This window comes from Micrasema longulum, unplaced genomic scaffold (genome assembly GCF_059751315.1).
Source record: "Micrasema longulum isolate JH-2025_06_02 unplaced genomic scaffold, ASM5975131v1 h1tg001211l, whole genome shotgun sequence".
In the NCBI taxonomy this organism is placed as follows: Eukaryota; Metazoa; Arthropoda; class Insecta; order Trichoptera; family Brachycentridae; genus Micrasema; species Micrasema longulum.
In genome coordinates this window covers 412,949-989,664 of record NW_028278398.1, presented here as the reverse complement: position 1 = coordinate 989,664, position 576,716 = coordinate 412,949, and the positions used below count along the sequence as shown (strand labels likewise).

Below are 576,716 nucleotides of genomic sequence, written 5' to 3'. Positions count from 1 at the left end.
ATTTACATTCAGTTCATTTTTTTTTATTACATAAAACATAACTTTATTTATGAAAACAGAAAATCCAACATTGGCATGGCCTATGCGTGGGTATACTAAATCTAGAAATCTATGCTAATAAATTAATAAAATAAGGTTGAAAATATATTAAAGCCCAGACATTACAAATATTTTATTTATTTATTTATTTTATTTTGTTTATTAAGAAAAACAACAGCAATACAAAGAAATATACACAACATAATAAAAAAAACATAAAATAAAGCCAAATCAGTTTTCCACATAAATACAATTATAAAAATCCAGTTCAGTTAAATATAATTTATAGAAGTGCATGTGTGCGAGTTTTTTTTTGTGTGTGAGGATGCGTGTGTAAAAAAGTGGAGTGTGGTTTTGGTAGGTATGTGAATATGTGTGTGATTGTATATGGGTGTGAGGGTAGGTTTAAGGACAGGGTAAGTGTGTATTTGATATGAGTGAATAGAAACAATTTAAAATTATAATGTAAAAATATAAATATATTTTTTTTTTATAACGAAACATAATTTTTTTCAAATAATAGTTTTTTAATTTTGGTTTTAAAAGTGAGTTTACTGCAATTAAATATGTCTATGTTATTGAAAAATAAATTATAATTACGCGTCAAGCGAATCAGAGGAGAGTTCTGAACATAGTTGGTGCGAACTGTGGGTACATGGAAAAGAGATAGATTCGTGTGACGGGTGCGGTAGCCAGGTACGTTAAGGGCCAACTCAGAAACCAGAACAGGACTATCAAGACGTCCATTAAGAATGTCATGTAAAATACCCATATCTAATAACAAACGACGATCCTCAAGACTAAGTATATTATGTTTATGACAAGAAGTTTTATAGTTAAGGTCCGTAAATCTGGATCTCCAATTGAGATGTCTCAAAAATGTTTTCTGAATATTTTCAAGCCTTATCTTGTGTATGGAATACTGGGGAGACCACACAGAGGAGGGAAAAAGGAATATCAATATCATATCATATCAATATCATATCAAAGGAATGAAAAATTTAAACATATGAATGCTCAAACATAAACAGAAAAGTGAATTGAATTTATTGTCAACTATTTCGTGAAAATAATGATTATATGGAATTTCGACTTATCCGAAAGTTTTGTTGTGTGAGATAAGCTTTTCATCAATCCAATAAACTACATATCATTTACTTCTGTATCATTTTTTTTCAACACAAGGTTATAAGGCTACCGAATTACAGAGAGCTCTCTCGGCCAGTTTTTTTTTCGTTCGGCAACGAGCAATTTTTCCGTGTATATGGGCACCACCAAGGAGATGCAATCCTCAGATGTGGTGTGCGGTATGTGATGGACAAGCTATATTTCACATTTTCTCACCCTTACTTTTATGTTTGTATGAATAAATCATTATCAAAGAGCGAAAACGCAAAGATAAATTTGCGAACAGCCCTCGTTTAATATAAAAATGGAACAAGTTACTAAACCATTGAATTGAATAAGATGTTTTTCCCTGCCATTTACAATGCCTCTGATTTCAGGAGAATGTAGATCGCTGGCTTTGAGCTAACCCAAATTATCACGGGTCACGGTTTATTCATGAGCGACATGCATCGCTTCAAGATCTCCGAGATTGACGGCTACCCATGAAATTATGTAACACCTCAAGATGTCCCTCACCTGTTGATGCATTGCCCCCTTTTAGGCTTTCAGAGACAACAGCTGACGTGATGCGGAAATTTGGACGAGGACCAATGCAACTATGTATAGATGAACACGGATCACGGTAGTAAATTAAATCCTTAACGATGAGTGCCGATCTTTATAATTCCAATAAATGGTTCGCATTTTTAACAACGATTGAATGCCGTATAATAATGTAAATATTTATATTGAATCTTTTAACGAGTGTTTACTTTAAAGAGAAAGTGAAGATCTTGATTTATTACACACTAATTAAAATAATTTACATGATGCTTATAATCATAAATATATATCTTCCTTATAAAAACTTTCCCTTCACGGATGTCAAAATATCATTAAAATGTCTGTAGATAAGTTTAATGAAATGTTTTATATATATAATATTGATAAATTGCAATTTTGCGTTTAAGAGGAATAACTCGGGATAAACAGATTAACCGTATCTACATTAATTTCGACTTTTCATTATGTGGGCTTATTGTTATTGTTATGTCAACTTATGATGCAAATGCATATTCAATTTTAAAATATGGTATTCTAGTACTTTTCGGGGTAATTGTACAATGTACATTCTTTTGTAATTCAAAAAAGGTGTCCCAGGAAAATGGTAAATGCTGATTACCTGGCAACAGTAGGACAATTTTTATAAGATTAAATTTAATAACATTGACGGGTTATGTTCTTTGTCTTATTGTTTATGTACGGCGCCCTTGAGGTGATTTTCACAAAAATGGCGCTATATAAATTATCCAACTATATTTATATGGAACTTTGTATTTTTAATTCCTCACGATGTATTGACTGGACGTCTAGATAGCCCAGCTCAAGTCTCAAAATTAGCCTTTAACACTCCTGGACTAAATAATTCAATTTAACTTTAATATAGTATTTGGCGTAGAAAAAAGTATAATATGTACTCGTATTTATGGGTAAATGCAAAACAAAATACTCACAGGCCATAGCGGGTTTCAGAACTACCTGCTCCATTTTAAAGTTTTTGAGATAAACAGCTGTCCATGTGATGATGAAACCCTCGATAATGTTTCCCCCGTTGATCTATTACCCCCCTTTCAGCATCGAAAGGCATGACGTCGAGGCGCGGTGCAGAAGCGTCGGTAAGGATCTAAGTCACAGCCATTCCGTAATAAGTCACAATGAGTTTTCACAAGAGGTAGTATCTTTTGTGGCTAGGATAGTACAGATAATAAGGACAATAAATGAGAACAGGACCCAAAATGCCGTGATCTCTTCAAGCGAAACGGAAGGTCTGCTGATGTCTATCAATAGTCCGGCTTCTCTTGAATGGGTTTGTGTGGTTTTCTCTTCATTAAACAAATGCGGAGAAGTTCCTATGAAGGTCCACGGCCGAAATTCCCGCCTTTCATACTATTCGAGTAAAGATGGCCAGTAAACAAAATCCGCTTGCGAAATATAAACCTTGTACATTATAAGCGAGGTTAACAATACTGCAACTTCTTTTAGAAAAAAATACAAAACATAGCCTACGCAGTGCGGTGACCTACGTGATGTATCAAGTTCGGTTCCGGGCTCGGTCGACGTGATAATGCGACATTTTTACATGAATATGATAAAACCTCGAACGACGTTGTAAAATGTCGACCTTTATTTTATTTACGTTTGAAGCACCACCGCATCGCGTTGCAAGAAAAGGTTTTAAACGACACAATTAATAGGAACGTTTCCTTGTTTCGGCGTAAGTTATGGGTTTACGAACAGGTTGCAGTAATAATATGTGCTAAGTAATGGTTTACCATCTCGGTAAATGAATGAAAAATAACAAGTAAAGACGGCCAGACCAGGTGTATTTCACGTTTGTATTTTCATATTGAGTATTGTGAAATATTTGGTATTTTATGTTTATTCCATAATATACCAAGTATGGTCAATTGATTAAAACGTGGAAAAGTATGATAAAACCTTCAACAGTATTTGTATATAGCAGAGATGGCGAACTTTTTTGAGATGTGAATCTTATTTTGTTGATTTTTTTTAGTACTAGCTCGTGGGTCACTAAGTAAGTGGCCTCACTTGGAAAAGGTTTTGTAAAAATCTACGCGTGGGTCATCAAAATAGCCTTCGTGGGTCAGTGTCCAACTCGCGGGTCATATATAGTAATGGTCTAGTCACCTGAGCTAATACACTATTCTGCTGGGGTCAATCATAGATTAATTACATCGCGAATTCACTAGTAGTACGGATGCATGTACTTGCGAAATAATATGGATGTCGTTAATGTATGTGTTCCATGTGAAATATAAATAAATATTCTGTTTATATTGTATTATAATATTATGTACCTAGCTACTTTAAACTTTTAAACTGTATTTCTTCATGTTACGTATGTTTGTATTTTTAAACAACCAACATTTTAATGAATGTTAGTAAATATTCGTTTTTAACCACTTACCGAATAATGTCCACCAGTTTCGAGACGTGCCCGTCTCTTTGTCAGGACACTCACATCACCAACATTATAATGTTTTTTTTCTAAATACTATGTATACTACGGTAATGGTAAAGGCGAGAGTATATTTTAGTATTTGCATATTGGTGTAGTGTCCTGACGAAAAGACGGAATGTCTTGAAACTCGTAGACCAAAAAAGTCAGTAAGTGGTTATATACAAACGTTTACTAACATTAACATCATGAATTTGTATTTCATTTTTTTTCTTTTCTTTCTTTCTTTTGACGCCCATGGGGCTTTTACATTATACATACTATAAAAAAAGAAAAAGTTACACAATAAACATAATTAACATTTTTTCAAATTAAAATAAAATAATTAGTTTGAGACCCCTGAAACATTATATATACAAGCAGTCATACTTGCTACCTAGATGGGCTCATGCTCATTCGGTTGTACATAGGAAGTGAGTACTACTGACTTTGCAAAAATAACTGATGAACCGGAGATTCAGTCTGTTTGTATAATATACTCATATAAATGTCTATATATTTTTATTTTTGCTGAATTTTACGTGCCTAACCAATGTGTGTCTATGATTTACAAACCTAAAATGCATATCTTTTTTACTCGTTTTCTTCTATACTTCACTCTTTTACTATAAATTTTCTTAATATTTTTCTTTATTTACTATTTTTTTTTTCTATCTCTATAATAATGTATAAACTAATATGTATGTATATGTATGCGTGTATGTTTTCATATGTAAATTTTTAAATATTTTTCTATGTACCATATACCTATGTTGGTACATTTCCTGATTTTTACTTATTATTGTATCTTTTAGCTTTTCTTATGTTATCTTTAATTTTAATTAAATTTACATACTCATGTTTCATTGCTGCACTTAAATGTAATTTCTAAAATATGTGAAAGCCCATTGGGCGTGTAAATTAATAAATAAAATATAAATAAAATAAATATTTTATTCTTTTTTTTACTATACATTACTTTTACTAAGTTTAAAACATTACATAACAATTAACAATGTTTTATTTATATTACATAACTTTGTATTTAACTTTAATTTTGTACACCGTTAGTTATAATAATAAATAAATAATTCATTTCAATGCATGCATTTCAATTTCACACTTTTATTTTGCATCAAAATTATGGCTGAGATAAGCATTATCGACAAAATCAAGCAAGAAGTTCTCCATTGGTTTGGTCATATGGAGCGAATGGACGTCGAAGGAACGGTTAAACATATTTTAGGTGCGAATGTTAAAGGATGCAGAAAACGAGGAAGGCCGAAAAAGACACGCTGTGCATGACCGAATCCAACGAACACTTATTTATTTATTTAACTTTTTGTACATAATGGTATTTGTACATTGGCGGGCTTATTGCCAAATGGCAATTTCTTCCAACCAACCAATAAAGATGGACATAAAATACTTTGGGTCATTATGATCGTTCCCTCATTCGCATCTCAAGCTGCTCGGGGAACAGCTCTGGCATTTCATTCCCAACGAGTCTCGATCATTTCAGTCCTGGTTTCAATCGCCAATCTAGGGACTATGAAATATTGCTGCATAAAATTAATTTTTCGTGTCAACCTATATTTATTTTGTTAATTTAACTTTTTGTACACAATGTTAATAGTACATTAGCGGGCTGATTGCCAAATGGCGATTTTTTTCAACCAACCTATAAAATAAAAGTGTTATTTTTATAATTTAAGTTACAAAATATATTCGATTGAAAATAAAAATAAAAAAGCCAAAGATATTCTATTTTTTTATGTATTTATATTTGTTTATTTTTGACACTTGTGCAATAATATTTACACACATGTCCACCCTCATTCCATTATAACACCCACTCACCCACCCTCTTACACACTAACACTAACACAAACACACTAGCATGTATTGTACGAGTATTTTATGTATTTCTGTGGATTACTGTCATTAGTTTTATTCTCTGTGTATTTTATTTGTTATATTTTTTTTACATGTATTACTGTTAATATCCCTCCTAAATAAAAATTAAAAAATATTTAAATTAGAAATAATGGTATTTGTTTATAAACTACCTTAAATAAATAGTATTACTAATTGGGAAAAGAGATGTTTCTTCAGTCGTGATTTAAACAGATACATGATGAAATCAGGCGAGAGTGTAAATCTGAGACAAGTATAATTGATAAGATTAAGAAAGGGTCTCTGGGATGGTTTGGTCACGTAGAACGAATGGACGACGAGAGAATGGTAAAACAGATATATATGGCAAAAATGAACGGCAGCGTTAGACGAGGACGACCAAGGAAGACGTGGCATGATCAGATAAACCAAAATCTTAAGTCTGGTCATGTCAAAAGCAGACAGAACCGAAGGGCATGTATGTCAAGATGTATGAATGTGGAAGAGGCTAGGATTGTATGCCAGGATAGACGTGTGTGGCGGTCCATTCTCTCGGCCTACCCCTACGGGGAAATGGCGTGATGGTAGTAGTAGTAGTAGTAGTAGTAGTAGTAATGTAGTAACATCTTCGATAGTGAATGGGGGATGATTCCACAGTCGAGCCGCATGGACACTTTACCTGGAATCGAACCTGAGACCTTAATCATAGTAGGTAAACGCGCTAAGCACCATGCTGCGCGATGGACTATGGTTTAAGCTCATTTCATCGCCCTTTCCGCGCCCAGTGGCGCATAGGGCGCTACACTGATAAACGAATTGCAGCGTATTTCGATCGACGTAATCAGTCTTACGCTTCAGATGCCAGTCAGGAGTAATGAAATATTGTAGTTTGAACAACCTTTAAAAACAAACAATACTTCACGTCCTCCTTGCTAAAAATCGAACCCGGGACCTCAAACGTGAACGCGCCAACCGCCACACCACAAGGCGGACTTATCTCCCCTCGATTCCCCTTTTCAGCATATCTACCTAGGCGTAGCCGTCGTGTCAAAAATACTCGCCCAGGGTTTTGGTCTTATTCTACACACAGTGGTGACTTTTTAACTAAGAACCTTTAAGAAGTTTTTTTTTAACACTTAATTTGCGCCTGTGTTCGGAGTGAATTCAGCTGTCCATAAAAGGGTGCGCGAAGCCGTTCACTCCCTCTTTCTGCGAACTCTCCTATCAGTTTCAAGCTTCTTGATTTTAAACGATCATTGGTCCACCGAATGTTAGCAACCATTTTTATTTCATTGTAATTATACCAGTAATTTAATTTAGTAAATCTTTGTAAAGTTACAAGTTACAAGAATTCAAAACAAAACGATCCTTCTTTTTATTTTAACGAAAAACATACAGTCCACATTTTAGCATACAAAACTGTATTCTTCTTTTGACCTGAATCGGGGGGCTTTGATATGGCTTTGATGGCGGGTGATATTGTACTGTATTTATTTAAGATAGTTGTACAAATAAAATTTAAACATCTAGTTATACCGTAACTAAAAACAAAAAATATATAAAAATAAATTTAAAAACAAAACATTGTTATAAAATCCAGACGCTTTCCGATGACACTCTACCCATATTGATATTTTTTTTAACAAAAGTCATCGCCATCCCACGAAATGGTTCCATAGACCCAGCATCCCTAATCTCCTCATTAAACATCTTAAGAGGTTTGTAAACAAGTATGGCCAGAGAACGCTTAATTATATAATTACTAACATTTTCAATACGATTCCCAAACAGATCTTAAAAGAAAATGTTGAAAAAACTTAAGAAAAAAAAAATTAAATGGCTTATATGTAACAAGGCTTTAATTTGATTATTATTTTATGTTAACAATCATCTATTTATTATTTAGTATATAAAAAGTTCTTAGTTTATATTACTTTTTAAATTTAACTAACGTTTTTGTTTGTAAAGGAAAAATAAAAAACCTGCTGACAAGCCGGTTTTGCGGATTAGCGGGTTTCATTATTTTTCCTTTTGTATTTTTTTCTGTTAATTTTCACCTTCTTAAATAAAAATTGATACAAAAAAGTCCTTAACAGATTGTTTGAGTTGCCTGGATTTTTGATTAGATAAGTCTGAGACCCTCACCTCCCCTTGTAGGATAGCATGAATAATGATGAATTTCATCATTGCGCTGAACATCACTGATATGCTATACAAAATGAACAAATGCTAAAAATCAAACGGAAAAAAATATGAAAATGAAACCATCTCTATTGTAATATGCATCACAATTCATTCGTTCGTATTTATTCCGGATTACATTGGTTCGCTTTCTTCTGGTGTTATGCTCTTATTATTTGGAAGGGAAATTCAACACAATTACATGCGATTAAGTCAGTATAGCGGTAGTGCCAGAAGTGGCTCTTCTGCAATATGTAGGATTACGCTCAGAACTGCATTTTAACGTTTCTGCCCGCAGAATGTTAAATGACGCGACAAGGTATAAATATGACATTTCATTTACATGTGTGTAATCTTTGTTAACAGAGATTAATACCGCGTAACTGCGCCGTCGACGTCGATCATTCCACTAAAGCTAGGGTTTCCTAGGACAGCGGTGCCCGTATTTTAACGGCCGTAGTGAACGGTGATGCAGTGGACAGCCGTCGTAAAGGTGACTAGAGTGTGGTTTTCTAGGAAAACGGTGTTATCAACACCATTTAACACCGTTTTCCTGGGAAACCACTCCCTAATCACCTTTACGACGGCTGTCCACTGCATCACCGTTCACTACGGCCGTTAAAATACGGGCACCGCTGTCCTAGGAAACCCTAGCTTAAAGGTGCTTGTTTATTTATTTGTTTATTTGTTTATTTATTTGTTTATTTGTTTATTTATTTATTTTATTTATTTATTTATTTATTTATTTATTTATTTATTTATTTATTTATTTATTTATTTATTTATTTATTTATTTATTCATTTATTTATTTATTTATTTATTTATTTATTTATTTATTTATTTATTTATTTATTTATTTATTTATTTATTTATTTATTTATTTATTTATTTATTTATTTATTTATTTATTTATTTATTTATTTATTTATTTATTTATTTATTTATTTATTTATTTATTTATTTATTTATTTATTTATTTATTTATTTATTTATTTATTTATTTATTTATTTATTTATTTATTTATTTATTTATTTATTTATTTATTTATTTATTTATTTATTTATTTATTTATTTATTTATTTATTTATTTATTTATTTATTTATTTATTTATTTATTTATTTATTTATTTATTTATTTATTTATTTATTTATTTATTTATTTATTTATTTATTTATTTATTTATTTATTTATTTATTTATTTATTTATTTATTTATTTATTTATTTATTTATTTATTTATTTATTTATTTATTTATTTATTTATTTATTTATTTATTTATTTATTTATTTATTTATTTATTTATTTGTTTATTTATTTATTTATTTGACAGACTTATGCAGTCCATTCTAACGATGGTACATACAATTTCTTATAATAAATACAGGCCCTAATAAAATAAAATACATCTAAATAAAATTAAAGCTAGGACAAATAAAAATTACTACCTCAAGACAACATTTAATCTATCTTAGTGAATTTTTAAAACTATAAAGACTTAGACCAAAAAAGTTCAGATCTTGTCTCGAGTTTACAATACGACACAATCAGGACATTGGTGCATGCAAGCCATAGTTTGTTCTGTGTTGATCGAGGAACAGCGCATTATTAACGATGGTACATCAATTAAGCCATTCAGCAAATTAAACATAAATATGGAGTCAATGTTATCTCTACGTTTTTGTAGACTTGAGATTTTTTACATTAACTCCTTTTCTCCGTAAGTGTAGTCTCCCCTCTCGAGGCCAATCATCCATGCTACTTTTCTTAGCAAACGATGTTGCATCGATTCGATATGATTTATCCGGCCTACATAGAAGGGAGACCAGATCACAGATCCATATTCTAAATGAGGACGAACAAATGAGCAATATAATGTTTTAACCATGAACATATTAGTAACTATTAGCCTACACGCCTACTTGCCTTATGACAATCGCCAAGCTTTGACGAATGTCGCGAGTTGCTTGGTATGTGTATTTAAGGTGAATATTAAAAGCTTCATTATAAATTATTATTATTACTTCACAAAAAAAATCACAGCCGACTTCAACATAATCGTAAGATTAAAGGAAAATTTATTTAAAAATAAATTAAGAATCATTCTTTCTGACTGCGATACGCTCCCACTTGCTATTTAATGATGCTCTCGCTTATACACACCTGAACACTTACTTCCACAGTAATAAACTTCCTCACAACTCTACACTTACTCTCATACAAATACACATAAACACCGCCTTTTGTATGTATGATTTTTGTTTAGAAACTTCGCTGATCTATCTTCAAACCTCATCTGTATTATGTTATTTAATCATTGTTGACTGTTTGCTTCTGTAAAATAAATAAATAAAAAAAGCGATGATTAGATAAAAGGCGAAATTACAGAATTCACATTGACAATTTTTACAATTTTACATGGCAGTAAAAAAATTTGGGATGGGAAAAAAACATACATGAAGAAAAGGAAATCAAAATTTAAGCTTAACGTTTAGGCATAATATTGCACCTTTAGGACGAAAACGACTCGAAGAATGTAAATTGTGACACCTTCGTATTTTTTCAGCGATTGTTTCGTATTTTTCGAAGTAAGCACCAAGTTTTTAGTTAAAAATTATACCTTAAGGCTTTCAGCTATGAATTTGTGAAAAAAAAGCATATTAAAAATAAATTATTATATGTTTGAACAAGGCATTTATTTAATTAAATTATTTGATTGAAAAAAATTCAAAAAAAGCACTTTGATAAATAAGATAATGACATCATTTTTATTAGGTGAGATCCACTAAACTCATATTTTTATTTATTCACGAAATGACATAAATGTAAATAAGGCACTTAGATTATCGATAATTTAAATAATAAAATGACATTTAACTTATATAAGTTACTAAGATTATCTGTAAGTCGGAACGAAACAATCACTAAGCTGAATTGGTCGTTTTAATATTAAAAAATAAAGTAAACTTGCCATTTGTATCGGAATAAAATCGACTCCACCGGCTTTCGGTCACTATATGTTTGTCTGCGTTGCGTCCTTCACACAGCTATGTAAACATAACACTAACTGCGTCGCTTCCGTACTGACACGGAATCTAAATTCTCTGAGTAATAAAAAGACCGATGTAACGGTTTTGTGCTCAACCCACCCGAATGTTGCGTTTTTTTAATGCAGAAAGATGGATAGTGTTCATTGAAGTCGTTTTATAATATTAACTAATTTTAAGCTTTTTTTGAGTTAAGTCGTTTTCGTCCAAAAGGTGCGATATGTGTTAAACAATTTATAGATATAACCTGCTGAAAAAATTGAAAAATCAAACAAACCAATAATAGCAAATAATAATCATCATTAACGTATTCGCCTTACATTCTTCGGGTCCAAGGTTCGATACCTGACAGGGAGAACGTAAAATATTAATACATATATAACTCCAATATTTCATTGTTCCTAGACTGTGGCACCTGAAGAGTTACGTGATAATAAAACACCCAAAGTTGTCCCTCATTTGTTGATGAATTGTCCCATTTGTAGATTAGAGCGAATGCAGCTATGGGGGCGATGTGGCAGTATGGGTGAGGACCTAGAAGACATCGTAACGGTAAATAAGTCATAAGGACTTATCGCGTGAGATAATATCATACATTAAATAAAATAGTAAATGTAATTGTTAAAATAAATAAAAATAAAACACTAAATGCCGAATGCCGTCAAAGTGGAACGTAAGTCTGTTGATGTCTGTCAATAGTCCGGCTTCTCCGGAATGAGTCTTCGGTGGGTTCCTCTTCTGAAAGCAAATGCGGATAAGTTCCTGTAACAGATGATCAAAAACCGATGCATTTGGTTTACCAATGCAGTGCCCTGAGCACCACTGGGTGTAGAAAGGGGAATGCACACATTAGTTTGACCAATCTATATCATTTGCTACGCGAGATCCGGGTGACTAGTCTTACGATTCAGGTGCCAGTATTCGGGGCCCGGTCTCGATTGACCTGGCTTATTGTTAATAATAATTTCCAATTATTCGTTGTCTTTCTTCGTGTTAATTTTGATACATTGTCACGTCGCACGAGTGACGGATGTGGGAGTTTCTAACATCGTTTCTTTTATCTATTATTTCGTGTATTACAGCTTCCATTGTACGGCTGAGAGGTTTTTATCTTTCTGTTACGTATTTTATTGTTTTCTCTCCCCGAATCTTGTTGACTTAATTGATGGCAAATCGACGCTGTTTGATTCCAGTTCCTGATTACTACGATTGACGGTCTCTGAAATGTAATTGCTAGGAAATTTTACTCACGCACAGATGGTTCTGAAAGTCTTGACATTTTGTAGCCCGTTCCACAACAGTGGAGTGGCCATCTCGATTTTAAAAAATACATTAATTGCTAAATTAGAAGCATGCAATTCGTCAATGAGTTGCTAAACTTTAAAAAAACCATAACAAATAACTGGACATACAAACATAAACAACATACAAGATATATACTTTTGCTAGACCCGTCACCCGTCACCCAAATCATGGGTGGCCAAAACGTCGACCACGGTCGACCGGTCAATCGCTTATCCATTCTCAGTCGCCCGTCGCTTTTTTGGATTAATTTTTTTTAGCAAATCTGCATTTTCTGCAATAAATCTGCATCGTCCATCAGAGATTTTCAAAAGACTACGAGTGTATTTGAAAAACCTAACTGCAATGGATTACTTTTAAAATAAAATGAATAAGTATGTCATCCTTGCAGACCGGAAATAATATCTGAATCTACTAAATAATGAATGGAACATTTGTCATTATCGTATAATATATATTTATTCGATGAAAATAGTTTGATTTCATTAAAATGAATTGAAAGCTCGCTTAAAATACTATTTAGGACTGCATTAATTCGCGCCAAAACTAACAAACCAGCCAGAAGCCAGCTATCGAACTAAAAAACGAACTAATATTATGTTAATAAAATTTGTAAAAAACCACTCACCGACTTATCTGTCTACCGGTTTCGAGACGTAACCCGTCTCTTCGTCAGGACAACAACACTACACCAACATGCAAATACCACTACACACCTTCACCATAGTAGATTTGCAAAAATATATAATCGACATGCAGGTTAGACACATGCTTCACTACGCCACCACCGAGGGTTAATGACTTATGAAGCTAATATTTCAAAAGGATTAACAATCGGAAAAGGAGGAAAAAGGGAGGGGGAGGGTAGGGTGACCATTACAATGAAACATCGAATAATGGACTATATTGGAAAACTACTTGATTATTAATTAATGGGACATTATTTTTCAAAGCCTTCTTTATGTAAAAAATCTCCATATTATTTACTTTCAGTCCTTTATTATTTATTTGTAAAACTTTAATGTTGGTGTAGTGTTGTTGTCCTGACGAAGAGACGGGTTACGTCTTGAAACCGGTAGACAGATAAGACGGTGAGTGGTTTTATACTAATTTTATTAACATGATATTAAAATGTTGGACCACAAAGTTAATGCTTTGAATATTAATAATATAAAAAACGAACGTTTATAGGTAATTCCTACTACCAACATAAGCGGAAAAAATAAAGGCGTACTTAGGGATGGCAGTTTTTTTTAAATAAGCTAGCTACGTTTAAATTACACGATTGAATAAATATTTAACTTTGTGTATATTATCTGAATATATTTACATTGGGGCTGAAATAATCAAACATTAAAAACAAATATACATTACTCCATAAAAAACGTATCGCTTAAAACAGGTTTCACTGTGTTACGTATTTATATATATATATATATGTGTATAGTGTGTATTTCAGAAGAATATTAAGATTTAAGAAATGAGTTTAACTAGCCACAAAAAGGGGGATATGTAAACTGTTTTTTTTTCGCAATTATTATAATTATAACAGAGGTAGTAAATGCTGCTTTTAGCAAATTAAAATCCTTCTTCTGCAATGATAATCTGAACTTGAAAATAAGGCAAGGAATGGGGAAGTATTATGTGTGGTCTGCATTGTGGCATTGCTGTGAGACTTGGACTCTGAAGATTAACAGGCTGGACAGACCCGATAACGAGCACAGAAGTCTTCCATGACAAACATAGAACTCTCAACAACCACAAAAGTCAACATTTCATAATGGAGGCATATGAAGCTTGGAGAAAAGTACCACAGGGTAAGCTTGAGGGTCAACGAAAGGCTATAATAAACTATTCAAGACTAGTCTGGAGTCAGGAGTGTGGAGCAGATTTTCTCGGCTGCACAGGACAGAGAGACCTTCGCCTGAGTGATTGCTGATTGGGAATACCTGACGATAATGCACAGCTTGCCATTATATTTGACTTTTGATAATAATGTTTTAAAGTAACTGTTTATGGGCAAATAAATAAAAAATGTTATTTATTTTAAATCACCACCACCGTTTATAATTGGTTGGTTGGTTGGAAGAAATTGCCATTTGGCAATAAGCCCGCCAATGTACAAATAACATTATGTACAAAAAGTAAAATATATCTTCCTACAAAAATTATCTATGAAGTGCGCCCAGCGCCAGCGCCCGGCCCGTTCTCACTGAACGATTAAACCAGCCGATTACTTCAGCTTATTCTTCCATACAAAAAAGTACTCAATATATTACATCTTTAATCCAGTCAGGGTTTTAAATATTAAAAAAGCTTGCAGATTACAAATATTTTTTGAAGATTCTTTTTTTGGAAACTAAGTATTTCGAACATTGATTCTGGGGGACTATTTTTCTTTGATATGATACCGTTGACATATTACGTATCACACAAGCCATGTGGTGTTCGAAGCGGGCGTTTTTGGCATTATTAATTTGAAAAGGGATCGGTCAGTGCTCGTGTTGACATTTAGATCATAATGGAAATGTTATTGTGGTATTTTTTAATAAGCTTTTAAACAAGTATTGTATTGACAAAGTGTATAATAAGGCTACGTATGTATATCGCGTGGTTAAAAATAATTGTTGTTTGAGTTAATTTCATAGACCCACTGAAAAAAACAGTCATTTATAATCAAATTACTTAGATATTATCTACTCATATGTAGGTACAAATCAATGAACATTTGTAGATTACCTGTAAAATAAATCACCACTTGTCACTGCAGGGCACTTAGAGAAGATTGTAGTTTATTGAAAGACAATAAACATTATATAATGAACAACCGTTTTACCATTGCAGTTATAGGGAAAAATAACTATAATGACACAATTAATAAAATGCTCTTAATTCCGATTGTAAACGTGGTGATTTTTCAAGCCAAAGAAATGGGATGCTCGAGATGATATACCTAGTATATTTTTTTATAAGTAACAATGGAACGATTACAAACCACTAAAAAAATCGATTATACCTATATACCGTGATAGCCTTAATGTTAGATAATCGATTTTAATTCGAATCGCCGAAAATTATCATCATTTACCTTCCCGTACCTGGTGATGCATAGAGCACTGGATCGGGAGATCCAATGCAGCGTATTTCGATCGTCTCTTGCATGGAGCCGATACCAAGAACGCTTAGTGTCCAAAGACAGCTCGGTCGATGTATTCCTACAGCAAAGATAAATAATTAGCTCACTTTTCGAAAGATTAAACTTACCGACATGACAATGTCTCGTCTCTCTCGAATAATAATTGTTTTATTGTCTATTTTGTTGTTATATTATGTAGTTTACAATACGTAACTTAATCAACAGCATTTTGAGTTTGTCCAAATTTTTGTAGACAAGGATTTGATTCAACTCCCTAGGTAGCTTTTGATATTAATATTTTACAACAGAGATGAAGAAAATTTTAGAGAAAGAAATATAGAAGTCTAGGCATCTACAGAGCGTATGACCTGTCATTGGCTGGTTTATATGGATAAATCTACCTGGTCAATGAAGAAGTATAAAAATTGAAAACAAATTTTCAGGCGTTGCTTCGGATGTAGGTGAAATAATTCAATCAGATGAATCTCACAGCTCTTCAATTTTACAAAAATCAACAGATGAAAGAATTGAAATAATAAAGATGTTCAAATATGAGCAGAATGGTGAATTTTATACAAAGTGTAAAGTGACCACTTAAACGAGCCAATGACAGGTCATTAGCCTGTAGATGCCTAGACTTCTATATTATCTTCTCTCAATTGTTATTTTTGTAGTTTGTAACTTAATGTTTTTATTTTTTAATACATCATCAATAAATTAGCTGTTTATTTACCAATCAATCCATAAGGGTTTATTTAATAATAACCTGTCGATTGGTTTAAATAAAACAAATATGATAATTACTCTCACCCTTTAGGGGCCCGTCCACGAACAATGAAAAATTGTCGTTTTAAGAGCCCTCATAAACAAACATTTCATGTCAAACCTTCCTGGGAATCGATCCCAGGACCTCGAGAATGGTGATAGCGCCAACAACAAGTCGCACGTTTCCAGTTTCTACGCTTTAACTTCTTTTTCAGGATTTTTACCTGAAGCAGCCATTCGGGTTCTTTTTCAAATACAGAAATGTATCTTTATCCGCCTGGACGCGGAAACTACAGCATAGAAAATTGGTTATTTTCAATTTTATGAAGAGTAAGTATGAAAATATGTTTAAGTAATACCTAATACATTACATCATTCGATAACTTTATATTTAGGAAAAACGTAATGATTTAAAATGTGATTTTTTTTAATTTTGGTGGATATACGTATAGAAAAGCGATGATCTACAAGACAAACGTGCCAAGTACAAAAAAATGGGTTTGAATATTTTAACGCCACATGGATGTTGAATTAAACGGAGAGGTTCTTCAGAATGTTGAAAGCATGAATTATCTAAGAGTTTGGATTGACTCTTAATTGTCTTTTACAAAAAATGCAGACTTTAAGGTTAAGATGTTAAGGTATCCCTATTTTTATTTTTTATTTATTTAACTTATTGTACATAATATTATTTTTAAATAACAGTTTTATTTTTATAATTCAAGTTACAGAACATATTTATTAAAAAATAAAGATTAAAAAGGCAAAGATATATAAAAATATAATTAAACGTATTTGTTTATAAATTAACTAGAATCAATACTATTACTCAATGGGAAAAGGGAAAAAATAGAAAAGAGGAAAGGAGGAGAGATTAAGGAAGAGAAAGGAGATGTTCCTCCAGACGTGATTTAAACAGAGATACTGTAGTAACATATTTGATGGTGGTTGGGAGATGATTCCACAGTCGAGCCGCAGGACACTATATGAGTTAGAGAAGAAAGAGGAATTGTGGATGGGTATTAAGAGAGTGCCTTGGGAATTAGAACGAAGAAGAAAACCATGAACTGATAAGCAATGCAATGAAATTGAATTTTTTCTCGCAGGTATATAGGAGCGTTAGGACTATGAACAGAAGTGAGATAGTCTCTCCGCTGCCTAATATTGAGCCATTTCAGTTGCCTACGATAATCAGAAATGTGGTCATATTTCCTAAAACCGAAAATGTACCTTTTGCATGCATTCTGAAGTCGTTCAAGTTTATCGAGTTGCTCACAGCTTAAATCAGTCATGGAAATTTCAGCGTAATCTAGATTGGGTAGTAGTAATACTTGTCAAGAGTGCATTTAGTATTAATGGGAAATAATTTTTGCAACCTTCTTAGTGAGTGTAGACTGAAAACTATTTTGCAGCTCATTCATTAGTTGTAAAAAAAAAATATAATAAAGTTGTAGTTGTAAATATACATATATTAGACTATGTTTACTATAGAACTATATGTAAAAGAATCAGCGAGTCGTAACATTCGCACTCACTAGAACACTAATTTTTCATCTCTTTCCAAATCGTAATTGCATTGTCATAATAAGTGTCGTGAAAAAAAGACAAAAAGCAACTTGTCAAACTTTAAACTCCTCTCCTGAAAAATTACTAATTCAGTAATTAGCACGTTTGTCTACTAGACCGTCGATAAGAAGATGAAAAATATTAATATTCATTGTGTATTCCAATTACGCAAATTGTAAAAACGCGCCGTAGAATACAAAATTATAAAAACACGCAGAAATATGAAATATAATTATAAATTGAGTGCGAGTAGTTTCAATTTCTCAACATATATAAAAGATAGATAAACAAAGATAGATAAAATTTTAGGAAAAAAAAAAGAATTAAGGGCTTATGACCTGTTATTGTTTGTTTTGAGTTGCCGCTTTACATGCTGTGTAACATTCACCATTCTGCCCATGTTTGAACATCCATATTTTTGTTTTATACGTTCACCATTCATATATCTAATTGCAGTGCTTTCGCACTTACAAATAACGCAGACAAGGTAAAGGGTGAGCTTAGCCGAGTTGCACAGTTTGAACCCGCGTTGTGCCAGCGGGTGTTCAGCAAAACATTAGGCCCTCCCGTTTTTGCGACTATTCGTATAACAAGGAAGTTCAGCGGTTTTTTTATTAATAATATTGATTGAGTTAAAGATAAGACTAATTTTTTTTATAAAAAGAAAAGATAAAATAAAAAAATATATCCATTTGACATGGACAATTCAAGCAAAGTGGCGACATTATCGAGTCTTCTTTTTAAAATCAAAAACTTTGTTCCAAAAACGGAAAAATACGAAGCCTATGTAAAAACTAAAATATGTTATACGCAACTACTATGGGGAACAGGAAATTAAAATGACATAAACAGACTACAAAGACAGCAAAATAAAATATTAAAGTTAGTATATGACCTTCCCTATCTAACAGCAACTAAAGAACTTTTTAAATAAACTAAACAATACAATGTAACTCTTTATACTAGAATTCTTAAAATTTATTTATAAATTAGCCACTGATGTAAATGTAGACGAAGAATTAAAACTTGAAAAACGTGAACACAATACAAGAATATCAGAAAAATATCATAAATAACCTTCTAAAACGAGAAAAGGACAATCGAGACTAATAAACCATGGACTGAAATTATACAATAAACTACCAGACAAAACTAAACAAAAGACTCAGACAACCTTTACAAAAGATGTTAAAAATATTATTATTAACAGTAGAATGTGAATTTTAAAAGTAAACATGTTTTGTTAAATGTATGTAACCCGTAAGCGTTTATAGATGAAAAATTAAAAAAATAAAATAAAATGAATAAGAAGTGCCAAAAGAAAATAAAATTAATGTACATGCACAAAAATAAGGATTAGACATTTGATTTCAGAAACACAGAAATATTTTTTTAATGATAATCACGATAAATGTCCATATTCACTTTTTTTTTTTTTAATAGTCTCAACATCCTCTCAAGAGGGTTTCTGGTTAATTTGTTATCTTCGTTGTCCTGATTAATGAGTTGACTTCCCGGAAACCGGAAATCTATCAAAACACTTCATTATTCGTATATTTAGAAGAACTTGTAACGTCATTTGAAGTAGTTTGTATATGTAATTTTTTTCATGCATTTTAGGGAAACTTCGCAGTACAATTAAATGCTCCAACTTTTACCGCATGTTAGAAAAAAAAAATTATATCCAATTTTCCTGGTTTTCCTACAGCAATAAGAAAATATCGCATACTACGTATACCGATAAAAATATATAAAATGGATTTAGATTAATTAATTGTATTTTCAAAATCAATATAGATATTGTGGAGAAATGTTTTATACACAAAATAAAAAAAGATTTTATTTTTAAAAACGTCACTAGAAAAACGCGACATATTTGTAATAATGTAAATAACCGTTCTGACCACTTCACCAAAATGCCGACGAATCTAAAAATATTTTAAATAATATTTTAAGTAAATTTTTCCATAATCATATTTTATGTATCTAAATTTGTTGTACAGAGAGGTAAAAATCTTTCGAGAAGGGAATAGGCTCGGCATTTACAGGGCTTGTGACCTGTCATTGGCTAGTTTGAGTGGTGACTTGACACACTGTGTAACATTCAATATTACGCCTATGTTTAAACATCCACAATTCTTCAACTCTTCCATCTGTTGACTTTTGTGAAGTAAAAGAGAATGGTGAATGTTACAAAGTGTGTAAAGTGGCCTCTTAAACTAGCCAATAACAGTTTTTAAGCCTTGTAAATGTCTAGACTTTCATATTCCCTTCTCAAAAATGTTTTCCCTCTCTGTTGCAACAAATTTAGATTTAAATAACTCCCTATAGAGGAAATCCAGCCTTTCTGCAAACATTTGAAAACATAATTTACCCTTTTAACACCCTAAATTAAATAAAAGTCACATAGGTACTTGGAAGTTAATTAATGCTAATTGAATTAAAAAAATAATTTGTAAAATGTATCTCTTCCTACTCATACAAGTTATTCTTCACTCTCTTCACCGTCACTAATAGAATTTTGTAAAAGTTATTAAAATAAAATATTATATAACTCTGATTTATCCAAGTACCCGTATTTCAATTTTGGAACCGTTTTTAACGAGTTATTAACAACTTAATAATAACTCTCTATTAGAAAATGGAAATCAAGTTGTGGTAGAGCGGAGTTCGAACCTCGTACCTCTAATCTATGATTCTACGACACTAACAACTAAAATCATTCTTACCACATCAATTTTTAAGTATGATTCTCTAAAGGAAGCCGGGTCTGCTAGATTTAAAAAAAAATAATTCTTCAGCCATTAAAATGTCTAAATTATATTTATACAAACACGAGTACAGTGCTTTTTTGTTTGTTTCCGGAAACGTAAACAGAGTTATGTTTATAAATCCACAAAGAAGTACTACTTGGATTGCCACCGGAAACGTAAGACTGATCAACATGTCATTGGTAATCGAGATAGATGATTTTTTAATATTTTTTTTAAATTTATTATTTACATACAATTTTTCTTTTTCATTATTTTTTAAAACATTTTTTTTTTTACAGGACTCATCAAACCAATTAACATGGCTTGTCGGTAAAGATCCTTTACATTAAATCGTATGATAACACTACATAGTTGTATAATAATTATTACTACTAACTTAAATATAAGGAGCAAAAAAAAAGTACATATAATTTAAGTTTTCAAATAATATTTAGGAAAAATAAAATAAAGCAAAAAATAAGTAAATGATATCGCAATCATACGATAGAAAATAAATGCAAAACGATAATATTGTATTAAAAGTTTGTCAGTTTGCAAGAGTTAAAACCGTTGGTTATATTTTCTAAATAACGTAGGAATATGACAACGGACGCAGCGCAGCATCTTCCAGTGACAGGTGTTTTCGAGCTGACGTGATTCGATTAGCTGGGCCGTACTGCGGATGCCTCCCAAAAGATTAAACATCGCTTGCCTATTTTACACGGCACTAGATTCTTTAGTCCTAGACTTCCACGCAGAGAGACGCAGAGCTGTATGAGGACGCTCAGGAGTTGGCAGCCTACAAAAAGGTCTTGAACCAGTTAAAATCATAATAAATAAATGTGATTTTTACTTAACTCGGGAATCTATGCTGTGATTGACTGGCGCCATGGCACAGTTGGTAAAAGGGCTGACTGTGAAACTGGCGACGTGAGGTCTTATTTTTTCAATTACTCTGGGTGTTGTGGTGTAATTTTCACAACTATCTTCCGCATCCTCTCTTTCTTACCTGCTGATAATCCTCCAAAATAGAGGCTTGGCGGGTTATTCCTAAAATCACAACTGTAAACAGGCAGTTAGTCAGTTGTGTGCTAAAAAATCTAAATAATTTATACATTTTTTTTGTAAACGGCACTTATGCTGTTATTTTTATCATTTATCACTTTTAATGTTTGCTTATTTTATTTTTTGTCAAAATAAATACTCTCTAGCTGGCCATGGAATGGTAGTGAAACGAGATTTTCTTCTGGATAATAATTATAAAGAAATTGTTAAAATAAAAATACATATAAAGTTTGATTCCACTTATATTTATGATTTTCACCAGTGATCGGGTTTCGACCGACATCGTCAGACTGATGGGAGACTTAACAAATTTTTATGTTATATACACGTGCAAGCAGGGGTTGAAAATCATGATTTTATATAATTATGGGAATAAAAGAGTTTAAATTAAGTATAAAGTAATAACAATTGTAAGAATTTAAGTTTTGTTTGAATGTATAAAATGAATTTACATCATAATGTCGGTCACGACGAAACCCGGTCACCGGTAAAAATTATAAATAAATGTGGAATGAATCTATGTACGTATTTTTATTATTTAAATTAAAATGCAGTTCAACCAAGAAATGTTAGAAGAAAAACTCAATCTATTATCAAGAAAGTATTTTCATTCCAAACAAGTTTCAAGTTCGATTTCCAGTGACATTAAATGTGGTTTTTATCAAGCCCGGGCGTTCCGTGCTGTGTTAGACAAGAGGCATGTTGTGGTTTAAATTGAATTTATCATTTTCAAACGGAATACCGTAGTTAATAAACTATAATACTTGATATTAAATACATGTTAGATAATACCTGCATTATATATCATACAATTAAAATAACAATTTTGGATTTTCATTTCATTTGTATATTAAATAATAACTTTAAGAAATCATTTTTCATAATTCAGATTCGGAAAAAATATTTGTATTCTCCCATAACATAAAAGAGGATAAGTAAACAGTCATTTTTTAAATAAATTTATAGTTTATTTAAGAATAACCATCCGAAGGTAAATAGTTACTAACTTAAGTTATTTAATTTATTTTATTTTATTTATAAGTTAGATTTATTTCGCTAAATTTATGTAGCTACTAGCTTCGTTTCGCCGTTAGCTTTTTTATTTATATTTTATTCAATTTTGCTTTTCTCGCGTCGCTGTTAAAATGAAAGTAATTAGGAATGCTAAACGTAAATCATATTAATGTTAAATTAACGGCAAATGAGATAAACAATATACAAATTTCAGTACACTATTTAATTTCGAAGAGTAACTGTGTCCATCCAGGTTATGTAAACAAAGTCGGAAAATGTCCCCTCGATAGGTGCGCGGTGGATGGGTCGGCCGAGCGGCGAGTGACGGCTCGCGCGGGCGCCATCCCCGGCGGCGGGGCTGCGGCGGTGGGGGCGAAGCCCTCTATATAGCGCCACGCGGCCGCCATCCGCCAGTGAGGCCAGCGCGGTCCTAAGGCGACCCACATTCTCTCCGTGCACACTGCGGAGTCACGATGAAGTCCATTGCGCTTCTGGTCAGTTTCGATTATAAGAATTCATTTATTTTCTTTCTCAGCGACCAGTGCACACACTGAAAGTTTGTGATGTGAAAAGTTGCGTGTTTCTCAATTTGTGATTAGTGAATATTCATTTATCTTTGAATGTGGCATTTTCAATTAGTTGACGTGAAAGCAACTCAATTCAATGCATAAATGCATATTATTAATTAAGTTTTATTAACAAATTTCAAAGAGGATGGAGAACATTTTAGAGATGGGAATATAAAAGTCTAGGCATTTACAGAGCATATGACCTATCATTGGCTGGTTTAAGGGGCCACTTTACACACTGTGTAACATTCACAATTTTGTCCATCTTTGCACTCCCTGGGGGGTGAAATCCAGTCTCTTGTCTACAAACATTTGGACAGACTCAAAATATCGTACTTACGTTTGTTTTTTAATATTTTTCAGGTGACGTTGGGATGCGTGCTGGTAGCCGCCCTCGCCGTGCCAGCGGAAGTCGCGGCGCCGGCGGAGGGCGTCGCGGCGGTGGAGCCCGTGAGGCAGAAGCGGTCGCACGGGTGGCACGAGCCCGAAGGCGTCTGGAAAAAGAAACTCGTGTGGAAAAAAGACTACAAACAGATCTGGAAATCCGAAAAAAAGCTCGAATGGAAAAGTGAATGGAGAAAAGCTGAAGTGCCCGCGTGGACGACTATAAAAGTTCCGAAATGGGTCGACATCAAAGTTCCCGACTGGAAAATTATCAAAAAGCCTGTTTCGAGAGAAATCCAAGTACAGAGCTTTAAAGAAATTCAAGTTCCGGATTATGAGAAAGTTTCCAAGCCCGTTTGGAAAGAAATTCAAGTCCCATCCTGGGTCGAAGTTGATGTCGCTCATTGGCAACAAGTGTGGCTACCCGAATGGGTCAAGGAAGGAATCGCCGGAGAAAAATATTTAGGAAAAGATCCTCATGGCTGGGAATACACATCCCACGATCTGTGGAGGAAACGGATGATCTGGAAACCTCAGTGGAAGAAGGTTTTCACGAAGGAAAAGAAGCAAGTGTGGAAAACTGAAAAGAAGCTCGAGTGGGTTACGGAACAGAAACAGATATGGCGAACTGAAAGGAAGCCGATTTGGATAACCCAGACGAAGCAAGAGTGGGTTGAAGAAAAAATCCAAATCTGGAGGATAGAGAAGAAACAAGAATGGATATTGGAAAAGAAACAGATCTGGAAAACTGAATGGAAGCAGATCTCCGTTCCCGTGTGGAGGACGATCAAGATACCGGCGTGGCAAGTTGTTTGGAGACCAGTGTGGGAGAAGGTTTGGGTCCAAATCCACCACGAGCATCACGAGGACCACGGGTGGGACTAGGTGGGTGAATCAATAATAATACACTTAGTAACTGCGATGTGCGATAGACTGCGTAACATCTCCCTGACTTCGTTCTTCCTTTACCCGTCTTCTCGATGTCCACTGTCCACTGTCCACGTCGCGTCGTGATCTACTGAGCGTAGTATCGCGGCGGGACATCCCCGAGTGACAGCATGTCTAGTGTAAAAATGTTTTCCGCCATTTCTGTATATAAATCTAGTTTATAATATTTCCGTTTTGTGAACAAAACCACCCCCCTGATGGTTACATATTATATTATGGGACGTCAGAGGGTTTACGTATATTGTAAGTATCGTAAATGCGACTGATAAAATATGCGTAAAATACTTTTCTTTTTAAAACAAACTTGACAAAATTCTTTAAAAATACCTTTATAAAATGAATAGTAACTTTTATGTTGATTCAGCGCGTTATTTGACGAATTCTGAAATCGGTCATAGTAAGTTTGAATGGAATTAGTGCACTGTTCATCTTGATCCATCCACATTCGAGTGTTAATTTCTCTCGAAAGGGGGCCCACTTTGAACTCGTATTAAATTAGTCGTGTTTTGCTCCCTCATAAATGTTAATTATTTATATTTACTTCTCACTAGATTGGGCCAGTATTTCCATAAATTTATATTTCAGACTCGTACAAGCGCACAAATTATTGCGAACTCAATTTTGACGTAAAGTTTATTAGCATTGTATATATCATATTATGTTACCATTAATGTTATTTTGTAATAAGCGAAATGTATATTATCATATTGATGCATTTATTTGTATATTCGCATAATTATTCTTTTGTAATATTTGTGTAATTATTGTAATTTTTTTAAATAAAAGAACAGTGAAAACAGTGATTAGAAAATTATTTTATTAAAACTTCCCTACCAATGTTTTATCATGAGGGGTCATTTAGACATTCACTATTTAAACAACATCAAAAAGTTGAGAAACTTATTAAAAACGTGACCTTTTGACAAAATTTAAATTGAAAGTGTTTTTTTAAATAAATCATATAAACGTAATGCTAGAAATACTTGAAGCAACATTTTAATAACATATCGTCGACGGAAATATAAAATTCTGTAACCGCGGCACTTGCGTCCTTTATTATTTGCAAAAGCATAATTGTTATTATTACATTAACGACAACAAGAAATATGATTGTTATTATGCATTATTTTGCCTCTACTACACTTTTTCTCTTACAGCATTTGAAATTTCGTGGTAGATATTATAAAAGGTCGCGATAAGATAGCAGTTATGCCAACAATTTTATTGATTGAAAATTTTATTATTTTATCACTAGAGGTAATCGACTTTTCGTCTATGTGATAGATGCAAAAAATAATATTAAATGTCTAAATATGTCGCGACATTGAGGGAAAATATTTTTGAGAAGGAAATATGGAAGTCTAGACATTTACGGGGCTTATAACCTGCCATCGGCTGGTTTAAGTGGCCACTTTACACACTGTGTAACATTCACTATTTCGCCTATATTTTAACATCCACATTTCCTCTACTCCTCCATCTGTTGACTTTTGTAAAGTAAAAGAGCTGAAACCTTTATCGTAGGGGTGGGATTCATCCGGCTGAACCAATTCACCTACTAGGCAACGCCTGAAACAATTTTCCAATTTTTGTACTTCTGTTTATACCACAATGTTATACGCAAGTTAATTCAACAATGTTTTGAATATGTCCACATTTGGACAAACTCAAAATATTGTTAGGCATTTTTTCAAAATCTTTTTTAAAATGATTATTAGTATTAATATGGTTTTTTAAGTATCATTTAATAAAACATAAATGTGAAAAAGAAGGTCCAGCCTAAGCACAGGAATTTTTTTTTCAATTCAATTATGCAATTAATTAATTTAAATAAAACATATACATTACAAACATACATTTAACACGTACATATTATAAAAAAGAAAAAAATACTATAATAAATAAGAGACTCATTTCAAAGTAGTAGGAGAATCCTGCTCCAGGAAACCCCTTCGGATACATGGGACAGATCAATATCAAGAGCGATGTTGTTCAGCATAGCGGTAACACTTCCAACAGGCATAACAGGCATGGTCGTATATATCGGAATATGAAACAATCTATGCTGACGCTGTCTTAGGTAATTATCAGGAACATACAAACCAATGCTCATCATAATCTCAGGATTATCGACAACACCGCGCAACAATCGATAAAAATGTGTAGTCAAATACACATTTCTTCTAGTCTCCAAACGGTTGTAGCCGAGCATACCCTGGAGAAACTCGGTCGAGTAGAGCCAAGGATACCCGCACTCTCTCGTGTAGAGATATCTCAGAAACCATTTTTGGATTATGTCCATTATAAGAGAGTACTTCAGTTCATGTGGCCCCCAAATCATCGAGCCACTCTCGAGTCTACTTCGCACCGAGGAGTTTTAAAGAGTAGCCAGTCGAGACCTAAAACAATGAACCTATGTCCACATCAAAAACAATGAAATAAATAAACATTACTTCATTACAGTTTTGAAAAATGGTGTCGTTATAACGCAATAAATTATCTTCACAGGATAAATGCTACCACTTGTCGCTGAAGGAGCTGATGGTCCATCCACAAGGAAGAAGCCAATAGCAGAAGAATCAGTGTTGAACATTACGACCTTCAAAATATTTGGTCCGCCAGAAGGTTCCATGTAAACACCGCAACCCCTAGCAGAAATTTGTGTGACTGTTCACATAATTTATTTTATTTATTTTATTTCAATAATTTAAGCGAAAAGTAAAAATTGCTCGCAACTTTGTACATAAATAAGACGATATTTTACATAATATGTTGTAAACACCTGTATATAATGTTTTTTTTTTTATATTAAAGACTGATAAAAATCAAAAATAAAATTTAAATGAGTTTTCATTTTATTTAATAAACATTTCTTTTGTCTTTAACGATACTTTAAGTAAATTGTCGGCCTCGTGGTGTAATGGTAAGAGCGTTTACCTACTATGCAAGAGGTTTCGGGTCCGATTCCTGACATTCTTTATATGAAATATTTATTTAAATTATTAACATATAAACAAAGAATATTTTACAATACAATGATATTTGTTCATAAAATTATAAACTCTAATAAAAAAACAGAATTTTGGAAAAAAATTGATCGGAACCAGCATGAACACGATCACAATACTAGAGAAAAGAACAAAATTAGACTTCCATTTAGGAAAAAGGCAAAGTCACAAAATTCAATTTTATTTAAAGCAATTAAAAAGTATTACGAAATGGAAAAAAATATTTATGAAGAAAAAAACATATCTAAATTTAAAATAATGGTCAAGACATATGTGATAAACAATTTATAAATTAAATATATTTGCAATGTTATTATTAGAACACACATAACAATACGTATGATATGTGTGCCCTACTTTAAGATTTAAATATTAAAAAAAAATAAAAAATTATTTATTTAAAAGGGTGTTTTCACACCAGAATATTTCCTAGTCCCTTGACTATCATCTGAAGACTGATTATCTTACCCTCTTGTAACAAAAAATATATGCTCTATGCACCATATTTTATTTATTTAACTTTTTCAACATAATTATATGTGTACATTGGCGGGCTTATTGCCAAATGTCAATTTCTTCAAACCAACCACTTAGGTGCGGAAAGGGAATGATGATAATGATGATGAAGTAATAATCATAGGAAGACTATTTCTAAATTCATAAACGATGTTTTGAGACTGGATTCAACCCTTTAGAGAGCTGATGATAATAATATATTAACATATTACAACATAGATGAAGAACATTTTAGAGAAGGGAATATGGAAGTCCAGGGATCCACAGGGGTTATGATCTTTCATTGGCTGGTTTAAGTGGCCACTTTACACATTGTGTAACATTCACCATTCTGCCTATATTTGAATTACATATTTTTCTTTTATACGTTTACGATTTATATAATTAATTGCAGTGCTTTCACACTTACAAATAACGCAGACAGGTCCATGTCTACAAAAATTTGGACAAACTCAAAACATTGTTGATAAATCCACCTGGTCCATGAAGAAGTATGAGTAAAAAAGAAGTGAAAAATATTTTCAGGCGTTGCCTAGTATGTGGGTGAAATAATTCAATGACATGAATCTCACCCGCAACAAAAAAGGTTTCTGCTTTTTGACTTTACAAACGTCAACAGATGGAATAATTGAAGGAATATAGATGTTCAAATATAGGCAGAATGGTGAATTTTACTCAATGTGTAAAGTGGCCACTTAAACCAGCCAATGACATGTCATAAGCCCTGTGGATGCCTGGACTTCTATATTCCCTTCTCTAAAATGTTCTTCATCTCTGTTAATTCATAAAATTTAAATAATTGTTCCTTACGATAAAATGCGTAGGTAAAATCGTAATAACTTGTAGCTGGTTTCCGCTTGACTACGAAAAATCCTATAATTGTTATAACTTTCTATTTTTCATAAATAATATAAATGACCACGCAGCCAATAATGTTTAATGGTGATAATGTACGGTTTCGCGTTGATGTCGCAAAGCTTCGGATGGCGTGTACTCGCATGTCCATATTGGCCGTGGCGTGGCCACTGATTAGTTGCGTAATTTGGAATCTATATTCTTCCAGAACATAATAACCATCATTATGAGGAACTTCAGCCCGACGGGTAATTTGACACAAAAAAGGTTTTCTTAGCGCGGTAAAAATTAGAGCATTAAATTCTGTAGCTCAGAGACAGACGAATTTAAATCCAGAATTTGATGAATGACATTTCGATTTTCGAATTCAGTTTAAGATCATGTCCATTGATTTTGAAGAAATTTAAGTATCATTATTATTATTATTATGGATAACTTATATAGCGCCATTTTCGTAATAAAATACCTCAAGGGCGCTTTACATGGTGATTCTATTGTTAAGTTAATTTAATTGAAGCTTTTAAATTTGTAATTTAATTAAAATAAATTATTTTGCTGTCACGTGCTACGGATTTATTCAAATGATTTAGAGAACAAGTGGGTTTTAAGTTTTTTCCGAAACATCACTTCACTTTCACAGCCTCGCACCTCTGCTGGGAGAGCATTCCATGCCATAGGGCCTGCGACCGCAAATGCGCGTTCACCAAATTTAGTGCGCTGTTTATGTAGAGGTATAATAAGTATCATAATGAAAGAACTAATGTATTAAGATACTGAAAACACAAATCAACGCTATAAATGATTAGAAATAACTTAGAGAAAGTAGATTCTTTAGACTATTGTTGAACATTTGACGTTTGGATTTGCATCCGTCTGCCTCTGAAGTAAAATTGTATCGCAACGTCTCACAGTGTTTCGTTTCATACAAGCTAGAAACTAAAAATTCTGAATGTACTTTTAACTCACGTATGCGATTCATTTAATCCTAAAAAGAAGTTTTTTTTATTAAATATGTTATAATAATTCGTTTTATAAAAAATATGTCACATTTTGTTATTTAATAAACGAAATAAATTTTCTGGAAATTGATATCTGCATCCAATAATGTATTTAAGGATCATAAATAATTGAAATTTTTACTTTAATTCTATTGACTGATAAATCGGTCAACCTATAAAATAAATCATTGAAAATTATATTAGATACTTGGGCATAAAATAAAGATTTCACCCGAGAGAACTAATCTGCCTTCACTTGTTTTGTCAGAATAACCATTTTACAGCTGATTTTATTATGTTAAACATGACAACTGAAAGGGTTTAAATAAACTTAAAAGTTTGACATTGTAAGGAGCACAGAAGTGAGGCAACGGACACAGCAACCCTTGGTATCTACTGTCATCCAAGGCGTTTTGGCTGGCAAGGCCATGTACTACGTATGCCTTCCAAGAGCCTTAACCATGCTTGCCTATGTTACAAGGCATCAGGTTCTTGGCGTCCTGGTCGTCCGCTGTTGACAATTTGTGGGCAGTTTGCGTCAGAGTTGCGGTACGTGGACTTAACTTGGGAGGATGTACGGGAGGTCGATAGCTTGGCCGGAGGCAGATTATGGAATCCATATGCTCCACATAGGGAGCGGATATGGTATGATGATGATAAAACTTAAAGGTTTTTAAATAAAACATTTGTTATAAGTGATTTTCAAATAGATGTATTTTGAGAAATATAAAAAGAGAATGTAATGTAGATAAGCCAAAGCAATAAAATTCTTGTCGAGAAACTCTATTAATACTAATAGAGTTCATTTCACTGGGTTTGGCGCCACAAATATAACAGGACATGGTTGACTTATTTTCAGCCAAAACGTTGCAAATTTTACCATCTACCATTGTTAAAAGCATTTTAAATTTTATGGACAATACTACACCTCCAATATTAACATAAAAATTTTCAAGTTTTTCAATTGCATCTTGAAGTTTTTCGATTTCAGACTTAGTAGGAATATCAGTTTCTTTGGCGAAAATAAATTTAATAGGACGACAATAAGAGGTTGAGGAAGGGCTTAAATTTTGCCAAATTACTATATTAGGGTCATCATTAAGCCTTAGTTGTATTGGAACGAATGACATAATAAATAAAAATTTATCTATTGCATGCTCTGTGTGAAATTTCTGTTTATAATTACTATGTCCTTAGCTTCCATTTCCACCCCACTTGCATATAAGAGTCAGTACAGAACCTGAAGGAACTCTTTCTTTTAAGACTTCTGATTCTACATTTAGCAATCGTTCCACCGTATGATTTAAAATCGCTTGTAGCTGGATTTCTGCACTAGTTTCCGTTATTTTGACAAATTCCTCGCTCAGGCAACATGCGTCTTTTGCTTTTCTCAAACTATAAAATGCCGCATATATGTTGTGGCCAGTTTTTATGGCATTTTTACGCATAACTTTGTAGGAATGCGAAGATAATTTACAGTCAACGTATAAACTTAGCGCTTCCTCAATTGTCAATGCCCGCTGTTTGTTTACTTGTTGACGTTCCCTACGTATTTTTGCTGGGAGTAGCTTTCAAAATTTTCTTTAGGAGATCGGCAACTGTGCGTTTTCCTGATGCTCGAATAGATACCTGCGTGGCAAACGAAAGTTCTTCAGATGTCTTCGTACTCACTAAATCACGCACTTTTGTCCTTTTGCACTGATCACTGCATGCCCCAAAATCCTTTGCGGGCCTTCCAGTAGACGTAGATGGTTCATTCATGTCTACTGTAGGACTTTGTCGAAAGTTTTCACATATCAAAATATTTTCACTACCGTCGAGCCACTCAATTTTTTTTTTAACAAATCTATCTAGTTTACAGCCAGATTCGGTCCATTTTCTGCTTATATTTAAACAAATAAGCTTAATTTGATTTTTTAACAGTTTTTCACCACTTGCACCGAGTTCACCGACTTCAAATTTACTAACAATATTATTTAACACTCCTTGAAGCCTTTCTTTCTTCGTCAAACTCTTCCACATCACGTACAATTCTTGCCTGTAAATCTCGTATCTGGTACCTGTAAAATAACAAAATAAGATAGATGCAACTTTGTGCGGTAAAATATCGAAACTGTAATGAATTAACAATAAATTGGTCTATTGAAAAATAAAAATAATATTTTGCTACTTTGATATACTCTCCGAGATAAATTCTCGAGAAGTTAGAAATTGATATTTTTTTAACTACTGAAAAATACATGAGTTAAATTATTGTTTTTTTAAATACCTAAACGAAATACATTAAAATATTAGAAAAAAAAACTATACAACATACCTTCCAAAATAGCTTCCATTTTTTTTTTAATCGAAATAAAAAACTTTAAACTTGATAAACAACCTTTACACGTCGGACGCCAAAATGCAAATAAATGTAATTAGGCTTTCAAAAACCAATTATCCGACTTTCATATTCTGGTATGAATCACCCTAAGCATTAATCACCCCAATTAGGCTTACAATCGTCACACTAACTATCTGGTAATGCCCCCATGACGTCATCGTTTAAGAATTCAAAGGTGACTTTTTATCTTGTAGCTTGTATGGGTCAAAACACTGTGCGTCTCTTGAAAATGTAAAAACGAAAAAAATAATATTATTTTTTTAAATAAAAACGCACTACTTTGATCAACGTCACTGGTTCATATGAACCAACCAATGATATGAGAGCTGTGATGGATATCCAGTTGGTTTACCGCGAACGAACTAATCGGAAGAACTAACAAAGAACAACCTCTGACGTCACACGCGGAGTCATATTAGAAATACAAAACTTTAAAAAATCAAAGCGCTGATAATACGATATTAAAAAAAATAATTTTTGATTCAGTTTAATAGCCCAAAATTTTTTTTTTTTTTTTAAATGACACTGAACCTCTTTTTACCATGATGGTGAATTGGAAATAACAGAATATCAGCAATAATTTATAATACATCATATGATTGTGGAAATTATCGTTTAGTAACTTATAAAAGGGGTTTGGGAGTTAAGTATTGTTTCAAAATACTGACAATGATCATCTAAAATATGTTATTTATAATCCATACATATAAAAGGCAATGTTCGAATGGTTGTTCTCGATGGACTGAATAACTAGCGGACCGATTTAGGTGCGGTTTTCAGATAAATGTACATCTTTGCCACGAGAAGGTTTATAGCTCAGCAAATCTTCAATTTATTAAGTAAAAAAAAAGTAAGGAGCGTAAATGTTTTTTTTATCCATCACCAGGGTTGCATTCGCCGAGAATGCGTATACAAAAAAATGGATGGAAGTTATTTTTTTGTGTATAAAAAAAACTGGTTTTTAAATCTTTACAAACAATCGTTTTTATATGGATCCCAGTCAGATTATTTCAGTGAATTCCTCATAATTTCTACTAATTTATTTCTTTTTATTGAATTTTTGGTTATTCTAAAATAATATCAACTGGCATTCTATACATTTTTGAAAATGGCATTCCTGACTAGAGTGCATCCCTGAGCAGAGTTTGACATTTTCAAAAAGAATACTTTACTTAAAAATAATGGATTATTTTATGTTTTGTAATTAAAACATTATCAAGTACTTAGGTACCTACTTAAATAAAATATTTTTATATCTATTATTTTTAGATTTGGAATACAATCATAAGCGAGTACCTAGGTATCTACTTACCAATGAAAAGTTACAACATATTTTTGACGTTTATCCGAACGGTTTTTACCAAAGATTTTTTAGTCAAGATTTGTAAGTATACTTAATTATGTTTAACCTTAATAGGAAACGCGGTCCGAATTTTCTTCATGCAAACGGATTTACGTATTTTCTCTCTGAATTATGGCATTAGAGAAATGTTGTTTTTTCAATAACAACAACAACAAACTATCACGCCGTTTCCCCGTAAGGGTAGGGAGAGTGGATAGAACGCAACACATGATATCTTTGCATTCACATCTCGCTTACTCTACATTCGTAGATCATCTCATGCACGCGCGACTTTTGCCATTTTCATCGTTAAGTATTTTTTGGATTTGGTCATGCCATGTCTTTCTCGGTCTTCTTCTATTTCTGCATCCATGAACATTCGCAACGTAAATATGTTGAGCTGTTCTTTCGTTGTCCATTCGCTCTACATGTCCAAACCAGCGCAGAGCTCTTTTTTTACACATTATAGATATTTGCAATTGGCGTGTCCCTATATTGTTTCGTTTTAAAAAAAATTGTTTATTATGGGAACTAGAACCATTTAAACCCGTAAAAAAGCACAGCTTTATCTGCTGTCTTCGGGCGCATGGCGAACGGTATACAAATATAACTATTTTTAAAAACGTAAAACATACCGATACAAAAAAAAAGATCTGATATTTTGTAGAAAAAAATAACGAAATCGGCTCAATTTTGAGGTGCGGAAAATGGTAGGGGGAAACGTCGATTTTGTATATTCTAACAAAAGGTCTTTTTCGCACAGTATCGGCGAGGCATCTGCAAGACAGTGATGGGAAAACAATGTTCGAACACCTATTTATAAAAATTCTCTGTCCTCACAATTTGTGTAAACCGAAAAAATAAAATAATAATGTATACGTAGCAAGAACTCAAATCTAGCAATAGCAAAACATTGCCGGGTTCAGCTCGTAATTTATAATACTCGGCCTCGTCCTGTGGTGATCAGGGCATTTACCTACAATGCAAGAGGTCTCGGGTTCGATTCCCGACACAGTTGACATGAAAATATTTATACGAAAGGGTGTTTTCACCCAGAATATTTCATAGTCCCTGGAGTGGCGCCGGAAGCGTAAGGCTAATCACCTTACTATCATGTAACAAAAATTGCCAAGATACGCTGCTAAGATGTTTTCTAGATAGAAACATGAAAGTTTAGGCATTTACATGACTTATGACCTGTCATTGGGTAGTTTAAAGGGCCCCCTTTACGAACTCTGACATTCACTAAACTGTCTAAATTTAAACATCCACACACATATATGTATATGTATATATATACATACATATACATTATAGATATATATTTGAAACATTTACTTTGAGATTATTTATTTTATTAAAAGAAGTATGAAACAACTTTGTTCTTATTTAAATTTGTTGCAACAGAGAGGGTAAACATTTTTAAGAAGGGAATATGGGAGTCTAGATATTTATAGGGCTTATGACCTGTCATTGGCTGGTTCAAATGGCCACTTTACACACAACAATAATAACAACGTTACAACACATTTAAATATAAACAACTCCCTAGGGAGAAAACCCAGCCAGTCTGCAAGCATTTGGACATACTCAAAACATTGTTGAACTTTGTTCTTAACTACTTTTTTTAATAACGACCAGTTTCAAAGCTACACAAGCTTCTTTATCAAAGGTATACTTTACTAACAAGGTAACTAGTTAAGTATACCTTGACAAAGAAGCCCCTGTTACTTCGAAACCGGTCAGTAGAAAAAAGTGTAGTTAAAAACCGAGCGGTTTTTTTAAATTATTTTATTAAGTGTAGGTAGCTTGGATTATAAAAATTAAAGGCTGACCATAGTTTACGTGTATGCAAGTATGTGTGGACATATACATATGTACACGGTGTGTTCAGAAAGTAATGTCAGTGAGTAGATACAAAGAAATTATTGTACTTTTTGTTACAGCACGTAAAAATTCTTCAAAATAGGCTCCTCCTGCGTTGATGGATCGGCTCCAGCGAATTTTCCAGGCATCGAATGCGCCATGGTAGGCCTCCTCCGGAATGCTCCTTAAGGCCGCGGTACAAGCTGCTCGGATCCCCTCGATAGTCTCGAAATGCTTTCCTTCCATGCGTCCTTTCGGGCGTAGAAACGAAAATGAGTCGGGAGGAGCCAAGTCTGGACCGTAGGGGGGCTATAAGTGGGAAATCATTGGAACCTTTGCTGTTTCCAGGTAGTTGGTGACGAGAAAGGCGCTGTGGGCCGGCGCGTTGTCGTGATGCAACTTCCAGTCATCCGCAATGTCAGACCGGACGCGTTGAATCCTGTATTTTAGTATTTTTAGCACTTATACGTAAAATTTTGCTTTTTCAGTTGTACTTTATGGTACAAACTAGTGATGGACCAGTCCTTTGATATGCATTGTTCGTGCCAAATTTTAAAACTAGTTGACTACTTTAAATATCTGGGAATAAACGCAATGAGCATCGTCTTGATTTGGGATCTGTTCAACATGGCCTTCTTGGGGCGAGGGGACGCCGACCTTTTGCCAATCCGACAGAGCATCTTTTTTAAGGGCTGTCTCGATCATTTGAACAGTTTTCGCTGCAGTCTTGCCAAGTTTGACACAAAACTTGATTTCCATCCTTTTATCTACCGAGCTCTGCATTTTTAATTCTATAAAAAGTCCCGAAACAACTTACGCGGAAACGCCTGTCCTCGCTCTCCGGATGACTAGAGAAGACTGAGAGACCCAGCGTTCGCTAGATGACTTCCCCCACTACCACCGGTCCGCGCGCACTCCAACATACAGTCGCGTCAAAAAAAATCACTTACATTACTTTTCGGACTCGCCATGAATGTATGAGTATGTGTATGTGTATGATGGTTATTTGTTACATCAAATAACATCTGTAATACTATTTTTTTCTTTTTTGCACTGCCAGTCTGAAGCAATAACTATGCACAACACTCTTTCCTCTATCTTTCTTGCTCAAATTTTAATGATTTTTTCATTTATTGATATATATAAAACATTACCCTTCATTTATTTAAAAATAAATTATGACTCATTCTTTCTGTCTGCGATACGCTCCCACTCGCTATTTAATGATGCTCACGCTTACACACACCTAAACACTTACTCCCACACAAATACACACAAACACACCTCTACACTTACTCTCATGCAAATACACACAAACTCACCATAATTTAATATGTATGATTTTTATTTAGAAACTTCGCAGGTCTGTCTTTAAACCGTATATTTTTTATGTTATTATATTATTGCTGACTATTTGTTTCTGTAAAATCAAAAAATAAATAAACAAACAATAAATAAATATATATCTTATAATCCACTAAATAACTAAAACAGTGTTAGCTATTAAGGAATGGATAGTGAAGGTGGGTTGCGCACAGACCGATGAGTGGATCAAGCCAAATGGGTAAAAAATTGTGTACTTTTTATGAAATTTGGTCTACAGGTCTATATAAATTGGTTATGTTTTTTATGATTATTTTAGTTTGTATTGCTTATTATGCTAATGATAATAAGGTTAATTAGATTTATTACGTTTCTTTTGTTATTATTATTTTAACTATGTTAAATAACTAATTTCAGTCATGTTTTACTTATTGTAAAATGTTTCCCTCGGCACGGGACACCCCAGTGAGGAAACATTATTCTGTATAAAAAAAGAATCCAAACATTGTAAAAGTATAAATAAATAAATTAAAGCCACTCTCCAAGTACAAGAGCTAGTCATTTTTTTGGAAAATTTCAGTTTTAAGATTAACTAAATATAGAAAAGTAGATTGTGCATGAAAGAAAGCGTTATATTTTATGTAACGATATTAATTGAAAAATAAAAAATAAATTTGGAAAAACTAAGCCATCTGACACTTAAATGTGTCATGCGTAGACCTCAACTAAAAAATCGTCTACAAATACACTCTGTAGTACGTGTCGATAATTTGATCATACCTTAAAAGTGCATTGTTTGTCTACTCGTTAGATTTCAAATGACAAACTAATCCACCGTCGCGCGGCACTTTCATTTCACGAGCAATTATAATGGTGTGTATCTAATGCAATCGTAATCGAGGAAGTTCAACTCAGGTAGGTTCTCACGGAGTATAATGGGCAACTGTCCCCGGATGCACTGCGCGAGTGTGCGTACTTCTTGGATCCACCGAGTGCTGGTGAGAGTACCCACCGCGGAAGTCATTCACCACGGAATGCGAAGCGTCTTGGACACGTCAGAAAATATTGTACTGATAATGTTTATCCTCTAAGTATGATGAAAATGAGGAAGTCAAGTTTTTTTTTCTTTTTTTATACACCGTATTATCAATGCTACGATTCTTCAAAGTTTTGTGTTTCTAAAATAACTCCGCGTGTAACGTCAAAGGTTCTTTTCCGGTTATTCTCGATCAGTTCTTCGCATTGGTCCATCCACGGCAAGCAAACCGGAAGTCTTTTATAACATAGGTTGATTCATATGAACTTGTGACGTCATTCAAAGTAGTTAGTTTTTTTTTATTTAATGTTTGAATTTGAATAAAACTTTGCCGTAAAATTTAATGCTCCAATTTTTACCACGCGCAAGAAAACATTTATCGTATCCGATTTCTTTTTAAAATTTAAAATATCCGCATATATCCCACCTGGGGTGGTATTCTGAATCATCTCTCTCCCCTAGAGAGTGGTTAATCTGGGGATTTTTTTTATTTTTGCACTGACTATACTTTTTAACAACCCAAATGGTGAAGGTGTATAGTGGGTTTTGCATGTTGGTTTAATTGGTGTCCTGACGAAAGGAGGGTACGTCTCGAAACCGGTAGACATAGAAAAGTCGGTAAGTGGTTATATACAAACATCTAGTAGAATGTTTGACCACAAAGTTAATACTTTAAATATGAATAATCATAATAACAGTCATGTAAACATTTTTTATTTATTTTTACCACCCTCATCATTTCTAAAGAATACAGTTTTTCTGGGGTGATATTATGAATCTTCTCTACACCCTAGAGACTGGTCAATTTTGGGATTTTTATTTTTTTAATACGGTGACACTTTGCTTCATGTAATGGCCACGCTGATGTTTAAATATCAAAGGGTGTATAAAACAGTTTGAAAAACGAAAAAAAAACTAATACGGTTTCGTCAATTTAAACAAATAAATAACTATTTGGGTATTGCTTAAGGTCGAAATAATGTTCCAAATAAAAATTATTATGTTGACTTCACGCGTTCATATTTATTTGGCGTTTAATCACCAGTGTGGCCGTATATAAAGCAAAGTGTAAAGGCATCCAAAAAAATTCTGTAATTAATTACTCTCTAGGGGGTAGAAAAGATTCAGAATAGTAGCCCGGAGCGATAATAATTGCACAGGTGAAAAACAGTAGTTTTAGATTTCAATATACAGAAATGTTCCTGAGTATATTTTTTATCCGCAAAATTAATGGAATAATTTAAGACTTCTTCTTCTTCTTCAGCCTTATTCTCTCCACTGCTGGATGGCGGCCTCTTCCGAAATTCTCCATTACTTCCTATCACCCGCTTTCATCATCCATGTTTTACCGGCAATAGAGGCAATGTATCTCTATAATAATGTATAAACTTATATGTATGTATATGTATGCGTGTATGTTTTCATATGTAAATTTTTAAAATATTTTTCTATTTTCTATATACCTATGTTGGTACCTACATTTCCTGATTTTTACTTATTATTGTATCTTTTAGCTTTTCTTATGTTATCTTTAATTTTAACTAAATTTACATACTCATGTTTCACTGCTGCACTTAAATGTAATTTCTAAAATAGTAAAAGCCCATAGGGCGTGTAAATTAATAAATAAAATAAAATAAAAAAATGTCGTCGACCCATCTTTTCTGTGGCCTTCCAACATTTTTTTTGTTTGCCCGTGGTCTCCAATTTCTAATTAATCTAATTTAAGACATGAGTGGATGAAGGTGCCATGCGACGAATATAAAAAGTGGAGATTTTTGATGTTAAAGTTTTGATGAAATAACACCTTCATTCGGTCTCGAAATTGGTTGTCTCCTACTTTCGATGGTGTAGTTGTAGTAGTGTGTAGTTGTGTAGGCTTTCACACGTTTGGTGCGTCGGACACGATTCCCGTGTCTACTATTGCTGTTCTTTAGTTATGGCACTGTCGAAAATCTGTCAGTATAAGTAAGTCCTTGTTACAGTGCATTGTGGTGATTTTCACAAAAATGGCGCTATTTAAATTATCCAAACATTATTATTATTATTGTTACAGTACAGTGACAACCGCAGAAGCAGAGAGGCACAAACAAACCTACGATCCTAGACATCCCCTGCACCACCATCAAACAACGGCCTTGCATCTAAGATCTAGAAACAGTTTTATCAAAGCCACCTCCCTTGTTGAATCCTCACAACAGCGGAGAGAAGAACTATGGCAACAGGATCTTGGAGCGAGACCGTGCATGAATCCAAATGAGGGTATTCAAGGAGGTGAACACCTACCATACTCTCTATGGATCGCCCTCAATAGACTACCGGTGGGTGATAAACGATGTAAAACAAAATCTCCAAATGTGGGGGTACCTCTCTGGTGGTAATATATTGTGTGACCCAGGACGACAGCCACCTATTGACATGCCCGCTCAAGGCTGCACTCCTGGGGACCTAATTGTGGCAAACGACAAGGCGATATCTGTCGCCCCATATTGGAGTGGCAGGATATAATCCAATCGGACACGCTAAGTACGTGAGTACAGTGCATTAAGTCATTGTTCGCGGTATATTTATTTATTTATATTTTTACATTGTTTGTATTATTTTTGTGAAGCTCAAACAAACATCAACAGATAAAATAATTGAAGGAATATAGATGCTCAAATATGGGCAGAATGGTGAATGTTACACAGTGTGTAAAATGGCCACTTAAACCAGCCATTGACAAGTCATAAACCCTGTAGATACCTAGACTTCTATATTACCTTCTCTTAAATGTTCTTCATCTCTGTTGTAATATGTTAACATGAACAGCTCCCCAGGGAGTTGAATCCAGTCCTTGTCTACAAAAATTTGGACAAACTCAAAATATTGTTGCTAATTACATTTCTTATAGTTTTAAAAAAGTAAATTTGCTTATTCAATTTATTATTAATATGATCAATTTGCTTAGTCCATCTTAAATTCTCATCTATATAAATTCCCAAATATTTCATTGAATCTACTCTGTCCAACGATTTACAAATACATTCAATATTGAACGCAGTGAACGTGTTAAGTAAATGGACTGTACATAAAATCTACATTTATGTAAAAAAGTGCATTTTCGCTTTCATCTACTCATGTCTTCATTTCTAAAAAATATTCATGTGTTTTCAAAAGCAAAATTATTAGTTTCATGCTATAATATTGACTCAAATTTAAAAACTAATACTGACACGCTGATCATTATGCCATTGTTATCTCTGAAACATTAAAACTATGCAGATGGCACTATTGCCCATCTCTAATTTAAACGTGGTTTCCTCGAATTAGTATTTGTAATCTCCTTTTATCGATGTCCTTTGCGCGTGAATATTATTCGATTCTAATCATTTCCTTTAAACGAGTACTGATACTTTAGTATTTCACAAGCAACGGAACAAAGGATCAATTAGGGTTATTTCTCCACATCCGGAGTATCTTTTGTAATATTGGCCAAGAAAAGTTCGTGATTGTTTATCGATGGTCACAAATTGCACCGTTGCGCTGCGGTTGGCGCTGGCGTTCCAGAAATAATATATTTATTTTATTTTATTTTATTTTATTTTATTTTATTTTATTTTATTTTATTTTATTTTATTTTATTTTATTTTATTTTATTTTATTTTATTTTATTTTATTTTATTTTATTTTATTTTATTTTATTTTATTTTATTTTATTTTATTTTATTTTATTTTATTTTATTTTATTTTATTTTATTTTATTTTATTTTATTTTATTTTATTTTATTTTATTTTATTTTATTTTATTTTATTTTATTTTATTTTATTTTATTTTATTTTATTTTATTTTATTTTATTTTATTTTATTTTATTTTATTTTATTTTATTTTATTTTATTTTATTTGGGATTTTTACAGCTATTACATAAACAAAATAATTAGAAAAATCTTAACAATGCTAAAGCCAATTAAAAAAATCCACTGTAAATATAATGACACATAATATATAAGAAAAGAAGTTTAGTAATTGTATTTGTGTGACGTTTGTATTCATGTGTATGTGAATGTGTGTATGCGTGAATGAATGAGGGATAGGATACATGTGCGGGTGGGAATGAATGAGGGAGAGGGTGCGGGTGTGTGGGTGCGTAAGTATGAAAAAAATAAATGTTTAAAACTTGGAAATTGTATTAAAAATGGTACAATAAAAGAGCTTAGTAAAAAGTTAGAAACCTTTTTGTTAAAATTCAAATGACAAAATAATATAAATTGTTTTTTTTTAAAGTATGTTAAATTTCAAAACCGTATTCTGAAAAAAAAAAAAAAGCATTTTATTTTCAAATTTAACTGATACACATCGAATGAATAATGTGCTCAGTCCTATACAATACGGTAGGTAACTACAAAATGAGGTAAATACGAATTAATGACAACAATAAAATAAGGTTTGACAATACGCGAACGTTGATTCAAAACGAACACATAAATGCACATTATATGCACCTACATAATATATAAATAAGAATAACATATAAGTTTAATAGAAATGCTTCGGATTATAAAAATCAGGTGTCACAAACAGTTGGCCCTCAGTACGGGGATACATAATTATATTAAAAGATCCACTATAAAACTTATATTTTTTCAGGGATAGAGAGCAACGGAGAGGAGGATGCGGACAAAGATAATTTATTACCTATGGCAGTTTTGATAAATTTAATATTTTTGGTAAATATATCTATTTCGTTAAATTTCCTGTTATAAGTATCCATAATACGGTTAATCGTAGCGTTTTTTGACGAATTTGTTCTGCATTTAGGTATGTGGAAAAGTTGTTTATAACGCGTTTGTCTCTGTGGTACCTTAAGATGAATGCGGGTAACCGATTCGGAGGAATCTATTTTATCAGATATTATGTTGGTAAGTAACACTATATCAGCCGTGGTTCGTCTATCAGCGAGAGTTTGAATATTATGAAAAACGCACGCTTGGCGATAATCTGGAAAATTGAAATGTAGTCTACGGTCTATTGTGTTCAATTCGTATTTACTTTTTTGCTAAATCCACTGGCTCAAGTCAAAGTGTTCGAGTTATAGTAGTCAAAAAGGTTGATAAAGCTTAAAAATAATTAAACAGATAAAATATATAAATGAATTTATTACGTTTGTAAAACGAATAACAGTACAAGTACAGAAAAGTACAGTCTTCAATAGGTATCCTATTAAATGTATTGTCAAGAAGGACTATTAAAAATATTTTTGTTATTTTAAGTTTTTACATAAGCACATACAATATTTTGAGTTTGTCCAAATTTTTGTAGACTAGGACTGGATTCAACTCCCGGGGAGCTGTTAACATTACAACAGAGATGAAGATGAGAAGAACATTTTCACAATATAGAAGTCTAGGCATCTACAGGGCTTATGACCTGTCATTGGCTGGTTTAAGTGGCCACTTTACACACTGGGTAACATTCACGATTCTGCCTGCAATTGGCCCCACAAATGTAATATTATTTTATTTTTATTACAGTAATAAATTAATATTTTAGATACATTATCATAACTTTGCTATACCATGTATTATTAAATAACTTATTTGTATTGTATTTTTTATTTATTTAACTTTTTGTACGTAATGTTATTTGTACATTGGCGGGATTATTGCCAAATGGCAATTTCTTCCAACCAAATAATAAAATAATAGTTTTGTTTTTATAATCCATGTTACAAAACATATTCAATAGAAAATTAAGACTTATACCCGTATGCAGAGACAAAACTTAAGGTGAGGAAAGTACATTCTATTGTCTTCACCTTCGGGTTATTCTCCGCATTTGAGATAAGAATGTACTTTCCTCACCTTAAGTTTTGTCTCTCTGCATACGGGTATTAAAAGCTAAAGATATATAAATATAGAAGTAAACGTATTTGTTTATAAATTACATAGAATCAATAGTATTACTCAATGGAAAAAAGGAAAAAAGAGAAAAGAGGAAAGGATGAGAGATTAAGGAAGAGAAAGGAGATGTTTCTTCAGACGTGATTTAAACAGAGATACTGTAGTAACATCTTTGATGGTGGTTGGGAGATGACTCCACAGTCGAGCCGCATGGACACTATATGAGTTAGAGAAGAAAGAGGAATTGTGGATGAGTATTAAGAAAGTGCCTTGAGAATTAGAACGAAGATGAAAACCACGACAGATTATCAATGAAATAAAATTGAAATTTTTCACGCAGGTATATAGGAGCGTTAGAACTATGAACAGAAGTGAAAGGAATTGATAGTCTCTCCGCTGTCTAATTTTAAGCCATTTTAGTTGCCTACGATAATCAGAAATGTGGTCATATTTCCTAAGACCAAAAATGAACCTTATGCATGTTTTCTGAAGTCGTTCAAGTTTATCGAGTTGCTCACAGCTTAAATCAGTCATGGAAACATCAGCGTAATCTAGAATGGGTAGTAGTCATGCTTGTACAAGAGTACATTACGTAGTAATGGGAAGAATATTTTGCGGCTTAATTCATTAGTATGAGCTCGCCAGCATAGATGTTCGTCCATCAGTGCTCCTAATTTATTTCCATTGCATTGGTATTTCTTGACATTTATATATTTTTATCATGTAGTTATTTTGTATATTGATGTGTCTTAATATTTATAAAAGTGTTGATTTTAGTTAGAAGAGTTCCGACTTAACACGAAATTTTTTAACAAGTCGGGACATAAAAAAATATAATTGTGCCATTATAAATTTGCGTATAAAATTACAATATAATTTTTTTTAAATGCTCAAATAAAAACGCCGTCTTTTTGTTTCGAAATCTTGAAGTTTATTTTATGACTTTTCTTTTACAACGTTAACTAAGTTACTTGAATTATTAATGTGGTATAAATATAATTAAAATGGTGTCTAACTTCACCGGAGCCAATATTTATTTGAAATCAAGGAACTTAAGACTTATTCAAAAATTTGTGGAGAGGCCAGAACGCCATTTGCGCTTCGATTATGACATATTATTGTTCTGCGAACATAGGCGCGTATTCGGTGTTACCAATACAAGAAAACGAATATAAAATCTGTACCTCAGAGGCAGACGGATGCAAATCCAAACGTCAAATATTCAACAAGAGCCTAAAGAATCTACTTTCTCTGAGTGATTTCTAATCACTTATAGCATTAATTTGTATTTTCAGTATCTTAACACATTGGTTCTTTCATTACAAGACTTGCATTTCTTCAATTTGAATACACATGACCATAAACTGGATTTGAAAATCGAAATATCATTTCATCAAATCAGAAACTGGGTTCCTCCGACGAAAATTGGACGTAGTTATGCAGAAAGCAGCCAGCCATGGAAAAGTGAAACTGAGATGATAGCACTTTTGTGAAAAGAGTGATTAATCAAATCTACACAACAGATGGATTGTTTTCTTACTATTAAAAATGATAAAGACATGCATTTGGTTTTTTTATAATTCAATAAATAATTTTATTATGCATTTGATGTTTTTAGCACAATATATAATTGAGCGTAGTTGTATAGAAAGAAGCCAGTCCACAATTTAAAAAAATATATAAAATGGTGTTGTCGGGTGCAGTGAGGTCAATTCTATATCTTGCTAAAAACAGCCGGACCGTTTTCACACAAAAATCTGTCATAATTACCTTCTGAAAATTGTGTCGATCACAAAAACGACATCTTCCGATTTGCAGAAAACTCTCACGGCACTAGAAAAATCTTACGGTTCTTTAAAAATACGTAATTAGATTTTTATTTGTAATATGAAAAAAAATATTTTTTTCAAAATTGCGTGCTATCTGCTTTCTGAAAATCTACGATCAATTAAGTATTTAAAATCTTAAGCATATTTGCCGTCACCACAAAATAGGCTCTCCATCTTCGGTGATGCAACTTCCCCACCGATTATATGTACGAGAAGGATGCGACGTTCAAAAAAATATTTAAATGCAAAACCCACTCACATAAATATGCCCAAATAACACAACATACCCAGTCGTAACACAAAACCATTTTTGCCTTACAGCACATTGCGTTATTATTAAACGATGCAAATTGGTCAATAGCCATTTGGTGAAGAAAAGATCTAAATATTATGGTGCTATTACCATTTTCGTATTGTTAAGTAATTTCTATTATGCGGCTCTATGTAGAATAATAGTCCAGAAGTGTGTTTTTATTTTGTACATACCTATTTTTATCTGAATATTCATTACTTAATTTGTAATAACGTTAATCAGTGGCGAGCCGTGGTTTATTTTATAGGTAATCTACAAAAAATGATCAATTATTTGTACCTACATATAAGTACATAATATGTAAGTAATATAATTATAAATGATTGTTTTTTCTGTAGTTTTGTGATCAAAATCAACTCAAACAACAATTATTATTAATCACGCGATATACGAAAAAAAATTCTAGTATTTTAATACAATACTAGTTTATTGACTAAAAGTTTGTTAACAAATACCACAATGGCCGATTCCATTTAAAATTAATAATGCGAAAAACGTCCACTGCGAACGCCACATGTCCTATGTGATACATGATATGTCAACGGTGTCAACCTATCAAAGAAAAATAGTCATTCGAAAATAATGTTCGAAATACTAGTTTCCGTTGGAGAATCTTCAAATAATATTTGTAATCTGCAAGCTTGTTTTAGTACTAAAAAGGTAACTCGGGTTAAAGATGAAAAATATAGTGTACTTTTTTGTATGGAGGAATAAGCTAAGGTAATCGGATAATCTCATCGTTCACTGATATTTTTTTGTAGGAAGATATAATCGGTGGTGGTGATTTATAATAAATAACAATGGGCAATTATCATGAATTTGAATGAATTTCTTTTAGCGAATAAATTAATTATAAAAATCATAAGATAATCAATACTATTATTTTTTAAATCTGTTAAGAAATAAGGGCGATATAAAAGATCGAAGTCTAGTATTTTAAATAAAGATAAAAAATACAATTCGTGACGTCGACAAATATAAGGTCATCGGATGCGAAGATAGTTTTTGCGTTAAAATTTATGATTTAAAGTAGAGCAAGTGGAATGACTTTGATCAGTTTCTAACTTCATAATAGGGAAATTTAAATTGTTATTTTTAAAATGAGAAAATATTATGTTGTGTGAGCGAGAATATAATACAAACTTGGTGATTAATGTCGACCCTCGGGGTGGGGTTGCTATGGTAGATCGGGAGTTTATGTGTTTGTTTTGAATATATTTTTTATGAAGACGTGAAACATACCTGGGAAATTAATATTCGCCGTATTCAACAGTGTTCGACAAAATTTCACAAAAAGTGCAATTGAAGTGTATCAGGTTCTTCTACAAGCATTTCGTCACAGTTATCTGATTTACTGGATAATTCACTTCACCGTTACCATTCGCGGACGAAGCCTCACATTTATTTCGCTCATTTTTAAAAGAAAATATTTTAGAAGATAATAATTTATACATTTATTAAGACTCGTTTATATTAGTCATATTATTTTTTTGTTTATATTCTGAAATCTCGTATGTTGAAGGTAAATCCCTAGTCCCCACATTTTACTATCGCTTGGTAAATAAAATTTTCCTTCTGTTCTGGAAATACTGGCGAAAATGCTTTTAAGGATGTTTAAATTTGTATTATTTATTGTGTAGTGTTCCAAAACAGGTTTTGTAATGGTTGGAAGCAGTCCGAATCTTCATAAGAGCTTTTTCTAGAATTTTAGCAAAATATTTTTTTGTAGGCTGTCTCAAAACATTTATCTATAACTTTGAATCATGTCGCTCGCAAAACATAGACTTTAAAAGATTTCATCAATTTTAACTCATTTTAGAAAACTTCTTATTATTCTTTTTAATTGAATCGGCATTCACTTCGTAACACTTCATTATAAATTATGATGAAAATAAAACTTTGTTATCAGTGTTACACAATTTTATTCTTTTATAAGAACACAACTATAGTTTCGGGAGAGCACTCCTCCCATCGACGGGTGATATAAAACTTTATATTAAAAGTTTTATATCACCCGTCGATGGGAGGAGTGCTCTCCCGAAACTATAGTTGTGTTCTTGTAAAATAATAAAATTGTGTAACACTGATAACAAGGTTTTATGTTCATAATAATTTAATTTCTTATTATTCGTTTACAAAATATGCAAGCAATCATAATAATAGACACTCAGTGATACACAAATGTACTTTTATCATTAAATAAATATTTTTAAATTGATATTTAAGTCTATTATAGAGTTAAAAGAGAGAATGGGAGAATATAATAAAAATAATCCATGCTTTTTTATTTTTGATAAATTAATGATATTACAGAGTGTATATAAATTAATTATGTACCTTGTTCCTTTGTTTAAAAATTGTTGAAGCAAAATTCTTTAATTGTAGTCAAATATTCGTAGATCTCAACTAATTTTCAATTAAGGTATAAAACTACATAATATATCAACGAAATAAGATTGAAACATGTGTTTAAATGTATTTTAGTCTTTGTGAGTATTTCATACCCTTTCAACGAGACTGGCCCTCGTTACACGTGCTCGCCACGAGCCCAATGCGTGATATATCACCATATATTTATTTATTTATTTAACTTTTTGTACATAATGATTATTTGTACATTGGCGGGCTTATTGCCAAATGGCAATTTCTTCCAACCAACCAATTATATGGTCCGTCTAGACATTCAAGGGTCCCTTTAATAGATTTAGCTAAGTGTGTAATATCGAAATAAAAAAATATATTAATGACTGGATAAATTAAATTATTACAACTGTAATTTTCAAATAATCAGTTGACATTATTTTTTTCCCATTGTTTATGTTTGCAATAACTACATACCTACATTTTTGTTTATAAAAAAATATCAATATTTAATAAAACCTATGAATATATACTATCAACAATAAGGCTCTAACAACTAATTAAGTATATTGCCATCATAATGTTTCTACAAAATAATAGGCAGAGAGGATATAACGGAACACCGCCAAAAAATAAAAATTTGTCATTTCATAGATATTTTCTACATATAGGTACATTTGAAATAAAAAATGGTCACCTTAATAAACCTATTAAGCTTATCCCCTCCCTCCATCCCCTCTACTTTTTTATTGATTCTCAAACATTATTTTCAAATTTGATCGGTGCTTGTTTGTCCTAATTAGTGCATGTGTTTATTAAAATGCATGTAGTGTTGGTTTTATATGTTTGTGCAACAACTATGGTAAAGGTGTATAGTGGGTTTTGCATGTTGGTTTAATTGGTGTCCTGACCAAGAGACGGGTACGTCTCGAAACCGGTAGACATAGAAAAGTCGGTAAGTGGTTATATACAAATATTTAATAACATTTAGGAAAATGTTTGACCACAAAGTTAATTCTTTAAATATTAATAATAAGTCATTTAATATTCTTGCTTCTTTTACATTGTATTTATTGGAAAACATTCAATGTAAAAGTTTTTAAAAAAGAGAGCAAAAGGTATTAATAATCTTGATTGAAAAACTGGCCCCTACTGAACACGCACTTCTACTGTTTATTTGAAGGATCTTTTAAAAATGTATTTACTTTTGTACCCATTTTTATTTTAAAGCAATATTATCGTTTTTATCATTTACCAAAATATTTCAATTTTGGTTGCCATTTTCAACGAGCTGTAAATAACTAAACATGTTCTTCTTCATTCCCTTTCCGCACCAATGGTGCATAGGGCACTGCATTGGTACATTAATCGCAGCGGATCTTGATATTTTTTTTACATGAAAGAAATATGATCAATCTTACGCTTCAGGTGCCAGTCCAGGGACTGGGAAATATTATATTGTCAAAACGCCGTTTTAAATCAATATTTCACATCAACCATGTCGGGAATTGAACCCGAGACATTACACCACGAGGCCGACGTGGACGTTAAACTCAATATTAGAACATAAAAATCAAGTCGAGGTAAAGTGAGGTTCGAACCTGGGACCTCTGATTCGTGAGTTCGCCACACTTACTAGCTACGGAACATTCCGATTCGAATGGTCATAAACTATTATAGGCATGTTTTACATTTTGTAAAATGTTTCCCTCGGCACGGGACACTTCAGTGAGGGAACATTATTCTGTATAAAAAAAGAATACAAACAACGTAAAAGTATAAATAAATAAAAAAAAGAATAAATAAATTAATTAAATGTATTGTACTATTTTGACTTAACACATTACAGCAGCGATGGACAACATTTCATAGAAGTGAATATGGAGGTCTGGGCATTTACAGGGCTTATGACCTGTCATGAGCTGGTTTATTTTAATTTATTTATTTCTTACATATTTATTACAGCAATTTACAAATAATTATTTATGCAACAAATTAATTAAGTAGTAAAAGTAAATGTTGCTGAAAAAAAAAGTTTCTGTTGGTTCATCTAAAGTAAGTCATCTTCATCTTTTAAGTCCACTGGTTCCTTTCTCAGAAATGCTCTCCATCCATGTAGTAATTTGTTTATCTTAAGAGGTAAAATTAAGTATTTTGTCCACAAACATTTGGACAAACTCAAAATATTGTACTATTTTAACCAATACAAGCCAAAACACTAAACTGCATTGGTGAATACAGAACAGAACAACCAGGCTTGAGAAAAAATACATTTAATTATTGTGATCTTATCGGGAATTGAACCCGGAACATCCCGTGAATGAGACACAGTGGGGCCCGCCACCTTTTATTTATAACGATAAAAATACTATATTGTTTAATTCCACTTCAATTAATATTTTACAATTATTACAATTTCAATTATTATTATTATGTTACTACATTATCTCTGTTTAAATCACGTCTGAAGAAACATCTCCTTTCTCTTCCTTAATCTCTCCTCCTTTCCTTTTTTCCTCTTTCCGCTTTTTTCCTTTTCCCCATTGAGTAAAAGTTTTGATTTAAGGTAATTTATAAACAAATACGTTTATTTCTATTTTTATATATTTTCAACTTTTTAATCTTTTTTTTCTTTCTATTGAATGTGTTCTGTAACTTGAATTATAAAAATAAGACTTTTATTTTATTGGTTGGTTGGAGGAAATTACCATTTGGCAATAAGCCCGCCAATGTACAAATAACATTATGTACAAAAAGTTAAATAAATAAAAATAAAATTAATTATTTTGACTGGGTCGATGTCGGATGTCCGTCACGACGTGGTCACGAAACCCGGTTACTGGTGTGAATTATAAATAAAAATGGAATAAAACTAAACGCATTGTTTTTATCATAATTAAAATTCAGTTCCACCAAGAAATGTCAGTAGAAAAACTCGGAATATTAATTGTTTCTAATTTATTTACTTGATTTTGTTAAGTGTTTTTTTGTATAAAATCGGGATAAATTATTTACAGAATGACACTGAAAAATGTTTTCCTCGTGCATCGGCACAGAATGATCAAAGCATGCGAGATGGTCGTTCGCGTGCGTTTCCGGACAAAGTTGCCCATCACGACTGCGACACGGTACGATACATCCGCACGCGGGCGACCGACTGCGACTCTAGAAGTAGGAACAATGAAATGCAGGCGAGATAACAACTCGGATTGACCGCCTTGCGTAAGAAAGAAAGTGTAATAATAAATGTGCTCTAGGAGTGATAATCTTTCGCTTTCATCCAGGGAGCGTTAGTACTAAAAGATTTTTCGACGATCTGATTTTACATTCAATAAGATTTTTCAACAATTCCTCGAGCCAGTCAAAATGTTTTTAAAATTATGTTTAAAAAATTTGATCCGTCGGGATATTATGGTAACCAAAATTATTTTACTTAAAAAATATTTATACGTCCGTGTGGGTATTAAAAAGTTAATTTTATGAACCTTCTCCGCATTCAACATTCCGATTCGGTGGATGCCAAATAGGTAATGTGCTGTTCCTCAATCAGCCTCAATAATAATAACAATATTTGGATGATTTACATAACGCCGATTTCGTAAAAAATCACCTCAAGGGCGCTTGACAATTTTATGCGTAAACCTACCCTGTAATTAAACTAGACTGTTATCTTAAGATATTAATTATTATTGCATTTTTCGTACGAGCTTTAATTTTTTTTTGTTGTATTTTATTTCAATTGTACCTGTAAATATTAAAAAGAAATGTATTTATCATTGTTAAATGGATTCAATAAGTCAAATACATTAATTCAAAAATTAAATAAATAAATAAAGTTACACATTATATTACACGTGCATAACTGTTTGTTGCACCAATGTCCCGATTATGTCGTATTGTAAACTCGAGACAGGGTCTGAACTTAATTTGTACAAGTCTTTCTAAATTCAATCTAAAACCGGCCATCTTGTCTCGAAATCGTTATTCGTTTCTTTTGTGATAGATTTGGTCCCACGACATAGCTGCTGTAGGGGGTAAATATTGGCTGCAAGTAGCAACCGACCGAGAAAAATGAAGGGATGTGGAAGTGGCATATATCCATCAGTGGGGGATAGAAGGCTGAAGAAGAAGAAGAAGAAGGAGATTAGGTCATATAGGTAGAAAAATGTTTTTATTTTTTTATTTTTGAGTTTTATGTGTCTTTATTATTTTGTATCTATATTTGGATCCCTGTATTTAGTAGCCTTACGTGTCATGTACAAGGCTAAGGTACTCGTAAAAAATCGTTTTTGTTTGTCTTGGAAATGGGATGTTTGATCACTGATTTCGGTTTATTACCTTTACGAGTCCAATCGCCGTTGTTGCAAAGTTCAATAACAATAGCGCGTGATAACTACTTTATGTCATTTTATTATTTTATGCATGCTTTTTTTTCTCTTTTTTAAAGGAATAACCCGCTAAGCCTCTATACAGAGGCATGTCAGCAAGTGAGATAGAGAATCACAAAAAAAATGCTTCACAAAAATCGCACTTTTCCCTCTTTCCAATTGTTCCAAGAAGCTAAACTTTTAGACATAAGACAAATATATTGTTTTCAATCTTTTTAAGAACCAATATTTATTTACAAGTAATTCAAATATATCAAGTCAAAGAAGGAATCGTGTGTTAGAAATACCACATTGTAAAACGAGGCTCGCACAGAGACATGCATATTTTATTGGCCCAAATTTTTTTAATTCTTTTTTTACTGATAATATTTCATTGATGAACTTTCAACATTTTCCTTCTTTTAAAAAACACTCACTATCCTGGATCCAAACTAAAGATATGAACTCTTTTTTTCTATGATATATTTTGTTGCCCTTTAATAATAAGGAGTTAATAATAAGGAATCCAGTCCTTGTCTACAAAAATTTGGACAAACTCAAAATATTGTTGATAAGAAATATTTTTATGTTTTTTTTTATTTCCTTTTTTAATTACTACAATAAAAAATACCATATAATCTTTTACAGAATATTTTATTTTCTCTTTCTTGTTCATCAAAAAAATCATAATTTATTATTGGAGCGAAAATTCATTATTCATTGCTATGTAATTATCCTTTACTTTGTAAATACTCTGTTGTGCCTCCTATGTATATTGTAAAATAAACAAAAAATAAAAGGCAGAGACGATGACGAGAGGAGGAAAATGCTGGTATGACGGAATATAATTAATAATGATAATAGTTTTAATGAAATGTCGATAAAATAACATCACATATCACTAACACAGAAAGAACTGTAAGGTAATCAGGTATTCTTAAAGTATGAATATGTTTTGTATATTTTTTAGGTCATTAGAAAGTGAATTGTAGAACTTTATTGTTGTTTATACAAAACTGTTTCTTTTTCTGTTAGTTTTAGGTTGTTCGCAAGTTAAACTATTTGACGCTCTTGTATTTCTTGTTTGTATATTGAAGTTAAAATTAAATTTAACATTTGTCTTTAAATGAAAAGAAAAATCCTCGATTGTTTCGTGGAAGCGTGCAAAAACTCTCCGTATATAAAAAAAACTTAGCATTGATAAGTAGGTACCTAGGTACTTGTTTATGATTGAATTACAAAACAAAAATTTTCAGCAAAAAAAAAAAAGGTTCATCAAACGTTTTTCGTAAAAAAGGACACACGTCATTTATTTTTGCCTTTTTTGAGCTATTTATTTATTCGTAATAAGGGTTAGTTTTTGTTTTATCTCTTCATGTGATTGGCTAAGAGGCTTCATCGTGCTCAAATCAAAATCGTGTAAAAATCACCACTGAAAAGAAAAATGCCTGATTGTGTAGTAAAAGCGTTCAAAAACTATCCGGATAAAGACTTTTCATTGATAAGTAGGTACCTAGATACTTCTGTATAATCAAATTCTAGAACTAAAAATTATTAATATTCAAATAATTCATTAAATTAGGTACCTAGGTACTTGTTTATGGTTGGATTTCAAAACATCAATTAATTGTTTTGAAACATAAAATTCTTTTTGTAACTGTCAAACTCTGGTCTACTTACAACGGTGGTGTTCTTTTTTCGCTGCTTAGCAACCGTCAAAACAAGGTCTGTTTTTCTGATTCTCTTCTGCTTTCTATAATTTTTTAATTATTTTTATAGAATATATGATTTATTCTGATACCCTTTTTTTAATTTTCCTTCTTATTTTCTTGCCCTTTTCATTTTTCAATCAATTTGCCGGGTGTGTTTTCTTTTAATTGTTAGTAAACTGTTTTTTCCTCCCGCTTAAGGCTTGGATAGCCCATAATGGAGGATCCCGCTGCGAGGCCGTCTCCCGCACCAGTAGACGATCATGATTATGCTGGCGTGAGAAAGAGGCGTGATGTGGACAACAATGTCCCACTCAAAAAACCCAAAATTGTAGTTCCAGAGGCTTGCTACAAATCTTCTGACAGTGGTCCATTTATTGTACGTGTACAAAAAGCTTTCACCGATGAAAAATCTTCACCGATGCATCCCATCTCTTTTGGTAACTTCTTGTCCCGTCAAAACTTCAAAAACATTTTACCCGGAGGGGTAAAATCTCTTGGCAAATTTCGTATTTCAGTTGAATTTAAGGATTTCAAATCTGCCAACGATTTTTCAAATTCAGTGACAATTACAAATAACAATTTTAAGGCGTTAATTCTTTTACCTTTGTTTCATCCTATACCTCCCCAAATTCTCTATTTAATATTCAATGGTGATCAAACTTTTATTCTTCCCTTCCTAAACCTATTTTATTCATGGGTGATTTCAACGCCCACTCCACTCTGTGGGGCTGCGTTAAAGACGATAAATCCGGTAGATTGATTAACGAATTTTTATATGAATCTTATTTATGTGTTTTGAATGACGACGAATTTCTCCGACGCGCATTCCTCCCCCAAACCAATCCCGTAATGCTTTGGATCTCTCTTTCTGTTCAATTGGTTTAGCATCTTCTTTTTCATGGGAGGTTTAATCGGATTCACATGGCAGCGACCATCTTCCGATATTAATATCTTCATCAGACGTTTTTGCAGCATTTGCCAATAATTCAAGACCAAAATACAAATTAAATTCACCAAAAGCTATCCCAATAGCATTTAAAACGCTTCTTGAAGTGGAAGCTTCCAAATTTCCTCAGGTTATTCCTGGAAATTGTAAAACTTATTGGGTAAACATGCTTGAAATTTTCCATGTAACAGCTAAAAAAATTATTCCTTTTTCTAAAAATATTAACAGTCACCTTTCGTCCCCCCCCGTGGTGGGACTTTGAATGTACTGAAGCAATTTCGAAAAGAAAATTAGCTTGCAAATCTTATTGTAAACATATGACTTTGGAAAACTTTTTAAAACTTAAACAGGTTCAGACTCAGACCAGACGGTTGTTAAGGAGTAAAAAAAGATATGGATGGTCTCAATTTTGCAAACGACTTTCCCCTTCGAGCACTTTAAAATCTGTATGGACCATGATCCGAAAATTCAGAGGTTCTTATAATCCTCCAATTGAGCGTGTGCCGGTAGCACTTTGGTTGGACGACTTCCTTAATAAATAAGCTCCTTCTTACTGTCCCAATATTGAATAAATTATTTGTTCTCCCGTTCCTAATTCCTATGCTCCGCTTAACGCTCCCTTTTCTTCCGCTGAACTGGAAAAGGTTTTCCTAAATTGAAATAACTCTGCTCCCGGTCCTGATGACATTCCCTATTTCCTTATAAAATGTTCAAATACTGTAATTCGTAGTTTTCTTTTAAATATTTATAATCAAATTTTCGATTCAGGTTGTATTCCAGACTCCTGGAAAGTGCAATATCTTATTCCCATTTTGAAAGTTGGTAAAAATCCCCATATTGGCTCTTCATAAAGACCTATTGCATTATCTTCCTGTTTCCAAAAAATTCTTGAACATCTAGTTAAAAATCGGCTTGATTGGTTTGTTGAAAGCAACAAGATTCTTCCAAATTTGGATTCAGGAGAGGTAAGGAAACGCGAGACAACATTTCTGTTTTTGTCACAGACATCCAAATTGCTTTAAGTAAAAAAGAAATTCTAATAGCTTCCTTTCTGGACATCAAAGGAGCATATGATAACGTCAAAATTCCGCTTCTCATTAAAAAACTCTCTTCTCTGAATGTCCCCTCGAAAATTGTAAATTTTGTAAATAATATTTTTCTTAGTAGAACTGTTGATATTTTGGTCAACGGCCACACAGTGGGATCTAGATCCATTTGGATCCCTTAGTCCTCTTCTTTTTAATATTTATACTCATGATCTTTTTCACTGTCTTAATCATTCTTGTAATTTTTTACAATTCGCAGATGATTTCAATATTTATATTTCTGGTAAAGAACTTCCTTTTCTGTTGAACCAAATGAAATTTTCGCTTGATCTCTTTGATTCCTGGATTACCAAAAACGAGCTCATTTTGGCCCCTGATAAATTTAAAATTATGGTCTTCACGAGAAAAAGAAATTTATCACTCCCTTTCAATCTTTTGATTAAAAACTTTTGCATTGAATTTACCAACGAAATTTTTGGGCATTCATTTCGAGTCTAAATTAGCTAGGCATACTCACATTCAGCGTATTATTTCGAAATGTAATAAAAGTTTCAATATTTTAAAGTCTACAGCTGGCGTTTCGTGGGGATCTCACCCCAAGACCCTTAAACTCCTTTACAATGCTCTTATTAGATTCCATTTGGATTATGCATCATTCTTGCTCGAACCACTAACAAAACATCTGTCTTCTAAACTCGATAAAATTCAATTCAAATCACTTCGTCTAATTTCTGGCTGCATGAAATCTACTCCAACTAATATCTTACAGGTTGAAAATGTTGACCCCCCCCCCCCCCTTCACATTAGAAGACAACAACAAGCGGATTCGTTCTTCATCAAACGCATCCGTTTTCAAAATCATCCTGTTCTGTCTAAAGTCCAACATCTTCATTCCATTTGCAATAATTCTCCTCTTTGGCGAAACAAAAATCACCATGCTCTTTCGATTAGTCACGAGCGTTTTTCCTATTTTACTACTAAGATTTTTCGATATCATACTTTACCACTTTATTCTTCTCCATATTTCAGTTTTTTCTCAAACGTTGAAATTCATCTCGATCTTGGCTTTTCAAAATTTCAAACCACTCATAAATCGATTTCTTCTATTAATATTGAATTTTCAGAAATTATCAACTGTAAGTGGCCCAATCACAAGTATGTATTTACCGATGGTTCGAAATCAAAGAATGGCGTTGGCGCTTCCTTTTTTTTTGAACTAGACAATTTATTTGGTATTTTTAAACTCCCTTCTTTATTCTCTAATTAAGATGCTGAATCCATAGCATTTCTGGAATCTTTAATCCATATTGAAAAAATTAACTATTTGCAGTCCGTTATTTTACTGATTCACTCAGCTGCTTAAAATTACTTCAGTCATTCCCATTCAGTTCTAACTTTTCAATTATCATTTGTAATATTTTTGCTTCTCTTTTTAAATTATATCAATGCGCCAAAAATATTGTTTTCGCCTGGATTCCAAGCCACATTGGAATATCAGAGAATGAAAATGCGGATTCTCTTGCAAGATGGGGATCTGAAGTTGGTAATTTAAAATACGGCCGGGTGGATTTCTCAGATATTTCTAATTTGATTTGAGTAGTTAATTTCGATGCTTGGAAAGTGGAGTAGAATTTTTCTAAATTGTCAAAGGGAATTTTTCATAGTAATATCCAGCCTGATATTCCCTCCAACCCTTGGTACAATAGCGCGTGTAAACTCAATGGGTTGTAACTTTTTGCCGTATCAGATCTGGCCACTGTTGCACTCCGTCCCATCTTTTTAAAATTAAAATTTTCGACTCCAATGCCTGCGAATGTGGAGGCATCGGAGATCTTAATCACTTTTTTTTTACATGTCCTTTAATGACTGGGTGAAAAAAATTATTTGATATTTTACTTATGTTTTTTATAACCTTTCCAATTCATTTATCTCAAATTTTTTCTTGTACAAATTGTTTATTTATCAATTCTGTTTATATTTTTTTAAGTTCAAACTGTTCCCTATTATGATTTGTAATAATTGTGTCATTGAAATAATTAAGTTTAAATTAATTCTTTATTTTTTACAATAAATTTATCTTACAATTTAAGGTTTATGTAAAATATTTTGTCATTATTACTTCCGACGTTTAATTTTTAATTTTAATTTTAATAGTCATAATTTATCATTAATTTAAGATTAAGCTTGTTAATATTTTGATTATTTTGTTGTAATTTTTCTAGTTATTAAGTTCTATCTTCCTTCTAATTTTACTGTAAGTTTCTATTTTCTGTTAAATAGGCATTATCAGGTTTTTGTGGGTTTTTCTGTTAGTGCAATTCTGTTCAATTTATGTTGAAATTTTTATTGGTTTGGATATGTGTTTATTATTACAGTTGATATTTTGATGTTATTCTTGTACTTGTATTTTTCTTGTCTTTTGTTTGTATCTATATTGTTATTCCTGTCTGTTTATGTTTTTCTTATGTTTATAAATGTAACTTGTTTTTGACCGATGTTATTAAGTTTTGGTAGTAGGCCCTAATAAAGAAAAAATTTTTTTTTTTAAATGGTGGTGTATTTCGTGTAAGAATCTGTTTTTCAAAAATGTATCAAAAGTCAGATAAAATTATTAAGGTTAAAATTTATAGACCTTACTAGAATCAGTAGAGTCTGAAAATATGTAATTATTCTTCCATATTTAAACCATTCATTTCATTCAAAATTATTTTTCGTACTTTCTCTTGCGTTAAAAATGTTTAGAAATAATTGTAATTAGGTGTATTTTAGAATACATTTATGTACGCTTTGTGTTTCTCCATAACACACATCTTCATTGAGAAAATATAACATAATTGAGTTCTATCCTAAAACAAATACTAACACTTATTAGTAGCGTATTATTCAAAAAAAATTAGTTACGCCAGCGGTGAATTGGGTTTATAAAAGATTAATTTTAAAAAAAAATTAAGATACGATGAAATTAGTATTCAATTATTTTATAAATGCATCTTAGTAAAAATCCTTATACGCAACAAGTATACCCTTTAAAAAATCGCTCACTGAACCGAAAGTTGCTGTAACCCACAATTAATTAATTATTTGACAATAAGGAAATATCACTTTTTTTACATTTTTAAAGTACCTAATAAGGGTTTATAAAATACATTCCATTAAAAAAATTGCTACTAATTAAAGTAGCATAAAAAATATTTTTAACTGTCATTACATTGGCCACGTCCCTAATAAGATTTATGTTCATTTTAAACTTTGTTCCAAACCATTCAAGATTTTTAAAACATCGTCATGAGTCTTGACGTCACAACTATCAATGCCAAACATATCGCGTTTTAATAGTGATTTTTTTTTCAAATTCTTCATAACTTTAATCTAGGTAGATAGAAACGTAAATAAACTCATATGTACATAGGAAAATTAGTTACATAATATATTATTATAAATATGATGTACGCTGTTCTGCCAAATTAGTTATGTATGATGAAATTTATTGCAACTGACCACTTTACGCCCTGTGTAACATTCACCATTCTGCTTTGTTTATATAGATACATAGGTATTTAATTTAATGCACCCAATGACATGAGTGATTGAATGCTTATGTAATTTATCATAAATGTTCAATTTTTGGAGCATTTTCAGTTGATCATAAATATTAACCGCGTTAGAATGAATATAAGTGGAAAATGATGGTAAACCGAGGTACTCAGATCTCCGGGGTCTACTGGAGGCGTGTGGTGGTATCCAAATGCTCCACTTAAAGAAGATAACTCTGTTAACTTCCCATCGTAATCGCTCCTTAGCCCGGAATCCGCGACCCCACGGAACGATAACTATTATATTATATAGTCGCTTGTTAAACATTCAAAAGTGTGAAATAATCTGACCGTCCGATTCTGAACTACGGAAATAAAGATGAGAGGTGTAAAAATGAGAGGTTAAAAGTTTGAATCAGTCGATAGGGCAAGTGTTTTCTATTCATGACTCAATAGAACATGTTTTGCTATTACAAAAGATCTAGAAAGGTTAACAGATGTCATTAATAATATTCGAACACTTCCATACATACATTGCAATTCTATGTACGGTTTGATGTACGTACATATCATCTTCTAAATCTATTATTATTTCTTGCAGCACGACCTAAAAAACTTATAACTTTGGTTTTTAAATTGGTAACGCCTCATAAACAGTATTATACAATGTAATTGTACTAGAAGACAACTCGTACAAGATGTACCCAGATAATACATTTACATCTTCTATATTTATATATATATATATATCTATCTATATCTATCTTCTTCTATCTATATATATATTAAAATAAATTGCCGTGTTGTGTGTCGCAAAAACTCAAAAATGGCTTGACATATTTACGTGCGGTTTTTTGCAAAATGTTCTAATTCACATTTTTAAGGTTTACAAACAATAACATCTTCAATATGTTGAGTAGAAAAATAGTTACAAGCAAATATGTGTTTTCATCAATTTTCCAGGATTGCATTCGACTGAAATGCATATAAAAAAATTGAGAATGTTGATTTTTTTGTAAATTAAAAAAGTTTGTATTTTGACGTTTACAAACATCAATTATTTTCGATGAATACTGAATTGAATTATTTCCTAACAATTTCTTAATTTCTACATGTTATCATATTTTTAATGGATTTATAGTAATTTTAAAAAATTCTAATCGACATTCGAGACAATAATTGTAGGTATCTTATAAATAAATATTTAAATCTCTGATATGAAATATAACAGGTCAAATGGTTTTTTCAGTTCATCAATCTTCCAAACAAGCTCCCAGATAGATATATTTTATTTAAATAATTGGTAACATTATAACACAAACGTTTGCCAAAAAATATTAATTCAATTCAATTTATTTATTTAAATATAGCATATACATTACAAACATACATTCAATACGTACATATTATAAAAAATAAAATAATACATTAAAGAGACTCATGTCAAGGTTGTAGAAGAATCCTGCCCCGGAAAACCCCTTCGGATACATGGAACAGATCAACATCCAGAGCGATGTTGTTCAGCATGGCGGTAGCCCTTCTAACAGGCATAACCATCGGCAGGTTGGTCTTGTATATCGGAATATGAAACAATCTATTCTGACGTTGTCTTAGGTAATTATCAGGAACAAACAAACCAATGCTCCATATCAAAATACTCATACTCAGTCAAATAACTTAACTGGAGATGCAGGTATACCGATCTCAATTATATGTCTTCCTGCAAAAAACACCACTTGCTTACTTTAGAAGATCGCCGTCTACTGTTGGACACGGGGGTGCTTCATGACATACTTAGTGGACGCCTTGATAGTCCGGCTCTTTTGTCGGAGCTATCATTAAATGTCCCCGGCTACCGCACCCGTCACACGTCGAGCTCTCTATTTCATGTGCCAGCAGCTCGTACGAACTATGCCCAGAACTCTCCACTTATACATTTTGCTAGTAAATATAATTTGAACTTTCCCCTTATTGATCCATTTGATCCGCGTCTTAAAACATACTTTTTTGTCTTATACTTAGTTTCAATAATAAAGTCTTATTTTATCTTATTTTATTTTATTCTATTATATTTTATCTCTAATTCTTAATATTTTAAATATATTTATATTTTCGACATTTGACACTTGTGCAATATTTACACACATGTCCACCCTCATTCCAATATAACACATACCCTCTCACTTACTTACACTCACACAAACACACTAGTATGTATTGTACGTGTATTTAATGTATTTCTGTGGATATCTGTCATTGGTTTTATTCTCTGTATATTTTATTTGTTGTATTTTTGGTTAAATGTATTACTGTTGATATCCCCAATAAATAAAAAATAAATAAAAAAAATAAAAATACTCATAACACATTCCTTCTAGTCTCTAAACTGTTATAGCCAAGCATGCCCTGGAGAAACCCGGTCGGGTAGAGTCAAGGATAATCCCCGCACTCTCTCATGTAGAGATATCTCAGAAACTTCTTTTGAATTTTCTCTATCATAAGAGAGTACTTCAGTTCATGTGGCCCCTAAATCATCGAGCCACTCTCGAGTTTACTTCGTACCGAGGAGTTGTAAAGAGTTCCCACTACGCGGGTATTTTTAAAAACCCTGGCAATACGCAGAACGAATCCTAACATCCTTAATGCATTACTGCTGATCGTCTCTATGTGATCCTGAAATGTCAGGGTGCTCACAAATCCAACGCCCAGATCCTTAACTTTAATGTTTGTATCAGATTCTGGTCATTCATTTTGTAGCGAAAAAATAGAGTTTTTTGGGTCCTAGTGAAGGACGTGACCGAACACTTGGAAACATTCAACCTAAGTTTGTTAACTTTGCTTATAATGTACAAGGTATTTGTTTCGCAGGTGGATTTTGTTTCCTGGCCATCTTTACTCGAGTAGTATGAAAGCAGAGAATTTCGACTATGGACCTTCATAAGAACTTCTCCACATTTGCTCAATGAAGAGAAAACCACCAAAAACCCATTTAAGAGAAGCCGGACTGTTGATAGACATCAGCAAGCCTTCCGTTTCACTTGAAGAGATCCCGGCATTGTGTGTACTGTTATCATTTATTGTCCTTATTATTTAAGCTATTCTTACCACGAAAGATACTACCTCTTGTGATAAGTCATTGTGACTTATTACGGAATGTATATTCCTTATATCCTTACCAACGCTTCTGCACCGCGCCTCCACGTCATGTCTTTCGACGCTGAAAAGGGGGTAATGCATCAACAGTGGGGAATATCTTGAAAAGTTTCACCATCACATGGACAGCTGTATATTTCGGAAAGTTTAAAATGGTGCATGTTTTACTGAAACCCGCCATGGCCTGTGAGTATTTTATTTTGCATTTACACATAAATACTACATTGAGTTTTTGTGCCCTAGTGAAAGACGTGACCGAACACTTGGAAATATTAAAGCTAAGTTTGTTACGTCTTTCCTATTTACATATATTAGATATGTCCGCTTGGAGAAGACGAAAATCGTCCAAAGTTGTCATTAAAAAATAAGTAGGTAGATGCTATTTATTAAAAAAGAAACTATTCAAATCTTCATAATTTCAACTTAAAATTTAATCAAAACAAATTCAAATAATTAATCTCAATTATATTATCCCTATGAAATGCATTAAACTGTTTTGGAGCTATGAAAAATTAGTGTCTTTAAGCGAGTCTGGATTTACAATAAGGTACATCCAGTACACTGTTCAATCTTTGGCCAGATTTATTAAAAAATTTAAGAAATAAATGTTGGCGCGTAAAAACATATTTCAGACACTTCGTAGTTCCAAAAGATCGACTACCTTCTTACATCTTCTTCAAAAGTTGTCAGAGTTTTTTGTTTAGTTTCATCTGGTAGTTTATTGTACAATTTCAGTAGCTATCAACAATAACTTGCGCGCTCGGTAAAAATTGAAACTAAAGCACCATTTTGAATGAATATGCATACACAATATATGATTTGAAGTGAACAAAGAACAAAATCAACGTTGTCTCAGAACGTTGAATATCAATGTCAAAACGATAATAATTACATATTAATTTTTTACTGCTGAGCTGTTGAAGTAATCAACAGTGGTGTCGTGAATATTAAAACTATTGCGTATTACTCCTGTACTTATAGATTAACCTTTTTATGTTTGGAATTCTTTAGATTTGCAATTAATAAACATTCATTTCCTGTAAAAAAAAAAATTAAAAACACAGTACTAAAAATCTTCTTCTTTCAGTTTCTCAAGAGATTAGCTTCCTGCGAGGTTGATCCATCCTTTCTCCACGAAATAACTATGGTGCAAAAACAAATCTTTTAATACATATTTCGTGTCAACCGTATCGGGAATCGAACCCGAAACCTCTCGCATGGTAGGCAAATGCGCTGACCGTTAGACCACGAGGTGGGCAAAGACGACTAAGAACTGTAAAAAAGTGCTGAATGGTTTTGGTGATGACAAAAGATTATATTTATGGACGCCTCTGAAACGATAGCAGTTGAGGCACCAAATCTCATTTAAATCACGCTTCCGTATCCCAAAATATGGAAATTACCGTCAGTTAATCGTCATGATGATCATACCTTGACTTCAAATTTAATATATTCATGAGAACAAAATTATTATTTCATAGTATTCACGCGTGAACATATATATACACGGCTTTTTAATTCAGTGACCATGGGGTCTTAAGTGATCTTAGATTCAATACCTTCAAATTATGAAGAGGACGTCTTCTTGCAGGATGTAATGTTGTAATTAATTCAAGTTCATACAAAACACAATAAGTTCTCATAATTGTTATCAACGCCCGTGTAAAATACTAGACCGACTAATGCTTAGTTTATTTGACATGAGTTACGTATGTAAATGTATTTATCGTCTGACGTTTACTCTTTTTTGGTTTACCGATAATTGTAGGCGCAGTGTAGAAGTCTAAAAGAGGTTTTACGCGATCTTAACAGTAATTAGTCAAGGGAGGTAACGTTATACATGACAGGTAATTGCAGAATACCAAATGACAATATTTTAAATCTTTACAGTCGGAAGTTTTGACTTACAGTCTCACCTAAGAAGGCCTTAAATCGCCTCCACTTCTCGATCTGTAATACATTCAGCCTGTTCTGAAATCTAAATCTTACAACAGGCTGAGCCATATTAGATGGAGACTATCCTAACCAGAGGACGCCCCGCATTCATTTTCTAATTCACTAGTTTTATATAGATTCTCTGCTATTAAATATGTACACTTATTTTTGCAATAAATTTATAAAATAAAATTTAAAAAATCATCATCATCATTCCCTTTCCGCAGTAAATGGTGCATAGGGTACTGCATCGGTTCACCAATCGCAGGGTATCTTGATCATTTTTGTTACATTATGGAGAGATGATCAGTCTTACGCTTCAGGTACCAGTCCGGGGACTTGAACAATATTCTAGTGTAAAATAACTTAAGTAAATATTTCATGTGACCACTGCACCACGAGGCTGACATAAATAATAATACTTGCGGGAATTCGTTTTATATTCAATACCTTCGAACATAAAAAATACCTGTTGTAAACTTACACTTATATTTAATTAAACTATTATTATTATTATTAATATTCAAAGCATTAACTTTGTGGTCCAACATTTTAATATTATGTTAATAAAATTTGTATAAAACCAATTAATTAATAATCAAGTAACTTTCCAATATAGTCCATTATTCGATATTTCATTGTAATGGTCACCCTACCCTCCCCCTCCCTTTTTCCTCCTTTTCCGATTGTTAATCCTTTTGAAATATTAGCTTCATAAGTCATTCACCCTCGGTGGTGGCGTAGTGAAGCATGTGTCTAACCTGCATGTCGATTTTATGTTTTTGCAAATCTACTATGGTGAAGGTGTGTAGTGGTATTTGCATGTTGGTGTAGTGTTGTTGTCCTGACGAAGAGACGGGTTACGTCTCGAAACCGGTAGACAGATAAGTCGGTGAGTCGTTTTATACTAATTTTATTAACATAATATAAAACTATTATTCTTCATTTTGGTAGATTACAACAAAGATGGAGAACATTTTAGATAGGGGAATATGGAAGTCTAGGCGTTTATGGGTCTTATGACCTGTCGTTGGCGGGTTTAAGTGGCCCCTTTACACACTGCGTAAAATTCACCATGTTGCCTATGTTTGAACATCCATATTTTTTTCAATTCTTCCATCTGTTGATTTCAGTGAAATTAAAGAGCTGAAACCGCTGTGAATAGATTCATTTGATCGAATTATTTCTTTGATGACTGAAAACAATTTTCAATCAATCGATCCCTGTTGTAATTTGTCAATCTTGATGACTCCCTAGGGGGTGAATTCCAGTATTTGTCTACAAACATTTGGACACACTCAAAATAATGTTCAATTTTTTACTTAAAACAGTTACTTATAATTTTTCGACACATTTTCTTATGTGCCTACCATAATGTCATTTGATTCTTTATTTTTATTTTTATTTTTGTTTATTAGATGAGTACTTACATATTTACTTGTCATACCATAAAACTGTTTGTAAAAGCCCTCTGGACGTATACGGATGATGTGCCCAGATGTGACTGCTTTGTCTTCTGTACAATTAATGGTAACAGTAACCTCCCAATCTCTCCAAAGGCATGTATAGATTACGTAATGAAACATTACTTTCTTACTGTTCAAAAGTCTACGCAGTACTTATATAATGGTCTCAAAATTAACACAAGTCATTTTTGAATTTTCAATTTACGAAGGCATCGATTTATTTCAATTCCGAAATAAAGCCCTTTGACATGCCATGCACAGTATGTACACGCGTACAGACGCACAGACAGCCGTTGAGTTCACGCACACGTTCATTTTTCGTGAATAAAACGCGAGAGATTGCTCATTATCAATAAAATAATGGGCCATAAGTCAACACGAAACACATGGGTTTGTCAATTCACGCCGATAAATATCAGCATTCTATATCTCCATAAAAGATAACGCATCAATCATTAAACCCATTTAAATACATATGTACATTATATGCAATGTTAACAGCCCATTAAACTAAACGGAATTATTCATGCTATTATCTATTCATGCAAATAATACTTTCCTTCGTCCGAATAAATTATTTAGATAATTTTGTAACAACGGATTTAGCGATCGAGAGATAAGTCTAACTAGGGTTGTCGGACCGGTTACTTTTAATTATAAAAAAATCAAAATGTGCGAAACGTTCTTCAGTGTAAAATCAAACGAAGGAAACAATGTTTTAAGTATGGCCAAATGCTTGCAGACTGTCTGGATTTCCTCCCTATTCATATTTTAATTTGTGACAACAGAGAGGGAAACATTTCTGAGAAGGGAATATTGAGGTCTAGGCATTTACAGGGCTTACGACCTGTTTTAAGTGGCCAATTTACACACTGTAATATTCACCATTCTCTCTATGTTTATCTACCATAACATCTACATTTAATCAACTCATCCATCTATTGACTTTTTGTGAAGTAAAAAAGCTGAAACTTTTATCATATGGGTGAGAATCATTCGGCTGTACCAATTCACCTACTGGGCAATGCCTAAAAACAAATTTCCAATTTTTATACTTCTTCTTTTACTAGGTAATTCGATATTTTTTTGAGTATGTCCAAATGCTTGCAGACTGGCTGAAGTTCCTCTCTTTTGTCACAATTTAAATCAAATGAATTATCTTATTAAATCATACCATACGGGTTAATTGCATTCCGAAGAATCACTATTAAAGAACTGGTTTAAAAATATATGACATCCGAGTGCGGTTTCATTTTTGTGTTTTCCCGTGCTTTATGTGTTGTGCTGTCTGGAAATCTAGTCTTTATTCGGTCAAAACGAAATGCCGATTACTTAACTCTTGTATATGCACATACCTGCGAGTATAATTCCAGTACTCCTATATGGGTGCGAATCCTAACCTTTACTCAAATTCTATACACCGAACTGCGCAGTTTCGAGAGTAAGTGCTCGAGGAGACTATTACGCATAAGGTGGTTCGATTTCATAACGAACATTGAAATCTGAGAACAGACGCAGCAACCTTGCATAGCGACCGTTTTGACCAGGCTCAGACGCGCGCTGCGGATGCTTTAGGAGAGCCTTAACCCTTTGTTTCCTGACAGTAAAAAATTGTCGAGGTTGAAAATAATTCATATATCTACTATATAAAATTGTATTTGAAGTAACTAATCACTGTCGGTACATATTTGAGCGGAGTAGTTTCGACCATTTTGAAGTAATTATGTCCAAAAAACTACTCCTTGGGATCAGTTTTGAGTAGAACGGTAGTCGTAGTAGTTGTTTAAAATTGCTACTCCTTCGCAAATCTCGAAATTATAATTATGATAGCAAGTTGTTGCTTGATTAAAATGCGGGTTTTTAATTCCTTTTGTAAATATATCAATTTGAAAAAATAACAACTTTGCAATTCTCTGATAGTAGATGCAAATTTGTATTACTATTTTTGTTATACACATTAATAGTTTAAAAAAAGAAACAAGAAAAATACGTAATACTTTTCAAGCCATAAATAACACAATTCAAATAGAAACAACCTGGAAAACTCTACTAAATCTATGTTCACGTAACAAAGGGATAACCCAAGGTACCTCTTTTTCACATCTTCTAGAATTTGCCTCCGTGGTCTGGTCTCCATTCTATGTCAATCGCATAAATCACATTGAATCAGTCCAACATCGCTTACTTCGAAAAATAGCGTGGATGCTTGGACTAGAGAGAGATAATTATTCTTATGCTGAAATAGAGTCAATGTTAAATTTTAATTTGGTAATGTATCCAAAATAAAACAAGTTTATTGGATTATAATTCTACTTTATTTTTTATAAAATATACAAAGGGTATATTGTGACGCGTTTCGTCTTGTTAGCACATTTGTAGTTGGTTTGAAAATGTCCTAACAAGACGAAGCGCGTCACAATATACCCTTTGTATATTTTATAAAAAATAAAGTAGAATTATAATCCAATAAACTCGTTTTATTTTGGATACATTACCAAATTAAATATGGAATTCTACCAATTGTCTGCATACACAATAAATCAATGTTAAATATTTCTAGTTTACCAAAACGTAGAACTAATATTGACACCGTATATATGTTCGGCATACCAAATGATATAATCGATGTTTCATGATTACTGGGACAAGAAAAATTCAATATTCCGACTAGTAGATTAAGAAACAATGAAGTACTGTTCATCGATCAGCATAGAACAAACTGTGGCCTTAATTCTCCAAGGACCCGTCTTTGTCGTATTGTTAACTCAAGACAAGATCTGGACTTTTTTGGTTTAAGTTTACAACGATTTAAACGAGCACTAAATAAATAGTCCAGATCTTGTCTCGATGTCCCTTATGTTTGTCAATGCTTCTTTTCTTTTTTTTATGTTTTAAACTATATATAAATATTTAAACCCTATAAATTGTATACGTGGACAATGTCCGTTAATAAATAAATAAACATCTGCGGGCTCCCGCCCACGCCGCGTTCTGGAAGGCCGTCGATGACTATTTTTCTTTTTTTGCAGATACATGTACACGCAGGATCAACGCGGGCGGAGACGAGAGCGCTGGCTGGCGATAGGGTCTCCCGGGGCGTCTGGCGAAGTCCACATGCTCCACTTAGGAGCGGATGCGAAAAAGTGTCGTGTAGTGATTAAAAAAAACTAAATGTAGAAAACAGTATGATTTGATCATTGACAATCGTTGGTAACCCTAAAGTGTGGGTACGGATCGATTACGAGTGAAGCTTTGTAATGTGGAGTTGTAATCGTTTGATTGTATCCGTATAATGTGGGTAAATGCCGTAATAAACAGGTATTTCATTCTTAAAATTCATGCATTTAGCGGGCAGACCGCGTACTACGATTCGTATCATTTATCAGATACCTGGTTTTTCAATAAACAATAAACTAAAATGAATAATGAAAACAATTGAAATAAGAAATTTATATACAATACAATTGAATTATTATACAATTTATTCATCTACGAGTAGGTAGCGAAGAATATTTTCAGGAACTCGTTTTCGTATAATTTATGTTTTATTTCACCTCAATGTGATAGCATACTAGATACGCACGGGTAGATATATATATTTTTTTCTTTTTATTGAAACAAAAAATATGAATAAATATAACAACTTTGTTTTGCTACTGAAAAAGTGGCTTAGTGGGATTTTAGTTTTAGTAAAAATATGAAAATTGAAATGTTAAAACTGTAAAAAGGTGTAATTATGTAAGTTAAACACAATTTTTTTCCCACCCACCGGTTTCAAAGCAAACAAGCTTCTTCGTAAAAAAAAAACAGTAATAATAATAAAAAAATTGTGGTTAAAAACAAAGTTGTTCTATTTATTTTATTCTAATTAATAACCACAAAGTTAGTGCTTCAAATATAAAATTTACAATGAAATACATCGTTTGGGATATTTAGGTGTTAACTTAAGTTGTACCCGTTTTTTCCCAAATTGAAAAGGAGCACCTAAAGTTAAAAATATGTTAAAGGTTACGTCATTCGAATGAAAATTTTCTGCTTCACAAGATATTGTTTTTGTTATTACGTTGCATTTTATTACTTTATTTTATTAGAAGCCTTCAACATGGAATGTCAAGTAGACGAAAGTTTGAATAATAATTTATTACAACAATGTTTTGAGTATGTCCAAATGCTTGCAGACTGGCTGGATTTTCTCCCTGGGGAGTTGTTCATATTTAAATTTGTTACAACAGGTAGGGAAAACATTTTCGAGAAGGGAATATGGGAGTTTAGGCATTTACAGGGCTTATGATCTGTCTTTGGCTGGTTTAAGTGGCCACTTTACACACTGTGTAACATTCACCATTCTGCCTATGTTTGAACATCCACATAAAAAAAAGAGCTGAAACCTTTATCATGTGGGTGAGATTCATGAGGCTGAACCAATTCTCCTACTAGGCAACGCCTGAAAACAATTTTCCAATTTGTAAACTTCTTTTACCAGTGCCTTGATTATGAACGCTATCTTCATCTGAATATATCGAGACGGTATACGTACCTTCTGTACTATCTGTATCTTACCTCGGTACGTTCTACCTACTTGTCATATCGACATCATATGATCGAAAAAGCCAATGGAATGACCGCAAACAATTAGTCCGCATTGCTTACGTCCTTAACATTTAAAATAGTTCTCATTTTTATTTTAATTAGGCTTCTGTAATAAAAAGTGCTCACTTCAAAGCGATTATAAACTCCAATAAATCCTAATTCAAGCGAAAAATGCTCGCTTGAACATGAATTTTGCATCACCTGGACGGTACACTTGACGGTCGTCTGTATGTATCTACCGATCTGTACCGATAGACTACAAAGCCGGCTCCTATAACGTCTCGATACATACACTCGGAAAGATAGTAAAACAGATGGAAAAAATATAATAACTAAATTATTTTTTTAGAGTGGTAACTTTCTGACGCATAAAATCTGTGTCTGACGCCTAGATACTCTTATTTGTTAATAGGAGAGAACCTATCGACATTATTTCCACATCTAGGCGTTCGTTTTATTAAAGTGACAGTTATGTCGGAATTTAATTCGACTTCAAAACTTACTTATTTCTTTCTCATATTTTTAATGACAAAACTCAAAACGATTAAAAATTTTAATAAATCATAATCAAAGGAAAAATTGCTCGGTGGAACAAATTTTTTGACACTTTTATGCGTAGATAAACGTATCGAGGGGTTCTAGACTCGTCGGTATAAAATTATGTACTTACATCCAAATTTTATGGTGGGGGTATCGTTAATATATCTTTGCAGTCGGTCGGGAGAAGTTTATCTTCAACTATGATGTAATATTGAAGCTATGTCATTTTAGAGCGTAGATATGTTTACCCGCATGGACTGGAAGAGCTGCCGTCGATACAGTCCCATATGCCCCCGTGAAAGCGAGCAGAGGTAATCTCTGCCCACTACTTCTCCCTTTCATGAAAATAGTACGGGCCTTGCTCGAAATCTCCTTTACGTGAGTCAAGAAAGATTCCGATCTGTCCAGAGTTACGCCTAGGTACCTGACACTGTCGTGAAAGCGGACCCCGACACCATTTACCTTCATTGTTGGGCATTGTTAGGTAACATATAACAACGAAGATGGAGACCATTTTAGTGAAGGAAATATGTTATGGATGTTCAAACATAGAGAAAATGGCGAATGTTACTGCGTGAAAAGATTTATTTTTTTACATATTTTGGTTTTATGTATACTTTTATATTATATTTAGTTCTCTTGTTTTAAAGAAGAAAGGAGGGAAGGCTGATCTGGGGTTACTCCGTATTGATCCGCTGGCGAAAAGTTTTTATAAACAAAAACTTTTTGTTTTTATATTTTCTATTTCATTGTTAACGTAATATTTAAAAAAATTACATGTGGAATGATACGGAGTGGCTTATCACTGGTACGCTTTTTTTTCTTATTTTTAGTTATATATAGAAAATTGTAATTTATTTTAATAAATTATTATTATTGATAAATATTTTCATTATTATTATTTATTATTTTTATGACTATTTTTTTTTAATGTGTATATCCGAATATACTTGTATATGTATATGTGTATGGTTATGAATGCATTACAAGTGCCCCGACTTAACACGGATTTTCTAGCAAGTCGGGGCAAGTTCACAGGCATGGATCGTTCCTGATTGTGTCGCTCTAAACTCTGTATCTGTCCCTAATAAATGTTTGCATGTATTTGTTTATTTTGAATCTTGAAATAGGACACACTTAAACATATTCGTCGTGTGCTCTAATAATAACAATGAACACATATTTCATTTATAAGTTATTAATTGGCCCATAATTTTGGTTTATTTGTAAATATTGTATTTTTTGTTAGAATGGATGCATATTTTTCTTTAAATAAATTAAATCAGCAATGGCGAGTACAAATCCTGTAAATGCCTTCCATATTCCTTTTCTTAAATGTTCTCTATCTGTTATTATTTGTTAGATCTTAACTCTACTGCTACTACTACCATCACACCATTTCCCCATGGGGGTAGTCAGAGAGAATGGACCGCCACACACGTATATCCTGGCATATACTCCTAACTTCTTCCATATTCATACATCTTGTTATACATGCCCTTCGGTCCTGTCTGCTTTTGACATGACCAGACTTAAGATTTTGGTTTATATGATCATGCCTCGTCTTCCTTGGTCGTCCTCGTTTCACGTTATCGTTCATTATCGCCATATATACTTGTTTTACCGTTCTTTCGTTGTCCATTCGTTCTACGTTACTAAACCATCTCTGTGACCCTTTCTTAATCTTAACAATTATGACAATTATTACTTGACTCAGATTTACACTCTCGCCTGATTTCATCATTCGTAACCCTGTCATATATTGATTTCCCACACATTCGTCTAAGAGATCGCATTTCAACCGCGTTCACTTGGCTTTCATCCTTCCTCTGCCAGTTCCATGTTTCACTTCCATAGATAAGTGTTGGGGCTAAAACTTAACTCCCCAGGGAGGAAATCCAGGCTCTCTAAAAACATTCGGACATACTCGAAACATTCCTGGCTGGAGTAGGGTTGCCATATTTTGCTTGGGTCTGATCGGGACGTTCTGGAATACGGATATGTTGTAACAAAAAGGGCCATTTTATAACGAATTTTCAGAAATATAATAAAAATGTTTTTCTTACATTTTATGTGATGCTTCTTGCGGAAGAAGGACGGCAGTCCGTATTTTTTCTATGATTCCAAATTAACATATTTCTGCAATATTGATCATACAGTCCCTGGCATCAGACAATATTTTTTATCGGTCCTTTTCACTGGGCCAACAATGATATAACTTTTTCCACTATGGTTTAATGAGCAGAAATGGAACTAAAATACTCACTCAATTTCAAAAATTTACAAAAAAAACATATTTCTTTCACAGAATCTATGAACTTCCACTATATCGAGGCAAGTTCAGCTTCTATAAAGTTCTTAAGATATATCAATTGCTGAAACCATATGCCACCTTATTTTAACATTCATTGTCAGTACGGCTGTGATTGTTGTTGATTAACAGCGTTGCACTGTGTAAGTTTAAATCAGGACATTATAGGTTTCATTGGGACGTCGGGACAGAGGGCTCAATAACGGTGACAGTCCTAAGCTAGAGTATACTTCACGACTGTGCTGTTTTATCTGCATATCTTTGATACAAAGAATCGAAATCGCAACATGCATTGCTGAAAGAGTGCGTAATGCTGCCGTTTAACAATACCCGCATATCTCCGCCGGCCTTTAACTCGGCCTCTTACGAGACTGTGATGTCACAGTAGTCGACATGGGATACAAGATTCGATATATCTCTCTTCTTTTATAAAATGATGAACTCGTATTTTTTGTAATCTTCAAATGGACATTTTCACACCGGATTTGGGAAGTAAAATTTATATTTCTTTGCTGGGTGTTAATATAAAAAATATTAATCCTTGCCACGCGAAAAATGAATGTCCGCCATTTCAACAACACATGTTTATAAGAAAGCACAAAGATAGAACTCATAACAAGGAAGACTGAGACGCTGTTCTGTGGCGGGTGTTGTGTAAAACAGATTCAATCTTTAGTCAGTTGATGTCAGTGATGGGGGACGCACACACGTAATATGAGCGACGTATTTATGATTCTAAATTTATTTTGTTATAACAGGGCTAAATTATATGTTTATTTGCATAAATTATGGAAAATTAAACTGTATGTCTCCATGTTTCTTTTTTCAAATGTCTAAACTGTTGAATATTCCGTCTTTTACTAGTGGTAACACCATGTTACATCACCGCGCGCAAAGGGATTATTTAGCACAGTCTTTTAAGAGTTAACACTGAGGATTGTAGGCAGACTCCTTCCTTTTCCAGTGGGTAATGCTGGGTAATGACTGTTTATTTCACAATACCCGCATATCTTTGCATGTCTTTTACTAGGTTTCTTACAATGTATTTTGTTTTTACTATGAAATTTGTTTTAACCGGGTTTTTAAATACGTCATTTACTATATTTTTTTTAACATTTTTTCTATGTTTTTTTACTATGTATTTAACTATGTTTTTCACTATATTTTCACTATGTCTACTACCTCTTTTTATTTTTTTCTATGCAACGATTATGGCAATGCTTAGAACTCCGTGGACAGATTTATTGACCAACGTGGAGGTGCTGAGACGAGCCAGTGCCGAAAAAGAACTACTGTCCTCAATAAAACAGAGAAAACTCGCTTATCTGGGCCATATCATGCGCGGAAGCAAATATGCACTTCTACAGCTGATCATGATGGGAAAGCGTGGAGTTGGAAGGTGACATATGTCCTGGCTGAGAAACATCCGCGACTGGACGGGAGTGCGTGGGGTTGAGGCGCTGTTCCAGTTGGCGCAGGACAGGAATGCCTACTCTAGAGTGATCGCCAACGTCGGGGAGACCTGATATGGCACAGAATGAAGAAGATGCAACGATTACTGTTTTTTATATACATTTTTTGAGGGCATAGAGCGGAGTAAATAACACTAGTTAGGTAGTAATATGATAATAAACAAATGGAAAAAAAATAAAAAAATCTCCGCCAGCCTTTCGGCCGACATCGAGGCATGTAGGCTGTAGGCAGACTCCCTTTTCCGGTTGTGTGCATTGCCTTACTGTTGCATAACAGCCAGTTAGCGATGTTCGTTTTATCGAGTTATTGATCTAAGGATCGTAGGTCTCACCTACTCAGTATACGGGATGGTGAATCACGCTTGTGCTCGTAAGAGAAATATTTGGGCATTTTCTAAGCATATGACAGATCATAAACCACTCTTATCTAAAGTGTTCTACGGCTCTGTTGCAATATACGCGGCGTTTCGCGGCGAGATCCCGAAACTTCAGACGAACGTTCCTCATGTTTTTTTTTTTCAATAACTGTTTTTTTAGGATTTTTTTATTATTTTGCAATCTACAAATGGAGCCAGTCCCAAATTTCTAGTACAAGCATCCCTTCCACAAACCCTTATCCCTAACCTACATATCCGCTTCCCCTCCTCGCGCGTCTCTCTTTTTTATTTCGTAATCATTTCATCATTCCTCTTTCCGCACCTAATGGTGCATAGGCTACTGCATTGTTACACCAATCGCAACTTTCCTTGATAAAAAAAATTGTTACATGAAGGCAAGATGATCAGTCTTTCACTTCAGGAGTCATTTCAGGGACTATGAAACATTTTAATGTAAAAACACATTTTAAAAATAAATGTTTTATGTCAACCATGTCAGGAATCGAACCCGAGACCTCTTGCGGGGTAGGTAAACGCGTTGACCACTACGCAACGAGGCCGGCTATAAATATATATAATATTGTCTTAAATGCGAGTTTTGAAAAAATCATTAGAATATTTTTAATGGTACCTACATCTCAAAATATGTTCCAAAAAAAAAATTCCTCAAAATAATTTTATATTTAGAGAACTTACTAATTGTCCTTATGGATAATGGAAGTAGATTGTACACTTTAACCGAGTGGTAGGTCAATCCTCTTTGACCGAAGGTTGTATTATTTTTTTATTTTTTTGCAGCATCAAGGTGGAGTATCTAGTAACTCTTGTATTTGTAACGGAAGGTAAAGAATAATGTTTATGTGCGTATAGTAACAAAGTTTTTACATAAAGTTGTTTTATAGATTTGACATTAAGATTTTCATTATAATATAAGTTTAACAGTAATAACAACGTTTTTATTGGTATAATAATTGAAGACATGAGTGGGTGAAGGCATTACATCGCAAATTTTTAAAAATGTACTTTTTTACATAAATAACCACACCACCAAAAAGTAGCGGTGAAACGATTCTAAGAGCAAATGAGGGTGTCATTTTATTAATAATTGTATTGGTGTTCAAAACTTAAACTCCAGATGTCTCAGCTTTTCATTTTTGTCACCTTTTACCACTCATGTCTTCGATTCAAATAACATGAATATTTATTCATATACACGCCCAATGGGCATTTTTATGGACATATTTATACATAGAAAATTATTATCAAGTAAAGTAGGAGAACCCAATGGTATTTAGTAGACTCGGTGGGAGTGAAAGCGGGAGAGGGGTGTTTATAATTTAATTTGATTCAGTGATCGTATGAAAGAAGACAACTTGTTATCAAAGAAATAAAGACTGGTATTTTTTTTTCTTTTATTCAGGAAACATACAGTACAGTTACAAAGTTTAATATTTTACACAATTATACTGAACTCTAATGGACCAGTGAAGTTTCCATATTATAAAGCAATTATATGTAAAGTTAATTATGAAAGTATAAAAAAGAGATGGAAAAAAAAAAACATAAATGAAAGTTGTTTAAAAATTAAAATTTAAGTGAAAAAAATATATATTAAAGTTTATAGTTTGTATTTTAAATGATATTAAAAATAAAGAAAATTTGCAAGAGTAATTAAAAATTAAGAATTGAAATAAAAAATGAAAAACATGCTCAGATGTAAAAATAAAATAAAATAGTAATAACATAAAAACATAAATATACACATATTTATTTTAAGGGATTCAAAGAAATGATGAGAAGAATCTTTAAGTGAAATATAAGACAATAAATTTAGGTCAATTTAAAAAACATCTTCAAAATTAATGACACATAATAGTAAGAGCAGCAATATATTGATTTCATTTACATATATAATATAAGTAATAAAAAGTAGTTTAAAAGTATAAAAACATGCCAATGCAGCAAAGAAAAAAAAATAAATAAAAAAGGAATAACAAGTATAGCAAGTAATCTTTAAAATTTGAAAAAGCAATGTAAGGAGAAGATTTTAAACCAAGAGAAGTCGATAAAATTTCATTAAAGCGATTTTAGTAGTAATACAAATTTCAAAAGAGAAATTTGATTTATAATAATAATATTAATGTGTGTATTTGAGTGATATAAGAGAAAAAGGGACCAACGGGTGTTTTATTCAAACGTTTTCAATACACTATTTTTAAATAATTGTAATCCTGTATGATAGATATCTTTATGGTTAAAAAAGCTGTTAAAAGTGGAACACGATCTGTGTAAAAACGAATTCTGGCAATAGTTCGTATTGACACTAGGTATTCTAAAGGTTCGGTGATTTCGTAGGGCACGTGATGGACAGTTAATTTGAATTTTATTTAGGAGCTGGGACGAATCAGCTAGACTGTTAATAATTTTATAGAGGAATGTGCGGTCGATTAATGTTCTCCTTTTTTCAAGGTTAATCAGTTTGTGAAAACGTGCAAATAAGTCATGATTTGGAAATATAAGAGAGCATCGGAAATTTGAATGTTTTAAAAATTTGTTTTGTACTTTATCCAGCCTGTCAATATAAGTAATGTATTGTGGATTCCAAATAATAGACGCAAATTCAAGGTGGGTTCTTACATAACTATAATAAAGATTTTTTATTGTTAGATCATTTTTAAAAGGCTTAGATACGCGTATAATAAAACCTGCTTTTTCAATAATTTTATCAATATGTGATTGAAATGTCATTTTTGAATCCAGAACTACACCTAGATCTCGTATTTCTTGGACACGGTGCAAGACTGTACCCGATAGAGAATACGAATAATCTATCGGATTTTTTATTCTCGTAAAGGTAATTGTTTTGCATTTAAGCGTATTTAATATGAGCTGATTATTTACACAATAAGTTCAGAAGTTTTCAAGATCTAAAAATTCTGGGCATAGGGGAATGAAAACCATAGTTAGTTCTATAGTTATCGGTATGAAATAGTAAATTTTGTCTGAGGTTCTCTTTTTTTTTAGTTGGGATATTTAATTTTATTGAGCTAAGTAGTTCAGGCGTATCAAAGAGTTAGTTGAGAATTTTAAATAGGGCTAGAAGGTCGGAATTATTTCGACGGTCTTGAAGAGAAGATATATTGAAAGTAGTATGTCTAAAAAAAGAGTGTCTTGTACTTAGAGTATATATATATACTCTAAGGTCTTGTACCGGTGCATTGAAACATTTTCTTAGTACTCCTGTATTCAGGCAATGGCTACACAATGTATGATGAAATGTAGCTTGTAATCCGGGAGTTTATTTTATTCATAAATAATATGGAAAAATAATGCCGCTGTTTATAATCAAGTAACCTTTCAATAAGTTTTCAATATCATCATTATTCCTTTTCCGCACCTAATGGTGCATAGGGTACTGCATTATACCACTAGGCCGGCATCTTCAAATATAGCCCGTTATTTGTATAACGTAACATTGTAATGGTCACCTATACCTAAAGTAAAATATCTATGCACATTGGTGTTGGCTACTAACGGCATGTGTCTTGTGAGCACGTTGGTTTTATATTTTTGTGCAAATGTAAGTTACGACCAACTCCCATAAGAAAATAATATCTACCTATCTTCCTGCCTCCCATTTCCTGGCAAACTCCACACAAAAATAACAACGCGTGTAGTGCCTGGCACTTTAAATTCGAAACATTTATAAAATTCTACGGGTGAAGTGCTTTCAACATACAAAATCGACAATAAAACTGCGCCATCGTCTACCCAGACCACCATTTTATTACTAGCTGTGCCAGCCTCTCCATGTGGGTCGCGATTATAAAGGCTAACTTTATCGGTACATACCGAGACGGAATACTTAACTTCTGTACTATCTCTATCTACCTCGGTATGTTCTGCTGACTTGTCATCGTCATCGTCATCAGATGATCTAATCCAAGGCTTAAATAGGCTTCTGTGATAAAGAGAGACCACTTCAAAGCTTAAATTGTAAACTCGAATAAATCTCAATTCAAGCAAAAAAATTTGGCTAGAACATGATTTTAAGATGATTTTTGACAACTACTAAGACGGTATGCTTAACAATTGTTTGTATTTATCTACCGAGCACTACAAAGCCGGCTCTTTTAACGTCTCGATACGTACATTCTGGAAGATTAATACAGAAGGAAAAAATATAATAACTAAATTTATTTTTATAGTGGCAACATTTTTACACAAAGTTCTTATATGTATGTTAATAGGGCAGAATATCACCACATTATTTGTGGATTTAGCCGTTCCTTTTTTTAAACTGACAGTTATCTCCACAGATATTTATATATTCAGTGGTTATATCAGAATGAATCCGTCTTTAAAATTTATTTAATTATATTAGAAATACACTTTTAAGAAAAAACTTGGCCAACTCAGAATGATTAAAACATTTGATAAATTGTAATTATAGCAAAAACTGATGAGCAGAAAAAATATTTGTCACTTTTTATGAGTGTACACGTGTACAGCGAGGTACTAGACCTGTCGGCTCAAACCGATGTACTTGCCTTAAAACTTGAATGTGGGGGGGTCAGTAGTGTATCTTTGTAATTGCTCGAGATAATTTATCTTCAACTTTGACGTCATAATGAAGATATGTCACTTTAGTGACTAGATATGCGTACCGTGGCGTACGCCTCCCCTTGTTACATTTCGATGTACCTACCCAAAGCTTAAAGGTGTGGTCTCGGTAGTGTATCTTGTGTATGTATCTTCAACTATACTATCATGGTGAAAGTGTGACTTCTCCGCTTCCTATTGTAATCGCGGCCTCAGTTCCAGCGCCGCGTCAAGCCGCAGTTGGAGGAGTTGCGCAACCCATTGCGCAAATTATCCTCCTCGGGACGATGCATTTCTTCACACCTCGCCTACTTCTCAACAACAACTATGATGAAGTTAAGTGGGATTTGCATTTTGGTGTCAATAGTGTCCTGGCGAAAGTACGGGTACGTCTTGAAACCCATAGACATAGAAAAGTCAGTAAATGGCTCTATACAATTATTAGCTTACATTGTTTTTATTCATATTTTTTTCCATTAAAAACTAATTAATAATAAAAATAGTGTGACTTTACTGGGGACCCGTGCCGAGGACACTTAACAATGATTGAGTTTTTAAAAAATATTTTTACATTTGAGAATAAACAAAGAAGACTAACTTAATAAACTGCATGTCAGATATTTTGTTAGAATAGACGAAATCGACGTTTCGCTTTACCGTTTTCCGCACCTCAAAACTGAACAGTTTTTAATATTTTTTTAGACAGAGTATCAGAATAAAATTTCGCCGCGCGCCCGAAGACAGCAGATAAAACGGTGATTTTTTACGGGTTTGGATAATTCTAGTTCCCATAATTACTATTTTTTTAAAAACGAAACAATATAGGAACACGCCAATGGTAAATATCTATAATGTGTAAAAAAGAGCTCTGCGCTGGTTTGAACATGTAGAGCGAATGGACAACGAAAGAACGGCTAAAAAATATACAATGCGAATGTTCATGGATGCAGAAATAGAGGAAGACCGAGAAAGATATTTCATGACCAAATCCAACAAATACTTGAAGATGGATATGGCAAAAGTCGGATTAATCGGTGCGCGTGCATGAGAAGATCTATGAACACAGAGAAAGCGAGATCTGAATGCAAATATAGAATGATGTGGCCTTCTATCCTCTCTGACTACCCTTACAGGGAAGTGGCGTGATAATTTGTTGTTGTTGTTGTTGTTGTTGTAAAAAAAACATTTCTCTAGTGCTATAATTCAGAGAGAAGATACGTGAATACATTTCTATAAAGAAAATATTGCGAGGCGCGCCTATCGTGCTGCCATTTTAAAAGCTAAGCAAACGAATTGGAGAAAGTGAATCACTGAGATGGGCAACGCAGATCCTTGGAGCCTAACCAGTGTACTAAATAAGAATAGAAAAGGCTCAGACAAATATTTAAACAACGTGATTGTTGGTAATTTAACTACCTCCACTATCGACTCTACCTTGAAGGCTCTTTTAGATTCACTGATTCCACAACAAATCATAAAATCCCTCGGACCAAAAAAGGCACCTGGTATTGACAGAGTTAACGGAGAAATTGTGAGAAACGTATGGTACTTTGCCAGGCGTGAATTCACAACTCTGATGAGTTTATGTCTAAAAGCAGGGATATTCCCAAAAGTTTGGAAAGTAGGTTTGCTGCGAATCATCCCGAGGGGTAACGATAAAGAGGAATCTAATCCCAAGGCTTACAGGCCAATAACGCTCCTCCCAGCTCTCGGTAAAGTTCTTGAAAATCTCATTAGAAATACGTTGGAAGGCTGGCTCTCTGCTCCCTCTCCAAAGCAGTACGGTTTGACTAGTGCCAGGTCTACGGAGGATGCCATACTCCGTGCCAGCAAATGGAGAGATGATTGCCGGGCAAGATTTGCCTGTGGGATATTTCTCGATATCTCTGGTGCATTTGACAACGCCTGGTGGCCAATGGTATTGACGAAATTAAAATCCATAGGTTGTCCGAAGGAACTTTTCGGGATCATCCGGAGCTACCTTAGTGATAGATCCATCTCTGTGGTCCACGGATCCATAACCATGTGTAAAACGACGACCATGGGTTGTCCACAGGGTTCTATCCTGGGGCCATCACTATGGAACATACTATTTGATGACTTACTGCGTTTACCTTTTCCGGCAGGTTAGTTACATTTTATTGTATTTTATTAGATTAAACTACGTCATTTTTTTATCTCCCGAATTGTGTTTTTTTTTACCTCTCATCACATGCCCGAAGTATTTAAGTTTTCTTTTCTTTATGGTCTTCAGTACCTCTTTTTTTTCATCCGTCAGAGAAAGTCATCGTTTCGGACTCTGTCCACCCGGGAGATTTTTAATATCCTCCTGTAGCACCACATTTCGAAGGCTTTGATCTTTAAAAAAGTGTTTTAGGTGAGTGTCCACGTTTTGAAGCCGTAAAAAAGTACTCAGAAGACGTAACAAAAAAAACAGTATTTAAAAACGTGTATCTAAGAAATCCGACAACAAAACAAAAATTAATAAAATACGTATTAAAGAAAGTGCCAAAATAGATTCTGACCTTGGCCAAAAATCAGTTGGCTGTATGAAAAAAAGCAAAATGATTGTGCACAAGATATTAAATATAGTATATTTCTAAATAATGAGTAAGTTCCGTGGTTTTTTTTATGTTTTTTTATGTTACTTGTTAATAAACTATTGTACTAAGCCCAAATTTAAAAAAAAAATGTGTATCGTATTATGAGCGTAATGATTTTTTAATTCTGAAATTACTCCTCGAGTGAAGTTTCAAGTTCTCTTCCGCTTCTTCTCGGAAAGTTCTGCCGATCGGTCCGTTAACTTACTGTTAACCGGAAATCTTTCTCTACTCTCTTATTATTAGTTGATTCGTGTGAACTAGTGACGTTGTCCAAAGTAGGTCGTTTTTATTCAAGTATTTTTATTTCATGCATTTTTAAGCAACTTTACCGTACAATTCAACGCTTCAATTTTAACCACTAGTAAGAAAACATTTTTGTATCCAATCTTCCGAAGGGCTGAAGTTTCTCATAACTTCTCATGATTGTCTTCTTTTTCAACATGATATTAATTGTTTTAATGAATGGTGCGACATCAATTGTTTTCAACTTAACAGTGACAAATGTAAAATAATATCTTTCTCGCGACGAAAAAAACCTATACAATTCAACTACAAACTAAAAAATACTTCCCTTTCAATGGTTTCGTCAATAAAGGATCTTGGCATTACTTTAGATACTAATCTCTCCTATCGTGAACACATTGATAATATTGTAAACAAATCTCTCAAACTTCTCGGTTTAATCAATAGAGTGACGGCGGACTTCAAAAATATGAATACCATCAAAACTCTTTATTGCTCACTAGTTCGACCCCATCTAGAATACGCTTCTCCTATTTGGTCTCCATTCTACAGGACTCATATTGACCATATCGAGTCTGTACAACACCGTTTTCTAAGAAAAGTGGCATGGTTGCTCGGATTACAGTGGGGTTATTATTCCTATTTTGAAATAGAGCAATCTCTTAATCTGTCTTCATTGGAGAGACGTAGAACTGTGATGGACCTTATATGCATTTTCAAAATACTTAATGTTTTAAGTGATGTCCCATCTCTGTTGCGATCAATTTCTTTTCATGTTCCCAACCGTGTCACCAGAAGTCAAAATCTGCTATTTATAAAATCTTCTAAGAGCAAGTTTGGTTTTTATGACCCAATGTCCAGAATGTGTAGATTAGTCAATTCATCACACGACTTGGAATTCTTAGGGATAGATCTTCCAGCTTTTTGTAGATCTCTTCGCGACTAAACAGTGTGGGATGAAGCTGGATTGGCATGGTTTAGCTCGAAATCTTAGGTCTTTCGTTTTTATGAATATATTGTATACAATTATTGTTTTGCCCTTGTTTGTCTTTGCTAAATAGTTTTATGTTCTTTTTGTTCAGTTTCTTGCATTTATGTTTCTTCATGTAACTGTTGTAATTGGCTTAGGCCGTATATATAATAAATAAATAAATAAATAACTTGTTTTTTTAATCCCACCACAAAAATAATATCTTAATTTATTAGGGATACTAAGTACATTCATAAGCATTTAGGGTGGCACGATCAGGTTAACGAAGTTAGTCGTAAACTTTAAAGCAGTTTGCACTCACTTAAAAGAGTACAGAATTTCTTGCCAATAATGTTAAGCAAACATTAGTCCAGAGCTTACTTCTTCCACTCCTTGACTATGCGGATGTATGATATCCAGATGCTAACTCTGAATTACTTGATAAGTTAGAACGATTGCAGAATGTTTGTATACGTTATATCTTTGATCTTCGCAAATTCGACCACATAACCGAATATCGCACGCAACTACACTGGCTCAGTATCAGGCATAGAAGAAACATTCACATTCTATCACTTCCCAATCCCACTTCGCCTGTTTATCTGAGAGAGCTCTTCCAACCTCTATCACAACACGGACAATCTCTTCGTTCTAGTGACGAGAGAATCCTTTTAATACCCTTTCATCGCTCTAATTTTCTTGCCTCCTCTTTCACTGTAGTAGCTGCTTGATTATAGAATTATCTATCCACTAATGTTATTGTTAACTTTATTTACATTTAAGTCAAGATTGAAATGTCAATATCTAAATATTAAAATTGTTCCTTTATCCTTCTTCTTTCCTTCCCATCCCCTCTCCTCTCTTAGTAGTAAAGTGTTAATTTTATATATATATATTTTCTTAATCTTTGTTTTTAATTCTGTACAAATTTTTTAAATTCAATATGTCCATGTACTTGTAATTTTCTCAAACTAAACGTTTTGGGTGGGTAGGAAAAAATTGCCTTAAGGCAATATGCCCGCCCTTATATGTATATAAATTGTATATGTATTGTTAAATAAATAAATACAATATTTGCCCAGGGATATAAATACTTAATGGCATAGCTTATGATATAAATACTTAATAGCATACTTACAACCACAAACAACAGTTTTAAAAAAAAAGTGTACTTGTATTCTTTTGATATACTTAAATATTTCAATATTGGAGCCATTTCCTTTAAGCAAAAGAAATAAATAAAAGTAAATAAGAAAATTGGAAACAAGTTGTGGTAGAGCAGAGTACGAACCTCGGAATTCTTGATACGGATTCTGCGACTCCATCTATGGAACCACAACCCGTCCCTATTTCGATATTCTTCCAGGAAAGCTGAGGTTCACCAGCAAAAATATCGTATCTAAAATCAAGTCGAGAGTAGGTCCAAGGTTTCCGAAAATAATGTGCAGAAATAAAAGTTCTTTCAAAGATTTTACAAAAACTATTTTTATTTTCAAAAACAGAAATCACAATACATTACATAGATTCGCTATAGCACCATGCTTGTAGATTTTTTTATATTTAATTTTTTATTCATTTCAAATTAAGATACATCAATTTTACATAATATATTCACGAACTTATTATGCTGTGCCCACATTAAGCCATAATAATTAACACGAAAAAAATAGTGAATTAGAAAAAATAATAACACATTATTTATTTATTTATTTATTAATATACACGACACGCAGTGCCTTTTACCTTAAAAAACATATTAAAATTAATACAAACATTTCAATATAATGTAAAAAACTTAAAAATCAAATTAAAAAGTATCATTTTACATAAATACTATATATATAACACAGGAGTTTTGTATAAAGAACATATTTAGAAATAAACAAATAATTAAACAATGTGTGCAGATAAAATTTTAAGAGGAAAAGAATTTATATACATTTCTCTTTTAAAGGTACAAAATACAAGTATATTAAATACAATAAAATTCTTTTGTCTCAAAAAAATAAAATAGAAATAATAATGACAGTTAAAGTAATTTAAAAAATAAGTATACACGTAAATATGGTACACAATAGTACCCATATAAAAGTAAACATAGAAAGCACTATAATCTAAAAAATGTAAATTACCGTTCATCATCTTTGAAATGGTTAAATAGAGTTGATTTATACAATAACAATACTGAGAACAACGATCCGAAAAAGTAATATTGTTTTTTTTATTATAAAAAAATAGATATTACTTGTACGAAGTTGGTAATAATCTAAAAAACAGAACTACAAACACAAAAAAACCAACAATTATCATTAAACTAACATTTTAGTCAGAAACTGATATTTTTTTACAATTGAAATACAAATTTCTTGAATTCTTACTCGAAATAAAGTTATATTTAATACAATTTGCTTTTAAAGCGTGTTTTATAATATATATTATGGTTTGGGAAAAAAACAGTTGAAAATTGCGAGAGATTTCCAACTTTGTTCCAAATATTTTGAGAAAATGTGTATAAAATTACAAAATGCTTGGTACATACATAATTCATAATAACGTTTCTACCTCTCTAGTAGAGTGAAAACTCGTGATTAGAGATCGAGTTTGTTTTATATTTATTTTCATACATATATACTTATTTAGTATACAGATTTACACACATATTTTATACTTTATTTACATTTTATTTTTACCATCGAAAACAGATTCCTTAAATTAGATATGGAGAAACATGAAATATATATAGGGTTAAAGCACCAGTAAATGACCACTCCCCAGTAAATGACCATTGGTTAATAAAACACAATATAATAAGAATTGCTACATGTGTCCATTCAAGAAAACTAGAAACTATAACAAAAGCAGTAGGCGGACACATCTTTTGGTAAGAAACAAATCTATCAGTTTTGAACTGTGAGTTGTCAAAAGGTAATAGCGCGTCTTCCCGTTATTGTTCTGAGATTGATAGTGTTTTTATAAGGAAAGGTGTGGTAAGTGTTTTATTTGATACTATTTTTTATGCAATTCTTGGAATATATCCATATTCTAATGTGTTAGGGTGTTTTATAATGTTATTATGTAACTGAATCTGAGTATTATTTTTACTGTGGTAGTATTGGTCATTCACTGGTGATTCTGCTTTTGTTTTAGAGTAATATTCAATATAATTGTATTACTCGTATTTCAATAAAAAAGTAAAGCTACTTAGACAAATTAACGTGTTTTTTATTGTTTTCTTTTATTTTGTACGCTTAAATAATGAAATTTATACTTTTAATGTGGATTTCACCACAAGCTGAACCTTAAACGGTCATTCATTGGTACTTTGACCCCTATATACCCTGCTCAAAGTGAATGTTTCCCCATTTGACTGTGCCTTGCAGCTAGCCACTAGCTACTAGCTACTGGGGACGTTCGTTTGCAACGAAGCGTATTTGCACTTGTTAAACATTGTTTCGAGCTGTGATTTATCATTTGAACAATATTTTACGATGCATTGTGCGTAAGTGCAGAAATACGTCAATACATACGCCGAAAAAACAGAGCACAATTTACGCGAGAAGGGAAAGAAGCATAGATAACATTTCTTTATCTGAAATGAATGCACGATCGTGGTGAGCGGTGTACTGTTAAGTGAAGTCGTGAGACTAAATTCAACCAAGCACAATAAAATGGCGATTTTGAAAATCAAAATTTTGCAAATGAAGTTTATGGTTGAAGTTATTGATAAATGGAGCTTTTATAAGCATTATCAGAGTCTTTGAAAAAAAAATATCTGTAAATTTTGTAAGTCCAATATTCCTCCCGAGTAGTAATACTCGATTGGTGGTCACGCTTTCTTTATTAAGAGCAGTGGTTCTTAACCGGTGGTCCCCGAAAACACCCACCAACGAAAGCAGTCTGCGAAGTCATCACACGATTCTCTCTACATAACAGCCGTACGAGTAATTAACTTTTGAAAATCAATGAAATGAATTAATTACAAAACAGGTGTGAAGATTACTTTCTAATATGAAAAACATGCAAATTTGTGATTGAGTCTAATAATCTGCACACGTCTGCGGAACGCGGGGCGGGGCGGGGCGTGCACAGTGCAGCGAGTGACGCGCTTCGAGCTCCGTTTGTCTTTCGTTTTAGTCGTTCTTTATTCGTGGTTGTGAGTGGTTGCTTGTTCTTAGTCAGTTTTCAATATTGACAGCAAAACTTGGGCAAAAAGCATTGGAAACTACAAAGGTTTATAAAACAACACATTCTGCTTTTAATACGTAAGTAAAATAAAAGCTTTATTGTTTGTTAGTACGGAATCTGCACGTTAAGTTTTTTTATGTTTTTAGTTGAAATTTAGTTTGTACCCAATTCTAGAGGTTTGTCATTTGAACTGTTATGTGTCATATTTTAATTTATATTCATTCTTATACTATGGATTTTTAAATATTTGACCAGTGTGTCAGAATTAAAACTACGCTTGTGAATGTAGGACGTACGAATGGGTGAAAATATAATATTTATTTTATTTTTAGGAAAATGCCACCGATACGAAAAGATGACGGCGATTATATTAAATAAGGCTGTTTTCAATAGAAATTAATGGGGAGTCTAGACCTCAATTGTGTAATAAGTGCAACTATTCTAGCTCCATCAAAGTCGGCAACGAGGAACTTCGTTTAAAAACCATCCGACTTATTGTGACCGTCCTCGAAAAGTCATCAAAAGCAAACTAATAAATCATTTTAAAAAATAACTTAGTACTAGAGGAGCACACCGTGCAGTAACCGTGCTTTGAACTTCCAAAATAAAATGCTAAATTCACAAAGAACACACACAATCGGTGAAACTCTAAAGAAAGCTTTAAATGCTTACAGCTGCTAAAAACCGTTGAGGGTAGAAAGATAAAAAAAAGGAATTTCCAATATATAAGAACACAGTGAAGTCGCGTTAGCAAAAAAATATCGACTAAGTAAAATGTAATCCATGTTTAAAATTGATGTTTAAATCAACACCGATTTCAATGATATTAAACACATATCTCAGAAAACAATCCGTCGAAGTATAAGCAAATGCTTAGGGGATATCTAGTATATATGACTAAGGGTTATTGATTTTGGATGGTTTTCAAGAAAAGGGTATAAAAAACCATTCATGCAGCTAAAATATATATTAAACCAAATTAAAACAATTAAAATTCTCAATAATTATCGAAACTAAAACAGATGATTCCCTTGTCTCTGAAAAATAACGATAACAAAGTACATGATGACAAAGTCACCACCGATTTCAATTATGTTAAAAGTGACACCCCAACTAAATAGTCCCTCGCAATATTTGCATTGGCTAAGCGGTTTTCAGGAATATTTAACAAAATACCAAAAGCTTGGCGCGACGTTCTTGAATGGGGTATAAAAAACCATTCATCCAGGTGAAGAAACAACATAGCATTTAAAAAAATTGATGTCAAAGTCAGCACCAATTTTAAAAATGTTAAATATGTTATCTCCACTAAACTGTCCTTCGGAATATTTGCATTGGCACAGAGGTAATCGAATATATTAAGAAAAGGATAAAAAGCTCAACGTGACGTCTATGAAACAGGTTTCAAATATTTTCAATGGGCTAAGTGGATATCAAGTATATATGTCTTGATTCCACATCAAGTTAAGAAGCATTCAATATTTGAATTAAACTGTCTTTTGCAATATTTGCATTGTGCTCAGCTGTTTCCAAAGATATTTTACTCAAGAAGAAGAACTTATTGTGACATTCTTTAAATGGGTAAACGAAACCATTCATCCAGGTGATGAAAGGATATTGCTTCCAAATAAATAAATGAAAAACGTTAGACTCAATTTAAAAGTGTCCTTGGCAATATTCTTTCAAAAAGGTAATGAAAATAAACCGCTTTCTTATTATGCGTCCAGCACCGGTTTCAATAATGTTGAAGATAATGTGGCCACTAAACTGTCCGTCGCAATATTTGCATTGGCTCAGTGGTTATCAAATATATTTAATTAAAGACAAAATTCTCAGCGTGACGTTCTTCAAAAAGGTATGAGAAACCATTCATCCAGGTGATGAAACGACATCGTTTTGAAGGAAATATATGATAGATCTTGAATCTTTCGGAGGGTGTTCCAAATGGAAGTTTGTTTGATTTCATGTCAAGTTTAGAAGCATCCAATATTTAAATTGAACGGTTGATCGCAATATTTTAATTGTGCTCATCTGAAATCAAATATATTCGACTAAAGACGAAGAACTTATTGTGACGTTCTTCAAATGGGTAAACTAATCAATTCATTCAGGTGATGAAACAAATTTGTTACCAAAAAAATTGATAAAAAGGGTTGGCCCCAATTTAATTGACGTTGAACATAATATCCCCTACAAATTGTTCTTGGCAACATTTCCAATAGCTCAGTTGTTATCAAATATATTTGACAAAAGACAAAAAGTTCAGCGTGACTTTCTTGAAAGGGGGATAGGAAACCTGTCAACAAGGTTATGAAAATACTCCGGTTTCAAAGATATTGATTCCAGAGTCAGCACCGAATTCAATAATGTTGAAGAGAATATCCCCACTAAACTGTCCGTCGCAATATTTGCATTGGCTCAGTGGTTATCAAATATATTTAATTAAAGACGAAATTTTCAGCGTGACGTTCTTCACAAAGGTATGAGAAACCATTCATCCGGGTGAAGAAACGACATCGTTTCGAAGGAAATATATGAGAGAACTTGCATCATTCGTAGGTTGTTCCAGATGGAATCCCCTTTAAACTCTCCTTCGCAATATAAGTATGTTCTATTTGTCTTGATTCCATGTCAAGTTTTGAAGCATCCAATATTTAAATCGAACTGTTGATCGCAATATTTTTATTTTGCTCAGCTGAAATCAAATATATTCGACTAAAGACGAAGAACTTATTGTGACGTTCTTCAAATGGGTAAACTAATCAATTCATTCAGGTGATGAAACAAATTTGTTACCAAAAAAATTGATAAAAAGGGTTGGCCCCAATTTAATTGACGTTGAACATAATATCTCCTACAAATTGTCCTTGGCAACATTTCCAATAGCTCAGTTGTTATCAAATATATTTGACAAAAGACAAAAAGTTCAGCGTGACTTTCTTGAAAGGGGGATAGGAAACCTGTCAACAAGGTTATGAAAATACTCCGGTTTCAAAGATATTGATTCCAGAGTCAGCACCGAATTCAATAATGTTGAAGAGAATATCCCCACTAAACTGTCCGTCGCAATATTTGCATTGGCTCAGTGGTTATCAAATATATTTAATTGAAGACAAAATTTTCAGCGTGACGTTCTTCACAAAGGTATGAGAAACCATTCATCCGGGTGAAGAAACGATATCGTTTCGAAGGAAATACATGATAGATCTTGAATCTTTCGGAGGGTGTTCCAAATGGAAGTTTGTTTGATTCCATGTCAAGTTTTGAAGCATCCAATATTTAAATCGAACTGTTGATCGCAATATTTTTATTTTGCTCAGCTGAAATCAAATATATTCGACTAAAGACGAAGAACTTATTGTGACGTTCTTCAAATGGGTAAACGAATCAATTCATTCAGGTGATGAAACGAATTTGTTTCCAAAAAAATTGATAAAAAGGGTTGGCCTCAATTTAATTGACGTTGAACATAATATCCCCTACAAATTGTCCTTGGCAACATTTCCAATAGCTCAGTTGTTATCAAATATATTTGACAAAAGACAAAAAGCTCAGCGTGACTTTCTTGAAAGGGGGATAGGAAACCTGTGAACAAGGTTATGAAAATACTCCGCTCTCAAAGATATTGATTCCAGAGTCAGCACCGAATTCAATAATGTTGAAGAGAATATCCCCACTAAACTGTCCGTCGCAATATTTGCATTGGCTCAGTGGTTATCAAATATATTTAATTAAAGACAAAATTTTCAGCGTGACGTTCTTCACAAAGGTATGAGAAACCATTCATCCGGGTGAAGAAACGATATCGTTTCGAAGGAAATACATGATAGATCTTGAATCTTTCGGAGGGTGTTCCAAATGGAAGTTTGTTTGATTTCATGTCAAGTTTAGAAGCATCCAATATTTAAATTGAACGGTTGATCGCAATATTTTAATTGTACTCATCTGAAATCAAATATATTCGACTAAAGACGAAGAACTTATTGTGACGTTCTTCAAATGGGTAAACGAATCAATTCATTCAGGTGATGAAACGAATTTGTTTCCAAAAAAATTGATAAAAAGGGTTGGCCTCAATTTAATTGACGTTGAACATAATATCCCCTATAAATTGTCCTTGGCAACATTTCCAATAGCTCAGTTGTTATCAAATATATTTGACAAAAGACAAAAAGTTCAGCGTGACTTTCTTGAAAGGGGGATAGGAAACCTGTCAACAAGGTTATGAAAATACTCCGGTTTCAAAGATATTGATTCCAGAGTCAGCACCGAATTCAATAATGTTGAAGAGAATATCCCCACTAAACTGTCCGTCGCAATATTTGCATTGGCTCAGTGGTTATCAAATATATTTAATTAAAGACAAAATTCTCAGCGTGACGTTCTTCAAAAAGGTATGAGAAACCATTCATCCAGGTGATGAAACGACATCGTTTTGAAGGAAATATATGATAGATCTTGAATCTTTCGGAGGGTGTTCCAAATGGAAGTTTGTTTGATTTCATGTCAAGTTTAGAAGCATCCAATATTTAAATTGAACGGTTGATCGCAATATTTTAATTGTGCTCATCTGAAATCAAATATATTCGACTAAAGACGAAGAACTTATTGTGACGTTCTTCAAATGGGTAAACTAATCAATTCATTCAGGTGATGAAACAAATTTGTTACCAAAAAAATTGATAAAAAGGGTTGGCCTCAATTTAATTGACGTTGAACATAATATCCCCTACAAATTGTCCTTGGCAACATTTCCAATAGCTCAGTTGTTATCAAATATATTTGACAAAAGACAAAAAGTTCAGCGTGACTTTCTTGAAAGGGGGATAGGAAACCTGTCAACAAGGTTATGAAAATACTCCGGTTTCAAAGATATTGATTCCAGAGTCAGCACCGAATTCAATAATGTTGAAGAGAATATCCCCACTAAACTGTCCGTCGCAATATTTGCATTGGCTCAGTGGTTATCAAATATATTTAATTAAAGACGAAATTTTCAGCATGACGTTCTTCACAAAGGTATGAGAAACCATTCATCCGGGTGAAGAAACGACATCGTTTCGAAGGAAATATATGAGAGAACTTGCATCATTCGTAGGTTGTTCCAGATGGAATCCCCTTTAAACTCTCCTTCGCAATATAAGTATGTTCTATTTGTCTTGATTCCATGTCAAGTTTTGAAGCATCCAATATTTGAATCGAACTGTTGATCGCAATATTTTTATTTTGCTCAGCTGAAATCAAATATATTCGACTAAAGACGAAGAACTTATTGTGGCGTTCTTCAAATGGGTAAACGAATCAATTCATTCAGGTGATAAAACGAATTTGTTTCTAAAAAAATTGATAAAAGGGGTTGGCCTCAATTTAATTGACGTTGAACATAATATCCCCTACAAATTGTCCTTGGCAACATTTCCAATAGCTCAGTTGTTATCAAATATATTTGACAAAAGACAAAAAGCTCAGCGTGACTTTCTTGAAAGGGGGATAGGAAACCTGTCAACAAGGTTATGAAAATACTCCGCTCTCAAAGATATTGATTCCAGAGTCAGCACCGAATTCAATAATGTTGAAGAGAATATCCCCACTAAACTGTCCGTCGCAATATTTGCATTGGCTCAGTGGTTATCAAATATATTTAATTAAAGACAAAATTTTCAGCGTGACGTTCTTCACAAAGGTATGAGAAACCATTCATCCGGGTGAAGAAACGATATCGTTTCGAAGGAAATACATGATAGATCTTGAATCTTTCGGAGGGTGTTCCAAATGGAAGTTTGTTTGATTTCATGTCAAGTTTAGAAGCATCCAATATTTAAATTGAACGGTTGATCGCAATATTTTAATTGTGCTCATCTGAAATCAAATATATTCGACTCAAGACGAAGAATTTATTGTGACATTCTTTAAATGGGTAAACGAATCAATTCATTCAGGTGATGAAACGAATTTGTTTCCAAAAAAAATGATAAAAAGGGTTGGCCTCAATTTAATTGACGTTGAACATAATATCCCCTACAAATTGTCCTTGGCAACATTTCCAATAGCTCAGTTGTTATCAAATATATTTGACAAAAGACAAAAAGTTCAGCGTGACTTTCTTGAAAGGGGGATAGGAAACCTGTCAACAAGGTTATGAAAATACTCCGCTCTCAAAGATATTGATTCCAGAGTCAGCACCGAATTCAATAATGTTGAAGAGAATATCCCCACTAAACTGTCCGTCGCAATATTTGCATTGGCTCAGTGGTTATCAAATATATTTAATTAAAGACAAAATTTTCAGCGTGACGTTCTTCACAAAGGTATGAGAAACCATTCATCCGGGTGAAGAAACGATATCGTTTCGAAGGAAATACATGATAGATCTTGAATCTTTCGGAGGGTGTTCCAAATGGAAGTTTGTTTGATTTCATGTCAAGTTTAGAAGCATCCAATATTTAAATTGAACGGTTGATCGCAATATTTTAATTGTGCTCATCTGAAATCAAATATATTCGACTAAAGACGAAGAACTTATTGTGACGTTCTTCAAATGGGTAAACGAATCAATTCATTCAGGTGATGAAACGAATTTGTTTCCAAAAAAATTGATAAAAAGGGTTGGCCTCAATTTAATTGACGTTGAACATAATATCCCCTACAAATTGTCCTTGGCAACATTTCCAATAGCTCAGTTGTTATCAAATATATTTGACAAAAGACAAAAAGTTCAGCGTGACTTTCTTGAAAGGGGGATAGGAAACCTGTCAACAAGGTTATGAAAATACTCCGCTCTCAAAGATATTGATTCCAGAGTCAGCACCGAATTCAATAATGTTGAAGAGAATATCCCCACTAAACTGTCCGTCGCAATATTTGCATTGGCTCAGTGGTTATCAAATATATTTAATTAAAGACAAAATTTTCAGCGTGACGTTCTTCACAAAAGTATGAGAAACCATTCATCCGGGTGAAGAAACGACATCGTTTCGAAGGAAATATATGATAGAGCTTGAATCATTCGTAGGGTGTTCCAAATGGAAGTATGTTTGATTTGTCTTGATTTCATGTCAAGTTTAGAAGCATCCAATATTTAAATTGAACGGTTGATCGCAATATTTTAATTGTGCTCACCTGAAATCAAATATATTCGACTAAAGACGAAGAACTTATTGTGACGTTCTTCAAATGGGTAAACGAATCAATTCATTCAGGTGATGAAACGAATTTGTTTCCAAAAAAATTGATAAAAAAGGGTTGGCCTCAATTTAATTGACGTTGAACATAATATCCCCTACAAATTGTCCTTGGCAACATTTCCAATAGCTCAGTTGTTATCAAATATATTTGACAAAAGACAAAAAGTTCAGCGTGACTTTCTTGAAAGGGGGATAGGAAACCTGTCAACAAGGTTATGAAAATACTCCGGTTCAAAGATATTGATTCCAGAGTCAGCACCGAATTCAATAATGTTGAAGAGAATATCCCCACTAAACTGTCCGTCGCAATATTTGCATTGGCTCAGTGGTTATCAAATATATTTAATTAAAGACGAAATTTTCAGCGTGACGTTCTTCACAAAGGTATGAGAAACCATTCATCCGGGTGAAGAAACGACATCGTTTCGAAGGAAATATATGAGAGAACTTGCATCATTCGTAGGTTGTTCCAGATGGAATCCCCTTTAAACTCTCCTTCGCAATATAAGTATGTTCTATTTGTCTTGATTCCATGTCAAGTTTTGAAGCATCCAATATTTAAATCGAACTGTTGATCGCAATATTTTTATTTTGCTCAGCTGAAATCAAATATATTCGACTAAAGACGAAGAACTTATTGTGGCGTTCTTCAAATGGGTAAACGAATCAATTCATTCAGGTGATAAAACGAATTTGTTTCTAAAAAAATTGATTAAAGGGGTTGGCCTCAATTTAATTGACGTTGAACATAATATCCCCTACAAATTGTCCTTGGCAACATTTCCAATAGCTCAGTTGTTATCAAATATATTTGACAAAAGACAAAAAGCTCAGCGTGACTTTCTTGAAAGGGGGATAGGAAACCTGTCAACAAGGTTATGAAAATACTCCGCTCTCAAAGATATTGATTCCAGAGTCAGCACCGAATTCAATAATGTTGAAGAGAATATCCCCACTAAACTGTCCGTCGCAATATTTGCATTGGCTCAGTGGTTATCAAATATATTTAATTAAAGACAAAATTTTCAGCGTGACGTTCTTCACAAAGGTATGAGAAACCATTCATCCGGGTGAAGAAACGATATCGTTTCGAAGGAAATACATGATAGATCTTGAATCTTTCGGAGGGTGTTCCAAATGGAAGTTTGTTTGATTTCATGTCAAGTTTAGAAGCATCCAATATTTAAATTGAACGGTTGATCGCAATATTTTAATTGTGCTCATCTGAAATCAAATATATTCGACTCAAGACGAAGAACTTATTGTGACGTTCTTCAAATGGGTAAACGAATCAATTCATTCAGGTGATGAAACGAATTTGTTTCCAAAAAAAATGATAAAAAGGGTTGGCCTCAATTTAATTGACGTTGAACATAATATCCCCTACAAATTGTCCTTGGCAACATTTCCAATAGCTCAGTTGTTATCAAATATATTTGACAAAAGACAAAAAGTTCAGCGTGACTTTCTTGAAAGGGGGATAGGAAACCTGTCAACAAGGTTATGAAAATACTCCGCTCTCAAAGATATTGATTCCAGAGTCAGCACCGAATTCAATAATGTTGAAGAGAATATCCCCACTAAACTGTCCGTCGCAATATTTGCATTGGCTCAGTGGTTATCAAATATATTTAATTAAAGACAAAATTTTCAGCGTGACGTTCTTCACAAAGGTATGAGAAACCATTCATCCGGGTGAAGAAACGATATCGTTTCGAAGGAAATACATGATAGATCTTGAATCTTTCGGAGGGTGTTCCAAATGGAAGTTTGTTTGATTTCATGTCAAGTTTAGAAGCATCCAATATTTAAATTGAACGGTTGATCGCAATATTTTAATTGTGCTCATCTGAAATCAAATATATTCGACTAAAGACGAAGAACTTATTGTGACGTTCTTCAAATGGGTAAACGAATCAATTCATTCAGGTGATGAAACGAATTTGTTTCCAAAAAAATTGATAAAAAGGGTTGGCCTCAATTTAATTGACGTTGAACATAATATCCCCTACAAATTGTCCTTGGCAACATTTCCAATAGCTCAGTTGTTATCAAATATATTTGACAAAAGACAAAAAGTTCAGCGTGACTTTCTTGAAAGGGGGATAGGAAACCTGTCAACAAGGTTATGAAAATACTCCGCTCTCAAAGATATTGATTCCAGAGTCAGCACCGAATTCAATAATGTTGAAGAGAATATCCCCACTAAACTGTCCGTCGCAATATTTGCATTGGCTCAGTGGTTATCAAATATATTTAATTAAAGACAAAATTTTCAGCGTGACGTTCTTCACAAAAGTATGAGAAACCATTCATCCGGGTGAAGAAACGACATCGTTTCGAAGGAAATATATGATAGAGCTTGAATCATTCGTAGGGTGTTCCAAATGGAAGTATGTTTGATTTGTCTTGATTTCATGTCAAGTTTAGAAGCATCCAATATTTAAATTGAACGGTTGATCGCAATATTTTAATTGTGCTCACCTGAAATCAAATATATTCGACTAAAGACGAAGAACTTATTGTGACGTTCTTCAAATGGGTAAACGAATCAATTCATTCAGGTGATGAAACGAATTTGTTTCCAAAAAAATTGATAAAAAAGGGTTGGCCTCAATTTAATTGACGTTGAACATAATATCCCCTACAAATTGTCCTTGGCAACATTTCCAATAGCTCAGTTGTTATCAAATATATTTGACAAAAGACAAAAAGTTCAGCGTGACTTTCTTGAAAGGGGGATAGGAAACCTGTCAACAAGGTTATGAAAATACTCCGGTTCAAAGATATTGATTCCAGAGTCAGCACCGAATTCAATAATGTTGAAGAGAATATCCCCACTAAACTGTCCGTCGCAATATTTGCATTGGCTCAGTGGTTATCAAATATATTTAATTAAAGACGAAATTTTCAGCGTGACGTTCTTCACAAAGGTATGAGAAACCATTCATCCGGGTGAAGAAACGACATCGTTTCGAAGGAAATATATGAGAGAACTTGCATCATTCGTAGGTTGTTCCAGATGGAATCCCCTTTAAACTCTCCTTCGCAATATAAGTATGTTCTATTTGTCTTGATTCCATGTCAAGTTTTGAAGCATCCAATATTTAAATCGAACTGTTGATCGCAATATTTTTATTTTGCTCAGCTGAAATCAAATATATTCAACTAAAGACGAAGAACTTATTGTGACGTTCTTCAAATGGGTAAACGAATCAATTCATTCAGGTGATGAAACAAATTTGTTACCAAAAAAATTGATAAAAGGGGTTGGCCTCAATTTAATTGACGTTGAACATAACATCCCCTACAAATTGTCCTTGGCAACATTTCCAATAGCTCAGTTGTTATCAAATATATTTGACAAAAGACAAAAAGCTCAGCGTGACTTTCTTGAAAGGGGGATAGGAAACCTGTCAACAAGGTTATGAAAATACTCCGCTCTCAAAGATATTGATTCCAGAGTCAGCACCGAATTCAATAATGTTGAAGAGAATATCCCCACTAAACTGTCCGTCGCAATATTTGCATTGGCTCAGTGGTTATCAAATATATTTAATTAAAGACAAAATTTTCAGCGTGACGTTCTTCACAAAGGTATGAGAAACCATTCATCCGGGTGAAGAAACGATATCGTTTCGAAGGAAATACATGATAGATCTTGAATCTTTCGGAGGGTGTTCCAAATGGAAGTTTGTTTGATTTCATGTCAAGTTTAGAAGCATCCAATATTTAAATTGAACGGTTGATCGCAATATTTTAATTGTGCTCATCTGAAATCAAATATATTCGACTAAAGACGAAGAACTTATTGTGACGTTCTTCAAATGGGTAAACGAATCAATTCATTCAGGTGATGAAACGAATTTGTTTCCAAAAAAATTGATAAAAAAGGGTTGGCCTCAATTTAATTGACGTTGAACATAATATCCCCTACAAATTGTCCTTGGCAACATTTCCAATAGCTCAGTTGTTATCAAATATATTTGACAAAAGACAAAAAGTTCAGCGTGACTTTCTTGAAAGGGGGATAGGAAACCTGTCAACAAGGTTATGAAAATACTCCGGTTTCAAAGATATTGATTCCAGAGTCAGCACCGAATTCAATAATGTTGAAGAGAATATCCCCACTAAACTGTCCGTCGCAATATTTGCATTGGCTCAGTGGTTATCAAATATATTTAATTAAAGACGAAATTTTCAGCGTGACGTTCTTCCCAAAGGTATGAGAAACCATTCATCCGGGTGAAGAAACGACATCGTTTCGAAGGAAATATATGAGAGAACTTGCATCATTCGTAGGTTGTTCCAGATGGAATCCCCTTTAAACTCTCCTTCGCAATATAAGTATGTTCTATTTGTCTTGATTCCATGTCAAGTTTTGAAGCATCCAATATTTAAATCGAACTGTTGATCGCAATATTTTTATTTTGCTCAGCTGAAATCAAATATATTCGACTAAAGACGAAGAACTTATTGTGACGTTCTTCAAATGGGTAAACGAATCAATTCATTCAGGTGATGAAACGAATTTGTTTCCAAAAAAATTGATAAAAAGGGTTGGCCTCAATTTAATTGACGTTGAACATAATATCCCCTACAAATTGTCCTTGGCAACATTTCCAATAGCTCAGTTGTTATCAAATATATTTGACAAAAGACAAAAACCTCAGCGTGACCTTCTTGAAAGGGGGATAGGAAACCTGTGAACAATGTTATGAAAATACTCCGCTCTCAAAGATATTGATTCCAGAGTCAGCACCGAATTCAATAATGTTGAAGAGAATATCCCCACTAAACTGTCCGTCGCAATATTTGCATTGGCTCAGTGGTTATCAAATATATTTAATTAAAGACAAAATTTTCAGCGTAACGTTCTTCACAAAGGTATGAGAAACCATTCATCCGGGTGAAGAAACGATATCGTTTCGAAGGAAATACATGATAGATCTTGAATCTTTCGGAGGGTGTTCCAAATGGAAGTTTGTTTGATTTCATGTCAAGTTTAGAAGCATCCAATATTTAAATTGAACGGTTGATCGCAATATTTTAATTGTACTCATCTGAAATCAAATATATTCGACTAAAGACGAAGAACTTATTGTGACGTTCTTCAAATGGGTAAACGAATCAATTCATTCAGGTGATGAAACGAATTTGTTTCCAAAAAAATTGATAAAAAGGGTTGGCCTCAATTTAATTGACGTTGAACATAATATCCCCTACAAATTGTCCTTGGCAACATTTCCAATAGCTCAGTTGTTATCAAATATATTTGACAAAAGACAAAAAGTTCAGCGTGACTTTCTTGAAAGGGGGATAGGAAACCTGTCAACAAGGTTATGAAAATACTCCGGTTTCAAAGATATTGATTCCAGAGTCAGCACCGAATTCAATAATGTTGAAGAGAATATCCCCACTAAACTGTCCGTCGCAATATTTGCATTGGCTCAGTGGTTATCAAATATATTTAATTAAAGACGAAATTTTCAGCGTGACGTTCTTCACAAAGGTATGAGAAACCATTCATCCGGGTGAAGAAACGACATCGTTTCGAAGGAAATATATGAGAGAACTTGCATCATTCGTAGGTTGTTCCAGATGGAATCCCCTTTAAACTCTCCTTCGCAATATAAGTTTGTTCTATTTGTCTTGATTCCATGTCAAGTTTTGAAGCATCCAATATTTAAATCGAACTGTTGGTCGCAATATTTTTATTTTGCTCAGCTGAAATCAAATATGTTCGACTAAAGACGAAGAACTTATTGTGACGTTCTTCAAATGGATAAACGAATCAATTCATTCAGGTGATGAAACGAATTTGTTTCCAAATAAATTGATTAAAAAGGTTGGCCTCAATTTAATTGACGTTGAAAATAATATCCCTTTCAAATCGTCCTTGGCAATATTTCCAATAGCTCAAATGTTATCAAATATATTTGACAAAAGACAAAAAGCTCAGCGTGACTTTCTTGAAAGGGGGATAGGAAACCTGTCAACAAGGTTATGAAAATACTCCGCTCTCAAAGATATTGATTCCAGAGTCAGCACCGAATTCAATAATGTTGAAGAGAATATCCCCACTAAACTGTCCGTCGCAATATTTGCATTGGCTCAGTGGTTATCAAATATATTTAATTAAAGACAAAATTTTCAGCGTGACGTTCTTCACAAAAGTATGAGAAACCATTCATCCGGGTGAAGAAACGACATCGTTTTGAAGGAAATATATGATAGATCTTGAATCTTTCGGAGGGTGTTCCAAATGGAAGTTTGTTTGATTTCATGTCAAGTTTAGAAGCATCCAATATTTAAATTGAACGGTTGATCGCAATATTTTAATTGTGCTCATCTGAAATCAAATATATTCGACTTAAGACGAAGAACTTATTGTGACGTTCTTCAAATGGGTAAACGAATCAATTTATTCAGGTGATGAAACGAATTTGTTTCCAAATAAATTGATAAAAAAGGTTGGCCTCAATTTAATTGACGTTGAACATAATATCCCCTACAAATTGTCCTTGGCAACATTTCCAATAGCTCAGTTGTTATCAAATATATTTGACAAAAGACAAAAAGTTCAGCGTGACTTTCTTGAAAGGGGGATAGGAAACCTGTCAACAAGGTTATGATAATACTCCGCTCTCAAAGATATTGATTCCAGAGTCAGCACCGAATTCAATAATGTTGAAGAGAATATCCCCACTAAACTGTCCGTCGCAATATTTGCATTGGCTCAGTGGTTATCAAATATATTTAATTAAAGACAAAATTTTCAGCGTGACGTTCTTCACAAAAGTATGAGAAACCATTCATCCGGGTGAAGAAACGACATCGTTTCGAAGGAAATATATGATAGAGCTTGAATCATTCTTAGGGTGTTCCAAATGGAAGTATGTTTGATTTGTCTTGATTTCATGTCAAGTTTAGAAGCATCCAATATTTAAATTGAACAGTTGATCGCAATATTTTAATTGTGCTCATCTGAAATCAAATATATTCGACTAAAGACGAAGAACTTATTGTGACGTTCTTCAAATGGGTAAACGAATCAATTTATTCAGGTGATGAAACGAATTTGTTTCCAAATAAATTGATAAAAAAGGTTGGCCTCAATTTAATTGACGTTGAACATAATATCCCCTACAAATTGTCCTTGGCAACATTTCCAATAGCTCAGTTGTTATCAAATATATTTGACAAAAGACAAAAAGTTCAGCGTGACTTTCTTGAAAGGGGGATAGGAAACCTGTCAACAAGGTTATGAAAATACTCCGGTTTCAAAGATATTGATTCCAGAGTCAGCACCGAATTCAATAATGTTGAAGAGAATATCCTCACTAAACTGTCCGTCGCAATATTTGCATTGGCTCAGTGGTTATCAAATATATTTAATTAAAGACAAAATTCTCAGCGCGACGTTCTACAAAAAGGTATGAGAAACCATTCATCCAGGTGATGAAACGACATCGTTTCGAAGGAAATATATGATAGATCTTGAATCTTTCGGAGGGTGTTCCAAATGGAAGTATGTTTGATTTGTCTTGATTTCATGTCAAGTTTAGAAGCATCCAATATTTAAATTGAACGGTTGATCGCAATATTTTAATTGTGCTCATCTGAAATCAAATATATTCGACTTAAGACGAAGAACTTATTGTGACGTTCTTCAAATGGGTAAACGAATCAATTTATTCAGGTGATGAAACGAATTTGTTTCCAAATAAATTGATAAAAAAGGTTGGCCTCAATTTAATTGACGTTGAACATAATATCCCCTACAAATTGTCCTTGGCAACATTTCCAATAGCTCAGTTGTTATCAAATATATTTGACAAAAGACAAAAAGTTCAGCGTGACTTTCTTGAAAGGGGGATAGGAAACTTGTCAACAAGGTTATGATAATACTCCGCTCTCAAAGATATTGATTCCAGAGTCAGCACCGAATTCAATAATGTTGAAGAGAATATCCCCACTAAACTGTCCGTCGCAATATTTGCATTGGCTCAGTGGTTATCAAATATATTTAATTAAAGACAAAATTCTCAGCGCGACGTTCTACAAAAAGGTATGAGAAACCATTCATCCAGGTGATGAAACGACATCGTTTCGAAGGAAATATATGATAGATCTTGAATCTTTCGGAGGGTGTTCCAAATGGAAGTATGTTTGATTTGTCTTGATTTCATGTCAAGTTTAGAAGCATCCAATATTTAAATTGAACAGTTGATCGCAATATTTTAATTGTGCTCATCTGAAATCAAATATATTCGACTAAAGACGAAGAACTTATTGTGACGTTCTTCAAATGGGTAAACGAATCAATTTATTCAGGTGATGAAACGAATTTGTTTCCAAATAAATTGATAAAAAAGGTTGGCCTCAATTTAATTGACGTTGAACATAATATCCCCTACAAATTGTCCTTGGCAACATTTCCAATAGCTCAGTTGTTATCAAATATATTTGACAAAAGACAAAAAGTTCAGCGTGACTTTCTTGAAAGGGGGATAGGAAACCTGTCAACAAGGTTATGAAAATACTCCGGTTTCAAAGATATTGATTCCAGAGTCAGCACCGAATTCAATAATGTTGAAGAGAATATCCTCACTAAACTGTCCGTCGCAATATTTGCATTGGCTCAGTGGTTATCAAATATATTTAATTAAAGACAAAATTCTCAGCGCGACGTTCTACAAAAAGGTATGAGAAACCATTCATCCAGGTGATGAAACGACATCGTTTCGAAGGAAATATATGATAGATCTTGAATCTTTCGGAGGGTGTTCCAAATGGAAGTATGTTTGATTTGTCTTGATTTCATGTCAAGTTTAGAAGCATCCAATATTTAAATTGAACAGTTGATCGCAATATTTTAATTGTGCTCAGCTGAAATCAAATATATTCGACTAAAGACGAAGAACTTATTGTGACGTTCTTCAAATGGGTAAACGAATCAATTCATTCAGGTGATGAAACGAATCTGTTTCCAAATAAATTGATTAAAAAGGTTGGCCTCAATTTAATTGACGTTGAAAATAATATCCCTTTCAAATCGTCCTTGGCAATATTTCCAATAGCTCAGTTGTTATCAAATATATTTGACGAAATACAAAAAGCTCAGCGTGACTTTCTTGAAAGGGGGATAGGAAACCTGTCAACAAGGTTATGAAAATACTCCGCTCTCAAAGATATTGATTCCAGAGTCAGCATCGAATTCAATTATGTTGAAGAGAATATCCCCACTAAACTGTCCGTCGCAATATTTGCATTGGCTCAGTGGTTATCAAATATATTTAATTAAAGACAAAATTTTCAGCGTGACGTTCTTCACAAAGGTATGAGAATCCATTCATCCGGGTGAAGAAACGACATCGTTTCGAAGGAAATATATGAGAGAACTTGCATCATTCGTAGGGTGTTCCAGATGGAATCCCCTTTAAACTCTCCTTCGCAATATAAGTATGTTCTATTTGTCTTGATTCCATGTCAAGTTTTGAATCATCCAATATTTAAATCGAACTGTTGATCGCAATATTTTTATTTTGCTCAGCTGAAATCAAACATATTCGACTAAAGACGAAGAACTTATTGTGACGTTCTTCAAATGGGTAAACGAATCAATTCATTCAGGTGATGAAACGAATCTGTTTCCAAATAAATTGATTAAAAAGGTTGGCCTCAATTTAATTGACGTTGAAAATAATATCCCTTTCAAATCGTCCTTGGCAATATTTCCAATAGCTCAGTTGTTATCAAATATATTTGACAAAAGACAAAAAGTTCAGCGTGACTTTCTTGAAAGGGGGATAGGAAACCTGTCAACAAGGTTATGAAAATAAAACGCTTTCAAAGATATTGATTTCAGATTCAGCACCGAATTCAATAATGTTGAAGATAATATGCCCACTAAACTGTATAACGCAATATTTGCATTGGCTCAGTAGTTATCAAATATATAAGACAAAAGACGAAAATCTCAGCGTGACATTCTGCAAAGGGGTATGAGAAACCATTTATCCAGGTGATGAAATGACATCGCTTCCACAGAAATATACGATAAAACTTTTATTCTTTTTAATGGTGTTGAGAATGATATCCCTTTTAAACTTTCTTTCGCAATATTTGCATTGGTTCAATTGTTATCAAATATATTTGTCTATAGACAAATAGCTTTGCGAGGCGTTGTTTAAAGGGGTATGAGAAATCATTCATCCAGGTGATGATACGAATTTGCTTCCAAAGAAATCGATGAAAAAGGTTGGCCTCAATTTTATAGATATTGATCATCATATCCCCTATAAAGTGTCCTTGCCAATATTCGCAATAGCTCAGTTGTTATCAAATATATTTTATTAAAGACAAACTTCTCAGCGTGACGTTCTTCAAAAGGGTATAAGAAACCATTTATCAGGTGATGAAACGATATCGCTTCAAAAAAAATTTATGATAGAATTCCCCTTAATTTTAAAAATGTTTAACACGATATCCCCTTTAAAATGTCCTTCCTAATATTTGACGTTCTTCAAAGAGGTTTTGAGATACCATTCATTCAGGTGATGAAATGACGTCGCTTCGAGGGAAACATATAAAAAAATTGCATTATTTGTAATTCTGTTGCAGATTAAATCCCCTTTTAACTGTTTTTCACAATATTAGCATAAGTATTTAAATATATTTGACAAAAGACAGAAAATTCAGCGTGACGTTCTTTAATGGGGTGTAGAAAACTTTTGAATAATGTAATGAAACTATACCAATTTTAAAGAAATTGATGACAAAGTCTGCACCGATATCAATAATGTTGAAGGTGATATCTCCACTTCACTGTCCTCCGCAATATTTGCATTGGCTCAATGGTTATCAAATATATTTGACAAAATACAAAAATCTTGACGTGACTTTCTTCAAAGAGTTATGAGAATCCATTCATTCCGGTCATGAAACGACATCGTTTTCAAAGAAATTTATGAAAAAACTTACTTTTATTGTAATTTTCATTTAAACTGCCCTTCGCAATATTTGCAGTGGTTCAGTTTTTATCAAATATATTTGAAAAAAGACAAAAAACTCAGCGTGAAGTTCTTGAAAGGGGTATAGAAAACCTTTCAACAACGTTATGAAAATATACCGCTTCTAAAGAAATTAATCCCAAATTCAGCACCGATTTCAATAATGTTGAAGATTATACCCCCCACAAAATTATTCCTCGTAATATTTGCAATTAGCTAAGTGGATATCAAGCCTATTTGACAAGTTAGTTTGACTTATCTTGATTCCATTTCAAGTTTAGAAGCATACAATTTTAGGTAAAAATATTATCAAATGCATTTCGAAATTGCTGATCTTGCAATTTTGACCGGTGATTTTTTATACGTTTATGTTTATGTACTTCTTCCTTGGGAGAGCATAATATTGTTTATAGACTCGCAGCTTACATGGAATAAACATGTTGAGCACGTCAAGGGAAAGATTGTCCCGGTTACTGGAATACTGTTCAGATTTCATAGAATTCTTTCAGTTCAGCTGCTCCGAGCTATCTTTTTTTTAATGGGCTTTATCTCATTTATCATACCTTTGTTGTATGTTGGGTTTTGCAACTAAGCGCAAAATTCCGTAGGTTCAGGTTTTTCAGAATAGAGCGATCAGAACTGCGTTTCACCTACCGTATGATACTCATGTAAGGAACATTAATTTTGAAACAAAAATCATGCTTTTTGTTATGCTTCCTATTTCGAGATAACTAGCATTATCATCACAACAATTATCGACTCAATGCTCAGTAACATAGAGTCCTCGTTCAATAGAGACATCTTTCAATTCAATACTCGATCAAAACATTATATTTATACTGGGTCTGTGAAGTCTTCGAAGTTCGTTACTCGATCTTTACAATACATAGGTTTCGAGGATTTCAATAAATTGCCACAAAAACTTTTAGTTCCAATTTCAAAATGCAGAAACAGGACATGCGAATTGAAGAATATTTTTTTCCAGAAGTACTTGGAATAAATAATGTTAGTTGATCAAGGGCATCTTAAACATATTTTTTTAAATATTTTACCGTTTTTGCTGGTATATGTAATTTTTAATACTGATGAAATGATTTTTATGCTTTTTCATACTTTTTTACCTTGAACAATGTATTTGTAATTTTTATACGTTTTTCTTACTTTTTCAACCTGTATCGGGTTTGTACATATATTTTGATAATATTAAAATAAACATTATTGTAATTTTTTTAAATTTGCACCTTCATACTTGTTCAGCTTGTATATACGCGTATACGTATATACATGTACTTTTTTTTCATTTTTTTCTTTTATAGATTGTATTATGTAATATATAATTTTGAATTCATTTCACTATACTTTTACATGTTTTATGGATAAAGATTTGAGGTTATGGCGGACCGCAGTTTGGGGCGGGGCGGATTTCTTTTGGGGTGCTGGGCGTAGCGAGATGTGTTGTATTCACCTGCTTTTGCGCGTGGTTAATGGTGATGTCCCAAGCATAATATTTTGCTTTATCTATTCTTTTATTTAAGTATTTTTAGTGTTTTCAAAAAATAGATTATTTTTCGTTTACCCTTTGTTTCCATTTGACTTTCATTAATAGGTTTTTGGCACTTTTTGTGGACCCATTCGTAAACCATTAGTAATATTCGTTGTTTGTACATTTTATAATTTATTTTTCTCTCTTCACGTAAAAAGCGCACATTGCCGTTTTTTCGAATAAAATTCATGTGTATTCAAATGAAAGTTGTTTTGTTACTATGCGAAAAGATAAAATCTTATGTTACTGTCAATGTCCGCTTAGTACATATTTTTTTATTTAATCCCGAAATACGACGTTTATTGGCAAAAATATTAAATTTTATGCTTGGAATACAAAGTATAACAAAATAAGTACTTGACTAGCAAAAATTGAAAGAAAATAACTCTAGCAGCTTCACTTGATACAAAAATATATGTTCTAAAGGTACATAATAATATATTACATATGTACACTATGAAACATAATATATTATAATAACAATAATTGTACTATATCGTCGCTTTAGTCTGTATTTGTTCAACAGACCATTTTTAACAAAACTTAGTTAAGTAGTACAGGAGTTCTGAGAAAGCCTTCATTTTTAAAAATAGAAATATATATATGTATTTTTTTTTAATTCTTACAATCAAGGAATCAACGCCGGTATAAGCGCATCGCTAGCCAAAGAGAGTGGGCATTTTGAAGGAGATCAATTAAAATTTTATGTTAGTTTATTATTTTGTTCATCATAAAATCATTCATCATATTATTTTATCAGCCGTGTAGCCCGCCAATATTCGACATAATTTTAACCTAAATCTCAGACCGTAGCGTGTTATTCGCGACCAAAAGATTAAAAGGGTATAAAAAGGCATCAATTCATTTTCTCCATTTGTATTTAATATTTTTTTTTTATTTCAATCACATTTACAGATTTACAAAAAAATGTTACTAGGCAATTATTAGCGAAATATAAAATACCAATTATAAGGACATTACATCCCGCAGCCTCGACAAATCTGATTCCGAACATAATTTTTCCATAAGAAATAATGGATCACATTTTCGAGTTGATTACGCCAAATCTTCAAACACCGGGTAGACGTCATATTTGTGGAAAAACAAAATCAAATACAAAAATTAGCTAACTCAATACTTTTGATCTTTATGTAACGTAGGATTATGTTTAAACCCTGATTATGAATTTTAAATATGTTCTACTATTAATACGCATAGTTTCACCTCGTGAAATTGATGTTATTTATAAGTCTTGAAGAAAATGTCTTGAAGAAGTGTCATAAACCATAAAATAATCGGTAAATCTCATTTTAATAAAAGGCGTTCAAGTATCCTAGTATACACAGAAAATGCGTAAGTTAAGTTTTGTGAGGACGACGCCAGTGCAGCGCTCCGATAGTCCGATACCCTAGCCACGTGAGTGAGGTGTCACGCGTCACGCGTCACGCGACATACAAGATGGCCGTATGCCGGCGCATGGCGCATGGCGGTGTGATGTCGAGCAGTTAGTTCCCCTAAATTTTATTTACCGTACCTATTCATTATACAAACAAATAAATACTCTTAATATTGAAAACATCAACTTTGTGGTCAAACATTTTACTAATTTTTATCAAGCATTTGTAAATAATCGCTTGCCGACTTTTCTGTCTACCGGTTTCGAGTCAGCAAACAACCTTTTAATATTGCCCATGCGACGTTTTATTGTAATGGTCACCCTGTACCTATGGAACTCTCGCCCCCCCTCTTTTTTCTAATATTTATCTTACGACATAAAATATTTTCATAACCTAATCAGCGCATGAAAGGGTTGCATCTTAAAATATATGGCATGTTGGTTTAATTGGTGTCCACCCGAAGAGACGGGTACGTCTCGAAACCGATAGATAGATATAGAAAAGTCGGTAAACGGTTAGAAATATATAAATATTTAATAACATTTAGTAAGTAAATATTTAATCAAAAAAGACCGCAGTGGATGAATTGTCGATAGATCTGATTACAAGAGCTAAGACCATTGTATATGGAAGATTAAATCTCAAAAAATATTTTGCACTTACTTTGGTTTTACACTCACGGCGTGATATGTTGCAGAGTTTTTAACGAGTTCATTGTACTATTGAAGAGCTCGGGTTGGCGTAGAATTTGTAGATTCAGACTCCTACTCTCGGAGATGCCTTCAGAGTATCACATGGAAGTTGTTGTGGTGTTATGGCGGAATATGTCGCGTTGCTTCTTCTGAATGTTATTGTGACGGTAAGTCTTCTGCATTATGAGGGTCAGATCCAAGGCAATTCATCGATATTGAAGTTTGAAGTTTAAGGATTACTGCTGACTAATCCTGTAAAAAAATAAAGGTATATATATATATAATGTAAAAATTAATGATAGGTGATAATGTATAGAATTATTAGCATATTCAACACTATTAAGGGCATTAAGGTATAAACCAATTAACATTTATTTTAAATTACAGTAGGTATTAGTTTTGTTTAAAACATGATTTATTTTGCCTTTTGATGAGTAGTTAACTATTTACTCGACTATTTATTTAACTGATCGACCAAAATAACCGCCTGACAGGTATAGCGTTCACACACCGTTCATTATATAAGGCTGAGATAAGCATTATCGACAAAATCAAAAGAGGAGTTTTGTGTTGCGAATGCATCCATATGCAGAAATAGAGGAAGACTGAGAAAGACGTTGCATGACCGAATCCAACGAATACTTGAAGATGGACATGGCAAAAAGCGGAATAATCGGCGCGCGTGCATAAGAAGGTGTATGAATGTAAAGAAAGCGATATATGTGTGCAAAGATAGAGCGATGTTGCCTTCTATCCTCTCTGCCTACCCTTACGAGGAAAGGGTGTGATGGTTTGTTTGTTAGTTTGTTTGGATACAGTTGACATTTGTCAACGTCCCCACAGGAACGTGTTTATGTAACTCCTGGGAAAATACACATATGTATTTTACAGTTTTTGTAATGTACATATTTTTTTATTTATTAAATTTATTTCTGTAGAACATCATAGGCAGAAATTTTAAATAAAATAAGGGATAGAACCCTAATTGTGGTAGTGAATTACAATACAATATACTCTGGCTTGCGAAAAATCGCATTAAAAATAGATATTGCAATCTCACTGAATCTTGAACCCAGAACTATATGGCGTGAGGCAAGCATCAAAGCCACTTAATCATTCTATAAATTAATTTTTAAAAATAGCATATTAGCAAATAAAACAACTCTCTTGAACAATTTATACTTTATCAGAACTTAATGGCACATTTGTTGGCTCGACAGCTATGAAGTATTTACTTCTATAACATAATTTAAAAGCTGAATTTTCTGTACGAAATTCATATTTTAACAACTTTTTAATCAATAAATATTTTATTTATTCATGTCTTTTTTAATAATTAAATATGTTTTAGAAATGAAAAATAAAGGAAAATATGCATACAATAGGTACTTAAATTTTATCTTACCTTTGATGAACAAGGATTAGTCGACATCTCGGACAATTAACAGATGGTGAAGCGCCAGAAGGTAGCACAGAAATCAGCAGCCGACGGGGAGGCTCGGAGGATCTATTTGTGGACACCATGTGCCCCGATTAGTGAGCGGACACGGAATTGTGGTAATGTGATGCACCAGCAGCGTAACTAATCATTGCTTTTGATTCTATCTTGAGACAATCCATTGTAGACCATCTGATCATGACGACAGTCCTCTACAAATAAAATAAATAATCATTTTACCAATCTCAAATACTTGAGAATAATGTTGCATAACCCTCGTAGTGGCTATGGCTATGATGTCACATGAGTCTATATGAAATGCAAGACTTGATACAATGATATGACTCTTATTTTTTAAAATAAATAAGTCATATTTTGCTACAGCAGGCTAAAATTATATTATTCTTTTTTTCCACATCAGCTGGATTTGGTGGATCATGAGGACGCCTCCGGGAGACCCTATCGCCAGCCAGCACTCTCGCCTCCTCCCGCGTCAATCCAGCGCCTCTTAGTTTCGCCGAATAAAGTCGAAAGATCGTCATCGACGGCCTTCCAGGCGTGAGCCCGCAGGTTTAAAGAACAGGCAACTTGGGTTTACGTTCTTTGAGGCATGCGCAGCACGTGTCCAAGCCAGGTCCACCACCGCATCATAGATTATTAAACTGTTTACATACGTGTGAAATTTTTGTTTTGAAATACCTGCATTAAAAAATATGTCATCTTTTCCTTGATGTGACATGACATCACAGTTTCCAGGGGGGTTCTTCAGCTTTCCTAACTTTTATGAGATAAAGTAGCGGCGTGTTCGTGGTGGATTACATAAAATCCAAATAGGTCCTGTTGACAAAATAATATCAAATAATAAAAGGTTCGTTAATCAATTGGTATAAATAATCTCCTGGACACTTAGTACACAAGGAAGATCTAACAATGATAAAATACAAATCTAAATTTATTTCAAAAGAAAGGGAAAACATTTTTGAGAAGGGAATATGAATTTTTTTAACATTTAAACCACGATAGCCACTTTAGTGCCATTTTTTCTGGATTTTATGTTCTCCTTTTATCTAATTTGTAGCCTATTATTCATATAATTTATTCTTAATTCTATGCTATTATTATGCTGTGCTATTGATTATAACAGTGAATAAGAAATTCCAATGTAGGCCGTGCTCGAAGAGTAAGTAATATTCAGTATTCATGTTACTTACACTGATATAATGTAAACACAAGATGCCGGACTGAGTCCTTCACCTGGAGTGCTAGTGAGCTCGTTGGCTCGTTGGTTCTAAATGCGTTTCGTGATATCATTTTAGTACATTAAAATGCTGTATTTTAAAAGTACATCAAGTAACACTGGGAAAGCTGGCGGAGTAACATTTCCGGGTAAGGTAGTTTTTATTTCGTTTCAAGGGTCGGTTCGGAATGACGGGAAGTAATATTTCCGATGATTGAGCTGTTCATTATGTACGACAGATGCTATCAAACATTGGGAATATTGACAAAACTGTTTTTTTACAAAACACTTTCGCATATCGCAAACAGATCGAAAATCAAAGTGAGCGGTGGGAGGAAAGGGCGGCTGCTGTTATGTCATAAAAATAACCAATTGTTCAAAATATTTGAAAATCGATAGAATTAACATAGAATTCGGTAGATAAGTAGATTGCTCCCAAAATCGGTAGATATACCGAAAAATCGGTAGATTCAGCAACACTGGTCCTAGACAAACTGGCATGCAGGGTTGCCAACCTCCATCGAGCTGAAATCGGTAGATACAGAAAAATAAATAAGTAGATTTCGGTAGATTTGTTATCAGCTGGAACAGTTTCACAAAAAAATAATACAACTTTTACTTTTTACGATCCACACTGTTAAAAATTGTTATTTCAGAAACATTTATGCATTTTTTCTTTCACATTGCCGTCCTGATTTTTTGTTTACAAACCGGAAAATCATGTTGAGCGGCGGTAGGAAGGGTCGACTGCCATTATGTCGTAAAAATAGTGTTAAAAAAACGTTAGAAATTTTTTGAACTTACCATTTTGGATTGCATTTGTATTCTCGTCATTGCTTAATATCAGAGTATTTTATAATAAATGAAAGTAAATATGGAGTGGCTTCATATAAATTTACATCGATGAAACATTGTGGAAGAACTGCAAATAAAAACTATAAAGGCGGCGGCGACCATGTATTGATTTTGTTGATACATAAAAGCCCCCTCATAAAATCGTACTCAAATCGTAAAAAGCAGTACTCGATTGTATTACTTGAATCTTAGTTACAAAAACAAATTGTATTAATTTGTTAGTTTGGCATGTTTAAAATTGTGATCATTTTAAACCTAGCCCACAAGCCGCAAGCCGCAAGCTGCAAACCCAGCCCGTCTAGCTTATTCTGCGCGAAACACTGTGACTGAGAGTATGGATTTTATTATTAGTGGCCAGTGTTGCCAACCCCATCCTAGAGTAAAACTGTATACACGCTTCAAACAAAAACTGTATATGTTAATTAAAAAACTGTAAATCTACAGCTTTTGCTAATTTTGTATTTTTTAATGGTAGTAATAATTAAAACATATACGGGGAAGAAATATTAAACAAAAAAATCATGTTGTGATCATCAAATTTTTAATAAGTTTAACAAAACGAACTTGGAAATAAACAATTGAATAAAACTGTATAACAATCATTAAAAGTAAAAATACACTAAAAAATATCAATATATAGATTTAGGCATAAATTTTTTTAATAACCTACCCTTAAAAATTGAAAATATTAACCATATAAAAAAAAAACTAAAAAAGAAACTAAACAAACACTTTAAACAAATGCAAATCGAAAATAAATAATATTAATGTAGGTACACCAGCAACCAAAATAAAAAATAATAAATATATCGCGTCAAAATAAATCAAAAACATTTGCGTAAGTCACTCTCCAAGCCCAAGAGCCAACAAGAGCTAGTCTTTTATTTGGAGAGTCAACGCATCAAATGAGAAATTAGATTTAACAGTAGAGTCTGAAAAATAACAACGCACCTGGACTGGATGAAATAAGAATCGAACAGATCAAACACTTTGGAGCGCAAACCATGGAATGGGTCCTTAAACTAATGAATGCATGTGTAATAAGCGAAAAAATCCCAAAGCTCTGGAGGAAAGCGCATGCAACTGCACTCCTTAAACCAGGAAAGGAACCTAACGACCCTAAGAACTACAGACCTATATCCCTTTTATGACAACTGAGCAAAATCTTTGAACGCCTAATTCTAAATCGGGTATCAGACCATATAGACCGCCAAATGATAAGAGAGCAAGCAGGTTTCAGACCCGGAAGATCGTGTACTGGTCAGGTCCTCAACTTGGTACAGCACATTGAAGACGGGTTTGAGAGGAAAAAGATTACGGGAGTGGCGTTTCTGGATCTCACGGCTGCATACGATACGGTGAACCATACCAAACATATTGATAAAATATAAAATGTCACAAAGGACTTCAAACTTATATCCATAATCCGCAATTTTCTGAACAATATACGATTTTATGTAACTTTTCAGGGCAAGGACAGTCGATGGAGATCCCAAAAGAATGGACTACCACAGGGAAGCGTTCTGGCGCTAATCCGATAAAACATAAATACTAACGATCAACCCATACCAGAGGAAACCAGGCAATTCATCTACGCTGATGACACAGCAGTGGCTGCTCAAGATAACTATTTCCAGCTGGTGGAGGAAAAACTTGCCCGAACTCCTAACACAATTGGGGAATACTATGAAAAAATATGTTAAAGCCAAATCCAAAGAATACACAACTCTGTGCCTTCTACCTCAAAAATAAGCAGACGAGAAGAGAACTGGAAGTCACGTGGAAGAAAAAGAGAATCGAGCACTGCCAAACACCCAAATATCTTGGTATAACTCTGGATAGGACGCTTTCCTATAAGCAGCACTGCACCAATACTAAACAGAAAGTCTCCGCCAGGAATAACATATTACGGAAGCTCACCGGTTCATCCTGGGGAGCATCTCCTCATGTACTCCACACTTCTGTCTTGGGTTTGTGTGTTTCCGCAACAGAGTACGCTTGTCCCGTTTGGCAGAAGTCAGCACACGCCAAACAAGTAGATATTGCTGTAAATGACATGGCGCGATTGGCGTCCGGCTGCTTTAAGCCCACGCCGGTGCACAAACTTTATCCTACTATAGGTATCGCTCCACCCAACATCAGGAGAAACGTAGCAGCGGGCACAGAGAGACACAAACAGACCCATGACCCTAGACACCCCCTTTACGACCATCAAATGGCTCTTTCGAGACTAGGATCGATAAGAAGTTTCCTCAAAGTCACAACTGACTTGAAGACCTCTGCAGAAAAACGCAGAAAAGATCTGTGGAGAGAGGAACTCGGCAATAGGCTCTGGATAATGCCATCTGAAAGCACAAACACTGTCTACAATTTGGACTTCCCTACGTGGAAAGTTCTCAATAGACTTAAGGAAGGGGTGTCTAAGTGCAAAAACAACCAACGGAGGTGGGGTTTTCTGGAGGGAGATGACATAAACTGCGATTGTGGAGAGGTGCAGTATGATCCTCATCTGCTGCGGTGCCCACAAATTCAGTTAATGGCCACTGACAAGGCGATATCTGTTGCTGCACACTGGAGTGGCAAGGTCTAAAGTCCGGACCCGATAATTAAGTAAGTAAGTACAGTAAAATATCATGTGAAAACAACAATAAATGTAATGTGAGATATAATGTTAAAATAAAAATGTATTTGAAACTATAAATAAATTTTATAAATGTATGTCATAATATCTAACATGTTATTTATATAAAGGTATCAGCTGATTTTCAAGAAAATCTTTTTCATTTTCTATTTTATTTTTGTTATTGAAATCGTACATGCTTTTGTTGAATTTTTGAAATGTTCATTGGTGGCATCAAACTCAAAACAATTATTTATATCTGATTTTCAGTACAAAGTACCCTTTATTTTAGTTGTAGAAAGTTTATTTCTGAGTTTTGTTTTCATAATATTAATTCTTGAAAACACATAAGCTTTTTTATAAAATTTGATAATAATGGAAATTTCGAAGATCAGTCGCCTTTTTTCAACTTGGAAACATAGCCCCAAAAAAGTTCCACATTGGGCATCTCACTCTCGTTAAAATTGAAATTGGTATAACGAAGAATTCTCCATTCTCTATCCCATTCGGTAATATTTTCCGGGAAAATATTTGGGAAATAATATAACATATCAGATACTGAAGTTATTTGTTTTTTGCTCAGATCGTGATCTAAAATCACTTGTGAATTCAACATCTGTAAAAATTTTAGGCCCTGACGTTCTTTGTCATTGAAACGAAATCTTCGTTTGATTCGGGCTGCTGCCTCAAAGTAAAACTCTTTACATTCTGTGTAAAAAATTGACAGTTTATCATCGTCCCAACTCTTGAGTGTCTTTTTCCAACCGAATCAAATTTGGTATCATTTCGCTTACATATGTTTCGAATAACGGCATATGAGTCCGAACGTCATTTTCATCAACACTTATTACTTTCTATTCTTTGGCATTTAAAATGTCTTTGGCTTTGTTTTTCTCTTTTTCTGTTAGTTCTAAGTAAACCAGTTGTACAAAGCATTTTAAAATTGTCGTGTATGCCGTGTATATCTGATCGTATAATAAGTACAACTTTGGTTTCTCTGCCTGCATTTCTTTATTCAAATCTGTATAAATTAGTAACACAAATCGTAGAAATTCCAAGTATAATTTGGTGGTCGGTTCCAGAGCTTTCGTCAAAATACCTTGAGCAGAAAAAAGCCGATCTGCGAAAACTGCTGATTGAAAATATAATTTCATTTTTCAATTTCACATCATTTAACGATCGCCTCCTGGTTTGTGCAGGGTGGAATATTTTGTGAGGTTTGATATTTGCAAAGGCCTTGAAAAGTTTTGTAATCATCAATGCGCTTAGGTAAATTTTGAATGTGATTGAAAACTTCGCGGCAAAAATCTTCAAGACCCCTAGGTAATTTTTCGCATTCGCAGGGTGCGCAAAGCGCAAATTAATGACATGTACACTTCATAGTGAAAATATTGGGTATGTCATTTTTCAAATGAGTGACCATCGAGTTATTCCCTCCAAACATGACATTGGCGCCATCAAATGCAAAACCTAACATTTTTTGTATGGGATTTCTTTCTCAATTAAATATTCGACAGTTTTATTGTATAAAACTTTGGGTGGACCGTCTGTAACTGGTATCAAAGTTAGAAATTTGTCTTCTACTTCATAATTTGAGTTGACTACCTTCGCTATTAAAGCTAAATGCTTGATTGTCGACTTATCAATGCTCTCATCTACTAACAACGAAAAATCCTTTTTCCGTAAATTTGTTATCAAGTTTTCTTCGGCCGTTTTTCATGTCACATTTACTACAATAGCTCGAGCTTTTGTTCGGCCCACAGATAAATTTTCGAATCAGGACATACTGATCGCCGTTCTGCCTATGTTTAAATATCTACATTTCCTCAACTCTTCCATCAGCTAACTTTTGTGAAGTATAAGAGTCAAAATGCTAGTAAGTCATACAACTGTTTTATTTATTTGTTTCAGAGCTGAGATACAGAATAAAAAACACCGGACTCTGATCTCCAGTCAAAAAAGTGTCTAGTCTGTTTTCTGAGAATTATTTGACATCACAACATCATCTGCCTTTTTTGCCAAAATTAGCCAGTAGTTTTTATTATTTATTCAAAATAAATTTACTGGGTAATAATAACAAGACATTTTTTTAAATTTTAATATTTTTAAGAAGCTTCGAGTTTTTTGTGGCTTTGTAGAAATAAACCCAAAATTGCATGAATATTGGTGTGGCAACCTTGTAGGATGTTTGTAAAAACAAACATCATGAAAGTTTGTTGGATGGTAACTAGGAAGTTTGATTTAAACTTGCCTCAAGTTTACAGAGTTTCAATGTCAAACTTAAGTCAAGCTTTCACTCTTGATACTTCAAACTTGATACAAGCTTGAGTCAAGTTCACATTGCTCACTGGGTAGTAAGAACATAGTTCTAAGATCTTTCATTTTTATAATTCCTTTATAGTTAATAAGCTACAGTTCTTATAGCGTACATTAAAGAAAAATAAAAAAAATCAAAATGAAAACTGTTACGTATAAATTACATGTATAACATCATAACCACGAACCAAAAAGTGCTAAAAATAAACAAATTTACTCATTAAATTTATGCTTTACATCTCATTGTGTATTTTATTTCAAACTTATTTTAATGAACTCGTATGGTGTTTTGAAGTAAAACAAATTATTTGAATAAGTTGCGGTTTCTGCTGAAAATCTTGTTTCGGTAGGTCACGAGATGTTATATATTTATTATGTCAGCCAGTTAGCCTCAGATTACGGCACCAAATTACACAAATGTTGCCAGTTCTGTATATATAATTGTTTTCCTTTATAAAGACTTTTTATCAAAACGTTATAACATCGGCCTATGTCATGTTGCATATGCATTTACAAATTATAATACAAATTAAAGACACAAAGATTAGGAAATGTACATAAAAGTGCGCCTGGCACTTTAAAATTATTAACAGTATATGGATCCATTAAAACCATTTAAAAGTGCATTAATTTGTGACTCGAAAGTACCTTATTTTAACTATCTGGAACACTACCCCTCATAATAAATTACAACAGTGCTGCTGAAAGTGAACTTATGTTTATTGTTAAATACATAATAAATTAAATACTCACGCTCTAATAAAATACAAAATGATAAATCAATTCTTATACCACTCATCATTCATAAATTTTGTAAATGGGATCTAGAATTTAAACAGCGCTCAGTAGCTGAGAGGCTTGTTATAATCTAACTCCTATTTTTTTTATGAGTTTTTTTATGTTTTTATTTTAATATCATTCAAACACTTTACTTCATTGTCAAATTAAAGCAAAATGTAAATGGGGGCTAGATTACTAGCCGTCCATGCGCTCTGTGACTGCAAGACGTGCTGTAACCTAACTCCTATATGTTAAAATTGAAATTTTTCATAGTTGGAAAGGAGGAACTAGAATCCCACTCTTCGATGCGCTATGTATCCGTTTTATCCAAGACGTGCAGGGATACTTATTTATTGTACAGCGCCCTTGAGGCGATTTTCACAAAAATGGTACGATATATATTTTCCAACTATATATATATATCTATCTATCCATAGAATTAAGAATAGTCCAGAAGGAGCGTAGAATCATATTTGAATACATCGTACTGTGTCCAATAATTCCCCCACTATGCCCTACTTTCGCCACGCGCGTTCATGATACCGTCGTGTAATGTTGCACGATGGGAAAAAATATAATTATTACACAAATGTAAGGTAACAAAAAAGCAATCTGTTAATTTCTCTAAAATTTTATTGTGCACGCGGAAACATTGATTGACACAACAGAGTAGATAAGTAAAGGGTCATTTAATAAGAGTAATTGAATTAATGAACTTTGAACTTAAAATATAAAACATATTTTATTTTACATAAAACGGATATTTTTATATCATGTTAAATATTATTTGTTGTTTTAAAGATAATGTCGTTCAAATGTCCCTCACCGCGTTGTTTAATCTAAGGTCTAATTTTCATTAATTCTTTCATAGATGAGCAAAGTAGGGTAAAAAAAATCACTACCCTGAAAACACTAAAGAAATTTCCATTTTGTTTCTTCGACAATCTGACAGATGGAAAAATAATTCAATTTTTAAGTAATGCATTTGTTATATACACATTCATTTGCAAATTACATATGAAATGTGATTGCATCCTGTTTCTTTAAGATCCTAGCAGTATTTCCAAACTTTAAAAGGACACAACACGGCATAGTTGAATTCAAATCAGGAGTTGCGTACTGAGCGACGTCTCCAAAGAAACTAATGGGTCAAAACGTAAACCTACTAATTTATGAGTAGTTGAGTCGCCTTCTGTTTGATGTGCGTATGCGGTTTCTGGACTATTCTTAATTCTATGATTATATATCTATCTACCTATAGTACCTATCTATCCATACATATGCATATACATATATATATCTATATATTGTATTTATAAAAATGCCTTGTTGTGTCTCGCAAAAACTCGAAAATGGCTCAACAGATTTACATTAGGTTTTTCGCAAAACTTTCTAATTTACGTACACGGTTTACAAATAATAAAATCTTTAATATATTGAGTAGAAAAAAAGTTAGAAGCACATACGTATTTTCATCGATTTTCCGGGGTTGCATTCGACTGAAATGCAAATTCCAAAAAATTTTGAGTGTTATTTTTTTGTAAATTAAAAAGTTTGTGTTTTAACGTTTACAAACATCAATTATTTTCAGTGGATACTGAATTGATTAATTTCCTAACAATTTCTTCATTTCTACACGATAACATATTTTTAATGGATTTTTAGTAATTTTTAAAAAGTTTTAACCAACATTCGAGACATTTTTGAAAAACGGATTCTTACACAGAATGCACCACTGCCGGTAAGTAGCGTAGAGTTTGACATTTGCAAAAAGAGTTCTTTATTTGAAACAAGATTTTTCAATGTTTTGGAATTCAACCACAAACAAGTACCAAGGTGTTGAGTTTTAGAATTCAATCAAACACATGTACCTAGGTACCTACATATCAATGAAAAGTATTTTTCCTTTTATCCGGAAAGTTTTTGCACGTTTTCACGATAAAGTCATTTTTCTTTTATTATTATTTATTTATTTATTTATCGACATACTTGTTCGGTCCATTCCAACAATGGTTTACACATTTTTGTACAAATAAAATACAACGAAATAAAATTAAGGCTAGGACAAAAAAATAAAAAAAATGACTACCTGAAGATAAAATTTGGTCTATCTTAGTTCTTTCCTTTCTTTTGGTTTCGAATTAAATGTCAAGGTCACATCGAAACACGGCTGACGATTAAAGAATTACTGTATTCTGTGGGCGTAAAATGGACGTGGGTTGAGTTAGCAATTTTTGCATGATTTTGATTTGAGTGCGACGAGGCCTTTTAGTCAATCGCATGAGGAGATAAAACGAAAAACTAACTCTTATTACGAATATAAAATATAAGTTTTTTTTCTTTTATCCGAACAGTTTTTGCACACTTTTACGATACAATCAGGCATTTTTCTTTTCATTTATTTTGCTTTCGAATTAAATGTCATGTAAGAATGACCAAATACGCGTCGGTCATGAGTTGAGTGTCATAATTTTAGAATGCTCAGAGGGAAAATGGTCTGACTTTTATTTATCAACACGTATTTTAGTCCGAATAGTTTGTGCACGCTTTCATGACACAATCAAGCATATTTCCTTTTCATTTTAAGACAAATATCAAATCAAATTTTACCTGCAGTAAGAAATACAAGAGGGTCAAATAATTTAACTTGTAAACAACCTAGAACTAACAGAAAAAAAAACAGTTTTGTCCATACAATAAAGTTCTACAATTCACTTTCTAATGACAAAACTTATACCTACGTACTTAAAAAACACCCGAAAAAAACAGTTTTTATAGCCCGTGTTAGTGATATGTAATGTATAATTATCGACTTTTTATTAAAACTATTGTGTCATAATAAATTATTTACCCTCAGACCAGTACTTTTGCTGATTGGGAATATTTCGTTCAAATTTTTTTTATAATCTATTGTGATGACATATGTAAAGCTAAAACGATGTATTTTGTCGTTTTCGTAATTTATTTTGGTTTTGGATTAAATGTCGAGCTCACATCAAAACACAGCTGGCGATAAAGGAATGACTAAATTTGCGTTGGGCATGAGTTGAGTGTCATACTTTTTGAAGGCTTGGGGTATAACGCTTTCTGATTTTTCTTCATCAACACGCATTCACATCTTTTCTTTATAGATTGTGGAACTAGAGTAGTGATTTTTGCACGACTTTAATTTGAGCGCGATGAAGTCTCTTATCTAATAACACGTGGAGATAAAACAAAAAACAAACCCTTACTACAAATGTATAAATAGCTTAAAAAAATCCAAAATAAATAACGTGTGTAATTAGTTGCAAAAAATGTTTGTTCAACCAGCTAATAGCAGGCAAGCTAACGTTCGGGCAGGACAACATCTGTCGGGTCCGCTTGTATACTATATTATATAAATGAGAATATAAAAACATCAGGTACCTACCGAACAAACTTTTTTTCCAATTTATATTTTTAATTGTGGTAGCAACTTTTATTATTTTGGCAACACAGTTGCCATTTTGACGTTTGTTGGCAATGTCAGATGGTGTGCAGTTTTAAAGATTGCCAAAAATGCTCAATGTATTTTACTCGATTTTTCATTGTTTTAATTAAAGTTGTTAATTTCTGACATTTCGACAGCGCCTTAAAAGATGGATACATTAATGACTAAGCGGACAATGATAGTGACAACGTCCAAGCATATCCTAAAACTTAAAAAGGAATTTCATCCGAGATTGGAGTGAAATACATAACGAGTCGGGGGATATTTTATTTAATAGAAAAGGGACATGCAGCTCAAACGAGATGACCGACGATTGCTGAATTCCAGTCGACTAGCTGCCGTGGACGTTGCACGTAACTGGAGACAACGTGACTTCAATGACTGCGTCAAAGACTTCCGGAGGCGGGAAGACGAGCTAGGAAGCCTGTTAAGAAACAACCTCTGTCTGTGGCAATTACGTCAAAATGACTGACGTGGGTAAAAAAAACGCGCATTAGAGACTAGAACCAATATTCAACGAAGAGAGTTCTCTTTTCCGATGACTCATTTTATCTTTCAAAGCCTGCAATTCCGCTTCGTTTGTAGAGGAAACGAAAAACTTAACTCTTCTCCTATAATCCAAACTACCAAACATCCTCTCAAGAAAATGTTCCGGGGATGTTTTTCATTTTACAGATCAGAGTTGCTCGTTCCAGTGACGAAAATGATGACAGCGAGAAGTATTGGCCGATTTTACTAGAAAAGATGCTTCTGGAGATGCAAAAGCAATGGTCGAATGGGGAAGGAATATTTAAGCGGGATCTAGCCCCCTGTCATACTTACAAAATAATTATGAAATTCTTCATAGAGAACCGGAGTACTGGATTTACCAATAAATTCACCCAATCCAATATCTATAGGCGATTTGTAAAAATCGTCTCTCCAAAGTTGATAGCATCACGGCGGAATATTTAATTTTGTCCATAATTCAGGTATGGTTTCGGGTTGAAAAAATGGTGTCTCATTGAATCGATGCCAAAACGATTTAAATGTTTGATTGAGGCCATATTCAATATGAATTTGTAGTATTTGTTTGTTCTCATTAAAAAAATATATTCAAGGCATACATAACACGAAAAAAATAATTAGCAGTACAATTTAAATGTAAAAAAATGACAAAATGAAAAGAGCCAGTAATTGGAGTAAAGGTAGGTAAGCTATCCTCTCTGAACTTTCTTTCAGTAACATGAAAGGTGTTAATATCCGAAGAGATACGGTTGAGTATTTTATAGTCCCTGGTCTGGCACCTGAAGCGTAGGACTGATCATTTTACCTTCATGTAAATTAAAATTATCAAGAAACTGCGATTGGTGTACCAATGCACGCCAAATGAAATTTCAGTTTCGTCGCTAGATTTATTATTAATCTTTACTGTTTGCTTTCTGTTTTTCATGTAACTTTGGAACAGTTCCAATTTCTAATTAAGGATTTTTATATTCCTAAGTTTTTCAAAAAGTATGTCGTGTTTAATAGTATCGAAGACCTTGCATAAATCGAAGAAAATACCTATATATTTTTCTCCTTTGTCAAGATTATCATTTATGTAGCTCGTTATTTTGGCTATTGTATCTGATGTTCCTGTGTTTTCTCTGAAGCCAAGACGGTACTGGTACAGGAACTCAAGCTAACTGACAATTGTCTTCATCGAGAGTTCGATGATTGGGCTCGAGAGAAGATGGAAGGATATGCCGATTTTCATTGAAAAATCATCATCTCATTTTTCTTTAAACGGCTATGTCAACAAGCAAAATTACCACTATTGGTGTGAGTCAAACCCCAAAGTAATTGATGAGGCTCCATTACATCTGGAAAAACTCACTGTCTGGTGTGGATTATGGTATGGTGACATCATTGGGCCATATTTTTAAAAAAATGAGTATGGATGTATCAATACTGTGAATGGTAAGCAATAGTGCTTACCTGCTGTATGAATTTTTCTTTCCCCAAATTGAAGAAATTTATGAGGCTGATATTCATTTTCATTAAGACAGCGCAACTTGCCATACAGGGGGCGTTACGATGGAGTTATTGCGTAAACAATTTGATGAATTGATTATTTCACAAAATGGTCCTTACAACTGGCCACTAAGATCTAGTGATTTAACAGCACTAGACAATTTCCTGTGGGGCTATGTTAAATCAGAGGTTTACACCAACAAACCTAGGAATTTTGATTTGAAAAATGCTGCACAGTCATCGTAAATTGACGTCACCGAATCAATCAGTGGAAGAGAATCCGTGGTGTTCATTTAAACCAATGATTCTTAACCGGGGCGCCAGCGCCCTTTTGTTGGCATTTTGAAATTCTGGCAGGGCTTTTTTAAATTTTTAGCCTTTAAGGAGCTGCAGAAGATCGAGTGGGTATTGTGTCAATATAGTAAAACAAGTTTAATATCATGTTCTTCATATAAAATATGGGCTCATTCAAAAAAAAATTAAATATCACCTATGAGTGAAAGTTTTGTACCGTCCAAGGCTGGTAATCCATTTTTATCGGACGTAGAAAGTGTCAGCTCAAATTCAAAAGAGCAGTTGATTGACTTACAAAATGACTGCGAAGCCAAAATTGTATTTAATCAATGTGATTATAATGCTTTTTGGGTTCGTTTTTGCCATCAATACCGCACCCCTTCTGTGGAAAGAAGTAAAATTACTTATCATAGCATTTCCATCTTCCTATTTAGTAGAGAAGGGTTTTAGTGCAGTAACACGTATATTAAAAAAATCACAAAATCGATTACAAATAAGTGAAAGAGGTGATTTGAGATTATATTTGACTTGACTTGAACCTAATATTACGAAATTGACGCCATCACACGAGGCTCAAGGATCTCATCAATTTTTCTTTAGTTTTTTAATATATCTTGAATTATTTACTTATTTTTCAAAATATTGTTCTATGTATGTGATATTAATATGACATAAAAGGGAATAAATACATAATGTTTATAAAAAGAATATTGTGTTTTATTTGTACTTCTCATCATTTTTTTTTCAGTAGAAAATATTAAAATAGAGAAAAGTGTACAATTTTCTTTTCGATTTTTGTTCGAGGGGGGGGGAGACGCTGGTTAATTTAACTGTGGTAAAGAGTGCGATTCTTTCTATACGGTTAAGAAACACTGATTTAAACTATGTTTTGTTTAAATCATAAATGGCAAAACACGTATCGTCTAATAAAACCATTCCGCAACTCTATGATTGAATTCAATGTGGTTTATTTCAATTTTAAAACCTATTATTCGTATTGATAAACCCTCCATATATATATTGATAGATAATATCTTCCAACCAACCATAAACAAACTACTTTCTTTCAGTTGAAGATTTGTACTTTCCGATTTTACAGTTGTTTATTTAGTGGGTGGATAGTCCCTGTACATGTAAAACAGTAAGAAAACATTGCATATCATTTAAGCTATCGTAGAAATACGTATTATACTGTAACATTTTACATGATAAGATAAGTATTGCTTAGAAAGTGGGAACAGGTAAAGAGTTTGGAAGGAGGAAGGGAGGGGTTTCAGGAAAAAGAGGAATTATATGATAGAAAATTAGGTTTCTAAGAGTAGATATTAATTCATAGTGTTTCTGAAAGCTAATTAAAGAAGGCGCATTTCCAGCATCTGAAGTAGTTTAATCCGTAGTCTGGCGACAGAAAAGTGCGTAATTACTGATGTGGTATGTCGAGGAGTGGAAAGTATTGTCTCTTGAAAATGATGAAGCAATGTACCATGATCAGAAATATAGAAGAAGTTCTCAAAAATATATTTCGGTGCACGAGGGTTGTTAAAAAGTAGTGAAAGATTGGATGTTTAAAACAAACCCACTTAATTATGTCAAAATTCATAAGTGATCTTATTGTTAATTCCTTTTTTTCAACATCATTCTATGTCCGCTCCCTAGTCAAGGCATATGGTGTTCACAAAGAGCCTCCATGCATCTCTATCTCCTGTGCGTCCTCCCAAGTCAGGTTCGCGTCCCGTAGTTCTGACATTAACTGCCGACTGCTTGTCTGATGAGTCCTTGAGTGGATTTCCAGAACGTCGAGAACCTGATGCCTTGTAAAGCATCTCAGGGGGCATCCGCAGTATATGAACCAGGCAACCATATCGCCTCTGCTTGGTGACAGTTGTCACCGGGGTTTGCTGCGTCCGTTCTCTTATTACTTCATTCCGCACAAAGTCAAACCATGGCACACCCAAGATTCTTCCGAGACACCTATTCTTAAAACTCGGTATTTTGCTGTTTTGGGCCTTAGTGAAGTGCCACGATTCACATCCGTAGAGGAGAATAGATATTATCCAGGCGTTATATAGGCGGCATTTGGTTTTCACTGAATAAATATCCGATCTCTAGACAGCCTTCATACTGTTAAATGTGGCGCCTGCTACTCTTAGCCGCATTCCCAGTTCTTCTTTAAATCTGCCATTTTCTGTAACATCTACTCCCAGATATTTGAAACTCTCGACCCTTTCAATGATTTTTTTTTAAAGAGAAATATTAGTGTTTTTGTAATTTACCCAAATATCAAAAATTTTGGTGGCCATTTTCAACAAATTGTAAATAACTCACTATTAGAAAATGGAATTCAAGTTGGGGTAGAGTGGGGTTCGAACCTCGGACCTCTGATCTGTGAGTCCATAACACTAGTCACGGGACCACAACCCAATTAATAGACAGAGTTAGGGGATTTTGAGTATCAAGGCACGAAGAGTTACACAGTACATGGGTTTTTGCAATATTTATTTTTGAACCCATGCATGTGGAGCTTATCTACAGTGACCCAAAGACCCCTGACTGAATCGTCAATTATAACCGCATCATCGGCATACTGTTTAAGTTTAACTGATCTTAATGCCATAGAAATAAATGAGTCATTGGTAACAAATATCTCAAAAAACTTAGTCAGCAAAGCTTGCACCTTTGCTGGCATAAAACCTTTTTTATTTTTAAATGTATTAAACAGCTTGCATGTCCTCTTACTTATGTTTTTCAATTATCAATAAAGGAAGGCACTTTTCCTGAAATATGGAAAAAAACAAACATTACACCAGTACATAAAAAAGGAAATAAGAGTCTTGTAGTAAATTATGAACCCATTTCTCTTCTTCCCATTTTTAGTAAAATTCTTGAAAATATAGTAACTGATCCGCTGTTTGATGTTATAAAACCACATATGACTCCCAATCAACGTAGATTTTATAAGAAACGGTCAGTTGAATCAAATCATTGTGAATTTACCGATATTGTTTTGAATGCTTTAATAGTAATAATAATCATAGTTTATTAACAAAATAACAATTACTTTACTACATATAAATTTAGGTAATAGATTTCTCTGGATCATGTCTAGTCTGCCTAACTAGGTACAACCTGTTTTACGGCAGACATTTGTATGCAAAATAAACTACTAGTTAATTTACTATAAAAGTTATCCAATATTAATTTATACCATTTATTATTTAAGAATGTATTTTGAGTAAATTTTCTGATTTTTCACAACCTAAACCCAGTAACCAATTTTTTTGATTGAATCCGAATGATGTCATTGGATGCAGTTTTTCAGGTAGACGTTTTATATACAGATTACTCAAAGGCTTTCAATAAAATAAGTCATTCGATCTTACTTCGCAAGCTTTGGAATATTGGTATATGGGGGAATCTGTATCGTTGGATATGTTCCTACTTTAGTAACCGCAGTCAATCAGTCTCACTCAAAGGATTTAATTCATCATTTAAACCAATTCCATCAGATGTCCCTTAAGGTTCACATCTTGGACCCTTTTTAAAAAATATATTTATATCAATGATATATATAATCATTATGCATTAAAAACTTAAATTATTTGCTATACACTGATGACAATAAAGTATTTAAAATTATCTTCAACAAATGAATGCGAAGTTCTTCAAGCTGACTTAGAAAAAATCTGTCGCTATTGCAAGGACAATGGATGATAAGCTTTTATTTAGAGATAACATAAATACAATAGTGGATAAGGCGTATAGACTTCTGGGTCTTACAAATCTCTTACAAAAGATCTTACAAATCTCCAAGCCATTCTCATCACTAGATACACTCAATCTTTTTTACTATACTTATGTACGCAGTCAACTCGAATTCGCTACATTAGTATGGTCCCCTCATTATGATGTATATATTAATCAAATCGAGAACATTCTAAAGAAATTTATAAGGAGCCAGGAATATCGTTTGGTGACATTGAAAATGATTACGCCGCATCTTTGATTAAATTTAATCTATATTATATAATCACTACAAAAAAGGCATCTGGTGATGAAAAAAGTGTGATTTCATTTTTCTTTTCAAAATTCTAAATAATGTGGCTAAATTCTAAATGATTCGCCGTACCTTTTATAAAACATTGGTTTTCGTTGTCCTCTTCGCTATACCAGATTAAATTTCCTTTTTATATACTTGTAAAAACAATTATACCTACTTTCCTATTCTGTGGCGGTCCCTATAAGGGCCGCTTTACCGCATTGACGTCCGTAACAAGTGTGATGCCACGATACTTATGACAGTTGTTTAATGGATCACACTTTTATGCAAATTGCACCTTTTAGTCTGTTATGTTAATTTCTGTGGCCAAACGGATGAAGAATACAGTTCTGTGTGTGTGTGAAATAGAACCAGAACCCTGGGCGGGTGTTTTCAACTTAACTCGCAAATTAAAATCTTGAAAAAGGAAATTAAGTAGATAAGTCCACTTTGTTGTGTGGTGATTGACGCGTTTACCTACCACTCTTGAGGTTCTGGATTCGATTCCTGCGGTGATATTTAAGATCTTCTCCACCCCCTAGAGAGTGATTAGTTTTGCTTCATATAATGGCCACACTGATGATTAAACGTCAAACAAATACGAACACCTCCAACTAAACACGAAAATTTTCCTTTATACCATTATTGCGACCTTAAGCATTACCCAAAACACTTAATTAGGTTGAATTGACCAAACCGTATTTGTTTTTTTCCGTTTTTGAAGCAGTTTTATACACCGTTTGACGTTTAATCATCAGTGTGGCCAATCTTCATGACTTCAAATTAATCACTCTTTAGGGAATAAAGAAGATCCATAATCGCATCCCTGGTAAGGTGGATGATTTCATTGTTTTTAGACTGGTACCTAAAAGGTAAGATTGATCACCTTTCCTTTAATGTAATAAAGAAATCTAAATACACTGTAATTTTTTTTCATGTACAAAAAAATATTTTTGCACTCTTGAAAAAAATGTTTTACCACAAATGGGAATCAAGTTGTGATAGATTGGGGTTTGAACCTCAGACTTCTGATCGGTTCACAATTGGAGTGTCAATACAGTGCCCTATGCACCACTAAATATGATGATCTTTAATTTATTTACATAGAACGGGTTGTGTTTACATTATATCACTAACATTATTCCTAATCTGTTTGACCGTTGGTCCCGTGTTGTGTAAGTTGGAACAATAAAAATTCTATGTATTTCAATATTTTACATACCGAGTGATTTAAAAATATACCATTGTAAAAGTTGTCTTAATATTTCCCCTCTTTATTTCTTTCCTTGGTACCTATAAATACTGCAGTAAAAGCACCCACCCCTTTCCCAAAACTGTCCATAAAGACTTGTGTCTTTCTTCAGTTTCGCATATTCACTGTCATTTTTTAAAACTAATTCAGCGAAAATTTAATATTTCTTTACAATCAAACCGCGGAAATAACAAAACATTAAAAGAAGAATCATTAAAAGCTTTCATTGTACCCCTCACTGCAGTATTGTCAATTTTTGATCAATCAAATACACATGGTCAGTATAATCACCTTTTTAAAATTTCCCCGTATGACAGTGAAGGAATACAGTGTTTGCTCCAAATTTAGTCCGCGGCCGCATGCTCCAGATCTCACTTCGGAAAGGAAGAAGAACGTACTCATACAAACAAATCAAACAACGACACAACACCCAAATACATATAAGACACATTAGAATAATTTTCCCCATACAACATGCACTCAAGCGACAGAAGAATAACAATTTGTATACCTAAGCACATTAGCACATCAAATTACCAAGACACTACTGGCAAAGTCCTAATACAGATTCTAACATGATCCCTATCGAACTCAGGCGAAATTACCCCTCGTCATGACACTGATCCCTTGCGAAAACCCCGACTGTCCTAATACCAACAGTAGGACCAATCCTTTGCAAAATTACCCGAATTATCCTAACAACCTCTCAGACCTTAGAGCAGACAAAACGGAAATTTACCTATAAGTACTAGTATTATTAGATTTCATTACTTATATATATAACATATTATTTAGTGATCACCAAACTATGACCCGATGCAAAATGAAGTGGATGGCATCCACTGCGAGATACATTTTTAGGGAGGCAGCTAACATAGTCGTCTTATTTTCAAAATGTCGATAAATGTTCAGGCAGTGTTCTTGATACTCCCGTCGGATCTTTATTTTGTGAATGCAAAATGAAATACTTTACTCTCGTTATTGGGAGATTCTTTTGATTTGCATTGCAATATGCAAATTAAGACCCCCCATGCGCAGCATTGTGACCACCTGCCAACTCCCCTTCCGCTCGCAACAAACCATTTCCGGTAGTCGATGAAACGGGATATCCAGTCATAGTTTTAGATATTCTGTAATTCTTATAGTTTTTGCACACGAGGCCCTTGAAAGTACACAAAATGGTCGGGGCAGAACCTTAGATGACACTAAGATAAAACTCAGATAGTTGCGAAGGTTTTCACGGTCGTTTCAAGGTTTTCACAGTTTCAATATGTTTCTTTTTTGGGTGATACCGTGTGTGTTGGGTTTGTTCCGACGTTTCGGCTACCATTGCAGGATAAACTGAGTGTTTTGTAGAAAAAAAAAGTAAATGTTTAAGTACTGGTAATTTGTACCGTGTCGCAGTCGGCAGTAGGCAAACTAAGTGGCTAAGGATGTGATAATAAGAATAATAAAAGAGCCAATTGAAATACCCAAACCCCCAAATAACGTAAACAAAGACGACGGGCTGAAAGTAAACCAACATGGTTCCGGCACTACACACTACAAAAATGACACGGAATGTGCCTGCTGCCGACTGCAACATGATACAAATTACTAGTACATAAACACATATTTTTTTCTACAAAACACACACTTTATCCCGAAGATGACTCCTGCAACTATTTCCGAAACATCGGAATGAATCCAACTTCACAGATTCACCCAAAAAAGATACATATTCACCACATGTTCATTCAAATTCACATCATAATGCCTGGAGTGTGTTGTGTGGCAACTCATAAGGTGCATTTAGTGTTCAGAATTTATTTGCTCTGTTGTAATCGGCTCTAAATACTCAAGTATGCATAACTTTGCTAAATAATTTTATTGAAAAGTCATTTCACACTATTTTAAAAAGAAGTTACAAAAGTGAGAACTCAAACAAAAAGATACCTAAAACAATTTCTGTATTAACAGCGTGATTTTTTAGAAAACCCCAAAATCAGATATGTACATAATAATGCAAAGTTTAGTTACGCTTCAAATTTTTTATATCTTCTTATCGTTCTTGGAAGAAGTTTATTTATTGATGGGAAATCTTCAGAAATTATTTAAAATTTTTAGCATTATTTCAGTAGTATGATATTATACTATTTACTAGCGGACCCAACAGACGTCCGGCCCGAACGTTGGCAAAAGACTTTTCATTGATAAGTAGGTTTTTTTTTTTTTCCTGGTTGTGTTGCATTGTTTTTCCCTTGCTTATTATTTATCAAGGTGATATATTTGTGCTGTTTTTAGTGTTAGTGCTTTGTGTATGATTTTACGTGTGAGTGTTTGTGTACTGTCAATTAGTTTACAATCACATCAAAAGCACTAACACAAATACATGTGTCAGCGCCCCCGAATGCGACTATACTTGTTTGTGTTATGTATTTTGTTATTTGTGTTCGTTTTTATGTGCGTCATTTTGCGTGTTTGTGTTTTGTGTACCTATAACCTCTGTTTTCATGGGCTAGTTTCGCTTTCCGACATTCGTCCAAGTGTTAAGGGAACCATGAGAAACCTTAACAGGAAAGGGAGGTATCTGTGGAGAAATTTTGATTAGTTTACATTTTAATATTGTTATTATCACAGATTGTTATGACAAGTATAGAGTGCCAGCCTCTTTACTTGTTCATGGGTCTTATTCTATCTATAATTACTTTAGCAAAGTTCACGAACATCCCGGAGAGTAACCTGTTTTGAAGTACCTGCGTAAAATCTTCAAATGGAACATTTAATCTGTTGCACTCTTTTTCGAAAGAAAATCGATCTATGGCAAACATGGGGCAGTGAAACAACAGATGATCTACGTTTTGCTCCGTCTGTGCGTCGCAAGGACAAGCCGGATTATCTTTCAATTTAAATCTGTGAAGATAAGAGAGTGTGGCTCCATGGCCCGTTAGAATTTGGGTTGACTCGAATGTTGGCGTGTTTGATTTTCTGAAGTTTTTGCACTCTTCTAGTGTCTTTAAAAAGTATTTGGTCCCAGAACCAGTGGTGCTGCTTTGGTATCGTTCTTCCCATTCTGATAAGTAGGTACCTAGGTACTTGTTTGTGATTAAATTCCAAAAATAAAAATAGTTTATATTCAAATATTGAATTCAAGTAGGTACCTTGGTACTTGTTTACGGTTGAATTCCAAAACATAAAATAAATATTTTTAAATGTGTCATTCTTTTTGCAAACGTCAAACTCTGGTCGCCTCACCAACAAAAGGGTGTACTAATGTAGGAATACGATTTTTAAAAATGTATTGAATTTAGTATTATTTTAGTGTTACCAAAAATTTAATTAAAAGAAATAAATGAATCATAAGGAATTTAAGGAAAGAATCTGATTGGGATCCACAAAAACAAATGCTGTTGGTAAACATTAAAAAACAAACTTTTTTAAACACGAAAAAACAACATCTTTCATCAAGACTAAGTAATTAATTTATTGTTTCAACGGAACATAAAACCCTATATTGTTCATCTAATACAATAAATAGCTAATGAAGAGTTGTCTATAATCATCGAGTCCACAGGTCATGTATTTGATAAATTTGAATTTCAATCAAAATTTCAAGAATCAGAATTCGATTTAGAGTTTCGAGAAGCTAGTGTTTGTCTAAAATATTTGGTATTTTTAATAACGCAAGCTTCGTATTTTCAACTAGGTATCTTGGTATCATTTACAGAGGTCAAATTTAGAAAATAAAATACATTTGACTATCTCTCGAGAATTTTGTAATTGACTGCGACATAATAAACTAGTATTTTTGATAAATAAACTCATCTCATAGAGTAATTGAGCCCTCTGGGCGAGGCGATTACTAACAAAACACCTCTCGCCACCGCGTCGAACCGCTTGTTTCTGCTTACTACCCCGTAAATGTACGCTGCTTTTGTATTGGTACTAAACTTGTTAGCTTATTTTCCTGAAATCTTAAAAGCCAACTCCTGAGTGAGAACTAGTATCAGAACGTTGGGTCCCTGGCGCTTTTCTACCGAAGTAGGCTGCTTCTCAATGTGAATAAGGGCAGGCTAAAGTTTAGCCAATTCCCGTTCAGGCTCCCCTTTGGCTGCTCAGAAGTATCGTCCACCCTTGACCTTGAATAGGGGATTCCATCCTATATCTCTGGGTAGGCAGCGAATGCTTGTTCAAAAGTATGTTCAGGATTAGGTATCTTGGGTGCCTCGACACTACGATCATCCCATGTACGTACTACTGTAATATCGTTATTAATTTTACACCACATTATGTACACTTACAATTTTGTAAACTCTTTTCATATGTATTATGAATTATTAGATTTACGGTGGATTTTTTTGATTGGCCATAGTATTGTTAATATATGTTACTTATATTTTATGTACTGTTTGTTACTTATATTTTAGGTAACTTTTTAACTTTCCTTTTAAAGCAGTTCATTTTTTTTCTTCTTCTCTACCTCTTTTTTAAAAACTGCTATTTTTTTTATTTATTTACATTTCTTTTATAAAGGTAAATATTTATATTTGTTACAGATGTAATATTTCTTTTTTATATATAAATACAGCTTACCATTGTATACTTTTCTCGATGCATTTGTTATTTTTTTAATATTATGTTATTTTTTGTTGATTTTTTTTTCATGGAACCGTAAATAAATAAATAACTGTAATAACTGTAAAAATCCCAGACAAAATAAATAATTAGGTTCTGACATTTCATCGATCTCCAGATCTTCCCAATAAAAATACTTCTGCATAGAAGGAAGATTCGCCAAATGAGCTTCTTAAGCCTTGTCATTCTAAGCTTGAGACTCTCTTTTATAAGTTTTCCTGTCCCTTTTGCGGTTAATGCAGGAATCAGATAATATAACATTTATTATTCTAATCAAAAATTGTAGTTTGATGAGTGGTTTATAGGTTTTTTACACTTGGTGACGAAAACTTATTAACTTAGGACAATAATCTTTAAAAGTTCAAAATATTTTATTTATTTTTCCCTTTATTATGGCCTTTACCATTCTTGGTAATACTAGCCAGAAACAAACAGTGTTTACATATGTTAAATGGGAGCAAAACAATATTACAGACAAGACAGAAAAAACAGATAAACCGTATACATTTTTAAAATACATGGGACATAATTGATCTTAAAATTAAAATTACAACAATTGGAATTAATTTTAAAATCACAATAATAATATGCATTATTAAAAAAAAACACCCAAAACCTTGATAATACATATTTTACAACAAAAATATATTTGGCATAGGTTTACTATTCTAGATATATACATAATTTATAAGAACTTATTTCTATTTACATAATATGAGCTTAAAATATTCAGATACAACAATAATTATTTGATGATTATATTTTACAATAAATTTGATAACATTATGTAGCAATTAATTAATATGTACAATTTTAATAAGTGTTACAGACAAAGAAACTATTTTAAATCATTAAAATCTCTATATACATATTGTTATCAGATAAATAATTACATATTGCAGAAATTATACCCCAGTTTCTTATACATGAAAGTAACATTTGGATGTTAATTGGTAATGTTATAAAGTGAATCAGGATTTCCTTAATCAATTCGTCTCTGCTTTCCATTAAAGAACAATTAAAAATAAAATGGTACAAATTACCAATACTCTCACCACAATCACAGCTTGGAGAGGTCATACAGTTAATTTTAAATAAATGTGATGGAAAACAGGCGTAACCTGATCTTAATCTGCAAATTGTTACTACTTTATCCCTTGAGAGAGTTGTTCCTACATACCACGGTTTTTTGAAAATATTTGACTGTATAGAAGCGTAAAATGATCCCTTTATCAATTTAGATTCATTCCACTGCATACATCATACATCTCGACTATTCTTTTTTATAGTTTGGTACAAATCAGTTACCGTTACACAATCATACTTAACCTTTCCACCGATACAAGCCTGTTTTGCAATCAAATCTACTTTTTCATTGCCTTTTATACCCACGTGACTAGGGATCCATGTCGATGTAACTTTTAAATTTCGTTGACTCAACTAAAAAAGACAGAATTTTATTTTGCAAAATATTGTGGAAAACTTTGATTCAAATGGCGAGGATTCAAATTTTTTAAGTGAGGCTAGAGAGTCAGATAATATAACAGATTTTTTAATGCTTTTCTGGAAAATAAATTCCAACGCTTCAAGAAGAGCAACAGCCTCTGCCTCAAAACTGGAACAATTGTGTGGAAGTTTAAAAGAACACAAATAAGATGGATTTGTGCATATAAATGCAGCTCCAGCAGAGGAATTTGAAACAGATTTGGAACCATCTGTAAAAAAATATTTGAAATTTGGCCACTTACCTTGGATTGATTGCAGAAATTCAATTTGATTTTGTTGATAAGACCTGAATAAGCATTCAGTCTTCCTTTCAGTCATAACATTAAAACATATATCAGGGTTATAAATTAGGCTTTCGAAGGGAAGCAAATATATTGGATGTGAATGATTGCGATATATTTCCGTTGTAAAAAAGGACAAGGAATTTCTTTTTTGCAACGCTTTCTTTTTTCTTCGCCAGTAGGGAAGGGAATAATAATAACTATGCAACAGTTTTAATTTGGGAATCAGCGGATGAGAAGATGAACTTAAAGGATTGATAAAAAAAATATTTGATAAATGTTGGCGGCGAATTTCCAAAGGCGGCTCAACATTTTCCACTTGCAGTACATTAACTGGAGTAGATTTCATGCATAGTGCAATCAACCGTAAGGATTTGTACTGAATTTGGTCAAGTTTTTTTGACAAATAATTCGGAAGAGACCCAAAAAGAAAGGATGCATAATCCATATGCGATCGTATAAGGGCATTGTACATTATTCGAAGGACAGATGGGTGCGATCCCCACCGAATTCCAGCTGTACACTTAAGAATATTAAAATTTTTGTTACATTTTGCTACAATTTCGTCAATATGAACTGACCAAGACAGAGACGATTCTAAATTGAGACCCAAAAATTTAATAGATGAATGATTTGGGATAGATTGATTTTCAAATTTAATATCAAGGCTAACGGGACGTCTTTTTTTGGAAAATATCATTACTTTACTTTTTTGAGGTCATAATTTCAGACCATTTTCCAAAAGCCACGAACTTAAATCATTTAAGGAATTTTGAACTTTCGTTTCAGCGGCTAAAATATTTTTTTCCGAGACATAAATGGTAAAATCGTCAGCGAATAATAAAATCCGACATTTTTTTGTTATTAACCTATCCAAATCACATGTATAAATATTAAATAATATAGGGCTCAAAACTGAGCCCTGTGGAAGACCTTTCCAGACTACTCTCGTGCTTATTATCGAATTTTGAACAAACGCGTTAATAATCCTCTCGGAAAACATATTTTGAATAAAATTAGTTATTTTTGTGGAACTTTAAATTTAATTAATTTATCAAGAAGCACAGAAATATCAACATTATCAAAAGCTTCATTGATATCTAAAAAAACTGCAACTAAACTTTCTTTCCGAGAGAATGACAGATTGATGTCAGTTGTGAATATAGATAGACTGTCTAGACAGGGGTCTCCAAACTTTGAAGCCTTCGGGCCATAATGATTTTTTCAGTTTGTTCCAAGGGCCAAACCAGTTTTAATTTTTCTGCCCTTAACTTTATTTCTAGACTAGAATAGTCGCAAAGTGCGCGACCTAAGCAAACTTACGCATTTTTGCATTTCAATTATTATTGTGTATTGTGACACTTAACGACATCTAGTGGCGAGTAGTGGTACTATGTATTGTACTATGTACTATCTATTTCAGCTACCTGCTACTTGTAATTAAATATTTGGAATTACCGCGTTGGTTCGAGAAAGTTCTGGTTCTGGCTAGTGTATTCCGATCACTTCGAGATGGCAGTAATTGCATATAAAAAGGCTAGCGGCGCAACCGCGAGTCAGTCTGCGTACGAAAGGCGAAGGAAGCGAAACTGTCTATTGTGAAATAAAGTAACACCCGTGCACAAAAGTATTTTGATTTGACTTATTGTTTTTATATGTTACTTGTTAGTATGGAAAAGAAGCCAAAAATCGACAGTGAATGCAGAAGGTTCCAAGATAAATGAAACTTTCAGTATTTTGTGATTGAGTCCAGTAATAAGGCGCTATGTTTAATTTGTAATGAAACCATAGCTGTTCCCAAAAAATATAACATTAAACGACACTATGAATCGAAACATCTTCAAAATAACTCCAAGTATACAGGAAGTTTGCGGACGGAAAAATTTGAAGCTTTGAAACGCGGACTCAAATCGCAACAATCTTTGTTTACCAAAGCAAATACTGAACAAGAGTCTGCAACTCGCGCCAGCTTTCGTGTGGCTCTTGAAATCGGAAAACGTGGCAAACCATTCACCGATGGAGAAATGATAAAATAATGCTTGATTGCAGTAGCCGAAGAAATATGCCCCGAAAAGGTCAATTTATTTAAAAGTGTCAGTTTGTCAGCAAACACCGTGGCTCGGAGAGTGCAAGACATCGCAGAAAATATATCATCTCAACTGTCTGACAAAAATGGACATCATGAGTGGTTTTCTCTAGCATTGGATGAGTCAACGGATGTATCAGAAACTGCTCAGGTGTTGATTTTTATTCGCGGAGTAGATAAAAGCTATGAAGTGTATGAAGAACTTCTTGATATTGATAGTATTCACGGCACGACAACTGGGGCAGATATTTTTAAGGGAGTTGAAAATGCCATTAATAAAAAGAACCTTCGATGGAAAATTTTGAAATCTATCACAACTGATGGAGGCAAAAATATGTGTGGTAAAATTAAAGGAGTGGTTGCACTTGTGTCAAAGGCTGTAGAAAATGATGGTTATTCAAAACCATTAGTCTTACATTGTATCATTCATCAACAGTCCTTGTGCGGAAAATGTTTGGATATGTCTGAAGTTCTAAAACCAGTCATATCAGTTGTTAACTTCATCAGATCCACTGGGCTGAATCACCGACTGTTCCGCGAGTTTATTCAAGGGATTGGAGAAAATGACTTACCATATCATACTGCCGTACGCTGGCTTAGAGTTGCGGAAAAGTCCTTAAGCGCTTTTTTGAACTTCGAGCAGAGATCGATTTTTTTTAAATGAGAAGCAGCGCCCTTTTGCCGATTTAGAAAATAGTGAATGGATGTGGAAGTTAGCATTCTATGTCGATTTGACAAATCATATGAACGAACTGAATTTGAGATTGCAAGGAGAAAATCGGCTTCTTCCTGATTAAAACATATCAAATCCTTCAGGCAGAAAATAATACTATTTCAATCGCAATTACGTAAAAAATGTTTCACACATTTTAAAACATGTGAAATATTTAGCCACACTACAGAGACTGAATTTCCCGTCGATTTTGCAATTGAAACTTTGAGTGCTTTGAAAATAAATTTTGATACTCGTTTCTCAGATTTTGATGTCATTGCGAATGAAATTAATCTTTTTCAAAATTCTTTTGATTCTGACATTAAAACCCTGGCTCCGGAAGTCCAAATGGAAATTATCGATTTACAGTGCAGTGATATGATTAAGAACAAATATGAAAATTCATCTTTGCTGGAATTTTATAAGAGTCTTCCACTGGAACAATTTGATAATTTGCATAAATTTGCTCGTGGGGTGTTTTCTGTTTTTGGTACTACTTACTTGTGTGAGAAAACGTTTTCCAAGATGAAGTACACAAAGAATGTTTACAGATCTCAATTAACTGATGAGAATCTTAAATCTCTTTTGACAATTGGTACAGGTAAAATTGATCCACAACTACAAACTATTGTCGGTGGAAAATCACAATTACATAAATCTCATTAGTGTTTTTGTTTTACTGTGATTAGTGGGATTCATTTAAATTATTTGTTAGTTATTAATATGCTTAAACTTAGATACTTAAGTTAAGTTTTCTGCGTCATCATTTCTGTCGTTAAGTTTTACCTTGCAAGTAAATAAAACCGAGTAATTATCATTCTGTGTTTTCTTCTTCAACTTATCACAGCAATAGTAACAACAATAAATCATTGGCTGTTGCGGGCCAGATTGATGAGACTGGCGGGCCGGATTTGACCCGTGGGTCGTAGTTTGGAGACCCCTGGTCTAGAGTTCCTTTTCCTTTACGAAAACCAAACTGGAATTTAGAAAGAAGATGGTGTTCAGTGAACCAGTCTAGTCTATTTTTTATAAGATGTTCCATTATTTTGGAAAGACAGGATGATAAAGCTATTGAACGATATGAAGATCCTAAGTTGGGATCTTTTCCACCTTTTAAAATTGGAACAACGTGTTGTTGCTTCCAGTTATCTGGGATTAAGCCCGATGAAAATATTTGATTGTAAATACTAAGTAGAAAAATATGAAATTTACAATTGGATAGTTTTATTATTGAGTATGGAATATTGTCTGCATTTAAATTTTGAAGAACGTGTTGAAGCTCAGATAAAACAAATGGAGAATTAAGGAAATCTGGAGAATTAATTTGGAGAGAGGTATTTTGTGGTAGTTGGCAAGATGGGGGAGCAAGTTTATCCATGAACTGGTTAATCCAAATATTATATGGAGTTAGTAAAATTGGGGGATTGTAAGCGGCTCTAAACTTTCTAATCATACTCCAGATGGTAGTTAAGGATGATGTAGGTGAAAGAGTTTCACAAAATGTTAGCCAACCTTTTTGTTTTTTTAGCCGAAATAATCTTTTAGCTTTTGCTTGCTGTTTTTTGAATTCAAAATAATTTTCCAAAAACATGTTTTTACAGTATTTTTTGCAAGCTTTTTTCCTACATATAATAGCATCAGTATATTCTAAATCCTACCATGGAACTGGATTTGGTTTAAGTGGATTTATAGAAGTAAAAGGAATGTGTTGAAGAGCAGTTTCTTTCAAAATGCCTATTAGATTGTCATAAGATTCTATGCATGATTCAGATGGTTCTAAAGAAGAAAGGTTTTTGTCAAGTTCAGATTGGAAACCAGATATTTTGGTTTTCTTGGATGAAAGTCTAAATTTAGGACGAGTAATAGTATTATTGGTTTGAGATATTTGAAAAGACAAAATGATCGCTTCCACAGGTATCCGGAATGATGTCCCAAGAAAGAAGAGAGGCTAGAGAGTTTGAAGACATAGAAAGATCAAGTGCATTAGCGTGTTGACTTTGTTGACTGGGTGAACCGAGACGAGTCGGAGAACCGTTATTTAGTAAACAAAAATTTGAAATATCTAAAAAGTCGATAATATTTTACCTGATTTGTCTTCACTAGCACATCCCCAAACAGGAGAATAAACCATGTCTCAGATATGGCCGCTGAAGAAATAGAATATTTTTGAAGAAGAAAGAGAAGATTAGATTTATTGGAAATGGCGCTTCTGCAATTCCATTGAAGGAGAACCGCCATTATAATTTAAGGAAGTGGAGATGTTAGCAATTAATTCGGCAGCGTTGGGCGGTATTTTATTATTAGATATATTATTAAGAAGAAGAGTCAGTAATGTTTGTATAATGTCTGAATTTACTAATTGATTTTTAGAAAGACTAGTACTGTTGTTAAAGGCGATTCCATCGGGAGACTCATTTGATGAGTTTCCGTTAGGACGTAATAACATTGAATTGTATAATGGCTGATCACGAGATAAATAAGAAGGTTGACTTGTTTTCGGAGTGCGGAATGTAAAAGAGGTTTTTTTAAACGAAGGTTTATCTGAGACATGGTTAGGTTGTTTTGCAAGTGTTTGGGTAAATTGCGGAACATTTAACGAAGATGGTATTGAAGTTATTTCGGCAAAAGTTGATTTTGAAGGTACAACCTTTTTGGAAGCCTCAAAATAGGACATATTTTGGGACGCCATTATGTGTTTGATATTTTTTTGTCTAGTATATTCAGGGCAGTGTAGCTTGTTGCGTTATGGCAACCTGAACAATTTACACAGACAGGAGGAGAATTTTTGGGACAATCCTCTCCCAAGTGATCTTCGCTGCATTTAAAACAGCGAGGACTGGATCTGCATGCAGTTTTGGTGTGTCCGAAACGACAGCACCTAAAACACAAGATAGTCGGAAATATATATTGTTCGACTGGAAGGGAGTTGTAATGTAAAAATACATTTTTTGGTAATTTTTGTCCTTCAAAAGTTACTACAATAGATTGTGAAGGAAGCCACTGAATTGTTCCCGATTTGGTGTCTTTATAATTAAGACGACGGATTTTTTAAATTTTACCAAAGTACTCGGGAACAGAAATTTCATCAATGATTTCCGAATCTGACATGTCAGTCGGAATACCCTTGATAATTCCCATTCGTGTTACCTGGTAGGAAGGGATAGTAGCAGAATGCAGATTGCACATAGGAGGAGATGTACAAAATATGTTTGCCGATCTATAGTCTTTGAATTCGACGGAAATTTTAAATTTTCCGAGGGATTTAACACCGCCAGAAGTGATATTTTTAATATTATTTCGGAATAAAAAGTTGCCAAAATGAATCGGGTGAATAGAATTGGAATTACCATCTCAGCTAATTTTTTGTACGTGTACAGTAAATGGTCCTGTATCTGTCAATTAATAATTGTTAACTGTGGTGGATTCTCTGGGTTTTTTTTATACAAATGTATCACGCAGGCTGTCACCATCTCTTCTTTTCCTTGCTTAAAATATCACTGAGTCACTGGATATTTCCTAAAGTATAACAGTTTGGCGAACAGTAGTGACTTTTTCGTGCTCTCTTAAAGCAAATTCTGCCTCTAGGAGCGCTGTCAGTGCTTAAGCCTGTGAAGAAGAGGATTGGTATAACATACACGTTCAGGGTAGTAATTCGCCTGCTTAGCCAAGCGGCCTACTTGCAAGGCAGAATTCAAGTTCAAGTTCGTAGGATAATAGCATTCCAAATTTTTTGAAGGTTTCGGTTTGTGCTTGAAATTCTCGACCTGCGTATCTACACACAGCCTGTTGTATTGCTGTAAACTGTAGCTGACTTCGTGATTGATAATCAAATATTGTTTTTGTCCGAATGACGTATTATTACTCCGAGTGTCCCCTATTTCAACAATCTACTAAATCCTACAGTTATACTACCTACGAAAAAAATAACGAAAGATTGCAAACATATGAATAGGTACCTACTACTAAAATTATAATACCATTTCTAAAATACACCCATAAACAACAAAAACGAACTATATTTGCTCTAAAGTATTTTTTTAAATCTCGCGAGACATTTTAAATTCAAGGAACGTATTACACGGCGTTTCAGGGCCAGACCGCGAAACTTCAGAGGAACATTCCTCGTGGTTTTTTTTTTCCAAAAAGGTTTTTTTATATATATTTTTTTGTTATTTGAAAATGGAGTAAATCTTTAATTTCTCGGACTAGCATCCCTCCCATAAACCCTTACAAAAAAAAATATATAACGCATTTGGCCAACGAAAAAATACGTACCGTACGCGGACAAGAGAAGTGGCTGGGTAGGAGAGGGGTAAGTGTTTGTGGAAGGGATGCTTGTTCGAAAAATAAGGAATTTACTTCATTTTCAAATTACGAAAAAATTCAAAAATAAAATGAGTTTTTGAAAAAAAATATTTTGAAAAAAAATTACCATGAGGAATACTCCTCTCAAGTTTCGCGGTCTGATTTGAATGTATAAACATTTTTTTGGAAACTATGTATCCGTATTACATATTGGATTAAATATTTTTTAAAAATACATATAAAATACGCGAGATAAAAGCGTTTTCTACGGCCGCGAAAGCGTTTGAAATAGCAGCCCAGGTTTTGATGTTTCTATAAGTGGAATGGTAGTTACAAAAATAATACACCATAGTTTCTTCAAAATTAGTTGGTTGAAGTTTTAAGCCATTATTTAAATCTTAAACTAACTGTATTCCAAAACTTATGATTTATGAAAACAAACGCACCAGTGATAAAATTGCCGTGTCTGAAATGTTCTCGAATTATTTTGCATCTGTTTTCAGCAAATCAAACATTGTTCCGACTGTATCAAATACATACAAAATATCCAATAATATACTACCAGTTTAAAAAATCTAACATTAAAACTAATGAAGACATAATCAAAATATCTCTTAAAAATTTAGATGTTAGAAAGGGTCCAGGGCTTGGTCAGATATTAATTATGTTTCTAATTAAATTCGATAAAATTAACCACCACAAATATTGATTCAAAAGTTGGATGCAATCGGTATACATGGTGATCTTTTAAATAGGATGATATATTATTTGAAAATAGAACCTAGATTGTATGTATAAATAGATTTTGATCATTGCCATTAATTGTAGCATCTGGTGTGCCACAGGGCTCTAATCTCGAACCATTATTATTTTTAATTTTTATAAACGATCTTGGTTCCCTGTTAGTGAAATTACCTTTTCTATGCCGATGACTTTTGAACAGTTGAACACGCAATATTTAAAAAAGATCTTGATTCTTAAATGAATTGTGTGAACTGAATGATATGCACTTAAATTTTCAAAAATCGTTTAAAATATCCTTTAAAAGAAAAAGGACTCAAGGTTGTTTTATTTACAACATTAATAATATTAACCTTAACGCAGTAAACACAATCCGAGATCTTGAAATTACTTTCGACTCACGTTTAACATTTTTCAATCATTTCAATATTGTTAAAGATAAATCTTTAAAATGTTGGGCTTTATACACAGAATATCCAAGCCACAAAATGCTAATAAGTAACAAAAAATTTGTTAAAATAATTCTCCTGTTCGTAGCAATTTGGGATTCGGATGTATTGTTTGGTCAACTCATCATGTGATTTATAAAAATATGATTTAAACTAGACAGAATTATTTTTTCATTCTTTGTCATTTGAGTGTAATATGGAAAAAAACATTTTAGTGTTATAAAGAGCTCTTGAAATATTTTAAAATTTAAAAGCCAGAAACTAGCAGACAAATTAAAGATACTATGTACTTGTATATTATTATTCACAATGATGTTGATTCGTTTTTTGTGTTAAAAATGTGCAATTGTACGTTCACGTTCCTCGTAGGCGTCTGAGATCACCTGATACCTTTTACATTCCAATTATTGCAAACAATATGGTACATTTGAACCCTTTTAAAAAATTGTTGAGACTCTATAATAAAATAGAAAAAATGCACATTGACATTTATCATAATTGAGTCAATGATTACCAAAATAATATTACTGTGTTACTGAAATCAAATGTCTAATAATTATTTTTGTGTATGTAAATTCATTTTTGTTTCTTTTATTACTTCTTATATCTTCTTATTTTCTCCTTTCTTTATTATAAAAACAATTACCTAGTCTATCTTTAACTCAATCAATCATTATTAGATACTCTAATTGATTTAATTGAGCTAAACTTATTTTATATAATTCATGAAAGAAAGAGGAGTTGTTGGTTATTGCGGATATAATATATGAAGAATGATACCAATGCTTAATTACAAATTGTATGTATTTAATGTATCATGGTTGAACTTCCAAATCAAATAACAAAAAAAATCGAATCATTTTTTTTCATGGGTAGTGTGTTATAAAATAAATAAATAATTGAATAATTTAGTATACCGATACAGTGCCGAGCACCTGCTCTCTCTTAAAAAGAGCACACGAAACTAAATATTTGGGAATAGTAATTGAGAGCTTTCATGGAATTGTTAACTCTTAACTCGAGAAATTGATACGAGTACGTGTATTCTACTCGAGGGGAGATGTTTTGGATTACAGTAATTAAATCAGTATATTTTGCACCGTTCCAATCGGTCGCATTATATGGAATAATTTGATGGGGTGGTTGTTTGGAGTCAATTTTTAAATTGAGTAAAAGAGGAATCACCTATTCCTCTCTTACTTAATTTGAGTCAACTAATTTGCTAACCGACAGACAATTTTATGTCAGGGTGGTTCTAATTAACTTCTGGTTTTTAATAAATAAAATAGAACCCAACAAAATATTAAAACAATATGTGCGACGGGCATTAACTTTAGAATACCTCAAAGCAGAACTGCCTTTATAGGGGCATTTTATGATATTGTTACTGACATTAATACGTGTTCTGTCAGTTGCAATGCATACGAAAAAATGGTGAGAACATGGACAAAAGTAGACCTTTTAATATCCTGTAAATTGTTTTTTCGACATAATATTTCGTCTATTTTAATTTTTAAATGTCTCTTTATTCATTATGATTTTCGTTATATTCTGTGATTTACATATGTTATAATCTTTGTTATATTTAATTAGTATTTATATTTGTGTTATTTTTTTATGTATTTTTTGGTATATTTTGTAATTTATACTTCTTTTTTAATTTTTATTATTATGTTTATTTTTTTGTATTACTATCATTAATTTTAATTGTCAAAGCATCATTAAATGAAAAAAGACATGTAATAAAAAAGCTCTTGCCTGAATACAGAAAATCCCTAGCTAGTCGGGATTGTCGGGACCTGAAATAAAGAACCTCTGCACATAATTTATTTATTTTATTTTTTTATTAATTACATTATACATACATTTGTTAAGGACAGAGACACAGTTTATAGCAGTGAAATAAATTAATACATTTTTAGCAACACTGTATTTCGTTACTCAAAAAATAAATGTGTTCAATAAATTATATCATACAGGCGCCGTTAGTTGGACGGCCAACAGTGACGTCGCGGGCTCGATTCCAACCAGTTGCTATTTTTTTTTCTATTGATTTAGGTGCTGTGGTGTATTTTTCGTAACTTCATTCCATATAATATCTTTTCCACCCGCTGACTGTATTTAAAATAAAAGGCTTAACGGGCTTCCTTTAAAAAAAATCAATGTCCAATAATCGTCTAGATTTTTAGAGTCTAGATGTTTTATTGAAGGAAGAAAAACGCAGACAAAAAACAGTGTACGAGATAGAAGCGCACCAGCTGAGGCTACCTGACTATTACAAATTATAATAACAATTAAAATGATCAATAATCAAAGTAAAATTATTATACGAACACATAATATAATGACATTGGATATAAAATTCGCAAGCCCGCTTCGTTGCGAGCGGTACCATTTTTACAGCGAACTGTTTTACCGACTTTCGTCATGCGTCAGTTGTGTAAGCTCGTTCCGTCGAATCCGTTCGCTCGTGTCGCGAGTTTCGATGTTCACTCGCTCTGTTCAGCTCAGTTTCGCGTGGGCGGTGAACGGATTCGGTCGTGCGTGAGTGCTGCCTGTAAATAGTATTTGCAAATTATAAAAGACACATGGATTAATATTCTGCATATATATAGCGTGACAACGCGCCCTTTTATTTAAAATTAATAAGACAGTAACGCTCGAGAGATCTGTGACTTTTTTAATGCCAGTTTACTAAAAAATATTTATAAATAACTGAACTGGTTTATTTACGAAAATATGACAACAAAACAGTGGTGGTCTTGGTGAATTTTGTGTTCTCTTAGGTGAATTCATGGTAAGAACAATAATTAAAGCAAATTATTAATTATTTCTGACTGAAACATACTTTGCCATATGTGTTTTAAAGATCTTCAACAACTTTTTTTTCAATTAATTTATTGACATTGGCTCCGAGATGTTTAGAAAATTGTTTAAGATTTGTGGGTTTGCCGTTTCAATTTTATAGGTTAGAATTTTATTTACTTTATTTTGTGCCGGTAAATTGACGCTCTAAATATATTTTTCAAAATTTATCAATGTTGCATTATTAAATATCACAAATCAAATGTAAATCCTCAATTATTACTATTTTATTATTTTGCACCACAACAGGCCAGGAGGCCCAATTACAGTGGTGAATTACACCACCGAACACCCAGGCTTGAGAAAAATCACATTTAATTTTTGTATTCTCACCGGGAATCGAACGTGGAATCTTCCGCGCGTGAGTTAAACAATATTGACAGTTCACATAATAATATTTTTACTTTACTCTTTTTTAATGACTTCATACTTGGGTGGGTATTTCATGTTGTTCATGGTGCCTACACGAGACGACGAGACACGCAAATCGGGTATCTGGACGAATGTTTTCGACCAGGTTCTATCGGGTGGTAAAACACCTTTAAGGTGGATACGCTATTGAAATGTTATGTTTTAAAAACAGGTAATCTCAGATAAAAATCCTGGAAAACGGAATCCAGCAGAAATAAGTCCGCCTCAAAGTATGGTGGTTGGCGCGTTCGTGAAATATTTGTTTTTAAAGGTGGTTTTCACTGAAGAATTTCACTCCCTGGACGGAACTGAAGCGTAAGACCGATCACCTTACCTTTCTGTAACAGATGATCAGTAAACGCTGCATTTGATATAACACGATAGTGCCCCAAGCACCACCTGGTGTGGGTAGTGGTTTGATGTCGATGATAGTGCTTGTAAAAATATTTCAAAAAAAGTATATTGCTAAGTGTCCTCGGCACGCGTAACCCTAGTGAGGTCACATAATTTTTTTTTATTATTGTCGAAATGCGATCTCTCAGGCGAATGAGTGGTAAAACTATGTACGATAGATGCACAAATGTTGAGATCCGTACATTATGCAAGGCTGAGACAAGCATTATCGACAAAATCAAGCAAGGAGCTCTGCGCTGGTTTGGACATGCAGAACGAATGGACAACGAAAGAACGGCTAAGAATATTTACAATGCGAATGTTGATGGATGCAAAAATAGAGGAAGACCGAGAAAGACATGGCATGACCAAATCCAACAAATTCTTGAAGATGGATATGTCAAAAGTCGGAATAATCGGTGCGCGTGCATGAGAAGATGTATGAATGCAGAGGAAGCGAGATCTGTATGCAAATATAGAGTGTTGTGGCGTTCTATCATCTCTGCCTAACCTTGTGAAACGGCGTGATGGTTTGTTGTTGTTAATTATAGTTTGTAAGAGAAAAATATGAATAAAATAAATAAATAAATAAATAAATAGTATCACTAGGGCATTTTGACGTACCCTTTCTTGGACCGAAATTTAGATGTTTACGAATTTTCGTATGGTGTTCCTTTATTAAACTGTTTGTCCGCATCATTTACCTATCCGCACTCGGTGGTGCAAAGGGTACTGCACTGGCAATCCAGTTGCAGCGAATCTTGATATTTTTGTAACAAAAAACTAGGTGATTAGTTTCACGCTTCAGAGTCGCGATTACAAACGCTATCTTCATCGATACATTTCGAGACGGAATAAAGTAAAATCGATATTTATGTACGAAAATGTTTTTATTTCTATGAAAATTTAACATATCTTCTTTGGTAACCTGCAATTGAACATGACAATGTGTAGAAAAAATAATTGTAAACATATATTTTTCATGCAGAACACTAAATTTTTCTGTGTAGATAACATTTAAGATAAATGTTAACTTAGCATATTGTTAACACTGGTGCCTCTGGGAAAAGTTAAAGATTGCAGTGGCCTTATAAATAAATGTTTTATTCCGGCCCTTCCTGGAATAGAACCAAGGGCCCCGATTACAATACGAGTTAACCTGCAGTTATCTGCAATCTATATATATAAAAGGCAATGTTCGTTTGTGTGTCCTCGATGGACTGAATAACGACTTGCCCGATTTACGTACGGTTTTCAGCGAAATGTAGATCTTTGCCAAGAACGTGTTTATAGCTATTAAATTCTTCAATTTATTAAGTAGAAAAAAAAGTTAAGAGCGTAAATGTTTTGTTATCCATCACCAGGGTTGCTTTCGAATTCAAGTTATGATGTTGCGCCTTGAATTCGCAGCCTATAATATGTAGGTTACGTGCAGTTCTGTATGAAGGCACATAATAAATGTACACTGTATGGTCAACTATTCATTTATTTACATACAAGTTTACTACTGTACATTATTTGAGACAATAAGTCCCAACTCCATGGGACTAAAAGTCCTGTGTTGAGATGGGACGAGCAATCAGTTGACACAGACACATGAGTATATCACCAATAATATAGGATTAGAAACATAAAAAAATATTTTTAAAAACATATATATATGGCACATCAATATGGTAAACAGTAAACTCAAACATTCAGAAAATCATCAAGGAGTTTCCCACTCAAATCCCTCTCACTAAGGAAAATCCAGTCCTTAACTCCTTTCTTGAAAATATTTTTTATTTAATTTACTATAGTTGTATTATATATTATAATGTTCAACTGTGTAACCAATATTCAAAAGTAGAAATATTTTTAATAATATTGATTACATTTAAATTTTTACTAATATTATATGTTTTGTATGATTAGTCATTTTATGTTATGTATAATTTTTATGTGACAACATTAACAACAACAATATTATGTGGAAGCCTCTAATTGGACTTTATGATATGTATTTTTAATATAATTGTATCTTATAAATTTATAAATGTCTGTAGGCCTTCCAATGAAATAAAATAATACAAATAAAAAAAAATGTAATAAAAATTGTGAAGATGTTCTTTTTTAGTGCACAAAAAAGTTTATTTTTAAATGTTTACAAACGACATTCGTTTTTTATAGATCCCAATCAGATTATTTCCTGAAATTCTTTATAATTTCTACCCATTTATTTCTTTTTACTGGATTTTTAGTAATATAAAAATAATATCAACTGACATTCCATACATTTTTGAAAATCTCTTTCCTGAATACAGTGCACCCCTGTTGGTGAGGAGAAAGTTTGACATTAGCAAAAATAATGATTTTGAAAATTGATTATTTAATGCTTTGGAATTCAACCATAAACAAGTACCTAGGTACCTACTTAAATTTAATATTTAAAAACGAATTCTTTAAAGTTTTGGAATTAAATCATAAACAAATACCTAGTTACCAATGAAAAGTTACACCATTTTTACATTTATCCGAAAGGTTTTTACAAAATATTTTTTTAGTAAAGTTTTGTAAGAGATAACGCGGTCCGACTCTTCTTCATACAAACGTATTCTCGTTGGATTATGGCATTAGAGCAGTGATTTTTTCATTCACCATAGATATTTACCAATGGATTGTTTCGTTTTTGTAAAAATTGTTGATTATGGAAACTAGAACCATCCAAACCCATAAAAAAGCACAGTTTTATCCGCTGTCTTCGGGCGCGCGGTATAGAAATATAACTATTTTGAAAAACGCACAACGTACCGATGCAGAAAATTTTATTCTGATACTCTGTCTAAAAAAATATCAAAATCGGTTCAGTTTTGAGGTTCGGAAAACGAGACAGCGAAACGTCGAATTTGTCTATTCTAACAAAAGATCTGACACGCAGTTGTCTTTTCACACAGTATCGGGGGGCATCTGCAAGACAGTGACAGGAAAACAATGTACTAATAACTATTTATCTAAATTCTCTGTCTTCGCAATTTATTTTATCCGAAACACAAAAATAATAATTTGGACTAAATACAATAATTGATATCAGACTTTCGATTGTGTTCATTTAATCTATATACGAGTATGTACTCAAATTAAGCAATAGCTAAGCATTGCCTAGTTCAGCACGTAGTCTATAAATTAATATCGATTTCCTACAACGAAAATGTTAATATTTGTATACATATTTGGTGTCAGTCAAATGACTCCACTACTTAAAGAATTACACTGGCTACGTTTTTCGCAGAGGGTGGAATGTAAACTCTATTGACTTATGCATAAGTCACTTTACAACTCTGCTCCGGAGTATCTAAGACATCTACGCGTTCCAGATGAACCAGCTGACAGGCGTCTTACACTTAGATAAGCTACGTCAACAACAGCTCACTAAATTCGGTGAGCGCGCGTTTGCGGTCGCAGGCCCTAAGGCATGGAATGCTGGTGGGAACCAGAAGTGCGAAACGGTGAGAGTGAAGTGATGTTTCGGAAAAAACCTAAAACCCACTTCTTCTAATCATTTGAATAAATCCGTAGCATGTGATAACGAAATAAATTGTTTTGCTTAAATTTAAAAGTTTCATTTAAATTTATTTATCTATAGAATCACTTTTAAAGGCGCCCTTGATGTATTATATTACGAAATTGGCGCCAAATAAGTTATCCATAATAATAAAATACTAGCCGTTAGGCTGTTACATGCTAGGAAATTCGGGCCTTCGGGCTTCGCTTTATCGGCCCTTCGGGCCTCATTTGAATTATTCGAATCTCGGGCACTGTGAAATTTCACCATTTTGAGTTTCACATTTTTTTTGCTGTTACTACCAATCTTAATTTTTTTATTATTTTTTATCTGCCAGCGCTACCTATGTTTTATTATTATACTATTTTTTTTTCTTCTTTTATATGTGGTGCTTTTTATTACATTAGTTATTAAATTAAAATCTTTTTTTTTTCTATTTTAGTCTCCAAGCGCCACCTGTTTTATTTTGTTTTTTTTTTTACATAGATGGTGCTAATGAGAGATGGCCATTATATTTTAAACTATATTTTAGTATATTATGCAATAGTTAAATCGCGTTTCCAACCTACTCCGTTCAAACTTAAACCGGCCGCTTTATCTTCTCGGCTACGACCGACTTTGAGAGATATGTCATAAATAGCTTAATATTTTTTTAAAAATAGATTTCCTGTTTAAAAATTAACGAATAATTTATTAATGTCATAAATGATAAATTGTTTGCCACTTTCACATTACTTTTCAACAAAATGAATGATTAAGCACCCACTAATTTCACGATATTAATTTTAAGCCTTCTTATTTATTTGAAGAACAGTATTTATTGTAAAAAACATCGAATTGTTTATAGTACAACGATTATGCACTTTTGAAAAAACACTTTCCTTCCAAGTATAAAATTTAATTTCACAAAAAAAAACTTATAGTAATTTTTTAATGTTCAATTGAAGGTCTTAATCTAGGGTTTCCTAGGACAGCGGTGCCCGTATCTTAACGGCCGTAGTGAACGGTGATGCGGTAGACAGCCGTTGTAACAGTGACTAGAGAGTGGTTTCCTAGGAAAACTGTTTTGATAACATTTATTTACACCGTTTTCCTAGGAAACCACTCTCCAGTCACCGTTACGACGGCTTTCCATCGCATCACCGTTTACTACGGCCGTTAAGATACGGGCACCGCTGTCCTAGGAAACCCTAGCTTAAGACTACATAGAAACTTTAAACATATTCGAAAATAAAAACTATTTATTAACAACCGATCAACAGCTGTCAGCTGTCAGTCAGCGACAAAAGTATAAAAAGTAGTGAAAAATAAAACAGAATTAATATAAATATTTTATCTGTCATTTGAAACAAAAAAATTAAAAAATACGTGTTCCGATCGCTACACACCCAATATAAACAATGGTTTTGGCGATCTTATAACGTAAGATTTTTGATATTTTTTTTATTCATTAAAAAAAACTGTTTTACCGGAATTAATATAAATATTTTATCTGTTAATTGAAACATTAAAAAAAAATTCACATGTGAGGATTCGATCGATATACACCCTATACTGTTTTTTATACCCTGTCACATCCGAAACCACGATGATCAGTATGAGCAAGAAGACATATTGGCGCATTAAAAAAATCTTTTAAATATGCTAATATGTCTTCTTGCTTATACTGATCATCGTAGTTTTGGATGTGACAGGAGCCCTGGGCCCCGATTACAATGGAAAGTTAACATTTATCTTAAATTTTATCTTCAAAGTAAAATTAAGTTTTCCGTACGAAAAATATAATTTGCGTTTATTTTTTTTTAATATGTTCAGTTACAGGTTAAAAACGAAAATATCTTAAATTTTCATACAAATATACACACTTTCGTACATAAATGTCGATTTTACTTAATACTGTCTCGTTATGTACCGATGAAGATATCGTTTATAATCGCGGCCCTGGAACTTAAGGCTGTTGTAGTCTGGTAAAGCGCACGCAAAATCAGGAAATCATACGATTTCGCCATTTTAAAACGAATGTTTTTTTTTAATCGCGCAATAATAAAAAAATAAAAAAACGTAAATATCGGTACCGGTAAGCGCAAGAATGAAGTTCATAAAAACGTAAATATGACATTGTTATAAATTAAATACTACAACCAGAATTATCTTCTTTTAAAAAAAAAGAGAATACAATTCTATAAAAAATTGTTTTAACTAAAATATTTCAATAAATAAATTTTTTGATAGTATTACCGAAGGGATAATTTTATGTAGAAATAAATGAAAATGTCACAAAAATGTATGTGATTTAAAATAATTGTATTTCTTTTCAAAAACAAAAAATTAAATTTTTGCTTCGGTTCATGTCCAATTTACCTTCAAATTATTGCGACAAATTTTAGTTCAATGCTTAATCTTTATTGAGATCCCAGATACCGAAGTTTAGTTACATAAAACTTTTTAGTATATTTTTTAACAGAAATACCTTAAAAAAATATTGATTTTATCTAATTTATGTTTTTTTATTATTGCGCGATTAAAAAAAAAACATTGAACGCACCAATTGACGGCGTCGCGTCGGCGGGCAGCATTTGGCCGAAGTCGATTGTTAGGCCCTTTTCATAACCTTCGGCAAAAGTCGAAGCTTCAATCACATTTTCAAATTTCAGAACATTTAAGGTCGGGTTTTTTATTTTTAGTGGTTCAAAAGCAAAGTGAACTAAGTCCACTCTGGTTTAAACTAGGTTTTTTTAATTTTTTATTTATTGGGGATACGAACAGTAATACATGTAACAAAAATATAACAAATAAAATAAACAGAATAAAACCAATGACAGATATCCACAGAAATACACGTACAATACATACTAGTGTGTTTGTGTGACTGTAAGTGAGTGAGAGGGTGGGTGAGTGGATGTTATATTGGAATGAGGGTGGACATGTGTGTAAATATAGGTTTAAACATATTTTAGTTCGTCTAATTCTGTAAGGGTAAAGTGGAATCACTTCCATATATGGTAAAATTAGTCAACTAATGACATGTTTTATTATAACAATAAAAGCTTTTTGCACATCTTTCATGCAGTAATCGCAATCACGATGTTTTTAGACTTGGTTCACTTTGCTTGTGAACCACTCATTTCAAAATCAAAAGTAATAATAATGTACTACAACAGAGATGAAGAACACTTTAGATAAGGTAATATAAAAGTCTAGGCATTTGCGGGGCTTATGACATGACATTGGTTGGTTTAAGTGGTCACTTAACACACTGCGTAACATTCATCATTCTTCAATGAGAAAGTTCAGTGATTTAAAAAAATATATTTGTCGATCAGACTAAGCCAATTTATTTTTACTTTTTATGTATCGTACTCGTATTATCAGCGCTTTGATTTTTTAAAGTTTTATAATTTTTCAAACCGGAAATCTATTACACCACTCTATCATTGGTTAATTCTTAAAAAACTAATGACGTATTTCAAATTAGATCATTTTTATTAAAAATCTTTAAAATTATTTTTTCGTACGTTTTTGAGAAACTTCGTCATACAATAGAGAAATATCGCGTTTTTCTTTTTTATATTCTTTAAGTAATAAAGGTTTATGAAATACTGTCCAGGGAAAAAATATTATTTTGCTTATTATTAGTAGCATAAAAAATACTTTTAAATATGTAATTTTGAATTCCCGCAAAAACGGTGATTCCATCGGCCACGCCCCTAATACGTCACGATTCCTGTTTATTTGTTTATAACAATTTCACGAATCTTGACGTCACAACAACCAAGGCCAAACACGTCACGTTTTTCAACTAAAATATTTTTATTGAATTTCTTTTTTACATTTATAAATGAAAACATATCCATATTGATTTTGGGAATACAATTAATTATTTTAAATCCATTTCATATATTTTTATCAGTTATCGAAGTATGTGGTATTTCCCTTTAAAAAGGTTTAATTTTTACCGCGTGTAAGAAAACATTTTTGTATCCAATTTCCCGTATCACTGAACTTCCTTATTTTTCCATCTGTTGATTTTTGTGAATTTAAAGAGTTGTAACCTTTATTGATATTGGTGAGGTTCACCTGACCCAATTATTTTACGTACTAGGCAATGTCTGTAAAAATTTGGTAAAATTTATCGCTTCTTTTTCGTTTATTTATTTTTACATTTTATGTGTTGTATTATGTTTAATTGTCTATAATGTATCGATATTTTCTGTACAAAAATGTGTAAATTTGTAAGAAAATTTGAAGCATCTTTTTTATTTTGTATTTATTCTTAAAATAGTACAAACATTATAATTCATATAACTTGAATCTAATTATCATTAAACTATGAATTAATCATCAATATTTCTCAACTACTTATATACTAGTAACTTGTATGTACATTTGAACCTTAAATTTCACCAAAACACGGGTTTCAAAAAAGGTAGTAACGAAAAAGATTGCAAAAAAAAAAAACAATTTTGGGAAAATTTGTCGAAAAGGATCTTAGTCAGTATCCTGTGATTTTACAATTTCATTTATTTTTTAAATAATACATGCAAAAAATTCGATTTAACTTAATAGACAATGAGGAAGTTCAGTGGTTTTTTATATTATTTGTGAATATACTATTAAACTAAAAGTCAAAATTTTATTTTTTTAATCTTTGTACATCGTATTATCAGCACTACGATTTTTTAAAGTTTTGTATTTCTGAAATAACTCCGCGTGTAACGTCAGAGGTTCATTTCCTCTTATTCTCATTCAGTTCTTCCCATTGGTCCAGAAGCGACAAGCAGACCGGAAATCTTCCATAGCTCTAAGATCATAAGTTGATTCACAAGAACCAGTGACGTCATTCAAAGTAGTGCGTTTTTATTATTTTTTCCGTACATTTTCAAGAAACTTTGCACTTCAATTTAATGCTCTAATTTTTACCCTGCGCAAGAAAACATTTTTTGTATCCAATTTCCCGTAGGGCTGAAGTTCCTCATTGAGTCGATATTGAGTTCTAATTCAGAAGCTAGTAGGTCCACGCGAAACCTGTGGTGGATCGTCGTGGACATCCCTGCGTTTGATATTTATCAACTCAATTGAAGATAACTCTGTTAACTTTCCATTGTAACCCGGGCCCGGGTTATACAGGGTGTTCATTAAACCCTGTCACATCCGAAACCACGATGATCAGTATGAGCAAGACGATGTCGTCTTGCTCATGAAATGGTTTACAAATTAATAGGAAGAACATACTAATAAAATATAAACTTACCAATGTAAAATGTATGAAAGAATTGAAAAGTATGGATGTGGGAGCGAAAATGAGTAATCTAACTGTCAGTTGCCTTCTGTACGCCGATGACGCAGTCCTCCTAGCTGACAGCGAAGAGGAACTGCAATCCTTGGTTACAAAGGTTTACGAAGTGTGCAAGGAGAGTGATTTGCTAATGAATGTGCAAAAGTCGAACGTCATGGTCTTTGAAAGAAATGTAACTATGACTAAATGTAAGATTGTAGTAAATGGAGATAGTTTGAAACAGGTCGAAGAATTTGTATATCTGGGTAGTATGTTTACTAGAGATGGAAATATGGACAAGGATATTGAAAGGAGGGTTAGTGCCGGTAACAGAGTTAATGGTGCCTTAAAGTCTGTCGTAGCAAATAAGTGTCTATCGCAAGAGGCTAAATTAGCAGTTCATAATGGAGTTCTGGTACCAACCCTAATGTATGGAAGCGAAGCATGGAGTTGGAAAAAAAGGGACGAAAGTAGACTGAATGCTGTTGAAATGCGATCCCTCAGGCGAATGTGCGGAAAAACAATGTATGATAGGTGCCCTAATGTCGAAATTAGAGCAGAATGCAAGGCTGAGTTAAGCATTATCGACAAAATTAAGAAAGGTCTTTTGCGATGGTTCGGTCATGTGGAGCGAATGAATGATGAAAGAACGGCTAAAAAGATTTATGATGCGAATGTGACTGGTTGTAGAAGTCGAGGAAGGCCGAGAAAGACATGGCATGATCAAGTACAACAAATTCTTGAAAGTGGTCATGTGAAAAGTCGGAATAATCGACGTGCGTGCATGAGAAGATGTATGAATGTGAAGGAAGCAAAGGAAGTGTGCCAGGACAGAGTGGTGTGGCGTTCTATCCTCTCTGCCTACCCCTCTCGGGAAATGGCGTGATGGTTAGTTAGTTAGTTAGTTACCAATGAAAACCATTTGGGGATCTCTGATATATCTCGACAGTGGTTCTCCTTTATGCAAACTCTAAGAAATTCAGAGTTTATAATGTGGTATTACTTTTTTCAGACAATTGAAGATATTAAATTATCTCTGCTCATTGCCAATTTCAATGATTCCTTTTCAATGCATTCCACGGGACATCACAGGTATGTGTGATTTTGTTTTATAGCGAATTTTATTTTGTTCCTATCTGATTGTTCATTCGCAGCGTGTGCCGTGTGCCATCTACGTACGTTATTTTATTGTCAGACGCCGCGCCGCTCTGAAAGTAGGCGAAGTCGGATAGCTAAATTTCTGGTTGGAGACTATAAACCATTACAGTGCGAGATATTGGCTGGTCTTATCTAGTATTACCGATGTTTACAAAACTATAAATACAAAACGTTTCGGATGAACATGACAGATCACGAGCCGTGTACATAACTGCCTAGACATGGTTCTGTTTATTTATTTATTTACTAATATACACGGCTCGAAGGGCCTATTACCTTACAGAGATACACATTAAAAATAATATAAACACTGCAATATAATGTGAAAAACAACAAATCAAATTGAAAAGTATTATGTTACATAGATACTATAACAAAGCATTTTCGTATAAAGAACATACTTAGATCGATCTATCTATCTATATCCATCCATATCTATCTTCTATCCATATAAATACAAATGAATCGCCGTGTTGTGTCTCGCTAAAGCACGAAAATGGCTTGACAGATTTACGTGCGGTTTTTTGCAAATTTTTCTAATTCACGTACTCGAGGTTTACAAATAATAACATCTTCAATATATTTAGTAAAAATATAGTTAGAAGCACATATGTGTTTTCATCGATTTTCCAGGGTTGCATTCGACTGAAATGCATATTCCAAAAAATTTGAAGAATGTTTTTTTTTTGTGAATTAAAAAAAGTTTGTATTTTAACGTTTTCAAACATAAATTATTTTCAACGGATACTGATTTAATTTATTTTCTAACGATTTCTTAATTTCTACATGTTAACATATTTTTAATGGATTTTTAATAATATTTAAAAAAAAAAAAAAATTAACGGGTTAGACATTCGAGACATTTTTGAAAAACGGATTCTTACACAGAATGCACCACTGCCGGTAAGTAGCGTAGAATTTGACACTTGCAAAAAGAATTCTTAATTTGAAAAAATATTATTTTATGTTTTGGAATTCAACCATAAACAAGTACCAAGGTACCTACCTATGTAATTAAATCCAATATTTTAATATTAAAAATGTTTAGTTTTGGAATTCAATCATAAAGAAGTACTTAGGTACCTACATATCAATGAAAAGTATTTTTTCTTTTATCCGGAAACTTTCTGCAGGTTTTCACGACACAGTCATTTTTCTTTGATTATTATTTTTTTATTGGCGGACTTTGGTTTCGAATTAAATGTCAAGGTCACGTCAAAACCTGGCTGGTGGTTTAAGACAGGCGCTGTGGCGCAGTTGGTTAGACGGCCAACTGTGAAACTGGCGTCGCGGGTTCGATTCTCACCAGTTGCAAAAAAAAACCAAGAAATATTTTTTTCTCAATTGGTCTTGGTGTTGTAGTGTATTTTTCGTTACCCCCTTCCATATCTCCTCTATCCCGCCTGCTGACAAGCCTCAAAATAGAAGCTTAGCGGGTTATTCCTTTAAAAAAAAAAAAAAGAATTACCAAATACGCGTCGGTCATGAGTTGAGTATCATTATTTTAGAACGCTCAGGGTAAAAGTGATCTGACTTTTATTCATCAACACGTACTCCCGTATTTTTTCCATGGATTATGGCACTAGAGTAGTGTATTTTGCACGATTTAATTTGAGTACAACGAGGCCTCTTAACCAATAAAATAAATGAAAAACGATTGCTAAACCAGCAGGCAAGCCAATTTTCGGGAATATTTATAATTTTTAGTTTTGAAATTCAATCATAAACAAGTATCTAGGTACCTAATTATAAATGAAAAGTCTTTTTACTTTTATACGGAGAGTTTTTGCACGCTTTCACGACACAATCAGGCATTTTTTAAATATATTTACTTTGGTATCGAATTAAATGTCAATATCGCGTCAAAACACGGCTGGCGATTAAAGAGTGACCAAATTTGCTTTTGGCAAGAGTTATAACATCATTTTAAAAGGCACAAGGTAAAACGCGGTCTGACTTTTCTTCATTAACACTTACGTGTTAATGTCAGATATTACTACAAGGCTGGCAGTTTAAGAATTAGCGTTAAGCATGAGTTGAGTGTCATAATTTTAGAGGCTCAGATATATTGTGGTCAGACTGTTTTTCATTAGCAAGTATTCCCGTATTTTCTCCCTGAATTATGGCCCTAAAGCATTGATTTTTGCACAATTTTGATTTAAGCACAACGTGGCCTCTTAGCCGATCACATGAGGAGATAGAACGAAAAACTTACCCATATTACAAATTTATAAATAGCTCAAAAAAGGAATAATAAATAGCATGTGTTTTAAAATAACGTTTGCTGAACCAGCCTATAGAAGGCTAGCCAACGTTCGGGAATAAAAATAATTTTTAGTTTTAGAATTCGACCATAAACAAACCTAAGTGCCTACTTAAATTCAATATTTAAATATCAATAGCTTTTAGTTTTGGAATTCAATCATAAACCAGTACCTTATTTTCAATGCAAAGTCTTTTTCTTTTAGTTTGAATAGTTTTTGCACCCTTTACGACACAATCAAGTATTTTTCTTTTCATTTAAAGACAAATATTAAATCTATTTTTTACTGCAATATACAAACAAGAAATACAAGAGTTTTGTACATACAGCAATAAAGTTCTACAATTTACTTTCGAATGACCTAAAAAATATACAAAACATACGTACTTAAAAAACGTACATAAAAAACACCCGAATAAAACAGTTCTTACAGCCCGTGTTAGTGATATGTAATGTTAAATTATCAACTTTTTATTAAACCTATTGTGTCATAACATATTATATACCCTCAGACCAGCACTTGCTGATTGGCAGTATTTCGTACAAATAAAATATGTAATGTAATGAAATAAGTAAAATTAAAACGATGTATTTTGTCATTTTCGTAATTTATTTTGGTTTCGAATTAAATGACAAGCTCACATCAAAACACGGCTGGCGAATAAAGAATGACTAAATTCGCGTTGGGCATGAGTTGAGTGTCATAATTATAGAAGGCTCGGGGTAAAACGCTGTCTGACTTTTCTTCATCAACTCTCATTCACGTATTTTCTCCATAGATTGTGGCACTAGAGTAGTGATTTTTGCACGATTTTGATTTGAGCATGATGAGGCCTCTTAGCCAATCACACGTGGAGATAAAACAAACTCTTATTACGAATATATAAATAGCTTAAAAACGTCAAAAATAAATAACGTGTGCAATTACGAAAAAAATGTTTGTTCAACCATCTTATAGCAGGCAAGCTAACAGGACAACGTCTGTCGGGTCCGCTTGTCTATATACAATGTTCAAATGGTTGTCCTCGATGGACTGAATAACTACCGGACCGATTTACGTGCGGTTTTCAGATAAATGTACATCTTTGCCGCGAGAAGATTTATAGCTCATCAAATCTTCAATTTATTAAACCCAAAAAAAGTTAAGAGCATAAATGTTTTTTTTATCCATCACCAGGGTTGCATTCGCCGAGAATGCGTATACAAAAAAATGGATGGATGTAATTTTTTTATCTTTTAAAACGTTTTTTTTTTAATGTTTACAAACAACATTAATTTTTTGTGGATCACAGTCAGATTATTTCCTTGATTTCATTATCATTTATATCCATTTATTTATTTTTACTGGATTTTTGGTCATACTAAAACAATTTTAACTGATATTCAATAAATTTTTGAAAATCGCATTCCTAACTAAAGTGCACCCCTGAGCAGAGTTTCACATTGGCAAAAAGAATTCTATATTTGAAAATTAATTATGTAAAGTTTTGGAATTTAACCACAAACAAGTACTTAGGTACCTACTTAAATTCAATATTTAAAAATATCACACATAATCAATTACCTAGGTACCTTCTTATCTTTATTTTATGTAAATCGACATCTTTCAAATTATTTAGTAATATTTATTTTCAATGGAGCACATGCAATGCACATAATAACGGCAGGAAGAATTGCTACTTTTAAAATAAGCATATCATAGTAAAAAATAATCCACGAAATTATGTTAATAAGAAATTATACTATCTGCATCAAATATGATATGATGCAAAATGATATAAATATTCATTAAATTTTTATATAGTTTTGGATTCAGGAAGCATTACAAATATTTTACAGTAAAAAACGCTATTTACATAAAAGAATTCAAAATTACTAAATTATTTAAAGCATCCGCATGAATTTGTTTTTATTGGAAAGTTACGCCATTTTTTACGTTTATCTGAATGGTTTTTTATCTGCTTTCTTTGGGCACACGATATATAACTAATTTTGAAAAAAGCAAAACGACTTGAAAAAAAATTCTTATACTCTGTCTAAATAAATAATAAAATCGGTTCAGTATTTAGGTGCGGAAAACGGGGGAACGAAACTTCGATTTTGTCTATTCTAACAAAAGGTCTGTCGTGCAGTTGTCCTTTTCGCACAGTATCGGGGAGGCATCTGCAAGACAGTGACAGGATATGTGTTTGCCATTTTTTGTATGGACTACGTCCGCTAATAAATAAATAAATAATTATACAAATATTCTGTCCTCACAATTTATTTAAACTGAAACAAAAAAAGAATAATGTATACTTACATATCTAATTTGGACTAATTACAATAATTTATATAAAACTTACGATTGTGTTCATTTAATCTATATACGAGTATGTACTCAAATCTAGCAATAACAAAGCATTGCCGGGTTCAGCTCGTAGATTATAAAATAAAAAATCTGCCCTTATAAAATATTTAATTTAAAAAATATTTTTCATATTTTTTTAAGAGGTACGAAGTACATTATATTAAATACAACTAAATTCTTTTATATAAAAAATATCAAAAACATAGTAATAATAATAACTGTAAAGTAATTAAAAAATGAAGTATACACAAAAAATATGGTATACAATGGAGTCTATAAAGAAAAATCGGTATTTGTGTACGAAAATGAGTATATTTGCAAGAACATTTAAAACATCTTCATCGGTAACGTATAATTGATCATGTTTAAAAGAAAAAAAATGCACATTCTGCTTTTCATACAGAAAATTTAATTTCATGAATTGATAAATTTTCTCTAAATTGGCAGTTCACAACGGAGTCCTGGTCCCGTTCCTGATGTATGGGAGCGAAGTATGGACTTGGAAAAACAGGGATGAAAGTAGGCTGAATGCTGTCGAAATGCGATCTCTCAGGCGAATGTGTGGTAAAACTATGTACGATAGATGCTCAAATGTTGAGATCCGTACATTATGCAAGGCTGAGACAAGCATTATCGACAAAATCAAGAAAGGAGCTCTGCGCTTGTTTGGACATGTAGAACGAATGGACAGCGAGAGAACGGCTAAGAATATTTACAATGCGAATGTTGATGGATGCAGAAATAGAGAAAGACCGAGAAAGACATGGCATGTCCAAATCCAACAAATACTTAAAGATGGATGGTCAAAAGTCGGAATAATCGGCGCGCGTGCATGAGAAGATGTATGAATGTAGAGGAAGCGAGATCTGTATGCAAAGATAGAGTGCTGTGGCGTTCTATCCTCTCTGCCTACCCTTACGGAGAAACGGCGTGATGGTTTGTTTGTTTTTGTAAATTTTCACTTCCCACTGTAATCGGAGCCCAGTACCTTGGAGTTAATTCAGCAAATGTATTTTTTTTTTCAGTGAATTTTAACAAGTTTAAAGTATTTAATAGAAAGTCATGGTTAGTAAATTCATATCTGATTCCGAGTTTAAAGTAAACATATCTTTAAAATATATTCTGAACTGTATTAAACTATAATACGGAGTCTATATAGTTGAGTTGTATTCCTAAACAGAGCTGTGTACAATGTGCACATACATTTCAAAGTTGCAATATTTTAAAAATCCTTCGTCACTCGCAAAATATAGCCTAGCATTTTTAAGGATTTATTGGCTATGCAGTTTAAGCGTCTGACAAAAGACAACTTTTGAGCGAAGATGACGCTTAGATCTGGCACTTATTTAAGAAGATAAACATGAACAGAAAAAATATATATAAAAGGAAAAATAATGAAACCCACTAAACCGGCTTTGTCAGCAAAAACAGAAACTTATTTATCGTTTTCTATAAGATAATCAAATAAACACAGGATTATTTATTATGTTATAAATAATATTAAACTCGTATAAAAGTGTTTTATTTATAATATATTATAAATGTTATTCCACAAAGTAAGTAAAACAAAAAATAATATCATAAAAATATATTTCACATTGATGATGTAGGTGCTTAGGTGCCACTGGATTTTTCAAATAAAAGAAAACCAACCTCTCACATGATAGGCAAACGCGCCAACCACTTGACCACTAGGCGGACAACACTTCTCGTACAAAAGGTTTAAAACAATTACGCATCAAACCCAAAGGGCACTGCATTGTTAAATAAAATGCAGCGTATCATATTCTTGATCACCTGTTACAGGAAGGTAGGGTGATCAGTCTTACGCTTCAGCCATCAGTCAAAAGATAGTGAAATACTTTAGTGAAAGCAGTCCCTCCATATACCCGAAAGTCGTTTTAAAATCCGTGGGTATTCCTATCGGTTTTTCTCATTGTTAAAATATATTTTTTGTCAGTAAACGAGTTGCTCTTTTAAAATTTCAATTTTATAAATCGCAATATTAATTGAATTTGACCCTACTGCTTTTATTGACCCTGGAACTGTAAGTTTGGCAAATTACAAGTAGGGCTTATATTCCCATTCTTCCTCACGGCCATATTGCAAACACGAATGGAAGCATAAACTGTATTACATTCAGTTACCAAAATCTCTTTCATCTATGGTGTTTTTTTAATAAATTTAACGACACCAATTTAGATTATATGAAATTACTCAACTCCGACGCCCTTCATACAAGTCACCAAAAGATGAACTCGGGAAATACTTCATTTCGGCCTTACCAGGAATCGAACCCGGGACCTCGAGAATGATAGGCGCATGCGCCAACCACTGCACTACGAGGCGGATTTTTTTCTTTTGATTTCCTTTTTCGGAATTTTGACCAGAGAGCAGCACAGACACAGAACTGCATTAATCCGTCCGAGCACAACCTTACAAGACAATTACTGCTGTAATAATAAAACATGAAACGATCAATCGTTCAATGCTTATGACCAATTTCTTTGGCTGCTTATTCGTGACTGATGAATAAATGTATAATTTATTCACACATTACAACAGAGATGGAGAGTGTTTGTCGCAGGAGGCGAAATATGCAGTTCACAGTATAGTCCTGCTGCCTCTCCCGATGTATGGGAGCAAAATACGGAATAAGAAGAACAATGATGATAGTAGGCTGAATGCTGTCGAATGAATGAATGAATGAATGCGATCTCTCGGCCGAATGTGTGGTAAAACTATGTACGATAGGTGAACATATGTCGAGATCCGTACATTATGTAAGAATCAAGGAAGAAGTTCTGCGTTGGCACGAAAGAACGAAAAGCACGAAAGAACGATTTACGATGCGAATGTTGATGCAGAAATCGAGGAAGACCGAGAAAGACATGGCGCGACTAAATCCAAGGAATACTTTAAGATCGACATGTAGATAATTATAAAAAAAAAAACTTAACAACTCAACACAGGGCTCTTGGCCTCATATAGCTAGGGATACGTTGTATATTTTTTTGTAATATGTTTCTTTATATGTATAAATAATTAAATAACCGGCGCGTGTGCATGAAAAAATTTATGAATGTAGAAGAAGCGAGGTATGTATGCAAAGACAGGGCAATATGGTGTTCTATCCTCTATCCTATCCTTACGGGGAAATGGCGTTATGGTTTCTTTTGTTTTATTCAAGACTAGGTATTTACACGGCTTATGAACTGTCATTGGCTGGTTTGAGTGGCCACTTTACACACCATTATGCCTATGTTTGAACTTCCGTCTTTCTTCCATTCTTCCATGTGTTGATCTTTGCGAATTTGAAGAGCCGAAACCTTCATCGATGTTGGTGAGGTTCATCCGACAGAATTATTTCACGTACTAACTAGGCAACGTTTTTTATAATTTGTTACATATTTTTTGTTTACTTATTTTTGCATGTTGTTTGTGACATGTCTGGGTACAAATGGTAAGTTAATTGACAGTATAAGTAATTCAGATAAACCATACATACTATCTGACCGACCTATTCCTTCACTCTTGTCGTCTTGTCAAAGCATCGCGTGAAAATAAAATGCCAATCTCATGTAATTTCCCCTCAACTGCCTACTTTGTACTTCATTACTTTGAACTTTGCATAAACAACACGATAAAAGAGTTAATCAAGCAATTTAATTTTCTAGTCGACATTTAATTATTAATAGAGTTTATAAAATTTAATCGGAATATTGTTTTAATTTTTTTATTTAAATTGAAAACATACTATGTCTAAATTTTATATACTATTCCCAAGGAGTTTTTAAGAAAAACTCATTTAGGGACATACAGATAACAATATTTATTTAAAGACTTTTTTATATTTTAAACTATAAAATTATTTACAAAGCAGAATAAAAATTTTGATTCACTACAAATTAAAAGGGTGTGAAAAAGTTTAAAAAAATACAAAATAAACATAACACAAGGTATGGAAATGAATTCGGAATGATATATACATAATACAATTGAAGGAATATAGATGTTCAAATATGGGCAGAATGGTGAATGTTACACAGTGTGTAAAGTGGCCACTTAAACCAGGCATTGACAGATCATAAGCCCTGTAGATGCCTAGACTTCTATATTACTTTATCTTGAATTTTCTTCATCTCTGTTGTAATATGTTAATATAAACAGCTCCCCAGGGAGTTGAATCCAGTCCTTCTCTACAAAAATTTGGACAAACTCAAAATATTGTTCATAATACAATACATAAATGTTTAAAAAAATACAAAAATGAAAAGTTTTTAAAATAAACAAAATATATGTACCCAATACAGGTTAAAAAAGTATCAAAAGCATATTAAAATAACATATACATAATACAAGCTAAAAAAGTTTGAAAGGGCACAACAATCATTTCAAAAGTATTAAAAATTACATATACAAGCAACCACGGTAAAATATTAAAAATCATGTGTTCAAGATCATTCTCTGGATCAACTAACATTATTTTATTCGTAGTACTTTTGGAAAAAAAAAAATTTTCAATTCGCACGACCTGTTTCTGTATTTTGAAATTGGTACTTAAATTTTTTGTGGCAATTTAGGAAATTCCTTGAAACCTATGTATAGTAAAGATCTAGTACCAAACTTCGTAGACTTCACAGATCCAACATAAATATTATTTTTGATCGAGTACTGTACTGTACTGATGGATGTCTCTATCGAAAGCGGGCTTTATGTTACTGTGCATTGAGTCGATAGAGCGAGTTGTATTAACGATAGTGCTAGTTATCTCAACAATCGAATAAAAACAAAAAGGTTCGTGTGTTTGCGAAAACATCTACCGCCTTTTTATTTTTGTTTTTTTTAGACCACAACTCGCCAGAATTACGGCGCAGAACACCCAGGCTTGAACAAAATATCATTTAATTTTTACGTTCCCGGCGGGAACCGAGCCTGGAGCCTTTCGTGCGTGAGTCTAGCATCTTAGCTATTACACCACGGATGATGCTTTTTATTCTCATTGATATTTTTTTTTTACATTTTTACATTTTTTTTTGCACCACAACAGGCCAGGAGGCCTAATTACAGTGGTGAATTACATCACAGAGCACCCAGGCTTGAGAAAAATCACATTTTAATTTTTGTGTTCTCACCGGGAATCGAACCCGGAACCTTCCGTGCGTGAGTCAAGCGTCTTGACCACTACACCACGGAGGCCGCCGGAGACTTATCTCTGTGTCCGGGCGTGTGTCATATGCGTAATTAAGTGTGGAACAGGGTCTGGTATTGTCGACAAACAAAACAACAACAAAAAACCATCACGCTGTTGCCCCGTAAGGGTGGGCAGAGATGATAGAACGTCATATCATTCTGTTTTTTGCAAAAAGATCTCGCTTCCTCTACATTCATACATCTTCTCATGCACACGCGTCGATTATTCCAACTTTTGACTTGTCCATCTTTAAATATTTGTTGGATTTGGTCACGCCATGTCTTTCTCTATTTCTGCACCCATCAACGTTCGCATCGTAAATCTTTTTAGCCGTCCTTTCGCTCTACATGTCCGGACTGACGAGGAGCTCCTTTCTTGATTTTGTCGACAGTGCATATTCCGGCCTCACGTAATAATATCGACATTCGTGCATCTGTCGCACATATTTTTACCGCATATTCGCTTGAGAGATCGCGCTTCAACAGCATTCAGCCCACTTTCATCCCTGTTTTTCAAAGTCCATACTTCGCTCCCACGCATAAGGGTCGGCACCAGGATTCCATTGTGAATTCCTCATTTTGCCTCTTGCGACAAACTTGCCTAGGTTGATTTAAGCGCAACGTTCACTCTGTTCCCGGCACACACCCTCCTTTCAATATCTTTCTCGGTCCTCCCATCCCTAGTACACATACTTCCCAGATACACAAATGTCTACCTGTTTCCCCGTGACATTCATCCGCAAATCGCTTCTTTTGCATACAACATGTCGCTTTACATAAATAAAGTAAAACGTCCACGTTTCATTTCATATTCACTTGCCGATTGTGGGTAATATTATTAGTGATGACCTAAACAAGATTTTTACCCGAAACCGAATTTCGGCTTCTGTTCTAGTTTCGGCCGCAACCGAAATTCATTTAAATAAGTTGAATGTCGCTTCAAAACGCCAAAACTTAGACGTTTTTATTGTTAAACTTTTCCAGTTCATTAAAACAAGTGTTCAATAAAAACACAATTACATCAAAGGCATTAATTTAATAGTTCGTTGTTTTTATACATCATATGCAATTGGTTGCTACACATCGTTTTACGTTTGCAATTGGTTGCTACACATCGATAGGGACGAGGTTGTCAATTTTTTTAAAGTACGAAATTAGCAAAAATTTACAAATCTGCTTTCCTTCCATACTCTTTTACTTTTATTTGCTTTTTATATATATTGATAATTTTTATGTTTTTCTTATTATGTATTTTTGTATAATTTAATTTAGTACGTACTGTTATTTGGCATATGATTTATTGCTCCTATTCCTTATATTTCTTACTACAATTGAGTGAATTTCTAGAAAACATAACTCAATTATCATTTCAATTATGCTTTTATATACATATATGTTCTTTTTCTGTTGATTTAAATCATGCTTTTATTTTGTGTTATTATTTTTTTTAATACTACTATATTATACTATTATTTTGTTGATTTTAATGATACCACTATTTTGTATATTCGATTATGTGTGATTCTTAAATTGTAAAATTTATATTTTAAAAATTATTCCTGAATATCTTTTTTGCATTGTATTCTTTGGAATTTGATTATTTATTACATTTACCTTTTTTTTCTAGATTGTGATTCTATGTTATTATAATTTAATCTAATTAATTGTACTATGTATTTTTATTGTTATTTATTGTGGCTTGACACGGGCATAGCCTAAAAAGCCTTAATAAGTTCATAAATATTTAATTTTGTAATTTTGAATGAATAAATAAATAACTATTATAACTAATATGTGACGAGTCTTTAATGTACGCTTTAGGAACTTTATATTATTAGCCATAAAGGCATTCTTCATCTTATTTTAGTGCCTTGCCGGGTCCCCCCGACGTTGGCGATCACTTCAGCGAAAGCGTATGTATCTGTCCTGCGCTAATTTTACATTTCGCAGCCAGGACGACTGCTTATTGATGCTCTGGTAAATTTTCTGTCGGGGTTACCTTCCCTTAGCTGGTTGGTTTTGGTTTTGAGGCGCCAAAAACTCGCCTTTCACCCTCTCGTTATCTGCTGTGATCACACCGTTATAAGTGTGATCCCATTGCCCGGGGTTCGCGACGTGGACGCTAACGAGTAGGACTAGTCAGTAGTGTTGCCGGTAGAATGCAACTAGGCGTTGGCAGCATTTTAAAGAATCACATCCTCCAGCAAGATGTGACTCACTGCGGCCCTACTGACAGTTTGAACCCATAAAGGTATTATATATATATAAAAATGTAAGATCTTAGAAAACACGAGCCACGAGTTGCACTCGAATAAAGCGGAACGTAATCTGACACATCCTGACCGTAGGTTTCGGACAATTTTTAATTGATTTATTTATACATTTTATCATAATTACAATTTTTTGTTTACATTGCCCAGCTAACAAGGGTACATACCCCGTTCCAAGCTAGGCAATTACTTAATATTGATTAATTTGGTGTTTATTTTGTAGAACTCCACATTTAAACTTATAATATTAGAAATCAAACACTGATTTGAGTCTACTGAACACTTTATTTTATTTTTACAAACATAAAAATAAAAACTTCGTGACAATTGTTTCGCCTTGTTAGGGCATTTTCAAACGAATTACTCAAATCAGTGTTTGAATATTATAAGTTTTAATTACTTAATTCATGAAATGGTTTACAAGTCAATAGAAAGCACTGACTAATAAAATATAAACTTACTCGTACACACATTTTGATAAATATACATACACACATTTTTATTTTATTATTTATTTTATTTAGAAAACATACAGTCATACAAAATAAGTACTAAGAACAACAATTTTTTTAACATAAAAAGACCAATTAAGTTTTCATAAATTAAAAAGATATAAACATTAAATGTGACAAAAAATAAAAAATAAACAAGAATTTTAAGTGAGAAAAGGATAATTGTTGACATTTGCGTTTTCCATGGAGGTAATAAATTAAAATAAATAAAAATACCGAATGTACACTCCGAGCCATCCACGCACACACATGAACGCACATATAAAACATACACAAACATATACATTACATGCGGCACATATACATAGTATAAACCACTCAAGATGCACAATCAGCAACTATCCCAAATAATCGACCCCATGAAGAAATTTTCTGTACAAATGCAACGTGCAGTTAAAAATGTCTACATCAATACTGAGTCCGTTATAATTTCTACAGGTACGTCTAATGAATGAATTCGCGGTATAATTGTTTTTACAAGTTGGTACATAAAAAAGGGAATTTATATAGACATATATATATACATATAACCATGCGCATACACATACATACATTCATAAAACATAGTCGATTTATTTAACATATAATGCGAAACTTCATTTTGCCATTTATATATATATACTTTTTTAATTATTCCTTTTTTCATATTTTATTTTTAACATTCAGTAAGAATCTCCAATCCACGGTAATTCAGTAAGAATCAGCCTTTATGGCCAAAACTGGCCGAAACCGAAACATCCGTCGGTCACTAATTTTTAAAATTTGCGACATATTTCCTTTTTCTACTCTTCTTCGTCTTCAATGTGCAATATCTAAACAATAATCTCTCGATGATTATTGCGTATTGCTTGTGAACCTATAATAAACGAATGATGTTTAGATTCTGTTTCTATTTTCCAGTGCACTCCGGAGGAGAATGGCCCTACCACCTTTGCCACCCCTGCGCCGGCGCAACTGTCTTCTGATCCTCGCTCTGATCTTCTTCATACCGTTCGCTGTCATCGTTTTTATATCTGGCTCAGGTAAGCTATTTCCAATGTAATACACCCGTGTACCGTGTACGTGCCTACATATTACGTCATGCGCTCACTACAACACGCACTCACAATGTGGACAACACGTTTAGGATGTGTGGTGGTATTGAAATTTGATGAATAGGTGTTTGGAAAGAGTTATGCCGTCTCTCTCTCGCAGTTGACCTCGATATTGTGCGAAAAAGACAACTGCACGGCGCACCGATTATGCCTAATTTAAATCGCCAAAATCGAGGTTTCGTTGTCCCGTTTGCCGCAAAACAAGACCGATTTAGTTTTTTTTAAGAAAGAGTATCAGAATAAAATTGTCTGTGTCGGTACCTTTTCTTTTTCCAAAATTATTTATCATATTAGTATACCCTGCGTTTGAAGACGCCAGGTAAAACTGGGCGCTTTAACGGATTTTTAAACGGTTCTAACACCCATAGGAAATAATTGATTAAAAAAAAACAAAACAACAGAGATACGCCAATGGTAAATATCTATCGTGTGTAAAAATCGCTTCTCTGGTGCCATAATCCAGGGTGAAAATACGGCAATACTTCAGTATGAAGAAGAGTCAGACCGTGTTTCCTCCTAATAAACCTTGAACATAATAAATCCCTAAATATGTGAGAGGTTCTCTTTAATACTCTGTTTAACGCTTAAATGATTGGTATAAAAAATCCCTCCGGAGACAGTGCTTCAAATTCGTGTTACATTAAGCGAAAGATGACATGGTGTGTTTAAAACAGTCACCTTTTTAAAAACAAAAATTTAACACATTCGTGTAGTGTTTTAAAATAAATAATATAATTTTGACCCGTTATAGCAAAATACGACTTCATTATTAAAAAAATGAAGAGACATTTATCAAGTCTCGTGTTCTATGTAGACTCGCGGGACATCATACCCACGCCGTGGTCAAAAAAAAATGAATGCAATGGGACCTAACTCTGTTTTAATACACCAAATGTTTTCGGTATTGAAAACTCGGTTTGATATAATATATGTTACTATCTTTCCGCAGAAATCGTGTTGAATTAGATACCTACTTTCCCCGGAGTAAAATAATTGCAAATCTACCATCCCGTCTGAGATATTTTCCTCCTTTTATCTAGCTCCATGGCGTGCTGATAGATTCGATCGCGAACTGGTCCGCCGTACAAATCAGTCGGAGAATTCTTTCATCTCGCGCCAAGGGGTTTCAAATAACTTCTGATCCTCGGACGAAGAAATTCCATTCCACATAATGAAATCTTCGATATCTACTCCGATATCCGACTAATTTGAGCAAATGCCGCATTGTCCCAGAACTGCTTTATGAATAAAGGTATAAAGTTGTTTGAAGATGTGCCGAAAAAAAAAAGAAAAAAAATTAAGAGTTTATACGTAATAAATGTAAGGTCATGTATAAAATAAAAAATCCGACATATATATATAGAACGTAAATATAAATAAGGACAAAAAGCGTAGGTACACAATAGTATAAAACTAGTGTTTGAATACGTATAAATTAGTTTCAGGGCCGACATACGGCGTTTTTTGTCAAAAAATGCTACATGTAATGTACTTACAATACAAAAATATAATAGTGTGATGTAAGTATTTGACAAAAACAGTTTGACTTGTTGAATTACAAGAACATAGTCACAGCAGCTTCATAAGGTACAAAAATACCTGTTCTATAGCCACATATACATAATATAAATACAATTAATAAATGTAAATATTGTAATTACCAATCTGACGGTGTCTGTCAAGACGAAACCGGGTCTGGTAAATATTATAAATAAAAGTCCAATTCGACTAAATACGTATTTTTGTTATTTATTTTTTTTTATTTGAAAATTTATTTATAAACCCTTACGGATTATAACATTCATTTTACATAAAATAATATATACATTTTTCATTTATACTCTGTTGTTCAAAATAATATTTTTTACATCTTTTGTAAAGTTTGTCTGAGTCTTTTGTTTAGTTTTGTCTGGTAGTTTATTGTATAATTTCAGTCCCTGGTTCATTAGTCTTGATTGTCCTTGTCTTGTTTTAGAAAGTTGTATATGGTATTTGTCTGATATTCTCGTATTATGTCCATGTTGACTACAATTTTTTATTAGTTTTAGTTCTTCGTCTACAATTACATTAGTGGCTAATTTATGGATAAATTTTAATGATTCTAGTTGAAAGAGTTCAGTTATATTTAATTGCTTAGTTTGTTTAAAAAGTTCTCTAGTTGCAGTTAAATAGGGAAGGTCATATACTAACTTTAATATTTTATTTTGTTGTCTTTGTAGTCTGTTTATGTCATTTTGATATCCTGCTCCCCATAATAGTTGCGTATAACATATTTTAGTTTTTACATAGGCTTCATACATTAGAATTTTTTCCGTTTTTGGAACAAAGTTTTTGATTTTTAAAAAAAGACTCGATAATGTCGCCACTTTGCTAATTAAATTGTTGATATGAATTGTCCATGTTAATTGTCTGTCTATTGTTAGTCCTAAGTATTTAACATGTTCAATTTCAGTAAGTCGTTCATTATTTATGTAAGCATCTACTTTATGACATAAAGTATAATTGAACTGCAGTTCTATAAAAAAATATCAGTAGAAAAACTCAATTTATTAAATACTCTGTTATAAATACTACGAGTACATTAGACTATGATTATTTTTTACCGTAGAACTGAGTAAATATTATAATAAAAAAAGTATTACGTTTAAAAAATTTACAGACGGTTTCCATTATTGACTATTTCGAATTTGTTTAACGATGTTTTATTGTCGCAAGAATAATAAGCACCTCGAACAATGGACAAGTGTTATGTTTTCTTGTCGCGGTTATCATTTTAGAGTGAATAATATTTTCCCTCGAACGGTTTTCTAAATAGAAATGTCCGGGACGGTGTCGATGCATAAAATAACTTCTTTGAAGTGATTTCATTTTGCCAATATTAGCACATGTATGCAATAATATTATGAACTAACAAACTGATTACTATAAGTCACAACAGAAGCCTATCGAAAGCGCTAATTGGTCAAACAAATAAGTGGAAGTGTTCCGAGTATTTTTAATTAATAACTTTTATGTAAATATAAGTTATTACATCATTACTATGCGTACTCGTTTATATGTAGCTAGGCGGGGGCGGGTCGGGGCTTCTTAGTCAGTTTGCCAGACCGTGTTTCGTGTCGAGTTGCCCGGCCGTTCAGGCTAATCCAGATCCTGGATCCTGGTAGTTTGGCTAAGCTTCGTGATCACCCGAGCACTTTTGGGTATTCAGATCGTCTAATTATTTTTATCCTCCGATTCAAATGAAATTAGTTCCCTTTGTTGTTGCATCGTAGTTTCACACAAATCGGTGCATTAAGAAAATACTTACGTTAAGTCAGTACGTCGGGAGTCTAAATGCACCCAGTCTCCGCATCATTAGGTTTTATAGTCAACTGAATAAAACGAGTGTAGCGGCTACGACATTTAGCATTCATCCATTGACATATAATACATAGAAACGCCCTGCAGAGTAAAATATTGTAAAAAGCAGTGACACGAAAAAGTACTTAATTTTGTTTATTTATACCAGGGCTGCATTCAACTATCATGCATATGCTACCAACAATCGGAGAATACTCATTTTTGGTACATTAAAAAGTTTGTATTTTAACGTTAACAATCAACATTCGTTTTTGGTGGATCCCAAATATTTATATATTTTCATTGGATTTTAGGTAATGAAAAAATAATATGAACTCACGTTTATTATATTTTAAAAACGTATTCCTATCAGTGCGATTTTGTAACTAAGAAGAGCTTCGCAATTGCGCCGCTAGGCGTAGTTTGACGTTTACAAAAAATGTATTTACATTGAAATATTAATCGGTTTAAGATTTGTTAATCACTCATGAACAAATATTTTCTGATGAAAAGTTACACAATCCTATTTTGAATGTTTTTAAACGCTTTCATGATACAAGTAGGCGTTTTGGTTTCGATTATGATCTTCACGCTTGGCTATCGGTCAAAGAACGACTAAATACGCGTTGGGCATGACTGAGCGTCTGGGCATGAGTTAAGTGTCGTAATTTTTGAAGGCTCCGGGCATGTCTATGTGTATTAATATATCAATGGCATCCATCGCTTAAAATTAAATGGCAGGGTAACTGATATTTTTACATGTTTGGAATATTGATGTCACAGAAATAAGAGATTGCGAAATCTCTTGCCACTATTGCTAATAGTAAACAAACTGCTTGTTCAAGGTTTCACACTAAAATCTAGCTCTCGATCTAATTTCTTTACCCAAAACATATTCCACCTTGATTTTCACTGTTCCTATTTTGGGTATTCGTGTCTTTCTTTAAAAAAATAAAGATACTCTTCATTTAATTATTTTTTAAAATTAAATTTTGATTATTACATGAGATTAGCTGTTTTTACCTTTTTAAAAATGTTTTCAAAAGATCGAATATTCGAAATCATACGAATGTAGAAAATGTGTGTATTTTTTTATAATTATAACATTAGTTAATAAATAACTGTCAAGAATATAAATTGTCAAATAAAATGTCAAGAATATAAATTTATGAAATCATACAACAGATCGGAAACAATATACCTATGTAAATGAAGAAAAATGTCAAGTACAAAAAGTTGATTTTGGTGTACCACAGGGATCGATCTTGGGTCCACTGTTATATATATACTAAATATAAATTACCTTTATTTGTATAATTTTAAAGGAAACATAATTATATATGCCGACGACCTATATGTCTATTTTACAAAAATCGAACTGTCACATTTACTAACAAAGACATAAACAATGACCTCACTATGATGACTACATGGACAAACACATATTTACTTACACTTAATGAAAAAAAAAGTAGTAGGTATTATAAATTTTTATCTAGAAAAAAAATACATAAAATTGATGCTTACATAAACGAAGAATGACTAATTGAAATTGAACATGTAAAATATTTAGGACTAACAATAGACATACAATTGACATGGACAACTCACATCAAATATTTAATTTAGAAAATAGAAACAATATGACTCTTTTTCCAAAAAAGAAAAAAAAAGTTAGGTATGAGAAGCCTATGTCAAATCTAAAATATGTTATGTGCTACAACCATGGAGAACATAAAACCAAAATGACACGAACATACTACAACGACAGCAAAATAAAATATTGGAGCTAGTATATGACTCTAACACCAACTAAAGAACTAACTAACTAACTAACTAACTAAAGAACTCTTTTAAAAAACTAAACAATGAAATGTTACTGAACTTTTTCAACTAGAATCTTTAAAATTTATTCATTAGTTAGCCACTGATATCATTGTAGACAAATAACCAAACATTATAATGAACAAGGACATAATACAAGAATATCAGAACAATATCGCATTCAAAATTCCAAAACGAGAAAACGACAATCGAGACTAATAAATCTGGTACTGAAATTATACAATAAACTACCAGACAAAACTTAACAAAAGACTCGAACAATCATTTCAAAAGGTGTTCAAAATATAATTATCAACAATAGATTATGAAAAAATAGATATATTATTTTTGTAAAATGAATGTAATAATCCGTAAGAGTTAATAAGCAACATCCTGTCGGAAAGGAAGTTCAGTACAAAAAACAAGGAACTTTTTGACTATTTATTTCCTTTTTGTAAGTATTTGTCTGTGCCATACTCTCCTCCCTTATTACGTGCATATTAATTAAGGTTCGCCAATAATTCAGGCATTATTTAATTTTAGAAACAAATAACTACCGTAGTTCGTTGACGTCGCGGCGGACCCTAAAATGAACTTCCACGAGCAGATGCTAAACTCCGATCGGTCCCAAGAAGACGGCATGATTTGGAGCGGTTCGGGGAGGGGAGTTATAATAAACTTTAATATTTGAAACGAATTTACAAGGGATTTGGCATACATACCTACTAAATAATTATTTCAAAGGGTCGGGGTTTAGTATGACATTTCTTCAAAGTTCTTCAATTATCTACCAATATGGAGATGGCGGGTATTGGCAGTATACGACTCAAGTATGAATTATTAAAACTATTAGGTGTTCCATTATCTTACCCACAATGGCCACAATAATCAACTATTACTTAAATAGTAGGTAAAGATATTTATTTCTCCTACCCCAATATTCCCCTTAAAGAGCCTTCGCCTTGAGTCCTGCCGTAGGGGTAGAATAATCTGTAACGTTCATTAGACATCCGTTCGTGATTATTATTACAGAATTAAGGATAATATATTACTAATATATTTCACTGAGCGATTGCCGAGTATCCCGAATAACACGTTGGTATAATAATATTTTTGTCGGCCTCACGGTGTTATGGTTAGCGCGTTTACCTACCATGCGAGAGGTCTCGGGTGCGATGCTTGATATGAAATAATTCTTTTTGAAAATGATATTTTTACACTAGAATATTACAGAGAGAAGAAGAATATTACAGAGAGTAGAAGACTAATCATCTTTCCTTCGTGTAACAAAAAAATATCAAGATACGCTGCGATTGGTGTACCAATGCAGTGCCCTATGCACTATTATGAGCGGAAAGGGACTGATCATTATAATAATATGTTATGATATAATTCCTTTTCCGCACCTAATGGTTCATAGGGCACTATATTATACACCAACCGCATCGAATCTTGATAAAATTTGTAACATTAAGGTAAGATGATCAGTCTTACGCGTCAGACGCTTGTCGAGGGACTATTTATTTATTTATTCACGGTTCCATGAACCTTTTACATAATTACAATAAAACCAGTAAAAAAAATACAACAAAAAATAGAATAATATTAAAAAAGAACAAAAACATCGAGAAAAGTATATAATGGTAAACAGTATTTATATATAAAAAAGAAAGAAAGAGAAAAAAGAAAAGCAATAATAAAAGTATTATAATGTAAAAACCCAATTTAAAAAAATATTTCTTATCAACTATGTCAGGAATCGAAAGTAGGTACTCAATATCAAAATTCAGGTGTATATACAGTCTGTCAATAAAGAGTAGAAAACAAGGGAGGGCGCCGCTGTTGTTTAAATGGCAATGCTAAAAATAGAACACATGCTGGAAATGTAATCCTGTGTATCCTACAATTTTGTAAAATATTAATTACACAAAAATATTTTTTCATTGCAATATAGATAGGTACCCACTGATCTCAAAATTAAATGAAATACAATAAATAACATACAAACATGACTTAATAATAAAATATTTTTACTATCGAAACATACAGTAAAGATAGAATTGTTAATGTTTTTTAACACAAGTTGGTAGAAAAAAAATAATAACATGTAACTTTAAATATAATATAAGTTGGTTCACGTAGACGGTGACATTCCTCGTGTTTCAAAGGTTTGTATAGAATAGAAACGGACACTCTTCTTTATAATATATATATAGATAAAAAAACATATTTAAATCTCATTGAGAATCAGATTTAGAATCTAAAAACTCAACACCCAAAAATGGATCTTCTTCTATAAAACTGAGTTCAGCTTCATCTTCCGTGTCACCGTTATTTACTTGAATTATCAAGTCATCAATATTTCCATACAAGGTGTTTCCATCCTCATAATACTTTTTTAAAATTTTTTCTACATGTTGGCAACAATTTCTCCAGTTTTCGGAGCTTATGTCATGAAATGCATTTTCAGTCAGTTCCTTTATATTGTTTCCATTTCCTGTGTTTCTTTGAGCAACTTTTCGTTTTGCCAAAGCCCATATTAATTCTATGGGATTCGAGTCACAGTGATAAGGTGGAAGCCTTACCACGGTGTGACCATGTTCTCCTAGTAATTCATCAATTTCATATATGGGCTCTGGCTTGTGTTGTCTAACCAATATTAACAATGAAGGTTTCCTTAATGATAGATCAAAGGGGATGTTATTTTCTAACAGCCAATATTTGATATCATTAATTTTTGCTGCCGATGTTGGCGCTTTGTTAACAATTATGGAATGATAAAGTGCGTTATCCATAACAATAATAGATGGTTCTGATAAATTTGGAATAAGTCTTTCCACCACCCATTTTCTGAAATTATGCCCATTCATTTCAGAGTGATAGTCTTCCTTTGTGTTATTTCCACTGAAAATCAAGAGCGCATTAGGCACGAAACCTTTTTCGGTTCCAGCGTGCACAATAAGCCATCTTTTACCTTTTGAAATTTCATTCCGCACTCCACTCACATTCACCGATTGCCAACATTTTTTCAGTTTATATGAATAATGTATATAACTTTCATCTAAATAAACAATATCTTTTCTCAGCTCTTCCGGCAACATTCTATTATCCATAATAACTTTTAAATACGCTTCTCTCTTCGCTGCAACATTTATTTTTTCTATAAGAATTTCACGGTTTGTCTTGTATTTTTTATATACAAAATTAATCGACATTAAAGTTTTTCTTAAATATTCGTGACTACCATTGAATTCCATGTCTTCTTTTAATACAGCTAACAAACTTCTCAACGTGGGAACTTCCTTTCGAACTGTATAAAAAAAATGTACCTTCTGACGAATAGCACTGATATCAAAATTATCTAAAGCTTTCGGAGGGCGACCCTTTCTTATTTTGCCTGGAGTTTGGAATTTACCCCCATTTGTTTCACTCTCCTCGACAATTCGCCTGATGGTACTTTCTGATTTACCTGCAAAAAGATTTATAAAAAAATAAAATAAAAAAATAAAACAAGTTTGAAAAATTGAAATAAAATGCATTCAAATTGTTATTATTCAAATAAAACTGAAAATATTTTTACTAAAAATATTTTTTTTATATATCGTTTACAGTATTTTGCATTTACAGTGTCATTATGCTTAAAGAGAACTGTCAAAACAGCATGTAAACATAATATTAAATAAAAAGTCATTTTCAAGTGTTTTTAAGCAACAATGCTCAATATATCATTTCAAAGTGTTACAGAATTAAAAATAAATAGCAAAAACTTCAATACATACCAGTCATCTTGGACGTTCGCCTATAATCGTCCGTTATATCCTTTATATAGATTTTTTTGTTATATAGATTTTTTCGCCTTTACATTCTTCCAAACAACGTTGAAAAACGTTAAAAATTACCTCCCTAGTGCCACTTTTTATTGTTTTATTCATGTTGATAATAGTTTTTATAATTAGTGAAATTTTAAAAATACATAAAGCCAATTTAAATATCAATATTACATGAAAACTCGTACGCCGACGCTAAACAAAATGTGTTTGATAGTTTTGATAATTAAATATCGGTGTGGCCAGTCTACAAATTTCGTAGTTCCATTTTTAATATTTTCAACTCTAAATTGACAAGCTGTATATTATTTTTAATTCGTTGCACTTCAAAAAGGTGCATTTTGCGGAATTTGCCAAACTATCCGATGTTGTTTCTCATGAATTACGGTAATCGAGCCAAATTTGAGAGTGAAATTATGTTTTTATTTGTCTCCTTAGTAAATCCCATTTTAGAAAATCCAAAATTAATTTAGTAAAAATATGATTTTCCTCAGTTAGTGTTTTTTATGCTCCGCGGTTCGACCTTGTTACATTTGTTCGATTGCCGTTTTTTTATCACAATTCGTGTTATTTTTAATATTATGTATCTTTTTTGGGTGATACCGTGTATGTTGGATTTGATCCGACGTTTCGGCTACCATTGCAGGAGCCATCTTCAGGGAAAACTGTGTGTTTTATAGAGAAATGTATGTGTTTAAGTACTAGTAATTTGTACCGTGTCACAGTCAGCAGTAGGCACATTTCTTGTTTTGTAGGAAAGAATAATTATGTTTATGTACTAGTAATTTGTACTGTGTCGCAGCCGGCAGTAGGCACAAACGGCAGTCTTGGGCATACGGTATATAGAAAACCAACACATACGAATCGATACTTACACGCTGATTCACATCATCATCCAGCCCAAAAACGAGGATTAATAAATACACTTCTAACAAGAGCGACTCGAATATGCGAAGATTCCGAAAAGGGCGAAGAGTTCAACAAAATTTCACATGCATTGGTGCATAATGGATATAAGAAGAAACAAATTGACAACATTATTAAATCGCAAGGGACAAAGAAGAACAAGGAAGAAGATATTACCAGAGGGACTGCATACCTACCATATGTACAGAATGTAACTGACAGGATAGCCAAAGTGCTGAAGAAACAAAATATTGCAACAACGTTTGGGACTGTGGGAAAAATAAAAGACCATTTAGTAAAACCAAAAGATAAAAATCCTCTGGAAACTGAAGCCGTGTACAAACTAAGTTGCCAAGGATGTGAAAAAGTGTATATTGGACAAACAGGGCGCACAGCAAAGATGAGAATTGACGAACACAAAAGAGCGTGTAAACTTGGACATCCAGACAAATTCGCAATAGCGGAACACTTTATAGACACAGGACATTTTTTCGCCTTTGAACCAAAAATTCTACATAAACCTAGTAATTATAGTGCACGAATAATAAAAGAGGCAATTGAAATACACAGACATCCAAATAATATAAACAAAGACGACGGGCTTAAATTAAATTCAACATGGTTCCCAGCACTACATATGACAAAAACGAATAGAAATGTGCCTACTGCCGGCTGCGACACAGTACAAATTACTAGTACATAAACATAATTATTCTTTCCTACAAAACAAGAAATGTGCCTACTGCTGACTGTGACACGGTACAAATTACTAGTACTTAAACACATACATTTCTCTATAAAACACACAGTTTTCCCTGAAGATGGCTCCTGCAATGGTAGCCGAAACGTCGGATCAAATCCAACATACACGGTATCACCCAAAAAAGATACATAATATTGATAACAGTGACCGTGAAAACCTTCGCACCCGTGTTATTTTTCTTTCAAAAAATACTAATGAAGGTGGAAGGTGAGTGCAATAAGCGACTATCGCCTGCGGTCCTACACGTATCCTACTTGTATGCCTCACCTTACTGCTGAGGCAGGTGCACTGATAGATAACATTGTCTTTTTATTTTAATTTTGCGTTAATATTTATTTTACGGTGGACCTAACTAACTAACCATCACGCCATTTCCCCGGAGGGGTAGGCAGAGAGGATAGAACGCCACACCACTCTGTCCTGGCACACTTCCTTTGCTTCCTTCACATTCATACATCTTCTCATGCACGCACGTCGATTATTCCGACTTTTCACATGACCACTTTCAAGAATTTGTTGTACTTGATCATGCCATGTCTTTCTCGGCCTTCCTCGACTTCTACAACCAGACACATTCGCATCATAAATCTTTTTAGCCGTTCTTTCATCATTCGTTCGCTCCACATGACCGAACCATCGCAAAAGACCTTTCTTAATTTTGTCGATAATGCTTAACTCAGCCTTGCATTCTGCTCTAATTTCGACATTAGGGCACCTATCGTACATTGTTTTTCCGCACATTCGCCTGAGGGATCGCATTTCAACAGCATTCAGTCTACTTTCGTCCCTTTTTTTCCAACTCCATGCTTCGCTTCCATACATTAGGGTTGGTGGACCTCCTTTAATAAATAATACAACGACCCGGAGAATGATAAGAATAGCGCAATTGTTCATGGTGAATAATAATTAATTAATTATTTATTTTTGCGCTGTTACATTAAAGCAATACATAGAAATTTAAAAATCTCACTCGTTAATAATAGTGGCACAACTAAAAATCTCGTTTTTACAGAGAGCAGTTTAACACACCCGCGTTATCGGTAAATTAACTTTCATTAGCAAAACAAAGTCACAACTTAAAGTTATACTTACTTCTGCCATCTAGTCTGAAATGTTTTCCGAAACAACGATACTTCAATAATAACTCACTCAATTTTTGTTTTATTTATTTCATTTGAGTAGAAAAAATATGTGTATAATAAGGAAATAATATTCAGGAACATCCCTGCATACTTAACTCAATAATGACAATTTTGTTATTAGGCCATTTTTTTTAATATTTTTTTTTTATATGAAGGGTCGGCAAGCCAGAAATATTAATACGCCTAATGTTGCAATCGGTTCCTATATGGGCAAATGCCTGTTCTAAGAAACCGATTTGTTGCGGCAAATATGGTTTACGAATATTTTTCCTATAAATAAAAAAACAATATTGAAGAATTATTGTGTCGGGTCCGAAATATTGATAAGCAAATATTCATAATCATCATCATTCCCCTTTTCGCACTCATTAGTGCGTAGGGCACTGCAGAGGTAAATTAAATGCGGCGTAGTTCGATTATCTATTACACGAAGGTAAGCTGTCTTACGCTTCAGTTGCCAGTCCAGTCCAGAAACAATGAAATATTGCAGTTCAAAAACCCTTCAAAATCAATATTCGACTACCCCCTCTGCCAGGAATCGGACTTAAAGAATTCTAGGCGAATGCGTCAACCACTACGCAACGAGGCGAATGTATCTACTCTCGATTTTTAGATGAGTGCAGCCATCGTGTCGAAAATACTCGTCCAGGGTTCTGGTTCTATTTCACACACGAATACGTGCTCATTTTTACTATATTGTAGTACTTCAGAAGCCGTTTTGCAAGTATTAAATAATGAAGATACTTATGCGTGTGCTTGCGCGCGTCCGCCTACCCACGTGCCTGTAGATCTGGTACTCTGCACGCAAACTGCAAGATGTTATGTCATAAAAATCAGACCGAATTTCTTGCTCCTCTTGAATAAATTTCTGATTATATTTTTTTAAAGAATTATTTATTTATTTGGACCACAACAGTCCAGGAGGCCCGATTTCAATGGTGAATTACAGCGGAGAACATCAAGGATTGAGAAAAATCACGTTAAATTTTTGTGATCTCACCAGGAATCGAACTCGGAACACTAGTGCGGGAGGCAAGCAACTTATAAGTATATTTGAGTTATTACTTACTTTTGATTTTGTGACTGTTATTGTTATTTCACTGTGATCTATCTGATTGATCATATGATCATCCTAAAAGAAATCGTCAGTCTTTATTTACGAATGCGTGAACCTATTACCTACATATATCGCACTCTCAGAAGTACGCTGTCGTATGTCTCGATCGACCATTTTTCGGGAGAGCAAAAAAAAACATTTTAAAATGGATGAACGCATGTAACTTAATGTACTCGTATATTGACATTATAACGGCTAGTATTTTTTGTGGTATTTGCTCATTTGACTGTTAAAATACGAGAAAAACACTGTTGCATCACAATTACTCCAGTGTTTTAGACTTACGACAATGTACTTCTGGGGGTACGTTATTATGAATACAAAGTCCTATTCAATATTGACTGAATAGAAATTTTTATCGAGGTACGTTCACCACGTACTTAAATTCTCAAATCACTTCCTGGGGATCAATTGAATTTGACCCGTCGGCGTCGTGTTATAATTGGGCATTAGTTTAATATTAATTTATGGGAAGGTTACAATTTCGCGTTTAAAAAAAAGTGTATGCGCGGTCTGACTTTTCTTTATACAATCGTATTACCGTATTTTCTCCCCGGATTATGACACAAGAGCTATTTTTTTTTACATACTGTAGATATCCACAATTTAAAAAAATAAATTGTCTTATATTGGAGTCATGTCCAATCATTTAACACCTCAGTACATGGACAAATCATTGAAAACGTTGATAGTTATATATACCAAGGACACGAAATAAACCTCGGTAAACATAATCAAGAGGTAGAAATATGAAGAAGGCGACGTCCAGCATGGGCTGCCTTTGTTAAGCTCTCATATATCCTGAAATCTCCGAAATATTCACATCACTTAAAGAAGTAACTTTTTGATGCTTGTGTTCTCCCTGTACTGACATATAAGTATGAAACTTTTATGTTCACGAAAAAAAATTTACACAAATTATCAGTGACACAAAGAACCATCGAAAGGAGAATGCTGGGTATTTCGTTGAGAGACAGAAAAACCAAAACATGGATAAGAGCGAGAACAAAGGTCACCGGTGTGCTCCACAGGGCTGCCAACCAGAAATGGAGCTGGACTGGTTATATAGCCAGAAACACAGACTCTAGATGAACCAAAAAAGTCCTGGAATGGCGACCCAGAACGGGTAGAAGAAGTGTCGGCAGGCCTCAGAAAAGGTGGTCCGATGACATAAGATAAGTGGTTGGATGCGGTTGGCTCAGGATAGGGAGATATGGAGACTAAAGGGGGAGGCTTATGTTCACCATTGACAAGAGACGGCTGATGGTGATGATAATGTTAAGGACTTAGGACCACCTAAAAACCCTTAAAAGCGTCTAGTTGTATCTGCCGTCTCCGAACGCACGGTATGATGACTAAATATGATGTAAAAAGTATAAAATACGGTATACTTTTTTTCAAAAGCAAAACGCATATTTATTTCTGATATTTTTTCTTTAAAAAATATTTAACATATATTCGCGAAACTGTGATAGAAAATCTATTTTCAAATTTCTATTCATGAAACCGCCCTACAGCCGCATATCCTCTTGATAGACTTGAACGTCTCGTGTATAGTTAGTGTGTTCGGCTGCGAAACACGAGGTCCCAGATTTGATTTTAGGCAACTGAACTCCTTAAATATTATTTTGTAACATACGACGTGTGACCGAGAAACGCCGCGTTCGGTGTAGCAACTCAGTACCCTGTGCACCATTATGTGAACACAGGTGGATAATAGTAGTGAAGAGATTAGCATCGCTCCTCTACCAGTATCCGCTGGCATATTAGCTATTTTCTACATGTATATATATAAATAATATAAATAAAATATTGTATTGTGATTTAATTGTATTAACTGATATTATATCTTGTCACAAAAATGTTTTTTTTTATATACCGTCCCAAATGATTTTTTATAACTCCTGGGAGTTCGGGAGTATAATATCTTGTTCATGTATTATATGTTTTATTAACAATACAAAGAAAACGTTAACTTTAAGTACGTAGGTTTCATATATTTTAAAATAATAATTGTGGATTAATTTTACGCAGTAAAGTTGTTAATTACTGCACGAAACACCAAGGGTTGAGAAAAATCACATTAAATTTTTGTGATTTTACCGGAAATTGAACCCGGAACCCTCCGTGCGTGAGAGCGTGAGATATAGCCTTAAGTGACTTTTTTTTCACGTATGTCGCCGTCAAATAGTTCAATCAGCCACTCAACTGAGCGACTAGGCTGTTCATTAAATGCCAGCTTTCAACTGAATGGCTAGGCCGTTCGTTGAATGAACGTTTAACGAAATGAACGTCGCTTAGCCTCTTTAATTTTAATACAACAATAATTGTTTTATTTTATTATGTGAATTAAGGTTAGGTTAGGATAGGTTGAGTCAAGTTTAATGTAAATAAAAATATGTTTTTTTCACTTAATTTAATGATTAATCTTTAACTTTACTTAGTAAGTTAAGCAATAAAACATTTTCTTTTTATTATTCAACTTAACCAGATCTAACTTAACCTATCCCGGCGGCTTTTGGTATTGGCCGTTTCCAAAAGGCTAGCTTGCAACCAGCCGACACGTGAACGTTGAGCTATCTTAATTCATTCAACAAACGGCCTAGCCATTCAGTTGAACGCCAGCGTTTAGTGAACAGCCTAGTCGCTTAACTGAGCTATACCTACCCTGGTCATGGCTTTGTGGGATTGCTTTTTTGTTTATGCGATAGTGTATTTTTCTATAGCACTGTTTGTAATAATATTTATCTGCTTTATTAAATGTTCACCATTCCACGGTTGGTGCGTATTGTGTTTACAAAGAGCCTTTCCAGTGAGATGATATCGTATAAAAAATATTCGAAGCCTTCGTTTGAGATTTTCCATTTAGATTACAGGCATAATTTAAATATTACAAATTGCCTTCTATATCAACACATCCTGAAAATTGATTGGTTAATGTACCCGTGGTCTAAAGTTATATCACCACGTTGAAGTCAAATTAAGAACATTCTCATACGTATACCTTCATTATTATTTGATTTATATTAAGGAAAGTAAATATCCCCCGGAATATTTTCTAATGTTTACATAGGGACTACATCCCTCTCGTTGAAATGTTTCCCATTCCTCAATGAAAACCTAATAATATATTATTTTTTCTTTATAATTTTGTTTACGTTCTTGTTATTTATTTACTTGTTTATTAAGCCCTAGAGGATTTCATAATTGAAGGGCACACGGCGTAAACGGCCCCATTAACAAATAATGAATATTGAAATTTATTGTAAGAGATGTTATATAAAAATAAAAAGGTGTGATTCCGGCATGATCAAATAGGTGGGATGGTCTTTCTTGGGCTGTCAATCCAGAATTATTTCACAAGAGCATACATAGGGAAATGTAAATAAATAAAACAAAATAATAATATTCAGAACAAAGGGATTTGATAGTTACAAGCTGTTTAATTACGGAAGTACACCCAAAGCTAAACTGTAATTATAAAAACATTTCGTTATCCAAGTGACTTGCTCTTCAAAGAATTCAGAGTACTGAATATTATTCAACAGTATATATTGAGAACGGTAGAAGTTACACACATAAATAATGAAGACAGATTTCGATAGTCTTGCCGACTGGATGCGATTAAACAAATTAAGTTTGAATATGAAAAAAACATCATATATGATTTTTGGGAACAAACAGGATTTGAAAATTAATATTTCTCTAGGAACTGGCTATATTGAAAAGACCAATGTTACTAAATACTTAGGACTATATATTGACTCTCAACTTTCATGGAAATACCAATATGAACATGTTAAATCAAAAATAGTACCCGTAACTGGCGTTTTGCATAGACTTCGTGGTCTGCTTCCTCACTCTGTTTTGTTTGCCGTCTATTACGCTATGATACATTCTCACCTATCCTATTTATGCTGTATTTGGGGTTTCGCTAACAAAAACCAGATTTCTGAGATTCAAGTTCTTCAAAACCGAGCTCTGAGAAGCATTCTTGGTTTGAAATGGGATTCCCATGTCAAGGATATTTATCGTAACACAAAAATACTTCCTTTCAAGGTAATGGCACTGTATGACATCACTAACACTATTTCAAACATCATAAACTTTTCTGCTCACACAAATTTAAAACTTACATTTAATCATGAAATTCACAACTATAATACACGACATGCAAAAAATCTTCACATTTCTAAATTTTGTTCCACGAAGTTCGGCAAAAGGTCTCTGGAATACATTGGTCGTATACAATTTAATAAACTGCCTGATGACCTTAAAAATGAAATGTCGAGTGGTAAATCTCAAAGACCAGAAATGAAGACCTATTTCTTGAATCTTTTTGAAAGTGATAGTTTTTAGCTCAGTTTCTGTGAATAGTCTATATATTGTGTTTTAGGTTTAAATGTTTTTCTTTTCTTTTTTTAATATTAAGTTCACAGAATGTTTAAATGTTTTTATTTTCTTTTTTAATATTAATTTCACAGAATGTTTAAATGTTTTTCTTTTCTTTTTTAATATTAAGTTCACAGATTGTTTGAATGTTTTTATTTTCTTCTTTAATATTAAGTTCACAGATTGTTTAAATGTTTTCTTTCCTTTTTTAATATTAAGTTCATAGATTGTTAAAATTTGTTAAAATTTTTATTGTTTAAATGTATACTATGTATTGTTACAAGAAATGTACTATTTTTTTTATGTACCGTCCCAAATGAGTTTTCTCGTACAACTCCTGGGAATATAATATCATGATATTCATGTCTTATATGTTTTATAATAAATAAAAAAAAAAAAAAAAAAAAAACAAAATAGAGACATTTACCCAAGCGTCAACCACATCCATAATACAAGATACTCTTATAGGGATCTAATACTAAGTGAAGGGGTCAACACTGTTCTGGCATCGAGACAACACTATTACGTAGGCAAAAAGGTCCACAACCTTTTGCCAGAATCGTGGAAAGACAGGAGTGTTGTCAAGTTGTTGACCTCGCTCTTTCATGACATTGGTCGTAGGGAGTCAGAAAGGTTGATGCATGCCGCGGATCGAAGATTCTTACTGGATGTCGAAAATAAAATATAAAAACAAAGAATTATTTTTAAAAATATGTATACCGATGGCAATCATGAAGTTTCGCATTATAAATAAATTGTCTAAGTTTTATGAATGTAAGTATGTGTATGCGCATGGGTGTATATACGTGTGTGTATATATATATATATATATATGTGTGTGTGTATGTGTGTATATATATATATATGTGTATGTGTGTATGTATATGTATCAAAATGTGTATACGAATAAGTTTATATTTGATTTGTCTGAGCTCTCTATTAATTTGTTAACTATTATAATATATAAAAATGTAATTGCCTAGATTAGAACGGGGTACGCACCCTTGTTAGCTGGGCAGAGTGAACGTAAAATTGTATTTTGATAAAGAGTGTAAATAAATAAATTTCCTATAGGCCATCTTACTAGACGTGATGTGACGACGGACAAATGATGTATATGACTGAAGGTTACCTTGAGCCCGTATTCAATCACTTAACAGATGGGGATGCACCGCTGCACTTGGCACCTGTCCATTATTCTGTCCACCCGGAAGGTCAGCAACGGGAAGAAAGGGGACGACCGCAGATACGACGCTCCCAGACATAACACGTACACCGGCGGATACCAAAGGCGGGTGAAAACGCATCCAGGAGTTGATCTGTGCATGACCCGCAGACTTCAACCGAGGGTCATAGCAAAGCACGGTTTGCTGCTGTAGATCACCAGGGAACTCGGGAGAGTTCGTAGATGGGATTAACAATTGACGGAAAATGGGTGAAATGCGACAAAAAAACCTGTACCTGAGGTGTTGACGCAATTTTAATTAGCGTGAAACGATTATTACTCACTGATCCATTACACTGTGGATAATGTGCGCGTATGTTTATATACTTTATCACGGTACTCAAGGAAATATCTGATAATACACAGTTATTCTTTAAAATATAAATTTATCCATTCAGTCGATGGAGTGAAGTTATCAATTTTGTCGGACAAACTCGGACGTTCACACGGTGTTACTCACGTGAACTGCCCCCGAGAAGTGTCGGCGCTGGCTCCTGAAGAGTAATATGAACTCAGGCCATAAAAAATATTCGTTAGTGTGTGAACAGGACAAAGTCATTGTTTTTAGCAAGTTGAAGAAGGAAGAGATAGGGGAAAAATACTTTACCTAAATTCGTTAGTTATTAGCACGTGTAATCAAGGACTCGCAACTGGCGACTGTACTCTGAGATGTTGTTTGTGCAGAAATTTTAATGTATAATGGAAAGTTATTAAATAAATACTTGTACTATGTATTTTCCAACGGATTTTAGCCATACTAAGGTGGTTCAGATAATATGTTACTTTAAAAACAGGGAGGTTCAAGATAATATAATATAGTTACAAATAATTTCGTAACAGAGAGAGGACAAACATGTTTGAGAAGGGATATGGAAGTCTAGGCATTTACAGGGCTTAAGACGTAACATTCACCATTATGTGAAGTGACAGGCGCCGTGGCGCAGTTAGTTATCGACGGCTATCTGTGAAACTAGCGTCGCGGGTTCGATTCCCGCCAGTTGCAAGAAAAAAATCCAAGAAAGATTTTTTTCTCAACTGGTCTGGGTGTTGTGGTGTATTTTTCATATTTATATATATATTTTTCATACCTTCTTCCATATCCTCTCTACCCCACCTGCTGACAAGCCTCAAAATAGAGGCTTAGCGGGTTATTCCTTTTTTAAAAAAAAGGCTGGAAATCTTTGTTAATGTGTCTGAGATTCTTCTGAGAAACCTCAGGATGTTAAAGAGCTCGCCCCCTACCTAATAGTCCGATTCTTTACGGATCTGGTCTTGGAGGGGGAGATTTAGCAAAATAAGAATTTTCGCTTTCCATACAGTAGCTGGGCTCATTAAAGACCTGGGCTTAGAGGGCGAGAACTATTCACGAGGACCCGCCACAATAGATCTTCACAGGTTGCACTGGCGTCAGGAGCTTGTGTAGCATCGACCCCCCCCTCCCTCCATAGGGAATAAGAATAAGATATTCTTCTGGATAAATTATAAAACCTAACTACAAGGCTACGCCTGAAAATACTTTTTTTTAAATATACCAGTTACTTTGATTAACAATATTTTTGATATGTTCAAATGTCAATTTCAGTTCTTAAGATATTACCTATAAGAATTGAAAAGTATAGGCAATGCCTAGTAGGCGAAATAATTATGTCAGATGAATCTCACCCGCGTCAATAATGGTTTCACCTCTTTTATTTCACTAAGGGTCAACAGATTAAAGAGTTGAGGAAAAGTGGATGCTCATGTATAGGTATAATAGTGAATGTTACAGTGTGTATTCCCTTCTCAAAAATATTTTCCCTCTCTGTTGTAATAAATTAAAAAATAATTTATATTCCAGGTGAGCAAAACCTCATTTGTCGCCGTTCAGGCGAAAGTCACTAACCCTAAAGAGTCGGGAGCTGTTTATATGAACATATTGCAACAGAAATGAAGAACGTTTTAGAGAAAGGAATGTAAAGGTCTAGGCATCTATAGGGCTTATGACCTGTCATTTGCTAAGGCAAGTAGGAAACATGGTTTTAACCGAGTTTTATAAGTAAAGTTCAGTGCTATGGGAAATTGTATGTAAAAAATGTTTTCTTTCACGCGGAAAAAAATAGAGCATTTGATTGTACGTCGAAGTTCCTCGAAAATGTATGAAAAAAATTATCATTTGGCATTTTTCGGATTGGCGCAACTTGCTTCTGCGCGTCTTCCGGTGTATTATAAATCTATGTATATAATATACTAGCGGACCCGACAGATTTGTTTGACAGTTTGTGATTACATTCCAAAACTATTTTTTTTAATATTCAAATACTGTATTTAAGCAGGTACCTGTTTATGGTTTAATTCCAAAACATAAAATAAATATTTTTTTCAAATATGGCATTCTTTTTGCAAACGTCCAACCCCGGTCTACTCACCAACAAAGGGGTGTACTTATATAGGAATACGATTTTTTTTAATGTAATAAATTTAAAATTATTTAAGTAGGTATTACCAAAAATCCAGTAAAAAAATTGATGGGTAGAAATTATTAGGAATTTAAGGAAAGAATCTGATTGGGATCCACAAAAAACAAATGCTGTTTGTAAACATTCAAAAACAAACTTTTTTCATACACAAAAAAACAACATCTTTCCATTTTTTTCTCAATGCATTCTCCTCGAATGCAACCCTGGTAGGTCGATGAATAAAATATTTATGCTCCTTACTTTTTTTTTTACATTTTAGATTGAAGATTTTAATATCTACGAACACGCACAGCGCAAAGATCTATATTTCTCTGAAAACCGCACGTAAATCGGTTAAGGCGTTTAGGAGGAGTTCGGTGACATCACACGTACAGAGGAATTATATATATAAAGATGAGTATGGATAAAAAACCACTGAACTTGCTCATCAATACTTAAGGTGTTATTGTGAATTTTGATCGGCAACACAAAATTGAATTGAATAATTCCTTCGGTAAAAAATGTTGTTTGCTTGGCGTGGGTGTTGTGTATCTCAATATTATGTTTATCTTTGGCGACGCGTGACGTAATCCAAAAAGACGAATTATAAATTTTTTCAAATTTTATTTCATTCATTTGAATGTATAATACAGCACTACTGCCAATGCCAATTTATTTATTTATATATACGCCCAATAGGCATTTTTATGGAAACATTTATACATAGAAAATTATTATAATTAAAGTAGAAAGACTCGGTGGTTTATAGTAGACTTTGTGGGACTGGAAGCGGGAGAGGGGTGTTTATTATTGAATTTGATTCAGTGATCGTTTGAAAGAAGACAACTTGTTATCAAAGATATCAAGACTGGTATGTTTGTTGGCAGACCTAACAATTCTGGGCATAGGGAAATGAAAACCATAGTTAGTTATATGGTTATCTGTATGAAAGAGTAAGTTTTGTCTGAGGTTTCTAGTTGGAATTTTTAATTTTATCGAGCTCAGTAGTTCGGGCGCATCAAAGAGTGAGTTGAGAATTTTTAATAGGACTATAAGGTCGGATTTATTTCGACGGTCTTAAAGAGAAGATATATTCAAGGTAGTTTCTAACTCATTATACGTATATAGGTCTCTGGATAAGCCCAACCTCCAGCCTATCTTTCTCAAAAATCGACGTTGAACTGATTCAATATTCTTGATGCGAACATCATAACATGGAGACCAGATAACAGAGGAATACTCTAGATGCGGCCGAACTAGGAAACAGAAGAAAGTTTTAAAGGTATTTATAATTTTGAAGTCAGCTGTGCTTCTGTTTATAAATCTAAGAAGTTTTAAGGATTTATTGATAACACGTTTAATATGAATTGTAAAAGAAAGTTTAGTGTCAAGTATAATACATAAATCTCGTATACTAGACAGATGATAATATGTCATCGTTCAGTGAGTAGTCGTTTATGATTGGATTTTCCAGACGAAAATATCTCATAACCTTGCCCTTACTTAAGTTGAGCTGTAGATTATTGGATGAGCACCAGGTGCTAAAAGTGTATATATATATGTACATATATTATATAATTAGGTATCTACAAAAACATGATAAAAAAGCTCAATACATCATTAAGGTCCGTATAAACAATAGTAAACAAGACGAATAAGTCACTCATACCATACTTAGAGAGGAAGTGCCTATAGCTGGTAATCCCAGCATGCAAAAGATCCACTTCTCGGTAGTCTGTTCAACAGACCAATCATTCTCCTCACAGGCATCAACAACGGTAAGTTTGTCCTGCATTCTGGAAGAACAAATGGTCTGTGTCGCCTAGCTCCTAAATAGTTGCTCGGTACATATACTTTTATGCGCTCCGAAATATTGCGATTAATTAAACCGTTCAGAAGTTTAACGGCCACCATAAGCGATGCAATGCTCCTTCTGGCCCTCATATCTCGGTCTAGCCAGGCTTAATTATTCTGGAGTATTATTTGCAATTGTGTCGGTTCAAATTAAACGCTGGCGAAAACGTGAGTACCGTCCCTACTCCCCTACCTACACATGACTGACCCCTAGCAAAATCTTCAACATTGAATTACCAACGCTGATTTTGATAACTAAATCCAGTTGTTTGTTCAGCTAGAAGTTAGACGAATTCAATTCTATTGCTAAAATTAACCCGATTACACGATGCTTTCGTGGCTAATATTAATAAAGATATTGATGTTTTTTGTTGATATTTCTTGATAAAACTCCATAGTTAATGATAATGATAAAATTTATAAATAAACTTATCAATGAAACTTCTTGGTTTAGTTTTACTTTTTATTATTTTGACCAACGAGCGCTTTCGCCTAAGTAGGCATCTTCAAGACTGGTGATTTGTTTACAACGTTTACAGCTTTTATACTATTCTTAACATATTTTGGAGATAAGATAGAACAATATTTTAACAGGGGACAGAAAACATAAATATTTACAACTAGTTTGCTATACAATTCATTTTTGGGAGTTTTTGGACCGAAAGGGATTAAGTTTTATTATTTAAAGTGTGGGAAGAGAACACATGGCGAAATACAACAGTGTGGGGAATCTACATTTTAACAGATAAAGTTGGAAAATACTTTGGTTTTTTGACAGGGAAGTTTACATACCTATAAATGAAACATTTTAAGATTCATACTTAGTTAATACAGATAATTTCATTACATAATTTTAGTAGTAAATAATTAAATCAAACGGAGCTATATTAAATTAAAGGTTTAAGTAAAGGAGAGTTTACATAATAACATTTAGTTAATAAGTTTACATACCTAAAGATAAATGACGAAACATTTAAAATTCATAATTAGTTAAGACAGAGTTAATAAGTTTACATACCTATAGATGAATGACGAAACATTTTAAGATTCATACTTAGTTAATACAGATAATTTCATTACATAATTACATTTAATTAACAAGTTTACATACCTAAAGATGATTGACGGAATATTTTAAGATTAATACTTAGTTAATACATTAGTTTTTGAAATGAAGTTATCATTTTGATAGTTAATTTCATGTTAATTATATTATTTTAGTAGTAAATAGTTAAATCAAACGGAACTTTATTAAATTAATGGTTTAAGTAAGGGGGAGTTTGATAATTCCAATTGCTGGTTAATTATTACTGCATTAAGTTTAATTCTATTAATTTCTAATGATTCTAATTTATCTAGTTTTTTCCCTTTGTTTTCAAAATGTAGTAATTTAATATTATTTTCGCTGTCAAAAGTATGGTTAAGCGAGTTTAAATGTGTTGCAAAATTAGATTTGTCATTTTTTAATCTATAGGAGGCAATATGTTCTTTGAGTCTTGTTTTTATTGATCTGCCACTTTGACCTATATATATACCTTCACAATCATTGCACTTTAAACTATACACTCCATTCTTGTCTAAGGTTGAGATCTTATCTTTATTATTAACAAGGCATTGTCCCATTGTTTTTTTATTATACATAGCTACATTAATTTTATTTTTATTAAATATTTTTTTAATTTTTTCACTTGTGTTTCCTATATAATTTAATTTTACCCAATAATTTGATTCATTTTTATTATCTATTGGTAATAAACCGTTACCTATTGCTTTGACTGAGTTTCTTTTTTGTTTTTTAATTAATAGTATTTTAATTTTAATTAATAGTATAAAAGCTGTAAACGTTGTAAACAAATCACCAGTCTTGAAGATGCCTACTTAGGCGAAAGCCAATAATTTGACCCAATAACCCAACCCAATAATTTGATTCATTTTTATTATCTATTGGTAATAAACCGTTACCTATTGCTTTGACTGAGTTTCTTTTTTGTTTTTTAATTAATAATATTTTAATTTTAATAAATAGTATAAAAGCTGTAAACGTTGTAAACAAATCACCAGTCTTGAAGATGCCTACTTAGGCGAAAGCGCTCGTTGGTCAAAATAATAAAAAGTAAAACTAAACCAAGAAGTTTCATTGATAAGTTTATTTATAAATTTTATCATTATCATTTTTAATAAAGATACATTTAATGGAATGTATTTATGATAATGAAAATGTTAAAATCTTTAAAATGTAAATGAATAAACGTAACGTTTATAATTTTTCTCAATTATTATTATGTTATATTTATTAATTAACTAAATAAGACAAATAAATTGCTAAAATTAATTATTCGGTGGTGCACATATATGTTATATATATATATATTATATAATAATCTGAGTGCTAGAAGAAAACGAAGAAAATCAAAGTAAGAGCGCTGAAAATTTTATGTATTGTGTTTGGCGATAGTGGCGAGCGTTTGCGGCGCCCGCGCTTTCACTATAAAACTAAAATCCCACTTAGCCACTTTCTGCTGCTTGTTCATATATTTAACACTTTATATGCGTGTTCAAGCGTAAAACTGATCATCTTACCTTCATGTTACAAAAATGATCAAGATACGCTGCGATTGGTGTACCAATGCAGTGCCCTATGCACCATTAGGTGCTGAAAGGGGATGATGATGATACGTAGACAGTTTATATACACGTAAGGGCGGGCATATTGCCTTAAGACAATCTAGCTACCAAAACCGTTCAGTTTAAGAAAATTACAAGTACATGGACGTATTCCAGGTAATAAAACAGAAGACGTAGTAACGTCGAAACCGGTCGAAGTGTAATTAAAAAAATTAAAGTGGTTTATACAAATTTAAAAACAAAAAAGTGTAAAATGTCATACCACAAAGTGAAAAATGTTTTTGATAACAATAATAAATTATACAGAATCTTATAATTTTATCTAAAAATCTACACTATACTAAGAAGAGAGGAGAGGGGATGAGAAGAAAAGAAGATGGAGAAAGAAACAACTCAAATATTTATATAGTGACATTTCAATCTTGATTTAAATGTAAATAAAGAAGGGGCGTCTCTGACATTAGTGTGTAGACTATTCCATAATCGAGCAGCTACTATTGTGAAAGAGGAGGCAAAAAAATAAAGCGGTGAATGAGTATAAAAGTGAAAAAGATTATTTCATTGATAAAACGAAGAGATAGTCTTTGTCGCGATGGAGGTTGGAAGAGTTTTCTTAGAGAAACAGGCGAAGTGGGATTATTAAAAATATTGTGAAGTGGTAGAATGTGAATGTTTCTTCTATGGCTGATACTAAGCCAGTGTAGTTGCGTGCGGTATTCGATTATAAGGTCAAATTTGCGAAGATTAAAGATATGACGTATACAAACATTCTGCAATCGTTTAAATCCCGCTGCTCGTGTCCGAGGGTGTGCGTAACACATCCAAATTGCCCCCCTCCATTTGCTGGCATGTAGTAAATAATTCACTGTAACGTCTGTGACTAATTAAAATATTGAAATTACCTTTAAATTATCTGTGATTATGTTTCGATCAATGTTACGATAGTGTTGGGAATTTAATTACACGAATCACTATGTTCAGCATTCATTTATGATTTTTTCAAAATAGCTAAAGAATATCGCGATCAAGTTTTTTTATTTTTTTTATATTGATCATCGTTGGTACTTTATATGATGCTTATTTTCTCCCGCTTCAGTAGAAATAACACACAGTTGTTTACTGTTCACCAATCATTCTGAAACTAAACAAAAGTTTCATCCCCTAGTATACAATATGTAGACTGGTTAACTCTTATCCGAACTTGAATGAATGCGAGTCTTTCTGATTCTTAAGAGTTTAATGTGTTTGGATAAAAAATAATCTAAGTAGTCAAAACACACTAAACTCTTAAGCAAGGCTGGCGTTTTATGTATTTGAAAATGTAAACAAGTGAAAGCATCGTAAAATATACGCTTGGCTTCAAAATTTGTCCTTCGACCTCGATCAAACAGTTTCCTCTAAATTGTATGATGCATTAAAAAAACAGTGAGAGAAAAATACGTAATATATCTACCAAATCACTTTATTATATTCATCCACAAATATTAATATAAATGTCACCGAAATACTTACTTGTACGCGACATTTATTTACCCAGTCAAAGTTTACTTACCGTACAATTATTATTTGTAATAAAAACGGCGTTTTTCTTTTAACGCTAAGCGTTTCCACATGAACCAGTAAATATAATATTACGATGGAAATTCAAAACAATGGGTATTTTCTAGATATACCAGTAGATAGTAGGTACCTTAGAGCTTACCAAGCTCTGGCTTGTGTTTTTTTTACGGAATCAATACGGATATTAGTACAGAAAAGTTCGATGTTCTGAAACCACAAATGCCAACTGGACATACAATACGTATTTTCGTTCTCGCCTATCGATGTACAGTATTTTTCGTACGAATGACTTGTTGAGAGTTTCGCAAGAAATCAGCCGTAACGACGGGTCTAGTATTACTGAGATATTCTTTAGGGTTGAGGCTCAAACAGCTTTGTCTGGATGTGAACTCCAGACGGATTATCGATCCCTTACCCCGCATCGTTGGCTCTGAATATCTAAATGTACGTAATAATGCGGTTGACTGGCGCGAGACTAAACCCGAAATGCCGGTTTGCATCCTCGATTAGCGAAGTAGCGAACCTATGTAATTTCTCCACTACATTCGACATGGTTCCGCTGTTGCTACTCGCGAGAGACATACTCGTGTACAATATCAAGTGTACTTGTATGTATCTCGATGGCTTTTCAAATGCATGAGTAATTCTGTAATTATATAATGCTATAATTGATAACATTACTTGACTTCAGCAGCGCTTTCAACTCTGTCGATTTTGATCTTTTGTTAGCTAGACTCGAAACACTAAATAACAACAACAACCGGTTGTAAAATGGTTCGGATCGTATTTACGAGCTAGACAATGCATCAAGACACCAAATCATTAATCGGGTTGGGTTGATATTGTCGCTGGACTAACTCAAGGTGGAGTTTTATCTTAATTATTTTTTCCATGTTTATCAATCCGATAGCAGAATGTCTCAATTGTCATATCATCTTTATGCAGATGGTTTACAACTATATCTTCATTGTAGATCTGAAAGCACCAGTAAAGCAATATAATCGATGTCTAATACACTAGCAAAATATAGCGTGTCAACAATGACAAAAGAGTATGGTTTTCGTATAAACCCATCTAAAACACAAATTATGTTTGCGGATAGTCAAAGATTGCTAAGTAAGTTAGACGTATCTTCTCTTAATCCTCTTAATGTCAGTGGTACAAATATCCAATACAGGAGATCTATAAATAATCTACGAGTACCAATGGTGAACATCTTTGCTGACGAGCTCATACTAACGAATTAGGCCGCAAAATATTTTTCGGTCTACACTCACTTAGAAGGTTGCAAAAAGTCTTACCCATTAATAATACTAAATGCACTCTCGTACAAGCATTACTACTACCCATTCTAGATTACGCTGATGTTTCCATGACTGATTTAAGCTGTGAGCAACTCGATAAACTTGAATGACTTCAAAATACACGCATAATGTATATTTTTGGTCTTGGGAAATATGACCACATTTGTGATTATTGTAGGCAACTGAAATGGCTCAAAATTAGACAGCGGGGAGACTATCACTCCTTCTCACTTTGGTTTACTATAGATACTTCATAGCCCTAACGCTCCTATATACCTCCGTAAAAAAATTAACGCTTATAAGTTAATGGTTTTTTCCGAAATCACTCGCAAACGAGTGGAGGCGTATAAAATAAAATAAAAAGTTAATGGTTTACCTCTTCGTTATAATTCTCAAAGCACCCTCTTAATACCCATCCACAAAAAAAAATTAACGCTTATAAGTTAATGTTTTTTTCCAAAATCACTCGCAAACGAGTGGAGGCGTATAAAATAATAAAAAAAGTTAGTGGTTTACCTCTTCGTTATAATTCTCAAAGCACCCTCTTAATACCCATCCACAATTCCTCTTTCTTCTCTAACTCTTAACTGTCCATACGGCTCGACTGTGGAATCATCTCCCATCCACTATCAGAGATGTTACTAGAGTATCTCTGTTTAAATCAAGTCTGAAGAAACATCTCCTTTCTCTTCCTTAATCTCTCCTCTTTTCCTCTTTATAACTTTTTTCCGTTGAGTCATAGTATTGATTTAAGGTAATTTATATACAAATAAAATTATTTTTATTTTTGTATATCTTTAGATTTTTTACTTCTATTAAATATGTTCTGCGATATGAATGATAAAAATGAAACTTTTGTTTTATTGGTTGGTTGGAAGAAATTGCCATTTGGCAATAAGCCCGCCAATGTACAATTAACAGTATGTACGAAAAGTTAAATAAATTTAAAAAAAACATAATTCGTGGCTGTTTGGATTAAATTAGCTCATAGTACAGTCTATTTTCCGAAGACAGAATTATCATTAGGCAACCGAGAATACATAGGCGGTCGGGATTAGATCCACCTCAATAGCCACTGAAAAATGAGGTGGATATGTTGATGTCTGGTAAAATCCGGTGAAGAATCAATAAAAATATCCGGTTCAAAGGCTCAGTGGTAAAATCCGTCTCGTGGGACCAATATTTTTCGATGTTGTCTGGGTCCAAGGGTTGCTGGTTCGATTCCGAATAAAACTCTTCTGTGCGTACAATAATAACTCCGCCAATTTATTGAGATTAATGGGCTGGAGCGGTAATGACACGTAGCTGATCACCCACTCTCGTCACTCTGCAAATGAATGTTTAAAAAGTGAGAGCCGTTATAATAAGTGGGAAGAATATTTATAAACATGTCATTTTAAAATTGTAAGTTAAGAAAATAGGTAAAATAAATTATACATGAAAAAACAAAAGTTATGCCCAATAAAATCTATTTTTTTTGTAATGTTGATAAATAAATAAATAGTTTTCAAAAATAATTCTTCATGTTCAATTTCTAAACAAAATAAAATTTATATAGATACTTCCCTTCTTTAAAGTAAATAAAAGTAATTAATGTGTTTGTTGTGAATAGACGTGTAAAAATCATATTTATTATCGTGATCGCGTCTATTCTTCCACAATAAAAATAAAATAACGAATTGAACGTTTGAATTTTCCCTTTCTCGGAGTATTTTCAGTCATTCAGTTCGTTTTATTTATTTATATTAAAGGAATGAATTTCCCCTTGGTTGAACGCAGAAGCGAAGCAAGTCTCGGGAAACTTTGTTAGGATTCATTATTTTCGAAATTATTTATTCAGTATCAGATAATAGGAGATCTTTTTAGAAAATAAACGCTAGAAATAAATAAGTTTGTTTATACAAAAACAATATAAGTGTTTAAATTTTATTTAAAATGAAACGCTACATAATTTTTACCACATAACAGTTTAATATATTATAACACAACTAGTTTCAGGTATTTATTTATTTTATTTTATTAACATAAACGGCAATCTGCCTTTTACAAAAATTTGTAATACTAACGTATTTAGCTTATTTTTTTTTGTTTTTTAAAAACATAAATTTTATTTTACCCAAGATTTATAAAAAAAAAACCTAAAAATTATACAAGATTTATAAAAAAATTAAAAATTACCTAAAAATTTTACAACATATTCAGTAGAAAGTTTAAACAATTTAAAAATAAAGGTGAAAAACAAATAAAATAATAATATATTTTAAAGTAATATAACAAGGAAATCGTTAGTACTGTTTCATACAGCTGGGCTAAGTGAACAAAAAAATGTATATATTATGAAATGTATACATAAATCAATATAATTACCATTTACCATCTTTGGAAAAGTTCAAAGTATTCTGAATGAATAAGTTTATATTTACACCTGATGACGGGTAATTCAAAATACCTGAAACTAGTTGTGTTATAATATATTAAACTGTTATCTGGTAAAAATTACAAAGTGTTTCATTTTGAATAAATTCAAAATGTTTTTACACAAAGTAAATGCTGAAACAATAAATAATATATAAGTGATTTGACTTAAAATGTGACGGATGTTTGTGTTTTTTTTGTACCGCAACAGGCCAGGAGGCCTAATAACAGTAGTGAATTACATCATAGAAAACTCAGACTTGAGAAAAATCACATTGAACTGTTGTTTCCTCATCGGGAATCGAACCGGGAACCCTCTGTGGGTGAGTCAAGTGGCTCAGCCATTGCACCACGGAGATCGCAAAAATTGTTTGCCACGAATGTTTGGAATTATGGTACCAGTCGGTTGTATTATTATATTTGTGTGTGTGTGTATAACGTATAACCGGATTGTTCAATCAAAACAAGTTTGTCAAACCCCTTCTAACGTCCGTAGTAATATATATATGTAGGATGTAGCTACTCACCCCACGAAATACAGTAAAACTCCGTTTATCCCAACTCGTCATACGGATTGCCAAATATCCGGAAATGTTGTGCAATTAACGTTGCTGGACATGTTTGAGTTTAGTTTTTTTTTTGCACCACAACAGGCCAGTAGGCCCAATTACAGTGGTGAGTTTTTGATGTAATTCCAAATCGCAGTATTATTTAAAAAGTAATAAAATCTAGCACTCGTTAATCCAGATAGTTGGAGTTTTACTGTGCCTTAAAAATACAAGGACGATTTCAAGCGACGCCGACGGTAGGATGTTTTTATTTTATTTGTATTTTATCAATTTATTGCATAAAATAAGTATACATATTTAATAACAGGGAATCTATATAAAACTAGTGAATAAAAAATGAAAACACAGTGTTCTCTGTTTGGGACAGTTTTCATCTAACATGGCTCAGCCTGTTCTAAGATGGAGATTTTTTATCTTTCAAAGCATAAGTAGTTCTATACTAATATTATAATAACAACAAAAAAAAACTAAAATTCCTTTATTATAAATGCCTAGCTAATCAAATGTAAGAAATTAATAATCGTTATTATACAAATATAAAATATACATATATATGTACCAAGAATACATGTAACTTAAACATAAATAATATAGTATAATATATAATGAAAAACAAAGTAGTGAAATACATAATAATATAAATAATATGTGTATCAATTATATAAAGTACTACGTTTATTAACCCTTATACTGCTAAACAACGATATATCGTTGTTGTTAATCCCTATCATAAAGTTCTAACTAGACTGATGCCGACGTCATAATCCCCAAAAGGGTAAATGAATTCGGGAACTGCTTGTTGCACTTAACCGTCAGTGGTATAAAACATTTTCAAAACATACAAATTACTTATTCGACGGGTTATTTTTTAGTTTCGTACCTATTTCAGGCCTACGGAAAATTTTCTACAAAAAATGTTTTCTTACGCGCAGTAAAAATTTAAGCATTAAACTGTACGGCAAAGTTTCTTGAAAATGAATAAAAAATCATTAAAAATATTTTAATGAAAACGAACAACTTTGAACGACGTCACTTGTTCATATGGATCAATCAATGATAAGAGGGTTGTGTAAGATTTCCGGTTTGCTAATCGTCAATGGACCAATCAACAGAACTAACCGAGAAGAAGCGGAAGAGAACTTGCGACGTCACACGCGGATTAATGTCAGAAATACAAAACTTTAAGAGATCGTAGCGCTGATAGTACGATACATAAAAATTGAGAAAAAAAAGCTTTGTCTATTAACATTTTTTTTTTTAAACCCTAAACATCTTCATTATAAATTTACTTGTGATGCTTAAATTCGCAGTTTTTTTAAGAAAAGAGAAACGACTAAACACAGGAAACTTCTAGCTAGTCGGGACCTGAAACAGTGAACTTTTTTACATTCCAAAAACAGTGAAATAAAAAATAAATCAATGTTAATAGTTAGATTTTTAATCACCTTTATGATATTTGAGGAAAATAATTATGTTTGGTGTTTCCCCGCTATTAAACCCGATTCAGTGATTACGAAAATATTGATGTACTTCCGTAATGAATAACTAATTGAATACTTTACCTTTAATATAATAACTCTTTTCTAGTGAGGTCCCTATATCACCGGAAAACATTATAATTAAGAATATAAACAAATAAGTAAAGAGCCATAAAACATACAAATAATTCACCATGGAACCTAATGATTGTCAATTAGGACGTTTGAATATTTAAAAAATCATTTGTAAATTTATTATAATGGGTACCCGCAGTAATGGGAAATCAAAATGTTTTAACTGTTCATTAGGTAGTAATTATTACTCTACTAACAAAACGTAATTATTACTATACAAACTCTATTCTACAAACTATTCTACAAACAAAACGTACATGAGGTATATCAGCTCGATATTGATCCAAAAATACTTCAGAAAAAGCTTCTTCGATTTTGTGCTCTTCGTAAGAGTCATATTATAAATTATTATCACTATCACTTAAAAAAATATCGTTATTGCCTTATTCACTTTCGGAATAGGTTGAGCTGCTAAGCCTCCGAGTTTCTCGGCAAAGTACTATTATTTCTTTATCACTTTCACTATCCGTTATCATTTGGAATGATATATTTTGTAAATTTATTCATAATAAAAAGGACGCTTTGCAGAACTAAATTGTTAGTTAGAGTAACAAAGTAAGATTAAAAATATATATAAATGTAAAAAATATGTAATTTACCTCAGCTGTTTGTAATTTCGGCAACTGTTGTCTATCTCGCCCAATCCATTATGCGTGAACTAGCTTTTAGTGAAACGGAATATTTTTCTTAGAAGAAATATCAATTTGTGAGACAGTTGTACAAAAATTTTTTTTTTTTTAATTAAAATTATATTATAACAACTACCAAGAAATAATATCACTTCTTAGTACATTTACCGGTTACCTTTAAGTTTCAATCTAAATAACTCCCTACAAACATTTGGACATACTCAAAATATTGTTGATTAAAATAACTTGCATAAAAAATTTAAAGTAATTTTAGGCATTACCTAGGAGGTGAAATAATTTATCCAGATGAAACTCACTGGCATCAATAAAGGTTTCAGCACTTTTAGTTTGCAAAAGTCAACAGATGGAAGAGTTGAGATAATGTAAAAATAATCATGAATGTGGATGTATAAACATACCCAGAATAGTAAATATTTTGCAGTGTGTAAAAGTGGTCATTGAAACCAGCTAATGAAAGATCATAAGTCCTGTAAATGCCTATACTTCCATATTCCTTTGGCAAAAATGTTTTCCCTCTCTGTTGCAACAAATTTCAAGATATATTTTACTCAATTTTTATTTAGACGCATTGATGGAAGTGGTAGGTTTGATAATATATAACAGAGCACTTTGCCCCGCAATCAACAAAAAAACTATCATAATTATTTCGTTTCAATAATAACAATGCGCCTTGAGATTGCAGTACGAGATCAGTTTTGTTTGTTTTTATTTTCAATTAAGAAAGGGTTTACAACCGCTGTACGAAAATTGTCTGTTTGCGGCACGAATCGTCTATCTTGCTCACTCCATTGGGCTTGAATTAGATATTTATGAAATGGAAGATTTTTCTTGGAATTGCTATTAATTGATAAAACAGTAGTGTGTTTGGAAAACAACGTATTCGATAAAATATTTTTTAAATGTATAAATAAGAGGGTTTCTGATTAGATTCTTGAAAAACTGCGTAGCAGCGTAAGGGTTAACCCTTACGCTGCTACGCAGTTTTTCAAGAATCTAATCAGAAATCCTCTTATTTATACATTTAAAAAATATTTTATCGAATACGTTGTTTTCCAAACACACTACTGTTTTATCAATTAATAGCAATTCCAAGAAAAATCTTCCATTTCATAAATATCTAATTCAAGCCTAATGGAGTGAGCAAGATGGACAACTCGTGCCGCAAATAGACAATTTTCGTACAGCGGTTGTAAACCCTTTCTTAATTGAAAATAAAAACAAACAAACTGATCTCGTACTGCAATCTCAAGGCGCCTTGTTATTATTGAAACGAAATAATTATTATAGTTTTTTCGTTAATTGCGGAGCAAAGTGCTCTGTTATAAATTATCAAACCTACCACTTCAATCAATGCATTTAAACAAAAATTGAGTAAAATATATCTTGAAATTTGTTGCAACAGAGAGGAAAAACATTTTTGCCAAGGGAATATGGAAGTCTAGGCATTTACAGGACTTATGATCTGTCATTGGCTGGTTTAAATTACCACTTTACACACTGCGAGATATTCACTATTCTGAGTATGTCTACACATACATATTCATAATAATTTTTACATTACCTCAACTCTTCCATCTGTTGACTTTTGCAAACTAAAAGAGCTGAAACCTTTATTGATGTCGGTAAGTTTCATCTGGATAAATTATTTCACCTCCTAGGTAATGCCTAAAATTACTTTAAATTTTTTATGCAAGTTAATCAACAATATTTTGAGTATGTCTAAATGTTTGTAGGGAGTTATTTAGATTGAAATCTAAAGGTAACCGGTAAATGTACAAAGAAGTGATATTATTTCTTGGTAGTTGTTATAATATAATTTAAATTTTAAAAAAATATGTTTTTGTACAACTGTCTCACAAATTGATATCTCTTCTAAGAAAAATATTCCGTTTCGATAATAGCTAGTTCACGCATAATGGACTGAGCGAGATAGACAACAGTTGCCGAAATTACAAACAGCTGAGGTAAATTACATATTTTTTACATTTATATATATTTTTAATCTTACTTTGTTACTCTAATTAACAATTTAACTCTGCAAAGCGTCCTTTTTATTATGAATAAATTTACAAAATATATAATTCAAAATGATAACGGATAGTGAAAGTGATAAAGAAATAATAGTACCTCGCCGAGAAACTCGGAGGCTTAGCAGCTCAACCTATTCCGAAAGTGAATATGACAATAACGATATTTTTTTAAGTGGTTGTGATAATAATTTATAATATGACTCTTACGAAGAGCACGAAATCGAAGAAGCTTTTTCTGAAGTATTTTTGGATCAATATCGAGCTGATATACCTCATTTACGTTTTGTTTGTAGAATAGAGTTTGTATGGTAATAATTACGTTTTGTTAGTAGAGTAATAATTACTACCCAATGAACAGCTAAAACATTTTGATTTCCCATTACTGTGGGTACCCATTATAATAAATTAACAAATGAATTTTTTTATATTCAAACGTCCTAATTGACAATCATTAGGTTCCATGGTGAATTATTTTTATGTTTTATGGCTCTTTACTTATTTGTTTATATTCTTAATTATGGGGTTTTCCGGTGATATAGGGACCTCACTAGATAAGAGTTATTATATAGAAGGTAAAGTATTCAATTAGTTATTCATTACGGAAGTACATCAATATTTTCGTAATCACTGACTCGGTTTTAATAGCGGGGAAAACACCAAATATAATTATTTTCCTCAAATATCATATAAGTGATTAAAAATCTAACTATTAACATTGATTTATTTTTTATTTCACTGTTTTTGGAATGTAAAAAAGTTCAGTTTTAGGTCCCGACTTGCTAGAAGTTTCCCGTGTTTAGTCGTTTCTCTTTTCTTAAAAGCACTGCGAATTTAAACAACATAAGTAAATTTATAATGAGGATGTTTAGAGGTTTTAAAAAAAAATGTTAATAGACAAAGCTTTTTTTTTCAATTTTTATGTATCGTATTATCAGCGCTACGATGTTTTAATGTTTTGTATTTCTGACATTAATCCGCGTGTGACGTCGCAAGTTCTCTTCCGCTTTTTCTCGGTTAGTTCTGTTGATTGGTCCATTGACGATTAGCAAACCGGAAATCTTACACAACCCTCTTATCATTGATTGATTCATATGAACAAGTGACGTCGTTCAAAGTTGTTCGTTTTCATTGAAATATTTTTAATGATTTTTTATTCATTTTCAAGAAACTTTGCCGTACAATTTAATGCTTAAATTTTTACAGCGCGTAAGAAAACATTTTTTGTATAAAATTTTCCGTAGGGCTGAAATAGGTACGAAACTAAATAATAACCCGTCGAATAAGTCATTTTTATGTTTTGAAAATGTTTTATACCACTGACGGTTAAGTGCAACAAGCAGTTCCCGAATTCATTTACCCTTTTGGGGATTATGACGTCAGCATCAGTCTAGTTAGAACTTTATGATAGGGATTAACAACAACGATATATCGTTGTTTAGCAGTATAAGGGTTAATCTAAATATATTTTTCGAAAAAATCTCTCGAGTCTTTTATATTCGGCATTAAATCATTAAATATCTTTTGAGCAATTACATTATATTGCCTTTTCCCAAAGGTGGTTGATACAAATATATTTACAATTACATGTTTATAAATTTGTATAAACCACTTGAATTTTGAGTTACACTTTGACCGGTTTCGAGGTTACTACCTCATCGTCAGGAATGAAACTAACTTATTGTATGAAAGAGACGGAAAAATGAAAGAAAGAGAGAGAAAGAAGATAAAATAAATCACAACGCGAATATTTTTACAAGAGGACTCGAAGTTAAATTTAATTGATTATTTGAAGTGTTTGATTAATGGCTTTACTTATTTTTTAATCGTTCTAAATTGTCTAAACGAAAGCCATTTTTATTGACATGCAAAATTTCTACACCCGTATCTTGATTGAAATTATGGTTTTCGGATATAAGATGATTTACGAATTCTGAAAAAAATATTATTACTGAGACATCTTATATGTTCTTTGATTCTAACTTTAAATTTACGTGATGTTTTTCCAATATAGAAATTTGGGCAATTTAAACAATTTAATTTATAAATTCCCGAATGATTTAATTTATCATCCAATGCGTGTAATTATAAGTTAGTTTAATTCCTGACGATGAGGTGGTAACCTCGAAACCGGTTGAAGTGTAACTCAAAATCAAAGTGGTTTATACAAATTTATAAACATATTATTGTAAAATGTCATACCACAAAGTGAAAAATGTTTTTGATAACAATAACAAATATATTTAGTTTATAGACCCGCAAAAAAAATAGCAATTCATAGTAAGAAAAAAATAATAAATGACCAAATAATAAAAATTTCTTTTAGTCCACTCTTGTCTAATTTCGAACGTATGCAACTCACATTACCATACTTTCAAGAAAAAAAAAAAAGACTTGATTTATTTGTTTCATTGGCAGCATACTGATAAAATAAAATACGAAAGAATTCATTAGTCAAGTAAACCTTGAGAAAGAAGGTCGTTTAACTTTGAAACCGGTCAATGGGAAAAAAGAAAAATTAGGGGTAAAAAACAAAGCGGTTTTTTTTATTTTATTAAAATACATCAGTTGAATACGTACATATCGCATGAGTAATGAATAAAGTACAACATTTTCAACAAAATATCGATATCTAGTTCGTCATCGGTTTTGAATACATAACTAGTTAATTTGTAACTACTAATACTCGTCAGTTGGTCCAAAAATATTATAATCAACAGTTATCTCACCAGGGCCTCGATTACAATGGGAAGTTATCATTTATCTTCAATTTTATCTATAAAGTAAAATTAAGTTTTCTGTATGAAAGGCAGAATATGCATATATTTTTTTCTTGTAAACATGTTCAATTATAGGTTACCGACGAAGATACTTTAAATGTTCATGCCAACATACTAAATTGGGCACAGGGCCTCGATTACACTGCGAGTTATCTTCAATTGTCTATAAAGTCAAATCTAATTTTCTGTACGAAAATGTGCATATTAGTATGTCAATCTTAATAACCCTTGTCATCACCCGTAATTGTACATGTTTTAAAAATATACACGTATGAATATTCTATTTTTCATTTAAAAAAATCGTTTTTACTTTATAGACCGTCAAAGAGAACTCTGTTTACTTCCCATTGTAATACGGGCCCTGGCACGAAGATGAAGAAATTATCTGGCAGACTGTCTCTAATATAGTTTCTTCGATACTTAGCTCATATGCTTTTTTCATTGAAGATTGCACCCATTATGGCTTGTTGCAATTTTTCGCCGGTTTCTGTCCCCGCCCTCGAGCGGGCGTGGAATCGTCAATCTGCCCAAGTGCCCAATTTTTCACTAAGCGATTTGTAGACGTCTCAAATGCCGGTTCTGATACCGCCACTGCACCGCATAGAGTGTACAGCAGGCTTATTCCAGCTTGGCCACAATTTCGCTTCGAAGGTTCGTTCGTTCGTCATATATTTCGCTCTCGTTCCCTCTCATATGGTACGAATGAATGTACGAAACGAATTAGTTACAGAATAAGGCTCCAGTACTGTAACCCGTCGTAGGCTCAACTTAATCGCGACAGGCTCTCTCGTCACCCCTCCATGGTTTGTTTATGATGTATTGGAACTTCTGAAAAAAAGAGTATTTCGTTCAAAGAATCCAAGAAATATATTATATAATAAACGTATAGTTTGTATTCGAAGCACTGACTTAGAGATTTAAATTTTATTTACTTTATATTAATATAACTGTAATTGAAATTAATATAATTTCGCATTTAGAAATAGTTGAGTTACGGATTATAAGGCCTTATCAATCTTTACGAGACTGATAAAATTATATCGATCTAAGGCTGCCGACTAAACGAATTCAATATACAAAGAAATCTCGTTAAGTAATGTTTCTATGTGGATTCAAGTTTCAGAATATCAAAAGGGGTTAAATTATGACCTAAATTATGCGATCGTACGAATAGTATAGTTCGCTAAAAGGCAACGGTGAGCCCGGGGGTGCAGAACCCTTAGAAACGATGCGCGATGTTTCGGTGCTGTGCACTTCAGACAAATTGTGACTCGGACCTGAACCACGGGGGATTCGAAGAAGAAGACCATCGCTATAAATCTTATTACGGTTCAAATGAAGTTACTTAAGATTTATGTTTCGCCGGTGCGGTTAGTTGAGCCGGGTACTTACTGTGCGGGTGCTACGATATGAGATTATCTGTTATGTCTACGGCCCCGGAGCCTCGACGCCCTCGACGCTGTTAATTAAGATTTGCCAAGTAACGCTTAGTTTCTTATACAGACGTAGGATACCCGAGTTTACAAACTAATTGTATCCAGTCGTAATAGTCTTACATGTGCTTATGCTAAAGGCTAATAAACTCCCGAGGCATATTGCTGTAAATGTGTTCCAATATGCGTGCGTACCGTTATAAGTCATTACAATGAAATAAAATTGATCATAAGGCAACTTTTGACATAAAATAATTGACAAGACTACAATGTTTCTAGTGTAATTGTATTTTTTGATGCAATCAATTTTTAAATTTAAACAATAGACCAGATCTTGTCTCGAGGTCGTTATTTTTTGTGCTAGCTCTATATTTTTGTGTTAGTTTTTTATTAATCATACCTATAATGTGTATTTTATGGTAATTATATGTATCGTATAATCTGTGACATTTATATAAATAATACATAACGTAACTATCGACAAAATTGGATTACGCTGTACCAAAACACTTTAAATGAGAGGTTAGTAATTGGTCCCTTCGGGAAGGATGCCTTTAATACGATATGTAGCTGGATATGAATCCCAATGATTACAAAAAAAAAAAAAACTAATTTGGGCGATTTTTCACTGCACCTCGCCAGCTGATCTCCATTTTTGTCACGCGAAGTAAATATTTATAACCAGTCTTATTCTTCTAATGGTAATTAGAAGACAGAAATACGTTTTTAATAAGAACCTCTTCATACAATTGTTACCTTAAATAACATAGTATAATTTGTTTGTATGTTTATTTATTTATATATACGCCCAATTGACATTTTTAAGGACATATTTATACATGGAAAATTATTATAAAGAAAAGTAGAAAGACACAACGGTATATAGTAGACTTTGTGGGAGTGGAAGCGGGAGAGAGGTGTTTATTATTGAATTTGATTCAGTGATCGTTTGAAAGACAACAACTTGCTATCAAAAAAATCAAGACTGGTATGTTTGTCGGCAGACCTAAGAATTCTGGGCATAGGGGAATGAAAACCATAGTTTGTTATGTTACATTAAAAGTTATTTTTCCTCTTTCTCTTGGTATATACCGTATGACCTGTTTGAGACGGTGGGCTGTACCGGGTTGATGACAGCTGTACTTTCATCTTCAGGCCTTAATGATAGTCTTCTGCTGCTGGGGTTTTCAGATTTAATTATTTTCGAAAGTCTCGTATCTTCCATGCGGTCAACATGGTCCCTCCAAAAACGCCTTCTGCTTCTTCCCCACCTCACTGTGTCTTTAACACCACAGGCAGACCTTATCGTCTCGTCTCATTTCTGATCCGATCTCTGAGAGTTCTGCCTTTGATGGAGCGAACATTAAAAGTTATCTTCATCGCGTATGTATCGAAATGTCACTTCCTGAATATTTGAATTTTCCCTTTCTCCTCCCTCTTTCCTTCCCTTTTTACCCCCTCCTCTCTTCATAGTATAGTGTAGATATTTAGTCAATTTTTATTTCCTAAAAAATATACATGTTTATCAATATTTTGTTTTATAATGAAAATATTGTAATAAACCAACAATATGTTCATATACCACTATTTTTCTCAAATTGCCTCTATATGCCCGCCCTTATGCATGTGTATGTAGATTGTAGATGCACAGTACCCGGCAATATATATCGTAGGTCAGCATTTAGAAAGAGACCTTCGGCTATATTTGACTTCATAGAGCTTCGTCTTTGTCATACACGTGTCACGTGTAATATCCGCCAGTGGTTGTCAAGCGTTCTTAAGGACGGTTGGAACAATTTTAAATTAACTAAATCTCTCCATAATCTATTTACTATGCAATAGGTATCGCAAATCCGTCTAACTTCTTGACTCTAGATTCTGCCTCTTTTGGGTTTCCCTGCGAGTGCCTTTAGTACTTTTATCTCTGACGTTCTGAGCAGTTATTTGGTTTTTCTATTTAGTTTTTCTACTTGGTTTTTCGTATTTTTTATTTTCTCTCTATCTATCCTCGCCTCTGTTGTATACACCATGATTTGGTCTGACACACGTTTTGTATATCCGAATTATGTTTCCAATAATCATGTGTTCATTGTACTATACGACATTTCTTAGGCATCCAGGTGTTTACTAACTGAGATAGATATGTTCTCATCATCACTATGGCAGCATCATCTGCATGGCATGTGATGTTAATGACTTTATCTCCCTTAGTGGATTCACTCCTTTTTTTAATTCTTAAAAGCGTTTTTTTATATATGTTTATTCTGCTTGTGTAAGAAAAGGTTTTAGGCGTATATATTGTTGTTGTATATTTAGTTATAAAGGTGCTAAACTTGCTTTGTTTCTTTGTTGTTCTCAATATGTTTCAAAATGTTAATATTATTAATGTCCCGAATTGAGTTATTGTAACTCCTGGGAATGTAATTCAATGTATTATACTTTGTGTTATATGATTTATAAATAAAAAAAACTAAAAATATAATGAGCTTTCAGAAGTTTCAATAATTAAATAACTGTAAACATTTTTATAACATTTTTATACTTGTGTGATGTCAAACGTTAGAAAAGAAGTGATCGTTTATTTTCGTTCGATTTATAAATTGTTAGGAACAAAAAAAACCTAATTAGAAGGTAATAATCGTAATAATGGAGAGTTACGGAAAACACCCACCGGATTTGTAAATCTAAAAATGCCGTATTTGTAAATCGAACAAAAATATACGATCACTTCTTCTCTAACGTTGGAGATCTCATAAGTCATCAGTTATAAAAATGCTTACAGTTATTTATTATTTTTAATGCTAACAATTACAAGTATGAAAACTTAAACAGCCCTGCTCTGATTCGAATTTGAATCGTGCAACAGAGACGACGCTCTACAATGTCAAGTTTGATGAAATGGCCGACAGACTCTTTCTGCGTGCTGATGTACGATTTATAATGCCGGGAGTTGTTTATAAGAAAATATTTCATTATAGGTACATTGAAAAATTTTTTTTGGGAAAATAATAAATATCTCATGTCGCCTGGCCGGGAATCACCACGCATCTCGTGCATGGTAGCTTAACGAGCTACATTTCGTATCGAGCATCGATACAAATATGCCGCATGCTGCGACTGAACCCGCTACAGACGTAAGCAATTTTGTGTTGACATTAATTTATCGGGTTTAATAGTCACTTTGCAATCCACTAGTACTTAAGCAGTTTTCGATATTACTTCGCTACTCAGACAGGATCGAAGCTTTGTAATTTTCACACGCAAACTCAATTTTAATACCTGTCTCTAGCAGCCTCTGCTTTCCGAAGCCATGCGATGTCGGACAATTTTTATAAATAGGTATTTGACCACTGTTTTTCTGACAATCTCTCGCAAATGCCTCCCTGCCACTGTGCGAAAAAGACAACTGCTAAAAAAAACATTTATCTTAAGCCATAATACGAATAAATTCGTAAGTGGTATGAAGTATACTGAGTACAATGCTAATTTTTGTTTCGACAAGGTCATCACAGTAAATAGTGCCCCCCGCTCAGAGTAATAATGTTGAGGGTCCTCAGAATAAAGACGCGCTTGTTAAATTTTAAAAATTGCTTTATAATATTCATTAGATAAATCTGTAAAGGCAACGTGAAATAATATTCATATATTTATTAAAAAAAGGGAAATTTCACTTTTTTTTAAAACATTTTTAAAGTTCTAAAGGTCATTCCATTGGCCACGCCCCTAATACGTCACGTTTCATGTTTATTTGTTTCTGAGCATTCAAATTTATTTAGAACATTATCGGAAATCTTGACGTCACAACTACCAAGGCCAAACATGTCGCGTTTTTCTAGCAAGTATTTTTATTAAATTTATTTTTTCTGTTTATGTATGAAAACATTTCTCCACAATATCCATATTGATTTCGAAAATACAATTAATTATTCTAAATCCATGTCATGAGTGGAGGCGTATAAAAAAAAAAAAAAAACCATGTCATATATTTTTATCGGTATTCGTAGTATGTGATATTTCCCTATGAATCTCTGCGTGTAAATGGACCAAAAAATATCAAATTTTACCTTTTTGTATTTTATATTCATCAGATCATAGGTGCGTAGAATTTTACAGTCACTGTTATTAATATGTGTCGTTTTTGGGTGATCCCGTTAAGTTGGATTCGTTCGGATATTTCGGCTACCGTTGCGTTCGTAAACTGTGTTTTTTTGTAGAAAAAAAATGTACCTACTTATAATTTGTTCCCCGGTTGGTTCCCGGCACAACATACACTATAAAAATGACACGGAATGTGCCTACTGCCGACTGCGACACGGTACAAATTACTAGAACATAAACATTTTTTTCTACAAAACACCCTAAAAATGCCTCCTGCAATGGTAGCCGAAACGTTGGAACGAATCCAACTTACACGGAATTACCCGAAGAAAAAATATATTCATCGGATCATGTTTGTATTTTCGTCTTATTGAATGGATGTTATTTTCATAACTGCTAGAATTTACAAGTTATTAATTTTGCTTTTTCATTATCATCTTTGAGTGTTCCTATATTTTTTAATGAAAATTCTTGGAAACATATTCATCTTTTGATGGTTATTCTCTATCCAATCTTGACCCAAAGCGTTCTGTGTATGGTTTATTCAAATGGTTGCATCAAATATTAATTTTCTGTATTAAATTCATGTAAGTCGAAATTCGCTAGCATAAAATCAAATCAATTTTACGCCAGCTGACTATTTCGGCCGTCTGCATAGTCGAGTCTAGTTTACGGTCCGATCAGGTACTAATAAGCTGGCGAAGTTTCGTCTGTAAAGTTCTCGTCGTATTTATTCCGAATGCCGAACACGATTAATGATGTGTCACGGTTCGTCTCGGCTTCGGTTGCAGGTAAGTTCACCGCGTGAAGTTCAAAACCAAACTTTAACCAAGTATAACTTACACAACACACGGCAGTACAGATGATGTGATCACCGAGTCCTGTGTTTACTCTATCTGTGAAATTGCGAGATGAAATTAGATGACGTGTATCTAATAGGTATCGTAGCTTCGTTATATATATTGACTTATTGTTTAAAACGAGTCGTTTCTCAATATTATTTATTTATTTGTTTAGATGTAAATTTACAAATCAACGTAAATTTTCATACTAGTAGAACAATATCTTTGATCTTCGCGAACTTGACCACATAACCAAATACCGCACGCAATTACACTGGCTCAGTATCAGGTAATGATGGGAATAATCGAGATATTTAGATAATCGAAATACAAGCATTCGAGGCATGCAAATAATCGAATTCAAAAATCGAATCAATCGATTTTTTTTACCGTGAAAAATAAGAAAACGACCAAAAAAACAAAAAAAAAATATTAAAAAAAAAACAAAAAAAACATTGGTAATTGTTGTTAAACTAAAATATTTCATAGTCCCTGGACTGGTATCTGAAGCGTAAGACTAATCATCTGACCTTCATGCAACACAAAATGATCAAAATACGCTGCGATTGGTTTACCAATACAATGCCCTATGCACCATTAGGTGTGGAAAGGGAATGAAGATGACGATGATAGTTTTCCTATTTCCTGGAAACAAACTAACAGACGTGAACTTAATACGTCACACGCAGAGTAATTTCAAAATAAAATCAAAATTAAAATCATATTGCTGATGATGCGACACACAAAAATGTTAAACGTTGTGAATGTTTACCCACATGTCAGAATTCATATCTCGGTTGTCTCGAAATCTCAAGTCCGAAATCACATTGCGATTGTCTCGAAATCTCAAGTCCGAAATCATATTTCGATTGTCTCGAAATGTCAGGATCGAATTCATACCTCGATTGTCTCGGAAAACCATTTCGAATGAATTCACTCGAGATATCTCGATTATTTTTCCGATTAGTACGAGTGAACTCGATTAGTTGTAAGCATTTCGGAATGTCTCCATCTTTTTAATAATCGAATATTTCGATTATTTTAATTCGATTCTTCCCACCATTAGTATCAGGCATATAAGAAATATTCATATTTGATCACTTTTTCACAATATTTTGAATAATCCCACCTCGCTCTTCTCATCTATTCTTTTTTGCTCTTCCAACCTTTATCGCAAAAAAAGACTATCTCTTTGTTCTAGCAATGAGAGAACCTTTTTAATACTCATTCACCGCTCTATTTTTTTGCCTTCTCTTTCGAAATAGTAGCTGCTCGATTATGGAATAATCTACCCACTAATGTTAAAGACGCCCCTTATTCATTTACATTTAAATCAAGATTGAAATGTCACTATCTAAATATTTAAGTTGTTCCTTTACCCTTCTTCTTTCCTTTTTCCCATCCCTTTTCCACTCTTCTTAGAATAGTGTAATTTTTTTATTAATTTTTGTTTTAATTTTTTTATAAAGTTTAAACAAAAATTTTAATTAATTTTTTATTTTTAATTTTTTAGAGTTTCTGTAAATATACCTAGAATATGTCCATGTACTTGTAATTTTCTCAAATTGGACGGTTTGGGTTGGTAGGAAGAAATTGCCTTAAGGTAATATGCCCGAATTGTATGTACGAGTATATAAATTGTATATGTATATAAAGTGTTAAATAAATAAATAAATATGATTAATTAATAATCAAACTAAAGAGACATAAATAAAATATATTTTAAAAAGTACATAATACACACATTATTTATCTCCGTCCCTAATATGCGAGTAGCATTTTGCTCGAAAGGAATTATGCTTCCAGCTTCCCTGAGACTTTCTGGTAATTCATTAAATATTTAAAAACCTGCATAGTAAAGGTTGTTTTGAGTTCCAGTCAGTCTCACCTTAGGAAGCCTGAAATCACCTCCACTCCTCGTTTCATATTGGAAATGTTTATTGTATTGTATGGTTTTCATCATGTACCCGGAAGCAGTCTGTTTTTCGACCTTCAAATAAAAGTCAGAGTATATAAAAGAATTCTCCTTTTAATATCCAGGATATTTCATTTCTGTAACATAAATTTAATCCCTGTATAGACCACACCTTCAAAGCACTTTCATTGCTCTATTCTGCGAAACTAGATTTTTTTTAACAAAGTTTCTACAGTATCCTTTGAATCCAGAATCAATTTACGGTAATACCATCGCTCGATCCTTTCGATTTCATTTATCTCTAGATTTTTTCATTTCAGCCGAATTTATTGTTTTAAATTTTAAAAAAAACGTGATTTGTTAATTTCATTTTACTCAATGAAACGATTTAAATTTGGGATAATTTTAAGTAATCCTACTTACACATGAAATGTGATCACATCCTGTTTCTTTAAGATCCCAGCAGTATTTCTACACTTTAAAACGATACAACACTGCATAGTTGAATTCAAATCGGTAGTTTCGTACTGAGCGACGTCTACAAAGAAAGCAATGGGTCAAAACGTAAAACTACTCCTTTTTTAGTCGCCTTCTGTTTGATGCACGTATGCGGTTTCTGGACTATTCTCAATTCTATGGGCAGCTCTGTGTAGAACTGTCATTTAGTATTTGTTAACTGTGACAAATTATGAGTTAATTTAAAACGCATAGAATGTTCCGTTTCCGTTGAAACTTCCAAATAGAAACACTGTTCTGCCAAATCGCAATATTCTGTGAACATTCTGAGTCAATCCATTGATTGCTTTCCGAGATTTGCGACCACAAACAGAAAATAAATAATCCTCCTAGCATTACCCCCATTGCCTTATTCCGAAGAATTGAATGTTATGATGCCAATAATTATGAAACTTCTTACTCTTCTTCAACTTAGCAGAGTAAAATAATGTTTATTAATGTTTTGACTTTGCGGCTGCCTCGAGGAAGCGTTCCATACGTAGTTTTTGACTTTCTCCTCCCTCCGTACCCTCAATGTACCCATTATCGTGGTCAAATGGCCCCGATCTCCGTAAAAAATATCATGTTTCCGTGAATAATTAAATCCGCGCTCGCCGAACAAGCCCGAGCAAAGCAAATACCCCGTAAACTGTAAACGTGGATGGAGTGGATGGTGTTTCGCAGGATCATATATCCACAAGTTGTATCAGATCGTTTTTAAAAATGTGTATAAAAAATCTTGTCAAGATGATAAATGCGATTATTTCGTGGAAAGGTCCGGTATTGGCGTTAATTTGTCGAATAAATATTGAGTTGAAAATAAATTTATTTGGAAATAAATAAATTACGCATTTTATGTTTTATCAGACACATTTAATTTTTTTCTAAAAATTATGCGTTATAAAATATACTAATCGACTGTTGTATGCTGCTTATGAATATCGATTCTCACTACTGCTATAGATATTTATAATGAGGAACTTCAGCCCTACGGGAAATTGATACAAAAAATGTTTTCTTACGCGGGGTAAAAATGAGAGCATTAAATTGTACCGCAAAGTTTCTTGAAAATGTACAGAAAAAATAATAAAAAATATTTTGATAAAAACTCACTACTTTAAATGACGTCACTGGTTCATGTGAATCAACCTATGATCTGAGAGCTATGGAAGATTTCCGGTCTGCTTGTCGCTTCTGGACCAATAGGAAGAACTGAATGAGAATAAGCGGAAATGAACCTCTGACGTCATACGCGGAGTTATTTCAGAAATACAAAACTTTAAAAAATCGTAGCGCCGATAATACGATATGTAAAAAAAAAATCTTTTTTTTTTTGACTTAGTTTAACAGTCTATTAACAAATAAAAAATTTGAAAAAAACCACTGAACTTCCTCATTAAGAATCTTGTGTAGGTACGACTAGAGATGTAAGGCCGGTAGTATACCATTGGTAGTTTATTGTAAGAAATGTATTGTACCGTAGAATACGGTAGAAAACGGTAGTTTTCTGTAGTTTTGGTAGAAAACGTTTTTATTAATAAAATGGATGTATAATCACTTGATTGGTAATATTTTATTATAAGGCCTGATTTAAACCATTGGTATTTTATAGTAAAAAAGTATTTTAGTGTACAATACGGTAGTTTTGGTAGAAAACGTTTTTCCCAATAAAATGGATGTATAATCACTTGATTGGTAATATTTTATTATAAGGCCTGATTTAAACCATTGGTATTTTATAGTAAAAAAGTATTTTAGTGTACAATACGGTAGTTTTGGTAGAAAACGTTTTTCCCAATAAAATGGATGTATAATCACTTGATTGGTAATATTTTATTATAAGGCCTGATTTAAACCATTGGTATTTTATAGTAAAAAAGTATTTTAGTGTACAATACGGTAGTTTTGGTAGAAAACGTTTTTCCCAATAAAATGGATGTATAATCACTTGATTGGTAATATTTTATTATAAGGCCTGATTTACACCATTGGTATTTTATAGTAAAAAAAGTATTTTACCGTACAATACGGTAGTTTTGGTAGAAAACGTTTTTCTTAATAAAATGGATATATAATCACTTGATTAGTAATATTTTATTATAAGGTCTGAATTTGTACCATTGGTATTTTATAGTAAGAAACCGTATAATACGGTATTTTTTTGTAGTTTTCATGTCCGGTGTAGTGAGCAGCGCGTTTGCCTACCATCCAAGAGGTCTCGGTTTCAATTCCTGACATGGTCGACATGAAATATTTATAAAAGGGTATTTTTACACTAGAATATTTTTCATAGTCCCTGGACTGGTACCCGAAGCGTAAGACTGATTATCTTACCTATGTGTAACAAAAATGATCAAGATACACTGTAGTGTACCAATGCAGTGCCCTATACACCATTAGGTGCGGAAAGGGAATAACGATGATGATTTCATAGAAAACATTTCAAAAGTATAATGGCCGTTAAATTACTTCATTAGTAATATTTTATTATTTTCGTCCATAGCGCCACCTCATTTCAATCCATAGGGCACTGTTAAGTAATAAAAGTTCGCCCTTCTCACATAAATTTTCCTTTTGGCATCACAGATTGAAAGTTTTGGTCCATAAGGCTCTGCATCATAATTTGAATAAAACAATATTTACTCATTAAAATATTACCATTTATATCACTACAGAGATGGGTAGAATTTTTGTTTCAAGATTATGGATATTCGAGCGTTTACAGGGCTTATGACCTGTCATAGGTTGGGTTCAAGTGGCCACTTTTATGTAGATACTCTACAACATTCCCCATTCCGCTTATTAGCGAATATCCATATCGGTGACATTTTTGGTTTTTGTATATATGTCGTGAAACAAGGAAAGCTTTCGCTAGCGCGTTTGGAGCGCCATCTATGCGCTCTAGCGAAAGCTTTCCTTGTTTCATGACATATATACAAAAACCAAAAATGTCACCGATATGGATATTCGCTAATAAGTGGAATGGGGAATGTTGTAGAGTATCTACCTATGACAGGTCATAAGCCCTGTAAACGCTCGAATATCCATAATCTTGAAACAAAAATTCTACCCATTTCTGTAGTGATATAAATAAAAATATACCTACTCCCCCTTGGGATAAAACCCAGAATTGTGTGTGTATAAATATGTAAATATATATACACATATCAAAAATAATATTGTGTTAGATATTACTAATTTTTGTTGTAGTTCGTGCTTTTTGTCGTCTCTTAAGTGATTATTTTTCATGTTTTGTAATCAAACTCAATACTCATTATTGCGCTTTGCATGGCGTATGGCAACGTTACGTGTGTATATTTTAAAATTGAATCATCCTTAAACTTATCCTCAGAAGGTAAATAAATAAAAGGCTGTTAATTGCATTTTGAACAATATTTTTATTGAATTTAAATTAAAATATTACAAATAAGACAATATGACTTCTAAACTGTGTAGGTACTTGTTGTATTTACCTGGAAGAAACATGAATTATAACAAATACAAAAAATATACAGGTACTCATACAGTTCCATACTAAGAGGATCTTCTATTTCCATATATAAATCTTCTAGATATTCGTTCTGTATGAACGAGAATTCATTAGTAGTCACTTCAGTTGCATAATTCAAATTTGGCGAAATGCTTATTTTTGCATGGTACGAGTAAAAGAAGCCGTACTGTCACGAAACATGACATTATTATTTAATAAACTACTTAAAAGACGGCAAGGGGCTCAAAATAAAACAAGAATAATAAAATCATAGTAAAAAAGTATTTATTTAGAGATAGTTCTCAAAATATTTAATATATTTTACCTAAAAAATAAACTACCAAACTACGATAGAAAACGGCAGACTACCGGTTTACTACCGAGCGTTTTGGTAGCCTACGGTATTTTTACAACTCTAGGTACGACATACACTAGGCTCGATAGGAACACGCATTCACGTACTATTTTACATCTATTGACATGCGATGCAGGGGTGCTATTCTGAACCGCTCTCGCGGCACGAGAAAACAGTTTTTCTCGTGTATTTTGTATGTAAATACACGAGAAAATACGGCCGCGAGAGCGTTTGGGACACCACCCCTGGACTCGTGTTCGCGATACGATAAGAGTTATGCGCACTAACAATGATAATGTACACAAATCGTTCCTTTCCGCGGAAACTATTGATTATCTCGCTGATTGTGTTCGAGCAACCGAATCAAACGAAATTTATTACCACAGTTAGTATTTAGCTACACAAAAACAATATTTTATACGGTCGTAAAGTATAACAATGGACTTGTTGACTGGACATCATTATTTTACTCACTTTAATAGTCGACATGTATGTAACGGCAAGTTTCTTAACGTGCTCTAAATTGCTAGTTCGTAATCGTAAGCAGTAACATGTAAAAGTACCTAATCTGTATATAACAATGAAAAAATAACCTTAGTGCGCCAGGGAAGTGCGGTGTGACAGTATGAGCCAAGACATCTTTATTTGCGGAGTAAAGTGTATGCTGTTCTTTTTGTTTTATTCTTATCAATACAATCTGGTGTGATTTGGTCTGTGGCGGACATCTGGTGTGCCACAAGGACCGTATATTGGACCGTTTTTGTTTTTAGTTTTTATTAATGATCTTTGCTCGCCTTTGAAATGCGATTTTCTACTTTATACTGACGATTTTGAAATATTCAGTAGAATCTAAACTCAGCTTACCGACAAATGCTCCACAAACATCTCGACACTTAAGTTCTTGGTGTGATATGAATGATGTGCACCTAAATGTACAAAAATGTTACAAGATTACGTTTACAAGATAATGAATTGCAAAATATGTAACACGCAGTACTAATAATATGAGCATTAATTAGGTGAACACTTTTCAAAATCGAAGAATAACTCTTGACTCAAACTTTGCATTTTTAACTCACTTTAAGAAAGTCAAAGATAAAAACCTAAAGATGTTGCGATTCGTGTACAGAATATTTACATCTTTTAAATATGTATTGTATTATGGGTATCGAAATTCCGTCTAACTTCTCGACTCTGGATTCTGCCTCTTTGGGGTTTCCCTGCGATTGCCTTTAGTACTTTCATCTCTGACGTTCTGAGCAGTTATTTGGTTTTTCTATTTAGTTTTTCTACCTGGTTTTTCGTATTTTTTATTTTCTCTCTATCTATCCTCGCCTCTATTGTATACGCCATGATCGGTCTGACACACGTTTTGTATATCCGAATTATGTTTCCAATAATCGTGTGTTCATTATACTATACGACTTTTCTTAGGCATCCAGATGTTTACAAACTGGGATGGATATGTTCTCATCATCACTATGGCTGCATCATCTGCATGGCATGTGATGTTAATGACCTTATCTCCCTTAGTAGATTCACTACTTTTTTTATACTTAAAAGTGTTTTTTTGTATATTTATTCTGCTTGTGTAAGAAAAGGTTTTTGGCTTATATATTGTTGTGCTATATTTAGTTATAAAGGTGCTAAACTTGCTTTGTTTCTGTGTTGTTCTCAATAAATGTTATTTTTTAAATGTTAATATTATTTATATCCCGAATTGAGTTGTTGTAACTCCTGGAAATGTAATTCAACGTATTATACTTGTAAAATACTTTGTGTTATATGATTTATAAATAAAAAAAATATTAAAATGTTTTATTTGTTTTGTTTATACAATTCATTAGTTCGTAGATTTTGTGTGTTTGGTGTTATTTGGTCACTACATTACAAAATTTCATTTAATCTGTTCAATTTTTTTTCTTCGTAACCTTCGTAATTTAAACGTACATAACCCGGGCAGGGCCCTCCATTCTTTTGATTAGCGCCTGGAACCTTTTTTTCTAGATAAGCTGGAAGTCAGGAAACAGATTGTGGACTTGATGTATCTTTATGATATAATTTATTGTAATATTAATTCTACATTCATTTCAGAGAATGTTCCCTGTCGGCGATTAAGATCGCACAGTACTTTTTATCTTCTAACATTCAATAATAATATGGCGCATTTTAATGCATTATTACGTATGTTTTTATTATATTGAAAACATATTATACGTAATTATATACAATATTCCCAAGGAGTTTTTTAAAAAAAAAACTCATTTAGGGACATACAGATAACATTTTTTTAAAGACGTTTTTAAATTTTAAACTATTATATTATTTACAAAAGCAGAAAAATTAAAATTATGATATACTACAAATTAAAAAGGGTATGAAAAATACTTGAAAATAACAAAATAAACAGAATACTAGGCATGGAAATAAATTCAAAATAATGTTTACATTATGCAATCTGGGAAAGAAAATTGAAAAAGTTTAAAAATTACATGTATGTATATATACATACAAAACTAGTACAAAATAAAATCATTTTTTTTAATTAACAAAATATGCGCACACCCAATACAGGTTAATTTTTTTTTATCAAAAACGTATTGAAATTATGTATACAAGCCAAAAAAAGTATATAAAAAGAAAAAAACACAAATAACATTTAAATAGTATTAAAAATTACATATACAAGCAAAAACGGTAAAATATTAAAAGGTATATGTTCAAGATGCGCATTCTCTATAAACTAACATTATTTATTCAAAGTACTTCTGGAAAAAATCATTCTTCAATTCGCACGTCCTGTTTCTATATTTTGAAATAGGTACTTTAAATTTTTGTGGCAATTTATTAAATTCCTTGAAGATGTTAAGATTATATATTTATGTCGAACGTAATGCTGATTTTGATAGGTACTTTTAATAATTATAGGAGAACTACAACTAAATTTATAAAATCTAATTGATCCTTACAAAATTGTCATAACCTGTATGCATAATTATTGGAATAAGTAGATAACTTCATAATATTAATGGACTTTAATTAAGCTTGTCCATTAAAAATAATCCAGGTTCACAGGTATGAGTCGTTCCCAGTTGTATCACTTTAAACGGTGTCTTTGTAATCAACTAATGCATGTTTAATGTTTTTGATAAATAAATACACATGAAACCTTTTTTATAACGTATGTGCACATGTAGTGTTCACATGTAATTGATTAACAACATCTAAATGTAACAGATTGTGATTATTATGCCAATGTCGCATGTATTGTTTCTGAAACATACTAATTAAATGAAAATAAAATATAAATAAAATGGCGTATGACAAGAAATTTTCTTGTGAAGAAGAATTTCTGATGAAGACGATTGTCTAGGTATATTTAGTAATAAATCTCGTACTACTACTACCATCACGCCATTTCTCCGTAGGGGTAGGCAGAGAGAATGGACCGCCACACAAGTCTATTCTGGCATATATTCCTAGCTTCTTCCGTATTCGTACATCTTGTCATACATGCCCTTCGGTTCTGTCTGATTTTAGTTTATCTGAACATGTTGTCGTCCTCCTCGGTCGTCCTCGTCTCACGTTACCGTTCATATTCGCCATATATACTTGTTTTACCATTCTTTCGTCGCCCATTCGTTCTATGTGACCAAATCATCTCAGAGATCCTTTCTTAATCTTATCAATTATACTTGACTCAGATTTACACTCTCGCCTGATTTCATCATTCGTAACCCTGTCAAACATAGATTTCTCACACATTCGTCTAAGATATCGCATTTCAACCGCGTTCACTCGGCTTTCATCCTTCCTTTGCCAGTTCCATGTTTCACTTCCATACATAGGTGTTGGGACTAAAACTCCGTTGTGCACGGCCAGTTTAGCTTCGATTGACATATTTTTACTAGCAATTACTGCGCTTAGTGCTCCGTTTATTTTGTTGCCCGCATTCACTCTCCTTTCAACATTTTTTTCTACTCTTCCATCTCTTGAAAATATGCTCCCCAAATACACAAATTATTTTACTTGTTCGAGACATTCGTTGTTTACATTTATTATGCAGTCAGTAACCTCACTTCCCCTTTCAAATACCATCACTTTTGACTTACCTTAATTTGTCGCCAATTCGCTCTCCAGGCATACATCATACATTCTAGAGACTATTTGTTGGAAATCATCCTTGCTGCTTGTTAACAGAAGATCAGCATCATCAGCATACAACAAGCAGCTTACTGAAAAATTATCCATTTTTGCTCCAATTCCCATACATTCTATCTCAAGTCGTTTTTAAAACCCTAGTAATTTTTACTAACCCATTCTGAATATTTTTATCTTTGAAATACCTGGTTTAATTGTAGGCTTTGGCAGTGTCGTGCCGAAATATTCGCTCTACAACCTACAGCAAAAAGGTTACGGCTCTACCAACTTCGTCCTGCGACAGGGAGTTACTTGGGTTGTGGGAAATTCAGGATAATGTGTCGTTCTATCCTGTATTTTGTCGTTCGTACCTTACCTCCCTGCTCCTAGCAGTTTACTCATTATTCGCTACTTCTCAATCAGCATATTTTCAACGAAGTCAGTCGGTTAAGTTAGTTTAGATTTCCAAAATTCCTACCCGTTTGGCGCCTAGCCTTCTCGCGTACTTCAAACAGATCTTTAACATTTTGGCAAGCAGTTAATACTCACGATTTATCCGCTTTAAGAAAATTAAATTTGCAACTTAAAAAAGTCATGTTCACTGTTCGACTCTTTTGAAATTTAGGTATTTGTGTATCTAGTATCTATATGTTATCTTCGTGGCATTAAAAATTATTTGAAACGTGTCTACCTGTCCTTCGATAGGTACTGATAACAAAGTTATATTACTTGCATACCTACTGACTATTTACTGATATGTTGATAAGAAATTCAACGCTAATGCGCACACAACCAGCCGAGTTAATATCGCGTCAAAAGAAATTAACAGGGTTTTCTATCTCTAATGAATAAAAAGTTTGAATATAATATTAACATATAAAATCTCTTAGAATAAAAATAAATGATTTTAGTCATAAGTCTTGCACTCTTTTGGGAAACATTTAAATTTTAGTAAAAACAAAAACAAAAACAACAAAACAAACCATCACGCCGTTTCCCCGTAGGGGTAGGCAGAGAGGATAGAACGCCATATCACTCTATCTTGGCATACAGACCTAGCTTCCTCTACATTCATACATCTTCTTATGCACGCACGCCGATTATTCCTACTTTTGACATGTCCATCTTCAAGTATTTGATGGACTTGCTCGTGCCATGTCTTTCTCGGCCTTGCTCGTTGTTTGCATCCATCAACATTCGCATCGTAGATCCTTTTAGCCGTTCTTTCGTTGTCCATTCGCTCTACATGTCCAAACCAACGCAGCACCCCTTTTTTTTTATTCTGTCGATAATGCATATCTCAGCCTTACACAGTTCACGGATCTCGACATTTGTGCACCTATCATACATCGTTTTGCCACACATTCGCCTGATGGATCGCATTTCGACATTATTTAACCTAATTTCATCATCATTTTTCCAATTCCATACTTCGCTCCCGCTCCTGCGATAAAATGTAGATTTTAGTAAATTATGGTAATTAAAAAAACTCATTCAATTGTTATTGCATTGTTTTTTAAACTATTGAAAAAATAAAAAAATATGGGTAGACCACTAAAGAGACCTCGTAGGAGTCTAAATTATGGCAAAAAATATGCCACAAGGCTTATACTAAAAAGAAGAATAAGTTTTTTTATTTTTGGTTTTTTAAAACAATTAAATATTATATTATCATGAAATTTCACCGCGTGTATAGAAAACAACGTTTCTTGCAGGTATGATTTGTTTATTATTTATCATATTACGGGGTACAAAGGGCGAAAAGCATAACAAGTTATATGGCAAGCATAAATAATAATAAAAAATAGGAAAAGGATCGAAACGGCGTGTGCTGGCCACATTAATTAAAACTTGTCAAGGGTCGATATAGCTGAATAATAAATTAATAATAAATTTTGACAATTTTTATAGCGCCGTTTTCGTGAATAATCACTTCAAGGGCGCTGTACATTATACTTAATTCTATCAGCTTACTCTTAATTACTTTTCACTTACACACTAATTTTATAAATTACCCATACACATATGTATTATGTTTGTATTCCTTTTAAGCAGTAGCACTTTTCAAATCAGGAAACGATTTCACAAATAAATGAGCTTTTAATTTTTTTCTAAAAAGCGATTCTGTTGCACAATTTCGTAGTTCTGAAGGTAAGGCATTCCACGCCAAAGGTCCGGCTATTGCAAAAGCTCTATCACCAAATTTAGAACTCTGGTTGCGTAATTAGGGTAGTATCACCTTCCCTACAGCAGAACAGGAGGCTGAGCGGAGAGTGAGGCGCCTATCTGCCAACTCACCCGGAATGCAGAGTTCCTTAAGGTATTGAGGAGCCGTGTTATGCATTGTTTTATACAATAACCAACACAGCTTATACTCAACCCTTTCAGGAAAACGTAGCCAGTGCAGACTTTGAAGCAACTGTGTAATATGATCGTACTTTGATACACCAAAGATCAGCCTAGCAGCTGCATTCAGAATCGACTGCAATCGTTCCATTTTGTATTTAGGGAGGCCAGCATATATTCCATTGCAGTAATCGACTCGTGATATCACAAATGCGTTCACTAAGAGACGGGCCGCCTCATTAGGTAGATGTTTTCGAATACAGTTAATTTGCCTTAGCTGGTAAAAACATGCGCTGACTGTCTTGCTGATTTGTCTTTCAAGCGAAAGTTCAGCGTCAATATGAACGCCTAAAAGCTTGACATTAGGAATAATAGAAGGTCCAGTGTTTAAAGAGGAATCTGTTGACATATGTTGCCTTCTTGGTGTTGCAACCCAAAGGTTTTCTGCCTTTGGAGACTAAAATAATAACGGGATAGAAAAGTATCTAGTTCAGTTTGCAGCACAATATCGTGTATCGTTTTAATATCTCTCCCAGTAGAGGTTGAGGCATATACTCGTACGTGCATATGTGGTATGTATTTTTAAAAAATCCCGAGGCAGTTTATTTTGTTGAAGTTAACGCGGGTTAAAAATGACGCTGACAGTTTTTTTGTTGTTGTAAACTTTGCTTCTGCCTACGTCCCGTTGACGTTTAACTATCTCTCTCATTAAAAACCTCCCTCATTATTCTACCCCGTTTCTCACACCCTTCAAGTAGGGTCTTCAAATAAATGACAAAACAGGATGGAGTTTTTCCTACTTTGCCTAGCCTCGCTTTTCAAAACGGCAATATATTTAGTTCATTTTTACCTCAATTGTTACGGGAATAGATGACTATTTATGTATTTCACGTAATGAATACGTCGGTGTATAGGTTACGCGGCTATAATACAAATGAATTAGTTATGTTTATTAAGTTAGTCTTATCAAATGTAAAAATATATTATTTTAAAAGTATATTGTTGAGTGTGCTCGGCACGGGTAACCCCAGTGAGGTTACATTATTTTTATTATTAATGAAGTTTGTAAGACAAAAAATATGAAAAAAAAAAAAAGTTCTATTCATTCTTCTTCACGCGCCCAGATTAACCCGCTAAGCCTCTATGTAGAGGCTTGTCAGCAGGTGGGAAAGAGGGGTATGAAAGGAGATTATGGAAAATGCACCACAACACCCAGACCAATTGGGAAAAAAATCTTTCTTGAATTCTTTTTCTTGCAACTTGCGGGAATCGAACCCGCGACGCCAGTTTCACAGTTAGCCTAGACCGCTACCAACTGCTCCAAGGCGCCTGTAATATAGAAAAAAAAATTGGGTGGAATACTTCGTCATTTGCCTAACCATTCTGCAAATATAATATCTACATCAGCGTTTATCACGTCCGCTCCGCAGTCGGAGCGGACGGTGTCCGCGAAGAGCCTCCAAGCGTCTCTGCCAACTCCCGAGTCGGGTTTTCGTCCCGCAGCTCTGACATAAACTGCCGATGAACAGTCAGCAGCGGACGTCGAGGACCTCGGTGTTACGAAGGACGGAAGGACTTAACTTACGAAACTCTTCGGTTGTTTTGATTTCTACTTTTTTTTTTCTTCATTTCTCTTTATTTCTAACGGTATGCCATTTGTGCTGACAAAAAATTAGAAAAATGTTGAATACAAAGATAACTTGACGTTTCCCTTGATTGTGAAAACAACGGTCTCATAAATAAATACACCTTTAGGGTTTTTTCAAAAAAGTTTCTACCCACAACTGTATTTCCGTATTTATACGTCAGTATTTTTATTTCATATTATTTCATAATATATTCTTCCATCTAAACCGTTATTTTTACTACAGGATAATATTTTGAATGTGTCGAATAGATAAATACATTTCACACTTAATGAAATTCCTCGTATTCGCTCTGTTTTAATGATCCATACAGGGAGTCGGGGTAGCTCTGTTTAATCCCCCAGCGGCTTAGGGAGCGAGAACTCCCCCTCAGCCCCTCCTCGCCGCCGCGCCGGCCCGGTGGGGTGGGTTATTTATTTATCATCAGCGAAAATAGAAAATATGGTTTTCCGTCTCGGCTGCAATTCCATTGGGAATATACCGTTACGGCGTACGAAGTGCGACGGAACTGCACGAATTCAAAATTTATACCCCCCGTAGTTTCGACAGTTCTGCGCCGCGAGCATCCCAACAACTACAAGTTGGATAAACATTGCAGCGACCGGAGGCGGAGGTACAAAAACGGAGCAACCGTACGCGGTTCGGCCGCCACCAACGAGTAGGCACAGTGTCGTACTGTCACGCACGAGATTCCCCGTTCCATTCCCACCCGCAAAATATGCACAAAGACACGTTCTGTTCATTTTTATTCAGACCTCTCAAAAAAAGATAATAGGTAATAAAACTAAGCTAAAAAAAATATTTTTATGTGTCGTTATCATCGTTATGATTTTTCTAATTTTTAAAATTACTCCGCCTGTGACGTCACGAGTTGTCGGTGAGTTCCATTTCAAAGTAGAATCCCGTAGCTGTCGAAATACACTAAACGTTGAAAAAATTGACTACCCGGAAACCCTTCACTCGAAGACACGGCAAAAACGGGCTCATTGCATTTTTTCGATTTTTGAGATATTTAAACAGTTTGTTTTTCCGGAATGAGGGCCAAAAATATTTGTTGACTTTTCGCAAAACAAAAATTGTATAAAGAAATGAATACCTACCTAGTGTAAAATAGTATAACAAGTAAATAGCAAAACAATAAACATAATATTAGGTAGAAAGCCATTAACGTCATGGCATTTGCGAGTTTACTTTATCCTGATTCCATTCTTCTTGCCGTGTCTTTAAAAATATCGACAAAGTGTTTTGAATAAAAATTTCCTTTTAAGGGATTGTCAGGCAATAATCTAATAAGATCTATAGTCTTACGTTCTTTTGAAAGTTTTCTCTAAGAAAATATAAATGAAAGTTGTTTTACATTATTTTGCATACCGAAGTAAAGCTCAACGTGGGGTATTGTACATTTTAACAAGGCAGCCTTTGTTTACCTACTTTCAAACATTTTACATTTCCCCGTTCTCAAATATTTCGACATCCCCCGCATAACAAATTTTAAAATACTACCGTCACCTGCAGAGTTAAATTTATTAAGAAACACTGTAAAATGGGTAAAATATTCATTGTTCATGTAAATACATATTTTTTTAAATAGTCCATAAATGTCAATTGTTTAATCCTTTATATTGTTTAATAAACTTTATACTAGTATCTTTGTTTTGAGTACTTCGATTAAATAACATTTTCATGTAGTATTTTCCATTATTAAAATCTCCCGAACGTAAAATACTAGCGTATAATTTACTGACCATTTCGCTTAGGTTTTAGATTTAATAGCATTTTATTGTTTATTTTCAGTTAACGTTGTTATTTTTAATTCTAGTTATGTATCTTATTCTACCAGTATTTTAACGGAATTCGAAATAAAAATATTTGCATAAAGCGGCATGCCGCAGGTAAACAGCGTATCGTGAATTCTTTTATTACATAAAAAAAATGGTTTTACAGATCACGTACTACTTGTGAAATATTTCTTTGTATTGCACCTTTTTGGATAACTTTTGCACTTTATAATAAAACGATATTGAATTAATTTATAAATTAAGGGAATAAATTTACCCATCTTGTATTTTTACTTAGATTTGTAGGTCCAAGAGTATTTAAAAAAAAAAATATTTCGCATCGTGATGTACAACAAAAGCGTCCACCGATTTCCTAAAACTGTTCATGACTGGTGTCTTTCTTCAGTTTCGCATATTCGCTATAATTTTTTTAAAGCTGATTTAGAAAAAATGATTATTTACAATCAAACCGCGAAAAACACAGATTATAGAAATTATATTGTCGTTTTTTGTAAATATTTCTTGATAATAATAACGGACTCAGTATTGATGTAGACATTTTTAACTGCACGTTGCATTTGTACAGAAAATTTCTTCATGTGGTCGATTATTTGGGATAGTTGCTGAATGTACATCTTGAGTGGTTTATGCTATGTATATGTGCCGCATGTAATGTATATGTTTGTGTATGTTTTATATGTGCGTTCATGTGTGTGCGTGGATGGCTCGGAGTGTACATTCGGTATTTTTATTTATTTTAATTTATTACCTCCATGGAAAACGCAAATGTCAACAATTATCTATTTTTCACTTATAATTCTTATTTTTTTTTTATTTTTTGTCACATTTAATGTTTATATCTTTTTAATTTATGAAAACTTAATTGGTCTTTTCATGTTAAAAAATTGTTGTTTTTAATACTGATTTTGTATGACTGTATGTTTTCTAAATAAAATAAAATAAAACTCCGATTTCGGTCAAAATTTTTCCTAAAAATGAACTGTTTTGCAAACCAGTTGTAATTACATTTATGTTGACTGTCCCTTGATAAAATACTTGTGTGATATTTTTTATATCCAAATCTTGTTAGAAATATTATAAAAGTTCAAGATGACCTCAAGGCGAAAGCGCTCGTTGGTCAAAATGAAATACATGTGAAACTAAACCGATAAGTTTTATTTATAATTTTATTGAAATCATTAAATCATGGAAACATTAAAAGCTTTCATTGTACCCCTCACTGCAGTTTTGTCAATTAGTGATCAATCAACTGCACATGGTCAATTCATTCATCTTAATCTAGTTATTAGCAGTGATTAGTGATTAGCACGTTTAGATAACACGCGTGTTTCATTCCCCGCAAAGGAAATATTGTTTTTTATTGGAGTTTTTTCGCAGCAATGTAAACATGGCTGTTTATTTGACCCGTTTGTAACAAATGACTTTAGTTATGCCCCGTTTGGTGTACCATTATATTCTGATAAGAGAATAATGACAATGATTATATATCATTTTTTATTTGAGCATAAATGTGTAATGAATAAATTATGTGAACGCTCGGTGAAGGTACCTGTAGTCCGTGTGACGGTTTCAGATTTATTTACAGTCGAGCAAGCACCGCGGCCATTACTTGAGCAATCTTCCCGAGCCCCGCTACAAAGAACTTCGGTATAGAAAACTATTTTCATTTTTCGAACAAATCAACTGAAAAATGTTCTCTGGAGCTATTAAATGGAAGTTCTAGAATCGGCGGCGCGCGTCGTCCAAAACGTGAACACGTATCTTATAAATCTACGCAACCAACATAGGTAATAGGTATCTGAAGTAATGATACAGAGTTACTCGTACATATATTGGTGTTACAGACCCGAGGTTCTAATTCCCGCTGTCGAGTTTCGATTCCGATGTATCCATTATAAATCCGTCTATTAATTATAACTGCGACGCTTATTGAATGGGTATTAAGAATTTAGTACGGTAATATATATTGGTATTATTATTTTACGTTTAGGACGAAATTAATAATGCCACGCGCCGAATGTAAATTCAGAAATAGGGTTTAATGAGGAAGTTCAATGGTTCTATTTTTTATTTGTAAATATACTATTTAACTAAGCCAAAATATTGTGACGTCAGAGGTTCTCTTCCGTTTATTCTCGGTCAATTCTGCCGATCGGACCGTTAACGGTAAGTAAACCCGATATCTTTTAAAGCTGTCTTCTCATTGGTCGATTCATATGAACTAGTGGCGTCGTTCAAAGTAGTTCGTTTTTTTTTTCTCGTACGTTTTTAAGAAACTTTGCCGTACAATTTAATTCTCTCATTTTTACCGCGCGCACGAAAACATTTTTTTTATCCGATTTCCCGTAGGGCTGAAGTTCCTCATTATGGTTAGAAGTTGAGTTCTTTCAGATTTAGTTGTCGGACGTTACGTGATAGAAATAGATAGACATAACATTATTTAACTAAAAGTACAGGAATATAGACACAATTAATTGTTATAGCATTAAAGAGAAAGAAAAAAAATGGACTAGGTGAAAAGCGGGAGAGAGTTGGTCATAGCGGAATTTGTTTCAGCGATAATTTAAAACCATATTTTGAGTATGTCCAAATGCCGGTAGTTGAGGCTGGATCAACCCTCCATGGAGTTTATTACCTTTTATATGATATTTTATTTATACCTAGATTGATTTAGTTTGCCTTTACTAATAACTTCATAATATATGCCAATTCGGATCATTGCATGTATCCCACGATAGCGTAAAATGCGGGAATAACAGTACTGTTGTTCGATGAACTTAAAGGGGTTTTCTTTTTTTTTTTAAAGTAAATATTTAATTTACTCAATAAAACTTGGTTTTAAATTAATGAAAAATAATTTTGAAATACCGCTTTGCAGTGAATTATTATTTGTCTTCGACCGTTTCCATTTCGCCTACGACACTAATTATTATTATTAAAACGTTATGTATTCCGATGTTTAATAATAATATGTTCGCAGCAGTCTGCAGTAATCCGTTACCAAACGGCCTGCGAATCTGTACCAACTGTGGCTACTTTATTAAAACAATAGTTTTTTTTTCCACATTCCACTTTAAGATCAACGACTGTTTATATTACATTGGTTTGCTTCTCTACTTATTATTACAGACCCGCTATTTTAAGACATAAGCAGATAGTTAGTCGAATATTATACGATACATTATTATGCCTACTCTGTAGACCTAATTGGAGCGAGTGACGCACCTTCCAACTTCCGACAGTTGTGTTCTGAAACCAGTCAGAATTATTACTAAAATTTTGAGATTAAAAACAAAGTACTTACCTGAATGAAATGTTTCTTCCGGTAAAACATGCGTACCACAGATCTTAATATTTACATTGAGTATTCATTTATTTATTCATATAAATATACATACTTCAAAAAATAATTACGTATCCTTAACTCCATGAGGCCAAGAGCCCTGTGTTTAGTTGGAATATAGCATAATGGAAATATGCATATTAATAAAGAAAATTAATAATACAAATGATTAGATAAACAAAAATTTTAATGAACATCTGAACAACACGCTTAATGGTATATAAATCTATTATCTCGCAGCAGTCTCCTATAATCGTCTCTTCCCTTGAACAAACCCCAAACTTGTACACTTCTCCTGAAAATGGCTTTGGAATGTATTTCTATATTATATACTCGTAATTTAAACATGGAATGTGTGTTTTATAATATACATACCAAGTTATAGTAAATTAACCGTGCCAACTCAACAGTTCTCAATAGAACCGAATGTTTTAAAATGATGTAAATTAATTTAATGCTAAATTATTTTTAAGGATTTATTTAAAATAAAACTCTTCGTAAATTTAACACACAAGAGTTGTGTGTTTTATTTTAAATACATTCAAAATGTTTTTCCACAAAGTAAATGCTGAAACAATAAATAATATATTTTTAAGGATTTTAAATTCAGAATGTTATTTATCTTGTCTCGATTTATGTGTGTATATTACATTATCAGAACGAAAACATATAGATATATTATCTTCGATTAATTAATCGTTTGATCGCGATAAAACGGAAAAATGTTTTGTTGATTCTGTCATTCGATACCATCGAGTTCTATTCTGATAAATCAGTAAATAATGGTTCGTTTATTTATTTTGACATACTATACGAATGCCATTTGCTCCAGTAAAGATAATTGATGTATTTCGGTGATCACTGTAGATTCACATTCTTTTCAAGGAAATATCATACATATTATTTTGTTGCTGAAAGCATGCAAAAGTTAAAACCGCCAAATCCGCGGTTTATGAGTTCTCGCTTGCAACTTGCAACCCACAACCTTTCATATCTGATTCTACTAGAGACGGTGGAATTTCCCTTACTGGATAAATCCTCTTATATATTTTTTAATAATATCATGTTTTCACGTTATACACTTTAAAAACAACTTACGGGATTAAGTTTATTTTTTTCATTTTATTAATCGTCTTACGATCGCCTCGCGGTCCGGTAGTCCTGTAGTTTGACTACTATGGATGAGTTCCTGGATTATTTATATAAAAGAAAATATTAAGATGTTTATTTTATGAAGGTGTTTGTCACTTTTGTATTTTTATTTATTTAAAACAACAGCCATTACAAAAAAAATATATATTTACAAATAAACCAAAATTATAGGCCAATTATAGTTTTCTATACATTACTAAATACAATGTCAAAAAAAAACGAAAAAAAGCGTACATTGAAATAGCCACTCCGCATCATCCCGCACGTAAAAAATAAATAAAATGTTACAGTAATAATGAAATAATAAAAAATAAAAAAAAAAGTTTTTGGTTTATTCGGACTTAAAAATCCTTTCGCCGGCGGATCCATACGGAGCTATCAGTCCTCCCTTCTTTCTTCTTTCAAACAAGAGAAAATAATTAAAATATTAAAGTGTACAAAAAAAATATATTTAAAAATAATATTTTGTTTTAAAGACAAATATTTGTTATCTTGTGATTTACTTACATTTTAAATTTTCAGTTATTTTCTGATAGTCTTAGTATAATTAATAGTCTTAAAAATGTATCTGCTTGATCGAGGTTTGAACCTCGGAAATTTTGACCCGAACTCCGCAACAATACCACTGGGCCACAGCCCGTCTCGGTTACATCTGTAGGTATACTCGTATACATTTTTTTTTTAAATTGTCCGTCCCGTAGTCTCAGGTTCGGTTCCCGACATAGTTGACATAAAATATTAATTTTAAAATATGTTTTACTAGAATATTTCACAGTCCCTGGACTGTACTGTTTCCTGTTTCCTTCATTTAGCAAAAAAAAAATATAATACGTTGCGGTTGGTATACCAATACAGAGCCCTATGCACCATCCATTAGGTGCGGAAAGATAATGCTCATGACGAATATGGGGTCCCTGGTTGTAAATAAAATAATAAACTATAACATAATAAAATATATCCGAAATATTTTTTATGCTAATACTATTCAATGTTCCATCGAAATTCTCGTATGCAAAACTGCCCAAATTTATTTACCGTCCAAATTTCCACTTAAAATATATCGATATCAAAGCCAAATATTTTGATTGCGGAATTGAAGACGAAAAAACTTTATGGAGTTGGCATTTGTTTCGTTTCTTTAGTGTTGTGGATTTCTCTATTATTGACTTGGCTTTAGCTGGTCGTTGAAACCGCGAGCCGCAGACGAGATGATCATAATTCTATCTGAACTTCGTTTAGACCGCATCCCATAATTTTGGTAATTTAATCAACCCAAATAAATAAATAGAATGCGGTTATTTAAATTCTACGACGTTTATCGAATAAGGCTATTCAACTAAAATCAGTAAATTACATAAATAATTGCAGGAATAAAATAATGTAAGGTATGGACTGGTAAATACTCCTTTTATTGATTAGATTTTTTTTTCTTCTTTTAATTAGATCGAATATCAAAAGAAATTAAAATACGACATATGAAAAAACTGCGAATGGGGGAGGGGGAGGGTATCCTGAAACAGGTACAGGAGTTTGTGTATCCCTGAGGAAATTTTCACGAAAATAGCGCTATTTATTTATGCTTCATTAAGTTGGTCAGTCAGTCTGTTTGCCTACCATGCAAGAGGTTCCGGGTGCGATTCCCGACATGGTTGAAATGGAATATTCATTCAAAAGGGTGTTTTCACGCTAGAATATTTCTAAAAACTAAACAATTCAATGTTACTGAACTTTTTGAACTAGAATCTTGAAAATTTATTCATAAGTTAGCCACTGATATCATTGTAGATAAATAACTAAAAATTATAATATACATGGGCATAATACTATAATATCAGAACAATATCGCATACAACATTCCAAAACGAGACAAGGACAATCGAGACTAATAAATCAGGGACTGAAATTATACAATAAACTACCAGACAAAACTAAACAAGACTTAGACAAACTTTTCAAATGATGTAAAAAATATTATTATCAACAACAGAGTATGAATAATAAAAAATAATAAAAAAAATGTAAGTAGAATGTAATAATCCGTAAGGGTTAATTAATAAATTTTTCAATAAATAGAAAAAAATAATGGGTGCTCATAAATGTAACCAAAACAAGATAAAAAATAAAACAAAGTAAATTGAGAATTTCATCTCATATCTAAAGAAAATATAAAAATAATAAATTGAAATCAAAATACCCATTAAAATAAATTAAAATTAAGATCTAAAATATGTAAATAAAATAAGAAAGAAAGAAAAGAAAAGGTTTAAAAAAATGTATTTAATACGTAAATAATAAATCAGTATAGAAAACCTTCTGTCTATTAACTCCTTTCGTAATAAAAACATAATTTTGTTTTTAAATGAATACTTTTTAATATTAATTTTAAGTATTCAATTGCTTTCTTTTTCTTTTATTTCTTCTGGCAATTCATTGTACAGCTTCATCATTCCTTTGTAAATGAGTTTTAAGACTGTTTTTCTCCTCATTGGTAATCTGATCTTTTTTTATCCATAGGTTTATATGTACGAGTATGACATTCTTACGGCCTGGGACATTTACAACAGTCATATGAAGATTCATATGCACAAGAAACTGAATAAAAATAAACTAAAACTATGTAGAAAAGACAAACACGTGCAGTAAAATAAAAGTATACAATATATTCATAAACGCGATCAACACATAAGACTTCGAGCTAACCCATGCTAATCCATCTTCATCCCATACTGTGTTAACGGAGAAGAAATATTCAAAAAACCGGAAGATCTATCCCAAGGAATTCCAAGTTATGTAACGAATCGATTAATCTACACACTCTGGACATTTGGGTTAAAAAACAAAAGTTGCTCTTAGATGATTTGATAATTAGTAGATTTTGATTTCTGGTGGCTCGGTTGGGTACATGAAAAGAAATTGATTACAACAGAGATGGGACAGCATTAAGTATTTTGAAAGTGCATATAAGATCCATCTCCGTTTTACGTTTCTTCAATGAAGACAGATTGAGAGATATACGGATGCGGAAAACGAGAAGAACTGAGAAAGTCATAGCATGACCAAATCCAACAAACACTTGAAAATGGACATCTCAAAAGTCAGAAAAATCGCTTCACGTGCATGAGAAGATCCGAGGTCTTTATTAAGTGGAAACGGCGTGCTGATTTGTTTTCTTTTTGTTCGTAATTATACGTTAAAATGATAAAAACGACAAGAATGGTATCGGAAAAAATCAATAAATCGGATACGTAATTATTATGTTTTCTTCTCTTCTAATCGATTGAACGCCTAATTGCTACGAGCCTATCGTTCAACTTTTTACATTGAATTAAAATTCTACGACAGATGCTTTTGTACTAAATTGTATTCAGTAATTGACTTTTAGCGCGCACCATTAAAATCTGGATTCGGTTATACGTGAAACGGCCATACCTCAAGATATTGGTTATTGTACGGATCAATAATATTTATACGAGCTGATAAATGTTTTACTCGTGGAATCGGCATAGAAAGGATGAAAGCGGAGTGAACGCGGTCGAAATGCAATCTCTTAGACCGATGTGTGGAAAATCTTTGTATGACAGAGTTACGAATGATGAAATCTGACGAGAGTGTAAATCTGAGACAGCTACAACTGATAAAGATTAAGAAAGGGTCACTGAGTTGGTTTGGTCACGTAGAACGAATGGACGACGAAATAATGGTAAAACAAATGTATATGGCGAGAATGAACGTTACCGTAGGACGGGACGACCAAAGTAGACGTGGCATGTTCAGATACACCAAACTCTCATGTCCAGTCATGTCAAAAGCAGACGCAACCGAAGGGCATGTATGTCATGATGTGTGAATGTGGAAGAAGCTAGAAATGTATGTCAGGATAGACGTTTGTAGCGGTCCATCCTCTCTGTCTACCTCTCCGGAAAATGGCGTAGTAGTAGTATTAGCGTAAAACTTGATACGTTATGGTTTTACAGGTATGATTGAGTAACTGTTGGCCGTATTAGTCACTTTAAATAATGTAGTCATTTCTCATTCAACGATTTCTGTTGTTTAGTTAACGACGTCTACATGACGTGGCGGTTTTAGTAGGAAGTCTGAGGGAATCTTGAGGCTGCATAAATTTAAGTGAGGTAACTCGTAAATCTTATAAAAGAATGTATTATGTACATGTGTAGTACCGACACCAACTAATCAATGCAATTCATTCCGAGTTCTCAAAATAACGGAATTATCTTTGTTCTGTCTGAAAGGTTGGTTCATTTTCCTTTCCGCTTTATATTTTGTAATTGTTGTGTACCTATCTCCTTTTTTCTGTACTCTTTTCTAGTGTATGTCAAAATTACAATAGGAAATAAAAAAATACAAAGAGATAAAGAACATTTTAGAGAAGGAATAAGGAAATCTCGGCATTTCAGGATTCGAAGAACATGTATCACGATAAGTAAATATATCACGATATACGAAGTGTGACAATTGAATAACGAGACTGGTATGAGATATGTGTTTGGTTGCAAATAAATTTATATCGAACTTTTATCCCCTTTAACAAACTTTCCTCGCCTATCTGTACACCGCTGCATATGTGTCTTCGATTGTTCAGAACAATGCTGCACCTCATCAATTGTCAGCCTCTTCCACAACTCTGCCGTATTTGCTTTTCCACGTTCAATAGACTGAAAATGGGTTCCCTTCAATTCACTTTTCACTTCTGGAAACAGGTAGAAGTAACACGGTGCAAGGTCTGGCATATACAAAAGATGATCAAGCACAAGAATGGACTTGTCCGCTAAAACTGCTTCACAGGGGGGCATTGTGAACTGGCGCGTTGTCCTGGAGCAGAATCCATGACTCGTTTTTCCACAAATCCGGGCTTTTCTTCCTTATTCTTTCCCTTAGCTCGAAAAAAAAACGATCATCATTGTCTTCAATTTCGACCTGCTCTGTCGCGGTTCTTCAACATCTTCTTGATCGTCAGAAAACCGTTTGTGCAATTCAAAAATTCACGCATGCAACAAAACATCACCAAAAACCTCCTTCAACAGTTGTAAGCAGTCCGTTGGGGATTTTTAAATTTCACAAGTAATTTTAGGAGGTGGGTTCGCTGCTAGATTTTCAAGTCAGCCATAATCGCGGCACAACTACTCGACTGTCCTCTACAACCAACGCCTGAAAGCAAACTGAAGCAGATACATAGACGAAACCACGGGTTGTTGCTTCGAAAGTATCAAGATCAACGACATTTTAATTACAACTTCGCCCGATGCGGCTGCGCAGTGGAAGGCGTGCAGTTTCGTTATTCAATTGCCACAGGTGTATGTCATAATATTTATTGCTGATATATTATATCAATGATATTTATGATTTAGTAGGTGTTTTTGTTTTTACGAGATAATCCCACGTTTTTCCATGTTTAATTTGACTGAGATTCCTACGTGCACCATAATGTCGCGATTGTTGCGTGTTACGGACCGGAATGGGGATTCATCCGGAGCAAGGGGAACAGTATTCAGCAACAGCAACTCTAGAGAGATACTTTCGATCCTTTGGTTTAGTTCAGTTCAAAGTTAGAGGTATCAGAGATAAGCTGGGTAATGAAAAGGCCTCGGAATACCAGATTAAAAATAAAAAAAAACAATCTACCCTAAAGCCAGACATACCGTTTTAAATTTGGTTCGAGAAAGTTCGGGTGGTAATGAAGGATCCCCGTCGATCGATGATATTTTAATAGTCAACTTGGCAAGCTTTTGATTTCTGTTTTGTTTCTCTCGTATTTTCCTTGTGTTATAAATATTATTTAATCTAATATTAACCACCCAATCGAACTATATTTTTAACGTTTGTTTTTCTTGGGTTCACAGGGACGGTCATTCCTGGTTGTGTCACTGTAAACTGTGTCTTTGTAGTCGATTTGTAATTAATTTTTAATAAACCAGTTTAAAAACCTATCAAAAAGCAAATGATTTTTATGACAAATATTACTATAAAAAATACATTATTTACTGACAGTTTAGATGACTCACCGGCAAAAACAAAAAATATGTGTGTAAAAACTCTTATTACTCAATTAATCTATTGTATAAATAATGAAATGTAAAATAATTTAATATTTTCAACCCTGAGGCATTTAAAGGGCTTACGACCCGTCCTTGGCCGGTCTAATGTGAATGTGTTGTGCTCTTTGATAATAAAACGCTACAAGCGTCTGTCCACATTCCGATCTTCATCCACTTCCGTGCATATGTTTCTAGTGATACTTACCCCTGTTTACACACCGCACCGTCTAATTATGTATGTACGAGTATTTCATCCGCATTGACAGTTTTATTATTACGCTAATTTCCATACACAAGTGTCGAAACTGAAGTGCATTACTAGGACTACAACCTCCGCCACTCTGATTGCCGTTCAGGTTAACAATCCATCTACTGTAACATATACATATGTAGTACAACGGTCACCCGATTACAAAACTCTCAAATTTCTAATGTGGGGGATACGAGTATTGAAGTCGATTTGATTACGTGGTAATATTTTTTTAGTAATTTAAGAATCAGTCGGTACTTATTTATCTTCACAATGGCTAACGGTATCTAACATAAATAAAATAATATTATCATTACATTACCCCGCTTATTCGCTACGTATGTAGGCTTAACCGCGAACTACTTGAAAAAATGGCCATTCAATCTAAATCGTATTATCCGCGTTCCTATGCACATACAACACGAGACGGCCGCTTGAATCAGTTCCAATACCGTTCGTTTTGTTACTAAAGTAGCGCTCACACGAGGACAATACGATATTGCCCTGTCCCAGTATTGAGCGTATTGTCCTCGTGACACGTCACGCTGCGCGTTATGTATCGTGTATTATCCTGCCTACACTCTACACAAGTTTAGTTAACACAAGCGGCTTTGGGTCTTCATATCGCACATACGATCAAATAGGGTATCATAACTAAAAAAACAGAATTTTCAGGAGAGCCGAATGACTAAATTAACACTTTGTTTTAAACCAGCCAATGACAGGTATTAAGCCCTGTAAATTCCTAGACTTCCAATTATATATACTCTTCACACAAATATTTGATTTATTTGTAAAAAAAAAACAACAGTTTTTACATATGTATATTGCATACAGAAAATAAGATTATCTTCTTCTTCTTCAGCCTTATTATCTCCACTGCTGGATTCCGGCCTCTTCCAAACGTATCCATTCCTTCCTATCACCCGCTTTCATCATCCATGTTTTACCGGCAATAGAGGCAATGTCTTCGACCCATCTTTTCTGTGGCCTTCCAACACTTCTTTTGTTTGCCCGCGTTCTCCACTTTATTATTCTGGGTGTCCACCTGCCATCATTTTGTCTCGCCAAATGTCCTACCCACTGCCATTTTAATTTCGCTGCACGATCCATGATATTCACGACCCCGGTTCGGCGCCTTATTTCTTCATTTCTTACTCTGAGAAAGAATATATATAAACTAAAATTGTGAAAACAGATATAAATTTTCCACAGTGATGTAAGCTATTGATTAAGTACATTATAGGTATCAGATAAAACCAATTTAAAAATTGAGAAATGTTAGGCACTTAGAAGTTGCAAATAAAAAATAAAATAAAATTACATAAATGTACATACGTAGTAATAAAAATAAAATAAATTCAAAGAATTAGAAAAAAATACAGTAATTTAAAAATAATGTAAAAGGCGCAAAATATGCATACTAAATTACTGACATCGTATAACTAAACAGGCGTACTGTCTGTAAGAAATCTTCTATATTTCATAAAGGGAAGATGAAAAATGTCGTGAAAAATGCGTGACCGAAGAGAACAGTATTATAATAATGACATGCTCTAAAGAACCAATCGTTTTTCCTTGAGTTAGTCCTAAGTATTGGTTAGTCCTAATATATTACAAATTAAATGTAGTATGGAGTATTGTTCTGTTGGGCAAAAGATATTCTAAAGAACTTGTGAGTAAAGAGCTGTCCATGACGTTGTTAACTAGTTTAAACCGGAATAATTGATCTGAAATCACTCTTCTATACTCCAGAATTTTAATTGAATTTGGTGTGTAGTAAAATTTGTATTTTATTAAATTTACATTTTTTTCTGTATCCTTTCTAAGTTGTTTATATATATATATATATATATATATTATATAGGGGATTCCATGTAATTTAAGCATATTCTAGCTGACTTCTCACATATGTGTTATATAGCAGTGCTAATGTTTTAATGTTTTTGAAGTCGTTAGACATTCGCATTAAAAAACCTATCATTTTGTATGCCTTATTAATAATTTCATTAATGTGAATATCGAATACAAGCTTGGAATCTAGAACTATTCCTAAGTCTCTAATAATGTTCTTCCAACCATTTCATTCATAAGAGCACACTGATAATTTAAAGGAATATGTTTACGCGAGAAAGATGTACTTGTGCATTTATTGATGTTAAGGGTAAGATGGTTGATGCGGCAATAATCTGAGAGGCGGTTCAAATCAGATTGTAGGAGGTTGCGGTCCTTAATTGAATTGATTTTCATAAATATTTTATTATCATCAGCAAATAGTACAGATTTTGCATGATGAAAGCCTTCCTGAATGTCGTTAATAAATATATGAAATAGTAGTGGTCCTAGAATTAATCCTTGTGGTACGCCAGATGTAACAGAAAAGCAGTTGGCAATTTGTATCCAGCAATTACTACAGCTTGTGATCTGTTATCAATGTAAGAACACATTCATCGATATAAATCACCACTGATGCCAATTAATTTCATTTTTAATAGTAAAGTTTTGTGATGAACTTTATCGAAGGCTTTACTAAAATCCGTGCAGATTGAGTCAACTTAGAATCGGTTGTCCATATTTTTTAGAAGATAATTAGTATAATAAACTAAATTTGTTACGGCAGATCTACCAAACGTAAAACCGTGTTGTGAAGTACTTCAAGAAGATTTAAGTGCTTCAGATACATTAATTATCTTCTCAAATAGTTTTGAAAAAAAAAATAATTTGAAAATTGGTCTATAATTTTTGGGCCTAATTTATAAAATACGAGAACTAAAAGCAGTTTTCCAAAGATTAAGGACAACGCCATTACTAGTTAATGACTTATTAAAAAGTAACGCGAGCGGACTTCCCAGTTGTTCAGCGCAGTTAATTATAAATACGGGTGGTATCAATCAGATCAGGTCCAGCTCCTTTTGCGGAATCGAGATTCTTTATGAACTTTTAGTTTATTTTAAGTCTTTTACTTTCCCATGTAATAAAACCTTAAAACCGTGTATTTACCATTTGTTTTTTATTTCACTCTTATAACAATGCCGATGTTTCAAATATATTAGAAATAGTCTTAAAAAACGCTATAACATTTTTTGAAGAAAATCTCGATTCTCGAACGGAGGCGTTCGTTCAAACGAGTGTTAGTGTAAATGATCAAGCGGGTGAATCGTAAAGAAAGACTTATGTAATTTTTCAGCATTTGAGAGTTTTTTTGTAATTTATTCAGTATGTTTAACTAACAATCAGTTTTTTTAAATTAAGACTTTGTTTCATCAGATGTGCGATACTATTATCGTCCACCGCGTTACCGGCACCGGTCAAAGTTGAACTGTCGCGGCTTAACCCGATACTTCCGAGCACTCTATTCACTATTAATCCTCAATCCCTTATCCACACCTCTTGGTTCATAAGGTGTTACATGGTCACTCAGTGGTACGCCCCCGGCAACACAAATAGCCGAACCCGTAAAAAGTAGAACTTATATATTTATTTCTTTTTACGTTCCATTCTAGCTCATTTTACAATTTTATGCTTATAAGTATACCTATATGTATACTTTACGTCAATGAAATACTAATTTTGACATTAAAAAAAAGTTTTGACAGTTTTTGTATTTGAGAAAAAAAACATTTTAAAAATCAATAAAAACTACTTTGATTGTTCTGTTTTAAACTGAAAATTGAATTTTAAGAACATTTATTTAGTAAATAAAACACCCTAAAGCATCTTTAAAACATATTTATATTTAATTAGAACAACATTAATATTTTGTATGACCGCCTTTGTATTCGTCTTGGCATAGATTTGTACAGCTTATTATTTATTTTTTTATTTAACACTTCATATACATATAAAATATATAATAATATATTGAGTTTTTCTACTGACATTTCTTGGTGGAACTGCATTTTAATTATAATAATAAAAATACGTATATAGTTTTATTCCACTTTTATTTATAATTTGTTACCAGTGACCCGGTTTCGTCACTTTCGCACTTGTATAAAACATAGAAATTTGTTTAGTCTCCCACCAGTCTGACGATGTCAGTCACGACGAAACCCGGTCACTGGTAAAAAAAAAATTTAAAAAATTTAAATGAAAGTGGAATAAACTATATACGTATTTTTATTATTACAATATATACATATAAGGGCGGGCATATTGCCTTAAGGCAATTTCTTCCTACCTACCCAAACCGTTTTGTTTGAGAAAATTACAAGTACATGGACATATTTAATCTTATAATCTCATACAAAATTTAAAACAAAGATTAACTTAAAACATATAAAAAATTAACACTATACTACGAAGCGTGGAGAGGGGATGGGAAGGAAAGAAGAGGGATAAAGGAACAACTTAAAATATTTAGATAGTAACATTTCAATCTTGACTTAAATGTAAATAAATAAGGGGTGTCTCTAACATTAGTAGGTAAATTATTTCACAATCGAGCAGCTACTACTGTGAACGAGGAGGCAAGAAAATTAGAGCGATGACAGGGTATTAAAAGGGTTTTCTCGTTACTAGAACAAAGCGATAGTCCGTGATGTGATAACTGTTCTATTTTTTAAAATTTAAAACACACTTTTACAGAAAAATATACGCATACTATTTATTTATTTAATCCAATATATAATACAAATACATAGTTAACCGAAGAAAATGTGTAAAAAATAGGTACATAAATACAATTTCCTTTTTAGTTATGGATGTAGCCACTTCACTGGCCCTCAGGCGCGTTCCGGAGTGTCAGTGTATTATTTATTTTATACAATATTATACTTACAATCTAAGTGGACTTATAAGATATACATTTATCAAAAAGACAATTTCAAAAAGTACAGTGTAAACATATTTATAAAGCCAAACAATAATATTTATATACAATATATTTGGTACATCGGCACTGCTAAACAAGTGGCAACTTTGACTAGCCAATGACAGGTCATAAGCCCTGTAAATGCCTAGACTTCGATATTTATGTTCGAAAATATGTATGTTTGTCACTGACGTATTCAGTAGATATTATGCTTCATAGAACGATAGTTTTAAATTATGTTCTTTGTTTATTTGTTTATTTGTTTAAATTTAATGTTGTGCACACAGTGCTATGTTAATATAAATCTAGACAATATTACGAACAAAAAGTAAACCTAACACAGCACCAATTACGTACACAACACAATATATGAAACAACTGTCTAACAGTACAACAAGATGTAAGAAAAATTTGTTCTTTGTGTGAATTTACTAGCGATTGTGTTTTTATTGTTGTGAGTATGAAATGTAGTGCTTGGAGTGAGGTGTATGGAGTGATGTGTATAAGATGTGGTGTTTATGTAGTGTGTATTCTGGTAGTTGTTCTGAAAAATTACCGTTGTCTCTTAAACATTGCCGTGCAAAACACGCAGTAGAGTAAAAAAGACCAACTGTCTGTGCCAGTTTACTGTTAATTTAAAGCTGTATGTCGCGCCTTTTTACGCTGCTTCATATTCACTGACTACAAGTTCCCGAACTTAAGTTGAATGGAACACAAGAAGGGTGCTTAGTGCTGCAACTAGTGATACATGTATATTTCAATGATATTCGTACGAAAATTTAAGATATCTTCATCGGCGACTTGTAATTGATCTTTCGTAGATAAAATTCTTAGTAGTAAATACGGATCCGCAAGCGAATAGAGCAAGCGATTGGCCCATGTCCCATACACCGGGGAACTAAATTACTAACAACTTGTTGTGCGAATAGCTGGACGGTATGTAAACACACATACTTACCAGGAGCGAATCGTTAAAATAAGCGATTATGCCCAGCTTTCCATTATATTTGACTTTCGATTATAATAATATAGTAAATATGTTTATGCGAAAATAAATAAAATAATTGTTATTAATTGTAAACCACTACCACCGTTTATACAGGATGTTCTTCAAACCCTGTCACACCCGAAGCCACGATGATCAGTATGGGCAAGAAGACATATTAGCATATTTAAAAAAAAAATTGCCGCGCGGTTAACGGTGTGTCAAACTCCCCCCTCCCCCCTCCTCGTTTCTCCCATGAAGAAGTTAGCAACCATTTGTTTTTTTAATGTTTAATTTTTTTAAATTTTATTCATTCCAATATGCCAATATGTCTTCTTGCTGATACTGATCATCGTGGTTTCGGATTTGACAGGGTTTAAAGAACATCCTGTATATTCCTACAAAAAAATATCTATGAAGTACGCCTAGCGCCCAACCCGTTCTCAGTGAACAAATAAATTAGCCAATTACCTCAGTTTATTTCACCATACAAAAGAGACATTATATTTGACATATTTAACCCAAGTCAGCTTTTTTAGTACTAAAACAAGCTTGCATATTACAAATAGTGTTTATAGATTCTCTATTTGGAAACTAGTATTTCTAAAATTATTCCCGAAGTACTATTTTTCTTTGATAGGATACTGTTGACATATTATGTATCACATAGGACATGTGGCGTTCGCAGTTGTCGTTTTTGGCATTATTAATTTCAAAAGGAATCTGCCAGCGCTCAGTGTTGACAGTTACTGCTGAATTTCATTGAGGTATTTGTTGTTAAACTTTTGTACAAGTATTGTATTGAAATATTGTTGTACAAGTATTGTACGAGTATTGTATTGAAATAATGAAGCTAAGTTTATCGCGTGGTTATTAATAATTGTTGTTTTAGTTGATTTTAACAGAACCATAGAAAAAACAGTAATTTGTAATTATATTATAAAAAGATAGACAGATATTAAAGAAAGATATAATAAATATATACATATATATATAAGTGAGAAAGGCTTGGAAAAGACGAAAACATGGCTAGACTATAACTTACTTACTCTTAACGCGCACAAAACAAAATATCTGACTTTTAGTATAGACAAATGGAATCAGTCAATAGAAAAAACTCTTAAAATTCATGAATGTACAAATGCAATGAACAGCGACTGTGACTGCCGAACTATAGAAAAGGTAGATAATACAAAATATTTAGGTATGCACATTGATAGTTACTTAAGATGGAACATACATGTAGATAAGACAGCAACCAAACTAAGAAAAATGATATATTTATCTAAAAACATTAGAAACATTCTAAGCAAAACTAATTTCATTAATGTATACTATGCTCTAGCACAATCAATCGTCAGTTACGGAATAATGGGATGGGGAGGAACAAGTAAAACCACATTAGAGCCATTAATGAAAACACAAAACTTTTTAAGTATGGACGTATTGGTAAGCAGAATGAAAAACAATGTTTTCAAAACTCTACTTCTAAATGGATTGCTAAAAAGACTAGACAGGAAGCTGATGAATATATTTCCATATATCAGAATATAATTTTAATATCTTAAAAATCCTTTCTCATTTTATGAATGTAGGTATGTTTAGAATCTTTTTTCATATTTATTTTGATTTTTTTCACAATTGATGTGAAATTATGTACTATCATGTATAAAATAAATAATACGCTGATACTCCGGAACGTGCCTATGGGCCAGTGGAGCGGCGACATCCATAAATAAAAAGGAAATCATATTAAATGTACCTATTGTATAAACATTTTATTTTATAAACTATGTATATGTATTATATATTGGATTAAATAAATATATAAATAAAATCACTAAGATAGACTGGACCTTGTCTTGAGGTAGTTATGTATTTTTATTTTTTTTGTCCTAGCTTTAATTTTGTTTAGTTGTATTTTATTTGATTTGTACCTGTATTATTATAAGAGATTGTATTTACCATTGTTGGAATTGACTGCATAAGTCCGTCAATAAATATCATGTTCTTACATGTAGGTACAAATGAATGAAGATTTTTTGTAGATTACCTATAAAATAAATCACTGCTCGCCACTGATACTTACTTACATACAATATGGGTATATTAACTGCACGGTGCCTTGTGTTGTCCCTGTCCGCTAACGAAGGAGTTCTGTTGCAATTGCGGCACGTTTTTATATGAAATGTGTATTTTTATGCTCTTATCATCCTACCCCCAGTCCGCACCCGATGGTGCATAGGTCACTGCATTGGAACTCCGAATGCAGCGTATCTCGTTCATCCGATGCACTAAAGTAAGGTGGTCAGTCTTCTTCTTCTTCTTATTTTCCACTTCCGCTCCTCAGTGGAGCAGGTGGACATTACCGGACGCCTCCAGGAGACCTCAGCCAGCCGTCGGCGTCGCCCATTCCCACGTCAATCCGGCGTCCGTTAGTTTCGCCGAATAAAGCCGAAATATCGTCACTTCGTTCACGGCCTTCCAGGACGGCGAGAGCCTGCAGGTTTAAAGCAGAGGCAACTCGGGTTTAGGTTCTCCTGAGGCATGCGCAGCGTGTGTCCGAGCCAGGCCTACCGCCGCATCCTCGAGACGCTCGTTATAGGAGGCTGCTGCGTCCGTTCTCCGGCTTTAATTTTAGTTATGAAATCGAACTACCTTATATTCTCCTTTAGCACTACTCTCAAAACTCAAAAGTTTGGTGTTTTGAGCTTTGGTAAGGTGCCAAACTTCGCACCACTGCATTGTACATACCCCTACGGATTAAATTCATACAACAAAATACTTTTTATTTTTCAAATTCATATTCTATTGATTTTTAACATCTTTTGTTAAAAACATTTAAGTTTATAAGTACAAATTCTTGATGGAAGTTCATTGTAATTTATTATAGAAATAAAAGACGAGTGATTTGGAATATCCATTTATTTCTATAATAAATCTTTTGTTAAGGTTGTCTGAGTCTTTTGTTTAGTTTTGTCTGGTAGTATATTGTATAATTTCGTTTTGATCAGTCTTACACTTCAGATACCAGTCCAAAGATAGTTATACCACCATTAAAGCGAATATTTCACTTTTATCCACACTCGATGGTGCATAGGTCACTACATTGGAAATCCAAATGCAGTGTATCTAGATCATCTGTTACATTAATGTAAGTTGATCAGTTTTGCGCTTCAGATACAGTGAAATACTGCAGTTTTACATCGCAATTAAAATAAACATTTCACGTTGACCCTGCCAGGAATCGAACCTGGGATCTCAAGCGTAAAAGGCGAATGCGCTAACCACTACACTACGAGACCAACTTATCTCCAATCGATTTCCTTTTACAGGATTTTTACCTAAGATTTAAATTCACTCCTCCTGGGTCCTGTATTTTTGAAGTGTATTTTTCATTCGTCCCGACACTTAATGATTTATTTTATTAATTTATTATATTTATTAATTACAATAATTGTAGATATATCTACATAAATCCACAGATAACTATGCTTATTTCGTGAAATCAAAACAAAGGCAATTTTACTGTTAAATTTTATGATAATTGTTCAATTGAATTTTCATAAATTAGTTTATTTGTCAAAGTCGCGAGTATTTGATTACTTCTACTAAATTAATCATTGAATTTCATCATATAACCACTGTCGCTGAGGTGCGTGCTCAGATATTATTATACAAACGTAATAATATTATTAATGTTGAATCCGCTTATTACTAATACAAACTGTTTTCGAACACTACTGTCTACTAAATCTGTACAAATTTGTTTTAGATTAGAACAAAACAATGTATCAAATACTCCAGTATTTACTTACCAACTATAGAAGACACGAAGCCGACATCTTAACACCTTTTAATAATTTATACCCATCTAAAGCTGAGTGTAAATTTCAAATTATTCATATTTTGCGAGTATGTCAGAACCCAAAAAACAGATCAGGAAACTGCCTTTGCTATATTTCATATTTTTCCATAAAAAACAAAGTAAAACTTGAATCGTTGTTTTTTTTTGTTTATACGATTTAGTATCTCACAAAATTGGTTTGTTTTTCTTAGTACAAAGTTACATACGTCACACTTTTTTTCATTCTCAAAATTTACCTGAAGTTTTTTAATTGACTAATAATTGAACGTAGTTATGCAGAAAGCAGCCAGCCATAGAAAAGTGAAAAAAATGTGTTTCTGTGGATTTCTCTTGGACACTGACCAGGGCCGCGATTATGAACGCTATCCTCATCTGTACATATCGAGACGGTATACTTAACTTCTGTACTATCTGAATCTTCCTCGGTATGTTCCACCTACTTGTCATCTCGACATCATATGATCGAAACGAACCAATGATCGACCGCAGAAATTAATCCACGTTCCTCACTTCACTAACATTTAAAATAATTCTCATTTATATTTTTAGTAGGCTTCTGTGATAGAAAGTACTCACTTTAAAGCGATTATAAACTCCAATAAATCCCAATTCGAGCAAAAAATGCTCGCTTAAACATGATTTTTAAAAGATTTGACACTTGCCAAAACGATATGCTTAACGGTCGTCTGTTTTTATCTGCCGATCGACTACAAGGCGGCTCTTTTAACGTCTCGATACGTTCACTCCGGAAGATAGTAAAACTCACGGAAAAAATATAATAACTCATATTTTTTATGGTGGCAACTTTCTTACGCCTAGATAATAATAATAATAATATTTATTGGGCATTAAGAAAAAAATCACACAAAAATTTATTAAAAAATTGCTCGGTGGAACAAAATTTATGTAACTTTTAATGCCTTGATAAACGTATCGAGGGGTTCTAGACCCGTCGGTATAAACCGATGTACTTACATCAAAACTTGATGGTGAGGGGATCGGTAGAGTATCGTAGTAGTCATTCGGGAGACTTTAATCTTCAACTATGACGTCATATTGAAGCTATGTCATTTCAGTGAGTAGACATGGGTACCGTGATGTACGCTTCCCCTTGTTTCATATCGATGTACCTATCCAAAACTTGGAGGGGGGGGGTCGGTAGTGTATCTTCGTAATCGCTAGGGAGAATTTATCTTTAACTATACCGTCAAGGTGAGGTATGGCGTCTTTGTCTCCCCATCATAATCGAGGCCCAGGTGCAGATAGCCAAGAAACAAAATCCACGCCTGAAATATAAACCTTGTACTACATTATGCGCAAGATCAATCAAACTGTAACTCCTGTATAAAAAATCTATCTGACATTGACATTCATTTGTGTCCACATTCCACATCCTTTATTTATGTGGACTTGTTCGGTGCCAGTGATCTATCACATAGCTAGCGTTGCCAACTTTGCCGGTAGATTTACTGATTTTGGTAGGAATCTACTGAACTTCGGAATTCCATGGAAATTCTATCGGTTTTTAAACATTACAGCACACCCCCCCCCCCACCCCTTCCCTGAACATCACGGTTTTCGTGTCCACCCCCTGTCCATAGCTGTAGTTTTATTACACAAATAAGTATACCAGTGGTTTTTACAAAACTAATAAATAAATAATTTTCGTTTTATTCTTTATTTACACAATTTCTCCGTTCAACTATGTTCTGTTTTTTGTTTACTTTTGCACTATGAGTTTTCTGGGTTATTTTTTATGCCGTGTTTTGGTTTGCACTCTTCTCCGACGCTTCGTATCGCATTACAGCGTCCATCATCGGGGTTGATGTTATTTGTGTAGGTTTACGTAATGGTAACAGAGGTGAATTACAGCACGGATCGAGCCAGGAACCTTCCGTGTGTGAGTCAAGCTTCTTAATCACTAAACCGCGGAGGCCGCCGTTTTGTACTTAGGATTTGTACCGTGTCGCAGTCGCTGCTATATAGATACCCTAGTTCTATAGGGAAAATTTTCAAAATACCTCATTTTGAGTAAACTGCATTGAAAAATATATCACAAATACCTCGCTCCAATGTAAAGGTATTTTAAAACCCACTTGAAACATCCATTTTAAACATCCAGATTTCCTCAGCTCTTCCATCTGTTGACTTTTGTGAAGTAAAAGAGCCGAAACCTTTATCACGTGGGCAAACATTAGGTAATCATAAGTTTGTGACAAAAAACATTACCTCAACTTTGGATGTTAGTGATAAATTTATTTTTTAACAACCTCAAAAAGGTCTCCTCTGAAGGTATTCTAGAAGATGTTGATAAAAGAAAACACGGTTTAAATAATCAGATTTCTCTAACAATTAATTATGATGTTCAAAAACATATTGATTCGTGTCCTCGTTGAACTAATAATCCAATAATCCCGAAGTTTGATTTGTTTCTACAGAATTTCCAAAGGTTTTAATGCAGAGTAAGAGATTAAAGTGTTCAATAGAGAACATGTCAAATGTTTCCCCCTTGAACTGACAATTCCATAAGGAATTATCGGATTTGAGACCAAAAATAAGTCAAATTTGATTTATTTCTTTATTGAAATGTGGAAAGGGAGTGTTTCTTAACCATCTAGCATCAATTACTCAAAACTTTAAAATTTGGAGTTATTTTCCAATAAAACTTGGGTATCGATATGTTTCGTTTCACCGTTTACGCCATTACATGTTTGTAAACATCGATTGCCTCTTTTACCGATCGAGTTGGTGACTCTTCTGTCTCCCTGAGATTACCGGCTCGAAGGAAAACTCACTTGTGTTAGTTTTGTCGATCAATAAAGTTTTTATACAACGAGTAACTTCAGCCCTACGGGAAATTGGATAGAATAAATGTTTTCTTGCGCGCGGTAAAAATTTGAGCATTAAATTGCACGGCAAATTTTCCTAAAAATGTACGAAAAAAATAATAAAAAACATTTTGATCAAAACAAGCTACTTTGAACGACGTCACTGGTTCATACTAAACAACCGACAATGAGAGTTATGAAAGATTTCCGGTTTGCTTGCCGCGAATGGACCGATGGACAGAACTGTTCGAGAATAAGCGGAAGACAACCGCTGACGTCACACGCGGAGTTATTTCAGAAATACGAAACCTGAAGAAATCGTAGCGCAAAAATCGTAAAAATTGAACAAATGTTTTTTTGGCTTAGTTAATAGTGTATTAGCAAATTAATAAAAAAAACCACCGAACTTCCTCATTCCTCGGTTTGGGCACCTTTATGCCACCCATTGTAACAAAATTTAAAAAAATCCAGCATAAATTTTTCCGGTTCAGAAATTTTAAACTGCATTTACCGCGTGAAAATATTTATATAATTCTTCTGCACGTGTGATGACACTAAACTTCTAAACGGCTTAACCGATTTACGTTCGGTTTTCATAAAAATGTAGATCTTTGCGCTGCGCGTGTTCGCAGATATGAAAATTTTTAATCGAATCTGTAAAAAAAGTTAGAAGCATAAATCTTCTTTTCGTCGACCTGCCAGGGTTACATTTGACGAGAAAGCATATACAATATGTATGATTTTTATTTAGAAACTTCGCTGCTCTAAAAACCGTATCTTTTTTATGTTTTTATATCACTGTCGACTGTTTGTTTCTGTAAAATAAATACAAAAAAAAAAATGTAAGGATGTTGTTTTTTTGTGTTTAAAAAAAGTTTATTTTTGAATGTTTACAAACAACGTTCGCTTTTTCTGGATCCCAATCAGATTCATTCCTTATAATGTCTTCCCATTTATTTCTTTTTACTGGATTTTTTGTAATATTCAATAATATTAACTGACATTCAATACAATTTAGAAAATAGCATTCATGTATAAAGTGAAGAGTCGAGTTGGACATTTGCAAAAAGAATTCTACATTTGAAAATGAATTATTATATGTTTTGGAATTAAACCATAAACAAGTTCCTAGGTACCTACTTAAATTAAATATTTAAATATTAATAATTTTTAGTTTCGGAATTCAATCATAAACAAGTATCTAGGTACCTACGTATCAATGAAAAGTCTTTTTCCAAGCTAATAGCAGGCAAGCCAACGTTCGGGCAGGACAACGTCTGTCGGGTCCGCTAGTTTTTTTTATACAAAACTATCTATATTTTTATGCGTCGATACTAACCTCCTCAATACAAATAAATGCGTAGGGCTACATACCACACACCTATGGAGCGCATGCGTCGGGAATACAATGATATATTCTGCCGAAATAATACAGTTGGCATTTTTCATGATACTCTCCCAACTTTTGCGAATAATCTCTTAGGAATAAATCTTAGTTAATAAGTACACGTACAACTTATTTTTCATTGCATCGCATACTGTACAAGGAATTTTCAAAATATAAAGAGTAAAAAAACAACAATAAATGTAATTCTATCTATTTTGTATAATTCTATAATTGAATATATACTCGTACATGCATGTGAAATTGTATCGGCAAATAGCTTCTAATATTGTATGTTTTCTAGATTGTATCTTTGTTGGAATACCTTCTAAAATAAAATAAAATTTATTTATAATAATAAAAATACGTTGTTGTTACCAGTGACAGTCGACCCACCAGGCTGACGATGTCGGTCACGACGAAACCCGGTCACTGGTAATTTTTTTTAAATAAAAGTGGAATAAAATATATACGTATTTTTATTATTACAATGAAAAATCCAGTTTCACCAAGAAATGTCTGCAGAAAAACTCAATATATTAAAATAAAATTGCTCAGCAATATTTTGAGTTTGTCCAAATTTTTGTAGACAAGGACTGGATTCAACTCCCTAGGTAGCTGTTTATAAGTCATAAGCCCTGTAGATGCCTGGACTTCTATATTGCCTTCTCTAAAAGTTCTTCATCTCTGTTCCAATCCGTTAATAAAATTGCTCATTAAACGAATGCCGCCGTTCCGTGGCGCCGCGCCGTGTGCATGACTCGTATGTATTATTTATATTTCTCATCTGCCATATAATAATAAGGTCCGTGCCTAAACCGATGGTCGTTTAGTGTGATGTTTTGGTCCGTTCAAGTTTAGCGCGCACAACTGCTCAATGCTGGAGCTGGGGGAATAACTTTCAGTACTGTGTACGAGTGGAAGGTCAACGCGCGGGACTCCGGCTGCGGCTGACCGCCACTGACCGCCACTGACCGGCCGACTCCAACGCATCGCCCTCGGTCCGGTCGCCACACATTACACATTACACACCAAACTTCTCTATCGATTTGCTGACGCGTGTTAGGCTTGGCGTCGATTGAAAAAATAACCTCCAAAATGTACAAGGGAATACGGATATTTGAGGAAATGCCAGAAAGCGTAAAAATGAAAACATTTTTAATATATTTCTAATAAAATGTAAAGAGTACACATGTAAAAAAATACTAGGTTATAAGTATTATAACTAGTAAATATACATAAGTTAATACAAGTGTACATTTAAAAGAACAGCGTAAATATTATTTATTATATAGATACGGCCTATTTTCGGCTTTACGTAGATCTCTTCTCGACTAAACAGTGTGAGATGAAGTTGGATTGGAATGGTTTAGCTAAAAGTCTTATGTCTTTCGTTTTTATGAATATATTGTATACCATTATTGTTTTGTCCTTGTTTGTCTTTGCTACATAGTTTTATGTTCTTTTTGTTCAGTTTCTTGCATTTGTGTTTCTTCATGTAACTGTTGTAATTGGCTTAGGCCGTTTATATAAAACAAATAATAAATAAATAAATTTTAAATTAGGATAGTAAGTGTAGAATAGTAATAAATATATATGTAAATACGGAGAGAGTTCTATGCTCCAGGTGCATAAGGAGAGCCTCCCATCGGACCGTATTTCGGGAAGGTTAAGAACAGGATGCCTCGCTCTACAGAGAATTAAAACTACCACGGCCAAACATCATTATATTTACATAGGACGGAAGCTTTTCAATAATTTACCACAAAATCTACGTCAAGAAATAAATTACGGAAAATTTAAGGATAAATTAAAGAAAAGCTTCTTGACATAATTAACATTAAATGTATTTTAAAAATAAAGATGTATGTTTAATATGTGCCTGTGTTTATAAATTTATACATTTTGTGTTTTTATTTTAATTATTTTAGTGTTATTTTTTCTCAATTTTTAAAATTGTATTTTTTTTTATTATTTTGTTTTGTTCAAGTTCAACCTTAAGTGTTCCATTTTTTTACTGAATGTATTGTTCATTTACGCTAATAAAGGTTTTTATTAAAATATATATATATACATATATTATAGTAGACTATGTTTATCATAGAACTAATTAAAATATAGAATAAAAAAGATTTTTTTTAAAATTATTCCAAAATATGAAGGGCCCAAGAATAGTGGCCGACAGCACGCAAAGCACCTGCACAATTATTTATTACGGTAAACGAAAAAAAAAAAAACGTTTTTACCGTGTAGGTATATTGACGGTACATATATTGTCAATTTCTTCAGTGTCCGTAGTTTTAAGTTAGGAAAAATACATTTTGATTATACTTTTGGATCAACCGGTTTAAAGAAAACTTACTGAAATAATTCCAAAGACATATTGATTTTTTTATTAACAAAACACTTATTTAACATCAAAACATACGTAAAGTAAAAAATAAACCCTTAATGTTATATTTAAGTTGTCAAAAAAGAGTCAGACTATAGTGTCGGGCAAGTGTACATTGTGTAGGTACTATTTGTGTCTTGGTAAAGTTAAACATGTTTATCTTACTAGAAATTGACAACTATGTTCCGATCAAGTTTACTTACTTTTGGCTGTAATTAACTTTTCCGGACTTATAACGTCGATCTTTGTGAACTCGTACGTGAACATTATATAGATATGGCTAAAATAACATATTTCGTTTGATGTAATCCGTTTAGTTCAGCGGAATCTAATAACTGCCGGTGGGATGGCACTGCGGTGATTCTTCGTTTGTCTAACGAAGTTATTTGAGATTCAAAGGAAGATCAATCCAATTAAAATCTTCGCTCGTTCCTAGTCGCGAGTCGCGATACCTGTCTCCTGCCTCCTGTCTAATAATACGCACTTGGTACTCGCATGTCGTGAACCAATCGCTAATCAAATGTTTTTTGATTTTCTATTGTAAGTTGAATGAAATTATCGTGGCATGTTTTTTTTTATTCTTGTGTGGCTACATGAGTCTACATAGAATACCAAAATAGATTTTGTCTATCTCTTATTTATTTTATAAAATGTAGTTGTATTACAGGCCTAAATACGTATATAATTATTTTTATAAATTATGGAACATAGATTATTAAGCGGCAGATATTATATTTTAATTTTTTGTTTTTAAATACCTGTATTTCAAAGTATCTCGTTTTTTGCTTTGTAACACGACGTTACAGCACCGTTTCCTAAGGTATTTTTTAGACAGCCTTTTAAGACAAAGCAGTTAATTTCGTTTGACTTATATATAAGTTAAATAATTTTCAAGTGTTATGCAATTATGCATGTGACCAGTCCATGAACACTAAATGCCTTCGTACAAACAATAAAATAAAATATAGACTCTTAATATTGTAAGTTAAGCACAATCAATTATGGTCCATGTAAGAATGTGCTCGAAAAAACATATTCAATTAAATAAATAAAGTAAATTATACATTAGAACATATTGTATTTTACTAAATGTTATTAAATATTTGTAAATAACCGCTTGCCGATTTTTCTATGTCTACCGGTTTCGAGACGTACCCGTCTCTTCGTCAGGACACCAATTAAACCAACATGCAAACCAACATGCAAAACCCACTATACACCTTCACGATAGTTGCTGCACAAAAATATAAAACCAACACGACATGCATTTTAATAAGCACATGCACTGATTAGGACAAACATGCACTGATTAAATTATGAAAATGTTATCTTGTTTGAGATATAATGAAAAAAGTGGAGGGGGTGGAGGGAGGTGATAAGCCTTATAGGTTTTATAGGGTGATCATTACAGTGGAACATCGTATAAAGGACTATATTGGAAGGTTGTTTGATTATTGATCAAAGGAACATTATTTTTTAAAGCTTTCCTAATGTGGAATATTTCCATATTATTTACTTTTAACCCTTTATTATTTGTATGGTTTTGCATGTTGGTTTGCATGTTGGTTTAATTTGTGTCCTGACGAAACCGGTAGACATAGAAAAGTCGGTAAGTGGTTATATACAAATATTTAATAACATTTAGTAAAATGTTTGACCAAAAAGTTACTGCTTTAAATATTGATAATGTATTGTATTTATTTTCGCATTATTTGGTTTCCATAGTATTTGTTCCAGAATGTTTTAATGACTTTATATATAATGTTTTATATTGTTTAAATCTTCGCTTTATATGTTTAAATTTCTGTGAATACGTCTAATTGAATGGCAGGCATTATTATGTATTCTATTTTTTTCTATGTAGGTATATGTAAAAGTATTCATATGTTAGTATTAAAAGCAAAATAAAATAATATTGCATTCAAAGAAAGACAACGGACTGCAGTTTGAATTGAACAACCGCTGCGCGTTGTGTAAATAAAATATCGTTATTCAGTTGATTAACTGAAAGCGTAACGACCCTATAAAAGGTATCACTAGATTATTAGGGTAGGTGTTTCTCTCCCCCTTTTAAGATGAACCTTTTCCCGAGATAAAATGAACGTATTTTGTTGCCTGTTCCACGGTAGTAGGCATGGTCTAATCTGTTTGATTTACACCGGCGGTTTTCTATATATTTACGGCGTATAGTAATAATTCCTTCTTAGCTCACGAAGGCTCCGTTTAATTTACAATCTAAGGCAATCCCCAGGAGGGGAGAGGGAAATCCCCACTCTTCCAAATAACAATACACGTTTTCTTTTAGTTTTTGGTTACTTTTTTCTTCTTAATAATGCACGATTTAACACAATTTATTTTCCTCTTCCTCAACCCACCCCAGACACCCCAGGGCTTAGATTAGATATCCCAAAAGACTAAGCGTAATATTTTGTATTGTGCGTGCGTATGTACATTATTACCCTTCGTGGTTATCAAAATATGTAATGTTTCTAAGTTGTAAACGCTATATGCGTATTCCACTTCGGGTGCAATCGGAAATATCATGTACGCATAATGCAGAGAAATGTTTTAATACTTAACTTTTTAAATCAAATTGTTAAAAATATGTCTTTATCAAAACGTGACACGTTTGGCCATAGTAATTGTGACGTCGTGATTCGTGACGATGTTCTATTAAAATTTAAACGGTCACAAACAAAGTTCAAAATTTAACCGAATCGTGACGTATAAGGGGCCCGGCCTATGCGATGAATCGTTTTCGCGAGAATTTAAAATTATAAAATTAAAAATATTTTTTATGCTACCTACTAATAAGTGCAAAAAAGATTTGTTTTACTCGACAGTATTTCATAGACCCTTGTAAATATAAAATTTTATAAGACGAATCTTGATATTTTCCTATTAAAACTTAAATATGGTGGTGAAATTACGCTATATTCATGTTAATGTTGATGCTAGTCAGCAGTCGAACTCGAGCCCTAAAACTTTAACTAAGTACAATAATATTTTACTAACGCGATTCTATATGCTATACAAACGTCTACATTTTATCCTTGTTTAATTTTTAAAATTGGGTACCGGAACTTGTGAAATGTTTATAAAATACAATAATAATAATCAACTATCTTTATATACAGAGTTCCTCTGTACGTGTGATGTCACCGTACTCCTCTTCAATGGCTTAACCGTTTTACGTGCGGTTTTCAGAGAAATATAGATCTTTGCGCTGTGCGTGTTCGTAGATATTAAAATATTCAAAAGAATATTTAAAAAAAAACCATCAGGAGCATAAATGTTTTATTCATCGATCTACTAGGGTTGCATTCAAAGATAATGCATTTGCAAAAAAATGGAAAGATTTGGTTTTTTTGTGTATAAAAAAGTTTATTTTTGAATGTTTACCAACAGCATTTGTTTTTTTGTGGATCTGAATCAGATTCTTTCCTTAAATTCCTTATAATTTCTACCCATTTATTTATTTTTATTGGATTTTTGGTAACACTAAAATAATATTAAATTCAATACATTTTTAAAAATCGTTTTCCTACACATTTGACGTTTGCAAAAGAATGCCATATTTGAAAAAAATATTTATTTTATGTTTTGGAATTCAACCATAAACAAGTACCTACTTAAATTCAATATTTTTTTAATATTAACAATTTTTAGTTTTGGAATTTAATCACAATCAAGTACCTAGATGAAAAGTATTTTTTCAAGACGATAGCAGGCAAGCCGACGTTCGGGCAGGACAATGTCTGTCGGGTCCGCTAGTATATATAAGTGTTATTGCTTTTGTTCTGTTTACTCAAATCATAATGCGTCAACCGCGATATGCGTTTATAATAATAACAATGAGTTTCGTACTGACGCCACTTCCACAAAGTTAGTTACCACCCGCTCTTGAGGTGATTAACTGTGAAAACAGCGTTCTGTTAAATTTATAATTATTGTTAAGAATTGCCACTGTAATCTTCGAGTTACGATCTAAAATTAACATTTAAACCGGGTGCGGGTGTTACGGACGCGCGACGTTTCCCATCGCGAACGCTGATATTGCAATCTGCCATCTTCGTTAATTCATTTTGTTCTCTTATCTGTAAATCGGGATCATATATTCACAATTTAGTTTTATTCTGTATAAAACATTTTATTATGTACAACAGAAGTTATATCCGAGGTTTTTTGGTATATTTCAGCACTGTTTGATAAACTTTAAAGAACGCGTATTTTTTTTTTATCAAACGGATATATATTTTTTAGTATTCCTAATAAAAATGCTCCTTTTCTTGTTATACTATTATTGAAAAACACATTTATTATTAATGCATATTAATAAACGAATGGTTCTTTAAAAATCTATAGGTATATTATAAAAACGGGCGTTTATTTAGTAATCCAATCTTTCAAAATGCACGTTTCTCTAATAAAACGTCTTTAAACACGCGGGTTTCTTTAATAATTTATATTCGAATTGTTTTTAAAACCCTTTTCTCTCGTGAGACTAAATTATTATTATTAATTCTGAAAGTACTATATGCAAGACGAATTTACAGAGAGAATCAGAGAGCAAAAATAATCGTTGTACCTGCATTAAGCACAATAAGGACACGATAAATTAATAGAAAAAAAGACTAATGGTTCCTAAGCATAAAAATCCTTTTGCAAACCGTCATTTTTACCTTTAATACACCAAAAATTTACAATGATATCCCACTGGATATAATACGAAGTATTGATACTTATTCCCTTAAAAAACATTACACAATGGATGAGAGCTCAAAATAGAAAATATTGAGAAATCCTACTAATGTAACATGTTGGAATGGACCTTTCACCTAATAACAATTTTTACTTAATATCTTGTTTATTCAAAATATTATCCATCGGCTTCTTATCACTTCGCCCATTTTTCAGGTAAGTAATGAATACCATGCCAGAAAAACTGTTTGTCTTTTGCGGCAAACCAATCCTCGAGCCATTTTCTAACTTCCTCGAAATTGTTGAAGTGCTGCTCTGCGTCTCTGCGAGCGCGTGCCCCACTGATGCGAGAAGGCGAGACGGCGCATCGTCGTGTGACAAAGTCCCATTCCGGTCGTCTTTCGATCTATGCGCGATTTAAATTAACCATTTGTTGGCGATAGCGCTGTGCATTAATGGTTTCGCCGGGCTTCAAAAGTTCATAATACGCATTACCGTTCTGGTCCCACCAGACACAAAGTTGGTGTTGATGGACCGGCTTCGCCAGGTGACAGCCATGATTTTTTCCCCTTCGGGTTTTTAAAATAAATCCATTTTTCGCCCTTACAAATCGGTACAGAAATGATTTTCTTTCGTGACGTTGAATCAGCATTTTCATAGATGACTTTGCGATTTTCCATTTGTTGTTCATTCAAATCGTGTGGGACCCATTTACTCGTAAACGTCTGCTAATTGTTTCTTGCGACACATTGAATGCTTTTGCCAATTGCTGTTGAGTTTGAGTTGGGTCATCATCCAGTAACGCCCGCAATTGTTCGTCTTCGCACTTTTGTGGTCTACCAGAGCGCGCACTGTCTTTCACATTCACACCACGTTTCACGTTCACACCACGTTTAACGAAATCACCACGTTTAAATTGTTGAAACCACGCCTCACATGTTCTAATCGATGTAGCTTGTTCACCGTATGTTTGTACCAGCAAACGACGACTTCCCACAGTCTTTCTTTTGATTGAATAAGAAAAGCAATTCGTGCCGCAAATGTTCTTTTTCAGGCACAAACGTCGACATCATCACTGAACGATACGACTCAGAAGCTGTTGTTTGGCCTTCTCAACTTGTGTGATTTTGAAGGTTAATGTCAGACGAACAAATTGACGTAGTGTCAAATTCATACCCTGCGTACTGTTCGGTGGCGCCATCTCTTAGTGAAACCGGAAAAGACTTATGCATACACCTGGTATAATAATTTAATCAAAATGATGCTTCTAAAAAAAGCTGAGGAATAAAAGGCGAGCTATGTATCGCTGAACAGGTTATACCTGGTGGGATAGTTAGTATCCATGCTTACAATTCAGATTATGTACCTTTTTTTACCTAATTATTAGTTTTCTGTATCGTAAGAATAAAGCTGTACCAATCAAAATAAACGACAATATTTTCGGCACTTAATCTGATATCCATAATTAAATCCGCATGTTTTTTTGTATTCCTTAGTCGAGTAAAGTACCTACCCTAAAATTTAAAATTGTCTGTCAGCGGATGTAAGAATCCGGAAAACGACAGTCGCTCAAAAGGCATTCTCCTCCCTTCAGTGTCGGTGGTGTGACAGATGGTGAGCTTCGTCGCGTTCGCATTTTCTTTGAATTGGATTGATTGCCAAACAATTTACTTTGCTTCCCTGAATAAGCCGTTTAGTGCCGTAATATACCTATTACTGTGTAGCGAGAAAATCGTCACTTTAAATTGAGTGTCCCATTTAGAGAACTCTCTTTATTTGATAATTTCGTATTTAGTTCTCATATTGTTCACTGATATTGATAATAAACTTTATAAACCTCTAAATTATGTTTTCGCAGTTATTTTATTATACTTTTAGTTTATCATATTTTTATTTATTTATTTACACACGTAATACACCATTTGATTATTGGAAAAATGTAAATTTCATGCCCCGACTTGTTTGAAAATTCCGTGTCTCTCATATAATATGTCTAATATGTATTACGTATATTTTTTTTATCTTATGACTATTTTTAGTATTGTAATTTCTAATATACAAATAAACATCCCTAGAGCAGTCAATATCCTAGACCATTCTCCACCCACCGATGAAATCATCAAAGCGGTGACATGCCTGAAGAATGGGAAAGCGCCGGACGAAGGTGGAGTTAGTCGCGATCGGATGAAAAGTAAATTTTTCAGCCTCTCCACATTTTATTATCAACAATCTGAAATGAAGAACGTTGTCCCAGGGATTGGATTAATGGTACGATTATTGCACTTCACAAGACAAGCTATCCTTTAGATGCAATAATTACAGCGGAATCACTCTGCTGAGCGTCCCAGGAAAGATTCTTGCACACATAATCTTGGGCAGAATACGAGCTCCTGTACTGCAGATTCTGAGAGTCAACCAAACTGGTTTTATTCCCAGAAAGTCGTGTGCGGACCATATCCATAATATAAAATGCATTATCCAACAGAGCAGTGAAATGAACTCACCCCATGCGTGTTGCTTCATTGACAACGAGAAAGCATTTGATAATCCGCATCGATTATCTCTTAACCTTAACCTAAGTTGCCTGTTCTTCAAACCTGCGGGCTCACGCCTGGAAGGCCGTCGATGACGATCTTACGACTTTATTCGGCGGAACTAAGGAACGCCGGATTGACTTGGGAGGAGGCGAGAGTGCTGGCTGGGCGATAGGGTCTCCTGAAGGCAACTGGGGCTGTCCTAATGCCCCACTTCGGAGCGTATGTGGAAAAAGAAGAATTTCGAATACACGAAATAACGGCTCAACTCATTGAAAATGTATTTTTATACAGAAATAAAAAATAATTTTCTAAATGAATTAGAAATTAGGATAAATGTATTTATGTTTAAAATTAATTATAGGAATTTCGGATTTTTGTATGTAAATCGTTGTTATCTTTAAATATGTATATAGTTATAGTTGTATATATGTATATAGTTGGATAATCTATATAGCGCTATTTTTGTGAGAATTGCCTAAATGGCGCTTATGTTCAGAGCACAAATCATATTTATACGTTTGATAAAACAAATGAATAACTTGTATTCACCAAAATTGGCGAGTGCGCAGTCTATCTATGAGTCTCCCATATGACAAAGGAATTAAGAGTTTTGCCGGGAATTTATTCACATAACTGAGTAGAGGAATGTTGTGCCAAGCTTTACCTATTTAGTTAAGTATTCATTGACAAGGAGAAAGGCCTCATAAAGTATTTAAGTCTGTTACGGAATTCAAGACTGTCCTTAAAAATTTCAAATTCACGCCCGAGATGTTCGTTCATAAACCAAAAAATAAATCAGATTCGAATCAAATTTGAATCCTTTGTAAATAAAATTATGTCTTCAGCTTTCCACTTTGAATGAAACCGTTCACGAAAGCAACCAAAAAATAATACATCTATTTATATTTTTTGGACTGAAATTAATGTTTTCTATCTACATATTTGTTTATTTATATATATATATAGAAAACCATAAAGCTTTCATTTACGTATACATATATTTAGAAAACAAAAAGTGAAATCTGTAGTTGATAACATGAATAAAAATGTAGAAGAAAATGACCCTTTTCAAACAAATTGATATGTTTGAAGCTTGAACATTAAAGTAAAAAGAAAATTTAAATTGAGTTCGTTTTGTTGTAAATAATTGACATTGGTAGAATCAATGATTGAGTATCTCTAATACTTCTGGCAGCTGCAATGATACATAAAGATGCATACAAATCTCGCTTCCTCTACATTTATACATCTCATGCACGCAGGTCGATTTTCCTACTCTTGACATGTCCAGAGTATTCGTTGGATGGAACAGATGGAAGAGTTGAGGAAATGTGGATGTTCAAACATGGGCAGAATGGTGAATGTTACACAGTGTGTAAAGTGGCCACTTAAACCAGCCAATGACAGGTCATAAGCCCTGTAAATGCCTAGACTTCCATATTCCCTTCTCAAAAATGTTTTCCCTCTCTATTGAAATAAATTTAAATACTCAAACATTGTTAAAGACACACAGTTTATATGTATCTTCTAATTCCACGCGGCATGCGACACGGTGTGGATTTATTATGTTCTTATTTATTTTATTTATTTATTTACTGGCTACTCTCAGGCGAAAATCTTACGAAAGCAAATCGAGTGAATGTTAGTCAGCCTCGTGGTGTACTTTTTAGGGCCATCAAACAAATATTTTTAAAACCTTAAAACAGAACATTAAGTCGAATTTATTTCTTAAAATTTAGCACATAAGTGGAAGTTGCAATAAGTAAGTCTAAGATTTAATTCTGTCCATGTTTTCATATCTGTACTTAAGATAACCATCCATTCATATGCCAACACCTTAGATAAGAATAAAACCCCCTGCTCTAAGTTTCACTGATTAATCTGTTTATTTTTTGTTTAGATTCGATGACATTGTGATCAATATTCTGTGTTTATTATATTAGTTTTATATCACCCGTCGATGGGAGGAGTGCTCTCCCGAAACTATAGTTGTGTTCTTGTAAAAGAATAAAATTGTGTAACACTGATAACAAAGTTTTATTTTCATAATGATTTAAAATTTATGATATTCAGGTAAGACTGTTAAAGGGAATTGTACCCGATAGCATAATCCGTGAGGCGAAACATATAGGCGAAGGTGTATATTTTCTGTAATGTCCTGCCGGTAAAACAACTTTGTGACTACAAATTGATTGTAGATCACTTTGTTGATCCGGAATATAAAAAAAAGAGTTTCCCACACTCACGACATTAGATTTAAAACTTGGGGCTCCCTGATCAAATTACAAATTACTTCGGAGAGCGAACATTAAATTGCGTTATTCCAAGGTTGTTCAATAATCTCTTAATGATTTTCTAAATTCTTTATAGTGCCTGTTAATAAATAAATTAATTTAATCTAAATAAAATAATGTAAAATAAACCTGTCATTAAAAAAAAAATGTGTCCCACCGAAAAGTCTTTCGACTTAGTGGGTAACAAATTGTTATATGTATTTTAAATTATTAAATAAACGCTATTTTGCAGCACTTAAACTGTAAAAGTAATACAATGAAAACCGATCCACCCTATGTACATGACTTAGATCGTACCGCGTGGATTTTTGCGATAGCCTGAATGCGGCCTAGCAAAGACGCATCACTACGAAGAAAGAGTTTGAATGTGTGTTTAATCGAGCTGTATTGGAATTTACAATGTTTGGGACCAAAAAACTTTTAATAAACAAGCCACATTCGCTTTTGATGACACCATGTTTTATCATCATCATCATTCCCTTTCCGCACCTAAAGGTGCATAGGGTACTGCATTGGTACACCAATCGCAGCGTAGTTAGATATTTTTTGTTACATGAAGGTAAGATGAATAGTCGTGCTATAATATGAAATATTCTACTGTAAAAACACCTTTTGAAATTAATATTTCACGTCAATCGTGTCGGGAATCGAACCCGAGACCTGTTGCATGGTAGGGAAATGCGCTGACCACTACACCATGAGGTCAACGCATGTTCGCTTGGCATTTAGCATTTCCAAACTGCGGCGCAGTCAGGCATAGTGGAGCACACGCGTAGTGTAGACGTGATAGACATACCGTGTTCGCGGTTCGCCAGTATAGTACTGCCCGGCTTTTAAGGTCCGAGCCACAAATTAGTGGACCGCCGACGCGACGCTAGATTGTACCCAGTCCCGCATCCCGTTTTATTTTTAAAAAATACAATCGGAACCAACGTGGCCCAGCTCAAAGTACTTCTCCGAACTGACAAATAAATTACTATATTGTTAAAATTGTTTTAAAATGCCACGGCGCACCGCGAGTCAAAACTTGGTATGACTTGCAATATAAATTTATATGGAGACAGGCGCTCTAGCGTTTAGAAATATCCCCAAAGTTTGATTGAATCACAGTTAAATTTCAATTACTTTGTAGTAGTTTTAATGCATTAAGAGTATTATTTAACTTATTGTAACTAGGATTATAAAAGTATTTTTTAATACAATTAATGTTTTCTAAGGATTTTTAACAAAGTTTACGACACGCTCACGTTATTAAGCAAATTCGTAAAATGCCTAAGTTACTAAGGATGGAGTGTGGGACATACAGAGTGGTTTTATGAATGGAAGCGGATGTATGGATCAAATATTCGCTTTACGAAATATGATATATGCTAAAACCGGAAAGCTTTTCTGCGCATTTGTCGTTTTGCAAAAAGCGATTGATAGAGTTGACAGAGATAAATTACGAAAGTTGTTATCGAAGCGTGGAGTGAGCGGAAATCTGACACGGGCTATTGCCGCTCTGTGTAAGGACAGCACAGCGTGCTAGGGTAAATGGATCATACACATCGTGGTTTGACATTCCTAAAGAAGTCAAATAGGGATGTGTGATGTCACCATGGGTGTTCAACGTAATTTTGTCCTAGCTTTAATTTTCTTTAGATGTATTTTATTTCAATTGTAAAGAAATGTACTGATATTATAAAGAAATGTACTGACTTGATACATTATTAAAAAAAATATATATTTCGATCACTGTATGTAAGAACTGAAAGGTTTAAGAATGAGAGCAGGAATGGGTGTTTTAACTGGCAATTGTCTTTTGTGTGCTGATGATGTCGTGCTTCTTGCTAACAACAAAGAGGACCTGCAATTCTTGATAACAAAAGTCTACGATGGATGCAAGGAATGCGATTTGCTGATGTCGATAAATGGAATGTGTTAGTTTTTGAAAGAAATGAAAGTATGACTAAATGTAAAATTATTTTGAACGGGGTTTTACTGATACAGGTAAAGGAATTTTTGTATCTGGGAAGATGGAATGACTGAGAAAGATATTGAAAGGGGGATGAGTGCCGGAAACAGAGTGAACGGTGCATTTCAATCAACCTTGGCAAATAAATGTTTGTCGCGAGAGGCAAAATTAGCAGTTCACGACTCACAGCCCTGATGTATGGGAGCGAGGTATGGACTTGGAAAAACAGGGATGAAAGTAGACTGAATGCCGTTGAAATGCGATCTCTCGGGTGAATATGTGGTTTTAACGATAGATGCACAAATGTCGAGATCCGTACATTATGTAAGGCTGAAATAAGAATTCTCGACAAAATCAAGAAAAGAGCTCTGCGTTGGTTTATGTACAGCGAAAGGACGGCTAAATAGATTTACGATGCGAATTTTGATGGATGCCGAAATAGAAGAAGACCGAGAAAGACGCGGTATAACCAAATTCAACAAACATTTGAAGATGTCTATGTCAAAAGTAGATATAATCTGCGGGGAGGAAGCGAGATCTGTATGCAAAGACAGAGTGATATGGCGTTCTATCCTCTCTGCTTACCTTTACGGCGAACATACAAGTATTTGTATAGAAAAACCGGTCACAATTATTTCATGCGTTTTTTTGCCATTAAACTATATGAAATACAATTTTTGATCATAATTCAATGTTAGTTACAAATTTCTAAATAAAACTTCAGATTTTTCATGTAGAATTGGGGAATCAGTGTCCAATGATATTAAAAACTACCTTCAATCAGACTCAAACTGTTCGTTGTCATCTTCTTCTTCGTCTTCTTGTACATTTTCGAGATTTTCTGAAACTGGGGGCAAGGGAGGTGTACCTGCATTCATTAGATTTCCTGCCTCTTACGAAAATGGCTTTGTTTTTTTCAGTTGCCGTGGTTTCAACTTGATAAATATGGAATATCCAGTGACCGGTTTCATCGCTTTCGCGACATCTTGAAACCGGTCACTGGATATTCCAAATTTGTGGATTAAAGTATCACTCGTCTTTTATTTATATAATAAATTACAATGAACTTCCATCAAGAATTTTCACTTACAAACTTAAATGTTTTTGATAAATATGGCTCTGGACTTAATAGCAGTCTATTCAATACATCTCTGTTACAATCGACTTGTAAAAACTTTCGTGCGAATTTCAGTCTGTTTTATTGGAAATGCCTGCTGCGGGCTGTAGCTGCCTCCTCCGATAACTGGTCAATCGATAAGATTGCATGCAATGTGAATTTGGCGCCATGCATCAAAATTTTGTGTATTTTTGGTGACATGGGATGCCAACCATACAAATTTGTGTATATTTAGATGAACCTAGCTTGAAGAACAAAAGGTTTAACGGGGTTTTTGACGAACTTTCTTGTTATCTGCTGTGACCGGTTTTTCTGTCTAAATACTCGTTAGTGCGGCGTGACGATTAGTTTGTTTTCGTAAAATGATGGCAGGAATGATAAAATGATCCTTATAATGTAATAACATCAATTGTATTCGGTATAATGAAATGCGGAATGCAACTTATGCGAGTACCTTCGTCCTTGTGCAAAAAATAACACGGAAGGAAGTCCGAGAATATATGAAAAATACACAAACAAACTACTATTAAGATCCAGGTCATTGGCTTGGCATTAGAATTAGACTGCATGTCATTGTCATATAAACCTTATAAAACCTTATAATCTTACACACATTTCCGGTTGCTTTAGTACACCAGTTTAGTTGCAGCAATCTTCCTAGGTCACTCCGCTTTACTAACTACCCATTTCATTATTTTACTCTTTTTTATTTTTTTCCAATCCTTTGTCAGAGAAATGCATTTGAAACAGTTTGTTTCATTTTTCTGCTGTCTTAACAGGCATTTTATGTTAAAAATATTTATTCTTTCCGCTTCGTGGAATATTCCGATTCCGTAGTCTTGCATACCTGTTACTATAGGTGTAGTCTCATAAAATAAAAGGAAATCATACGATTTAGCCATTTTAAAAGGCTTTATTTCCAAAATTGCTTAAATGCACAACTAAATAAATTAAATAAGTAAACATACATTAATTAAAAACAATATATTTTAAAAGTATATGTTAGGTATTTTTGTTAAAACATATAATTGAACGTTTTATAAAAGGTTTTTCAAAAGGCGCAGTTAGATTTTGACGGCCCGTGGCGGCCATTTTGTTTTTCAGTTTCAGTGCTGCAGAGCAGCGTTTATTTTATAATTAAAAAATACATATAATAATTTGTTACCCACTAAGTCTAAAGACTTTTCGGTGGGACACATTTTTTTTTATGACAGGTTTATATTACATTTATTTTATTTATATTTTACAGATTTATTTATAAACAGGCACTATAAAGTATCTAGAAGATATTTCTTCAGTTCTTTTTTTTTCATTTGAAGATTTTTCATGTTAATGATTTGATGACATTTGTCAAATATTTTTTTTATTATTCAGTTACTTATGCCAAATCACCATGGCAAGTAACACAATTGAACAGCACGTTTAAATGATAAAATTTTATTATCAAAATGAGTGTTCGTTAGAGCAAACGTTGCGCGCATTGCGCCCATTTTACGGTAGACCTAATTGCGCTTCACAGTCAACTCTTCAACGTTTGGTGGCCAAATTTGAGACGACCGGTTCGGTAATCAATCAGCCAACACCCGTCGGCCAACAAGATCGGCCGAGAACATCGCCGCTGTCCGTGAAAATATACAGCAGAACCCGAGGCAGTCGATTCCTCGCCGTGCACAAGAACTCGGCCTTTCGCAGACTTTAACTTTGCGAATATTGCGTCGGGACTTAGACCTTTACCCGTACAAGATTCAACTGACACATGAGCTCAAAGTTCATGACCATAGACAACGCCGTTTGTTCGCTGACTGGGCTTCGAATAGTTTGGGAGACGACCCCAATTTTTGCCGAAAAAATATTTTTGGTGATGAGGCGCATTTTTGGATAAATGGCTGTGTTAACAAGCAAAATAGCCGTATATGGGACGACACCAATTCACGCGCGGTTCACCAGGTGATAATGCATCCTCAAAAAGTTACGGTACCGCGGCGGCGTCATTGGTCCGTACTTTTTCGAAAACGACGTTGGTGAGGCGGTCACCGTCAACGGCGAGCGCTACAGAACGACGATAACCAATTTCTTATGGCCCAAATTGAACCATATGGACCTAGACGACTTGTGGTTCCAGCAAGATGGCGCTACGTGCCACACAGCGGACGCCACGATTGCCATTCTGCATGAACGATTTGAGGGTGAGGTTATCTCTCGTAGGGGTGATTTGAATTGGCCACCAAGGTCATGCGATTTGACCCCGCTAGACTTGTTCTCGTGGGGTTTCTTGAAGTCACAGGTCTATGCAAATAAACCACAATCGACCGACGCCCTAAAGGTGAACATAACACAGGCCATCGCTCAAATTCAGCCGGATCCGTGCCACCGTAATTTAAACTATGCCATATTTTATACTTAATGGCACATATGGGCCTTTCAAATAATTTTTTTTTTTTTTAATACCTCACGCACAACTTGTTTTATTTCATTTCAACATCTACCCGCCCTTATTAAAAAACCCTTTATATATAACTAGCTGAACCCGGCCACGCTTCGTAGTAATTAAAAATAGTCTCGCAACTATACATTTACCGAGAAAACACAAACATACGATCCTAAATTTTTATTAGAGGGAAAATAAAGTTTTGTAACTTTGGCATAATTCATGAAATGGCAACACTGTGTAGAAATGTCATTCGATACTTGTTAACTATGACAAATTATGAGTCAATGTAAAGCGCATGGAATGTGCCGTTTCCGTTGGAACTTCCGAATAAAAAGTATTAAAAACCACTCTTCTGCTAAAATGCAACGTTTTGTCAAAAAATTGAGTCGATCCATCGACTACTTTCCGAGATTTGCGGCCACAAACATACGGATCATAATTTATATACATAAAATGTATACAAAGATAGATAGATAACTAAAATGTAATTACTTTTCGTTCGCTCTGCATGTCCAAACCAACGCATCACTCTTCGTGATTTTGTCGATAGTGCTTGTCCCAGCCTCACATAATGCACGGATCTCGATATTTGTGCACCTGTCATAAATACACAACACACGCTCGCCCGAGAGATCGCATTTAGACAGCAATCAAACATAAGAAATCTGTGAAAATGTCTTAAAATAAAGATTATTTAATCTGTTCTATTTTAACTGTTTCAATTTATGAAGGTACCGGATATCATCAAAAAGAGTCGTTGACACATTATTGTACATGCGGTTACAAGAGGAGATCCGAGCAGAATGCTCGTACGAGGTTTTACTGTAATTTGAATTATTTAAAGCCAAAAATACGTATGACCTTCGCTCAGAGAAATTTCTCTATTGTGGTCCCGAGTTGTAACTCTTAGTAACTCTTGTTGAAGGTCCTGGGTGAACATATTAAGTTTTCCACAACGAAAGCCATTTTCAGGAGAAGTGTACATCTTTGGATTTTGTCTAAGGAAAAGACCATTGGAGGAGACTTCTGCGAAACATTGCATAGATTTATATATATAGTACTAATAAGCGTGTTCTCCAGATGTTTATTGAAATTTATGTTCATTTGATATTTTTTATTTGTAGTATTCTTAAATAAAATGCGTGCTTCCACTTTCTATTTTGTTGTAAACCAACTCAACACAAGGGCTCTTGGCCTCACAGAGTTAGAGATACGTTTTTTTTTTGTATAATGTATCCTTAAATAAATAAATAAATTCTGTTTATTTTGATTCATAGGTTAATAAATTTCACGTAATCAAAATTTTCAAAATGGTATCATCAAAAGTAAAAGTAAAAAACGCAGAATACTTTTTTTTTTAATCTTCAGGTACAAAATACAAGTACTTTGGCGGACTAATTGCTAAAAGGAATATCTTCCAGCCAATCAAAAAAACACGGACTGGTCAAAAGAAGAGGTGATCAATAATTTGTACTGAAAAATGAAAATATGATGTACATCAAAAGATACATACATGAAAAAAACCTAATTGATAAAAAATAATAGCGGTTTTTTAATTGGGAGATAAGGTTTTCACAAATTAACTTAAATTAAAGTTTATTATTTTATACATGTTATAGGATGAGGAATGTGGAATCAGATGCGTTTGGAAGGAGAGGGAAAGAGGAACTAAGGAAATAATATTTTAAAAAACAATAAATTACAGAGAGTTCAGGATTCTAAGGATATATGTATAGTAATGTTTCAGGCGTTTCTTGAAGGTGGCTAGAGAAGCTGCCTTTTTTAGGGTTGGCGCAAGGGTTGTGCAGAATATTATAAAGAATTGAAGATTGTAAGTTTCTGCGCTGATGAACACGAAGCCACTTGATTTCGGAGCAAAATAATCAAGTCCTATGTTTATTTGAATAAAAAAAGTATTCGAATATTATACCAGTCTATGTACTTTTAGCTCGGCGAATAGCAGATCTTGACCGGTTTTGACCTATCACGATACCTTTACTCTTAGGAAACAGTTAAATTCTTACACTAGATTAATGGTATGCTGTAGAAACTCTATTAGTGGTGAAATGCTAGCCTTAAGTTTGAATGATTTCAAGTTTATATTCACATAATCAATCGTATTTCAATTACGGTGTAAATTCAAATTTCATTACAAAAAAATTGGGATGAATTACTAATTTATTTCAAATCAACTGCAACATAACTTTTTTTTATCTGCATCTAATGGTTCATGATGCATTGCATTGGGACACCATTGCACATTTCTTAATTATTTGTAACATTAAGAGGGTAGGCGGTGTCAAGACAACTGCACATCGGACTGATTGAACCTAAGTAAAATCAAAGTTTTGTTGTCCCGTTTTCCGAACTCCAAAACTGAACCGATTTAGTTTTTTTTGAAAACGTGTATCAGAAAATGAAATTTTCTGTGTTAGTACCTTTTACGTTTTTCAAAATTATTTATCATGTCTATACCGTATGTCCGGAGATAGATAAAACTGGGCGCGTTTTTGGGTTTATACGTGGTCTTAGCTCCCATAAAAAAACAATTTATCAAAAAAGCAAAACGGTAGAGACAAGCTAATGGTAAATATCTGTTACAATATTTGAGTTTGTCCACATGTTTGTAGACAAAAGACTAGATATCACCCCCTCGGGAGTCATTAAGATTAACAAATTACAACAGGGATGGAGAATACCTTAAATAAGGGAATATGGAAGTCCAGGCATTTACAGGGCTTATGAACTGTCATTGGCTGGTTTAAGTGGCCACTTTACACACTCTGTAACATTCACCATTCTGTCAATGTTTAAACATCCATATTTCTTCAATTCACTAAAATCAACAGATGGAAGAATTGAAGAAATATGGATGTTCAAACATTGGCAGAATGGTGAATGTTGCACAGTGTGTAAAGTGGCCACTTAAACCAGCAAATGTCAGGTCATAAGCCCCGTAGATACCTAGACTTCCATATTCCCTTTTTAAGGTATTCTCCATCCCTGTTGTAATTTGTAAATATTTGTGTAAAAAACACGGGAATACGTCTGTATGAAGAAAGGTAAGGCCACCTTTCCTCTTGAGGTACGAAATGTACCCAGACCAGGGCCCCGCCCCAATTACAATGAGAGGTTGACATTTATCTTTAAAGTTAAATTTAGTTTTCTGTATGAAAAGCAGAATATGCACACATTTTTTTACTTTTAAACATCTTCAATTACAGGTTTCCGATTAATGTACTGTTAAAATAATGTTTATCCAAACATACATTCACGAGTGGTGCAATAAAAATAATCTTTTTCCCAATATAGATAAATGCCAGGTTATTTCCTTTTCTAAAAGTAAGAAACCTTTAATTTTTAACTATTTGTTGAAACACGCAACAATTGAAAGAGTTGATTTCATTAGGGATCTTGGCGTAATTTTTGATGATAAACTTACATTTATCAAACATATTGACAAGATTTCAAATGAGGCGCTAAGTATGTTGGATTTATTTGTATTACTAATAAATTTGAAAGTATCGCACCAATCAAGTCACTTTATTGCTCCCTGGTTAGAAGTCGTTTAGAATATATTTCTCCAGTCTGGTCGCCGGTCGCCCCATTATCGTGTACATTCTGATTCACTCGAGCGCGTCCAGAAGAAATTTCTAAAATATATTCATTTTAAACTTCATATTCCAGCTGCTTTATTTAATTATAATCAATTGTTGTCTTCAGCAAATCTTTTAAGACTTTTTGATAGAAGAATCCTAACTGACCTCATATTACTTTTTAAGGTGATCAATTCATCAATTGACTGTCCAGATTTGCTGGAGTTGGTGTGTTTCCGTGTACCTGGTCGACATACCCGCCACAAATCTCCTTTTTGTTCTGCAAGTTCTAGGACCAACTATCACATGCACTCGCCTATCCCTAGGCTCCATAGATATGGCAATCAGTATGAGGACAAGGCTGATATATTTGGTTCTGGACTTGACAGTTATAAAACGAGTCTGATTTCTTTTTTTCTCTCGCATTCTTAAATTTTTCTTTATATTTAAAAATGTTTTTCCTTTTTTTGTTTTTTCATATTTATGTATTTATTTCGTTAATATTTTTGATTGCTTATGTGTATTTACCTACTTGTTACTATTGTTATAGTTATGCAATTTTATAATTTTTTGTTATGTTTTTATATATGTATTTTTTTTTTCATATTTATGTTCAAAATATGTTAAAGGCAATTTATGCCGTTTATGTAAAATAAATAAATATTCATTTTCGTACACAAATATCGATTTTTCTTTATGGACAGTCGAAGGTAACTCTGTTTACTTCCCATTGTAATCGAAGCCCAGGAATGAAGTACTTTGTCGCAAATCAACGTTTTATAATAATTAATGTTTTTTATGAAAATTCAAAATATTGGGAATTGAATCGAAATAAAGGGAATGAATGGTTGTACCGGGAGGTAGCCACCTCCGAACCCGAGCCGTGTCGGGTCTTCACGCGTGGCGGCACAGCACGCGGCGTGCTTCTCGCGTACCTACCCAATGTTGGCAATGCGTGCTTAAATCACTCCATCTTAAAGGGAGTCCAAGTTGACAAACTTATAGTTATACAGTACCTAATATTTATGTAGAACAATTTTCTTAAATCAAGAAAGGAGCTCTGCGCTGGTTTGGACATTTCGAACGAATGGACAGCGAAAGAACGGCTAAGAATATTTACAATGCGAATGTTGATGGATACAGAAATAGAGGAAGGCCGAGAAAGACATAGTATGATCAAATCCAACATGTACTTAAAGATGGACTTGTTAAAAGTCGGAATAATCGGCGCGTGTGCATGAGAAGATGTATGAATGCAGAGGAAGCGAGATCTGTATGCAAAGGTAGAGTGTTGTGGCGTTCTATCCTCTCTGCCTACCCTTACGGGAAAACGGCGTGATGGTTTGTTGTTGTTGTTATATTTCATATTGATCTTCCCAGGACCCATGACCTCAAGCATGGTAGGCACACGCACCAAACACTACACTAAGAGGCGGACTTATCTCCACGAGTCCAAAGCACTGGTCCAGAATGCTGGTTCTATTTCACACTCAGAACTGTATTCTTAATCTGCCCGGACACAGAAATTGACATATTATAACAGATCATTTACGTATTACAATAATATATTATTTATTTATTTACTTGACAATTGTAGTCTGCATTATTTTTCAGGCTGTTTAACCCAACACTTAATGCAAACTGTAACTATAAGTTGAAAGTTAATGAATAGAAAGCAGATAGCTGCTAAACTGACGACATGTACAGAAATATAGATCCATATTATCCGCAGAAACCGTATTCAGCAAGCAAATCAGCTTATTCATTCAGATTTGAGGGTGTTGTAATCCAGCATCCCTGCTAGAAATAATGATGGATACAACAATAGATAATTATGATTTTCTGTATAAGATATATCGCAAAAATCGCTTTTAAACCTTCTATATTTCAAGGATGTGGTTCGATTCAGAAGGGTCCCAAATTAAAGAACAGTATTCTAGCATGGTCTCATACAATGTACAAATCGCAATAGTATTGAAATATCTGAAGTTCCGTAGTACAAATCCAAGCATCTTACTAGATTTATCTACAACTCAAAGAGAAGGTAGTCGGAGTTTTTGATCGAGTCACCAACATAATTTATGAATAGAAGGAAAAGATGAGGTCCCAGGTTGGATCCTTGAGGAATTCCAGAATTTGTGTTGTATTCATAAGGTATGTGGTTCCCGTAAGTGACACACTGTCGGCGGCAATGTAAATAACTTGACATAAATGCCAAAAAGTTAGCAGTGGAACCAAATTTGTTTAATTTTTCAAGTAATATATTGTGATCTACCTTATCAATGCGTTTGCGAAATTCAACACGTGTTCCACAATTTATTTACAATCGAACTCTCATTGCCAAGCGTAACTGAGAAACTACGCTTTGCCGTTTTTAAGTTGCTAATGTTTCTTTACGATTAGGGCACATAATCTCTATTTATTTAAATCTATATGCGCGTATCCACCTATTTTTAATTTGTTCGGTCGTTTACTCTGACTCTGAAAGATGCGTTTGGAATAATACATTTTATTGGTACAACTGTATCTTCTATGGGTACTGTGAACACCTCCACTTCCAACGCCCGCTGACAGACCTGTACTTTTCTCTGTAAATTATTTTTCATTTTAAAGTCTCGCCCTAATTCCGAACTCGTTCATATTATATATGTACATGCATTTATTATTAATATTAATTTTGAATAATTACTTACTTCTTGTTGGTATTATGTTTCTGTTTTAATTGGATTCAACGAAAGTCAATAAAGAAAATGAACCAATTAAATAAATTAAACATAAATAACTAGGTACGGGACATTTACACAATTCGAAATTACGCTTTATTATCATTTGTAGCAAATGTGTATACAGTATGGTATTGGGGCTTACCTAAATAAAAATAAATACATTTTTACTATATTTACGTACCTAATTACTATTATATTCAATTAATTAATATGTTTGTAGTTGCTTAAAAAAATATTGTATAAATATTTAAATTTAGAAGCTAAACTGGCAATGATTAAGGATGTAAGCGGTGAACGAACGCGGTCGAAATGCGATCTGTTAGACGAATGTGTAGGAAATCAATGTATGACAGCGTTACGCATGATGAAATCAGGCGACAGTGTAAATCTGAGTCGGGTGTAATTGATAAGATTAAGAAAGGATCTCTGAGATGGTTTAGTCACGTAGAACGAATGTATGACGAAATAATGGTAAAACAAGCATACATACATGTATGGCGAAAATGAACGGTAACGTGGGACGAGGACGATCAAGGGAGACGTGGCGTGACCAGGCTGAACCGAAGGGCAATTATGACAAGATGTATGAATGTGTAAGAAGCTAGAAATGTATGTCGGGATAGGCGGGAGCGGTGGTCCATCATCTCTGCCTACTCCTACGGGGAAAGTTTTAGTAATTAAATTGAACTATTTTAAATTTACTAACTAGTAAAACTCAATGAAATAATGAAAATAAAACATTTTTCACTTTGTGTATGCATAATCAAAATCATTCCTGTAACATAAAAAAAAACTGAATGCATGCGTTATTTATCATTTGTTAAAGTAAAAAACATTCCAACTGTTGTGTAGATTTGATTATTCGCTCGTTCCACAAAAATGCTATTATCTCGGTTTCACTTTTCTATGGCTGGCTGCCTTCTGCATATCTACGTTCAAGTGTTTGTGACTAAACAAACTGTTCATTTTCGTAGAAAGATGGACAATCGACACTTTACCTAGTACTTTACCCCGTACAGAAATAGAAATGCCTCGGAGAATCCAACGTTTATTTGAAAAGTTTTTTTTAGTTTCGAATGAGAAATACGTTTTGTTTTATATTATTCTTTTTCAGTCAGACAGTTTCCCGGGATTGTGATGTACAATTGTACAATTCTCTCTGTGGTAATATCATAAATACGTCAATTCAGTCCGTGTAGTTCGAATGAGAAATACGTTTTGTTTTATATTATTATTTTTCAGTCAGACAGTTTCCCGGGATTGTGATGTACAATTGTACAATTCTCTCTGTGGTAATATCATAAATACGTCAATTCAGTCCGTGTAGTTCGAATGAGAAATACGTTTTGTTTTATATTATTATTTTTCAGTCAGACAGTTTCCCGGGATTGTGATGTACAATTGTACAATTCTCTCTGTGGTAATATCATAAATACGTCAATTCAGTCCGTGTAGTTCGAATGAGAAATACGTTTTGTTTTATATTATTATTTTTCAGTCAGACAGTTTCCCGGGATTGTGATGTACAATTGTACAATTCTCTCTGTGGTAATATCATAAATACGTCAATTCAGTCCGTGTAGTTCGAATGAGAAATACGTTTTGTTTTATATTATTATTTTTCAGTCAGACAGTTTCCCGGGATTGTGATGTACAATTGTACAATTCTCTCTGTGGTAATATCATAAATACGTCAATGAGGAAGTTCAGTGGTTTTTAAAAAAATATATATTTGTTAATAGACTGTTAAACTAAGTCAAATTTTTTTTTTTTTAATTTTTATATATCGTATTATCGGCGCTACGATTTTTCAAAGTTTTGTATTTCTGAAATAACTCCGCGTGTAACGTCAGAGGTTCATTTCCGCTTATTCTCATTCAGTTCTTCCCATTGGTCCAGAAGCGACAAGTTGACCGGAAATCTTCCATAGCTCTTAGATTATAGGTTGATTCACATGAACCAGTGACGTCATTTAAAGTAGTGCGTTTTTATCAAAATATTTATTATTATGTTTTCTGTTCATTTTCAAGAAACTTTGCCCTACAATTTAATGCTCTAATTTTTACCCCGCGTAAGAAAACATTTTTTGTATCCAATTTCCCGTAGGGCTGAAGTTCCTCATTCAGTCGGTGTAGTTCGCAGATCTAAGCTTAAGGCAATCTAACTTTGTTACAGCCTTTGGAAGTCAAAACAAACATTGCCTCCGTTTAAAGTTTAAATTAACGAATTAAAATTACAAATAAATCAAGTTTAATTAATGCGCTTAAATTAGAAGCAGTTTATGGTCACGCATTCCCGTGTTCCTTGCGCCAAAAGTGTACCGCGAATAATTATTGTTAATCACGACTTGGAGAAACGAACGCAATTCTAATTTAATAAAATCTTATATCTTAATCTTGATAACTCCCTAGGGGGTGAAATCTCCGGTATTTGTCTGCAAACATTTGGTCAATCTCCGACTATTGTTACTTTATTCTCATTTTATTTTATATATTCGGTACACACTCGTATACCGCTACCGTATGGACTCTACAGAGGGACCGAGCGGCCTATCGACTCACGTAGGACCATAGACAATTGAGATTAATTCTAGTATCCCTTTACGTCTATCCCGACAATATTAATCGCTAGATTGATGCTCAAGTTTCGGCCGGGGGCGGGGGTTGCGGGACGCGAGGCCGGGGCCGGGGCAGCCAGGGGGCGGACTGCCCCCTTCCGTAATGCTCGGCACTTCACCGTAGGCGTAGGCGACAATACGCCCGCTCCGAGTACTCTTATCGAATTCTCGTTCTGAAAATCAGTTTGGGTCTGCTGCCATTTCGACACACATAATTGAATCCAGGTCATGGGCTTCTGTTTTCATTTGTCATAATTTGACACCGTTTGTTTATATTTACATTAATAGTGGTAATGACGAATCGACAAAAATGATATTAACCAATTTGATATTTTTATTCGTCGAATCGGCGTTTACTTCGTAACACTTTAAAATAGATTATTAAAATTATTATACTTTACTAACGTTATTAACACTGTTTGTTGTTTTACGAGTATGATATATTAAAATTCAAAAGTGTAGTATTCAATTCAGTTACAAAAAGAGCAATATGGCAATGAAGAGGAATGCCTATCCGACATAAGCCCCCCATATGATTTGCCAAACTTCCGGTTGAAGAGGCAATGAAAGCGACAAAGTTAAATTTTATCAAAATTGCGGCTTATGAAATTAAAAAAAATTAAAGAGCAACATGTTTATTGACAAAAAAAACATTGCTTAACCATATGAGCGAAACCGATAGGAAGACCTACAGTCTTTAAAACTTTTTTTGGGTATGCGGATGAAGTTATTTCGCTGTAGGTATTTTAAAAAGGTTTTGGTACATTTTTTTGTTGCGCAATAAAAATTGTGAAATCTTTAACTATTCATCCATAACATCGTATGCAAATAAGTCTTTTTTTTCCCATTATTTTATTGAAAATACCTCTTTATAATTTTATGCACTTATTTGAAATACCACTAAACTGTGATCGCAGTTTCTTCGCAGATATTTCTCTCATCGAATTTAAAGTAACATAAACAAAATACCAATATATTAACAATAAGTTTTAAAAAATTTAGTATTTTTTAAAAGGAAAAAAACACATGTATTTTTTGCGATTGCTGCGAGTAACGAATGACGAAATATTCACACTGTTTAGTAACGTTGTGTTTTTAAAATGATAATTCGTTATAATATTAGTTTCATCATTTGACTGACTCGACGTTTTTTGTTTCTAAGTTCTAAACAATGGACTCCGCTATGCGATCCGAAGTCTCGGTGAGGATGTGAAAAAAATCGAGGTCGGCCTAGAAATAATGCTAATAAGGTTAAGTCTCGTATTTTTGTGTAAACACCAGAATTAAACCTACTTACGTTCTCAGTAGGTGCTGTTGGTATCATTGTGAAATCGATTTCATTTTATTGCCATCGAATTATTTTCACTTGAATTGAACCTTTTCGGCTATTTGGGGTAATTTTGGAGTCATCAGTGCGTCTATCGGACTTTTTGTGTCACCCAGTAGAACACAACGATATCTCGACGTAGAAAAGCGTATTTTTTTACGACGAGCAGACATTTAGACCGCCCGAAAAAAACTTTTCCAATTCTTTTTCAAATAACACGGCTTTTTATGGAAAAGGAAGGTTGAATTTCTGATTCCGTTCGGGCCGACTAAATATTTGGCTCCGGAATATATGTGTACATAATATATTAGTTCGGGTTAGGTGGCAATATTTGAAAAACATACAACGACTCACTTCGAAACAGACAATATCTAGAGGTTCTACTGTGGCACGCATTAAAACTTCCGCGTCTATCAGGTTACTTGATTGTTGTTATACTTTATTCATTTATATAACCCCTTTTGCCTTATTTATTTTTTCTCCGAAAACATTACGGAACGTCAGCCCAAAATAAACAAAATTTGTCTACGTCACGGGTTTCATAATAAAAAAATAAAAAACGGTTAAAAATAAGACGAATACGCTGTAATGTTGAATTTGCAACAGCCATTACAACAAAAAATAATTATTATAAATAAACCAACATTATAGGCCAATTATAGTTTTCTATACATTACTAAATACAATGTCAAAAAAAGAAGAAAAAAAGCGTACATTGAAATAGCCACTCTCATCATTCCGCACGTAAAAAAAATAATATATCACAATAATAATGAAATTATTAAGAAAAATAAAATAAATTGTTTTTTGTTTACTCGGACTTAAAAATCCTTTCTCCGGCGGACCCATACGGAGCTACCAGTACTCCCTTCTTTCAAACACGAGAAAATAATCACAATATTTATATATTTATTTATTCATTCGAAATTACACTACTTCAAATATTAATGGATTAATTAAGGCTTTTTAGGCTATGCCCGTGTCAAGACATAATGATTAACAATAAAAATACGTAGTAAAATTAATTAGATTAAATTATAATGACATGTGATGCAATAGAATAACAATCTAGAAAAAAAGGTATAAGTAATTAATAATAAAATTCCAAAGAATACAATGCAAAAAAGATAATCAGAAATAATTTAAAAAATATAAATTATACAAATTAAGATTCACACATAATCAAATATACAAAATAATGATATCATTAAAATCAACAAAATAGTAGTAAAATATAATAGTATTAAAATAACCAAAATAAGAATATCATTGAAATCAACAGAAAAATAATTTATATATAAAAACTTAATTGAAATGATAATTGAGATATATTTTCTAGAAACTCACTGAATACTATTGTAAGAAATGTAAGAAATAGGAATAATAAATAATATGTTAAATAATAGTACGTACTAAGTTAAATAATACAAAAATACATAGTAAAAAAACATAAAAATATCAAGATATATAAAGAGCAAATAAAAGTAAAAGTATGGAAAGAAAAATATTAAAGTGTACAAAAAATAAAATATTAGGTAGGTACAGTTAGATTAAATTATAATTATTGTTTTTAATTAGGGTTCTAGCATTTTCTTTAGATTTTTTTAAAGTGAGGAAATATATATCTATTTAAGCAAAAAACGTGTTATAATTAAAACTTATAAATAGAAATCAAACATTGATTTGAGTCTACTGAACACTTTATTTTATTTTTACAAATATAAACATATAAAAATAAAAACTTCGTGACAATTGTTTCGCCTTATTAGGGCATTTTCAAACGAATGTGAAGATTATTTGGATTGAATGTCATATAGTTATATAATTCAAGGTACTTAAGTAGAGAATAAAAATAATCTTATGAACTATAGCATGTACATTAATCATAATTGAGGGAAAAACCGATGGTTAAGGGTGAGGCTATGTGTTTAATAGGTAATGGGGAATTTAGGTATTTATATTTGAATTTCGGGGAAAATATAACAAAGTAAGTATTTATTGACATACAGGTATGTATTGTGAGATAATTAATGAAGCCTTATAGTTTTGTAAATTTAGATAATTGTTGTCGAATAAAATATCAATAATATTATAACAGGTTGCTGTTCATTTTAATTTATATTTATTTAAAATTCTAGGCAAAGACGCATTCTTATTATTATTCGTGCTTGAAATACCAACATGAAATAATTGTTGCAGCCGAGTTGTACGTTAAAGAATACGAATTTTAAGTTTCTCAAGCAGTTGAAGGCAATCTAAATTGTTATTGCATATTTTGTACAGGAAAACGGTATCATTGATGATTCTTCTAGATTGTAAGGTATCGATTTTGTGATGTACTGCAGCTTCTTCATAGTTATTTAAATAATAATACTGACGATAGTTTAGGTGATTCAAATTTTTTTTTGTTGAATTCTTTCAATTCTTGAAATATATTTGGAATATTGAGGAGAACAGACAGTGAAACAAAATTCAAGGATACTGCGTACATGTGCAAAATATGGTGTTGTTAATGTCTGTGCATTGCTAAATGGCTTACAGACTCTTTTTATAAAGCCCAATGATTTGTAAGCTTTGCTTACTGTCTTCTCTTTATGGTCTTCATATGTCAATTTTTTATCCAAATATACTCCAAGGTAATTTGGTAATGTATCCAAAATAAAACAAGTTTATTGGATTGTAATTCTACTTTATTTTTTATAAAATATACAAAGGGTATATTGTGACGCGTTTCGTCTTGTTAGCACATTTGTAGTCAAAACGCGTCACAATATACCCTTTGTATATTTTATAAAAAATAAAGTAGAATTACAATCCAATAAACTCGTTTTATTTTGGATACATTACCAAATTAAATATGGAATTCTACCAATTATCTGCATACACAATAAATACTCCAAGGTCACGAATACAGTCTACTTCTGTAATTTTGTATGCATTTATAAGGTAAAAGGGTGGTATTATTATCTTATTTCCATATATTCTTATTTCTGTTTCTATATATATTTCTTGATATGAGAACATAATGTTAATACAAAACACGCAACTAATGAGTGAGTGACTTTTATTTATTTTATTTTATTAACATAAACGGCAAATCTGCCTTTTACAAACATTTATAATACTAACATATTTGGCTTAATATCTTTTTTTTCTTTTCAAAAACATGAATTTTAAAAACAAGATTTATAAAAAAAAAAATAAAAAAAATAAAAAAAATTCAAACCAAAAATTATACAAGATACATACAAAAAAAAACCTATAAATTATACAGCATATTCAGTAAATAATAAAACATTCTACAGTAAAACAACAAGAAAATCATAAGTACTGTTTAACACAGCTAGGCAAAGTGAACAAAAAATTTTATATGAAATGCATGAATAAATAAATATAATTACCATTCACCATCTTTGAAAAAGTTCAAAGGGTTTGTTCTATAGGAACAATACCCTACACTAAATATATCAGATACGTGGGAATAACTATTGCCGAGTTCATGAAGTCTATTTAATACTGCATTACAAGTATACACTGTCCGTGAATTGTTGCTACAAAACGGTGGCACCTGTCTAGTCATTCTTCCAGACACCCTGAAGTTGATGAGAGATAACAGTTCAGGGCAATCCCATATTGAATTTACAATTTTGAATAAATTTAAAAGGTCTATAATTTTGCTTCTATCGTTAGGTTTTAACAAATTTAATGTTTTTAGTAAAAAATCGTAATTAAAAATTCATGACTGGTTCTAAGTTTAAAATTTATATACCGTAAGAATTTTTTTTGGACTATTTCAATAGAATTTTGGTGACAGTTGTAGTAAGGAGTCCATATTTTAGAGTTATACTCTAACTGGCTTCTCACTAATGAAGTATACATCAACTTCAAAGTGCCTATGTTTTTGAATTCCTTAGTCACACGTATCATGAAGCCTAACATTTTTAGAGATTTACTAGTAATATTATTTATGTGCCCAATAAAGGATAATTTTTGATCAAAAACGATACCCAGGTCGCGCACCTCAGAAGTTGAGCCTAATTGCTTTTGGTGGCTCTTACGAACCAGGGGTAATGACTCGGGACTTCAGCCTCCACTACTTCTTCAGTTTCTACTTTCTACGCGCCGGGACGTTTGTCGATTACTTCTAACCCGGTTTAACCGCAAACGGGCGGCGAAAATATGCTATCTGCTTTATGTAACCATACCGGTATAAATGTTTCCCGATACAAAACTGCCGGGAATAATGGCCGCACTGTCGGTTTAACCCTAATCCACCGGTAATTCTAGACCGACGCGCGACGTTTCATCGACTCAGTGTAAGTGGTCCAGCCTCGAAGCCTCTAATTTGGTTACTCTGTTACCCCGGGACTATCCCTATATTTATATTCCAAAGTTCTAATTTACAAATATAATGTTGTTTTTCCGCTTCCTCTCTAACTTATTCAGCAAATCACCTCACCGAGATGGATGATCACCTTTTAAATATAATAACGGAAATGAAAATTTATTCTGAATAATATTTGCATTATGTTAAAATATTTATTTATGCTTTATTAAGTTAGTTCGTAACATCTTAAAACTAATATGGACTTTTAAAAATCACAATTTTTTTATAAAAAATTATCTAGGACGTGTTTTTTCAAATTGATTTTTAATATTTTGAGGCTTTCTATTTATTTTATTTCTTTATGTAACTCATTGTACAGTTTTAAACCCTTGTACGGCGAGTTTTTTTCTCGGTTTTTCTACTCATTGGTAATCTTTTTTTTTGTATGTACGGCATTGTTGATTCAATTTTTTTTTTTTTTAAATAAAGAAATATTTGTGTTATGATTTACCCAAATATTTAATTTTGAAGGCCATTTCAACGAGTTGTAAATAACTCACTATTAGAAAATGGAAATCGAGTTGGGGTAGAGTGGGATTCGAACCACGGACCTTTGGTCCGTGAGTCCGAGACACTAGCCACGGGACCACAACCCGATTAAAAATTTGATAATATTGTTTATTTTACTAAACCCCTTAATTATTTTATCAAAAATTGCTGCGTTATATTTTATTTGTTGCTTTACGGTGAGAAAACCAACTTTTTTTATGTATTCTTCCTACATTAGAATATTTATTTTTTTATTACAATACCAATTTTTTTTATACATTCTAGATTATGCTAATGTTTCCATAACTGATTTAAGCTGTGAGCAACTCGATAATCTTGAACGACTTCAGAATACATGCATTAGGTAAATTTTTGGTTTTAGGAAATATGACCACATTTCTGATTATCGTAGCCAACTTAAATGGCTCAAAATTAGTCAGCGGAGCGACTATCACTCCCTCTCACTTCTGTTTACTATACTTCATATTCCTAACGCTCCTATATAACTGCATAGAAATTTTTAACGTTAATCAGTTCATGGTTTTCCTCTTCATTCTAATTCTCAAAGCACCCCTTTAATACCCATCCACAATTCCTCTTTCTACTCTAACTCATATAGTGTCCATGCGGCTCGATTGTGGAATCATCTCCCATCCACTATCAAAAATATACAGTATCTCTGTTTAAATCACGTCTGAAAACACATCTCCTTTTTTTTCCTTAATCTCTCCTCTTTTTCTCTTTCCTTAATCTCTCTTCCTTTCCCATTTCTTCTTTATTCCTTTTTCCCATTGAGTAAAAGTATTGATTTAAGGTGATTTACATATACAATTTTATCTCATTTTCAAAAATGTATTTAGCTTTTTCTATTGAATATGAATTTGAAACGACTTGAATTACAAAAACATTTTTTTTAGTTTATCGGTTGCTTAAAAGAAATTTTCATTTGGTAATTAGCCCATGTACAATTGACATTATGTACAAAAAGTAAAATATATAAATAAAATACAAAAATCGTACCTGGATAAAGTGAATGGAGGATATCTAGAAGGTATTATTAAGTAATTTTATTTTTGATTCGATGTAATTTAAACTTTTAAGGAGGTAAGAGAGATTTTTATTAGCAAACACATTATCATAAAACATACAAATTAATAACTAAGTGTTTTTTATTTAATAGTTCATCACTGTTTTTTTTGGTTATATTAATTTATGTTAAAATTTAGTAATATTCTTAAAATTGAGATTATCTTATCATTCTTTAAAGAAAAATATTTACTGGAATAAAAATAGACAAACGTTAAACGATACCCTCAAATATCCGAAAAGTATGTTTGTAATAATCCTAAAAACGTCACGTGCTCTTGAAGTAAGGCAACGTATTTTTGGGTACACATTACGAATACATTCATTATCTGGAAATTTAATAGCGTTTTATTTTTTCATTTTATAAAATCTGACGGGCATTACTTAAAAAACAATTTCAATTATAAGTCTTCCCAAAGAACAAAATCCCATCCGACGCGACGTTTTATTATTGCAGATGTGCCTTTGTCAAATATCTGTTTGTATTTACCGAATTTTTATTCTCAACTTTTGCGAAATATTTTCAGCGCTGTGAAAACAACCCGAGGCAAGTATTGTTTTGAAAATCTCTTCTTAAAGGTATTCCGAGTTTATTTCTGTTTAATTTTATTTTCACATTTTAATGGCATCTAGAACTCGATCAAAATGTTTGTTTTATTTATTTTTGTCTCTTTATTAGGCAAGCTTTTATCGATAGACACAATTATTTATGTGCCTTTGACTTTCAAGGTCCTCTTATACAAATACGTATGTATTCTTTTGTGTCCTAGCGGACAAAGAATACAGTTCTGTACAAATAGAACCGGAGTCCTGGACGATTATTTTTTACACGATGAGTTCAATTAGGTAAAAAATCTGAAAAATATGACCGACTGGAAATAAGTCCGCCTAGTATTATTGGGGTTGGCGCGTTCGCCTACAATGCTCGAGGTCCTGGGCTAAATTCCTGGCGAGATGGACGTGAAATATTGATTTAATGGTGGATCTCCACCGCTATATTTCATTGTTTCTTTTTATTGACTGACCATCTTACTTTCATAATACACTGCATTCGGTGTAGCAACGCAGCGCTCTGTCCTCCATTGTTTGCGTACCGAAAAATAATAATGACGGTATATAAACCTTATAGTGCATAGGGCACCGCATGTATACATCGCAGCGTATCTCGATCATTGTTTGCTACCGGAGTTCAAGATAGCCAGTCTTCCAACGCTCCAGGTACCAGTCTCGGAGCTATGAAATATGAAAGTATCAATACACACTTTTCGTCAGACCATGTCGCGGATCGAACCCGAAACTCCTCACGCGGTAGGCATACGCCCTAACTATGGAGGCGTTCAACTTTATTTGTTTGATTTTTTAGTTAGATGGCTTGACGTAAAATAATATTACAACAAAATGCCAGGCGCACTATCGAGGTTTTGAACTATGTTTTCCTTTTATTTCATTACGTCGGTAGTCAGGTGGCAGAAGGGACCATCTGTAATTTTCATAAATGTTCAGGGGAGCTAAAAAAAGACTAAATTTCAAGACTTCAATCCATAAACTGATATATTTTACTGTTATTTTCAAATAACAAATTACCATTCTAAATAATGCTGTTTTTATTTTTTTTTTCTATGTGTATTTACCGAAATATTTACTAAAACTTTTGAAAAATAAAACACAGAAAAAAATACAGATGGTCCCTTCTGCCATCTGACTACCGACGTCTTCCGTTGCCTTTTCTGCCTTGCAATAATGTTAGTCTGCCTTAGCAAGGGTCTTCTCCTGCTAGGCATTACTATATCCATCTTTCTATTTTTTCCGCTGATTTATTAAGAACTAGGTACGTCTTCATTTATATGGATGAGATGCTTTCTCAATATTACCGATAATTTATAATGCGCATAAATTTACATTTGCAATCCATATCTAAAATAATGTTAGCATCATGTAAAAGTAAGCGATATTTGTAGATTATATACACAATTTTTATGCGCATGAGGGCGGTTATATTGGATCCGGGTTGTGGTCCCGTGGCTAATGTCGCAGACTCATGGACCATAGGTCCGGGGTTCGAACCTCACTTTACCACAACTTGATAGACATTTTTTATTCCAGTACCGTTTGGTTTAAGAAAAAAAAGGTAAATACGAACATATTGTATAATATAGTAAATTTATTTATTAAAGATATTTTTTTTAATTACCGGCGTTGACTTTACCTTGTTTTGGTTACCTACAACAACTGTACATGTTTTATATAAAATTAAAATGAAGGTAAAAGGGTGCAATTTGTGTAAATCTCAAAGCTTATGGATAAGGGTGTATTTATTAAGCTAGTGTTGTTATTTTACGACATACCGGACGCTATGCTATTCCGAAGGGACCTTAAAACAGAAGCTCTCACAAAATACACGTGTACCGAGCTTTCTTTACATTACGGGTTATGTTTGTGCATCCTAAACAATGTTTTGATGTCTGAAGCTTTGAATACTTGCCAAGATTAACTGGATATTTTAACTAAGTGGGGCTTATAATAACAAATTACAGTTCCTCGTAGATTAACTCTGCGAATAAAATACATATAGCGCTTATCAAAATTTAAATTTCGTATTTATTTTTCTACATCTGCCCCTAAGTGAAGCATGTGGACATCACCGGACGCCTTAAGAGATTCTATCGTTAGCCAGCGCTCTTCGTCGATCATCGACGTCGATCCCGCGTCCCTTAGTTCCGCCTGAAGATCGTCATCGACGGCCCCCCGGGGCGGCGGGGCCCCGCAGTTGTGAAGTAGAGGCAACTTGGGTTAAGGCTTCCTTGAAACTTTCGCATCACGCGTCCAAGCCAGGTCCACCGCCGCATCCTCAAGACGCTCGTTATAGGGGCTGCTGCGTCCGTTCTCGAACTTCAATGTTAGTTATGAAACCGAACCACCGTATATCCAATATTTTCCTCGAGCTTTTACTATCTAAACACAAAACTTCGGTGTTTTGAATTTTGGTATTGAATTTTATATTTATTTACATTTATTTTTGTAAACTGATGCAGTGTTTCGTTTTATACGAGCTAAACGCAAAAAAATCTAAAAGATCTTGAAACCTACTTGTGCAATATATTTTATCCTGCTATCATAAAAAATAGTGTTAAATATTATTATTATTATTTAAAAAAATAATTTATATAAATATATATATATATATATATATATTTTAGTTATATATATATACGAACACATTAAATCATCAAGAAATTGAAATTAACGTAAAATTATGTTTCATTATTGACAATTCTTGATGGAATTCCATTGTAATGATGTAATAACTTATATTTACATACAAGTTATTAATTTAAAAAATACTTGGTACACTTCCACATATTTATTTTGCCCAATTAGCGCTTTCACCCTCTAATGGGCATCTTCAGACTGGTCAGACTGGTCAACTGGAAAGCGCTAATTGGTCAAAATAAATAAATGGAAGTGTACCAAGTATTTTTTAAATTAATAACTTATATGTAAATATGAGTTATTACATCAGTAAAATTATGTGTTTAAAGAGTTACATATTTTTTTTTGCTGAAATTAATTCAAAACATTACTATACACTGCCACAAACTTATCTTGTTTCGATAAACTCTTTCATGTCAAGAAAATCTTGTGCCTGAAAATCGTGCATTTATTGTCTGAAAAAAAATAAACACGATGCAAGGTTTTGTGAGAAAAAAAAGATAGTAGATGAAATTGAACATTAGTTGCTATATTTAACACATTAAAAATAAATAAAAAACTGTTTTGGAAGTTTTCGAGAAAAACTCTCGAGATGTCAAAAACAATTAAATATGGATCATAAAATGACCAAATTTGTATATTTTTTACAGGAGGCACCTAACGTGTTTCAAAATAAAATATGAGAAAAAACTGTTGTTCATACCTTTCTAAGTAATGTCCATTTTTCCGAACAAAAATAAACACTTTAAACTCAAAATACAATATTGACCGTAGCGCGACAATGAGGGAATGAATACAACTTAGTAATCACAATGTACTTTAGGGTGCAATAATTAGTAAACGCATGAATTAGTCGGACCAATAAGCGATGCATTTGTCAAGCTGATTATCCTGGAACACTTCCATGACGTCATCGTTCAAAAATTCCGAAGTTAATTTTTAGCGTCTAGCTTGGATCAAGCGAAACAGTGTTCGCCGCCTCGGCGGTTGTACTAATGTCTCCCTTGTACTGATTTTGAACAGTTGAATCTACCTAATCAAAATAATGGTTTTATTATTGATTGCAGCATATCATAATATATGTTAATGTCTTAAGATACACTAGGGACATAAGATTTAAGAAAACGTACGGGCCTTTTTGTGTTAACACTTTTAATCAATAGAGAACTACGCTCAGTGGTCTACCACCATTCACACCGCTTCTTTTGTGAACGTCAACTGGCGTTTGGTGTTGTCGTTTCCATAATATGTGTTCTTGAAAATTGTTTCAGATTAGATTGAATTTCATATATTATATCATGTTCAACAATTCCGTTTTAATTTGAAAACAGTTCGAGACAAGTACACATTTATTTGACATTAGAATAATAAACGAGAGTTTCCCTTATAATGCGGTGAGTTAGGTGTTTAATAAGGTCCCTATAAAGCAGGGGTCTTCAACGTTTTTGAAGTCAGGGGCCAAAAAACTTTTTTTTTGTTCAGCGGGCCGCAATACTAGGGAACAATATCACCTAATTACTTTTCGAACAATTGCTCGCATAGATATGTGGTTAAAAAAAGTGACGTCATTGTTAGTGCATGCTCTCTGATTTTAGGAACATTTGAAACGGAGATGTATTTTGAATAAAACTCGAGCAAACCTGCCAACACATTGCGATACGCGACACCTTTAATGTTCTTTCAATATCGCCTGCCAGTTATTCTACCCTCCTTGCAACTGTAACGTCAGGCATACTTTAGAAAAAAGTTGCATTTGCGATGGGCATGATACTTCTGCCGCAGCCTCCATTCATTATTTTACGAATTCGCCCTCAGTAAATGGTTTTGACTTACGTCCTATTTTCTCTGAAATAATGTAGCTTACTTGATTTTACAGTGTGCCTAAGCAATGTAGGTATCAAACGAAATTGTTTTATAGCAACATTAATACGAATTGCGCGCATTTGTGTAAGTACTTAACTATTTCGTTTAAATTTCATAAGATACATATGTATATTATACATAGATCAATATATTCCATTTTGCCAGGTTATTGCCGGGCCGCGGGTTGAAGACCTATGCTATAAAGGGTCACACCACCGCACCCTGTCTTGAGAATGACAGATCCTAGTTATTACAGTTCCGTGTGTGTTTCCACTGACGTCATTAAGTGTTTCTCTCTCTCGGTCTTGCTGCGCCGAGTGCTATAACTTATTTACAGCAGGAAAAGGTATCGCTTCATATTTTGCTTTTACAATTTTTCTTATTTTATTCCCTGCTCCTCAACGTGACAAAGTTTGCGGTGGCTGGGACGTCATATCCTTATAGAAGGTTGGCAAATAAAAAAATACATTTATTTGATAAATTTTCTTGTCAGGAAAGTTGTGTGCCCGGTACCGTTAATATTTGTGCAGGACCTATTCAGAACCATGAACTATGTTTTTAAAATATAAATATTTGAACATAATTATGTAAATTTTAATTATGTAACATTATACACAGTTTATATAATATTCCCAAGGAGTTTTCGGAAAAATTCATTTAGGGGCAATCATTATAATAACATTATTGATCGACCAAAGTTTCGGTTTCAGTTTCGGCCAGAACAACGAGTTTCGGCTGCAGTTTTGGAAAAAACTGGCAGAAAATTCGGTTCAGCCGAAATGTGCGGTCGGGATGTGTCGGATAACGTTCGGGTGTTCTCGGGTGGAAAATTAGCACAATTAGAGATATTGGATTGTTGTCCATTCAAATAATTAGTTATTGCACAACATTATTTTTGGTACGTGTACACACACAAATCTGGATTTTCTCCCAAGGGGGAGTAGGTATATATTTTTATTTATATCCCTACAGAGATGAGGTAGAATTTAATTTAATTTAAAATACTTAACTTAATATCAATACATAGATGGCGCTCCAACTCGCTTGTGGATGGTTTCTCAATTCGTAACATAAATACAAAAATCAAAAATGTTACCTGGTGTGGATATTCGCTAATAAGCGGAATGGGGAATGTTCCAGTACTTAAAGTGGCCACTTAACCCAGCCAATGACAGGTCATAAGCCCTGTAAACGCTCGAATATCCATAATCCTGAATTTGAAAAAATTCTACCTCATCTCTGTAGGGATATAAATAAAAAAAATAGTTATTGTATTGCCTAGACTAGACTGATTTTGTGATTTGTTTCCTATATTTAGTAGAAGTTCTAAGATCTAAAGTAGTCAGTAGTTCTAAGATCGTTCATATTTACGTTTTTGTAATTCCTTTATAGTTAATGTTCCTATAGCGTACATTGAAGAACCAAAAGAAGAAGAAAAAAAAGAATATAAGTTATATGTTGGTATAACGTAACAACGAAACGAAACGCGCTAAAAATAAACTTATTTCATTGAGTATTTTATTTAACACTTACTATAATGAACCCTTTATTTTAGGCGTGTTGATGTGACTTTTAACTTATTTAAATAACTTTTGGTTTCGCCCGAAACTAGAAAAAAAGCCGAAAGTCAGTTCCGGGTTCGGCTGAAAATTTTGTTTCAGTCATTAATTACATTCATTTATAGACATATTTACATTCGTAACATTTACCATTATGCCTGTTTGAACATCCACATTTCCTCAAAATCTTCCATCTGTTGGCTTTTATGCGGCTTAAGATCCGAAACCTTTATTAAGGAGATCTGGCTGAATGTTTTCTTGTAAGTCCTAAACATATTTTTTAATTTTTACGTTTCGCTTTGTACCAATCTTTCTTAAATCGAAATAATTTTTTGGTATGTCCAAATGTTTGGAAAACTCCATAGGAAGTGGGATCCAGCCTTGTGTACAAACATTTGGACATACTCAATATATTGTTGATAAAATTATGTGATTCAGAATTTTCTGTCAGTAATTGCGTTATTAGATTGAAAAAATAAAAATTACAAAAATGTTATATTTTCATGAAGATTTTAAATATGTACGCCTTATTATGTATTGAAAGCTTCTTCTGAGTACGACAAGTACCGATAGTACGGGTAAATTGGAGCTGAATGGAATTTCGAGGCAATAAATAAACGTTATATTCGCACCACTGATTGTCACTCAATGCTAACTTTGTACTTTCGAATGAACGGATAATATTTTCCAATATTTCTACCTACCGGTGGCGGTGGTTCCGATCCAACCCGAACCCGAACTTGCTGTATTTCAGCAATTAGTTCACGTCCTTTAATGAACTTGATAAGAGGGAGTACCGGAGTATGGGAATAGGAGGTAATTTTTTTCAGACGAGTAAATTTGGTACATATTCCATACAATAGTTTATTTAAAAAAAATAATAAAATAATAATAATAAAAAATAATACTCTGTTTAATTTTATTCCACTCTTATTTATAATTTTCACCAGTGGCCGGGATTCGTCGTGACCCACATCGTCAGACCGGTGGGTATGGCGTTCTATCCCCTCTGCCTACCCCTACGGGGAAACGGCGTGATGGTTTGTTGTTGAAAATAGGTATTGTCAATCATATCAATCAAATAAAAGTGGAGTTTTTCTACTGACATTTCTTGGTGGAACTGCATTTTAATTATAATAATAAAAATACTTTTACAGTTTTATTCCACTTTTATTTATATTTTTTTATAAATTTCCAAATCAGTCTGACGATGTCGGTCACGACGAAACCCGGTCACTGGTAAAAAATTAACAAAATATTATAAATAAAAGTGGAATAAAACTATAAAAGTATTTTTATTATTATAAATAAAAAGGATTCGTTCGGCCGAGTCACCATTAATGTTTAAGTTTATGACTTCTTTAGTGATAAGTGACAGTAGTGAATTTTAGTGTTAAGGTACTTTGTGAATGTTTATACTGTAAGTCTTAGAAATAATCTATTTAAGTCATTTATATCAATTCATTATAGGTCTTGTGTAAAATTAAGTATTTAAGTAGTAGTAGAGATGAGGGGTAGCGTAATTAATATTAAGTAGGCAGGTAGAACGGGAGGATGCCTTTGACAAACTTCGATGAGGCTCGCAACCCGTCAGGTCGCTCCTTCCGTGGGGGCGCACAGAGGAGGAAAACGCAAGAATGCAGAATTGCGACATGGAATATAAGGGGACGCATGGGTGAAAAAATGAACGAATTGTGTGATGTGATGAGGAATAAATGTTTAGATATATTATGTATAACGGAAAGTTGGAAAAAAGGAAGCGGTTCGATGGAACACGGTGACGCCCTGGTTCTTTGGTCAGGTGTCCCAGATACAGACAGAGCCTGCCAGGGTGTTGCCGCGTTTCTATCGCCCAGAATGATAGAGTGTATGAAAGAGTATGTCCTTATAAGTTCTAGACTTATGTTTGTCAGATTCAAGATTGGATTGACGAGTATTATTTTAATAATAGGATATGCTCCTGTGAATTCCGACTGCGAATCTGAGAAGGATAAGTTTTGGACAAGTGTGATGAATGTAATGAATGGAAAAAAAGATAATGAGAGAGTAATACTTGCGGGAGATTTGAATGGGTGGGTGGGAACTCGAAGAGACGGGATGGAGTCAGCCCTAGGCATGTTCGGGGATGGAAAACAGAATGATAATGGAAGAAGACTGCTAGAAGTATGCCTGGAATGGAATCTTTTTGTGTCAAATACGTTCTTTGATCATAAGGAAATCCACCAGTATACGTGGGAGAGAGGCAATGAAAGATCTATTATCGACTATGTAGTCATTGACTCTAGATTGAGGCCTGTAACAGTTGATACGCGGGTGTATAGAGGAGCCGAAATGGAAACAGATCACTTCTTGGTGGTATCAAGGGTAATCTTGTTTCAAGGATGGCGGTCCAAGACCCGCAAAATGCAGGCGCCTTCTAGAGTCAAAGTTGAAAAACTCCAAAATGATTGCATAAAAGATAAATTTGAAAGGGCCGTAAATCTTAAACTGATCGATGAATGTGTGGAAAATATGAGTATTGATGCAATGTGGGAATGTTTGAAAAATGGTATGTGTGAATCTGCTATGGAAATATGCGGTATAACGAAACAAGGAAGAAAGAAAGGTGATGCTTGGTGGGACGATGGAATAAAAAAACTAGTGCAAGAAAAGAAGGAAGCATGGTTAAATCTGCTGACAGTGAATAAAGCGATTGGTAATAGGTATGCAGAATTAAAAAGCATATATAATGAATGTAAGAAGAGAGTGAAACAAGGTGTGTGTGAACGAAAAAAATTGTTGAAAAAAAAAGAGGGAATCAAAATGACCGAGAACTTCCAAGAAAATATAAAGATATTCTGGAAAGCGGTGAAAAATTCCCGAAACAGTAATGAAAGTGGATGTATGACAGCTATAAAAGGAAAAGATGGGAAAATGGTGACAAATGATAGTGGAATAAAAACAAGATGGAAGGAATACTTTGAGGAGGTGTATGAAACACATACAGGAAATAAGAGCACTGCAGCACCTCCTCAGGTAAGTTTAAATGCATATGATGGTACGACAGAGATAAGAATGGAAGAAATAAGAATTGCTGCCAAATATATGAAGAATGGAAAAGCGCAAGGTTTTGATAATGTTGCTACAGAATTCATAAAGGCGGGCGGTGAAATAATTTTTGTATGGCTGCACAAACTTTTCAACCGATGTTTAGAGGAGGAATACACTCCTCCAGACTGGAGAAGGGCTGTTGTTATGCCTCTATACAAGGGAAAAGGTTCAAGAGTAGAATGCGGAAATTATAGAGCAATCAGCCTTTTGAGCACTGTTGGCAAAATGTATGGAAGAATACTGATTGATAGAGTAAGAAAAGTTACAAAGGATAGAGTGTGGGATATTCAGAGCGGTTTTATGAATGGAAGAGGATGTATGGATCAAATATTTGCTTTACGAAACATGACAGAAAAATTTCTTGCTAAAAACCAAAAGCTTTTCTGCGCATTTGTCGATCTGCAAAAAGCGTTTGATAGAGTTGACAGAGAAAAATTATGGAAGGTGTTATCGGAGTACGGAGTAAGCGGAAATCTAACACGTGCTATTGCTTCTCTGTATAAAGACAGCACAGCATGTGTTAGGGTAAATGGATCATACACATCGTGGTTTGACATTCATAAAGGAGTGAAGCAGGGATGTGTTATGTCACCATGGCTGTTCAACGTGTATATCGATAACTGCATGAAAGAACTGAAAGGCTTAAGAATGGGAGCAAAAATGGGTGATTTAAAAGTCAATTGTCTTTTGTATGCTGACGATGCTGTACTCCTTGCTAACAACAAAGAGGAACTGCAATTCTTGGTAACAAAGGTCTACGATGTATGCAAGAGAAGCGATTTGTTGATGAATGTCGATAAATCGAATGTGATGGTTTTTGAAAGAAATGAAAGTATGACTAAATGTGAAATCACTGTGAATGGAGTTATACTAAAACAAGTAGAGGAATTTGTGTATCTGGGAAGTATGTTCACTAGGGATGGAATGACTGAGAAAGATATTGAAAGGAGGGTGAGTGCCGGGAACAGAGTGAACGGTGCACTTAAATCGACCTTGGCAAATAAATGGTTGTCACAAGAGGCAAAATTGGCAGTTCACAACGGAGTCCTGGTCCCATCCCTGATGTATGGGAGCGAAGTATGGACTTGGAAAAACAGGGATGAAAGTAAGCTGAATGCTGTCGAAATGCGATCTCTCAGGCGAATGTGTGGTAAAACTATGTACGATAGATGCACAAATGTTGAGATCCGTACATTATGTAAGGCTGAGACAAGCATTATCGACAAAATCAAGAAAGGAGCTCTGCGCTGGTTTGGACATGTAGAACGAATGGACAGCGAGAGAACGGCTAAGAATATTTACAATGCGAATGTTGATGGATGCAGAAATAGAGGAAGACCGAGAAAGACATGGCATGACCAAATCCAACAAATACTTAAAGATGGACATGTCAAAAGTCGGAATAATCGGCGCGCGTGCATGAGAAGATGTATGAATGTAGAGGAAGCGAGATCTGTATGCAAAGATAGAGTGTTGTGGCGTTCTATCCTCTCTGCCTACCCTTACGGGGAAACGGCGTGATGGTTTGTTTTTGTTTGTTTATGTTTATAAATAAAAGTGGGTTTATACTAAATATAGTATTTTTTAAAATAATTAAAATGCAGTTCCATCAAGAAATAACAGTAGAAAAACTCAAATTTATTGACAAATTACAACAGGGATGGAGTATACCTTAAATAAGGGAATATCGAAGTCTAGGCATTTACAGGGCTTATGACCTGTCATTGGCTGGTTTAAGTGGCCACTTTACACACTGTAACATTTACCATATTGCAACATCAACATTCAAATTAATTATTTTCATTATATGCAGATTTTGCATTAACTTGTAATTGTTTTTTCTTTGAATTATTATTTGTTATTTCCGTTGGTTTTTGAGTTTAAAAGAATGTTATACTACGTATTGTATTTTTAAACGTCAGCATATTTTTTTATAATTTTGGACTCATGTTACCTTGTGGCCTTTTTCCCAAGCCTCCGTTCTATCTTCTTCAATTAATAATGACAATTAATAAAACCTTGTATGTAATTAACCGTGTTTGGTTTGTTGTATTAAAAACGAGCAGGTACCTTGAGCTCTACCTTTACGTTGTACGTACTGAAAAAAGAAAGTGAAATGATTTTTAGACTTTATGAATAATTTAAATACACGTAAATAAAAGAAATAATGTAATCCGCTAAACCGCGAAACCGGCCTGACTGTAGGTTTTTTTAACAGAGATATATGTAATTACGTAGGATATAATATAATATTGTAGGTTTAATATATTTAATCAAATAAAATTAAACTAGCGAATTAGCTAAAATGATTAACTTTCATATTTTGTTAATTCAAATGCGGCGTACTTCGATCATGCGTTACACGAAGGTAAAGTGATCGGTACTACGCTTCAGATGCCAGTCCAGGAATAATAAAGTATTGCAGTTTAAATTACCTTTAAAATCAAAATATTTTACGTCCATCTTGCCAGGAAGCGAACCCAGAACTTTAAGCATGGCAGGCGAACGCGCCAACCACTACACATTAAATGTCACATAAAAAATATGCATGTATGTTTTTACTACGCATAACTATATAAGTACCTAAGAATAAATATTTTGCATTATGTATATTTTAAATTGTTGGACGCTTTCGTTCTTAGATATTTCTTAAAAGAAAGTTATTAAATTACTTAACCTCAATTATTTTTAAATGCCTTTCAAGTTCCTTGGCGCGCCGTTCTATCAAATTACTCCGCTAATGACTTGGATATAATATATTGAATTCCAACATCAACGAAGTTCTTAGCGACCGTCAGTTTGGTCGCTTCAATTTTCCGACCGATGATATCCGATCATCGCGTTTTTATATTCCCATCGTCAACTTTCTTAATTAAATTTGCTTTTACGATCACGCTTCCTCAAATTTGCGGCGTTTCCAAGGAGATTGTTGTGAAAAATATCAAGAATTTTCTTTAAAAGTGACTCCCGAACAATAGGACCTGTTCAGATCCCCTCGAGGGGTTGCCACGTTGAAAGGAAGGGTAAAGCACTCCAAAGGGTCTTCACTACAAAAGGCTTTGATGGTATCTTGAACTTACCAACACGCTATAAAATTTCGAAGAGGGATTATTTATTTAAAGTCTATCGAATATTCGGCATCTCGGATGATTTTACAACCTGAACAAACGCATTCGCTGTTTGTAGACGTAATTGCTCATAGTAAAACACTACCCTGTTGCATCTGACAATACAATTTAGTAGGTGTCATATTTTGAAATAACCTTATGTACCGTATGTAGCCTCACGAATCCCAGAAACGAAAATATTTTTTTGAATTTTAATATTTTTTTTATTTGTTCATGGGAAAATAACAACAGTTTTTTTTACATCAAATGTATACATAGTAAAAAAAAATAAAACAAAAATAACCGCACATAGAAAAAGTGCAGGGAGAGATTTTTTTGAAAAATATATGTAGATAAAAAAACGTAGTACTTTATATAATTGGTACACATATTATTAATATTTTTATGTATTTTATTACTTTATATTTGTTTTTTTATTATATATCATACTATATTATTTATACTTGTTTGTTTATAAATTTGTATAAACCACTTAATTTTTTTAAATTACACTTCGACCGGTTTCGAGGTTACTACCTTATCGTCAGATGAGGTAGTAACCTCGATGAGGCAGTATCCTCGAAACCGGTCGAAGTGTAATTGTAAAAAAAATTAAAGTGGTTTATACAAATTTATAAACAAATAAGTGAAAAATGTTTTTGATAACAATAATATATATTATTTATGTTTTAGTAACATGTATTCTTGGCACACATATTTTATTTTACTTTATTTGGGAAATCAACAGTTCTACATACATATTTATAGTAAACAAACATATGTAGTGTATTAACTCAGAACTAATAACAGATTTCCACAAAATATACAAAGTTAGTAAAGAAAATATATTACAAATCAAATAAATACATATAAGTTTATACATATAAAAATGTTATTTTCATATGTATAATATTATATAATTTTTATATTATTTTTATATATACTTTATATTTGTATAATAATGATTTTGAATTTCTTACATTTGATTAGCTAGGCATTTATAATTAAGTAGTTTTAATTTATTTGTTATTGTTATATTAGTATAGAACTACTTATGCTCTAAAAGATAAAAAATCTCCATCTTAGAACAGGCTGAGCCATGTTAGATGGAGACTATCCTTAACAGAGAAAACTCCGTTCTATTTTTCTATTCATTAGTTTTATATAGATTTCGTCTTATTAAATATGAATACTAATTTTATGCAATAAATTTATATAATAAAATAAATAAATGTAAATAAAGATAATAAAAATACATACTTTAACTGTAAAAAAAGTCAATTATAAACATTTTCCATAGTAAATGACAGATGTTATTAATTAATTACCTTATAATATACACCCAGTAATATAATAAAATAAATAATAATTATTAATATATAATACAAATTTAAGTATTTCAAATGAAGAAATCACAAATAAATAATAAAAAAACGAAAATAAATGATAAAAAGTATAAATCTCAATAATGAACATATTTATAACTTACATAAATAAAACTAAAACACTAAACCAACAAAAAATGCAGATTAGATTCGATCCCAACGTGGCTTTTGAATAAATTCGTTAACGTATTAGCTCTAATTTTAACAGATTGATTTGTTACATTCATAGAGCACAGCTTTGTTCCAAAAACCATAAAGAAAGCTAATGTCAATCAACTTTTAAAAAATCGCATCGAGATGTAAAAGGTCTTTTAAATTATCGCCCCACTTCTAATATTCCCATCAAAAATTTAAAAAAATAATATTTTCTCATAGGGTCGGGTCGTTAAATATATCGAGCATAATTTATTAACTTTCGAATATAAGTGTACCTACCTTACAATATTTAGAATTTTTCCAAACGTTTAAAGACAATAAACTAGATTTCATCCCATAGGGAGTCACGTGAATGTTAAAATAAAGTCAAAATGGTGAATGTTACACAGTGTGTAAAGTGGCCACCTATAAGCCCCGTCAATGCCCAGACTACCATATTTTCTTCTCTATAATGTCCTCCACCTATTTTGCAATTTGTTTATTAATTAGTGTATACATTTAATTAAAATGTAGGGGCAAAACCCTCGATTTGAATAGTATAACATTTCAAAAGCAAGTAAAAACTCGCATGTATTTCGTAAATCTACCGCAACTTGGTTTAGCTTTGAAGTAGGCTGTATGGGAGTTGTGTAAAAGACAAATGACGAATGTTTTTCTACCCCATTCACGTCCCGAGGCAGCCTACTTTGGTTATTTGACCTTTTCAACCGCTTGTTTATTTCCAGATTACGTTTTCGCGATGTATACTCGTATTTAACGAGATTTTGTTTTTAATCAACGCATACTGAGTACGAATAACTATGGTAATGATAATCGTTAACTAGCAATGAACTTTTTATTTCATATCAGAGTGCATCTGATCGATACCTTTTATTTTTCCTTAAAAAAACTGCGAAAAACGTGTAATCTATCCCGCAGTGTTTATAAATCGCAAGTATACTGGCAAAAAGCTTTAACTCTCAAGCCCTATTTTGAGAAATCAAGCATTTAAGTTTTGTTCCAATTTTACCCTTTTATATCTTATTTAAATATAGTAAGATGTTAAGTGCTCATTTAAGAACATATTTTTAATTTTTCAGTTTTTTCAAGTTATTTAAAGCTTTTAGCCTGAATAAAATACCCGGTATAAGACTATAAACCTTAAATTTATTTTAAAAACTACAGATATATGACATTTAACATGACTTCGTGTATTTTGCCAGTTTGTAGAGCGTTAAAAACTTTACAAAACTGCATCATCTTAATGAACTTATCAAATCCGCATATTTTCAAGTTCGCGTTTTTTGCCAGTATTTCCACGAAATAACGTCAATGTAAAAAATGTGGGTAGGAAAATCAATGCTCTGATTATAATGATGTTCTAAGTACTGTACTTCGTCAACCTCTTAAATAAACTTTTTTAAAGTATAATATGATGTAATACACTTTATTAAGGACATTTAAAAAAAATTAACAGCCCATTGAATTTTTACAGAAAAGTCCTGCATGACTAAATTTATTTTGTTGTTTATATGACGTATGCCGTATACTATGTATGTAATGCATGTTTATATGTATATTTATGTGTATGTTTTTATATATGTGTTTTGATCAGATGTAACAAGAAAACCCAAAAAAAAAGATTGGTCTGGGTGTTTTGGCGTATTTTTCATAACTTCCTTCCATATTCTCTCCTGCTGACAAGCCCCTAAAATAGAGGTTTAGGCAATCATTCCTTAAAATAAAAAATGTATGCAGGCATGTATGTAAGTTTATTCATGTATGTGTGTGCATTTGGTATTTTTGTTTATGCTGACAGATCTCCAAAGAAAACGTCAACGTTTTCTTTCTGAAAACTTAATTGATAAAACTTCAAATACAAAGTGCGTAAAAAAGGTACTTCGGCGGACTTATTGCTAAAAGCAATATCTTCCAGCTAACCAAAAAACAGACTGGTCAGAGATTGGTCAAAAGTTTGTCCTAAAAAAACATAAATATATATTAAAAGATACAAACATAATATGTAGAAAATAAAATATTAAAAAAACTTAATTAATTAAAAATAACAGCTGTTTTTTAATTGGTAGATAAAGCTTGCAGATTAACATTAATAATATAAAAAAATAAGTACATTATGTCATATGTATTAAATGATGGGGAAAATGTGGAATCAGATGATGAATTTGGAAGGAGAGAGAAAGAGGAACCAAGGAAAGAAATAGGGATAAAAAAATACATTTAAGAAGAAAAAAAAGCAGTAAAAACTCAAGGAGTTCAGGATTCTGGGGATATATAATAATGTTTCAGGCAGTGGTTTTATTAAATATGAATGACTGAATATGTGTTTTATAAGTTAATTTTTAATGAACATCCTGTGTTCACAATAATTTTTATAATGTTGAAAATATGTGTACGCAATACTAATAACGGGTGTTTAGTTTACGCGAAGAACAATATGTTAAAAATACGCACGCAGTAAAATACGAGCATACCGCGGCACGGATACGGAGATATTAGCGCGTCCCTTGAACGCCTGAGCCACGTTATTTCACGCTTCCCGGTCCCCGTGTGACATTAAAGTACTGTTTTGATGTACGCTTTTATTCGAGAATATAATTAAATCACGCGAGCATAAGAACACATCGCCACCCGGGCTGATGTGCGCGCGCGTAAACTAAGCATGTAATTATTTTCTGCGGCGTACCCTCATCCTCGGGAAACTATCTGGAAAATGCTTCTTGGAGTGGAAAGTTAAAAGCACTCCCACTTTTTCCTGTGTATAAATAGACATTCAGCGCGTGCGGACGTGCCTTCAGCGAATTTCCATCCTATATGTCGTATAATAACGAGGCTCACACTTGGCTACTGGAGATCAGTCAAAAGTTTGCGAGTAACCCCTTCACGACCTTTATACGTATATAAATATAGCCAGTGGCATATCTCATTCGTTGGCGAAAACTACGCCTTTATTTACTTTATGCTAAAGAAGTTATTTGTAGATAAGTAAAGAAATGAACATATCAAATGCGTGCTAGATAAACAGTCGACGATACGATCAAGAAGATTTTTATTCGACCGACTATCCTCATGTGAGGGTTCTACTTGCAAACCCGGCAAAATTCAGAAAAAGTGAGATGTTAATTGAAACTTATTCAGGATTCATTTTTTTACAATAATTTTAATATTGTCAGTTAAAAATGCGGCTTAATTTGTAAGACTTGACTTTGAAATTATCGGCCTTGTTGCAAACATGGCAACCTCTACTTGAGTATTGCAAAGTTGATTATGTATTAAATGAAATTTATTATTTCACAACTGTTTCTTGTCATAATTATGCTTATGTCATCACTGCTTACGTATAAAATATTTTCTGGTTATAATATTTAAAAAAATGTTGAAAGTATTGTATCAGTTTTTTGAGATTTGCTCAAAATAAAGAAAGATGGATTTTGCCGGGTTTGCAAGTAGTACCCTCATGTGTATCCTCTGTAGGCCCTGGCTCCCTCCAGAATTTTTATACTTTCTTTGTTGTTTGTCTGTTGTTAATGGGGAAGTTCAGCCTTACGGGAAATTGGATGCAAATGTATTTTTACGCGCGGTAAAAAGTAGAGCGTTAAATTGTACTCCGAAGTTTCTTGAAAATGTAAGAAAAAAAAAAGATTTTAATAAAAACAAACCATTTTGACGACGTCACTACTTCTTTCGAATCAACCGATAATAAGAGAGTTGTGATCGATTTTTGGTTTACATAAATTTAAAAAAAATAAAAATCAGCTTAGTTTAAGAGTCAATTAAAAAAACAAAAAAACCAGTGAACATCCTCATCGCTCTCATGTGACTTTCCGCTTCATCCAGCCACCTGCCTCTGCTTCGTCTGCCTTCTGGCGTGGTATTGACGGGGCTACGATCTTCTGCGGAAATTTGCAACCATTGTGATCTTTTTATTTTTATGGATCCCACAATGCCTGGTTCTCCACGCAGTGCCTCTAGTTCATGATTAAACCGTCTTCTACAGTCAACGTTGGTTTACAGCACCAAATATCTTCTTCGTTTTTCTTTAAAATATTTTAATATCTTTTGGTCATTTATTTATTTATTTAACTTTTTGTACATAACGTTATTTGTACATTGGCGGGCTTCTTGCCAAATGCCAATTTCTTCTAGCCAACCAATAAAATAATAGTTTTATTTTTATAATTCAAGTTATAGAACGCATTCAATAGAAAATAAAGATTAAAAAGCTACAGATATATAAAAATAGAAATAAACGTATTTGTTTATAAATCACATTAAATCAAAACTATTACTCGATGGGAAAAAGGAAAAAAGAGGAAAAAAGGAGAGATTGAGGAAGAGAAAGGAGATGTGTTTTCAGACGTGATTTAAACAGAGATAATGTAGTATCATCGTAGATGGTGGATGGAAGATGATTCCACAGTCGAGCCGCATGGACACTATATGAGTTAGAGAAGAAAGAGGAATTGTTGATGGGTATTAAGAGAGTGTCTTGAGAATTATGACGAAGAGATAAACCATGAACTGATAAGCGTTGAAATTTTTCACGCAGGTATATAAGAGCGTAAGGACTATGAAGTACATTGAACAGAAGTGAGAGAGTAACCCAGCATTCTATATAACCGGCTATCCAGAATCCGGTGAATCCAGAGTGAGCTTTACTCGAGTTTGGCTATATTATAACATTGTGCATTGTACTATATTACTGAATACAAAATTGAACATGCTCTTCCGTTTGTGTACTTAGTTGTTCTTCAAATTCAATTTTCCGAGCTTTCACACACCGGAACGTTGTTAGGAATACGTGGCGTCGCTTTTTTGTATGAAAGTTCATTCACATTGTAAATATGAAAACATTTAATATTTACATTGCAAATATTATTATTGTCGTTTGTATCGATAAACTTCATTCAGGTACAAAGCCTATCCCACCTGCGCCTCCCCTTGTGACCATACTAAATATATTTATGGGTAGATCCACAGATCAACAGACCCGAAGCACCCTGGTTTTTCAGAGTAAAAAAAAAAGGTTTTTAAGTTTTCTCGCCTCGGTCGTTCATTCTTTAAAGGATTTCCTGGTGGGCCTTTTCATCCGATTATGAATCATTTTCGACATACCTACGAATTTACTTGTGAAAATAAAAATGTTGGCTTATAAAATATAACATGAAAGTTTATAATAAAACTGAGTTGTAAATAATATGAGTTTTTTCATAAAAAGAGAACTAATAATAATTATAATAACTCTTAAATGTTACCGTTATAAAAACTTGTCACATAACATTAGACGATGTTATAAAAAAAGATTAAATTACTTGATCAGAACAAATGGTCGGGTCTTGATAGGATTCCGCCAATATTTATCAAACAATGTTCATTATTTAAAGCAAAACCTCTACAAACATTATTTAATATTTCTCTTCGGACTGGTAAATTCCCCGAATTATGGAAAAAAGGCCACTCAACACCTATATTGAAATCTGGTGATAAGTGGTGTGTATTAAATTACGACAATATTTTGAGTTTGTCCAAATTTTTGTACACAAGGACTGGATTCAACTCCCTAGGAAGCTGTTAACATTAATATATTACAACAGATATGAAGAACATTTAAGAGAAGGTAATATAGAAGTCTGGGCATCTACAGGGCTTACGAGCTGTCATTGGCCGGTTTATGTGGCCGCTTTACACACTGTGTAACATTCACCGTTCTGCCCATATTTGTCCGCATAAATAAAGGTTTCGGCTCTTGAACTTCAAAAACATCATCAGACGAAAGATTTGCAGGAACATAGATGTTCAAATGATGATTAGTTCTTTACTTTTGTTTTAACTCTTTACTGTTGTGTTTCTAATTATATTTTACATTTATAATTAATATTTATATATACCATGATGTACACTTTTTAAATTTCCTTTAAAAGCACGCTTTCTCTTCTTTTTTTTTAAAACTGCTATTTTCTTTCATTTACCTTTCTTTTAAATGGGTAAATATTTATATTTGTTACATATGTAATACAAAAAATAAAAAAAATTATAAGTACTGTAAACCATTGTATACTTTTTGATATTTTTTGTTATTTTTTAATAGTATGCTATTTTTATTATTTTTTAATAGTATGTTATTTTTGTTGAATTTTTTTCACTGGTTTTATTATATATATGTAAAAGGTTCATGAAACAGTGAATAAATAAACTGTGTTATGCGAAATGCTTCATAAAAATATTTTTCTTTTTTTGCAGGTAACGTCAACCTTAACACATTGGAATATGTATCTACAAGAAATCGTTTTGGTATGTGAATCATCATTATGCAATTTTATAGAAAACATTATTAAATCATATTTTTTCTATAATGTGTTAAAAAATATGTATTAAACATTCGGAAGGTTGCATCGCTCGTTAAGATCAGCTTTTACGTAGGGTATTAAAGGTGACACTATGCTAACTATTTATTTATTTATTCATTCAAAATTACACCAATTTAAATATAAGTGAACTTATTAAGACTTTTTAGGCTTTGCCCGTGTCAAGCCATAATAAATAACAATAAAAAATACATAGTTATATAATTAGATGAAAATATAATGACATGTGATGCAAAATCGTTAAATGTCCCCGTCTACCGCACCCGTCACACGTCGAGCTCTCTATTTCATGTGCCAGCAGTTCGTACGAACTATGCCCAGAACTCTCCACTTATACGTTTTGCTAGTGAATATAATTTGAACTTTCCCCTTATTGATCCATTTGATTGTAAAAAAATAACATTTAAAATGCGCGTCTTAAAACATACTTTTTTGTCTTATACTTAGTTTCAATAATAAAGTTTTATTTTATTTTATTAAATTTTATCTCTAATTCTTAATATTTTATATATATTTATATTTTCGATACCTGACACCCTCATTCCAATATAACACCCACACACCCACCCTCTCACTCACTTACCCTCACACAAACACACTAGTATGTATTGTACGTGTATTTAATGTATTTCTGTGGATATCTGTCATTGGTTTTATTCTCTGTATATGTTATTTGTTATATTTTTATTACATGTATTACTGTTGATATCTCCAATCAAAAAAAAATAAAAAAAATCCAGAAATAAAGGTATAAGTAAGTAATAAATAATAAAATTCCAAAGAATACAATTTAAATAAGATAATCAGACATAAATATTAAAATGTTAATTATAAATTAAACAAATTTAGATTCATACATAATCAAATATACAAAATAACAGTATTATTGTAATCAACAAAATAAAAGTAAAATATAGAAGTATTGAAAAAAAAAAAAATAATAGTTTAATTGAAATTAATAGAAAAAAATTACAAACATATATAATATTTTGAGTTTGTCCAAATTTTTGTAGACAAGGACTGGATTCAACTCCCTGGGGAGCTTTTTGAGATGAAGAACATTTAAGAGAAGATACTATAGAAGGCTCAGGCTGTAGGATCTTTAACTTCACCAACATTAACAGATGAAAGAATTGAAGATATATATAGATGTTTAAATATGGGCAGAATGGTGAATGTTACACAGTGTGTAAAGTGGCCACTTAAACCAGCCATTGACAGGTTATACGCCCTGTAGATGCCTAGAGTTCTATATTACATTTTCTTAAATGTTCTTCATCTCTGTTGTAATATGTTAATATATATAATAACATAATTGAAATGATAATTGAGATATGGTTTCTATAAACTCACTATACACCGTAGTAAGAAATGGGAGTAATAAATAATTTGCCAAATAAGATTGATTGCTTTATTAAATAATACAAAAATACGTAATGAAAAAAATATCAATATATATAAAAAAGTAAATAACAGTAAAAGTATGGAAGAAAAGCAAATTTGTCAATTTTTGCTATTTGCTAATTTTGAACTAAAAAAAAATTACAACCTCGCCCCTATCGACAATGAGAAAATGATAACGATATTAAACATGACATAAAAAGAGCCATTTATTCAAGGTTTTGAATGGTCATTATTGAGAGCAGTACTGTCCCCAATTTCACCTCATCCGCTCCCCTAGAAATAATTTCTCTAGAACCAAGTAGTTTCAGGCTGGAATGGTTTGCAAGTCACAATAATTGCCGATTACATTACGGACAAGTAATTAAAATTCTCCGCCATACTTTTCTAAAAGAAGAACATCATCATCATGATCATTCCATTTCCGCACATAATGGTGCATAGGGCACCGCATTAATGCACCAATTGCAGCGTATTCTGATATTTTTTTTGTTAAATGAAAGTAAGGTCAGTCTTACGCTTCGGGTATCAGTTCAGGGACTATGAAACATTCTAGTGTAAAAACACCCTTTTAAATATTTCGTATGAACCATGTCGGGAATCAAACCCGAAACCTCTAGCGTGGTAGGCAGACGCGCTGATCATTACACCACTAGGCCAAAAAAAAAAAAAAGAACATTGCAGACAAAATAGAAAAATGCTCCTTGAAGATACTATATATAGGCGCCAAATGCTGTCTGTGTCCATTAATATATATTTGTTTAAATTTGTAATTTTGAATTCTCGCAAAAAACGTCCGTTCCGTTGGCCAACCCCCTAATACGATTCACGTTAACTTGTTCCTGACCATTCAAATTTGTCAAGAACATTATCACGAATATTGACGTCGCCACCCAGGCCAAACATATCGCGTTTTTCTAGCAACAACAACAAACAAGACCATTCAGATTTGTTAAAAACATTATCACGAATCTTGTCGTCACTACTGAGGACAAACATATCGCGCTTCTCTACAATATCCATATTGATTTTGAAAATACAAATAATTATTATAAACCCATTTACATATTTTTATCAGTACACGTAGTATGTGATATTTCTCTATTATTACTCATTATCTAGATTCGAGTATTGGAGTTTTAGTTGCGGGGCTTCCTTAAATGTAATATTCTCTGCAACACCGTGATTACTGATCACCGACGACATAGCGATTCCGAAGCTGACGCTATTTCCAATTGCCCGCAATTATTGTGAATATCTCGGAGTTCAATAAAGTGGTCGTTAATAATTCACTCGTTCAACCCCCGATCCACTTCCCGGGCGGCATCATTGCACAAATGTTCGTCCTGCCGCTCATAAATATACATTATATTATTGTTTTCACTCTGTAGAACTCCCGCGACTCGTTAAATGATTAGCGCACATACTGACTTCATTCGGTTCGATTCGCGCTGCATAGGTTATCGGTGTTATCACCGAGCAATTGTAAAAAAATGTTTTTTCTTTCAATTGCCCAAGAATTTTTACTAATAATTAATTTAAATAACATTTTTTTTGTATGTGTGGCTAATTAATATTTTAAAAATTAAGATATCATCATAGGTCACTGGATTGGTACACCAATCGCAACATATCTCGATCAATTTTGTTACATGAAGCGAAGATCAGTCTAACGGTTCTGGTACCAGTCCAGGGACTATGAAATATTCTAGTGTGAAAACACCCTTTTTTTATTATTTTTTATTTTTATAATTTTTTAATTTCTTTTATAAACCTTTACGGGTTACATACATTCAACAAAATATTTTTACTTTTAAAATTCACACTCTACTGTGAAAGAGAATATTTTTAACATCTTTTGTAAAGATTGTCTAAGTCTTTTGCTTAGTTTTGTCTGGTAGTTTATTGTATAATTTTAGTCCCTTGTTTATTAGTCTCGACTGTCCTTGTCTTGTTTTAGAAAGTTGTCTATTATATTTTTCTGATATTCTCGTATTATGTCCATGTTGACTACATTTTTTACAAGTTTTAGTTCTTCGTGTACAATTACATCAGTGGCTAATTTATGGATAAATTTTAATGATTTTTGTTGAAAGAGTTCAGTTACATTTAATGGCTTAGTTTGTTTAAAAAGTTTTTTACTTGCTGTTAGATAGGGTAGGTCATATACTAACTTTAATATTTTATTTCGATGTCTTTGTAGTCTGTTTATGTCATTTTGTTGTAAATAACATATTTAAGTTTTCGATTTTTTTAAAAAGACTCGATAATGTCGCCACTTTGCTAATTAAATTGTGGCTATGAATTGTCCATGTCAATTGTCTGTCTATTGTTAGTCCTAAGTATTAAACATGTTCAATTTCAGTTCGTCGTTCATTATTTATGTAAGCATCTACTTTATGTCATTTTTTTCTATGATTAAATGAATATTTCATATCAACCATGCCGGGAATCGAACCCGAGACCTCTTGCATGGTAGGCAAACGCGGTGACAATTACACCACGAGGCCGACTATATATAATATATAATAACTTTAATAATAATTTCTACCTGTATATTTTTAATTGTAGGTAAGCACCTACATCTTAAAATATGTTCCTCGGAAGTTTTGGGGTATGGTCCTGAAAAATCTTTTATATCAATGAATTAATCTATCAATATATTATCAATCAGCATGCGCCGTGGTGCAGATGGTTAGACGGCCAACTGTGAAACTGGCGTCGCGAGTTCGATGTACATATGTTTATTTTTATTATTATTTGATATTTCGAATATTTAATTAAGAAGTTTATAATAATGTCGTATTTAATTATTATTTTAAAAAACATTTCCGCTTAACACAAGGTTTTTACTTTTTACCCAAAGAGCTGAAATATGTCAACCCACTTTTTTACTGTCTTTTTTGTGATGAAATAAATAAGTATTACTAATAATATTTTAACATGCATACTAATAACTGATGGTTTCGTATATATTTTTCGGCGTTTTAAATACCACTAAGAAATTGTTTTTTCTGGGTTGTTAATGTCGTCATTGATGAGCGCCGTAATGCAGTCCGAGTGCTACTTCAAAGTACCGAAACTTAACAAATTACAACAGGGATGGATAATACCCTTAATAAGGGAATATGGAAGTCTAAGCATTACAGGGCCTTTGACCTGTCATTGCCTGGTTTCAGTGGCCACTTTACACAATGTGTAACATTTACTATTTTGCCTATGTTTACATCCATATTTCTTCAATTCCTCCATCTGTTGATTTCAGTGAAGTTGAAGTCCATCCCTGTTGTAATTTGTTAATCTTAATGAGTCCCGAGGGGGTGAAATCCAGTCTTTTATCTACAAACATTTGGACAAACTAAAATACCGATACTTGTTTCACGTTATAATTTCATCGAATTCCTACAACAGCAAATATGTGCTACACGCAAGTAAGGTTAATCTCACGCCACGCTCACACTCGGATTCCAGTAAAGACTACTCGACTCATTCTGTTGTGAAAAACACATTAACATAAGAAATTCACACGAACCGGGGACCTCAAAATGTAATATCGTAGTTTAACCCGCTAATCACTGCGCCACAAGGTGCTGTAAAGTTATAGTAAATTACATGCCTTTGCCGTTGTTTAACAAAAACATATTTCAGTATATAGATTCGCCATAAAATTTTAATCTAACACCTTTCAGTAATTAAAAAAGTAGGTTTATAGAGTGCTGTAGAAAAGAAGTCACGATATTAACAGTAGTGAGAATATTACGAGGAACACGAATTTAGTACTTTTGTTTGTTATCAACGCATTCAACGAAGAATTGGTGGCAATACACAGTACACAGTAGATAGAATACGTACTGGGTACTTAAAACCCGATTTCGTCACCCTACACTGTAAAATTCGTAACTCCCGTTTTTCCGAAAATGAAATTTGAACGCCATTTGAAAGTTTAAACTATTTTGCATCTCCGGTGAAAACCTTGGAAATGCGTAAAATACTTTTTGATGATAAAACTGCAACATAATTCCAAACTGTATCCCGTTCATAAGTCAAAATGCGATACTCGTAACTCCTTTGTTTCCGGCCATTTTGTATTGTTGCATAGGGTGTTTTTTTAGAGGCGGAGAACTTTAAATTGGCAACACTGTTTTCTGTGACAGCCGATTCGACAGTTCTCTGAGTTTTTCTGAGGTTAGTTTAGTTTGGCAATTCATCATGAATAGACTCACGCCGGAGCAACGTTCGAAAATAGTTCAAATGTATTTTGAAAACATGCTTCAATTCGGGAAACTTATCGGGCACTACGCGAATTTTGTGGTGCTCATAATCGTCCATCTGAGCGATTAATTCGTGAAACTATGATTCGATTTCGCAATACATCTATATATGTATATATGTATAAATAAGTTCATGATAGTTTGTCCTTTATAGATTCACTACCGGACCGATTTACATGCGGTTTTTTTCAAAATAATTCAATTCACGTGACCTAGGTTTGTGAATAATAATATCTTCGACATGTTCATCAGAAATGAAGTTAGGAGCGAATAAGTGTTTTTCATCGAACTTCCAGGGTTGCATTCGACTGAAATGCACATTCCGAAAAATACGGAGAATGTAGTTTTTTTGTATTTTTTTTTTTTTTGTATTTTAACGTTTACAAACATCGATTGTTTTTACTGGATACTGACTTGATTAACTTCCTTACGATTTATGAATTTCTACATACTCGTATTAACTTATTTTTAGTAATGCTTAAATAATTTCAACTGATATTTCATAACACGGCTGACGATCAAAGAATGACTAAATTCGCGATGGGCATATTGGTTAAGTGTCATAATTTTATAGGGCTCAGGGTAAATCGCGTTCTGAATTTTCTTAATTAACACATATTCCCGTATTTTCTCCATGGATTATGGTACTATAGTAGTGATATTTGCATGATTTTGATTTGAGAACGACGAGACCTCTTAGCCAATCACATGAGGAGATAAAATGAAAAACTAACCCGTATAACGAAAATACAAATAGCCCAAAAAAGTAAAAAAAACGTTTGTTAAACTAGCTAATAACAGACGAGCCAATGTTCCGGCAGGACAACGTCTGTCGGGTCCGCCAGTATGTTATAACAATTTAGGTTTCGTATGTTTGAGGACGCAAATCTCGGAAAGTAATCAATGGATCGACTCAAAAATTTAACATAACATTACATTTTAGAAGAAGAGCATTCCTATTCTTTTTATTCGGAAGTTCGGAAGGAATTTAAGCCACACGATCATCTTTCGCGCCGCACATTTGGTGAATGGGCCAAAGGAAACATTGCTATTGATCCACAATTTCATTTTAAAATTCGTTCAGTGATGAAGCACACTATTGGTTAAATGGCTATTTCAATAAACAGAATTGCCGCATTTGGAGCGATGATAATCCACAAGCCATTGTCGAAACACCATTATATCCAGAAAAGGTCACCGTTTGGTGCGCTTTATGTGGCCGGTGGCTGTGGAATCATCTGTCCATATGTCTTCAAAAATGATGATGGTCAGAACGTTACAGTCAACGGTGAGCGGTACAGGAACATGATTACCAACTCTTTCGTGCCTCGACTGGAAGGCGTTAATGTTGCACACATGTGGTTTCAGCAGGACGGCGCCACATACCTCACAGCGCGCGATCCAATCACTTTTCTGAAAGAAGAATTTGACGAACGATTAATTGACGAAATGGACCTGTTAACTGGCCACCTCGTTCGCGCGATTTGACGCCATTAGATTATTTTCTCTGGGGACATGTAAAGCCGCATGCCTACGCCGTTAAATCGGAAACAATTTTGCACTTAGAAGCCAACATTCGACGCGTAATTGCCGAAATACATCCTGATTTACTTCGAAGGGTGTGAGGAAATTGGACCAGTACGGGCCAGCCTCGGCGGGCCCATGCCCGAAATTATATTTAAGCATTAATGCCATAAAATTATCTGTCAATTAAACCCAATTTCATTGATACTAAAATCATTTTTCGATATTTTATTTCAATTGAAAGTTCTCCGCCTACAAAAAAAAACATCCGTTATATTAAACAATGAACATTTCTCCGCCATATCTAGATTGATTTTGAAAATACAATTAATTTTTCTTAATCTATTTTACAAATTTTTATCAGTATTTGTATGTGTATGTGATAGTGTGTGATATTTACCTATTGCTAAAGTACCTACTCATCCATCTGGATTATAATAATATAACAGCTTTTTTAACCATATAGATATCTATCATACAGGATTACAATTATTTAAAAATAGTGTATTGAAAACTTTTGAATAAAACTCCGGTTGGTCCCTTTTTCTCTTATATCACTCAAATTACATACATTAATATTATTATTATAAATCAAATTTCTCTTTTGAAATTTTGTATTACTACTAAAATCGCTTTAATGAAATTTTATCGACTTCTCTTGGTTTAAAATCTTCTCCTTATATTGCTTTTTCAAATTTTAAAGATTACTTGCTATACTTGTTATTCCTTCTTTATTTTTTCTTTTTTCTCTGCTGCCATTGGCATGTTTTTATACTTTTAAACTACTTTTAATTTCTTATATTATATATGTTAATAAAATCAATATATTGCTGCTCTTACTATAATGTGTCATTAATTTTAAAGATGTTTTTTAAATTGACCTAAATTTAAATTTACTGTCTTATATTTCACTTAAAGATTCTTCTCATCGTTTCTTTGAATCCCTTAAAATAAATATGTGTTTATGTTTTTCCTTTTTAAAAAAAAATGTTATTACTATTTTATTTTATTTTTACATCTGAGCATGTTTTTCATTCTTTATTTCCATTCTTAATTTTTAATTACTCTTACAAATTTTCTTCATTTTACATACACACTACAAACCTTAAAATATATTTTTTTCACTTAAATTTTAATTTTAAACAACTTTTATTTATGTTTTTTTTTTCCTTCTCTTTTTTATACTTTCATAATTAACCTTACATATAATTGCTTTTCAATATGGAAACTTCACTGGTCCATTAGAATTAAGTCTAATTGTGTAAAATATTAAACTTTGTAACTGTACTGTATGTTTCCTGAATAAAAGAAAATTTAAAAAAAGAAAATAAATCAAATAAATGACGTAATATCTCATGATAGTTAAATACGTTCTAAGTTTACTTTGAAAGGGTGAAGAAAAATGAGGACTTATAAGTTATATCATGTTTACCTGACGTATTTGATTAACTCTTTAGTAAATGATATTATTTGCCAATATGAAATATTTAGGTTTTGTGCTGAAAACGGTGAAATTAATGTTAGAAAAAGGTTTGCTTTAGAAAACGGCTTAGCGAGGACAAACCGCTCTCAAATCAACTGGAAAATAATATATTTAAATTCACCTTCAAATAATGCACTATTACATTAAATACTTCAGTATTCGTTAGCAGTTTGGTCGTGATGGCCTTGTCTCATACTTGACCGAGACTATCGTCAAGTCGTGCGTCATCGGTTTCGACAGTTTTATTGATTTGTCAAGTGAAAATTTCCATTAGAAAATTGAAATAATTGTATGAAATGTCGAGTTAACGTTTCACGCTGAAATACCAATTTTCTTGTAAATTTGAGTTGTCATAATAGATTAAACCGTCGAAACCCATTTGCAAGAGTGGGATTATTCTCTTAGTCTTAAGCCTGTAAATCCAACAGCAGAATGAAAATATCATTTTCAGGATTTAAAACCGCGGCTGCTACGAAGTATTTTGTGTAAAACGACTTGGTACTAAAAAAATACAAAACGTGGATGTACTCGTACTCGTACTATTTGGTAAACTTGTAGATTCCTCGCGATACCGAGTCCAACTTCAGAGAATTTCAAAGTCCAATCATGTACCTACTTGTACACCATTGGCTTGTGTAGGTGGCTAATTTTAACACTTGCACATTCAATCGTTGATGCCCATTATAGCCAGTGCGAGCACGTTGAATTACTCGTGCATATATAATGCTTATTGGCGGCTAGAATTTAACAGGCCTTAAGGTGGAATAAACTTTTAATTAAACTTTTCCGTATAAACGTATCTTTATTATACTCCTAGTATTGTATAATCAATTTAATTCAGCCTAGATTTATTCTAATTGGTTTGATTTCAGGATAGGACGATAGCGTTTGTTCAACATGCGTTAAATCAAACGCGAGTATTGTTTTAATAAAACTAAAAAAACTTATATGGCTCCATTTTCCTATTAAAAGTTATTTGATAGAGTGCCGTGTGATTAGGAGAATAAATTACGGAGGACAGAATGATTTAAGTTGGTCTGCTTAAAATAGGAGTGACTGAAAAAAAAATATTTTAAAAAAAATGTGTTTTGTAATATTTTTTAATTGTATTTTATTAGGGATTTTTACAAAACAATAAGTAGAAATATGCTCACCTAATTATCTGCCTGAAATGATAAAGCAAAATGAAAAAATATATACAACCCACACTTTATATCGTCCACCGTCTCTATACAGTATAGTTTCTTATGAATAAATAATTACCAGATACTGTTTTTTTGGAAACATTGAGTTTTAATTTGTTCTCTAGGTTTATTTTTGTTTCCCATATAAAATATTTGTAGTGTCTATTTTTATTGTGCACGTACTGTAACGTAAAGCTGATAAAATCATGTAGATATACCCGCGCACAGGCAATGCCCATGCGGATTTTTTTTCTTATCATTTTATTCTGTCATATGCTATGTAATGTAAGAAAAAAATAACAGTATCTATAAAAAAACCTATATTTAAAAAAAATATATTTATTATACCACTAATAATTTATTTATTATGGTTCACAAACAATAAACAATACATATGACATTGGTATAATAATCTCATTTTGTTATGATTAGAAATTGTTCATCAATTATATGTGAACACAACTTGCACAAGTATGTAAAAAAACGTTTTTTTTTGTTTTAATTGACAAGCTTAATTGTATAAATATTATTAAATTTATTACAATGTATTTTACCCGAATAATATACGGAACTATTTTATAAATTGCGTTACTGTTCTCCGATAATTATTTCATGTATCGGTTAAGATATCAATAATAGCATTACTTTTTAATAATAATTTGATAACACATAATATTTATAGAAGGATATATGTGTTTATATGTTTATATGCGTGTAAGGGTGCGTGTATTTGGGTGCGTAAGTAAAAAAGAACTTTAATATACTATAAAGTAACTTACAGAGAATTTCAGCATTTGCCCTTGGAGCAAAATAACATTTAATAAGTAAATAAAATTAGTGTGTGACATTAATTACAAGTAGGTAATTAACAAATTGTATGATCGACAATATTTTGAGTTTGTCCAAATTTTTGTAGACAAGGACTGGATTCAACTCCCTGGGGAGCTGTTAATATTAACATATTACAACAGAGTCAATTCCTTCACAAACATCAACAGTTGAAAGAATTGAAGGAATATACATAGATGTTCAAATATGGGCAGAATGGTGAATGTTACAGTGTGTAAAGCGGCCACTTAAACCAGCCAATAACAGGACATAAGCCCTGTAGATGCCTAGACTTCTATATTACCTTTTTTTAAATGTCCTTCATCTATGTTGTAATATGTTAAAATTGTACGATGTTAAATAATTCCTAACGGTTTTTTTAATGTAAAATGTCAAAATATTTTATTTTTTTTACATACAAGGAGACCATAAAGGGCTTGGTAAGAAGTTTGACTGTTAAATAGTATTTTAATACATTCAGAACCCTTATATCTTCAATACGCATCAATCTGGCGTTCGTTGGTTGGTTGCTCAGATTTTTAAAGATATGCTCCTAGAACAGGTATTTATTTCCTATTTGAAACCCTATTTTTTTATCAGTGTAAAAATCTTATTTTCTATTAAAAATAGTAATCTAAAATAATGCGACTCTACCCTGATTTTCTTAGTATTTTTTTATTTAAGACGTCAAAGATTTTTCGATTTAAACTTATAATTGCTGCGAGTGGAGAGTAAAGACAAGGAATATAATTTGTGCATATGGTGCACATCCAAAACCTTTACTTCATTTCCCATGGCTTACACTAGTGACGCGATTTATGACAATAATCCTGTAATTCCTAACCGGTTATAAGAACAATCCATTGATCTACAGATTATGCGATCTTTCAGAAGTTTTCAAAAATCTTATAGAATAACTATGTCAAATTTCCCCAATATCAAGTTGGTGGATTTCTTTCTCTCTTTTTAACTTGGAAAGCTTTATTTCAGGATCTTTCAGTCTAAAGGTATTCTTGGGGACTTAAGTTGTAGTTTCTTTAGTATTCTTCCTCTCGGTTTTACTTGGTGAGCTTGTTTTCAGGAATCGCTTTATGTTCATTCGTTCATTTTAGATTTATTTTTAAAATAACGATATTATAACTTTTCTTTTAGTATTGAGATTAGTTGTTTCATAACCATATATTTTTTGTAAACCTAACTGATTATTTTTTAATACACGAAAATGACATAATTTCCGGTTACCTTAGGCCGTAAACCGGCTTTCATTTTATTTTTTCGTAAACTATACATTTCACATGAAATAGGCACCCGTCACACGTCGAGCTCTCTATTTCATCTGCCAGCAGTTCGTACGAACTATGCCCAGAACTCTCCACTTATACGTTTTGTCAGTGAATATAATTTGAACTTTCCCCTTATTGATCCATTTGATTGTAAAAAAATAACATTTAAAATGCGCGTCTTAAAACATACTTTTTTTTCTTATACTTAGTTTCAATAATAAAGTCTTATTTTATCTTATTTTATTTTATTTTATTATATTTTATCTCTAATTCTTAATATTTTTAATATATTTATATTTTCGACACTTGACACTTGTGCAATATTTACACACATGTCCACCCTCATTCCAATATAACACCCACCCTCTCACTTACTTACACTCACACAAACACACACGTATTGTACGTGTATTTAATGTATTTCTGTGGATATCTGTCATTGGTTTTATTCTCTGTATATTTTATTTGTTGTATTTTGGTTAAATGTATTACTGCTGATATCCCCAATAAATAAAATAAAAAATAAAAAAATAAAATTTAGTAAGGTCCTGTTTTGCCTGACACAGAATTGTTGCGCATATCGTCACGATCGTAGAACAACGACACGTGTAATTCTCCAACTTTACGTGAGAGGGGTTTAAAATAAAAATTGACGCTTTATGTCACAACTTGATTAATACAAAAATATATAATTTGATATTTTGATTAATTTTATGCATCGGTAGTCAGATGGCAGAAGGGCCCATCTGTGATTTTCAACTACGTTCAGGAGCGCTGAAATAAGACTCAATTTCAAGACTTGAATCCAGAAACTAACATACTTAAGTGTTACTTTTGTTAATAAATTACCGTTCTGAATGATGACGTTTTCTTTCTATGTTCACTGAATTATTTATAAAACCTTTGAAAACTGAAAAACTGATAAAAATACAGATGGTTCCTTCCGCCATCTGACTGCCTGTATATATTTTATTCATTCTGAACCTGGAGTATAAAGCCTTTATATAACCTTTTACACATCAAATACAAAAGAAATTCAACCTTTCAACAATATTGTTTATTTTATTAAAAAATATTTTTTGTTATCATTTATCGCTATTTCAATTCCTTGTACTTCTGAGTTGTCTAATTTGAATGTTTTCTTTTCAACTGCACTGTTAATATTATGAAATAGGATAACATTATTAACATATTACAACGGAGATGAAGAAATTTTTTAGGAACGGAATATAGTAGAAGTCTAGGCATCTACAGGGCTTATACCTGTCATTGGCTGGTTTAAGTGGCCACTTTAAGTATTATGGCCCTTGAGGTATTATATTACAAAAATGGCGCTATATAAGTTATCCATAATAATAAAAACAATAATAATGTATTGTAAGTAACATTCACCATTCTGTCTTTATTTGAGCGAATTTTTTAATCTGTTGATGTTTGTGAAGTTCATTTCATCATTCCCTTTCCGCACCTAATGGTGCATAGGGCACACTAATCGCAACGAATCTTGACGATTTTTGTAAGGTTAGATGATCAGACTAACGCTTCAGGTACCAGTCTACCCTTCTTAATAAATATTACATATCAACCCGAGACCTCTTGCATGGTAGGCAAACGCGCAGAACCAAGAGACCGACGTTGTGAAGTTAAATAGCTAAAACCTTTATTGATGCAGATTCATATTATTGTATTATTTCACCTGCATGCTTACTGGGTTAGAAATATGTTTTTTTTTATTTGAACATTAAATCGTTTGGCTATTTGCATCTCTATTAGACACAAAACCCAACAATACCCATGTACTTACTATAAGATTAGACGCGCCCACGTTTTGGAAACGACTCTACCGACGGTGACGTCAGACCCAGAAATGCATGATATGCATTATATTTTACCGATTATAAATGAATGTGCTTTTATAGTTAGGAAATCATTTGAAGTTGAAAAAATACAGATCGATTCATAACACATGTCTCGTGCGTTTGTCCGCTATGCTAGAAATGTCGATTCGTTCGATTTCCAGACAAGTTTGACATAAATATTGATTTTCGTGCAGTAAAATGTGAGATAATTTATTTATTATTTATTATGGATAACTTATATAGCGCCATTTTCGTAATAAAATACCTCAAGGGCGCTTTACATGGTGATTCTATTGTTAAGTTAATTTAATTTAAGCTTTTAAATTTGTAATTTAATTAAAATAATTTATTTTGTTGTCACGTGCTACCGATTTATTCAAATGATTTATTAAATAAACCCCCCTAAAAGACTGGATTCCTCTATTTCCGACCTGATGAGATATTGATCTATCCAGGCATGAGGCGGACTAATATATACATTATGCCACAATCACAAGTATTCAAATATTTCCTCATTGCTATAGCTGCCACCCCAGCACGTGATCTCATTTTAAATTGTCCGTTCTTATTGGTCAGGTGTCCATTCTCCGCACGCCCCGCTGAGCTTATAACGAATTCTCTCCCATCATCTGGCAATCCAGATGGCGCTGGCGTTAGCGATAATGTCAGCACTAGGAAATGAGCAGCAAGGACTGCGGATGACCACTTACTGTTAAAATATAGGAATTTGCATTTCACTCAGTTGCATGCCTGAATTGCCTTTTCCTTGTAAGAAAACTTAGGAAGAGGAAATAACGGAGAATCCTACTAGTTGCTATGGCTTTTTTTTAAGAATTGCAAATTATAACAATCATATCATATAGTATCCGCAAACAATCCCCATATCTGTCTGTCGGCTGCAAGATCCTTGGCATTCTCCCGTGTCAGGTTCGCGTTCTCACGTGAACTGCCGATGACAACGTGCGCATCGATAAAATCTAACGTTCTGCCCATTTCCGAAAGACGTTTTTCAGCGTTATATGCATGTCTGTTGCTGTAGCCGCCTATTAGTTGGTAAATGTAAAAGCACGGTTTCAGGCATCAATTTCTTACGTATTTTTATTACGCATAGAATGTCCAAAGTCCTCTAGCTGTCTGTTCTTAATTGTATTTATTATTTATTTTTTCATCCGTCTTAATGCTTCTTCTTTGCGAACTCTGTCTACCCAAAATATTTTAAGCATTCGTCTAAAGCACCACATTTCGATTGTTTCAACCCTCTTTGTGGTTGCTTGGAGAGTCCAGCTTTCGACGCCGCGCGCCGTAGAGAAGAACCGAAAAGATACAACATCACACAATTCACTTCGCGTATTAAGATTTAAGTCTCTATTACTAAGAAGGGTATCCATTTTGAAAATGCGATTCCATGCCACCCCGTTCCTGGAGGGTAAAATCTATCACTCGTCTACAAAAATTTGCGCACAGTTAAAATATTCGAATAAATTAATCGAATTACTTATTGTGAAAATGTTTTATTTTTATTTTTTTAAATCTGCTCTATTTCTAAAGCACCTACGTTAATATTCGAATGAAATTATGCGGATAATTAAATTATGCGGATAATTAAATTATACTAAATAGATAAATTCATCGAGAGACAGATATTCACGAACGCACCGCATTAGGTAATTACAATAACCACAATCAAATGAATAATGAATTCATGAATGTTTACTGGTTTTGAAATAGCTAACCCTTTATCGGTAACAAGGGTGCGGTTACGTCAGCAGTACCATGAGACGAAAGCATTAAAATTAATGCGCGCCGTTTAAAAACAGTATTGCTAATTTAACTTCGACGATTTAGGACAAGACTCGACATAAACGGAGACGGGAGTGATAAGAGTACTGTCTGACATTATAACGGCGGTGGACTCTGGTAATCTGGTGTTGATGGCTCTTCTGGACATGAAGTGCTGCATTCGATACTGTAGACCATAATATTTTGCTTGAACGTCTGGAGAAAACTTATGGTATCCGTGATCAGGCACATATGTGGTTCAGTTCATATCTTAATAAAAGAGAATATGCAGTTGTGTTCCAGGGTAAAAGCTCAACCAACTTTCGGGTGTCTACAGGAGTGCCTCAAGGGTCAGTACTCGGACCACTTCTCTATCTCCTTTACACTAAAGATATAGAGAACATTATCAAAGAATGTGGATTGTGGTCGCACTGCTATGCAGATGATACGCAGATTTATTTTTATTGCAAACCAGGCGAGAGAAGTGTGCTTGTCAATTTAATTGATGGATGCATCAAGAAAATAGGAAACTGGATGGCTGAAAACAGACTAACATTAAACCCATCAAAAACTGAACAACTGTGGGTGGCTTCAGCCAGACGACAGAATTTGATCCAGGATACGGCTCTACCTAATGTAGGGAGTACCGCTTTACCCACCGTTAAACTACTGGGGGTTTTACTCAGTTCTGACCTATCTCTTGACGCTCAAATTAGTAGAACGATAAGTTCATGCTTCTACCAGCTGAGACAAATTAAATGCATACGCAAAAAATTGCCGGTTGATGCCGCCCGTCAATTAATAAATGCGTTTGTAGTGTCTAGAGTCGATTATTGTAATGGTATCTATGCGGGTCTACCAATGAACAAAATGACTCGCCTACAATCTGTATTGAATGCCGCAGCGAGACTTATTTTCGGAATCTCTAAGTTCAGTCATATCACTCCACTACTTCGGGAACTACACTGGCTACGTTTTCCACAGAGGGTCGAATACAAACTCTGTTGGCTTATGTATAAGTCACTGCACAACTCGGCTCCGGAATATCTAAGGGAACTATGCATTCCAGATGAACTAGCTGACAGGCGTCTCACGCTTAGATCAGCTACGTCTACGGCGAGAGGAAAAGTTATTATACCTCTACGCAAACAGCGCACTAAATTTAGTGAACGCGCATTTGCGGTTGCAGGCCCTATGGCATGGGATGCTCTCCCAGCAGAGGTGCGAGGCTGTGAAAGTGAAGTGATGTTTCGGAAAAAACTTAAAACCCACTTATTCTCTAAATCATCTGAATAAATCCGTAGCACGTGACAACAAAATAAATTATTTAAATTAAATTACAAATTTAAAAGCTTCAATTAAATTAATTTAACAATAGAATCACCATGTAAAGCGCGCTTGAGGTATTTTATTACGAAAATGGCGCTGTATAAGTTATCCATAATAAATAAATAAATAAAAATTCGAGACGTTTTAACGATCGGAAGTTTGAGACAATTTGACAGAAATGTAATGTTTAGCGTTCCGCCCACGCGTCATTCTGAGTATCTTATTAATTTAGTCGAGCAGATCTTTGTTAACGAATATCGCTCGGCGCGGCGGTGAGGCTAAATAATTTCTCACGAATAAAGCGAAGCTTACGGGAGTGGAAATTTGCATAACTGAGATATTCCGGGCATGACTTTCTGCGCTCTCGCATATTATACGTTGTGTACCGACCGGCCTTTACCTTACCCACACAACGCTCAAAGGAAAACCGAGTGCGGTGAATTCATAGTTTGGCGTGCCCTCAGCTCAAACGCTGTCTAGAAAAAGGTTTTTTGTGCTTTTACCGCTTTTGAATTTCAAAATAAAATGACATTTTGCTGTAAACATTCAGAATGCTTCGGTCTTCATACACACTTCTGTACGCGTGCTCGTGTACGGGCGCAGTATGGAGTTTCTAGTTCTTGGTAATGTTAGTCTTCGGAGTATTTATTCGTGCGAGTCCTTTCTTTGTTTCCGCGTTTTGTGTGTGTCATGTGCGTATTATCTGGTCGAAAATTTAATTACTTAGAAATAGTTTGAGAATAATAAAATGAATATTTTTCTGTGCGAGGTGGCATATTTAATTATTATTAATTTAACCGGATAACTCTTGCAGACCTACCGGGAAGGAAGCGGTTGAAAACATAAGTGAGAATCGAATTAAAACTGTTGGTGAGATTTATAAGTTTGTTTATGGAACTTCTACGTTTTGTCAGGCGACGCTGGGAGTAGGGAGGGTAGGTCGCCCCACGCTTCCTTAATTTTCTCACTTTCCTCATAACATTACTTTACCTGTCGTTTTACACAAAAATTCTTAGCCGCAGTGTACCTCTAAGCTTTTATGCAAATTACTTGCATTAAAACTCAACTACGAATATTTAGCTGGATTTTAATAATTAACTTAAAATAAAGTAACAGTATTTTCCCTTCTCACGAAAAGTACTTTTAATAATGCACCTCCATACTGTAAGGACTGCGACACCTTCGGCCTCCGCATATGTAGTTTTTGGTTAATTATTCTTCTAGGATCCATCCGTTTCTGTAAGTAGAACTTTTTTTAATTATTCCTTGCTGTATCTTAAGAAGGTTTTTATTTTTACAGCTTTTCATTTTCAAGCCTTTGATAGAATAGTCTATGGTACATCTATTACGTTCACATCTAAATAATTTATAAATTATTCAATTTAACACGGAGCTGTTGATAATGAAATACACACCGGCATTTAAAAAAGTCTAAAACTTATTTTTCCGTTTTCTCTCGTTGTCCCACAAATAAGCGCAAAACATTATCTTATTAAGTTGACCGATCCTTCGTTAGTGGAGCACAATGGATCGCCTTCCATCGCAGGGAACCCTGCAGATGCTCCAATTATCCGCCTTTCTCTCTCTAGTTTTCTATAATTCGAAGTTCACGACAGAAGTGACTCCGGAATAATGTAATACTCATTACAAAAGGCTTTCGAAATTCTAACCCCCGAGCTGTCTGTTTGTCGAAAGAGAGAAATATATTTTTTCTTCCTTCGCGGCGTAGATTTATTTATAAAATGTAATTAATTTAGAAGGGCGAACGACGTGTTTTTCATTTCTATTCCATGTTGCCTTGTAATTCTATAGGGTTTTCTAACCAGAGAAGATATTTCATTTTCTATGTGTCCGGGCGGATGAAGAATACAGTTCCGTGTGTGAAACAATAAAAACTCTGGACGAATATTTTCGACTCGATGACAGCTCTCGGGTTAAAATCCTGAATAAAAAATCGAGTTGGGAAGTGATTGGCGCATTCGCCTACCATTTTTCAGGTTCTGTGTTCGGTTTCATATTGGGCGGACGAGAAATATTGATTTTAAATTTTGATAAAACTGCGATATTTCAATGTTTCTGAACTGGCACCTAATGCGTAAAACTGATTACCTTACTGGCATATTATCGAAATACGCTGCATTTTATTTATCAGTGCAGTGCCCTATGCACCACTGGATGTGAAAAGGGGAATGATGATAATAATGAAAAATTTCCCATTAATCTTCAATAGCAGTGTACTATACAAATATGCTTTAGGAAATTGTATTATAAGATTGTTTTTTCTTAAAATCTGTTAACGTTTTAAATATTATTCAATATGTATTGGATGGATTGGATGAGGATTGCATTGGAGCTTCAAATACAATTTACAATACATAATATGTACATACTTTTACCCCCCCCCCATCCTTTCTGATAATATTGTATTGTATCCGTACGTAATTTTATTTTATTTGCTTGGGCGTTGCTTTGTTATATGTACTCGCACCAGACGTCAGACATTTTCTTTCCATTGTTTATTCTTAAGACCTCCTCTTTCGCAGTAGTGGCTGCTCGATCGTGGAATAGTCTACCCACTGATGCCAGAGACGCCCCGCCCCTTCTTTATTTACATTCTAATCACGTATGAAATGTCACTTCCTGAATATTTGGGTTTTTCCTTTCTCCCCCCTCTTTCCTTTTCTCTTACCCCCTCCTCTCTTCATAATATAGTGTAGATATTTAGTCAATTTTTAATTATTTAAAAATATATATTTTCATTAATATTCTGTTTTAAAATGAAAATATTACTAACGATATGTTCAAATAGTGTTGATTTTCTCAAATTGAACGGTTTGGGTAGGTAGGAAGAAATTGTCTTAAGGCAATATGCCCTCCTTTATGCATATTAATGTATATTGTATATGTAGGAGTATCTTATTTTTAAATAAATAAATTTTTATATTATATTCTATGACACCTCTGTGATTTTTTCACCAATTAATTTTAACGCACAGACAAGGATAAATCTCCAAACCAATACAGTGGCAACTATACTTCGACTTCCTAAGGTAAAAATGCTGTCATCAATGGATTTCATACTCTGGGCAATAAGTACCGAGACGCCGGTGATTCATTCCATGTGAAGGTTAGCACCCACAAGGCGGCTCAACGCTTATATTTCATGGGCGGGAGAGACTAGTACTTGGGAATTTCTAGATAAAAGTGTTGTAATCATTAAAAATTGTTTTAATTCCTTTTTTACAGGTACCGTATTTTTCGGGCCATAAGATGCACTTTTTTACTCTGAAAATTCAACCAAAAATTGGGATGCGTCTTATGGTCCGATGCGTCTTATAGTCCAAAACATATTTTTTATCTAAAAATTGATCATTTCCCCAAATTTAGTCATTTCATCAACTAAAAATTATTCAAACTAATATATCAGTAAATAAATTCAAAGTAAATTTAAAGATTTTTTTTAGTGAGAGTGATAACAGCATTCTGTTTTAATTAGTATTATTATATGATTATTTTCTGTTTTTCTTTTCATTTCGTATAATTTAAATTTTTACTCATGTATATTCGAAATTATATAACTTCAAATTACTCAATAAATCGGTAGTAAGATGGCAGAAGGAACCATCTGTTTTTTAGTTTTTAAAAGTTTTAATTAATATTTCAGTAAATACATATAAAAAAAAAACACCGTAATATAGAATGATAATTCATGATTGAAAACCAACACTTAAATATTTTAGTTTGGGGATTGAAGTCTTGAAATTCAGTCGTATTTCAGCTCTACTGAACATTACTGAACATCTGACTACCGAAATATAACAGTGTAAGTCACTCTCCAAGTACAATAGCTAGTCTCTTGTTTGGAAAGTTAGTTGTAACATTAAAAATTTGTAAAAGTAGATTGTGATAGAAAAAAACAACATGTATCATGTATAAAAAAAACTGTCAGTTTTAATTTATTTTTGCTTTATTTACTTATAACTTCAATTAAATCATTTAATTGACACCTTATATGTATAAGCCACTAAGTGCCGTTTATTTCAATAAAAAAAATGTATATACATATATATATATTTTTAATAAAAGTAAATATTTGCGTTATTATGATTTACCCAAATATTTTATTTTGATGGCCATTTTCAACGAGTTGTAAATAACTCATTACTATAAAATGGAATCGAGTTTTGGTTAGATTCGAACCACAGACCTTTGGTCTATATGATGAGTCGATGCACGGAATTCTTATATATGAAACGATTTAATTGAAACCCATAAACACTGGGATACCCTAGTCAGGGTACAACCATGCGCACGAAACGGAAAGTTCTTCAAGGCATAACTTATCTTATTATTTATCCAACCGAGTTTATCCCGAAACTGCTTTTTGAAATATTAAATGCGACTGACTTCTTCGTAAATCGTAATGAAATATCAAATGTAGGTACCTGAATATTAAATCACTAATTTATTTTCAATCGCTCACTTTACGACCAATTGAATTGAAATTATCGGATGTAACTCTAATCAGATTAATGGGATTTAGTCATTAAGTTGAACATAAAACCCGTTACAACTTAATGAAGCTTAGTGCGCAGGTATTAGTGGCTTAATTTTTTAAACGTAAATATTAGCTGTATAATGTTCGTTTTTTTATGGAACCTGTGAAAAAAAAAATGTTTTTAAATATGTGTCATATTCTTATTCCTCTAGATTCAATTGATTTGTTTATATTTACATTACAGAATACTGCACCTTAATTCTTTATTTATTTACTTGATATATTTAGTTTATTATTTAAAGGCAGTTTATTACACATTTAAAACATAAGTCCCAACTCCATGGGACTAAAAGTCCTGTGTTGAGTTGGGACGAGCAATTTGCTGACGCAGACACAAGAGACATAATTACAAATATTATATAGGATCAGAAACACAACAATAATGCTAACAATAAAAAACAAATATATGGCACATCAATATGGTAAACAGTAAACTCAAACATTCAAGGAGTTTCCCACTCAAATCGCTCCCACTAAGAAAAATCCAGTCCTTAACTTCTTTCTTGAAAATAGCTTTGTTCCTTGAGAGCTTAATACGCTCTTCCAAAATATTGAACACTTTCGGTGCTATAAAAGGGAGATGTCTCTGAGCCAAAGTCGTAGAGGTTTTGTACATAAAATAAATTATTCATATAAATACATAATAATAAGAGTGACACATGGATTCATATTTTTATATCTTGGGAAATCAGAAAGAGAATCTTGCATCGAAAAACTTCCTCAGAGACGTGAAAATATTTATGTCCAAAGTAATATTGTTCAACATAGGGCTAGCCCTTCCAACACGCATAACTATCGTCGGGTCGGTCCTGTTTATTGGAATGTTGGACTGTCTGTGTTGACTCCGTCTAAGGTATTATGATCTGGAACATAAAAATCAATATTCCGCGCAGTTTCAGGGTTGCTGACAGACAGTACCGCGCAACAATCGCTCCAAATGGATCAGAAGGTCCGTTGACGAACGACGGCGGTCCGCCTTCTCGAGGCGAGCTATCTGCGGTTTACTCGTCACTCGTCACTCGTCGCTAGAGCGAATGCGGAGACGCCCCTAAAACGGGCCACGGGCGAAACATCCCACCCGATCCTAGCATATTATCAATATTTTTTTATTTTTTTTAAATAAAAGAAATATTAGCGTTCTTATAATTTTCCTAAATATTTCAATTTTGGTGAGCATTTTCAACGAGTTGTAAATAACTCACTATTAGAAAATGGAAATCAAGTTGGGGTAGAGTGGGGTTCGAACCTCGGGACTGATGACCTGACCTGACTCTGATCCGTGAGTCCGCAACACTAGCCGCGGGACCACAACCCGATTCATAACAATATAACAACTTATAACAACTATAATATAACAACTTATAACAACAATATAACAACTTCATTAAGTTTTCCTCTAAAGTAAATTGGAAAAAACAAATGAATAACTATCCAATTATTTACTAAGATTAATTCGAGTGTTTGACCACAAAGTAAATGCTTTGAACATAAATAATAAATATCCCTTCGAAGTTAATATAAACGATGTACATTAAAAACAAGGGAAAAAAATGCAACTCCCATTTTGTAATGCCTTCATTCATTTGGTAACTATGGTGTCAAATATATGTTTACGTAGGCATCCTTATCTACAACTACTATACGTACTGAATACATACGGAATAATTTTAGCATTAAATGAAAAAAAAAAATTTGTTCCTATTCAATTTTTATGCTTTATAGTCAATTTTATCTTAGGCGTGTCTGTCTTATTTATTGATTTGGCGTTTACTTTGTAGAACTCCATATTTATAATTTTAATATAAGAATCGATCTGATTTCAAACACTAGCATTAAACACAAGTGTTCAGTAGACTCAAATCAGTGTCTGATTTTTTTCGTTTAAGCAGTCTGAAATAAAAATTCACCAAATTGTATTTATAATATTGGTTTAGTGGAACCCACAGGTCGGTTTTGAGGGGGGCGTGTCAACATGAAAATTCCCTAAAAAATAATTTATCGAATGATGAAATTAAAAATGTTTTCGGTGTGTAACCGATTTTAGCGAAATGAAAATGTGTTTTAGTACAATTTATTGCTACCGCTGTTTATAAAAAAAAAGAAAAACTATCGACAGTAAAAATGTCAAAAAACGTTTTTTTTAATCAATTCTGGAGGCCCTTCCAACCAGTCATAAATGACTCACTATTATGTGATGGAAATCAAGTTGGGGTTCAGTGGGGTTCGTACCTCTGACTTCTGATCGTAGTGTCCGTAACATTAGGCACGGGACCACAACATAATGGGACACTTTTGTTGCCGACTGTTTTTTATACACGCGATATCTCCTACCATATAATTTCTTCAGTTTCACGTAGGCTATAACCGCCTTTTCACTACTAATGCCGTTCGGACTGAGAGCTGTAGCCATTTCCTCATTTCCTTTAGGAAATGCTTTATCTTGACGGCTATAGCCGGCCTTACTGCCAACCGCATAGCCACGAAAAATACATCAATAAATTAATTAATTTTCATAATTATAATTATATTACAACAGCATACTTTCACACCAAAAATGAATCTCAATAAAAACATTCTTTCAACAAGTTGTTGTTTTTAATAAACCTTTAAAAAATATTAAAAACCCTTGCGTGTTAATAAATATACTTGTATTTTAATTTTAAAAAATTCAAGTAAAGCAAATGGCACGCATGTTTCATTGGCTTTGATAAGCAGTCATTTTATATAAAATTTGAAAAAAATCAAAATGTAAATAGATTTATCGGAATAATTAATGAGCAGAATACGAATAAATATAATATAAAGATTCGTACGCATATGAAATGACCGAAATCGTAGAATATTTATAACCACAAATAGTGAAATATTTGATGAGAAGTATTTATTTATTATTTATGTTTCATTTAATGCTCTCATAACGCTCTCATAATTAATATTAACATTATTTGAAATATGTTTTTTTTTTCAGAAATAGAAACACAAATGATCGTATTTTTTCGGGTAACTAATAGTACAATTTTCGAAGTATTTTATTTTATTTTTATTTTATTAGGGAAATCAACAGTTCTACATACATATTTTTAGTAAACAAACAGATATAGTGTATAAACTCAGAACCAATAACAGATTTCCACATAGTATACAAAGTTAGTAATTATATATATATATAGTTGGATAATTTATAAAGCGCCATTTTTGTGAAAATCACCTCAAGGGCGCTGTACAATTAATAAATATCCCAGTACGTCTTGCAGCTACAGAGCGCATGGACGGTTGGGATTCTAGTTCCTCGTTTTCAATTAAGATCAATCAAAAATTATAATAGATAGGAGCTAGATTACAGGACGTCTTGCAGCTACAGAGCGCATAGACAGTTAGAAATTTAGCCCCCATTTACACATTTTAAAAATTGACAAATAAATTTAGTGTATTACAAAATAATAATAATATGAATAGTAAAAAGGAGTAAGATTACAACACGCCTTGCTGCTACTAAGCGCATAGACGATTGGAATTCTAGACCCCGTTTACAAAATTAAGGTATTTTAAAGTTGAAATATGAAAGCTAGATAACCAATCATCGTGCAGCTACAAAGCGCATGGATGAGAGGAATTCCAGCAAAGTTAAAACAATATCAATAAATTTATAAAAAATAGAGTATAGTAGTAAATTGGTCAAGTGTTCATACCACGAAGTAAGCAATAAAAAACTAAATAAATAAAGCACTGTATCAACTCCATGGTTAACAAAGGGAAATAGATGTCCGAAGAGAATCGAAGTAAAGAATATATATATTACATATCAAATAAATACGTTGGTACATGAAACAGGTAGTACCGTCTACAAATCCTGGCTGGCACATGTATTGTTATTAAACCAAGCAGCTCTGTACAGTCAACCATTTCTGTCACAATTTTGTAAAGCAGTAGTTGGTCCGCACACACTCTGCGGTATTGTAGAGAAATGATTCCATGGAAGGTGGAGGCAGTGAGAGTAGATACATAAGAAATACCGGTTTTGTATTTAAGGTACTTTATAAATTTGTTTTGTATGTTTGTACTATTCGCATATATCAATATTATGATATCAATCCGCGTGCTTTAGGTTTAAAATATTCTTGGCGTGAAGTTGCGAGAATTACGCTTGGATGAAAATAGCGCACACATTACAAGCATTTCTCACTAATGATTGATGCTTCATTTTTCTCCCGATGACATTAATTTCTTGCCCTCGCCATGCGGCGCTGTTATGTGACAGTACAAGGCAAATGGTACTCAATTATCATTAATCAACTGAGTTGAAATATTTTATAGGAAAAACAACAATTTCCATTAAACGTGCAAAATAAGGGTACCTTTTATTTTTCAAAAATGCTAAAACTCTTAGAAATAACAAGACGGCAACATTGCCTCGGAATAATAAAGTGGTTCCGCTCTTTTTTGACCAAGTTGGAATATCAAATTTGCGTTTGTTTTTCATTTTTCGCTAAAATCGTATATCCGAGCTGCGTGTTTTGATTTCATGGTGTATTGCTTAGAATTTTACCTCATTTACGTGAAGGCGCATCTTATTATTTACGTAAACATTCTCCGTAATTTACTTGAAGGAATTTTCAATGGAATATTAATTAAATAATTTAAACGCCTACAGGGCAATTCGATGTGAATAATAACGCAAATAATTATTACGATTATGAATGCATAGACAGAGTTCAGCGCCCGCATAACAATGGGAAGTTTACGTCCATCTTCAATTTTATCTACCGATCGAAATTAAGTTTTTTGTATGAAAAATATAATATGTGTACAATTTCTTTTTCTGAACATGTTTTATTACAGGTAACCGAAGAAAATACTTTTTCCGTACAAATCTAGACATTTTCGTACATCAATATCGATTTCACTTCATCGAGTAGACGGTTCTTGAAACGTACCGATGAAGATAGCGTTTGTAATCGCGGCCCTGGTACATAATTATGCACAATGTACGTGCATGGGTAATATGAACGGTGAGATCTTTACCTGCCCCGCGTAGTGCATTGGTACACTATAATTATTATGTCGAACATTATTTGTCGCATGCTTACATAAAATTAATATGATCAGTCGTATGCTTCAGCCAGTCCAGGTTAATTTTTATTACTCAACAGCAACAGTTAACATATTTATGTATTGCCGTTTTTATTACGTGATTTAGTTTTACATTCACACTTATTCATAAGTAATTCGTCTTTTTTCCATGCAGTCAATTCACCTTTCAAAGTCTCGTAATGTTTTGTAAAAGTTGAAGTGTTTTACCTTTCGCATTTTAATCACGTTTCATATCGGTAATTGATCCGTATTGTAACCGCTAAAAGCCATACATATTTATGTTGATTTTATACCACCAGCAGTTTACATTTTATCATAAATAATAGTTTCGTGCAGTTTCCTTTTATTTGATTCCCCGAACTAAAAGTAGGTATTCCGTTAATAGGTATTAATTATAAAACTAGTTAAGCTAAAGTTCGTTAGCAATTTTAGTAAGTGTATCATCATGCAGCCCGGGACACCCTTTTTACGCTTTGTCCGACTGTCGGATGGTTTATAAAGTGACGTCACTTGCACGTTTATTTCTTGTTTAAGGGTGTTCTATTCACCCCCCGTGGCTCACGTCCGCCACTCCCCGATGTTTACAGGAATTACTAGGAAAATATTTATGAGTTCACCAATTTCTTTTCAAGAACGGCGCCCCTTTGAGTATAATATTAACTAGCAGGTAACGGTCGCCGACTGTTCCATGCTAGAGAGAGAATGCGGCCCTTCAGGCCCCATGTAATCGGACCTCCGACCCTCGTTTTACGGCCCTGCGGGCCTCAATTGATCGAATTGGGCCTCGGTTAGGATTTTAAGCACCTTGAAATATCGCCCATTTGGGCCTCACAATATTTCTTTATTCAGAGCAATATAAATGCGATAAAGAAGAATTTGTCAATCAGAATAATGCTACCGATCCCGCACAAAAATTACAGATAATATATATTCAATATCTACACAAAAAGTTCGGTTAGTAGGCGATTAACTTGAACAGCGAAGAATCTGTAATTTAAAATAATAACAGTTAGCTAGCGCTGACTATAACATGCTACTTAATTCGCCCCATCGGGCCTCATGTAATCAGCCCTGCGAGGCTTAATGAATTTGTTCCAAAGGCCTTGGCTAGTTAGGATCTCGGCTGCGCTGTATAAGTTATCTATAATACAAAAAAATACATTTTCATGAATCACTTTATACTGCAATGCACCCTTGAGGGATTACATTACGAAAATGGCGCTATATACGTTATCCGTAATAGTTATACTGTTAAAAGGCATGTAGGGCCTTATTTATAGACCAAGTATAAAATTATGCCTAGGCATAGTGGTAGAATAAGGATAGTATAATTAAAATCCTTAAACCTTGCATAAAGTTATACTCGGTATAAAGCTGTGATAGCGCCCATAGTTACTTATTCCACGCTTATACCTGATTCCAACGTGGTAAAGCGCTAGAATAAACCCGCGATCCGTCATCTGTGAAATGTTTCATTTGTAAAATGAATTGTATTTATCTCGAATTTAAACAATTTATAAAACATGCTATTTTTCCTGAGATTTCAAAGTAAAATATCGTTTATATATGTAAAAAATGATCATCAATTTTTCATTTCATTCGGATAAATTTTATTTAGCAGATATGTTAACAATGATACTTGTTTTGTTTTACCGTATTTTTTAAATATTTTTTTATTTAAAAATACAAAAATGTACAAAAACACAATTGTATTCCCATGAGTTAGCAAACTCATTCTGGGATTGATACAATTAATGATTATCAGATAAAAATAAAAATACATTTAATTTATACATAAAAGATTTACTGTAATAGATATTTGTATTCACATTCATGCTATCGTCTAAACATTTTTATCAATGGCATAATAAGTATGTAATTTATTGTTTTTATGACTAATGTCGATGCTCGTGTCAATAATTTGTGATTGGTGTAATATCATCGGATGGACTTTCTTTATTTACATTTAATATTACCTTTCAAAAAGAACTGCGCGTGTATAACACCATAGTAATTAAATAATACACCAATAAATAAATATCATTGTCGATTTTGATAGACATAGATTTCGTAAGACGCTTGATATCTGTATAATTTGTTTTTGTTTTGTTTGTTACTAATACGAATAACGTGTACATATTTGTGACTGCACATACGCACGCAGCTTGTTCATAGATGTACGCTAAAATGATGCACGAATAAAAAATAAAAAATGGAATAAGCTTAGTAGCAATATTTTGAGTTTGTCCAAATTTTTGTAGACAAGGACTGGATTCAACTCCCTGGGGAGCTGTTTATATTAAAATAGAAGTATAGAAATTGAAAAAATAATATTTTCAGGCGTTGCCTAGTATGTAGGTGAAATAATTTAATTAGATTAATATCACCCGCATAAATAAAGGTTTCAGCTCTTTAACTTCACAAACATCAACAGATGAACGAATTGAAGGAATATGGATGTTCAAATATAGGCAGAATGGTGAATGTTACACAGTGTGTAAAGTGGCCACTTAAACCAGCCATTGACAGGTCATAAGCCCTGTAGATGCCTAGACTTCCATATTACCTTCTCTTAAATTTTCTTCATCTCTGTCGTAATATTTTAATAAGCTTAGTAGGCTTAGTTATTCTAGGTAGTTAATGTTTTTATAAGTAACATTTTTCATACCGGGTGTAAATAAGTTATACTAGGTATAGTTATTCCTTTGTATAAGCTTGGTATAAGGAAATCTAATAAGCAAGGCAAATTATTAGGATACTTTCTTCTTTTCGAAATATTAAAAAAAAAAAACATAAAAATGTTAGGATACGAATAAATATCCAATTGAAAGTGTGGATAGTAAATTATATTACAAAAATGGCGCCATAAAAGTTATTTATAAAATATTATTGTTTACATTATTGAGGATATTTCCTTTTTTTCGAAATGCATAACGTTGTGGTCCGCTGTGGTGTCGCGGACTCACAGATCAAAGGTCCTAGAGGTCCCCCAGAATATATATATATTTGTGTAAATAAAAAAAAAGAATAACTTATTGTAAATGTATAATGTAAATATTACATTAAAGAGAATTCATAAATGAAAATATACCAACAGAAAAAAGTTACCCCTTAAAATATTTATTCGAGAGCGCAGAATTGACAGCCGGATAGATCTGGTATGGATGTTTATCACCTCAAATTGACACATATTACTTTTTTATAAATAGCGTAATTCATTAAATCGAGAAACATTATTTCATGTTATTGAATAAGGTATTATCACCCGAGAGGAATATCGAATTTAACATATGTACATATAAAGGATTTCTCAAAGACTCTTTTATTGTTTATAAAAGCCCTAATAACCAATAATTTCATTCATAAATTTCGTTTACAATTTTCAACCCCTAAAAAAAACCATTTTATTCGGTTGGTAATGAATTCGACCATCCAAATCCACCCAACAGTACACCACGAACCGTGCATTTGTTTCAAATGTTGGTAATACTAAATAGAAATTGAGACGACGCATATGGTTGTCTTTGATTTTTCCCCCTCTCTCGCCTACCTTGAAATAAATGACGACCGTAAAATGGGGCGACATTTGAATCGTAAGGCGACTTTAATCAGCGGATATGTTGTTTATATTTATCTCTATAACTTCTGGATCATTAATAAATTTCGGACAATTGGTTATACGGAATTCGCTTTAAATGCAATTGTCATATAACTTCATTTCAAAAAGTTTGTAAGAAGTTTGTAGTGGAATCTTGAAGCTGTTGTTTTTATTTTTTTTTAAATTAGTGATAGACTAAAGTGTTCGTTTTTCAAATATTTATTTAACGATAAAGGTAATTTCGTGTAATTTGCATTGTCTTGACATCACTATTATGATTGTTTTCATATTAATTTTTTTATTTAACGAACAATAAGAAGTTTTCTAAAATGAGCTGAATTAATAATCATACACCTTTTTTTGCGAGCGACATAATTCGAACTTATTAATAAAAGTTTTGAGACAGGGCCTGCAAAAAAATATTTTGCTCAAATACTAGGAAAAGCTGTTATGAAGATTCGGACTGCTTCCAACTATTACAAAATATTATTCGGAACACTATACAATGGATAATATAAAGTTGAACATCCTTAAAAGCATTTTAGCCAGTTTTCCAGAACAGAGGGAAAAATTTACTAACCGGAAATATCAAGCGATAGTAAAATGTAGAGACTGGGGATTTCCCCTTAACATACGGGATTTCAGAATATAAATAAAAAATATTATTACTCAATGAACGAGTCAAACGAACAAAAACATTTTCTTTTAAAAGTGAGCGAAATAAATGTGAAGCTTCGTCCTCGAACGATAATGGTGAAGTGATTCATCTAGTAAATCAGATAATTGTGACGAAATTCTTGTAGAAAAAACTCTTACACTTCAATTGAACGTCTTGTGAAACTTTGTCGAAAACTATTGAAAATGGCCAATATTAATTTCCCAAGTATGTTTCACATCTTTGCAAGATACAATAATTGCTTTCCTGGAATAAAGTAATAGATTCTAAGTCATTCGGTAAAATAAATGTTTTCAAAGATGTGAAAAATAAGTTTACACCAAATAAAAATAACACAATAACCTCTCATTCTGCTCCGATAACAATGTCGGCCAATGAACAAATTCTTATACACAATAATACATTCATTAACTGATAATTTCATTTAATCAGAAAGCAAGGTTTATTATATTATCTTTATCAATTATTAAATAATAATTTATTTTTTTAATCACCATAATATTTTTCAAATTTACACTTGATTTATATTTCAATCGTTATTTTTAATTATTAATATCAATTGTGATCATATTAAAATTCCTTTTTTTTGTTCAAAATAATTTTGCTTTATGTGGAATTAAAGTATATTATTTTTCTTTACTTAATTATTTCATGAGATGCGACTTAAACGCTTATCTAAATACACGCCTTTTCATAATTTGCTGATACCTCAGTGTCTTTTTTTGTAAGTTATTTATTACTGGAGAATGAATAATTTTTTTAGGAAAGAGAGAAGTGAAAAGTTATATTTTTATTCTTTTTTGTGTAGCACTGATTGAAAACACCGTTTTTTTGTAATTTATATGTTTTACTAAAAATATTTACTAATCAAAAATAAAATAAACATATTATTGTAAGACGTCACTCCCCATTATATACACAAGAATTGTTTGTTTTTACGTAATGGGAAACGTTAATGTAAATATATGTATTAAATTTATACGAAAATTGTATTTAAGAGTAATATTGTACACTTATATTTTTTTACCTAAATAAAGTTTAAAAAAATAATTTTTGAAAATGTTCAAAACAAACGCATAAAATTATTATGTTCAAAGCGACCCCACTCCGAAGAGTTGACTTTGATCACCAAGTTTTTATTATTTTCTCGCTCACACAACATAATATTTTCTCATTTAAAAAATAAGATTTCAATTTTCTTTTTATAAAGGTTTGATGTTTGAAACTAATCAAAGTCACCCCATTCCACTCACCCTTCTCGAATCATAATTTTTTACTTAAAAACTATCTTCGCATCCGATGACGTCATACTTGGTGACGTCACGAGTTGTCTGATATTATTTTCGAAATAACTAGACTTTGATCCTTTATAATCTCCCTTGTTTCTTAATAGATTTTAATAAGAATTGTACCGATTGTCTTGTGATTTTTAAAATTAATTTATTAGCTAATAAAAAAATCCATGATAATTGCACATTGAAATGTTGAAATCTTTCAATGTGACATTTAAACAGTGTATAGTTACAAATTAGAGCAAAATAATGTTTATTACAAAATTTTTGTGATTTTTCCAACATTTTTTGACATGCCAAAATAAATTTAATTGAAGTTTTAAGTGAGAAATTTAAACTGATTTCTCCCGCATACACAGCGTTTAGACGGTGCAATACCGAATGAGCTTTAAGCAACAAATTTTATCAGACGAAAATGAGTCTGATAAACTTAATTGATAAATGTGAAATTCCTATCTGCCAATTTAGTCGAACGTTCAACATAGCACAGCACCATGAAATTTCATAGTGTGGATTTATTCATAATATACAAATATTTTTTTCATTTATCAATAGGTAGGTAAACCGAAACAGTACTCCACGAGGCGGACTAATCTCCACCGGATTTTATTTAGTAATGTTTTCACCCGCGAGTAGAAACTAAATAAATAAAACCAAAAAAGAAAATTATAAATTAGCATTCACCCACCTTAATTTTACCGGACCGAGCGGATTGGCACGATACGTGTGAAACGGGCCCGTACATGACCGCCATTCATTTTTCATTTTTGAAATAATAATAAAATAATATATTACATTCCTTGGTACATAATACTGTATTTAAATTTTGTGATTATTTTAAATAAAAAAAACACTTTTTTTGCAATGATATTTATTTATTTTTTACATAAACGGCATTAATTGCCTTTAACATATATTGAGCATAAGTATGAAGAAAAAAATACAAATGTACATATTTAAATACATAATAAAATTGCATAACAAGTAAATAAACATAAGTTAGCAAAAATATTAACGAAGTATGTACATAAATATGAAAAAGAAAAACATTTTTAGACATAGAGAAAAGGTTAAGAATTATATCGCGAGAAGAAAAAAGAAATCAGACTCTTTTTTTAACTATCACGTCCAGAACCAAATATATCAGCCTTTTCCTCATACTGATTACCATATCTGTGGAGTCTAGGAAGGCGAGAGCATGTGATAGTCGGTCCTAGAACTTGCAAAGCAAAAAGGAGATCTGTGGCGGGTATGTCGACCAGGCACACGGAAACACACCAACTCCAGCAAATCTAGACAGTCAATAAATTAATTGATCACTTTATAAATTAATATTAGGTGTGTTAGAATTCTTTTATCGGTACGTTTTAAAAGATTTGCTGAAGATACCAATTGATTATAATATTGTTATTATTTATATTGTTTTCTTTATTTTTTTTAATGTAGGGATTATTTTTATAAATAATGTCATTCTTTGAAGACATCTTTAATTATTACAACTGTAAAAAACAGTATCGCATTTTATAATTTTAACAGTGTGTACACAAATCTGATACATATGGAGGTAATAAGTCGGGTCTTTATGTCAGTGCGGGGTGAGGGGGGTTGAAATTTATTTGAAATTATATTCAATGAACATAGCAGCTCCGCAACCGATCGATAAACAAATTAATAATAAGCGTGAAACAAAACGTTTTTATTTTAATTTTAATTACGCGTGATTAAAATATAAATTCAATGTTTTTAATGATTTGGAATCCCGATACTATCGATTATCAGACTACCATTTACAAACAAATCATCACGCCGTTTCCCCGTAGGGGTAGGCAGAGAGGATAGAAAGCCATATCACTCTATCTTGGCACACAGACCTCGCTTCCTCTACATTCATACATCTTCTCATGCACGCACGCCGATTATTCCTACTTTTGACATGTCCATCTTCAAGTATTTGATGGACTTGCTCGTGCCATGTCTTTCTCGGCCTTCCTCGTTTTCTGCATCCATCAACACTCGCATCGTAGATCCTTTTAGCCGTTCTTTCGTTGTCGCTTCGCTCTACATGTCCAAACCAACGCGGCACCCCTTTCTTGATTCTGTCCATAATGCATATCTCAGCCTTGCACGGTTCACGGATCTCGACATTTGTGCACCCATCATACATCGATTTGCCACACATTCGCCCGAGGGATCGCATTTCGACAGCATTTAACCTACTTTCATCATCATTTTTCCAATTCCATACTTCGCTCCCATACATTGGACCACCATTTACACCACCGTATATTATCTCAAATTTGGGATACAGATTCAAAAATGTATATTTCGGATGATACATTAAAAAGTTATAATGTAGAGAGGAGTAATACAGGCTCTCTCGGTAATGAGATTTTAAATTCTAGTTTGAGCGCTCCCATCGGCAGGTGAGCACCATCTACTAAAGTGATACCTGCCGCGAAATTAATTAAAGTCCATGCTGTAATTGCCCATGTCCGGCCAGTCTGCAAGCATTTGGACATAATCAAACATTGTTGAATTCAACTCTTGTGTGGCTGTGATGTCACACTAGTCGACATAGGACACAAGACTTGATTTATCTCTCTTATTTTTTAAAATGATGAATTCGTATGTTTCGTAATCTTCAAATGGACATTTTTACACCCGATTTGGAAAGTAAAATTTGTACAACTGTGCTAAATGTTATTACAAAAAATATTTATCCTTGCTACGCAAAGAATGAATGTCCGCTAATTCAGCAACACCTTTATACAGATATCGTATATAAGAGAGAAACGAAGATAGAAGTCATAACAAGGAAGACAACAACGCTGTTCTGCGGCGTGTTGTCCAAAACAGATTTACTTTCCAGTCTGCTGATGGCAGTGATGGGGGACGCACGCGCATAACATGAAAGGCGTATTTGTGATTTTATATTTATTTTGCTATAACAGGGCTAAATTATATGTTTATTCGCATATATTATGGAAAAATAATTATTAAACAGTATAATCTCCATGTTTCTTTTTTTTCAAATGTCTGAAGTTGAGAATAGTCCGTCTCTTACTAGTGGTAACACGATGTTACATCACCGCTCGCAAAGGGATTATTTACCACAGTCTTTAAAGAGTTAACGTAGATCACTGAAATGTGTTTTACCGAGAAAATTTCGTTTGTAAATACAGATTTTAAATAAAATGCTTAGTTTGCTATTATTTTAGGCGCGAAAGTATTTCTCAGGTAAATATTACCTCGTCTTCGTGGAAAAATTTCTAAGAAAAATATTTTCTGTAATCTCGCGGCCGGCGGCTTTCTTCACGGTTCGTGGTTTTCCTCTTCCTCGAATGCGTGTGCGGAAAAGCGCCACTTCCGTATCTCTTCCGAAGGATATGGGGTCATGGCGTAGAATGATGGCTCGCTTATCCTCCGTTACTTCACTTTGATAAGCACACTTTGTACTCTCGTCCCGAGCCTTTTAAATTTACAAACAGTACGAGCTTTTTGATCGCATCACGAATCCTTACGTTATCCTGCACTCGTGGAAATTATACAAACCATTATTTTAGCATTACATTTTTGTTCCATTTTTCCCAGCATTCAAGCCTTAATTATTTGTTTCCTTGATATTTGTTTTTAGATTCTAACTGATTTATAAATTAAACTGCAAGGGCAAGCAGTCATTAGTAATAATTTTTAAAAGTCACAAGCAAGTGATGGTAACAGTTATTATTCATAATTTTTATCGTAATTAATGAATAAGCAACCGACTGTAAATAATGATATCGTAAACGATTTATAACTAAATAAACATTTTAATTAAAAAATCAGCCATCAATATTTTAGCATGTCTAAATGCTTGTTGACGTAGACAATCACCAGATTCCACCCCAGGGCCCCGATTACAATGGGAAGTTAACATTTACCTACAATTTTATCTACAAATTTTATCTTTCATCAACAAGCTACAAAAAGTGGCTTGGTGGGATTTTAGTTTTAGTAAAAATAAAACAAGTGAAATTTTTTTAAATTGTAAAAATGTATAATTATGCTATTAAATCAAATTAAATCAAATTAAATCAAAAAAAGTAAATTTAAGTTTTCTGTACGAAAAGCAGAATATTCATACTCATTTTTGTACACTTATATCGGTTTTTCTTTATAGACAATCGAAGATAACTCTGTTAACTTCCCATTGTAATCGGGGCCCTGTGCCTCGATTATAAACGCTATCTTCATATGTCTATATCGAGACGGTGTACTTAACTTCTGTACTATCTAGCGGATATTATCCATGGCTTTATCCCATTGAGTTCCTCCAGGGTATGCTTGGTTACAGCAGTTTGAAGACTAGAAGGAATGTGTATTTAACAACGCACTTCTTTCGATTGTTGCGCGGTATTATTGACATCCCTGAAATTATGCGGAGCATTAGCTTTTATGTTCCTGATAATTACCTTAGACACCGTCAGCATAGACTGTTTCAAATTCCAATATACAGGACCAACCTGCCAATGGTTATGCCTGCTGGAAGGGCTATCTCTATGTTGAACAATATCACTTTGGACATTGACATTTTTCACGTCTCTGAGGGAGTTTTTCGTTACAAGATTCTCTTACTTTTTTAACATATTATTCTTTGGATATTATGTATACTAATGTGTTTTTTTTATATATACCTTATTTTACCTAATTATTTTAATTATTTCTATATGTATGAATTAAGATATTCCATTTTGTAATGTACATATTTATGAATAAATAAATGATAAATGATAAATATCTTTATCTTACCTCGGTATGTTCTACCTACTTGTCATCTCGACATCATATGATCGAAACAAGCCAATAAATGACCGCAAAAAATTAGTCCGCGTTCCTTACGTCATTAACATTTAAAATATTTCTCATTTATATTTTAAGTACGCTTCTGTGATAGAAAGTGCCCTCTTCAAAGCTCACTTGAACATGATTTCTAAAAGTCTTTTGACACTTGCCAAGACGATATGCTTAACGATCGTCTGTATTTATCTACCGAGCGACAACAAAGCCGACTCCTTTAAAGTCTCGATACGTACACTCCGGAAGATAGTAAAACAGACGGAAAAAATATAATAACTCAATTTATTTTTTACATTGGTAACATTTTACGGCTAGATGCTCTTGTATGTTAATAGGGCAGCATATAGCTAGTCCAGCCACTACGTCTAGCCACTCGTTTCTGAAACTGACAGTTATGTCGGAATTTAATTCGACTTCAAAATTGACTTATTTCTCTCTCATATTTTTAATAGGCTTTTAAGAAAAAAAGTGCCAACCTCAAAACGATAAAATTTAAGTAAATCATAATTAAAGGAAAAATTGCTTGGTGGATTAAAATTTTTGACACTGTTAATGCATAGATAAACGTATCGAGGAGTTCTAGACCCGTCGGTATAAACCGATGTACGTACATACAAACTTGGTGGTGGGGGGATCGGTAGTATTTCTTTGTAGTCGGTCGGGAGATTTTTTTTTAAACTATGACGTCATACTGAAGTTATGTCATTTTAGAGCGTAGATATGTGTACCGTGACGTACGCTTCCCTTGTTTCATATCGATGTACGATCGCTAGAGAGAATTTATCTTTAACTATACCGTCAAGGTGACGGTATGACGTCTTTATCTTCCCATCATAATCGAGCCCCAGGTCATAAAACCCGTGAATTCCTAGACTCGTATATTCCTCTCTGAAAGATTATTATTATTAATATAGCCATATTGTCTATTGACGCTATCGCAAATAATTACTTTTTAAATTTAAATATTGACTTGACTCAGCCCTAGCGATATTGGTCGCTACATTATACCAAACAGTCAGGTGTAGAATTATCCGGTGCTTCGGGCGATATGCGCGTCTGTACATACCATATCCGTCGTATAATTGATTTGGCTGAAAGTCCCCTGGCGGAAAACGCGCGCCGCAGGTTAAGGGTGCGTGTTTACTCTCATATCGCGGTCCTCGCATACTTCTAGCGACGCGACGCGACTTGTCGAAGGACTTGTTTTACCATTCATCACACGCCTCCGCCCGCCGATGATTACCCGCGCATACCCACAACCCCTCACGAGAGTTACTTTATTATTAACTTCAATTTATCGCGTGTCCTCGGACGAAATATGCGGAGTCTTTCCACCCGGAACATTTTCCACATCGTAATGCAAATAAATATTCTGCCCAATACCACTGAACTGTAGGGGTTAGATTCGTTTATTTCACGTTCTTTTTGTTTGTCGATTTACTGAACTTAGTTATAATTTTTTTAAATATATTTGTTTAAATATATATTTTTTCGATTTTATACATATATATTTATTTGCTTATTTACTTATTGTTTACTTATTATTTTTATTTGTTACGCGTTATTGTTTCTGCTTTTATATTATTTTGTACACTTGGCAAACACAAGAGCTTGACTCTTTTTTGGCAAGTTACAACCTGAATTGTTCTATTTTTAATTTCTATTTTGTTTATGTTTAGTGAATATTCATGTATTTATTGTGGATATCAACAGTGACACATTTTAAAAATATAATAAATTGGATGACATACATCCACAGAAATCCAAACGTAAAAAGTTTAAATTAAGATTTAAATAGACCACGTTACCAGTATTAATCACAGCAAAAATCTATTTAGTTTCCTATGAAAATTGGACGCTCCACGCATAATATATAATATCTCGGATTCTTCGTACCCGAAAAATTTCAACCCGTGAAACTAACCCCTTCACGTTCGCCTTTCCGCCGCAGGGTCAAGCCACAAGATTGTAATTTGATGAATGTGAGCACCAGGAAACAGAAAGAAAACAGCAGTCACGTGAGAATACCAACCCTCACGCAAAATAACATTTTCGGTCTTGATATTTCTTTATTTAATACATTGATCAGATGTCGCGCAATTAATCAATTGAATTATTGTTTCGTGAACTTGAAAATACTTATTATAACTTCAACAATACATTTTTTCCTATTAAATTTCTATATTGTGTATAAAAAATTCAATTAGCCCACCTCGTGTAGCGGTTAGCGCGTTCCCTTCCGTGCTTCAGGTCCTGGGTTCGATTCCTGGCCGGGTAGAAGTGGAATATTTGTTTTCAATATTTTATCGATCCTAAAGTGTAACACTGATTGAAATATGCTGCATTTGATGTTCCGATGCAGTGCCCTTTGCACCACAGAGTGCGAAAAGGGGTATGATAAAAATGTACGAGTTTACCCGGAAAATCCGACTGTACGATTCCGGTCGTAAAATTGTGGTTTTCTTTTTTACTCTGTTTTGTAATATCGTCTTTTTTGTTACTAGTATTTCCAGCGTACTGCCTACGCAAGACGCACTACCAAAGGGCATACTTATTGATTTAATTAAAAAGATATTTACTTTCCTCATTGTAAGCCCGAAACTAATTCTGATTTCCACAGTAATTATGTTTCGGGTGTCTCTTTAATTGTATACGATTTACGATCGGGACAGTACGCACGGATGCGGCAGTCGAGTACATCACGTAATGATTGTTGGCTCCACCTGCGTGAGATTTGGCGCTTTGTGCGTCTTCATCGACGGCGACGTCTAATTATACCTATATATTGGCGAATTGTGCCGCGAACTTAGCATGGTGTATTGTGGGAAGCATCAATATTCATACTCGTATAATAAATTAGGTCAAATTATGCGTTTCACTCCTTGGCATATTATGTATAAAAATGTGTTTTGAACTATAATTTCACATTTAGCTGTCCAATGACTGTTCGGTAAATTAATTAAAAAGAATTGATATTTTTGTAGACATTCCTTAATAAATCTCCACAGTTAATGATTTTTATAAAAATATCGATAAAATTCCTTGGTTAAGTTAGATTTTGTTTTATAAGACCAACGAGCACTTTCGGCCAAGTATTTTCAACTTTTGTACACTTTTTTTTTTTACAAGGTTTTTGAGCGATAAGATCACTAGGTATGTATTTAACTTAGGGACTGACAACATAATAATTACACTAGTTCGACAAACAGTTTTTTTGGTTTATTAATAAGAGGCGTGGAAAGAACGCACGGAGAATACAATATACAACACGTAACAGATAAAGTTACAATACTTTGAGTTTCTCCAAAGGTTTGTACACAAAGTTAGTTAAATACCGCAGTGTCAATAATAATAATTTCATTCCAGCTTAGATGCTTTGAAAAAATATTATTCAAACTAGGTAACTATGCAAATAAAGTACTCCAGCTTTTATTCTCGCTCGCGAGTTTATTCACTTAAATAACAAGCGACACATAACCGAGCCTATGCAAAATTTTCAAGCGAAAAACGCTATGACTTGTACCAACTCATGAATAAATATGTAAAAATATAATCACATTTAGGTTCTCTTTTTGGGGGAACATACGCGTAAATAAAAATGGAAAATAATGTACCCATTGGATCTGCGCGTTATTTTTCGTTCTCAATTCCATTTTGTTTGAAAACATACCGAGTATTCTGGGTTTATAATCGAATATAATAGTGACTTCGGTTCACATCGCTCTGTATTTCTCAAATGAATTCCTGGCATTCTTATAATCCCTTATTTTTCTCCCATTCTCGGCGTCAGGATCGCGAAGGATTTCGAGATCGGATACCGTTAAAGGCTTAGTAAGGATTTTGCCTTATAAGCCATGTTCTTGTTTGGACTGTTTACCTTTTATCTGACCAATATTTTATGTGCTGCATATCCCAGTTTTTGCAATAAATTATATTATCTTTGAGCACACTGGTAACTACATTATGATATTATATTTATGTATTCACCAAAATAGCTGTTTATCTTCTTCCTTCTTCGTCTATATTCCTGCTTGACTATTAACTTTTAATTTGATTCTTAATTTTGTCTTTTAATTTTAACTTTTTAATTTTAATTCTTAATTTTAACTTTTAATTTAAACTTTTAACTTAATTTTAATTTAAACTTTTCATTTAAATTTTAACTTTTACTTTTAATTTTAATAATTTGATTTCAACTCTTAATTTATACTTACCTACATCTACTACCTGCATCGAATAATTTATTGTTAGTTGTGATTTTTTTTACAATTAAATTGAAATGTTCATGGAAGCAGAGAGAGAGGGAGGAAAGTAGAGTAGCTTTACAATGTCTTCTCCTTTATATGATCTTTTTATGTAATATTTTTATTTTTACTTTTTTAGAATTAAATTATTTTTCCCCTCTCCTCCTGCATTCATAAGTGTGAAATCTGTAATTGGTCTTACTTTTAAAATTGTTCTTTTGTACCTTGTTTTATATAGAAAATGATTTCATTAATAAATAAATAAATAAATATATTTCGTTATGAAAACGTTCGGAGAGGACTTTATGTTTTTCCATGCCATTTCCAGCTACGTGTTGGTTTTGTGCAAAATCACAAAGTTTAAATTATTATGCGCACCGTTTCGGAACGCGGCTGTTTTTTTGCCAAGGCGAAAATGATTTATTTACTTAATAATTTAGATTTTGCATAAAATAAAACGAAGGCATATTCATTTATGAATCATGTGCCAAGAGTCCATGAACAATGAAATATTGCAGTCTGAACGATCTTTAAAATGCACATTTCATGTCCACTCTAAAAGAGAACCCAGGACCTAGAAATTAGTAGACGATCGCGCCAACCACTGCACAACGAGGGGACTTATCTCCACTCGTTTTCCTTATCAGGATTGTACCTAAGAGCAGCCATCGGGTCGAAAAAACTCGTCCAGGGTTCTGGTTCTATTTCAGACATATAACTGTATTCTTCGTCTGTCTGGACACAAATGATTGTGTGAAATGCTTTAATTCTTACGTTCGTCCAACTAATTAGATGTATTTTTTAAATAACTTAATAAAGACTTATCTCTAAGTTTAGTCATATCACTCCACTACTTCGGGAACTACACTGGCTACGTTTTCCACAGAGGGTCGAATACAAACTCTGTTGGCTTATGTATAAGTCACTGCACAACTCGGCTCCGGAATATCTAAGGGAACTATGCATTCCAGATGAACTAGCTGACAGGCGTCTCACGCTTAGATCAGCTACGTCTACGGCGAGAGGAAAAGTTATTATACCTCTACGCAAACAGCGCACTAAATTTGGTGAACGCGCATTTGCGGTCGCAGGCCCTATGGCATGTGGCAAGTGATATTTCGGAAAAAACTTAAAACCCACTTTTTCTCTAAATCATTTGAATAAATCCGTAGCACGTGACAACAAAATAAATTATTTTAATTAAATTACAAATTTAAAAGCTTCAATTAAATTAACTTAACAATAGAATCACCATGTAAAGCGCCCTTGAGGTATTTTATTACGAAAATGGCGCTATATAAGTTATCCATAATTATTATTATTAATTATTAAAGACGTACGCAAAATAAATGTGGCATAAAATGATTTCCGACACGACAGATATATTTTTTCAACAAGTTTGATACATACGATCGTCCGATATTAATGTGTATACCTTCTGTGTATGATTCAGATGTGAAATAGTTATTATTAAATTAAACAAAAAACATTTCTTCGTACTCCCGGGAGTTACAACACACCCATTTTGGGACAGAAGCGTAGTGACATAAAAGTACAGCAATAACGTATATTATGTACATAAACCTGAAATAATATAACAAGTTAAGTACACACCGGGAATCCCTCCACCGGGCATCAACGAAGAACATTCACGTTGTAAAATTTATCGGTTTCCTACCTTTACTTCGCTGTTCCCCCGAGGAATCCGCCTCATGCGGGCCGCCGTAAGCCACTTCAATTATTAAAGACCGAGCAAAAAATATTGAGGTACGTTTAAGAATAAATTTATTAAAATTTAAAACACTTAGGGCGGTCCGCACACTGGTCTGCCGGCGGGCGCCCTCCCCGGGACCGTCAGCTCCAGGTGTTTGTATCAGAATGAAAGGGGTATTCGGGATTCTGTATTTTGTACGTTAGGGAAAAATAGCAAATGCAGATTACTTAGAAGCCTCTCGTAACCGGATACTTTTTCAGCGCATTCTCGTGCGCAACGACAACGGTTTGAAATTCATTTACTCCAATCAGTTTTGGGCTCGTATTCGTTGGTAACTGTAATGTTCTGGGAACGCGGACTGCTTCAAGGGTGGTGACTTTTGTACACGTTTAATGAAGTTTCACCCAAATCAATGTCTCTGTTCCCTTTTTCCTTAGCTAGCATACGACCGCACGTGCGTCCATATCTTTGTCATTCACTTTCATGTCTTTCTGGACTTCGTAGCAGTTTGATGGGAGTTAGAGCTTAAGTTCATGGCAACATTGACACCTGTGCTCTGATTTTGTAATTTTAAAGAGCGAGAGCACTATTTTAACCGGTTTGTTTTCTTGGAGTGCTTTGGTTTTGGCAATCTACAGGAAGTTTATTTGTCTATTGGGGTTGTCTCACCTATCGCTTAATCTAGCCTCCACATATTACAGCGGATGATCGCTAGTTTGACCTTTGTAAAGTCTACGAACAGCAATGCCGAACACGGCATAATCATTGAAAGAAAAATAGTACCTACAGCATTTGCTACAAAACAAAACAGTTTATTACATTATATGAATATTCATATTGAAAGTAGTCTGCGAAAATAGGTGCGAATGTTTTTTACGGTCACTGTTATCAATATGTTTCTTTTTTGGATAATACCATGTGTGTTGGATTTGTTACGACGTTTCGGCTACCATTGCAGGAGCCATCTTCAAGGTAAACTGAGTGTTTTGTAGAAAAAAGCATTTTTAGAAAGAGAGAACGTATTATGTGAACAAAAATGTGGATTTAGAAATAATCACACATGTGAAATGGCCCTTAACTTAGTAATAGAAGGTTGGAAGGCAAATACAGATAAAAATAATTACATAATTTCAGTATTTTTAGACTTCAGAAGAGCTTTTGAAACAATAGATAGAGAAATAATCATTTTAAAACTTGAGAAAATTGGGATTGCTTTAATTGCTTTAAAATGGTTCACATTATATTTGAGTAATAGATATCAAACTACGAAAATTGGAGATATTCTATCTGATAGTATTTTGATTTTATTGGGAGTACCACAGGGATCAGTACTTGGCCCTATACTATTTATTGTTTACATGACTTGGTGAAAATTCTTAAATACTGTAAAATAAGATTATTTTCGGGTGATGCCCTGGTATGTATTGCAGGAGAAAATTATGAATCCATAGGACATCAACTAAAATATGACCTTAAAAATATGGAAATATTGTTGAAGAAGAATAAACTTAAGCTGAATACAGATAAAACTAAGTTTATGAACATAGGATATAAAAAAATCCCTATTTCACCAACAATAGTGATGGATGAAGAACTATTAAAGGAAGTGAAAGAGATAAAATATTTGGGGATTATTATGGATTCTAGCTTGACTTTTTCCCAGAATACAAGATATGTGACAAGTAAGATAGCAAGGAAGGTTTCTCTTATGGGAAGAATCAGAAGATATCTAACTGCAGATTCGTGCAGGATGATTTATAACTCCATAATTGTGCCTCTGTAGTAGTATTTTGTTTTTGGCAACTGTAGGGGAAAAAAATAAACTTACTGTTCTGCAGAATATGAGAGTAATTTTGAGGAAAAATAAATACACTGGAATAAAGTTGATGCTGAAACAAGCAAAAATTATGACAGTACGTCAACTAACATATTTTAATGTAATCTTTTTTGTTCATAAGATGATTAATGGTCATACCTCAAAAGAGTTGACTCAAAAGGTTTTTTCTAATCAATGTGAACATGTATATAAAACAAGAAATAAACATGAAGTCAGACTGCCATTTCGTAGGAAAGCAAATACTCAGAACTCGTTGATGCACCGAGCTGTTCAGTCATATTATAAGGAAATACCGTTAGAAATAAGAGAGCAAAAAAATATTATTTCATTTAAATGTCAATTGAAAAAACATGTGTTTAGCAGATAAGTTTTAAAAAGTAATCTTATTCGTGTTAGCTTTATAGAAGTTTTCTTTTTAAGTGTATGTATACCTATTGTTTAGAAATGTTAATAATTAGTATATGTTTTAATAATAATTTGATATAAGTTAATATTAGGACATTCATTTATTATGTTTGTACTATTTAAAGATAAAAATAAAAAAAATAATAATGATAATAGAAGAGGCAATTCAAATACACAGACATCCAAATAACATTAACAAAGACGACGGGCTTAAATTAAACTCTACATGGTTCCCAGCACTACATACTACAAAAACTAATAGAAATGTGTCTACTGCCGACTGCGACACGGTACAAACTACTAGTACTTAAATACATACTTTTTTCTATAAAACACTCAGTTTACCTCGAAGATGGATCCTGCAATGGTAGCCTAAACGTCGGAACAAATCCACATGGTATCACCCAAAAAAGAAACATATTGATATTTAAAAACTCTGAGCATACAATGTATTTCCATTTATTTATCGTCGTTTCTCGACGTCAAACGAATACATCGTTGCTTATCTTATTAATTTAAGCATTTGTTTATTCTGCATTTTCCGCGCCGCGCTGTTTCATTACCGAGTCTGGCCGTGCCTTTTCTTAGAACTAATGGAATCGACAGGATATTTTAATAACTCTCAGCGCGCAAAGTATTCCTATTTATTTGTCCTCGTTTCTCGATGTAAATGAAATACATTATTGCTTATCTTATTCATTGAGCGATTTGTTAAGTCTGCATTCGCCGCGCTGCGCTTTCATTACCAAGTCCCCGTGCTTTTTGCCCCAGAACTCAGAACTAACGGAATCGAGCTCCTTGTAAATCGCTCATCGTACATCACGGTAAAAATAATACAAAACCTTTTTCAGACGAAAGCTCGGCTTGTGCCGGCTATCTTGCATGATCGTATGACGCAACCGCCGGATAAAGTTATACGTACTCGAATGCCGGGAGTTCGCTCGTGAAATGGCTATAAAAGTATTTATGTTTTCTGGGACTGAATCTGAAATCCGCGCGACAGTAATATATTACGTACTTACCTGTGCATCTATATTTATCAGTATTTACAACTATCTATTCTCGAATCTTATTGAAGAAAGCTAAATTACGTTGTATAATGAATATTCAAATACTATCATTATTAATCAAATACTATTGGATTATATTTGGTTCTATAATTACCGGCGTCACTACGAGCGTGTTTCCAGAAAGGAATTCCATTAATTTGAACGAATTAATAATACTACAACTGAATACGAATAGCTTACCTTTGAGTTTGCATTCGGAAGCCGTAAAATAAATGCAATATTATCTTCGGATGTTTCCGGGAAGGTCGCTATCCTTAATTTAATTTTCCAACGATATTAATTTTAGTTTTTCTAGTAAACACATAAATTTACTAATAAAAGCAGAGATGGAGAACATTTCAGAGAAGGAAATATGCAAAAATTTAGTTAATCTAAATACTTCACCAGGGTGTGTAAATCAGTCTTGTCTACAAACATTTGCACAAACTCAAAATATTGTAGACGCGTAGTTATTACTTTATCTACTACATACACATTTAGCTCATAGTTTTCCTAAATCATGTCCAGTCTGCCTAACTAGGTACAACCTGTTTTAAGGCAGACATTTTTATACAAAATAAACAATAACATTACTACCTACTAGTTAATTTACTATACAGTTACACAATATACGGCGGCCTCCGTGGTGTAGTGGTCAAGATGCTTGACTCACAGACGGAAGGTTCCGGGTTCGATTCCTGGTGAGAACACAAAAATTAAAATGTGATTTTTCTCAAGCCTGGGTGTTCTGTGATGTAATTCACCACTGTAATTGGGCCTCCTGGCCTGTTGTGGTACAAAAAAAAAATTGTCTTGAAGTATTTAAAAAAAAAAAAAAAAAAAATGATACATGAGATACATGAGAAATATTAATTTTATACCATTTATTATTTAAGAATGGATTTTAAGTCAATTTTCCGATTTTTCTCGACCTAAACCCGCTAACCCACTTTTTACAAATTTATTAAATTGAATCCGGGTCATGGTTTTGCAATGTTTGGGTAACATATTGAATTTTTTTGGGGCCCAGAAACCTGAAATTTCTTTGCCCGAATTCAGAGTTTGCGGTAGACCCCATGACCTATTCTCTAGTTTGACTTCTGGTAGTGTGGGAGTGTTTCTTTTGGGATTTGGTCGAACAGTTTGCTTTCACAAACATTATTATTCTAAAAATATATAATTGCCATATATCTAAGATCTCAAATTCCCTGTTTAAAATTTCGTACTTCAATATATGTGCACTGTGTGTTAGCATTTCTCATTTCTCTTATTGCCATCGAAGAGTGCATAGCGAATCGCGATAAGTATTATTTCAAATATAAGGATGATAAATGGAATCTTCTTTTTCTACATCCGCTTCTAATCGGAGCATGTGGACATCACCAGTCGGCTCCAGGAGACCCTATCGCCAGTCAGCATTTTCGCCTCTTCCTACGTCAATCCAGCGCCCCTTAATTCCGCTGAATAAATTCGACTGATCGTCATCGACGGCCTTCCAGGACGGCGTGAGCTCGCAGGTTTAAAGGAGAGGCAATCGGGTTTAGGTTTTTCCTCATGAGGCATGCGCAGCAAGTATCCAAGTCAGGTCCACTGCCGCATCCTCAAGGCGCTCGTTATAGGAGGCTGCTGCGTCCGTTTTCGGACTTCAATGTTAGTTATAAAATCGAGCTACCTTATGGCTAATATTCTTCTTAAGCATTTACTTTCAAAACTTATAAGTTTGGTGTTTTGAGCTTTGGTAAGGTGCCAAGATTCGCACCCATATAATTTATCATTTATCATTTATTTATTCATATATATGTACATTACAAAATAAAATATCTTAATTCATACATATAGAAATAATTAGGTAAAATTAGGTATATGTAAAAAAAAACACATTAGTATACATAATATCCAAAGAATAATATGTTAAAAAAGTAAGAGAATCTTGTAACGAAAAACTACCTCAGAGACGTGAAAAATGTCAATGTCCAAAGTGATATTGTTCAACATAGAGATAGCCCTTCCAACAGGCATAACCATTGGCAGGTTGGTCCTGTATATTGGAATGTGAAACAGTCTATGCTGACGCTGTCTAAGGTAATTATCAGGAACATAAAAGCTAATGCTCCGCATAATTTCAGGGTTGTCAATAATACCGCGCAACAATCGAAAGGAGTACTGGCATTATACAAGAGTTGACCGAGTATAGACTAGAGTTCCAGACAACACGCATCATGTTAAAAGTTGCTCCAGCAATTCCTAGGCGGGTTGCGAGCTCTTTGTGCATGCTTCCATCCTCAGTTATGTGAACTCCCAAGTATTTTAAGCTGTCTCAAATTTGCTTAAATTGCTCAAATTTATGTTTTAAAAAAACTTCACGTAAATTTAAAATTAGAATCAAAGAACATATAAGATCTCTCAGCATCAACAGTAACTTCTCAGAATTCGCGTCATCATCATCATCATTCCCTTTCCGCACATAATGGTGCATAGGGCACTGAATTGGTACACCAATTGCAGCGTATCTTGATCATTTTTTGTTAAATGAAGGTAAGATGATCAGTCTTACGCTTCAGGTACCAGTCCAGAAACAATGAAATATTCTAGTGTAAAAACACCCCTTTTAACAAATATTTCATGTCAACCATGTCGGAAATCGAACCCAAGACCTCTTGCATGGTAGGCAAACGCGCTGACCATTACACCACGAAGCCGACTAATTAGAATACAATTCGCAAATCATCTTATATCCGAAAACCATTATTTGAATCAAGAAACGTGTGTAGAAATTTTACATATTTATAAAAATGGTCTTCGTTTAGACAATCTAGAAAGATTAGAAATAAGTAAAGCCTTTAACCAAAAACCCCCCGTAATTAATAAGCAATCGTTTAATAATGTCTCCGTTATAATAGACACTATCCTCTCGCTCTCTCCTTCTTTCATTCTTCTGTTTCTTTCTTACAATATGTTATAATATAAATAGCAACGCGAGTAATTCTTAGTTGATTCGAGTCCTGATGGCGAGAAAGTAACCTCGAAGCTGGTCGACGTATAACTCAAAAGTGGTTTATACAAATAAGTGTTTTGAGTGTGTCTAAATGTTATGCAGACTGGCTGGATTTCCTCCCTAGGGAGTTATTAAGATATTATATGCGGTGAAATTATAGTTCGTACGATCTTCTGAAGTAACTTTTTAATGCATGAACGAATAAATGTTTCAGTCCAGCTTCGAGGGAATGTATTAAGTCTGCGGAACATTAAAACCAAGAAACTTTATGATTCACATTTTGTTGTATATTGGATGTATTTGAGACTTGTGTTGCGTGATATGTACACCTACTCTTAATACAATCAATTACAAAGCATTCGCTCGACAACCGCCAATTTCACTTCAAACGGAGAACATTTCGATAATTGGACATGTAGAGGGCAATATGTGTGGATCCTGTAACTACCGCACCTATTGGTAACCCGCATGGACTTCACACGTCAACGTCATCTAAAGTGCATTATTATGTATGAAGTGCATATGCGGTGTCTGCATCGTGTACTGCTGTAACTAATTATATTTATCTGCAAAAACTGTGGCTATCGTAAAACTTGTTAAAGCTGTAGTCTGGTAAAACACGCGCAAAATGAGGAAATCATACGATTTCGCCATTTTAAAACTAATGTTTTTTTTTGATCGCGCAATAATAAAAAAACTTAAATTAAACTAAAAAAATATTTTTTAAAGGTATTCCTGTTAAAAAATATACTTAAAAATTTTGTGTATCTAAAATATAATTACTTTTAGACCGGCAGATTACGCCATTTTAAATTTAGACTAAACTTAGGTATCTGGGATCTCAATAAAGACTAAGTATTGAACTAAAATTTGTTTTAATAAATTTAACATGAAAGTTGCCGAAGAAATTTTTTTTTTTGTTTTTGAAAAGAAATATAAGTATTTTAAATCACATACATTTTTGTGACATTTTCCTTTATTTCTACGTAAAATAATGCCTTCGGTGATACTTAAAAAAAACGAAAATATTTTAGTTAAAACCATTTTTTATAGAATTGTATTCTCCTTTTTTAAAAAAAGAAGATAATTCTGGTTGTAATATTTATTTAATAACAACATCTTATTTACGTTTTTATGACCATCAGACCTGCCCTTATCGTTTTCATGCTGTACACCTGTAGATCGCAGATGCCCAACTGAAATCACACGTTGGACCAAATAAATTAATGCACGTTTTTGATGCGCCACAAATAAATATTTGAAAATTTTATAATATAGTATTTTCATACCAAAAATGTCGCGCGTCGCATTAGATTTGTTAAACTTTCACCGGGCAAACGGCTACGGCAATTCCATTTTTAAAATATCCTGTTGTCGTAATTTCATAATTTTTTTTTTCACTAGGGAGTAATCGAATTTGAAATTCATTACACCAGAGAGAAAAAACATTTTTGTGTAAGGAATATGGAATTGGGGCATTTAAATTTTGAAGTGGCCACTTAAACCAGCCGATGACATGTCATAAGCCCTGTAAATGCTTAACTTTCATATTACCTTCTCAACAATATTTTCGCTCTCTGTTGCGAGGAATTTCAATATATTGATATTACTGTCCTACAATTTTTCGTTTCACTAAATGAGCGCCCGCGCGACTGCGCCGCGCCTATCGTTCAATCTACTAACTTTGCTCGCGTTGCGAGTTTTCGAGAAACGGTGCGGTAAGCAGTGAGCTCGTGCGGGGGGGGGGGTAATTACCGAATAAAATCATCGGTCACGTTATCGTTTTATTGTTTTAAAAGTAAAAAACTCATTTGGGCGCAGGCGCAGTGCGTACAAACTTGCCGGACAATTGATGAGTCAGAGGGTGAAACGTTCATCAGGGTAAATTCAGGGAAGTTTAGCCGATTCGATTACATTCGCCAAAAAAAGTTTTAAAACATTAGTTTTTTCCATACTCAAACCAAAATGAATATCATATAAAATGATTGTACCGCATTGTGGGGTTACGAATAGTGAAATAAACACATGGGGGTACAAACCTGGAAAAGATAATAAAACACATAAAGAAAGGATCGCCGGTGTGGCCGTGCGAACCGAACGAATGAAAAGATAAACGGATATGTTACGTTTATCATATGACGAAAACGGTGCCGTCGGACAAGAACGGCTTAGTGAGACTTGACACGATCGGATAAATCAAAACCTTAAATATGGTCATGTTGAAAATCTACATAATCGAAGGGCATGCGTGAAAAGGTAAACAGCGTGGTATTGTAAAAAGCATTGTTTGGCAAGATAGGCCCTTACGGGGAAATGCGTGATGGTAATAGTATATTATAAACGTAATATATACGCAACCTGTTCGGAAATTCGTGCCCCGGTACATACGCATAATTATAAATACAAATATCTGTGTTACCGACATTGATTACCGTGGCGTTATGTTCGCGTAACTGCGCGTTTCTCAAGCGGCGCACTATGAAGCATGTGTATGTAATGGCATGTCAACTATAATCTGCTAATTTTCCGATTGCTAATACGCGTAATAAAACGGCACTGAAACTGAGCTATAAACTCAAAACATTTCAGTTGCGTGCTTGTTCCTAATAATATTGTAATGTTTTTCCGATTCCCGGTAAGAGTATTACAGCATGTATTTTACAGCGTAATTTTGGCGTACGTCCACGGTCATACTGTGTATATATATGTTATTCCGTTTCCACCCGTAAAATAAATATTCCGCTCCATCAACAATTCCTCTTTCTTTTCTAACTCATATAGTGTCCATGCGGCTCGACTGTGGAATCATCTCCCATCCACTATCAGAGATGTTACTGGCAGTATCTCTGTATAAATCACGTCTGAAGAAATATCTCCTTTCTCTTGCTTAATCTCTTCTTTTCCTCTTTCCTCTTTATCCCCTTTCCCCATTGAGTAATAATATTGATTTATGGTTATTTATACACAAATACAATTATTGATATTTTTGTATAACTTCGGTTTTTTTAAATTTATTTTCTATTTCAATGAAAGCACTCACTCCTTTCCCGAAACTGTTCATAAGGACACGTGTCTTTCTTCAGTTTTTATTTTATTTATTTTCTGTTGAATATGTTTTGCGACTTGAATAACAAAAATGAAACGATTATTTTATTGGTTGGTTGGAAGAGATTGTCATTTCACAATAAGCCCGCCAATGTACAATTAACATTGCGTGCAAAACGTTTAATAATTAAAACATTTTTGCAAAAGAAAGATACTGGGCATGTACAGAGCAACGGAAAATTGGATATAAAAAAAAGAATTCGAGCATTTAATTGTAGAGCGAAGTTTCTCGAAAATGTGTTAAAAAATATTAAAAATAAGTACTTTTTACGACGTTACTAGTTCTCCGAAATTAACCAATGACAGAGTGTTCTGAAATATTTCCGGTTACCGGAAAACCAATCCACCAATCAAAAGAACTCACCGTAGAGAACTTGAGACGTCACAGGCAGAGTAATTTCAAAATCTCAAAACTTAAACTTAAATCATAGCGCTGATCTCAGAGTAAAAACTCTCTAGAGAAGCTCTTTGCATAGAGCAAACGCGTTACAAATTTTTGCTTTGGTTTTAGTGTGGTTTTTAGTTTAACATCAAACGTGTAATGGACGGTTTTGGTTTGCGCTTGTAATTCTCAACCCAAGTACCTACGGCCCCCTTTTACTACTGTAATTTGTAGCTAACTTCGTGGTCAATAATCATACAATGTTTTTTCTCGGTATGGGCGACTCTATTAGGTTATTACTCAAAGTAACTTTTTTTGTCTTAGTTTGATAGTCTATTAACAAATATTAAAAAAATCACTATTTAACATAATATATACCTATTACAATAATTGGGAGTACACAATCAGTATAAATACAAATAAGCATTCGTTATGATATATTTATTTGACTTAATTTAGAAGTTCACAATGGAGTCCCCGTGCCGACCCTTATGTATTGGGAGCGATGTATGGAAGCTAAATATGGAATTGGAAAAAACAACGATGAAAGTAGACTGAATGCTGTCGAAATGCGATCTCTCAGGCGAATGTGTGGTAAAACTATGTAGGATAGGTGCACAAATGTCGAGATCACTACGTTATGCAAGGCTGAGATAGGCATTATCGACCAAATCAAGAAATGACAAAAAAAACGGCTAAAAAGGTGTACCTACGATGCGAATGTTGATGGATGCAGAAATCGATAAAGACCGAGAAGACATGGCATGACCATGATCATGGCATGATCATGAAAATACTTGAAGATGGAGATGTCGAAATTTGAAATTTTTGGCGCGCGCGCATGAAAAGATGTAAGAATATAGAGGAAAGGAAATCTGCATACAATGACACAGTGATATGGCGTGCTGTCCTCTCTGCCAACCCTAGTGGGGAAACGGCGTGATGGTTTGTGATTTTAGGCACAAATATTCGTTCGCATCATTCTTAACCATTTTATTTATTTCAACTAACTGGTATAAAAAGAAGAATAAAAATTCAAATTATTTACGTGCGTAGCTTGGCAGGTGAAATAATTCGGCCGGATAAATCTCACCCATATCAGTAAAGGTTTCAGCACTTTTACTTCTCAAAAGTCAACAGATGGCAGAGTTGAATAAAAGTGGATGTTTAAAAATATAGGCAGAATGGTACAGTGTGCAAAGAGGTCTCTTAAATCACCGAAAGACAGGCCATAAGCCGTGTAAATGCCTAGACTTCCATATGCCTTCTTAAAATTATTATTGTATTATTATTTAATGTTTTTATTCACTTTCCTAGTTTTTTTTATTAAGAGTTAAACTTAAATTTTCTTTATTCGAAGTGTTTTTTTTTATTTTAGAAAATTTTATTTCCTTAAAAACATGTTTCTTTAGCTTTAATACTTTGTTATTCATTATCCGCACCTAATTGTGCATAGGGCACTGCATTGGTGCACCAATCGCAGCGTATATTGTCCATTTTTATTTCATGAAGGTAAGGTGATCAGTCTTACGCTTCAGAAGCCAGTCCAGGGTCTGGGAAATATTTAAGTGTGAAAATACCTTGGTAGATTTAAATAAATATTGCATATCGACCATCTCGGGAATCGAACCCGAGACCTCTTGCATGGCAGGAAAATGCTTTGACCATTACATTACGAGGCCGACAATTTTTTTATTACCAAACTTTATTACTACTTTTATTAATTTATCATTTGTAACGCATTGCATGCTGTGAACAATTGGAAATAATGGCCGGTCTAATATTATTTATATATTGTATGTTATATATGTATGTATGTCCTTCTTTTTGGGTGCCTTGTCAGGTCCCCCTGACGTTGGTGATCACTACAGCAAAAGCATCTCGGTCCTGCGCTGCTCTTGTATTCCGCAGCCAGGACAACTGCTTATTGGATTTACTCGCCATAGTGATTCCTGGGAAAAGATGACCAGAGTGGTTTCCCGTTGCCTTCTCTGGCGGATTTTTCTGTCGGGGTTACCTTCCCTCAGCTGGTTGGTTCTGGTTTGGAGGCGCCAGAAACTCGCCTTTCATCCTCTCGTTATCTGCTGTGATCACACCGTTATGAGTGTGATCCCATTGCCCGGGGTTCGCGACGTGGACGCTAACGAGTCGGACTAGTCAGTAGTGTTGCCGGTGGAATGCAACTGGGCATTCGCAGCATTTTATAGAATCACACCCTCCAGCAAGATGTGACTCACTGCAACCCTACTGACAGTTTGAACCCCTGTGTATGTCCAGTTATCTGTTATTGTTCCCTAATAAAAAAAAAATTAAAAATGTATTTTAAATTTTATTGATAAACCCTTACGGGTGACATACATTTAACAAAATATTTTACTTTTAAAATTCATATTTTACTGTTAGTGATTATATTTTTAACATCTTTTGTAAAGGTTGTCTGAGTCTTTTGTTTAGTTTTGTCTGGTAGTTTATTGTATAATTTCAGTCCCTGGTTCATTAGTCTCTACTGTCCTAGTCTCGTTTATTTGCTATATTGAACGTTCCGAGTTTAGGTTCATTTATCTCTTCTAGCAGTGTAATTCATTTGTGTTAGGTAAATATTTTTTTTAGTAATAAAAAAATGTTACATGTCACGCGCGGATGCGCCCCATAAATTCCAATTTCCTTTTCATCTCTGTTGATGTTTTTGTCCAAAAGCTTAGTTATCAAAGCTACTTTGGTTACATTTTTATGAATGCAGATAAAAATTTCCAGCAACTGTCGCAAACATTAAACATTTTAAGTCACGATTCATGGTAATTTAATAAAAAATATTTACTTCATTCTTGTCGGCCTCGTGGTGTTATGGTCAGCGCGTTTGCCTAACATTCAAGAGGTCTTGGGTTCGATTCCTGAAATTTAAAATTTATAATGGTGTTTTCACACTAGAATATTTCATAGTCCCTGGACTGGCACCTGAAAAGTAAGCCTGATAATATAACCTCCGTGTAATAAAAACGACTAAGGTACGCTGCGATTGATGTATGACTTCAGTGCTCTATGCACCATTAGGTGCGGAAAGAGAATGATGATAATAATGATATAATTCTACAACGGTTTATGAACCACTAGTGAGAAACGATAAAATACGAAATTACATTTTTGTAAGCTTTTTTTTATTTCCCCTCCAGATCTCTACCTTGTTGTGGTGAGGAGGCTTGAGTATTTCAATGATTCACCAAGCTTTGCTGGCGTTAGCAACTATCAAAAGGGGCCCCCGTGCCACATAGGTTGGTGTTTCTCAACACCAACCAATCAGATGAAAGGAGATCGAAAGGTGATCCACGCCTAAGTGGGTAGGTTGAGCCGACCTCAGGGGTAACAAGACAATTACCCGCAGACCTCAGGCCTCGGGAGCGCATCACCTTACCTTCCTAAAATCAATTGATTACTAAGTCCCCACAAAATGTCTTTGACACCGGTATCCCTCATACCCGACCCAGCAACGTTAAACGGACAATGAATTTGGAAAAATCCCTCCTATCCAACAACTCTTCCCTGCGCATTGGTTCTTATAATGTGCGCACAATGCAGGTTCTCGGAAAAGATATCCACGCAACTCGTATCATGGAGAAATATTAATTAGATATTCTTGGTGTGAGCGAGGCGCGTTGGAAAGGATCTGGAAAGTGACTGCTGGATAAATATACTTTTATACACTCTGGTCAACATCAGTGGTGTGGCAATTCTACTTTCTCAGAGAGCGGCTAAATGCCTTGTCAAATAGGAACACATCTCTGAGCGTCTAATACGCGCCATCCTCAGAACCGCTGACAGTTCGATCACTATCATTCAGTGTTATGCGCCCACAGAAACTGCAGATGCCCTAGTAAAGGATGCCTTCTATGACTCTCTTCACGTGATTTTTGCATCTCTACCAAGAAGAGACCGCACGATAGTAATGGGCGATTTGAATGCAAGAGTCGGTACAGACCATCATTTGGCCCATTGTTGATAGGATGGCATGGCCTTGGACAAGTCAATGTCAATGGTAAAAGGCTGATAGAGTTTGTCACCATTAGCGACCTTGTCATTGGTGAAACCCTTTTTCCCCATAAATCAATCCATAAATAAACATGGACTTCTCCCGACGCAAGAATGAAAACGCAGCTATACCACATACTTTATAGCTGCGCTAATCGAAAAGAACTCCTAGATGTCAGGACCTAGATGTCAGGACGTTACTAAAATCTGGCTGCAGCTCAAACGTCTTCCAAGACCTCCTCGGCGAAAGATAGTCGACGTGGAAAGAGATTCGAGGACATGGTCAGTCAACGCATTCAGCTGATTGACGACCAACCCCCCCCCCTCCACCTTAGACCTAATTGAAGCGGAGTGGGGAAATCTCAAATCAGCACTTGTTTCTTCCGCGCACGATATTATCGGCCCAAAACAGGGTAGAAGGACGTTCTGATAGTACATTGGAGAAAATAGAGGAACGAAAAACTTAAAGCACTGAGAGATAGTGAATATGATCCTAACCAAGTGGACACCCGTAGAGATGACTATAGGAACCAGGATCGTTTAGTTAAACGTTCTGCAAGACTAGATAAACGCTGTCCTCTAGACTCAATAATTGCAACTGCGGAACAAGCTGCTCGAAAAAATGACACACGGAAACTTTTTCAAATCACGTGTAAGATCTGTGGTAAACGCTAGATCATACCAAGAGCTGTAAAAAACTCTGATGGAGCGATTGAATCAGACACAGATCGCGACACAGAAGAAATATGACGTGGTCATTTCCAGAGAGTACTTAACCACCTCTATCCTTCCACCCTCGATATTTCCATAGAGGCTGCATCAAGCATTCTGCGGGCAGTCAACGTTTCTGACAGTTCTCCGACACTGGCAGAAATAAAAATGGCCGTTTCATAATTGAAAAATGGAACGGCACCAGGAGTTCACGATATACCGAAATTTCTCAATAGCAGCATCACTGGCATTATTGGCCATGTACACCAACTAATGACCAAAGTGTGACCAAGAGAGACCAATGACCAAGAGAGGTGCCCAAAATATTGGGTGAACAGGGAGATCACCGCATTGCAAAAAAAGGGTGATCCATTAAACTGTAATAACTATCGTGGAATCACACTACTTAGGGTACCGGGAAAAGTACTTGCGTACGTAATAGTGCAAAGAGTTCGAGGACCCATTATGCGAGTATTAAGAGAAAACCAGGCGGGTTTCCTACCTGGTAGGTCATGTGCGGATCATATTCACAACATTCGCTGTATTCTACCGGAGAACAAGGAACATAATAGTTTCTTGGTTATGTGCTTCGTAGATAACGAAAAAGCGTTTGATAGTCCGCGTACACCTACACTCTAGAAAATACTATAAGCATATGGAATGCCTATAAAACTAATCGAACTTATTAAAGCCCTTCACTTAAGTAGCGAATGCCGAATCAGAATTAACGATGTTGTCACAGATTGGTTTGAGATCACTACCGGAGTTCGCCAAGGTTGCGTCCTTGCACCGTTCCTTTTTATAATCCTTATGGACTTCATCCTTAGAAAGTCGATTCCACTAGATCGAGGAATATCCATCTCTCCCCTCCCAAAAACTCTGCGACCTAGAGTATGCCGATGATGCGGTTATAATTGACGATTCAGTCAGGGGTCTTCAGGTCATTGTAGATAAGCTAAATAGGTACTCCGCATGTATGGGTTTAAAAATCAATATTGCTAAAACCCATGCACTGTATAATACTTCATGCCTTAATACTCAAAATCCCCTGACTGTCGAACCAAATCATCGAAAGGGTCGAGAGTTTCAAATACCTGGGAGTTTATGTTACAGAAAATGTCAGCTTTCAAAAAGAACTGGGAGTGCGGTTAGGAGTAGCAGGCGCCACATTCAACAGTATGAAGGCTGTCTAGAGATCGAATATTTACTCAGTGAAAACCAAATGCCGCCTACATAACGCCTGCATAACACCTATTATCCTCTACGGATGCGAATCGTGGCACCTCACTATGGCCCAAAATAGCAAAATTCTGAGTTTTGAGGATAGGTGTCTCAGAAGAATCTTGGGTGTGCGGTGGTTTGACTTTGTGAGGAATAAGGTAATAAGAGAACGGACGCAGCAAACTCCGGTGACAACTGTCTAGGTCTAGTTGGCTAGGTCATATACTGCGGACGTCTCCTAAGAGCCTTAACCACGCTTGCCTATTTTACAAGGCATCAGGTTCTCGACGTCCTGGACGTCCACTGCTGACAGTTCGCCGGAAGTTTAGGTCAGAACTTCGGAACGAGAACCTACTTTGGAGGACGCAAAGGAGTTGGCGGCCGACATAGATGCATGGAGGCTCTTTGTGGATACCATATTCTCCAGCCAGGGAGCGGACATGGAATGATGATGATGATTTTTGATATTTTATTAAAGTGGATTGTTTCATAATACGAGATAAGCTTGCAGTCAATAATTATAGTTTAAGCTCTTGCTACCACATTGCATTCATCAGCAAATACATTTATTATGTCGGCCTGTTATTGTGTTTTATCGGCTCAAACCCTTTGCCGCCTGCGTTATTTACAGCATTTCCGACTTTTCTTATTTCAACAATGTTTCGAGTATGTCCAAATGTTTGCAGACAGACTGGATTTTCTACCTAGGGAGTTATTCCAATATAAATTTGTCGCAATTAAGAGGAATTCCCTACTCAAAAATGTATTCTCTTATTTTACAACCTAAATAAAAATATAATAATACGCATACCTATAGTTTTATTTATAATTTTTACTAGAGACCGGGTTGTGGACTAAACAAATTTCTGCTTAAAGTTAAATACAAGTGCAAGCAGGGGTTTTCAATCATGATCTTATATAACTGTGGGAATAAACGAGTTTAAATTAAAAAGATTTAAGAATAAAATGACAGTAATTAGTCAAATTTAAGTATTGTTTGAATGTATATAATACAAACATACCTTATATGTACAATTTAATGAAGTTTTAGTATAAAAAAATATTTCAATTTTATGAAAACCATAACAGGGGCCGCTGGTTGGTAGTCCCTCCGAAAGCCATGGCTTTCCTGGGAAAGATATACTTATTTTTATCATTATAACTATATAACAAATATGTCTAAAGTCATATTACGTCCCCCCAGTGAGGTCACATTAATTTTATTACTAAGCATTGTTTATTATTATATTTAGTAATTATTTATTACTTGGGAATCGGGCTGTGCTCCTGTGGCTAGCTAGTGTCTCGGACTCACGGACCAAAGGTCCGTGGTTCGAATCCTACTCTACCTCAACTCGATTCCTATTTTCTAATAGTGAGTTATTTACAACTCGTTGAAAATGGCCCTCAAAATAAAATATTTGGGTAAATCATAAGAACGCAAATATTAATTTTTAAATTAATGAATGAATATGTCAAAGTAAGGAAGTAAGTAAGTAATGTGCGGTTGATTAAAAGAGAATCGAATCAGAGCAAAGAAACATATTTTTTAGAATGAAAAATGGTTTCAAAAATATTTTTTAATATGAATATTTGAAGTATTTTAGTTCATTGCGAAGAACTGGGAGTATTATTTAATAAGTATAAACCGTGTATGCTGATAATTAGTAAAATATATGTAACTAAAGAATTAACAAATAATGAAGTAATGTTTCCGGAATACACGACTGTCGGATGTGATTCGTTTAGTTAGCATACAGGAGGCGTAATGATCGTAATCTAAAGTTTAAAAAAAATTAAATATGGTTCTGCAAGAAACAACACCCACGATGCTCTCTATACGAGTTAAAAATAAATTCATAACAGGACTTATGGAGAGGTGTGTCATTCCCCAAATCAAGACCATACATTTTTATTTGATTTTTTTGAAGATTGGTATCAAAACGCATGCAATAAAAGAGGCAAAAATAAAATTACTGCAATGAAAAAATATATTCGGAACATAAAAGAAAATCGGAATAATGAAACATCATCAGTAAATGATAGAGAACATCGTTTAGTCATGAAAGCAATCGAATATATCATGCCCACTAAAAAAAAATAATTCCAGGCATCGAATGCGGTACGGTAGGCGTCCTCCGGAATGCTCCTAAGGCCGCGGTACAAGCTGCTCGGATCCCCTCGATAGTCTCGAAATGCTTTCCTTCATGGGTCCGTTCGGGCGTGGAAACAAAATAAGTCGGGGGGAGCCGGGGCCGGACTGTGGGGGGGAGGCTGGGCAATCATTGGAACCCCCGCCTTTTCCGGGTAGTCGGTGACGAGGAAGGCGCTGTGGGCCGGCGTGCTGTCGCGATGCGACTTTCAGTCGCGATGCGAATTATCACTGACATTACTTTCCGGACACACCGTGTACTTTGTGCGAACTTCAGAAACAGAGAGATGACTCACACAAAGTTACTCAAATAATTCAATTAGACGAAGAATTGGAAATATGAAAAATTAGGAAGCATAATGAGTCTGAATTAAATAACATAATAATATAGTAATTGAAATATGTTTGTGCATATTGATTATCATGTAAGTTATAACTAGTTGTCTAAGTTTTTTTTACAACTATCTAAATAAATACATTACATTACAATATTAAATAATTATTTCATGCATCTTAAAATGATTAAATTTCTTAGATTTTCACGACTTTCACGAGCGATTACAATAACAAAATTTGTCATTAGCCGTGAGAAAGTAGCCACAAATAATCGATATTGAAAAAAAAAGTCGATGGTTTTTCCGGGTAAAAAACGTTTACTATTAGTACTTAAAGTATCCAAGCTATGATACATAATCAATAAAATTTATATTTCGCCTTCGTTTATCTGTTAAATGCTTCTGGTGGTGAGAGGGTTACATATATTATGCATTATATGGAGCATTTGGAAATTGAATATTCTCTATGTTTTACGATTGCCTTGATCGTAAATTCTGCAATTCAAAGGGGAAACGTTGAATTCAGTACTTATGGTGGCAGTAATATTACGATTCTTTCTACATACTCGTATTATGCATTCGACTAGCTCTGTACATATTGCATGATTAGACAAAAGAGTTTGTATCTATGTTCCTTCGTGCCTTTCAAAAGCTACCTTATATCGAGCCAAAAGCGCGCGAGTAACGCGACTGGGAAAAAAGAGCAACGGGGTTTTTTTATAATAAATATAACTTTACATTTTTACAGTTTTCAAATTTCATCTTTTTACTTACCCCAAAAGTCCTACCAAGCCACTTTCTGTAGCTTATTGGTGGATATTATACAATATTTATACTAACTTATATAATATTATTTACATTTATAAAGACAATGAATAACATATATAATTAACAGCCGGAAAGATCAGAATATACATGTATATAGAAATAATAATAATAATATTATTTTTTTAAATTCAAGAAAATATTTTTTTAAATAAATTCAATAATGTCGAGATCAGCGAAAAGACGTTTTTGCTTGCTTTATTGACTACGAGAAGGCATTCGACAGAGTAAAGCATTCAGAATTACTGAAACTGTTACAGGAATGCCAGCTGGATGACAAGGATGTTAATTTCACAAAGAACCTTTATTGGCAGCAGACAGCTGTGATAAGATTAGGTCACAATGTAACGAGAGACATTGCAACTAAGCGTGGAGTGAGACAAGGCTGCATATTATCGCCCTTACTTTTTAACTTATACTCGGACAAGATATTTAAGAATGCTCTCTCTGATGTCAGAAAGGGAATAAGAATTAACGGCGAAATTATCAATAACATCCGATATGCTGACGATACCGTTATCCTGGCTGACAACGCATGTGTCCTTCAGGAACTTCTTAATAAAATTGACGAAGCTGGTAGAGTAATGGGCTTGAACATCAATGTGGCCAAAACAAAGATGATAGTGTTTAGCCGAAACCCTCACAATAATGCTGTATTGCGAATAAATGGTCAGACAATAGAGAGAGTGACTAACTTTAAATACCTCGGCAGTCAAATCACTTCTGATCTGGATCCGGATAAGGAAATTAGATGCAGAATAGAAATAGCACGATCAGCATTCAATGGCATGAAATCATTATTTTGCAGTGATAGCCTTAATTTAAAACTGAGACAGAGGATGGTAAAGTGCCATGTGTGGTCAATACTGCTCTACGGGGTTGAAACATGGACTCTCAAGGTGAACTCCGTGAAACGATTAGAGGCTTTTGAAATGTGACTTCACCGGAGAATGCTGAAAATCCCGTGGACAGATTTAGTGACCAACGTGGAGGTGTTGAGACGAGCCAGTGCCGAAAAAGAACTACTGTCCTCAATAAAACAGAGAAAACTCGCATATCTGGGCCATATCATGCGCGGAAGCAAATATATGCTTCTACAGCTTATTATGATGGGAAAGATCGAGGGAAAGCGTGGGGTTGGAAGGCGACAGATGTCCTGGCTGAGAAACATCCGCGACTGGACGGGAGTGCGTGGGGTCGAGGCGCTGTTCCAGTTGGCGCAGGACCGGAATGCCTACTCTAGAGTGATCGCCAGCGTCGGGGAGACCTGATATGGCACAGAAAGAAGAAATAAATTAAAATATGAAGTTACAAGCAACCTCGATATTGAAATATCATAAAAACACATTTACGATTATATTTAATGAATATACTAATCAATTTCTTTTCAAAGTTGAAATCTGCTATTTATTAAATCTTCTAAGAGCAACTTTTGTTTTTATGCCCCGATGTTCAGACTGTGTAAATTAGTCAATTCGTTACTCAACTTGGAATTTTTAGGGATAGATCTTCCAGATTTTCGTAGATATCTTCGCCACTAAAACAGTGTGGATGAAGATGGATTGGCACGGTTGAGCCCGAAGTCTTATATGTTTATAGTGTTTATGAATATATTGTATACCATTTTTTTATTGCACTTGTTTGTCGTTGCTTCATAGTTTTATGTTTATTTTATTCAGTTTCTTTTACATACATACGTTTTTTCTATAACTGTTGTAATTAACTTAGGCCGTATGTAATATAAATAAATAAATAAAACATTAATTGCAAAAAATAATTATAATTATATCTTACTGTACCTATTTAAAAAGGTTTTACATACTTTATTTTTTTGTATGCTTTCATATTACTTTATTATATTATTTATTTAATTAAACGCCTTGTAGCCTTTGTCATGTTTTACATACATCTATACATATAAAGACAGATATGTATTTTACATAGAAGTAGCAAAAAATAAAAATGATTTTAGGATGAAAAATAAAAATACGAAAAAAAACATCTTTACATTTTAGTAAAAAATATATGGGTATAAGATATAGATATTGAGTACATACATATATTGCAGTGAAAGGAACAGAAGTACATTTTTTAAATATAAAGACAGACGTGTACTTTACACAAAAGTAGCATAAAATAAACATGAATTCAGAAGAGTAAGAAAAAAAAAATCTTTACATATTAGTAAAAGAATATATGTGTATATCTAATATTACATACATATATTGCAATGAAGAGAACAGAAGTGCATTTTTTTGTATAACTTTTATTTTATTTATTTTCTTTTGTTTGAAAGAACAAAGGAGGGAAGGGTGATCTGGGGTTACTCCGTATGGATCCGCTGGCGAAAGGATATTTTAAGACAGTCAACAAAAAATAAATTATTTTTAGTTCTATATCATTATTATTGTTATACATACTCGTTTATGTTTATACCTAAGTGGAATGATACGGCAAGTGGCTTTTTACGGGTCCGCTTTTTTTCTTATTTTTTGGCATTGTATTTAGTTATATATAGAAAACTATAATACGGAAACATAACCTTTTTATTTACTTACATTTCGAAAGGAATAAGGGTCTACGAAATACGGTCGAGTAAAAAATATTTTTTTGCTGCTTATCAGTAGCATAAAAAATATTTTTAAATTTGTAACTTTGAATACCCGCAAAACAGTCATTGCATTGGCCATGCTCCTAATACGTCACGATCAGCATAGAACAAACTATGGCCTAAATTCTCCAATGACCCGCCTTTGTCGTATTGTTAACTCAAGACAGGATCTGGACTTTTTTGGTTTAAGTTTACAACGATTTAAACGAGCACTAAATAAATAGTCCAGATCTTGTCTCGATGTCCCTTATGTTTGTCAATGCTTCTTTCTTTTTTCTTTAAATGTTTTAAACTACTCTTTTATTGTAATATTTAAACCTTATAAATTGTATACATGGACAATGTCCGTTAATAAATAAATAAATAAATAAATAAATTCATGTTAATTTTGAACTTTGCTCCTAACCTTTCAATTTTTTATAGACCATCGTCACGAATCTTGACGTCACGATTATCAATGCCAAACATGTCGCGTTTTTCTAGTGATATATTTTTTTATAATTTCTTTATTAAAGTTATGTATGAAAACATTTCTCCACAATATTCATATTGATTTTGAAAATACAATGAATTATTCCGAATCTGTTTCATATATTTTCATCGGTATGTGATATTTCCCTATTGGCCTATAACTTTGGTTTATTTAATAATTTTTATCTATAAATCCTTTCTCTTCCTTTATCTCTCCTCCTTTCCTCTTTCCTCTTTCCTTTTTTTTCTTTTTTCCTTTTTCCTTTTTCCCATTGAGTAAAGGTATTGATTTAAGGTAATTTATACACTAATACGTTTATTTCTATTTTTATATATCTTTAGCTTTTTTGTAATCTTTATTTTCTTTTGAATACATGTTAACTTGAATTATAAAAAAAAAACTTTTGTTTTATTGGTTGGTTGGAAGAAATTGTCATTTGGCAATAAGGCCGAAAATGTACAATTAACATTATGTAAAACATTTAAGTTTGTAAGTGAAAATTCTTGATGGAAGTTCATTGTAATTTATTATATAAATAAAACACGAGTGATACTTTGTGATACACGGTCACTGGATATTCCAAATTTGTGGATTAAAGTATCACTCGTGTTTTATTTATATAATAAATAACATTATGTACAAAAAGTATAATAATAAAAGTAATATAATAAATGTTGTTCTTTTTTTGTAACGATGGCTGTTGTTTTCTTTTGATAAATAAATAAATAATACTTCGTATTTGTTGAAAATAAGCTTAACCGTTTTTACAGGTCAATGGTATTTCATAACATTTTTTATACTATGTCCACTTGATTTCTTGGCGCTTTTCGAGCTCGGATCGGGCGTCTGTTTGGTTCGCCTTGCGTTCGCTCGCAAGCGCTTGCCGCGGTTCGGAACGGTGCGGTGGCAGTATTTTGTGCACATATCAAAGAAAGCCATCGATTAAATATAACTATACTGGTACCATAGGCTCGAACCGATGAACGTTCAGGACTAACTGCCGCATTCGCAAGCGAGCGGTTGCTGACGTTTGGCTTGCGCACGCTTACTAAGGTTTTCTCCGAGCGGCTGGCGTGTGGAGGTATTATTACGAATCATTGTATACGAAAACAAATGTTAAATGTAAAAGGCACCTTTCAAGAAATAATTATAAATAATCAAGCAGCGTAACCGGTAGGTACTACATTTCAATAAGTACTAAAATACCCACACTCACGTGTTGATTTAGCGTAAATGTCAATCATTATCTTTTAAATAAGTTGGCCCCCTTTTATCATTGAGTTATAATATATACAGATGACACTCCATACAAATCGGAGCTAAAAAGTCGTCCCCAAAGGAAATGGAATGACCAGCGGTTGGAGCAAGTGTCGTCAAGTCGTATCGCATGGACTTTGGCAAGCAAAACACGTAGTACAGTAAAAAGCACGGACTGTTTACATCATCGGTCTACTGTAGGTTCTATTCAGTATAACGCTCCCTTCCGCATACGCGTCACCTTTGTTTGTCGTTTCACTATACACACGAATAACTGAGCAGGACAGAGACAGGAGAAAACTCACGAATTGGTAACATATTAATAAGACGTTTTTTGACATTAAAATAGCTATTTTAAACAAGTATTGATTAAGATAAAAACATTACTTACCGGTGAAAGGTTATACCATCGCTTTGTGCAGTATTTCCAGATCGATTTGTGCAGTATCTTAGCGTACATATAGGTATTTTAGTAATCGCGAAGAGACAAACGTTCAAAAGTAGCCGGGGACTGCTCGCAACTGGCTTAAGTCCGTTCTATCAAACATATGTCAAACATAGGCCGCAGGTTGAGGGAACATATTTTGATTACTTTAGTTATATACCTCAATGCCTTTTCTCTGATTTTTGCACTAGTCTGAAGTTACAATCACAGAACAGATAGCTTCTGTGCATTGGATAAAATGCTATAATCCTAACTTTTAGTTAGCTTTGAATGGATCGAATTTATTATTCGTATTTCACTCATTTATCAGATCAGTAACTATCTGCATCAGTTGGCAAGTCAGTATGGTTGATTTTAGAAAAATGCAAAATGCTGGCTACGAGCTCACCCATATGCTTACGGGTCATGGTGGCTTCATGAGCTACCTGCATCGCTTCAAGCTCTCAGAGATCGACAGCTGCCCATGCGACGATGAAACTCCTCAAGATGTCGCTCACCTGTTGATGCATTGCCCCTTTTTCAGCTTTCAAAGACAACAGATGGAGGCGCGATGCAGAGGCCTGGGTGAAGATCTATGCGACATCCCATCGGTGATAGGTAATAAAGAACTCACACGAGAGGTAGTATCATACATGATAAATATAGCGCAGGAAATTGGTAAAATAAACCAAAGTAGGGAACAAAATGCCGAACACTCCTCTAGTGGAACGGAAGGCCTGTTGACTACTGCCAACTGGCCGGCTTCTCCTGAAGAGTTTTAAGTGGTTTCCTCTCCACGTGAGCAAATGCTGAGAAGTTCCTGATTAGCCCACATTAATATATTTCTCCTGATCCCAATAGTTTAGATAAATTTTAAGATATTTAATTGCAGAAAAATCAATTTTTTGTAATAAAAACCTTGTATATTATCAGCAAGGTAAATAATAAAGCAACTCCCATATAAAAAAAGCCAGAATGGTGGCAGGATTTTTCGTACCGGTCTCAGCATGTTCGTAAGTATTCGATGTACGCGAGTATAACTTTATGAGCATGTTTAAAAATTGTATGAAACTGCAAAGTGTGAAAGAATAACAAACGTTATCAGGAGTCCCCTATGAAAAATAATAATATGATGTTTGTTAATAAATAGCTTTCACGTACTTTTCAATAAAATTCTGTTAACACAGTTAAATGAGTAGCAATCAGTTTCCACGTCAGCCTGCATGCTATAACACCTACATAGGCAGTAGATACTGTATTAGTTAGACTATTAATCTAACATAGACACGTCGCCATGTTTGATTCGTGCCAGGTTAGGTAATTAATGGATTTGCGATCACAACTGTTCTGATTTAATTACAATATATTAAACTGATTTGGAAGCAGTATTTAGTCAAGCCGTAAAGGAAACATAGATTGGAGTTTTTCAAACTGTGTGTCGCGACCGCGTGTGTCGCAAGGCCTCGTTTGGGGGTCGCGAGCACAACCGAGGCGAAAGTTGAAAGCGAGGGTTTTAGTTCCCACACTACAATAAAATATAATAATTTGAACTGCCCCTGTTTTTTTGAAAATAATTTGTCGAATCATGCGAGACGCATACAACCGAATTGTTTAATAATCGGAGTGTATTTTTCTTTTTAGTTTTTATATCAACCATTGATGAGACCGTACATTTACATAGGTAGGATGCGTCAAATAACACCAATAATTTCAAAGCTTCGTTGCCAGCTCGGGATATTCTTATTTTTTCTTCATCTAGAGAAAGGCGATTTTATGCGAACTTCATTCCATTTCAAGTTTGCCGTGTGAATCTTTGCTCCTACCTTGCACTTGATTTCTCGATTAATAATAAAGTCATGCTCTCAATAGAAAGAAAATTAAGTATGCGTTGAAATCACTGGTAAACGATTGGTTTAAGAAATTGAGGCCCGGGGGGTCGTAAACGGGTCGCTTATTCAAAAAGGTTAAAAAACGCTGATATGGATGAACTGTTTAAAGAATGCTCGGTGCTTAAAATTCAATTAAAAGCGTTATAACAGCGTTATTTTATTTTAAATTTGTGAGTAATTTTCCGAATTCCGACACAATAAACATTTAAGTACATAAATAAAATTTATATAAATATATCAGTATATACTAGTACTTTTTTTTTGCACCACAACAGGCCAGGGGGACCAATTACAGTGGTGAATTACATCACAGAACACCCAGGCTTGAGAAAAATCACATTAATTTTTTGTCTTCTCACCGGGAATCGAACCCAGAAGCTTCCGAGTGTGAGTCAAGCATCTTGACTACTACACCACGGAGGCCACCAATGAAATTAGAAATAATACAAAATTATGTTTAGCACCGTTTTTATGTAGGTACTGATTTTTTTTTCTTCATCCTCTTTCCGCCCCCAGTGGTGCTTAGAGAAATTCATTGGTAAACCAAATGCTGTTTTTTTCGATATCTGTTGCATGAAGGTAAGGTGATCAGTCTTACGCTCCAGGTGCCAGTCCAGGAATAATGAAATATTGCAGTTTAAACAACCCTTTAAAATCGATATTTCACGGCCACCGCAGAATTGTAGGCGAACGCGCCAACCGATTTTCTTATCCAGGATTTTTACTTGAGAGCAGCCACCGAGTCAAAAACACGTCAAAACCACGTTTAAACCATTTATAATATAGCTGTGTGACCGACCATGTGACATTGTTTCGTGTGAAAAATCATTATTTCGTGGCCATCTTGTAAAACGAACCCGGTACTTCTGCGTAGTAGCAAACACCCATTTTGAAGTTAAGAAAGTAGTCCTCGTTATTTCCTTCTGCCTTTCCGCACGCAGTGGTACATAGGGCGCTGCTTTTATGATTAATCTGTATCTCGATCATTACGATCAGTATTACTGTCCAGGTCCCAGTTAAATATTGCAGTGTAAAACCGCATTATAAACTTGATGAACAATGTTTTGAGTATGTCCAAATGTTCGTATACAGGCTTTAATGTAATTCCTCTTTCTTCTCTAATTCACATAGTGCCATGCGGCTCAACTAGAACCATCTCCCATCCACTATCAGAAATGTTTCTACAGTATCTGTATTTAAAGCACCTCTGAATAAACATATCCTTTCTCCTCCTAAATCTATACTCCTTTCATCTGTCCTCATACCCTTTTCTCATTGAATAATAGTATTGATTTAAGGTTATTTATACACAAATACAGTTATTTCTAGTTTTGTGTATCTTTAACTTCCTATTTTAATTTTAATTGAATATGTTCTGAGATTTACTATATATATATATCGTCACCCCAATCTGTAAACCCCGTGACTCCATGAACAGCAACTTTTCTGGAGAGACTTAAAATGTAATTTCTTAATTATTATTTTCATGAACAAGGATATTGTACGATAATTTTTCGTTTTTTTAATTCTGTATTTTTTTATTACCTTTTAAGAACCATTAAACGGAGTTAAGAGGTTTACACTTTAGGAAAACAAACACGACTTAGAAAGAAAAGCTTTTTACTTTATGTTATTAAACATGATTAAATTCAGAAAATTCAATTATAACAATAAAAAAAAAAGTAAACAATACTATTATTTCTCGTATATAGGAGAAATATAGTATTAAATTCGATTTTCATATATCTGTCAAGTTTTTTGGAGTGCATTTGAGAATGTTGATGAAGATAGTTGATTTGCACCAATAATTCTCATAAAAAATTTACAAAGCAGTTTTAGACATTCACAAGAACAAATATTTATTATTTGTAAAAATAAAAAATCCAATTAAAAGTAGTAGCAATGAACAAGACGAGCGAAAATTAATGCGGGCCATAGGTGTGTGGTTTGTAGCATTACCTGAAAACATAGGCAGTTTAAATATGTCCCAATGTTTGAGTGTTCTCCATCCCGCATTTATTTGTATTTTATTGAGGTTAGTAAATAATTATTTAACTCAAATTGCATGAATAAAACGTTTATTTTTTAGGTTGGTTTGGAAGAATTTGGAATTGCCATTTGCCAATAAGCTCGCCAGTGTACAATTTATATTATGTACAAAAATAATAAATAAATACAAAATATTTGTTAATCAATATCACGAAATTGTATTCTCTAAATTCTCACTTTAACTGATGTCTTTTTTTTCTGTGTAAAAAGACCTTTGTAATTAAGGTGAAAAATATTATAATGTGTCGCCTCGCCCCCTGTACGAGTCGAGAAGCCGCCAAATGGCCAATATTTTGCCCAGTTTACGCTTGGAAAGGGTCCTTACGACCTGTTTAGTTCCAGCACCGAGTCAGCAGGTGTTTGTTTAGTGCTAATGGTCACAAACAACGTCGTAAGTCTAAAAAAACAGTATTTTACACGCTGTGCACACTATCGTTAACAGAGTCGTTTATCTAAAATTTCCAGATAAAAATCAAGCTAAAGTTATGATGACGTTATATTAGTTAGCGTAACAGGACAGAGCCCTTATTCTGTCTCTACTTCGTTTCTTAACTTCGTTCGAATCTCAAATATCCATCTCACTATAAAGTAGCGTTTACACGAGGACAATACAATATTGTTCTGTCCCAGCCTTCGACTTACTGTCCACGTGTGAACAGCAATTTAAAGGATACGACAATGGACCGCGACATTGTCCCAGAGATAGACGAGTAGGCTATCTTCGCATTTACCCCTCACCCCCACCAAGGCCGCATTGTATATTATATACATTGGATTTTTACATTGACGTGCTCCTATCTACGGCCTCGTGGTGCAGTGGTCAGCGCATTCGCATACCATTCAAGAGGTCTCGGGTTCGATTTCCGACATGGTTGACACGAAATATTTATTTAAAAATATGTTTTTATGCTAGAATATTTTATAGTCCCTGGACTGGTACCTGAAGCGCAGGACTGATCATCTTATCTTCATGTAACAAAAATAATCAAGATACACTGCGATTGGTGCACCAATGCAATGCCCTTTGCACCATTAGGTGCGGAAAAGAAATGATGATGATGTCCTTATCGTTTAGTTTTTTTTTGATAAATTTTATTTTACTTTATTCATTATATACGCCCGGAGGTCTTTAACATGACAGGTACAAAGTTACGATTCAAGCGTTTCATTACCAAAGTCAAAATGTCGGTCTAATAAATACCTATGTATCTAATAGATTTTTTCGCATGCCATTATTATAGTTGGGTAATTTTCGCGGCGCCATTTTTTGTGAAAATCACCTCAAAGGTGCTGTACAGCACGTCTTGCAGCTACAGAGCACATGGGCTCTAAGAAATCTAGCCCCCATTTACATTGCCTTTAAATTTGATAATTAAGTTTAGTTTTTGAATGATATTAAAATGAATATTGAAAAAACTCATTAAAAAAAAAATAGAGTTAGATTATAACAAGTCTTGCAGCTCCTGAGCGCATGGACTGTTGAAATTATCAATACCCCCTTTACAAAATTAAAGTATTACATTATGCTAGGGCCATCCAAAACCCCCAAAAACGCCCAGTTTTGTCTGTCGTCTTCGGACGTGCGGTATATAAATAATGTATGGTAACTATTTTTGAAAACCGCGAAAGATACTGACATTCTACTATTTCATTTAAAAATCAATCGGTTTTGTTTTTGAGTGAGTAAAACGGGTATACGAAACATCGATTTAGTTAGGCATAATTAATCCGATGTGCAGATGTCCATTTCGCTCAATATTCGGGGAGGCATTTGCGAGAGACCAAAAAGCTTTGCTCAAATACCTGTTCGTCAAACTGCTCTTCCACCGCACATCGTCTTAATTGCAATAAAAATGTTCGTTCTGTCTTTGGCTGGTTAAAGTGATCACTTTACACATTGAGTGACATTTCCGGATAAATGTGTTAGCATATTCATATTTCAACAGTGTTTAAAAATCTATGTTCGCGTACAGGCGGATGAGGAATACTGTTTTCTGTGGGTAAAATAAATCCAAAACTCAGGGTAAGTCTTCGACCGGTTGGTCGCTTTCGGGTGAAAATCGAAAATAAAAATGGAACTCAAATAGTGAGAAGTCCGCCTCGTAATGTAGTGGTTAGCGCTTTCGATTACAATGATTGAGTGGAATCGTTCCTAGACTGGCTACCGAAGAGCAAGACTGATCACCTTACCTAACAGATGATCGAGATACGCTACATTTAGTGTTCTAATGTAGTTTCCTATACACCACAGGGTGCCGACAGGGGTATAATGAGCTATCTATCAGTGCGAAAGTAGTGATGCCACTAGGATAATTAATTGTAAACGTATAAATACTATTCTATCTTGTTTCTATTTAGCATAAAAATAAAATAAAATTCACAATATTTTAAGTTTGTTCAAATGTTTGTAGACAAATACTGGATTTGAACCTTTAAAGAGTTATTATGATTGATATATTGCAACAGAGATGGAGAACATTTTAGAGTAGGAAATATGGAAGTCAAGACTGTCACAGGGCTTTTGACCTGTAATTGGGTGTTTTAACTCTCATCAATTAAAGTTTCAGCTCAAGAAAATTTTTTTTTTTTTTAATATTTACAAAAATCATAAAATGGAATTAATGAAGAAATAGGGATTTTCAAACATGGACACAATGGTGAATGTTACACAATGTGCAAAGTGGCCGCTTAACCCAGTTAATCACAGGTTCCTTACAAATCCTGTGAATGCCAAGACTTCAATATTTACTTCTGCGAAATGTTCTCTATCTCTATTGTAAGATGTCAGTAAAACAAAATGTTCAATAAAATTGTTGTGTGAAATAAATTAATGTTTCTACCCCTTCACAAATAACCATTTCTATCAAAATCTTGTTTTAGGGGTATTACGTTTGTATTTACCACCATTTTTACGTTCAGGTCGGTAAGGACTTTATTATTTTTATCGTAATTAATTTACAACCGACTGTAAAGATTAAATTATAATTAATCCGGTTTCAAATTGCGCTACGTGTCACATTTTTACGTACATAATAAAATAAGCCATCATACGAAATCGTGTGTTATTTCTATACGCGTGGAAGAGAATCGTCTTGCTTCTCAGTGGAAAAATCAATTTTCTCACGAATATCTATGTCATGTGCGCCATATCGATCCACGACATCCACGATCGCCAAAACACGCAACCGACGCACTTCGGACCACGGGCAAAAGTCCCCGACGCGAATTGGCATATCTACTGCATTTTCTTAGGAATACAGCTTTAACAGTTGGCTATACAGTACTATTTATTTTTAAATTCTGATCCGTTTTATTTATTTATGCTTTATTAAGTTAATCCATAACATCTTAAGAACAAATATAAACTTTTCATAACATTACAATTTTTTTATCAAAATTTACAATAACATATTTTTTCAAATTAATTTGAAATATTTCGATCTTTTCAATCTCCTTTATTTCTTCAGGTAACTCATTGTAGAGCTTCAATCCCTTGTACAATGAGTTTTGAGATTGTTTTTCTCCTCATTGGTAATCTTATATTTCCTTTAATTCCTTGTTTCATATAGTATGTATGTTATTGTTGGTTAAATTTTATTATTGTTTTTATTTTATTCATCCTCTTATTATTTTATGTATAAAAATTGCTACATTACATTTAATTTGCTTTACTGTGAGCAAGCCAATTGTGCATTCTTTCTGCATTAGAATAGATATTTCTTTTGAGCATAATCTTTATCGCCTTATATTGAAGAATTAGTCTATTTTTAATTTTAACAAATATAATTATATTTTTAATGATTATCCAAATATGTTTTTAGTTGCAAAATACCTCCATATGTATATTGTACGTGTATACAAAAACATATTCATACAAATAGTACCTAAGGTACTATTTGTTCTAGAATGACTTTTTTCTAAAGTTTTCCGTACTAATTATTGTATTTTTCTTTATTTCCAGGTACGTCACGAGCTTTCCAACAAACTGAAAGATTTGATGAAGGTAAAATATTTTAAATATTATAAGCCTCAGTTGTTTGATGCAAATTTATGATAATGATGATGAAAAGGTATTTATTAATTATCAAACAAGCATATTTTTGTATTGAATATTTTGTGTTCATTATGATAATGATTTACAGTGTTATTAAAATGCCCAGAAAAAAACATATTGCAGAAAATACGTATACACACTAATTGACAAACAATAAATCTCGTTATTCGCATTCTTGTTCTAGAAAATTGACTATTAAAAATAAAATAAAATTTGAATGCCCCTAGTTCTTAGAAGGACTATAATTAGTAAAATGCAACGTTATAAAACATGATTTTAAAACTATAAAATAATGAAACAAAGTATTTTGCTATTGTTCAAAAATTAAGTCAGGGATCAGAGCACAAAACACACACATTTATACAGTTTTCAATATTTAAATAAAGAAAAAAACACTCACACACAGATTATTATCCTTATATTTATAATTCTTCTGTACGTGTGATGTCATTGAACTCCTCCTTAACGGCTTAACATATTTACGTGCGGTTTTCTGAGAAATGTAGGTCTTTATGCTGCGCGTGTTCGTAGATATTAAAATCTTCAATCGAATATGTAAAACAAAAGTTAGGAGCATAAATGTTGAATTTATCGATCTACCAGGGTTGCATTCGAGGTGAATGCATGTACAAAAAAAAGAAGGATGTTGTTTTTTTGTGTAAAAAAAAAAGCTGGTTTTTGAATGTTTACAACGGCATTATTTTTTTGTGGATCAGATTCTTTCCTTTCATTTTTTTCTTTTACTGGATTTTTAGTTATACTAAAATAATATTAACTGACATTCAATACATTTTAAAAATTGTATTCCTACATAAGTGCACCCCTGTTAGTGAGAAAAGCGGAGTTTTATATTTGCAAAAAGAATTCCATATTTGTAAACTATTTATTTTAAGTTTTGGAATTCAACCATACCTAAGTACCTAGGTACCTACGTAAATTCAGTATTTGAATATAAACAATTTTTAGTTATGGAATTCAATCACAAACCAGTACCTAGGTACCTACTTCTTAATGAAAAGTCTTTTTCCTTTTATCTAGACAGTTTTTGCACGCTTTCACGACACAATAAGGCATTTTTCTTTTAATTTTTTTTTGGTTTCGAATTACATGTCAAGATCGCGTCAAAACCCGGCTGCTGGCGGTTAAGAAAATAGTAAATTCGTGTTGGACATGAGTTAAGTGTCATAATTTTAGAGGGCTCAGGGTAAAACGCGGTCTGACTTTTCTTCATTAACACGTATTTTCGTATTTTCTCCCTGGATTGAGGCACTAGAGCAGTGATTGTTGCCCGATTTTGATTTGATCAATCAGGTTATATTTGTAATTCTTCTATTCGCTTGTATGTCACTGAACTTCTCCTAAACGACTAGACCGATTTGATGACATTTTTTGTGCGTCCCTGGATGGTTAAGATTCACAATTGGACTCGGTAGGTGGCGCTGCGATCTCAATGTCAAATATCACTCAGTATATAGTTTAACGAAAATTGGAATTTCTACATTTTGCGTTTGCTGAACCAGCTAATAGCAAGTAAGTCTACGTTTGGGCAGGACAACGTCTGTCGGGTCCGCTAGTTATTTATAAAATACGAGTAAACAAATATTTATAGTAAATTAATAAACATTAAATAAATAATAAAATGCACTATAATTTTTTTATTTATTTCACTATTACAATATTTGCCTTTAGGTCTTACAGTAAAAAGATAATCCGAAAATAGTTTATTTCATTACCAATTTATATAAATACATTTATGGGAACATACAATTATTTCAAATAGTAAAATGCTATTGAATATTGCCCGCATAATTAACCGTGGTAATTGCAATTTAATAGTACTCGTAATTGCATGGTTGAGGTGTTTACCGAAGTCTAAGAAAAAAAAACATATTAAATAAAACTTTATCGACAAAATAATTATAGTTGCAATTAGTCTCTGTACAATTAATGTATTTATATGAGCAAAGTGGAATGATTGAAATCTGAAGTGATATGAATCCTCTTAGTGTTTTTCCCGATCCAATTCTTTCACAAAACATTTTATTATAAACTCTAACTAAGCCAATAAATAATAAACACAGATATCAAAATTTAAGTTCGCGTCAGTTGATCGGTGACCAATTACTGGTGGGTTTGGTTCGGACAAGAGCCATCTATATATATTTTATAATCATATCATTAGCAACAAACAAAGCTATAGTAGTCTCTGTCACGCTCATTGGGGTGTCTGAGCGCGAGAGATACACAGAATATTTTCATAATGTACATGCCGTACGACGTCATACCATGTGCTTATTCACAGATACCGCACTCAGTACAGGACTCGACCGTTGTCTTAGTGTAAACAGCGATTGGCGGGAGAAAACATTGTCCCGAGACATCGCCACCGAGATAGACGGGCAGGGTCTCTCTGTGAAAAAAATATTGCTCCCACCATCGCGCGTGACCAACTTGTCGTTCCCAAAAAAAATTTTTACCGAAAATGGGGGCAGATAACTGGCCTTTTTTTATTTAGTTCGTCGAAAATGTTGAACACAAAATATGAAATAAAAATTTTACTCATGGATTAATATATTACATTTTCTTAACCCATTGTATTTTTTTTTTCATATTCACAACTCTCTAATCCAACACAGATTTTTTTTACTTAAAATGCTCCTTGGCGACAGTTTGAATTCGACCTTTGTCTCCGATGTACGCTTATTCCAAAATATTCCCGAATCAAACGTCCATTACTTGAGTTCTTTACAATTTTAAAAAAGGTTAAAAAGAAATACAAATAAATTTAATCGATTACTGAAGATATGTTTATCTTTAATTTTCATTTGATGAATAGGTATTATTTGTTAATATGGTTTTTTTTACCAAAGACCAAAAAATAATTTTATTTTAAAATGGAAAAAAATGTTTGAGTACCGAGTTCCCCTGAATTCCCTTTAATAAAGGACTACATTTTTTTTTTATTAATAACAAATAAAAATACAATATTACAACTAAATACAATTTTACATTGATCAAATACATATATTTACATTAACGTTTCCCATTACGTAAAATAAATAAATAATTCTTGTGTACATAATGGGGAGTGACGTCTTACAATAGATTATTTTATTTTAATCAATAATATTTTTAGAACAACATAAATAAATTACAAAAAAGATACACATGATGTTTTCAATCAGTGCTACATAAAGAAGAATTATAGATGTAATTTTTTACCTCTCTCTTAAATATATTGTATTCCTGACTGTACTTTTTATTATCTTTGTTCATTTCATTAAAGAAAAATATTCCTCTGTAAGTATAATGATGTTGTGTAGTAGTTGTTTTTAATTTAGGAATTAAGATATTACCACCGCGTACTTACGTTTTGAGACCTAGAAATACTACTACTTATTTTATCTTTATGTATTTGAAGCAAACAATTCTTTTTATATAGCAATTTTATACCTAAAACCTTAATTTTTTTAATAATTGAACAGTGGGAAAAGTAGACGGTTTTTTCAAAATAACTTTTATAGTTAATTTTTGTATTTTTCAACCGGTAAAATATTTGTTTTAAAAGCACCACCCCATCCGATTATTCCGTACTGTAGAATAAACTGTTTTTACCAAATTAAAAATTATCAGGTTATTTGTAAATAAATATCCTTGGTTCAACATGCCGTCAACTATTCACAAAATATTGATACGCGGACTGAAACTGATAACATCAGTTTTAGTGGCACATCAATGCGAATTTTCTAGAATAATTTCCAAGTATTATTTTCAGCATCATTAGGGCTCATTCAAAGTTATTTTTTCGATTACCACTTCCGCGCGATAAAATGTTCCCTTTATATTCGCCTGGGAGAGTAATATTTCGAAGCTCTTAGCATCTCATTCGTCAGGATCGAGGAGTGACGATCTTCGGATATCTTTTGGCGTCGCCCGAGATTTTTATAGCACTGAGAGTCTATTTAGATTTCTCCATACAAAACGGGGGGTTAGGTTTTAGATCCGATCGTTGTGAAATTTTAATCAGCCGTCGGCGACCTTTCTCTCTTGTTTATTAATGGAGTTGAGAGGATTATCAGATTGACGTTTGGCGGATCGCATGAGCTTTTGTTGATACACATTCTCATTACATCCTGTCCTGTTTTCAAACTTGTATTATATTGTGTCGAGTACGTAATGAGGAAGTTCAGTGGTATTTTTTTATGTTTTATTATGAACTGTCAAACTGAGCCAAACTTTTTCAACTTTATTTTTATGTACATATCGTATTATCATCGCTTTGATTTTTTTTAAATTTTAAATTTTGAAAGTACACCGCCCGTGACGTCGCGAGTTTAAATCGGTGAGATTTCCTGACGTTTATCAGTAGAACTTCGTACCCCCCAAAGCACGCTAAGCGTCGAAAAACATGACTACCTGGAAACTGGAAATCTATCACAACGCTTCGATTGATTTGTTATGGTTAACATGTTCACGCGAACCTTTGACGTTTCAAAACAGTTCGTTTTTATCAATATTTTCACACATTTTCTAGAAACTTCGCCTTACATTTTTTGTATCCGATTTTCCGTAGCACTGAACTTCCTTAATGGCGGTGTGTTAGGTTTATGTCTTTTTTGTAATAATTTGTATGCAAGAAATTTGCTTGTGAATGTTGATAAATCGAAAGTGATGGTTTTTGAAAAGGATGAAAATAAAACTAAATGTGAGATCAGGGTGAACAGAGATATTCTTAATCAGGTAGAAGAATTTGTGTATCTGGGAAGTATGTTTACTAGGGATGGAAAGACCGAGAAATATATTAAAGGAGGGTGAGTGCCGGGAACAGGGTGAACGGTACACTGAAATCTACTTTGGCACACAAATGTTTATCGCATGAGGCTAAACGCTGTTGAAATGCGATCCCTCAGGCGAATGTGTGGTAAATCGATGTATGATAGGTGCACAAATGTCGAGATCCGTGAAGTGTGTAAGGCTGAGGCATGCATTATCGACAGAATCAAGAAAGGGGTGCTGCGTTGGTTTGGACATGTAGAGCGAATGGACAGCGAAAGAACGGGTAAAAGGATCTACGATGCGAATGTTATGCTATCGTATCCGCCTATGCTATCGTTGTTGTAGCGAAATCGTGAAGCAGTTTGTTTTGTTGGGACGTAGAATCTGATACCCCCCCCCCTACTTTGGAGTAAAGTGCTATTTTCCAATGACGTGTCAACACTTACGTACAATGACCAACTCGTTAGCTGCAGTCGATTCGTATTTCAAAGGTAGTTGACACTTAACGCAGACGGAAGTGATACGTTTTTCTATAAAATTTACCCACAAAGAAAGTATTGTATGACAAAAGAGAGTTCTCGCTGTGTAGTGGTTGTCTGGTTCGTTCTATCGAGGGGATGCTGGAAAAGATCTTGAGGCGTATTTCTTATTGAATGTTTGTGGAGTGGTGCTAAGTGGTACAATTCTTGAAGGGGTGTATATTTAACACCAATATAAAGCCGGTAATTTCTCTTGCGATTATTTTTCTTTTTTGAATTCTGCGAGTAAATCGACAATAATTCAAGGAAAATATTTTTTTTTACTTAAGTGCTCCAAAATTATCGAATTACACGATGCATATCAATAATACTTTTACATTTGAAGGGTACATGGCAAAAACGGGGTGATTTTTTATTTTCAACAGTTTGGTGCCATTTTTTTCTCCGAATTATTCAAAAATATATTCAAAACCTACAAAATTATACTTTTTGTCTAAATTGTGGAAAAAAATACATGAAAAACGAACATGCCATGACCAGGATTCAATTGACCAAATTGGTAAAAAATGGTTACTGGATTTAGGTCGAGAAAAATCGGAAAATTTACTAAAAATAAATTCCTAATAAATTAATATTGTATAACTGTTTAGTATATTAACAAGTCGGTAGTAATGTTATTTTATAAAGTTTATATTTGAAGCACTAACTTTGTGGTTATTCATTATAATAAAATAAATAAAACAACTTTGTTTTTTCACCGACCGGAAAAAACAATTTTTCACCGACCGGAAAATTAAAAATTAGTGGTTAAAAACAAAGTTGTTTTATTTATTTTTTATAGTAATGTTATTGTTTATTTTTGCATAAAAATGTCTGCCTTAAAACAGGTTGTACCTAGTTAGGCAGACTAGACATGATCCAGAGACATCTATTACCCAAGTGTTTATGTTGTAGATAAAGTTATTGTTATCTTTGTTAATAAACTTTGATTATTATTATTATTAAATATGGAGTCACGGCTGGAAATAACCCAGTCAAGAATGCGACGATTGCTTCAAAAGGCTTGTTTTGTTTGTCAAAGGAAGTTTTATTTTATATTTGAAGTTTTTGTTCATTTTTTTATAGTATGTAAAAGTAGATTTTACTGACAAAATTTTTTAGATATTTGCCCCACATGGCTGTTTGTTTTTTTATTCAATTTAAGCCAGAATTGAGACGCATCGATTACCTAAAAAGAAACACACCAAAAAATATCATAAAATATCGTGTTTTGAAAAAACAAAGTTTTATCGTATGTATCCCTAATTTCAATAATTTATATTGAGTTTTGATGTGTTATCAATGAATAAAATCTAAATAATTAGTCTTCGTACAAAATAAAATAGTAAGTAATACCATCATCATCATCATTCCCTTCCCGCACCTAATGGTTCATCTGGCACTGCATTAGCACAACAATCGCAGCGTATCTCGATATTTTTTTACATGAAAGTACTCACGGGACTATGACATATTTTGATTTATAAACACCCCTTTAAATAAATGTTTCGCGTCAACCATGCCGGGAATCTAACCCGAGACCTCTTGCACGGTAGGCAAACGCGCTGAGGACGAGGTGGAATAATCATATTTATATTTTTTTGCATCACAACAGGTCAGGAGGCCCAATTACAGTGGTGAATTACAGCACAGGCTTGAAAAAATCACATTCGATTTACCGGGAATCGAACCAAGAATCTTGCGTGAGTCAAGCGTCTTGACTACTACACCACGATGATTGCTATGATAATGACTATTTTTATTGCTTCTTTCTTTTTATTTTAGAATAATTTCTCTTTAGTGCTTAACGTTCTCGGAGAAAATAATAATAGAATAGGTACATTTAATATTTATAATACCGAATCCTGTAATCGCCAAGTTTCGTATGTAATTTATTGCCATAACGCTTTGTATGGTTTTGTCTACCTATGAGTTGGTATTTCAATAATGATTTGTTTTCGTTGTAATTTATTTTTAACACAAAACAACATGTCATTTGGTAAATTATAAAAGTCTTTCAAAACAGGATGCACAATAATAACTAACAACAATACCTCGCCGTAATGTATATCTACTTAATGTTGTAATTGGCCGTTTGATGTTTTCAAAAACGAAAATGGCCGGTAATGATCAGTGTCAAGATTATATATTTTATCTATTTATGAATTATTGTTTTAAGTCGATTTTATTATTTTTGATCAAGTAAAAATAGATCCTTCTGAGACTCTTGGGTGTGCGGTGGTTTGACTTTGTGCGGAATGAAGTAATAAGATAACGGACGCAGCAAACTCCGGTTACAACTGTTATCGAGCGGAGGCGATACGGTTGGCTTGGCCATGTGCTGCGGATGCCTCCTGAGAGCCTTAACCACGCTCGCCTACTTTACAAGGCATCGGGTTCTCGACGTCCCGGACGTCCACTGCTGACTGTTCGTCGGCAGTTCGTGCCAGAACTGCGGGACGTGAACCTGACTTGGGAGGGTGCACAGGGGCTGCCAGCCGACAGAGATGCTTGAAGGATCTTTGTGTACACCGTATGCTCCAACTAGGGAGCGGACATGGAATGATGATGAAAAATAGATTAAACAATTTATATATTGTGCGTTATCATCTTATTCAACGGAGGCTCTGTTGTACACAGTAGATGGTGATTGGCACGTAATCAAAGGGTCTATTTTGTGTATAATGTCTTCTAGTTTTTGCTTTCATTTGCTAACACCGTGGCTTCCCAACTGCTCCGGAATGTGGTGCTGATTAGATCAAGGATAACAGTAACAGTAGTAAGTCTAAAGTTCAAATATTGGTTAAGGTCTTCGGTTCACATATCATGATCCTTTTTCCTGATAAGTAATTAGTAATTTTCTTTATGCGCAATTTTTGAAAAGTCCCAGTAAATTTGTTGCGACAGAGAGGGAAAACATTTTTGAGAAGGGAATATGGAAGTCTAGGCATTTACAGGGATTATGACCTGTCATTGGCTGGTTTAGGTGGCCACTTTACACACTGTGTAACACTCACCATTCTGCCCATGTTTAAACATCCACAATTCTTCAACTCTTCCAACTGTTGACTTTTGTGAAGTAAAGGAGCTGAAACCTTTATCATGTGGGTGAGATTCATCCGACTAAACGAAATCACCATGTGTAAAATGGCCACTTAAACCACCTAATGACAAGTCATAAGCCTTGTAAATGCCTAGACTTCCATATTCCCTTCTCAAAAATGTTTTCCCTCTGTGTTGCAACAACTTCAGATCGAAATAACTCCCTAGGGAGGAAATCCAGCCTGTCTGCAAACATTTCCACATGCTCAAAACATTGTTGAAGTTCCAGTATACTTAAAAAAACTATTATTATCATAGTTGGATAATTTATATAGCGCCATTTTTGTGAAAATCATCTCAATTCTATGAATCGCGTATATTGCCGGTGACGATATACGGACAAGAAACCATGTCTGTGACACAGAAAAGTAGCCAGAAACTAAAACTCACGCAACGATCCATGGAAAGCCAGATGATCGGTGACAAACACGCAACGATTTATAAAAAGCCAGATGATCGGTGTATGTCTAAGGACAGAATAGGAAATAAATAAATAAGGCACAGAACCGGAGTCGTGGATATCGTGGATCGTGCAGCAAAATTAAAATGGCAGTGGGCGGGACACTCGGCGAGCCAAGAAGATGGCAGTTGGACACCCAGAATGGTAAAGCGGAGACCGCCGGCAAACGAAAGAAGTGTTGAAAGGTGGCTCGGTGACATTGCCTCGATAGCCGGCATTACTGGGACGACAAAAGCGGGTGATAGAAAGGAATGGACACGTTTGGAAAAAGCCTTTAGCCAGCAGTGGAGAGAACAAGGCGGAAGAAGAAGAAAGATGTACACAATTTTTTATTTTTCGAGTCTCGTGATGGAATGACGTTTGTTTTTAGTTCAAGAGTTTGCTAAAAATTTATTCACAATATTCTGTATTTTAATAATGTATCGTGTTTGTTAATAACATCTTGAATAATAGAAACATAACTCAATTAACATTTCAATTATGCTTTTATATATTTCAATTTTTTAATTATGCTTATTTTGTGTTATTTTTTTTAATACTACTATATTTTACTATTATTTTGTTGATTTTAATGATACCACTATTTTTTATATATGATTATGTGTGATTCTTAATTTGTATAATTTATATTTTAAAAATTATTTCTGATTATCTTTTTTGCATTGTATTCTTTGGAATTTGATTATTTAATACATTTACCTTTTTTTCTAGATTGTGATTCTATGTATTATAATTTGATCTAATTAATTTTACTATGTATTTTTAGTGTTATTTATTGTGGCTTGACACGGGCATAGCCTAAAAAGCCTTAATAAGTTCATAAATATTTAATTTTGTAATTTTAAATGAATAAATAAATAAATAAATAAATAAAATCTTGAATAATGTATTCTGCAAATTGAATAACCGCGACTTTGATAAAAAATAACGCGACGTTTTTCAGTTCCTATGTAATATAAATAATGTGTGTTTGACCCATTTATTACGATCGTAAAAATTCACACGGCACGAAAAATAACATAAGTTGGAGTGGTTTTTACTGTATTTTATTTTTATTTAATGGAAGATAAACATATTAACCAGCACACCACAAGATAAAATAATCTCCTCTCGATTTCATTTTGCAGGATTTTATCTACTACAAAACAGTAGATACTAAATAAATATTTTTGAAAAATAGAAAAAGAAAAAGAATTTTGAATCCACCCCAATTTTACCGTTTTGTGTGGATATGGACGATACTTATGAAATAGACCATTATTGAAACAAAAAATACACTGTGCCCTGAGGTGTCGAAATTTCTAGGTGTCTGCTGATCCAATTAACTGAGGCCGAGGATTTTTCTAGCATAATTCAATTGTATAAACTATGCATACGTTGTTTTTGTCTACTGGTTCAGGAGCACGCCCTTCTTTATCATGACATTATTTTCAGTTCAATTTCAGTGAAAATTGGCGTTTATCAGTGTAGAAGGGAAAATATACAAATAAATCAAAATATAAGCAAACATATTAAGCACTCTCAATATAGCTGTTCATATAGTATAGCTGTTCTTACCTGTTCTGATGTAGACAGCATTTTCTTCTTTTTTTTCAAACATAAAATGCAGTATGTTTTTTACTAGAGATGTCCAAAGAAAATTAATGCGAAATTAAATAATACATAAATACACGATAATCTTACAAAATTTATGGAACTAATTTTTTTTATACTACAATTATTATAATTTAAGGAAACTACCAACTTTCTAAAACAAGACAAGGACAATCAAGACTAATAAACCAGGGACTGAAATTATACAATAAACTACCAGACAAAACTAAACAAAAGACTCAGACAAACTTTTCAAAAGATGTAAAAAATATTATCTTGAACAACAGAGTATAAATGAAAAATGTATATATTATTTTATGTAATAATCCGTAAGGGTTTACAAATAAATTTTCAAATAAAAAAAAAAAAAAAAATTATATGTTTAATTGGATTAATGTGTCATAATAATCGGCACGCGTTCATAAGATGGTGTATGAATGTAGAGGAAGCGAGGTCGGTATGCAAAGACAGTGTGATATCGCATTATATCCTCTCTGCCTACCTCTGCGGAGAAACGACGCGATGGTTTGTTTGATTTTTTTAAATTATGTCCAATCTTAAAAATATTTACAAAAATAGTTCAATAAATCCGTAATACTTTGATAAAAATGATTATGAAAAAAGTTTTCAACAGCTCTTTTTTTAATCAAAAGTTATTATAAAGTAACTCTGATCGAACCAAAAGAACGAAATAAGTTAGGAATCAGAATATCACCGGGCGACCCTAAAGTAAGTACGATAGTGGCGTTGCCTTTCCAACCCTTTCCAAATTAGTTTGTTTCCGCGAATATTACATCTACGCCCAACGTCAAAGGAAACTAATATCTAAAACAATTTAATCGATAACTGCGTACCAGCTGATTTCGCTAAGGGTATCCTGTTACCTAAAACTTTTGTTTTTAAACCATTACCACTTACATACCGTGTGATATAAGAGCTGAAAATCCAAAAGCAACTGGTCACATAGTATTTATTTAACCATTAGCTTTACTTTACGGGTTATTTAACCCATAACGTAATAGATATAAACTCAACTTGTAAAAGAACGGCACCTTTCTTCTCAGAATTTCCCCTTAGCTTTGCTAAACGCTGTATAAAACAAAATACGCAGCAGCGTTGGGAGGATCATTACCGCGCTTCTTCTGCAGGTAAAATCACTAAAATGTTTTTCCCAACGCTGGCTGATGCAGCAAACTTCCGTCATCATCACCAAAGTACTTTCGAAACGACCCAAATTTTTACCGGACACGGAGCTATGAGAAGTTATCTATATAGGTTTAAATTAAGGAATTAAGACTATTGTCCATGCGATGATATTTCTTCACAGAGTATAGAACATCTGTTATTTCAGTGCCCATTTTTCAGTTTGCAACGCCATAATCTTAGTAGTTATCACGCGCCATTGTTCTTGAACTTTGCAACAATGGTGATTGGACTCATAAAGGTAATAAACCAAAATCAGTGATCGAACATCCCATTTCCAAGACAAACAAAAACTTTTTTTTTTCCGAGTACCTTAGCCTTGTACATGACACGTAAGGCTACTAAATACAGGGGTCCAAATATATTAAAAAAAAAAAAATAGATATAAACTGAGTATCGGGTAGGAATAACATTATGAATGAAAAATCAATAAATAGATAGCAGATAGCTGTTAGACTGCCAATATGTACAAAAACATATGTCCATATTATATGCAGAAGGCCTATTCATCAAGCGAATTGCCGTATTAGTGGGTGAATTTCGAGTTGCATTCGTACGGCTTCTGGGTGTGTAAAATATTGCATCAGATCTCGCTATGGTATGCCTAGTTATTGGGAAAACACAAACTGATCCCTTTCAGTATGTGTGGAGTATCTACACATGATGAAGTTCGGTGTTTTTTTCTTTCTTTTATTAGTTCCATATTATCATCGCTATGATTTTTTCAATTTCGAAAGTACACCGCCCGCGAGGTCACGAGTTCGAGTCGGTTAGTTTTTCTGATATTTAAAAAGAGAACCCTGTACCCTTCAAAACGCGCTAAACACACAGTAAAGAAGTAAGGTGTTTTATTTATTTGTTTGTTATTCAAACTAAGCCAAAAAAAACTTTTATTTTTGTGTTTCGTATTATCACGCTATGATTTTTTAATTTTTTGACATTACATCTCCCGCTACGTCACGACTTCGAATCGGTTAGTTTGTCTGATGTTTATAAAGATAACCTCGTACTCTTCAAAACACGCTAAATATGGCTACCCGGAAACCGGAAATCCATCATAAAACATAATTGATCGGTTATTCTAACCACGTGTTCATCTGAACGTATAACTTTTTAAAGCGGTGCATTTTTTCAAAACGTATTTTTTTCCTACATTTTCCAAAAACTTTGCTCTACAATTAGATGCTATAATTTTTATATCCAATTTCCCAACACTGAATTTCGTCTCCTAATGGCTGTGATTGTAAAAGAAAGAAGCGCGAAGCGAAAGTGAAAAGGTAAATCACGCGCGTTACGATCGTATAATATCAAGATGTACAGGAATGTTAAAAGGTTTACTAAATTATAAAAAGGTATTTTTCTGGCCACAGGGCCAAATCCGCGGAAACGACACGCACGCGCAAAGCAAGTGGCTATTGTTCTACTGTCCTGTCAGTGCGCGTTTACACGAGGACAATATGCCCGCGCGCGGTGTGGGGCATTCCATTGTTCCTATTTTATGGAAAATCTGTTTTTACGAGGAAGACGATAGGTCCGATGCTGGGACTGGACAATATTGTCCTGTCCTCGTTTAAATACTACATTAATATTATCAGATTTGCACATTATAAGTTTTACCCTGTAAGTCAATCCTTATAATTTTTTATGTATAGATATATGACCCGTTATAATCAATATCTGTATAAAATGTTCAAGTTCGTAAGAGCTCCTTTATCTCTCACTATTGCGTGTTCTGTGTGGAACACTCGGGAAACACTTCGCTGTCTAGTTCAAAATATCGTCTCAATAAAATTAAATTGTCATAAAAAGATCATCATTCCCTTTCCGCACCTAATGGTGCATACGGCACTGCATTGGTACACCAATCGCAGCGTAACTTGTGTTAACGAAAACCGGACTGTTGGAAATATTTGAAGGAAGGAAAGGAACACGGAAATTGATCTACCTTCGATACGATGAGGATGTTCTTCGATTTCGGGCACTGGATGATGAAATTCACTATGAATTACGTAACGATTTATAAGTTTTACAACGACGCGCGACGAATCCTAGAATTGTTATGCAATCAAGTGAGATGTCAAAAATGTTGTTTTGTTTTTTCCACTTCCAAATGTTCTAATTTTGTATTTATTCTATCTTGATGTAAGGGTAGGTACCATAAGGATGGGTCAAGGGGAGAAGGGGAATGAATGGTAATCGGCCAGGAATAATATCGATAAATGCTGTTATATACTAAACAACTTGATCATTTTTGTTGCATGAAGGTAAGATGATCAGTCTTGCGCTTCGTGTACCAGTCTAGGCATTTACAGGGCTTATGAATTGTCATTAGCTGGTTAACACGGTGTTAAGCGGCCACTTGTTTACACAATGTAAAGCCAATGACATGTCATAAGACTTCCATATTCCCTTTTCAAAAATGTTCCCCTCTCTGTTGCAACAAATTTAGACATTTAACTTATTTAAATTCGGTTTCGGCTCGACTGATAATCGAGTTTCGGCCGGTCACTATTTATTACATTTTGATCGCCCCAAACAATAAAAAGTAAATTGTAAAGACCAAACGGACGATATTTTTTGGTGCCTAAAATATTAATGAACCTAGGCCCGATGGGCCATATTTTATAGCATGTAACCTGTTTCCTGCTAGTGATTTTTTTGTTTTTCAAACCGCAACCCACGTGCGCTGTTTCCTTTCTAGGATAATCTCACAGGACCTATGTGATACACCATTTTCTCCATACACTGGGGTAATTATTCTGAAAGCTTCGAATCCCCGCGTAGACATTAAGGAAATTAAAAGTTTACTAACCCGTGATATTAAATTTACCCTTAGGCAGAAATAATGTCCGCAAAAATCTTTCAAAACTTTCAGAGTGACTATCTGAGAGTTAACCAACTCGATGTCAAGTTCTCCACCATAGGTACTCACCAGTTGTTACCGACTTATAGCCACATTCTGTGTGCGGTCGTATTTCTGAATTTTATTTAGGTAATATTATATTATCAGGAAATAAGGATCCCGCCAATGCAATGTTTCATTATCCTGGACTGGCGCCTGAAGCGTGAGATTGATCACTTTGCCCTCCTGTAACAGTTGATCGAGATACGCTGCATTTAGTTTAACAATGCAGTTCCTTATCCACCATAGGGTACGGATAGGGGTTTGAGGATGATGATACGATGAATAAAGTAATTTTCTAGGACACAAAGTCAAACTTGGTAAAGATAACCAGATAGCGGAATTACTCAGAAGAATAAGGCTAAGTTGGGCTGCTTTCGGCAAACTTAAATACATTTTTGAAAATAAAGAAGTCCCTGTATGCTTGAAAAGACAGGTATATGAATCGTGCATATTGCCGGTGACAACATATGGACTAGAAACCATGTCTATAACACAAAAAAGTGGCCAGAAATTAAAATGCACGCAACGATCCATGGAAAGACAGATGCTCGGTGTATGTCTAAGAGACAGAATAAGAAATGAAGAAATAAGGCGCCAAACCGGAGTCGTGGATATCGTGGATCGTGCAGCGAAATTGAAATGGCAGTGGGCAGGGCACTTGGCGAGACAAAATGATGGCAGGTGGACACCCAGAATAATAATAAGAGACCATGGGCAAACAAAAAAAGGGTTGGAAGGCCACAGAAAAGATGGGTCGACAACGTTGCCTTTATTAGCGGTAAAACGTGGATGATGAAAGCGGGTGATAGGAAGGAATGGAGACGTTTGGAAGAGGCCTTTACCAGCAGCGGAGAGAATAAGGCTGCAGAAGAAGAACCTATAATTGAACATATTTAAAAGAAAAGAATGTTTGCATATTCTGCTTTTCAGACAGAAAACTCATTTTACTTTGAAGATAAACGTTAACTTCCCATTGTAATCGGGGCCCAGCTAACCGTATCGCCTTCAGACAGTTGTCAACGGAGTTTGCTGCGTCCGTTTTTTCATTACTCCGTTCCTCACATAGTCAAATCACCGCACGCCCGAGATTCTTCCGAGACACCTGTTATCAACACTGTTTCGTATTTTATTGTTTTGGGCCCTAGTGAGGTGCCACGATTCGCATCTGTAGAGTAGAACAGGTGTTGTGCGGGCGTCACGTAGGACTTCGAACCTTCCGTAAACAATATGATAACGTTACTAATCAGCGCCAATTTGAAATTTGAAGGAATAATTGCGCGAGTAATCAATTTAAGCTTATCCACTCTGCGATATCGCTAGAAAATATAATATTGTCTTCTCCCGCGGGAAATCACGTAAAATGTCGTCACCATTGTCAGACGCAGCGGCTTCGGAGGCAAGGAGAGCACATTACCGGGAATTATATTTATTTTCATACTTTTATCGCATTCTAGGCTCTTATACCTTCCGTAAAATATTATACAAGGTTTTTCTCTCGGGCTATTTCCAAAGTAGTGAATTAGCATTTCGGCTGGTTTGGAGATGTACCACAAAAGTTAGTTTCTTTCTTTTTCAGGGAGTAATAAATATATTTATATTAATAGATGAAAATGCTATTAATCTTGAAATATTGGTCATCCCATAATCCTATCCACTTGCAGTTTAGCATGGTTGAGATTTGCGACAATGTTTATGAAATCAACATTAGTTATTTGTTTTACATGTTTGTCTAAATGTTTTTGTGTTAAAAAATGAATAAATCGAACCAAACTTAAATTGCGAAATCTGTTCTTTAGCTCAAGTTATCAGTGAGCAAAACATTTCTTATTTATTTATTATATATACGGGCTAAGCAAATTAGAAAAGTTATTTAAAGAAACATATAAACAAGAAACTGAATAAAAAGAACATAACTACGAGTATGAAAATTGGAAAATTGTTTTCAGGCGTTGCCTAGTATGTGAAATAATTCAGTCAGATGAATCTCTTCACAACAATAAAGCTTTCAGCTCTTTAACTACACTTAAACCAACAAACGGAATAATTGAAGAAATATGGATGTTCAAACATAGGCAAAATAGTGAATGTTACACAGTGTGCAAAGTGGCCACTTAAACCAGCCAATGACAGGTCGTAAGCCCTATAAATTCCTACACTTTCATATTCCCTTATTTGAGGTATATTCCATACCTGTTGTAATTTGTTAATATAACTAAATAGCAAATACAAACAAGGGCAATAAAATAATGGCATCCAATATATTCATAAACACGATCAACATATGACTTCGAGCGAATTCATGCCAATTCAATTATATAATTTATTCTCGTGAAGCATTAAATAAATAAATAAAAAATATCTCGAATATACGAAATTGTAAAATAATCTATATGTATAATACAATTTTGTATTTATCAAATAAAGATGAGAGATACCTTCTCATTTAAAAAATATAAATAAAATATAAACCTATATTACTGATGTCACCAATTAAAAGGCACTTTTTTTTATTATTCACCCCTTTTAACCAACAGCAGCCTGTTAGGCTCAACCCCAGTATCGATTGATAAGTTCAGTGTTTCAAAAAAAAAAAACAAAAATGGTAGGCTATCGAACTAAGGCAATTTCAACAATATGTATTTTATATGCCTCATTATCATCGCTATGATTATTTAAAGTTATAGTAATTTTGGAATTACTCCGCCCGTGACGTTGCAAGTTGTCGTCGCGCGTCGGTTAGTTGTGCTGCCAATTAAACGTAGAACCCCGTAACGTCAAAATATACTAAACAGAAAAAGATGGCTATCCGGATACCGGAAATCTATCAACACATAAAAATGCTGTAATTTATTGGTTGATTCGCAAGAACCTGTGACACAGTTCGTTTTTATTAAAACCATTTTTATGAATTTTCGAGAAACTTAACAATAACAATTAAATGTTATTATATTAATTATACGTTATGCTAATTTTTACTGCGTGTAGGAAGTCATTTTTAATATTCATTTACTATAGCTTCAACGGGAATCAAACCCGTAACCCCCCTGCAAAGAAACGAATGGCAACGATAATACACACCATGGATGCCAAGATTAAATTTCGCTGTTTGTCTACAAAAATTTGGATATACATATTGTTATTTAATAGTGTTTTTTCATACTAGTTTTTATATTTGTTCCAACTCAACACGTGTACCTCAATGTAAATTACTCGAGAACTGAGAATTAAATTTAATTTATTATTAACCCATCATGTTAAAACTACCCGTACCATGAATTAAAAATAAATAATAATAGTATAACAAGAAAGCGTATGTATACTTAAGACAAAAACATTAATTTTGCTAAACTTCTGAAATGTACACAATTATATAAATATGTAGGTACTTAATATCTACTTTCACTCTGATAATATTTTGTAATCTAAATCCAAAACAGGGTTTTAAATGTTGGTATTTTAATCTTTCGCTATTTTTTAAATATTTTTTTATTATTTGTTTATTTTTCCATACACATATTTACATAGAAATGTATTTACAAAAATACACTTTAGAAAAATACATCTTAAAATTAAGCTATAACATGAATTGGAAAAAACGCCCACAAAGACTTCAGCGTCTGAGCGTGGGCCATTCCTTTTTAAGTATTAATAAGTTTATAGCATATAAATATGGTATATAACATAACCATGAAAAGAAAAGAAAAAAAAGGAAATTAACATATTAACATATTACAACAGAGATGAAGAACATTTAAGAGAAGGTAATATATAAGTCTAGGCATCTACAGGGCTTATGACCTGTCAATGGCTGGTTTAAGTGGCCACTTTACACACTGTGTAACATTCGCCATTCTGCCCACATTTGAACATCTATATTCCTTCAATTCTTTCATCTGTTGATGTTTGTGAAGTTAAAGAGCTGAAACATTTATTTATGCGGGTGAGATTCCAGTGAATCGTTCCATTCCAATTGTTCCATTGAATCCAGTCCTTGTCTACAAAAATTAACATATGATGATATTACCAAAACATTATTTATTTGCAGTACGCATTTTTTATATATTTTTTTTTTAAAGAAAGTGTCTATCTGTTCCTTCCATGCTAATCCAAGACCTCAAACCTACTTTAAACTGTACGTACCAGTGATTAAATGTTTTGTAATTCCTTAGTTAGAAGATTGAAGGATCTTGGACCAACATGTGAGGAGTACCTCTATTGTTTATGTTTGTATTTTTAACGCCTTTGTTGATATGATAATGTTTTTTTAAAATTTACGGTGCAATACGAAGTATAATGCATTCATAAAAAAAAGATTAAGGTCCGGTATAACAGGTTATAATATATTTTCTCGGGATATAAAAGTTAGCAGCTGGTGTGTTTAGCGGCAAACTAATACAAAATAATGTCAATATTATTTGGCATCGTGCATTTTTAATTTCCGAATTATATATATATATATATATATATATTAGGGTGTCCCAGAAAAGTTAAAGTTTTATTTTTTCAATGCATACCTTCTAATTTTGTTTGAATGATGTCAAAACACTTATAAATAAAAGTTCACGTAAATTGAATCACGGCAACCCGTGCCGACTTGCATCGGAACTTGTCAGAACTTACATAGTACGGCGCGCGCGAACTAAGTGTTAATGTGCTTGTTATATCATGTTTGTTTTTATTAGTGAAAGCATTGTTTTCGTTGTGTCAACATGTCTGTGGAGTTACGCAGTTCTAAAAAGGTAATATTTTTGGTTGGGGATATAAAACATCAAAAAACAGGTTCTAAACTTCCCTCTAATGGACAAGTGCTAGCGGTTTTATTTTATAATATTCGCAAAGCCAATTTAAGCTTCAATGAAAGTGCAAATCTTACTATTCGTGAGTGCATTATTTATTGGGAAAAGGCACGTATACCGACTAAATCTTTACCTAACTGTGTTAAGAAACTTGTAGCCTCATACCAAGATTGGAGAAATTTGCAAAAAGATGCAAACAAAACTCAAGATGTGTTTGAGCAGCGTCGACAAGAGTTTGTTACAAATACAAAAAAAATGTTTGATATTGCACATGCCGATGCGCTTCAATTAATAAAGATAAATGAAGATAAGATTTTCTTACAAAAGCAGAGAGAGCCAGGACGACCCGGTCATTTAGCTGGAGTGGACAAAAAATTGACAGAAAAGGAGGAAAAGGCGAGTCTTAGAAATATCCAGGAGCAAAAGCGGCTGGCCACTTATTTGGCATCCATAACACTCTCTACGTCTTCTCATGAACCATTACAAGAAACTTCATCTTCTGATTCTGAAGTAACGGACTTACAAGAAGATTTGTCGATTCCAATTGAGAGGAAACAGCCCGATACTATTAAAACTTCTGTGAAGAAAAATTTCGTTACTCCGAAACTGGTGGCGGCATTAGACAGGTGTCAGTTAAGTATGAGAGATTTTGTCTTTATTATTGAAGCAATTATTGAAGCACATGGCCACAACACTGACGAATTTCCTATAAACAAGTCCTCCATCCAAAGAATTTGTACAGAAAAGCGAAAACAGCGCGCAGAAGCTATAAAACCTTATTTTCAAAACGATGTACCAGATACTGTAACTGTCCACTGGGATGGAAAACATTTGCCGGCTTAAGATGTACGCAAATCTAAAGAGAAACGTCTACCAATCGTTATTTCATACCATAGTAAAGAACAATTTATTGCTGTGCCAAAATTAGAAAACTCATCGGGAAGCGAACAGGCACAAGCAGTTTGGAATGCTATTGTTGCCTGGAATCTTGAAGATAAAGCACAGATCCTCTGTTGTGATACTACTGCTTCTAACACAGGCCGAATTAATGGTGCATGTGTGCTTCTCGAACAGAAATTGAACAGAGAAATGTTGATTTTTACTTGCCGCCATCACATCTACGAATTGGTACTAAAAGCTGTTTTCGAGGCCAAAATCAGCCAAGTCACTACAAGCCCCGATATCCCTTTATTCAAAAAATTTCGATCAAACTGGAAAAACATCAATGTAGAGAAGATACAAAGCCACAAAGAAACGCTATTACGTCTGAACGATTCTAAAACTGATGAACTTTTAGAGTATTACAGAACTGAATTGACCAAAGAAATTGTAAGAGACGACTGTCGAGAGTTAATAGAGCTCTGCATAATATTTCTTGGTGGAGATAAAATAAATGAATTTAAAATTCGGCCTCCAGGCGCCATGCACCAAGCAAAATGGATGGCGAGAGCTATTTATTCATTAAAAATATCGTTGTTTAGCTATTTATTCATTAAAAATATCGTTGTTTAGCTCTCAATTCAAAATGTCAAATAAAGATAAAACAGCTCTATTAGACGTCTGCCTGTTTATAGATAACAACAATTTTTGCAGCTACTGAGCGCATGGACGGTTGAAATTCTAGACCCCCATTTACTAAATTTAGATATTTGATAGTTGATAACATTTACAAAATATGATAAATATAATATGATAGATAACATCACAAAAAGTCTTGTAGCTTCAAAACGCATTGACAAGTGGAATTTCAACAACATAAGAATGATTTTAAAAGGTTAACAATAAAAATATTTTTTAAAAAACACAATAATAATATATCGAGCAAAGAAGTAGTAAGTATGGCAATTAAGTGAACATGTAACAGCACAAAAAGTAAACGATAAAAAACTAAACAAAGATAGCATTCCTTAACTTATAATTAAGGTTAACAAGATGATACACGCTACTCAAATTCGAAGGGTCCCTACTTTATTTAGGTATGCAGTTTACAGGATCTATTGTCCTTTTCCCAGTAAATAACTGTAAAAACATTTGGTTCACATTTGGCTGTTCCCTTGGAGATGATAGTAGAAACGCATCAGTGTGCGTAGTGTAGAGTGTAGGTACCAAGAAATCTATCCGCATCTTATCAATTTCGTTTGTTATTATTAGACGCATGTTTCCCGCTTAAAATTTCTGATTATTATTATTTTACTTTAAATAAGATGTCTTGTGTATTACTTTTGATATTTGAGCAATTTTATGTGATACAGGAAAAAAAAGTGTCATTTGTATTTTTAAATGAACGTAGATGGGTAGCACTTTATTATTCAGAAATAGTTTTATAATAAATAGTTAAATTTCGGCACTTGATCTTCACAAATTCGCACATTTTAAAACAGTTTTTAACAGAAACACAGTTATAAAATCACGAGAGTTTGTGGCGTTTAAATATATTTTGGTTAAATTATCTTTCTTCTCACTCTTTGTTTATAGCATGTCCACACCTTAGCGACTTAACTCAATGTTTATAACAATTAAACACATATTTTTTTAAAATTAATGAAATAATATCTTAGGTACTCGGAGGTAATTAATTGGCTTTCTTTCCAAACAACTGATAAGTGATGAGCGACCTTATTTTGGGATGCATTGAAATGTCAGTCTATTTTTCAAATACTTTATCAGAAACGTGGGCGAGTTTATAAAAAAATGTGATTTTTTAAAATTGTACAAAATAAGTAGATACGCGAAGGGTTTGATTTTCACAATTTCTTGTTGGTTATGAAATTAGCTAATATTCCATAACACCAGAATTGTTGCTGATCTGTAATTTTTGGTCTCGCGGTCATTGACAAATTAATACATAAACGGGCCCCATAGAGTAAAATATTTTTACGATTACGAAGACAGTGACAAGAAAACGTACCCAAGGTTACTGAGTTTGTTTGTTTACACCAGGACTGCATTCAACGAGCATGCACATGCTACCAAAAATTGAAGGATACTCATTTTTGATACATAAAAAACAATTTTTATATCAGGTAATATATTAACTCACAGTGCTTGCGGTGTATAGTCAATGCGTTTGCGTGCTGTCCAGAAGCGTCGCGATGAACCAGTCAATATTAAAAACAAGTGTTAGGTGATTACAGTATTTACTCATATGATTCATTTAATGCAAGGGTCGTCAACCTTTTAATGCCTACCGCCCACTTTTGCTTATTTTTCATGTGTAAAATTTCCGTTTTTGTTACGTGAAAGTAAGGTGATCAGTCTAAAGCTTCAGGGCCCCGATTACAATGGGAAGTTGACATTTATCTTCAATTTTATCTTCACAGTAAAATTAAGTTTTCTGTTTTCTTCTAAACATGTTCATTTATAGATTACCGACGAAAATATCTGAAATTGTTGAGCAAATATACTCACTTCGTACACAAATATCGGTTTTTCTTTATAGACAGTCAAAGATAACTCAGTTAACTTTGTTAAGGGACTAAGAAATATTAAAGTGTGAAAACATATTTTTATATAAATATTTCATGTCAACCGTGTCGGGAATCGAACCCGATAGCTCTTGCACGGAAAGCTGATGCGCTGACCACTACACCACAGGCCGACATACATTCGTGCTTCGAATATTAATTTAACGTTTTAGGTTTGTGTATAGCGACAATAATATTTAGATACATAAGCCTTCTACTATTTATTCAACAAAATTGAAATATTTAGGAAAAAATAGGGACGCTTTTTTTTGTCAATGTTATTTACTATGGAGTTTTATGAAAAAAAAAAAACGAAAAATACAAATATTATCAAATTTAAATAGGTGCTAACGGATCTGATAAATCTCAATCCAATATAATTTTACCGTGCCGTATGGATTAAGATGATATGTGTGAAATAGGCTATTCTTCATCGGGTATCACGCGGCTGGTTTGTTTATTTGGAAATTCTTGTAATAATTAACAGACTTTACATATTTTTATTTATATCACTACAGAGATGGGTAGAATTTTTGTTTCAAGATTATGGATATTCGAGCGTTTACAGGGCTTATGACCTGTCATAGGTTGGGTTCAAGTGGCCACTTTTATGTAGATACTACAACATTCCCCATTCCGCTTATTAGCGAATATCCATATCGGTGACATTTTTGGTTTTTGTATATATGTCATGAAACAAGGAAAGCTTTCGCTAGCGCGTTTGGATTGCACTTTACATATTGTTAATAAACTATATATTATTACCTATCACGTTTTTATCATACTTTATATTTATACTTACATATTAGTCGTTCACAAGTTATTCCACATTCTATCGAAGATCCATTCCCGTTCGATCAAACCAATTACTCAAACCAGATTTGAATTTTGAAAATGACTCGGACTCCTTTGTCACCTCATCTAGTAAATTAGAGATCCTTGGAGAGAAATGGCTCTTAGCCAAAGTTGTTTTACTTTTTGGTACGCAGTAAATTCACGTTAGAGAAATATCTGGTTGTTATTTTATGTCGAGTTCTTTGTTTGCCGGTGGTCACGACTTAAGGTTTATATTAAAATATTACAACAGAGATGAAGAACATTTAAGATAAGGTAATATGGAAGTCTAGGCATCTACAGGGCTTATGACCTGTCAATGGCTGGTTTAAGTGGCCACTTTACACACTGTGTAACATTCACCATTCTGCCTATATTTGAACATCCATATTCCTTCAATTCTTTCATCTGTTGATGTTTGTGAAGTTAAAGAGCTGAAACCTTTATTTATCCGGGTGAGATTCTTAAGGTTTAATAAACGAAAATATGAAACTAATCACTCATAGATGGCGCTTTTATATTTTTTTATTGAATAATGCCATTTTTACGTTTATTTTTAAAGGAAATATTACAAAACACGGTATGCGGAAACTTTATACTATATTGATTTTAATATTGATGTTTTTTGTTGATATTTCTTGATAAAACTCCATAGTTAATGATTCTGATAAAATTATAAATAAACTTATCAATGAAACTTCTTGGTTTAGTTTTACTTTTTATTATTTTGACCAACGAGCGCTTTCGCCTAAGTAGGCATCTTCAAGACTTCTGAATTGTTTACAACATTTACAGTTTTTAAACTATTATTAACATATTTTGGAGATTAGATCAAATAAGTGATCAAATAAGTCAAAATAATAAAAAGTAAAACTAAACCAAGCAGTTTTATTGATAAGTTTATTTTATATTTTATATTTTTATCATAATCATTAAATTGATTGTAACAAATACCATAAAAATATGATTTAGTTCCTTTTTACAAAATGTTGTTCAAAACAAAAAATATTTATCTTATTTTACAAATGTCAATATGCCTTAGCATTATTATTTTTACTCTCTCGTAAAATGGCCGATTCAGATACCAATAAAGTACCCACAAAAAATAATAGTACACATAGATACTACATACATTTGTGACACCGAACGCCTTATCGAACGTTACGGTAAAAAAACGAGAAATAATATTATCATTCAATGCTCTTTTACGCTTTTTTAAAAAATATTTTGTATTGTTCTGTTTTGTACGCCCACTGAATACGCATTCCCCTACACTCTGTAGAAATAGTACAGGACCTGCGTAGTTTGGCCTTTCTCGGAAGATATTGGAGAAGTATAATGCCTCTAAGCGGGATCTTGGAACTAATATTGACACAACTCGAAGATTGCCAAATGTCTTCTTTTTTCTTATGATTCTCGATTCTACAAATCTTGATTTGTTGCCGATTTCTTCGACCTGCTGCGTAGGAGGTATAATATTTTTTTTGTATCAAAAAACATTTTTCGCTTTGTAATACGATATTTTACACGTGTTTGTTTACAAATTTGTATAAATCGTTTTGCCTTTTAGTTAAACGTCGATCGGTTTCAGAACTTGCGCTAATCTAGAATCATCCGCGTTACTATTAATATTATAAAATGTTGTAAGAAAAGTACAGAAGAATGAAAAAAAGACAGAGAAAGTAATATGAATCATAAATTGAGTATTTTTAGAAGAGGACTCGAAGTTAAATTCATTGATTATTTTATTTGAAATTTTTTTGGTTAATTCATTCATGGCTTCATTTATTTCTAATCTTTCAAGATTTTCTAAACGAACTGTGTAAAAAATTACAACTGTTTCCTAATTAAAATTTTGATTTTCGGGTATCTGTGAATTCTCGAAAAATTCCTTTTACCATCCTTATCTTAACGATTAGATAAAAAATTACCTATGTTATTATTAGTATAGAATGCCAGTTGAATGTTAGGAAATATCTGAACTATATTTATTAATTTAAAATGACATATAACAAATACTCACTTACCTATTATGGCTTTTTAGGCTGTGTCCGTGTTAAGCCATAATAATTAACAACAACAAAATATAGAGTACCGTAAAACGGGGTTAAATTGCACCATCAAGGGTAACATTGCATAAAAAAAAAAAGTTTTTAGAGACACCTGTTGTCATTGCTACTAACAATAAATTATTGTTTCTCCAAATATTCAATGGATGTCACTTTTCACTCTTACCTAAGGTTATTTTCCATTCAATATGGTACTTTAGTACTGAGCGATTAGCGGTTTGGGTTGGTTGTGCAGTTTTTATGAATAATTTCTATAGGTAATTCTTATCACATCTTCAACAGTGTGTATCATTCTAAGGTGAGTAAAGTGGTTTCGTATGTTGAATTTTGTCATGTATTTGATAATACCAGTATTTCTTACTAAATTTACCAAAAAATATTAATATTAATATTTCCATGTCCATGTGGAATCTATTAAGATACTGAAGGAAAAAAAAAGTGATGCAATGTCACCCCGCCCTAGGGCTTACTTTGCATCATTTTTCAAAAAATTATAGCTTGTATATGAAACTACAAAATATACTTATAACCACAAAAAAGTAAAGGAAATATATTATATAACCATGACATTTATTGTCAAAAACACTACTCATCTCCTCGATGAAAAAAATCATTATAGCTGAAAAGTTATTAAAAAGTGATGCAATTTAACCCCGTTTTACGGTAACTTAAAAAATAAATAATTACATAATATATGATACAATATAAAAATACATAATAATCTAAACTCAATAAGTCGATATATACGATTCTATGCCAATTTTCGTTATTATTACAAACATTTGGAGAAGGATATTAATATTTTTAAAGATTATTTGACATTTCTTTTTGATCATTAATTATTTCGAAAGCTATGTTTTTAACTGTATTTAATTTTATGTCAGTTATTTTTATTAAGCGGCAATGAAACAAGACAAGATGAAAAGCACAATGTCTGTGCGATAGTGGATGATTGGAAGAATTGTGGATGACCGTAACATTACTTATTTTTTCTTGCTATTACATTTTTTTTTTGTAAAAAAATATATTAAAATAAAGAAAAAAAATATTACAAAAAATGATAAATAAAAATACGTCTTAAATCCGTGCCTCATGTCTGAGGATGGTAATCACTCCTGACTTCAGGCATGGCTCGTCTGTGGACAGTCTCCCTCTTGTGCTAAAATATGTACCTAACCTTTTTACCTTAATGATTACAGTCCTATACTGGCTTCTAGAATCTCTATTTATTCGAGTAAAAGGTTTGGTTATGATTAGGTCCATGAAAGTACTTTACATTTTCGGAATGGGTATTCACAGAATCTTTGTAAATAAAAAAGAGTTCATTAAATAATTTAAAATGCAAAAATAATTTTAAAAGAAAAATAACTGCACGCATCAATAATGTAGTGATATGTTTAAATAAATACTTTGTAGGGACTAATAAATGCATGACTATCCATGAAAGATGTTTATCTGTATATAGTTAGTAAACATGTTATTTGTATTCTAAAATTATATTGTATTTATATTATTAGATAGTGCTAACAAGATCCGGTCTATCTTAGTGATCGTTTAAATCTAGAAAGACCAAAAAAGTCCAGATCTTGTCTCGAGTTTACAATGCGACACAATCGGGAAATCGGCACATGCAAGCCATGGTTTGTGCCGTGCTGTTTAAGGAGCAGCGCATTATTATTTATTATTTCGCCACTGGCGGATCAGAACATTGAATGCCACTTGTTCCAGTAACGACGGTACATCAAGTAAGCCATTTAGTAAACTAAACATGAATGTGGACGTTTTTGTGAGTCTCTCCGTAAGTGTAGTCTCCCCTCTCGAGGCCAGCCATCCGTGCTACTTTTCTTTGCAGACGATTTTTTTAATTTGTTTAATTCGGAACATACAGTATATTTTTTTATAAGAACTTGTTTATCATCAAGTGGAATGGAATGTTTGCACGGTATAATATAGCACGTATCGCTATACTCTTGCTATCACGATTTAATACATATAATGCTATTTCCAATATCGCATTAGTCCGGTATCTCTCGGTTATCAAGAAACTGTCGCATGTCATCACCAGGGCCCGTATTCCAATGGGAAGTTAACATTTACCGTCAATTTTATCTACTCCGTAAAAATAAGTTTTCCGTATGAAAAATATAACATGCATACATTTTTTTTCTAAGCATGTTCAGTTACTGGTAACCGACGAAGATATCTACCTTAAATTTTCATACAAATATACACATTTTCGTACAATTTTACTTTAGACCGTCTCGATATGTACCGATGAAGATAGCGTTTGTAACCGCGCCCCAGAGAGACGGACTTTTTATCGTTTGTAGAAAAGGATGGTTTGCGTACCTACCTACCTAGTTTTCAAATCTAATCTATGCTAATCCAAGACCTCAAACCTACTTTTAACTGTACGTACCAGTGATTTAATGTTTTATAATTCCTTAGAAGATTGAAGGATCTTGGACCAACATGTAAGGAGTGCCTGTATTATTTACGTTTGTATTTTTAACGCCTTTTTTGATGTGATAATGTTTTTTTTTAATTTTCGGCGCAATACGAAGGTATTACCCGCATATAATGCATTCATAAAAAAAAGATTAAGGTCCGGTATAACAGGTTATAATATATTTTCTCGGGATATAAAAGTTAGCAGCTGGTGTGTGGGTGTTTAGCGGCAAACTAATACAAAATAATGTCAATATTATTTGGCATCGTGCATTTTTAATTTCCGAATTAAAGAAATAACATCTTAGGTACTTAATAAATGTTATTGAATATTTGTATATAACCACTTACTGACTTTTCTATGTCTGCCGGTTTCGAGACGTACCCGTTTCTTCGTCAGGACACCAATTAAATTAACATGCAAACCAACATGCAAAACCCACTATACACAATCACCATAGTTGTTGCACAAAAATATAAAACCAACACGACATACATTTTAATAAGCACATGCACTGATTAGGACAAACATGCACTGATTAATTTTATTTTATTTTATTTTATTAGGGAAATCAACAGTTCTACATACATATTTTTAGTAAACAAACAGATGTAGTGTATAAACTCAGAACTAATAACAGATTTCCACATAGTATACAAAGTTAGTAAAGAAAATATATTACATATCAAATAAATACATACAATTTATACATATAAAAATGTTATTTTCAAGTACTCAATAATCAAAGATTTTTTAAATATTAATTTTAAGAACATTAAGTTACTGTAAATTGGGCGGGATAAGGACAAAAATGCTTGAAGAGAGGATAAGGAGGGGGGGGGAAATGTACATATTTATTATTATAATGTCTACTAAGTTACATAATACATTTTTAGTGTAAATTTTAAATCTGACAGAGTGATGTTTGTATAATCTATATTTTTAAATTTTGTATTGTACATTGAAAAAGTCCTACGAAAAAAAGCATTTTTAACATACGATGTTTTACTTATTGGTACATGAAACAGGTGGTACCGTCTACAATGGATATGGATAACTTATATAGCGCCTTCGTAATAAAATACCTCAAGGGCGCTTTACATGGTGATTATATTGTTAAGTTAATTTAATTGAAGCTTTTAAATTTGTAATTTAATTAAAATAATTTATTTTGTTGTCATGTGCTACGGATTTATTCAAATGATTTAGAGAACAAGTGGGTTTTAAGTTTTTTCCGAAACATCACTTCACTTTCACAGCCTCGCACCTCTGCTGGGAGAGCATTCCATGCCATAGGGCCTGCGACCGCAAATGCGCGTTCACCAAATTTAGTGCGCTGATTGCGTAGAGGTATAATAACTTTTCCTCTCGCCGTAGACGTAGCTGATCTAAGCGTGAGACGCCTGTCAGCTAGTTCATCTGGAATGCATAGTTCTCTTAGATATTCTGGATCCGAGTTGTGCAGTGACTTATACATAAGCCAACAGAGTTTGTATTCGACCCTCTGTGGAAAACGTAGCCAGTGTAGTTCCCGAAGTAGTGGAGTGATATGACTGGATTCCGAAAATAAGTCTCGCTGCGGCATTCAATACAGATTGTAGGCGGATAGTGTTGGGATATTTACTTATTGTATAGCGCCCTTGAGGTGATTTTCACAAAAATGGCGCTATATAAATTATCCTCTTATATATGTTTATATATATAACTAACTGATCCAAGAAGAAGTTAAAAAAAATGAAGAATGTTTTCAGGCGTTGCCTAGTAGGTGAAATTATTCAGTCAGATAAATCTCACCCACATCAATTAAGCTCTTATACTTCACAAAAATCATCATATAGAAGAATTGAAGAAATACGTATGCCTATACAGTATGTAAAGTGGCCATTTCAACCAGCCAATGAAAGATCATAAACCCTTTAAATGTCTAAACTTCCATATTTCCTTCTCTTAAATATTCTCAAGACGTCGGACTGATTATGCTTAACTAAAATCATCAAAATCGAGGTCTCTCACTCCCATTTTCTCTGCTTCAAAACTGAAACAATTTTGTTTTTTTTATTTTTAAGAAAGGGTATCAAAAAGAAATTGTCTGTGCCGGCACGCTTTAAAAAAAAATTAGTTATATTTGTATAGCGTACGTCCGAAGACGGCAGATAAAACAATTTAAAAAATCGACAGGGACACGCCAATGGTAATTATCTGTGGTGTGTATGAAATCATGGAGAAAATACGGATATACGTTTGAATGAAGAAAAGTCAGACCGCGCAACCACTTTAATAATTTTACTCATCCTTTTTAAAACCTTTTTTTACAAATGTTATATATTTTTTTCAGGTTTAAATAAAGCAATTTGAGATAATGAAATATTTTCACCAGTTATGAAATAAACAGTGAGGCTTTATAAATATTATTAAAACGGATAAAAAATCAAGCGCCCAGAAGTTTGAATTATTGTTTTTGTTTTTGCCTTAATTTTGGGGCAAATTGGGAAGTTTAATTAAATAGAATTCTCGGAATTAGAAAGTTCAATCCCCATTATAATTAAGTATAATGTACGTTCCAGCAGGTCTCAAGCCACGGGTTTATTTGAAAAAAATGTTTTTCGGATATGGGTGTGTCTGTAGTCTGTATTTATCAACACTGGAAATCTCTCGTTAAGATGTTTCTCGTCACTACCCATGGAAGTCTGACCACCTTCCTTGTTTAAATTATAGTAGACCTTGAAATAAGCGGTGATTGCATTATTATATAATAAATCCTTTGGCGACTTGTATGAAGTGCGTCGAAGTTACTAATTTGTCATAATAATGAATAGGGAAATATCACATACTACGAATACCGATAAAAATATATGAAACGAATTTAGAATAATCAATTGTATTTTCAAAATCAAAATGGATATTGTGGAGACATGTTTGCATACATAATTGTAAAAAAGAAATTTAATAAAAATACGTTGCCAGAAAAACGCGACGTGTTTGGCCTCGGTTTTTGTGACGTCAAGATTCGTGATAATGTTCTAACAAATTTCGTGACGTATTAGGTACGTGGCCAATAGAATGACTGTTTTTGTGGGAATTCATAATTACAATTTTTTTTTTGTTAGGTACTTGTAATAGGCAAATAATATTTTTTTACTGGACAGTATTTCATAGATCTTTATTACTTTAAAAATGTAAAAAAAACTGTAATTTTCCTATTGATGTTATTAAAAAAGACGAATACTTGAAGTTGGACTTATCAAACGTCGTAATAATCGGTGTGCTTGCATGAGAAGATGTATGAACGTAAAGACGCGAGATCTGTATGAAAATACAGTGATATGGCATTCTAGCCTCTCTGCCTACCCCCAGGGGAAAATGGCTTGATGGTTTGTTTTGATGTTGTTAAATTTATTAAAAAATATCATGTCGTAAATATTTTTTTGTCTGTATTTAATACAAGTAAACAGAGTTTTCGCTACCATTCTTGTTTGCAATGTGGTCACGAGTAATGACAATATCTGATATAAGCCCTCCACATACTTTGCCAAACTCACAGTGAAAGGCGCAATGAGAGGAGTAGAGTTGATTCCAATAAAAATCGCGCTGTATTAAATTTAAAAAATTAACAAATAATTTTTGACAATTTTTTTTTTTTTAGTATGAGGGTAACCGATATTTAGAACGGTCTTTAAGACGGTTTTTGAGTACGTGGAGAGAGTGCTTACACTGATCACCTGCCTATGCTCTGATGACATCTTGATCCTGGCCTTGCTCTCAAGTTATTCACACCAAACTCACAAACTCTCACATGAGCATGATCCAAACTCCACCATTCTACACGTTACTAATATGTGTACTTTTAATTTATGCACACAAGATAGCGTTTCTCGTCATACTTAATACTCTTAACCTTGGACATTATTAATTTATTTATATTTTTACCGTTACATCGAAAAAAGATTTCTAAGGTTTTTTTTAATACATTAAAAATAGTAAACACATAAAAAAGGGTACGCCTCGAAACCCGTAGACATAGAAAAGTCGGTAAGTGGTTATACAGGGTGTTCTTTGAACCCTGTCTCATCCGAAACCACGATGATCAGTATGAGCAAGAGGACATATTGGCACATTAAAATAAATTTTTAAAACGAATAAAATTTACAAAAATAAAATATTTAAAAAAACAAATGGTTGCTTATTTCTGCAAGGAAGAAGCGAGAGGGGAGGAAGGAGTTTTATACACCGTCAAATATATAGCCACGCCCCCCTCGCTTCTCCCCTGCAGAAGTTACCAACCATATGTTTTTTTTTTTTTTTTTTTTAATTTCTGCGTTCTAAATATGCTAATATGTCTTCTTGCCCATACTGATCATCGTGGTTTCGGATGTGACAGGGTTTAAAGAACACCCATATACAAATATTTAATAACATTTAGTAAAACGTTTGACCGCAAAGTTAATGCTTTAAATTTTAATTGTTAGAAATAAAATCGTCGGTCAAGATCAGCAATAATAACAAAAAAATATATATTTAATTCAACAACGTAAAGGATTTATATAATTTCTCTTATTTTATAAATTAATTTAACTCTACAACAGGCCCGGGGGGCAATTACAATCGGAAGTTGACGTAGGTCTTCGTCTGTCTATAAAATTAAATCGATATTGATGTACGAAAATGTGTATATTTGTATGAAAATCTAAAGTACAGTAGAACTCCGTTTATTCGAACTCCAGTCATCCGGATTGCCAAATATCCAGATCGTTATCAGTTAACAGGAAATAAAAATAAAGGAGAAGTTTTTACAATGTTTGAGTACGTCCAAATGTTTGCAGACTGGCTGGATTTCCTCCCTAGGGAGTCATTAATCTTTTAATTAATTTCAACAGAGAGGGAAAACATTATTAAGAAGGGATAATGGACGTCTAGGCATTTACAGGGCTTATGACCTGTCATTGGCTGGTTTAAGTGGCCACTTAACAAAACTAGGGAGGAAATTCAGCCAGTCTGCAAGCATTTGGACATACTCAAACATTGTTGAATTAACTACCTGGTAAAAGAAGAAGTATAAAAATTGGAAAATTGTTTTCAGGCGTTGCCTAGTAGGTGATTTGGTTCAGCCGGATGAAGCGCTCGCCGACCACACTTGAGGTCCCAGGTTCGATTCCAGGCATGGTAATCGTGAAATATTTATTTTGAATTTGATTTACTGTCCCTGGACTGGCACCTGAAGCGTAAAACTGATCACCTTGCCTACGTGTAACAGATTATCGAAGTACGCCACACTGTTGTACGAATGCAGTGCCCTATGCACCATTGTTTATATTTTTACACTTGCAATGAAAATTGGCAAGTGTGAACACGAAATTCGATTTTTTCTTCTTCTTGAACAATAAAATGAAGAATTCTCCTTTACTTCATTTCAAATTTCCACTGACGATATAATTCTTCGTACAACGAAATACCAACATGCGTCGTAGAATATTTTATTTGTTTCGATAAAAAAAAAATATTTTTAGTTTTAATTAGCTATAACTTTTTGGGTTTTTTGCCAACAGATGTGTTACGTTTCTATCGCAAAGTAATTTCATCATCTTGCGCCCCCCTTGGTGTTGTGGCTAAGACGCTTGCCTCTCGCACGGAGGCTTCCGGGTTCGATTCCCGGTGAGACCACAAAAAAAAGTGAATTTTCTCTAGCCTGTGTGTTCTGTGCTGTTAAATATTGGGCCTTCTGGCTGTTGCGATGCAAAAAAACTTAAGACATACCTATTGCAATTGAATTTGTTTTTACTACATAATTCATATAAAAAATTATATATATTTTTTTTTCATTAAAAATATGAAGTACAGAATTAAACTGGTATAAGTAGAAACGATTTACTTCTTTTTAAATTTTATTATTAAAATTTGTTTCCTGTTTACATTAAAACTTATCTTGACGTTTATAGAACTTTTATCAACTCTCATTATTTAATGTTAAACATCAATTTAACTCTTCTTTGTGGCTCACGACTTTTGGGTTTAAAAAAGTTCTCAAATAATTTTATACCTCAGTAAAATGAATCCCCTTTCTTATTATTATTTTTACATTGATCTGAAATCGTTCGTTGTGATATTACTTATATTTTTGGATTTTACTCACTTTCTCAAACAAACGAAAATGTTTTGTGAAAAAATCCTTTTAGTAATTATTGAAGTTTATTTGTCAATTTATTATGCGTTTTTTTTATTAGAAAAATATTTACTGTTTTTGAAAACTTGTTAGGGTTAAAGGGTAGGGTAAGTATTATTAAAAGGTCCAGTCATGTTATGTCTCGTCTGGTTAGTGTAGTCATTATGTTCATTTTCAGGTTGACTTTAAATTTGTCTCCGGTATAATTTTTCAAGTGGTAAGGTAAGTCATTTTAGTGTTTCAGTCCATTGTATAGTATTTTTGACTGTCCTACGTTTGTCTTTGATGTTTTAATGTGGCAGTGTTGCTGTCGTCTGGTATTATATTTGTGTATGTCAGCATTTTTGATTAGTGTTACGTCATCGTCTTGTATGTTTCCCAGTCTCTATTTTGGTCAAATATTGTATGTAAAACTTGTGTGTTTTTCGTCCTAAAAAAGGTGGAGAAACGTTCGCCTCGTAGTATAACTGTTAGAACGTTTGCCTGCCATGCTTGGGGCACTTGAAACGCGTGACTGATTACCTTATATTTCTGTAACAGATGATGGAGATATTTAACAATATAGTGCCCTGTATTGGGTGTGGATAAGGGTTCGATTATGAAATAAAATTATATACCTAATGCATTAATTTGTTCATCCAAGCTCAACTATTTTTTTGAAAATTCTTCTTTTTCATCTTCTCGTGCTTCTCCTATCGGAGGTTGACGATCATCACTTGAAACTCCTTTAGGTCCTGGGTCATTCTGAGCATTCTGAGCATCGCTGCATCTGGTATACCAAACCACTGTCGAAGTTTCCCGAGCCGCGATGTTTTTTATGATGCATGACCCGTCTGCCATCTACTTTCCTTCCACTATGGGCTGTAGAAGGGCATATTGTTCTCAAAGGAATAAGTGGCTTGAGCATGCTGCCTTCCGTCTTCTAAAAGATCTCGGTCTTTTCAGTACCCTTTCGTTGAACACTCGATCAATCTATGAGATATGCGGCATTCTTCTGTGCAACCATATTTCAAATGCCCCAATTTTATTTATCTTGGATTCTGAAAGTATCCTTCTACTCCATACAACAGCACGGATAACACGTATGCTTTTACAGCTTTCCATCTCGTGCTCATCATCAAGTCTCGATTGCATTGGAGTTTTTTTTATTTTGTAGAAGGTTGACCTCACCATATCAATTCTGGATTGTATTTCAGAGTCTGGGTACCACTCATCATTCAGCCATCAGACACCGTCTATAGTAAGGTTGACGTTGCTGCCTCTCCGTTTGCCGTGGTTTTAGTTTCGAGTGCATTCATTTTGAGTCCAAATTTTTTTTCTAAAATATTTGACCAAGTTGAAAATTTTCTACAGGTGTTCGGCAGTGTCGGCAATAATGAGTGTCATCAGCGTATTTTATGTTGTTTATTACTTTGCCATGTATCTTTATCCCTATGTCAACATCTTAGGCTTTGCTGAAGATTAATTCTGAGTACAGGTAAAGCATTACTGAAAGTATGCAGCCTTGTCTAACACCTTTCAGGATTTTTATATCTTCAGTGGTGAGATCATTAATTCTGACATGTCTAGTTTGATTCCAATAGAGGTTTTTAATGATTCTGATGGCTTTTCCATCTAACCCGATATTATGCAATAGTTCCATAATTTGTCATGTCTCACATTATCGAACGCTTTTTCATAATCGATAAAGCACATACAGACGTCTTTCTGTTGATCAAGGCATTTTTGGATTTAAATTCGAATGCAAAAAAAAGAGCCTCTCTTGTTCCAAATTCGTTTCGGAATCCAAACTGTGTTTCACCAATGATTGCATCCTTTCTCCGCCTTTGAATCCCTAATACCACTCTTAGTTCCAAAATTAGTTTTACATAATACGAATAGAGTAGGGTAGATTTTATTAAGAAACCTGGTTACATTGTTTCGCTAACAAATGTTTTTTATGGTGTTGTATGCAGTGTTGGACCAAGGGAGTCTCATAAATTTTGTGAAATCTGACCGGGATCCTGAACACGTGTTGTCGGCGACAAGGTCGGAGCTGAAATGAACTAGAGGCGGGATGCAACCGGAGATATAGTTGGCTCTTTTTGCCACATGCCATTTACGTAAACAATCGATACCGTGGACAAAGGCGACACTAATTTTTACTATTTACGTAAACATAAGATGACTTCTCATTGGCTAAGAATGCACCAATTACAGACAACGCTTTACAAAGGGATGCAATCGTTGCGTTGGAGCTGGGTATTTGTGTGTTCTTACAGTTAGTAAATTTGAAATAATTGCGTAAATTATACGGAAATATTTTGGCCCGGTAAATGATAAGATGACATTGTCTTTCCTGAATAGGAATAATGTATTGTAATTTTATTTTAATGTAACATTAATTTGTTTTAGCTACATAAACTAGGGTAGTAGCATTGATTTGTAGGATTTATTCGAACTTTTTATTATATAAATCATTATACAAAATTGTAGGATATGTAAGTCTATGATAATGTAAGCAATAATTAGCCTAGGTATTGTATAATCATATCTTGAATTAGGAATATGTGTATGGAATAAAAATAAACCATAAAAAGGGAGTGTCCTAGAAAATTAGCGCGCCCAAATGTAGTAAAATAGGGAATGGCCTCAGGGATCAAGGTTAATTATTTAAGCTTAGGTTTCTGAGAGAGACGGACAGTTCCGAACAAGAAGCCGCAAAAAAGAGACGAACGGAGATCGCCCAAAGAAGAAATTCGAGACACCATCTGGAGATTCTACAGTGATTTACCGCTTTATTTTTAACAACCTGTTCTTTGTTATAATAAAGTGCTTGAGTTAAAAAAGTTCACCAGTTGTTTGACTTGAAAAGGAAAGGCGACCCCCTCAAATGAATGTTCTGTGTGTGCTGGTTTTCACGTACCACTGTTGGTTTGAGCAAAAACAACCACCTTTAAATAGTCTTCGGGGTCATCAAATGATTGCCATACACCGATTTTAATATTTCACTAGATTCTTTGGCGCTTTGTTTCCACGTTTGAAATCCACGATGCGCGGCTCGACATGTTAAACATGACCTTGTTTAAATTTGACACTGATAATTTCAACGTATCTGGCTATCAGACTTATTACTTTAAATCGATAAAGCGTCAGCAGTCGCTGCTATAAAAATTCATTCACAATTTTTTTTATCACACCTTGTATACCTTTTTACGATTAGTTTATGATAATCAAGTACTTATAATGATAAAAATAGAACTGAAGTAGGCATAAGAAGTTCAGTCGAACACAAGTGACTATCCATGGAAATAGAAATGATACTTTTGTCCCTACTGTAATTTATCGAACGTCTATTTTGGTAGGTACGCTACGTACCTTAGTATTTATTATATTAGCACGTTTTTTAATCTGCATAATCGGCGCTTTCGTTCGCTCCGGAATCTCGTTTAACTCGCAGATAATTGAATTTGTGTTTTATTATTCCACTATGATCACAATGCAGTGATCTATGTAATGTCGAATTGATTCATAAATCATCAACCCCCGCACGGAAAAGGCTCGTCAATACACACAGATCGAGCGGAAGGAAATTGATATTTTCTGGAATGTTTTGTGATTAGTTTCAGTCACGTCACTTATCCTGCTACATTATTTAGTCGTTGATATTTCATTTCTCAGTTTGGGCATGTTCTTTTATTCAAATGTTGACTTTATAACATCTACAAAATGTAAAATATTAAGATTATGTGTTACTCGTTGCTACTGAGATGCAAAACCTTTTTCGAGAAAGCAATATAGAAGATCTAGCATTTACAGGGATGAAGAGATTTCATCGGTTGGTTTAAATTATTGTCCCTTTTAGGTAGTAAAATACAATATGTGCAGTGCTATCTACGGTTTTCGTTTTTTTTTACGTTGGAAACACGTGCATGAAATATTGTTAATATCAAAAACATTTTTCACTCTGTGGTATGATATTTTACACAGATTTAGTTGATAATGCACAATAAGTTTTTCTGGGTTATTATGCCGTGTGTCGTTCGTACTCTCTACCGACGTTTCGGATCGCGTTACAGCGTCCATCATCAGGGTTGATCAACATCAACGTCCATCAACATCAACCCTGATGATGGACGCTGTAACGCGATCCGAAACGTCGGTAGAGAGTACGAACGACACACGGCATAATAACCCAGAAAAACTTATTGTGCATCTTAACGGCCGTGAAAATCTAAGAAGTTTAATTAGTTGATAATGTTTTAATAAAAAACTCTAAATAAATCATAGAAACAAATATTTATATTTTTCTCAAAATTCTTCTAATAATAATGATTAATCAAATAAATTTTAGCTTCGAGTCCTCTTTTAAAAACATTCCTGTTGTGATTCATATTATATTTTTATGTCTCTTTATTCTCTCGTTTCTTTCTCAGAATATTTTTATAGTGTCAAACTTTATTCAATAAAATACACATGTTATTACAATGTTAATCTATCTTCTATCTATATATATATAAGGCAATGTTTGAATGGTTCTCCTCGATGGACTCGATAACTACCGGACCAATTTACGTGCGGTTTTCAGATAAATGTACATCTTTGTCTCGAGAAGGTTTACAGCTCATAAAATCTACTATTTATAAAGTACAAAAAAGTTACGAACGTAAATGTTTTTTTATCCATCACCAGGGTTGCATTCGCCGAGAATGCGTATACAAAAAAAGGATGGATGTTATTTTTTTTGTGTTTAAAAAAAGTTTGTTTCTGAACGTTGACTAACAATATTCGTTTTTTTATGGATCCAAATCAGATTATTTCAGTGAATTCCGTAAAATTTCTACCCATTTATTTCTTTTTACTGGATTTTTGGGTATACTAAATTGATATCAACAAATATTCTATACATTTTAGAGCATCCCTGAGCAGAGTTTGACATTTGCTGAAATAATTATTTATTAAAAAATAATAGATTATTTTATATATTGGAATTCAAACATAAACAAGTACTTAGGTAGGTACCTATTTAAATTTTATATTTGAATATCTAGATATTAGTTTTAGATTTGGAATTCAATCATAAATAACTATCTACTTACCAATGAAAAGATACATCTTTTTAACGTTTATCCAAACCACCAAAGATTTTTCAGTAAAGCTTTGTAAGTATACTCAATTATGTTTAAACTTAAGAGGAAACGTGGTCCGACTTTTCTTAATACAAACGTATTCACGTATTTTCTCTCTAAATTATGGCAGCTGTAGAAGCGCATATTTGCTACCGCGCATGATATGGCCTAGATTGCTTTGATGATAGATGGCATTGTATGCTGATCGTGCTATTTCTATTCTGCATCTAATTTCCTTATCCGGATCCAGATCAGAAGTGATTTGACTGCCGAGGTATTTAAAGTTAGTCACTCTCTCGATTGTCTGACCATTTATTCGCAATACAGCATTATTGTGAGGGTTTCGGCTAAACACTATCATCTTTGTTTTGGCCACATTGATGTTCAAGCCTATTACTCTACCAGCTTCGTCAATTTTACTAAGAAGTTCCTGAAGGACACACGCGTTGTCAGCCAGGATAACGGTATCGTCAGCATATCTGATGTTATTGATAATTTCGCCGTTCCTATTTAGATAAATGATGTAAATATGAAATAGGTTCTTAAAAGAACTGTAGATTCTACTTTATGTTTTATAAAACTGAAATATTTGCATAATATAACGCTACGCTTTAGATGTATTTTCTTATTTCACTTTCTCGGTGAGATAGTCTCGTTAACTGGCAGCGGGTAGTGTGTGGTATGTTATAATATGTTATGTTCCTTCCAGCAATGTACGTATATTTAACATCGCGAATTCCACCCACTGCGCACTGTATGAACACAAAGAAATTACTAGGGAAGAAAATAAGTTTTATCGATTGTATCGGCATTCACTTTGTAACACTTCATCATACATTATTATTATAAAAAAACGTTTGTACAACATTTGTGGACTTGCACTGGATTTTTACTCTGATGAAGGTATTTTTCGAAGGATGTAAAGTATTAAGGGCTAACCACTATGGCTATCATTTATAATGAAATAATAGGGTGTTTTCACAAATCGGGAATATCGTTAAAAAACATATGAAATATTTACAGTGGATATTTTTGTGATTGGATTGCCCTTGTTTGTCTTTGCTACATAGTTTTATGTTATTTTATTCAGTTTCTTGTAAATATGTTTCTTCATATGACTGTATAATTGTCTTAGGTCGTATAGGTATATAATATATAAATACATATCTTTCAAAATAAAAAAATAAAAATTTCCTTCATAATTTACGGGTTTAAAAACGGCTCGCAGTTGGCGTCACTTCATTTTTTTGTCACACGTCGTGCGCGCCAACTGCGTATCCAACAAACATTGCGTACAAATATGGCGCGGTAATGTAATACGTGTCGTTTGTCCCATAAGGCCTGAAATGTCTCGTTTTCACTTAATTCAAAATATGCGTATTTTAAACCACTGTGGAAAATTTATCGGACGTCACACGGAAAAAAATATTAACACTTTCGTAAAATTTTGTTTTGTAGGGGGGGGGGGGTAATCATTGTTCCGTGGAAATAGCCTCCCCGTCTATCTCGGCGGCGATGTCTCGGAACAATGTTTTGTCTTACACGTGGATAGTGGTTGAGTCCTGGGACAAAACAATATTGTATTATCTACGTGTTAACGGCCTTTAATCGTGACCATAATATCCGAAACGCAAATGCACTTTGTTTGGTGGTGTTCCATAGAAATTTATTTATTTATTTCCTTAACTTGATCATTTTTTTGTTATATCGAGTTAAGATTATTATTCTTACGCTGCTTCAAGTGCCAGTCCAGGGGCTATGAAATATTCTTGTTTAAACAAATATTTATGTATTTTTTTATCAATATTCCTACAGAGATGAGGTAGAATTTTTTTCAAATTCAGGATTATCGATATTCGAGCGTTTTTATAGGGCTTATGACCTGTCATTGGCTGGGTTGAGTGGCCACTTTACGTTTTTTAACAACATTCCCCATTCCGCTTATTAGCGAATATCGATACTGGTATCATTTTGATTCTTGTATATATCTTATTAAATGAGAAAGCATTCACTAGCGTGTTGGAGCACCATCTATGTATTGATATTGAAGTTAAGTATTTTTAATTAGCATATTACTTTATTTTATGTATTTAAGACTCTTCCGAGTTAAATTAAGTACTAGTAATCGCCTGCCTAAATATTTATGTCAACGAAATAAATATTTGTATCGGGAATCGAACCCGATACTTTTTGCATCGTAGGCAAACGCGCTATTGAACCACGAGGCGGATAATAGGAATCAGTAATGTATCAGAAATAAATAATTTTAAACAGTTTAGTATCTTCATATTCAGCCAAATAGTTAATTATCTAAAAAATATATGGAAAGTACTCGTTGTAACATGGTCATTAAATTGAACAAATCGTTTTTTTGACTAGTGCGTTAGTAAAGGATGTATGCAACGATACATTATGTTTGTGTTTCATGATCTGTAATTTTATAAACAGTTAATATGTTAGCGTAAAGATAAATGTGTTGTATTTTTTTATCAAAATATACAGCGTCCTAGATTTGACCACGTACGCAAACGGTGTTGCAAATTTTGTTTTTGTTTTTTTTATTTATAATAATTAAACCATTAGGCAGCTAACACTTGTAACATTTTTTCCATAAGTTAAAATTTAACAACTTTATCTTCTTCGGGTTTCGATCGGGCATTAATTAAATATTGCTTTCGTAATTTAAGTAGAGTTAATTTTGTGGTTTTAAATCGTGGTAAATGGAACGTTGTAATAAATGCTAAATAATTAAATTGACATATTTCTTAAATTTTGTATCAAGGAAACCAAAGAGCGGCTTTCAAAAGAATGATTCAACGAAACGAACCGATGGGAAATGGAAAATTAACTTAGCTTCGTCGGTAAATTATTAAGTTTGTAGAAGCCCGATAATGTCGTTAGGGAAGGCAAATTTCTTCGTGAATTACATAGTGCTTAGATCTAGCGGTCGATACGGGCTTCTTTCGCTGCTTTTATCATATCACTTTACAATAAACGAGTTTCATTTTAAATAAGAAAAGAGTGATGAAAGCGATACGACACGTCGATAATACAGTAACCTGTATACACTAACGTGTAGAAATTTTTTTTTCTTTGCTTCTGTTGCAAAATTAGATACGCATCTAGTAAGTAGTTCATACTAGGATGGAATGTAAAAATTATCATGTCTTTTTAAGTTTGTACCTAATTATCTGCCGCATTTTAAGTACACGAAAAGTTTCTCGAGTATTCCACAAGTTCTTGTCATTGTATCAAGTTGATGTTATGCATCATTTCGTGTTTTTTTGCGATCAGGGCTGCAATACGGTAAACAAAGAATTTTCTTTGAATCCCTTAAAATAAATATGTGTTTATGTTTTTCCTTTTTTAAAAAAAATGTTATTACTATTTTATTTTATTTTTACATCTGAGCATGTTTTTCATTCTTTATTTCCATTCTTAATTTTTAATTACTCTTACAAATTTTCTTCATTTTTAATATTATTTCCATTTGTAAATACTCACTACAAACTACAAACCTTAAAATATATTTTTTTCACTTAGATTTTAAACAACTTTCATTTATGTTTTCTTTTTCCTTCTCTTTTTTATACTTTCATAATTAACCTTACATATAATTGCTTTTTAATATGGAAACTTCACTGGTCCATTAGAATTAAGTCTAATTGTGTAAAATATTAAACTTTGTAACTGTACTGTATGTTTCCTGAATAAAAGAAAATAACGTAAGAAAAAAAAAAAAATGCACTTCATAATTGAGGGGGTTAAGCGCAAAACCGCCACTGTCCATGATCTCTGTTTTTGGGAAGAACAACAAAACCAGTAGCCAAATGACTATTTCTTTTAAGTTCAATGTGCACATTCAACTTAAAATGAATGTCCTTTCGCTATCTGTGTTACCGCGCACAACTTGCACATTTAACTTAAAAGAAGTGTCTTTTTGCTGCTGGTTTTGTTGGTCTTCCCAAGAACTGTGATCCCGGACAGTGGCGGTTTTGCATTTAACTCACTCATTTATTCCTTACATTAAATTTAAATGGGACGACTCATTCTGAAGCCGGTTGGTAAACAATTTAATTTTTTATTATTACTATTTATTTATCGTCATAAATATTTATCATCCTCGTGATTCAAGACGATCTTAATCGTCTAACTGAAATAAATGTGTCTGTGTTATATTCACACTTAATTAAAAATCTTGGGATTGTTTTAGACTCTACCACTTCTTGAATCGCATATTAATGAAATTACCTCCAAAGCATTGAGCATGTTAGGATTTATAACTTGAATGAGTAAACACTTTAATAAATCGAAGGCCCTAATTTCATTATATTATATGTTTGTTAGAAGCCACTTTGAATACGCATCTCAGATATGGAATACCCAGTATGCCATATATATAATAAGAATATTAAAAATTCAGAACAAATATTCGCATCTCAGATATGGAATCCCCAGTATGCCATATACAGGGTTTTCCAATAAGAGGTTTTTATTTTGAATAGCCCGCTATTTGGGCAACTGTCACTTTTGAAGCTGTCATCTTTTGACATTTGACAAGTAAAAACTACGCCATTACTAAAAACGGAACGATACACGCTTCGACAACGCATTGAAATTGTTCAAATTCACTACAAAAATTGTGAAATTTTTGCAGTCATAGTTCGCAAAACTAAAGCACTTTTGGGTCGTCGCGAAGCACCTTCTCGGTGTCGGCAATAGTAAAACTGGTGAAAAAGTTTGAGCTGTTGGGACAAGTTAGTGATGCGAAGAATCGAAACCGCGTGCGTCGCTCAAGAACAACTGAGAATATTGCTGCTGTAGCCCGTAGTGTTGACGAAAACCCACGTTTGTCGATTCCTCGTCGATCTTTGGAATTAGGCATTCCACCAACGACATTACACCGTATTTTGCATAAAGACTTAGGTCTTAAGGTTTTTAAAGTTCAGTTAGCACAAGAACTTCAGCCGGCCGATCTCCAGCAACGTCGTATCTTCGCCGATCGAGTCCTTGAAATGCATCAAAATGATCCGGATTTTCATCGAAAAATCATCTTCAGCGATGAGGCCTATTCGGAGGCTACGTTAATAAGCAGAATTGTCGATTTTGGGGCTCTGAAAATCTAAGAATGATTGTTGAAAATCCTCTCCATTCTCAATGTGTCACTGTTTAGTGCGGTTTTTGGGCTGGCGGTGTGATTGGACGAATCAGTATTCGAAAATGAGGCTGGTTCTACTGTTACGGTGGATAGATTGCGCTACCGAGCTATGATTAATGATTTTTTATGGCCCGAATTGGAAGATATTGATGTGGACGACGTTTATTTTCAAGAGGTGTCGGGTTCGATTCCCGACATGGTAAAAAGAAATATTTATTTATAAAGGTGTTTTTTTTTTTTTCATTTATTTTTGCACCACTACAGGCCAGTAGGCCCAATTACATTGGTGAATTACATCACAGAACACCCAGGCTTGAGAAAAATTCATTTTGATTTTTGCGTTCTCACCGGGAATCGAACCCGGAACCTTCCGAGCGTGAGTCAAGCGTCTTGACCACTACACCACGGAGGCCGCCGTGTTTTCACACTAGAATATTTCATAGTCTCTGAACTGGTACCCGAAGCGTAAGACTGATCACCTTAACTTCATGTAACAAATTGATCGATATATGTTGCGATTGATGTACCAATCCAGTTCCCTATGCACCATTAGGTGCGGAAAAGGAATGATGATGATAATAATAAATATGTACATCTCCCTTCCCCCCTTTATCTTCTCTTTATGCATTCCTGTCTTAATCCTGCTCCATTTACAATTGATTTTTAAAATAATATAATATATATTCTTTCATTATTAAAAAAAAAGGAAGAAAACATTTGTATAATATGTATCTACTATATTTTCTTTACCTACTTTGTACAATTTGTGGAATCCTGTTATTGGTTCCGAGTTTATACAGTAAATGATATCTGTTGTTTACTATAGATATAATTTGAAAAAATATTGTACACTTTAAGCGTTTATTTTTTTTACTAAAGCTAAAATCCCAACCGGGCCACTCTCCGTGGCCTGTCGGCGGTCGTAGGGTCATCACTACAACTAGGTAACTTCAAAATCAGCATTTTTTAGCTACCCACTGAAAACACATCTTCCTCCATGAACGCTACAAATAGACAAGTCGTGGCGCATGCAAATCGTGTTATGATGTTTCTAACGCAACCAGCACCGTCTCCAGAGGGATTACCACGGGAAAACCGCGGCATGTATTATATATTATCTAGGCACTAGTGGGGTGGAATTCCTCCAATACCGCTGAAGGACCTCCCGTAGAGCGAGTAAGGTAGTCTGCAGATATAGCTATTGTAATTTGACATTCCTTTTTCCTACATCGTTCGAATACCGACGGCGAGCGGTCGGGCGACTCGTAAACAAAACGAACGAAATACGAAGGCAGAGCACTCGGCGCCGGTGCGCGATGTGACGCAAATTGGCTTATTTTTCTCCGCATTTCTCCGTCCCTTGTAAAATTAGCCCCGCGTAGTTAAGGACACTATATGCACAGGTGCTCGGGATTCGGGACCGGAGTACCGGAGTCGAGTTTGGAGGAGACGTACTGGTGGACTTTTACAAGCTGGCGCGTGCGCTATCCTTACACATACGCATTGTGTAGTATCCGTGAATAAGCCCACGGTATGACATCTCACGGCATACGCATTATGAAAATAATACCCGTCTCCCTCGCGCTCAGACGCGCTTATGAGCGTGACATAGTCAACTGTTGCTTTATTAGTTGCTATTGATATGGTAATACAATATGCACAGGATGCTTCTGCGTTCGTCTGAATTTCGCTGCGATTCTAAATAGTAAAAATATAATAATATGTACGATTTGTAGTTATGAATTAAAAACACTGGTTTATAAATATGTAGGTATTTTCATATAATCCAATCATGAATAGGTCGATTATATAGTGATGGCGCTTTCGCCAAACTTACACAAAAACATTTTTAATGTACAGAATACTGGTTTTAAAAATCTTGATGTTATATTAAATGTTTTTAAAAATCTCTTTTGGATTAGAGCGGAAAAAAACAATTACTTTAGAAAATATGATATATTTACGAGTATTTATTTTTAAACAAGCATGTTTTTTATTTAATATTTTGTGTTCATTATAATAATAATGAATAGAATTTAATTAAAATGCACAGTTCAAATTATATCGGAGAAAATATGTTATTGATAAACAATAAATCTTGTTATTTATATACTTAAAACAATCTACACAATTTCGTATTCTAGTTCTAGAGTAATTGACTAGAAAAAAATACATTTTTTCAAATTTGAATTGCCCCTTTTTCTTGGAAGAACTATAATTAGTAAAATGCAACATTTAAAAAAAATATTCGAAAAATATAAAATAATAAAACAAAGTATTTTATTAAATTAATATTACCTTTTCTTAACCCATTGTATTTTTTTTCATACACACAACCCTCTAATCCAGCACCGAATTTTTAAAAAAGATAGCACATTTGGTTAAAATTTAATACAACATTTTTTTAAATAAACATCTTGTAGATTTTAAATGCGTTAGTGTGAGTTTTCTGAACGCGCCAGCTTAAGTTAAACCACCAGTAGAGCATACTGATAACCCTCGGCTTGATTGAATAGTCTATTCATTGTTGGAGTCATTATGGGATAGTATGCACTCAGGAATCGCTTATAAATAAAACGTAGAATTTTCGCATTGGCAATATGAGGTATGTTATTATTGCGCATTAATAATAAGACATTAAGTATTTTTCGCAAATCTTTAACCGCGAATTCTATTACTGCAGCATTGTACTTTAATGTATTTTTACTGAAATAAGCCCATATTTTAATTTATGAACATCAATACTGCTCATTAAAATGTAATAAACCAAAATTAATCGATTATTTTTTCTATGTTTTGTTAAACAGTTTATTTACATTTGATGGCGGATTCGTAAATTAAGTCATATTCTTATTTAAAATTATACAGTAATTTTAAAAAATACGCTTTTAATTTCATTTATGGAAAGGTTTATATTTATTCATTTATTTTACAGTTTAATGTACAGAGGTTCTTTGTTTCAGGTCCTGACTAGCTAGGGAATTTCTGTGTTCTTTTTTTACACGTGATTTTTTGCATCAAATGATGCTCAAAAAAATTCAATAATAATATCAAATAATAAAAAAATAAGTATAAACTAGAAAATATACCGATAATAATAAAAATGGAATGTTTTTATTTACACTCTGCATACAGGCCTCGCCTCCTTTACATTCATACATGTTCTCATGCACGCACGCCGATTATTCCTACTCATGTCCATCTTCAAGTATTTGATGGACTTGATCGTGCCATGTATTTCTCGGTCTCCCTCGTTTTCTGCTCCCATTTACATCCCCATCCCATCGTAGATTCTTTAAGCCGTTCTTTCGCTCTACATGTTCAAACCAACGCATCACCCCTTTCTTGATTCTGTCGATAATGCATGTCTCAGCCTTTCAGAGTTCACGGATCTCGAAATTTGTGTACCTATCATACATCATTTTACCACAAATTCGCCCGAGAGATCGCATTTTGACAGCATTCAACCTACCTTTAACATAATTTTTCCAATTCCATTCTTCGCTCCCATACATTAGGCTTGGCACTAAAACTGCATTGTGAACTGCTAGTTTTGCCTCCTTCGACAAAAATTTTAATTAATGTGTAGCATGTGATGACAAAATAAATTGTTTTAAAAACAAACTATACTTAAATACTTAAAAATTTATATAACTACTTTGTTCAAACCAGCCAATGACAGGTCATAAGCCCTGTAAATGTTTAGACTTCTTGATTACCTTCTCAAAAATGTTTTCCGTTTCTGTTGCAACAAATTTAGAATTCGTTCATCACCATCCCCTAATTGGATTACATATTATACAAGTTACTAACACCTACAAAAAAAAAACAATCCTGAAATCTGAAACAAGTTGAATACAAATTTAAGAATTCTGAATTCTATGCAAATTTCATTTGCATTTTTCAAATTATATAGCCTCTTTGAAATTTCATAACCTCGATTCACTAACACACAGAAGAGATATCTTCGACCAGCGCAGCTTTACAGAATTGTAAATAATTAGTTTGATTCCCCTGAAATAATTTATCTACTTGCTTACCGTGTCCCTTCCAGACCAACTAGACTGTTTGATATTTTCCATGTTCGTAACATTAAAACTTTACCAATCATCGGGAACATTCTACCATTCCATGTATAGTATATCATTTAGCAAAAATTTTGATGGTCTAGACCAGTGGTCTCCAAACTCAATAAGGATGTGAGCTACTTTCAGAAATTGGACTTGTTTGGTGAGCTAACTATGCAAATTCCCTCCTAATAGTTTTTTTTTATCATCGGCCCTTATCGTACCATACGTAATATGTTTATATTAGTTTAAATAAATTAGAACGCCAGAATAACAATAAAAAAATAAATTCGTACTTTTGTTCTTTATTAATAATCAATATAAAAATTGAAAATAGGTGTGATTAAAAACTAACATAAAAATTAAAGTAAAAATAAATAGTAAAAATAATTAGAGAAAAGAATGGCATTCACTTTCTTATACATTGTTTTCAATTCTCGGTGAGTACCTTGTACTCCCATCCGAATGCAATTATCAAGATGTAAATCTGTGTCTGTTTCTATATTTACTCTTAACAACCTCCATAGTGGAAAACGTTGACAGCAACCTTTTAAGCATTTCGTTGAAATTAAGCACATTTTTTATTTATTTTCGGAGTTCAATAATAAAATTTTAAATTATGAATATATATTATTTATATTTAAATTTATTTCAAAAGAGATTTTTAACAACAAAGTTAGTGCTTCAAATTTAAAATTTAAATTTAGATCTAATTAACTCCTTGGGAGGGAATTCAGCCTGTCTGCAAACATTTGGACATACTCAAAACATTGTTGATGAACGGATTCAGTCCGTTTATCAGAACGCTCTACACTAACGCACCGACTCTTGGGTTCTCCCAATGCTGCGCACCGCTCGTACATTTTTAATGTGTACCAGTTTCCCCCTCGAAAACTCTGAATCAATTTTATTTTACCGGCAAATTACGAACAATGGTAGGTGGATACTTGTCGTGCGAGCCTGATGCACGAACTAACGTTGTAAGCCCAAAAATAAACATCAAAAAAGACGAGGAACATTTTAAAGAAGTCTAGGCATTTGCAGAGACTATGACCTGTCATTGGCTGGTTTAAGCGGCTACTTTACGTCCTGAATTATTATAAAAATAACTCCCGAGTGGCTTTCATTAAGTCCTTGTCTACAAAAACATTGATAACTGTTGATAAAAAAACATTCACCGGGACTTCCGTTTACACGGTTTCGAAAAAACTCTGTCAACAAATTAAACTTTTGAACATTAATTTACAAACGTTTTCAGTTTGTTCAAATGTTTGCAGGCATTCAACCCCCTAGGAATCTGTTAATATCATCATCACTCCCTTTCCGCCCCTAATAGGGCAAAGGTCACTGCATCGGTCCACCAATCGCTGTGCATCTTGATGATTTTTGTTACATGTAGGTAAGATGATCGGTCTAACGCTTCCGGTGCCAGTCCAGGGACTATAAAATATTATTTTATAAACACCTTTTAAAATAAATATTTCATGTCAACCATGTCGGGAATCGAACCCGAGAATTTGTGTGAATGTATTTATTTTTTATCTTACAATTGCGATATCATTGACTTATTTTTTGCTTTTTTTTACATTTTTCTAAATATTATTTGAAAACATAGATTATACGATAAACTACCAGACAAAACTAAACAAAAGACTTTCAAAAGATGTAAAAAATATTATTTTGAACAACAGAGTATAAATGAAAAATGTATATATTATTTTGTGTAAAATGAATGTAATAATCCGTAAGGGTTTATAAATAAATTTTCAAATAAAAAAAAATATTTAAAAAATTTTCTTTTTTTTCGCTCCTTATATTTAAGTTAGTAGTAATTATTATTATGCAACTATGCAGTGTTATCATATGTTTTAATGTAAAGGATCTTTACCGACAAGCCATGTCAATTGGCTTGGTGAGTCATGTAAAAAAAAATGTTTGAAAAAATAATAAAAATGTAATATTGTATGTAAATAATAAATAAAAAATTTAAATATTTATTACTTCCAACGGGTTTGAATCAAGTTCTTGTCCACAAAACTGTGGATAGACTCAAAATATTGTTGATAAAACCAGCAGGTTCAAGAAGTATAAAAATTGAACAGTGAATTTGAGGTACCTATGATTTTTTGGAAATGTTTGGTAAGGACGATTGTATGAACTCACAGATGGAGGATAATAATAATCCAATAATACCATTTTGGAAAATTTAGGATATTTGATGATTTTAGAATGAAACCTTCAATTCTATTGCTATTACGCATTGTTATTTTGTCCTACATCAATATACAAAGAAATCGATCTTTATGTTTTGTACATACTGTTTGTGTACCCAATAAAATAAAATAAAATAAATAAATAAATAAATAAATGTTTATATAATATTACAACAGAGATAAAGCATATTTTAGAGAAAGGTATATAGAAATCTAGGCATCTACAGGGCTTATGTCCTGTCATTGGCTGGTCAAGTGGCCGCTTTGCACACTGTCAAGACTTCTATATTTCTCTCTAAAATATGTTCTCAATCTCAATTATATGTTGATTCTTATAGCCTCGTGGTGTAGTGGCCGGCGCGTTTGTCCACCAATACTCTTTGTTTTGATACGAAATTGACAATTACCCCATGAAAAAATATGTTCTTTACACTTCGGCGCAATAACATATACTTTCATTTCAAGCAGAATGGAGGAATTTCGCGATGAAGTCGGCTGTCGATTTTCCCGGTGTAAAAAGGCTAAAATAGTAAAATAGGGAAACAGTGAGAACTTATTCAAGTCTCTGATATAATTATTCTAGATCGCGTGGTGTAGTGGTCAGCGCGTTAGCGTACCATACAAGAGGTCTCGGGTTTGATTCCCGACATGGTTGGCTCGAAATATTTATTTAAAAAGGTGTTTTTACACTAGAATATTTCACAGTCCCTGGACTGGTACCTGGAGCGTAAGACTGGTCATCTTACCTTCACTTAACAAAAATAATCAAGATACGCTGCGTTAGGTGTACTAATGCTATGTGAAAGGGAATGATGATGATGATATTATTTTGAAAAAGGTCAATTTTTCAGATTACTAAGTAAGATATCTCGTTTGTACATTGTGCATCAACTTTGAAAATACTCTCGAATTTTGGTAAATTTCCAGTCCCGTATTTTTGACATCGGATCTTCATACCTGCTACCTGCTACCTGTAATCAGTTGGATTTCTAGTATTGTGTTTTTTTTATCTACGAGGCTCCAGCTAACGTTTATAATACGACTATAAAGATTAGTGATTTAATAAAACTGTGACCCGTGTATTTTGTATTCAGCTTATCTAATCAGATAATTATTAAAAGATAACGCGGTACTACACCCGTCAATAGGTTTCTAGCGGAGTTGATTGTTTTTGTACTATTATATTGTTTTCTAACTTGAAATTATTTAGTACCTACGAAAACTCATTTATCGCGAGGAAAACGCGCTAAGTAAAAAAATAATATTTACACCGCTTATAAACTTTTGCGTTCCCTTTTGCAGTCATGTAAGATATAAACCTATTTTTAAAACACGGTATTCATCATTCAAGGCATTCGAGTTTATGGAAGTCTGGGCATTTACAGGGCTTATGATCTATCATTGGCTGGTTTGAGTGACCTCTTTACACACTGTGTAACTTTCACGTTTACATTACGTTTGAACATCCGTATTTCTTTAATTCTTCCACCCTTTTCCATTGTTTTGTTTGTTTTGTAGTTTATGTACGTTTATTTTTTGAATTATTATTAGTAGGTGATATATTTTTTTTGTTAGCTGCATGGCTGGACGAGTTACTAAGAATAATAATTGAATGCTGCCTTCAATAATCAATGTTTATTTTTCATTTATTTATTTTTTTAATTTCTTTTTTCTATTTTTATAATCTGTAATTTTATCTGTAATCTGTAAGTACTGGGCATAAAAAAAAACAACACATGCTGAGGATCGAATGCTGAAGCAAATCTGTTTGCAGAATCGAATCAAAAGTGCCGTGGATATTAGGATAGAGTTCATAAAGGCTGGTGGTTCTGAAGTGGGGGTTCACACTGTACGTCGAAGACTCCGGGAGGCCAAAACACTACTGACATAATAACTTATTTTGTTATATTTTGTATTGCAAGTATGTACATAATTTTTTCGGAATAAACGTCGTATTTCGGCATTAAGCTGAAAATACTTTTTTAATTTTCTAATTTTATTGTTATTGATTTGAATTGTTTAAGCATCATTTTATGAAATAACACACGTAACAAAGAAGTTTCTGCATAAACATAGGAAATTCCTAGCTAGTCGGGATCTGAAACAATGATCCTCGGTATATTATAAATAAAATAAAGTGTTGATTTTATTTAAGCAAATGAGCTGATACCTTTATTGTTGTGAAGAGGCTCATCTGATTGAATTCATTCACATACTTGGACCAGTCGGTTGGCCTTACATAATAACTTCCTATAGAAGGTGAAATCCAGTTTTTTGTCTACAAATATTTGTGGAAACTCAAAATATTGTGACATTTGTGTATGTTTATTATAAATCCAACGACGCGAATTCCCAAACAAGTCATGTTTTTTTCCTATCAGAAAAGAATAAATAAATTAAAACTTGAAAAAAATTGTAGTAAACATGAACACAATACGAGAATTTCAGAAAAATATCATATACAATCTTTTAAAACGAGAAAAGGACAATCGAGACTTATAAACCATGGACTGAAATTATACAATAAACTACCAGACAAAACTAAACAAAAGACTCAGGCAACCTTTACAAAAGATGTTAAAAATATTATTATTAACAGTAGAATTTGAATTTTAAAAGTGAAAACATTTTGTTAAATGTATGTAACCCGTAAGGGTTTATCAATAAAATTTAAATAAAAAAAAAAAAGTATTTGTTAATGGTTAAAGTGTTTTAGTTAGGGTTCAACTTTTCTATTGTAGTTGTTAGATTTGGTGGGTTTTATAAAATGCCACTTTAAAGTCGAGAGCAATCAACCGCGTTATTTAAATAAATCGTCCATTATTTGGCCCCTTTTGTTTCGCCAAATCCCTTTCTTCCGATTTCTATTCCAGTGAGTTGTTTTCTTCACACTTTATTCCCAGTAATTGGACGGTTATGATCCGCCATTACTTTTCATTATGAGGAAATATCGTAAATTAGATACGGACTTAAAGGGGGTATTAAAACGGAAAGAGTGTCAGTTCACAGTTCGATGGTCTCACCGCTTTCAATTTTGTCTACGAGTTTACTTTTATCGTAGTATTAATTAAATCAATTCAACCTTTACACGGAATAAATTCAAAACGACCTCCATGAACCAGGTAAAATTAGTAAATGTAATTATTCATCATCTTGAGTCCGCCTCGTAGTGTGTTGGTTAGCGTGTTTGGCTACCGTTGAATGAGGTCTCGACTTTCAAATTAAAATTTGATCTAATGGACTGAAATATGTGCTAGTCTAATATTCTTGGCTCAAGGGTAGATTGCGGAAACTAGAGAGCTATCAGCCTTTTGAGCACTGTTGGAAAGATTTATGGCAGAATACTGATTGAGAGAGTAGAAAAGTGACTAGAGATAGAGTGTGGGATATACAAAGTGGATACAATTCACAAATTAATACAATTTTAAACGATTTTAATGTATTCATTTACTTTTTGATGATTTTAAAGTAACAGGCGCACTGTTTGAAAGTTTCCGTTATTCACTACTTGTCACATATTTTAGTAAGAATCATGTGCAAAATAATGCTTTAAAATAAATAGTCTTCTTTTTCCACCTTTTGTCTACACATCGACCACTTATGAACACTAACACAATGTTTGTTTAACAGTTAACAAGTTATTTTCGAATTTTAAGATACGATTGGAGAGATAAACTATAATTCACGCCCAGCCGGTACGGAGGCTGAGCGCAAAAATGAATGAATGTTACCTTCAACACTCAGATCGCAGAGAGAATTAATATAATAAAATAAATAAGACAACTTTGTTTTTAACCACTAATTTTTATTTTTCACCGACCGGTTTCGACCGGAATTAATATATATTAATAATAAAATAGGTCCCAGGACGCTATCTTGCGATACTCCAAATAACATCGGCTGATTGGGGCTTTTTCTCTCCTTTCTTCTTTCATTATGAATTTTTGTGTTTTGTTCTCTGTCCGTTAAATAATCTTGAGCTCACTTTAGAGCGTTTGCCGATATACCCATTTCAGCAAGTCTTTTGTAATATAAACAAGTTAATTATTATATCAACTTGCTGATGGACGTATTTGACTGTCTACACTGTTTGCTTCGATAAAAACTGTAACTTACGTTACATGACAACTTACGGTACATGGCAACTTAAAGTTCAATATTCATTCGAAAGCTCCGAAGGGGTGAGTTTTAGTCTCTGGCTATTGAAAGTCGGCCGAGAGTAACCCCTCGTTAGCTCCTTAATATCACTTGACCCCCCAAAGCCACTCGGTTTGTTTAGGCGCGTGCGAATATACTGTTGATTCATATCCATATTAATATTATACGAAGGGTTTAAACCCTTTGATGTATTTAATTGTATACACAATATAACGTACATACTTTATGCACGTACATCGTTCCCTCTTTTATTTTTTTGTTGATTTTTTACTCATATTTTTATTTTACCAACTACCTATTCGAAGTGCTTGTGTTCTAGGGTAACCGTGCCAAAATGTAAGGTTTTCCGTTAAAATATTTTTGTAAGTGATGGCGAATAAAATTTAAATTTTACGTAGGTAGGTTGCTATTTATTTGATGTATATACCCGTCTCGGTACCTGATTATTTAAATTTCAAAATGAAGTCAGTCACTCTTTGGTTGTTGGTTTTCTTTGTTAAATGTATGATAGTGTTTTGTTACAACTTTATTACTGTTTTGTAAAACAGTTGCGATGCGCGTTAATCGCTGCCAAAAATCGAAATATTTTTGTTCATAAATTTTACAATTTACAAGACGTAAAACGAATGTTGACATTTTCTTGACAGGATATTTATTTATTGACGGTTCGATAAACCCTTTACACAATTATAATAGAGCGTGAAAAAAATACGACAAAAAATAACATAATGGTTGTTAAAACAACAAAAATTCATTAAAATGACAAAAACATCGAAAAAGTATTCGTAAAAAATATGAATAAAAAAGAAATAACCTGGAACAAACACAAATATTAAACTGTATAAAAAAGGGGAATCAAACAAAAGAGCAGTAATGAAGAAGAAGAAAAAAATTGTTTTTCTAAAAACAATTGTTGTGAAGAAATAAAACTTATGTTTAAACAGAAACTTCAATGGAATGGAAGGTTAAAAAAATCTTAGAAGAATATCAGTATGTAAATAGAATAGTTAATTAGTATTAGGTATATGTAAGGTAAAAAATAAAAATGAAACGTTGATTTTTTATTATTTGTAATGGATGATTATTTAAACCTGCATATGATCGAAGAAGAAATACGAGACTTTCACACTTTTTTCGATAATGTGGTTTGTCAAACTCATAAATATTCTCAACAAAAATTAACTAACAATCGTACATAATGACGGTCCATGTAAATATGTTTAAATTCAACTGTTTTATACTTTGACCCAGCCGGATATCGTTCCTTAGACTCCGTGCGCACTTAGACAACGCACTAAACAGCACACGCTTCACAATACCTACGAAGGAAGCGAAGGAGTGTGCGATCCTCGATACCTGTGTATGACACCCGTCGGGTTGCCAGGACTGGCCGATTAATGTTTCATCCCCTCTGGTAGTGAGCCCTCCTCGACATGACCTCTGCATCTTTAATGCTCCCATACATATTTTAGTTGCCAGGTCCAATATGCGTCCGGCGGAATTTCATTATTATTTGCGAAGGTTTTGTGTAATAAAATACTTTGTTTAGGATCGACGCCGACGTGCGGCATAAATAATCTCCCGTGTTTAAATATTTTTATATTCACAGTTTACATAAATACATGTATTCAAGAGAAACAAAAAAAACACGTATGTGCGTAGATTTTTAAATTTTTCAATTCACAATTTGCCGCACAATCGGGAGTCTGTTTTAAGGCCAACGAATTGTGTATTAAGCGGTTACAAAATCAATGGAACACATAGGTATAAAATATTTATCAAAAGAAGAATTATAAAAATAAATTGTAATATTCGGTTTTCTGCATTACACGGACTAAGTCATGTACCTTGTTGTAGTCCTGTGCAGAAATCCATTCGGTTGCCTTAAACATATTGAAACTGTTCATGGCTTTCAGAGAACTGTCCAGCTAACTACACATTCTCGGTGCCATAAAGCTGAATTGTCTTTGGGCGAAGCTCGTTCTTGCCCCAGGGCTGGTTTCTGAATGGAATCGCGCGCGAAGAGATCGCTCTGCTAACGTGAATTTAGTACGTAAATACGCTTTAAAAAGGTGTTTTCTACGCGCGCTTTTGCCTTCAGAATACCATCCCAGGGGTTATATCTCGTACATCTGTTTCGCCGGATCCTTCGATCATTAGTTTTAGTTCTGTGAAATAGGCAAAGGGCTTCATAAACAATTGCTTAACACAAAATAGATTTTGTTCCGCAAAAAATAGAGAAGTAGGATCCAGTAGAGGGGTCGGTTCACTATTTTCTAAATGTATTTTTGCACCGCCGCGCCGTTCAAACTTTCTATGCTGGTTTTGGTAGCTCTTCCCCAGCTGAATATTCCTATGTTACGCGGACTGTACAAGAGCAAAGTAAATTAATTTCAGTGTTCTGTAATCAATGGCCCTTTTTCCTTATTTTCATAGTTTCATAGAGACATAGTCATTGTTAACAGTCCAGTCATGTCTGCCATAAATAATAACATCCAGGTTTTTCAATCATTGACTTTCTTCAAAGGTAGACGTTCACAATAATTACTTTTATTACAAGTATGGATTTTTAGATCAATTTTCTCATCGTTTATCCCAGTCTTATGTATATATAGAAAAAGCCATTATTTAAATTTTAGTAGCATTAACACTAATGTGTTGTGTTGACGACGCGGTGCTCCAAGTTGGTGGAAATTACGTGTTTTTAGAGTGAATGTATTTAAAAAAAATCGTAACGTCATTTGTACAAATCATTTACTCGTGCCGCTTCAGGTTGGCGATATCACTTGAAACTCCTCTCGATCCTGCGTCATTCTGATGAGCATTGCTGCATCCGGTATTCCAGAAGATTTCTGAGCCATGATGTTCTTTTACGTCCCATACCCCACATCTCCTCTTCCACTATGAGCTGTAGAAGGCCAATTTTTTCTCCAAGGAATATGTGATCAAAGTATGCGGCCTTTCGTCTTTTTACAGTGGTTAACAGTTCTCCCCTTTCCATTATATTCAGTGCCCTTTCGTTGGACACTCGATCAACCCTCGAGATATAAAGCATTCTCCTGTACAATCAATTATATTTATCACGGTGATTTTGAGAATCCATCCTTCGCCAGCATACATCATCGCGGATAACAAGTATGCTTTTACGGGTCTCCGTCTTGCGCTCAACCTCGGGTCTCGACTTGTACAAATACATTTACCTATTTAAACATTGGTTTATTTGCTTTTTGTCTTGTTGCCTTAAACTCACGCACGATACTTCAATGTAATTTTTTCCTGTATTTTAATGTTTTAAAAGTAAATATTCCGATAAGTAATGTTAGTTTTGACACCAACGCCCATTTCGGATAGCGCTTTTTTACGGTTAAAAGTCTCATTTTGAGCACAAAGTAAAGTTTAATGGATAGATAGCGCGTAAAACAGTGACTTGGCATATTTTTCTCAATTTATGCATATTTTTAAAATGTGGGTTTTGATTTGATTCTACACCACTCATATGTATTGGTAGATACATTTATAAATTAAATTCCTAGCTTCCGTACCGTCCATTACCATACAATTTTATGTAGTAAAAACGTGAACGTTACAAAAAGGTGAAATAGCTCGTGTGCCGTTACTTCAAACGTTCACATAATGTTTTATTGACATTGAAACGTGAATATTCAAATATATGCACCCCAACAGTGATCGACTAACAACCGCATTGATCAAATCTTCGGGATTCGGGATAGTATTATTATAAAATATGATTTTTCATAATTTGCATCTATCTACGTAAGAACCCGTTGAAATAAAAAATGAAAAAGCACATTTAATCTGCCGTTTTCCGCCTATTTCCGTCTTTACTAAATTCGTAGGAGATTGAATTGACTGGCATAAGGCTGTCACAGGCTGTGACCTTTTTTAATATCGCAATTTCAACGCGAATGTCAATAAGTACTTCAGCTTTTGCAAAGATAATATTACAAGGGTGGTATGTATCTACGCCTTACATTGACATCGTAGTAAGTACTACTAGAAACAGCCCTTTCAGTAAATCTCATGAAATATGCAGTACGTTCATTATATATCGTGATATTACGTCGGCTTCCAACTTCCAACACGACTTCGCGGTAGCATAATAATGAATAACCTGCGTCGTAATATGTCAATTGTTTTTAGCATTGATATATGTATCTAATGCGATCGGTCGGATAGGCAAATTTTATTTATTTATTTAGTATAATCTATCCAACGCAATTTTTCTGAAAATCATCTTAAGGGTGCTGTACAATAAACATCCCAAGCCGTCTTGCACCCACCGAGCGCATATGCAGTTGGGATTCTAGTTCCCCATTTCCGATTATATAGGAGCTAGAATACAGCACGTCTTGCAGCCACAGAGCGCACAGACGTTAAAAAATCTAGCCCCCAATTACACAAAAAATAACTTACGCCCGGTTGTTTGATCATTTGTAATAGTTAAAAATCAAAAGTGTCTCATCTCTTTTCATACAAAAATATTATGTTTTTATAATTGTTTCTACTATTACTAGCGATTAAACAACCGGGCCTGAGAAGTGTTTTAAATGAATGAATTATCCAACAATGTTTGATTATGTCCAAATGCTTGCAGACTGGCTGGATTTCCTCCCTAGGGAGTTGTTCATATTTAAATTTATTTCAACAGAGAGGTAAAAATTTTTGAGAAGGGAATATGGAAGTCTAGGCATTTACAGGGCTTATGACCTGTCATTGGCTGGTTTAAGTGGCCACTTTACACACTGTGTAACATTCACCATTCTGCCCAAGTTTGAACATCCACATTTCCTCAACTCTTCCGGTTCAGCCGGATGAATCTCACCCACGTGATAAAGGTTTCAGCTCTTTTACTTCACAAAAGTCAACAGATGGAAGAGTTGAGGAAATGTGGATGTTCAAACTTGGGCAGAATGGTGAATGTTACACAGTGTGTAAAGTGGCCACTTAAACCAGCCAATGACAGGTCATAAGCCCTGTAAATGCCTAGACTTCCATATTCCCTTCTCAAAAATTTTTCCCTCTCTGTTGAAATAAATTTAAAAAGAATGAATTATCGTTTACAAACAGAATCTAGATTACATGTCCCGCAGATGCATAGCGGATGGGCGGTTGAAAATCTAGACCTTATTCACGGTGGAAGTTTAAATTAAATAATTTTATGTTAATTTCATTCATTGATTAGTTACCTGTATTTATTATAAGATATTATATTTACCATTGTTAGAATGGACTGCATAAGTCCGTAAATAAATAAATAATATGAAAGCTAATGGACAACTGTATGAAAGAGATAGAATGTATGGGTATTGGAGCAAAAATGGATAATTTTTCAGTAAGCTGCTTGTTGTATGCTGACGATGCAGTTCTGTTAGCAAGCAGCAAGGCTGATTTGCAGCAAATAGTCTCTAGAATGTATGATGTATGCCTGGAGAGCGAATTGGCGATGAACGAAAGTAAGTCAAAAGTGATGGTATTTGAAAGGGATAGTGAGGTTACTGACTGCATAATAAATGTAAACAACGAATGTCTCGAGCAAGTAGAAGAGTTTGTGTATCTGGGAAGCATGTTTTCAAGAGATGGAAGAGTAGAAAAAGATGTTGAAAGAAGAGTGAATGCGGGCAACAAAATGAACGGAGCACTAAGCACAGTAATTTCTAATAAAAATATGTCAATCGAAGCTAAACTGGCAGTGCACAACGGAGTTTATGTATGGAAGTGAAACATGGAACTGGCAGAGGAAGGATGAAAGCCGAGTGAACGCGGTTGAAATGCGATCTCTTAGACGAATGTGTGGGAAATCAATGTATGACAGGGTTACGAATGATGAAATCAGGCGAGAGTGTAAATCTGAGACAAGTATAATTGATAAGATTAAGAAAGGGTCTCTGAGATGGTTTGGTCACGTAGAACGAATGGACGACGAGAGAATGGTAAAACAAGTATATATGGCAAAAATGAACGACAACGCTAGACGAGGACGACCAAGGAAGACGTGGCATGATCAGATAAACCAAAATCTTAAGTCTGGTCATGTCAAAAGCAGACAGAACCGAAGGGCATGTATGACAAGATGTATGAATGTGGAAGAGGCTAGGATTGTATGCCAGGGTAGACGTGTGTGGCGGTCCATTCTCTCTGCCTACCCCTACGGGGAAATGGCGTGATGGTAGTAGTAGTAGTAATATGAAAGCTAATATTACCAAAAATCTCGCGGCTACAAAGCGCATGGACGTGTGGAATTCTAGGAACTTTAAAATGATTCTTAAAAGTTTACAATAAAAACAATACATCGAGCGAAGTAGTTAATATTAGAATATAATATCAAGATCGCGATCATCAGTCCGATGTTCTAGACTCACTACAGTTGTTTTTACAGTGCACCGGCCCACCCCTAATACAGTTATGGGGGCCCTGCCGAGGGGATCCGTTCACTGCAAGAGGTAGCAGGCTCTGGCACAGTCAACAATACGTTATTCAATAATCCTTTTGTGGCGATTCAATGGAGTATTGGATTTCTACCCATGCATGATTTCTGCGTGAAAGCGTATTCAGAAATATACTTTATCAATGAAAAATAAAATCGCGCTTTGAATTCGTGATATAAAGTCAACTTTAAAAATATTGAATGTTTCAAAAATTATTTTTATTTATTATCATAACATATTATGAAAACGGAGTATTGACACACTTCTGGAGCTCAATCACAGATGGCTATCGACATGCTAAAAAACGTGCTAAGTATTTGAGCAATCACCACGAACAATCATGAACACGCTGAAGTTATCGCGGTCGCGTTGCAAAACGAAATTCAACTTCGGTCAGTTCAAGAGGATTGGTTGAATCTCGCACACGCCTTCTTTCAATTTTTCTCGATGCATTTAGCCGGCGGTCGGCAAGCCAAATGTTAAGAAAAGCAGTCGCCATAGTAATTGTTTGTAACTTGAAAACGAAATAACAAACCGGCACGAGATTACACGCGTGTTGACTTTTTTGATTTGACGTTTGACCACGGACTACGGATACGGAACTTATCTATGGCGTTTTGCAACGCGACCGCTTTAACTTCAGCGTGTTCATGATTGTTCGTGGTGATTGCTCAAATACTTAGCACGTTTTTTAGCATGTCGATAGCCATCTGTGATTGAGCTCCTGGTCGAACAAGAAGAAGAAATCTCGGATCTCGAGGTTTTCCCAGAGTATGAATTATGTTATACCCTTACGGTTTTTGCCCAGAGGTACCTCTTCTTTACCGCACCGGGAGTGTTAAATATTTTAGAAGAGTGTCAAGAACAACACCTATTTTCGAAAGATAAGCTTTAGTACTGGATTTTCCTTGGCAGAAGGGATTTAAGTAGGAAACTCCTTGATGATTTTTCAAATATTTGATTTTGTTTCATGTAAATCGAATGTTTGTATATATTTGTTATTTTTATATTGACGCACCATTTGTTATTTTTTTAATGATTTTTCTTATTATGGTTAATATTTGATGGGCTATGTTGTTTAAGTTTATTGTTCCGTCCCACACAGGACTTTGGAATTGTGTTAAAAATTAAAAATTAAATATAGGATTGTAAATAATGCAACGGTACAGTGCATCTCATTGCACGATTCCAAAAAAAACAATTGAATTTGAGGTATTTTAGAAATTTACTCCACGAACCTGCGATCTTTTGCACGTAATATAAGATATAGATTACATAAAATATTGACATGGGAATCTTTGAAATGAAACATACTTAAGAGAAATAGAATTTAATCGCATTATAAAATTAGTTAACATTTCTTAAAGGATATTTACCTACTACATTCTAGAATCTGCATTAACAAGAATTAAAATTCACCGTTAAAATGAACTACGAATGTTAACACTAGATTTTTAATTTAAACAGTTTTAAAAAATATGGCGGAACGACGCTGCGGAGGAAGATTTGTGAAAATCGTTCTTTCGGGTTTTGACTAAATAGATCAATTTCTGCTAGTGGTATCGTCATTTTTCCTGAGGAATCTGGGACCAGGTTATCTAGGATTAGGCGCTCCCCGAAGGCTTTAATTCCGATGTGGTTTCACGTCGCGAAGTTTATCCAAAATGTCCATCAGGGTCAAACTTGCATTAGACCTTTAGATTTCATCGTCCCATTGACATTAGAAGGAATCGTCGCTAGCTATCCCAGAAGATGTTATACATATTATACCCAGTGAGATAGCTAGCGACCATACTTGTAAATTTATAAAATGTAAATATTCATATGCCACCATATATGTATAAAAACGAAGGTAGACTTATTTACAATAAACGCTGACACTGTCGGCACTGAAATTGAAATACGTCACCCGCTTATAGAGCCGCCCATGCGGACAAAAACTGTTCTATGATTATCAATTACGAAGTGAGCTACAGATTACAACAATACAACGGACCGTAGGTACTCAGGTCGAGAATTGCAAGCGCAAATCGAAACCGCCCGTTACACTTTTTTGTAAACTTTTTGTTTCATGGAATAGAGCGAAATAATACGCACCTCAAGCCGGTAGCGAATTATTACTCTGAGACTGCATGACACGCAGTGTGTGTAATGTGGTGTGTATCTGCTAAAACATATTTTATAACAAAGCAAATAATGTTATGATAATGCCCTAGGGTAGGAAAGTTATGGCTGCCTTTACCGTGATTTAGATCCATTTCACAAATCGCATTGTTCCCTTAGTAAAACAGGACTTGTGGAAATTCAACCGTCGCGACGGATCTAGAAAGCGGGAAGGCTCTGTACAATATACACTCAGTAATGACTATAGGGATTATACTGAGCGTAATTTCCTACGTATTCATTCGGAATCTTAATTATTCACCACTGCCCGAAAACCTCTTACGTCCTTAGAAGCTAGAGTCGTCTGAAATTCTAATCTGCCTAGTTCTTTTAGGAAGGCAAGCGTAATAGAATATTCGAGAGAATCTGATTTTCCAATTGAAATTTTAAACTTATCGCTGTTTCGACGGGTTCATACTTTAACGTGAAACACGCAATAGCTCCACAAATATAAAGAGAAATATCAATTACCTGCCCGAGTTTCGTTACCATACATACGTATAATCTTGATCGTTTTATTTATGCATATGTTTATGTTATTTTAGTCTAAAGATGTTGGTTACAACAAAATCTAGTTGTCGGTCAAAACAAAAACATGCTAAAAACACGCGTTTATTAAATTATAAATATTATGAACTTTACAGAATTACTAGCGATATGTTACTAGCAGAAGCACTAAAAATATTACTTCACAAATGTTTAGAGGAGGAAAATGTACCCGATGATTGGCAAAATGCAGAAATCAAATTATTAATTTAAAAAGGCGATAGTGACAATCTAGAAAATTATGGACCAATTAGTTTACTGTCTCACCTGTATACATTGTTAACAAAAATTCTAATACGCCGATTAACACAAAAACTTGATTCCTATCAACATGTAGAACAAGCAGGCTTTCGCAAAGGCTTAGGAACTATCCAATCAATTCGACTATTCACAGAAAACTCAACCGAATACAGCATAACTCATAACACTACATTTAGCTTTTATAGTTTTTCGAAACGCGTTTGACTCAGTTGAAAAATGGGCTGTTTGTTTGTTTGTTTGTTGGCTGATTCTAGATACATAAGACAAATATAATTCATTTTTGCCAACGCAACTATGAATGTGAGGATTGATGAGTACACAAAAACTGATAAAATCAAAATAGAGAAAGGCATCAGACAAGGTGACACAATATGGCCAATGCTCTTTACACTTGCCTTGGAGGATCTATTTAAAACTCTGAATTGGGAGAATAAGGGTGTAAAGATCGATGGCATGTACTTGAGTCACCTCAGATTCGCAGATAACATAGTGGTCATAAGTAAAGACACGGATGAACTAGGCAAAATAATTATGGAACTACATGAGGCTTCAAAAAAGATTGATTTGGTGATGAATATTCATAAAACAAAGATTGTGAATCCAGCTAAGAAATACATTTTCATAAACAATAATAAAATCGAAATTGTGGATGAATACATATATCTAGGGCACCAAGACAAACTTGGTAAAGATAATCAGACAGCGGAGTTGCCAAGAAGAATAAGGCTAGGTTGGGCTGCTTTCGGCAAGCTAAAATATATTTTTTTAAATCAACAAGTCGCAGTATGCTTAAAAAGACAGGTATATGAATCGTGTATATTGCCGGTGACGACAAACAGACTAAGTAGAAATCATGTATGTGCCACAGAAAAGTAACCAGAAACTTAAATCTACGCAACGATCCATGGAAACACAGACCCTCGGGGTGATTTTAATTTTGCTACACCACGTATTAAAATAACTTATCTGAATTATGTTTTTTGACATGTATAAATTTTTATTATGTATTTTTTTTAAATTAAGGAGTTACCTATTTTTTTGCCTTGCTTATTATGTACAAGGCTTATATTAACTGCAAAATGTATGTGCCTTCTTATTTATCTGACTATAGTGTTAGGATCTGGTGGTGAAAACTCATACAGGAGAAGCCAGACTATTGACAGGCATCAACAGACTTTCCGTTCCACTTTGAGAGCGTTCGGCATTTTGTGTCCTATTTTTATTTATTTCAACAATCACCTTTACTGTTTTGACCATGTATGATATTACCGCATGCGATAAGTTCTTATGACTTATTTTTGTTACTATATCTTCTAGGTCCTCATCCAGACTTCTTCATCGCGCCTCTAGCTGCATTCGCTCTAAGCTGAAAATAGGACAATGCATCAACAAATAATGAGGGACATCTTGAGGTGTCACATCATCACATGGACAGCTATTGATTTCTGAGAGCTTAAAACGGTGAAGATAGCTCATAAAACCTCCGTGGCCTATAAGGATTTAAGTCAGTTCGTAGCCAACTTGCTGCGTTTTCTTGAAATCAAAAGCATGAAAGATTGTTGGAAAAAATATTTTAGTTACCTGTCCGGTAGTTTCACGTAAATACCGGTCGTTCCAGAGCTCAAGAGTTCTGTCATAAATCTGTCAAAATTAGGAGCTGTTTTCTTGAGAGTAGCTTCTCGAGCCTTTTCATCTGCCTTTTCATTGCCTTGAATTCCGCAGTGGCCTCTTATCTATCCGATATACACATTCTGTGATCTGGATTTTAATTTTTGTATATGAATGTCCATAATAAGAGGGTTGACTGAATTTCGATCAGCTATTGTTTGGACCCCTGATTTACAATCTGTCAAAACCGTTAATTGCTTCCACCGGTTTGGTGGTTTGTTTAAGGCATAAACTAAAGCTTCTATGATTGCAAATATTTCCGCCTGAAAAACAGAGCAGAAATCATCAAGTTTCAGCTTTCTTGCTGGCAGCTCTCTAATGCCATCAAAGGGTACAAATGCTGCACCTACCTTATCGTTTAAGAGACTCCCGTCAGTAAATATTCTTAACTCTCTGCACCATTTCCGGTAAAGTTTCGTCATTGTAGCCAAGATCAATCTGGTGGCGCTCAGCAGGATGCAGTAATAAGAAAAAAGTTTCTGGTTCCCTGGTAATATCTGTCATTTGGCAGGTTCTGTATAGTGACGCTGTTTTTTACGTCATAAAAAATGCAAGTTCTCTAATCCTTAGATCAAGGGGCATAGATCCACTCAAAATTTGAGTAAATACTAAGGATATCGTTATCGATATCGTATTTAGTATATTAATGTGTCATAATATTTTAGTACAGAAAAGTCCCGACTTTACGTGGAGTTTTCTAACAAGTCTGGACATAAAAATTAATAATGTTGCTTTAGTAAAACTATGTATTAAGTAAAAAAAATAAATGATAATAGGCTTAATAAGAAATGAAGAAATAGAGCGCCGAACCGGAGTCGTATATATCATGGATCGTGCAGAAAAATGGCAGTGGGCAGGTTGCTCGGCGAGACAATATGATGGCAGGTGGACATAAATAGGAAAATAAAGTGGAGACCATGAGCAAACAAAAAAAGTGTTAGAAGGCCACAAAAACATGGATACATGAATGACATTGCCTCGATAAACATGGATAGTAAAAGCGGATGATAGGAAGGAATGGGGACGTTCGGAAGAGACCTTTATTCAGCAGTGTAAAAGGCTGAAGAAGTATACATATTATGAAGTATTCAAATTTAATATTCTCGAATACCTGATCTGTGACAGTAATCGTTATCTCAAATAATATGCATTTCATGTACAAATTTAAAAACTTGATCGTAATGTTTTTCAACCATAAACAATTGCTTCGCAAGGCTCTGGGTGCGCTGGAATAATTATTTATTTATTTAGCACTTTAAATACATATACAATTTATATCCGTATAAGGGCGGGCATATTGCATCCGCAGCGGCTGAACGCGAATCTTACACACGTGTATAACTAAAATGATTGAGCGAAACGTTTCCTCTATTTTTACTCGTGATGTGGTGGTTTTTTACATGTCAACTATTTTTGTATTTTTATTTGTATTGTCTTTTGCACTCGGTATTGACAGTTTGCTGTGTCGGTGCTCGTAGATATTCTTTGTTTATTAAATGGTGATGTTTTGGTTGCAGACATGTCGCACGAGGTGGCGCTGGTGCAGCGGCTGGCCGAGCTGCAGGTGCGACTTCAGTACCTGGAGGCCGTGTACCGCTCGCGGGCTGAGGACGCCCCCCGCGCTCCGCCCCCACCCGGGGCGGAGCCCCCGCCCGCCGTGCGCGCCCTCCTCAATAATATGACCGGTAGGTTGCATCTAGTGCCTCATCAGCACTATAGTGACTATCACCTCGTCAACATGAGTTCGCATCTAAAACCTCTATCTCTGTTGAGGTATTCATATATATATATAAATATATATATTGATTCATTCTCTCTACTCTCTCTTACAATCCGAACTTTTTAAAAATTTCAAAGAATTGCTTTGTTTTCAAAACTAAAGTGGGTGGCACAAATACGTCGTGAAATTAATCTGTCGATTTTATTATCGAGACGCCGGCAATTTCCAATCGAATGATTAATTTAGTTCTATTGAAAGAGTGGAAGAAGAAAACCGATCAATTATTTTACCTTCCTTTTGGATACTGACACTCCCTTGTTTACAGAAACCGTCACAAAAGAGCTTTTTAAGATGCTTTTTATTTGATTATGTCTTAAAAAGATAAACAGTTTCACTTTTTTTTTAATGCATAGGTGCTTGTAGGTATAAAATTAAAACGTGTGATTTTATTAATTTTAAATGGAATAACGATTCGCATAATTATTCATACCAGAATCGATTAATAGTCGGTTATGAAAAAATAATATTGCAAAACCATACACATTTTATTATGTTCTGAGCCCGTATTGTGCCCCAATTTATTTTCGTAAGTTCGTTCGTTTCTCGTAGTTCATCTCACTCTAACGCATTAAAAATCGTATTTTGCCCTCGTTCCCGCTCATATGATACGACTGAATTTACGAAACGAATTAGTCAAGAAATAAGGTCCCCCGATAAATAATCGAATGATGAAAGAATCGGTTTTCAGAAATTTGGCCACACAATAAATGTAAACAGAAACTTTTTTTTAAGGTCTAAACAATTTCTTTGGATATCTATTGTACAATAAAAATAGTTATACGTGTAAAAAAATATATATATAGGATAGTTATATCCATAAATAATTCAAAACGCTTAAATAGATCTGTCATTGAGAGGATACACTGTTTGACTTTTCCTCATATAAACGCACTCCCGTATTCTGTCCCTGGATTATGGCACTAGAACAGTGGTCAGCAAACTTATTTACCAAAAGACCCGAAAATCAGCAGTACAACAGTAAAGATTTCTTTTGAAAGCCAACGTACCTTATTATGCGGCAGGAGATCTAGTTATTCACTCTGCATGTCAACTAAAACAAATATGAATCAGCGATGATGAAGAGCTTTGGCTAAATCGTGTTGATCAATTCGAAAACATTGCATTTTTGAAAATGTCTACACACAAAGTGCTCTTTAGTGAATGATGCAATAGGAAACGTGTATCTCGTGATCAATGTTTGCCTTCAAAATAAGAATAAACCTTTTCTCTCTCGGTCATACTTTACGGCCAGCATTTGCAATATCCAACAAAATAGTATGGTTTACTTATAAACTCATCTGAAACACAAATTATGTGTGCGGGTAGTCAAAGAGTGCTTAGTAAGTTAGACGTATATTCTCTTAATCCTCTTAATGTCGCTGATACCAATATCCAATACAGGAAATCTATAAAAAATCTAGAAGTATTAATGGATGAACATCTATGCTGACGAGCTCATACTAATAAATTAGGCAGCAAATTATTTTTCATTCTGCACTCAAATAGAAGGTTGCAAAAATTCGTTTACTACTCTAAACTAGCAGATAACGACTGTTATTTTTTATACGTTTTTTCCATAGATTTTTTTTTACTATTTATTCGTCTCCAAAATAGGCAATCCGCTTATAAATTAATAAACCCAATAGTCACGTCCATCTGTTTTTTTTTTTTTTTTAATTACACCACAACGGGCTAGGAGGCCCGGCTCAATTGCAGTGGTGAATTGTTGCACAAAATATCCAGGCTTGAGAAAAATCACATTTTGAATTTTCGTATTCTCACCGGGAATCGAATCCGGAACCTTCCGTGCGTGAGTCAAGCGTTTTAGCCACTACATCACGGAGGCCGCCTATTATGTCATATTTATATTACGCCTTCATATATTATTATGAATAATACGTACGTTGATTAGTAGTTAGTTAGTATTGGTTAATAGTGATTCCCGGTTATTTTCAAAGTTGATGAATTAAACTTGTGTTATTTCTTTTTTATCAAAAGAATGCCAGAACATCACCAAACAATAAAAAAACGTTTTTAACGTAAGTATTTTCTGCTCGAATTTAGTACCTATTTCAACGATTAGTAATTATTACTTTATAATAAATCTTAAAATTACGATAAACGTAAAATTTACATTAATTATGGTGATCTCACCGGGAATCGAACCCGGAACTCTTTGTGTTGTCATCGAAGTTAAGTATAAAAAACACAGGAACAAATTTAAGATTTTTGAGCAGAAATCAACCGTATATGGAACAAATAATAAAAATATAGACCACGAATAATACTATTTTGTATAAAAAACATGCCCTGTATCGTTAATTTCAGCACTTATAAAGTCAAATACTTTTTATGTTTAAATATGACCACAGTTCACTATATTTTTACAGAAAACAAAAGTCATAAACAAGCAAACACAAAGTAAATTAAAAACCTAATTCAATAATATAAAATTGAATTTTAACCGGGCGTATGAATAAAACCTAAAAATATTTGACAGCACATTCCGTATGTATACGCGCCGATAGTTAATAAATTACATAAGAAACGGAAAAGACTGCCAACTTTGTAGAACGTTGTCTCTGTCACCCCAGTCCGGTGTAAAATAATTCATGAATTACGAGTACTGAGAGAGACAGCTCTTTAGGACGCATGTGTCACGGATCACATCAACCCAAGCTTTAGAGATCGAATTGTAACAGATGAAAATGAATCCAATTTATTCAAAGAATAGAGCTCAAATTCCTATCCGCCAATTTAGTCGAATGTTCAACACAGCACTGCACAATGAAATAACACAGAGTGGAATTATTAATAATTATTTTTTAAATTATTTCATTTATCAATTGGTAGGTAAACACACGAAACAGTACACCACGAGGCCGACTAATCTTCTCTCGATTTCTTTTAGCAAAATTTTCACACCCGAGTAGAAACTATATAAATAAAACCAAAAAATAAAATAATAAATAAGTATCCAGTGTCCACCCACCCTAATTTTACCGGACCGAGTGGTTTGGCACGATACGTGTGAAGCGGGCCCGTACACGACAGACACAATGAATCATTTTTAGAATAATAATATAAAAGATGCTCACTCGCATGTACAAGCATGACTACTACCCATTCTAGATTACGCTGATGTTTCCATGACTGATTTGAGCTGTGGACAACTCGATAAACTTGAACGACTTCAGAATAAAAATCTAAATCGGTTATTTTTTGGGGTGCGGAAAACAGGAATACGTGACCTCGATTTTTTCAATTTATTTTGGCATAATTAGTCCAACGGGCAGTTGTATTTTTTTCATAGTATCGGGGTGGCATCTGCGAGAATGACGGAAAAATATGTTCAAATACCTATTCATCAAACTGCTCATCAACCGCATATCCTCAAGTAATGGAATACGTGCCCCTTTGCAGGCTTATCCAGTGAAACAGTTAATTACTAAACAATTTAATATCAACATAAATATAAAACAACTTTGTTTTTAACCACTTATTTTTTCTAACGACCGGTTTCAAAGCTACACAAGCTTCTTTATCAAGGTATAATTAAATTAACTAATGAACTGTATCTTATTTTATCTTAACAGTAATTACCAAATATTACATCGAACATATGGAGCTAATAAGTAGAGTATTTTTATCATGTTGTTCTTGTAAAGATGAAAAGTGTAAAGTGAGATGGGTACGATCTTTAAAACTCTACAGGAGTAGACTAAAGGAAATGTTATTTATTATTTTTTTATCATTTCCAAGTTGTCTAATTTTGTTTTCAACATGAAGAACTTTTAATCCAGTGTCTTTATTGACACTATTATTATTTTCTATCGTATGGTTTGCGAATTCAGAAAAAAAAAATATTTAGGCACTTTAAGTGTTCTTTTAGTCTAATATTAAAGTTTCTTTTAGTTTTTTCAATGTAGATTGAATCGCAATAATGACAATTTATTTATTTTATTTTATTTTATTTTATTTGGGATTTTTACAGCAATTACATAAACAAAATAAGTAGAAAAATATTAACAATACTTAAGCCAATTAAAAAAATCCACTGTAAATCTAATGACACATAATATATAAGAAAAGAGTTTGACGTTTGTATTCATGTGTATGTGTAAATGAATGAGGGAGAGGGTGCGTGTGTGTGGCATTTAATTGGCATGCGCCAGATTGATTATATTTAGAGACTTTATCTTTGTGATTTTTTACCAATGCTCATATATTATTATTTGCGTAGAAAGCGGGTATAATGTTTGATGGTCTACCATAGAATTTGAGAATTGTTTACAAAAATTGACATTAATAAAAATAATCCGCCCCCATTGTTTTGGTGGGTTAGCTTTTTTTATTTTGTGGGAGTAGAATTTAAATATTAATTTGTAATTTCGCGTTGTTGTTTTTCGTTTAATATTTTATCAATTAGGTTCTCATTATATCCGTTATTATTAGCAATTTAGATAGTAAAAATGAAATGTAAATAAAATATAATACATATAGGGAAGAGATAATTGCAGGAGACTGCTGCGAGATATTGCATAGATTTATATACTATTAAGCGTTTCCACATATTTAACTTTTATTTTTGCTATTATTTATAATTATAAAAATACGTATATAGTTTTATTCCACTTTTATTTATATATATATATATATTTTTAACCAGTGACCGGGTTTCGTCGTGACCGACATCGTCAGACTGGTGGGAGTTATTTAATAATGTACATACTTCCACTTTCCATTATGTTGTATCCCAACTCAGGGCCTTTGGCCTCATAGAGTTTGGGATACGTTATTATTTTTTGTAATATATATGTATTTGTATGATTAAATGAAATTTAAAAAAATATATATGTATAGATACTACGTATATACTCGTGTATATATATAAATAAATGTAAAACGAACTCCCTCTCCAAACACGAGTTTTCACTCTATTAGAGAGGTAGAAACGTTATTAGCAATTATGTTTGTACCAACCATTTTGCAATTTTATACTTATTTCGTCAATATTTTTTTTCAATAGTTATTTTTTTTTTTAAATCTGTTTTATTGTATAGGGTTTTTTCGAAAATTAGTATCACAGTGGAACATTCATTAATGCATCATTGAATTGAATGCGAAATCTTTATGGGCAATTGAATGATTTGAGGAATTATGGATAATATTTTTTAAATACATGCATATACGCACCCACATATTAAAAAATGTACCATAATTTAATATGTGTGATTATTATTTAGAAACTTCTATGATCTGTCTTTCAACCTTATCTTTATTACGTAATTTAACCATTGTTGACTGTATGTTTCTGTAAAATAAATAAATAATTGTGACTGTGTAATATGTTGGTTTACGGTAGATATCGATACCATATTTTTATTTTTTGTTGTTAAAAACAAGTCAAAAAGGTTTAATTTTTTATCTTTTCCTATTTCTAAAGTTAATTTTATTTCTTTGTGTGTGAATGAATTTAGGAAACTAAGGAATGTCTGAAGTTCTCAGTCCGTCCCTGTTAAAGGGAAAACCAAATCGTCCACATACCACAAATAATAACCACAATGTTAGTGCTTCAAATATAAATTTTACTATTTAATATCTTTGAGAACTACGAGTGTTCTATGAATTCAGCACATGCTCGTACGTGTGTGATTTAAAAAATGTTATTTACGTTTTTTTGAATAATATTTCCAGGTCTCCGGGCGGCCAACGGCCTTAACGAAGCCAACCTGAAGCCTCTCCACTTCCCCACTACGTTCTACTTCCTCCCCCACCTGTTGGACGACCCGCGCAGCGTGCGGCCCGCGTACCTGCTGACGGGCGGCCGCTCCGGAGTGTCCGTGGTGCTGGGCGTGCCCACCGTGCGACGCGACAAGGAGAACTATCTCATGCCCACGCTGCAGAACCTCATCGAGGCCATGAGCTCCGCGGAGGCTTCCGACACCCTCATCATCGTGTTCATCGCCGAGACTGACCTGGAGTTTGTGCTGCAAACAGCCAAACAAATTGAGACCAGGTAAATATATCGACCCCTCCTACGTATATAATATCGCAATCCAAAATTTGTCAATTTCGAGTTTTTAATGTATTTCGTCCAAATATCGACGGTTGAAAGGAAAAAAATATTTAGCGACAATAATTATCGTGGAATCGAAAATAAAATCTACATCGATCAGTTCTACTCTCAAACTTCTATGATCATTTTTATTGTCGCTTAGAAATTTTGTTGATTATTTACAGTATTCGGCAACCAAGCGACTAAAACTTTGAAAAACATTACGTTTTGGTCTTTTTTCTAAACTGTTTATTTTACTTTGTAATTTTTTGCGTTTTCGATAGGAAATATTTTTTTTTTAGTTTCTTTTTTCCGATCTTACGAAAAACTAATAATTGAGTTAGCTGAATTTATTCTCTTAAAAATGTTTTTTTTTTACTTCAGCGTTTTTACACTGCCTTAAAAATTTGAAATTTAGGTATTTTTGACGAGTTCTCATTTACGAAAACAAATCATATGGCAATTTTCTTCCTTCATTTGAAAGATAGTACATTATTTGTTGCTTAGGTATATTTTGCGGGATTATATTTTTTATTTGAAATTTATTCATAAACCTTTACGGATTACATTCATTTAACATTTTTTTATTATTTTTTAAATTCATATTCTATTGTTAATGTTATCTGAGGATTTTGTTTAGTTTTGTCTGGAGTTTATTGTATTATTTCAGTCCCAGGTTTATTAGTTTCGACTGTCCTTGTCTCGTTTTAGAATGTTGTATATGATAAGAAAATGAAGACACAGAACATCGTAGACATCGCACAGAGCAAGAGGCTGTGTCCAATACAAAGATAATTACTCCTTCGAAGTGGTCGAGCAATTCACCTACCTGGGCTACAGTTCAATAGAGAACAATGAGGATCCAGCAGAAATTAGAAAAAGAATCACAGCAGCCATTAAAATATACTTTGCTTTGCTGCCAGTGTTCAAATCTCGTAATGTCCACAGAAAAACCAAAATTACCACGTACAAAACAATTATTCGTACTGTATTACGTACGTATGCCATATGGGTGTGAGGCGCTAATACTGACAGTAAAGATGGCTGAAATGCTGGACACTTTTGAAAGTAAAGTACTCCAAGAATCTGCGGACCAGTAGGAGAGAATAATCAGTAGCATATTCGGTATAATGAAGAACTGTACAATATATACCAGGCCCCAAGCATCTCGGCACATTTGAAGTTGCTTAGATTAAGATGAGCCGGACATCTACAGAGAATGTCTGATTCACGTGTCCCTAAAAGATTAATGAGCAGACACCCAGGTGGAAGGAGATTAGGGGAAAGACCCAGGCTGAGATGGGAGGATGAAGTGAAAAAGGATGCAGTGCAGTTTCTCCAGGTGGCAAATTGGAAGACGGTGGCAGAGGACATATAGAGTTGAAAATGAAAGTTGCAGGAGGCCAAAGCTCGATATGGGCTGTAGCGCCATCGGAGAGAGAGATATGATATTGTTCTGATATTCTCGTATTGTGTCCATGTTTACTACATTGTTTTTCAAGTTTTAGTTCTTCGTTTAGAATTACATCAGTGGCCAATTTTTTAATATTTTTTTAAGATTCTAGTTGAAAGATTTCAGTCATATTTAATTGTTTAGTTTGTTTAAAGAGTTCTTTAGTTGCTGTTAGATAACTTTAACTTGAGTCAAAGCGTAGGTTGAGCCTTTCGGCGCGTATCTTGTATTGTCGTTTGACCGTGCTGCAAAGTGTACTTGGAGTGGCCGTTGGAAACAATACTTGTAAGTCAAGAGTGTGCAATAAAATGTCGCTCAGTTAACATGTGCGTCCCGCGTCTCGCCGCTTGGATACGATATCTGGTATTTTCATTTAAAATTACTGAAATTATACAATAAACTAACTACCAGACAAAACTAAAAATAAGACTCAGACAAAATTTTCAAAAGTGTAAAAATATTATTATCAACAAGAGAGTATGAATAAAAAAGATATATTATTTTTGTAAAGTGAATGTAATAATCCATAAGGGGTAATAAATTTTTTTTTTTTTTTTCTAAAGTGCTATTTTTCTTTGGATGTATTTTACGTTTCAGTTTTTTTATGAGTATGAATTATTGTTGTTTAAATGTCATGGATTAAAAAAAGGATGTTCATTCAAAATGTCGACCTGGATTTGATGAATCCGTGTATAATACACAACCTTGGCAACCAAGGATAGGATATTTAATATTATTACAGATGCTGATGACGTAAATAGAGAAGGTAAAAGTTTGAAGCAGAAAAAGTAAGTACGCTGAAAACTTTCATTTGACCGAAAGACATAGACATTTGAAATACCACATTAATGGAAGAGGAGTAAATTAGGTTTGGCTCCTACTTTATGTGACTTTGATGCGCTAGATCCTAAGAAATCTGTCGTTGCCCCCCCAAGTTACCAAGCCTATTGTCAGTATGTTAGTACTTGGTTACTAATTACGTCAACTTAGACAATGGACGCTGTTATTTCGACCAAAACATCGACAAGAAGCGCAAACAACACAATCAGAAAGAATACTAATGTTCTCGGCATTAATAATTTGTGAATACCCAGGCTCTCATCACATTATTTTAGGATCTCCACGGCCTTGCAGCGCTGCACGCATCTTATCCACAGTAAGTTATTTTCAATTGGAAAGTATTATCTGACCAGAATTATGTTGGATTTCAGGTTTCCGAGTCAAGTAGAATCTGGACTAATAGAAGTCCTATCACCGCCGGAGTCTTACTATCCTGATATGGACAAATTGAGACTTACATTGGGAGATTCTATGGAGCGTGTCAAATGGAGGACGAAACAAAACTTAGACTTCGTTTTCCTCATGTCCTACGCTCAACCCAAAGGAACATTCTACGTCCAGCTCGAAGATGACATATTGGCAAGACACAATTTCATCACTACAATGAAAAATTACGCCATAGAAATCACTTCTAAGAAGCCTAATTGGTTTGTTCTCGATTTCTGTCAGTTGGGTTTCATCGGGAAACTCTTCAAATCGGCGGAACTTCCTTGGGCTATCACTTTTATTCAAATGTTTTTCAATGATAAGCCGGTGGACTGGCTACTGGATTATCTTGTCATTACAAAAATTTGTAATTACGGAGAAAAGGGATCTGTGAGTATTCATTCATTGTTTATATCGAAATTAAATATGAAAAATGATAACCTATTTTTATCTCTTTGGGACTATCTTCACGACTGTATCTAGTATTTTAATCTTTTAAAAATATGTTTAAATGAAATATAACTTGTTTATTTTATTTCCATTAGTTAGTTAATATTACATTTGTATTTCAACACATATTTACAATTATTTTCATTACTATACACTAATTCATAAATCTACATTAAACAAAATATCTTTTTAAAAATATATTCTTTTTAAAATATATTTTTTTTATAAAAACAGTATATTCTACAAATTTGTGAAAGTAAGGGTGAATTTTTATTTTTGGATAACAGTAAATATGCAATATTATATTTGTCACTTCAGATGAACAGGTTCGAAGGAATTAATAATTACTTATTGTGTACTTTTAGGTGTTTCATTTACTTTCAGTCTTTACTGTAGATACTATAAGTATAGAGGTAATTCAATGTGTCACATATAATACTCGTTTACTACCATCACGGCTCTCCCCTGTAGGGACATCTAAAATTTATTTAATGTTTTGCCTTCCTCCCCATTGGTGCAAGGCTTATAATGTTTACTGCAGAGGATGTTACTGGATCTGGCAAAATAATCGGCTGAGGTCTTTATAAGGGACTTGTCAGCATTCACTTTAAGAAGAGGAAACCACAGAAAATTAATTTAGGAGAAGCCGAACTATTGACAAACATCAACAGACCTTCGTGCCCAGCATTTTGTGTCCTTGTGTCCGTTTCAACATTTTTTTCTAGCCATTCAAAGCCTTCATACCATGTATACCTATTACCTTAAAAGATAAGTCCTCATGACTTATTATGGTCACAATATCTACCAGGTCCTGATTCAGACATGTACATCGCGCCTCTAGCTGCATTTTTTGAGCTGTAAAACATATTTAAGTTACCCGTCCATTAGCTTCACAAATACCGGTCGTCACAGAGCTTCAGGGTTCTGCTTTTTTATTATAATATTTTTGGCTAAATCAGGGGAAGCTTTCTCGAGGGTCCAATTATCCACCCGATATATGCATTCTCTGATATGGATTTTAGTTTCTGTATAACAGTGTGAATAATTGTTCGTAACAGTAGGGTTGACTAAATTTCGATCAGCTATTGCTTGGACCCCTGGTTTACAATCTGTCAACATCGTTATTTGTTTCCATCTGTTTGGCAGGGCATAAACTAGAGCTTCTCTGATATTCCACCTGAAACACTGAGCAGAAATCATCAAGTTTTTACTTTATTGCCGGCAGTTCTCTCATGCCGTCGAAGGGTATAAATATTGCACCTTCCCTATGCAGTATGTAGAGTAAAATTGTGTATGTTTTCATGCTTTATATTATCAAACAAGAAATTCAAATTAGGTGTCCATGGAATTAAATGTCCCGATTATTTTCCTTTTGAATATTGCTTTTTGGTTATATAAATTATTGGAAAATTTTGTAAATATTATTTTCAATAGAACCTAAAATACGATTTTCTTTAAAATAGATATTGCAGCTATTGATATATTTATGCTTTATAATTAAACATAAGTGATAAAACATGTTTGCTTATCCTATTTTAAGATGGTTTTTGTAATGCTTACCTTTGCAGAAACAGTGCAGATTGGATAAAGCCCAAGTATGGGTTCACTATAAACCTTCACTTTTCCAACATATCGGGACATATTCATCCCTCAAAGGAAAAATTCAAAGGTTAAAGGTAAAATAATGTTTTCAGTCCAATATATTGTCATTAATAATATAACATAATATATAGCATAATAAAGGTATTCATAATAAACATTAAAAAATGTTATTCGCATTCATATTCTCTTCTGCTTGTTTATATAATTATCTTTCATTATGTAAATAGAATACCCATACTATGTTGATTTTAATACATAATTAATTTATTGATTGACTATCCCTTGCCTTGAGTCCCCTCATTCATCAAGCGCCATTATATTCTTCATTTAAAGCATGGGTCGGCAACCTTTTGTTGCAAGACGGCCAAATATTTTATGTGGTGATCAGTGCGGGCCGCACTTAAGCCATATGTTATAAAAGTATACCTAGAATATTTATGTACTTATATTTTTGTTTTAAAAATGAAATGTTCGTTATATATTAATTCGACATTTAATGTAGTTAGTAAAATCAATGAGATTTTTGTGACTGCATCTGACTTGGTTGTCTTTTTTACATAAGCTTGCATTTTTTTAAAATGGAAATCTGCTATCGATCATTTCACTAATATACCAACTGTCGATACGTCCTGGCTGGTCACTTACATACAGTGTCCATTTTTTTCAATTGTACTGTACCGGAGGTTGGCAACCATCATTCTGAACTCGTCACGATCCTGTTTCAGTCTGATCAGCGCCACTGCATCCGACATACGTAGGGTTACCATTCGTCCCGATGTATCCGGACTGTCGCCGTTATTGAGCTCTCTATGCCGACGTTCCGATGAAACCTATGTCCCGATTTAAACTTACAGTGTGCAGCACCTCTTTTAATTAACAAAAAATCTTCCACGGCCGTACTGACTACCAAATAGTGGATTAGGTGGCAACAGCTTTCAGTAATTTATGTTTCTAAAGAACTTCATAGAGGCTGAACTTGCCTCGATAGAGTGGAAGTCGATAAGTTCTGTGGAAGTAAAGTGGATTTATTTTTGTTGAAATGATAAGAGTATTTATTTTCAATTCCTGCCTTATTCTATTGTGGTATAAGTAATCTCATCGGTGTCGGGCAAGTGCAGCGGATTGATGAAAGAATTCGTCTGCTGCCAGGGACTGTAGAATCAATATTGCAGTATCAGGTATTAATATTAGATGACTTGTACGGATTTCGACAGATACGTAAAAGGGAAAGAACTGCTCAAAGTAAAATCATCAAAAAAGTATAGTCAGTATGTACTTCTTCCACGAGAAACACCACGTAAAATGTAAGAAAATGATTTATTTAATGTTTAAAAAAATATATCATTAAATGGCCTTTATTATTACTACCTAATCTTCCCATCCCAGAACGCCCCGACGAAACCCTAGCAAAATCTGACAATTATATCTATTGGCTAACCCTTGATTATTATTTGATTAGTTTAGCTTTTCAGTAACAATACGGAACATTATTTTTTTAATTTCCACATACTCGTACATACCATTTTCAAAGGACGCTTATTAAAATATACCAAACTGGTTACAATTATTCTAGGCATGGTTTTTGTATCGATTTGCTTTTTTTCATTTAGCATGAAGAAAATTCTTAGTAATAATACATACGTTTCTAATATACTGATGTTTATTGTAAATGTTTTGATAAAAATATCAATGATTGGTTTGATTGAGTTTTCTTTTCTCATCAATTAACTAAACCACTACATTTTATAGATATTTTTATTAAAATCATTTACTCTCTATCATGTAATGTAATTTTTATCTGCACCCTAATGCTTATGCTACTAATACATACGTGGAAGCATGTTTATTTTATTTCCATATATGATTTTACTTTTTAGGATAAACAATTTGGTAAGGTCCCCCTATTTTTCCCGCACATCAATCCGCCACTGGCCCTCCTCACTTGCAATATTAAGGCGTACAAACAATACACTCCACAAAAGGCTTATCAGGGAGAGACATACTTCTGGGGACTTGTGCCACAGCAAGGGGACCATATGATATACACATTCCAAAGTCCCATCATGCTTTCGAGGTATTTCATGTACACATCAATAACAACATTTCTTTCAATGTGTTTATGTCCGCAATTCTTATACAAATATTTTCAGTTTAAAAGGAAATGAACCAATATTTTGAGCATTTAAAATGTATGTTAATATATTACATATGACCCAAGTTTATAAGCTACGTATGTATATGATCACAATTTATAAGTAAAATGCATCCATTTCATTTGATCTTCGTCTCGGTGAACCCCTTGATCTCTGTGCAACGTATGGAGCGCAGTGCTTTACCACTGTCCATGTGGCCTCCATAAATCAAATTAGGTTTTGTTATTTTATTTCTTATCTAAATGGAGACTTTCTCCATATCGTTTAGGGTTTCAGTAAAAGGTTTTGAGCATGTAGCTTGTGCTAGTGGGTCGAGCTAGTTGTTCCTCGTAGTCATTACATATAATTATTTTCATTCTGATGCACAAGTAATATTTAGTGGACGTGTAATTTTGCCTTAAAAGCTGACTCAATCGAGGGTAACTTGGAGTGTTTATTAGTGATGATGCTTATTATCAATTTTATGTAGTATTTGATATGAACTTAGCTTACTATGTCCAAAATGCAAATTTTATATTTAGATTATTAGAACTCCTATCGTATTAACACACTTTATGCGGGCTTCGCTACAATGCAATTGGTACACGCAGGGGGCGAAAATCAGCAAAACAAACTGCTTTTATAAAAATCGCTCTATCTCCTAAAACATCAGTTATTTTTTAATCAGATTTTGAATGCACACTCACTATATACTGCTTATCATTATCTAATAAGAGGAAGTAGAAGTCAAATATACTTATAACACCTCATAAAAAATAAAAAACATAGGTGTTTGTCTATATTCGCATTCGCGGCATATAACGATAAACAAACAACAATCCATATCATAAAAAATACAATCCAAAAATGTCGCCTTTCGCCAATCATTTAAAATAATGCGTCAAAAGATGACGGATATAATTGTCAACCCATTGACTAAACAAATTATTTTACGCACAAGCTCTCATGTTTCTCATAAGAGCTATGCAAGAATATGTGCATATGTAAATTAAACGACAGCTTACCTTTCTTTTTATATTAATGTGTGTAATTTAAAGCATTGACAATACTCAGGCGAAACAATCTAACAGATCTACCTTTCATACATTTTGAGTGGAGCAGGCACAGCGGCTATTTCTACTCTACCAGTCAGGCGTGCGGATAGAACTATCTGTCCCGCATAAAGTGTGTTTGGATAGTTTTTATTTAAAGCACATCTTTTCATTATATTATGTTAAAAGTTAGTTTCTATGCTTTTCTGGAATTCGGATACTAAACATATTTCTATCATAGTATACTTTTAAAAATTATTTTTTGTAAAAAATTAAAATACATACGTCTGTTAAATACATGTGAAGTCCTTTTTGCGCCATATTTCTAACATTTTATGTATATTTGTAAACCTGCGAATATCTGAGGAACTGAGGGCCATAGAAGCTTTAGCCACTTTTGAACAACTATTCTTGGTCAAGCGGCTTTTGTGATCATTATTTTTAAAGACTTAGTGAAAGTGAAATTAATACGTAACAATTCAGTAGTATAAAAATGTTTATTTTTCTGTATTAACAAATTCAAAAGCCATTTCACCAACAATTTCCTAATGTTACTAAACATTTTCCCTGCGAGTGTCATGATATCATCACGACACTTCAATATGTATATGCTCTTAATTGCGAGCGTCATCTCACGATGGCTCTTATTGTGTACGCATTTCACACTAGATATGAATTATTTCGCTTTGTGAGGAATGCATAGAGTTTTGTCTTTCAACATCAATTTGAATTTGTTATTTGGTTTCATTGAAGATTCAGGTAACAATGTACGTTTGTTTATTTACATGTTAAGGTACTCAAAATAATTATGATTCCAATCAATTTTATGTAAAGTTTCATGTCTTGTCATATTTTGAGACTCGATCAGTTGTCATCATTGTTGGAAGTATTGACACAAGGGCATGATGTATTAATTTGGTTAAACACTTTGTTTCTCGTCCCTCCATACCTTATTTTATGTATTTTTTATTTGTCATTAAAATTTATTAATTTTGTAATGAAATAATATGAATCTGACCTTTTCCAAGCGTCTTTGTGATATATGTACTCTCTAATATGCATGGCGAAAATGAATTATCAGGACCCTTTATATTCCTGACCTATGTATTGTAATTTTTTTGCACAAGTATCTTATGAACTTTGATTTCGAAACCCCATTTTGCGATTATACATTGACATGCTTTTGTGAAAAATAAAATATCTCCAATGTTAATTATTGAAATATCTATGATTCTGCTAATTGTTTTTAGATTTCTTCTGCGCAGTGGTAATGTTGAACATCTCTCGGACAAATTCTACAACACCTCAGTTGAAGTCATGCCATTGAAGAGTCAGCCATCTCACCCGAACTCTACTTCTGATGGGTATATTGTTGTCGGACGATTTGACAATTTAGGATTAGCCGAGGGAACAGTCGATCTCTCTATTGGAAAAGTACTTTCTGTGAGACTTAAAGTTCACAGTGAAAGTGAGCACTGGGTTATTTTGAGTGAAGTTAGTATTTCCTATAATGTACAATATCCATACCGCCCTATAACTAGGTAGTATTTTGAACAAACTTTCTTTTGGCAGGAAATAGCATTAAACTGGCATTCCAAATTTCACATTGCAAGTTTTATTGAGTCGAATGTTCTTTATTACTAGAATTTCCAATACACAAACCGGCCACATGATATCCGATAGAGAATGGCCCATTTCACATGCATTATTCAAATCCACATGGCATGGTAAAATTAAGGTGGATTTGCATTTATTGTATTTTTTTGTATTCATTTAAAATTTATTCAGCGGCTATTCTCGGGTAAAAATCCTCCAAAAAGAAATCAAATGGAGATAAGTCGGCCTCATGGTGTACTGGTTATTTCGTTTGCCTGGCATTAAATAAATCTACACTGGCTACGTTTTCCACAGAGGGTCGAATACAAACTCTGTTGGCTTATGTATAAGTCACTGCACAACTCGGCTCCGGAATATCTAAGGGAACTATGCATTCCAGATGAACTAGCTGACAGGCATCTCACGCTTAGATCAGCTACGTCTACGGCGAGAGGAAAAGTTATTATACCTCTACGCAAACAGCGCACTAAATTTGGTGAACGCGCATTTGCGGTCGCAGGCCCTATGGCATGGAATGCTCTCCCAGCAGAGGTGCGGGGCTGTGAAAGTGAAGTGATATTTCGGAAAAAACTTAATACCCACTTGTTCTCTAAATCATTTGAATAAATCCGTAGCACGTGACAACAAAATAAATTATTTTAATTAAATTACAAATTTAAAAGCTTCAATTAAATTAACTTAACAATAGAATCACCATGTAAAGCGCCCTTGAGGTATTTTATTACGAAAATGGCGCCATATAAGTTATCCATAATAAATAAATAAATAAATAAGTATAATAAAAAAATATAGTAAAACATTTTTTTTTTTACTTACTTGTGTTTCCAATAAATTGAAGAGTGATTTTTTCAAAGTGGTCTAAGTCAAGAAAGATTGTTTAGAGGAAAACAGGTTTATTAGATCAAGTGATTTTTTTAATATTACATATCAAAGTCACTCAATTTTAAACTGGTACAAAAAGACAGTTCGAACGCTTCTAGCTGTTGGTTGAGCTGCAGTTTAAATTTCTAATAAGTGGCTCCCTCGGTACATTGTGAGTTTCGCTTGAATCATAAGTGTGCGCGACGCTTTGCAGAAAATTAAATATCAGGTCAGCTGACTCAGCGTGTTAGCGTTGACTCGGTGAACCATACATTTATTTGTGTTTGAAAATATATTATGAATGTAATTGAATTTCGTGAAACGGCTACAAACTGGCTACAATGTACACATTTTACTTTTGAGTTATTTATTTTGGAAATATTATTCCAGACATTTTTTTTTACCGGCTATTATGATTGCAATATTCTTGACATAGTGCGTAACCCCGCATAGCAACTGACTGCTTAGGCAAAGATCGACCCGTGTAAACTGTAAATCCCCATTCCTCATAAGCCATCACGGCGTGCTTCATAAATTGCCAGTAAATCCGATTTGAGCCGAACGGTGCGACATGTATCGTTCGGCTCACTGCCATAGCCGTTTCGCACCTGTGCTTACAGCAGTCGCGTGAAATAATGTGAGCTGACTTGTCAGCCGGTTCAAAACTCCAGCTCGAGTACTTGAGCTGCGTGCTGACCTGCTGCTCAAAAAATAATCTCGAGTTACCCATGATGTCAGAGTGATTTTAGACTCGAGTCATGCAATCGGATCAATTAAATACACAACAATATTTTGAGTTTGTCCAAATTTTTGTAGACAAGGACTGGATTCAACTCCCTGGGGAGCTGTTTATATTAACATATTACAACAGAGATGAAGAACATTTAAGAGAAGGTAATATAGAAGTCTAGGCATCTACAGGGCTTATGACCTGTCAATGGCTGGTTTAAGTGGCCACTTTACACACTGTGTAACATTCACCATTCTGCCTATATTTGAACATCTATATTCCTTCAATTCTTTCATCTGTTGATGTTTGTGAAGTTAAAGAGCTGAAACCTTTATTTATGCGGGTGAGATTCATCTAATTGAATTATTTCACCTACATACTAGGCAACGCCTGAAAATATTATTTTTTCAATTTCTATACTTCTTCATGGACCAGGTAATTTATCAACAATATTTTGAGTTTGTCCAAATTTTTGTAGACAAGGACTGGATTCAACTCCCCGGGGAGCTGTTTATATTAACATATTACAACAGAGATGAGCCCTGTAGATGCCTAGACTTCTATATTACCTTCTCTTAAATGTTCTTCATCTCTGTTGTAATATGTTAATTAAATACACTTTGGTAATTTGACATCATCAAAATGTGAAATTAAAAAATGTATAATATTGGACTTAGTGAACAAATCTTCTCGCTGGTTATGCAGATTATAATTATTGTAATAAAGTAAATTAAAACAACTTTGTTTTTAACCATTTATTTTTTACTTTTTCTACCGACCGATTTCAAAGCTATACAATAAAGTGGTTCATTTTTTGGAAATTAAAAACGGCCCTATGTGGAAAAGATGTTCTATGGCCTACAGATTAAGAGAAAAAGAAACTAAAAAATATATATCGTTTTAGTGCAAAACTAGTTCAAGTACATAGACTCACACAATATAATAGTAATTTATTTAGCGGGAACAGCGGTCGTCCATTCTATTCTGACGGCCGCTCGCTCAGTTTGATGTAGTTTCACAAACTGATTTGAGAGGGTACGGGGAAAGGGTTAGTTATCAAAGCCATCGTTATATCTTATTTAATTAATAATAATAATTTGTGCATATAATTTGTTTGCAGAAAAACCGTCATTTAGTATCCAAAATCATCTTACCAAAACATGTCTTTTTAAAAAAAATCTAAAATTCAAATTTTTTTCCCCATATGGCCATTTTGATAAAAAAAAAATTTTTCTCCATTTAATATCAATCTACCCTACTATACAAGCTTCTTTATCAAGGTATACTTAACTAATAAAAAAAATAATATAAATATTGGCATTCAATGGCATTCTTACATTGAAAATCATAATTTCTGGCTTAAGACTGTTTGAAAAATCACTCTTCAACTACATCACACTTTGAAATACCATTTTAGTACCCGCCTTATACTTACTTTATATATATTTAGTATTCGTATTAGATTTTCTGATTATGTATGTAGGTACATTTGTAGCAGTTAGCTTTGTATAGTTAGCAAGGTATATTGTATTTCGAAAATGGCATTATATAAGTTATCCACAATAATAATAGCCAATTAGCTGCTCAAGTAGTAAGGATGTAGGTGTTTTAAACAAATGTTTCGTTAACACACTCTAGACATCCTGTTAGGATTTGTTTAGAAATCATTGAGAGAAAAAATTGCAAATCCGAAACCAAACGCATTATCATTAATAATACCTAGTAAAATAACTATAGTTAAATCTTTAAAATGATTTATGAAAACCTTTCAAGTCTTTTTATTGAATCAAAGCATATTTGATGATTATTGAAAAACCCACAAAAAATTGTTAATAAATTATACTAAAAAAAGAACAATGGTGGATAGGTTTTCTTGTATTAAAATAAATTCGGAATTTAAAACAATTTAATTGTTTACTGTAACGTACGCGTACTACGTTTGCTGGTTCGTCACTGCCCCTCTACCGCTGTCAGGCTTCCCGGCGTAAACCGTAGGCCACCCGCCCAGGCGGGGACAAAAGGCAAAGCCAGATGGTAGGAGTGCGACGGCGCCGACCACAAGTCAACCTCAATAGCCCTGAAAAAGACCTTCCACCCGGTCTGAGCAGTGTAGAGAGGCAAACGCTGTCGGCAGGCAGAGTGGATGCGATGAACACCAGGGCGAGAGATGGAAATGAAACTGCTCAGAGACTAGAGCTCAACTGATTTATTGCTCACAAAATTACACATTACAAAGGGTCGCGCATCGCGTTTAGACCTTAGATAGTGCGCTCCGTAACGCCGTGCAAAGTGGACCGGGGGCGAGAGTGTCGTACTACCTCCCTCACTCCAAGTCCTATATCGGCCGCAGCACTTGTAAATAGTGACCGGCAGCGCCTGTACGGGCTGTTTTGCAATGTCTATATATTTTGTTATTTCTTTATGATCGCAACGCACGGAACCCACGAATACAATGAATATTGCATACAGTAAAAACAAATTAATATATCAGTTTTTTTATATCCTACTCCATATCTCCCCAGTAATGCTAAAGCCAGACTAGAAAGCGAACCTCTGTCTATTAAGGGTCCAGCACTTAGCTTACAGATACGGGGGTCCCTAGCTAGGACTTCCTACTCTCAATTCTGGTGTAGTGTGCACTTTGTTGAACTGTTATTGGCTACAGATTTTGATTTCAAATGCGATGGAGCAGTAAAATAAAAAAACTGTTTTTTTCTTTTTTTTAAAATCGATTCCTTTTTTTCAGATACATTTTGAAGAATTAAAGCAAAGCTGACCAATTGATTTGGGAACAATGGGAAGATTGACCTTTCCCCTTTCTAATGCATTTCATCCCGGGATATTCAAAGTGTTTTACCCCAGCTCCATATAAGGCAGCACAGTTATTCATCCATAATTATTATAATACCATGTATGCATCAATGTATAAATCTTGCACATTTGTCCAGCATAATAATATTTACTTCTTGCGCATTTACATAATACCAACGAGTTTCGGAGTGTGGTTACCTTTGTAATAGATACATATATTAGAATTACAGGGTTTTCTGTCACAAAATAGTGAAGCTGTTTGGAAGATAATATCGTTTGTGAGAGACAGTGATACAAAAAATTCTGAACTAAAACATTAAAAAGGAATTGCTAGTCTTATTTATTGAATTCACACAGTGATTTTGAGTGTCCCCTTTCTGGCTTATGAAAGGATTAAATTACATAAGTATACTAACATTATTTTGTACTTTCATTTTTGGTCAAAGTACATTCAATTTGGCTAGTCACTCATATTTGGATAAAAGGATTATCTTATGCCATTAAATATTTTTTTATTCATACAATAATTCATTTGGATATTCTAAAATATATTTCTTAAAGTCAGTATTCTTGTAAAAAAGTTCTAACATACTAAATTAATATTATTTTTCTTCCTATGGTTATATTATTGTATAAGACTAATAAATTATCGTGAAAGTAATTTAGCATTCGGATCCATTTATGCCTTTCTACTTCCTTACAGAAATAATGTATTGTTTAAAATAAAGATTTTTTTGAATGTTTAAATTGAACATTATGTGAATAAAATAATTATGAATGTTTTGTTGATTCAAAATATCTTCCTCAAACAAATAAAGAGGACTGTAATAATTCATAACTGTTATTCGTAATTCATTATTTTGAAAGCATCTCTATTGTTTTAACCCTTCAAGTCGATATTTAATGAACTATTTTTTAACTAAAAAATTCTCCATTAATTCCACACACTGTTTATTCCATTGTAACACTTCACACTAAAGAATATATATTTACTCGAAACTAGAAGGAGTGAGGATAGTGTTTCGCGACAGTGTCCACTGTTACCGTATGGTCATGCTCATACTTGAAGGGTTAAAGTTAAGTTTTTTTTAAATACCCGAAGAATATGTATTTTATGCTCGAGTTTATTTTATTGTTATATATATAAGAAAAAACATGTCATAAATTACGGACTCCATTATTGAATCGACAGGATGTGGTATTAAAGCTTTTTTCTTTAAATATGTAGTTACATTTTTACGCTCTCTTTGTTTTAAGTTTACTTGATAATCAAAAGTTGCGGTCAAAGTACCATTCTCATAGGCTGATTTTCTATCATACCATAACTGTTTAAATTAAAACACACTTTGTCAGTGGTAAATATTATTCATTAAAAATGTATGTCACAAAAATTCCATCGCTTTTTAGCTTGGCCATTTACTGCCAAGAGAACCACGTCAAACAAATACAAATGTTTATGTTTTTTCTTTAATTATCTAAATGATTTGTACTTTTTTTATAAAAATTATTACCAATTTAGGTAAAGATACTCAATGTTATTTTTTTAGTTTTGAAGCATTCCTACGTGATTTTACAGCTAATGATTGGAATTTTACTCATAGTCATAAAAAAGTTTTAGATATCACATCTTGATTTTGTTCTGAAACAAAATATTAGCTGGGAGAGAGTCTTCACACTATACTATATAATTGTTATAGGTACTATATTACAGCTTGTTTTACTTTACATTTTACATCTTTATGTACATTATTTTCTTACAATTAAATGTAAAAATTCTTTGTCCTTTTATTTGATCTCTCTTATCATATGTGACTATGTATTATGTTAAATATTGTAACGTTGTAAAAAAGCAAGTCCAACGTTCCCTTTCTTGAAGGACTACATTTTTGAAATGTGCGGTCTCCTCTCTTCGAGTCCTTGCGCGACAATTGGACTGTTCGTCTCGAGTTTTCAAATGGAAAGAAATCTACTTCTAATGCACTGATATCGTATGGATGAGTTACTACCGCGGCCGTCAGATGGCGCTAAATCAGGCAACTTAGAATTATAATCCAGTACTAAAATGCTTTCAAAACGGGGTACGTTGGACTTGTTTTTTTACAACATTACAATATATATATATATATATATATATGTGTGTGTGTATTATTGTTTTCTCACTCAAGTAATTATCATTAATTTTGGGTTCTTTTTTAACTGTATCATTTTTCGATAGAAAGATGTGTCATAGAAAAGCTTTAAATGTATGTCGCACAATATTCCTATTTTTTTAGCTTCCACTATGTGGATTTTAACTTTTTATATTTTTTTAGCACCTTCAATATTTATTTGGTTTTAAATATTAATCTTTCACTCTAAGCTCTTTCAGTTTTCTGGGCTTTCTGGAATGGTTGAATGGCCCTGGTGGTTAATTTTGGCATTGTCTTTCTGTTTGTATGAAACTACAAAAAAAAAATGTTATCGCATCGCAGTTTTGAAAAAATAGATTGGATTATTAGAAGATTTGACAATATATTGCAACCATGTTAAAGATACAATAACAGGCATTCATTCTTCAGTTTTTGATCGTAAATAATTCAAACATTTAACACCATAATGTAAGTTAGTAATGATGTCACTGAATTTGATCTATAACACAGGGAAATTTGAATAAAAACTACAAAATTGTCTTATCTTATTATTATAAGTATCTTGTGTTAGAGTTACTAATTTATATGATATTAAAAAATTAGTCTTCCCATTAACATATAGGTAGGAGTATTTTATCTAAATGATGGAAATCCTTTAAATGTATATTTTGTTAAATATGTATCTCATTTCACACTTACTAGGCTTCTTACGACCGTCGTTATATTTCGTTAGTCATTATCACAGTAAACAATCCGTTTTGAAATGCGCTGAAGCGACATTGTGTTACATTGTTTGCAACTTTGATCGGATGGTTTCTGCTGCTCTGTAGAATTAACCTAAATTTTATATAACTTACTTATTCGACTTAATCATGTCCGATAGCATACAAAAGTAGATTCATCACACACCAAATGCATGTTTTGTCAAATTTTATACAACTAACTTATTCGACTTAATCATGTCCGATAGCATACAAAAGTAGGTTCATCACACACCAAATGCATGTTTTGTCCAATGGTCCTTTGGCACTGATTTCCTTTCCCGCTTAGTGGAATTTATTTTTGTGAAGCTAAGCTTCGGTTCCTTTCATATGAAAATTATTCATTATTTTTTCTAATTCAGTTTTTAAAAAAAATCATATAAAAGTTTACTTTATCGCTGCTGTTACTGTTTTATACTTATCTTCATAACATACTTGTGTGTATATATATGAATATGTAAACTATCATAACTTGTAAGATTTGAATAGTATGTATTAAACATAATTTATGTACAGATTAATCTAAATGTGTAGATTAATCGTATAATAAATAATACACGTGTTCAAGTACTTGAACACTCCTACCAAAATATAAATGATGTAAATTAGATTAATCATAACATACTGGCAGCATGATACCTTTACCTATTAAAGTACTGTTATATAAATGTATAAATATGTAGTTATATTCCCCTGTATGTTCTCTGTGATATTTAAAAAAATAATATTTAATGTCGACTGAAAATGTTTTGAATTTCTCCTCAATTCATTAATTGAAAAATATTTTTAACAAAGTTTTTTAGATTCCTATTCACACATTCATGCTATAAACTCCTGCATTCATTTATTGTTAAGATGTTGATATTTTACTTACTGTCTAGCCTGCCAAACTAAGTTGGACGGATGTTGATAACTCTTGCACTTTCCTTTGAAGCAATAATCTTCAAACTGACCGAAATGTATAATGTTGGACATATTACGAACAGAAACCAGATTTATCGACATCAACTGTTGGAAAATGCGCAAAACAAATGGCTTATATTTGTTTAGCAGAAGAGGTGAGGGTTGAGGATTTAACGATCGGTTATCAATCAACTGAACTAAAACACCTGTTTTAATTAATATTAATGTGCACAAGTATTGGGATTGCGAATATATTCTGAATTTTTAGAAATACATGTCAATGACAAATAATTTATCTGTCACTAAAGCAATGGATTGAAGTAATATCGCTTACCCATAGAATTATAATAGTCCAGAAATCGCGTACGCGCATCAAATACTCATCAATTTGTAGTTTTACGTTTTGGCCATTAGTTACTCTGTAAACGTCGCTTAGTACGCAACTGCAGTTTTAAATTCAATTACGTCAAAATACTGCTGGGATTGAAAGGGAATAGGGTGAGGTAGCCTGGTAACATTACGCGGCCACTTCACACATGCGCGCAGGCGGGATGTCAGACTTTTGGACACAGTGCGATGTATGCTAACATGATTTTACGCGCCTTTTGGTATATTATAATTCTATGTTCTTACCTTATCAATCTATATGATTGTAATTCAACTGTTTATCACTTTTTAATTGCTGACGTATAGGCGTAATACCTACTTAGGCGAAAGTATTTGGAAATCATCAATGAGATTAATATCGACATACACTTTTCTTCTAGAAGATTCTAAATATTCGTATGGCAATCAAATAAAATAGGCAGAAAGCACTGCCACCACCGCGATACGCTAAATACAAAAGAACATTTTTAAAATCTGCATTTAAGCCTTCTCGGTTTTGCAAATACATATTCAACATTAAATCATATGGAGGAGTGTGGTGAGGTTTAGGGATTTGTGTGAAGGTAGACGGTCAGTCGCTCTTTTCAATATTTAATTTATTCCTTAGTACATTGAAGCTGATGAATATCTGTACATGACCACAATAAATGTAATTAATTGGTTTCAAGTTTATTTTTGAGCTAATGCTTATGTATGTGATATTGCATCGATTGCTTCCTTCTTTCATTCCAATATTTTTAATTTTTTTAAATCTTTATCTGTTTCGTAAACTATAACTAATATGCACCATCATGCCGTGTATCCAACAATATTAGTTTTAACTCACAGGTTGATATTTTTAAGTACCCACTAGATTTTCAATGGTGCGTTAAAAAGTACATTTTTATGTTTATCTTTATTTTCCTAATGGGTTTTCAGTAAAATCTTCAACAATTAGAGTTTTCTAAAAAGCCAAATTTTTGTTTAGCGTTTTGGGTAAGCGAGGAGTTTATTAAGAGTTTAAATATTAGCTATTTGATTGTTTTTGTAAAATTGATGGTGTTCTTTGGGTGAAGGAAGGGTGGAAATTAAAAAGGAACGCAAGATGGTTACGTAATACATTTGTATGTTTTTATATGGGTGTTCTTTGCAATTAATTTTATATTTTCTGAGCCATCTCTGATTCCCATTCCGATAAGATACTTGAAATGTAATCGGTCCACATTACTCTAGGTAAGAATTTGCTCGTACGTTAGCACAATGGGTAAACAAAGATAGAATTGTGAGGGGCTGAAATGTTTTAACTTATCCTAAATTTTAGAATTGCATCATTGTCCCTACATACGTGAAAGTTAAATTTCATATTCAATTTATTCTAGGGATTTTATAAAAATACCAAGTTAAATTATTTAATATTGAAAATCCCAATGTTATGGCATCAAATATTTATTAATTTTTTGTTGATAAAATGACAGTTCGTCTTTGCACCAGCAATATTTGTTAAGTGATTTCACTTTTTCAAATGTATTTTTAATTTCTCATTAAGATTGCAATAATTTTTCCACAGAATATACTTAAATATTTTTATTTAAAAATAAATGTTTTTCGTTTTTTTTATCAATAAAAAAATATGCAAAAAAGTCCATTGTCAAAAGGTACATTGTTTTATTTATCTCATTGAAAATGTATACAGTGTCACTTAACAGATATTTCCGGTGCAACGACGAATTGCTATTATTATTTATAATGCACAGTAATCAGGTAATCCACCAGTTCAATATATTATGTAATATCTTTTATATTAGGTAAATTGTTTTAAGTTATCAGTTATAACATGTTAATTATTATAAGCCAACTTTGATTGCCAAATTTCTTTATTTCTGGTTTGGAAATTTACAAAAAATAAGTTGATAATATTGTAAATCTAAAAAACCAAAGATTTAATAACAAATATTTATAATTTGGAATGTTAAGTGGGTGTTGTACCGTTTTTATCATTCGCACTGCAGAACTTCTGTTATATTGTTACCTGCTCTGGTTTTTGTTAAAACATTACATAACCGGGCGTGCTCATACTAAAATCTGGTAAGAATTACTAACCTAAAAAAATTACAACATATTTTTCTTTTAAACAGTTGTTTTTTTGTTCGCTTAATTCTTTTTAAAAGTATCTACATATAAATATTATTTAATAATTGTACTTCGTTTGTTTGTTTGTTCTTATTTTTGCCAATTTATTGTTAAAGTTAACTACATTGCTGCATATTTTAGTCGAATGAATTATTGTTCTTTATCAATGTACCTATATTCTGTTATATTATTTAAATTTTAATAATTTCTATCTATTCCCATGTATAAATATATCCCGCTGTCACAATATTAGATAGAATACAAAGTAATTGGTTTATTTCTGGACCAAGAAAATATTAAATAGAGGTATTAGCATATTAATTTACTACACCACATACTATGTCACAATTCCTATTATAAATTAATTTTTACTATTTTAAGTTATCATATCATATAACACGTTTAAACTCGGTCCTTGTAGTAAACTAATAACTTTATATTACATAATCGATGTTTGACATAAATACAACTTAATAATGTAAGTTACCATTACAATGGTACCTAGTCAGTGTACTTATAAATTAATTACATAAATATTTTACTAATTTGCAAATTTCCGTGATATAAAAATATTTTCCGCTTATGTATAATATTATAAATGTGATTTTAAATTGCGTACATTTACAAAACAAATAAAATATCAAAAATGAATTTGTGTTCTTTATTTTTGGTTTGATATATATGAGTCACGTAGTGATGTGATTCATACTCCGGATCGGGAGTTCGTGGTTGGATCGACAAGTCAAGACTGTATTAGGCCCTATAAGTTGGCGTAAGAAATGGTACCATTTCTTGTACAATTTCTTTTAATCAAAATTTTCAGTAGGAATGAACAGAACTAGACTAACGTATTATTTATGAGAAATTGGGTTTGATTGGCAAACATCGCTATCTTCCTAGCGTTACCTTCTAAATAAATGCGCGGGGTTCCAGCCTAGGGATCTTTTCTGAATTTGCAAATCATCTGATAGAAAATAATCAAAACTTCAATAAAGACACTGGATTAAAAGTACTTCATGTTGAAAATAAAATATTAAAATAAGACAAATTATAAATCTTAGAAATTAAAAAAGCGATTCATAATAAGAAAGCAATAATTAATAACCAAATAAACAATATTTCTTTTAGTCCTCTCCTGTCTAGCTTCGAAAATATTGCTATCAAATTGTCACCCTTGTAAGGAAAAAAAGACTCGATTTATTGGGTCCACGTGTAGTATTTAGTGAACATGATTAAGATAAAATAGGAATTAATTCATTACTTACGTAAACCTTGACGAAGAAGCTTGTTTGCTTTGAAACCGGTCGGTGAAAAAAAAAAATAGAAAAAAAAAAAAGTTGTTTTATTTATTTTATTATAATGATTAACCGCAAAGTTAGTGCTTCAAATATAAAATTTACTTAATATATGTGTACTTATAAATATGTAATTTGTTTGTCTTCATTATTTTGGCTTCAATGAAAACATTATTTTTCTAGTAACTTATTTTCTGTCACAGTTTGAAAACCTATATTCCGGACAGAAACTGTTATTGTTTTTCGCACAATAATAAATATACACTCTAAGGTCTATTTTTAGCAGGATGGACAGAGTGTGCATAAACACCCTAGGCAGGTGCATTAGTGCTGGTACTGCCAGTGGAAGTATGGGCATCCGTATCGAAAAGTTTGTTTATTGAGTTTTAGAAAGAACTCATTTTTAAAAGTTTTATTCCTAGTGGCGGTTCTAGTTGACCATCACCTATTGGTCGTTTAAGTTGACCAAACATAATTATTTCGGGGAAATGATTTGGAGGATCAGATTCAGGCACGTCTGTATTTGTTAAATTTTCTCGTCTGATACTTTGTTAAACATAGCTAGATTGACTAGAACATGCCAATAAATTCACATGTTCATGTTCGTTCTCCACTATGTCAGTCATATCGTCATCCAGATCGAGCAAACAGGAAGGGTCGGTTGAATTATCATCTGAATAAATAATGTCTTCAATTTCAAAAACATCCTCAATTTCGCTTCCAGAATTAAATTCTTGAAGCCGTTGGCTTATTTGATTTTATCTGAGATTCATCTAATATAAAAATAAAACTTTTACAGTGAAGTATAATACTTTAAATGTAATTTGAAAAAAGCGCAAAATACAAAATCTAGTAAACAAGTTGCCTTTAATTGTAATCTTCGACACCCAGGCGATCCAAGTAGCTGTAACTCCGCAACCATTCTGGTCGTGCTCCGACGTGTACTGATATTACACGAGCGATTGTCTCGATACTTGCGCCAGATTTTGAAACAAAAGTTAAAAAATCCTCTCCGAGCGGGTCTCACAGGCAAAGATTACCTTTCGAAAGTGAAAATGTATATTTCGTCATTTATAAATCTTTATTTGATTTTATTGATTGTATTCTATTCTTTTTCTATATGAAAGACAATATTTAATGTGTTTCAATCTTGTTCAACTTATCGTGCCATTTATTGGATCATGTAAAACCAGCATAAAACATACAAGTACCTATTATAAGTTTAAACTGATCCAAAATGAAGAATGTTTATTATTTTTAATAGAAAAAGTTATGAATATTGAATTTTATTTTAAGATTACATAATTTCATTGCCAATCAATGAATCATAATAATAATTACTAACAGGAAACAGCCAGCTATCACAGACTGTTACATGCTAGAAAATTCAACTTTTCGGGCCTAATTTAATTTCAATGAATCTGTTATCTTGGCCTAATTAAATTGGTTCTACGGGTCTCAGTTGATCAGTTCTCAAGCCTCCGTTAATTAGGATCTCGGATGCACTTTATAAGTTATCCATAATACAAATTGAAATCAGTATTCATGAATCACTTTGTAAATTACCCTTGAGGGATTGTATTACAAAAATGCCGCTTTATATGCTATCCATAAAAATAATACTGTTACTGCTACTCTTATCAAATTGCCAGAACGCCCATCTTTATTCCAATGTAGTGCCTTATGCTCCAATCCGGTGCTGAAGGTATGATGGTGATGATTTATAAATGCTCTAAATATGAAATATCATTTTCATACTATGCATCATATACAGACACCGACGCTCTCTTACCCTCACTTACGCACCCTTTTATACTTTCTTGAATACTTGTGTTTTTTTTTATACCTATACTTAATAATTTTTATCAGTGGAATTTAATTGTCTTTGTGATTGTTTAATCTATTTATTATTTTTCGTACCTTTTCTGAATTAAACTGCATGTTTCCCAACAAATAACTAAATAAATATTGGTTATACTATTTAAATGTCATTTTTATTTTGTTTTAGGGAGGTACTATAAATACATAGGTATATCAAATAAATAAATAAAAGGCGAGTGTAATTTATTTATTTAATTGGATGTAGTTTCGGTCAGTAGTGAAAACATACATTTATGTGAAAACTTCACCAACATCATCCCCTTGTCTGAACCTGATGGTGACAGGGCACTACATCGGTACACCGATTACAGTTTTCTAAACTTGATCATCTGTTACATGAAGGTAAGGTAAGACTTACGCTTAGGCGCTAGTCTAGAGACAGGGAAATTTTGCTAAAAATGAAACCAAATATGTATTTTTATTTTTATTATTAAAATGCAATTCTACCGAGAAATACATCAACCATTCCAAGGTTTTTGTGAAACCGTTTGGCATAATGAAGTATAAAATACAACAATCAATTAAAATGTGGACAGTTGTGAATATGCTTGCTCAGGGGTCTCATGACAAATAATCAATCAAATTATTCATTTTAATTATTTAATTAGGAATAATTGTTAACTACTGTTTCCTGTTAGCCAACATATCTAACAAACTAACATTTATTTTTCAATCTCCTTAAATATGTTCAAACATGTTTTGTATTACAAAAGCTCTGACATTTTAATATCATATTGGTAACATACTTTTTTCGTAAGTTTTCTTCAAAAATGAGAAACAATCATGTGTGTGTAGTAAACTCCATAGAACTGGTTAATATCCTTTAAACAAGAGAGTACAATTACCTAGAGGCTCTCGGAACAGTCAATACCAATATGTATAATAAATAACAACTTTAGTATGTTAAATTTTATGATTTATTATTATTTATTAAGTCTTTACAGTTTCCATGCCTCGGTACAACTAAGGCATGGAAAGGAGTGGCCGATGGAGTGGCTCCATCAATGGGATCAACTGTCGGTGGATCTTCTCCAGGTGGAATTTTAAAATCGAAGTTCTGCAACATTGTTACTGTGAACATGAAGATGTTAGACCTTGCCAGCGCCTCTCCCATACAGCGGTGCTTTCCCAAGCCAAATGGAATATACGTGTCTGGTATTGACACCTTTCCATCGACTAAAAATCTCTCAGGCCGGAATTCCTGCGCCTTCTCGAAGATTTCATCATTCATGAGGATTCCGTAGAAGTTAGGTACCACCATCGCATCCTGTTGTCAACCAAAATATTAATATGTAATAAAAAAAATAATAAAACACTTCCGAAATCTGTATAAATGCAAGAAAGTGTGATCCATTTTTATTCAAACTAAAATAAAATAAATTTAGGCAAAAGTAATGTGTGATACATATGTAAACTAAAAAACAAGCATTTTTTTAATCTTCAGAAGAGGCGTTACCATTGCTAAAAAATTACAAGAAAAATCGACATCTGTTGAATGTTATTTCCCATAAAATGGCTTTTTTAAAAATGATTTATTGATATATTACTTCTGATGCTTTTTAAATATGATAGAAATCATACTTAGTAGAGTTGTGTGGCAATCATAAAATCACATATGGTTTGAATTGTACAAAATACCGGTTAAAAAACTACTTTCCACCATTTCCTTGTTACAAATTACGTTTGAACAGCGAACATATTATATGACTACGCCAATAAATAAACCATAAATTTATAAACATCTAAAACAAACCAACACCCTGTTTCCCCATAATCCGAATCATTGTAGAAAATGTGTAATGAGATTTTTTTACAATTTATGTTTTTATCGTTTTTATATTCTGTGTATTTAATATTTATCCCTAGCAAACTTTTGAAGATACACAGATTATTATCCTACCTGTTTCAGAATAGCTCTATTCTCAGTGGTCTTACTTACCTACATACTTTAAAAGTCCACTTTTGATTTTCAACATTAACTTGATTTAATAAAAAAAATCACAGTATTATTCCTTTCCTAAAGAATTTTGAAATTGTATTTGAACATTATATTTGACAAATTCCCACTTAAAAGTAAGAAATTGTCTAGTGGAAGAGCCGACCAAATTCTGTAAAGCTCAGTATTTTAGATTTTTACTCCGCACCTAGCAAGAGTACATATATTTTTTAAATGTACCTCTAGTGGCATCTAGATATTCTATAAATACTCAAACATTTTGTTAGGTAGTAAAGAGACTAATATTAAAGGAAGTGGTTCAGGGAAACCTCCGACTTAATCCTCTTAAATATGTAATTAAACATACAAATGAAGTACTATTTTTACCACAAATTGATTTGGCACAAAAAACGATTGGGCTGATTTGGAAATAATAAAATTAATAAGAAATCAAATGCACTCAAAACTCATACCCATTTTTTTTTTTAATTCCACTTTTACAAAACTTGCCTCCAGACCCGAGAGTAAGAAAAGGAATGAAAAATAATTATTTCAAGTAGGTACCAATTTATACATTAACGTAGGCAACAATTTCTTTAAAAAGTATTTTAAATAATATTGAAAATTCCTTTCAAATATTGAACCCCACAATGAACCAATGAACACTGTTAATTCCCATTTTTTCCCAATTCTAATAATTGTTTGGTTGAGGTGTTGGCGTTGTAAGAAAGAGCTTAAGATAATTAAATTTCCAAATAGTCTTTATTTTATTTATGTATGTGCACAGAATTATGAAAACTAGATATAAGTAATGAATACGAGGCACTGGAATAAATGCATTGCTACGAAGCTCCCGGGTCCTAATTTGAATACTACATGAGTAATTTATATCTGTATTTGGGATTATGATTGAATATTTTTCACCATACAGAATAGCATATATCGCACCCCTAGATTTAGACTATGACAAGTCAAAAAATAGCATTCTAAGATAATTGAATTTAAAGTTTCATTTCTCCGAAAGAAATCAAAGAATGTGTTTAGTTAACTGTGGTTATTTATAATTTGTTTGTCAGGATTTGTATTTCAAAACGCTATGTTTTAAAAAATAAAACATTATAAGGAAATTGTGTTTATAATCGTGTTTTTGAGATATCAGACTCTAAAACTGGACCATTAAAATATTTTAATCAAGATTTTGAGTTAAATTATCATGTACTAACAAAAGTAGGAAATGAGATAATTTTTCTTTAAGATATGGTGCAAAATAATAAATTAACATTTTTTTTTATACAATTGAATTTTTGTATTTGGCTAAAATAACCTATAAAAACAAAGAAAATAAATTAGAAACCATCTCAACAAATTTTAATAGTTTTTCAATGTAACAGAAAAAAAAATAAGGACTTTCAAAGTCTCTTGCAAAATTACAAAGGTTTATATGTGCAAATTCATCAATTGAAATAATTTCAATTATCGTTTTCTTCATAAGTCGATGGATTTTCTCTTCGAGCGGTACTTTAAATTATTATTATTGGGAATCAATTTTTTCTTGCATAGGCTTAAAAGATTTTTCTTTTTTGTTCAGTTATTCTCGGTAGCTCAATGTAAGCATTCTGAAAATTTATATTCGGTCCCTTACGCGATGTCAATATTTCTTTGTAGGAAGGATCATCAAAATCGGTTTTGGTAAAAAAACTATGTTTAGATTCTTTTTTGAATAATTTTGATTGCTTGCCATTTCACTTTGTTTCCATCGGTTGTAGTGATATATTTTTTTCCTAGTGCAACAGAGAGCTGTTTTAAGTCAAACATGTCATTTATTGCCATTTCTTTAACTGTATAGGGGTTTCATTTTTTTTTGGCCGTGGCTATAATGGGTACCCATTGAGCTGGTATAAAAACTGGCGCCCTTTTGGACATTCTCTTTTTTTCTTTTTCGATGAGTGAGTACATTGCATCTCCTTCATTTTGGGTGTGACCTGTGATCAAATATTGATGTGTTATCGAGTTAATATTTTTTGTTGCTAATATGTACAAATACAAAGAAATGACATATTTTTTTTTATTTTGGCCAGCTCAGTTATCTGACCAAAAAACCACAACATTCTTGAGGCGACATTCATTTTTCAGGTAATGATACAAACAACTACCAATTTCATTTGATCCTCTTTTAGCAGTCACCTCGTTCCAGACATAACAAAATCCATTTTCTTTACAATATCAAAAATTGAAAAATTATAGGTTGTGAGTTTTCGGGTGTAATAGAAGTCTGAAACTTCACCACAGGCGATAAAAAAACTTTTATATCTGAATCGGGGGTAGCAGCATTTGCCACGTCATTTTTTTTCTCGTCTCATACTCTTTCTTTGTTTCATTAAATTCATCATTAAATGAAACTAATTGTTCCGATTTTTGCGTCTCATTAGAATTTGAATATGATGTGCACGTTGCACATTGGTCTTTTTAGGTTGGAAACGCCCAATGTTGAATTCAGTACTAAATATTGTAGAATACTGCAACAACTAAACAAATGATAGATTATTTTGCTGTCACTTTTCTTTGTATAGTCTATATAGTGTTGCCAAATTCAAAGGCCCATCAATGAACTCTCTGGTAGTTTGGACTCTCAGAAAGTGGGATTCCACCGTTGGGATGCTATTGATGTGATCCCTAACATATTGTTATAATTCAGCATCAACTTTTTTTATGATTGTCATGTCTTCCAGCCAATTCAAAAATATATTTACTTCTAAATGAACTCATATGGAAAAATAAACGAATACTTAAAGTGTATAAAAGTGCTTAAAACGAAATCTCTGTAAACAATGTAGCAAGCGCTTCGAAATAAACAATGACTGTCAAAATTTAATGTGGTACCAAAATTCAAAATTAAGTCATTTGTCTATTCATAAACTAAAAATCAAATTATCACAAAATATGATTTTAAAAAATTCAAGATTATATTTTGTGTTATTAAATTGAGAACAGCTCATTTAGACTTGTGATAGTTTTTGACCAGGTAGTTTATCATATTATCAATACTTCTACATTATCAACTCAAAATCTCAGTTTTTTTACTTGTTATAGTCTAAAACTAGGGATGCGATATGTCTGTCATTTTAATGAAAAAAAAATTGACAGAAAAGAGATGCATTTTTCAAATAACACGTTCCTCAAAGGAAATATATTTTCCTTGGGATGCAGCGTAAGTCAGTAGTACATACAGATAAAACACTTAAAAATTCAATCACAGTATAAAAAAAACCACTAAAATTTTAAACAAAATCACTGATTTATCAAGTTTTTAATGTCTCCTGTAAAGATATCATTTATTGACTTATGTTTTATTCAAATTAAGGCGACAATATATTATAATGAATGTAAATTTTACTGCAAAATCTTACCTTTGGTATAGAATAGCCACAGAGTTTGGTATCCCTTAAAGCACGGTGTGGAATACCAAAACATCTTCCCATAAAGTGACGAATCGCTTCTAAAACTAATGCTTCGTTATATGGCATGCTGAAAATATTTCAATATCTTTCATTAGGTATTGAGATACATGATTATTAATCAAGAATAATAAATTAGTTAAACCTATTAGAAAATGTAAATACATATTTATTAGATTAAGGAATATTTTAAAAATCAATAATTTAAAAATAGTTAATACACAATTGTACAAACTTTGTTACAATATGGTATTGTAGGATGGGTTGGTGCATATGCCAATATATTAAACCCTCTTAAAATAGTACAAAGATTAATTATTAAAGTCATTTTAAAGAAACCCTCAACATTCAATACGGAAAGTCTATATAAAATATTTAAGGTTCATACAGTAGACACTCTTTATAAAATAAATTCTATTTTACAAATTTATAGAGAAGAAAAAATAAAATAATTTTAGATGAATAAGTCACTCATACCCGTATGCAAAGACAAAACTTAAGGTGAGGAAAGTACATTCTAATTTCAAATGCAGAGAATAACCCGAAGGTGAAGACAATAGAATGTGCTTTCCTCGCCTTAAGGTTTGTCTCTGCATACGGGTATCAGATACCAAAATAATATTAAAATCCCTAAATTCAACACAAGTCGTGGTCAAAATGGCTTTGTATTCAAAGGTGTCAAAAATTACAATAATTTCCCCAATGAACTAAAAACTATGAAAACTAATATAACTATAAATAAATTCAAAGTAAATCTAAAGAAATTTTTTGAAAAAGTGTCAAAACTGCATTAAATTTGAATTAGTATGAATGTTGTATTATTTTCTGCTTTTCTTTGTATATCCTATGTTTTTATTTTTTTTCTCATGTACTCATATATTCAAAATTATATAAACTCTAAAAAATAAAAAACTATAACAGTGTAAGACAAGAGTTAGTCTCTTTTTTTGAAGAGTTACAGTCATAACATATACTAGATGTATAAAAGTAGATTTGTATAGAATAAAAAAAAACATGTACCATTTTTGAAATTTATTAATAAATAAAAAAAAATATATATATTTTTATTATTTTTAGTATCTATGTACATTAATTAAAAAAAAAAAATAGTAGATTCAAGTCCTAACTCTATAGGACTTAATTCCTGTTTTAAATTAGGACTCATAATAATTCTAATTAACACTAATTCATTAAAAAAATATGCATAATATAATAAAATCGTAATCCCATATGCAAAACATATTAATGTATAAATGTATAGATACCAAGAAAGATAAATATTAAATTCACATTTAATAAACCGAAACACAAATATAAATAATTGAAATCCAAAGCACACTATCCAATATTTATGTTCATATTTCTAGAAAAAAAATCCACAAACAAAAAACTTACAAATGAGTTTTACAGTATGTGATTACGTTTTTTTGTTTAAAAAAAAAAAGAGAAATACTTGAGTTCTTATTATGTATTTAATAAAATATTAAAATTTTCAGACCATTTCCTAAAAGTCGTAAATAACTTGTGCTGGGAAAATGGAAATCAAGTAGTGGTAGATTGGGATTTGAGCCTTGGACCTTCAGCCTGCGAGTCCTCAATACTACCACGGGACCACAACCCGGCTCGAAACCTGGTTTTTTACTTCGGGCATTATGAAAAATAAAATACCTAATAAAAGATATACCTATCACTATGCTTTTAGTAGCGTCATCATCATCATTATTTTTCTCTTTGTCATTTTTTGCTACATGAAAGTACAGCCGGACTTACCGTAGGTTCAGTTGGCACATAGAACCAAACACTCGCTAAAGCTAGGGTTTCCTAGGACAGCGGTGCCCGTATCTTAACGGCCGTAGTGAACGGTGATGCGGTGGACAGCCGTCGTAACGTCGACTAGAGAGGGGTTTCCTAGAGAAACGGTGTTAAATGGTGTTAATAACACCGTTTTCCTAGAAAACCACTCTCTAGGCACCGTTACGACGGCTGTCCACCGCATCACCGTTCACTACGGCCGTTAAGATGCGGGCACCGCTGTTCTAGGAAACCCTAGCTTTACAAGGCAGGGGATAATAATATTCTTGTATTCATGTACTAATGTGTTCTCGTTCCATTTCAGTAAGTAATGGCGTGCTAGCACCCTTTAGATCCGGAGCTGCATGACCATAGGATAATTAGTCTTAGGCTTCAGGTGCCAGTCCAGGAACTATGAGTTATTCTAGTGTAAAAAACATTTAAAATAAATGTTTCATGTAGAGCACATTAGGAATCAAACTCGAGACCACTTGCATGGTAGGCAAACACATTGGCCATGAGACAGACAAAATGTTATTCTTTTAGAATTAGTAGTGTTATACTTACCTAATTAAGAAAGTTGTTCATATTAGTTAGGTCATTGCTGTTGCTACTTACTTTGCTCTATCGTCCAGAGTTGGAAGTCGTTCTTTTCCAATGACGACATCTATTTCATGTTGAGCTTTTTTTTGGACTTCCTGTTCTCGTACGAGGTACAAAAAGGCAAATCCTAAGCTTTTGCTCGTGGTCTCCGAACCTGCCATAAACATGTCCATGCACACAGCCAACAATTGCGATTCCGTGAAGCTTTTCTTCCTCTCTGGGTCCTGTAACATCCTTAAATACACATCCATATAGTCCCGGTCCTCATTCTCCACTTTGAACCTCTTCTGATGCTTGTCGAGTTCAGTGCGCAGGAACTGCCACACTTTTTTATGGATGAGAAGGAACTGATTGTAGCCGGACAGTTCCGGAGACAGATATCTCAGGACGGGGAAGTGGCTAAAGAGCGCCCCTACCATGTCGACACTCGAGAAGAGCTCAAACAGAAGCTGTTGGAGGTGCTTCATCTCAGCGTCCTCGCGACTGTAGCGAATCCCCGCCATCATAGACCAAAGGGTGTTGAGGACGTACACGTTAAAGGCGTCGTGCATGCGGACGATGGCGGAGTTGTTCCATTCGACGCTGGCAGCCATGTCGGCGAGAAGCTGTTCAGCCTCGGCGCGGATGAGCTCGGCCATGCCGCGGCGGCCGAAGCCGAACTCCTTGAGGTGGCGTACGATGAAGCGGCGCTGCTCCTTCCAGGAGTCGCCGTCCGTCAGCACGAGGCCGCGCCGCTGGCCCCAGGTGCGCGTCTCGTAGAACGGTCCCTGCGGGCGGCCGTCGAGGTCCTCGTTGAGCAGCATCTCGCGCACGGCGGCCAGGTCGCCCGGGACGACGATGCGGTCCTTGCCCGCGCGCAGGCCGAGCACGCCGCGGCCGGCGCCGTGCCGCCGCGCCAGGCGGTGGGCGGCAAGGAACAGGTAGCGGCAGCGCGAGCGCTCGAACGCCACGCCCAGCGCGCTGCCCAGCACGGGCAGCCAGCGCGGCCCCGGCGGGAAGTTGGCGGGCTTGCGCGTGTCCAGGTACGCCCACAGCGCCAGCAGCGCCCCCAACAGCGCCGCTGCTATCCACATCCTGCGAACGTGAATACATATTCTGTAGACAACAACGCGCGGAAACTAACCCTTCGCTTCGACACGTTGCATTTACCACCTCGTTTATTCGGTATTGTGGCAATGTGCGCGCACACCTAATCATTTATTTGCATGTGTTTATTGTTGTGCTCACGGTTGTATTATAAATATAAATTATTAGAAAAAAACAAAACATATTATTATACAAAACTCTTAACTGGACGGTAAGATGTTATGAGAATAGGTAGGTATATACCTACAGACGTTTTTATTCGTAATGTTATTGTTTTATGAGTTTGAAGCATATTCCATAGTGCGTGGAGTGTGCTATTATATGGAATGATGTGTGTGGAATATGGTGTGTATGTTATTTTGTTTATATATATATATTTTTTTTTAATACTATGTTTACAAATAAACCAAAACATATTGACCAATTGTAGTATTCTGTACATTACTAAATACAATGTCAAAAATAGGCATACTTGTGTAGGGCCACTCTGTATCACTACACTTGTAAAAAAATTTAAAATAATAAAATTTAAATAAAACATACGAGAAAAAAAAGTTTCTTGTTAACTCGGTCTTAAAAAATCTTATCACTAGAGAATTTTGAAAAAGGAGTTAAATTGATTTAGAAAACAATGAAAAAATATTTTTTCATTTAGATGCCTGTCCGGGCCGGGCCATCCAGCGTTTCTGTTTCACACGAATGATCCAAAAGGTTTTTTTTTTTAAATAAATTCTTCCCGTACTAACTTTTATCTGCTGATTTTGTCGCCGTTAAAAACAGATGTTAATGTTAAAAACACGAATCGAAAATTCTGAAAGTCGTTGAAATTATCTTGCGGTATGAATTGAACCCGGTTGCGAACGAGTCTATACATAAACTTACTGATGTAGTATGCATTCAAAACAATTCCCTAGATAAAGTACATTCTAGTCTCATATGTAGAGGATAACTCGAATATAATGACATTTGAATATACTTTTGTTTTTGTAAATATTAGCTAAGATGTCGAGGCCCGAGCAACTAAGGCCTGCAGGGCTAGTAAAACGAAGCCCGGAGGGCCGATGACATGAGATTTTCGGGTCAAATTTTTAGCACATAACTTATTGCTCTCCAGTGTAAAAAATAAACGTAACGAGCGCCATCAAACCTATAAGGAATTTATTAGAATTACGCTCAACATACCTACGTACTTTGATAAATACCGTTGTTAGTTCATTTTTGCTATCCAACTTATATCAGGGGTGCTATTCTGAATCTTCGCGGGGGGAGAGAGTATTATTTTTTCACGTGACTACACTTTGCTTCATATGTGGCCACACTGATGAATATACGTACGTCAAATGACGTAAAATAAATAGTTTTACTATTTTTATTTCTTAGTTCGACTCTATTAAACTTTTTATAAAACGGAAAAAACTAATACGGTTTAGTCAATTGAACCTAATTAAGTATTTTGAGTAATGCTAAATTAAGGTCGCAATAATGTTCTAAATGAAAATCATCATTTTTGGTTTCACGTGTTCGTATTTATTTGACGTTTAATTATCAGTGTGGTCATATATGAAGCAAAGTGTAGTCGTATGCGAAAAATAACAATTCTTACTATTTTTATACCTCCGCGAGAAGATTCAGAATAGAACCCCAGACAGATATAATATTCGATAACTTTTACGGTAAACTGATACTGTTATTACTGAAAGGTTCCAATTATCCTATTCTTTTAAGTAATTGTTTTGATTTCGAGCTGATACGAGTATTATTACAAAAATAATGTTAATATAAGAAATTCCCATATCGTTCAGTAAACTGATGCTTTTTTGAACTGGCGACGTTCCGCGAAGTTCACTTTCATCAGGGGTGCTATTCTGAACCACTTCGTGGCACGAGAAAACAGTTTTTCTCGTGTATTTTATATGTAAATATACGAGATAATACGGCCACGAGAGCATATGAAAATGAGTATATTTGCATGAACATTCAAAGTATCTTCGTTGGTAACGTTCGTTGGTTGAACATGTTTAGAAGAAAAAATTGTATGCATATTCTGCTTTTCATACAGATAACTTAATTTTACTTTGTATATAAAATTGAAGATAAGCGATAACTTCCCATTGTAATCGGAGCCCCGTAGTAGGAACCTGTACCGAGAGTACACCGCGCACATGTAGGGCTGCCTTCCGAAATCTGATTTCCGAAAAAATACTATTTTTTTTTTTTTTTTTTTATTTATTTCGAATACAAACAGATGTACAGGTTAAATGAATATTAAAAAAAAAAATATATAAAATGTATACATAGTAGGGCCTGCCATCCAATTATATGTATTCACTAAATAATACTGTAATAAAGCGACGACGGCTTGAAGTTCAAACTATATAAATAATAAATATACTATATATTAAAATAAGATAAATATGGACAAAACAAGGAGATAGTTGAAAGGAAAAGAAGGAAATTGATAAGGACTGGTAAAGGATGATTGAAGGAAAGTGAGAGTGGAAAATTGCATTTGATTTAATGATTATGCATTTGATTTAATGACTATTTTCATGGTTTGTGGTCCCGTGGCCAGCTCTTGCGTGGCTGCGATGTCACAGTAGTCTACTGGCGACGTTCCGCGAAGTCCACTTTCACCTGCAGTAGGAACCTGTACCGAGCGAGATATATCACTATGCACTTGTACACTGTGCACAAGTAGGGCTGCCACCCCGGAAAGGGCAGGCCCAGAGATTTCCGAAAAAATACTATTTTCATGGCTTGTGGTCCCGTGGCTAGTTCTTGCGTGGCTGTGATGTCACAGTAGTCTACATACGATATACCAGTGGTCCCCAACCTTTTTGTCGCCGCGGACCGGTCAACGTTTCAGAATTTTACCGCGGCCCACTGGGGGGAGGGGGGACACATTGAATGAATTAAAAAAAATAATTACAATATATTTAACAAATTACAACAGGGATGGAGAATACCTTAAATAAAAGAATATGCCCTGTAAATGCCTAAATCATAGTATTCTCCATCCCTGATGTAATTTGTTAATCTTGATGACTCCCGAGGGGGTGAAATCCAGTCTTTTGTCTACGAACATTTGGACAAACTCAAATATTGTAACAATATATTTGTACAATATATATTAAAAAAATACAATTGTAGTACATAAGTTATAGTGACAAATAATAGCAGATAAAACACAAGGTTTGTGGGAAAAATGAAGTAAAATATAAAATAACAATGAAGGATTATTAAGTTTCAGATATTTTCTTAATTTTATTTTAGATTCAAAGGTATTTTCAATATTTTTAAGGTTCAACGGAAGGTTGAAAGTATTTTTTTTCCAAGATAGAGAAAAGAATTTTAAGAAAGCTCAGGGTTAATATCCGGATTTCAATGTTATTCTGATATCTTGCAGATATATCAACTTGAAAGTTATTTATGTATTTTCTTTAAAAGTTTTGACGTTGAAGTTTTATGTGTTTTGATTTAATGCTAAAAAAATGAGAACTCTGAGCTTGCTTCATTGAAACGAGATGGTTCCATCTGGGGGTAATAGGATATTGTGACACCCCGGGGGGTGTCTCGCTTATGTCCACTTTATTTCTTTGTTTTTTTTTTGTTGCTATCAGCCAGCACTGCAGAAAACCCCGCCTCACGTAGATAAGATGTCGGAAATGGCAATAGGGATTAATTTTCAGTCATTACAGCACTTTGATAAATTTTATAGGTATATTCGAATTTTCAAAAATAAATTTTGATTTTTAAGCAGAGCCTTGCGCGGCCCGGGGGTTGTAGACCACTGTGATATACGATACGAGACTTGATAAATCTATATTATTTTTAAAAAAATATGAAATAGTATTTTTTTTAATCTTTAAATGGACAAATTTGTATAACTAAGCTTGATTGTAATACAAAAAATATTTATCCTTACTACGCGAAGAATGAATGTTTGCCAATACAGCAATAAATCTGAATCAGAGAGCACGAAGATAGAACTCATTACAAGGAAGACAGAGACGCTGTTATGTGGCCAGGTTTATGTGAAATAGATTCAGTCGGTTATTGACATGTAGAATGTAGAATGAGCGGTGTATTCATGATTTTTAATTTATTTTGCTAAAACAGGGCGAAATTATATGTGTATTTTTATAAATTATTATTAATTTTTGAACTTTAAAATATCATATTACGTATTTTGCTTGCGGTAATACTATGTTACATCACTACGCGCAAAGGAATTATTTACACAGTCTTTTAAGAGCTAGTGTTGTATATTCATGGATCAAAGGTCGAAGATTTGCACCCCGCTCTACAACAAATTTATTCCCATTATTTGATATTGAGTTATTTACAACTCTTTTAAAATTGTAAATTATAAGGACGCAAATGTTTCTTTGTAAGATAATTTAAAAAAAAATGCATTTGAAAATTCAATAAGGATAAACAAAATACATGCAATTCGTAAATAAGCATTGGTATCATTATTCATATACATCTTCAATTTATTATAAAACTCAACCATCTTTCATAAATTGCATTAAATAAATGTGAGTATCTAGTATTCAAGACTGAGTTGAAGATAAGACTGATTGTTTTTTAAAGTAAAGAAAATAAGAAGATACAAGAAGTAATAAAATAAACGGAAATTAAACATTAGACATTTGATTTCAGAAATACGGCAATATTTTTTTTATAATCATTAATTCTATCATGATAAACGTCAATTTTGATTTTTGCGAGAGGGTTAAAATTGGAAAGTTAAGGTAATCAGGTGATCTCAGACGCCTACTGGGAACGCACAATGACACATTTTCAACACAAAACACTGAATCAACATTATTGTGAATTATATTATACGAGCTGAAGCCGGCAATGCTTAGCTATTGCTAAATTCGAGTATATAGTCGTATACACAATTGATGAAGACAATCGATAAATAGATATTTGAACATCGTTTTTCCGTCACTTGCAGATGCCTCCCCGATACTGTGGGAAAGAGACAACTGCATGTCGGACCTTTTATGCCTAACTAAAATAGACAAAAGCAACGTATTGTATTTTTTAGACAGTGTATCAGATTAAAATTTTCTGTTCCGGTGCGACTTGCGTTTTTCAAAAATAGTTACCATATTTGTATACCGCGCACCCGAAGACAGCGGATAAATTTTGTCATTTTTATCAACTATTAAACAGATTGAAGATTTGAAGAGCTATAAAAATGCTCAGGACAATGCTCATCATTTTGCAAAAAAACCCGAGTAAATCGGTCCAGTAGATATTTAGTCTATCGAAGACACGCATACGAACGTTGCTTTATATCGTTATATATAAATATATAAATCTTCTGTACGTGTGATGTCACTGAACTTCTCCAAAACGGCTTAACCGATTTACGTGCGGTTTTCAGAGAAATGTAGATCTTTGCGCTACGCGTGTTCGTAGATATTAAAATGTTCAATCGAATACGTAAAAAAGCATAAATCTTTCTTACATCGACCTACCAGGGTTACATTCGACAAAAATGCGTTCACAAAAAAAAAATAAAGGTGTTGTTTTTTGTGTTTAAAAAAGTTGGTTTTTGAATGTTTACAAACAACATTCGCTTTTTATGGATCCCAATCAGATTATTTACTTACATTCCTTATAGTTTCTTCCCACTTATTTATTTTTTACTGGATTTTTGTTAAATCTAAAACAGTGTTAACTCAACATTAAATACATTTTTGAAAATCGCCTTTCATAAATAAAGTGCACCCCTGTTGGTTAGAAGAGCCGAGTTTGACATTTGCGAAAAGAATTGTATATTTGAAAATGAATTATTTTATATTTCGGGAATGTTTTCGGTTTATGTTTTGATTAAACAAGTACCTAGGTACCTACTTATCAATGAAAAGTCTTTTTCCAAGTTAATAGCAGGCAAGCCAACGTTCGGGCAGGACAACGCCTGTCAGGTCCGATAGTATTATATAGATAACTACCGGCATTATATCTGCAATTTGTCTCCTAGTTTCTAACTTTTCAAATTTAAAATACTCCGAGCGCAATTCAAAACGTATTCAGTGGTTCTAGTTCTACCCATATTGCACCCAAATGACTAAAACGAAGGATTTTTTTCTGTACAGTTTAAATTATATTTTTATAAATCACATAATGAGGTGGCCAAACAATACACCCATATTACAAATTGCTACGAACAAGAGAACACGAAAAAAATATTGACATTTAATTTTTTTTAATTAATTACAACATTTTTAAAGATTTCTCAGATTGTCCTGTTCTCTAAATTTTTGTTCACACGCGGACGATATGTCCAGTGCTGGGACAGGACAATATTATATTGTCCGCTTGTGAACGCTATTTTAATGATAATAAAACATTTTTAGGGAATTATTTTTACCTAAAAAATTTAAAAAATATTTTTATTGTGTTTTCCTGAGAATTGTCTTGCCGTCAAACAACAAAAATAAATACATTAAAAATGAAAAAAGTTGAGATTTAACAAAATAATAAATAATGTCATATTTGGGCACATTTCACACGTGTCGTCCAAACCCATACGGCACGGTAAAATTAGGCTGGATTTATAATTTTCTTATGTTTTTATTTAATATTTATTCATCGCCTACTCCCAGCTAAAAATCCCACAAAAGGAAATCGAGCTCAGATAAGTCGGCCTCGTGGAGGTCTGGTTATTGTGATTGCCTGGCATTCAACAAATAAAAATCGGTAGTCTGATGGCAGAAGTGACCAATTTGCAATCTGCGACTTTCAAAAATGTCCAGGAGGGCTGAAATATGACTCGATTTCAAGACTACTTACTAAAATATTTTATTGTTTTTTTTAAATAATTATTATGCTGTTTTTTTATATTTATCTATGTTTATTTACTGAAATATTTATAACAAAAAAACGAAAAAAATACGGATGTTACATTGCCGCCACCCGACGCCGACTACCGAATTATAGTAAGATTCAGTATAATTCCTTAGAATATGTCCATGTACTTTTTTCAAACTGAATGGTTTGGGTAGGTCGGAATAAATTGCTTTGAGGTAATATACCCGCCCTTATATGTATATAATTATGGTTTATGTAAATAAAGTATTAAATAAATAAATATAATAAAATATTTTTACTATGCTAAGGCCCATTTCACACCACGGTAATGGTAATGGTTTGATGAATAGGTAATGATTTATTTGTTTATTTCTTAGGCCCTTTTCACATACAAACGCATACACAACGCGTCAGCTTTTGTAGGGTGAGCCTGTTAAAATTACCGCAGCGGGTGGATTGGCGTAGCATGTGTGAAAAGGGCCTTACTCTCCTGAAGCGAGCTGCAGACGAACGGCTACCGACTACAGACCTACTACGTACGACCCGTGTGGATTTGGACGATACGTGTAAAACGGTCTTTCTTCTGATGAAAACAAATAACAATAACTACACCAGAACGAAATCGCTCAGACCACTGTTGTGCAGCACGTACCGAGAGAGCATCGGCCCGTATACATCGCAATCTTTGGTCGCTTTCAACGCGTTTTTCCCTTTCAGGTGGTAAAAATGTAAAATATGGCGAATTTCTTCCTTTGAGACCTCCATACTCGATGCACGATTGTTCACGACTGAACCGACCAAGCGCTATACTGTCAAAAAACGTTTGTAGTATACACTCACACCTTTACAACGCCGTATCGTATGATCCGATGTGACTAGGGAATGCAATCCCGCAAGATAATTTCAATCCAGGTATTTGCGGGACCAAACCATCTTGGTTCCGCTGGATCCAGGTATTAGCGGGAGCCAGCAGCGCGAACCACGTGTGAACTTAGACCTCGGAAATCAATCGTAATAAAGACCTAATAGATCTCGTTTTCGTGGTTTTAATTTTAACATAGACTTGACCACCTTGTTTTACAGTCCAACACTAAAGCAATATTTTTTCCCATTTCTTTTGTCATATATGTCTGCAGCAGACCGTTCTTTGTAGGTGAATTTTTTAATAGTTTTCCCACCAAGAAAGGTGAAAGAAAGAAGAAAGAAAAAGTTGTTAAGAAAGTAAGGACTTTCTTAACAACATCTGGGTACTCCACAGCCGGGTTTACTTCGCTTGTTTTAGGTGTAGAAAACGACAAATCAAAAATGCCATTTTCGACATTTTCCGAGTCATTCTCACAATTCTCATCCGCTCTTTCAGTGACTGCCCATTTCGCACTGATGATTCTTCATTTAAAGCTTCGGGGGCTTCAAAGCCACTTGATGAAGAAGTTTGTTATTTATAAATAACATCTACAACGGCCAATTGGATCCCATCGGCAAAAAAAAGTTGTTGATCGGGCTTGATGAGATTTCCAACTTTTACCATGACTTTGGCACCGTCTGTGGTGATACAGATTACATCTTCATCCAAAGATAGCTCGTATTTTGATAATTTTTCTTTTTTAATTGTGATACAGGCTTCTGCAGGCAAACTGTTGTAAATTCGCAACAGCCCTAGGTTCCAGAAAATGGGTTTTAAGCAAAGGCGTGAACATTCACGTTTATGTAGCGCCTATTTCTTGTGGACGTCCATTCGTCGAATGTGAGGGTAAAGCTGTGATTGTTTTCTATCAGCTTTTGAATATCTTGAATAACTGTCATTTTTAGAGTCGTGCCGAAATTCAAGTTATAGCCCCCCGGCTTTAAAAAGATCTCGTAAATCCGACGAGGTGCAGAAAAGTCGGAATGGAAAACCATATTTTAACACCATGCGTGATATCCTATTTTCTACGGCACTGTTTCCGCTTGGAAAGTAGTCAGTGATTTCATGCTTCTTTGCCGAGGCGCCCGAGGTTGACGGTTGAGGTTGAGGTTCACCATGAGCCAATGTCGAGGAACTGGACGTCGTCAGTTGTAGAAGCGGCAGCACTTCCGCCCCCCATCTGGCGTTCTCGCCGTATCAATTTTGTGTTTTGACTTTAAATGCACACGTAAACCTTTTGTCGAACGTCCGGTTGTTTCAATTATTGATTTACACAACTTACATTTTGCAGTTTGTGAATCTTCGGCCTTCAAAAATTACTTCCATACAGGAATTCCGACATTATTGTCACTAGTCAATGAACAACATAAAAAACCTAGAAAGTTCAGTTTACTTTGATTTATCTAAACCAGTCGATATTCAATGAATAAATCACCGCGTTGCATCATAATTACAAGTTGCAACGGGTACGGTCCACCGCGGTCGGCGTGCAGAGTAACACGCATGATTCGCGCTTCTCTGTAATCCTGATCCCGCAAAACTTTCGACCGAGATTAGCCCCGCAAAATGTGTGCGGGATCCCGGTATTTCGGGATCACGAGATACCGGGATTGCATTTCCTAGATGTGACTAATAATGAACGAGATATACTTAGTTAAAAAAAAGGGCGTGAAATACGTAACCTAACCTAACCTGATATTACAGGGCTTACTTATAAACTTAGTATAAAGTTACGCCTAGGCATAGCGGTAGAAAGGATGGGCATAAGGCCCTGCATTAAGTAAAGCCCTATATCATGTAGGACCGAGAAAATTAGTTTTTAAAATACCCTAATTGTGTGGCCTAGTATTAAAAATGGTCAAATTCATCTCGTGTAATGAAAGAGAAAACAAAGAAAAACTCTCATTCGTCCCCGTAGAGCTATTTATATTTTTTAAAATAAGGTACTTTTAATCATAAATCACCAAAAGCTATAGAACGCGTAAAACTCGCGTTGGTGTTTGATTTTATAAAACACGTTTTTCAAACAATTACTGATTCATCCAATATTCATTCTAATGTAAGAATTCAAACATATTTTAGAATGAGAACATTGGATTCGTCAAATTTTGACAATGATTCATAATTTAATTAATCAATCGCACCCATAATTAGTGATTTTATATTATTTTTTTTTTAATTTAATTTATTTTAATTCTTGAAATAGCGTAATAATATTTCCTATATGTGCTCTAATAATGACATGATGTACATTATATAACAAGACACATATAATATGCCTTAACGTTAAGTTTAAATTTTTGTCATCATAAATGTTTTTACCCATTTCGTAATATTTTTGTCGCTTTTAATGATCGAGAGAAATTTGTCCATTTTTGATACTAAACCATGTAACATTTGTCCATTTTTGACATCTAAGTACATTTTTAATGTCCGTTTTCAAAGGATTTCGTGTACACTTTTTGTCTGAGTTTGAGACATAAAAAGTAGCAGAATCGACAAACATTCAAACTGAATGAACCTAATAGAATTACCTTTTTTTTGTCGGAACCCAATCTCGGAAAAGAAAGTAAAATATTATTTTTAAGACCCATGACACCTTATTGTTTGCATGTTGTAACGTTCGACTTGAAAAAATACTATATTTTGATTTAAAAATCTTTACTGCACGTATTTAATGTGAAGAATGAATTTTTTTCACAGTTTTACTCATATCATAGAACGCCCTAACTCTCAGAACCCCCGCGATCCTGTCAAGGAACCGCAGAGTTCCACGGAACGCCTTTCAGGAACCACCGGTGTGGACAACATAAATAATGACGAAATGTCCTACTCACATTTCCCTCGCATTTCTGCCGTGCTGTATACGCGCGCATTAAACGTAGACAGTAACGTGCAACGTTCGTTTGTATAATATCGTAAAGCGCATTCGTGATGCAGAATTTCTCACCCGGAAACCAATAGAGTGACATAACACATACATTGGAATTATTATAGAACCCGCATAACTATTTACGAGTTACCTAGGCAATGTCCGCTCCGATACTCGCATAATTCTGTAACTTTATAAAACGCGTTTGATGAAAGACGACTCTCGAGTTAAAAAATCTTTTACAAGGCAAAATATAGATTATTTAAAAAAAATATGAAGATACATTTACTCGCGTATTTACATCAACTGTTTCTAAGAAAAACTCCTCATAAGGCCCATACCTACATATAAGGTTTTTGAACAGGAACGCGTGTGAAATTGTACGTTAATAATAATGAATCTTCACTAACCATAATATAATATTGTTAAAATACAAAACAAAGGTATGAATGACTAAAAGGCGGACTTATTGCGGCTAGTATTTTCTTATGTTCCAATCATAAAGTAAAAATTAAATATAATATTAATAAATATTAGTTATAATGCTCAGTGCTCACATTAAATACATTTAAATTTAATTTGTTTCGTCTTTCAAATATTCGTTAATACGTACAGTATTAACATTTATCCATTAAGAACACTTTTGACACTGTTTTTTTCTTTGGCAAAATTTTCGATACAATTATTTTCTTTTATTTTTTTGTAGGTTAATAAAATATTTTTACGACCACGCAAATGGGCCTTCTTTGAATTAACGATTTTTTCGCTTATAGAATTTTCTATTTGCTTTTATTTCTAGAGTTGTGAACGTGACTATTTTCCTGTTTGCAAAAATATTCCGGTGTTGATTTTACAATAAGACAGAGTTCCATGAAATAAATACCCGTCAAAGTCAAAAAATTTCGTCCAATAAAAATATTTGTTGAATTACCTTACAAAACTAAATAAACCAATACATAATATAAACGAATCGTGATCTAAAGTTTAAAAAAAAATCCCGGTCATTTTGAATTTTTTTGGATGGTTCTTCCTATTCAATATTACGAATCTCTAAGATTAGACAGTAGTTTTATATGTAAAAAAAATAGGTGTAAAAAATAAACCAAAAATGTGTAGATATTATTATTAGATATCGCTTTTGTGAAACAGCTACACACAGGCAGGTCAGGTAGGTGTTATGTACATAATAATATATAATATGTCGCATTACAGTTTACAGAGAAAAGATATACTATAGAATACGTAGGTATCTATTTCATAAGACATTAATTTCTTCATTTGTCGGATAACACTCGCAATGTAAAAAACAAAACGGACAATAAAATGACATTACGACCCAATTTCTCTTAACATTTTTACTTAAATAAAAAAACTGCCGTGTTTCAAAATGTTATTCGCTGATTAAAAAATATTTTTTAGTTACATAATGAATAATTGTTAAATCGGATAAAACGAATTGTGTTTATATTTCATCTCATATATATATATCATCTACAAATAATTAATGTCCCCAATTAAAACCTAATCTATTGCTGTTGGATTGTTGGAAGAGAGTTAAATCAATGTAACATTTATACCTTGAGAACATCATCGAATTATTTTTACAAACCATTTCATAAATTTAATTGTGTCGAAGGTTACCTGTTTTAGGTAAAAAAAATAATTGCACTATAAAATATTAGATAAGCATAAACAAATTAAAAAACGAAAACATAACATAAATACCCTCATCTTAGAAAGAATTCAAACGAATTATGCAAAGGTATACAGTGTAATGGTCAGAGCATTTTCCTACCATATCTTGCATACAAGAAGTCTCGGGTTTGATTCCCGACAAGGTTGACCGTTTATGTAACAAAATCGATCGAGATACTCCGCGATTGGTGTACCGATTCAGTGCCTTGTAGCTGGATGAAAGGGCATGATGATGATGACGATACAGTGGATACATACAAGTATTGCCGCAATACAAATATACAAATATAATATACAAATATAAACAAATATTATATTATTAAGTGCACAGTTATTTGATCGCGCAAAGGAAAGTAAAAGGAAATATACAATCGGAAGAACAACTAAATAAAATGTTCGTAATGGAGCTAAAATGATATTTTCAATTTCCCCTATCATAAGAAATGTTTATTGCAATTTCAAATTATTAAAGATTAACAAATGCATAATTAATATTTTATACTTTTACACACTTTAAATTAAAATCAAAGTAAGCAGAGTAAGCTAACTGTTAAAGCTAATGAAACTTTTTAAAACATTATTCGATACTTAGGTATAAAGATTTATGAAAATATTAGCACACCATTGTTTATATTTTTCATGCAGGGTATCCAGCTTAAATAGTTACTGTTTTATAATACGCGTTATAAGATAATTGGTAATATAATAAAGGAGCCAAAAATTAAAATGCTTTCTATTTCATACCTGCTGGAGTCTGATTCGCGTATATAATAAACGAACCGACCACAAAACCGAACTTCTCACCATTAACAATGCTAGAACTTACCTAGCTCTACATATAGATATACTCCTACCACTGACAGGTGGAGATAGACCAGACGGTGGCGGTGCGGTGGGTCAACACTTTAGTGCATAGGTAATACGCAGAATCAGTCAACCGGTCATAGCCACGAGCCACGAGCCACGACTCCGCAATGCAAAGGGTTACGCGAGTTTTTAGTTTATCATGTGGATCTTGAGGTGTTCTAAAAAATAAGTTGAGCAGAAAATGCTAAAGTTGTCGAGAAAACAATGTACGAGGGCATCGACTATGATGGGAAGATAAAGACGTCATACCTTCACCTTGACGGTATAGTTGAAGATAAATTCCCTCTAGCTATGATATGAATCAAGGGGAAGCGTGCGTCACGGTACACATATCTACATTATAAAATGACACAGCTTCAGTATGACGTCACAGTAGAAGATAAAAGTCTCCCGACCGACTACAAAGGTACCCCCACCATCAAGTTTTGATGTAAGTACATCATTTTATACCGACGGGTCTAGAACCCCTCGATACGTTTATCTACGCATTAAAAGTGTCAAAAGTATTGTTCCACCGAGCAATTTTTCCTTTAATTATGATTTATTAAAAAATTTTATCGTTTTGAGGTTGGTACTTTTTTTTATTAAAGCCTATTAACAATATGAGAGAGAAATAAGTAAGTTTTGAAGTCGAATTAAATTCTGACATAACTGTCACTTTAATAAAACCAATGCCTAGATGTGAAAATAATGTTACTAGGTTCTGTCCTATTAACAAATAAGAGTATATAGGCGTCAGACACAGATTAAATGCGTCAGAAAATTACCACTCTAAAAAAATAATTTAGTTATTATATTTTTTCCATCTGTTTTACTATCTTACCGAGGGTATGTATCGAGACGTTATAGGAGCCGGCTTTGTAGTCGATCGGCGATCGGTTGATAAGTACATACAAACGATTTTTGAGCGTACCGTCTAGGTGATTTCCAAAAGTCATGCAAAATTCATGTTCAAGCGAGCATTTTCTGCTTGAATTGGGATTTATTGGAGTTTATAATCGCTTTGAAGTGAGCACTTGTTATCACAGAAGCCTATTTAAAATATAAATGAGAACTATTTTAAATGTTAATGAAATCGACTATACAAACTCGATACCGGTGGACCGGATGAAGCAAACAAAACACCTCAAGTCGTCAGGCGGGACGGTATGGACACCTTCATCGTCATAGGAATTCCGATACAAGTCAATAGCCGAGTGAGCTCAATCAATACGTGCGTCTGGATCTCTATCGCAGGCCTGGCAGGATGGCACTAATCGTTTGAAGCCCCGCGCCAGTTCACCGAGAATGCGCGTGCAGCATATGCGACAGACAGTGGGCCACATCACGGTAAATATCAAATAACAAAAGGTGGATTGACAGTATTTTATTGTACTACAATAATTATTTTTTGCTATTTTATTTATTACCTCAGGGCGCAGGCAGGCAAACGCAATAACTAATACACCATGGCGTCGTCTAATCTCTACTCGATATATTTTTGCAGGATTTTCACCCGAGAGTAGCCGCTGAATAAATTATATATAAATTCAGAAGAATAATACATCACAAAAATTACAATCTATCCTAATTTTACCGTGCCGTGTGGATTTGGACGATGACGATACGTGTGAAATGGGCCTGTACAGAGATCGTGAATATAGGGAAGGAGGGAAGGAGGGAAGGAGGGAAGGAGGGAAGGAGGGAAGGAGGGAAGGAGGGAAGGAGGGAAGGAGGGAAGGAGGGAAGGAGGGAAGGAGGGAAGGAGGGAAGGAGGGAAGGACGCGGCTGGCAGATCCACGGCGTATTTATAGCTCTAGTGATGAACAAATTATATTTTTTGCAATTTTTTATTTTATTTATTTATATATTTAAACGCCTTGTAGACTTTTTTATGTTTTACATAGATAAATTTAAATTCAATAATATATTTTATGAAAAAGTATCAAATAAAAGTGAATTAAGAAGAATAAAAAAACCTTTTTATTTATTTATTAACGGACTGAATCCATGAAAAAAATGGCAAACACAAATCCTTATAATACATACATGCACAATATTGAAAAAAAATACCAATTAATTACATCAGATCCGATAATTTAAATTTACTAGTATATCTCGATTTGAAGGAGTTTTAAAGAAGAATTAGAGTGAAATCCACTTCGAGATCCATGGTGTATTTACAACTCTAGAGACAAACAAACGATATTTTTTGCACTTTTATTAACCTTTTTAAAAAATAAATCATTTAAATATGATCCGTTAATTTTCATTTATATCTCAATTTGAAACAAAAGAATAGTAAGTTACGCCGTGCCAGGGGCGCCGTCAGTACACAGGAATTTGAAGAGGGGGTATTGCTTATACCTGGCCCATTTCACGAGTACATGGCTGCGTATCGCCTCCGCTTGACGACAGTTGTCACCGGAGTTTGCTGCGTCCACTATCTTATTACTTCATTACTTACAAAGTCAAACCACCGCACACCCGAGATTCTTCTGAGACACCTCTTCTCAAAACTAAGTTTATTGCTGTTTTGGGCCCTAGTGAGGTGCCAAAAATTCGCATCCACAGAGGAGAATAGGTGTTATGCAAACGGCGGCAAAGGATAGGCATTTGGATTTGACTGAGTATATTGACTAAGTTTCAAACCAGTCTGTTCTGGTCAGTGTTGTCGAATGGTTGCACCACCTGAGAGTTGTTAAAATCCATCTGTCACCAACTTTTATTCACCTAAGTATTTTTGGATTATTTCTCCCGCAGTGGCTACTCATATGTTAAAGTTTTTAGTTCAATCCCATTATGTTATATCATTATATGGCTGTTGGTAAAGGCTTAAGATGTCAATCACAGCTTAGACTTTATTTTGAGTCTAGATGAATGAAGTAATAAGATATTGTATAAATCATTTGTTCGTAGCTTGCTTGAATTTAATTCTATGATATGGTCTGCTAATTATAATATTCATATAACTATGGCTTGCATGCACCAATGTCCCAATTGTGTTGTACTGTAAACTCGAGACAAGATCTGCACTTTTCTGGTGTAAGTCTTTATGGATTTAAAAAATCACAAAGTAATTTTTTATTTTTTTGTCCTAGCTTTAATTTTATTTAGTTGTATTTGATTTTATTAGTACCTGTATTTATTATAAGAAATTGTGTTTACCATTGTTAGAATGGACTGCATAAGTCCGTCAATCAAATAAATAAATAACGCGGATTGAATCGGTGCAACGTAAATTTTTTAAATCGTTGACATTTAGAATTGGATCAAATACTTTCATAATTATCATATAATATATATTCATTAATGCCAATCTGTTAGGGCTTTCATAAGCCTGTTGATTGGCTTTAAATAGTAATAGTAAAAAATAATGGCATTATGGTACACAATGAACCGGAACATAATAGTTCACCGTGAGCCGGTTCACTGTGTACTATGTTTTTTTATGGCGTGGATATTTATGGCTAATTTTCTTCCTACAGAATGCCTCGGATTAAGAAAGGCGAGAAAAGAGAAGATATGGCGCGGGCGCTGAGTTTAGCAAAAGAAGGAACAGGTATTCGTAAAGCTGCAGCCGCCAAAATACCATATTCAACTTCACGCCGCTACTGTATGAAAAGCAAATCTTCAGTGGATCTTGTAAGATTACGCCAAACTACGAAGTCTCTGATGGTACAAGAGTACAGTATTGTGCGAATCAATGGAATAAAATTCCTTGTAATCATATAATACGTTTTTTTATTAATATTTTGAGTTACAGGTGACGTACATTAATAATATATTTTTTAACAACCTGAAAACGTTTTGGCATGGAATCAATTAAAATTCGGCAATCTTTTATTCTGTAATCTCGAAACCACATCTGAATAACAACTTCTATCATCTTTATCTTGGTAGTGCAGTCCAATTTTTGTATCCTAGATTTACAAATTACCCACAAATTTTCTATAAGGTTGAGGCTAGGAAAATTTCCAGGCCAGTCTAAAATAGTTATCTTTTTATCATTGAAATACTTAAGCATAAATTTCGATACGTGACAAGGAGCTGAGTCCTGTTAAAATACAGCCCCAGCATTAGCACAACATTTACTCAGTTCTGTACTCAAGTGCTGCTCCAATAGAGCTTTATACTTTAGGCTATTCATCATTCCTTCTATTGGTATCAAAGATTCGGTCCCCATATATGAAAAGGAGCCCCAAAACATTTTATTCACAGGATATATCACCGTTTGGTCAATATGAGCCACAGTAAGTTTTTCATCCCCACTTTTTCTAAAAAAAAGAGTTCTGGCAATTTATCGCAAAAAAACGTTCTGAAAGAGATATTCCTTCAAGTATGATATCTAATGCTACTCACATTACTGGTAGTCAAGATATTGCAGATCTTTTTGCTGATCATTTTTCTTCTGTATACTCTGTTGACAAGATTTCCAATGTTCCAAATAACTCTTCCCCGAATTATATTAATTCAAGTTTTAATATAGATTCCTTCAGTTGAGAATAGACGGACGCCACCAATAATACAGGAGCGCTTTCTGCGGATCGTCTCTGGACCTCCAGATCCAAAAAGGATAAGCCCGTTAGAACCAGGAGTGCATCCGTTGAGCATTTCCCATATGCTCTAGCAAGAGCCAGGTGATACCTGTAATACAGTAAATGACTGGAAGTAGGATGCAATAAAATATAGCAGTTGAACAATAAAATATCATGACAATGAAGCAATATACCACTGTAAAAACAACATTGTTTTAATTCCATAATAGTTATCATTTCATTATATTGTTTTATCCAATGGGAAAAAAATCAAATTGCTCATTACTGCTCAGTGGCTATATTCTGTAATTAATTCGTTTCGTAAATTCATTCGTATCGTATAAGAGGAAACGAGAGCAAAATACGACTTTAATTGCGTTAGAGTGAGATGGATATATGACGAACGAACGAACTTTTGTGACAGAATAAACCTGCTGATATAAATATTATAACAAGTTTCGGTCTATTAGAAAAAATTGTGACCATAAAAGAATGATTGATACTATATTGTTTATGATCATTTTAGATTTTTTGTTGTCTAAGGTCTTATGATTAAGTTGCCATCCTACATTGATTATATTTTGGTTTTTACTGTGAAATTCTAAGTGACAGCTGACAGCCAAAGTTAGCAACATATAATCACGCTGCGAGCGACAATACTACAGGAACTTATTCTTACCACGCGAAGTTTAAAATAAACAGTGTGACTTAAAAATAATGACATAACTCTCATAATAAAAGATTTCTGGAATAGTTACATTTCAGTTGCTTTGGAATAAGTCTTCCGAGGAGTGAATTTGTAACACATTTTAGTATTTTGCAACTACGAGTATACAGAATTATCCAAATACTCAAAGGTAACTGTGACTGTCTCTATCATTAGTTGGAATATGAAGTGCCATATCATTATAATATAGCACTTTCTGAAATGCAGGCACAGTACACTTTGATAACCTAATTAATATTGACACCTTTTAACCTATAATATAATTATTCAGAAGTGATGTTTATACACTCTTTACCTATTTGAGACCATATATCATAAATCTTCAATTCATTTACAGCTTCTAGATAAGAGTTAAAAAACAAAGTTCTTTTGTGATGGAAGTTTTGTGGACATTTTTACTAAAACGGTGATTTCATAACCCGGTTCCAAACTCACTGACTTCGCCACATGGTATTGTCAATTTTCAGCAAATCTTCTCTCGTTTCCGAGTTGCTTTCTGGACATCCTCAAATTCCTCCTCCTCTTGGTCAGCTTCGTCATTTTTTCTGTCCAATCTTTTTTCATTTATTTCATGCAATTTTTGTTTTTTTTAATGATGTTTTGTTTCTCTTCTAGGACTGCAAATCGTTTCTCAAAATCATCAGTGGCGAAAAAAGAGTATTAGTTAAGGCATGCTGCATAGCATTACCTCCAGTCATGGTTTTCCTACGCAAGAACTTTCTACATAAAATGTTAAAAGGATCACCGCCTGGTACACTGGGACTCGCAACCCCATCAGGCTGGATGAATAGCAATTTTTTTGCCGGCGTAATGGAGCACTTTACAAAACATTCCAACAGCTCTAAGGATAATCCAAGCATAATGATTTTTGACAGCCATGAATCTAATTTAAGTATTGAAGCAATAGACTTGGCGAAGAACTCAGGGGTATCCCTTGCGACATTGCACTCACACACATTACACAAACCACAACTGCTAGACGTGGGAATTTTTCACCCTTCAAAATTTCAGAAAAGAAGTGTTTATAATTATAACGCATTGATCCACTGTACGGTTTTATAGATCTTATATGTTTACCATCTATTGCACCTATGCAATTCGGAAAATTGGCTCGTAAATTAAAATCGTTTGCAATTTTTAACCAATGTTCAATTGTTAGTTGCGGTAAACACCCATTTTTCAGTAAAGATCATATAAAATGACAAACTTCTGTTATTATCTCAGCAATTGTAGAAATCCCAAGTCTGTATGATTAATGTTGATCTATAAATTTGCAGCCACTTCCAAGAAATCTGGAATAAAAAAAACATGGTCAATCGTTACAATAATACTTACATATATGACTACATCCATTGTACTCACAAACACATTGTCAGTGATGTATCAGTGCTAAATAGGTTTGCAGTGGATAGCGATCATAGATTGGTAAGAGGCACAGTTATTATAAATACCAAATTGGAAAGGCTGAAACTTATCAAAAAGCCAAAACATAATAATGTGTTCGAGATACTCTCCTCTAAGACCCTAGAATACCAAGCAATCCTCGCAACAGAACTAAAAAAGTCACCCTTTCCTTATTCAGGTACATGCGAAGAAATGAACCGGTGTATAACAGACACAATAAGCAAATCTGTTAAAACAATAACTCCTAAATCAGTTTCGAAAAATGACAAATTAACTGACGCTACAAAATCACTTGTTAAGAAGAGAAATGATATGCGAGGTGAAGGAAAACAGATTACACCAGAATATAAAATATTGAATAAAACAGTTCGTAAAAACATAAGGAAAGATGTGGCAAAGTACAAGGAAAGTGTGGTCAATGACATTATAAAAGACAGTGGAGGAACTAAAATTTTACAGAAAAAACTTAGCATTGGCAGAAAACAAATAACGACGTTGTGTAAAGAGGATGGTAGTGAGAGCAGAAATAGATCTGAAACACTAAATATAGCAAAAGAGTTCTACGAAAAACTTTATACCTCACAAATACCTGAGAGTGAGAACCAAAATAAGATTGGAATTAAAAATATCGGATCAGAAGACATTCCTGATATAACATGGGAAGAAGTCCAACATGCCATGAGACAGATGAAAAACAAAAAAACCCCTGGCTCTGATGGTATAGCTATCGAAACCATAAAATGTGGGGGAGAAATTCTTCAACGAGCAGTTGTGACTCTATTAAATAAATGTCTGGAAGAAGAACGTATACCAGAAGAATGGAACAACGCAACGATAATTCTCCTTCACAAAAAAAGTGACCATAGGAAGTTGGAAAATTATCGACCTATTAGTTTGTTATCTCACTTGTACAAGCTGTTCACAAAAATAATTAATAATAGACTCTCTAATAAACTAGACGCATACCAACCGGTAGAACAGGCAGGATTTAGGAGAGGTTACAGCACGAACGATCATATACAGACCCTGAAAAATATCATCCAGAAATATAATGAATATAATATGTCACTACAACTAGCATTTATTGATTTTGAGAAAGCTTTTGATTCTGTAGAGATATGGGCAGTAATGAAAGGTTTAGATAATTGTAGAGTGGATCATAGGTACTCAGAACTCCTAAAAAACATATACAATAATGCCACCTCTATTGTACAGCTCCATGAACCAAGCGAAAAGTTCCGCATAAGAAGAGGAGTAAGACAGGGTGATACAATATCCCCAAAATTATTTACACTAGCTCTGGAAGATGTCTTCAAAACTCTTGACTGGAACGACAAGGGTATTAACATCAACGGCGAACTCATTAGCAATCTCAGATTTGCAGATGATATAGTCCTATTTGCTAAAGATGAGAAAGAACTCGAAAACATGATAAACGAAGTTAATACAGCATCCCTGAAAATAGGCTTGAAAATGAATGCTTCAAAAACTAAAGTTATGAGTGATGCAAACCAATCATGTAACATCTTAGTAAATGGAGAAATAATTGAAAAGATTGATAGTTATATATACTTAGGACATGAAATAAAGCTCGGCAAAGATAATCAAGAGGTAGAAATAGAAAGAAGGCTAGGTTTAACATGGGCCGCCTTTGGTAAGCTCTCATATATCCTGAAATCTCCGAAGTATTCATATTACTTAAAGAAGAAACTTTTTGATGCTTGTGTTCTCCCTGTACTGACATATGGCTGTGAAACTTTTGTGTTCACGAAAAAAAATTTACACAAATTATCAGTGACACAGAGAGCCATGGAAAGGAGAATGCTGGGTATTTCGTTGAGAGACAGAAAAACCAATACATGGATTAGAGCGAGAACAAAGATCGTCGATGTGGTCGATAGGGCTGCCAACCAGAAATGGAGCTGGGCTGGTCATATAGCCAGAATCACAGACTCTAGATGGACCAAAAAAGTCCTGGAATGGCGACCCAGAACGGGTAGAAGAAGTGTCGGCAGGCCTCAGACAAGGTGGTCTGATGACATAAGACGAGTTGCAGGAAGTGGTTGGATGCGGTTGGCTCAGGATAGGGAAATATGGAGACTAAAGGGGGAGGCCTATGTTCAACATTGGACAAGAGACGGCTGATGATGATGATGATGATGATGATATGCATATAATAAGACTTAAAAAATGCACCCACTAGTTATATATAATTTGCAATTCATTTATAGGTCAATCACTTTAAAAAAGGTGGAAAAATAAAAGAAGCTGTTTTGCTAGAGAAACACAAAGACTTAAAAATGTCAAAAGTGGCTCTGCTGTTTCTCATAAATCTCCAATACAAACAACTGTTGTTTTAGAAGAATACTGCTATCATAAATAATAAAATAAATAAAACAACTTTGTTTTTACTGTTGTTTTATTTATTTTATTATAATGAATAACTACAAAGTTAGTGCTTCAAACTTTATAATACTGCTATCATTCGAATACAGAAAGTAGCATTGCGGAAGAAGAACGATCGACAATTTATTAAGAACCTTAGGACCTTACTCGAGAGAAAATATAATTAGAAAAAAAAAAACTTTAAATGATAGCACAAGAGAGTTATTGGACACTTTAAACAAATGTATTGATACGCGTAAAAATAAAGAAGATGCTTTGGCACGTGATGAGGATATAATGTTTCTGCTGTCCCTTTATCTTCTTTCAGGAAAATTCCCGAACACAAAAAGCCATCTGGGAAAATTCAATTAATTACTATAATCGATTCTTTTGGAACTTCCACTCCAAATAATAATAAATATCCAAATACAATGTGGCAAAATTAAAATGAGTATGAGTATGAGTGTGGTTACTTCACTCCAGAGGCTGGGTCTTCTACTTCTACTAGTCAACAATCACGATTACGTTCTGAAGCTCAAAATTACTACATGCAACCAACATCAGCTCCTTGAACATCACATGAACGCCCAGAGTCGCGACTTTCAACTGCAACTTCAAGTGCCTCTCAAGATTCTTAAATTTTGGATTTATTTTGAACTTTAATTTTCTGTTTTTTTTGTACTACATAATTGATCACGTAATTAGTTAATATGGTATTGCTTTCATTAAACAATTAAGAAATATCTTCTTAGTTCAATATTTTTAATTATTTTATCATATGTATCTACCTAAATAAACAAAGCTCCAAATGTATGATTTCTAAAAAGGCCAGTTTTAAAATAACGAAGTTGTGAATTACCTGAGTGTTATAAATAGTTTTTCTTCCGGAGAAATACAAAGTCGCATATAGTTAGACACAATAGCTCATCAAACGAACACACAGACATTCTTGCATAGTTTAAAAAATTACGAGGGTACCTTCTAATGTCTTTTTCACATTCCTTTTAATCTCCGTTCTTGCAACAAAAGATGTACCCAATACTCTCTTACATTTTTTTCTCTTTATACTTAGTAACGCTACTATTGCAACTTCTTCGATGTCCATTCTGCACAAATGTACAAACACTACTCTCGGCTTGGTCTCCTGGTCCTAGTTGCCTACGTTTTAATCGCCGAGAGACCGAGTCTCCGGCGACCAGTCGACAGTGCGTAATGGTCCTACTAGGTGTTACAATTATGTACCTACCTACCAAACACCACTATCAATCCTACATTTATATTCCCTAAAACTAATTTTAGAAAAAGGTGTGATTTAAATTGAACATTTATTTATTTATTCATTTACTTTTACAAACTATAAACAATAATAAAAATAATGTGACCTCACTGGGGTTACCCGTGCCGAGGACACTTAACAATATACTTTTTAGAAATGTTTTTACATTTGAGAATAATCAAAGAAGACTAACTTAATAGACAGAGATAATATACAAAATATTCAGACTGTTTTAAAAACTAGGTATATATGTACATCTATATTATTTATATTAAAAAACGCACAATGAAAATAACAAAAACCTAACATAAGGTAACTTGTAGAGCAGTTATTTCTGTTTTAAAGTAAAAATTAGTACCCGAGTACTTTTTTTTCTTTAAATACAATATTTTTTTTTATTTTTTTATTTTATTTTTGCACCACAACAGGCCAGGAGGCCCAATTACAGTGGTGAATTACATCACAGAACACCCAGGCTTGAGAAAAATCACATTTAATTTTTGTGTTCTCACCGGGAATCGAACCCGGAACCTTCCGTCTGTGAGTCAAGCGTCTTGACCACTACACCACGGAGGCCGCCTAATATCTTTAATATGTAAACATTTATGTTTTTCTAATTTGATAAAATTAGTTTATGTTTTTCACATGTATTTATTTATTTATTTCTTTACATATTTATTACAGCAATATACAAGTAATTATTTATACAACAAATTAATTCAGTAGTAAAAGTAAACATACATATTTTTTATTTTTGCTGTTGGTTCATCTAAACTAATAGCTTCCCCGTTCTAAGGCAGTAAATTATGTATTTTATAATGATATTTAAAAGTATTTACAGTTTTATCATAATGTGTGCTTTTTCAGTCTTAAAGGAAACAATGAATATCCAAAGAAAACATAAATAATACCAAAATCTCTATATCCTAAGTCCTAAGTCATTACTAGTAAAACAATCAACCAGCTTACGTCCTTCTACATCGGACAATAAATTCTCTGACTCCCTCCGACCAATGTGGATTAAGAATGCAGTCAACACCTTCCTCAGCCTGGCAATCCCACCACATTTCCACGAAACTGGGATAAGGTTATATACCCTCGGGCCTATATAATATTGCTGCCTTTGAGCCAAAAAAGTATTGACTCCTCTCTGTAGAATCAGATCCTTATTGGAGTGTCTAGTATTATGAACATGACAAACCCTTGCGTATTTTTCCCTGTTGAGATGTGTGACCGCTACTGACCTTAGTATATACTGTTGACGAATATCCAGCGCTTGAAATTCTTTGAAGAGCGAATCACTCGGGTATCGGTATGGTTTTTTTAATATAACTGTTAACACTGATTTTTGAGCTATAGCTGCTGAAGCCATAGTTATTATGTTATTTAAAAATATTAATGCTCATCATTTTCTCCAAATTACCAACCTATTATTATTAAGTTGTTGGCTGATATGGTTCACTGTTCACCATAGGCTTAGTTCACTGTGTACCGTGCCAGTACACAGAACTACAAAACTAAAACCATGATAGTCAGCAAACGGAGAGGTACCAGTGTCAACATTACTATTGACGGTGGTGCAATAGAAAAGGTCTCTTATTTTCATTACTTGGGCTGCTGGCTGAATGATGAGTGGAACCCAGACTCGGAAATAAAATTTAGAATTGAGATGGCGAGGTCAGCCATTTACGAAATAGAAAAACTCCTATGCAACCAAGACCTAAGGTTGAACATGAGATGGAGAGCAGTAAGAGTTGTGGAGAATGCTGCGTATCTCATCGGCTGATCGCGTATCCAACGAAAAGATACTAAATATAATAAAAAAGTGCAAGAACCATTAACCACTATAAAATGAGGAAAGGCCGCATACTTTGGCCACATATTCCGAGGAGGAAAATATGCCCTTTTGGTTCGTAGTGGAAGGCACAATCCAAAGTAAATGAGTTATGGGACTCAAAAGAATGTCAAAAATCCGGTTGTGGTCCCGTGGCAAGTGTCTCGGATTCACGGATCTAAGGTCCGTGGTTCGAATTCCACTCTACCCCAACTTGATTCCCATTTTCTAATGGTGAGTTATTTACAACTTGTTGAAAATGGCCCTCAAAATGAAATATTTGGGTAAATAAATAAATAAATTATCAGAATGCAAACATTTATTTTATTTTTTGGTAAATCAGTGATTTGCAGTGGTTTGGAATACCAGATGCAGCATTGCTTTTCATAATGGCCCAGAATCGAGAAGAGTTTTTCAAGTGATGTTACAAAAATCTATTTCCATTATAGGTAGTATTTATAAAAATTTAACAAAGTCAAATAAGATTATTATAACTATTGTTTTTAAAAAATATGTCATTTAAGTTACATAGAAGGTAAAATGAGGTACCAGTCTCGTAGTAGAAGTAGACTAATGAAATGTTTAAAGCTACCTTTGAAATCAATGTTTCATGTCCACTCTGCCAGGAATCGAACCCGAGACCTCAAGGAGGGTAGACGAGCGCGCCAACCACTACACTATGAGATGGACTTAGGTATCTCAGAGGTTTCTATCTGAGAGTAATAATCAGTAGAAAGCACTCATCTAGGTTTCTGGTTCTATTTCACACACAGAACTGTGTAGACACAGTTGTTTGTTGTTGATAGCAGCTACATTTATTATTTCCCTAGGTTATTATGTACAAGGTTTATATTTCTTAAAGTGGATTTGTTCTGCCTTCAAAAGAGTATAATGATTTTTTTTTATTAAATTGAAAAAATATTATACATAATTATATACAATATTCCCAAAGGGTTTTTAAAAAAAACTCATTTAGGGACATACAGATAACAATATTTATTTAAAGACATTTTTATATTTTAAACTATAATATTATTTACAAAAGCAGAAAAATTAAAATTATGATATTCCACAAATTAAAAAGGGTATGAAAAATACTTAAAAAATAACAAAATAAACATAATACTAGGCATGGATATTTTAATGTATGTAATATATTTATTTATTTTACAGACACATGTTTAAATTACATAATAAAGATAAAGTTTAAAGACAGACCAGCGAAGTTTCTGAAGAAAGAAGAAATGTGTGCATGCGTATATATATATATATATATATATACGCATGCACACATTTCTTTATTATGTAATTTAAACATGTGTCTGTAAAATAAATAAATATATTATATATATATATATATATATATATACGCATTTATATTATATTCTTCTAGTTCTTGGCAAACAATGGTTGTTTTATTCAATTGTGTATTATAGTAATATTTATGTATATATATGCCCAGTGCAGGGGCGTGGGGTGGGATTTTTGATTAGGGCAATTAGTATATAAGTAATTGGTACATAATAATATATACTGCCCTTAAGAAATTAAAGACAAACTAAACACTAATATGGTAATAATATTAGAAATAATTTCACATATCTAGTAATAAATTGAAATAACAAATCACACAATTTCACCATATATAGTATAATAAATAACTGCGAGTATTTTGTGGCGTTATATTTTATTTGTCTAAAATACAGTGAAACTAAAATTGATATTATCTTTTTGAAAAACTTGACTTTTCAACGAAAAATAATTGGTCATTATTTGAACCCGAAAAATTAAAATATGTAGTAGATTATAAATTTTTTTCTTAAAACAAATCAACAAATATATTGATATAATGTTTGAATTAAATTTTATTTTGTATTCCTACTTCACCACAAAATAATAATTATAATATTATGTTCAGCGTCAAAATACCTAAATCGCATCCGCACCGCTTTGTATTATTATTTTTTATTTTCTATGTAGATATTTTTACTATTTTCTATTTATTTTCCGACTCCGAAATTGTTGAACGCTCACCCTCCTATTTTGTTAAAATAACTAAAACATGAATATAACATTTTTTGTCGAGATCGGAGCATTTTAACCGGTTCTGATTTGAGAACGAACTTGCATGAAGAACAAGTCAGGACTTCCACCCAGCACTAAGTCAGTCCTGAGCCTGTCAGTATGTGCATTGCAGTCAGTTCTTTATTTGTTATCCTTTGTGTCGCTAATCTAACATAACGTCACATCAATTACGCTATGCCAGGGAACGTGTGTTTTCAATAGAAGAAGAAGGTTCTGAAACAATTAAATCTGCTTATAAGGATGATATACATACCTGCAATTCTTACTGTACATTGGGATAGTAAAATGTTGCCTGCATTAAATATCAGGGACTCAAAATAAGAAAGACTTCTAATTTTTGTTACATTTAGGGACAGTGAGCAGCACATAGGGGCTCCAAAATTACAGAAGAATTCTTCTGGTAAAGAGCAAGTGAACGCTGTTTGGAATGCACAGATGCATTGGGGTATAGGGTAAAGAAGACAAAGTACAAATTTCCTGCTGTGACACAACTGCATCAAAGACAACGTTTTTGTGGAGCATGTGTCTTACTTGAACAAAAATTGGAAAGGCACTTGTTGTTTTTTCCATGCCGTCATAACAAATATGAACTTATTTTATGATGTGTATTTGAATGTAAAGTACTAGATGTAACGAGCCGTCCTGACATACCTACAACTTGTTAAATGTTTCAAGGAAAGTTGGGAAAGTATCAATTTCAATCATTTTTCAAAGGGACAAAGAGAATGTGGATTTTTTTTTTTGTGAGTTGGAAATGAAAGAAATCTTAGACTTTTATGAAAGTGAAACAGATAAATCAACACTGAGAGGTGATTATCATGAACTCATAGTGCTCTTTTTAAAATTTATTTCAACAGAGAGGGAAAACATTTTTGAGAAGGGAATATAGAAGTCTAGGGATTTACAAGGCTTATGACCTGTCATTGGCTGGTTCAAGTGGCCATTTTACACACTGTGTAATATTCACCATTCTGCCCATGTTTGAACATCCACATTTCCATAACTCTTCCATCTGTTGGCTTATGTGAAGTAAAAGAGCTGAAACCTTTATCACGTGGGTGAGATTCATCCGGCTGAACCAAATCACCTACTAGGCAACGCTTGAAAACAATTTTCCAATTTTTATACTTCTTCTTTTACCAGGTAGTTAATTTAAACTGATCATTTGGACATACTCTAATATCATAGTGCTCTCTCTTATGTGTTTGAGAGGAGACTCCTTAAGAGATGTCTCTCTGTTCATTGCAACTGTTTATGTCAAAGCGTGACAATTTAGTGCAGTGCAGTTGTGAAGGCTCTTTGCCAAGATCTCCGCTTCTTCAAAGTCCTAAAATTGTAAGAAAGGATAGATTCCACCATTTCAAAGGCAGCTGTAAAGAAATTTAGTCGCCATATGAATCAGAAGAGTTGTCTGTTCTATCACTTTTGATGATGTAGTAGACATACCTTTGGTTCTGTCTGTTTTTGACATGACCAGACTTAAGATTTTGGTTTATCTGATCATGCCACGTCTTCCTCGGTCGTCCTTGTCTCACGTTAGCGTTAATTTTCGCCATATATACTTGTTTTACCATTCTTTCTTCGTCCATTCATTCTACGTGACCAAACTATCTCAGAGACTCTTTCTTAATATTATCAATTATACTTGACTCAGATTTACACTCTCGCCTAATTTCATCATTTGTAACCTAATTTCATACATTGATTTCCCACACATTCGTCTAAGAGTATTTGTATTTATTTTAACCGTGTTCACTCGGCTTTCATCCTTCCTCTGCCAGTTCCATGTTTCACTTCCATACATAAGTGTTGGGACTAAAACTGGGTTGTGCACTGTCAGTTTAGCTTCGATTGACATATTTTTATTAGAAATTACTGTGCTTAGTGCTCCGTTCATTTTGTTGCCCACATTCACTCCCCTTTCAACATCTTTTTCTACTTTTCCATCTCTTGGACCTACGCATGGAAAAGAAATATATTCGTTAGGAATTAAATGGACAATTATGCGTAAAGTTTAATTCTATCCTGATTACCGTTCTTTAATTTTGATTCATTAATATACATTTGCTAATCCAATCTTAATTTCAGTGAAAAAATAGGCAACTTTGTGTCAATCGAAATCAGAGCTCTGTTCCTTTGACTAAAGACTAGTTTTATTCAAGAATGTCTTTCAACATGGACGAGTGACACTTTATATTTAGAAGCTCAAAAGATAGTTATGGAGTTGAAAGCTATGAATGACAGTGCTGAAATGAGGGTACTATTTGCAAACCTGGCAAAATCCATCATTCTTAATTTTGAGCAAATCACAAAAAAACTGATACAATACTTAACTTCAACTTTTTTTTAAACTTCAATTTTTTATTGTAATCAGTAAATATATTATACGTAAGCAGTGGTGACATAAGCATGATTGTGTCAAGAAACAGTAGTGAAATAATAAATTTAATTTTATACATTCCAACTTTACAATACTCAAGTCAAGGTTGCCATGTTTGCAACAAACCCGATAATTTAATAGTCAAGTTCTTACAAATAAAGCCATATTTTTAACTGACAATGTTATAATTATTGTTAAAAAGTATATTCTGAATGAGTTTCAATTAATATCTCACTTTTTTTAGAATTTGGATTTTGCCGGGTTTGCAAATAGTACCCTCAAATGAGTGTTAAATTGATGAATGCTGAGGATATGAGGTTTGTATGTAATGATAGCATGGTAAGGTATTTAGGACTTTAGAATACATGCATATGGTACATTTTTGGTCTTAGGAAATATGACCACATTTCTGATTATCGTAGGCAACTGAAATGGCTCAAAATTAGACAGCGGAGAGACTATTACTCCCTCTCACTTCTGTTCAATGTACTTCATAGTCCTAACGCTCCTATATACCTGCGTGAAAAATTTCAACGCTTATCAGTCCATGGTTTACCTCTTCATTCTAATTCTCAAGGCACTCTCTTAATACCCATCCACAATTCCTCTTTCTTCTCTAACTCATATAGTGTCCATGCGGCTCGACTGTGGAATCATCTCTCACCCACCATCAAAGATGTTACTACATTATCTCTGTTTAAATCACGTTTAAAAAAACATCTCCTTTCTCTTCCTTAATCTCTCCTCCTTTCTTTTTTCCTCTTTCCTCTTTTTTCCTTTTTCCCACTGAGTAATAGTTTTGATTTAAGGTAATTTATAAACAAATACGTTTATTTCTATTTTTATATACTTTAAGCTTTTTTTTCTATTGAATATGTTCTGTAACTTGAATTATAAAAATAAAACTTTTATTTTATTGGTTGGTTGGAAGAAATTGCCATTTGGCAATAAGCCCGCCAATGTACAAATAATATTATGTACAAAAAGTTAAATAAATATTTTATTCCAGTGTGATGTCTGTTGTTGATCAAATAAATATTTGAAAAAAAAATTATAACGATTCCTGATGTAACCCATTGTAATTAAGTTGGTAATAACTTAAATTATCATAAAAGTTAATATTAATAAGTACTTAGTATACTCCCACTTATTTATCTGACTAATCAGCGCTTTCACACTTCAGATTGGTAAATATTATACAGTGTTGGAATCATTATTAATTTATTATCCTAAGTGCATTTAAAAAATAGAAGTCCAATGCGATACATAAATATTTCAGTGCAAAAGAAAGGGACAATGTTATGGGATATATGGGTTGGTGGTGTACAGTATGGGATGATTTCATTCTATATTGGACTGAAATATTATTGTAATTACATATAGTATGTTTATTATTACTAGAATTTTCAAATAAACAAACCAGCTGCGTGATGTCCAATAGAAAATGGCCCATTTCATAATTATCGTCCAAATTCATATGGCACAGTAAAACAAGGGTGGATTGACATTTATCATATATATTTCAAATGCATTTAGCGGCTACTTTCAGGCAAAAATCATGCAAAAGAAAATCGAGTTGCGACCAATCGGCCTCAAGGTGTACTTGCTATAGCGTTTGATATTAAATAAAAAAAATCAATCCACCCCATGTTATTTTATTGTACCGCGTGGATTATTGCCATGGTGTGAAATATTATATCGCGAAGTGGGCAAGAGCCCGAGTTCGCACTAGCACAGCAGCTCAGTCTTCGCAAATGTACTTTAGGATAATATAATATTTTGTGATTAAAAAGATGCAATGCATAAAGTGAAAGTGCTAGTGTAAGTGTGCATAAAGAAGAGGCATGTTAGAGCTGGTCTGATCAGTGTTCTATATAATGTGGTCTTTGTTTTTCTGAATAGTAGACATAATTTTAATTGTTTAATGAAGCCAAAGTAACTCCGATTTGCTGCAAATTTTATGCAAAATTTTTGCTGTTGACTAGGGAACCTAGATATGTGAAGTGTTTCACAATTTCAAACGTGTAGTCATCGATGTTTATGTCAGAGGATTGACTGTTACCGGGCAACATCGTGACATATTTTGTTTTGGACTCATTAATGCGAAGCCCTATTTCTTTGGCTGACAACTCAAGAACAATAGATGCTTTCCTCAGTGCCGATTCTGATCTTGCGATAATGCCATTATCTTTATTGTCATTGTCACACTTGTAGGTAATATTGTTTGTTGACAGTTGACAAGTTGACATAAAGGTTTTGGCAGTTGACAGGCACCATAGACGCCATAAACTATAAGAAGATTTATAATCTTAGACTACCAATAGAATTATTACTATAGACCAAATTTATACACTGAGGATATAATATAACCATAACCTTATTTTCATTATTTTATTTTATATATGGTAATAATTCAACAAAGATACATACTAGAAAACATCCAATTTGAAGTTATTCGTCAAAACAATTTCACATATTTTAAATTCTAGAATACACAAAATATTTATTTAAAATAACATTTATTGTTTTTTTTTTTTAATTTCTAATAGAGTTTCATGAAAAAAGGTATTTTTTTTATTTTGGCAGTATATGTTTTAATATTCCTGACAAATTTGTACCATAGGCATATGGTATGTTACGTTATTTTTTTAAAAAGGCATATTAAATATGTTCTGAGTGTTCCCAATTCCGCATTTTTTTGTATTTTATTGAGAAGATTAGTTTCTACTTTATCGCGGGAAAGGTATCATGGGGTAGGGGAGTAATAATTAAACGTAGATGCAACAAAATGGTTTAAAATCATACCTTACGTTTACAAGACAAATTATTACGAGGGGAATAATTAAATATGTCTTAATATGGGGCAGTTTGTTATTGAGGTGGTGAAATTGAAAAAGATTAAGATGAGATTAGGTTATCTCGGAGGCTGTAAAATTAAGTTCCACATTTGCGTGCATTAATAAACGGAAGCTGTCCATCTTTCCGCTATTTGAAAGGAAGCGGGAACAAAAAAATCGCGTCTTCCAGATATGTGAGATAAAAAAATAATTCGCCATGTACATTTTCTATTTTAATTGTCTGTCATGATAATATAATTCTAAATAAAGATAGTTGAATTTCATGCTCAAAAGAAAATAACGAAACTTAAATCTATCCTTGAGAGCCTTGGGCGGCTCTCGGAATTCGGTCCCGTCGGCGACGACAGCCAGGTGGAAGAATAACCACCTTGTTTCTAAGGGCTGGGGTGGTTTTATATAACACCCGAGCAAGTCTTTTTTTCCTTCTCCCTTTCCCTTATCACTTTGATTCACTGTCTCTTTTCAACACTTACTTATGACTACGTTCGTAATATTTAAAGTTAAAATTATTATGTTCTAAATGAAAAACTAAATTAAAATGAACTTAGCCCCTTCCCGCATGGATTTTTTTTTCGATTTGAAAAATAAAGTTATGTAGAATACTTAAAAAGATTTGGGAAAAATAAAATAAAAAACATATTTTGTTTTTTATTTGAATAAGAGAAGATAATAAATCATAAAGTTAAAAGAAAAACAATAACAGTAAAACAACCTGATATAATATTAAGTTTAAAAAATAAATATAAACATTTTTGGAAATCGAAAAAATAGTTTCTATCTTTATTTATGCACAAATACTATTCATTTTTTTTCTTTGCGTAGTGTTTCAGATCCCAAAAAAGTTGAATCGTCCTGAGAATAAATCATGTTTTCTTCTGTTCACTCTTTGAAATCTTTCGTCCCTGTCTTCTTAATATTTTTTTTCTTTCCCTTCGCCCTTCTTAGTTGAAGATGGCCTATTTCCGGTAATTTCTTCAATATCCAGCAGATCTTGTGAATTTGGAAGCTTTTGAATAGTATATGAATGGTAATTATGTAATAACTTATATTTCCATATAAGTTATTAATCAGACCAGTCTGAAGATGCCCATTAGAGGGTGAAAGCGCTAATTGGTCAAAATAAATAAGTGGAAGTGTACCAAGTATTCTTTAAATTAATAACTTATATGTTTAGAATCTATATCCTATCTATATGAAGCAGTTTCTCCCTCCCTTTTCTCTGTCCTAGACCATGTCTTCCATAGTATGGAATACAATTTTTGTCCGGCAATATCAATGGTTGCATCTGAAATTAATGATTTTTTCATTTGTGTAATCAACAAACATAAAAAATCACTATCAAAATAACACCTTTCTTACAATTCTTACCATTTCATTTGCCTTTTATGTCTTCTATGTCCAGTGTCCATTTGTTTTTCATTGCGGTTTTGAAAATAGAACCAGGGTGACTGGTACCAAACCAGACTCTGCGACCTTATATGAGTTTCTTTGAAATTTTCATTAAATTTGCAGCTGAAATGGTCCCTTCCACTTAGTAATAGGTAATTGCTTGACACCACGAAAAGCAAACGCCTCTCTGCTTAGTTTTATATATATATATGTATATTTCATATGGTAGTTTCTTTATTATTTACCTTGCGTATGATAAATAAGGTTTATATTTCAAAAGTGAATTTTTCTGCTTTCAAATTTCTTTAAATTTATCTAAACTGTTGTGATCAGGAGGGATATACTAATGTGGGCAAATCAGGAACTTCTCAGCATTTGCTCATGTGGAGAGGAAACCTGTTAAAACTCTTCAGGAGAAGCCGGCCTGTTGGCAGTAGTCAACTCGACTTGTAAGCATCTGGGTGAGCTCGTAACCAGCATTCTGCATTCTCTTGAAATCATAGGCATGGAAAATGTTAGGGAAAAACATTTTAGTTGTACTTCCGGTAGATCCACTTAAATAACGATTGTTCCAGAGTTGAAGGGTCCTGCTTCTTATTTTCCTTTTGGCAAAGCTGAACGGGAAATCGGGGGCTGTCTTCTTGGGAATAGCTTCCCGAGCTTTTTTGTTGCCAAGGATTCCGCAGTATCCCTTTATCCAGCCGATGTACACGTCCTGGTGTATGCATCGTAGCTTCTGGATATCTGTTCTAATGTCCATTACAATAGGGTTGACCGAATTTCGGTCAGTTATTGCATGGACGCCAGATTTGCAATCTGTCAGGATCGTTCTTTTCATCAATCTGTTTGGTGGCTTCTTCAAAACATAAACCAGGGCTTCTCTGATCGCAAAGATCTGCTCAGTTTGAATGGTGTCTGTTTTTGAGTGCAGAAATTTAATTTTTTTTTTATTTATAAAGCATTTACTTTTCTCAAGCTCTTACTTCTGGACAGAAGTTTTAACTGAAAAAACAACAAGTTATATTGAGTTATACAAAATCATATTTTAATATTTACATAAGTGGAGCTAATTAACGAGTTGATTAGCCGAGAGCAAAATCACAAAGTTAGTGAATAAACAGACATTATAATTAAATACGTGTCCCAGTACATGGCGAAGTTTTGATATCTATTTCTATCCTGTCAAAATGAAGTTGGCACTCTCTTTTGGCGACAAGTTGTTCCTTGCTTAGACCACTGAGCAAAGGCAAGAAAGACAACCACAATGCTCTCAGTGCATCATTCCTTGGAATATAAAACATGCAATTTATTTAACTTGTTGAACTGCATCCACGAACAATTGGACTCTCCATTTTTCAGTTCGTCTATTAAACAATGTCAAATCAGTATTTGTCGGCGATAAAAAGAAATTGGCTTATTTTGATACTCAATTGCAGCTTAAAAACGAGAAGCAAACAAATAAATGGCATTTTAAACAGTCCTCAAACGCCATATATAAGGGAATATCTAAGGGAACTATGCATTCCAGATGAACTAGCTGACAGGCGTCTCACGCTTAGATCAGCTACGTCTTCGGCGAGAGGAAAAGTTATTATACCTCTACGCAAACAGCGCACTAAATTTAGTGAACGCGCATTTGCGGTCGCAGGCCCTATGGTATGGAATGCTCTCCCAGCAGAGGTGCGAGGCTGTGAAAGTGAAGTGATGTTTCGGAAAAAACTTAAAACCCACTTGTTCTCTAAATCATTTGAATAAATACGTAGCACGTGACAACAAAATAAATTATTTTAATTAAATTACAAATTTAAAAGCTTCAATTAAATTAACTTAACAATAGAATCACCATGTAAAGCGCCCTTGAGGTATTTTATTACGAAAATGGCGCTATATAAGTTATCCATAATAATAATAATATGAACTACGAACGAAAACCAAAATGACAAGTGACCGAATGACGTATCGACGCTTTCAAAGGAAGATGGCGGCTGGTTGTTTAAGTTGTTTTTAAAATTTATCTGTGAGAAACAGTCAAACGCGATACTAGCGCTTTGTGTGTAACAACGGAACTAGAGCTGTCACAGGCCTGTCACCAAGTGGTTAGTTCAGATATTTGCCGTAAGATGGCACCAGTAGACGCATATAGTATTGCCAAATTTGGGATTATTTGCAATTTGGCCAACAATATTTGGAAATAATTAATAAAAATATCTTAAAGTTGGGGCCATATATGGGTCCATATGCGGTAAGGGGCTTTAGACAACAATTTATTTATTATAAATTACTATCAATTAAAATAAACAGACGAAAGTGAAATCATTAAACTAATTTATATCCGTGAAGATTAAAGAGGGATTAATTAATTACTAATTGGTTAATTGGGAATGGTTCTCCTCCAAGAGTAGTGGTCAGCGCGTTCACCTACCATACTGGAGGTCCTAGGTTCGATTCCTAACAAGGGAGTGAAATATTTATTTGAAATGTGGTTCTACGCTGCAATGTTTCATATGTAGTTCCTGGACTGGAATCTGAAGCGTAGAACGGTCCATCTTACCTTCATACATATTATAAATAATCGCTGGTACGTCGCGATTGGACTACCGATGCAGTGCTTTATGCACCATAGAACGTGAATAAAAAAATGATGGCGTAGAAATTTATTAGAGTTTTATGAATAGGTCAAAAGTTGGAATAATCGGCGCGCGTACATAAAAAGATGGATAAATGTTGAAGAAGCGAGGTTTGCATCTATGACCGAAAAATAAGGTTCGGGTTTTACTTAGTAATTTTTATATAAATTTGCAAGTTTTTAAAATAAAAATATTATTTTAATGGCCTTCGTTTAGCGTTATTATTTATAAAATATTATGTTTTTCCGAGCGGAAAACATGGGTCGATATTCATTGTTAATTTTATATTTTATATTTTCAAAAGAAAGGTTTTGGGAATCCTTGGTCTTTCGAATTCAACCGAAGGAATCCTAATAATCCTTAATCCTTACTTTAAGAAAAGACGGAATATTATTGTACTTAGGTTATTTACAGGATTTATTTTTAACGGCGGTACTAAAAATGTGGTTCTTTTCAGAATTGGCTTTGTTATTATTATTAAAGTGCTTTATTGTTTGTTAAATTCTAGAGCACAAAATAATGTAATGGAAGGTTGAAATAATAATTCCTATTAAAATATTTTAAATTATCGCAGCGTTAATTCCCAATACAAACAAAGGTTGACTTTCAATTAATTAATAATGAAAATACCTGCATGTTTTATGGGGAAAAAAGTTGAAATTATGAGTATTTTAGACACGCATATATAGCTCGCATCAAAGGCTTGATTGTAAAATATGGGGTAGTTTGTTATTGATATGGTGGCGAAATTGAGATAGATTATCTCAGAAGCTGTAAAATCAAGTTCCGCGATCGCGGGGAAACGGGACACCCGGCGGGCGCGGCGGTGGTGTTGGCAACTCGAGAGGAAAGCGCCTTCCTCGTACCATATAGAATATGTGAGATAGAAAGTTAATTCTCCACGTGTTTTCCCTACTTCGATTCCCCGTCATGGTAATGCAGTTATAATTAGAGCTTAATGAATTTAAAGCCCATTATAAAATAAGAGAACTTATTTTGTTGCAACAGAGAGGGAAAACATTTTTAAAAAGGGAGTATGGAAGTATTGGGAGTCTAGGCATTTACAGGGCTTATGACCTGTCATTGGCTAGTTTAAGTGGCCACTTTACACACTGTGTAACATTCACCATTCTGCCCATGTTTGAATATCCACATTTCCTCAACTCTTCCATCTGTTGACTTTTGTGAAGTAAAAGAGCTGAAACCTTTATCACGTGGGTGAGATTCATCCGGATTCCCTACCTTGTAGACGATGAGGGTTGGTTTTAAAGCGACAGTGAAAGGGACATTGAAAGTTGTAAATGTCAATATTTTTTCGCGCTTTTCCTTACTGAATTTGGTTAGTTAAGGATGATATATAATCAATTCGTGATAAATAAAAAAAATTGCTCGCTTGTATGAGTGAATCCGAAGAAGATATTTCGTCTTTAAAACGGATTCGGGTATGTGGTGGATGCTTTTAATGTTGAATTTTGTCAAGTAAAAGAGCTGAAACCTTTATCCTTTATCCGGCTGAACCAATTCACCTACTAGGCAACGCCTGAAAACAATTTTCTAATTTTGTGTAATTCTTCTTTTACCATGTAATTTATTTTATTTCATTGGAAAGCCAACAGACATTTATACATTTATAAGAATCAATTATACCATAAATACATATCATAAAGTCCAATTAGAGGCTTCCACATAATATTGTTATTGTAAATGTTGTCACATAAAAATTATACATAGCATAAAATAAGTAATCATACAAAACTTATAATATTACTAGAAATGTAAATGAATATTGGTCACACAGTTGCACATTACAATAAATAATACAACTTTAGTTGACCATACAGTGTTCATTTGTTATGTGCCTACAATTAATTAATTAAACAATGTTTTGAGTATGTCCAAATGCTTGCAGACTGGCTGGATTTTCTCCCTAGGGAGTTGTTCATATTGACTAAAAACAAATAATGACAAATAGATTATTTACACAACTAGGTCCTCACACCGAAGCAGTCTTCGATGGTCACTCTTCACTTATGCATTTCCAGCACGATGTTACCGGTGTTTTCACCCTGCGGAGAGATGACGGATGGTGTGCTCGAACGAGCAAAATCTGGGTGGTGTCTCGGGATTCGGTCTCGGCGGTGAAGACAGCCAGCCGGAAGACCGGGCGGCCGTGATCGGGCACCCGCACTGGTGGCGCAGGAAACTGGCGTTCTTCGGAGGACGATGGATGTCCAAGATGTCGAGGGACCTTCGCGGCTGGAAGGTGGCCTCGGATGATCCTCGTGGAGCAGTCGAAATTTCACGAGGCTTTTCATGCAGTGATGAGACCCGACTCACTTGAACTTCAACTACCGTTCACTTTACAACTTCCCTTATCCGACTGAATTGTTTCTAAACCACTGCGGTGGTTTTATAGAACGCCCGAGCAGGTGTTTATTCCTTCTTCCTCTCACTTATTACATTAATTTGTTGTCTCTTCTCAACAGTAACTTATGACTATGTTCGTAATATTAAAAGTTAAAATTATCATGTACGAAATACTATTTTTAATAAAACTAAATTATAATGATTTTAGACTAGAATTTATGAAATACTAAATACATATAAAACTAATTAATACATATGAAGATTATAAAAGGAATAATTAATTTAAAAAATGAAAATGGTCCCTTCTCCTAGATTGCCAGTTGGCGCGTCCGCCTTCCTTGCTTGAGGTCCTAGGTTTAATTCCTGGCAAAGTGGATGTGAAATCTTGATTTCAAATGTGGTTCTTCGCTGCAATATGAAGAATGAGTTAGTTAATTTTTTGGAACAATGGGAAGTATTATGCAAAGAACAATGTGGATTTCGAACCAATCAATCTTGTGAAATGGCTATTAACTTGGTTTTAGAAGATTGGAAAGAGGAAACTTTTGTTTGGATTTTAAAAGAGCCTTCGAAACAATAGACCGAGAAATAATTATTAAAAAATTGAAAAAAATAGGAATAAAAGGAAAAACTATAAAATGGTTTAAAGAGTACCTTGGCGATAGATACCAAATAACGAAGGTGAATGATGAAATTTCCGAGCCTCTCAAAATTTCATTGGGAGTACCCCAAGGATCGGTTCTCGGACCGGTTTTGTTTATTATATACATAAATGATATTGTCGAAACATTAAAATATTCAAAAATAAGACTCTTTGCAGACGATGCCTTAATATATATATCGGGAGAAAATTATAAAACAATTATGGACAGACTAAATCATGATCTTAATAGTGTATCACTGTGGCTAAAAATTAATAAATTAAAATTAAATGTTAACAAAACTAAATATATGAATATAGGAAACAAAAGAATAGAAATTACACCATCAATTGTAATAGAAAATGAAAAACTTAATGAAGTCACTGAAATTAAATATTTAGGTGTAATGTTGGATTCAAAACTTAAATTTCACCAAAACGCTAAGATGGTAATAAATAAGATTGCAAAAAAAATATCAATTTTGGGAAGGACCAGAAGATTTATTGATAAGGACTGCTGCAAAACTATTTACAAAGCAATTATTGAACCACACGTTAACTACTGTAGTAGCATTTTATTTTTATCAAACAAAGAAAACATAGATAAACTAACTGTATTACAAAATAAAGCCTTTAGAATCATTTTGAAAAAAAACAGATATACGAGGGTAAAGTCGATGGTAAATGAAATGAAATTATTAACATATAAACAAAGAATATTTTACAATACAATGATATTTGTTCATAAAATTATAAACTCTAATAAAAAAACAGAATTTTGGAAAAAAATTGATCGGAACCAGCATGAACACGATCACAATACTAGAGAAAAGAACAAAATTAGACTTCCATTTAGAAAAAAGGCAAAGTCACAAAATTCAATTTTATTTAAAGCAATTAAAAAGTATTACGAAATGGAAAAAAATATTTATGAAGAAAAAAACATATCAAAATTTAAAATAATGGTCAAGACATATGTGATAAACAATTTATAAATTAAATATATTTTCAATGTTATTATTAGAACACACATAACAATATGTATGATATGTGTGCCCTACTTTAAGATTTAAATTAAAAAAAATAAAAAAAATATTTTATTGTTCCTAGACTGAAACCTAAAGCATAAATGAGAGTACTATTTGCAAACCCGGCAAAATCTATCTTTCTTTATTTTGAGTAAATTACAATAAACTGATACAGTTCTTAACTTCAACTTTTTTTAAATTTCAATTTTTTATTATAATCAGTAAATATTTTACACGTAAGCAGTGATAACATAAGCATGATTATGTCAAGAAACAGTAGTGAAATAATAAATTTAAATTATACATTCCAACTTTACAATACTCAAGTAGAGGTTGCCATGTTTGTAACAAACCCGACAATTTAAAAGTCAAGTTCTTACAAATAAAGCCGTATTTTTAACTGACAATGTTTAAATTATTGTAAAAAATTGTATTCTGAATAAGTTGAAATTAATATCTCACTTTTTTTAGATTTTGGCGGGTTTGGAAGTAGTACCCTCAAATATGCTTATCTTGCCTTCATACATATTATAAATAATCACTGATACGTCTCGATTGTAGTACCGATGCAGTGTCTTATGCACCATGGAGTGCCGATAGGAAAATTATGGCGTACAAATTTATTAGAGTTTTATGAATAGGTTAAAAGTTGGAATAACCGACGCGCGTACATAAGAAGATATATGCATGCTGAGGAAGCGAGGTTTGTATGAATAACCAAGAAATAATAATTTAAAAAAACAGGTTCAGTGCCGGAATACATCGTTATTACTACTACTACTACGATCACGCCATTTCCCCGTAGGGGTGGGCAGAGAGAATGGACCGCCACACACTTCTATCCTAGCATATATTCCTAGCTTCTTCCATATTCATACCCTTCATTCATACATCTTGCCATACATGCCCTTCGGTTCTGCCTGCTTTTTAAAATGACCTGACTTTAGATTCTGGTTTATCTGATCATGCCACGTCTTCCTTGGTCGTCCTCGTCTCACGTTACCGTTCATTTTCGCCATTTATACTTGTTTTACCATTCTTTCGCCGTCCATTCGTTCTACGTGACCAAACCATCTCAGAGACCCTTTCTTAATCTTATAAATTATACTTGACTCAGATCTATACTCTCGCCTGATTTCATCATTCGTAACCCTGTCATACATTGATTTCCCACACACTCGTCTAATGAGTTTATTGGCAAAAATAAAAGTAAATAAATGCTTTTCAAAATAAGTATTTGACATTGAATTGAATTGCAAGAAAATAATCCAAGCAGCTTCACTAGATACAAAAATACCTTTTCTGAAGCTACATTTATAATATATATACTATATACATACACTATAATATATAATAATAACAATTATAGTTGTTTAGGCCGTTTGAAAATGTGTCACAGAGTAAATAAATTCCCATACCTGTCTCCTTTTCTCTCGCCAACTCCAATCCTGTCCCTTTCGCACCTGTATGAAGTTTCGAAAACTATTTTATTTATTATTTTGTCACCTGAGATCAGTGTCCGCTTGAAACTCAACTAACATACACGTTAATCGCCAAATCGATTTCGGTATAAGCGTATCGCGTAAAAATCAAAATCTAATTGATAATAAACTCAAACTAAATTTATGTGATTAGGAAGAGACCATCAATGTAGAGTTTTGCCGCTGTTTTCCAAGGGAACGAAAATCTACATAACGTCAGTCCATCTCAATTCCTTTCCTATTTATCCCAATTTTGCGCTATGACAAAATAAATTTTATATACCTACTGTCGGGAACCAGCTTACGCATAACCAATAGTACCACATTGTAATAAAAATAAAGAAATAATAAAAAGAAAATACTTGAAACATTTATAAACAAGTTAAAAACTTAAAAACAAGGTTATGGTGCTGTATTATATCCTCTCTGCTTATTTCTATGCGGAAAGGGTATGGTGGTTTATAGATTTTATCATTATTTTGATCTAAATGTGTAAGTTTTTAAAATATATAAGTTGTTTATAATGTTTAACAATATAGACAAATGCCTTCATGATGAATTATAAAATACTCGCTTGTTTTACAGGAAAAAAGTTTTTGTAATGAATATTTTGGACACGTATTTATAGCTCGTATAATCCTCCGAATCAGGAGGTTCAAGGTTCCAATTCCACTGTACCTCAACTTGTTTTTCATTTTCTAACACAGATATTGACTACTAAAAGAAATTTTCGCCAAAATAAAATATTGGGGTAAATCATGAGAATGCGTATATATTTTTTTATGACAGACAGACAGCTCCAGTAATATAAGGCAAGCGAGACACAAACACCACGTTTCGTTATCTTGACGTCTATATTCAGTTTTCGGAAGCATATTAGAAAAATAAAGTGGCGATTATTATTTCGTCTCGTACGATTGTCAAATATTCAATGGAGCTCTTTTGTATCTCGTTGAATTGTTCACAAACTATGCATTTTGACTGTTTATTTGCAGTAAAAACACTAAAAATAATACGCTTATCTCATCTTCAGTAATATTGCATCTAAAGTTGTTTGCTCCAGCTTTCCACTTGTAAAAGAAAACGCTTCCCACCTTTATAATATTACCTCTATGTTCCCACCCGTCATTATATTTATAATAATGTTAATTTTTATGACGATATTTTTATTGTCCCTTTTGTAATGTGTCGGTTGATAAGTTCGTTGATAGGTCTTGACTAGGATGATGCCAGGTTTTGAATAGGTTGATGCTGGGTTTTTGTCTTGAATAGGGTGGTGCTAGGAATATAACGAATTTACGAACAATGAAATTCTTTCGGGCTATTAAGCCCGGCTATAAACCAATTAAGGTTTGAATTATTTGGCCGGTGCGGTGGAGGGGTGGTGACGGTTCTGGCTCTCCCGATCGGATTAGTTTCTTCCGGTTTACTAACAGGCTTATGAACTAACATATCCTTTCACCGTCGGAATTGACGGTGACAGACATATTGACTATATTTTTTACTTATAAGTAGTTTATTACACATTTTTGAGACATAAGTCCCAACTTCATGTGTCTAAAAGTACTTTGTTGAATTAGGACGAGTAATTCTTTAAAAAAATATAAATATATGCGTTCTAATAATATTAAATTTTGTGGGCCATTATCAACGAGTTGTAAATCACTCACTATTAGAAATTGGGAATAGAGTTGGGTTAAGTGGGATTAGAACCACGGAGCATTGAACTGTGAGTCCGAGACACTAGCCACGGGACTACAACCCGATTTGACACAGACATACGAGTATATCTTCACTAATATCGTATTGGGTCAGAAACATAATAATAATAAAATATATATGGAACATCAATATGGTAAACAGCAATCGCAAACATTCTGAAAATCATCAAGGAGTTTCCCATTCAAATATCATATTAGGTTTCTCTGACGGCGCGGCGATTCAAAGAAGTAGAAGCAAAACAGCTACTCATTCACCAATTGTCACCTTTCCTACAAAAGATGATAAAATTAAATTCAGTAAAGAGTTAAAGTAAGAGTTAAATGAAAACATAACTATTAAGGATGGAAAAATATTAAGTCTCCGGGTAGTTATCAAAGGTTTAATATAAAGTACGAATGATGAAGAACTGACAGTCACTAAAATGTCAAAACAATGGTCTTGAACTCAAGTTTCAGGAAATATTAAAAATCAAAAACAGAGTCAATCAAATAAATCCATTACAATGTAATGTGATCTTAGAGATGTCACCAAATAACTGGAAAGTGCTCACAGATGCAAATAAAATAAATGTTGGATACCGGAGACTCGTCGTAGAAGATGGGTCTCCACTGATGCAATGTTACAGGTGTTTAGGTTTTGGTCATACACAAAAAACCTGCAATGAAAATGAGGTCTGTCTTCACTGTGGAGAATTCACAAATTCGACTCCTGTCCAAACAAAGGATCGGAAGCAAAATGTAGTTACTGTTCCTCTGAAAATAATAACCATCGAGCTATTAGCTCTGACTGTCCAATACAGAAGTTGATGGATGGTAGAGTGAGATAAAAAGTTATTTATAGCTGCTAAATAGTTATGTATGTTTTACATAAATAATTAAAATGCCTTTGTATTGATGAATCTGTACCTCTCATTAACTCGACAGGAATGATGTACATTAATGCCCGAATCATACGGAACAAAATTGACGATATAGAATTGATTGATCAAGGGCAGGACGGAAGTCATTCATATACTTATTATTACAGAAACATGGCTAGAAACTGGAGAAGAGGCATTTTTTAATATTTCTGAGTATCACAGTGTCTACGTTTTACGCATCAATGAAAAGGGAGGAGGTGTCGCTAAATAATTACAACACTATAAATGGATCAATTTTTGAAAGATGTACCGGTGAAAACTCATTCCTAGGAGTAAGAGTAAGCGGTTGAGAGTTTAATTTAATTTTCGTATCGATTGGAGAAAACTTAGTAGTAATTTTTTAATGCCATCCGAATGATTGTAATACAATTTATAGATATTCCAAAGCACCACAATCCACGTATACGGCAAAAACAAATAAAAACATTCTTAATTTTATCTCAAAACTGAAACCAAAAGGAGCTCCCTGTCTGGATGGAGTAATAGCCAAAACACTCTCCTACTGTAGAGATCAACTAGCAGGGCATATTGTTTCCCTTATTAACAATTTACTGACGAGTGGTATATTTCCTGATAAATTAAAACTAACTAAAATTGTTCCCGTATATAAAAGTGACTGTCTTAAAAAAACCTCTCTAATTAGCGACCCTTTTCGGTCCTTTCTGTATTTTCTAAAATTTTTTAACAAGTAAAGCGAATGGATGGCAAAAAAACAATTTAAGGAATTCACCATGCGAATGCATGTTAATGAATGAATAAAATAAGGAAGACCGAGAAAGACATGACCTAACTTGAAGAAGACTGTCATTGTGAAAAATAGTGTCACAGAATCTGTCATTCAAGTTGAAATTTAGGAAAAACTTGATTTTTGTATTTCACTCACACTTTCAAATAGCATATGTACGTGTGACAAGCATGACAAAAAAACGTAATAAAAATTTGACGTTGATTTCAAAATCGGATATCTACTCATTGATTTAGTATTAAACAATCACTTATCTGTCAATCAACCAATAAAAGGCCGGCATTTAGGTCACGTGGCTAATAATCTATCTTTGCTGATTGTGACATAATAATACCAAATCCGCTTAGTTTTATTACGTAAAAGAATTGTTTTGCGCAAAAGAAAAAAATTGCCACAGACTACCTACCTCAGTAAAAAAAGTCATGCTAGCTTAAATTCATGTACATGACAAATTAACAGATGCCCGTCTTTGTTATTACACTACACATTTATAGTTGGAAGTTTTACTGTTCAATGGAAGAAGTTGAAGAATATATTTAGTTAGTGAATATACGTAATGTAAAGGCTAATATTACAAAACGTCTTGCAGCTACAAAGCGCATAGAGTGATAAAATTCTAGCAACGAAAAACATATTTTTTTTAATTCAGCAAAAATAAAATTATTAAATCATGTCACTTGATGACATGTGCAGTGAGATGTATTATGTCACTTTATTAATGTTTTTCTGTATATTTCTAAAACACAAACATATCTTGGATGCTTTTTTTTTTAGGTTTAAGTTTGGAAAAAATTTGATGAACTATCAGAAAAAGTGGCAATTATCTTGTGTTTGGTTTATTCTAGAAAAAAAAAAGTTTTTTTTTAATAATTAAAAAAAAACATTTTGAATTTGCGTTGCGGTGTTTTGTTTTGTCACAGTACTTTGTCTAGAATAACATTGACAATCGTATGCAGAGACAAAATTTAAGGTGAGGAAAGTGCATTCTAATCTCATATTCAGAGAATAACCCGAAGGTGAAGACAATAGAATGTACTTACCTCACCTTAAGGTTTGTCTCTGCATACGGGTATTAGGGTCCCTACGGTGACTTTCAGAGACATCTTTGAAAACACAGTCATACTGGAATGACCATAAAATGGTTTCATTTTTGGGTTAATTCCGAAAGCTTATATTTTTTGCCGCTAGATCGCCAAATAGAGAAATTTCAAGTAATTGAAGTATGTGAGTCCCCCCTTAACAAACCAAATTACGGATTCAATTAAATCTGTAAAAGATTGTTATGAATATTATAAAAATATTTTTTCGGCACTGAATACATTTTGGAAAACATTATCGATTAAATATCACGGCAAATAATTATTTCGTAAAAACATATGATTACGCATTAATTACGTACTTAATAACGATTTGGAAATTAAACGTCAAAATGTTCGCCTATGAAAAATTATAATGGACCCGTGACAAAATACATGTAATAAAAAAATATCGCTAATAGTAATGACACCTAACTAACTAACTAACTAACCATCACGCCATTTCCCCAGAGGGGTAGGCAGAGAGGATAGAACGCCACACCACTCTGTCCTGGCACACTTCCTTTGCTTCCTTCACATTCATACATCTTCTCATGCACGCACGTCGATTATTCCGACTTTTCACATGACCACTTTCAAGAATTTGTTGTACTTGATCATGCCATGTCTTTCTCGGCCTTCCTCGACTTCTACAACCAGACACATTCGCATCATAAATCTTTTTAGCCGTTCTTTCATCATTCATTCGCTCCACATGACCGAACCATCGCAAAAGACCTTTATTAATTTTGTCGATAATGCTTAACTCAGCCTTGCATTCTGCTCTAATTTCGACATTAGGGCACCTATCATACATTGTTTTTCCGCACATTCGCCTGAGGGATCGCATTTCAACAGCATTCAGTCTACTTTCGTCCCTTTTTTTCCAACTCCATGCTTCGCTTCCATACATTAGGGTTGGTACCAGAACTCCATCATGAACTGCTAATTTAGCCTCTTGCGATAGACACTTATTTGCTACGACAGACTTTAAGGCACCATTAACTCTGTTACCGGCACTAACCCTCCTTTCAATATCCTTGTCCATATTTCCATCTCTAGTAAACATACTACCCAGATATACAAATTCTAATATTCTAATGACACCTAGATGTGCTAAAGACCCGAATGGCCAAATGATATTATTTATTATTATTAGAATCATTGACAAGCCATGTATTTCAACTATAGCTGCATTCACATTGCTTTATTTCTGAATAAGATGTACGAGGGTTCAAGTGTTATGTTTTTCTATGGTTATGCCTACTGCCATCTGTCATGTATCTGAGTGCCCAGGTATCTCAGTTACGCCTTTCCAACTTTCCGTTATATATTTTATATCTAATTATTTATTATTCATCACATCACACAATTCGTTAATTTTTTTCACCCATACGACCCTTATATTCCACGTCGCAATTCTGCATTCTTGCGTTTTTCTCCTCCGTGCGCCCCCAAGGGAGGAACGACTTGACGGGTTGCGAGCCGAGGCTTATATTATCGACTTTAAATTGTCTTAATATATTATATCCCCTCATAACAGCACTTTTGCTGATTGGAAAGATTTTGTTCAAATAAAATATGTAATGTTACGTAATTTAACATGTAAACTACAACCAAATATTTTTTCATATTTTTGTCTTGTTATAACATAAAACGCTTGTAATGACATTTTATACGTGTCATGTAAAAGCCTATGCGTATGTTGATAATAAATAAATAAATTTCTATTTAGTTTTTCTATTAAGTTTTTCTACTTGGTTTTTCGTATTTTTTATTTTCTCTCTTTCTATCCTTGCCTCTATTGTATACACCATGATCGGTCTGACACGCGTTTTGTTTATCCGAATTATATTTATGAGATGGATATGTTCTCACCATTACTATGGCTGCATCATCTGCATGGCATGTGATGTTAATGACCTTAACTCCCTTAGTAGATTCACTACTTATTTTTATTCTTAAAAACGTTTTTTTTATATATTTTTTCTGCTTGGTTAAGAAAAGGTTTTTGGCGTATCTATTGTTGTGCTATATTTAGTTATAAAGGTGCTAAACTTGCTTTGTTTCTTTGTTGTTCTCAATATTTGTTATTTTTTAAATGTTAATATTATTTATGTCCCGAATTGAGTTGTTGTAACTCCTGGGAATGAAATTCATCGTATTATACTTGTAAAATACTTTGTGTTTTATGATTAATTAATAAAAAAAAATAAAAATAAAAAAACATAGTAAAGTAAGTGTGATTTTGAATGACGTGAAAAGGTTGCTCTGCATGGCTATGATTTTTCCGGTCGGACTTGTTTTTTCCGTTTTACTAACAAGCTAATGAACTGACATGTCCAATCACGGTCAGATTTTTTGGGAAAATTAGATTGAGTTACATTAAATGTAAATTCTAAAAACGCTTTCATCCTTCGCCTGCCAGTTACATATTTCACTCCATATTTGGGACTAAAACTCCATTGTGCACTGTCAGTCTAGCTTCGATTGACATAATTTTTAATAGAAATTACTTTTAACATGTTTGATTATGTCCAAATGCTTGCAGACTGGCTGGATTTCCTCCCTAGGGAGTTGTTCATATTTAAATTTATTTTAACAGAGAGGGAAAAAATATTTTGAGAAGAATATGGAAGTCTAGGCATTTACAGGGCTTATGACCTGTCATTGGCTGGTTTAAGTGGCCACTTTACACACCGTGTAACATTCACCATTCTGCCTATGTTTGAACATCCACATTTCCTCAACTCTTCCATCTGTTGGCTTTTGTGAAGTAAAAGAGCTGAAACCTTTATCACGTGGGTGAGATTCATCCGGCTGAACCAAATCACCTACTAGGCAACGCCTGAAAACAATTTTCCAATTTTTATACTTCTTCTTTTACCAGGTAGTAATTCAACATGTTTGATTATGTCCAAATGCTTGCAGACTGGCTGGATTTCCTCCCTAGGGAGTTGTTCATATTTAAATTTATTTTAACAGAGAGGGAAAAAAATAAACATAGGCAGAATGGTGAATGTTACACGGTGTGTAAAGTGGCCACTTAAACCAGCCAATGACAGGTCATAAGCCCTGTAAATGCCTAGACTTCCATATTCCCTTCTCAAAATATTTTTTTCCCTCTCTGTTAAAATTACTTTTAATTACAATTTAAAAAAGTAAGTTCGTCAATTATATTTCTTAATTGGTCATTAATCTGATTATTATTTTAGAGTAAATACGAGTATTACAATGTAGTCAAAATAAACTGGATTGGTGGTGCACGCGGACAGTAGCTTGGAGACCCGTGTTCTACAGTTCTACACGAACATGCGACTATGTGTTATCTGTTTACTAAAAGCAAAAACGTTATTGTTCATAATAACCTACAACTGAATGCGCCATAAATTTCACAAACAACATTCGTTTGTGAGTTTTCTCTTACACATTTGTAGAACCCAGGCCAACAATGAAAACTATTGGCCCATTTCATAAGTATCGTCCCAATCCGCACGATACGGTAAAATTGAAGATTACTTATAATTTTTTCGTTTAATCCATTTAATTTATGACCATAGGTAAAAATCTTGGAAAAAGGAAATCTAGAGGAGATTAGTCGGCCTCATTCTATCCTGGTTATTTTTTTATGGTGTGTTTACCTACCACTAATTAACTAACTAACTAACTAACCATCACGCCATTTCCCCGGAGGGGTAGGCAGAGAGGATAGAACGCCACATCACTCTGTCCTGGCACACTTCCTTTGCTTCCTTCACATTCATACATCTTCTCATGCACGCACGTCGATTATTCCGACTTTTCACATGACCACTTTCAAGAATTTGTTGTACTTGATCATGCCATGTCTTTCTCGGCCTTCCTCGACTTCTACAACCAGACACATTCGCATCATAAATCTTTTTAGCCGTTCTTTCATCATTCATTCGCTCCACGTGACCGAACCATCGCAAAAGACCTTTCTTAATTTTGTCGATACTGCTTAACTCAGCCTTGCATTCTGCTCTAATTTCGACATTAGGGCACCTATCATACATTGTTTTCCGCACATTCGCCCGAGGGATCGCATTTCAACAGCATTCAGTCTACTTTCGTCCCTTTTTTTCCAACTCCATGCTTCGCTTCCATACATTAGGGTTGGTACCAGAACTCCATTATGAACCACTAAATAAATAAAATACCAAAGATCCAGTTCCTGGACTGGCACCTGAGGCGTAAGGCTGAGTAGCTTGTCTTCGTGTAACAGGTGATCTTTGCCTTCATGTAACAGGTATGATGATGAAGATTTCTGCATTATTAGGGGGTAAAATCCACTATTTATCTATGAACATTTGGAAATGCTCAAAAACATTTGTAGTGGGCCCCGTGATCAGTCAAGAGAATGCGCTCGCGTGCGGCGTGCGGCGTGCCGCGTGCGTGCAGCGTGCGTACAGCGTGCATGCAGCGTTCACATTTGAGACCCACTGAAGTAAGACGGACGGTATAACTCTTTCGCTTTCTAAGATTCACTTTTTGCCTCGATTTTGCGATTATCGTGAAAAAGTATTAAGGCCAAATCTCCAAAAATACCGTTTAGCTGTATTTATTTATTTATTATAATTCACAAACAAATAAACAATACGTAAAACTTTGATATGATAATTGTACTTATAATATTATTTTTTGAATCTGCAGTCGCATCGCATGTTTAATATCTAATATAAATAAGTATCTAATATAAATAGATAGTTATGAAGTGATTATTAAGACCAAAAAAATAGTTTAATCGTAAGTCATATTTTGTAAATTTGTGTAAAATCATATTGGAAACATCTACATATAAATAAAGGTATCTATATTCATGTACTTTTACAAAAAAAATACTGTGAAAATTATTGTGAAATGCATATTGACGGTATAAAGGCTAAGTGACTGATGCGTCACTTTGGGCGAAATTGAGTTATGTATACCACTTTACTCGGAATTTTTGGCTGCATTGTATGAGCTGACCCCTGTGTATGAGGACGTACATTTTGGCGCTTACGTCGAAAACCTGCATGTATGACGTTCATAAAATTAACGGATTTATATCACACAAAACTGGACTTTTAAGAATAATTCTTTGAGTAAATCATTAAATTAAATTATTAGTCGTTTAGGTTTACTATAAAAAATATTTTTGGACTGTTATTTATTTATTAATACTTTTGCAATGTTTGTATTCTTTTTTTAATACAGAATAATGTTCCCTTACTGGGGTGTTCCGTGCCGAGTGAAATATTTTGCAATAAGTGAAACATTCCTTAAATTAGTTATTTAACAAAGTTAACATAATAAAAATAATAAAAAAACGTAATTAATCAATTGAACCTTATTATCATTAACATAATAAGCAATATAAACTAAAATAATTATAAAAAAACATAATCAATTCATACAGACCAGTAGACTAAATTTCATAAACAGTACACACATTATACCTATTTGGCTTGATCTACTTATCGATATCGATATCGATATCGAGTACTTACTTATTGTCCTTATGAATAATGAAAGTAGATTGTACACTTTAACTGGGTAGTAGGCCAATCCTCTTTGACCGAATGTTGGATTAATTTTTAATTGTTTTTGCATCATCAGGGTTGAGTATCTAGTAACTCTTGTATTTGTGAAAGAAGTTATGGAAAGTAGAGAATAATGCTTGTGTGCGTATAGTAACAGAGCTTTTACACAAAGTTGTTTTATAGATGTTACATTAAGATTTATGAATATACCGAGGGAGCTAGTTCTGATTGGGACTCTTTGGGATAATTTTTATTAAAGTTTTTTGTGTAATTATTATTTGTGTCATTTGCACATCCCCATCAAATTATTCCATATTCCAAAACTGATTGACTTATTGCGTAATATATTTTTACAAGTTCTTTTAGGCTAATTATATTTCTTATAGTTTTTAAAAAGTAAATTTGCTTTTTAATATGTTCGATTTGATTAGTCCATCTTAAATTCCCATCTATATAAATGCCTAAATATTTCATTGAATCTACTCTGTCCAACGATTTACAAACACATTTAATGTTTGGAATTTGGTTATTGAAATTACAGCTGTGAATAGTTGAGGAAAGATTTGGACTATATATAGTTTTATTAATAATTTTAAATGTTATGTATTTTGTTTTTGAGTGATTTAGTGTTAGATAATTTGAGTCTGATCATTTATTTACCAAGTTTAAGTCATTTTCAGCCTTTTCAAATACAATATCCCATGAGCTTCCTTGAGATAGTAGCACAGTATCATCAGCAAAGCTAATGTTTTCAGTGAGTTTATACCTCTAAAAACTCATATCCTCGCTGGTACAGCTCATCTCTCATGAAAATTATTAAGGAGAAATCCAAATATCACAAAAAATGGAAAACATACAATAATCCACGTGATTATGATGCATTTGTTTTGCTCCGGGCCAGGCAAAAAAAGTACAAGAATAATGTTTTAAAAAATTCATACTCGAAAGTGAGAAAGCTATTGTGAACGATCCTAAGTATTTTTGGTCTTTTATTAAAAGTAAACGTAACTCTAACAACATTCCCTTAAATATGCAGTATAAAAACCGAGTATCTAGTAATGCCCAAGAAGTAGTCGACCACTTCTCTAATTATTTTAATTCGGTCTATACTCAAAGCAATTTGATCGATGAAGCTTGCATTACCTCGATCGTGTTGATCATTCAATCCTCTTAATAAAGTTAATAGCGATCGGAATTAATAGAGATCTTTTATACTTATAATTAGAAATCAAACACTGATTTGAGTCTACTGAACACTTTATTTTATTTTTACAAATATAAACATATAAAAATAAAAACTTCGTGACAATTGTTTCGCCTTCACATTTGTTTGAAAATGCCCTAATAAGGCGAAACATCTGTCACGAAGTTTTTATTTTTATATGTTTATATTTGTAAAAATAAAATAAAGTGTTCAGTAGACTCAAATCAGTGTTTGATTTCTAATTATAAGTTGAAATATGGAGTTCTACAAAATAAACACCAAATCAATCAGTAAGAGATCTTTCATGTTGGCTTGGTTCTTAAATTAGTAAAAGGAGTCAGGCAGTCGAAGTTGGCGGGCACCCTTCTGACTTTTCCTTGCTTCCATCTGGCGTCTCTTAAGGTAGCTACTTAGGGCCCCCTTTATTCAATGTCTATGTTTATGATAGAGGCTCTAAATACTATTATGTATGCAGACGACATGAAGGTATACTTAAATATTGAAAATACAAATGACTGTCATAAAATGCAGTTTTTTTTTTTTTTATATATTATGTAGGTGCATATAATATGTATTTGTATGTTCGTTTTAAATCAACGTTCGCGTATTGTCAAACCTTGTTTTATTGTTGACATTATATCATATTTACTGCATTTTGTGGTTACCTACCGTATTGTATGGGACTCGTCGCACATTATTCATTCAGTGTGTATCAGTTAAATTTTAAAATAAAATGCCCTTTTTCCAGAATACGGTTTTGAAATTTAACATACTTTTAAAAAATACAATAACTAACATTTTTTGATTTAAATTTTAACAAAAAGGTTTCAAACTTTTTATCAAGCTCTTTCTTGTACCATTTTTAATATAATTACAAGTTTAAAAAAAGTATTTTTTTATACTTACGCACCTACACACACGCACCCTCTTCCTCATTCATTCCCACATGCACATGTACCCTCTCCCTCATTCATTCACGCATACACACATTCCCACACACACGAATACAAACGTCACACACATACAATTACGTAAACTCTTTTCTTATATATTATGTGTCATTAGATTTACAGTGGATTTTTAAAAATTAACTCTATAGTATTGTTAATATATTTCTACTTATTTTGTTTATGTTACAGCTATAAAAATCCCAAATAAAATAAAATAAATAAATAATTATAGAGCCGATATTAGTTAGAATAAACTCGTTACCACATCAAACATTTTACTTCATATAGAAATGAACATTGTATGCCGTTTCAACTGTACGAAGAAAAAAGAAGTCATTTTACCCATTTGGTTTTTGTTGCACATTTGGCGTTTCAGGCCAAATTCTTCTAAGTCAAATGAGGATTTTATCGTTTAAGCGAAATGCCCTTAATTTTTTAAGAAGGCTGGCGCTTCAGTCACACTCAGATCAGTTCGAAATGGAGGACTTCAAACGTTGACAGACAATGACGTTTAAATTCTAGATTTCAACGCATGTGAGTGGTTATTGTGATTCATGTCCCGGTCAAAATAATAGTCAAGTAGTATTTGTCACCATACATTATATTTGATATAGTAAACGTCGAACTATTACCACCATTCAACTAAATTATCCTTTACCGAGGCAGAATATGCCCGTGGATTCCATACATTCTGTTACAGAAGACAATAAATCAAAAAACATAATCTGGGCTCCATCACAGTGGTCAACAGTTTTCAAACTTGCCAGAAAGTTCCACAGCCTTATGAAGAAGAAGCCCTTTCTCACATGGATTTGGTCGGTGGAGCGCTATATTTAAGAAATACTTCAATAAAAATTTGACTGGAAAAATTAGTCGTATCCCAATTGCTACGTTCAAAATCTAAACCGAATAAAATAAATGGTAACAACAGAACCACACGGCAAATATATTTTGGTACAAGGCACAAAAATAAAAGCACACGAATAATTATATCAATCCCGCCTGCCTGCACCAAAGGCAAAGTATGACGATTTGGTCAAATTTCGTTTCAATCATGTTATACCTTAAAGATATACAGCTGAATTTTTAAATTCAGCCCCCTTTAGATCCCAATGAAATGAAAAATACCAATGAAAAGGACGCTTATGGAATCAAAGATTGTGGATGTTTCTGAATAATAAGTTTTTATTATGTAAATATATTAACGGTTTCCCCGGGGTCAATGTCATCTGTGAGAATGCTGTGTGGAGTATGTAATATTTTTTTTGCTTGCAGGTTTTAAAAACATATACATATGATACATGGTTTATTACCGATACATTCCATTTAATTAATACATGTAACCATATCAATATGTTATCAAAATGATTTTTTTACACTTTTTAGAATATCCTTTGATTTCTTAAAATCTTATCTTTCGCTTTTAATTTACCCCTATCCCCAATCTGATGGTGCAAAAGTCACCGCATCGGGCCGATGCGGTGTTAACATGATCGACAATTACATAAAGGCAAGGTGATCAGCCCTGCGCTCCAGATTCTTGAATCTAGTAGTGGAATATATTTGATGGGATGCAGATGACGCGAGAAAACGAGCTCAGGGTGAAGGAGAGTAACGCTATATGGGAATGTAAATGGAGGAGCATAGGAGTAGAGAAATGAGAGAATAACACCAATGGCTAAAGCAATCGGGGTTGGATACATACGAGTAGGTAGTTAATACCACCGACTCGTTAATACTAACGGTAATCTGCTAATTTGTACGAGTCCTTTGAGGTTGATCTTATTATTATTATGGATAACTTATATAGCGCTATTTTCCTAATATAATACCTCAAGGGCGCTTTAGATAGTGATTCTATAGATAAATACATTTAATTAAAGCTTTTAAATTTGAAATTTGATTAAAACAATTCAACACGATGTCTCAAATATAATAGACAGTAAACAACACGATTTTATAAAGGCGCGGTTAACTGCCACAAACCTAATGCTTTACCATAATTACATATCTGAAGCCTTTAATAATAAAAATCAAGTTGATAGTATATACACCGATTTTACTAAGGTGTTTGACAAAGTCTCTCAAAATATTGCTAAGTAAATTGTATGGCTATCCTCGATTGGTTTCGAGCTTATTCATCTGACAGGTCTCTATATGTAAAGATCAAAAATGTAAGATCTGTTTCTCTGCCTCTAGTGGTCTTCCACAAGGCAGTTACCTTGGACGTGTTCTATTTCTAATTTTTGTAAATGACATTACATCCTGTTTCCGTGATGTCGAAGTTTTGCTTTTTGCGGACAATATTAAAATTTGAAAAAAAATATCGGACATTAGTCATTGTGAAACTTTGCAATCAAATATTAATAATTTGCATAATTGGTAAATTCCTGAACTGGGATGGAAAACAAAAATATTTCTTAATATTGAAAAATGCAAAATTATGACATTATGCCGCAAAAAGAATCCCATCGTTTTCACGTATAAAATCAATTCTTCACCATTAGAAAAAGTTACAGAGATGACAGACTTAGGTATTTTTTTTTGATAAAAAACTGAGTTCCATTAAACAAATACAAAACATTACAAACAAGAGCATGAGAACCTTGAGATTTTTGCTGCGAACGATACGGGATTTTGAGTCTATAAAAATAATGAAAACATTGTATATTGCCCTAGTGCGAAGTCAACTCGAGTATAACTCAGTTATATGGTCACCGTATTACAGGGTTTATGTTAAGGACATCGAAAGAGTTCAGCACAGTTAAAAAAAAATCAATCGCAATTAAAGCAAAAAGTATTCGCCTGAATATGATTTTTATATGACGTTTGACAATTCCCAAGACGGCATGCTAAACATTTCTTCTATTTCTTTTTACCGGGGTATTACAAAGCCAGCTCTGTCGACGCATCGATACGTGTTTTCAGGATGATGAATAAAATAAACTCGTAATATTTATTTTTCATGGTGGCAACATTTTTATGTTGAAGTATTGCCATTGTACATTACTGGCGCATGCGCGTTTTGTTATTTCAAAGGTAACGTGATCTTTCACGTTCGCTGAAATAACCCCTAATTTTGCATTTTAACCACAAGAGGGTGCTGTATTAACTCTCGAAATTTATCACGCTAGTCCACGCTAAATGACATTTTAAAATTAACTTATTTCTTTTTCGTATTTTAAATAGGCTTCTAAGATGAAAAGTAAACATCTCAAAACGATTTGAAATTTATATAAATCGCAATTACCTTTTGAACTTTTTCAAAGACGGTAAATGGTAATTATATTTATTTATTTATACATTTCATAATATTTACAATTTTTTGTTCACTTCACCCAGCTGTATGAAACAGTACTTTACGATATTCTTGTTATATTATTTTTAAATATTTTATTATTTAATTTGATTTTTACGTTTATTCTTAAATTGTTTAAACTTTCTAATGTATATGTTGTACAATTTTTAGGTTCAATTTTTGTTTACAAATCTTGGGTAAAAGGTTATTTTTGTTTTTTAAAAAATTACACCAAATATGTCAGTATTATAATTTTTTGTAAAAGGCAGATTTGCCATAAATGTTAATAAATGAAATTAAAAAAAAATAAAGCAAAAAGGTTAGTGGAACAAAATTTTTGTCACTTTGAATGCGTAGATATGTGAACCGTGAGATACTTGAGCTCTCGGTACAAATCGATGTACTTACCCCAATATTTGAAGAAACAGGGTCGGTAGTGTATCTTCGTAATCGTTCGGGAGAATTTATCTTTAACTATACCGTCATAGTGAAGGCATGGATTTTCGGATCTTCCGGCTGTTATTGCCCCCCAGGTACACTAATATATATCAAGAGACAGGTAAATCGACTTTAGTTGAGGCCACGCATATGTAGCAATTTGCCATTTCTGTATACATTTCCGAAGGGTACAAGTGTGTGTTTATTGAACACGTAGGCCAAATCAACATGAATAATCCAAACGGCACCGTTAGACTAAGGTGGACATTTATGAAATTATTTTGTATTTTTCTCAAATTTATTCAGGGGCTACTCTTAGGTGAAAATCCTGGAAACGGAAATATAGTGGAGATTAGTAGCAACCTTATTGCGTTTGCCTGGCATGAAATAAATAAATGTAATTTAAAAAAAATAATTAGCATACTATAAATATCAACCCACCTTAAGTTATATTACTGTGCCGTGTAGATTTTTACCGCTGTGTGAAATGAGCCGTATTTCCAGGTATTATTTATGACATGATAAGAGTGTCCCTTACGTAAGTATAGGATGATGTTTTAATATATTTTATACTTTTTATTAAGTTTTTTCGTTTAATTTATTTTACGAGAGATACAATGACATTTTTTTTTAAAATAGCAAACGATAATGCTGTGGTAAATTCAGGAAAATCTAGTTTTATCCCAGCTGATTTGTGGTAAATAATATATTAAGTATTTTAGTGTATGCATTTATACAATAATATCATAAACATAAAACTTTATATAATAAACACAATTGTCATAGGTTCGAGTTCAGTAATTCGGTAAAACAGCGATGAGCTAATTAAATTTATTGCAACAGAGACGGAAAACATTTTCGAGAAGAGAATATTGAAGTCTAGGCATTTTCAGGGCTTATGACCTGTCATTGGGTGGTTTAAGTGGCCACTTAACACACTGTGTAACATTCACCATTCTGCCCATGTTTAAACATCCACATTTTCTTAACTCTTCCATCCGTTGACTTTTGTGAAGTAAAGGAGCCTAATTATACTAAAATGATAACTGTTAAGACTTGACATTTGCGGGATTCACGGGTTGAGAATCACCGGGATTCTGGTTAAACTTGACGGACGAGATATATGTCCGTACACTGGACTTCAACAAAGGGAGACACTTTTGGTATCAAGATATGATTTACCAATTCTTTCACATTAACGGTTGATAAAACTACCCAGTAAGTTAACCTCCTCGGACCCTCCCCCCCTGTGGGAGACATAAAAAGTGTCCAAACAAATGGTGTGATTCAAAGAATATACTAACATTTTAACTAATTTCAACTGTGAACCGTTGTTCATAGATACCAGTAACATGTTTAGAATAGTTTTCGAATCAATGCTTACAGAACAGTTTTATAGCAGTGTCAAAATGGCGGGTTTGAAGAAAGGACGTATTGCTGGTTTAGATATTGGTAAGTTTGCTATATTTACTGTTTTTTGGCACAACTGTTACTGTGTCTACTTTTCAGTGTACTAACATGTTCATTTTATAAAACCGAGTTGATAGATTCTCAATGATTAGTCAGTCAAATCTGTGAAAACAGCCAAAGTTGTATGTCCTCCAGAAGGGACATCCGGTCTTCACGTGGAAAGTGTTGAAATATTAATATTTGTACAAAAACGAAAACTTATATGGTTAATCATATAAGTTTCCGGGTTGTCCATGTTTTTCTTTGGCAAACATTCAATAACTTTCACAACTAAATTGACAAACATATTTGAACATCTGTTTTAAAACATGTTTTTGTATTTTTTTAAATTTTATTTAATTTTTTTTTTTATTTAAATTTTTTTAATAAACCCTTACGGGTTGCATACATTTAACAAAATGTTTTCACTTTTTAAATTCACATTCTACTGTTAATAATAATATTTTTAACATCTTTTGTAAAGGTTGTCTGAGTCTTTTGTTTAGTTTTGTCTGGTAGTTTATTGTATAATTTCAGTCCATGGTTTATAAGTCTCGATTGTCCTTTCCTCGTTTTAAAAGATTGTATATGATATTTCTCTGATATTCTCGTATTGTGTTCATGTTTACTACAATTTTTTAAAGTTAAAAGTTAAAGTTAAAGTTTACTACAATACTTAAAAGTTTTAATTCTTCGTCTACAATTACATCAGTGGCTAATTTATGAATAAATTTTAAAGATTCTAGTTTAAAAAGTTCAGTTACGTTTAATTGTTTAGTTTGTTCAAAAAGTTCTTTAGTTGCTGTTAGATAGGGATACTAATTCATAGGATATATTTTATTTTTCCAGATTCTGATACATTTATTAATTTTGTTAACATAGAGGTAGATGAAAATCTATCTGAATGTGAATTTGTCCTATTATTCATGCATTTATTCGATATTTTCATAGCGCCTTGCCATAGGCGAGATCAGATGCCATTGAAAATTCCGAAAAGGGACATTTTGGATTATTTGCAATTCAGAGTTCAAATCGAAGAACATCTAATCCATAATAGTTCGCAAGTACCTGATACAAACTCTGATTCCGAATGTGAGCCTGAACCAACACCAAAGCGTTTGAAGGCTACTGTTCCCCACCCACCAGATTCTCTGAGGAAGAAAAATGTACTCCACATGCCAATTTTCCCGCATCCAGCAATCAAAAATTGCTGTCACTTTCCCGGGTGTAGTGCTAACAAAGCCCTAATCAAATGCTCAATGTGTAAAGTTTTTTTGTAAAGTGAGTATTATGCAACTCATTACTGGAAGACCGTCAAGAATAATCTCAGGAAGCTGACTAAGTAAATGAGCTGTTCCAAAGTGCACGCAAGCGGCTGCTTGTAGCTTAGACAAACCTCCATGGGATAACCCTTTTGGAGTGCTGGGTCATCTCCCAGTACCGGGACTGTTTCAAAATGCGCGGAAGCGGTCTGGGAGCTGAGGAGATGAATTCCAGGTTTGAAAGCAAATATCTTGTACCATGACTGTTCCGAATGAGGAAGCGGTATGGGACCTGAGATAAATAACTCTGGGCTTCTGCGCTATGGCGGTTGCACGGCCTTTTATGGGTGAACTTTGTAGTCGGGATGATTTCCTTCAGGCCTCCGCGGGGACAAAGCGCGCAGAAGTAGCCGGTCAGCTGCGATGTTAGTAGAGTAAAGTTGTGCAGCCAAGACAGCGATATATGGGCTAAAACATCGTAGGTACTCTTTTTGGCCGCAAGTTACAACTTAAATTAAAAAGGCAAAATAATAATCAAAACAAATTATTATTGCCATTATGATTTTTATGTAATTAGATATTTATTAATAATTCGTCCGTCTTTCATTCGTCACGCGTTTATTGGAAAGTTCAAGTGCTTCTGTTCACCACTTTTAAGACAAAATATATTAAAAATACTGTTTTCAGTTTTATTCAAATTTTAAAAATATTCCATAAATACTAAACTACTATTGTCCCATCAAATATAAGTTTTGGGTAATTTTATTTCTACTCGTTTACCTAAAAAAAATACAAGGCCACTCAGCAAATAGTAAAATCAATAAGTAATAGAATGCACAAAAAATTTCAACCGAAAATATTATTATATTTCAATTTCACAAAACTTTCATTTAGACCCGACAGGAAAAGAAATGAAAAACAGTTGATTCGATTATTTATTTGTTTAAAAAACAATGAAGTAGGCAGCGATTTTATGAATACTTTTCTGTGAACGTAAATAATAATTGGCGCCGGCGCAAAGCAGACACCTGGGAAGCGGCGTTCGTGTTTTCGATAGAGTTGCGAAAGTTTTTCGATTTTTAAATTTTTTGAGATAGTATCGACGATATTACAGTCAGTGAATACATATATGGCAACAGGTATGAACATTATCTCATTATCTATTGCAACAATAGAACTAAGCGTGATATTCTTTTAATTTGGTGCAGATTACACCAAAGACGGATACTCGGTTCGAGGTCGAAAGTAAAAATAATTTAATAAAATATAACAATGTTTTAAGTATGTCCAAATGCTTGCAGACTGGCTGGATTTTCTACCTAAGGAGTTGTTTATATTTAAATTTGAAACAGAAAGATGTTACACAGTGTGTAAAGTGGAAACTTAAACCGGCTAATGACAGGTCATAAGCTCTGTAAATGCCTAGACTCTCACATCCCCTTCTCAAATATGTTTTTATTCTCTGTTATAACAAATTTAAATATGAACAACTCCTCAGGGACAAAATCCAGCCAGTCTGCAAGCATTTGGACATACTCAAAACATTTTTGAATTAACTACCTGGTAAAATAAGATGTATAGAAAATCGGAAAATTGTTTTCAGGCGTTGCCTAGTAGGTGAATTTGTTCAGTCGGATGAATCTCACCCACATGATAAATGTTTCAGATCTTTTACTTCACAAAAGTCAACAGATGGAAGAGTTGAGAACATGTGGATGTTCAAACATAGGCAGAGCAGTGAATGTTACACAGTGTGTATAGTGGCCACGATGACAGGTCATAAGCCCTGTAAATGCCTAGACTCCCACATTCCCTTCTCAAAAATTTTGCAACGAATTTGATTAAAACATAATTTATACAGAAAAGAAACATTCTGTATAAAAGTGGCTTAGGCTGCGTTACCTTTACCCAGTCGCGTGCGCAGAGTTTTTACCTAGGGTAAGCAGTAGAAAAAAAGTACGTTTTACATAATATAAGTAATGAATCTTACCAATCAGTTTCCTTCACTCGTCACATTAGTTGGAATCACTATGTTGTTGACTTGTAGTTAACGTTAAAATTACCTAAGCCACATAAAATATTTAAATAAATGCTAAATTTATACAATATATTACCTATTTTTATATGATTAATATTACATATTGATACGAAATCCTTTTTTAAAAATATGTTTTTAAACATTTTCATTTATACGGCTGCTACACTCGAAAATAAATCATTTGGGACTCTATTTGACAATCCCGTAAATGAACAACTAGGTATTTGCAAGTGATTTTTACAAAATACTGTCATATTTAGCTGGAAAAGGAATAAATTCCAAGAAATGATCTTTATTTAATGAAAAAGAGCTTCATTATGAACACGAAATGGTCATTCTTGTTTCCCCAAAAAACAGACAATATCTATAATTCTTTGAAAAATGTTTCTGTTTCTATCTACTTTAGCGTTATGTCGGTGAACGTCTAATTTAAAATTATTATTTAAACCAGCTTCAATACGATTTTTACCGAATGTAAGAAATTTCATTGTGGATTCTAGATGATTTTCGGACTTATCGTATTTTTAGAGACATTTGTGGAGTTTTTTAAATCAATGTAACCGCTCACATTCCAAATGTTTTTAAGTTAGAAAAAATAATGCAAAATGAGAAACAATATAGACGATTTATATGTACACACCCAGTTAGCCAGTTAAACTCTGTCCTTTGTCCTTAAAACGGTTAAACACACATTCCCGTCAATATCACAAATTTCATAAAACACAAAACTACGTTTCGTTTTTTTATTGACAAAATAAAAGCGGACTATATTCTCTAATGTTATAAAAAAATCAATTCGAGGTTAATTATTTATAATTTTTTAATCCCTGTCTTTAATAAATAATAATTTTTAAAAACGCAAGATGTCAGTAACGTGTTACTTCTTTCTAAAACAATGTACATAGGCTCTTGTATGGCTCATACACGCGTAATTACAACTGAAAAATAAAACCACGCATACGCGTTTTATTGATATGTATGAAATAGGCATTTGCAGTTCGTGCCTTTGCCAACATTGGCCCATAGCGGCGCGCCGATCGGAACCAAATATCATTTGGCGCATTTTTCAAATTATACAAATAGTTACCGTATATTTTACATGATTTTTTGTTATTGTTTTAATGAAATTCTAGAAGGGTGGGCGCTGTTTTTGTGCCTTTATGAAACGCACGCCACTGCATACCAATTGAAGCGAATTACGACGCAGAATGTGTTATTAATTATTCGCAGAGGGTAGCGTTTCTTGATAATAAATTGTTGCGCTTCAAATGGTAATGTGCTCATCGATTTACATAAATGTTCTGAACAGTGAACCATGTTTCTTTAGGAGAATCATAGTTTCATTCAATAGTTTGTTGAACCGACGCCTCGCCAACACGATCGCTAGCCTCGCATCGCATCTTGTTGTTTTAAATTTTCAGTTGAAATCATACGAATAAACGAACCATCGCACCGTTTTTGCGTGGGGGTAGGCAGAGAGGATATAACGCCACGCCATTCTGTCTTTGCACACCGATCTAGCTTCCTCTACGTTCATACATCTTCTCATGCACGCACGACAATTATTCTGACTTTTCACTTGTTCTACTTTAAGTATTTTTAAAATTTGGTCATGCTATGTCATAAAGTGAAAAGACTGTCGGGCGTTAGAATTAGAAATGAGGAGATTTCCCCGGTCCAAGATGCCCACAATCGATTTCCCTTTTCAGGATGTTTATCTGGTAGTAGCCATCGAGTCAAAAAACACTCGTCCATGTTGCACACAGAACTGTGAACTTTATTCGCCCGGGGGTGATAAATCAGAAATCCCGCAAATTAATTAAATGCAATACGAATATAAAATTGCCGGTCTCTGAAGTGGTTGCCTCACGCACCGGGTTCGATTCCCGAAAATTCAATGTTTTTTTTCTCGAGCTTGGGTGCTCAGTACACTATCGTAGTTGGACATCCATTTGGACTTGTGGTCCAAATAATAAAAAAAGAGAACTCATTACCATATCTCTTTTAATTCAACGACGCATCGGCACTGCACTAGTGCACTAAATGCAGCGTATATCATGAACGTAAGGTGATCATCAGTCTTACTCCTTATGTGCCAGTTCAGGAACATGAAACATTGCACTTTTTAATCAATTTTTTTTGTCGACCTCCCCTGGAATCGAACCGGCGACCTCAAGGATGGTAAACGAATGGGCCAACTACTACACTACGAGGCGTACTTATCTTTACTCGATTTCATTATTCAACATTTTTATCTGAGAGCGGCCATCGAGTCGAAAGTACTCGTTCGAGATTTTGGTTCTATTTTATACACAGGACTATATTCTTAATCACCCCGATTTATACAAAATAAATATTGACAATATTTTGAGTTTGTCCAAATTTTTGTAGACAAGGACTGGATTCAACTCCCTGGGGAGCTGATAACATTAACATATTACAACAGATATGAAGAACATTTCAGAAAAGGTAATATAGAAGTCTAGGCATCTACAGGGCTTATGATCTGTCATTGGCTGGTTTAAGTGGCCACTTTACACACTGTGTTACATTCACCATTCTGCCCATATTTTAACAACTATATTCTTTCAATTCTTTCATCTGTTGATGTTTGTGAAGTTAAAGAGCTGAAACCTTTATTTATGCGGGTGAGATTCATCAAATTGAATTATTAATTGAATTAATTGAATTATTGAATCTAGAAGAATTGAACTTCACAAACATCAACAGATGAAAGAATTGAAAGAATATAGTTGTTCAAATATGGGCAGAATGGTGAATGTTACACAGTGTGTAAAGTGGCCCCTTAAACCAGCCAATGACAGGTCATAAGCCCTGTAGATGCCTAGACTTCTATATTACCTTTTCTGAAATGTTCTTCATCTCTGTTGTAATATGTTAAACAAATATTGATTTCTTTGTGTATTGATAATAACAATATTGATAATAACATATTCAAAAGGATAATTACTAACGCGTATCAAACATTTCTGTCATAGCCGTCTATATTTTAAAAATACTATCCAATATTTATACACCATATGATAAAAAATAAACAAGAATTTCTTATTTGAAATTCCCGCGCTGGACGGTTCGGTATTGCAGTCACGTTGGCAACATTGTAAATGACAATATGTCACTGTTTGACGGCGATCGAGTGTTCCGTATTCTGTCAGCGCCTGCTTGAGTGAGTCGAAAATTGCTGTGTGGTGATTTTTGGAATGGATAAACAATTATAACAACGAGCGTGCCTCAAATTTTGTGTTTCTAAAGAAATTTCGTTTGCCAAATCATTGAAAATGTTGGATAGAGTCTTTGGCGAATCGTGTTTGTCGAAGGGAAGGGCAAACGAATGGTGTAAAAGGTTCAAGGACGGTCGTGAATGCTTAGATGATGATAAACATACTGGAATGTCAGTTACCGAAGAAAACATATCTTATCGGGAACGCAAATTGAGAAAAGAGACCATTGGAGGAGACTGCTGCGAGATAGCGTATTGTCCAGATCTTTATGGAAATATATGTTTTCGTTATTTACTTTTCTTCTTTTCCACATCCGCTCCTAAGTGGAGCATGTGGACATAATCAGTTACCTCCAGGAGACCCTATCGCCAGCCAGCATTTTCGCCTCTTCCCATGTCAATGCGACCCTTAATTTCGCCGAATAAAGTCGAAAGATCGTCATCGACGGCCCTCCGGGACGGCGAGAGCCCGCAGGTTTAAAGAAGAGGCAACTCGGGTTTAGGTTCTCCTGAAGCATGCGTAGCACGTGTTCAAGCCAGGTCGTCGTCATAGAAGGCTGCTGCGTCCGTTCTCGGACGTCAATGTTAGTTATAAAATCGAACCACCTTATACCTTATATTCTTCTCAAGCACTTTGAGCTTTGGTAAGGTGCCAAGATTCGCACCCATATAGGAGTACTGGCATTATACAAGAGTTGACCGAGTATAGACTAGAGTTCCAGACAACACGCACCATGTTAAAAGCTATTTATAAATTTTATATTTTATAAAGGCAACACAATACAACATAACAAACATATCAAAACAACAGACAGAGAGAATAATTATTTTTAGGTATAAAATGTCATTTTAGTTGTATCCCAATTAGAGCCTAAATTTGTTACTATGGTCTTTAAAATATAGCTTGATTTGAATGACAGCTGTTAAACTAATTTCATTAGTGATATGAGATTACTGATCACTAATCAAATCAATTTTATTAGTTATTTCATGCAATCATGAAATTCCGTTTTCGAAAATTGATATAAAAAAAGCAAAAACGAGCCTATTATAGTGTGTTTAACACAATTATTCACCAAAAAATTAGACATTTATACTTTCATTTTTCATGAACAACATCAAATTAATTATTTTTTTATTCGATCAATTTATATTGATCAATTTGTCCCATCTGTAACGTTTTTCCAAAATGATGTAACCTAGTAAGAACGTCGTTAATAATTAGGTTTATTTTAGTTTTCTTTTAGTTTTAAAGCTGATTTTATATATTAATGTTGATTTTTGTTTCAAGCATTGTATTAAAAAAATAAATTAACACGCCAGATACAAATGATTTTTCGTGTGTCAATATACTCCTTTGACGTAACTACAAAGTTTAGTCGTCACTTTTTCTGACAACTGTCATTCTAATCATGTTACATTTTAAGGACTATAGGTACCGCGAAACCATAAAATTTTGCCCGCTTTTTTATAATTATGTTAATTTTCTCAAAAAAAAAGTATCCTATTCTTTACTTTTTAATTTTTAAGGACGACCTAGGTAATCATTGAATTGGGTTACAATTGTGCTTTCATTTATATTTAAATGCGATTCCAAGCAATAAAAAAATTCGATGGTGGGCATGATTACCTCCATGTTCGTCCACGTCTGCGCGCAACCATTAATAATACTTGAAGATGGACATGTTAAAGGCTGGAATAATCGGCGCGCGTGCATGAATGTAGAGCAAGCTAGATCTGTATTAAAAAATAGAGTGATGTGGCGTTCTATCCTCTCTGCCTACCCTTACGGAGAATCGGCGTGATAATTTGTTGTTGTTGTTGTAGACGTAGACCATAGAAGAGTATTTATTATTGTTATAGACAATCAAACTGTAATGGCAGAAGTCAAATAAACGAGATGGCTAGCTAGAAATTAACACAAATAGAGAATAAATAGTCATATAGAATCAAAGACAGAACTATCCGGAATTCAATTATTTAAGTAATTCATAAAAAAACGATTTATTTGATTTTGAGTCTCGCTTAATCTTAAATACTGGTTTAAACATTTGTAAATCCATGTTTACTCTACAAAATTTAAAAACGTTTGCCTGTAATTGCTTCATATTATTTTTATTTTTTTGTTTTTTTAAAAAGTTTTTTTGACAAAGTAAGTATAAAATTGTAAACGTTTTGTACGTGCATAGTTAATTATAACGTTTCAGCCTCTCTAATAAAGTCTAATCTTCTCTTGTTTAGAGAGGGAGTTCGTTTTATATTAATTTTTATTTTTAAATGTTTATATTTTTAAATGCATATGTGTAATACATTATATTTATATTTTAGTCACATTTTATTTTCAACATATAGGACGGATTCCTTAAAAATACTTATTATATTCTAAAATATACACAATTTTCCACTGTATGAAGTTCAGGATAGGGTAGGTCTCATCGTCTCGTGCGTTTTTTTAAATTTAAATTTGCTATTGAATTTAAGATTTCCGAAAGATTATCAAAGTTTTTCCACTAACATATGAATAATGATTTAAAGCCGCAATTGTGTTGCATCTGTGTAAAAGTAAATTATTTGGAAATCTAGAGATTAAAGAATTTTGTAAATCAGTGGTTTTTTTCTTTGGGGGTTTGTATGATAGATCCTTCTAGTTCTTTAAAAATTAAATTTGATGAGTAAATACTAGACTTTTTTAATACAATTTTAGCCATTATTTTTTAGGTATTCAAAAGTGGATGTAAAATTGTCTTATCATTTTTTTAAATATTTTTTTTTATAATTTTTTATCATTTATTTATTCATATATATGTACATTACAAAATAAAATATCTTAATTCATATATAAAGAAATAATTAGGTAAAATTAGGTATATGTAAAAAAAACACATTAGTATACATAATATCCAAAGAATAATATGTTAAAAAAGTAAGAGAATCTTGTAAGCTCCTCCCCATCCTATGATTCCATACTGCAGAATAGACTGTATAATTGCGTAGTACACAGTTTTCATATGTTTTTAGACATAATGTTTCTTAATCTAACAAGTATGTAAATAAGTTTTCTAACACTTTTTATAACATTTATTTATAATTTCCATTTCATATTACTATCTAAGATAATACCAAGGTACTTTTATCATAAGACTTTTTTACTGTCGTACATGTTTGAGGGCACATAATAGAATGATTAACATCGTTTTCGTTACTGTGTATAATGATATTAAAATTAGTAGGAAGATCACAATGATTTATTGAAAAGGAAAGAAAGAATGTTTTTTCACTATTCAGTGACTGACAGATTGAGATCGAACCATTTTTGTAGTAAATTGATATCACGATTGGCACTGTTGTATGCATTTTTCCAAGTCAATGCATTTTGTATTAGAACGGTGTCGTCTGCATAAGATATTATTTTACCTCTTAAATTTAAAGCAAAAATTAAATTTTCATATATGCGGGAATAACCCGAAAAATGTGCTAATATATTTAATACATATTTTATAAATGTAGGTAAACATTTAACTAACGAAATATAAAAAATAATACCTGTATTCCAAATTGTGATAAAAATTGAATTGAATTTTCAAACAACTAAAAACACAGAAAGAAAAAAAAATACTGCTACCTTCACGCCATTTCCCTTTAGGGGTAGGCAGAGAGAATGGACCACCACACACGTCTATCCTGGCATACATTTCTAGCTTCTTCCACATTCATACATCTTTTCATACATGCCCTTCGGTTCTGTCTGCTTTTGACATGACCAGACTTAAGATTTTGGTTTATCTGATCATGCCACTTCTTCCTTGGTCGTCCTCGTCTCACGTTACCGTTCATTTTAGCCATATATAATGGTTTTACCATCCTTTCGTCGTCCATTCGTTCTACGTGAGCAAACCATCTCAGAAACCCTTTCTTAAATTTATCAATTATACTTGACTCAGATTTACACTCTTGCCTGATTTCATCATTCGTAACCCTGTCATACATTGATTTCCCTCACATTCGTCGAAGAGATCGCATTTCAACCGCGTTCACTCGGCTTTCATCCTTCCTCTGCCAGTTTCACTTCCATACTTAAGTATTGGGACTAAAAATGCGTTGTGCACTGCCACTTTCGCTTCGATTGAGATATTCTTATTAGGAATTACTATGCTTAGTGCTCCGTTCATTTTTTTGCCCGCATTCACTCTCCTTTCAACATCTTTTTCTGCTCTTCCATCTCTCGAAATCGTACTTCCCAGATACACAAATTCTTCTACTTGTTCGAGACATTCGTTGTTTATAATTATTATGCAGCCAGTAACCTCACTACCCCTTTCAAATACCATCACTTTTGACTTACTTTCGTTCATTGCCGATTCGCTCTCAATTATAATTAATCTAAAACGCGGATCCTTAAAAGTATACGACAATGTTACATCGGAAATATTAAAAAAGGTAAATTGCTTGAACCAAATGCTCATATTATAAATATGAGTCTCCAGAGTGGTACTTTTCTTTTGATATACAAATAAACTATTGTTACACCGATTTATAAAACAGATCCAGTAAACAGAAGCAATTATCGCCCGATCTCATTAGTATCTAACATACATAAATAAAGTTTTCTAGCAAGTTGTTAAAAAACGAATTACAAATTTTATAAATAAATTTTAAATCATAAACGAAATTCTATTTGGATTTATAAAGGGCTTAAGAACCGATGATGCTGTAGCGAAAATTACTTCACATATCAACAATGCTTTCGACAAAAAATAAAAAAAAACTATCGGCATTTTTATTGATCTTCGTAAAGCATTCGATAGTATATCACACAAAAAACTATTTGAAAAACTTAAACACATTGATTTAGGAGAAAAAACTTTACTGTGGCTTAAAAGTTATACGACTAACCGTACACAAATAGTAAAAATCTCAAATATTTAACCTTTCCCTTGTTAAAGGTCTAAAAATATCATAAAATACGAAGGGGGGTACCGAAAGACCCCGGCGCGTCTTTAAAAAAAATAAAACGAAGTTCCGAAAGAACGTCACTCGCCATTGAACGCCCTAAGGCAAATGGGACACTGGGGGAGACGAGATGAACATCGGTTCGCTGCGTGTCGTGTAAACAATGTCAGTGCTTTTCAAACAGTAAGACATAACATTATTGAAATAAAAAAGTTTTTTTTATTAATAATTGCATTTCCCAATTATTCAATAAACATATTACAAAAGACTATAAAAAAACTCTATTTGTAATTATTAAAATAAAAACATTAAATAGGTAATTATGTATGCTGATAACAAATGATGTTTTTTTCATAAAAATAAAAATAATAATAAATAAAAAAATAGACGGAATATTTGTTTTTCATTAAGGTAAAGAAAAAAGCATTAAAAAAAGCAACGTAATATAATTTGACAATAAATAAAAAGTAATAAATTAGAAAAATGCATAAATGGTAAAATTATTAATTCTCCTTATTCGCACCCAATGATACAAAGGGGACCTCATCCTAGGACTAAAAATGACAAGGACAGAAAATTGAAATATATAAATGAAATAACTTACAAAATTACATCACTTACTACTGCGAGATAATTAAAAGAGCTGGCGCGAGCACTTTGCGCTTGTGATAGTATCTGTGAATAAGCCCAGGTGTGGAATCGCACGCCATATGCATTATGAAAATATTCTGTCTCTCTCGCGCTCAGACGCGCTTATGAGTTTGACAGAGGCAACTATTGCTTTGTTTGTTGCTAAAGACATGGTTATAAAATTTGTCCGTCTGAATTTTGCCGCTAATAGTAAAAATATTATACATAATTTTACGTTCACTTTTTAATCGACCATTAGTATAAATAGAAGTTGCGTACTCGTAAAAATGCTCAGAATAGTTAGTATAACTATTCAACAAAATGGGTAGAGTAATCCCATACAAACATTCTAAAATATTATTAAAGTTTAGTAGATCTGGGCAAATTGTCACGATTGACGGTATAAATAATATGATTCATATTTAAAGCATTAACTAAAAAGTTGTTAAATATTTGTATATAACCACTTACCGACTTTTCTATGTCTACCGGTATCGAGACGTACCCGTCTCTTTGCCAAGCACTTATTAAACGAACATGCAAAACCCACTATACAACTTATCCCATAGGGTGCCACTTATTGGGTCACGTTTATGCCAGGTATTGGATTGATTAAATATTGCTCATGATGAAATTCGTTTCATTTTACATTTATAATTATTTTATTTGCAGCATGGCTTCTCTAGGGAAAAAAACTATGAAATATGATCCAGAAGACACGAGGAAATCATTAAAAACTGTCAAAAGCGAAATGTCCCATTTTAATGCAAGCAAAATGTTTAATGTTAAAAGCAAAGTTTTGGACAAATACCCCGAAGTTTATAGGAAAAGACCTTCTACGAACCTAACTACAGAAGAAAAAAATATACTTGTACAGTGGCTATTTCATTTTGGGGATTCTGGGTTTCCTGCTGGTAAATATCAACTTCTTGATTCTGTTCAATTCATTATTACAATAAGATATAGACTTGTAAATCGATGATGTACTCCAGGAGGACGCAGGTACGGGAGTCGAACTGAGGTCCTTCGCGGACGACCTCTTGCCTGCCGTGGCAGACAATACATCAGAACTTGAGAGGATGACAACCAATACGCTGAAGATTATAACAAAATGAGGCTCTAAAACTAAACTTCAATTCACCGAAGACAAAACCAATGCGATGTTTATAACCAGAAGAAAGGACCGCCAGCCAGCTATTCACATGAACGAAGTCCAGTTGAATAACGTGGACCACTTTAAGGTGTTGGGTCTTACCATAGATCGCAACCATAATTGGTCCAAACACGTTGACTGTGTTTGTAAAAAAGCCGCAGGCATTAAAAAAAAACTCGCGTGAGCCGCTAAGCCTACATGGAGTGCGTCGCCGGAAGTCATGCAGCAAATATACGTAGGCGCTGTAGAGCCTTTGATCACGTACGCCTCAAGCGTGTGGGTAGATGCGGTCAACAAGAAAGCCAACCGGAAAAAAACTGAACTCTATTCAACGACAAAAAGCCATCAGGTCATGCGGGGGATACAAGACAATCTCCTTGGTATCAGCACAGGTTTTAAGTGGATTCGTGCCACTTGATCTGAGAATCAGGAAGCTTGCATATGCACATATAAGGTGAAGAAGAGCCTCACCTTTGCAAATCTTGCCGCAGGACAGATTTTATCAGGGTGTGGGAGGCTATTTCTCACTTCCACATCCAGCGGAGTGCTATCCGATAGATCATGACTACGATGATCAGGTTTTGCTTGGGATGGCACGGAAAGAGTTGAGGAACTTCACAGATGGCAGTCTCTGAGACGGCAAAGTAGGTAAAGCTTTTGTACCCTACGACAGCGTCAGAGAGCTACCGTCGGGAAAATTGAAACTTGGCAATTTCTGCTCCGTTTTTTAGGCAAAACTGTTTGCTATCAGAGAAACCCTGGTCTATGTTTTTTAAAAAACTACCAAACAGATGGAAGAAAATACCCATCCTGACCGATTGCAAATCTGGCGTCCATGCATTAATTGACCGAAATTCAGTCAACCATATTGTATCGGATATCAAATTAGATATTCAGAAGCTACGATGCAGACACCAGGACGTGTACATCGGCTGGATAAGGGAACACTACGGAATCCTTGGCAATGAAAAGGCTGACGAGAAGGCTCGGGAGGCTACGCTCAAGAAGATAGCCCCCGATTTTGCCAACTTCCCACTCAGCTTTGCCAAAAGGAAAATAAGAAGCAGGACCTTTCAACTCTGGAACGATCGTCATTTGAGTGAACCTACCAGAAGTATTACTAAAATGTTTTTCCTTACAACTTTTTATGGACTCCAAGATCGACAGCTGCCTATGCGACTATGAAACTCCTCAAGATATCCCTCACCTGTTGATGCATTGCCCCCTTTTCAGCTTTCAAAGACAACAGCTGGAGGCGCGAAGCAGAAGCCTGGGTGAAGATCTTTGCAACATCCTATCAGTGATAGATACATCGGTGATCATACACAAAAAAGTTGAAGAATATTAATTTTTTGAATAAATTTTATTTTTTATTTTTCAATGTTTACAAACAATTTTTGTTTTTTATGGATCCCAATCAGATTATTCGCAATTTCTTCGCATTTCTTTCTTTTCACTGGATTTTTAGGAATATTAAAATGATATAAACTGACATACATTTTTGAAAATCGCATTTCTAAATAAATGCACCTTTGTAAAAACAGAATTCTATATTTGAAAATTAATTAATCCATATTTCGGAATTTACACTTTAAAATTTTTAAAATTTTAAAAAAAGGTGTGGAAAATGGGACAAGGAAACATCGATTTCGTCTATTTTAGTTAGGCATAAAAGTTCCGAAATGCAGTTGTCTTTTTCGCATAACATTAGTGAGGCATTTTCAAGACAGAGACAAGAAAAAAACGTTCAAATACCTAATTATCAAAATTCTGTGTCGCCACATATCCTCACAATTTATAAACGCTTGATACATTTTTTCATCCCACTCAGAAATATAGGTACTTAAAGTCCAGGACCTGAAACACCTATGTATATCATGCACTGGCAAATTTTGTGTTGACTTATGGTCTAATTGGTTGGGAAGCTTGCACAAAAACCGCCCTTAAACCTGTAACAATTGCACAAAAATTCTTAATTAGAGTTATTAAAAAAAAACATTTTAAATCCATTTCAACAGAGAGGGAAACCATTTTAGAGAAGGGAATATGGAAGTCTATGCATTTACAGGGCTTATGACCTGTCATTGGCCGGTTTAAGTGGCCACTTTGCACACTGTGTAACATTCACCATTCTGCCTATGTTTTAACATCCACATTTCCTCAATTCGTCCATCTGTTGACTTTTGTGAAGTAAAAGAGCTGAAACCTTTATCACGTGGGTGAGATTCATCCGGCTGAACCAAATCACCTACTAGGCAACACCATATTGAAAACGGCAGTGGTTACACACATAAATAGAGACAAATACCTAAGCGTCAACCGCAACCATAATTTTAATTTTCGTTTATTCAGAAAAACAACAGCGGATAAAAAAATTATACACAACATTATAAAAAAACATAAAATAAAGCCAAATCAGTTTTCCACATAAATACAATAGTAAAAATCCAGTTCAGTTAGATATTAATACATGTGGAAGTGCATGTGTGCGAGTTTTTATGTATGAGGATGCGTGGGTAAGTGAGTGGAGTGTGGTTTTGGTAGGTATGTGAATATGTGTGTGAGTGTATATGGGTGTGAGGGTGGGTTTATGGACAAGGTGAGTGTGAGTTTGATATGAGTGAATAGAAACATCTCAAATTTATTATGTAAAAATATTTTTTTTATAAAGAAACAGATTTTTTTTCAAAAAATAGTTTTTTTATTTTTTATTTTAAAAGTGGGCTTACTGCAGTTGAATATATCTATGCTATTGAAAAATACATTATAATTACGCGCCAAGCGAATCAGAGGAGAGTTCTGTGCATAGTTGGTGCGAACTGTAGGTACATGGAAAAGAGATAGATTCGTGTGACGGGTGCCTTATCCAGGTACATTAAGGGCCAACTCAGAAACCAGAACAGGACTATCAAGACGTCCATTAATAATGTCATGTAAAATCCCCATATCTAATACCAAACGAGGCGTATAAAAAAAAAAAAAAAAAAAAAAATACCAAACGACGATTCACAAGACTAAGTATATTATGTTTATGATAAGAAGATTTATAGTTAATGTCTGAATGTATGTATTTATATATATGTGGGTGTATGCCAGTGGCGGTATTTCCATAGAAGCCCATAAGCCGGGCTTGTCTATTAATTTTATTTCAAAATTACCAAATCTGGACCAAACGCTTAAAAATAATTCATTTCGTTGTTTAAATTTCGCGCCAAATGAGAATTAGAGATCTGTTCGACGTTGGTACTGTACGCATCCCGGAATCCGAACCGTATGAAATCCGTGTGCGCGAACGACACTATGTCTTCTTATCTCGCTCACGCACGTGGGGTTCTTATGGGGCTTATTTCACGGTGCAATTCGCATGTAAACAAACAGTAAACTCATAAAATGTTTGTCTGTATATGTTGAGTTTTATATGGGAATCTAAAGCCAGCTTCTTTAAGGTAAAGTTGGCAGAGAGCGTCTCTTGTATTTCGTATCGAACAAACTTTACGATTGTTTATTATGCTCTTTTTTACGGAATTTGATAATTTTAAACGGTTATTTTTATCTTCATTGTTTAAAGACCCGTACTGGTTAAGATTTAAGATAATTTACTTTATTTTGTGCAAACGTCATATATGAAAAGAATTCGGAGATAGCCGACGTTTCTTTTTTATTTGCCTATCTACTATCCTTTTCCTTTTCCAATATTCTATATCAATTATAATTTATCTTTATTATATTTCTTTATCTATGGGTTTCGATGACTATTATTCATCTCTACGCATGCTATATTTTATTAATGTTACTTATTGGTAATGGTTGATATCTGAGGAATTACTTTATATAAAATAATATTATGTTTTCTTTATTTCGTTTATTTAAACGAACTCAGAAAGATTATCCTAGGCATATTTTTATAAAATATTGTTATTCGTCATAATATACCTTTTGGATGCTTTGTAGACTGTACAACTGTAGTGAAGAAAGCATACATCATGTTTTCACACAAGTGAATTCATCATCATTCCTTTTCCGCACCTAATGGTGCATAGAGCACTGCAATCGCAGTATATCTTAATATTTTTTGCTACATGAAGGTAAGATGATCAGTCTTACGCTTCAAGTACCAGTCCAGGGACTATGACACATTCTAGTGTAAAAACACATTTTTAAATAAATATTTCAAATCAACCATGTCGAGAATCGAACCCGAGACCTTTTGCATGGTAGGCAAATGCGCTGACCACTATACTATGAGGCCGTCAGGGAATTACACCACGTGTGAATTAAAAATATATATATGGGCTTGCCTTACTCGTAAACCCTAGGTTACTGGTGTATGCGTACGTGTGTGTATGCATGTTTGTATTTATGCGTGTGTATATATGTATCAATATGTGTATCCGAGTTTCATTTTATTTTTCTTATATATTGTTCATATTAAACGAGCTGAACCCGGCAATGCTTTACTATTGCTAGATTAAAGTTCTTGCTAAATATATTAAATGAACAAAATCGTAAGTTTTAAGTGCTTTTGCAGTTTGGTGGGAATTTTAAAAAAATGTTTAGAAGAATGCTTATCTGAAATTTAAAAAAAAAAAAACAAATACTTGATGATGAATATGGCTAAAGTCGGAATAATCGGCGCGCGGGCATCAGAAAATATATGAATGTAGAGGAAGCGAGATCTGAATGCAAAGATAGGGTGATGTGGCGTTCTATCCTCTCTCTCTACCATTACGGGGAAACGGCGAAATAGTTTGTTATTGTAGTTATTTAAAAAAAAAACATTTTTATCTAATGCCATAATTCAGAGAGAAAATACGTGAATTCGTTTGTATGAAGAAAAGTCAAACCACGTTTCCTCTTAAGGTTAAACATAATTAGGTATACTTACAAATATTTATAAAAATCAATTAATTTCTAAAATGTAAAGAATGTCAGTTGATATTATTTTAGTTTAACTAAAAATCCAGTAAACAGAAATAAATGCGTAGAAATCATAAGGAATTCAATGATATAATCTGATTGGGATCCATAAAAAAACAAATATTGTTTTTAAACATTAAAAAAAAACTTTTTTAATAATAATAATAATTATAATAAAATAACATCCATCCATTTTTTTGGAATACGTATTCTCGGCGAATGCAACCCTGGTGATGGATAAAAAAAACATTTACTCTCCTAACTTTTTTCTACTTAATAAATTGAAGATTTTATGAGCTATAAACCTTCTCGCGGCAAAGATGTATATTTATCTGAAAACCGCACATAAATCGGTAGAGTAGTTATTCAGTCCATCGAGGACAATCATTCGAACATTGCCTTTTAAATATATAGATTTATTTGTTTTTTCTATTACCTTGTAAATTATTATAATGTTTAAAATTTGATTGCATAGCTTGGAACGGGGTATGTACCCTTGTTAGCTGGGCAAATTAAGGGATTAATTTTAAGTTGGGTATTAGTATCGAATTTTTAGATTTTGAATTTATTAATACTAAGCGATAGAAGAATTTTAACTGACGTGCTAAATTTATATAAAATAATTAACTGTATGTTTGATACTTCTGCAATGTTATTACTGATTAATTTTAATGTACCAAAAAGGGCAATTCGGCAAACCTACCAATACTGTGGCAACAATACTTCGACTTCACTTCTGTCTTTCAGAAAGCAAACTGTGGAATAAACATAGTTAAACAATGGCTAGATGATAATCTTCTTACACTTCGATCGATAAAACTAAATATCTGACATTTTGTATAAATAATAGTTTACTACCAAGCAATTTAGGAATTTACTGTGATAAAACATACCAACTCCTGCAACAGGTAGATTCTATAAAATACCTTGGTGTTATCACTGATGAGAATTTGCGATCGGAGGCTCAGGTCCAGTCACTAAACTCTAGGTTGGGAATGCTGTGCCATCTATCCTGCTCTCTTAGACATTATGGATATTGGCACTTTCAGAAGTATGTACTTTGCTCTGTTTCAATCCACTGCAACTGATGGAATAGCTGGCTGGGGGGATTGTGCAGAACAGTTGTAACAATACATGAAGGTGCTGGATATGAGACAACTGTACCTTAAAGAAGCACTTACACACTTCTGGTCGAACAATAGGGAGAGGTCTCAGCAAAATGTCCTTACGAGGTTTTCCCAGAGCATGAATTATGTCATACCCGTACGACTTTTGCTCAGAGACATCTCTCATTTATCGCACCGGGAGTGTTTAAAATTTTGGAAGAGCGTATTAAACTCTCAAGGATAAAAAGTATTTTCAAGAAAGTAGTTAAGGACTGGATTTTCCTTAGTGGGAGGGATTTGAGTAGGAAACTCCTTGACGATTGATGTGCCATATATATATATGTATTTAAAAAATGATTCTGATCCAATATTTGTGGTGATATACTCATGTGTCTGTGTCAACTAATTGCCAGTCCCATCTCAACACAGGACTTTTAGTCCCATGGAGTTGGGACTTATGGCTCAAATAATGTACAATAAACTTATGTGTGTAAATAAATAAATAAATAAGGTATAAATGCAGTCATCAATAAAATTTACGCTCTAGGCAATGAGTACCAAGACGTTGGTGACTCATTCCATTTTAAGTTTTGTACATTTAGTACAGAATGGCCTTTCACCTGTATTTCATGGGTAGGAAAAGCTAGTAAAATAGTTCTAGATGTAATTTTTTTATCATTTAGTATTCTTCAAAATCGTTTAAATTTCTTTATTAATGTATTTTTTTCTTTTTTTTTCTTGATTTATATAAGAGTACAGAGTATTTTTCTTTATTAATTTTTTATATCAGTATGTATTTATATGTATGTAGAAATAGATTGTTGAGAGTTGGTTAGAGCAACTACCCCAGTAAGAGATTGACAGAGAAGATACAAGGAGACGGTTCAATGCGTATTTATTACATGTTGAATAAGATACAGGACTTGGTTGTGTAGCGCGAGCGTAGCGGCGATGATGGGTTGAAGAGACTGCACTTGAACTACATGTTGGAACTGTGTGACGTCGTCGAGCTGGACTGACTGAGTGAACTGAACTTGTTGGGCTGACTGTCTGGTGTTGCGTTCTGTAGTCTCTAAATAGACCACATTATTTTGTAGTTCATTTCTTCATGTTAGGGACGATGTGAATGTACTGCAGAACGATGCCCACCGAATACTCATAGAGTTGCATTAAATGTGATTTTGGATTTTACCGAAAATGATGACATTGCTTTCTTCGATCATCACACTATTTCAGGTAAAATGTTTTAGCACGTGTGTGCCATCGGTTATGGACTATGACCACCACATGTATATTTATACTAGTTACCTAAGTAGTAGTTTTAAAAATATTACATTTGTTTTTTTATCGTTTAGTGTTATTTAAAATTGTTTTAATTGTTTTATTAATATGTGTTGTTTTCTTAGTTTTTTTTTACAACCTCAAAACATTTTAATGACCATACATAAAATTTTCTTTTTTAAATATTTTTTTTTACTGGTTTTATAATTTTTAAACTGTGTATCTTTTTTTTGACTCCTTAATTTACAAATAACTGTTTGGTAATAATTTGTTTTAAATACTATATTTTAATTAAAATTCCACATACATGTATGTACTTTAATGTATATGCAACTAATATGTAAAAGGCACTAAGTGCCGTTTATTTTCATGAAATAAAATACAATGATGTAGGCTTGATTATCAATGCGAAGAAGATCAAATAAATGCCCATTAGATCGCCAAAAAATACCAAATTTGATATAGAGCCCTGTGTAGTTTCTTATGATTTTTACTGTATCCATCAGAATATTATACAACCCCGCAATTGTGTTATATTAGAAAATATTAGTGAGCATGTATATCTAAGATTAACTATAGATTGCAATTTTAAATGGAATGCTCATGTACAAAAATTGTGTAATAGACTAAGATTAATAGTTGGTAAAATATATACATATATTAAAATATCATGTCCCTTTAAGAATAATTTATTTGTCACTTTCAGAATCAATTATAAGATACTTCATATTGGCTTTTTCCAGTAATACAAACGTAAAATTTATTCAAAACTTACAAAACTCAATGATAAAATTATTAATTAAAAAAAAACTGTACTCTCAGCGACGCGATATTCTAATATCCTTATTGTATAAATCGATAAATATTTTATCCGTCATAGATTTATTGTGGTCCAAGCTGGTTTCTCAGCATGCGTCTCTATCTAAATATAAAAATAAATTGGAGCATGTGTATAATACTCGGTTCACTAGTGTAGATGGACTAGCTCTCCCTTAATTCAATAATAAATACGGGAAAAGAACACTAGAGTACAATACACCAAACATCTATAATATGCTCTCATTAAATATAAAAGAACAAAAAACTTATCAGGCTCAAGAAAAAGACGTACGAGTACGCTGAAAATCTGGTTTTTAGAACGTGCTTTTTTATATTGATTTTTTTTGGTGTTTTTCTTTTTTTATTTGGACAATTTTTTTTTCTCTACGTGTAACATATTTCCGATGCACATGGGAATATATATTTTCTTTTTTTTTCCATAGTAATAAGAGTTTTTTTATATGTTATAGAATTTAAGAGATAATATTAAGTATATATACATAAGAACTTAACTATAAGCACCTGCAGACGAACTGCATTTAATGCAGTTCAGTAGGTCTTGATAATTGGTTTGTTTTTCATAAATAAAAAAGGCAATTGTATGATTCAATACACTGAAGGGTATTTATAAATGTTTTGATGCTTTCTATTTGAGGAGAAAACTTCCTCTTTTTACGATCCCCCCTCTTCCTTCGGATTTCAAATTTCCAGTTCCAATTTATTTTTGTACAACGTAAATCACTCTATATTTTTTTATGTTGAGGATTTTGAATAATCGTTTTTGACAAACTGGCACTTAATTTTAAATGTAATTTGTTACAGTCTATTTAGTTGTTAAGTTATTTGATTTCCGGGCAAAATCATTATCTAAACTCCTATGACGTAAATAGGTTTTGCATTGCAATATTTACGAATAAAATGGTAGCATCTTGATTTTTTTTTGTTGGCCGAAAAATAAAACGATTTATGAAATTTATACTAATCCTTCATGTTTAACTGCATGCACTTTAAAGTTCTGCAGTTGTGACCACATGTCGGTTAAGTTGGTTGTCCTATTGCAGAGTATCTGCAAAATTTTTGCTTTAAATAAATAAAAAATATAAATGTAAATCAAACCTACGTTACGCCTATGGATTTTATTTCAACTAACCTGTCAATTTTGTCAATATTTTTATTTCATTTTTCTGGGTTTTTTCTCTTTTTCCTGTGATTTTTTGATACTACTGGTGCAGGATGACACTCCATCAAAGCACTAATATAACTTTTTTTAAATAAATTCAGTAAAAACTATAAAAAAACTCGTTTTTTGCAAGAGCACGCGAACGCTGTCGATTTGAAAATATCTATAGATACCACTTCTATCAATACCACGTGACTTAAGGTCGTAGTCTGGTAAAACGCACGCAAAATGGGGAAATCATACGGTTTTGCCATTTTAAAACGAATGTGTTTTTTTAATCGCGCAACAATAAAAATATATATTTTTAAAAAATAAAAACAATAATTTTTAACCGATTATTCTTAGTTTTTGGACGAAGAAGAATTTGGTCCGTCCGTAAACATTGTTTTACTGTGTTATGGAGTGGTTACGCCACATTTACTTTATTGTATTTATTTTCTGCATACTGGGCCCTGATTAGAATGTTGCGTTTCTTATTGTGGGTAGGTACCACATTTTTGTGTTCAACATGTTCAATATTCAAAATTACACAAATGCATTTAACAAAAGAACAATTGTTAATATAACCGAACTGTCAGGATTCATGTGCTTAGATAACTTTTCTTCTTCTCACCGCGATCGCGAACCAGTTACTTTATCCACTGTCTCGTGAAATAATTATAATCAAGAAACCATCTCAAGTGCCCCTCCTTCATGACCCCACGATCTGATCTGATCCTGACTGCCGCGAGACAAGTAACAAACAATAAGGTACCAGAACCCCAGTGCAAGGTAGGAATTGCATTCATTGTATTTAGGGTTCAGTTGGCAAAGTAAATAAAGGATAACGCATCCCGCGAACCAGCAACTTCGAGCGTGCATCTGCTAACGGGCAAGTGGCGCGATCAATGAAGAATGGGTGAATTTAGTCGTAAGATAAATACGACTGATTTG

General features: G+C 33.4%; 4 protein-coding genes and 2 long non-coding RNA genes across 12 annotated transcripts; 4 read left to right on the top strand and 2 right to left on the bottom strand.

Moving 5' to 3' along the window:
• The first annotated feature begins 23,301 nt into the window (after positions 1 to 23,301).
• LOC148276498 (uncharacterized) lies at positions 23,302 to 27,618 on the top strand. Of its 2 annotated transcripts, XM_088234164.1 has the most exons (3): positions 23,303 to 23,384; positions 23,823 to 24,728; positions 27,300 to 27,618. In XM_088234164.1, exons 1-2 carry the CDS (start codon positions 23,364 to 23,366, stop codon positions 24,726 to 24,728), a joined length of 927 nt encoding a protein of 308 aa, XP_088090290.1. In that variant the 5' UTR covers positions 23,303 to 23,363; the 3' UTR covers positions 27,300 to 27,618. The 2 variants fall into 2 exon arrangements, with proteins under 2 accessions (XP_088090291.1, XP_088090290.1); XM_088234165.1 differs by lacking the exon at positions 27,300 to 27,618 and having other exon boundaries at positions 23,302 to 23,384; positions 23,823 to 25,594.
• An 82,261-nt stretch (positions 27,619 to 109,879) lies between these two features.
• On the bottom strand, positions 109,880 to 114,191 carry LOC148276497 (uncharacterized). Its single transcript, XR_015823724.1, has 4 exons — positions 113,865 to 114,191; positions 112,523 to 112,660; positions 111,791 to 112,035; positions 109,880 to 110,637 (listed from the first exon to the last, which is right to left on the bottom strand). It is a non-coding gene; the product is annotated as an uncharacterized LOC148276497 (long non-coding RNA).
• A 1,221-nt stretch (positions 114,192 to 115,412) lies between these two features.
• On the top strand, positions 115,413 to 118,546 carry LOC148276496 (uncharacterized). The gene is made up of 2 exons (XM_088234178.1): positions 115,413 to 116,525; positions 118,447 to 118,546. The coding sequence occupies exon 1, from the start codon at positions 115,612 to 115,614 to the stop codon at positions 116,503 to 116,505; it is 894 nt and encodes a 297-aa protein (XP_088090304.1). The 5' UTR covers positions 115,413 to 115,611; the 3' UTR covers positions 116,506 to 116,525; positions 118,447 to 118,546.
• A 29,337-nt stretch (positions 118,547 to 147,883) lies between these two features.
• Mgat4a (alpha-1,3-mannosyl-glycoprotein 4-beta-N-acetylglucosaminyltransferase a) lies at positions 147,884 to 475,660 on the top strand. Of its 4 annotated transcripts, XM_088234173.1 has the most exons (10): positions 148,037 to 148,171; positions 158,872 to 158,951; positions 172,506 to 172,627; positions 455,065 to 455,232; positions 461,025 to 461,346; positions 464,050 to 464,494; positions 466,123 to 466,230; positions 468,034 to 468,230; positions 470,591 to 470,834; positions 475,295 to 475,660. In XM_088234173.1, the coding sequence occupies exons 1-10, from the start codon at positions 148,169 to 148,171 to the stop codon at positions 475,322 to 475,324; spliced, it is 1,719 nt and encodes a 572-aa protein (XP_088090299.1). In that variant the 5' UTR covers positions 148,037 to 148,168; the 3' UTR covers positions 475,325 to 475,660. The 4 variants fall into 4 exon arrangements, 3 of the variants coding, with proteins under 3 accessions (XP_088090300.1, XP_088090299.1, XP_088090301.1); XM_088234174.1 differs by lacking the exon at positions 158,872 to 158,951 and having other exon boundaries at positions 147,884 to 148,171; XR_015823722.1 differs by lacking the exons at positions 158,872 to 158,951; positions 468,034 to 468,230 and having other exon boundaries at positions 147,884 to 148,171.
• A 9,575-nt stretch (positions 475,661 to 485,235) lies between these two features.
• On the bottom strand, positions 485,236 to 506,821 carry LOC148276494 (putative cytochrome P450 303a1). Of its 2 annotated transcripts, XM_088234169.1 has the most exons (4): positions 506,742 to 506,821; positions 492,625 to 493,683; positions 490,168 to 490,285; positions 485,236 to 486,091 (listed from the first exon to the last, which is right to left on the bottom strand). In XM_088234169.1, exons 2-4 carry the CDS (start codon positions 493,680 to 493,682, stop codon positions 485,735 to 485,737), a joined length of 1,533 nt encoding a protein of 510 aa, XP_088090295.1. In that variant the 5' UTR covers position 493,683; positions 506,742 to 506,821; the 3' UTR covers positions 485,236 to 485,734. The 2 variants fall into 2 exon arrangements, 1 of the variants encoding a protein (XP_088090295.1); XR_015823718.1 differs by lacking the exons at positions 485,236 to 486,091; positions 490,168 to 490,285 and adding an exon at positions 491,953 to 492,026 and having other exon boundaries at positions 492,272 to 493,683; positions 506,742 to 506,805.
• Positions 506,822 to 511,964: 5,143 nt separating this feature from the next.
• Positions 511,965 to 516,638, top strand: LOC148276493 (uncharacterized). Of its 2 annotated transcripts, none has more exons than XR_015823719.1 (2): positions 511,965 to 512,238; positions 512,724 to 516,638. It is a non-coding gene; the product is annotated as an uncharacterized LOC148276493 (long non-coding RNA). The 2 variants fall into 2 exon arrangements; XR_015823720.1 differs by lacking the exon at positions 511,965 to 512,238 and adding an exon at positions 512,446 to 512,634.
• The last annotated feature ends 60,078 nt before the right edge of the window (positions 516,639 to 576,716 follow it).

What these genes read in the sequence shown, in the direction of transcription:
- LOC148276498 (XM_088234164.1), top strand. Translation starts at nt 23,364, where the DNA reads ATGAAGTCCATTGCGCTTCTG. An exon ending in TGAAGTCCATTGCGCTTCTG is followed by an intron (nt 23,385 to 23,822) that starts GTCAGTTTCGAT and finishes AATATTTTTCAG; the next exon opens with GTGACGTTGGGATGCGTGCT.
- LOC148276496 (XM_088234178.1), top strand. Translation starts at nt 115,612, where the DNA reads ATGTTAAAGCCAAATCCAAAGAATACACAACTCTGTGCCTTCTACCTC.
- Mgat4a (XM_088234173.1), top strand. An exon ending in CATTCCACGGGACATCACAG is followed by an intron (nt 158,952 to 172,505) that starts GTATGTGTGATT and finishes TCTATTTTCCAG; the next exon opens with TGCACTCCGGAGGAGAATGG. An exon ending in CGTTTTTATATCTGGCTCAG is followed by an intron (nt 172,628 to 455,064) that starts GTAAGCTATTTC and finishes TTTTGGTTGCAG; the next exon opens with ACATGTCGCACGAGGTGGCG.
- LOC148276494 (XM_088234169.1), bottom strand. Translation starts at nt 493,682, where the DNA reads ATGTGGATAGCAGCGGCGCTGTTGGGGGCGCTGCTGGCGCTGTGGGCG. An exon ending in ACTCTGGACGATAGAGCAAA is followed by an intron (nt 490,286 to 492,624) that starts GTAAGTAGCAAC and finishes AAATATTTTCAG; the next exon opens with CATGCCATATAACGAAGCAT. An exon ending in GTGGCTATTCTATACCAAAG is followed by an intron (nt 486,092 to 490,167) that starts GTAAGATTTTGC and finishes GGTTGACAACAG; the next exon opens with GATGCGATGGTGGTACCTAA.